Source organism: Eptesicus fuscus, chromosome 22 (genome assembly GCF_027574615.1).
Source record: "Eptesicus fuscus isolate TK198812 chromosome 22, DD_ASM_mEF_20220401, whole genome shotgun sequence".
NCBI lineage: Eukaryota > Metazoa > Chordata > Mammalia > Chiroptera > Vespertilionidae > Eptesicus > Eptesicus fuscus.
In genome coordinates, this window is record NC_072494.1 from 21,599,494 (window position 1) to 22,090,000 (window position 490,507).

Here is a 490,507-nt window from a genome sequence, read left to right on the forward strand (position 1 = left end):
AAAGAGCCATTCTTCAGTGGAAAATCCGTTCTCCAGAATGGCTTAGATTTCCAGGGACACGGTCAACGCAGTAATAATAATGATAGCATGCTGTTCTCTACAATTCTTTTTCTCAAGAACTCAGAGTACCATCCTGACATTGTCTTAGCTTTTATGTTCAAACCAGTTGGTAAGATGTGTAGAGTCCTTCTCTATACTTCTAAACAGAACCAATGGGAGGGACATCCTATGGGGATACCCGGGGAGCTGGGTGAGGAATTGAAGCCAAGCTACCAGGTGCTTCCTCACCAGTCTTTTTGGTTAGTATCATTTAAGTACCAATGGGTATGTAGTATTATATGAAAAGAAGCTGGGGTGATCTCTGAGACAATAAAGATATTGGTGGTGGTGGGGGGCAGACCCTGAATAAACACTGAACAAATACTCAAATTAAATCCTGGGGAATCCAAGAGCCATCTCATAAACATTACCATTGTGCTTTAGCATACACTGTTCCACAAAGACCAATAATATATTAATACCATACTTCATAAAATTGAAGGCGACTGTCAAGCCACACCATTAACTTTCCTTGCTGCTAAAAACCATATTGCCAATTAAGCTCTGAGACATTGCTTTCATAACATTGATTATAGAACACTAGTGGACCAGTGCACAGATTCATGCACATTGAGAGGAAATTAATTAGAAGAAATACTTTAATATCACTATTCACCCTTTCTCTATTATAAGTGTCAACCAAATTCATGACCGACAATGACAGATCAAAACACACGCATGCGATTGGCACCAGCGAGAGCTTTCTACGTATCGCGCATGTGCGAGTCAAGTTTATTTTTAAATTAGTGGCCTGGTGCACAGATTCATGCACATTGAAAGGAAATTAATTAGAAGAAAGATTCATGTGGTAATTACATTACTGCAAAAAATAACATGTCAAAGTAGTATATATAATATAGTGTTATAAAATTAAAATACAAAATATTTTAATATGTATCGCACATGCATGAGTCAACATTTATTTATTATTATTTATTTTATTGATTAAAGTATTACATATGTGTCCTTTTTATTTTTAAATTGCCAGTGCATGTCATATATACCGGCCAGTCGGTTGGTCGAACAGATGGATGGTTGGTCACTTAGCTTTTTAAATATATAGATACCTTAATTTTTGATATGTTAAAATGTGGGGGAAATGTGTTTTAATTAAATTGATAAATTGGTTGTTGTTCACATATCCCTAAAATGACACACAAAAGCTAGGAAAATTTGAGAACATTGTGTTGCTAATTTTGTAACAAAATTAGAGGGTTTTTGCTAAGAGAAAAAGACAAGGACTCCAGAAAAAGCAGGGACTTGATGGTAAACATGAAAGAAGCTGGCAAAATCATTCAGGGTCCTGGGAGGACACACCATACAAGGCCCTACTCACCAAGGCTGGAAACCCAGAGTTAGTGGGAGGTCCTATAAGCTCAAAGGAAGACATTTAAGAAGCCAAAGCATGTGTTATTTCACATAGCAAGCAGTCTGCATAAGGAACTCATCACCCTTAGAGATAGCACAGCGCAAAAAAAAAAAAAAAGATAATTAGGTTCAAAAAGGATTTTAGATAAATTCGTGCATGATAGATCCATAATGGAGTCTGTCCTCTACACACTTAACTACTCTTATTAAGTCATCACTTCAGCCTTTTTCTTCTGTGCTAAATAATGCTGCTTCCTCTAGCTTTCCCTAATAGTCCCCATTTTTCCAATCCTTTCACTTTATCTGTCCTCCTTTAAATCAGTAGTCCCTTTTAATGAGTTTTTCTCCACCTTTAATAAGTCTGTGAAAACATTATCATAGAAAGTCCAGGTATAATGAAACCCCAAGTCACTCTCAAGGTTTAAAGCTCATTGAGGACAGAGACATGTCATCTTGATGTGAAACTTCACAGCACCCAGCACAGTGCCTGGAATAACCTTCTGTTGGGTGGATGACTGAGTGACTGTGTGTGCGTCAGCCCAGGTCTCTGGAACCTTATTGACACCTAGGTTGTGTAGGTGTCCCTGTGCCCTGTGTGGACTGTGTATGTGCATGATAGGTATGTGTATGTTGGGGGCAGGGGTGTGGGGAAGAGAGGGTACACAGGTTTAAGTGAAGAGAGATTTGAGTCTGTTGCCCTGGATATTCATTTGATTTTAACTCCCACTACAACTATCTTAAAGGACATCAAGAGAAGACTGGAGGTCAACCTGAGCCCCAGAGTCAGGTGTCTGCTTTTGCCATGGGACTTCCTTCTTAACTTTTCTACCTCTCTACCTTATCTGCTCTTTTAACTTGAGCCCCATGGCAAAAGCAGCCACCTGACTATCCCTGAGTGTGTGTACGTTTGCATGTCTGTGTATCTGAGTGTTTGGGACTACTTTGCAGCACACAAAGAACAAATCCTAGTCCCAGATAAAAAACATCCATTTCTTCTAAGCACCCATCCCTTTCATCCAGTGTACACCTAAAGCAGGTTCATATTCTTCAGGAAGCTCAAAAGGAGAGGAGACCGCCTGCTGAGTAAACTGACCACATTTGTGCGTTTCCTGAACCTCCCAAATAGTAAGTACCATTTATCTCCACAGACATTTTGCCCCCACTATCACTCACTGAGATCCTTGTTGCTACCAGTTTCTGCATCTCTCATAGGACAATGACAGATTAGTTGGTTGTGTGTGACAAAACCCTGCACTTCTAGACGAGGGGTTTGTCTTCTGTTAGGGTCAGAGATGGCTAAGGCTCAGTCTAATGGACCAGAACCAGGAATTGCTCACAACATTCATATTCAAGGAATATCCTTCAAATACAACGTGGAGAAAGAGGGAAGAGATAAAATGTGGAGGCCTGTTGAGATCCAGGCTCTAAGTGTTTGCCTTGACAATCTTTGCAGGGACACAAACTTCTGACTGTGTGAAAGGTAGTTTTACATACTCAGAGAGCTTCCATATCTGTTGCACTAATACAAAGAGACATTTTCAGCCTTCAGTTTTTGCATCTGTTGTTACCTGCGTGTTATAGAGAAAGCACTTGAAGTGCAGAAAGGCTGAATGGCTGGTCCAAGAGTAGTGATGGAGAACAATGGCAGAGTGTGGATTCAGTCCCAGTCAAATACAGCAATGCCAAGGGACACCTCAGAGCATGGCATCCAGAGACTGACACCCTAGATGCTGAAGTTGTCTTCTGCTAACTTCATCCCTAATGAAATGTCGCTGAGCCTCAGTTTCCACATAAGAGGAGTCCCTAATGAAGGTAGACTCTAACTCTTGTGAGCTGATAAAATGGTAGAATGAGATAATGAATGGAGAGCCCTAGGCAGAGTGCCTGGTCTACAGTAAACTTCCCATAGCTAATATTTTATTCTTATATTTTATATTAGTATTCTCAAAGAGAACCTTTGAACATTTCATACTGTCCCAGGGTATCACATGGTTCATTCTGATCAACTTATTAGAACTTGCAGATTCCCCAGAAGACATGAAAAGGTAATTTTTCTGTGATAAATAAGCTCAGTATAAGTTTTTATGAGCTAAAAATGTTTAATAAAAAGGTTATAGAAAAAAATCACCCAATCAATTATTACCCGGGGCAATAAAAAATTAAAGAAATATCTTTAATTACATCTGTAAGCTTCTGAATTCTAAAGGTTATTGGGGTTTAGCCTTCTTTCATACCTTTAAAAATTAATTCTGGTTGTGTTCTATCTTCCAAACAGTGATGGGCCAAGCATTTTCTTCTGCTTTCATGAAATGTTCTTTCCCTTTTCTACTGCATGAGTCTGGCATCACCCAAGAGCATTTGAGATCTTGCTCCCTGGCATATGTTGTCAGCTTGGCTCAAATAAAGTCTTATAAAAATTTTAAAAAAATAGTAAGATAAAATCTGGCATCACCCATCTTCCAGGGAGGCCTAAGGAGTTTTCTAGGGAAATAAAGACCAAAATGCTAATCCTTTAGATTTAGATCATGCTTCAGCTAGCTTTTTCTGTGCAATCAACCATCCTAAACTTAGAGGCTTTGAAACATCACCATTTATTTAACTCATGATTCTTCCAGGTGGTTGTTGGGCAGGCTGTGGTGGACTCAGCAAATCTCAGCTAAAATTGCCACATTACACTCAAATGGGTAATCTATTTTCCTGCCTCAACTCTTGCAGTGCCTGAAGGATAGAAATGAAAAGTGGGTAAGCATTTTTTGAAATAATAATTTAGCTAATGTATTAATGGATGAATAAATGAAGTTCTCTGTACTTGGCTCTTCTTGGGCACTGTATGGTAGAGGACTCCCTTGGAGAACTGCAAAGCACTTCATTTATCCCCCCCCCCCCCCGCTCCACCACCGCAAGTTCCCAAGGCTCCCTATCTCTCAGGTTGATCCAGAACATTATGCCTCCCTGTTAGACACACATCCAGAGCTGCCTTCTCTGAGAGCTGTGCCAAGTCAATCACCCCACATCTCCAGAGTCTTCCTTCCTTCTTTCCCTTTAAAATTCCACTCTTTCAATGCCCTGAGAAAACTAGAGTCTTCCCTGCTTGCTGGGAGGAAGTAGAGATTCACATTGCAAGGGCATGAATACCAGGATATTGGGCCATTTCTGTAATCTGCAACAGGTCACAACTTATGGATTCCCACATGCACCAGGCCACTCCAGATCGCCAGCCAGCAGAGAAATGCGGCTGTGAAAAAAGAGAGCAGGGCACCTCTTTCTAACACTCTTCTTTCTATTAAAAAATGCTCCTGGATGTCAGCAATTCTCCAGCTAAGATAAATGCCTCAGCCCAGTTAAACGGCCTGTAAGCTCTTTACAATATGCATCACAGACTGGGGACGTGACAGACATATTCTGAAGAGGAAACACCCAGACCAAAATAGGCATGTCACTTCCTACAGAGGATGGCATGTGTGCTGGGAGGGGCTTAGAGCCAGAGAGGATGGCCCTGTAGAGAAAGTAGCTCTGGGCCACCAGCCGCTGCTCTGGGGGAAAAGCAGGGCAGGGAATCTGGGTTCTTGCAGAAAATGTGAGAGATGGAAGACTTCGGTCTGTGAAAGTCTCTGTATGTGAGCTTGATTTTTTAGAGTGAATAATGGACTGGGCATGATGGAGGGTGGGGTTGGTCCTCCTGTAACTGAATGGAGCTGGAGATGATGCTTGGGCTCCCTCCCGGACCCAGAGAGTAGGTAGACCATCACCAGATACCTATACTCCCAACAGGGTAAAGGAAGGTTCTAATAGAAGGGGTCCAGTGATCAAACCCAACTTATCTGGACCTTTCAGCTTTTGAGAGGCATGCTAACTTATCACACTCATACTTCCCTATTCAGTCACAGAGCATGTACTACTATCAGCTTCTGCAGAATCTGTTAGCTCTTCTCCCTTCTCTCCATCCGCATGGCCAGCCTAGTACCTTACTCCATACCATCACAGGGGCTGCTCAGTCTCCTTCCAGGGCTTCCTGCATCCAGGGATAACTACTTCCTGTCAACTCTGTCCCCTCTAAAATGCATTTCTGACTATGTCACCCCGGTTTCAAGTTCCACATAGCTCTCAGGATCAAACTCAGATATTCTGGCTATGCCCTCCCCCATTTCTCTGTTCTCCACACACACACACACACACACACACACACTCACACACACACACCTCTTCCTTCACCACACACCTCCAAAAACAGCCACCTGGAATCACCTGTGATTCCTTAAAGTACAACAGGCTGCGTTAGGCTTCCAAACCTTCGCTCTTATTGTTCCCTCTTCCAGGAAAATGCTCTCTCCGCCCCCATGTCATCGAAGACTTACTCATCCTTCTGAATTCAGCTCAAGCACCACCAAGAAACCTTTCTTGAGCTTCCTAATCCAATATCGATGCTCCTGCTCTGTGTTTCTCTTAGCCTTGCTGCCTCTGTCGCAGCTTTGTCACAGTCTGCAAAAATGTGTGTTCAGTTAGCCTATCTCTGCCACCACTCTGTGAAACTGTATTTTATTCCACTCCCCTGGTGTCAAGCACAAACTGAAAGCTGGCTAGATTTTTTTAAATGAATGAATGAATGAATGAAGTTATCTGCACTTGGCTCTTTTTGAACACTGTACAGTACAGGGCACTCCCTAAGAGAACTGCAAGGTGAATAATTTATAGTGGCCAGCAATTCCCACTACCAATTTCCTCTCTCTCTTGGGTTTATCCAGTCCATTCAGCCCCCCAGTTAGACACATGCCCAGAGTTACCCATGACAAGTAAAACATACAACTTCTCAAAAATCATCCCTTCTTTCTTTTCTTTTAAAACTCCTATTCTTTTGGTGTCCTGAGATAAAGAAAAAACTGACAGGTAATTTAATTTACAATATTTACAATGAAGTGGGAACAGCTTAAAATAATAACCCCTTACAATTATATAGTTCTTTCCAGTTTATGAAACTCTCACCTTCAATGCCTTTATCTTTCTAACAATCCCTGTGAGGTGGACTACACAGCTACTCTCATTTCATTTTATACCCGAGAACACTTCAGCTCACAGAAATTTTGTGGCTTTGCCAGAATCACAGAAGTAATCAGCAGTAGAACTTCAACTCAGATTCTTTAGACATTTATTTTTTGCATTTCACTTTTCAAAAGATTATGTGTGGGTGGGTAAGCAAAATTTTATACCTAAAAGGAAAATACTGCTAATTATGGAGACAGAATAGAGGCAAAAGGACTGATCTAAACCCACCAAATGATACTATTTAGACTGTTATCTCTCTCCCTATGCTTATGGCTGACCAGGGATAATTAGAGGTAAGATGGTTATAGATTCTAGGCTCTTTGATTCCGTATGTATCCATAGTGAGAGTTAGACTACAAGCAAAGTTCATGGGATAAGAAATATTGGACACTTTACAAAACCACAATAATGTGTTGTGATAAGGGTCTTGGCTAATGACCTGAGGTCCATAACTGGCTCATCAAAAGCCCACAGCTTCTCATCACAGATAGATTTCTCCTAGAGTCTGCATCCAATTCCATGACACAGTGGCCTGCCCTACAGTTCTGCAGGGAAGCCACCCAAACTCTCAGGGTAAGGGGATGTGCAGCAGGAACCACGAGTTCTAGAGTGAGTGAGTGAGTGAGTGAGTGAGTGAGTGAGTGAGTGAGTAGAGGAGGATGGAAAGAGAGAAGAAACAGAAAGGGGTGGCTGAAAAACTCTGAGAAAAGAGTTCCAGACTGTGATCATTAGCCCTGCATGAAGACATGATATGTAGATTATCACCCACATCTAAAAAAGAGACTGTGAGCTCCTTCAACCACCTACAACATCCCTCAACCACTACCACCACAATCCACAACCCCTGAAAACATCTCAATATTTATAATCATTTACTTATTGATTGACTCATTTCCCCATTTCATTCTGAAAAGGAATTCCCATGCTGGATGCTCTCGGTGGGTAGTAACACATGATCTTCACATTTTCTTTCCACTCCCATATATTTACCCACATGCCTCAAGCCCATTATTCCTTGGTCTCAATCTTCATACTGTTTTTGTTTTGTTTTTTCCTTTCAGGCTCCTCATCAGACATCCAAGCACCTGAATTTGACCTTCCCAATTATTATAGACTAGAGGCCTGATGCACAAAATTTGTGTAAGAGTAGGCCTACCTTCCCCCAGCTGCTGGCACCGGGTTCCCTCTGGCACCTGGGACCTGGGCTTCCCTCACAGTCCTGGCTTGGTCCAGAATGTCGTCCAGAGGATGTCTGGTCTAATTAGCATATTATGCTCTTATTATTATAGCTAGCATTAACTCCACTGGTCAAGACCAATGTGTGGATCACACCAATTACCAAGTATTTCTCTCCTAATTATAGCTTTGGGGACAGGGTAAATTACTACAGGGTGATTCACAAACCCTAGGAACAAACAATGAGCTAGACCAGAGATTTTCAACCTTTTTTTTTACCTCATGGCCCATATACTAGTACACTATTAAAACTCTGCGTCACACCAACAATACATTTTTTTGCTGATATAACAATAACAACAAAGCTATAATCTTGATTCATTCACACTGGATGGCTATTGTTGTGCTGGCTGTTGTCACCTTTTTATTTGACAACCTGAGAGAAAAGAGGTTAGTGCCCCTGACTAAATAGTCAGGTACTTCATGTTTTAAAAATTCTTGTGGTACACATAACGCAGCACATGGGTTGAAAATTGCTGAGCCCGACCTTTTTCAAAGTCTATGTTTTATGTGGGCCTCTTATATCTTTATATTAACAGGGCTACAAAAATAATTCATGTCTTGAGGTATCAATGTTAAGCCCAAGATGGTGTCCAATAGTCCTTGAAATATTTGGGTATTCCATTTGCAATGTCCCTGAATATACTGCTATACATCCCTTTGGGGAAGAACTGCAAGATTCATATTGCCATGGTATTGCAGTCTTTCATCCCAGAAGCGCTGTTTCCTCTTCAATCAGTAAGTTCAGGATCCAAAAACTAGCTTAGGTCTAGACAATGGGCAAGAAACCATGACTTTTTATTGGGAGAATGGACCTTAGCCTTTGAAGATGCAGCCTTGACTTCTTCTAAGGGTACAGTTGAATAATACCTCTGTTGGATGCACATCTATTCTGCCCTGACGGATGCCACAGTCTGTTAACAATTCATAATTCTTGGCAGATCACATCTTCTTGGCTGCTATTCCAACCTTGATGTTTTTTTATGAAAATTTCAACCACCTGGCTTCTGACTGTGAAGTGCCACTTGGCCTCAACTGTTTAAGGATCCAGTCATCCCATTGCTATCAGTGAGCTTTGTACTGTGAAGGTTTCTCCTATGATCAGCCACAGACCATAAACAAGAGCCATCCCTGAACTTGTTGATGTTTGTGACCCTCTTATCAGAGTTTTCCACGTGACCTTGGTAAACTATATACCCTCTGGGTCTTCCCATGAACAGATTCTTCTGGTTGAGTTTTTGGCTTTACATAGTCTATCCATTTTAGCATGCCAACTTCCCTGACTCTGAATAATTTCTCCATCTTCTTCTGTGAAAATGCTGGCATTTCAGCCTCACTCATTGTGAACTATTGATTTTTCATGCTTCCAGACTTTGTAAGAAATCTGCCATATTTCTGGGATCCTTGACACAGGATCACACATAATATCTCAGAAGAAAACTCCTAAATCAATAAACTCTCCTTTATCCAACCATGTTTTAGTCCCCGTGGTCAAGCACCCCCATTATCAGTCTTGTACATACTCTCCATGATCCTTCCAGTATGTGCTGGCTAAGTCCTGCAGCTCCTTTAAGATATAATCTCTTTCCTCCCCTTGCCGGCCCTGCACACTTTTGGCTGCTAGTTATAGGTCTAGTGGCCAGGAGGGGAGATGAAGCAGATTCTGAGGAGAGCACATGTTGTTTCTCGAGAGAGAGGTCTCAGCATTTTTTTTCAAACAAACAACAAAGGGATACTTCTGTGGGCTCAAAGGATTCAAAAGAATCTAGAAATTCAAGACCATTAGTGATATGGGTCCAGATGTTCCTGTCCTATGTGTTTGTCCCCTGACCTTAGCATAATAGACCTTCCTTGGTTGGGAGTCAGACCTTCTCAGGAGCTCAGTTACTCTACTGATTAAGTCACACTTTAGGGCCATAGCTTTATCTGCCTTCACACTACATAAGGTGAGAACCCCTGTCAAAAAAGGTCTTCTGGGTTTAGTAATTTCTTCTTATTATAACTCTTTCTCTGTCTTTTATTTCTTCTGCAGAGGTAGGCAAATTTTTTCTTTATACGGTTATAAAGAAAAAATATAAAGTAAACATTTTAGGCTTTGAGGCCATTAACATGTCTATCAAAACTATTAAACTTGTCTTTGCACCACAAAAACATCAACAAACAACATGCAAATGAAGGGTAGTGGGCAGAATTTCATCCACGGACCATGGTCTGCTATGCCCTAGATCAAGTTTAGCAATGGTTCCATTGTTCTTCTAGTTACAATTCATCCCATATTCTCAAACACTTGATATATAGCATTCCCTTCCACTGGTATGCCATTCAACCCTGGTGAAAGTCTTAATAACTGAATTCCCTCCTTGTACCAGGGGCTATCTGTGCTCTGCTGGTCATGGAGTCCTCCCTGCCAGATAAGTACAGAGTCCTCTAGCTCCAAAATTCCATCTCAACACCTGCTTCTCAGACCAACCCCAACACCAACATTCAGAGATTGAGTTGTCTGGGAAGCAGAGTAAGATGGAGGTTCATGCAGAGGATTTCATTAGGACATACCTCTGGGAAGGAAAAGAAAGAAGACTGGGTACAGGGAAAAGTAGAGCTGTGATACAAACCCAAAAAACAGCCTCAACCACTCCAATGGGGAGCTCTGGGGCTAAAATGTCCTAACAAGAGTTTTCCTGCACTGGTCATTTGATGTAGGTCACTTCAGGAAGGTGTGGCCTTTGACAAGATGCTCTTTGCAGCCTATCTAATCCAAAAATGGACCTGGAGCTGAGGGCTATCTGCAGAGAGCACTCCCTGCAGCTGGGACAACAACCCTTCTCTGAAGAAGGCCTGGGAATGCATCTCTAGGCTTAGCCTCCTACCAACCATCTCCCCATCCTGATGCAACTATCTCTATTGGTCCCTCACTACCCACCTGACCCACTCCCACCTCTTCACTGATTCTGGTTGCAGTACATTCCATAGCTCTTTTCACAAGGTCTGCACCCCAAGCTCCTTTCTTCTTTTGCCGACTGATACTCAGATATTTCATCTAGCTCTCACCACTGAGTATTGGCTTTGCTCAGAATCAAAGTCTTCCTTAATAATTTGCAGTGTCATCTCTGCTGCTCCTAGAAAGTTTCTGAGCATGGTGAGTGGGTAAGCACTGATGTGAGGCTTTCCACAATATCTGCGTGTCTTCAAAAGCAAATAATTACAGACTTACTGGGGGTGGTAATGAAAACCTGTTGAGTAGGTCCAACAGAGCCATCCAGAGATAAGTAGGCAGCCCTCAGCCTAGGCTAATTTATCTGGTACCCTGGAGCAAGTCTTTGCTGCTCTATTTCTTCCCTCCTGTCAGCCCAACTGAATAGTGAGGAACAGCTGTTCACCTGCATTCTGTTCCCTGGGGGGTGGGATGAGGGCCATGACCATTAAATATGTAAATTCTTCAGAAAAGTTGATAAACAAGTAATATTTTGAAGATATAAAAATATCAGAGAGGGGGAAGGAAGAGATTCTCAGGACAAAATTATAGACAATAATTTGGTGTGAAATATGGAGGAAGGAAAACAAAGTAAAACAAAAATATGAAGCAGAGAAGTAGAATAGATGAAAAATAAAATATGGGCAAGGATGTTGATGAAAGAGGAGGAAGAGAAAAGGGGAAAGCAGATGAAAAGGAGGAACAAGAATATAAGGAGGAGGAGAACTGGAGGAGGAAGACAGGGGGTCAGGGGAGATCAGCAGGAGTTCTAAACTTCAAGCAGAACAGCATACTCCCTTTAACAAACCATATCACCTCCAGACTGGGCCCAAATCTAATCATAGTCATGAGAGTGGCAATCTGGAATGTGGAGGCAGATGAGGAAGCCAAGATCTTAGATTTTCCTCCATGACAACCCTGCCTTGCCCTTTGTTTACTTGCCCAGTGCTTATTGGCTGGGATACAATTCTCCCCAAAGTCCAGATGGATAACCTGAAATAGGTTCCTGGAAAAATCCGAAAGAAACTCCAGCTTCTAATAAAGACTGGAAACCACAGAGGAAGTACACACGCAGAGCAGGTCAGGTTCTATAGATTTCCTGCCCACTCACCCTGTCATCTGAGCTTACTCTGGGAAACACAACAGTTGTCAGAAATTCTTTTTAAGGTCAAGAGAAGATTGCACATTACCTTCAACTTCAGATTTAAGACTCAAAGAATGCCATGAGAAATTTAAGATAATTGGAATTATTTTTTAAATATGGCTTTCTTTGTTCCTTTCCCCTGCCAGCAGTAAAGTAGACTCCTTAAATAGGCCTTGTAAGAGCATATTATAAAAGCCAAGATTCAAGACAAGACAACATTTAAGACCCCTACCTGCTGTACAGACCAGTTGCCCAGGAACCCTGCATGTGCGTGCTAGGAACCAGCAGATCTTTACATTCACTTTGCTTCAATTACACAGGTATCATACTCCCAGTCAATCTCCATCACATTTGGCAGTAATTATTTCCCATCTCACCATTTACCATCTTCTTCCCTTTCTTCCTGTATAATAGTTTTAGCCCTCCAGGGTGTAATTATTTCTTTGATCCAGTGGACAGAATCAAATTTGGTTTTGTAAAGACTCTCTCATGGCTATAGCACAGAAAACCTGAAAAGGCAATGCTGATTCTCAAAGGTTCTAGCACCCCACCTTCTCTGTTTACTTGGCTAGAGAAGCCTCCTTGACTCACTTTTACCTAGATGTTAGGGATCTGAGAATACCACTATAAAATACATATTAAAGCCTGAATGATGCTCAAATCAAGAAAATGGACTCTCCTTTCCTGGCAGCATAGACTAAGAGTATCCAGTCGTGTTGGCTGTTGTCACACTTCACTTACAAGGTCTTTGAAGTTCACGAGATGGTGTAAGGAGGTGGGGTTGGGTAAAAAGGAGGGTCTTAAAAGTTCTCTGACAAGGAGAGAAACAGTCAGGATGAGAAAGTCCTGAGGGAAGCATATATTGGGAAGTAATCTTTAAACTTTCCATTCATTAAATGCCTGTTATGTGCCAGACACTTTACATGAATTATCTCTAGTCAAGTTATGAGATTCAGACCCCAGCTGGGTTTAAATCTTAGCTCCACCACCTATTAGTTGTATGATCTTAACAAATTAGCTTGCCTCTCTGTATCTGAGTTGTCTCATCTGTTAACAGGGATAATACTTTACAGAATAATTAAGAATAAGAAGTGCTATTAATGGAAAATGTTTACTACATGACAACCATTACTATTATTATCATCTTCAGCCCAGCTCTGCTATCTTTGCATTTTAAAAATTAGGAAACTGAGGCTTAAATAGCTTGTTTAAAGTTTAAAGAGTTTAAATAGCTTGTTGAAGGGCAGAGTCAATGAAGAACAGCCTGGGATTTGAGCCCAACTCTGCATGACTCATCTCACTGTGTAATGACACCTCGGTCCAGCCAAGCTAGTATCCATGGCAACTACAGAGTGTCTTGGTGATGGTTTTTCTAGTTATTGGCAATTACTAGTTCAACTTCCAGGTATAAACATCTCCATCCCCTATTCCTACTGCTCAGAGATTGGCTTAGTTCACTGCCTTGATGTCCATATAGTTTATTTTGCTCCAGTAAGAAAAATACATCAATAAAAAAATGAGTGATGGATAATTTTCTTATGATAGAAGAACATTAGACATTAAATATTAGAGGAAGACCCATGAAATGTATTGCTCAGAATCTCTCTGTCTGCCCATTTCCCTCTCTCAAATCTCCATTTTATTCATCATTCAATTAATATTTATTGAGCACTTACCACATGTCAGACACTATTCTAATACTGAGGATATAGCAGCAAACAAGAAGACAAGGTCCTTGACCTCAAAACTAACAGGAATCATTATGAAGACATCCTCACTGGAAGGAGACTTAGAGATCATCTCACCGACATCATTCCATCTAAGAATGTCTTCAATAAAAATGCATAATTATAATAATTGAACAAATGCATAATTGAAGTAATTACATGAGTTAAATGAGAAAGAAAAAGGGGTCAGAGATTTTAATAGAAGCATGATGGAGGATTTAGTTAATTAGATAAGGCATCATTTTACACTAATCCCTTCTAAAATGGGCTTCTTAGTCATGGAGCTTGCCACATTCACCATACCTCCCAAGGAAAATTACCACAGCCTTCTCCTGAGGAAAATGGCCCTTGGGTATTTTATAAATAAAGGGTGGCTTCTTACTGGACAGCATACACAGACATCTGACCACTGGCTGCCTACACAATAGAGGTAATATAACTTACCAAGACATCCAGTATCTTTCTCCAGAATAGAGAGAAATTGCTAGAATATATTAATAATTAGGGCTTTAAACATATGAACTCACCAGGGAGGTAAGTACCATTGGTATCCATATTCTACAGAAGAGGAGGTTGAGGTTAAGTAACTTATACAGCTAATAAGGAATAGAGTTTAGTGTTTGAAACCAGGTAGTTTGACTCCAGAATTTGTGCTCTTCTCCAGGACACGGCCATCACTCTGCTGGGGACCTCAACCAGCCAACCTTGCCACACCTCATGTTTGCCCACCTTGGATTCAGACCAAAATGTAAGTCCCTGGGCATCTCTGCTTTTCATCTCACATTCCCACATTGCTTTGTCCATCTCAGACTCTTACTGTTCCTTCTTTTCCTACATTTTTAAGGGTGCCCTCTGGAGTTCCCATTCCTTATAAGTGAATTACAGTTAAGTATGTCCCTTCCTACATATATAAAACAGGTCAACTGATAGTAACTGCTTCATCCTCTGTGTTATTGCTTTTGAACCGCCTTGTGCTAATTTTACACACATAGTGTATATATGCAACCTCCTCCAACTCCTTTCAAAACCTCTTTTCACATTCTTTATTCATTCAGAACAGTCCATAGGTAATAACTATCATTTGTCTTTTCACAAAAAGTATAGCTATTTAGATAAAGGAAGATCTGAGGATAGAATTTCACTTGTGCTAAAAGTAGGGAGGATTCTGAGGTAGGGAGCACCCTGAAGATAATCAAGTGTTTTACTTACCATAATCAGACCTGGGTACAAATCACTCTAACAGGAGATGAAAAGCATTTATTGCTATCAGAACAAGAAGAATCATCACATACCACTCATGACTACAATAGAAATACGTCCCCATCCTACATGTCAACAGAATGGTGATACTGAAATCTCTATAAGGCAATACAATGATGTTACTAGCAAGGACAATGAAGATATGTAAATAACAACTCATAATATTTTAAAGTTTAACTAACTTAAAAGAAAAAAATTACAGTGAAAGTTTCTCCTTCAAATTTTCCTTGATTTTTCTTTCTTAGTGAAGACAACAACCCTGCCAAGTTTGAAGCTTATAGCTTTAGACATTTCTGAGTTACACAATCACAACAAAGAGATTGAAGTATTTTCTTTGAGAGGGGACTTGAAGGGGAAAAAACTGTGTGTCTGACTTCCAGGCAGAGAAGCTGTTGGAATTGTATGAGTTCAAACTTTCAAAAAAAGAAAAGGAGAAATCCTCACTTCAGGATGAGACCTGAAGCGTGGCCATTTTCTGGCTAACTCTTTGTGTGTATGTGATGAGAAAGATGAATATCCTGAAATGTCAGAGTAGAAATGGTATAGAGTTCATAATTACACAGGGTTTCTCTGCTGCTCAGGATCTGAGTCCACAGTTAACTCTAGCTGACTCTGGCAATAATCACATAAAGGCACCAATTTCTAGGGAATAAATATTTTCAAGGTTTCCAATATGATCCTCAAATCAACTCTTGGATATGGGTATTGTTAAGCCCATTTTATAAATGAGGAACCAGAGGTGCACCAAGATTAAATGACCTGCCTAAGGGCACACAGATATTAATAGGCTCAGCCATGAGTGGATTTTCTGATTTCAAATTCTGGCCTCATTTCATGAGGCCAAAAAAGAATGGGTATACTGGCCAATTAGGCTAAATCATTGGATAGATCTACCATCTGCATACACTTCCTATCATGACCAGGGTTGTAAAACAAAGTAGGTTTTTGGCCCATTAGAGAAGCACAAGAAAACTAAAGGATTCACCCTCAGTGGTGGCATAACTACCTTTAGTTTGCTCAAATACAGGTCAGACTAAAGGGTCAACAGCTTTCAAGTGGAACACTTCATCTAATGACTTTAACTTTTCATAACACCTAGTTTTTTATGTAAATGTTATAATTACAGTACTAGAAAAAAAGTTGCATTCTATCACTACTAAAATGTTATGAATCTGTAGCTATGTCATAGGCATTGTCCTAAGTCCCAGGGATATACAGAAAACTAAAAGGTATACTGGTCAAAAATTACTTCCTAGTATTGTAGAAAAAAATTATTACACAATACAAGTATAATAAAGCAGAATGAACAAGGTACAGAGGAGAGACTGCCTGAGGAGTCAGAGAAATCTTTGCAGAGGGGGGTATTTAAGTATAAATGTGAAAGATGAGTAGGAGAAAAGAGGTGAAGGCACACTCTAGAACAAGCATGTCAAACTCACGGCCCTCGGGCTGCATGCCTCGTTTATTTGGCCTGTTTTAGCCTTTGAGTTTGACATGCTTCCTCTAGAAATCAGCCCTTCCATGGTTTTTGGAATTGCATTCAGGGCCAAGTCTGAGAAGTGGGGAGAGGTTGATTTCCCAGATTATGCAGCATGTCCACAGATTTGCAATGGTTACCTCCTGTGTGAGGACATGGAGTTGGCTCCAGATTTACTATTTAGTTTTGACCATGGTTTCAGGTTTTAAAGACCCAGATTTTGTCTTCATCCACAGAGATAACAGTGGATTTTATTCTTCCTAGATTTAGTGAGACATAATTGACATATGACATTCTTTAAGTTTAAAATGTCTTGATGTGGTACACTTATAAAATAATTACCACCACAGGTCTAGCTAACACCTCCATCATATCATTTCTTTTTTGTGGTGAGAACATTTAAAATTTACTCTCTTAGCAAGTTTCAAGTATATGATACAGTATTATCTACACTAATAAAAAAGAAACATGCAAATTGACCGTACCTCCACTATACCCTCAAGCCACGCCCACCAGCCAATCAAGAGCAGGTATGCAAATTAACCCAACAAAGATGGCTGTGGCCACGGAGCGATCAGGAGGCTGGGGTTTCCCCGGCAATGGAGGAAGCCAAGCTTCCCACCCACTCTGGCCGGCTCTGGCCTCCACTCAAGGCTACAAAGTTTCAATTATAGAAGATAAATAAATCCCAACAAAAATGGCTCTGGCCACAGAGCTGGAAAGAGCAGGAGGCTTGGGTTGCCCCCAGCGATGGAGGAAGCCAAGTTTCCTGGCCGGCCCTCGCCTCTGCTCAAGGCTACAAAGTTTCAATTATAGAAGATAAATAAATCCCAGATACCAGGGCCTCCGATTGGGTCACTGGGGGGCATGGCCGGCCTGCAAACCACCACAGGCCTCTCACCCAGGCTGCCCCACGCCCCAAGCGAACCTCCACCCTGACCTGGGACACCCTTCAGGGCAAACCAGCCGGCCCCCACCCAGGCACCAGGCCTCTATCCTATCTAATAAAAGAGTAATATGCAAATTGACTGTCATTCCAACACTCAAGATGGCTTCCCCATGTGGACACAAGATGGCCACCACAAGATGGCCTGCAAGGGAGGGCAGTTGGGGGCGATCAGGCCAGCAGGGAAGGGAAGTTATGGGTAACGAGGCTGGCAGAGGAGGGAAGTTGGGGGTGACCAAGCCTGCAGGGGAGGGCAGTTGGGGTGACCAGGCCTGCAGGGGAGGGCAGTTAGGGGTGATCAGGCTGGCAGGGGAGCAGTTAGGCATCAATCAGGCTGGTAGGGGAGTGGTTAAGGGGTGATCAGGCCGGCAGGCAGAAGCAGTTAGGGGCAATCAGGAAGGCAGGCAGGCGAGCAGTTGGGAGCCAGCAGTCCTGGATTGTGAGAGGGATGTCCGACTGCCCGTTTAGGCCCGATCTCAGTAGGATTGGGCCTAAACGGGCAATCAGACATCCCTTGAGGGGTCCCAGATTGGAAAGGGTGCAGGCTGGGCTGAGGAACAGCCCCCCCCCCCCCCCGTGCACGAATTCGTGCACCAGGCCTCTAGTTAACTATAATCACCACTAGGGGCCCAATGCATGAATCCGTGCACCTTGAAAGGAACTGTGGGCCAAAAGGCTGTGATAGGCATAGGGGTGGGTCTTGGCCCATCCTCTGCACCCCTGCTCGGCCCCTCCCGCTGTAGCCCCCCAGTCCCTCTCTCTGCTGGCAGCCCCACTCTCACTGCCACCACTCCCACATGCTGATGGTGTCAGCCCCGCTTGCACCCGCTGATGGTGCAGAGCAATTGGGGCCAGTGCCAGCAGCAGGTGCGAGTGGGGCCAGTGCTGCCAGTGGCTGTGAGCAGCGGCTGCTGCCCCGATCATCCTTCAGGAGCAGGGGGAGGTAGAGAAGTCCTCAGGGGTGATTGGGGCCAGCAGCCTGCTGATGGGGCCAAGTGATTGAGACCGGTACTGGGCTCCAGCAGTGGGTGTGAGCAGTGGCTCCAGCATTGGCTGCAGCTGCAAGCAGGGCTGGCGCCAGCAGTGGGTGCAATTGGGGGTTCCAGTGCCAGCAGCTGGTGTGAGTGCTACGCAGGACTGCGGCATGCGGGAACAAAGAATTTTCAGCAACCAGAGGCTCACCCTGATGACAGTGATAAGCACCCCTCCTTGGTCTGGTGCCCCTGCTGACCTGCTCCACCATCCCACCGCAGCCAACGCCCACCATGTTCCGTGCGCACCCCCTGGTGGTCAGTGCACGTCATAGCGACTAGTTGTTCAGTTGTGCCACCGTTCCGTCTATTTGCATTTTAGGGTTTTATATGTATAGATACTGGATACATCAGATCCCCAGATGGTGGATTTTATTAATGGTCATTTTTTAAAAGAACGGAAACCCTAATTTTATAAAGTAAACAGTGTCTTCTCAGTTTAAGGGATTAAAAAAACCTTAGTAACTGTTATTACAAACTGTTATTTGTGTCTGGAAAAATCCCAGGGAATCAGAAAAGAAAATGGATTTGCTTGAAAAATACGTACCACCTCATTATCATATCAGGAGCTCTAGGAGAAAGGAAGGCTTTCGTTAGGAGCTCATAGAGGACAGCCTAGACCCGTGGTTGGCAAACTGTGGCTCGCCAGCCACATGCAGCTCTTTGGCCCCTTGAGTGTGGCTCTTCCACAAAATACCACGGCCTGGGCGACTCTATTTTGAATAAGTGGCGTTAGAAGAAGTTTAAGTTTAAAAAATTTGGCTCTCAAAAGAAACTTCAATCGTTGTACTGTTGATATTTGGCTCTGTTGACGAATGAGTTTGCTGACCACTGGTCTAGACCCATCCAAATGTAAAACTAAAATCTTGGGGGCCAACAGACAGGTAGTAAAGGTGATGTTCCTGAATCAAATGGCTCAAAAAGAGATAATAAGAAAATGAGAGAGGATGTTTTACTTGCTCTTGATGCAAGAGGTTTTTTTTTGTGTGTGTGTTTTTTTTTTTTCAATACAAAGAAATCTCACAGAACAAGAGTGCAAAAGCCCAGACTTTCCTGGGGTGTTTTCCTAAAAGAAGCTCAGATTCTGAAACTAATTTTAAAGCTGAAAACTGTCTCTACTTGTAAGAGCCACTGGAGAACCATTTTTGAAAGTTGGGGTGGGTTTATCAGATTTTAGGGGTGGGAAACAACTTTAATAAAGAGCAGCATAAATAACCATAGCAATATTGGGGTGAGTGTCAAGGCAACTCGGTTTTCTTTTTGAGGGGGAGCTACTTTGGTTTGTTTTTGTTTTTTCCTTCATATTGACAATGGAAAATTAAGGCCCTTCGAGGGGAAGTGTTGCAGGTTTTAGTCAATAGGAATGCAGTATTGTGATGGTTAATGTTTAACAACCTATTCTGGGGGAAAATAATAACCTTATTTGTAGTGCTTGCCAATTTGTGTGATATGAATACTCCCCCTGGTGCTGATTTAAAGCTTTCAATACGGTAATGCCTAGCATGGACTTGGGGAGAGACGTGCACAATGAGCTCTGCAGCCCATGCGACCAGCCCCAGCACCCCACTGGGGGTGTAGTTACTGGAGTATGCTCAAAATGGTGTGAAACCTGGCCTGTGAGGAACAAATACAGCACCCTAATACAGACCTGGGGAAGAAAATAAAAAGCAGAGTCCTGGACAGCTTTAGATGTTGACCTGCTATAATAATGCTTCCTGGGTGAGGTTAACCAACTCAGTGTTTGGGCGTTCAAGAGGATTTGCTTGAACCAAAGATGATCTTATGGACCAGAAAGCGCCGACTTTTCATGTCTCTCTGTACAGGCTCCCACAAGAAAAAGATATATATGCATAATTTTTTTAAAGAGCCAATATCTGGAACTGGACTGGTCTTCAGCCAGAATGCACTGGTAGGTATGTAACATCATGCCCACAGTCACTTCTCTTTTTATTGGTTGGTGCCTGTGCTATAATGAAGGTGAACTATCTGAATATTGTTCCTGTCTAGGCCATAAGTCAAACAGGAGAGAGGAAGGAAAGCATTTAGGCAAATAAACACTATCGACCTACCAATTGGTAAAGAAAGACAGGAACTAACCCAAGAAGGAGATTAAACTGTCAAAACCTCAGCTGAACCCTTCTCAAAGGCACAGGGGAACTAGCAAGGAGAATGAAACACCAGAGAACTATACCATTATTGCAGAAAAGAATTATGGGAGAAAGGAATGTTACTAAAGGCCTGCAATAGTCAAACGCAGAGGGATAAAAATAACCACATGGCACATATGCTTAAGGCACAGACTTTAGAAAGGTCAACTATAACTTCTGTTTAGGAGTCTTCCAAAGGTAATGTTTTCACTAACATGGATATCAGGACATGGGTACAAACTTTAAAGGACAGCTTTTTAAGGATTTAAATAATACCATAGGAAAAGGCAACGGTGGGGCCATTGAAGGACAGGTCTGGTAAATATCTACACACAGAACCCCAAAGAGGTTAGATCTCTAAACAGAGCTCATACCCGACTTGGTCCCCAGGAACCAGTACACAGACTCCAATGGGAAAAGGCAAAGTAAGAGGTTTTGCACCCACGTGGGATGGGTAAAAAAAAAGGTCTCAAATAAAACTGATGGTTGGGGCTGCCATCATGGCTTTGTCTAAATTTAGAAGAACCCCATCTTTCCCATAAATAGGACTGAATGCATATTTGAGTTTTCCCTCAGCTCTGATAAATCCATGACCGTGGTAGACTCCTGCAAGGGAGGTTTTCCCCAGCTCAGTTTAAATTCATAGGCCATGGCATGAACTAACTGGCACCCCGGAAAAGTTGAAACCTTGATTCTTCCCTCTCTTTAGACTGGATTCTTTCAGAGATGATTAAGTCTCAACTACAGTCTTTGGCGAAGGTCAGCAGCAAGTGTACTACTTCTGGGGGTGTGGATCTGAGAGCTTGGCACTCATCGTGAGGACACATGCCTGCCTCAGTTCTCAGTTGGTTACTTAATCTACAATGGACAGGGGCAGCCTTTCTAAAGAATTAAGACCTAAAGAAGATCTAGTGCCTTCAAGCAAGATTTGGACAACTTTACTAAGGGTCAGAACATATTTTAGGCTTTGTGTGTTTATTGTATATATTTTTAATTTTCTGAATATTGTGACATATTGACATATTAGAAAACTTTTCTGGCTGGGGAGAGACTACCCCTCCCAGGGCTAATGGATTCTTAGAGGAAGTAGAGCCCAGCCTGGAGCATGCCTTCCATAAGGAAACTAAGCACCCAGAGCCACGCCTCCTCCATCGGGCCCCTTGAGCTGCTGGAGGCAATATAATATGCCTTTGCCTAAATCATCCCAAGGCCAGGTCCCAGACATTAGAGATCATCCCAGTAGCCTCATACCCACTGAAGTTATTAAAACTAGCCAACTCTGAGCTCTTCTATTCCTTTCCAACAGAAACCACAGTAGAGGTCATGACCTAAGCATTCTTGCTGCTCTTGTCTTCTGCCTCCTAACTATTCTTTTGTCTTTCCAATAGAGTCCTGTATGACATTTCATGGCTCCTGTTTCGAGGACCTGTGAGTATAATAAACTTGGTTTTCCTGAGCCTCTTCTCTGTCTCCTCTTATGGCTACACCTGACCAACTATCTCATAAAAGAATTCAAAACAGCAGGACATTCATTCTCTATTCCAACTACTCAGGTTCACCTTTCTGAGTCCAGATACCTTTATTTTTAAAGTGGGGACAATAGCACCCAGCCAGAGGTGCTAGAAAATGATTTAGCACATGTTAAAAATCTAACACAGTCCCTGGTACATCTCAGTAACTGAAAATACGTTAGTCCTCCTTCCTGACTAAAAGGATATCATGCTCTCTCCTGCAAAACTCTTCTATCTGTCAACTGGCTGAAAACTCATCTAATGGGAGCATGACTGAGAGACTGTGGGACTTTTCACCTGGGACAGAGTGTTACAGAGACCAACATGACTGTCAACAAGTTTGTCTCTCTTTGAGGGACATAAAGTGGAGAAGCAAGGACTTGAAGGGCATGAAAATGCAATTTAATTCACAATCAAATAAAAATTCTATGGCTTTAGAGTCAGAGAATATTCTTGGAATAGAGTCTTTTTACTATAATAAATTTATCCAACTGACTTCTTTAAGTAACCACCTTGTCAACCTTTTGAAATGAAGGTTGATTAGGTTCAATGGGGAATCTGCATTTCATCATGGAAATGGAATATGACGTCCTTGGCTTCGTCTCCAAGGAGGAGCAATTTGGGGAATATGTGCAAAGTGTGAAGTACAAACACAGGTAACACATTTATTTCAAGCATGACAAATAGAAGGTGGGCATCGGCATAGCCCATGAAGCATGGGGAGGCGTAACTTCCATTCTCCCCAAAGAGGCTGCTCTAGCCTTTTATTTTACAAATGGAAGTTTATGAGAATGGAGACATTATAAGGAAAGGAGACACTTTCAATTGAGTTGATGTGTTAAAATAGTAGGGGGGGAGAAGAACTTAATTACCAAGGGGTAAATGCAGCAATAGAAAGTTTTGTTGAAATGAAGCCAAGCCCCATTGGGCTTTTCTCAAATCCCTGCTTCTTTTAAGAAGGTTTAATGTACAACCCAAGAGAATTTGACTATCTAATAAGCTGAACAAATAAAAAGAGTGTAATGGAAGAAAAAGTGGGCCTTTTATGCATCTTGTTTCAAAAACTACAGTGAATTGTGCACTAGTTTCAGCAGGTTAATTAAGGAGTCTGTTAGCAATGAAATAAAATCTGGCATGCTCCCAAATCTGGCTCATTCTAGCCAAGACATAGACATAACTGATGTTTCTCCAATACAACCAAGATGCGCCACCTAATCTAGAGAAAACGCATTATCCTTAACAGGCTTAAAGTCAGACTGGAGGCCACAGTGTTGCCAATGTTTTCAGATCAAGTAATAGGCCTCTGAAAGCTGAGTCAGCTATTTGGCTGATAGAACAGTTAAAATTGAAGGAACAGTTCAATGGGCTGACACTGGTTAAGAGAACCATTTAGTTAAGTTCATGACATACTCTTCCTCAATCCTGCACCTTTAAATCAAGTTGACCCTCCCATGGAGCAGGTGGCTGATGGTCAGTTAACATGAGAGATACAGGTAGCCCATTCCTTGCAATTGTTCCGGGCCTAAGTACCCAAGCCGGCCCAGTGTGCTTTCAGAACACGTGACTAGAGCAGGAAATGCAATCTGCTACAATATGTATTAACAAGCACCAGGGTATGCATCTGGCGCTGTGCTTGGTGTTGTGGATGCATAGGCGAATGAAACATGACTGCCTGTAAAGAGCTGGGTAGGGAAAACAGATGGTAAACGTAGCTATATTGAGACATGGTAACGTTGGATATAAATAATGACAGAAACTGAAGGATGGCTACTGCTGAATCAAGAGGGTGAAACAGAAGTCAAAGAAAATGCTAGAGAAGTAGGGTTCTTTAAACAATAATCAAGAGTTTGTCCTGTGACCCAGCCAGTGTGGCTCAGTGGTTGAGCGTTTAACTATGAATGAGGAGGTCATGGTTCAATTCCCCGTCAGGGCACATACCTGGGTTGCAGGCTCAATCCCCAGTGGGGGGCATGCATAAAGGCAGCTGATCAATGATTCTCTCTCATCATTGATTTTTTTTCTCTCTCCCTCTCCCTTTTTCTTTGAAATAAATAAAAAAATATTTTTTTTTTAAAAAGGAGTTTATCCTGTGGACAAAAAGAGGCCCTCATTCAAGCAATACAGACAAGAGCCAGTGTGGCAGGATGACTATGCGTGGGGTTTGGAGTGGCTGGAGTGGAGAAGCTGTGTCCTAACTCTGAAATTGTGACTTTTGGGGACAGAAAGGAGGCATCTTGATCCCTTCCAGTGCTGTGGAAAATCCCTACCATCTAAGAAGACAAAGTCACTGCTGACAGCATCCTGCATCCTTACCTGCCTCCCTTAATGAGATTTAATTGTGTGTGTTTTTATTGACCAACTATTGTCTTTAAGCAAATATTCACTGAGTTCACTGGATGCTCGTATTATGCAAGGCACTGTGAGAGAAGTATTGACATTAAATGGAATTAGCAGGTAGGTAAAAAGTAAGTCTGGAGCCAGACTGTTCAGGTTCAAAGTTTGATTTCAAAACTCACCAGCTTTAATTTTAGATAAGGGACTTCATTTCTTTAAATGGAGTTGATACTGTAGTTCACTGTAGCATAGCCAAGAGGTTTAAATGAAACAAAACATGTATAATACTTAGAGCATTGCCTGGCACAAAATAAGTACCCAGTAAATAGTGGCTGCATTCATCATCTTTGGGTGGTAGAATGAGCACAGCACAATGTAACTCTTTAATATTTTGGAGTAACTTGCAACATAACTGTTAACTATGTGAGCATATCTCTTACTCTGCTTGTCCACGGCCTCCTCAGTGTTCATCCATGTTTCTCTCCAATGGAAGTCACACACCCTTCCTACATGGCTCCTGAGGGCTTTCTCTGGATTTTTCAAAGAGCTTATTTTGTTGGGCTATTTCTCCTAGGAAATCATATCCATTTCTCACAGAGCATCAAGACCCCCCAATTCTAAATAAGTCATTCTCAACTTCATCCTACACTCATATTCCCACTGACAGGTAACAAATCCTATTTGCAGCACCTGCAAAACTCATTTATTTCAACATGAAATCAGCTTGTTTCTGAGGAATTGCAGCAAGAAAGGTAAGGACCATGGGACTGTTCAGAGGTTGGTAGTTCTGGGAATGTTAGTGACATTGGTGGGGTCCATCTGATTCTCACATGGAGTAGAGTAAGCAAAGGAGAAGGACTAGAAAATTATGCTTGTCTTGGCATAAATTAGGGGAGAGGAGGGAGGGGATATGAGCTTGGGGACAGAAAGAGGAAGGAGTCAGCAAGTCCCACAGGGTTCAGGCTGCTCATGACAGAATGTGAATCCAAAGAAACCTAAAGGTCCTAGGATTAGCCTTAAAGGAGGCACTTCTTCTCTGATCCCTGAGCCTGAGTGATTCAGAAGGAGTCCAGTGCATGGGGAAAGGAAAAAGGGGTAGGGGGAGGAAGATGAGAGCGATATCACTGGCAACAAATAATGAACAAAATCAGTACAGGCAGCACAATGGCTGAAAATCTGTGCCGGCATCTATAGCAGGATGTCACCTGCAAGCTGGTCACTGTGACATTCTGAGAACAAAATCAAAGGAAGCGTTCATGGTAACCGGCAGCTGCAGGACTCCAGGCTACCACCACCTGGGCAGAAAGTAACCAGGGTCGCTAAAGAGCTCATGCCTACCCGTGCATCTGAGGGTGGCTATTGTCCCACGAACAATAGATGATTTAGCTACAGCCTCCTGATTAACCTGCCAGACACTGAAATATAAGATCGGGGAGACAGACAGGGATGTGCTAATGAAGCAATGATTTAAAAAGAAAAACCCCCAACAGTCAGTCTTGAGCAAGTAATTTGCTTTCCCTGCCACAGTGCAGTCTCATTATTCGCCCACTCCTCCCCTACGGATCAGGCAGAGGTCACCCTTCTGAAGGAAGGGGACCAAGGATGTTCCCCCTCCTGTCACTATGAGAAGTGAGGGCAGAATCCTGATCTCCAATAGCTTCCCCAGCAAAAATCACCTTGGAAATCTCTCCTCTCTCAGACTGTAAATGTAACTTCCCATCCATAACTTAAGTCCCCAAATTCCTTGAAAACCCAGACATCTCCAAGAAGAGGTGGCATTTTAAGCAAGTGGCCATTCAGACCTTAGTGAGAATAACTTACAAGCAAATTTTAATAGGATAATGTAGTTTTTGCTCAATTCATGTTTGATAAGTGAGTCTGTGTTAAAATTCAAGAGAAAAAAGTCACAGCACCCAGATGAACTACAACATAGAACTAGTTTAAAGACAACACCACTACAACTAAAAATAAATTACATAGCATCCAAGGAGCAGGTCAAATTTCTAGTCACACATTAATACACCTGCTTTTCAAGAGGGAGGAGGCTGGGAGAGAGGAGGTGAGGGGGCAGCCGCCAATGGGGGTGTGCTGAGGTCGTTCTGACGATGATTGATGGTCCTTGCTATATTTGCACTCGTGTAGAAAATTAGAGCAAGATGGCTCCAGATATTGGTCCATCCGATTTCCTTCTTGTGTCCCATACCCAGTTCTCTCCCTTCCTGCCTGTGGGTCTCATTATTTGAAATTCCAAGCAAAGGAAAGCAAAATCACTTCTTTCTCTTCTCTCTCTTTTCCACTGTGAGGAATAAAACCATCATTTTGATGATTTCTTCACTTAGTAACTGGATAGAACTTTCATTTCTCTTGGTGCTCCAGGTTATTTTTTCCAGAGAGTTCAAAGTGACAGCGACAGTTCTGAGAGTGTCTTCATCAAATCTGCCATGGCACCATCTCTGCTAAATTGGCCTGACTGTCTCTCCACCCCTCCTCGGGGCTCCCCCGCTCCCTCCTACTCATGGCCTGCTTTGTACCAGGCAGGATTTATTGTGTAACTCTGCCTCTCTATTGAATTATTTTGATACCTTTTTAGGCAGTTCTTAATATTTCAGATCCCATCCTAAGAGGTGGAGCAATTAAGCAGATATATCCTTCATGGGGTCCATACTGTGTCCAAATCTACCCTCAATCCTGGCAGGGTGGCCATCCACAAGCCACTTTCCCAAGGCACTTCCAGGAAGAAGGAAGGGGGAAACGCTGCCACATCATTTAACTGTAAAAGAATGTTACTACACTGAACTCACACCTACTTTTACAGTCTCTGCTAATATGTTACCTTTTGTGAAAATCCAAAGTCGATTGCGAATTTTGGAAAGTATGCATCTTAAAAGTTACTGGCTACCATTTTGTTTCAATATGGAAGCCTGAAACACCTATCCACCCAGGTTGAAAGAGGATTGTGTTACCACAGAAGATTCATACCAATCAATAGATAAATGAGAAACGCATATCCAATCAACTGCACATAGTCTGATATCAGACTACCAGGTACATTGAGAGACCAGGTTTCCAACCTAAGAATAAGCTCTGTGCTTGCAGCCCAGCAGGGATTTGAACACACGGGAAAGAAAAGGGGATTGAAAAATACCTTTCCACCTCCCCCTATACCCTCTTCCCGGCATCCTTTTACTCCACATCAAAACACTCAAGCTCTGCTCTTCTCAAGGTCAAATCAGTACTGGGAATGTGGTTCCATCCAGCTGGGGATGCACAGCATCAGGGGTGACCTTGGAAACAATTAGGCTCCACACTGTTAAGCTTCATAGATTAAACCCAGAAACCTGAATTGCATGAGACAGTGTGGTGGAGGCAGTGATGGACAATGGGGCTAAGACCTCCCTGGGCTGGACAGGTGGAAATGCCACTGGAAATATCAAGTATGTCTCCAGTGAACTTTATTTTTAACACAAAGACCTTTCTCTGCAGGAGGACAGTTGCTGGAACGTGATCTAAACTCACTTCAAGAACGAAAGTACATGCCTGGAATTGAAACCAAGAGCTTTCTTTCCACTCTGGAGCCTCTGGCCCTCAGGGAAGGTGACTCCTTTGAGCTTTGAGGGAGGTGCCGCCTGCCCTCATTCCTGGCCCCTCTCTTTCCTGCCCTGCCTCCCAGCCAGACTCTCCCTGCTGCTCACTTCAGTGCCTGCTCCCCAACATGGCTTTGTTCTAGCCTCCAGCTTTGGTTTCTGCCACCAAACGGGCCTTTCTAGTGTGAAACCCTGAGTGTTTTTTCAGGTGTGTGCCTTCGTCCTCGGATCCCCTTTCTGATCCCTTCACTTTATGGATCACCCATGTGGTTTTTCTCCCAAAGACCAGCCAGTGGAGGAGTTAGTCTGCCGAGCTTGTGCCTCTTCCTTGTTTCCCCCAAGATGACCATAAAGGCCCTTTTGGTTGTAAGGGTTTTGCTTTTAATAACTACAGAAAGAAAACAGCCAAAAAACCAACAGTGACAATAAATACAGTGAAGTGACAAATCATAAGAAATCCTTCAGTGTTTCCACAGCATGGGTCTCTAGGCTCCGATATGGCTCCCCTTGGATTGTAGTTGAAAGCTGCATTTGATTTCTGTTTCCTATTTTTATTTTTAAAGGTGGAGATTACTAACCTCCCACCTCCCTCACACACTGACTACCCTTAGGTAAAGCATCGGCCATGTTAGTCAAAAACCACCTTCCTACCTCCACCCTCACAGAGAACGGTTCCTTTCACCACAGATATTTAAATAAACATTTAATCTCTACCTAAGTCCCCATCTTAAATATCCCAATTTAATTTGGTACTTAAGCTTATTTACACAAAGGTGCTAAAAACTACTATGTTACCTATCTAGGAGTATCTATATTGAAAAACATATGTAACATTCCAGAGAGGAAGAGAAAGAAAAGGAATAACACTCTAAAGTGGAGGAACTTTAGGCATTATAGTCACAGTTGAGAGGGGAAATTCACTAGTAACACTTGAATGTCCAGATGCCTGGGATGGAAACTCCTAGCTGAATCCTGTCTTGTCCACTGTTAGAAACTTTTTTTTAAAAAGTGTATTTTTATTGATTTCAGAGAGGAAGGGAGAGGGACAGAGAAATAGAAATATCAATGATGAGAGAGAATCATTGATCGGCTGCCTCCTGCAACTCCCCATTACTGGGAATCAAGCCTGCAACCTGGGCATGTACCCTGACCGGGAATCAAACTGTGACCTTCTGGGTCATAGGTCGATGCTCAACCACCGAGCCACACCGGCCAGGCAGAAGCTTTTAATGTTAATGTAGATCATAGTCAAGAGCTGTTCCAGCACATTCTTCACACCAAGATCAGAAGACTGTGGTTGTAAAATGGGATCTAAATCCCAGTGGATATGAATTGTAGTTAAATAGACCTGAAAGGAGCCAAATCAAAGCACCGCCATCTGCCGTTCAGTCTGGCATCCAATTAGTTTGTATGAGGCACCCCCAGTTTGCTCAGCACCGTTCTAGGCACTCGGCAGGTCAGAGAGTGCATTTGCCCTTCGGGAACTTAACCGGGATGCACACTGGACAAACATAAAATCGACCTTGATGATACATGCGAATGTTGGAAAGCAATGGTGCAGATAATCAGAAGCAGCAGATCATCAGGAAATTACACACACCCTGCTCACTGCTGTGGCCATGGGCAGCAACAGGAAGGGAGAAAGCAGCATCAGGCAACATGAGCAGAATACGCTTCTGGGAGGACAGAGAGAGAGAGGGTGTGTTGGTCAATAATTTGCATCACGGCAACTGTCTTGGCAAACTGGTGTGAGCGAATGTTTTGCATGTTTAATTATATGTGTTGGTTAAAGGATATAACTGTTTAATATCTATCAGTTGTATTGGGGTTTTAAAAAATTCAGTTGGTTGAGTCACTTGTTCCGAGAAAGCCCGAGGGAGATAATGATGATAATCATCACAACAAAAACAAAATGATCACAACAGATACAAGCTGAAGCCTGGAATTGTGCTATGATGACTTCACTAAAACATGTGCGGTTTTTTGCTTGGTATTTGATAGTTTGTAGACTTATTAAAGCAATTGGTTAAAGAAGAACTATCACCTTAATTTCTCAGTCCATTTCAGACCAAGGGAGTGGACTCAAAGCTACATCAATAATTACTTTGGCTCAAAATGCTCTGGTGTCACCAGTGGCCTTCAGGCGAACAAAGGCCTTCCTGCATCCACCTCCCTCTGTGTGGCAGAGCAACTTAATGGAAGCAGTAAAAGGGTGGTGGTTTCCAGGCTTCAGCCTCCCTTCCAGGGCCCTAGCCCCACACAATCACAGCATCTCCGCCTCTCCTCTGTTGGGGCCTTGCTTCATCCATTTCCACTGAAGGTGTCTGCTCCTCCTTCCCGAAACAAAAAGTAAGTCTTCGCACCCACGGGAATGGCTCTTGCAGCTTGGCCCAATGGCTAAATGTCTGAAAATCCATTGATCTCAGAGTTGATGAAATCCCAAAAGGAATCCACCAGAAACTCGCTCATCTGCTCTTCCCCCTGAGAGCTGAGATCCAACACAGTCCTCTGACTTTTCCTACATCAGGATACATTCTCTGACTTCCTGGGACCCATTGCCAAGGGAGTGGAGGGCAGACTTTGTCCTCACCTCCTTTCCCAGGGTTCTCCAAGTTCCCATCACAGTGCTTCCTGAATGACTTTGGAGATTTGGTGAAGACAGAATCCCATGTCACCTGCTATGGCATCACAGAATCCCTGGGGTACCTAAACAGCTAAACTGGGGTTAGTGTGTAGAGATAAACCAAAACACACTTCAAATTCTTTGTGGCCAATAATAACAGCAAATTTTGGTGAGCATTTTTACTGAAAAAAACAAAAGTGATAAACTCTAATAGCACACATTACTCATAAGATTTGTGCTCTTCCATTGTAACTGGATAGAAACTTCACATCATAATGACTTAGATAATTGGGGTTGTTGGGGGTACAAGAGCAACTAGCAAGTAAATGCCATATTTAATACTGAGGGTGATTAAAAATCCAAAGATGGAGAACAAGCCCCAGAATTATGACAGACAGTTACCACATGAGAGTCTATATCTAAATTCCAGACTGAGGTTCTTCTCTAACTATGGAAACATGGCCACAGAGTCTGCATCTTTTGTGCATGGCTGGGTAAATTATTGGACAACTAGGAATAAAACTTTACCAAAAGATGTCAGCACCTCAAATGTCCCAGGTAACAATGATCCAATTAAGTTATACACACATACATAGACATATCTCCTGTCATGTCCCAGTTAATAATTATATGTAATGAAACCTAATAAAATTCACCTAAACAAGCAGTACCCACATCCCATAGCTTAAAACAGGGACTCATGAGGAAACTGACCCTCCATGACCTTGCTCCCCATGTCTACTGCAAGTGTGCAGTGCTTGCTAGATGACCTCAGAAGTGGAATAGCTAAGAAAGAATTTTCATTGTATCCATCATAAACACATAGAAATGACCTACTAAAAAAGTGGCAAGGTCACAATTGGAGATATTAACTGTGGTTCCCCCACTTCCAATGACTTTACTGCTCTTCCCTCGCCCATTTAGTAGAAATATCCACTTACCTCAAGGGAAGATTGTTACAGTAGAAACACTAAAGTACAATATAGCTTTTGAGTCTCAAAAGTCTGTTTTGAAATGATTGCCAGAGACAATTGTTCGAGAAAAAAGGCTTTTTTATGTTCCAAAGTTTTAAAAGACTCAGACTGAAGCTTGTTCCATATAAACACAGGCCTGGGAAAAACGGATAAAGGATCAGACCGCCCTACCCCAACTCAGTGAAAACTCCATTAGTGAGCATGAAGGAAGATAATCAAAAAGGCAGAGAAAGGAACCTAGACACTAAGACTTACCTTAAGAAAAAATCTCTGTCCTCTACCACTGCCAAGGTTTAGGGAAGGGGAAGTTAGAACTTTCAGAAAAGCCTAGAAATCATCGGTGAGGACCGATGCCTTATGGACCAGATAGGACCCAGGAAAGCACCGAGGTATCAGCGACCCCATGTCCATAGGAGGTGGCGGCATCAGGCTAGTCTCTGCACCCTTGAGGAGTCTTTCAGGAGGTGTGTGGAATTTGAGGAGACCTGAGGAAAGAACCTTTGGAGGAATGACTGGTAGATCTACAGTGCCTCCCACTTTCCATGAGGAGGGTACAGAATGATCTGAGTGGAAGCTCGCTCCAGACCACATGGAAATCTCATAAGCAGATGCCCTGTGGATGCCAGGGGACAAGACCTGTGGATGCCAGGGGACAATGCAGCAAAGACCCGATACCACCATAACCACACTGGTGTTACATAAGCCCACAGGAACACTGAAGCCCCCAAAGAGAGAGGTAGAAGGGGGAAATGGAATTGACTGAGTTCACACCAAATTATGTATATCAAATTTCCTCATCAGTAGAAATATAAATAATTCAAGTCATAAAAAATACATTAATTCATATTTTGACACAGTTGAATTGATGGATTTAGATTTTTTTAACTCCTACATGCTTTTGTGTGTGTGTGTGGTTTTTTTTGTTTGTTTGTTTGTTTGGCTTAAGTGGATTTTTAAAAAGTACAGTGGGTCCCTGGAAGTTGTGAGTAATCTTATATGATATCTGAGTCCCTCAGGGGAGCCCAATACACTGGTTGGTCTGAATCTCTAAGCTTTAGAAGCCCTTCCCTCAGTATAACTTCCAACATCCACTCTCTTTCCCTGCCCTCCTTCCCCAATGACAGTCCAGATGACTTAAAAGAAGTGATAAATGAGGAGGAGGACTGGGTAGGGTGGGGCAGAGAGGCTGTTCCTCACCCCCATCTTCAAATGGTCTGGTGCCATGGCCTAAATGTAGGAGCTTCCACCTTTAATAAAAATCTATTAGGCAGAGTGGGAAAACACTGCCCAAAATGAGCCATCACACAAATCCCTTTTGGGGATACTGATTCTGCTGCTTTCTGCCTGGGAGCCACTGCTGAGTGGGAAGAAGAGGGCATCCTTAGCTCAGAGCTGCTGGCAATGGCGCTCCCCCAGTCAGTGCTGCTGCCACGGCTGCTGTTGTTTGCAGTCCCGCCTGTGACAACTGCTCTGTTCTCCTTCTGTGTGCCCACAACCCAACCCACCCACCCTCCAGCCTTCCTGGGAAAAGTGACAGAACCAGAACTCTGTAGCCTGCCACTGGGTAGGACCCTGCTCTCCTGCATCTTGGGTTCCAGGGCTCCTCACTGCTCTCTTCAGGGCCATGAAAGACTCAGATGTCAAGGCATGAGCCCTTTCTGTGCTGAATTCTTCCAACTTTGAAACAAACCTGGTTTTCTCAAGGCACTCGATAAGGATGAGATGTCAAATAAAGCACAAGAGCCCTAACATTCAGGTTCTTGCATTCCGAGTTGGCTCTAAACTAAATGTAATTTGAAAATCTCGGTCTCTCAGAACTAAGCGGAAGTTTCATCACTAAAAAAAAGAAAAAAACCATGGATATTCTTGGCCAGCTGGATTCCCTTGAGGTACTGTGAGGTTTAAGTTAAATCTGATTAATGGAGGAAACAAAAATTCATCGGTTATAAAGTGATACTTAAATAGAACTTATTGCATGTTTCAACATTAAATCTGAGAGGTGTCCTCTGCTGCTTAAAATAAGTGAGAAATATGTGATGTAGTTGGATTAAATATGTATTAATCTTTTCTAAAATAACTAATCACAGCTGGGACAGGTAGCAGCTTTAGGGAAAACAAAGGCTGCCTTGAATATTTTCTCTCTATCCAAATTTAAATGGAATGTTTGCAAGCTCATTAACTTTAATATTAGCAACTTGCCTGCTTCTGAATTTCCCTCTTCCATCCGGAACTGCAGAATCCATTTCACCAACATCTTTGGGGCATTCTCCAGAGGCCAGGCAATCTAGGGATACACAGAGGATTAAAACACAGGCCTTCAAAGGATACATCCTCACAAATGTGTATAATATAAGGGGAAAATGGTGTAACCCATTGTAAGAGTGCCTTACAATGGACATCTAGGAACAGTGCAATTAATCCATCAATTAATCCTTGGGTCAGGAAGGACAGAGAACAAGAGGCGATGTCAGAAGTGAGGCCTCCCAGGGTGTGTGGGGCTTCTCCGGCGGAGAATGAGCATTCTCGGCAGAAGGAAATGCAAACTAACTCACAGATACAGGGCAGCCTTGGTGGGGTCCACCTCTTCAGTTCTTAGAGAACTGGTGCTAAAGCCACGTAGGCAAAGCAGTGGAATGAGGCTGGAGAAGTCCATGGGAGCCTCAGACAGGAAAAGACCTCTATGCAGGCTAAATAATTTAGTTTGTATCCTGAGGAGCCATTGATGCTTTTAATGAAGGCAGTGACTTGATTCAAGGGGGGACAGGAGGCTTTGAAGGGGGTAAAGAAATCATATTGCAATAGTAGAAGCAACATGGGGGAAAGGGTGGTGCTTTTTTCCTGGCTTAATCTAGACTCAGTGGACTAATGCGTGGCTAATAATTGGCTAAAAAACATTAGTGGGCTAACATATAGTTTGAACCACATGAAATTGCTATTTTTGTAGGTCAACAGTAACTGACAATTGGCAATTTCATAGGATTCACCATAATATAAAATGACTATTTATGAGCTACTCTGAATTTTGGAAAGCTACAAGGAGCACATAACTTAGATGAATTAAATTTCTAGTCCTGGGGATCATACCTGTGTGACTTGCTTTGTACATTACCTACAACAGAATTTCTTAGAGCTAGGTTCATGCTTCAACCACAACAAAAAAAATTGTCAAAAATATTGCTTAGTATTTTGCTGTTTCTTCTGTCTCCCCTTTGTTGTTTGTTTGTTTAGAAGTATGTTACAGAAGAAAAATATCACAATGTACTTGGAATGAGAAACGGAAAGGAGAGAGATTCAAGGTGATAGGAAGAAGGGAGAAATATAGAAGATGAGGCAGAGTTTGTTCACTGTAACTACAGAAAATGAGAGTTATATTGTGGGGGTGGATTTGCCTGAGGAAATCCCAAGAGGACCTCTCTGGGTTTCAGCTAGAGAGAGGAAAGGAAAGTGAGGCCGGTGAGGAATAAAGGACAATAACATTCTCCTGGAGCTGATGGTGGAGAAAGAAGACCTTGGAAGATTTGGAGGTCTACAGATCCAGCATGATTTTCTTTGAATTCAGTCTCAGTAACAGCAACCCATCTACCCCAATAAGCACTGCACGTGTGCATGCGCACACACACACATACACACACACATACACACACACACACACAATCATACATACTAGTACACATATACACCCTTCCTGTTCAACTGAAAATTAACATTAAACTGTTCTATTCAAGGAACCAAGATTTTGCTATCACACCCAAAGAAGTGACAAGTTGCAATTTTCCACCATGTGGTGCTAACCAGAGGGGGAGGAGGGAGAGCAATCGGAGGAGGCAGAATGCAAGGGTGCCTGGATATGTTGAGGTTATGTTCTCACACTCTCCCCCCACCATTACCCCCACCCATGCCATACGGCATGCTGCACCTGTTCAGAGAAATGAGCTTACACACAGAGCATACCCGCTTCGCTCTCCCCTGGAACCTCTAACATGTACAACCTATGGAGGGAGTAAGTGATTCCAAATAAGAAATAATTTCAGATCAAGAAAAAAATTTTAAAGAGCCAACATGCCTGCTAGGCTTCACATCAGGTCCTGTTGTTTGAATTTACCACCTAGATCTATCCCCAAAGTTATCCTCAAGGCTCCTCCATGGCCAAGTGTTTATAAGGGTAAGAGGGCAGTGGCAGAGGCCATATGACAGAGTCCAGATGAGGACCCCCATGATCAACTGTAGAGCCAGAAGTTAGACAGGAGGCTTGTCTGCTCCCAGAGGCACTGCTAGGTTGGCCACAGTACTTTGTAGCTCTTCCCATAAAAAGAGGCCTCTTTCCCTGACCCTTGAATCCATCCGGCTGGCCTTGTGACTTGCTTTGACTAAAAGTGATGCCATGTGTGTTCTGAACCCTGAGCTTCAAGAGCCCTTGGGAACCCTAAACCCATCACCACGTGAACAAAGTCAGTTAATCTGCTGATGACAAGAGACAAATTGCCTACTAGCTCAGCCAACAGCCAGCTGACTGCCAGACAGTGTGAGTGAGGCATTAACTGCCAGCTGAAGCCAGATGCAGACATAAAGCCAGTTGAGACCTACAGAACTCCTAGCTGATCCTAGTCCAAATTGGGAACCAAAAATACAAGTGGTACTGAAAGCCACTAAATTTTAAGGTTTATTATCCTGCAAAAATGAACTGATAGAAAGTTGGTTGAAAAAAGTGCATTATAAAATAATGATTTAGAATTCCTACAGAAGATTTCAAAATTTTCCAGAAAAAAATTAGTGAGTTTTAGTGATCCTGAATTGAAAATTTTCTAAAAGTCATTATGCAATTTCCTATTCCCTTAACAAAAATAAATAAATAAACAGCATGATTTAACCTTTGTCCAGGGTTATAAATTGGGCATAAAGGGATCACACTATGCTAAGTCACACAAAGACTTCCAGGCACTAGTGAGGTCTATGGAAATGAGCAAGAGTCATATGAGCTGTCATTTCTCCCCAGAAGATGACATCTTGGATTTTCTGTAATACATACCATGTCCATGAATATGAATCTCAATATTATATAAATCCTCCCCAAAATTAATCCTTATATTCAATGTAATTCAAATAAAATATTGAAGTTCTTAGAAAGCCTATTCTAAAAACCTATGTAGAAGAACAAAAATTGAAGAATAGCCGAACACTCCAGTAGAAGAGAAAATGTAAATACAGTATCAAAGATGAAGCTATATAATTGAGTCAGTGTGGTATTGGTGTTGAAATTGATAATTCAACCAGAGACACAGAATATACAACTCCAACTAATGCAAATATGGCAACTTCATGTATGTCTCAGGCATCACTATGAATCGATGTAGGAAGAATGGATAATTCAATATATACAGGGATCTCGAAATATTAGGACACATGCATATTCACCTACAAAAAATAAAATATAATCCATACCTCATACCATATATAAGGTAAATTACAAATACCATATTTTTCTGTATATAAGATGCCCCCATGTGTAAGGCGCCCCCATGTATAAAACACCCCCCACTTTTCCAACCCCAAATTAAGAAATCAATATTTTAAACATAAAACAGAACACATTTTTATTTAGTAATTACCGCAGGTAATGTTTACATACCAGTACTATGATATTATGCAGCATATCACTTTGTTTAGCCTCTGTTGCATCACTGCTCTCTTCTTCATCACTATTAGTTCCAGACATATCAATTTCTTCAACTTCTATTGTATCCTGCTGTCTTCTGAGTCACTATCTATATATGTGAGATCATCCTCATAAACAGGTGGCATTTTCTGAGCTAACTTTGTTGGTGTTTTCATGGCCAACCCTTCGTTCCTCATGAAATTGAACACCATTTTGCCTTTCCTGTAAAATCAACAATGTTCATTTCGCTTCCAACATTCTTGCCTGACATTGAATAAGCTTGGTTGACACACATAAGCCACTCTGGCGCTGCTCCATAAGCCAAGTCTTAAGCCTCTGCTCCAAGTTTGCCTATTTTGCTGATTTTCCTCTTAAGGCCTTCTTCTTTTTTGGTATCTTAAGGAGTTGTTCTTCCTGTTTTCTCCACTTCTTACACTCAGTGGGAGGAGGTCCACATTGTCTCTCTGCAGCTCTATTTCCATGCTCTTTTGAAAGCTGATTACACTCATTTTGAATTTTGCAGAGTAAGACAATCGCTTACTAGTATTTGTCTTTTTATTGTTTTTACATCTTCATGCGCTGAGAATGCTCTGTTCCCTGTTGCATCTGCACACTCTCCACCTCTACCTCCAATAAGGCATCAGCTAACGTCAGTAACAATAAGGCTCCTGATTGGAGGAAGCTTGTTTGACAAGGTATGCACCCGCACAGCTCCTTCCTCAGCTGACTTCCATGTATGCAATGGGCTAGATTTTCAGTCTAACCATTTTAGAAAAAATAGCATCTTATACATGGAAAAATACAGTACTTCATTGTGAAACCCAAAACTTTAAATATTTTAAGAATACGAGAGGATATATTTGTAACATGGTTAGTTTCCTAAACAAGACACAAAGAACATTAAAGCATAAGAAAAAAATATTAATTTGATCACTTTACAATCAAAACCTTCTATTTCAAATAAATCACAAATTAAACAAAAAAACACACAGAATACAGTGTATGGTTATTGCAAAATATTTAAAAGATGAGAGTATGAAGATAAAGCACAATTTTACACACACACACACACACACACACACACACACACACACACACATATCTCCAAATTAAAAAGTGGCCAAATGACATAAACAGTTACTCTACAGTAGGAGAAACTCAAAGGGCACATACCTGAAAAATGCTCAATGTCATTAGAAATTCTGAAAATGCACAAAATTAACCATATGTTACCCTATCTAGAGTGCAAAAATCTAAATTTGATAATAGAAAGTGATAGCAAGGAATTAAATAGCAAGACCACTTCTATTCTGCTAAAAGAGGTATAAATGTGAGCGACCACTTTGGTGTTATTCTGTGAAGCTGAAATGTGCCCAAGCCTTATGACAGGGCAAAGCTCCTGCTGGTTTAGGCCTAGAGAAACTCTCATGTAGGGTTATGACAACATATGAGCACAGATGTTCAAGTCAGTCTTACCTATAATAGCAGAAAGCTGGGTATCATCTAAATACCAACTAATAAGAGAATGGATTAATAAATTATGGCATTCATAAAATATAATAATATACAGCAGCAGTAGATATAAATGAACTCCAAATATATCAAGAACATAAATGAGTAAATATGCTTATGTTTTCTTTAACAAATATATAAAGCATGATATATATGCCAGGCACTGTTCTAAGTGAATATCAACTTATTTAAGTCTTAAAAAGCAAGCAGAATTTAAAAAAGAAAAACAAATAAAAAAATTAGAGTAGAAATCAATGAAATTAAAAACAACAACAAAAAATCAATGAAACCAAAATCTGATCCTAAATTATCTTAAACAAGTATGGGTGAAAGTCTAAGTATAATTAATCCATCTATGAACTTGTGAAACACAAGAACCAATTATCTGCTCCCAAAAGAATGGTGGCGGAAAAGGCACAGCTTAACAGTTATAAACATTTACATGCCAAAAATGGTGGATGAAATTAAGAAAAAAAAAAAAAGAATGACCATTAATGAGCAATTTTGAAATCCAGCCAGAAAAAAACTTCATTTGGTTTCCAAAACTGGGAATGAATCCACTATGATTCTCAGCTCTGCCCTTTGAGCTCTGCTCTTTGAGCTGAGATTCCCAGCTCAGCTCTGCCCTTCCATTTTTATGCAAGATAGCACATGTTTCCAGATGAGTAATTATATCAGCCAGTTTCTTGACTATAGAATTTTGGAGATTCAATAGCCTCTGTTCTTTGGAGTCCAAGGGGAGCGTGTCTCTACTGGTTTAAAATTCTCAAAATTTGGTGTCTCTTGTGCAGGTCACGAGAATTCACTCCATTGTACATAGTAGGCTCCTTCACAATATTTCCTGGATATCATTTATATTCCTGCCTTCTCCTGAAATGGATAGGGGATTCATATGACTAATCTCTTCAAAGAGCCCTTTGTCTGTGTGACTAGATTCCCTGACCTTCAGAGGCACAAGCGAAAAGTTATCCAGCAACATCCTTAGCTTGCTCGCCAGAGCACTTTCCTGTCAGTGAATTACCAAATTTTAGTGTCTTTTGCAATCTGAACAGCCTGCGAATTTCCCAAATCATCAATTCTTGGCTCCTGTTTTAACACTTCTTTCCTCAATCCATCTCTTTCTCCTCCCATTTGGTTACAAGCAGCAATAAAATTAGGCCACACCTTTAGCACTGTACTTGAATATCTCCTTAAATATCCAAGTTCACTGTGTATAGTTTTGTTTTCCTCATAACTATGGGACATAATTCAGCTAAGCTTTCTGCCACTACACAGGCATACCTCGTTTCATTGTGCTTCACAGATGTTGTGTGTTTTTTAATAAGAAAAAGATTACTGCTCCCTTCATTGCAATACTCACTTTTTTTTCAGCGGTCTGAAAGGGAACCTGAAATATCTCTGAGGTCTGATTGTACAAGGGTCTCCTTTCCTCCAGTTTCCAATAACACATACATATTTTCTATCTGAGACCTTAACTGACAGCAACGTTAACACCTATGTTTCCATGAACAGTCTTTTCAAATGACTTAGGCATGCTTTTTCTATCGCGTTCCTCACTCTTTCCTGAGTCCTCCCTAGTAGTCATTAACATACACATTTTTATTTATGGTCTTTTTAATGCAAGCTAAACTTTCCCCATCATTCTCTGCATTCTCCCCACCTCTGTCCATGTCCCAATTCAAAATCCAGTTCTCCATATTTTTAGGTATTTGTTGGAGCAGCATCTCATTTCAGATACTAAAATCTGTTTTATTTTTCTATTGCTGCTGTAACAAATTAACACAAATTTCATGGTTTAAAACAACAGAAATTTATCATCTATGGTTCCAGAGGTCAGAGTTTTAAATGCGTCTCACTGGGTTTCAAATCAAGGTTTTGGTGTCAGCAGGTCTGTGTTCCTTCCTAAAGACTCTAAGGTGAATCTGTTTTGTTTTGTTTTTGCTTTTTCCATCGCTAGAGGCTGCCGATATTCCTTGGTGGATGTGTGCGTGCACATGCGTGTGTGTGTGTGTGTGTGTGTGTGTGAGTGTGAGAGAGAGAGGGGGGGGGGGGGGAGGGAGGGAAGAAAAGCAGTTGAATTTCTTTTCATGGGGTTCATGGGCAACATGTGTTAAAGTGTGAAGCCACTGTGTGAGAGAGAAGTCCACAATAGAATTTTCAGTGACTAACAAGAGGGGCTTGAAGAAAAACATTCAAGAACTTGAACTGATTAAACCTTAGCCACAAAGGAGGATTAATGCACTCTTTTGGGCCTCCAGCCTTGCATCCACTATTACCCTACCTCATTTTGATCTTCCTCAGGAACTGTTCTACTCATGCTGGAATATTCCATTCAAATGTCACCCCTGAAAAACCAACCCCAAAGAGACTCACCTGTTCTGCCTCTTGAGAGCTCACATGTCCCAGTACCTAATTCTATTTTGACTCATCACATAGCATTTTGATTTATTATGGTCATCATCACTATAAAACCTGTTTCCCCATTACTACTGCCAGCCCCCATTCCCCTCCACCACTGAACTTTAGGGCAGTGATTTTGTTTTATTCAAAAACAAAAGCTCCAGGACCTTGCACAGTACCTGGCAAATGGAAGGTGCTAAAAAAGAGAGTGATTGATCCTAAGAAATTCCCATCAGCTCACAGGGAAACAAACATACTAGACCCTACGCACTTAGCTTTGTTCTTTTATTTGCAAGAGCACAAGAAATTTGGTGCCTCGGACATGACTCTTGGCTCTGCCTCTCCACATATCACAGGGCCTGTTTCCACTGAGACTTCCCTCACATCCTTCCACTTTCCTCTGGTTCCTCATGCATGGCAGTTCCCCTAAAGCAGCCCATTACTTGAGAAGTGCAAGCTCACTGTGATTTATATCCCAGCCACCTGCTGGAAGGGGCTGTGGTCCAGCTGCACATTTGTATATCCATTGAGCCGTACTCTGTACTCCACAGCCTCCTGACAGCTGCATATGAAAAAGCCATATTTCATAAGGTGTGTGAGAGGAGGAGAGGGACAGAGTTAACCATCACCTGGAGGAGACAGTGGCTTTGAAGCAGGATTGATGGAGAATTAGAAACCGAATAGAGAGAAGATAGTATCTTCTCATCCTATTGACATCCACTTAAAGCTACTATACAATTTCACTCTTATCAATTACCATTACGCACTGTTCAGCATATTTGAAATACCCTGGAACTATATTCAGGAGCTTACAAGCAAAGGCACCGAACTTCAGCTTCCTCTTGTTCTCCCACTTATTCTTTCTTTCAGTATGATCTTGATGACTATAAGCCCTGGAGTGAACCATTCGAGAACAAAAAGGTACAAGAAGTTTAAATAGCTGAAGGTACATGGGAAGCAAGTTAGTAAAAAACGAAAGTGGTCAGAAACCCAGTATTCTTGCCAAGAGTGAAATTTACCAAGCAGGAATTACCCATGGGTCTTGGCTACTGTCTCTGTAACAGTAGCATCAGTTGACATATCAAAAATGAAACTGCTGGCCCGAAGGAAAAGGAATCAATGAACCCATAGCTGAACCAAGAAATGTATTTCTCTGATGAGTGATCCTGCATATTAAGGAAAAAGAACCAATGAGCCACTTCTACCTGGGTTGCACTCTCTGGTCATCCAGTGGTTTATACTCCCCATTTTGGCCCCTGCTAACATAAAGCCTACTGTGACCCACTTGTGCTGTTTGCTATGGTCCCTTCACAAATCTAGTCTCTAGAATTACATTCTTAGGACCAGAACTGAGTTAACCATTTTACTTTTAAAACTGGTGAACATGGCTGTAGGCAAGGACTTGGCATTCCTCAAATACCTGTCTTCCCATAAAATATTCAGGTCATAATAAACATACTTTTTTTTTCTGTGATGAGGCATGTCATTCATGTACTTTTACGTGAATTTTCTTTTGGTTCACTACTTTATTTTTTTCTTTTTTAAGTATATTTTTATATATTTTTATTTATTTCAGAGAGGAAGGGAAAGGTAGAGAGAGATAGAAACATCAATGATGAAAGAGAAACACTGATCAGCTGCCTCCTTCACGCCCCCCTCACCCCTACTGGGGATGGAGCCTGCAACCTGGGCATATGTCCTGACTGAGAATCCAACTGTGACCTCCTGGTTCATAGGTCGACGCTCAACAGTTGAGCCATGTCAGCTGGACTGGTTCATTACTTTACACTGCCTTGGATTTCCTTCTATTAGGATGTAATTCCTCTTGATAAGTTAGCTCAGATCCTGAGATCTTTAACTTTCATTTTCTTTCCTCTTCCCTCCTCCCTTTCTTCTCTTATCTCTTTCATCCATCCATTAATCACCCCAGCAGAAGGAAGGAGAGTTTCCAAGAATATTGAGATAAAGCACATTTACCCTATTTATCCACAAGAGGAAATAGAGACAGAATGTGAGAGGAAATACATTATTGAGGGTAATGTTGGCAATCAGGTTTTTTTCCAGGACCTGGTGAAGACATCATTCATCAGGGCTGGTAATGGTGTCACAGAACCGTTCTATCTTTTTTGTTACAAAGCCACATGGTGGGCTCTGCACAGGAAGACTCATCGGTTGTGGGTGCAGGTTGAGATATTCAATGGCAATCACACATACACAGGAAATATATGATACTTCAAACTATAAACCTTCATGTAGCAGAACAAACTTTCTTCTCTCAGAGGAGAAATTTAGGGATCAAAAAGAGTCTACCTGGGAGTGGCATTTTCATCTAACGTGACTCAGATGCCATTTACCACCAATGTGCTAGTTCTTGTAATAAAAATAGGCTCAAAAGGAATCAAATGCTATCAGGTATTTGTTTCTCAAGATACAGGTTTAAAGTCATATCAATAGGGAGACTATGCTTTTTTCCCTTTCAGGAACTACTTGGCTTGTCTTCAACTCACTGTATCAAGAAATGTTTGCATCTGGGAAACTCGGGAAGAAACTGGTTCAGTCCTCAGTAGTGGAGAGATAGTATTAGAATCAAAGCATCTCATCATCACTGTGTTCAAAGAGCCAGTCTGTCTGTATGTGGCATCAGCAAAGCCCAGGGCAGAGGAAAGAATCTATGTTTTATCCATATGAAACCTGGAATACCCATGTTTCATAGAGGCTCTAGATCCCTTTCATGTGAGTTTCTCTCAAGAGCAGTTTGGCAACCCCACATTTGGGGAGAAAGCTTTTAAGAGCAATGCATAAAGAGGACAAGAGGGGATTGAGGGAACAGAGTGGCATCCATAGAGGGTGTATTCATGAGGCTCTCCCTCCAAAGGCCTAAACTATGAGCAGAGGTTCCCTACTCCTTATATCATATGAGAATGAGTGAGGTCAGGCCCCAATTCCTGGTTCTCCCACTCTGCACTATCTCAGGATGCCTCTCCATTCTTCATGAAGAGAGTTGCTTAAACTTCCATCAGGGCTCTAATGTATGCAATGTGGAGAAGACAGGACCAGTCATGGTCAGGAATAGGGAAGGATCCTGATCACCATGGGGGCTCTGGCAGACATGGGGCTGGTTGGGGCATGGGGACCACTAGTGTCCCTACCCTGAGAACAGCTAATGCTTAGGGCTATAGACTACAGGCATGATTTGTGTTCTTACTGGATCCAGACAGAAGGAGGGGAAAAAACCTTTGTTTCTAATCTTTATACCTCCTTTCATGTGGAAAAAGTGTTATTAGTTTTATTCTCCTAGGTCAGTGATGGGCAACCTTTTGAGCTTGGTGTGTTAAACTTCGCCAAAAAACTGAGCATAACTCGGGTAGTGTGTCACTTTGAGGGAAAAAACATTATTTTGCAAATGTTTCATCCTCAGGAGCAGCAAATGTTTCATCCTCAGCGGCCGCATGTCATCAGAAATGGCTACGCGTGTCAGTGCTGACACGCGTGTCATAGGTTCGCCATCACTATCCTAGGTTCTCTCTTCAGCCTCCTTCCTGAGATGGGTGGCCAGAATGATTTGTGAGTCTGGCTAAGAAGCTTGGCATGCAAGCATCAGTCCCTTTTCTGTCCCCTTCCTTTTAGAGGTTGACCTCCCTTCAAATAGCTTATCTTCTCCATTTTCTGATCATCTGAAAGAGGTCTGCCTCTCACACTCCAGAATGAGCCTGCAGGGTTCCAGAGCTGTCTAAGCCTGGGTAGCTAAGTGTGGGGTTCAATATTAGACAGAAAACTTATCTACAGATATGTCACTTAATTATCCATAATTAATTTTATCAGTAATAAAGATTTCCTTTTTGATCCCCATCTGTTTTAATTCTTATCTCCTTATTAATTGGTTTTAAACTTAGATTGACCAAAGGATGCTCTTTATGGGGTCCCAACAGCACTGCAACACCATAATGCAGTTATTTGTAGGTAAAACCCCCATCTCCTCATCACATATCAGCCATCTTTATTTTCACCCCATCCCACTCCATGATCTAATACTCCTTCATTTGTCATCAATTCAATAATCTAGTTCCAGATTACCTTAATTCCTTTAACTCCAAGAGCCCTCTCTTTTAATCTACTTAGCAACCCATTCCTACTATCGAGCCTTAACACAACCCAGCTCTGCTCTACACCAAATTTTAAATTCCATCTTTTCTACTTCAACCTTCTGAAAGTCCAGCTCTCTCATTTTTTTATTCCCATTATCCTTGTCCTCCAGCCTCATGGAGAATATCCTATCTCTTTACCTCTCAATTTTCTTCAGGTCTACCAGGCCTATAGACGTTCACCCTCTCATGTACAACCTGTATTCTCTGGCTTATTAATGTCATCTTCTGGCTTGCAACTAAAGAATGACCTTGGTTGTTTAGCTATCCACCTTAAAGCAAATCCCCAACATAGATAAGTCTAAACATCCACATTCTGCATGCTTACACTGCAGCAGCTGTGTGCTAAGGGAGAAAATCCACTATTCTCTGGGCTGATGCCACCCCAGAGATAGAGTCTTCAGCTGAATCTTTACTGATATTCTCTAATCTTTGTACATTACCATGGTCTTGGAAATTCAGCTGCCACAAACCATTATACTTCTTGAACTCCTAATCTACCATTTCATTCCATACTATCTAAATCTGACTTTGCTTCCCATATCATAAGGACAATAGTGGTCACTGGGTGAAAATGTCCATGAATCCCTGTTCACTTCATTACAGATAATTCAATCCACAACCATTCTCCTCTCCCTCCCATTGATTTTAAACTATAAAAGAAAGCTATTTGAAGTTTACCTTTCCGCCTTAAACAAGGTTCCAACCTAAGGATTCTGACCCCATTGGTATTATAACTTCTCTTTCACTAGCTATTTATTAGCCCATAAAAATATGAGTCAGTTTAAGTCTCTTCTATCTAAAAAAAGCTCTTATCCCTTCTTTCATTAGTAATCAGCATCATTTCTGTTTTTTTCTTCACAAATGAACTTATAAAATATCTCCAAATACCTACCATTCTATCTTATCAATGTATGTCAGGCATCCATTTTTGAGTTCCTACCATACCTAAATTTTCATTGACTTTTACTCTATTGACCATGCTTTTCTGGAAGCTCTTTTTTTCTCTGGGATTATTTATGACCTATTTCTTCTGTGGACTTTTATCCTTTCATATGTAACCTGTATTCTAAGGTTCATCAATCAATATCTTTCTGACTTGCAACTTGAACTCCTTCCACCTTGGTTCTCTAGCTATCTGCCTTACAGTACATCCCCAACAGAGACCAATCTAGATACCCACATTCTGCATTCTTATACTTAGCAGCTTCACCTACTTTGATGGCTTCTTGTACTTCATAGCTCCTCTTCCACTATCTGCCTCTTAAATCCTTAATGTTCTCAGAGGGTCCCATTCTCAGTCCTCTTCTCTTTTCATTCCATATACCCTCTCTACATGAGGTTATCCGTGTTCACAATATCATCTACTATGTATAAATATGTGGCTTAAAAACCTTTAGTTCTTACTCAGATTGTCTCCTGATTTAGACCCAAGATGTTCACCTTATAGTTGCATCTGGTGTTCTCTATACACACCTCAAACTGAGTACTCCCCAAACCGAATTCCTCATAATTAAACATAAACCCTGGCTCTTTCCCTTTATTTATTAACTCAGTGAAGACAGCAATATCTATTGAGTAACCCAAACCAGAAATATGTGTCATCCTCTACTCCTCCCTTATGTTCATATCCAACTTACACTATGTCTTTTCTACTGTCTTAATATACTTCATATCTATGTTATTCTTCTTTCCATGTTTGTTATTATTTCCCTAGTTGATGCATTCCCATTTCTTGCTTATACAATTGCAGGAGTTTCCTGTATTTGCCCTTGTCCAACTGCCTTATACACTGAAACTAAAGAGATCTTTCTGATAGGCACATCTTATCATGTCACTCTGCTGCTGAAGAGCATCCTCTGGGTCTCCACTGCCCTTAGAATAAATTACAAGTGCCTTACATAACATGAAATACCTCAATATGTGTTTGGATAACTGCATTAAATGACTTAGGCCACACAGCTGGCAAATGGGACTAAGACTGAAATTTAAAGTCCTTGAACTCGATGTGCAGAACTTTCTTTATTTCTCTGGCCCTCCCATACCATCGTATTAGCAAAATTGAGAGAGATCACAAGAATATAAAACCTATGAACAGCCCAATTTTCCTAGTAATATCCGTTTTGAGGTATCCTGTCACCTCTGTGAACTATAATTTAATGCTCTTGTGGTCACCCAGAGTCACCATTATCAAATGAAAAATGGTCACTGTGGGCAGGACAGCTCTAGGTTCTCAATGAGATCTTGGAAGAAGTTCCTCCCAGAACTGCTGCAAAAGAAAGAACATGACAACCAGTTTCTGTGCAGCTGCAAATTTTGCCTACCTTGGACTCGTTTCCCTTTCTATCTAAAACATTTAAAAACCTTATTTGTGTAAGTGGGTGGGTGAGGATCACTTGTTTGAGTGTGTTTGGCATTTAGATTGTTGAGTTATTTTCCTTCCCTAAATAAATTAAAGTGAAAATTGCAATCCTCTGGCCTGTGATCCTATGTAGGCATATCACTGTAGCCCCCTTGTTTTGGTTTTCACTTCAGTGTTGTTTCCAAGTCAGAATCCTCTCCTGACCTTTAATTATAAAGAAGGGAGAGAAGTGTGAAGAAATCTACAGGACACAACCAATTCTGTCTAAGTCATCTCAGGACTGCAATACCCAGAAAGCTCTTTCCAACTTTTTCTAAGTCCCAGGTTATTTCACGAAACCCTTGGACTTACTAACATGCTATCCACTACCAGGGAATGTGCTTTAACCAAAGGACAGTGACTGCACACAACAGACTCAGCTGAAGCTCTGCATCTGCTTCCCACAACTGGCTGGGATCCGTTGCTCAGTTCTTTGACCTGAAACAGACAGAGATGGGAGCCCACAGGTTCTGTGGAGGTGTGAAAGTAGAGTTAGAATTTCAGGCGGGGGGCAGACAAGGAACCCAGCCACTAAGGCATCTTTTATGAAAGCCTGGAGGTGTCTGCTACACCTGATGCTAATTTTTTCTCTCTAACATAGTTGGTTTCAAAGTCAGTTAATAACTGAGTGTTGAGTGAACACCTAATTATGTCAAGTTGGTGAAGTCCAGGCTCCCAGGGTGGTAAGAGTTTCTCGTTTTTATTCCTCTTTATAACTCCATTATGCCTTTCTCTCCTCGTCCTCACAGTGTGGATCTTTTTAGTCTGGTTTTGGAGTGAGTGTTTTTTAAGTTGCATTGAAGAAAATAGTTATTCAATGCTAAACAAAATACTGGCAATATTCTTTGAAGTTTTCAAAACTTAATTGTTTAAGAACTAAAAAATGTGACATAGTGGGAAGTGAGAGCTCTGGAATATAAAAGATCCAGGTTCAAATCCCACCTTTCCTATTTGCTAGCTGTGCAAATGACTCAATCCCTCGGAGCTTTCGTTTCTGGAGTAATGGTTGTAAAAACAACTTGGAAAGTTTATCTTCCTACATCTGGCCAGTAAAGTTTGATTTCCTAAAGGCTCATTTCTAAACCTTCTTGTCTTTTTATATTTTCATCCTTGATTATCTCAATCATACCTATGCCTTTAATGGCCATCTTGGTTGACACCTTACAGATCTGTCTTTGATACAGGCCTCTCCTCTGATTTGCTGATATAGGAATCCCACTGCCTAGCTGATAACTTCACTTGGAAGCCACAAATGACACCCCAACTCAGCCTGTCCTCAGCCCAACATGACCCTCTTCCAGGGTTCTCTCTCTCAGAGAATGGCTCCACTATCCATGCTGTTCCACAGGCCAGAAACTTGGGCATTATTCTTCACAGCTTCATCTCCTCATTCCCAATATTAAATCCATCAACAACTTCTAGCCAGTTTATCCCCTAATATGTACAGAATAAGTACCATTTTCTCCTTATCCTCACTATTATAGACTATGACCATTTCCCACCTTGGACATCCTCCCAAATGGTCTCCCTGTACTCCCTGTTGCCACTTCTCTCCAAGCCATTTTCCTAACATCCAAAGTGATATTGACAAAAATTTAATTCTCTTACTGTCATCTACTTAAAACAGTTAAGTGACTCTTCATTGCTTTCATGGTGGAGACCAAAACCTCTTCCAAGACCCACAAGTTCTTATCTCTGCTTATTTCTCCAGCTGCATTTCCCACTTTGCTCTCCATCCCTCTTTCACATCTAGTTCCATTAAACATTTTCTTTTTTTCAAATGGGCCCTATTTCTTCCTGTCATAGAGTTTTTACATACATAGCTCTTTTTGTCTTAGGCTCTCAACTCTACTGAATACAAACATACACCTTCAAATATTTATAGTTTCTCACCCTCTTGGATAACATGAGTTCCAACATCATTTCCTCAAGGAAGCACCCAACCCAACCAAAAGCTGCCGTGTCCATTTAGCTGGTTCACCCTACCTGAGAGCATCTAGCTGAGGGACAAGTGATGGCTGGAACCCAGCCACACACTGCACTGGCCAACCCCTATAATCTGACACAGAATTGTATTTCCTAGGACACCTTTATCTAATTCTCTCAATGGTGTGCTGTGAGCTCGTTGGCAGGTCTGCTCTATTTCCCCAGACTAGATCAAAGCTTTGTATTTCTCGATGCATTATAATACCATAATATCATTCATACTTCCCACAATTGCAATTTTATACTTTCTTGTATAAGATATATTTAATGTCTATCTCTCCTAGTAGACTGTAAGCTCTCAGGAATTGTATTTGATTTGGTCACCATTTTATCCATTGTCCAACATAATCCTTGGCATCTAGATGTTCAATAAATAATTGTGGAATGAATGCCAATATTATACTGAGGATACATTTTGGTTTGTGAAAGTGAGGAGGAAACTGGTCTTGCAGAACTTGTTATCTAAATGCAGAGGCCATGGAACTGTGAACAATGCACTGCCCTGGGGGAGGGGGCGGTTGTTATGCTGGTGCCAGGACGGACCCCTGACACCTGGGGCCTTCCTGCAGGGCCACGAAGCGGGCAGGGGGCATATCTGCAAGACAAAGACCCCAGCGGGATATATATAGACAGGCTCTCTAAATGTTTCTTCACTCTGATTTGGAAATTATTCCTGGAGTCCACTAGTGTAATAAACGGGGTCCCTCCCTTTCTCTAGGAAGCATGCTTGGTATTTCTTTGGTCTTCTGTAACAAAAGCATGATGCCATTGCCTAAAACCTAGCAAGCACTCAATATATATTTGTTTGAAAATGAAAATGAATTATCAGACACTCAAATATTGTTACTCAACTAGGGTCCCAGCAGTATTAATTGGCCAGTGTGAGCAAACGCCTCTGAGGTGAGCACCCAGTGTACCAGAAGCTCAGGGAATAGGTTTCTCTAGGTACAGAGAGCTATGAGATTTAATATGTCCACGTGGGAGATGAGACTCCTGCCATTCTTCTCCAATATCATATTCAAGGTGATATACTGGGGAGAGTAGGTTTTAGGGGTTGTCTGCTTCCTCTTTACCTTTCAACAATGGTTAGGCAAAGCTAGGCATTTGGTTGGTGCCACTTAGAAAAATTAAACTAAGGGCAGAAGTCCAATTAGACCTCAATCACTGTCTCAGACAAAAATCGTTAGGATGATCGTCGCTTGCAAGTATTGAGTACTCCTGTGACAGGCATTATGATAAGTGCTCTGCATGCATTATTCATTGCGCCTAGAACAATTCTATGATGTATTAAGTTGAGCTACATAAAATTGCCAATATTTGACCTTTGTGACCTACCAAAACAGCAATTTTATATATGTTTCAACCTAGTAGATACCATTACTCCCATCCTAAAGAGGACCAATTGAGTTTCCAAGGGCTGGAATTAGAACCTGATAGTGGACAGCCCTGACAGGTCTCCTGAGGGGCCAGTCATGGGCAGGAACTAGAAGCCAAGAATCATATCTCTGACAATTAAGAGCAAGTATTTTAAGCATTATAAATTCCCTGTATTTATCATTTCATTTCTCCCAACTGTGTCTTTGTGCTAATTCATAGGGAAACTCTATGCACTGAAATGGGATGTGTGCATATGTCTGTGGGAAGACTGCACCCAGATTCCTGTACAGATCTGGGCGAGGAGTTCCAGGGGTGAGTGAGTGGCATCAGTTGTCAGCATGTCCTACCGGAAGGAAGGGGAGAGAAGGTGAGGAGCTCCTGCCAGTGCCTGAAGTACAAAGATCTGGCCAGAATTACTGACAAGAACCAAAACCCACAGCATCTGTAGACGTGCCCTTCCTACAGCATCAGCGTCCTGGGAACACAAAGTCTGATTCAGGGCTCTACCCTTGCAAGGTCTGAACATGATCACCAGAAACACAGAATTAAGAAGAACGTTACAGCTTACATGCTCCAGTCATCTCTTTTTAAAGACAAGAAAGCTGATCAAACTGGCATTTCCTGAGTACCTACTGTAAGCCAGGCTCTGTCCTAGTTCTTGGTTCCCAAGGTGTGAACCAGAAAGATACAGCCCCGACCTGCCCTTCAGGGCTTTACAGATTGAGCTGAGAAAGTTAGTCACATTTGATTACGGGATGATAAGAGCTCAAAGCCCAGGATGCAATTATAACAGTGGATATCCAGGTGTGGACATTTCCTGAGGAAATTAGTTAACCTGACACTTGAAGGATTTGATCAAACCAGGCAAGCAAAGAGCAAATAGTCGACCGCTGATCTAAGGAGTTCACTCAGGTTCACGTCATTAGCTCTACGATACTGGGCAACTTGCCCCATCAGAAAACAGGATAATATTATTTAGTTCATGGAATTGTGAGTATTAAATTGGCAGGTACATGTAAAATACTTATAGCTGCTCAATGAGTGTCTGCCCCCTCTATGTCCTAGTCCAGCACATTTTCTGCTACAAGACTTTGCCTTTATTCCTAGGACACCGGAGCTCCACAGAGTCAGTAATTTCAGTCTGTCTTGATATCTATTTAACTTGTTGCAATGTTGTTCTCAGGGACTGGGGAACATGATTTGAAAATTAGGGCCTTTCTCATTACTGGACCAAGAGCTTATTACTGCAGCCAAGGGCTGGATGCATTCTAATTTTCATCTCAAACTGTTGTCCATGTTTTACAATGACTCAAGATATTCATGGCCAACTTTAGGAAGTGGAAAAACTCATGTTATTGCAGGCATGTCAACTTTGCCATATCACTCTAAAATTGCCTAATGGTCAGCTCATTAGAGAGGCACTGCTAAGGAATGTGCTAATTATTATTATCAGTAAGTTTGTCATAATATAATAATTATCAATGTTAATTGTAATATAATTTTTGTTATAATATTATCATCATAGCTATTAATCAATATGTTTTCTAGGCACCAATCACTGTTCTAAATTCATTTCAGGGATTGCCTAATTGAATACTCCAAATGATCTTCAGAGATAGGTACTACTTTTATCTCCATTACAGATAAGGAAATGAAGTCTCAGAAAGGAGAAACAGACAGAGAAGCATATGAATAGACAGACAATGCTGTGAGGATGAGTACTGGATGCTGTGAGGGCACCAGGAACACCGAGAAAGGGCATCAAACCTATCCTGGAACACCAAAAAAGGCAACCCAGAGGATGTGTGTCACAGAGCTGAGTTTTAAAGACTCCCTGGGAAATATCCAGACAGAAAACAAAGAAGGAAAAAGGGCTTATCAGGCAGAGGAAGTGGCATGGGCACCAGCGTGAAACCTTACGTGACTGGAGAATAAGAGGTATTGACAGAATGGAATGAGCTAGAGTGTGAAAGACAGTGAAAGATGGGCACAGGGATCATGCTGAAGGATGGGCAAGGACCAGAGAGTTAACATCCCTGCCTGGTCTCCTGAGGAAACAGACAGCACACTGCATGTGACAGAGGCCCTGTGGAGTTCATGGCAAAGGAGTGACATGATCAGACTGCAGGATAGGTAGATCCCCGAGGGAGTAAGGAAATGGATGGGAGGCATGGAGATTACTTGGAAGTCCAGGAAAGAGATGAGTAGATGCTCAGCTGGAGAAGTGCTGGCAAGGATGGTGGAAAGAGAGGGATTAAAATATCTCTAGTAGGTACAAATCACCCAGATAGGGTAAATGACTGATAGGGGAAGAGGCTGGGTGGAAAAAAGGAGGAAGGCAGGATGGCTCCACAAACTGAGAAGCAGAATAAGGAAAGGAAGGAGCAGCCTGATCCTAGAGAAGGTTGAGGCTGCAAGCCCAGGTTAAGAGGACTGTGGGACAACCAGGTAGGACTGCCCAGCTGGCAGCTGGTTGGCAGCCTGAGGGTCAAGTCTGAAGTTAGGGCTAAGAATAAAGATGGATACAGGGGTATCTGTATATGCTCATTGGCTTCAACCACAGAACTAGTTAAGAGTCCCTGAGACAGTGGAAAGGGTGAGAAGAGAAAGGGAAGAGAATAAGTCCCTGGGGAACACCAATATTTGAAAAGCTAACAGAGGAAGAATTTGCAATGGACAGATTGAACTGTTAGAGGAATAGAAGGCAGAACAGTAGAGTTGATGTTTTGGAAACCAAGAGGGCACGGTGCCCAGTGCTACAAAATCAACAGAGGTTCCAACTGAAACACAGGTGTTGAATGTCCATCTAGAGGTCACTGATGACCTGAGCAAGGCAGGCTTCTAATGGAATGGTGGGCATGAAAGCCAATGTGTTGAGAAGGATTGGATTGTGTCCTCAGGTGTGACTGGGGTATTGTCAGGGATCCCTGTGACACCAGAAACCATATCCTATTACTCTTCTTTCTCCACCTTCTGCTCCTCCAATTTCTCATATTCTGATTTTCTTTGTACCCCCAGGTCCCGTGTCCAGCTCTGATCAGGATCTGAAGGCCTAGATTAACAAGATTCCAGTGTCAAAAGCAAGATCGAGGGTGCTCTAATTTCAGTGTGGTATTGTGGGCCCAGGCCTCAGACTTGTAAAACAGAGCATCATCTTTCTACTCCAAAAATGATTGGGGTGATTTAGGGAGAAGGCTGTCTCTACCACTACCCCCTCATTCAAGCCACCATTATTTCTCTCTGAACCAAAGCAAGAGACTCCTTGGCACTCTTCTTTTGGGGGGGGGGGCATGGAATGTTTATTCCTATTTTTCTCTCAGAATTTTATTATTTTCTTTCTTTTTTAAATTTCTTTACTGATTAAGGTATTACATATGTGTCCTCTCCTTGGCACCCTTGCCCCTTACATCTATATTCCTCTGAGAAGGAAATCAGAGCAGGTCTCCCCCACTCAAAGCCTTTCAATGTCTTCCCATTTCACCTGGAATAAATCCTAGTCCTTCCCATTGCCCCAAAATGCTGAAATCTGGCCCCAGTCAAACTCTTTGACTTCATTTCCTATACCTCTCCTGCTTGCTGCTTCAGTTGTTCACACTGGCCTCCTTGCTGTTCCTCCTTGCTTGCCTCTGGAACTAGAGCTGGAATGCTCTCCCTCTAGAGATTTACAAGGCTTTCTCCCTCACATTATTCAGGACTCTGCTTAAAGTGTGTATATATACACATACTTTCTCCTCCCACAAGAATGTAAGCTGTGCATAAACTTTGTCTATATATCTAGCTCTCTGAATAGTACTGGGCATATAACGCATAATTACTGAATGAATAAGGGAATGAATACCTAAAAAGCACCTATGAAAGTATGTCCCAAAATCTGGAAGAAAATAAAATGAACCAAACAGAAACGAAAGCCAGATATCAATCCTCTCTCAAGTGCGCCCCAAACATTTCCCATGCCGACACTGTAATAAACACAAAGTTGACATAAAATGGGTCTGGTCCTTAGCTTTAATTGGCAGGCACTTAAGTTGAGTAGACATATTCAATAATTAGTGGATGAGACATTTATAGAAAGGTATGTAAGTAGTTAAATTAAAACCCTAATTAGTTAATAACTTTGTATTGCCTTGCCCTGAACCATGGGCTGTTTCTTACCCTCATAAATGCCCCCTTCCTCCATGACTCTCCCTGACAGCACCAGTCACTGCAGCCCTAGCTTCACTCCCTCCTTCCCTTCCTCACTGAAGGAGCTTCTCATTTTGCTACTTAGAAATCTCCCAGTCACTAGCCTCTCCTTTTCATCCTAACATCTGCATCCTTCAGGGATGAAACCCAGGGATCTACCAGTAAGCAAAGGATGCAGGCCTGTTATTACACATCTGATACACCCAAGTAACAGACTAGTTAGAGACTTAAACCATCTGTTAAATATATTATGAGAATTATTTTTGCCTATTATCTGCCCATTACTCAGAAATCACTTGTATGGTTATTAATATTGCCTCATTGACTCTAATAAGATACCTAAGAGGAAGTGAGAAATATATTGACCCATTTTCTTGTGGACAGAGTGGTATAGAGAGAAGTGGGCTTCTGAGGATCAAGCTATTAAAATAATAAGATCAGTTCTCCTGATACTTGGCCTGTGTATCTCCTCTTAATGGTCACTATTGATTGCTGAATGGGATCTCAAGGTTTAGTAGGATAGAAAAGTGAGCATAACCAATAACTTTAATTTCTTTAAAATATTTTTTTTGCTGAGAGAGTTGGAATATTTATGAACATTATAAAAGTTTCAGGTATGCAACATTATAATTAGACATCTGTATACAGTACAGTGTGCTCACCACCCAATGTCTACTTTCCATCAACACTATATAATTGACCCCCTTTATCCATTTCACCCTCTTCCCATCCCCTTTCCCTCTGGTAACCACTAATCTGATGTCTGCTTTAATGAGTTTGTTTTTTAATAACTTTGATTTCTTGGCAAGGACTCTGCCTCACTGGGCTTTCCCCCAACAAATCCCTATAAAGAAAGTCTCACCAGATTACCCCACAAATTTGAAAATAATATGTGTATGAGGATATATTAACTCAAAGATGAAACCTGCAAAAGCAATAATCACACTAAACAGTCTGAAGAATTTTTTGTTAGACAAAAGTCAATATAGTAATGATTGACCTCATTTACAACAGTCAGCCAGCCCTGTGATTACTCCCATGATAACAATGAAAATAAAGAAATCTGATACAATGTTTTGATATTTCTAAAAAGAGGAGGTTTAGGATGCTTTATCTATATTCTTTCCTGAATTCAGATTCATTTACTCAACTGGTATGTATTAAACACAAATAAGCAGCACTAAAGTAAACAGAGTGAAAGAGAAGGGATATTGAAAAGGCATAATTTTCTTGTAACAGCATTTCTAACTGAAAAACAGACAGTGACAGGAGTGAGGAATAAAAATAGGCACACATCAAAAGTTTAAAACCAAACTAAGAAAAACATGTGCTCCATTCTCCTGAGAGTAATGCACAAAATAGATGGGAAGGGGATTCATGGTGCTCAGGGGCATGGTTGGGAAAGCTCTCGAGGGTAGATGGGGATAGAAAACAGAGTCTCTAAGGATGGATTCAGAGGCAGGTGGTACACAAGTGCATAGCTCAGGTGAGACAGGTACAGATGTGTAAAGAAAAGAAAGTAAACACTAATACAGATGAGGTGCGAGGACAAAGAGTATGAGCAAGGGCAGAGAGATCATTACAGAGCTGCTGGAGGGAGATAGTAATCAGACAAACAGCGTTCATCAGTGAGTGCCCTTCTGGCATCGGGAGCCAGAAAACAATTCTTCATTTATAGGCCTGCCAACAAACAGCACAGGACTTTCAGTATCCCTAACCCCACCCACCAAATACTGGTACTGCCCCCAAATAACTATTAAAATCCCCTCTTACTTCCAATGCCCCTATTGAGGCCACTGGCCAGAGAGTAAAGAGAAATAAGGTCGGAAAAGTGGTCAGGAAGTCTTCAATCCAGGGTCCTGAGGTGAGGCTAAGGAGAGTAAGGCAGAGAACATAGGAAGTAAGAAGTTACTATCATTTTCAAGTGGGGATGGTGCTGAAATTCGTGTTCAAATCTCTTACACCTGTAGGCTTGGTGTCCAAGGTGGCGGCACCACTAATTGGAAACAGTGTTTCAAATTCAACTTGAGGCATAACTCACAAAAGACTTGTACCAAAATCAAGTCGATTAATCCAAATGTCACATAGGGGCATTTAAATATTATACAATAAATATCTGAAAATTCAGAATGCTCCTAAATTAAGACCATTAAATCAGTCTCCTACCTACTGAGGCTGGAATGGTATGTAGATGGAAGTAACTTCTCCTAATGAAAGAAATCAATCTGGCAAAAAAAAAAAAAAAAGAAAAAAAAAACACAGAAAAGTTGAAGTACTTTGAAAGTGCCTCCATTTCCTATCCACCCAGTCTTATTTTGTGACTGTTTCCACTATTCATACAGCCATCGCAGTGACTCTAGACATGCCAGGCCCCTCAGGGCAGGTGAATCTGGCCCTGATACCAAGTCACTGGAAATGGTTTTCTATCAAATAACAGGACTGCTGATTTGCCCTTTGTACCCTTTTCCTTTGCCCCTTGAATTGCCTTTCGAATAAGAGTGTTTAGCTGAAGAGCATGCTGAGTAAAATAGAGCTCAGCCATTGGCCAGGAATGCCTGCTACCCCACAGCCTGGTCTGGCCCTAAGAGCACTGATGTAGGACAATCAAGAAGATTGGTCAACTGCACTTGTAGACCTGATGGGAAATATCACTCAGAAATGCCTCAGCTGCGAGAGAGACATCTCAAAATGGATGTTTGAAAATAAACATGATGAGACCCAGAGACAGAGCACTTAGAAGGTTTTAAAGGGACAAGAGACAGGTTCACAAAAAAGCAATTCTAAGGGAATCTCTCTCATAAAGGGAAGCAAGGCAATAACCTTTCCAAACTGCCCACTTCTTTTAAAATTCACGAGCAGTTTTTCATGACATTCCCGAGATCACAATATCCTGTAGACGAACAAGCTTCCCCTTTTGGAAATTCAGACACCCCCACAACAGCTCTGATGTAATTATTGGGACATCAAAGTAAATTACTTCAATAGATTATATTCCTCATTCCTTCTCAGGGAAATGCCCACCATGGAGGGAATGGGATTATGATTGAGGAAGAGAAGAGATGGATGACTTCGACACCCATGACACCATGAGGTCTGGGCATTAGGAAGGTTTCCTCCTTAGGAGAAGCAGAAAGTGGGGTTAGGAGAGGAGTGTAGACGGAAGGGGAGCTGCTCATCCATATGTGTCTCTCACTACCTCTGGAAGCCGATTAAAGGGAATTAATTTTTGCTGTAAGACAAGGGAGAGCTACCATTCTCGCCACTCACAAATATTATGAAATGCTTACTTGGTTTCAGGAAGTGCCATTTGTGAGTACCCAGTATTGAGTAACACAAACAGAACTCCTGCTATCACTTGAAAGTAGAAGAAGAAATGCCATCAAGCAGGAAAATCTGCTGTTTCTATAGTGAGTAGGAGACATTTGGGAGAAGCCAGTGGGAGTCAGAGAGTGAACTTCTGAGAATGAAGCAAGGCCTGTAGGTATAGGTAGTGGAGGTGAGGAGGCTAAGGTCAGATGGTCATGACCTTCTCAGTAGGTAGGAAGTATTTGCTGAGAGTAAAGTTTGAGAAGGAAGAGAACAAAGGTAGGAAATATAGAAAATGTGTTCTTGATCTTGATAAATCTAGTAGTTTGCCTGCTTATCACCCACTGGATCAGTGGTTCTTAACCTTCCTAATGCCACGACTCTTTAATACAGTTCCTCATGTTGTGGTGACCCCCAACCATAAAATTATTTTCGTTGCTACTTCATAACTGTAATTTTGCCTCTGTTAATGAATCGTAATGTAAATATCTGTGTTTTCCGATGGTCTTAGGCTCTATTGCAGTGGTTCTCAACCTGTGAGTCACGACCAGCAGAAAACACATATATTTACATTATGATTCATAACAGTAGAAAAATTACAGTTATGAAGTAGCAACGAAAATAATTTCATGGTTGGGGGTCACCACAACATGAGAAACTGTATTAAAGGGTCGCGGTATTAGAAAGGTTGAGAACCACTGCACTAGATGCAGTCTGGTTTCAGTGTGTGTGTGTGTGTGTGTGTGTGTGTGTGTGTGTGTGTGTGTGTGTGTTTAATAATTTCAAGAACCTTTATTGACACCAACATTCAAATAGGATATCAAGGGTGAAATTCTGTTTCAGCAAAACCAATTGAACAATTCCAAATATATGAAAACATTTAAAAATTAATCTTGGTAAAGGCGATACTTTCCCCTCCCCCCATTTTATCTGCTATACTTTTATTGCACCAAATAAATAGGGAAGACTTTGTTTAATCATCTACACACAGAGAGAGAAAAAAGTTAATTTTTACAAGTGCCAAATGTCAGCAATTATATCAAATCAGAGCGTGAGTATAGGCTTACTGTGGTATAACTAAGGCCTCCAATACTGCGGTCCAGAACCCAGTGTGAATACCCACGATCTCAAGGCTCTCAAGCCTGATGCTAGACTGGAAGGCACAAGGCCATCACCTATGGGAAATGACAGGGTGCCATCCTTCCAGAGAAATAGATGTGGGCATTCCTAAGGGCTAACTGCCAGTTATGTCAGCAGTAGTCTGGCTTGATCAGCCTGAGAAAGGTTACTTTTCTGGTTCTTGTTTCTGAGTTGGACCCAAAGGGGTAAGCTGCTAGTGGAACAGATGCTATAGAAGCTTCCATGTGAAACAGGTCAAAAGCATACTTTTAAAAAAATCCACATCCTAGAATATGTTGTTTTATTTAAGAGAGAGGGGATGGTGGGGGGAGAGAAAGAGAGAGAGAGAGAGAGAGAGAGAGAGAGAGAGAGAGAGAGAGAGAGAGAGAGACCCATACAAGAGAGAAACATCAATCGGTTGCCTCCAGTATGTGCCCAGACCGGGGATCAAACCCGAAATCTTTTGATGGAAGATGCTTCAACCAACTGAGCCAATCGGCCAGGGCAAAGGTATACTAATTTTAGAACTGAAATTTAACTTGGTGCTACCCAGCATATTTCATATTAGGCTCTCGGGTTTTCAGATATTAAACCTAGAAATTAGCGGTCTGTTCTTTTGTGCCAATTTAAAATCTTTACCCATATTTAAAACTATGCGTATGCATATGGCCAAGAAGGGTCTTTACACTTTTAATAGAAGAGTCCTTGAATTTGCTTACAAATAGTATAGTAAGAGAGAAGCAGATTTGTGGGAGAGGAAAGTCACAGACGGAAGTACTGCCCAGTCTCACTTGAGTGGACCACTTGCCGCTGCATGAGTGGACACAGTCCTTGCTTACATCTCTAGGGACAGCAGCAATTGGGGATGTCAGTAGAGGGCTCTGACACTCTTATTTACAATCCCATTGACACCATTCTCCTTCAAGCTAACAGGATCCAGTTGTATACTTCAATCTGATCAAACTAAACACCAACTAAAAGAGATGGCAAAGGAAGTTATCTGTCTCTCCTCTGCAGCAGTGCAACAGAGAACCCAGGAGTTCTGAAGAAAGCCTTCTTACCAAAAAGTTATTATGTACAACCTAATAGCTTAGGCTTGTTTACAAAGATAAGAGCAAGTGTCTCAAGAGGCAGGCCTCTGGCATTCTGAGTGATGGTTTCAATGTGTTGATATGCAAACATTTGATAAAATGCTGGTAGTCAACCTGATATTTTCACCTGCGCAAGCCTTCCGTGATACTACAACAACCTGCTACATGGTTCAAGCAGCCCGTGTGCTTCCTAACCTTGTACGAGCTCATCTAGGAATCTCTTTGGAATCAATAAATCTGTCTTTAGTATCAACAAATTATTAATGAACACCTGAGAAACTACACATAAAAGCTCAATAGCAATTTCACTAGGAAATTCAGACCTGCTCACTCCATTCCACCTGTATCACTGCCTTGCTGTAAGGAGAATTTGAGCTCAGGGAGTTTTCACTAACTGTTTCCTCTGAAAATCTTTCCAGAGAGAAACACAACTTACTCCTTCACCTCCTCTTCCATCAAGTTTTGCCCAAATGTTGCCATCTCAGCAAGACCAACACTGAAACTCCTTTTAATAATTACAACCCTACAACATTCCCATTCTCCTTGTCCTCTATTTTTCCACAGCATTTTCCACCTTCAACATGGTATGTAATTTACATTTTAAATAATATATCTCTCTTCATTCCCTGCCAAGGATGGAAGCTCTGTGAGTGTGTACAGTTGACCCTTGAACACCATGAGGTTGCACTGTGTGGGTCCACTTATGCACAGATTTTTTTCAATAAATACATATAGTACTTTAATTGTATTTTCTCTTCCTTATGATTTTCTAATTTTTTTCTCTAGCTTATTTTATTGTAAGAATATAACATACAAAATATGTGTTAACCAACTGTTTATGTTATCGGTAAGGCTTCCAGTCAACAGTAGGGTTTTAGTAGTTGAGTTTTGGGGGAGTCAAAAGTTATACATAGATTTTTTTACTGCATGGGGATCAGTATCCCTAATCCCTGCATTGTTCAAGGGTCAACTGTTTATGATTGTTCTTTCTTTTTCTTTTTACTGCTCTATTCTGGAACGTAGAACAGTGCCTGATGTGAAATAAAATATTTGTTGAATGAATGAATGATACTTATGGCTCATTCTATCTCTGCAAAAGAGAGTCTTAATAAAGCAGCTTCTTGTAGGGTTTCCAGCCTCTGAGATCTTTAGTAATTGGTTCTAGAGTAAGATTATAAGCAACATAATCAAGAAATATCTAATGTCATTTATTGAAAACTCTCATCAAAACAACCAAAGACAGCCTGGGGGGAAAAGGGGAAGAAGAAGAAAAAGGGAGAGGTGAGAGAGAGAGAGAAGGAGAGAGAGAAATGAAAAGACAAAACCACTAAGGAGTCCGTGTGCAATGAGAAAGATAGTGTGTGATTAAAAATAAGGGAAGACTCAGCATGTGAGGTTGTGGCAAATGGCTGAGGACACAGGGGACAGTGGAGTTATAGGATGTGCCATAGCCGGCTGGGAGCCACTTGGGAGCCCATGGGAGGCAGTGTCTGTGTTCTTGTAGCTATGTTCAGTTGAACTGGGAAAGATCAAGTAGACAGATTACCCACTTAGCCAATGTTCACAGGAGTTTCCTCTGAGAATTATAAATCACTCTGGACTGTATACTGACAGAGACAAAACGCTTCTTTGAAGTGAATGTTAGGATGCTTAAGAGTTGCTTTTATTAGGTCTTGTATTCAAGACCTTGAATTTTAGTGTGTGTATTTCCCAAATAGGAGCAAAGCTTCAAAATCGTGACAAGAGAAATGTGATATATAAATATTAGCTTTACATGTGCATAAAGCAAGATCAACTTGTACTTTCCTGGGGACTTTTAAAACTCCCTCAGCCCTCATTACCTCCAGCAAAACATAACTTGTAAAGTCTACAGTTGTTTTACTCTATACATACACCCCTTCTGTACCTCCACCCAAAAGTAACTCTTGGAGTTGATGTGGAGCTTTCTTCCCACTTTTCATTACAGTATACTTTAAAGCCTGGGGCTGCAGGTGAGTATTAGCAAGTTTGCATGATCAGTACTCTCTCTGGTTGACACCACATGGATGCTTGAAGCTGAGTATGACTCTCCACCTGGCTTTGGAGGGCTGTGTATAATAAGCTTTATACAGTGTTAAGAAGTGGGTCTGGGGGGTCTATAGCCTTAAATTTGAATCTCATTTTATACCTCACTATAACCTTGAATATACTCTTTTCTAAAGTGGAAATAATATGTGGAATGTAATGAACAAAAACTGACTAACAAAATTAGTCCAAAGGCATGGACGCATGGAACAGACAGACAGATCTCAGAGAGGAGCGAATGGGATGGATGGGAAGAAATTAACCAAAGAACATATATGCATATGTGCATAACCCATGGACACAGACAACAGTATGGGAAAGGTCTGGGGTGGGATTAGGGCTGGGTGGAGGAAGGCTAAGGGGAATGGGGGATATCTGTAATACTGTCACCAATAAGTTGTTAAAAATGACATAAAATGGTAATAATCATCTATGCCATGAAATATTAGGAGTATCAGAGATAAGTGCATAAAGTGCCAGTGTCACACAGCTGGATTTCAGTGAGAAGTAATTCCATCCCATCTCGCCATTCTTGACCTCCCTTTCTTCTATGACTTTTTCTCTTATTTGAGGCTGCCATAGATACTGGGTTCTATAAATCCCTACCTCTTTTTGAACCTAACTTGATCTCATTCAAAGTGCATGAATGCAACTGAGCTGTTGACTCAGCACAGTTCTATGAAAATGTCCTCCTCGGACAGCAAGGAAATGAGGCAACAGTCTAGGACAGTGGTTCCCAACCTTTTTTTTTGGCCATGCCCCACCTAAGCATCTCTAAAATCCTGATCCCCCCTGCCCAGTGACATATAATTCTTATTATTCAAAAAGTGAACTCCTATTCACGTGGAGGAAACCTAAAAGGCCATTAACTTGGTCTAAACAAGCTTCCAAAGAACATGGAATCCATGAAAGAGAAAAATAAAAGAACAAAAGGACAGTTGAAGTACTGAGGAAGAAATCACTAAGAAATTGTTAAAAAAAAAAATAACATGAAGCAATATGAAAAAAAGCAAATAAAGTTTCAAAACATATAATAGAGAACTGAAAGAATAAATATGGCACAATATATAGTAATATAGTGTATATGAGGCCCCTAGAACCATAAGAAATGCAAAAAAAATCACTGTTAATAACTAATTCTCAAATTGCCCCCTCCCTTAAAAACCAAATTCCCCCCTGTGAGGCGTGTGCCCCACACTGGGAACCACTGGTCTAGGAGATTATCGCAGTCAGCTAGAGGCAGTCCCTGTTTTGTTCCCATTTTGAATGTTATACAGCCTTATAAATGTTAATCATTTTATCCAATAAAGACTTTAAAATATTCAGCTCTTAGTCTCCACCTGATTAAAATTTATCCTACATAAATACAGGAAGAAAATACATAATATCAATCATTGTTAACTAAAAACCTAGAGAAACCTCACAGGAAGTACCAGAGAAGTCTCTGTAACAATTAGAATGAATAGGACTTATTTAGTATTATGGGGCACAAAACATTTTATGAGGTATATCTATTTCTACATATACAACAGGATAGTTAAGGGAAATTGGTCATAAGGTTAAGATAGAAGGAAATAATAAAAATAAGAATAGAAAATAAAACATAAACAATAGGAAACAATGACAAGGCCAAAAGTTAGTGTTGGAAAAGACCAGCAAAACTGGTAAAACCCTGGGTGTATTCATCAAGAAAAAACAAATGAAACACATGGAAAAGTGCTCGTATCATTAGTCCTCAATGAAAGCAATTTAAACAGAGGTGGGGCACAGACCTTCATCCCCCAAGTTTGCAGGGCCCTGAACCCTCACCCCTGCTGAGGGAGGTCTCCTGCCCCCATGGCTGCTTTGCTTCCCATGCTCAGCTCAAATCGGGACCCAGGTAACAGAGACTCCAACAGCAGATGCCCTCTCACTGCAACAAGACTTGATGGAGATGTCTTGCACCCATGATGCGGGGAACTGGGGTCTTTGATATCTAAATCCAACCTAGCACCAGGAATGCTTAGGGCCTACTCAAGAAGGCAAATAATCCTCTCCACTAATATTTACAGGGTAAAATAAGATGGTTGTTAGAGTATTAAATTTGACAGTAAAATAGTAGTCAAGTTTTCAGACTAATTTAAATTGGCCAATCAAAATAAGCGAATATTCTACAAAAATCAATTGTACTGGACAAAAAAGCTGTTCCTAAAGTGTTAACTAAAATTTTTATTGGTAGTTCATCTCATGGTAAAATTGCATAATATATAATGAACCTAAAGCAGTCACATTTTAGTGCAAAAAAGTAAAATTTAAAAGCTATCAAGATTACAGCATAAAATTTCCAAAAGCCTCCTAATAATTAAACTAAAAAAGGGGGGATAGTAGAAGAATATCATGTAAGGAAAAATATCCTGTAAATAAATTACATCTAGAAAATTTTTACTTTAGAAAATTAACTTTCATTTGTAGTGCTAACAGCAAGACACCCAGGTAAAACATACATGGTGTCAAAACAAGACAAAGGAAAATCATTTGGGCAAAAAATGAAAAAGGATCCCAAGTCAAATTTATAGAAAAGATTCCTTTATTAACTTCTGGTCGAGAATATGTTTGTATATTTTCAGAAAACAACTCCGAGACCATGTGGATTCCTGCAACAGAGAGGAATTGACAGGACTGCTCCAGCCATGAAGACAGAAGAGAAACAGTCCAGAGATGGAAGACGCTGACGACGCCTTGCCATATTAGCAGTCAGCACATGTGCGTCACTGCAGATTGCCCAGGACCAAACCAGAGAGGGTCGGACCTGCATTACCACCATTTGTCCACCATCCAGAACTGAAATATCATTGCTGTTATGTACACATAAAGAACTGTTGGACATAGAAATTGGGACTCAAAAGAACTGTTGGCACAGAAAGAAACTCACTATAGACTGATTCATTTACCTCTCAGCATAACCATTATTGCTTGTCTCATTTTCGGTTCCTATAAGTGTATTCCTATTATCACACGAGCTCACTCATCTAGGGGAAATGATGAACAACATAGACTGAAGAACAAGAACAGCATCTATCAGACTGTCAGACCTCAGAGGGAAGGTAGGGGAGGGTGGGGATAAGGGAGAAAGAGGGTATGCAGATGAGCCTAACCAGTGATCACGGACAACAGTGGGGTGGGGGTTTGCGTGTGGAGGGGTTTGGGATGGGAATGGGGGGGGGGGTTGAGGAAAAAATATGTGATACCTTAATCAATAAAGTAATTTTTAAAAAAAAGAAATAAAAAAAGAACAATTGTAAACTACTTTGCTTACCCCTATATACTAGTAGATATATTTTATCTCAAATAAATGCTTGTTGCTTCTCATAAAAAAAATCATCATGAAATGAAAGCATACAATTACCAGAGTTGTTAAAAATTAAAAAGATAGCCACACTCAATGTTGGTAACCCAAAACTTTGTGTGTTTTTTTTAATTAGGCGAATGTGTGAGCATGAATGAATGCAGGAAACAGGCTGATGCGTGAGGCTAATTGCTAATCTGTTCCATGTATCTGGGAGGGCAGGAGTCAGGTGTTAGAATGGGGTTAACAGATGCCTGGAAACCAATGCTCACCCTCACCCCGAACCCTTCAGGCATTCTGATGCTGCCTGAAATTCTACAATTTCCAGTTCCTTCCTTCAGGGTAAATTTTACCCTCAGCCAACTCACATTAAACCTCAAATCCCACCGGAGGGCCCCCTCTGCAGTCTGAGCAGCCTGTGGAAATGATTGCATCAGATGCACCCTCCTCCAGGGGAGGCCAGTGCTAGGAAGGAGGTTCCAGGGCAGCCTCCTGAGCTGGAGGACATGGGAGTATCCCCTCCCCAGCTCAAGGGCAGGGACAATCCTAAACTCTTACACATTGTGATGGGAATACTGGATGGTACAACCTCCTAGGGAAAAGATCTGGCACCTGGTTGGTTATAACAGTAAACACACATCTATTTTATAATTCTAGGAGAAATTCCACTCCTAGAAAGAACAAAAATCAAACAAAGCACAGAAGAACCAAAACATATGTCAAAAAAAGAATTTTATAAGATGATTCATAGCAGTTTTGTCCATAAAACTGATTTTCCTTTTTCTTTTGCTTATCTTATTGATAATAGAAGTTGAGAACAACTCCAGTAGGCTGCCCAATTGCCTCACCCCTAGAAACACCCTGATCCCAAGCCATCACCAGGCACAGAGATGGCTCTTTGGAGCCTCTGTGGAGAGCTTCTGAGTCTGACTGATTGGAGCTGAGAGCTGGAGTTGCTGACACCTGCCATGTCCTAATGCTCAACCTTCATTACTGGGGATGCTTAAATAGTGAGGGTATTAGAAGATTAGGCACAGGGCATACATCCAGGACTCTCTACTGACCAAATAGCTGAGGGCAAGGGGCCATATGCAGTAGGCGCATGCTCTGTATTTCCATCCTAGTGTATGATGAGCCCAACTGCTAGCACTTTGGTAGCTGAGTTGGGGACCTCATTCACTATGTAGACTTTCACTGAATAGCCAGGTGTTCTGTATAGTACTCATACCTGACCTCAGCAGCACTTTATATGCCTGAGTCCAGACTTTCTATATTTCAGTCTTTTCCTGGGTGTGGCCCTACTTCACACTCAGGTTCAGATGTACGGGATGCCTCCAAGTCCAGAGACTCTCTGCAGTCCTGTGGTGTCAATAGCCTTTCTTCTTTGTTACTTACTCCACGGCATTAGTTACATATTACCTTTCTCCAGTGCGCTAAATTACTTAATACTCATCTTCTTTTATTCATCCAAAATTTTATTTCTATTCACCAACCATCTCCTCCCTAAATACATTTGTTCTTTTACTATTTTTTAATTTACTTATTGTAATTTTATTGACTTTCAGGAGTGTTGGATCTATACAATTTAATAAAATATTCTCTTCTCTACATCTCTTGACTTCTCTTTCATAATTTTCAAATGTATTAGCACACTGAGAAGCAGTTTTGCATTTTAATATTTCTCTTTTTGGCTAAGAAGGATATGCCTATTTAACCAAATTATTAAGTTTTCTTTTATATAGCTATTTCTATCTGTAACATTTAACTAATTCCTTTTAGAAACCAATTGGTCTTTTTGTAGCATCCTGCTTCTGTATTTTCTTTCTTTTTCTTTCATTTTTAAAATCATTTTAGACATACCAATCAGATTGTTCAATAACTTGAAATGCTTAACAACCCAACTCCCTGATGCTTGTTGTATCTGCTGACTCTTGCATATGGTGGCCTGTTTCCCTGTATCACATAATTTGAATTTTTATTTAATCCTCAATAGACTTTTATCTGTGGAAATACAGTGCAGCCAAGGTTGAGGATTTCTTCCTCTAGACTGCTTTTATATTTGATTATACCAGACATATCTAGAAAGTCACCAGCATGAGACTGAATTTTACATTAATTTCTTAATTTGGCCTTTCAGGACAAGAACCTGGTGTAAATCTATGCCTGTGATTTAAAGGCCTATGCTTAAAATAAATACTTTTTTCCACCCAGAGTCCGGGCTGAGACATACAGATGTCCCTGTCACCTCTCTGTGATCCTAGGGAGATTGCTTTTATAATGTACACTTTCACTGAGATTATAGCATTTTAAGGCTTCCTACTTTATATGTGTGCATGTGTGTCGGGGGATGGAGTGCTGTTAGTCCCAGCTATTTGCCTTTTTTAGGTCCAAATCTTTATCTCTCATACCTGCATGAAAAATAAGAGTTAAAAAATGGATTAACTAGAATTGACTCACCATCCCATCCTAAAGAATTACCGTATGAAACTGGACAAAATATATGAGGCAACTGCTGATAGGCACAAACAACAGGCAGAGCAGAACTGTGAGAGAAGAGAAATGCTAGAATCCAGCTTGTGTCCCCAATAGCCCTGTCGGATGAACATAGTGCAGGGTGTTAGAAACAAAGCAGAACAAATGTCTTACCTCTGAGGAGGCTGCAATCAGAGTTTATGGCAGCTGAGGTAGCTGGAATTTGTGGGTCAGGTTATAGTCAAGGAACAAACTGCACACATATTAGGGCCCCAAGATCTGAAGGAAGGTTACCTGCAGTTTCCAGTTGAGGGCTGAACAGAATTTCATGAAGCCTATCAAAGAATGGCTGCTACAGGGAAAAAATAGTTGAATAGAGGAACCAAAGGTTGCACAGTGTTGGGAGATGTTGAAGTTCCAGCCAGGCCCAGCCAGGGTAGAAATACCTCACTGAGCACCTCTATTTATCTGTAACTCAACAAAATGTACACTTAAGAAGCAATATTTTAGGGATTGTAGGCCACATATAGTCACCTTTGTTACTCTCTCTTCTTCTTCCTCCTTCTCTTCTCCTTTTACTCCTCCTTCACTTCCTCCTTAACCACTCCCTCCTTTTATCGTTTAAACATATGAAAACAATTTTTAGCTTGTGGGCCATACACATGGAGTTTGTAGGTCAGGGTAAGTCCTTGAGCCAAAGTTTGCAGATGCCTGGCCTGGACTAAAGGCCATGCCCCAGAATCAAGTTCACTTCCTACTCATGCAGAGCCAGCAGCAGATCAGACAGAGGTGAGAGTGTGGGATTTCCACAGGTCTTTCTTGAGTGTATGCACAGCCCTGGGCATGCACAGCTCCAAGATAAGTCAGAGTTTTCTTATTAGCCCAACATCTCATTCCCCAATCGTTCCTCCCCAAGGTTTTTATGCTATATTGTTTGCCTTAACTGTTATCCATTGGTGCTGGCAACAACTAGGACCTTTGACTATTACAATTTTTAAAAAGTGGCCCCTGAGTAGCTGCTATATAGCACTGGGATAGTACAAGATAAGGCAAGCCTTTAAGCTGGTCTGCCACAAAGGCACCAAGCAAGTCAAGCCATTACAAACTTTTGCTAATGAAGTCCATTCTGCTCCCTCTGCTTCCAGTACCAGAATACAAACTGTTATTTTCAAATCCACACTGAGCTAAAAACTGGGAGATGAGTCCAGGATAAGTTAAAATGCCACAAAGCTCACTGAACTTTCTGAAATTATCTGTGTTTTCTTGAGTAAATATTCCCTCATTGCTACAAGCTTTCCATCTATTTCCAGAGTTCCTAAAATATTGATTCAGACAGTTTCTGAAAGTTTTTTCATTGATTTATTTTGGAGGAATGGAGGTTTGGATCTCTGTACTCCACCATTTTCCTCCTTACTCAAAAATTTTAAAGACATATGGATCCCTAATTTCCACCAAGATAGAATAACAGGGACCAGATTTACCCTGAAACAACAAAGCCTTGGGAAATACATGAAACAATGGTTTCCAAGACATCAGATATGAATCAGTGAGTAAAAAAGATCCCTGAGAGAATGAAAACAAATGAGGTTAACCCTTTTAATGCTTGAGCCAATTGCCTAGAGAGCGTTTTCTGGCTGTGGGATATAAAGGAAGAACCTATTGGTCTTCCTGAGTTAATGAAACAGATCTTGGCATATGAGGAAGCATAGACAGTGGAGAAGAAGAGAGGGAGGGAAAGGAAAAGGAAGATGAAAAGGGAGACACACTGATTTGCAAGCTAAGTTTTCTTAGGGGAGAGTGTTCAGAAGTGGTGGGATACCAGTAACAATAAGCACACATTGTGCCCATATCTTGTTTTCTAAATATTATTATCCTTACTATGAACAAAAGAACCTTTGGAGAAATGAAGATTTCAGGGCTAGGGCAAGGAAAGCACAAACAGAGCCTGAAGTATCTCATTATGCCAGAAATTAAGAAAATGCTCAAAGAAATATGAAGACATGTCAAAAGGTCACAGGAGCAGATAAAGTGATTCTCCATTGGTCAAATCTGATCACAGAAGAAATGCTCTACAGGCCCACGCTGTGCACCTTGAATCGAGGAGGTGGAGAGCATTTCATGGGGAGGAGAAGACAAATAAGACAAGCAGAAGCCAACCAATTATGATGATCATATTTCTATGGCTCTTAATAGGTTTTTTAAATTGTGAGACAATTTGAATATCAAAATAAATAATTTTAATAATGTATTATAATCTATTAATAAAATTTAAAAATCCATGAATCTATCATCATAAAAATACATAAATAGGGAGCAAAGAAAGTTTTTCCATATAGTAGAATCCAACTAATAAATATAAAAAGACTGATGGAGTTAGAAGATCATTAGATGCTAAAACTAGTAGGTAAAAGTTTGATGATAGCTATATATTCATATAGTTTTAAAATATCTCACCAAATACTTACTAATTATAAAGAAGAAATTTTTTAAGTAGAGAAACTTCAAAAACACCATTTTATCTAGGTCATCAAAGCTAACATAACCAATTTGGGAGCAAACTGATATTATGTGACTTCTAATAAGATTCACTGAGGAGAATAAACTATCACTTCAATAGGATTCTTGCCAAAAATGCATAGCCTGAATCTAATCATAAGGAAACATCAGACAAATAAAAATTGATGAAGATTCTACAAAGCAGATGACTTAACATCTTCAATAATTTCAAGGTCAAGAAGCACAAAGAAAGGCTGAAGAACTATTCAAAATTAAACACTAAAGATATATGACAACTAAATTTAATGCAGGATTTTGCATTTGATCCTGGACAGGGAACAATCAATTGCTATTCAGGACATTATTGGGACAATTGATAAAAAGGATATCATGACAGTATTGTATTAATATGAAATTTCCTGGTTATAACTCTAATCTGGTTATGTAAAAGAATGCTCTTGTTCTTAGTATATGTACAGACATATTTAAGTATAAAGTAGTATGATGTTTTGATCTTGCTCTCAAAAACTTCTCCAGAGAGAGAGAGAAATAGAGAGAGAAAGAGAGAACGAGAACACAAGAAAATGTTTAAGTATAAACACTTAGTGGAAATGAATAAAAGATATATGAAGATACATTATCAAATTCTTGAAATTCTTCTATGCATTTGAAATCACATCAAAATATACTTCCATTTGAGCCAATATGGAGCAACAGGGACTGCATTCACCCTCTCACTTGAATGTGTGAGATGAAAACCACAATGTGTAAGATGAAAAGTATACTGGAAGAGATTAAAAGTAGATTAGCTTCTACAGAAGAAAAGATTAGTAAACTAGACACAGTAATAGAACCTAATCAAAGGCAAACACAGGGGAAAAAATAAACAGCTTTAGTGAGCTTCAACCATCTAATTTATAGCCAACTAAAGTTACTGAAGAAAAGGTGATACACGTTACAGAAAAAAAATATTTAAAGAAATAGACAAAATTTTTCCATTTGGATAAGAACTACAATCAATCCCAAGATTGATAAACATAAAGAAAACTACATAGCCCTAGCCAGTTTGGCTCAGTGGATAGGGTGTTGGCCTGTGGACTGAAGGGTCCTGGGTTTGATTCTGGTCAAGGGCACATGCCCGGGTTGTGGGCTTGATCCTCGGTGGGAGCTGTGCAGGAGGCAGCCGATCAATGACTTTCTCTCATCATTGATGTTTCTATCTCTCTCTTACTCTCCCTTCCTCTCTGAAATCTATCTATCTATGTATCTATCTATCTATCTATCACTACATAAAGGCACACTGTACTGAAATTGTTTAAAACTAGTCATAAAGAGAAATTCTGAAAATATTCAGAAGAACAAAGAAATATATACAAGAATGACTACAGACTTCTTGTCAGAAACAATACAGAGAAGAACAGTAGTGCAACATCTTTAAAACACTGTAAGAAAAACTGTCAACAGAGAATTCTATACCCAGTATAAGTATCTGTGAAACTTAAGGCAAAATAAAGACTTAAAAAATCTGAAAGACTTCATTGCAATCAGATCTGAACTACAGGAATGGTTAAATGATAGCTCTTCAGTCTGAAAGAAAATACTACATGGAAATGAGCATATATACAAAGGAAGAAGATCTCTGGAAATGGTAAACACATGGATAAACATAAAAGGTTTTTTCATAAATCTCCTAAAAGATAATGAACTATTTAATAGGAAAAAAAATAAGAGCAGCGCATTGTGGAATCTATAACATAACATAGAACTAAAATGTATGACAATCAAAGCACAAAAATAGGAGGCAGTATAATATTATAAGGATTCCTCTACTATATAAGAAGTGAAGCAATATTACTTGATGGCAGAATATTATTTTAATTGCATACTATAAACCTTAAAGCAGCTACTATAAAGGAAAAGATTTAGAACTAATAAACCAAAAAAGGGAGATAAAAAGAAGATATCAATATTACTAAATTAATCTTAAAAGGCATAAAAAAGAAAAAATAAAGAACAAATGTCAACGTAACAGATTTAAACCCATTAAATATATATGGTCTAAACACCATAATTATCAAATTGGTTAAATTAGACCTAATTATATGTTGTCTACAAGAACAACAGGTTAAATATGATGATATAAATAAGTCAAAGATATAAGGATATCAAATGTATACCATAATAACACAAATCAAAATTATATCAAATTTAAAAATCACTAGATATGTCAATATGCAGGAAATGTGACTTTAATCTAGAGACAAAGCAGTCAATAGACACAGAGGCTGGAATTCATGTACAAAGACTTTAAAACAACTGTTAACATTGTGTTTAATGACATTAAGAAAAAGACAGAATTAATGTGTGAACCAACGAAGAAACTGCAGCACAGAAATAAAAACTAAAATAACAACCAAATACAAAATCCAGCTAGTATACTGAAATGGTATACTATTTAAAATAGAAATTTTTAAAAATTCACTGGGTGGGTTGCTTCTGCCATATAATTTACAAAATTAAAATTGAACTCACAATAAGATAAAATTGAATCCAAAAAGTTACAAGTTCCTCATAAGAGACTTGCATTCTTGTAGATAATACCAAACATTGCTAAGAATATGGAGCAACTGGCATTCTCGTACATTATTGCTGATAGAAGTGTGAAATAGTCAACCACTTGAGAGAAGTGTCTGGCAGTTCCCTACAAACTTATACATGCACCTACTCTATGTCCAATAACTCTATTCCTATAGCTATAGTCAAAGTAAATGAAAACATACACCCATAAAAATACTTGTATAGGAATGTTTATATAGCAGTTTATTGTTAATAAAATTTAGAAGAAATTAAAATGTCCATAGGTAAAAGAATAAATGAATATACAATAATTTATCTATATAATAGAATACTACCCATTAATTAAAAAATTAACAACTGAAACTCACAACGTGGGTAAATATTAAAAGACTAGTGGCCTGGTGCATGAAATTTGTGCACGAGGGGGGAGTTCCCTCAACCCAGTCTGCATCTTCTCCAATCAGGGACCCCTTGGGGGATGTCCCACAGGGATCAGGTCTAAACAGTTGGTTGGACATCCCTCTTGTAATCTGGGACCGCTGGCTTCCAACCGCTCACCTGCCTGCCTGCCTGCCTGATGACTCCTAACTGCCTCTGCCTGCCGGCCTGATTTCACCCCCAACTGCCCTCCCCTGCTCGCCTGATTTCACCCCCAACTGCTCTCCCTGCCACCCTGATCTCACCCCCAACTGCCTCTGCCTGCCTGATCACCCCTAACTGCCCTCCTTTGCTGGCCTGATCTTTCCCCCAACTGCCCTCCCCTGCTGGCCTGATCATTGCCCCAACTGCCCTGCCCTGCCAACCTGATCTCGCCCCCAACGGCTCTCCCCTGCCGGCCTGATCACCCCTAACTGCCTCTGCCTAGGCCCCCACCACCATTGTCTGGAAGGGAGTCAGACGTCCAGAAGATGGCCAGTCGACCCGGTCTAATTTGCATATTATTCTTTTATTAGTATAGATTGCCTTGTGAAAAAGAATCCAGACAGAAAATAGAGTCCTTAGTATATGACTCCATTTATCTGATATTCAAGAACAGACAAAAATAAGCTATGGTAACATAAATCAGATCCCTAGTTGCCACTTGGATGTGGGTAACTGACTAAAACTGGCAGGAGAGAATTTTCTGGGAGATGAAAATATTCTATGTCTTTATCATAGTGTTGTATATATATATGCTAAAATTCAGTAAGATGAACACTTACAATTTCTAAATTTCACTTTATGTAATTTTTGCTTCCTAAAAAGAGAATAAAGCTGTAACTAGAAAAATTTTACAAATAAAATAATCCTTAAAAATTAATATTTCTTTGGATCAAATGTTCATCCTAATATTTGTATATAGGTGAATCATCTGAAAATCCATCATATACTTTGAATGAAATAATAAAGTCAGTCATGGAAGGAAAAAGATCCCTATAGAACTGAAACAGTGCTGTACTGACAACCCATCCATCTAAAGGCAGTTATACCATCAGATAACGTGAAAGAACAGTGTCTTTCAATATACCTTCCCTCACCTGGTCAGCTTGGCTCAGTGGTTGAGTATCAGTCTATGAACCAGGAGGTCACCATTCAATTTCTGGTCAGGGCCCATGCTTGGGTTGCTGGCTCAATCCCCAGTGGGGGGTGTGCAGAAGGCAGCCCATCAGTGGTTTTACTCATCATTGATGTTTCTATATCCCTCTCCCTCCTTCCCTGAAATAAATAAAAACCATATTTTAAAAAATATCCTTTCCCTCTTCTATTTCTACTTCTGCCTCCTAGTTGCTACTGTGCTGATATTTGCAATGCAGACTAACAGGTCATGTGACTGTATCTGTATAATTCATCAAAGGCCTAGTCCTGCTACACCAGAGAGTAGTTTTGCTTTGTCTTGCCTTCTTTTTAGTCTTTGATTCTAGATGAGAAATAAATATTTTCTGAATTGCCTGGAAGACTTTCTCTCATTACTATGATACTAGTCATCCACAGAGATTCCTGCTTCACACAGTAAATGTCTTCAGCTAAATACTAAGTTAATGCTGTTATGTGTAATACAACTTAGTCTTATTTCACTTTATTGGTATATTTAACTCTTGAATGCCTATTTACATGGTTTACACTTGGGCCTAATGTATATCACCATCTTGGCAGAAAACACAGAAACAGTAGCAATTAAAAAGAGTAAGAATCATATTGTTTTTCTCTGATTTCAAGCCAAAGACAGAGACAGTGAACTCCAACTTTCAAATGATGAAGCAAAAAAAAATTGGCACCCCCATTATTTATTCAGTATGTTTTTAAGTTCCCCTTAAGTATTAAATAAATATTCTATTAAGACATTTCCATCTAACGTTGTTTTCACCCTATAATTTGCGTGGATTTAAAATCAAGCAATTATGCTGTCAACCTTTTAATATAGCGCTCATCACTGTGTGATGATTGTATATGTCACAGCTCACATGTCCCACACTTGTGAAGTGGTCACACAATCAGGGAAGAGAACACAGGTGTGAGACCTTGAACCTGTAAAGTATGTGAGTGGCTATTTGTAATGACATACAATCTAGGAACAACCCAAACATTAAAAAAGGACAAAATGAGAATAAGCCTTAATGAATAAAAGTAGAAAGATAGGAAGAGCCTTAAGAAAATCTAGACAGCGTTTATGAACAGGAAAGAATGAAAGAGGAACCTCCCCAGAAACTCTCCCACAGGTCAAGGCAGAAAACCAGAAATATGCTGATGTCAGTGCATAAGGTAGGAAAGGTCTCAAACAAACAACAACAACATTACTAATGGACTTTCAAAAGGAGCTAAAAATACTTGGGGTTACTGACTTGTGGCAAAAGAAGTTGACATGCAGATTAAATGTCCTTCCTCTATTCAGGGAGGGAGAAATGAGTGAGCAGCATGTTTTTTATTATTTTCCTGAACAAAATGAGAGGAAATATCACTCATAAGCACTTTACCTATCTGTAGGGTAGTAAATCCCATTGAGTAAAATGTTCTCCTGAAGAAGAAAGGAAGCTTTGAGTTAATTTTACCTCAAATAAACTCCAAAATTAAACTCCCAGGGAAAAATTACAAATTCTAATAATATTCCCATTTACTGCTTCATTCTACAAGTCAAAGTCAAAGGAAAACTTTAAAAAATATGCCATAACCACTTCGCACAGTTCTGACTTACATTAGTCACCACCTATGGCAGGGGTGGGAACGGCTTGCCCAAGGACCATATAAGGTTTGAGAAATCATTTGTTTGGCCCCGCCAAGGCCATCGCAGGCAGAACTTGAAATTCAATAAATCTAGGAGCTTTTTTCATAGCAACGTAAATTTATATTAAGTTTGTTACACTAAGCAAATGATGTTATAAATATCCAAATGGCCCTTGGCAGAAAAAAGGTTCCCCATCCCTAACTATGTTAATAAACAATGTTCTCTCTGACATAGGGAGATGAAGCCTTTTTTTCAAACCCAGTGTATGCAGCATTATTTCAGAATGGTTGATATTCTATATCTTGGCAACTAAAGGGAAAAAGTATGTTCTACATAAAATGAGTCGTTAAAAGTGGGTGATTATTTATCCTTATACAATTTATAAATTTCCTTAGTCACTAAGTCTTCTAGAACCTACCGCCCACAAAGGTAAGCATCTTCTCTTAAACATTGTCTATATTCCTATTTACTTGATCCAAACCCCAGGAGTTTTACTCTTCTTCTCCATCTCCATGTAACATCCTACACAGGTAAAATCAATGATGCTCCTGATCCTCCATTAAAAGGACAAACAACATTGAGAGCAGATTCACGGATAAACACCAGTGCACTTGTCTCTCTCTTTCAACCTTGTCTACCTACCCTCCACATTCCAAAATTCACCCATCTTCCCAAAATCCAAGTCGGTTTCTGTCACTATTCTGTTTAAAACCTTCAGAGCCTCTTAATATCTTCAAAATAAATTCAAACTTCTTACTTTCACAGGACACTCATGACCTGCTTCTTGCCCCCCTTTGTAGCCTCATCTGTTGATTCTCCTCAGAGTCACCCAGGTCTCTCCCTTCATGATAAACGTCCTATTCCCTGCAGACATCATGCATCATATATCTTAACACCTTTCCTGTGTGATGCCTCTACATGGAGCACTAAGCTCAGCCCCACCTCTAACACCCCAGCCAGGCTGATGTCTTCTTTGCTTCAAGACTGTTCAATCAACTCCTTTCCTTCAGTTTCCTAATGTTCTCTCCCCAATGCACCACCCACTCCTTTTACTCCTCTTTCTCTTTGCTACACACATGAAGGTTATATTCATGAAGGTTTACCCTTTTCCTCTATACTTTTATAGCACTTCATGCATACCTTTCTGGTAGCACTCTCACACCACACTGGCATCTTTTTTTCTCACTTCTCTTCCTCTACTAGACCTCCTTAAGCCAGGCCTATTTTTATACCAACAGCACCTAACAGTGTAGTTCATCTGTAGATGTTCAATAAATGCAAGTTAAATGAAAAAAAAAATATAAATATATAAATATATATATATATATGAAAAAAATGGAAGGAAGGCAGAAAAGAAGGGATATGGACTGAATGTTTATGTCCCTCAAAATGCATACATTGAAGTCTCAACTCTCAAAATGATGGCATTTGCAAATGGGGCCTTAGGAAGATAATTAGAAGTGATAACAGAGCTTGCTCACTCTCTCTACAAGGCCAAGAAAGCACACAGCAAGAAGGCAGCTGTCCACAAGTCAGGAAGAGATTCTCACCAGGAACCAAATCCACCTTCACCTTGTAAGAACTGTAAGAAAATAAATGTCAGTGGTTTAAGTCACCAGCAGATGGTATTTTGTTTTAGTGGCCAAAGTTGGCTAAGATAGGAAGGAAGGAATAAACAAATGAATGAATAAAAAAAAAAAGAGTAGGTGAAGTAGTGGATATGCCCATGTACACTTTGTAACCAGTGGCTCAGTGCTGCAGATGACCAGCCACGTGTAGAGATTCAGTCTGCAGTTCTCTCTGCAGGGGTAATTGGCCCCCTGGAGAGTCACACTGTTGACCTTGCACTCATTAGTACCCCAGGATATATTTAGAACAGCATGGACAAAAGGGAAATGAGAGCCACTAAGGAGGTAATAGTCAAGGTAAAGGCCACAAAGATCCCTCCCATCCTTTACTTGCAAATGTTAACCTCTCCTTTAGGAGATGTATGTGGGGGTATTAGAGACATATGTGGAGTCTACAGTATTCATGAAATCCTGAATATTCATACTAAGAAAAACTCTTCAACACTGAATTAATAAATAAAAGGAAATACCATAGTGGTATTGCAGCTTCCATACTCAGCTTCCCATTTTGCCTTCCCCTGCTCCACAAAAAGTCCACTCATTCTACCTCTACTGAAGAGATGTTTCTAAAACTATCTTTCTTAAACATTTCAGTGGCTCTTCATCACCCTCATGATTCAATCCAAACCTGGTGCAACTCATGCTGCATAAAGCGGCCTTTACCATCCTAGCCAAAAAGAATAACACCAAGTCCTCGCTCTCCTCTCACGTTTGTGTATGCTTTTCTTTTACCTAGCACACCTCTCCCAAACACCTATTCCTAGTCATTCTCCAGGCCTTAGATCATTTTGCCCACAAAGCTTTGTATGACCTCCCAAAGCTAGACTCTCACAATACACTCTCTATTTTCCTCTATAAATTGTAATCACATGTAATTTATTTGCTCATTTCCCCTATAGATAATAAGTCCCTTTATGGCAGGAACTAGTGTATTATCTCTTGTAGCAAATGACTGGCAAATAGCAATGCTCATTAAATAATTTTTGTTAAGTGAGTGAATTAATAGTAAGGTTCTTGAACTTGTGAATAGTCATAAGTTTCATGACAACTCTGTATTTTCATGTTATTTTATGGTTGACTGAGCTCATTCACACCTCATTATCTCATTGACCTCATAAAAACTCAGTGGAGCAGGGCCAGTTCTAACCAAACACTGGGGAGTGTCCATACCATACGATAGCCATGTCATTTCTCTTTCATTTTAGTAGAGACCTCGTTTTCTTCTGAAGTCCACTCCTCCCAAGTAACTAGAACTAATCCTGATTGGTTTGAGGTCACTGTGGTGGCCTGTGCCTGCTTCCCTAGAAAACAAGGTCTGAGGCAAGGCTTACATGCCAATATGTTATTGAGAGTGAAGGAAGAAGGAAGTAAGGCAAGGAATAATGGGCAGTAACTAAAAATTAATGCTTATCCAGGTTGGCCACCATTTTTAAAGAGATATAAGGTGACTGAGCCACTTGAAATGTCTCTGGAACAGCTACAAGAAAACCTGTGCTTCTGAATAAGCCACCATAGGGGGGAATGGAGAGGCAATTGATCAACAAATTTCTTCCCATTCTCTGTCTTCCATTGGTAAGAGTTTGGCCCAATGAGGAGTAACTGCTGGCACGGTGCCTCAGTTAAGTATAGAAGTGATAGGAGGGGCCAGAGACTTAACAAAGTATCTGGGCTTGCATGGAACTGGCCCAGGGTGCTGCAGCAGCAGCTGCTGCAAATTACCAAGGGCCCAGGAGATGAAAGAATAAGAGGGTTGACATGAGATAAGGCAGATACAGTGGGGCCTCCAAGGACAGGCTTAATGGTTGATATTTTTTAAATCTGCTGGGAAAAGGGACATGGTAAAGCAAAAATCTTTAGAGACATTCTTAGAGACACTAGGAAAAATATATGTTATATTGCATTTCATTGATTGGAAAACTCAGGATGCAATGACAATAAATAACTTGTCATAATCTAATTGGTGGCACTGTTTCTTTCATGGCAGTATATAAAATAAAGGTGTATCTTACAGTCAATGACATCTTAGGATCTGTGAAACACAGTAGGCCCTGTGTTTGCCTGCAGACATTGACGTGTAATTATGTGATGCTAGGAGCCATAGCAGTCCCCTTTCAACCATAAGAGGAGCTAACTCACAGTCTGAGGATGGCAGAGCAGAAATATGGAAAGAACCTGGGTCTTTTCAATGAGGTCTTCTCCCCATGTGACAGAATAAGAAAGAAACTTGAGAATAGGGGACTGATGTGACTTTTCCAGAGCCAAATGGATGATTAAACAATGAAGCTGAGACTTTAACACGTCCTTGGTGTTCTTTCCAGATAACTATAGCACAATATTCAATGCATTTAACAATTGGCATGTTGATAACCCTATCTGCTAATCTCTTCCCACATGTCTTTTCTAGTCTCTAGTTGTCTAAAATTTGGGGTTTCTTAAAAGCAGTCTGTTTTGTCATGCTTCTGTAAATTCTAACATTTTAGAAAAGTTGGCCAAAAAATAGTGAAGAAGCTTGCCCATTAAAGATTTTTTACAGAGAAAGTGCAGAGAGATCTGGGACTTTATCTCCAGCCTTCTTTTAAATGAAAATTTGATATATTTAAGGTATATACTCCAGCCTTTTAAGATTTTAAGTATATGAAGAGCAACACTTTTTTTTTAAATACCTCAGTGCCACTATCAAAACCAGAGCACCAGGCTGCACAACAACCCACACATCATGTACCCAACCATCAGAAGAGGATCAGTAGGGCAAGTTTGATAGTGTATGCCAGCTAAACACCAGTCCTCAACCTGCATATACTTGGCCAATCCCAAAGGTCACAGCTACCTGATAACTCTTCCTCAAGTAACCTTGAGATGGTTCCATTGGCTGGCTTTGGCTCATATTACTTTTATTTGCAAGTATTTCCGCTCCAGTAAATCACTAAATGTCAGTGGAAGTTTGAAAAATCAGAAAACAATGTCTCTATAATAATCCAGGCCCTGATTGTTTTGAGATAGGGGAAATGATTTATGTCCAATTTTACCATTATGGCCAAGCATCAAAATAAAAATCCAAATGATCCAAAGAAATCTACTGATGGCACAACTTAATGACTTAGTAAATTATTGCCCAAGAGAAAGGATTTAAAAAAACAAAAACAACCCACTAGGGCATACTAGTAAAAACTCTCTACAGAGGCAAAGCAGCTGGTTTCTGCATGGGGGCACTTACAGCATTTGCCCATCTGCAGTTGGCTGTGAATAATTTGGGTGCCATTTCACATCTTCACCAGAGTATCCTGCATGGTTTGAGGTTGCCAAGTCATGGGAATGCCTTACAACAGCAAGTGAAATAAGACAATATCCCCAATGTGCTAATCACACACACACACACACACACACACACACACACACACACACACACACACCCATTCAAGGCAGCAATTAATGTCTTTCTTCTCTTTACACCCAGCATCACGTGACACCCCATCTAGCACCTCCCCTTGATGAGAAGAGGAAAATTGCATATATTTAGGGATCCCCTTCCAATAAATAGCTCAGGAAGAAATTAAGCCAATGACTTTTTGTCTGAATACTCCAAGGAAACCTGACATAGAGAACCCAGACCATTCAACAGTGTTCTCTGTTCCTGCTATCCCTCTCCCTTAACTGGGGACGTGGAGTTGGGATATAGCAGAGGCACTCCCCCATCTTACAATTCTCCCAGGTCTCCAATGGCACAGAATTAAATTTATGGATGTGTGCCAGAGTACTACAAGCCACCTGCTGGAAGGCTCATGAAATCTGCTCTTCTTAGGAGATAAACTGCAGGTGTCTAGTTCATTATGTCCTAAGCAGAACTGAGGGGGAAAAGTGAGACTATGATAGTGATTGTAAGTGCACTTAGGGTCCTTTGCTGTGTGGGAGCTGCCAAGTGAAGAAATATGTTAGTCTTGCTTTTCTACTCACCTCTTCATGAAGTGATCACTTAAATGGGTTCTCAGAGTTCAGGGAATTGGAAGACCAGCAGTAATAAGAGAAATGCCTTGAATTTCCTTGCAAGGTCCTCGAAGGGCTTCACACACATTATTACCAGCCCTCCCAGGTCCCAGCACTTTCACCCCCAAAAAAGATGTTAGCTGCATGGGGGAGAAAATCTTCCCTTATGAGCAAGGAAGAGGGAGAGCAGAGGATTTGAGACCCCCCAGGTGTGGTTCCTGCAACTTCCGGAGTCCAGGATTCTGAAACTCCAGTGCATCAGTGAATGTTTTGGTATTTTAGAGTACACAACTCCTTTTAGGAAAATGAAAGAGAGATGGCAGTGAACGGAAACATCTGGAAGTCAACCTAAATGTCACCTCCTCTTCTCCCATCCCTGCTCCCCACAGCTTGGCGCACACACACACACTAGGGTAGCTCTGATCTATTTTTGAGCTTTAACCTCATCTGCCTTTCACATGAGGCTCTGCATTAATTATGACACTTCAGTGAAAACGAACCTTCTGACAACCTCAGCCTTGAGAATGGAAGGAGGATAAAGGCTACTCCAATTATAGGCCGTTAGCCCTAATTAATACCCACATCCTGCACTTGTTATTCTAGACACAATCATCTCACTACTGGACGGAAGAACTCAATTCACTCTGTGGCACAGGGACCAGCAATATTAAGGTCATCACTTGCTCGTCCCCAGGGAACATGATCTTTCAGGAAAAGAAGCAATTTAAACCAGGAGGAACATATAATTCTGTGTTTCTCTTTGGAAACTGTCTTTTTCTTTGACATTCTTCTGGCTCGTCTTCTTTTAGGAGACAGAGAGTGCTTCCCTTTAGAAACCAAAAATCCTTTTCCCTCTTTGGTTCTGGACCTCAAGTCAATATATATGTATACATTTGGTTATTTGACATATAGATATTTAGCACTCTAATAGGATCTACAAAAAATATAAAAGACATAAAATCTGGTTCCTCCTCTCAGGAATCAAGGAATACTCCTCTACTGCTTTCTGAAGAACTTCAGCAATGAATGCCCCAAGAAGTAAATTCAAATGAAGAGCGAGGCTGCTATACAGCCCCTAACCTGAGTCCCATTTAAAGCATAGAGGTGCTCAAGTTCGCAGCACTCTACTACTCTGCCTCTCTTCTCACTTTCTTCTTCCCACCCACGGGCCCATTCTACCCCTCCATTCAATGCAGCTCCACAGGCGGTCACCAAGGCCAGGAGCAGATACCAGCAAGCCCTAATCCAGGTTCCTTCATTCCGCTGATCATTTGGAATCCACTGGAATTTCATGTCTCCACGTCACTGTCCACCACAGAGACTGTAAACTCCTCAAGGGCTGGATTTTGCTATAATCATCTCTGGATCCTCAGAGCCAAGTTCAGAACCTCACACTCATGGAATGAACAAATGATAAAGGAATTATTCAATGAATGAATAAATTTGATAAAGTAAATTTAGCAGGCTAAGTGACTTCAGCCTCAAAAGCATCCTCCCAGGGCACCTGTAGATAATGCCCAGGCCTTTCCCATACTGGAGAGATTTTTCTCAAATGACCCTCCATGAAGTAGCCTCCTGCCCCCACTCGCTCTGTACTCATAAGTTACCTACCAGCACTTAATGTCCTTAGCAGTTATCCTGCCTGTTAGCCTATTAACATGCTTGATCATTGCCTGTTAGAAAATAAGTTGTAAGAGGGCACAGACTTGTGTGGTTTGCCTCCATATCCTAAATACCAGCATCTGATGAATGAATGAATGAATGAAGAATGTGTAATTAATATGTAAGAATATCAGAGCTATGAGGAGAGTTAATATATTTAGTATAATGCAAAATACCGGCATCTGATGAATGAATGAATGTACACATGTGTAATTAATATGTAAGAATATCAGAGCTATAAGGAGAGTTAATATATCTTAATATTTAACCAATTAATATTTGTTGATAGGGAAGACAAGGTCCTGCTAAGAGTAGTAGATTCAAAGATAAGTAAGACACTATCTTGAAGTTCAAAGAGTTTGCAATGTTATAGGGGCCAAAAGAATGTGCGTGCACACACACATATACACACTTCAATTTTAAGAGATCTTATAATCATGCAAATTAAGATACTATAACTGTCACTGGGAAATATTAAATGGTCTAAATCTTAAGGGACTTATTTCCTAGTAGAGAGACAGATAGCATACATGAAAAATAACTAATAGTTAATGATAGTTGTATAGCCATGTGAATCATAACTCCGTAGACCACAGAAGAAAATGGTCATCATCACCCCCTTAATGCTTCCTTCTTCCTTCCCTCTCACTCCTCCCTAGTAAGGGGCAGACTTGGCCTAGACCCAGGAAGGTGTTCCTGATGATATCTCTGTAAGTAAGTATCAGTGTGTAGGTAATCTCAGGAGTGGGGGAATCATTCATCTCACTATTCAAGGAAGGCTATTTTTTTAACCTTTATATTCTTCAGAGCACTTAACACACTCCCAGATTGCAATAAATTATAATTAGTAATAACAACATTGTTATTCTTGGTTTTATTACTGGAGGCATTAATTTTTAATGTTTTTTTGTACTCAGATATGTGTGGAAGACTTGAAATGTATTTAATAACGATAACTTCCACCTTCCGAGCTCTAGTGATAGTCTACTGGGATGTAACCAAGGCACACCGCATTTAATGCTCTGAGCAGAAGGCAGCAAAGGGAAAATCGGACATTGAGGGGAAAACTGTAAGCTGAGAAAGCATGTCTGCTCCGTAGGATCTGAAGCCCATCAGGGTATACTCTGCAGTCTACAAGGTCTCCCTCTGACCCAGCCTGGCAGGGAAGACCCTAAGAAACCCCCAAGATAAACAGGCTCAGAAAGACTCATTCTGTGTTTGGAATTGCACATTCATAAAGGGAGCTGAGGAAGTAGGCCTTCTTGGGGCTGTAAAGGCTGGTGATACCTATTGGTTCCAGGCTGACAGATCACCCCCTCCCTCCTCGGCTTCCTTTCCTGGGCCAGACTAGGCTATAGAGAGAGGCTTTCCCTTGTCCATGTAGAAGGTATTGGTAAGGGTGAGGGGTCTGTGTCCAGGTTCTACCCTGACTTCCTGTGTGCTACTGGATAGCAGCTCCCTCCACTGAAATTAGGCCTCTGCCCACAAGTCAATGAAGGCCCCATATCTCAATGACAGTAGTTCACCTATGCAGAAGCTGCAGTCGCATTTTCACTAATGAGATTGGGATGCACTAAAATTGGCCTTCAACCTGGGTACTTGGCCAAAACCTGCTATTCTGTTTGAGTGGTGGCCACCGAAAGACTAACTAACCAAAGGCCCACTTCAGCATCATGACTGGGATCCCTGAACCTATGTGTGATTGATGATTCTATAATTCCCTGGGTCACTAGCTTTTCTATTCAAGGTAATGCCATCAGTTAAACAAAACAAAAAACAAGCCAAGTCATTTGAACTTATTAATATCTGCATACTTTCAGATGTAGGAGAGTATTGCACATGGACCTCAGAGTGAAAATTCTTGCTATGTGCTTTGTGTGTGGAAATTCTACCAGTCTGTTAAGATCTAAATATGCATTTATCAGAGGCCCAGTGCACAAAATTCATGCAGGTGTGGTCCCTAGGCCTGGCCAGCGATCAAAGTGCAAGCAACTGGCATGGAAGGGCAGGTCCGAACTGACCTCTGGGTTCTGGGAAGTACCTGAGCACCCGAACCCCACGCGCCCCCCTCCGCCTGAGTCACAGCACCTGAGTCACAGCGCCCGATTCCCCACTCGGATATGCAGTGAGCGCAGCCCAGCACCGTGGGCCAGGGTGCAGCATGGGCCTCTGGGACGCCCAATGGTGCCACACAGCGCCAGGCAAGCAGTGCGCTCTCTGCCAGCTGTCCTCACAGACCGGCTCCTTTGCAAACCCACGGGAAGCCTGACTGGCCCCTGTGGTCCCAGCGCTGAGGCCTGGCTCACCCAGAAGATGCCACGCAGGTGCAGGGCAAGCTCCTCGTGGGCTCCCAGCACCTGAGCGTGGGGGCTTCCCTGGTGTGCGAGCCCTGTTGTCCTGGAGGAGGGTAGCAGGGGGAGTGAGAGCAAGCTTGGTGGACACCCCGTATTCTCACACCTCCATCACCATCACCAGTGCCCCCACGTAGCCATGTAGCCAGTGAGAGTCGCCCCCTCGTGGTCAGTGCACACCATAGCGAGCAAACTCCAGGTCTCCCGGTCAAACTCCCCATGGAGGGGACAATCTGCATATTAGGCTTTTATTATATAGGATTAGCAAGGGTAAAATGCTTCAAAAATTAATGGTGATTGCGAAAGCTGTTAATTTTAAGAATAAAACTAATTATTTAAAACTTTCTAATTGCTAAATAAATGGGAAAATGGGAAAATTAATGGGCAGTTAATACGAGTGTATTTCCCAGACAGCTTTAGGAAGAACAATGCAACCTTTTGCAACCACAAATGTTTATTGGAATGTAAATCATCCAAGGCAGAATAATAAAGATAAAATATTTCTAATCTTGGTTACTTAAAAACAAAAAAACTGGCCCTAGCCAGTTTGGATCAGTGGATAGAGCGTCGGCCTGCGGACCGAAGGGTCCCGGGTTCGATTCTGATCAAGGACATGTATCTTGGTTGCAGGCTCCTCCCTGGTCGGGGCTCCTGCAGGACAGAACCAATTGATGTGTTTCTCTCACATCAATATTTCTCTCTATCTTTCCCTCTCTCTTCCAGTCTCTCAAAAAAAAAAAAAATAACTAATCAAGAAATGGACTGGCTGTTAAGTAACTTACTTTCTTGTGGGTCATGCTCCCAACTCCTCCACTACCTAAGCGAGTATAAGCCTGTCAGATGGTAGCTGTAGGGCCTGAGCTCTCCCAGACCAGCCAGCGGCTCCCAGAGCTGACACAGTGTTGCTTCTGCACCCTGTCAAACTTAAAACATGGCTCCTAAAACTTTCCACAATAAAATGTTTGGCATAACTAAATGTTTCAAATAAAATTTGTTATTTAGATTTGTAACCCAGAAGTTCATTCTTGAATGGTAGTGTTTGGCTTTAGCCAAATGTTGACAAATAACATGACTATTCAACATTAGGCCACAATGTGAAGTCCATGCATTTCTTTGGCTTCCCTCCCTAATTTCCACTCTCAGCAAGAAGTGACTGTGTCCCAAAGAAATCTACATTGAGAGACTAACCAATGATTAAATGAACTCCCCAGGTTGGGTTCGTTATGCTGCTTTTCTCCCTCAATGATTAGTTTCTACTATTTTAAGTTATATGGGTAATCTGCTCCCAAGTTCTGTACACCCAACCTATGTTTACGGTTTTCCAACACAGGTGGCACAGCCAGTGATATCGAAAGCAGAATGCATAGCTCCTTTCTCCCCAGGCTTCTGTGCAGAGGCTCGAGGCCTCACTCCATGTCCTACCCCATTCAGACGTCCAGGCCTCGCCTCACTGTTCTCTCCATCTCCTTCTTGCTGGTCTCCCACACACACAATAGACAGACGTGCCCTTGTGGGGAAACCTGAGGAAAAGACCCACAGCCTGTATTTGCATAGGTCGTGACATGCTTTCCATTTTTACTGACTTCTTGGAGAGCTTAGTGTCTTCCTTTCATTGAGTCAACATCAAAAGAAAAGCAAATTCTCCTGCATCCTGAGTCCACACAAGACCAGGAAGAACAGCAGCGGGCTACCTCAGACGGTGCTGCTCAGACATACTCATGTGACCCAACCCATCGTGCCACCTATCATGCTACCCAGTTAGACATGTTACAACTTGCCACTGCATAGCCTCGCCTATGCCACCTCGAGCAGTAAACATGCCAGCATAATTAATGTCTTAACAACTTATTACAATCCTCAGATAATTAATCACAAAAGCTAAACATGCTGTCTCACCCTCCTAATGTGCTAATGCTCTAATTATTATGCCTCAATTAAGAGGAAGTCAATGCTCCTTGCTTAGAAGTGCATGCTTAATAAGGGCTCCTGTATGGCTCCAGAAAACAGCAGTACAGGACAGGGAGAGGCCTTTACCAGAAGTTTTATAGGCAGCTTTCAACAAGAAACTGAATTTCATCTTTGGATGAACACAGTGTTCTGAGAATCTACCAGCCCTTCGACTATCTCCGGATGGGGGAAACTGTTCCAGGAGAAGGTGTGAGTCTGTGCTGGCACGTGTGTGTGTGTTTTGGGGGATTGTGAGCTAGAGAACAGTCACTCCCTTTTTAAGAGATTATGAGTGAGCATGGTCCATGTGACTGGCTACCTCCTGGAAAGCATATGACTCAATGTGTCTTTAATAGTGGTTTCCTGTGTTTGAAACATATTTTCAACTTATTTTAAATAGATTTTACATTGCATTTATAATACGCAACACTGAAACAAAGTTTCCCAAAAGTAAAACCATCATTCCTGAAGGCATTTTGATATTTTATATCGATTTTATTCCATTTTTTAAATGCAGGTTGCAATCCACTAAACTGATCTCATAACCCACTAATATATCTTAGTACTGGGGTGAACAACATTGGGCTGGAAGCTGAATAGCCCACAAGGAGGTTCCCGTTTTCTAAGTCTTTCAACTGACTGAGACTAAGATCTGGCTTCTTAGTCCTAGGTTCCTTTATCCACTAATCAATAAATACATCCTGAGAAGTCACATGTCCCTCACTTCCTAGAGCTTCATCCATCTGTCTCCTTATCTGACTATTTAGAATCAGTGGCAGGTCAAGAATGACCAGTCTTGAAGCATAAGCACACACATGTGCGCTCGCGCAAACACCCAAACACACACACACACACACACACACACACACACACACACACACACACACACACACAGAGTTTTCAAGATAGTAAATAGTAACTTTAAAAAGGTTTGGGACCCAAAGTTTTATGGAACCCTTTTAAGGCAAATAGAACTTTTGAACTATTCTGAGCATTGAAACCAAAATCACTCCAGCCCTTGCTTGGACCCATTTTCTTCTATTTTTATATTTTTCTCTTCTTTTACCACTGTTGGAAAGTTCTGTCTTGAATACTTTATGGACCACACCAGAGCATTCTGGTAGGAAGAGGCTCAGCCTCTCCAGGATGCACTCCTTCTCCAGCCTTTGCACCTGCACTACCCTAAGTCCACTCCATTTGTGACCAGTCCCTAGATTCATCACTACACTCCCATCCCTGTGGCTGTAACAAGCCTTCTGGATAAGGAAAGCTAAGATTTCAAATCCTATATTATTTCATAATGAGAAGACCAGTTCTGTTCCTTTGTGTTTGATATTATTTCTTGAACTTTGGGAAATGCTGAGAAGTACCAGACACAGTTTCAGCCCATTAAGAGTTTACAGACTTCTTAGCAAGAGGACACGTAGAAGCATTCAAAAGGAAAAGCTCTCTTTAGTGGCTGAAACTGGAATGGCAACAGGCATGGATGAGGGGAGGGGTAAGGAGATGGGGTTGTTAATACATTCTTACTATAAGTATTTTTAAAATGCAAGACACTATTGCCAATGTGTTCTGGAGAATTCAGGAAGAAGCAGGAGGTTTTCTGGCTCCTCAGTGTTTGACTCTTCCAGATTGCAATGGATCATTCTCTTCTTCCATCAGCCTCCACTCTCTAGTAGGTCAAGTCCAGGAAAACTATTCACTATCAGCCATCAAAGAAGGCTGGACACTCTGCTGGTGAAGGGCACAGGCTCGGGGGTCAGAGGGACCAGGATTGGAGTCCCTGACCTTTCATTGCTATATGATCTTGGGTAAGTTATTTAACTGCCTAAGTCTTTGGATGATGATGTTGATGATGATGATGTCTTTGGTTATCCAAGCTCATGGCTTTAAACACCATCCATATGTTACTGATGCTAAAATTCATGTTTCCAATGCAAACCTTAACCCTATACTCCATATGTGTCCATTTCCTATTCCACATCTATACTTGGATACAGCACTAGAATCTAACACTGAACATATCTAGAATGGAGCTCAGAGTATTTCCCCCCTCTATCTGCTCCTCCCATCTCTTTCTGATCTCATTAACTGCCATCTTCATTTTTCCAATTGATAACCTTGCCATTACAGCACCAGCCCCTACCAGTGAACTGACAGCTTCCCATCCTTTCACCATGTGATGACCTCAGATCATTGAGACATCTTTTCTCTTCTTAATCTTCAAGAATCTGCTGGGCCTCTTGCTTCATCTGCTGAAGCCCAGAGCAGTTTTACATCACTGCGCTTCCTGGCAGATCCCTGCAGCCAAACAACTGCTCACCACATGTTCCCCACTCTCCAGGCCAATAATCTCCACTCCTCCTGCTGCTGCTTGTCCCGAGCAGGGGAGGAAGGAGGCTCAAGACTAGGCTCCCGTTTGGCTGTACATTTCATAGCAAAGTAAAATATGCTTGATCCTTTCCTAGGGCCACAGGATCTATAAAACAAGCCCCTGACATACTGCAATATAAAACATTAGGAAAACTATCAAAAAGATAAAAAAATTAATCAATCCATTCCCTTAGGGCCAGTGAGTCTTACACCTGTTATATGTAGGAGAGATATATCATTTTTATTTTTTTGAGGATGTAAAAAATTAAACTATCCAGCACTTTGCTCATGTGACTGTTTTGGCCAATGAGAAGTACACAGAAGAGATATAAGTCCAGTCCTGGCCCTTAAAAACATCATGCCAACATCTTCTATCCTTTGCTTCCCTTTCCATTGAAACCACAAGTGTCAATGGTTATAACTAAGTGATGAAGAATGCCAGATCCCTGAGTCACACATCCTGAAGGGAAGCCACCTAACCCACATCAGAATATGAACTATGAATAAATGTTTCTTATGTTAAGCCACAGATATTTCAGAGTTTATTTGTTACTTTAACAAAGTGCAGCCTATCCTGGTTAATATACCTTGGGGAAAAGACACCAAATTGAAGTCAAATTATTGTTTACATTAATAATAACTGCTATTGCCGAAGCCGGTTTGGCTCAGTGGATGGAGCGTCAGTCTGCGGACTGGAAGGTACCGGGTTCGATTCCGGTCAAGGGAATGTACGTTGGTTGCGGGTACATCCCCCGGTGGGGGGTGTGCAGGAGGCAGCTGGTCGATGTCTCTCTCTCATCCATGTTTCTAGCTCTCTATCCCTCTTCCTTCCTCTCTGTGAAAAATCAATAAAATATATTTTAAAAAATAATAATAATAATAACTGCTATTGAGGACTTTTTCTATGTCAGGTACTGTGCTCAGCAATATATATATACACATGAAAGGACTAAAACATAAATAAAAATATATTATATATGTGTATATTTTTATAACAACACTAGCATTTTACACCATTTTACACCGGGAAATCGAGACTCATGGAGAGGTTTACAAAAAGCTGCTCCAAGGTCAAGCGATTAGGGATGAAGGTTTTCTGATGCCACAGTTCATGATATTTCAATGATTTTACATTGTCTATCTCATGGTAAAGCTGCCCTCTTCCCATTTTTGGTAGGAAGAGATTGCCTCGATTATATTCCTTATTCTTTTTTAAAAGCCTGCTATTATTTCTACCAAATTCAGAATTTTCTGCATACTGCCTCATTACTTGCTCTACTGAGTCACTGAACACAACAGTTTCTAGTACATTCTGTGTGGCTAATCGTTATGGAAACCCAGTGGGAATTGTCCATCATTCTTCGTACGTATTCTGAATATGAGAACCTGCCCACTAATTTAGCTGTAATCTAATCAAAAGTAAGGTGTTATAGGGAAAGTCAACTAGGTGTTTTGGTCTATGCCATTGCAGTCATGAAAATGTTAATTATACCTCAACCCATCTAGATAAAACAAACCCAGCTCCCAAGTAGGTGCTGAGGCTGCTCTGTGTATGGGGCATCATAAGGGCCAATGTTTTCATGATTTACATCTGAGCTCTGGGTCCTAGTGAGCAACATCAAATGCAGCCTTAGGAAACAAGCTGGGCTTCCAAATCATACACATTTTCACATAAAAAAAATTTAGCCTTCGTTCTATTAATAAGATAAAAATATCATATTTTGGTAGTAGATAACATGAATGTATACGTCAGTGCTTTCATTTTTATAATTAAATTCCATAGTCACAGCAATCCTGTGAAAGAGCTAAAATGGTTATAATTATCTCCATTTGGCAAAATTGAGGCACAGTGACGTAGGGAAGTTCTCACAGTGGTGGCCTGGGACTGATGCTAGATCCCCAGTACCCTGCTGAGCAAGCTGTGCCTTTCTACAAAAGAGCACTTGGTATCGCGGATATTCTCATAGTGTCCCATCCCATCCTAATTGCACAGATCAGTAGGACACAGCCTTTAACAGGAACTAGTATACGCAGGACAAGCTTTTAGCATTTTAAATGCCCCATCTATCCTACCTTTTCTTTTCTCACTTAAAAATATAAGACTGCTGAGTCACTCAGAGCTGATGCACCACGCCTTTTCCTCTGACCTGTTTCATCGGACACATTTTTCATATCAAAACTTTATCATCTTATGGGCTCCTATAAGCTGTGCTTATAAAACATATATGGGCCTCTGTTCCAAATAGATTATGAACCCCCCCCCCTCCCTAGCCAGAAGCAAGCTTCAATTTGCTATAATTAGTTACTTCTGATGAAATTCCCATCATGGGCCCCTTAATGACCATGAAAGAAAGGTCCAGGAAGGTTATGGACAAGGTGAACAGATGCCTCACTTACCAAATGGTTTATTTGGAAGTGGCAATATCTGGTGTTTCCATCCAAATCCCAATGGGAATGGCAATAGACCCCAAATGGCTCAAATAAAGAGACCTATATGAAGGGGTTGCCTGCAAAGTGATGAGTGAAAATACTGAGGCTCCCAGACAGTGGCAACTGATGAAAGCCATTATACTAGCAGGGCAGAAGGGGCAAGAGCCGGAATCAGTGTAACCAAAACCCTGTGAGGGCTATTGCGGCAGGGTAGAGCTACTGCCAGAAACACCACAGGAAAACAGGAAGAGAGCAAGAAAGAAATACTATCACTTCTCTCCGCCCATCCTCTGCTCTCTTGCTGGTGCCTCCCACTGGCCCAACCCAATCAGGAGCCAAGGGGCAAAGGGGTTCAGGTAATACAGTCTGCAGCAGACAGTCTCCAGGTACAGAGCAAGGCAGGGAAGGACAGACAATGGGCCTGGGGCTGCAGTGGGATGGTACGGACAGAGAAGAAACAGTACATATGGCTATTCACGGGCCTTCAGTTATACATTCTGTCTGCATGGGTGGGAGATTCTTTTCATAAGAATAAATCCCTTGTCAACATTCCAACATCTGATGCACACATAAAATACTGGTGTAAAAATGGCTCTGGCCTGAATACACATCAATGTTTTTTAATATGTTTGTAAATATAGTCATTGGCTGTTCCAGGAGAGAATTATGCATCATCAACTGACATAAAAGGAAGTATAATGTCATCTTAAATTGCTGCTAGAAGAAATAGCATGAAATTATGAGCAATTAGGAAAAGAAATATTGTATCCCTATGGCAGCTCAGGTTTTACTGAGAGAATCCCTTTGGACCAGTTATGGGAGCTGCCACATAAACGTTTCGGGCCCCCACCCAGGCAAGGGAAAGAGTTATGACCTGGGAGTACGTTTCCATGGCAAAGCTTTGGGGATTTAATGCAGTGAAGTAGTGTGGAGCACATCAATGGCACAAGGTCAATGAAGAAACCTGTTCTGTACATGAGGAGTGTTTACAAGAATTCTGTAAATGTGATTTAGAAAACTCTTATCTCATAGATGCCAATATTTAAGATAACAAATGACTCGGGAGAAAAACAAGAGCAGTACCCTCAAGGGAGCTGTGTCTAAGAAAATACAGATCTGGATCTAAGGGAATAGGAACCGGGGCTGTGGCTTAGTTCTAAACAAATAGTATCTGCCTTCAGAAGTGTATTTTCAATTTGGGGTTGACCATACACGATGACTCTATAATACCAATCAATTAACTTTCTCCTTGAAAAAGGATCACAGTTCTTCTAATACCCATTTGTTCTGAAACAGGAGAGGGCCTAGTATTGACCTCTGAAATATTGTAGAAAGAGAGCTTTATCTCTTTGAACTATGAAATCAAATACAATCTCTGCCTGGCATTCAAGGTCTTAATCCATCTCCTCAGGTTTACCTCCCAATGTTCCCCTACAAATTAGCCAAACTTAATCCTCTATGTCACTTTAATTGTATTGTTTCTTCAGTCACTAATCTCTACTATCTTTGCTGATCATAAATGTGTTCATTCTTCAAGACCACCTTCTTTATAGCACATTTCTTGACCTCTACATACATACTGCTTCCTCCATCATTTGAACACTCATTGCGGTCAATTAGTTCATGTAAATGGTATTTACTGTATTCTACCTTGTGTTATAGTCATCTCTATTCTTTCTTATTGTTCTCTAAGACATTAGAAGTTCCTTGATGAGAATGTTCACTATTTTTGTAAACCCTAAAGTGACTAATATACAAGAGGCTTGGTGAGTGTATTGAATTGGCCTGAATGGGATTAGAGGGATGAAATAATGAATCAGAAATCCCATTTAAAGCTCAAGAAATTAATCTTGATTTTTCTCTCTCACTGAGTCACAGATTAAATGGATCTTTCCAATATTGTCAGAAAAGATGTTTTCTAGACAAGGGATCTCTAGACTGCTTTAGCAATGAGATGGTTAATTCCAAGAAGGAATTTAAGCCTTCATACTGGTCTCCAAAAGTGACTTCATTCATACCCACATTACATAAATCCCACATGCTGATGAATTCTAAATATAAATTCCTAGATCCCACTCTCTCCAAATATCCAGTCCTATATCACAACTTGTCTCCTGAATACATCCTCTTGGATGTTTCAAAGTCATCTCAAATTCAACATGATACATTTGAAATTCATGGTCTCCACTCCACTTTCCCCTTGCTCCCATCCTCACAACGCTTCTTCATTCCAAATTTCTCATCTGAGTTGATGCATCTTTATCAATTATGTTTCATCTGTCTAGGTCATCCTGTGCTGCCCTCTGCAAACACCTACAAGGCTGCAGTGAAGCAGGTCTAGCCCATGCTCTCCACTTTTCTCTCATCCTCTAACTGGAGAACTATTCCTGTCACTCCTTGCCTTAACACACACTCTGGTTTCCATCACCATCACTCACTTGAACTCTGTAGCATGACACCCAAAGTCCTTCATAATCAGGCCCCAGCTCCCTTCCCAGTCACATCTCCTATAAGTCATATTCTTTCAGAATCCCACATTCTCTCTCTTCTTGCTCTTCCTATGAACTTTTAAAGACTCAGTTAAACATCACCTCATCTGCAAAGCCTTTTTTCTGATCCCCTTTCTTCACACTGCTCTACAGAAGTCTTATACATTCTCGTCTCCATTTTCATAGTTTTATTTCTTAAGTCTCAAAATATTTGGTGAAAAGTGTCTATGTGCAGTGGGGAGAGAGGGATGAATAGACTGACTTGCCCTTCAGACACACTTTACTAAGGAGTATGTGTGTATATACGTTGCACACATAATGTAATAGCTGTAGCATGTGTCCATCTCCCCCAATACCCTCTCCATTGCTCATTATGATTTGATAAGACAAGTCTGTGTCTTGGTTATTCCAGGATCCTCAGAAACTACTGTTTGTGTGTTCTAGTGATTTCTTTGTGCCTTCATCCTTTGGTACCTGATACTTTCTTAGGTTTTCAGTAGATATGTGATAAGTACTGTTCATCAAAGTAAATGACTGGCTCGTTGTGCAATTTCCTAATCTATCAGACAGAAAGGTAACTTGGTTTTACAGAGATTATCTGTTTATTGAGAAAAATTTACTGAGACATCTGAGTAGAGTTGTCTTCTTGGTACCAAACAGAGAAAACAGGTTGAGATAACATTCATTTAGATGCTCTATCTCTAAGATAAGGCCCCACTTTCCTCATGACTTTTTTTTTAATCCTCACCTGAGGATATTTTTCTACTGATTTTTAGAGAGAGTAGAAAAGAGAGGGAAAGACAAAAAGAAATATTTATGTGAGAGAAGCACATTGATTCGTTGTCTCCTACACGTGCCCTGACCAGAGCTGGACATGGGAAGGAGCCTGCAACCAAGGTACATGCCCTTGACCAGGATCAAACCCGGGACCCTTCAGTCTGCAGGCCGATGCTCTGTATACTGAGCCAAACTGGCTAGGGCTCTTCATGACTTTTCATGGGATTCAAAAAGGCTGTGCAGCCTTCATCTGTGGTATTTCAGCAGGAGGAAGAAGAGGCAGAAGAAATGGAATTGAAACTGATATGGAGCCAGAGACTGTAGGAGATGAAAAAAGCACACAGGAGCCTCTCAGTCTCTTGGGCTAGCTCCACGATGATGCAATTGATTAGGAACTGAATTAATCTCAAAAGACCTATATTCAAATTTTTCTATTTCCTGCTTGGATCACCTTAGACAATTCACACAACTTTCAGGTCTCTATTTTACTTCATCTGTAAAGGAAGGATAATAATAATTACCTTATGTATTGTTGAGGGGATCAAATTAAATTTTGATCATGAACTATAGTGCTCTGACTAAAAGATGGGAGTCTAGTATATATGGGTATGCTTACTAATTGTATGACCTTAAGCAGGCTACTAAAACTCTTGTAGCCTTTGTTTTCTGACGCAAAATGGGCATAGTAGGGTGTGTTTGTGATAAAATGAGATCATTTTTGCAGTGTTCAGCACAGTACATGATAAATATACAATTAATGATTTTATAATTATTTTAAAATGTCAAATTCCATATACATGCATGGAGCACACACACACACAAACATATGGGCTGATGGAGGGACAGGTATCATTACCAGTGCTCTGTTCATGGAAAGAACAATAAAATCATACAAAGCAAAAGATCTGCAATTGAAACTTATAAGTAGTTGATAAGTATTTCACAAAGAAAGTATTGGTAAGAGATGGGATTAAAGAATAAGTGAACTATAAAAAAAGAAAGGGCCAAGTGATTACAAGAAGCACAAGCAAATGACATGAAGGGAGCCAGGTGTGAAATCCATGAAGTATGAGAAAAGCTGCACCAGGTTTGTATGTAGCCAAGGTCATTGCTAGTCATGAGACCCTTAAAAGAGCTAAGCTGGGCTCCTGGGAGCAGGACATCCAGGCAGAAGGAACAATATGAACAAAGCTGGTGCAGCATAAAAGTGTAACTCATTGACAGAGGGAAGATGGAAAACCACCTTACCCAGGGCGGAGCCTGAGTTGGACAATTCTCTGGCCTAGTACACCAGAAGTCAAGTCCAAGGAGACTTGACAAGCCATGCTCAGATTCTTCAGTCCTCCTTGAACAGAAAGTAAAAGGTGAACTGAAAACATATACATGCTTTTTATCCCCACATCTCACCTCAGAAGAGAGGTCTTAGAAGGATATTGAGTCACCTCCCTCTGCTACTGATGAAACAAGGCAAGCCAGAAGCAAATCCCAGCATACTGTGGGGCCTCAGGGTACAAAAGGATCACCTGGAATGGCCTCTGGACCAGTGCCAGGTGTCCTGTCCAATGCAACGCCATCTGCAGGGGCTGTGGCTTGTTGATCCCGTCTCTGGCAGCAAGCACATACGCCCTCAAGGTGACATGCTTCTGGCAGAGGATGTGGTCCATGCTTAGTGCAGTTCTGTCCAAGGTCTTCCTCAAGAAGGAAGGATGGAGAAACCTGCCGTGGCCCCGTTGTCTGGGATACCTCATTAAAAGAGAGGATTCCCTAAAAACGTTTGGGGTTTGAAGTCTCTTCTCTGCATTTTCTAAAAGGGAAAGAGGTGTAGGCCATTATTCTTTCTCTTCTGTGCTCAACACTTTCTCCACATCCCCTGGGCCTCCACCCCAGAGCAGACATCCCTGGTAGCCACCAGGCACAAAGCCCCAACACTGGGGACAAAGCCTTATCCTCCCCCATTCAATCTTGGGCCTAATGGATTTCCCATTGATCTTGCTTCAGCCCAGGCATAAAACCCAGGGCTCTGTGTAGTGCACTTATTTCTTAAAATATCCTTATAAATCTTGGCCATTGCATTCATTAATTACAGCCTGGTCAGGACTCTGGCTGTTAGTTCTGGATGGCAACTTCATTTATTCCCATATTCAATGCTTTATTTCCATGGAGTTATTTCAGTCTCACACCATTACTTAGCTTACCTACCATTAAACTGCCCCAGCCACATCATCAAGCAATTTTTAAAAAGAATTCACCCCATATTTTTTAAATTTTAGATAAAATACCCAAGTTATTCTAAAACTCTATGGTAAACAGGAACACTAGAAAATAGCAGCTAAACATTTATTGAGTCTTTCTAAACTATACAAAGCTCTCTAAATACATAGCCACACTTACACACAAAATAATTCTATAAAATAAATATGTTTATCAATGTCCTAGTTTTATAGATTGAGAATTAAAAGGTTAATAACTGGTTCGAAGTTAATGGGTAGGGTCATCACTGGAATTCTGGTTTATCCAATTCTAAACCTCAAACTTTGATTAAAAAAAAACAAAACACTATAGTAATCCCAAACTCATAACTGTATACCTTACTAACCCATAGTAAGGAGATGCACACTGAAATACAAATATAGCATTTTGGAGTTAAAGAGACCTTTTAAATGTTTCAATCCAATCTCCATACTTAGCAGATGGACCCTGGGTCCACTGGAGTTACACACTGTGCCCAGGGTCACAGAGCCATAGAGGCAGAGCCAAAACTGGGACCAGGCTCCTCATTTTCAGCAACATGCCCTCCCCGCCGTAGCCTGCTGCTGTCCAAATGCTCTGTTACACCGGAATTTGTTTTCCCCTGGGTGCAGATGAAAGTAGAAGGATCTGTAGAGTGGTGTTAAGTGAATTGAATGTTCCTTCTGCAAATGAAAATGAGGGGCTAATTAGATTTCATAATCACTCTCTCCGATTAAAGTTGCCCTTCCTCCTCCTCCAGCGTCCCACACCTCGGACATCCCTCTGCTATGAACTGCAATATCCCCACTTTGTCTAAATGTGTCTCCTCACACATCCGTCCTGATCACAAAACCCCATTTAATTCCTCCTCTAACAGCCAAAGACTGCATCCGGCTGGATGGGGGTTGGGAGCCTGAAATCAAGCCTGCTCTAACAGTGAAAAACCAGAAGGTTCTTAATCTGTAATGGCAAAGCTGTAGCTCAAAATCTCCCAGAGGCCATGTAGGGAACTGAGACAAGAGAAGTCAGTAGGGATTAGGACATACCAGTTTCTTAAGTGAAGGCCACGAACTACAGTGGACCGTGGGGCAAAATACCTCCCAAAGAGAGGCAGCTGCTCCTTATCTCCGGGCAGTGAATGCTGATAACAACGTTAAGTTCCATGAGGGCGGGGACTCTGTCTCCTACCCTGGGGCATGTCCAATGTGTGAAGTGAGTATGGCAAATATTAGGCATCCAATGAATATTTCCTGAATAAAGGAATATTATTCAACCATAAAAAGGCAGGAAATCCTGCTACTTGCAACAATGTGGATGAACCTGGAGGACATTATGTGAAGTGAAATAACCCAGACACAGAACTACAAGTGCCCAGGGTCACTTATATGTGGAATCTGAAAAAGTGGGACTCACAGAAACAGAGAATTGAATGTTGAATGGTGGATGCCAGGGGTTAGGAGTTGGGTGAAATTAGATGTTGGCCCAAAGCTACAAACTTTCAGTTATGAGTAAGTTCTGGGGATCTAATGTACAGTATAGTGGCTACAGTTACTTGAAATTTGCTAAGAGACTAGCTCTTAAGTATTGTCACACACACAAAAAAAAAAAAAAGAGAGAGAGAGAGAGAGAAACTATGTGCGATGATGCATGTGTCAATTAGCTTGATTGTGGTAATCATTTCCCAATGTATACTACATCTCACAAATTATCACATTGTACACCTTAAATATGCATAAACTTTATCTGTCAATTATACCTCAATGAAGCTGGAAAAAAATCTATATATATAAAAGCTTAAGTGACCATCCAACCATTCCACCATTGGACCAGTAGCTATGAGGCGCACTGACCATCAGGGGGGCAGACACTCAACACAGGAGCTACTGAGCTGTGGTGACTTGGCAGCTGTGGTTCTCGGGTGATGCACCCAGAACCAGAGAGGAGGGAGCCCGATTCCAGGGTGCATCACCCAAGAACCGCCCTCTGGCAATCCAGGACCCCTCAGGGGCTGTTGGAGAGCCAGTTTGGGCCCAGTCCCCACATGTACCCACCTGTATATGAATATGTGCACCGGACCTCTAGTAAAGAAATAAAGTGCCAAATCCACCTCCCACCTCACCTAGCTGCTGTGTGAGACATGATGAGATCAGCAGACCAGTGGAAGCATGACTGTCTGGACCTGCTGGGACACAATCCCCACCCACAGCTTGATTCCCTCAACCTTGGGTCAGAGCACCAACGGCAATCGAGACCCATCCAGGACTTGTAAAACTATGTAAATGCATACACATATGTAAATACAGCGATTTTTGTGTATGCATATAAACCCAGCCCAGCCAGTTCTCATCATTCATGCACTGAATTCCTGATCTCTCCATTTCATGCTTGTACTTTCCTTATTCCATCTTATTTACAGTAGATTCTGCCCCTGAGAAAGAGACCCAGCTCTGTCCTCTTCTCTCATTCTGTTCCACATGGAGTGTGTGCATGTGCGTGTGTGTCTGCACGCACAGGTGTGATTGTAAGTCACTTTGTAAAATGTCAAGTGTGATCCAGCCGCTCATTAATAACACCTAACTCTGCATTGCTGGGTAAATAACTAAATTGCCACTTTTCTTGTGTCATCTCTTCCTGCCTGTGTTGTCACTTTGGTACTTCAAGGGATCAAAATGTGGAAACACATTTAGTTCTAAAAAAATGTTATCTTCAAAGGAAAAATTCAACAACTGTCTTGAGTTGACATAAATGGCTCTATATCATTATTCTTCCTTAAAAAGATTTCAAATTTTAAAATGCAATTTGGTAGGTTTCTCTGATATCACACATAATAATTGGTTATAATTAGAAAGAAATTGCTTCTAGGGATAAGTAAAGGATCCAATTGTGTTAAAAAGGAATGTGCCTTTAATGTCAAGGCAACCTTCTTACTTATTTTAAGTCCATTATGTTGCGGAGTAAGAAAACTGGTCATCTCCTTAGGTGAGGACTAGGACCCATCTGCACTGAGACCCCAGGCAGGACGAGGAAGCGTGGGCCAAGGAAACTAAGGGCTTGGGTTCTAGGACTCATGCCACAACATGAGACCTGCACAAAATAAACTCCAATGTCCATTTTTTTCTCCTAAAAGTAGACCAAAGGAGGTGATTTATGACACAGAAAACTCAAGAAATGTTTGAATGAGCCTAGAACATGTTCTTCCTGGAAAGCAGGAATATTCTAGCCACAGATGTGAAACAGACACAAAGTGAGTCAAGGCACAAGTGAGTAAGATTCTTACCATCACCCATGCTTTAGGAGTGAAGCATTCTGGGGGTCAAGCATGAGGTGATGGGGGCCTAAGAATGAGGATATACAGGAGGAGATCGGGCTGAGAGACAGCCAACCCAGACACCGCAGGTGATGTTTTGAGTGAAATATCAGATTTTCCTGCTGTTGCTCTGAGCTCCATAAATCCCTAGCTAATAAGGTGCCGATGACAGAGGTGTTCTTTAATAACTTCCAGGGTGTAATAATTGATGGCATAGCCAGCTGGTTGCTGTGATCAGATATAAATTAAATCATCTTTATTGTTTTATGTTTCCTCTAACTCCCTAACCCCCACCCAGTCCAACTACCTTTTCAGCTTCTTTTCACCAATCATGAGAGAAAAATTTGTCTGCATCGCTTATCAAATGACAAGAGCTGGAGGAAAGAGAAGCAGGAGGATGAAAAACAAGTTCTAAATGATTCTAAGTCCCCTGGGCCAGAAATTAGTTTCTCCCCCCCGCCCTTCAAATATTGAACAATTCCCTCCTGTACTTTCTTTGCCCAACTGTACCACAGGTCCAGCTATGGCTACGCATTCTCTCATTGAAGAAGAATGCCTGGAGGGCCCCTGGTGGGCCAGGCCCTGCTCTGGACACTGGCCACAGATGAAGAAGACAAGGTCATTTGCTCAAAGAGTTCACTGCCAGGGTGGCATGGAGGGAGGGGCAACAGAGGCGAATAGATGGCTGTGACAAGGGGAGACAATGGAGATATAGCTGAGAAGACAAAGGAGAGTGAGATAAATGCAACACATGTGGGGAAAATCAGGGCAAGTTTTAGAAGCAAATGGAAGCGAGGCAAGAAGGGACAGTGTCAGAGAAGGTTCCTGTCAAACAAGGCTCATTCTGTGATACCTCCCCTGCCTCTCTCACTCACTCTGTCCTGAGACAAAGTGTCCAGGCAGCAATGAAGTGCCTTGGAGCTAGGGGACACACCTGGGTGGTTTGCCTTGGCTGCCTCTCCATCCTCCCCAACCCTATCTCATTCCCTCCCTTGATAAATAATTTCTGAGTGCCTGCTAGGTGCCAGGCCATGTGTCCACAGCTGAAGACGACAAAATAAACAGGATATACTCCCTGCCCTTGAGGTCACAACCTACCTAGGGAACAGCCATGTGAGCAGGTGAAGGCCACCACTGAAAGGAAGGTAATGAAGGCCCAGGTGCTGGCCCCAAACTGAATAGATCCATAATCTTGGCTTTGCCACTTACTAGCTAGATGACCTTGAGCAACTTCCTCTCTCCCGGTGCCTCATCTGTATCATGGGGATAACAATAGTACAGACTTGCAGGGTTGTTGGGAAAATTAGATGAGTCAATAAGTGCTAAAGTCTTAGAACAAAGCCTGGTACTTGTAAGGAAGGGCTGTGTAAGCAATGCATAAAACATACTGTTAATAAAATGAAGAGTATTTTTAAGTGAACTAGAAAAGACGTGTTTTGCAGATACCAAGGAAGGAGCTCTATGCCTTGGTGACAGGGAGGCTTCGCAGAGGAGGTGGTATTCAGATTCACTAACAAAGAAGTCTTTGCATCCTTTGTTCATAGGCACCCACTCAGGAGTCAGCCAAATGTCACTATTGGGACAACAGATAAAGGGGCCCAGCAGAGAGAAAGGAGAGGTCAGGCTAAGGTGATGCAGAGGTGGCTTACGGATCAGGAAATGTGCACCTGAGCAGTCAACACGTGACAGAGCCTGTCCGGAGCCAAGAGTTGATCAAAGGGTTAACTCTGACCTTACTTTAGCAAGTTATCTAAACAGAAACTCACAGAAACCAGGCCCACCTCCTCTCTCTGAGAACAAAGCATTCTTTCCTTAGCCTTTAACTGCCAAATTCTTTATCTAGTCACCTCCCTTTACAACCTTAGTTAATTGCCTAAGTCCACATGATCCCTTCAGCCCCCATCTCCCCTAAGACATCCCCCCTTCTAGAAACCACATATAAGGAACGCTGTAAAAATAAAATTTCGAGGCTTGATCAGAAACCCGTTTGTCTTGCCTCCTTTCTCTGCGTCCCTTGTCTGTTTTCATTCCCTTAGGTGCGCTGCCTCGGTACCCCCGTTAGAAGACCCCGCAGGTCGGGGAAATATTGGCGCCCTAGACGTGGGGCACGAGAGTCGGCTCTCCGGGGAACATCTGCACATCGGTCCGGCCGGACACCCTCTTGAGTCGCCGTGGAACGCCACGAGTGAAGACTCTGTCACTTGATCGCCGCGGAGCTGCCCGTCCGTGAGTATGATCTGATTGTAGTTGAGTTTTGCAGATGATCTTTTCAGACAAGATTTAAGAGTGAATTCCTTGTGAGAATGAGTTTTTGTGCCCTTTGACGGATTTCCTACACTTTGAGCTTCTCGATTCAACCTCCAGTCCGCTAATAAGCACTCTCGCCGATCCGGGAAGGGTTAAAGGTACCGAGATCTGGCCGAGCGAGATCTCTGAATCACCCTGAGGAGTAACTTGTCTCTGGTTGGTTCCTAGTCACGTCTCTCGCAAACCCTGAGCTCACTTTATCTTAGTGGTCGCTAACCTGGCATGGGGCTTATACATCCCGACCTATGATACGTGAGCAGGGGCCTTTGGGCAAACAGAGATTGTTGACGAGACAACTGTCCTAGGCATCGGAAACTCAGGGCTGACCTGGCACGGGGTTTATACGTCCCAGAGGCTTACGCGGAGGAGGCAAAAAATTGAGAAGCTCCCACATCAACATGGGCACCTCTCTGTTCTCACAAGGTATTCCTCGGTGGGCTCAAGGAGTCCCCTCAGGACGCAAGGAGTAAGGGTAAAAAGAAAGGCATGTCCCTGGTTTCCACTAGTGGGCACCATCGATTCAAAGCGATGGAAAAGAGTGGGCGACGCCCTTCAGGATTATTATGAGACTTTTGACCCAGAGAAAATCCCTAAAGGTTTAATAAGACCCCCTTAGATGATAAACTCTCCCCGGAAGATCAGCAACTGCCAATCTTTTTCTTTCCTTAATAATAAATACAGAAATAAAAATAAAAATTGCAAAATAAATAAAATAAAAACAGATGCCAGACCATTACTGAATCTTCCCCCTAAGAAGGTGGTGGGGGAAGGGAGACACGTGGCGATCCAATATGGACGCCACTCCCCAAGAAAGCCACTTTGAAAGGCCTCATCTTCGCCATCTTTATTTATTTTCCAGCTAATGGCTTAAAGCTTTTACAAATTCATAAATGCATCCGGGATTTCTGTGCACATGTAGAGGGAAAAGGCCAGTTTAAAAACGAGTGCGCATAGTTTTGAGCTGAACTTAACTCTTTGCTGTGTACAGAATAAAAACCCGAGACTGTTTTGGCCTTGAGAATGGCGGAGATGAACCGGAGAAAGAAATACAGACTAGTTCCCCAAGGCCATCTAAGATAGCTCTTTTGAAGTTTCCCGCCCGAGGCAGGTAACCAGCAAGTAAATAGTCAAGTTTACATATGAATGGCTGAGAATTTGCTTCTTGACTTCCCCAGCAGGAAAATTGTGACCTTTTGAAATTTAGTGGCTGGGCCAAGCCCATCGGCTGGAAATTTAAAAGAACTTGGAAGTTTACTAAAGCAAATGATAAATTTAAATTAAATGTATTGAAAGTGATAATACTGAAATGTTGATCTAAGTATGCCTAGTATAAAGTCTAGATGTTATAAATTAATCTATTAATTGAATATGCCTTATATTTTATGTGAAATGTATCCTTAACAATGTAAAAGTATTATTGATTTGAGAAATGCTAAGTATTTAATTTTGCTAAGATTTAAAACTCTGAAAGTTTAAGGTCTCTTTTTTCTTCATTACAAGGTTTTAAAGCTACACCCTTTTTTATGGAGGGAGGGATGGACACGCCCTTCCCCTAGCATGCAGGTAGGCTGGTCTCCGCCAGCGTCCATTTTTAAAGAATGTTTATTTGCATTTCAATGGCTACACCTTTTGCTAGCTGACCTTCCCAGAAAAGGTCAAATGGTTTTTCCTGAAAAGGTGGCTCATTTAAAATCAGCTTTCTACCCGTAGTCATTTTTTAATACTTATAAGTTTGCTTCTCAGTTTCCCTAGGCAGAAATAACATGGTTTAAAGTTGACTATTAGATTTTAAAATTTATTCTTAAAGCTATAAAGGTGTTATTAATCTAAGAACTGCAGATATTTGACTTGCAGGCTCTGAAAGTTTAAGATTCAGATTGAATTGTGAGAAATTATAGAATTGTGGTAACTAAATGCCTAGAGTATTGCAACTTAATTTTTGAGAAAATAAAATGTTTTCTCTTAAATAATTAGAAATTCAAAATATGTTACTTCTTGGTCTGATTTTAAAAAGGAAATTCTGTGATATAGTTTAAATTTAATTGACATTCTTTAAGATAATTTAAGTATATAATCTTTAAATCATATATATTATATGTTTGATCTTTCCAAGGTATTTCAAGGTTTTGAGAGTAGCTTTTGGGACATTTCATTGGGCCCTTGAAATGTATTTCAAAAGTCTATTCTCTCTTAAAAATATATATATATATATTTTTTAATTAAACTGATTGATACTTGAAATTGCATGGAAAGCTTTATCAAATAAAAATTAATTGATATATTTTACTTATATACATATATATTAAGTGTTATGAAAGTTTTCACCTGTAAGAAAGGCAAAAACAATATATTCCTTAAATATAGCCAAAATTTTCAAAAGCAGTAGAATTTCATAGAAAGACAAAAGCCTCAAGTAGCCTGCATTTTTGTATGGGCTGGAGGTGGGACACTGCTTATGCTTTTGGATCAGACCAATAAAGTATCAAATAAGTTTAATGAATAAGTTTCTTTGCCTTTTTAAATTGAAGATACCTACTTAAGTTACCTTATAAATTAGATTTTTAAAATATAATCAATGACTCATAAATTAAGTTACATGAGAAGCCAATGTTTTTATAAGTAATTGAATCCTGACTCGTAGTAGCCTGCATTCTTAATTAAGCTAGAGGAGGAGCAACATTTGCAGCTTGTGAGGCAGCCGCCATCTTGCCTACCCCTCTGGCCATGTGGTTACTGCCCGCCATCTTGAAATAACAAAGGCCAACCCCTTTCTTTAAATAAGCCTATGTCTTTATAAGCAATTTAAATAAATCTTTTAAGAAAGTTACTGAAGCCTTCCCATGATCCCTCTGTATATGCAAATAAGCCTAAGAGGATACTTTAAAATATAATTATAAATTTAATAAAAATAAGAAATTAAAATTTTAAATTCTCTTTCACTAGTATTTCCAGTGTAAACTAAGATTATTGTTAAAATGTTAAATCTGAAAATAAATTAGTAGTCAGCCTTACTGTAAGAATAGCTAGCTAGTCACTTGAGGCTTACCTTTTAAGCTATAACACACAGATTGCTTGTTATAAAAAAAAAAAAAAAAAAAAAAGACAAAGATTCTTAGGTGAAACTCTGTAGCCTGAAAATTATTTTGGAAGGAAATAAAGAGAGGTTTTCTTCAAATATCATAGAGATTGTAATTGATAACCAATGCATTAGGCCTCAGAAGGTGGAGATAAGAAAAGATTAAATTACTTTTAGAAATTATTAGGAGACTTTAACTGGTTAAAACCTTTTCTATACAAAAAGAAATTGATAGCCAGTTTGAGATTGAATTACCATGGCCTAGAACAAAGAATATTCTTACATGATATTTTACAATTTCATTATAATTTTTGATATTTTACAACAGCATATTGTACAATTATCCCAAACTTACAAATTAATTCTTTGAATGTTTGGCAGCAATTTATAAGGATATGAAAGGATTTAATCCCTTCCACTGTGTGGAAGGCCCCCTAGGAAAGCATTTGAGCATTCTATATTGGCCCTTCTTGCTCCTTTTGCCAAGAGGACCCTCTTCTCACAATCCAATTGCCCACAGCTGTTGCCTGGGTTTTCAGTTCATGCTGAGGTTGAAGCCTCATAGTGGCTGGTACCATGGATCTGTCTCTTGCACAATGGCGTGAGCTGGGTACCCCAAGATCTGTGATCAATGCCGGGGCCCCACCAGCAGGCAAGGGGATCCCAAGGCAGGTGCTGTGCATGGAGGCCATAGGGGCATAGGATACCAAGGAGACAGAACTGAACCTGCTTGGCCCTGGAGGATGGCTGGTTAGTCAAAGACGGGTAAGATTCCTCAAGGGAGGAACAACCTAAGACAGGCACAGTCGCAGAGGGGCCATCAGGAGAGAACTTGGGGGTCAACAGAGGTGGGGCACAGAACCTCACCCCCCAACATTGCAGGGGCTTGAACACTCGCCCCTTCTGAGGGAGTTCTGCCCCATGGCTGCTTCGCACTTCCCATGCCCAGCTCAAATCGGGAAGAGACCCAGATAACAAGAAACTTGGCCCAGCTCAGATTGGGACCCAGGCAACAGAGAGTTGGCCAATGGCAGCTACCCTATGTCTAAATCTAGCACCAGAAATGCTCAGGGCTTTCTCAAGGATGCAAAATAATCTTTTCCATTAATTACAGAGTAAACTAAGATTTTTGTTAAGAGTATTAAATTTGACAGTAAAATAGTCAAGTTTTCAGATTAATTTAAATTGGCTAATTGAAAATAAGTAAATATTCAAGAAAATGTAATTATACAAAAGCTGTTTCTAAAGTATTAACTAAAATTTCTATTGATAGTTCATTTCATGGTAAAATTACTTAACATGCAATGAACCTAAAGCAGTCACATTTTTGTGCAAAAAATTAAAATTTAAAGTTATCAAGACTGCATTATAAAAATCTTCCAAAGCCTCCTAATAATTAAATAAAAATAAGGGAGGATAGTGGAGTAATATTCTGTAAGGAAAAATATCCTGAAAGTAAATTACATCTAGAAATTTTTTACTTTGAAAATTAATTTTTATTTGTAATGCAAACAGCAAGACACCCATTAAAAACACACATGGTGTCAAAAATATACCAAAGGAAAATTGTTTGGGCAAAAATCAAAGTCTAATTTATAGAAAAGAATTCTTTATTAACCTTTGGTCGAGAATATGTTTATATTTCCAGAAAACTCCAAAGCCCATATGGATTCCTGCAACAACAGATCTCAGAGAGGACCTGATAGGACTACTGCAGCCACAGAATAAGCAGTGGCCCCTGAAAATAGGAGAAATAATCCAGAAATAAAAATAGTGAAGATACCTTGCCATGCTAGCAGTCAGCACCTGTGCATTGCTGCAGGTTGACCAAGGGCAAGGAAGGTCGGTGTGCACGCGCTTCCAGACCATGTGTGCACACCTTCTGCAAAGAAGTCAAAATGTTTGATGTTTTGTGTTTTTACCAGGACCCCTGACTTGAGGGTCTTGCTTTATTTCTAACACAGGGAATAGTATTAACTGCCACATTAAAAGAAATTGTTATACCTCAGGCATTAACCATTTTTATAGATGGATCCAGTTCTAGAAAGGCTGGATCTACTGCAGCAGGAGAGCAAATATCTTTCAAGCTTTTTATATTTCAGTAGAAATACAAGCTCTTATTTGTGCCTTAACAGATTTTGCTACAGAGCCCATCAACCTATAGTAATAGTGCTTATGTGGTAAGTATGGCAAAAATTATTGTAACAGCTACTATAGGGCACACTAATTCAGAGGAAACTTTTCATTTAATTTTCAGCCTTTAAAATGTTATTAGAGAAGGACAATGTCCATGTTTTATTGGAAGCAATGTCCTCAATGTGTTTATCCACCTCTCTGTGCCAACTTTAGGGGGTAAATCCCCGAGGACTTAAACCTAATCAAATTGACAAAATAGATGTTACTCAATTGTGGAAAGAGCCAATCGTACTCTTAAAATCATTTATTAAAACAAAAAGGGGGAGATAGGTGTTATGTGTCACCTCTAAAGAGGCTCAGTCAAACCTTTTATACTTAAAAAAAAAAAAAAAAAATTTTAATGCAAAAGATTGTACAGCAGGTGAAAGGCATCAGGCCTCCTGTACAATAGCCTCCACTGAGTCAGCTAGGTGAAAGGAATCATAAACCAGATAAGAGTTTTATCAGATTCAGTAATAATGTGGGGAAGAGGTTGTGTTTTATATCTTTTCAGAAGGAGCAATGCAGCCAATTCGGGTGCCAGAGCATTACGTCTGTCACCACAATGGACCCAGAGAAGCCCCTATGTCCTGCCCCCAGGAACGATGCTGCTTCTACACCAACAAGTCTGGCATCGTCCGAGACAAGAACAAGAAGACCTCGTCAAGAGACGAAAAGAGCTATTTGAGAACCCGCTCTGGAGTGGACTTAATGGACTCCTCCCCTACCTCCTCTCCATCCTTGGTCCCCTTGTTGGTTTCCTCCTTATTCTTACATTTGGCCCTTGGGCATTTAGAAAAATAACTGACCTCGTAAAACAGCAAATAGATTCAGCTTTAGCAAAACCCATTCAGATTCATTATCAACGCCTGGAAATGGCCGATAGGTGGGACTCGGATTGCCAAGAGCACGAGCACCTCCGGACCCAGACTCGCTCCTTCCCTACGGGGACAGCATCTTAACCAGAGGGATGCTTACCTACGCTCTAGCCAGAGCCAGAGGTATGGGTATCGAACCGGGTGCAGAGCAAAGCATTGCAAGGGAAGGTTGGAATATTTTCCAACCTCCTCTGGATTTCCCTGAGAGTATACCTGGTTTGCATAGAGGTTGACATCGATAAAATAATGGCTCTGCCTCTCCTCCCCAAAAAGGTGTCAAGAGCCACACACAGTGGGTATGCAAAGCCCACGGGAGGAACCAGGTCAATGTCTCCTCGGTCGATTAATGCCCACTCCCGTTTCTTAAACAGAGAGGGAGGAGATGTCCGGAGCCAAGAGTTGATCAAAGGGTTAACTCTGACCTTACTTTAGCAAGTTATCTAAACAGAAACTCACAGAAACCAGGCCCACCTCCTCTCTCTGAGAACAAAGCATTCTTTCCTTAGCCTTTAACTGCCAAATTCTTTATCTAGTCACCTCCCTTTACAACCTTAGTTAATTGCCTAAGTCCACATGATCCCTTCAGCCCCCATCTCCCCTAAGACATCCCCCCTTCTAGAAACCACATATAAGGAACGCTGTAAAAATAAAATTTCGAGGCTTGATCAGAAACCCGTTTGTCTTGCCTCCTTTCTCTGCGTCCCTTGTCTGTTTTCATTCCCTTAGGTGCGCTGCCTCGGTACCCCCGTTAGAAGACCCCGCAGGTCGGGGAAAAGAGCCTTAAAACACCAGGAAAGCTCCTGATGCATGAAGCTCTTTAGAATCTTGTCTAAGGTGAATTACTACCTAAAAACCTACTTTTATTTATACATACACATTTTAACTATTTACCTTTATTTGGTTATAAAAACCTGTGCTTATTTTGGTTGGTTTACACTTGGAGCAAGTTACTAAACCCCTCAAACCCTCAGTTTTTTCATCTGTGAAAAAATGGGGGTAACAACTGACTTTTGAAGGTGATTGAGATAGTTTAGAAAGTCTATTCTTAGGAAATACTTGTAAGAGTGACAAAATATAAATATTCAATAACTTTAGGTTATTGAATATTAACTTATGATGATGCCAGCGATGATGAGGACGAGGATGGAAGTGATGATTGTGATGGTATAAACAAGGGAGAAAAGATCATAAAAGAGTAATTTTTATGCCCTTACTCATTTCAGCTCATCCAAGGTTTTGCATAGCTAATATTTGTCAAAGCTCCATTCAGTGTAATATTCTCTGTAGGCTAGCACTACCTCTTTTCAAAGAAATGTAGATTATAGCCATTGCTTAGTGCATTAAAAACCTAAAAGGGTAAAAATTTGGGGAGAAGGGAGAGACAGACAGGCTTGTTTACTCTGAGTCTTTTAAAACGTGTGGCCCTGGCTCCCCATTCATGGACTGCAGCCCAGCAGACAGGGCCAACCAACAAAGGGATCTGGCTGCGATCAGCTGGGACTATCCATCATGATGAGTGTTCAAATCAAATCAAACAGGGGCACCTGTGCAAACTATTTCACAATGTGAGCAGCACGGAAAACATGGTCTTGTAAAACAAACCAAGTTACTGGCCATTGGGCAATGATTCTTTTCACCCCTCCTTTAGGACTTGAGCTGCTTCCTGGCCCGGAGGAGCAATTCAAGGCTCACACAAACATTTCCCTTTATAGCTTACTCTCTAGAGAAGGTTTCCTAGCCAGACAAAGGGAGGAAGGGAGAGAGAGAACTCAAACAGCAGTGAGCTCCTGGGTGGAAAGGTGGTTTAGGGAAATCAGGTCTCAGGTAGAGTTGACATGGGGGTAAGCAGGCAGCAGGGGTCAAGGTTGGCTCTCTGAGTAGGTGGATGCCTACTATTTGGTAAAAATTTTGATGTCTCAGAATGCTGAGATACCTCCCCAATATTGATATCCTCTCCATTTCAACTTGATGCACATGAGATGGGAAAATGGAAGATAAATTCTTCTTTAATCCTGTCAAAAGGCAGAATTCCACTCCCACCTCCATGAGAGGTGACCACCAGGCTTCTGTTAATGTGAGCAAATGTATCAGTTGCTCAATGAGTAGTACTGATGGTTCATGGTGTGGGAGGGAGGCAGGTTTGCCATACTGTACTGAGTACTTAGAAGTCAAGACTTCTGGGAGAGAGGCATGGAAGGCACAAGGAAGGAAGCAAACACAAGAGAGGGCAACAGGACTCCTGTGAATGCTTACATGTTTCATAGCTTAATGTCCATCTGACCTTGGCCCTGGCCCCGAGAAAGGCAGTGATTGGAGGAGAAGTAAGGGTGAGGAGAGCTTGGACTCTGTCCAGAGATTTCCTGCCATCCTCCCCCTCCCCCCATCAAATATATGCAAATGGCAACAATAATAAACTCAGCTAATGATAGAGTCAGCATTTAAACTCATCACAAAATGTATAAATTACAGGGGAGGCTGTTACAGATGCAAAAGCTGGCTGCTTTATTGCCGGGGAGAGGATATTCTGATTCGCAGATGCTGAGTTTCATAGGCCAGACAGGGAGCCCCACTCCTCAGGGACTCCTACAAGGCTTCCTACAAGGTGTAGAAGTCTGAGGCCAGGCCACGCTGCTGTTGTGCACAGAAGTTTCTCTAGTCGATTTAATGTTGTTGTTGTTGTTGTTGTTGTTGTTTTGCAGCCAGCCCAAGCAGCCTGACTCCCCCATTTCAACCCCAGTTTACTCCACCACTCCATCTCCGTAGGCAACCTTGCTGTTCCCAGAAGCTGACAAGCACACTCTTGCCTCTGCACTGACTGGTTCCTCTGTCCGTATCTTCCTCCTCCAAATTGCCATGTTCCCTCCTCCACTCCCTTCAGGCTTTAACTCAAAGGTCCCTTTCTCCATGAGGCTAACCCTGACTACCCTAGTTATAATTACAACCTTCCATGCCCCTTTCCCTTGTCCATAGAATTTGTCACCTTCTAAATACTATACAATTTACTTTTTGTTACATACTTTCCTGATTTATCTCCCTCCACTAAAATATAAGCTCCTTGAGAGTAGGAAATCTTGTCTTTTTTGTTTCCACTACACACACACACACACACACACACACACACACAGAGAGAGAGAGAGAGAGAGAGAGAGAGAGAGAGAGAGAGAGAGAGAGAGAGAGAATGAATCACATAGAGTATCACACAGAGCCTGGAACATAACACAATAGGCATTTATTAATTAAGTGTTTGTTAAACACATTAGTAAAAACTGCCTCCTTTTTGAAGGCAAAGGGAACACTTCTTAATTGAGGAAACTAAAAATTTCAAGATGCATATAACATACCTGTCTGAGGTGCTTTCTCCTTGCCTAAAATTGCGGGTTTTTACTGACTCAGGATGGAATACTCTAACTCAGTGGTGGGGAACATCCAGCCCGTGGGCCATATAAGGCCCCCAAAATCATTTGGTTTGACCCTGCCAAGCCATCAGGGGTGAGTTAATTAAATGTTTGACCAAATATAGCAGGCTAATTTTTAAGTTGATAATTTTGTATGGACCACGAATTATGTTATAAATATCCAAATGGCCCTTGGCAGGAAAAAGGTTCCCCACCCCTGCTCTAACCAATTAGTGCAACACAGATGGTTTGGAAGCATATCATCTCCCAAGAGTCCAAGGGGACCAGAGAAGCCAGGTGGCCTGGGCCAATATGCATAAAGACCAACATGGAGAGTCGTTATATAGTATGACTTTTAGATTCGGGAATGAACTAGCATCCTGTCTAGTCATCTTTTTTCACAAATAAGGTATGGGGAGATTAAATGGCTTGCCCAGGCTCACACATCCAATCCATGGGGGCAGTGAGATCAAACCCCATGTCTGTTAAGTCCCTGTCTAGAATGTGCCTCTTTTTCCCATGTTATCTCTTATACAATTGTACTACATGGTATTTGTATCTAGGCATCCCATGCAGCACCCACAATTCACTTTCTGAGTACTTCCTTTTTAGGGACTCTGCCAGGGACCTATTTTTAACAGGACCAAGGGTATTCCTGTTTCAGCACCTCTATATATGGACAGCAGCCAATCTAGTTTATGGTAGCGAGTCCATGCTTTACTGGGCATTTTATTCCTTTCATTTCTACTTACACCATTAGCCAGTGCTCATCCTTTGACTTCAAAAGTAAGCCTTTTCATATAATACTGTATGCCAACTGTAATTTAACAACAAAAAAGTAAGTCTTTTCAGAGCATTTGATGACCATTGCCATTTATCAGTAACCTGCATGTCTAGGGGTCCAGACAGATTTTTCAGCCTGTGAGCATAATAGTGGCAACGCCCAATGCAAATTCTGAAAACTAGTAATTCTTTAGAAAGCTAATGGATACTTTTATATTAAATGTGTACATATATTCATATAAACAAAAGCAAATAACTTTCCTTTAGTGCCTATTAAAAAGTGCATTACAAATTTCCAAGAGAGGTGTGTTAGTATGCATCATTCTCCATCTAAATTGACCATGAAGTCTTTTATTATGCATCATCCCATAGATCAGATAAGAATATGCTTGGGAAATGCTTCTCTACAAGGCTGAAATATCAGGGCCATAGGGAAAGAGATATGGGTAGCGTTGGTGAAACAGAGCAGGGGCTGAGATAAATACAAAATAAATTGGCAGGCATCAGAGTCCAAGATAGTGGAGCTATGGAATAGTAAAAAGACATGGATGAATCAAAGATTCACCAGACCTATCAAGACAAGAGGGGCTCTCTCCTAGATCTGAGAAGTGGAACTTTCCTATAAGATGTGCTACTGCTCATTAGCAGGGCCCAAGCCTTTAAAGTTCTAAGTACAAATCACCAAGAAGCTGAAATCCACCCCTAAGCCTCTGATTTTAGTGGCTTAAGCCTTTCCAGAAGAATTGCCTTCCTACTGAAATGGCTCCTGCCCAGGACTGGAAAAGTTTGAATAAAATGCATTTAGCTACTATCGAAAGATCTGAAGTCATTGAGCTAAATGCAAGGGCCTTTTGTTAAAAATCACACTCAACTAGATATTGAGGTTTAATACATACTTTCTTCAATTTTCCCTCCCCTTTTATGTAATCTCAGCTGGGCTGATTTGCCTGCATTCTTTCTAGTGGAATCTTCTTATTACTCCCAAGACACAACAGAGTATCAGTAACCTTGTACACAGGGGCGTGAGGATGCATCTGGATTAGAAAATGGGGCTATTTATACCCAAATCAATAGGCAGAATTTAGCATAACACTAGCAGGCTTTTTGAAAAGAGAATAAAAGAAAAGAAAAGGGAGTTCTTTTTCCATTCTTCTTTACTGTATTATTTGCCCCATAGTATGCTTGTCACATGGCCCAGAGGAGTGTGATCTAATAATGATAGGCCTGCTTGGCACAAGGGAGGGGAGAACCCAGCTGCACAGGGGCTTTCAGGGGACTCAGACAGCTGGCCCAGCCCTCACCCCCTGAGTATTTCAGGGTAAACGACCAGGATGTTGCTGATCTCACTTGCATAAAATTCCTCCCAGGCCTAACCTGACTCTGGGTCATAACCACACAGTGCCTCTTGCCTCCCTAACCAGAGGACCAGAAAAGTATACAAATCTAAGACCACAGAAGCCTTTAATTCCATTGCACTTGGGAGGCCCTCCAAGTTTGCACTCAAACCCCCAGGACTGTGGCCTCCCAGCCCAGCTGTAAGAATAAGCCAAACAGCCTGTCTCTTTCTGCAGCTTTAATTAACCCCTGTGCCTTGTCATACCAGTGTGAAATGCTTCAAGATGAGCAATTAGTGCATCACACACTTGAAACGAAACTTTAAAGGGAAGAGTGAGTGGCCCCTTCATAAACCTGAAGGAGGCAGAACAGAGAGCAAGGACTTCCTCTGCACTGGTTCTAGGGAGCACATAGGTCATGTTAGCTGCTTCAGGGAGACCCATCAGGACAAACTGCCAGGGCACAGCAGAACCACTAGCCTGATAAGACTGTTTGTACCAAGCTCTGCCAGTGCCCTCTGTCATTCTCAGGATGCATTCCCTGCTTCTGTCTGTTTGCACCTGCTAAGTCTCAGTGCCTACTCAGTCACGGCATACCAGGACATAAGAAAATTCCTGGCTGCTGTCACCCAACCCATTCTCATCTTAATCTCCCTGTGTGTGAGCAGAGACAGTAGGAAGTTCTCAATGTCAGAGAAAACAGAGTCCAATGCCCAACCACCCCCACCTGAAAACAGCTAGTGAGGTTTCCAACTCCTTTTCCTCCCTCCTTGCACTAACTTGTGAACCTGGAATCACTTAAAACATTTGTTTATATCCAATTATAGAAGGAGTCCACAATGACTAATAGACTATCCTCTCCTAAAATTGTCATGATAACTATTGCTCTATAGATAGAGAGATCTCTGCCAGGGATCCATTTTACTCTCCTTCAAAACAGGAAGGAAAGTGAAAATGACACGTTTCATCAAAACCCTTGGGAGAGAATACTGCAGAGTTCAAAAGCATAGTCCTAGACTATGTAACAAGTCTTAGGAAGATATTAAAGAAAAAAGAACTTTTAATACAGAAAAACAGAGCAGACACAAAATATCCAAAAGTTCTGGGGTTTTAAAGAAGCATTCTGCAAAATGTCTCAAGAGGAAGATAAGATGCATTTCTCCCTTTATATAGAAATGTTGCAGACTGCATAGAAATGCACTTTCTTAATTACCACATTAGAAAAACAGCTACCAGGCAATATACAAAATAAAAATAAACAGAACTTTAAAAAGGTACATGTCATTATACAAAGCCATGTGTCAGGAGGCAACCTTGTTTGAGGACTCAAAATTAGATGAGCATTAAATATGATGGTTAGAAATGAGCACAATGGAAAATCTAGTGTGATTTCCCAGTGTTTATGACCATCAAAATAAAATGGGAATAGGTCTTTCAGGATGAATACCTAGATTAAGTAAGTAAGGGTAATACACACAGCTGTAACAAACCAATTTAAAATGTTAGCACCCTTACAAAATAAGAGTATATATCTTACTTACATTCTTACTTATTCTAACGTAGGTGTTCCTGGTAAATAAGCTGCTTTTATTCATTTGGTGGTTGAAAGACCCACGTTCCTTTGAACATCTTGTGACTTTCCTCTAGAGCTTTGAAGCCATCTGTTCTATACTGGCAGATGGGAAAATATAAGGAAGAAAAGTCACACCTCTTAATATCCTTGGCCTTGAAGTGGCATCATTATTTTTGTTTATGTTCCATTGGTGAGAACCAGCCACATGGTCTCCCTGGGTGCAGAGGAACCTAGGACTCACAGATGTTGGGCTGCTTTACAATGAATGACCACTCAAACATATGGAAGGACAAGCAGGAATTGTGACTTAAAGTTGGCCATTTTTGCCAAAGTGAACCATGATGATCTGACTTAGCCAGGCTATAAGTAGAGTGGTCAAAATGTTACAATTGTGTATTAGTGAAGGGGAAACAAGTGACTCCAAGGAAGAGATAAGACAAGTATTAAAAATAATCCAACAAATTTTAGCCTGTTAGCTTCTCCCAGAACTCCTGTTCCCAAACTGGTTACTTCATTTTGATTAATTTTAAAACTATTAAACATTATAAGGTGATTTCCATGTAAAGCTGGAAGAGTAAGGGCATTTTTATCACACAAACCTCCTTCTAAATGCACAGAAAAAACAACAAAAAGATTTTTTTAAAACATTCATAATCTGTGAAATAAACAAACAGCTATAAACAATGTGCTGATGCTGAGAAATCTGGACTCAGGTGAAGGAGGATTCTAGGAGCTGACAGCTGCTCAGTTTTCAATCAGATCCCAAGTAATTATCTGGGAAAGGCTGAATAACAGAGCACTGATCAAAAATGTTTGGAAGAAGCAGATGGCCACTATTGTGTTAAACGGAAGAGATGTTTAAGAAGAAACCATGCTAACACCTCATTGTTATGGTCTCTGATCTTAACCCCTCACCAAGGGAGATGACTGGGGTGAGAAAAGGTGAGGAGATCATTGTGACTGTGATCACAAGAGCACAAGATGGAAGCCTGTGATTTTTGAGGTATTATTCATAAAAGCTGAAAATTGTGAGCAGCTATGACTCCCAGAGCAAAACAAAGAAGTGAGTAAAAAATGTGAACAAAAACATGTAACAATTATATTACACATTTGAGAGGAACACCAAAAGAAAGGCAATGTTATTTTAAATAAATAATTCTTCTCTTTATCTTCAAAAACTTTACAAAACTGATCTGTTGATAAATAGGAATAAAATGATACATACATTCAAAGGAGGAAAATTAGAGTTCCAATAAAATATTATAAAACAATAAAAGCACACAAAATGTTCTGGGGTGGGGTAAAGGTCAATTCAGGCCTCATAAATGTCTAACAGACTGTTCCAATAAATATGAATTCACAATACAAGTCACAAAAGTCAGGGTTAAAAAGCCACCATTTATAAAATTCAGCTAGAAACAACAGTGACAACAATGAAACAGACTCCAGATATTGGAATTATGAGAGGGAGGATTATGAAATAACTATTTTAAGTATGTTTAAATAACCAGAGAAAGGGATTTATAAAATAAGTAAAAATCAATAAACATGACCAGGAGGATTTAATAAATAACCAAATATAACTTCTTAAAATTAACAATGAAATAACTGAAAACTTCAACAGAAGTGATTGTAAAAAGGCACTAAAAAACTTTCTGGGCTAATAGTAATGTTTTTTTATTTTGTTACAGATGGTTGTTTCATGGCTACATGGAATTGTCTAAACTCATTACACTAAACACATATGAACTGTGTACTTTATTGCATGTTAATTATACCTCAATAAAAACTAAATGAAATTATTAAACAGAATAAATAAATCAAAGAGAGAACTAGAGAGTAAGAAAATGTAGAATACTACTCAGAAATATTTAAACAATAGAAAATATGAGAGTACAGAGTCATAGATATAATTATAGTTCCAGAAAGACATTGAAACTAAAAGGTTAAAAAGAAGCAATATTCAAAAGTCAATTGGTGAGAATTCTCCAGAACTGTTAAAAGACATGAAACCTCATTTAAGGAATTTCAGCAATTCCAAGGTTCACCATAGTAAATCCGCAGGACACCAAAGATAAGTTGAAGACCTCAAAAGCAATCAGAGTTTAAAAAGATGACTTGCATAATTATAATAATTAAATTGACAAATCACATCTCAACAGCAGCAGTGAAACCAGAAGACAGTATAATATTACAGTCTTCCCTAAATGATGGCAAAAAAATAAGTACAATCAGCAGCCCTAGCTGATTTGACTTAGTGGACAGAGCATCGGCCCTCAGACTGAAGGGTCCTGGGTTTGATTCCGGTCAAAGTCACGTACTTCGGTTGCAGGCTCAATCCCTGGTCCTGGTTGGGGCACATGCAGGAGTCAACCAATCAATGGGTCTCTTTCAGATCAATGTTTCTTTCTGCTCTCCCCCTCCCTTCCACTCTCTCTAAAAATCAATGGAAAAATATCTTCCAGTGAGGATTAAGAACAACAAAAATCCCATGCAGTAATGCATTTTTTCATAAAGTGAATACATATATATAATAAAATTGAAGATAGGCTCCTTCTCTGGCTCAAGTTCTTATATTGTACACATCAAAGGTTAAAGAGGTGGAGATAGTGGGGGAAAAAGATGAATTTCAATCTCCCCAACTAACTGGGAGATTCTTGGAATCATTGTTACTTTCTTAGAAGTCTCAGTCAGAATTGCCTCCACCAGTATTTAACCTGAAGAACATGAAAACATGAAATGGCCACCAGATTGTGTATAAATAATGCTGGGATCTAGATACATTTGAATCATACCGCTAGAACTTGGGAACTCGCAGCTACCTAGGTTCAATGAAGTCATTTCAACCTCAAAACATTGTAACGCTGCATTTTAAAAAAATGAATATTTGGGCTCACATTTAGTGCATTATGTTAGAGTTTTACTTCATCAACCTAAAATTGTAGACTACTATGAGCAGAGATGAAATAGAGATATTTTAAACTATAAATATCTGGGTTTATCAGTATTAGACATTTACTAAAGAACATTTTAAAGTATGTGTCTCAATAGAGAATGATGAATTTCAGAGGGAAGGCAGGATAGGGGTTAGGGGCTTAGAGATTAACTGGAGGAGCTTATATGCATATATGCATAGCCCACTAACACAGACAATAGTGTAGAGAAGGCTTGGGAGGGGCGGGGGCAGGGAGGAGTGGGTCAATGGGAAAAAATAACAAAAAAATAAAGGTATCTGTAATACTTTCAACAATAAAGATAAATTTATAAAATAAAGTATATTTCATAAGAAGAAAAAAGAGCAGAAAGAAGCTCTGACATGCAGAAAAGAATACAAATGAAATAAAAAGTAAATATATACATAAATTTAAATAAAAGCTAACTCTATGAAACATTAATAGCACAAAAGAAATGAAGGCTCAATGCAGAAGAAATATGACAGGGATTCTTGAGATGATACTGTACAAGGAGGTGTAAGATGGCAAACAAGGCATATTAAACCATATTTGAAATGATTGGATAAGGAAAATTCATAAATATAGTCACCCTTCTCTCTAACCCACAAATGGGCATAATAACAGCCAATGGGGAGATATCATTTGTCCTAATGAGGTCCAAAGAATGCTGGTGTAAACCCAAGTCTGAAAACTGGGACAACAAAAAATGTTTCTAAAATGAGTGGATTCACTATGTCTAGTGATCATTTTGTAGCCAAGAAATTAGCAAAGACTTTCTGATAACTACACACTGATACTCAATCTGAGACTTAAGAGAATTTACACTACATATGCATGTGTACATGTACATGCCTAGGATATCTCTAGAAAAATACACCTGATCACTTCTCAAAAAGGAACGTGAGGAAAAGGATGAGGAAGACTTACTTTTGACCATTTGCCCCTTTGTTTCTTTTGAATTTTATAACACACACACACACACACACACACACACACATATATATATAGTTAATCCATCCAAAATGAATAAAATAAAATATGTTCCCTATACCCTTTAATCCAATAATGTCACTTCGAAAAATTTATTCTAATATACATCTACATATGTGCAAAGTAATCCATGTCCAAATTTATTTATTGCAGTGTTGATTTTAGTATCAAAATATTGAATATAATCTTATGTCCTTTAATGAAAAATGGAAAAAACAAACTATATACAGCCATACAGGATTATATTATGCATCTATAAAAGAGAATGAAAAAATTCATTATTTCCTGATAATAAAAAAAATCTCCAACACATAGATTAAGTGCCAAAGGTTAGAACAAAAGCATGTGTAATATGCTATCATTTAGGAAAATGCAAAACAATTTATTTATATATACTTATACTTACTTAAAAATTGTGAATTCTTATCTAGGAAGCTACACAAGAAATTGATAGCATTGCTCATTAGAGAGCAACTTAATGGCAGGAAGAGAAGAATGAGAAGATATTTCTCCTGTACATATTTTCTATCTCCTGAATTTTAACCATATAAATATATTTTCTATGCAAAAATGCACCAAATAAAAATTCAAAAATAGGTAGAAAGGAAGTAATATTTGAAATAAAAAGGGTCATGCCAAGAGGTAAAAGACATTTATTATTATTGCTAATTTTATACCAATTAAATGTTAAAATGTAGAGAAATTTACTAATTCATGATAAATTTAACTTACCAAAACCAACTTTTAAAAAACAATTATCATAAAAGACATTGGTCCAAAAATTATAAAAAAGAAAGCACTGATCTCAAATTGTTCTATAAGTAAATTAATTCTGCCAAATGTTCAAGGAACAATAAAATATAAGACACACAATGGCAGGGATTTTTATCTGTTTTTTTTTTTTTTTTTCTGTATGATATCTCCAATCCCTGGAACAATTTCTGGCATATAGTAAACTCTAAGTTCGTTTTATAGGATTAGTGTGAACTGAATTCTGAAAGCAGACATATGTACAAAATATCTTCCTATACCTAGTAATGGCATCTTATTAAAAACCTGAAAGAAACAGCACCTCAATAGAGAATTGTTAGGATTATTTTCTGTAAAATCATTCACGGAAATGGGTTTCCTAATAAAAATAACTTCTATTCAACATTGGGGGAGAGACTAACCAGACAGTAGTATTCAAGAGAATAAAATCTATAAAGATTGGAATAATAGAAACAAAACTGTCATTATTCACAGATGACATGATTACCTACATAGAAAACCCAAATGATTTTGCATACCAATTACTAGACTTAATAAGAAAATCTGGCAGTGGCTAGACTAAAACCCATATATAAATGCTGTACTATATAATGGCAGTAAATAAAAAATATTTTAAGTATATCATTTCAAGTGCCACAAAAATATATAAGGTACCAAGAAATAAATACATCAAAACCTGGGTAATATTTTCATGAAGAAAGTATAAACCCAAAGTGAAAGACAATAAAGAGAACTACAGAAATAATATTTATAGGTAACGATACTCTCTACCATAAAAATCAGTTGTCCTATATTTTATATATAGATACATGCAACCTTAATTAAAAACATCAGCAGTCTTTCAAGAAATGTTGTGACTCCAAAAGACACATGGAAATGCAAAAGAAAATATGGAAGAGACACCAAAATGCACAGAAAAAAAATCAAAAGTCGAGGAAATTTGAACTAATTAAATAATCAACAAACTTGACCTAATTGTATACAAAACATTCTATCACACAACAAGTAACAAAGAAAACAAAAACAAGCAAAAAATACAAACTTAGTGTAATCCTAATATATAAAAAGCCAGGGGTGTCATGACCTAAATGACCAAATGGATGACCAAACAAGAGGCTGCATGGGGTGACCAGGCCAGCGTGGGGGGGGGGGGGGGGGGGAGAGGTACAATGAGGGAGCTCTGGGCCCTGGCCAGGGCGCAGCAGCGGAAGGGAGCTCTGGGCCCCAGCCAGGGTGCAGTGGAACTCTGGGTCTCCTGCAATCAGGGGCGTGGCTGGCCTTCAAACCTGGGGCCCAGAACTCCCTGTCACCACCACATCCCAGCCAGGCCCAGTGGTGGAAGGGAGCTCTGGGCCCCAGCCAGGGCACAGCAGAACTCTGGGTCTCCCGTGATTGGGGGCATGGCCAACCTTCAAACCTGGGGCCCAGAGCTCCCTGTTGCCACTGTGCCCCAACAGGGGGGGGGGAAGTTAGGGGCAACCAGGCTGGCAGCAGAGCATGAGGGGAGACCAGGCCGATAGGGGGTAGTTAGGGGGGACAGTAAGGAGCAACCAGGCTGACAGGGGGGCAGTTAGGGGTGACCAGGCCGGCAAGGGGGGGGCAGTGAGAGGTGATCAGGCCAGCAGGCAGGTGAGCGGTTAGGAGCCAGTGGTCCAGGATTGTGAGAGGGATGTCCGACTGCTGGTTTAGGCCAAATCCCCAGGATAGGGCCTAAACCAGCAGTCGGACATCCCCCAAGGGGTCCTGGATTGGAGTGAGTGAAGGCTAGACTAAGGAGACCCCCCTCATGCACAAATTTCGTGCACCGGGCCTCTAGTATATCAATAATTACTTTAAATATAAATGGTCCAAATCTACTAATAAAAGGCAGAAATGGACAGAGATTTTAAATTTTATCCAATGATATGCTGTCTACAAGAAACTCACTTCAAGCATAACAACAAAGGCAGAACAAGGGCTATTATGAATTAAGAGGAACTTTTTTTTTCAATGATAACTTCTTCAAGAAGACAGAACAATCCTAAATGTGTGTGCACCTATTAACAGAACTCCAATTCATGAAAGAATAACTAAAAGGACAAACAGGCAAACCCACAATTAGAGCTGGAAATGTCAACACACTACAATTAAGTTTTAAGTCATTTCTAAATATAAATAAACTAAGAGAAAAATGAAATCTTTTATAAAAATGATTCAAGAGAAGGTGATATGGGAGACAAAGGAGACACACCATGTACATAATTCAGGGTTCATTAGAAATAGAATGCACCAAATGGTCCAGAATAAGTACTTTAAACATCCTTAATGAATGAGAATTCTTGACCCTGCAGGTTGACATTGCACAAGGAGAAAAATGTTGGGTTATCTACAAGGGGATTAGAAACCTCATTCTCCTGTATGCTTTTATAGTGACAGTGCCAGAAGACCACTGAAACGCACCTTATGGATTTTTATTTTTATTAGTGTGTGAAGCTTTCATTAAAATACAAAAAGTATGTATCTTATTTACAGCTTTATGGGGAAATAGAATGAAGTATAGAGAAACATGCATTATGCTGGGTATTTTAATGCGGGGGCTCAGGTCTCAGATCTCTCATTTACTCTATAGTCATAAGTATGTTACTTTATCTGGTCAATTCAGAGTGAAAACTATTTAGAAATCACAACCTCAAAGGTATAGTGATGGCCTGGCTGCCAAGACTGGCCCTAAGAGGCAGGTCAATGGTTCCATACCCTGTACTCAAAAGGAGTAGTGAAACAACACATGATCTCAGAGAATGCCTACAGTATAAAGATCCAATTTGGTGACCAAAGACAATGGTCCAGGTGAGGTGGGAAGATATGGGCTATGACTAGATGGCAATATAAGTGATTAAGAGCACAGGCTTTGGGGGTCAAACCTTTGGGAATTGGAATTTGAAATCTGTTACCTTACTAGCCATGTGACCTTGGGTAAATCATATGACTTCTCTAAGCCTCACTTACCTCATCTGTAACATAAGGATAATAATCCTGTTTTTGTATATTTAAGTTTCATATTGCTTACAAAAATCCATAATAGTGCTTGATATACAGTTGGCACCTAATAAATTGTAGTTACTATTATTCAACAAATTCTGGGCCTCCTCTGATACAACCCAAAGACTGCTGTGAAGTGTCCTGCCCTAGATAGTGGCTTAGAAATGAACTGGGTTGAGGCTGTAGGTGAAAGGCATTCCTTAGGTCCCTATAAGGAGCTAGGTGAGGCCGGAGCAGACAGTGCCTCCTAGCTCCAAATGTGTCATCTCTACAGTAAAAGGGTTTCACCAGATGATCTCTAAGGACCTCATAGTTCACAGGTCTAAAATTCTTTGATCTGTGATCCAAATCTAATGTGTATTCTGTGTTTAAAATTTATATGTTGTTAGATCATCTGGGAATTGCTAAAATCATACCATCTATTGATTTATATAAAGGGTTATGGTAAATGACCTTGGATAAAGAACAATCTAAAATGGTATTTGTAACATCAAATGGAGTGTAAAGATTTAATGGCTTACCCTTTGGACTGAGGACCTCTTAGACTCATACATTCTTAACATTTAAAGGGATCTTAGAAGCCAACTTGTCAAACCTTCCAACCACTGGAAGAACCACTTCTACTGCGTCCCCACAATGCTCACAATCTGGCTTGAATATATCCATGACAGGAAACTCACTGCCTCATAGATGCCTTTTTCATTTTGGGGGATTCTATAATGAAACACTCTTTAATGTTTATTTTGAGACCACACTTTCTGAGTACTAAATTTTTCCTTATTGAATATAATGACCATTTACATTTGAAGCAACTATCAAGCTTCTCCTTAATCTCTCTTCCAGGCTGTACATCCTTAATACTTCAGTCATTTTCCACTTGTTTCCAAACCCCACAACTTCCTGACTCCTTTTCTTGAGGCTACTTTGTATCTCAGTTAAAATGTAGCTGCTGAATTATGCCCTGCACTTCCAAAGTGAAGCTAGATGGAACACTCACCCCCCAGTAGGTGTGTCACATGCACTTCTTAATGCTGCCAAATGCTTGGACATTTCTCCAGAGAAGACATCCCAATGGTCAACTGGTATATGAAAGAAATGCTTATTATCACTAATCATCAGTAAAATACAAGTCAAACTACAATAAGATATAACTTCACAACTGTCATGATTGTTATTAATGAAAAAAAAAAGACAACAAGTGTTGGCAAGGAAGTGGAGAAACTGGAACCACTATATTATTGGTTAGAATAAAAAATCCAGCAGCTGCTAGAGCAAACAGTATGAAAGTTCCTCAAAAAATTAAAAACAGAACTACTATTATATTAAGCAATCCCATTTCTGGATATTTATGCAAAAATAATTAAAATCAGGATCTTAAAGACATAATGGCACTCCTATGTTAACTGCAGCATTATTCGCAATCACCAGAATGTGGAAACAACCTAAATGTCCATTGACAGATGAGTGAATGAAGAAAATGTGGTATATACATACAGTGGAATACTATTCAGCCTTAAAGAAGGTAGTAAATCTGCAATATGTGACAACATGGATGAAACTTGAGGACATTTTGCTACATAAAATAAGCCAATTAATAGAAAGACAAATACGGCATGATTCTACTTATATGAGGCATCTAAAATAGCTAAATTAATTGAAGAGTTGAATGGTGGTTTCCAGGGGGAGGGGGAATTGGAAAGTTACTGATCAGTAGACATAAAGTTTCAGGTATGCAAGAAGAACCTGCTCTAAAGATCTGCTGTATAATGTTGTACCTACCGTCAACAATAATGTATTGTACACTTAAATTTTTGTTAAGAGGACAAATTTCATACTAAGTGTTCTTACCACAAAAATATATTTTTAAGAAAATGGAATCATACAGTAAAAAAGTGGCGATGGCTTTTATGTTCCAGAAGTCCCAATTTACTGATGGCTCATATGACACTCATTACTTTGGCCATGGTGTCCTCATCCACAAAACAAGAGCTTAACACTACAAGATCAATGGTTTTCATTTTTGTTTCAAGTTGGGTGAACTCTCACTTTAAATTAAACTACATGTGGATCCCCAACAACCAAACAGAACCGTGGAAACTGGTTGTGCCCTGCCCCATCTGATCCTGCCCACTCAGTGTCCCATTGCTCTGGAGGGGAGTCTATAAGGCTTTGCCCTTAAAGCCCTACAAAGCCATGATCAACCTGATCTCTCAGTTTCTTTCAAGTCCTAATATTCTAAAAATTTCCACTAAAAAGGAAAAAACTGTTTTCATATGAACTGCTGCCATGAATTATAAAGCATAATGGTTACCAAAGTGAGTTCAAATTCCAGCTCTACCATTCTGTGAATGTATGATATTGGGGGAATTTGGGTGCCTGTTTCCTCATCTGTAGAATGAGGAGAATAATTTCCCTTACATCACAGGGATATGAGCATTAAATTATTTAACTCGCACAGATCCATTAGAACAGTACATGGTACTTAGCTTCACATCAGCAGCCAGCTCAAGCCTCCCTGATCTTGAGTCACATAATTAAATTATTGAACCAAAACTCAGGACACTAATCGCATCTATATTTAATTTTTTTTCATCTTGGTATGGACTCAGCATTCAGATTTAGGCTCAAGATAATTTTGATTCTGGATTCCCTCATCTTTTCCCTTAGCTATCTCTCCCATTACTCTGTCACTTGCATTTTTTAAAAGCAAATCTCCTGTGTCTTCAGGTAGGTCACCTGAAGTCTCTTCCTAAAGATCAAATTTGGCTTTATCGAGTGGCTGTGGTTAGAAGAATAACATGGCAATATTTAGCCAGTGTGTATGTGGATGTCATAAAGGTAATGTCTGGGTAAAACTTAGTCTGGGCTTTCAGAGGTGAGATATTCTGAAAATAAGGTATAAATGAATATATTACTTAGCACAATGAATCAAAAGTATATAAGGTTTTAAAGATTAGTAACTCCCTAAACTTTGAAGCATCCCAATTTTATTGAATTTATTAGAAAAAATATTGAGAACCCCAACAACTAATCAGCCACACAGGATTAAGAAAATGTCTAAGCAAGGAAATGAGCTTTTTGCCTCTTTAGCAGTCTCCAGGGCTCCAAACACTGAGCACTGACAGAATCAGTCTCAGCTCCAACCCTTGGCTCACAGCGCTTTTCACAACTCTGGCCCACCCACCTCTCACAATATTCTGTCACAGAAAACGTGTTGTCCTTCCCATGAATATACCACACTTTTATACTTGGGTCATCTGATATGCTATTACTTCTGCCTGTTACTACTTTCCCCTTTTCTCTCTGTGGCAAATTTCCATTCATTCTTATACACCCAGGCCAAATGTTACTTTTTTAAAGTTTTATTTTGTTTTTATTGTTGACATTATTACAGATGTTGCCATCCTCCCACCCCACTGCCTTTGACTACCCCTCCACATAGACCCTGCCATCCCCTTCTTCTGGCCCTTCCCACATTGCTGTGTCCATGGGCTATGCATATATGTTCTTTGCCTATTTTCTTCACCTTTTTTCATTTTTTCTGTTAAATTAACTCAAATTCTAAAATCATTGCTCCATTTTCTGAATTTCCCACTGAAGTCTGTAATTCCTGTTTTATAACCCTTCACAATGTTATATTGTTTCTAAGTGTGTCTCAGTAGCAACAGCTAGCTAGCAGACATTGTAATGCCCTCAGTTTGGGACATATCTTACAACTTAAATTTTGAGCAAATGTTACAGGACTTCCTTATCATGAATAGCATTATTTCTGTGGGAAATTGTGAAGTGTTCTAAATAGCAGAATTTCAAATTAACTTTGGAACACAATCCTATCACTCATTTCTTCTTTCATTCAACAAGTATTTCTTGAGCACTTACAATATGTCAGGCATTGTTTGAGCCACAATAGATATATCAGTGAGCAAATCAATCAAATATCTTGCCCTTATGGAGATTATATTCCAATGAGGAAGATAAAATAAGTTTAGAAATATGGTAATTAGAAAGTGCTGGTGGTGATAAATCATAGTAGAGGGGTAGAACATGTCAGGAGAAATGGCTGCAATTTTAGATAAAGTGATCAGGGAGGCCTCACAGAGATGGTGCATTAGAGTAAAAATAGGAAGTGAGCAAGTGAGCCATGTGAACAGCTTGGAAAATAGCACATCAGGCAAAAGACATAGCGAGGTCAAGGCCTAGAAGGGGGAGGCTGCCTAGTGTGTTCAAGGGTGGTAATGAGGCAATGGTAGCTGAAGTGAGAAGAGCAAATATGAGAAGATAAATGTCAAGAAGCCAGGTCACCCTGCAGGTGAGCGTGAGGACTCTGGGTTTTAGTGATAGGATGGGAATCCAATGAATGAGAGTCAATCAACACAAGAGTAATAGGGTATAATTTATATTTTCAGAGGGTCCCTCTGACTGCTTTGATAAGAACAGATTTAGGGAGGCAGGAAAGACAAAGACAGAAGTAAGACAACTATTGCAGTTAAGTAGTAACTGCAATAACACAGGTGAGTCACGATGGGAATGGTGGGAAATAGTCAAATTTTAGAAGAATTTGTTAGGAATTTCTGAGGGACCAGATGAAGCTGTAAAAGAGAGAGAAGGTAAAGCCTCAAGGTTTTTTTTTTATATCCAGCAATTTAAAGAATGAAGTTACATGAAATGAAGAGTGTTAAGACAAGCTGGTTTGGTGAAAGATCCGGATCTTAGCTTTGGTAAAGTTAACTTTGCAATCTCTATCTGACATCCAAGCAGAGATGCCAAGGAGGCACAGGATATATGGGTCTGGAACAGGGACATATGGGTTGGATATAAGAATTTGGATGGTATCAGCACAGAGATGCTGTTTAAAACTATAAATCTGGACTCAATCACCTGTGGATGATTAGAGATAGAAAAAAAAGAAGAGGTCGGAGGGCTGAGTGCTGGGGTACTCCAATATTTAGAAGATGAGAAAATGGGGAGAAAATGGGGAGTGTAGGGAGAATGAGTGAGAACGAGCATTTATAAGGGTAGGAGGAAAACCAGGCAAGAGTGGTATCTTGAGAGCCAAGGAGAGAAAGTTTCACAGAGAGTAGAGTGAGGAGCTGTGTGTCAAGTGCTGTTGATATTTTAAGTAAGATGAAGTCTGAGAACAATTGGATTTAGCAACATGGAAATCAAGGGTTACCTTGACAAGTACAGTTTCAGAAGGATAATGGTGGTAAAGACCTGATGAGGGGGATTCAAGTGTGAATAGAAGGAGAGAAATTAAAGAAATTTAAGACATTCTGAAGTGATGAGAAGGAGACAATAGAGAGTTAACTAGAATGCGAATTGAGGCCAAGAAGGTTTCCTTCCTTCCTTCCTTCCTTCCTTCCTTCCTTCCTTCTTTCCTTCCTTCCTTCCTTCCTTCCTTTCTTCCTTCCTCCCTCCCTCCCTCCCTCTCTCTCTCTTTCTTTCTTGATGAGAAAAACGATGCAGTAGAGAGGGGGATATTCAGTAGAGAGTACTCAATATAGAGGAGAAAATTGATGATGGGGAGAATCGTCAGAGTAATGTACTTGGGCAAACCTTAGGGGATCTAGAAGCATAAGCTACATGGGAACAGTGATATGAGCAGAGTAGGGATAATGGTCAGATCCTAGAAAGCCATATAAGCAAGTTACAAACTAAGGATGTAGAATGAAGGCAAGGATCAGTGTTGGAGGTGAGGTTGGAGGTCAGGTCAGGAACATGCAGGCCAAGCACAAGTAAACAGGAGGATCAGAACCAGAGGAGCCTATATGCAGGAGGTCACTATGAAGTCAAGGCAAAGGAAACCACAGAGCCTGAACTGTAGGAGCAATGACATTGATATTATATTTGCATCCAAGGAACTGGAGAGCACTGTGTTGTGCCAAGACTCTTTTTGAGGGCCTGTAATCCTTTCCCATGGATTTCCTTCTGGTTACTGAATCTGATGCCCACTACATCCTTTCATGAGACTGCCTTTACCATTATCTTAATGAAGAGTTATATTTGTGTGCAAAAAGTATTACTGAATGAATAATGTACCAAGAGCTCTGAAAATCAATCGGCTATTCCAGAAAGTCTCCTGAATGCTTCCAAATCCCACAGAAGCAACCACACAGTGATAAATATACCTGGGTGGCAGACTGTGTTCATCAAGCCTTTCTCAACTTCCTGGGAACTCATTTGACTACCTTTCCAGCCTCCATGCACCTATTTGTGGTCATAGGACACTGAAACACTGGAACTACAAGAAGGAAACAGTCTTGAGTCTCTGAGTCTCTGGGTCCCTGGGTCCCTGGGTCCCTGGGTCACTGGAAGATAGCAGCATAGGAGGGCCTTCTGGCCTACGTCAGATTCTGAAGAAAACAAGAAATAAATCTGTCTTGTATTGAGTCACTGACATTTATGTTTGTCCCACGTCTGACACAGCTTAACATGACCCTGACTACAACACAGATACACCATCTTAGCAGAGGTAACCAGTTGGTGTCGGAAACAAATCAGTTTCACTAAAAGAGAGATGTTGACAGGAAGCCAGGAAGGCTAGTCAACAACCTTAATTGCTCTAACCACTCACCCTTTAGTTGAGATATTGTTAGCTGAAGCAGCTTCCACCTTGGTTTGTCCCATCAACTTTTTGTTATTTCCTGCCTAAGGGCTACATGTATATTTCTGTTTATCTTGACTAAGATGTTTTCCCCAAAGCCTCAATAAAAGGGATGGCAGAGCCAGAGCAGTCAGTAGTTCTCCCACTAGAGGTGGGCTACTGCCTGGCCCCCCATTTCGCCAAATTGAATTTCTTCAAGTCTCCTTTCATTTGTGTGCGGCCCTTCTCCAGAACTCGAACCCTGAACCGGAACCCTGGACCACGCGGGACGTGGAAAGGGATTCCTACAAGTTGGCCTATAAATGCCAATCCTTTAAGTCATAGCAGGTATCACAGATGCTTAAATAACAAGTTCCCTTAGGATATAAAACATAATTTGATCCACACAATTTGGTTTTCACACCGCACATCTGGTTTTCAGGAATGTATCTACGTAAATTGAGTTACCTCTATAATGATATTATATTTGCATCCAAGGAACTGGAAAGACAAGACTGACTGCAGGTTAAATAAAAAGGTTCCTGAGTCTATCTTGATTTGCTCTCCGAGCTTCTGTGATAACATATGTAAACACCTTGCAGGCAATTAGATTCTAAATTCTTTGCTGCAATGATCCAGGTGCCATTGGAATAATGGTTAAAAGGGGGTTGGGAAGAGTATCTTTGCTGCATAAGGTTACAGCATATGATTTGTCTTTTTTTTAAATTAACCTCTGCATAGTGAATGCAGCAGCTGATTTAGATGTTCAAATCTTTCCAGAACCCCCCTAACTCAGCTAAGAAAGCCAGTCTAGCTGATTCAGGCAATTGTGTTGCTTTATAAAATACTGTCCCCAAAGAATCCTTTATAGTTGCTCAGAGCCGGCATCGAGTCAATTATTAAGGTTTCTACCTGTATTGCTCAGTCTGCACTTTCCACCTTAGCACCATCCCTATTAATCTGCTCTGGAACCAGTCTGCTATTTCTGATGCTGAGACAGGAATTGTTGAGGTGTCCATTTGGATTTTCTTTGGTTGCGTAACACTGGAGGAGAAGAACAGAACTGGTAGCATCAGGCTGATGTATAGATTTAGACCATGGCACCTAGGCCAGATGTTAAGAGAAGGCTGCTGGAATGTGCTCTGCATCATGAACCTCTTATTAAAGTTTTTCCTATTCCATTGATAAAATGGCAAGACTTTTTTTTTTTACCAGAATTTATCTCTACTGGTTCTTTTATCACCGACACTTACCATGACAGCATCACTTGTCCCAAATATTTGTTAAAGGCTTACACAGTTTCAAATGTGCATTCCTTTATTCAGTTTACAGCTGTTCTTGAAAATGAACCATTCAGTTGTTAGATAAAGCAGCTTATGCCTCCTGTCCTGTTTCATATTTTCTTTTATGCTTTGGTAGATTTCATGGAGATCTCTTTTACATATCCTATCTAATAAAAGAGTAATATGCAAATTGACCATCACTCCAACACACAAGATTGCCGCCCCCATGTGGTCAAAATGGCTGCCTCCATGTGGACACAAAATGGCCTCCACAAGATGGCCGGTGGGGAGGGCAGCTGTGGGCGATCAGGCCAGCAGGGGAGGGAAGCTGGAAGGGACCAGGCCTTCAAGAGAGGGCAGTTGGGGGGACCAGGCCTGCAGGGGAGGGTAGTTGGGGGGGACCAGGCCTCCAGGGGAGGGCAGTTGGGGGTGACCAGGCTGGCAAGGGAGAACAGTTGGGGGCAATTGGGCTGGCAGGGGAGCAGTTAGTTGTCGATCAGGCTGGCAGGGGAGTGATTAGTGGATGATCAGGCTGGCAGGCACAAGCAGTTAGGGGCAATCACGCAGTCAGGCAGGCAAGTGGTTGGGAGCCAGCCGTCCTGGATTGTGAGAGGTATGTCCGACTGCCCAGTTAGGCCTGATCCTGGGGCAGTCGGGCATCACTCGAGTTGTCCCAGATTGGAGACGGTGCAGGCTGGGCTGAGGGACACCCACCCCCGTGCACGAATTTCATGCACCAGGCCTCTAGTATATATATAATTTCAGAGAGGAAGAGGGAGACAGAGAGACATATCAATGATTAGAGAGAATCATCGATCAGCTGCCTCCTGCATGCCACACTCAGGGGATCGAGCCTGCAACTCAGACATGTGCCCTGACTGGGAATCAAACCTTGATTTACTGATTCATAAGTCGATGCTCAATCACTGAGCCATGCCAGCTGGGCTGAAGATCTCTTTTTAACCAGCAAAATTTGTTTTAGGGAAGATACATTTTCTTTAAACAGTCTCAAATAGTCAGGCAACAAAAAGCAACCTGTACCATGAAACCTTTTCTCTGGCCTACATATCAATAGTAAATCCTAAAGACCTTTATAAAATAGTTGGGCTTCCTAATTCTCATAGAATGTGTTTGCCTTCTCTCACAGCCTCATTTCATAAAAGCAACTGTGGTTCAAGTGGAAGCATGCTAGACATGGACTCGGTTTACCTGGGTCTAAATCCTGACTGTGCCACTTACAAATTCTGTAACTTTGGACAAGTCACTGAACTTCTCTGAACCTCGTCATCCTCACCTGTGAATTGAGGCTATTAATACTTGTCCATAGGGTTATTCTAAGGAGTCAATATAGTTCCCATGTAAAAGTACCTAGCACTGAGCCTGGCCCAAAAAAAAAGGTAATCAAGATTCATTATTAGAATCTATCTCCAGGGCACACCCAATCCATGTGGCATGAGATCACACGAGTTAAAAATTTGCATGGATTTTCCTAAGGGGAAGTGATATGGAGAACTCCAGGCAATTTAAGGTGCTCTGGCCTGATTTATACCCATCTTCCTGCGCTTATCCTAATACAGGTCAACTTTCTTTTGTCTTAAAGCCTTTTATTTTTACCGCCCCCATCCAAGAAACAGCCCTGTGGACTCTCCACCAAAGTTCTGTTTCCTCTCTCTCCCTACTGCCTCTTTCTCATTCAGTACCAACAGAGTACAAGAGACTCTGCTTAGAGGAGTCCATGTCTGAAGTACAAGGAAGTCTCCAAACATTCTCTATAAGAAGCCACTTGCTGCCAAGCTCAGGAGCTGGCAGGAACCTTTGAAGTTCAGGGACAGTAGAGCCATTGAGTCTTCTTACCCCTTTAAACCTACAAGTAAGCACTGCTAGGGGAAAAAAGCATGTTGAAATAGCAAGCATGGGTCTTCAATTCAATCTGTACCTAGCAGATACACAATCCCCTGAACCAACTAGTGTCAGTGGGTGGCAGGGACTTCATCTAAATCATGAATAACTCTTGTCTTGTCTCCCTCTCACTATTTTTTGTCATATAAGTGAGTGGCTTTCAAACTCTGTTGGCTGTAACCCACAGTTAAGAATACATTTTACTTTGCAATGCAGTATTCACATGTGCACATGCACACACACGGCTATCAAAACTGTTATCTAACAATTATTGCTGTTACAATCTATCATGTACTTTATTTCCCACTCTATTATATTTTATTTCTTTAATGTGGGTCATGACCTATCTAATTTTGTGACTCACTAATGAGTCACAGCCTATAGCTTTAAAAACACTGATTCAGATATTTAATAAGGAGCTACTAGTCAGAAAAAGAGTAAAAAAAATGATGCTACTTTAAAGTATATGGAAGGCTTAAGTTTTGTTTAAAGTATGTGAGCAGTTCTGATAAGACAGAAAAGATGTACTTTACCCTATTTCTTTAAGTACAATTAAAAACCATAGGAACTATATATAAAATAAACATAAGACTAAAAGGTGAATAGAAGAAGGCAAAATAATAGGCACTATTATTGATAGTGATATTTTGTAAATATGTCAACCTATATATATAACCCTAATATGCAAATAGACCCATCAGCAGAACTACCGAACAACCAGTCGCTATGATATGCACTGACCACGAGGGGCTGCATGCAGAACATGGCAGGCATTGGCAGCAGGCGGCAGAGCGCGGAACATGGCCAGTATTGGCTGTGGTGGGATGGTGGAGCAGGTGAGCAGGGGCGCCAGACCAAGGTGGGGCGTCGGTTGCTGTCATCGGGGTGAGTCTCTGGTGGTTAATGAAAATTCTTTGCTCCTGCACGCCACGGTCCCACAAGATGCTCACACCTGCTGCTGGCACCCAGCGTCGCCCTGATCACTCGGTGCTGTCAGCAGGTGCAAGTGGCAGCTGCCAGCTCCGATCACCCCTGAGGGCTTCTCCTCCTCCCCCTGCTCCGGAGGGGCGATCAGGGCAGCAGCTGTCACTCATACCTGCTGATGGTGCTGGCCCTGCTCACACATGCTGCTGGCACCGGCCTCAATCACTCCGCATCATCAGCAGGTGCGAGCGGGGCCAGCGCCGTCAGCACATGGGAGCAGGGCTGCTGGCAGACAGTGGACCGGGGGCCACGGCAGGAGGGGCCAGGCAGGGGTGTGGAGGATGGGCCGAGACCCACCCCTGTGCCCACAACAGACTTGCGGCCCACAGTTTCTTTCAAGGTGCATGAATTTGTGCACTTAGCTCCTAGTAATCCTATCTAATAATAGAGTAACATGTAAATTACCATCACTCCTCTACGCCCACGATTGGGCGGCAGGAGGCTGGGGGGCGGGACTCGGGGTGGCCTATCCGGCCATTGAGAGGCACGGATCCGCTGCCACTGAGGGGGGCTACCCTGCTGTTAAGAAGCGCAGGAGGCAGGACTCCCGCCCCCTGTGCCTCTCAACGGCCAGATCCGCGGCCGCTGAGGGGGCCTGCCGCGGACACCCAGCTGCGCCTCTCAACGGCAGGGTAGCCAGGTGTCCCCGGCAGCCCCCCTCAGCGGCCGTTGAGAGGCCCCCCTCAGCAGCCGCAGACCATCAAAAGTGGGGGAGCTTGGTGCCTGTCTGCTCAGGCACCAGCAGACTGGCACCCAGCTCCACCGCGAAAAGCAAAAGCGTGTAGGGGACCCTTACACGTGCATGATTCAATCATGCACTGGGCCTCTAGTATTATAATAACAATGGATGGTGCCAGGTTAGTAATAGACTTATCAGGCAGATTACTTTGTAAATTATATAAATGTCTAACCACTATGCTGTGCACCTGAAACTAATATAAAATAATATTGAATGTCAAATATAACTGAAAAATAAAGTGTGATTCTTTATTTTTGTGATGCCAGCAATGAACAATCCCAAAAAAGTTAAGTAAACCACTTAATTACAATATCATCCAAAAGAATAACATACTTACAAATAAATTTAACAAAGAAAATGAAAACTTGTACACTGAAAACTGAAAAACATGTTTGAAAAAATAAAGAAGGCCTAAATAAATGGAAAGACATCTCATGTTCATGGATTGAAAGATTTCATAGTGTTTAAGTGTCATACTACCCTCAGAAATCTACAGATTTAACACAATTCCTTTCAAATTCCAATGGCTTTTTTCAGAAATTAAAAGCTTATGCTCAAATTCATATAGAATTGCAAAAGACTCTAAATAGCCAATCTTGAAAAAGAAAAAATATGTATACTTCTTGATTTTGAAATTTACTATAAAGCTACTAGAGGCCCGGTGCACGAAAACCATGCATGGACAGGGTCCCTAGACCTGGCCGGTGATCAGGGCCTATCAGGGCCTTCCAGCTGCAGGCCAAGGCCTTACTTTGTTCCATGCCACCCCCTGGTGGTCAGTGCACGTCATAGCAAGCAACTGAACTTGGTCTCCTGGTTGAACTCCTGAGGGGACGAACACTTTGTATATTAGCCTTTTATATATAGATAGATAGAAATAAAACATAAGGATAAACATACAGACCAACTGAGAGTCCAGAAATAAATCCATATGTCTAAGGCCAATTGATTTCTGACAAGGGTGTAAGGCTAATTAAGAAAAAAAGAAAGGGGACACAAATACTAATATCAGAAATGAAAGAGATTACATCACTACAGATCCCATGCTGGGTGTTGTAGATAATGAAGGAGGCTATGCATGTGTGGGGACAGCTGGTATAGGGGAAGTCTCTGTACCTTACTCTCAATTTTGCTATGAATCTAAATCTTCTCTAAAAAATAATGTCTATTAAAATACTAAAAAGAACCCTTTTACAGAATGGGAGAAAATACTGGCCAATCAATATCTGATAAGAGTTTAATATAATAAATATACAAAGATCTTCTACAACTCAACAACAAAAAGACAACCTAATTTTTTTAAATGGGCAAAGTGTTTGAATAGACATTTCTCCAAAAAAGTTGAACCAATGGCCAATACGTACATGAAAGGATGTTCAACATCAGTAATCATTAGGGAAACACAAATCAAAACTACAATGATATACTATTTCATACCGGCTAGGAAGGTGTAATAAAAATAAAATAAAAATAACAAGTGTTGGTGAAGAGGTAAAGAAATTGGAACCCTCATATATTACCAATGGGAATATAAAGTACTGAACTCACTGTAGAAAACAATTTGGCAGTTCTTCAAAAAGTTGAACATAGACTTACCATATGACCCATCAATTCCACTCCTAGGTACATACCCAAAAGAACTGATAGCAGAGACTCAAACAGACATGCTTGGTTACAACAATGTTCATAGCAGCATTATTTTCTAACAGCTAAAAGGTGGAAACAACCCAAGTGTTCATCATCAGATAAGTGGATAAATAAAATATGGAACAGCCATACAAGGCAATAGTGTTCAGCCAAAAAATTGAATCAAATTCTGATACATACTACAACATGAATGAGTCTTGAAAATCTAAGTGAATTAAACCAGCTATAAAGAGGAAAATATTGTATTACTTACATTAAATATCTAGAACAAATTCATGGCGACTGAAAGTAGATTAGATTAGAGGCTGTCAGACACTGCCAGAGGAAAAAAGGGAAAGTTATTGTTTAATGAGTGCAGTTTCTGTTTGGGATGATACAATATTTTGGAAATAGTGATCATGGTTGTACAATATTGTGAATGTAATAAATGCCACTGAATTGCATACTTAAACATTGTTAAAATGAAAAACTATGTCACAATTTAAAAAAAAGAATCAAAGTAAATCCTAACAAGACAAACCTTAAGAACTCTACACCAAGATACATCATAGTCAAATTGTGAAAACAAAATGACTAATAACTAATCTTGAGAGCAGCCAGAAAACAGGGACATCTTGCCTACAGTCAGAAAATCCACTTGAATGGTCACATGTATCTCTTCAAAAACCATGGCTAAGGAGGTGGAAAAGGAAGTGGCACAATGTTTTTTAAGTGCATAAAGGTCAGTTTCCTATAACCAGTAAAAATATCCTTCAGGAATGAAGGAAAAATCATGACATTTTTAGATGATGGAGAATTAAAGATTCATCAATACACCTATCCTAAAAATAATAGCTAAAGACATACCCTAGCCCAGGCGTCCTCAAACTACGGCCCATGGGCCACATGCAGGTGTTTTTGCCATTTTGTTTTTTTACTTCAAAATAAGATATGTGCAGTGTGCATAGGAATTTGTTCATAGTTTTTCTTAAACTATAGTCCAGCCCTCCAACGGTCTGAGGGACAGTGAACTGGCCCCCTGTTTAACCCTTTGCACTCGCTTGCTTTTTTTTTCGATTCCTTTATTCTACTCGGGATTTAATTTTTTAAATACCCCAGATTTTACAAAGCGCAGCAGTAGAATAAAAAACTGGAGTTTCTTTTCATACAAACTTATTTATTTGGATTTTTTTATATTTCAAATTACTGATACATTCAAAGAGTAATTTTAATCTCTATAATTTTTCATGGTGTGATATTTTTGGAAACATTCACCCACATGAAGACCTGGTTTACATTCACATGTTTCACAAATATAAATCGTCTCTCTTCTTCCTCCTTTGATTTTTCTGTTAGAACACACAACACAATCTTTGTGTTTTTTGTTAGGGTGAGGTGTGATTATATGGAGCTTTCCATCTAAATGTTGCTCTAAGTTAGTGGATAATAATCTACCCCTGGAAGTTAGTGTATGATCTCTGAATTCTCCAACAAGATCATGTACTAGTTTCCTAATAAATTTCACATGCGTTATCGGTTTTTCATTTTTTCTTTTTTGGCATCAGTTGAGATGGCATTTACATTTTACTTGTCCTTTCATGCTAATGAAAACAAGAAAAGATACTGAGAAAATAGACAAAAATCCCCCTTCCTCCCGCAGTGAAACTACGTGTCGAGTGTGGCTCGACATACGAGCTGCTACCGATGCTAACCGTGTCGAGTCACACTCGACATCCGAGTGCAAAAGGTTAAAAAGTTTGAGGACCCCTGCTGTAGACACAAAAGTCAGAAAGAAATCTTAGAACATCAGGAAAGAAGGAAGGACATGATAAGCAAAATCATAGTACTAAATTGATTGCTATTTTAATATTAAACCAACCTTGAACTTCATGTGGTCGTCATACATGATTCTTATTATATATTGCTAAATTCTATTTGCTACTCTTTGGTCAAGGATATCTGCATGAAGTATATTTGTCTTTTTCATACTGTCTTTGTCTGATTTTGGTATCAGGGTGATACTGGCTTTATAGCATGAATTTGGAAGTGATCCCTCTGCTTCTATTTTTTTGGAAGAGATCATTTAGAATTATTTCATTCTTGAAATTGGTGATTTGTGTCATCCATATTTTCTTTCTTTTGTCAATATTCCTAGAGGTGTTTCAATTTTATTTATCTTTTCAAATAACCAGATTTTTGTATATTTTTATATTGTTTTTCTGTTTTGCACTTTATGTATTTCTGCTTTTATCTTTGCTATTTCCTTCCTTTTGTTTGCTTTGGGTTTAGGTGCTCTTCTTTTTCTAGGAAGGAGTTGACATGATTGATATGAGATTCTCGCCCTTGTCTAATGCATGCACTTAGTGCTAAACATTTCCCTTTCAGCATTGAGGAGAACCTGTACTGTACAAATACCAAGCAATCTCCCAAAAGCTAACCATGTGCATCAGCACCCATTCTTATATCACCATCCACTTCATCCTGTTAAAAATAAATCAAAACGTATTTTATAGATTGAGGATGAGAGAGGTGGGAATAATGGAGTAAGAACTAGGGATCTCAAGTCATTCTATGACCACTGGCAAACCATGTGATGACCCCCTGGCCATCCAAGAAAGCATTCTATTCAAGGTCAACCACAAAACCAAAAAGAAAAATAGCCCGGCCAGCATGGTTCAGTGGTTGAGCATCGACATATGAACCAGGAGGTCACAGCTGAATACCAGGGTTGTGGGCTCAATCCCCAGTGTGGGGTGTGCAGGAGGCAGCCCATCGATGATTCTCTCTCATCACTGAGGTCCCTATCTCTCCCTCTCCCTTCCCCTCTGAAATCAATAAAAAATTATTTTTTAAAAGAAAGAACTAAAGGGGGAAAGAAAAAGTTAGCTTAGGAGCAAAGCAGTCTGGGAGAATTAGAGGCTCTTTCTGAGACCTGCCATGTTGGGAAAAGGATAGTCCAGCACCACCAGATAAGAAATTAATTTGTCACTCATCATAAAAGCACAGCAGCCGCCACTTAGAGGTACATTTATAACCCTTAATTTCAGAGAGATATGCAGCAGGAGACAGCAGGTCCACTCTATCAAAGGGAGGGATGATGGAAGATTTTGTTTCATTTTGTCTAGAGCACTTGAATTAAAAGAAGGAACAGAGGACACTTAAGGAACTGGAGTGATGGAAAAGGCCACTGACCTTCACTGGAGAAGATGTGAGGTCTTCCTGAGCCTAGAGCCTTAACACCTCTAGACAGGCCAGAACAGAGCTTCATGCAAAGAGAAAAGAACTGGGGCCAGTTGTTAGATAACTGGACACAAGACAAGTCCCTTTGCCTCAGTGGATTGTGAACATTAATTATTCAAATAAATTCCACAGTGCTTCACTCACTGACCCTTATAAGTAAAGATATGGATAGTCTTGTAGGTTTTCTGAACTTTCAAAATTTTATAGATGCCCCTTACAAAAAGGAAATGCAATACTTTTCTAAGGAAAAGTTGGGATTTGTCAGCAAACAGCATTATTCAGTAAATTGCTTATTGCAGGATGCAAGAGAGAATTTGAAACAGCTGGAAACAGCCAATGCAACTCAGAGAGAAAATATGTGTACTTCCAGGTGGAAAACTGTTCTTTCTGTTTTTCCAGCTTTATTGAAATACTAGAGGCCCAGTGCACAAAATTTGTGCATGGGGGGTGGACCCCTCAGCCCAGCCTGCACCCTCTCCAATCCAGGACCCCTCAGGGGATATCCAACTGCCGGTTTAGGCCCTCTCGCAATCCAGGATTGCTGGCTCCTAACTGCTCACCTGCCTGCCTGATCACTCCTAACCACCTCTGCCTGCCTGCCTGATCGCCCCTAACCCTTCTGCCTGCCTGACTGATCGCCCCTAACCACCTCTGCCTGCCTGCCTGATTTCCCCTAACCCCTCTGCCTGCTGACCTGATCGCCCCTAACTGCTCCCCTGCCAACCTGATTACCCCTAACTGCCTCTGCCTCAGCCTCCACCACCAAGGCTTTGTCCGGAAGGAGGACCAGATGACTGGTAGATGTCCAGCTGACCTGGTCTAATTAGCATATTACCCTTTTATTAGTATAGATGTTTGATCTATAACATTGCCTAAGTTTAAGATGCACAATGTGATGATATCATCATCACTTCTATGTTATGAAATTACCACAATAGGGTTAGTCAATGTCTCCATTACCTCACATAGTTAACATTTATTTTTTAAATGAGAATATTTCAGATCTACTCTTTTAGCAACTCTCAAATATATAAGACAGTATTACTAACTATAGTCACCATGCTGCACATTGGATCCCAGCACTTATTCATCTTACAACTGGAAGTTTGTAGCCTTTGATAAACATCTCCCCATTTCTGTCATCCCTGAGCCTCTGGCAGCCACTAATCTATGTTACTATGAGTTCAGCTTCTCTAGAGAGAGATCTTAATTAACTTTAATTCCATTCAAATTCACATAATGCTGGCACTGCACTCAAAATGCATAAGGAAGAAAACAAATTTTAAAACTGTGCCTAAATGCAACAAGTTTATAATAATAATAATAAAAAACAGACCAAAAGCCCTAACATAGTGTATAGATGATGACTAACTAACCTATCAATTTTAATTTATTAAAGACAGCTCAGAGATTACATATACACAGGGGTGGGCAAAAGTAATCTAGTTAGAATCTGTTTCGCACACTCACAATTGTAAATCTACTTTTGCCCCACCCTATAAATATATATTTCCACAAAATATTTGAAAATAAAATTTTCCTCTAGGTTCCAAATATATTTTCAACAAATTAACGTGAAACCCTCCTACATGGAGTGGGCAGAGTGTTGCAAAGATGACTATGATACATAGTCAAGTATGTGGGAGAGGTGTATGATTATACAATAATGAGCTGTTTTGGAATAATTGTAAGGACAACACAGAGCTACTGAAAGAAAGGGATGACTGAATTCTCTGGGAGATGGAGAAGCCTCAGTGGGAAGGTCCAGTGTGGGGGAAAGGGTAGAGAAGGCAGTCAGAAGTCAGTGGCCACTCCTTAGTTAGGACATGTAACTGGCTTGAAACAGGAGGCGGAAGAGAACAGGCAGGAACTGGGTGAGTGATTGGTTATTACTGAACAAAATTCCAAATAATGATTATAGTTATTCCTCTGGCATTCCCTGGCTGCATTTGATTCACTTCCCCCAAATATAAGAGCTACATCAGACTGGCTTCTTCCAGGGGACTTAGTTTACTGAGTTTGATGGCACTTGAGGTGAATTTTTCACTGTAATTTCCCCCTCTGGCTTTTCCTAACATAGTATTTATCTAAGAGTAACTTCAAGAAAACACGTAATCATCTTGACTCAGGCCATGATACCCCTGATTTACTGGCCTTTTATCTCTCTCTTTCCTATTCTTTTGGTTCTGACCAAAAACACCAGTGACTCTGGAGCAAACACACAAGGAGATGGTTGTTGGACATGCTCTTCTCCCAAGGTCTAAACTCTATTTGCTGCTTCTAGGCTGACACATTATTCTAGCTATTTAGTTCATCTTATGGTATTTCCCAAGGTAGCTGAGATAGGACACCAAAGTTTGATCTCAGAGCAAACTGCACTGGACTCTCTACAATGGGTATTTCATATTAGAAACAAAAAGAATCTATCTGTAGGCAGAAGCCCATTTTGCTTAGAGTGAGGCAAGAATAAAATCAGAGCCACTGGCTAAAAGCCCCAAGCCCACAATTTTCTCCTCTATTCACATTTTCTATTATGCACTTGGAGATAGGCCCATGCGCTGATGAACAATTGTACTCTGTATTTTACATTCTGCTTTGTTTGTGGAAACCTGGAGAGATTTGTGGACACTGAGATAAATTATGTGAGGTGATGTTACTATTCTTTACTGTTTCAGGTGATGAGAGCTGGAAGCCTGTGGACATCTAGAGAAATTATTTTCAGAAAATAAGCAGTGGTGGCGGGTCATGTGATAAACTCTGGGAACAGAAATAAATGATGGTCTGAAACAGCTTGGACATTTGTTATTCCTGATGGAGCTGGGCCCTCATTTGGGCTTGAGATTGTTATGATGTATGCACCTCAAGCATAAAGTTCCTCAACCCTTTGTTAGAAAATGAACTCATGAGCTGGAGGTAAGCTATGAGCCACTGATCATCCTAAATTTGAGAAAAGTGTTCTCTTTGCTCTGGTTTCCATAATTACAATACATTGGGGAAGGGTCCTAACAATTAACATTTTCATCAATATATTAAGCCACAGGACACTCTGTTTTAGACTGGGTTACATGAGATGTAAAGTTTTTCCTTTAACTTCACGAAGCCAGTTAGATTAAAAAATTTCTCAGAATGATCATTTGAAGGACTTTTATTTTAAGGGGCATAATAGGAACAACAGATCTTATTTTTACTTGATAAAGCAATTAAAAATGAAGCATTTCACTTGGGGCCTGTAGATGCATAATGAACCCATTAGAAGGTGTCCTCTTTTTATTACATAATGAAAGTCTAGGCAATCCTCTGACATAGATGCTTCATGAACTGGGGCTTCCATATTAGACTAAGTTATTTAAAGTAACCAAAACGGAAGATTTCAATTTGCTGGTACAAGATAGCAACCCTGTTTTCATCCTTCTGAATGAACTCAAGTGGGTGAGGGACTGTAATGGCAGTGAACCTGGTACATGATGCCTCAACAGGCAGTCCTTTACTTGTGCTCAGTGCTGCCTCTGTTCGCTTTCCTGTCTGGCCCTGTTCCCTTGATTCCAAGTCCTATGAATTCCCCTTGGCTGATGGTGTGGCCCACCCTGGCTGCTCCAGCTACTCTCCTCATTACTATTGTGTGGACCTTGTGCCCTGCCATGGGGAGATTCCAGACAGAGCTCAGCCTCAACCTGTAGGTAAAGGTAATCTAGAAACACACACACACACACACACACACACACACACACACACACACACACACACACACACACCTGACTGACAGTGTGTAGGCAGAGTTGAGGGAAGACTGAAAACAAATAGCTTCCTGTGGCTGAGATGGGGCTAGAATCCAAGTTGCTGAACTCCAAGTTCACAACTTTTCATTCCACTCAGACACCTCTTATATATGGTTATACATCCTGCTTCCCTTGACGTGTAAGGACAAAAGCCCCAGGAAGGGCAAGACATTTCAGGAGACTGGTTTGGCAGATGGCTGGATCACAACAAATGAAGCCAAGGGTGTGTGTTCAATCCCATATGGGTCAAGTCGTGGTCGGCCATGTCCACAGACATGCCCCTAGACCTGTTTCACTGATCTGCAACCAAGGGTGAGTGGTCACAGAACTGAGTGGGAAAATGGCCACAGAAGAGCACAAGTGCTCCCTGACACATACATGTCTGACCACGACAGCCAGCAGTATTGTCTGCATGCATGGACAACCATAGTATCAGACCATGCTCCCTTGAAGTCAGAAAGTGAGTATTCTTTAGTCTAAGCAGAACCCAGAATCGTGACTAAAACTTTATGGGAAAGAAGTGTTTGATCATTAAAGAGGAGAAATACAGCCATTTCTGGAGTAAGCTGGTGAAAAGGTTAACCTTGCAATCCTCAACCTAAGTCTCTTTTTACTCAGGTTTGCCCCACTGTTCAAACAAAGAAAAATGAAGGCCAAATAGATAGGACATTATCTCTCCCTCCTTGGATCAAGCTTTTAGTCTACTGCTGTTACAGCCACAGCCCAACTGACATGAGCATGCTGTATATGTGTCTTAACCCCTACTTAACTTCATTGCAGAGAGGGACAGGTTAATCTTCCTCATTTCTCATCACATACAACACAATGTCTGGAACAAAACTGGAACCCATCAAGTAACTGTTTAATTGGAATTGACTTTGAATCCCAAATCCTGTGGCCAGCTTGAACCTAGAGGCCAGCTGTGATGAACTCAGTACTCTAGGCAACCTCTCTTCTCAAGATGTTGTCTTCCTTGGTCATTAATCTCTGCTCATAGATATGACTCCTAATATTGAAACTGATGCTGGGAGCTGAGGCCTATGCTCACTTGGGCTGTCAATCACTATCTATTATGCTTAACCTAAACAATGTATTGATCCCGATTGCCTGGAAATGCACTTGAAAGGGGCTAGGTGACATATTCAAGCAGAGACAACATACTTTCAAGTCAATGAGAAGCATCAGAGGATTCAGCACACAGGGGAGAAATTCCCCTCAAAGGAGCAGCCCCTGAGGACAGGAATTGACATGAGCCCCCTCATACACCAAATTCTCTAAGAACCTCTGACATCTAAGAGAAATTGTTGTTTGCCCCACCACACATGCCACAGACAAGGTGCCAGGCTTTTTGCACCAGACATACAAAACACAAAGTGGTTATGATTATCAGGACAAATGCAGAGAATACTGACTCACTTGGAATCCCAAGCTAAGTATCTAAAATCTCAGGTTTGGAAGATGGTTGTTTTGACTTCTTAAGTAAAACGTAATCCCTTACGTTTGTAAAGCACTCTGTACTTTCCAGACTACTTTAACCTCTCATTGACCCCCAGTAGAACCTCCATAACTCTGAAAGACAGAATGGGCTATTGTAATTATGCCAGACGAGGGATGAGGATACTGGGATCTAAAAAGACATACTGACTTGGACACATTTAACCAATTAGGTAATATCCAAGTTTCAACTTTGATCAGACTACCCCAGGGATCTTTCCATTAAGCCTCACAGGCGTTAACCCTGAATGAGAAGTGGGGGGAAAAGCCATAGGAAAGGCAAGATACTCCAGAGGATTTTAGTTCTGTGATTGAGAATTTAAACAAGTGATGGGGAGGGTTCATCCATTTGATCTGCCTGTAGCTTAAATGCAGGACTTACAGTCAAGCCAACAGAGTTCTGCCTAGAAAGCAGTGGAGCCACTAGGAGCAAAGGTCCCCAAAGAAAAGTCAAACACACAGGGCAGACTCAGGATTCACAGAGCCTGGTGCTTATACAACTTGGGAATTCCTCTTTTAGAAAAGAACACAGGATGACAAATTCAAAAGTAAATAGAAAATTGAATATTTGTTTAGAGAGAGAACATAAATCACAAACATTACATATTTAGAAAGATGACATGTTTGAATACCACAAACATCCAAAATATTTAAAAATATTTAAAATAGCCTAATGCTTTTATTAACTCTGATACATCTCCACATTGCTTTGTCATGCATTATTAAATGCCTAATCACATCTTCATATGGCAGTTAGTTCCTATAGAGAGGAGAGAAAGATAATTTAGTCTTTCCTCTACATAATTGATGAGCATTTGTTTTTTATTATTGATAATTTAGAAAAGTTTCTTTCAGCTTCATAACTTATAATTAGCAATGTCATGTAAATTTTTTGGCTTGTTAACAAATTTGGGAAAACTTCCATCAAGTCACTTTTATATGTGAGCTATAAGATTTAAAAGAATTTTCCACAGACTAGTTTCTAACTATATCCCAAAACTTGTTTCTCCTCCACTAACCACACACACCCAGGTATGTATCAGGCATCGGAACACATCTTCATATCATGATATGACTTCCAGTCCTGCAGCTTTGGAGGCTGGTGCGATGGCACAGGAGGTGACAGAAATATTCCTGGAAGCCATTCCAATAGCCAGGCAGCTGGCAATAACTATGCATGGAAGTGACAGTGACATATCTTAACTTATCCACTAAACCCAAACATCTCAGCTTCTCCTGAGGTGCACTCCATAATGCCCATGGAATTCCAACACTTTCCTGCATAAGAGGAAGAGAGACAGAGGGGAACTTACAGTTGAAAGAGACAGCTATCTTAACCAATTGTGGTGAAAAAATACTTTCCAAAATGTATAATTACATGAATATATTATAGAGTCTCTCCTAGGGCTTTGAAAGGGGCCTCTGCTATTGAAGCAATCTGTAAATGTCCCTTTTTTCCCATTGGTAGTTTTGCCCATCAATAGAATGGGGCTGCCAATCATTTCTACTCTACTAAGAGGACAAAGGATTGACCTGGATTAGAGATGAATTAGAGGGGACTAAACATGGATTCTTAGGTTCTGATCCAGAGTGTCTGGCATCAGCCACACCCATTCCCACTGAGCTCAGGATGTGGGATAAAACACAAGGTCAACTGAATACTGTGTGGGGTACAAAATGCATGTTGAGCGGCTTGGAGGAAGAACAAATGCAAGTCAAACAGAGAAATGCAAACATGTTTTGTAAACTCCCTGTGGTCTGTTATAAAGTCTACTAGAGGCCTGGTGCATGAAATTCATGCACGGGGGTGGGGGGAAGTGTCCCTCAGCCCAGCCTGCACATTCTCCAACCTGGGACCCCTTGAGGGCAGTCAGACATCCCTCTCACAATCCAGGACTGCTGGCTCCCAACCGCTCGCCTGCCAGCCTGATTGCCCCTAACTGCTTCTGCCTGCCAGCCTGTTCATCCCCTAACCACTCCCCTGCCACCCTGATCGACGCCTAACTGCTCCCTTGCCAGCCCAATTGCCCCCAACTGCCCTCCCCTGCAGGCCTGGTCACCCCTAACTGCCCTCCCCTGCTGGCCTGGTCACTCCCAACTGCCCTCCCCTGCAGGCCTGGACCCCCCCCAACTGCCCTCCCCTGTAGACCTGGTCCTTCCCAACTACCCTCCCCTGCAGGCCTGGTCCCCCCCAACTGCCCTCCCCTGCAGGCCTGGACCCCCCAACTGTCCTCCCCTGCAGGCCTGTTCTTCCCCAACTGCCCTCCTCTGCTGACCCAGTCACCCCTAACTGCCCTCCCGTGCAGGCCTGGTCCCCCCAACTGCCCTCCCCTGCAGGCCTGGTTCCCCCTAACTGCCCTCCCCTGCAGGCCCGGTCCCCCCCAACTTCCCTCCCCTGCAGGCCTGGTCTCCCCCAACTGTCCTCCCCTACAGGCCTGGGTCCCCAGCAACTGTCCTCCCCTGCAGGCCTGATCTCCCTAACTGCCCTCCTCTACTGGCCTGATCGCCCACAACTGCCCTCCCCTGCAGGCCATCTTGTGGCAGCCATCTTGTGTCCACATGGGGGTGGCCATCTTGTGTGTTGGAGTGATGGTCAATTTGCATATTACTCTTTTATTAGATAGGATTTCACTCTGGTACTAAAAAGCTGGTCAGTTTTCCCCCCTGCATCCAGGCATTCATGTCCCCCTGTGCCCTGGTCTTAATGCAGATCTGGATAATGGCTCTCCCAGGCATCCCAGTTTCACTTGGCACCAACAAATCTCCTACAGTCCCCGCCCATACGTGCTGCCACTCACTGCTTCTTTAAGGGTTTTAAGAAAACTCGCTTAATCTTCCTGGCATGGAACCCAACTGCAGCAGGCAGGTTTGATGAAGTATGTCATCACAGGATTTGGTGCCCACTGCCCTGTTCACTATAGAGTCATTCACTGCCTTTCTGCTTGGACTGAGTTCTGTGTTATTCTGTACAGAGTGCAGAAGTGAGAGGGGAGGTGGGAAGGAAACAAACCAGAAGGAAAAGCAGATGTAGAAAAGAGAAAAGCCACAGACAGAGACAGGGAAAAGAGAAGAAAATGTTACAGAAAGCTGTATCAAATCCCTAAGGATGAAGCTGGCTGTTCTTTAAACTCAGCCAAAGGAAAGGGAGCTTAGTATTTTCCTGTTGGCAAAGAAAATGAACCTCCAAACAGACCCTGAATCCGATGGCAGCAAGGAGGAATGGATGGAAAAGGGAAAACAGGTGAGTGAGGGTGGGGGTGGTGATGTATGGATCTATGAGCAGAATCCTTTGAATGCAGAATGTGGTTTCACTCAGCAATACCTGGCACCAACAGGCTGCAGCCTCTGGTTTTCCATGTTGGTTATGAATCAGTGAATTGAACCAGCATTTTCATTAATGCAGGGATCAAATGGATGAATCTTGAGTATAACTGGAGCCTGTAGAAGTCACATGGAAATGTCATGGTATGTCAGATCCAAATGGTTATTATCATCAACAGTATCACTTTCATCATTACTGATCTTTTAAATGGGAAAGTCCTTCAAGAATAGGCTCCTGCACTCCCAACACCCCTTCCTGCCCTAAATTTAACAGACCCTCGGGCACAGCAGCACCACAATCTTTCCCGGAGGCTCTCTGCTCTCTCTCCCACCCCTTCAAGGTCCTTCCATTTTTGTGATTTCAGGGATTCTGATGTGAAGCCAAGTATCACGGAGCTGTGAGTAGAAAACAGGAGCAAAGGACAAAGAGAGAAAGACCAAGGAAAAAGCAACTTTGAATTGCCTGAAAAGCTTGAGCACTGTTTATTTAGGTACTCAAAAACCATATGCAGATCACATGCAAATGAACCTGTGGTCCTCATAGCTAATTTGATACACCTGGATGTGGCTCTTAGGAAAAGTCTAATGGAGACACCTGCTATGCACAGTGAAGTAATAGTCCCTGTGGTGGCATTTTACCCCTTCTGTTTCTGCTACCAATTCTAACTAGGAGAAGTAATGAGCTGGTGCAAAACAATAACTAAGTGGGGGGGGGGAGGAATAGTAACCATTGGGTTTCATTCCAGCTGTCAGTATTCTGTGCTGAGAAATTACCAGGAGGCATCAACTTACCCATCAAATCTCATAATGCAAAACGTTCTACACAGCCTATGACAAGGGACTTAGGGCAAATTAGTCCAAGGGTCCAGTGTTTCCAGGATCTATCTTTTGTGATGGGAGTAGGAGGGGCCCAGTGTCTGCTGCCTTAGGTAGGAGAAGGTATGTCAGCCTTCATCTCCCAGATCCCTCCCAAGAGTCGGCAGGGGGACAGGAAAACAGCTGGACCAAGATGGCTTCTTGTTTGGAACTTTCTCTGATCTTGGACTGAGCAACAGATCTGTGGTGTTCCCATGGGGCAGTAAGAGAAAGTAAAGGATGCTCCCTCCTTCACCTGTCTGGCCCACACCAGAGGGGCTGCCATGAGGATCTGCTGCACTCACTGCCCAGCTAGGTCCTTTACTTCAGGTCTCGCACCCACATGACTCCTGCAGAGAAGTTGATCAATTAAGCTTAGGGCAATTTAGGACCAGAGTCTCAAGCTTCCCAAAAGAATCAAGTACAGGAGAGGGAGAATGGATGAGAATGAGGAATGTGTGTACGGTGTGTGGCAGGGGCACTTAATAGGTAGCTGGAAGAAGCTTTTGCAATACTAATATTTACCCACAAAGCAAGCATGACTTCCTTTACGGTATGTGTGGAACATGTAAGGGACAGGACCATTTCCCAGAACAGGAAAACATGTTGGAATGTGCCCAGTCATGAGTGCACTACTCTCAAGTTCCCAGGCAGCCATCTTTAGGGGATGCAAGGGGCTCACTTCTCTATTTCAAATTGAATCAGTCAGCATTCAGTCAAAGAACCACTAGGAGACTTGATAAATACATAGACAGACAGGCAGGCAGACAGATGGGTGGACAGACATATTTTTCACAGGACAGGACTTTCTGTACTTGTGGAACCTGGTTAAGTGGTTTCTTCTGTACATCTGTGTAGCTGATTTTGGAGCTTGGAGTCCACAGGAAGGCAGTCGGGAAAGTGGGGGAAAGTAAGAACACAACACGCAGGAACCACATGCTCACAAGGATGGCCTGATATGCATGTCAGCTCTTGTCTCTGGCCTTGGTGGTATGGCTGTCCTGAAGCCAGAGTCCTTGACCATGGATCCAAACATGCACATCTACCCTAAGAGTCAGGGAACCTGGAAGATCCAGAAGAAACTAGAACAACTGCAGGCCCAGATGCTGCTTCATGCTGACCAGGTGAGTCAGTAGACCAGTGACAATGCAGTTGAGCCACACAATGGCTGCTGCTTCACTTTCACCTTCCCATTCCTATGCAGGAATCTCTCCTGTGTCCCACACTAACAGGAATCATACAGGAAAGGGAATTCTTGGAAGTGTAGTTCAGTCTACCCAAGCCTACACATTATCTAAAGCCTCTCACAGTAGCAGTGGATTAGAACCTGGGCTGACAGGGTGTCATAAGCAGGATCCCTAGGCTTGCAGCACTGGCCCATGATAGGGCTGGAGGAAGGACAAAGAAACACAGCTGAGTGAAAGTTTGTAGGGTCACCCAAATGGGCCAAGGGCCAGTGATGGAGACAGAGGCCTGGTTGGACACAGCCTTCTCTCTTCACCTTCCCCAGTCCCACGGCACCCGGACCACATGCTGCCACCTTTCTAACCTTGCTGGCAGATGCTGCTATCTCCTCCTGAGCTGGGGACTCATACATTTCACCATTCAGCTCTGAAAAAGGCGTCAGCCCTGCTGGAGGGAACAGACAGTAAGGCTCTCTTCATGCCCAATTTTCACCTTTAGAATAGGTTTCATTGCAGGGATGCAATGAGCTGGCTCCACTGGTGGTATTGTGAAAATGAAGGAAAAGTGACTGGGGTTGGAGAAAAAGGAGTTAGATGCTATGGCCACATTGGCATGCACAGCGATTACTAAACTCTTCATTAAGTGAACCGGGGCTTTGCCAAGAGCCTGGGCAGAGCTTGGGCAGGTGGTCTGGGATTGCATGATTCACCCAGGATGAGTGTATTCAAAGGGTGAGAGTGATGGTTGGGGGAAGAGGTGCAGTCCTGAGAGCCCATGGAATGTCAACTATTCCATCCTAGAGAGTCCTATTTCAGCACAACAGACACGCACCCAGTGCCGATGCTCAATCTAACTTACCAGATGGCATTGAAAAGTCACAGCTTCCGTTTTTCTTATCCTGACAAGGGTTCAGAAGGGTAGGAATGAGACACTTCTTCCAAGAGAAACAGTGTCTGTTCTGGCACAGGGGAGGCTTCATTCCAACACAAGAGAGCGGAGGCTTGCACGTGTGTGCGTGCACTTGTGTTTGCCTGAGTGAACGGGAGGCAAGGGCACAGATGGGACATGGTGTGACTCCTAATACTCTCCTCTCATGTCCTTGCAACCTCTAATGCTGAAAAATGAGCATTGTGGGTCACAGAATGGGCACAGAGCACAGTCACAACATACATCAGGGAAAAGCAAATTAAGTGTACAAGTACTTAACTCAAAATCAGTCTTCACAGCCTAGAATACCAAGAGCATCATCTTAATCAGGGGCATCAAGAAAGGAAGCAGCCAGGACAGAGACCCTGTCCTACGTTGGAGCTCTGTTCTCACGGATATGGTATCTTCCAATAGCAAGCCAACCTATGCTTTTGTAAATTATCAGCTGTTCTGCCAAGCAGCCCAGGGGATGCAAGAGCAAGAAGTAAACTGAGACTAGGGAGACTGAAAAATTGATGAACTGTGGCACAGTGCACAGCAAGAGGTTCAGAATGCAGAACTGGCTTAGTCCAGGCAATGACCAACCGTGACCAGGGCAGGTTCCAAGCCTGTTTCCTCACCTATAATATTAAGTTAGCAATATCTACATCACAGGAGTTTTTCCCCAAATATATAAGAGATGAGTTATGCATAAACATGTATACCTGACACACAAAAATAATGCTAGTATTTGAGACTTTCCAAATATTAATAATAGCCACCACTTATTCATTAGAATCTTGTCAAAAGTCACACAGATAATAAATAGAATGGCTAGATTTCAACTCAGGCTATTGACTTAGAAGCCCACTTGTTCACCTCTCTTCCACTCTGCCTGCCTTTCAATGCCATGATTGGCCATAGTCACAAAAGCACTTCCCCACTCACACTTCAGGCTCAGGTTTTCTCAGATGTAGGACTCTGCAGAAATGTAGGTAGAGCAAGTTTGATATTCATATCACAATGTTGTGGAGGCTGCATCTTTGTTGAATTCGGCTCACTTAAGCCTAGATTTCAAAATTTTTGCCTGCCCCAACTTGTTTCTTAACCTTCAATTTTAGACCTCGTATGCACCTCTAGGAAGGGCAGGTTCTTAATTCTTTTCTTGGCTATCTAGGACCTCTTGCAACTTCTTCCATGACCATATCAGTGGCCTCTTAACTCTGAGACTTTTCCTTGCCCATTAGGGTAGCTGATATCCTATTTCTTTCAACATTGGATAAACGCTTTCTGGGCCCTGCATTCTGTGACCCAGAAAAATCATTAGAGCCTTTGCACCTGAGTTGGTCTCAGTACAAGAAACAGTATTCCTTCTTCTTGATAATTCATATGGATTGGTGGACAAGGTTTCTACAAAGCACCAAGCTTGAGCCACTGTGAGGAAAGCAGATCCCCCACATTGGTCAGAGCAGGAAGAGGATGTAGCCAAATTTTGGCATCATTAAACTGGTCAACCAGCTGCAAGACATTACCAGCTGCTGTGTTAATCATTAATGAGGCAGACCGTGCCTGTTGCCTGTGTAGTGAACCAAACATTATGACTTGGGTTTTCATTTCATTTAAAATTAACTCACTGAATAAAGAATTGGCCTCCAGCTTGTGAGAGACAGAGCTGTTGGCACAGAGTGGGGACTGGTAGGCCAGAAGCACAAAAGGAACATAAAGTCCCTCACTGATACCATCCGACTATTTGTATGCAGGCCATGTCTTTTAATTCAGTTAGATCTCAGCTCCTCGAAGCTGCAGCTCAAAATATTTCTGTGTTCCCAAGCAGAGCCTCCACGTGTCACAGCTCCTGTGTTCTGGGCATGGGCCGGTACCTCTTCAAGTTCTTTTACTATTTCTTAAAATATAGGCAAAGTGGCATTGCAGTCCTATTGTATTTTTGGATTGTATTTTCTTATTCAAGAAAAGCTAATGTAATTTTAAAATCTTCTTTATTGTGCACACAAAGATAAAGAGAATAATATAATGAACACTGATGAACCCACACCATTCTCCTTCAATAATCATCAACATTTTACCAATCTGGTTTCATCTATCTCCCCAAATTTGCTATTTTTGTTTTTTTCCTGGAATATTTTAAAGCAAAACCAATACACCATGCCCTTCTACTCAAAAATTACTTAGTATGCCCTGACCTGGTGGCTCAGTCGGTTAGAGTGTCATCCTGAACATCAAAAAATGTTGTGGGTTTTATTCCAGGTCAGGGCACATAGCTAGGTTGTGGGTTTTATCCCTAGTTGGGGTGCATACAGATGCAACCTATTGATGTTTCTCTCTCACATAGATGTTTCTCTCTCTCTCCCACACCTCTTTTCCTCTCTCCAAAGTCAATAAAAGCATGTCCTCTGATGAGGCTTAAAAATATATATGCATTTAGTATGAATTTCTAACATATAATTACCTATTTATCTGTGCCTATATAACCATGATGCCATTATTGGACCTAAAAAATTAGTAAGTATTTATTAGTCTCATGAAAAAAATGAGAATATATTCAAATTTCCCTGTTAGTCTCAAAGAGGTCCGTTTACACCTGGCTGCTCCTTCGGGATCTAAGCAAGATTCACACATTGCATTTGGTTGTAAGCTTTATTTTGTAGCGCTCCTCCCATCCTTTCCTCACTCTTATCCTCTTTCCAAGAACAGTAACACTGGATCATTTTTTTCTCTAAAATGTCCTATATTCTGAATTTGGCTGATTGCTTCCTTGTAGAGTTACTGAACATGTTTTTCTATTTTCCCTATCTCCTGTAAACTGGAGGTTAAAGCTAAAGTTTTGATTAGATTCAAGTTCAGTTTTGTGGGTTGTTTTTTTTAAGAAAGTCATTCATAAATGATGCTGTTCACTTCTTACTGCATCATAAGGCACATGATGTTTGGGGCCCCATTTTTAGTGATGTCATGATTGATCAATGGGATCAGTGGATCTCTCCATTACAGCATTCTTCATTAATGATCCATTGTTTCATTGGGGTTGTAAATGGAATTTTTTCATTTCCATGATTATCCTAGCATCTATTAACTAGAATTCTATAAAGAAGAACCTCTCCTAACCAGCCATTGATTTTCCTAAATAAAATTCCTTCAGGAAAAGCAAAATAACTGCTTTAACCTTTCGCCATTATTTGCCAATCTTCAGGTTGAATTGTGCCCTAGAAAGATGCAATGGTGACCTCTTTTTTAGTATCAGTTTAAAGTTGTGAGTTTTTTATGTTTGATGTGTCTTGAGTAAGTGTAGTTATTAATCTTTTTAATGACCAACCTGTCCCAATGTAAGCCAGTTGGCTACACTGTACTTATGATATCACCATTCGATTATTTTTATCATGGTAAAATATATATATAATTTGTAATTTTAACCATTTTAACTATGGCATTAATTACATTTGCAATGTTGTGTAACCATCACCACTATTTATAAAACTTTTTATTTACCCCAAACAGAAACTCTGTACCCAATAAACAATAATTCCCTATTCCCACCCCCAGCCTGTGAACTACTAATTTACTGTATGTCTCTATGAATTTGTCAATTACATATATTTCGTATCAGTGGAATTACACAATATTTGTGTTTGGTTTAATTCGCTTACTGATATTTTCAAGATTCATCTATGTTGTATAGCAGGCATCAACTATATTCACTACTTTTTATAGCTGCATATATAATTGTATGTATAGAACACATTTTGTTTATCCATTCATCTGTCAATAGGCACTTGAGTTGTTTCCACACGTTTGGCTATTGTGAATAATGAACCAATGAACATCAGTATACATGTCTGAGTCCTTGTTTTCTATTCTTTTGGATATATACCTAAGAGTAGAATTTCTGGGTCATTTGGTAATGCTATGTTTACTTTTTGAGGAACTGCCAAATTGTTTTTTACAGCAGTTGAACCATTTAACATTCCCATCAGCAATGTACAAAGTTTCAATTTCTCTGTATTCTTATCAACATGACCCATTAGTCTTTGATAGCTGGCCAGTTTTTTCCACAGTATGATGCTAAAAAATCATCTTGTACATTTATTGTTCTTAACATGGAATCAGCCATCTCTCCAAGAAGTCCTGGTTTCTTTGAGTTGAGAATAGTACTTATAGGATAGACTGGGTACTAGGGGTGCTCATAGATGCTGGATTATTGTTGCTTCTGTGTCATTTCAGTCAACAGAGATATTTACTCTAATGGTGCACTTTTAATTCCCAGATTTCCCAGCTGGCAGGGTTCTTTAAGTAAGAATACTCCCAGGACAAAGACCAAATTTAGGACACTGACGGTACAATATGGCCTAAAGGTAAAGATCAAATTAATGGTATAGCTTCAGGACCTCTTATTTTGTTGTTGTTAAGTCTTACCTGAGGATATTTTTCCACTGTTATTTTTTTTTTTAGAAAAAAAAAGATATAAATTGATTTCAAAAAAGGAGAGAGAGAGAGAGAGAAAGAAAAACATCAATGATGTGATAGAATCATTGATTGGCTGCCTCCTGCATGCCCCACACTGGGGATCAAGCCCAAAACCCGGGCATATACTCTGACTGGGAATCAAACTGTGATCTCCTGGTTCATAGGTTGATGCTCAACCCACTGAGCCATGCCAGCTGAGCTCCACTAATTTTTAGAGATATTTAAAGGGAAGGGGAGAGACAGAGAGAGATAAACATCAATGTGAGAGAGACACATCAATTGGTTACCTCCTGCACACGCCCTGACCAGGCCAGGGATCCTGCCTGTAACCGAGGTATGTGCCCTTGACTGGAAATCAAAACTAGGACCCTTTAGTCCATGAGCCAAGACTCTACCCCCTGAGCCACATCAGATAGGGCTACAAGATCTCCCTTAGACACCCTCAGTGAAGAAAGAAGAAAGCAGCAGCAGCAGAAGGAGGAGAATATTCTAGGATTTTTCAGGCATTGTATCAAAGCACCCCAACTTGTAGCTCACAGTAGAAAATGGCCTGTTTCAAAGTGATTTGTAAATGTGGCTTTGTATAATGGAATAAATTCCCAGTAAGATTCATAGAACACTTATAAAAAATTTTAAAGAAAATGTTACTAAGAAAAGCACCACAAATTTGGACTAAAATGCACAGAAAGAGTACACATAAAACTTCTATGAACATAAAGAAGTCTAAGAATGCTACCCCATTTCCTAAAGGAAAAAAAAAAGGTTATCTTAGCATAGTCCAGATCCCAGAGGACACAGCCAAAGCTGAAGAACAACCTCAAGAAGCAGACTGAGTCTTTATCATGGAATGTCCCATGAGCCCAGAGGAGGTAGTTTGGTGGACACATGCCAACTGGATTTTAGAACTGCTATGGACCACTGACTGCTACGTAGTTTCCATTTCCATCTTTTAAAATATAGAGTTTTTTGTAATAAATCTATCATTGTCTCATTATTTTGTGGTGGGTAATGAGTGGAAGGGGGAAAGATAAATATTTCTCCAGAATGAGAAGAGATGCATTTGGGCAACCTCATTCATATCTGGACATGACACAGATCATGAGATGCTGGAGTTAAGCCTGCTGCCACAATTGCAAGATATTTTGGTGACTCTGAAGAGGGAGTATAGTAGTTTTCAGATGGGGGGATGTAAATTGTTGTGGCAAGAAGGAAGAGGTAGATAGTCTCCAAAAATGATCCCATAAATTCTTCCTCTCCTGTACACACATGCTATTCCACATACTAAGTGGCGAAATCTAAGCTGGACTTGTGACTTGCTTTGAACAAGAACATGTATCAGAAATTATGTTCTAGGTTTCATGGGCCCAGATTTTAAGGGTACTTGCAGTGTCTGCTTTTTACCTCTGGAAAATCAGGCACCACATATTAAAAATCAATTACCCTGACACCATCCTTCTGTAAGAAGCCAAGGTTAGCACCTTTGAGGGACCCTATAGAACAAGAGAAACAAGACTGGCTGGTCTCCAGGTCTTTAGGCAAACTACACTGGTGAAAGGACTGCATTTTGTGCACCAACTATGTGAGTAAAGTAGTCATATTAGACATTCCAGGCTCACCATCCTACTTGGAGCAGAACTGCCCAACAGAACTCAACTCAGACAGCTTCATCTCCCTCATTCTTCAAACTGATTTTCTTTCCATCTGTCCTCAAAAGAGCCATGATCTCTAGCCTCTGAACACAATATTCCATTTATCGGGAACACTAGCTTCCTTTTCCCTCCTTCTGACTACCTCTCAGATTATATATTGTTTTTTTTAGGAAACATTCCTGATCCTCGCCCCTCCAGTTAAGTGCTTCCCCAGCACATATCATTATCTATATATATAAAAGGCTAATATGCTAAATGTCCCTCTGACCGGCCAACCAGTTGCTATGACATGCAATGACCACCAGGGGGAAGATGCTTAATGCAGGAGCTGACATGATGCACACTGGCCATTTACAAAGAAACAGTACCTCGGACCTGGCACCAACAAAGCAACACTTGGCTTCCCCCAAGTGGGACACAGGTCCCGCCACCATCCCGGAGTGACACCCACCAAATTGCAGCCAATGCTGCCAAGACCCCATGGCACAAAATGCAGCCCACAGCCCAGCCCAGCCCGGAAATGGTCGCTGTGGGTGCCAGGTAATGAAGTCACATAGCAACGCCTGGCTTCCTCTCACTAGCAACTAGCCTCCTTGCAGTTTCTTCAGCCCAGAAATATGATTTGCTTTAGAGCCAGATGCAAACATTTTACACTTTAACCAAATGTCTGTGAAGCATTTTCCTGTGCCTTATCTCATTTGATCCTCACAGAAGTCCTGGAGTAGGCAGATAGGAGACTCAGTAAAATCCTATTTTCTTTTCATTAGCTGGAAAACGGAGATTTAGAAAGTTTAGAAACTTGACCCGATTGAAAAGAAGTAAGAAATGGTGGACCTTGAAAATGACTTCAGGTTTTCTCATTGCACAGAATATAGTCAAAACACTGCTGCAGTTAAATATTTTACCCTTTATTCTCCCTGTGTGATCTACAATAATAATCTACTTCATGTTGATATTTATTGCTGTATTGCTGACAATTACCTGAAAGAGAAGTTGGGTTACTTCACTGGGCTGGAAAAAGTTTAGCTAAATCAGAAAGCAGGTCTAATTAAGCAAATTTATTCTATCCTACCTAATAAAAGGGTAATATGCAAATTGACCGCACCTTCGCTATGCCTAAGCCACGCCCACCAGCCAATCAGGGCGAGCATGCAAATAAACCCAACCAAGATGGCTACAGCCACAGAGAGCAAGGTTTCCCAGGCAACGGAGGAAGCCAAGCTTTCTGCCTGCCCTTGCTAGGCCTAAGCCTCCACTCAAGCTACAAAGTTTCAATTATAGAAGGTAAATAAATCTTAACAGAATGGCGGCAGAACGGAGCTGGAGAGAGCAGGCCAGGGTTGCCCCCAGCAAAGGAGAAAGAAAAGCTTTCCACACACCCTGCCCAGGCCCAGGCCTCCGCTTAAGTTTACAAAGTTTCAATTATAGAAGGTGAATTAACCCCAACAGAAATGGCTGCCAGCCACAGAGTGAGCAGGAGGCTTGGCTCTGCTCCAGGCTACAAAGTTTCAATTGTAGAAGGTAAATAAGTTCCAGATGCCAGGGCCTCCTCTTGGGTCACCAGGGGGCGTGGCCAGCCTGCAAACCACCACAGGCCCCTTGCTCAGGCTGCCCCACACCCCAAGGGAACCCCCATCCTGATCCAGGACACCCTTCAGGGCAAACCAGCTGGCCCCCAACCCTGCACCAGGCCTCTATCCTATCTAATTAAAGAGTAATATGCAGATTGACCATCACTCTAACACACAATATGGATGCCCCCATGTGGTCAAAGATCCTGCCACCATGTGGACATAAGATGGCCACCACAAGATGGCCAGCAGGGAAGGGCAGTTGGGAGGCACCAGGCCTGTAAGGGAGGGCAGTTGGCCCAGGCCTGCAAGGGAGGGAAGTTGGAGGCGATCAACCCAGCAGGGGAGGGCAGTTAGGGGTGACCAGGCCGGCAGAGGAGGGAAGTTGGGGGCAAACAGGCTGGCAGGGGAGCAGTTAGGCATCAATCAGGCTGGCAGCAGAGTGGTTAGGGGGTGATCAGGCTGGCAGGCAGAAGCAGTTAGGGGCAATCAGGAAGGCAGTCAGGCGAGCAGTTGGGAGCCAGCAGTCCTGGATTGTGAGAGGGATGTTCGACTGCCCGTTCGGGATCGGGCCTAAACGGGCAGTAGGACATCCCTCGAGGGGTCCCAGATTGGAGAGGGTACAGGCTGGGCTGAGGGACACCCCCCTCTCCGTGCACGAATTTCGTGCAACGGGCCTTTAGTATATATATAAAAGGCTAAGTTTACTCGCGCATGCATGGTACCTATGAAGCTCTCACTGGTGGCAATTGCACGTGTGTGTTTCAATCTGTCATTGTCGATCGTGAATTTGGTTGAAACTCCTATTATAGAGAAAGGGCGAATAGCGAGATTAAAATATTTCCTCTAGTTAATTTCCTTTCAATGTGCATGAATCTGTGCACCAGGCCACTAGTATATCATAATTGTGTACTTACATGTGTGCAACTCCCACTGGACTATAAGTTCTCTGAAAGCGGGAACTACACAGATTTTGTGAATCACAGCATACAACAGCATTTGTAAATAGTGGGCATTTGTTAAAAAATGAATAAGTGACTGAATAAATAATTCACTCTCAATAGTGCTATTTCTTCATTTAGAAAATATTTAGCAAAAACCTATTAGGTGCATAGCATATTGCTAAATGCTGCTGGGACAACAATGGCTATATATCATCTATAACATATAGCTCCCAGACTCAAGGAACTTATATCTAGCTGGCAAAAATAGAGAAACACATAGGAGAAGCCAAACATTCAAATATTCAATAAAAATAACATGGTCACATAGAAAAGAATAACTCCAATCAGAAATGATAAGATCAACTATTTTAACAGTTCCAGTATTGCTGAGGAGACAAAGGGCATAAATCTGAGAATGAGCCTTTATGTTTGGCAGGTAGGAGGTTAACAGTGAATTGTGAGACAGGAACTTCAGAATTTGGTAACAATAGAAGCCAGATTGCAGGACATTTGGAGTGAAATAGTAGTGAGGAAGCCCAGTCCATGGGTGCATCCCACACAGTCCAGAAGTTTGGCAAGAAGAGAACACAGGACCATTCTTTTGGAGGCAATAGATCAAGCTGGTTTAAAGGCATATGGGAATGATCCCACAGAGAGGAAGAGAGATTGAAAATACCCAAGAAAATGCAGAACACCTGACAGAACAGCATTCTGAAAGAGGAGACAGGCACCAATACTATCTATTCCAGCTAGGAACTGAAACAGGAACTGAATGATGGCAGACTTTGAGGGAGCAGATAGAGAAGAAGAAACTACCTGATGGTTTCCAGAATCTTAGAAAAGCAAAAAGCAAGACCATTTGGTAAGACGGCAAGAAGACTGCTAATGTGGGAAACTTGAGAGTGAAAAAGGCTTAGAAGAACTAATATGCGTAAGTGTCCTCTTTTTGAACATGGTCTATGTCACATGTCCTGGTTGTATTCAGCAAAACAGGGTGGATACATGAGGGACATGTGACACTGAACCTTGCACTGTGATGGGGCTGCTTTCTTCCAAATAGGGTAATGAAGAACATTTACAGGGAAGGTAAAGGCATATTCAAGTGAACCCTATGGTAGAGTAGTAGAGAAGGGAAGAAAAATGAAGCCCAGGAAGTGTTGCATCAGATCCCAAGGTGCATGAGAAAAATGCTCAGAGGCTAATCACAAAGGGTAAGGCCACATTGAGCAGTGAAGACTAGACTAGGAGCTCAGAAGCAAACACAGAAACAGACCTGGGTATTGGAGTTCCAACTAATGCTGCTCAGTGAACTCTGCTATTTCACAACATCCAAGGCTGTTTGGCTATATTCTTATCAAGCTGTTCACAATTGTAGCCATGTTCTCCCCAGAGCATTCTGAAGATGTGCTTAGCCTTTGGCATCAACAAACAAGCAGGTGGCACCAGAGAAATGTGTCACAGTCAGCAGGGCTCAAGGTCAATGTCAGACTCTAGCATAAGACAAGTTTACAATCATGGAAAGGATTAAAGCTCTAAGGTATTACCAAAGTAGGACTTCCACAAAGGGAAGAAGTCAAAAGCATTACACTAGAATGGAGATTTAGTCTGAATATTAGTCCTTGAAAAAAAGGTAGAGTAGGCCACTTATTAGAATTTGAGACAGAGAGGTAACTGGGATTTGAGAATATCACAGATCTTGGACCTCTCTTCTAACTAGTCACAAAGGTCATACTGCATTCATTGCTCCTAACACCATGATTTCTGGAAACTTCAAAATGATTGAAGCAGTAATAACGTCAAGGCTCAGGCCAGGGTCCAGATGAAATTGGATGCAGAATCTTAGGAGAGCTGGCTGGCCAGAGTAAAGCAACATATGATTCATGAACTAGACTTAGACCCTCAAAGCCAGGATAAGTAAAAATAGTCATCACAAGAGCATGCAGAAGTAAAGACTAGTGGCCAGAAGCAGGTTGACACTCAGGCAATCCTAAGAGGAGTGTAGGGCTATAGAAATAAAAGAAAGGAACACCAGCAGTTTTTTAAAAGGAAATTAAAAAACTAACTAAAAAGATATATGCACCCCAATGTTCACAGCAGTATTATTAACAATAGCCAAGACATGGAAGCAGCCTAACTGTCCACTGATGGATGAATGGATAAAGACATTGTCCACTGATGGATATAATTATTATTCAACCATAATAAACAAGTAAGACCTACCATGTGTGACATGGACAGACCTTGATGGCATTATGCTAAGTGAAATAAGTTAGATAGAGGAAAACAAATACTATATGATCTCACTTATATCGGGAATCAAGAGAGAGGGGTGGGGAGAGAGAGATCAGACTTGTGACTACCAGAGATGGACGGTGGAGGGAGGGGAAAATAGAAGAAAGTGGTCAAAAGATACAAACTTCCAGTCATAAGATAAGTGAGTATTAGGGATGCAATATACAGCAAGGTGACTGTAGCTAACACTGCTGTATGATGTACATGAAAGTTGGTAAGAGAGTATCTCCTAAGAGTTCTCATCACAAGGAGAATTTTGTTTTCCTTTTTTCTTTTCTTCTTACTGTATCTATATGAGTAGATGCTAGCTGAAGCTATTGTGATAATCTTATCACTATATGTAAATCAAACCATCAAGCTGTACGCCTTAAACTTATACAGTGAAGTATGTCAATTATTTTTCAGTAATCTTGAAAAATAATCAAAAGAGTGGGAGGAAGTAAAAAGGGAGGGAAATGCATTTGCATGGTCAAGGATCCAGACACCAGGAGCAGACTTGAAAAGATGTCTCAGAGGAGCAAGCTGGGAAAGGTTTGCTTGCCTAGAGCCAAGACACCATGCATGCCCTAAATAGATGGGATCATCGTGACTGTCCAGGATGCATTTTTTTGCCCCCAATTATTAAGGCCTGTTGTGCCCAGTCCGGGAATTAGGTAGGCCTCCATAGGGACATATGGTATAGGAATAAAAAAGACACAAAGGATTCAGCAAAAGGAAGTTTCTTAAGTGAAGTCACATGCCATATTATTGGACCAGGGCTGTATTCTGAGAGTGGGAAATTACACAGTTTGGCAATGGTGACCAGAGTTACTTTTTGTGCTGTTGAGCATCTTTCCTTGTGAAGAAATATCTTTCCACCTGTGTCTATGTGGTCTTGAGCATGAGTGTTCCACAGTGCCTCCCAGTCTCATCTTCCATTATAGAAGCTGAAAACAGCTCACTCCTGGTCCCTCTCAGGCTCTGCAATCATACGAAGTAGGCAGTGGGCCCTGTGCTCAGTCAGTCAGACTCCAAGACTTTGAATCCTGAACACTAAGACAAGAAGGTGTGGAGTATTGGAGGCTGCAGTGGGGGTGAGAGGATCCTTGGTTCCTTCTAATTTTCTAAGCCTAGTCCTGATCTCATCAATTCTCTGAGCCTTTCATATCCTTCCAATGTATACTCTTTCTGCTTAAAATGATCAGAGACAGTTTCTATCACTTGCAATCAAAACTCTGGCTAATACACATGGTATGGCAGAAGGTCATAAGGATGAGAGCAAGTCTAGTTGTCAGCAAAGGCAACATTGAGATAACGACCTTGAAACAGAGATTAGACTAGAAATCAAGAACACAGAGAAAGGTTTCACTGTTGGAATAAAACTGAGGAGTTGGTAAGAAAGTTGTGGGCATCAGTGTGTGTTGGAGAGAGGGAGACCACCATATGTCAGTGGTGGTTTGGAGAGGGTGAGGGTGGACATGGTGATTTTGGTCTTGGCAATTAACTATTCAGAGCATCAGGTTCTTTTGTCCATCAAATAAGGATAATATTGTTGGAACAAAAAAGATAATATTCCCAGCATGGAAAGAGCTCTGGCTAGCAAAGAAAAGACAAATAATCACCACAAAATGTGATAAATGTTACAGTTAAGAATATGTATCTAGGAGTAAAATAACAACATTCAAATCCCAACCCATCTCTTAGAAGTTATATGAATTCTCTGCACCTAAGTTTCTTTATTTGTAAAAATGGGATAATAATATATTATTACTGAGAAACAATTAAAATAATAGAGAAAACCTGGTATATACTATAATATGTTATTTATTTTTGGGGGGAATGTAGGTGTTCTATGGAAACAAAAAACCATTCACCTAACCTAGTTTTGGAATAGGGGCAGAAGTTAGTGGTATTAAAGTGATATTTAAACTAATAGCTGAAAGAAAAGTAATAAAAATAGGAGTAAAAATTACTAACATTTATTGAGCTCTTTCCATGTGCAGGGAATACTATTTCTTTTATTCCACCAATATTATCCTTATTTGATGGATAAAAGAACCTGATGTTCAGAATAGTTAATTGCCTAAACCAAAATCACTGTGTTAACCACGCAAGGGGGAAAATAAAGGGTGGGAGAGAGGTAAACAGATCGGCATATTTGAGACCATTCAAAACACACTTCTGATCTAGTCATGTGAAACCCCTCCTTGCCCGGACCCTGACTTCACCCTTATAGATCGGAGGTATTTTTCTGCCCACAAACATCCTTTGTTTTATAATATAACATGCTCAGAGGACACAATTCCTTAGGTGAATTTTTGTTTTCCACCCCATTTTTCAAGAGCATGTATTTTTCATAATCAAAGAGTAATTGCTGTGTTCATTGATCATGATAAAATTAAATAGTTTTCTTAATTGGACTCATATCAGAGCACCTCTCAGAGCCAGCTCTCACAGAATCGGCTCCCTTTACTCCTGCCTTCAATGAGAATGAGGAAAAGACATGCTAAATGCCCTCCCTTCCTTCCATTCAAAAAGAGGCCACATTTGTCCTGCAAACTAATCAAAGAAATGTGCTACTGTCTTGCCCAAGTTGAGCCCTGACTTCATTACTAAAATATGGTGTCTGCTGAGGTGGGTGACTAGGGCAGCTGTTCAACATATGCCTAGCAACACTGAGCAGCCCCGTTAGTCCAGGAAGTGAGGGACGCGCTCTCCCTTAAAAGCTGAAGGGGAAATTGTGTAAGTAAGCATAAAGTAATTACCCACTTGGAAACTGTCCAGGCCATGTTCAATGCAATTGAAAGCTTTTGTCCTTGATACTAACCTTCTCCAGCTTAGGGAGGCCAGAGAACTTGGAACATTCTCACCACTCCGTGCTGCGGAGGCCTTGTCTGCTTTGAAGATCTGTCTGAAATTGACTGAGGTCACTGAGGGGAGGGATTACCACCTTCCCAGCCAAAAAACATCCTGTCTCCCAAGACTTAATATCATTTCAAATGCTCTCTGTTCATGTTAAATACTGCTGCTTCCTCTCTCCCTGTATGTGGTGGACTACAGAGTGCCTTCCACAGATATTACCCCATTTGAGTAATAGCAACCATGGGAGGCACAGGGGACGAGGGGGGGGGGGAGAAACGGTATGAATTCTTATTCCCAGTTTACAGGCAAGGAAACCTAATAGAGAGACTCATTGATTGAATGAGGATGGAATCATGGTTGTTATCTGGCAGTTGGTATCCTTTCTTCTTTACCCAATGTCCCCTATAATATCCTGATTCCCAACTATGACGGCTAGTTTATACGTCTACTTGATCAGACCAAGAAGTGCCCAGATTAAACATTATTGCTGGGTGTGTCTGAGAGGGTGTCTCCAAATGAGATTAGTAAAGCAGATGGTCCTCCCAGTGTGGGTGGACATCATCCAATCCACTGAAGGCCTGAACAGAACAAAAAAGGTGGAGGATGCAGGAATCCACCTCTTTTGATTTCCACTTAGCTGCTGCAGTTGGGACATGTCTCTTCTTTGCCCCTGAACTTGGATTTACATGAACTTTCCCAGTTCTCAAACTATTAGGCTCGGACTGGAATTATACCACCAGCCCTCCTAGGTCTTTAGCTTGCAGACAGAAGATTGTGGGTCTTATCAGTCTCCATCATCATATGAGCCAATTCCTCATAATAAATCTCTTTATATATATTAATATGTACATATTAATACACACACACTATTGGTTCTGTTATTCTGAAGAAGCCTAATATACCAACCAACCCACAATTGGAGATATCTCAGTGCTCTTTTAATGGCTTCAAATGCCTTTAAGAAACAGCCCCTCCCAAATATTTCAAAGTAAAAGTGACATAAAAGTATAATAGTTTAGAAGATCTATATTTAGACTTCTAGATCCTATGAAGATGATGATGACCTAGCACCTGCTGACTCCTTTCTCAAATTCATCTCTGAAGAATACAAAGAATTAGAGGGAAATAAGAATCTTTGGAGCTAACAGAAAAGCATGTGAATCTCATGAGGAGAGTGAAAGAAGATTTGAACTGGAAGCTTCATGGTGAAACAAAAGACTGAGAGGTAACCCTGAGAAGGTAGATTGGAAAAAAGCTATTCACTATGGCAGTGACTATTTCCTTCATTTTTTGAGAAAATGGTCACCAGCCTCTTCCCTGCAGAAGTCCTGTTACATCCCAGATCCTTGCTGTTGGCAGTAAAATCAGGGCAGTTTGGATGCATGCGGGAATGAGACCAGGCTGAAATCAGGGTCAGCTGAGCAGGACTCTCGGAAGCCTGTTGTAGTGCATATGATATGACATGATGTGCATTAGAAAAAGACACGCCTGCCTCCACCAGGGTATGCAACTTGGGAGTAAAGGTGAATGGCAGTGCTGGCTCCTCCCTCTCCTACGAGTAGGGGATACCTGCACTTTTATGAGTAACAGCCCTAGCTTTCCACATCCTAACCACCCCCCTTACTCCTCCTCCTAACTCCCATGCCTGGGAGAATTACAATCTGTGGAGACTGAGTCATCACAGTGCTACTGCTCCCCAATAAGTCAATTTAAATGAGAACCTCTGACCATGGAAGCTGCCCAGGGGAAAGGCAGTAAAGTGAATGAAACAAAGTACTTTTATGGTGCCTGTAGCACTATGCCCTGGGGCTCAACACAAACCCCCATCCCTTTAAAAAAAAAAAAAAACATGTATAAATACAGTCTAGAGAATGACATCTGGCCTTCTACAAAAAAATATTACCAGGCAGAGTATCTGACATCCACAGTAAAGCACGAATTTACACACCCATTAACAAGAGTCTAGTAAAGAAAAAAGAAAGAATTATGCTATCAGAAGCAGAACTCCTTGAATAAATGGGAGAAGGATATAACAGTAATAATGATACCTATGCTTAAGGATATATAGGAAGATATTAGAAAAGTAAAGCAAGAATATATATTCTTAAAAAGAACCAAGTGAAATATTAGATGCAAAAAACATGCGTAGTTGAAATAGGGTAAATAACAGGATGCAATAGAGCTAAAGAAAGCATTAGTGATTTAGAGGGTAACAATGAGAAATTCTTTCTGAAAGCAACAGAAAGGAATCGAGATAAAATATAACTAGAGAAAAATGTAAAAGCTAAGAAATATTGTGGATAGAATGAGAAGTACTGGCAACCAGACTAATAGGCTCCTATAGGGAATGGGGTGGAGAAATGGAAAGAAGAAATATTTAAAGAAATAATAAAGGTAAATGTTCCAGGATTAATAAATGATAGAATCCTTCAGAATGAAGGACTTTTAGGAAAGCAAAGGAAAAAATCCACACATATTATTATAAAATTAAAAAATAAAGCAGACTCCTGGCCAGGTAGCTTAGTTTGTTAGAGTGTCATCTCGACATGCCAAGGTTGCGGGTTCAAGCTCCAGTCAGGACACATACAAGAATCAACTAATGAATGCATCAATAGGTGGAACAACAAATTGATGTTTCTTCTTCTCTCTCTCTCTTTCTCAAATCAATTTAAAAAATATTACAGAAAAATACTGAAAGTTTCCAAAACGGAAGGTAAAAAAGATCCCCTGTGATTAACAAGAGCCAGGCTAACATTAGAATTTTCAAGAACACTGAAAGCAAGATGATAGTGGAATTAAATATAGATCTATATGTATAATTTACATATTTATTTTATTACATATAATTTCAATATATAATTATATATAATAGTTATGTATATTTATAAAATAAAAGTATTTTCAACTATAAAAGACCTTAGGAAGTTTAACATACAAAAATCCCCACTAAAAACACTCTTGCAGGGTATATTAAAAAAGTAGAAATGCTACAAGAGATAGGCATAAAAGTAGCTAAATATCTTGGTAATATTTATTTTTCATTGTTCAGGCTGGTTCTTTGAACAGATTTGAAAAAAGACCTCTGGTAAACCAATCAAAGGAAATTTATATGTACATAAAATAAAGGGGAAAATAGCAAACAAGTATAAATACAACAGAAGTTCAACTGATCATATTGTAAACAACTACATATTAGTAATGTTGAAACCTAGAAAAATAGAAAATGTGAAGTGTCAAAATTAGTACAAGAAGAAATAGAAGACATGAAGAAGCAAACAAATATTTTAAACAGTCAAATCTAAATTGAAGACATCCCCTAAAAAAATAAAATAAATAAAATAAAATAAAATAAAAAGCTTTAATCACCATGTTCAGCATGTTTTACACGTAAATTCTGCCAAATTTCCAAGGATTAACTATTTCTTAAACTATACAAATTTTTTCAAGAGAAAAAGCAAAAACCACCCAGCTAATTTCATGAGGCAACAATAATCATTCTTTTCTTAAAAATCAACTGAAAGTAATTTAAGAAATTAATCATGTTAAGTGTGGATGAAAATCTACATATAAATTTAGATAAATGGTTAAACATAAAAGTATCATAATGAAATAGTAATCATGTGGTTTTAAAAATGTGTTCTTTGAAAGATACATATTGAAGGATTTTTAGATAAAATAATAAAGTGTCTGTAACTTGCTTCAAATGATCTAGTCTAAGGGATGTGAAAAGGGGGCAAAGAATGTAACAAGGTGGGTCATGAGTTGATAATCACTGAAGTTAAATGGTGGGTACACAGGAGATGGTTATACCATTCTTTGTACTTTTTATTTTTAATTTTGCATAAGAAAAATAAAGAAAATGATTATGTATAGGTCAGTCCAATATTGAACCAGTGGTTTCAAAAATCAGAAAAATCTATAAATTCACAATAGTAATAGAATTAAGAATTAAAAATATTATCTCAATTGATATAGAAACAGTATTTGACAAGTTTCAACACCTTGTGAAACCTCAGTTTCAACACCTCAGTTTATGATGCCTCTTTTTAAAAGCATTCTTTAAAAAAAAAAAATAACATTCTTATCAAATCAGGAATCCAATCACCTTCCTTAATTTTATAAAGGTAATATCACATGAACCTATAGCACCATTATATGTAATGGAAAATTTTAGGTGCTTACCCTATAAAATTGGAGCAAGAAAAGTCAGTCATCATTAGTTCTACTACTTTTTGACATAGTGCTGGAGGTCCCAGACAAAAATATAAAGAAAGAAAAGAAGAAATAAGGGAAACAGAGTTTTCTAAAAGAGAGATAAAACTGTTGTTACTTACAGATGATGAAAAAGAGAATTCAGCAAGTTTGAAGAAAATAAGGTCAATTTGGAAAAAATCAATAAGATTTTAATATTATAAAGATGTCAGTTCTCTCCTGAATTCATCTACAAATTCATTGCAATCTCATTCAAACTACCAGTTGGAATTTTTGAGAAACTCATTTAAAATCCTGGGAATATATCCGAAGAAACTAGAAACACCAATCAGAAAGGATATATGCACCACTATGTTCATAGCAGCACAATTTACAATAGCTAAGATTTGGAAACAGCCTAGGTGCCCATCAGCAGATGACTGGATCGGAAAACTGTGGTACATCTACACAATGGAATACTATGCTGCCATAAAAAAGAAGGAATTCTCATCATTTGCAGCAACCTGGATGGAATTGGAGAACATTATGCTAAGTGAAATAAGCCAGTCAATGAAAGAAAAATACCACATGATCTCACTCATTTAGGGATAGTAAAGAACATTATAAAGTGATGAACAAAAAGATAGATACAGAGACAGTAAAGCATCAAACAGACTTTCAAATTACAGGGGGAAAGTTAGGGAGAGGTGGGGGAGTTATGAAATCAAACGAAGGACTTGTATGCATGCATATAAGCATAAACAATGGACGCAAAACTCTGGGGAGTGAGGGCATGTATGGGTGTGTGTGGGGGGGTAATGGTAAGATATGTACACATATAATACCTCAATAAAAAAAAATTAAAAAAAAAAGAAAACTAAAGATTTACAAACATTTAAGTCAACCTAAAAAAAAGGAAGCAGGCAGTTATTCTAACAGGTATTAAAATTGGAATAAAGCATAGTAATGAAAACAAGGTGATACTGGCATGAGAACAAAATATGGACAATGGGATAGCATTGTTCCATTGAGAACAACTATAGTTCAGAGGGAGCAAATGCATGTATGAGAACTTAATCAATATGGAAAGAATGGCTGTTTGGTGAATGAGGTTAGGAAAACTAGCACATTAAAACTGGATCTCTACAGAATATCTCACAGAAAGCTGTAAAATGGACGTATTAAAGATCTAAAGGCAAACGGTATTTTTATAACATTAAGCAGGAAAAAAAAAAAAACACTGTAGGAGAATATCTTTGTGGCATAGGTATAGAGAAGGACTTCTTACTTAAACAAAACTTCCATAGCGTAAGATATAAGGACAAAAAAAAAAAAATGTCTGTATGCTCCACATGGTTCTGTTTCCCACAAGTCTAATCTATGTAGATTGCATCCATGGGTCCCCTTGTCCTCTGGCTTCCAGTTGAGTTTGGCCAATTGGGAGCAAAGATAGGAAACAAGAGGGAGGGAGGAATTCCCCACCCCCCCCCAGTTCCCCTTCTGAAGGGTGCTATAGGCTAGCTGTGTTTCCAGAGATCTAAGCTATAGTCATATGACACTCTCCAGTAGTCCTGTTTGTCCCAGGGTTCCAGGAAAAATGTGGTCTCCCCACTCCTTCAGACCTAGACGTCTAGAGTCCCAATGTAGCTAACGCCAGGGTACTGCACTATCACTATAGTTTTCCTATGTCCATACCTTTGAAAATAGCCCCTTTAATAAAAAAAAAATCTCCTAAAATTATTCTAATGTAATAGAGCCATCTCTTTCCTACAGCAACTATAACTGATCCACCCAACCTGTTCGATATTTTGCAAAAAGGTTAGAAATAAGTCCATCTTTCTTTGAGGACCTTTTTAGGCTCTCTGTAAACACTCAGAATTCCCCTTCCTATGTTGAGTAGAGTCTGTGAAATCAAAGTTATAAATAATACCGGCTCAGGGCCCTGGTTGGGATCATCTAAAATATGCTGAGAAGACCTTTGAGAATGACTCATCAAAGCTTTCCTCAATTTGTTCTCAGAGGTATCATCATCCCCCTCTGAGACATTTTACCTGAGACTATCCTCTGTGCTTTTATAGGTTTCATTACAGTTGTAACAGTTTTATGTTTCACTGTTAAGAGTTGAATAAAACTTTACCCATAAAAAGTAAATCATTGCAAATCCCTAGACAAATGGAATGGTCTTAGCATCGTAACATTAATTTATATGGCATGTGTGGCATAACTTTCATCTGTAGAGCATCTCAGGTTAAAATTACTTACGGGATTAAAGAATAGTTGGGGCAGGCTAAGAAGGAGCTAGCCAGAAGACAAATGTTCCAAATGGATATTGATAAGCTAACACAGGATCACTTCACCACACTGCTGGGCACCAGGCAACTTGGAGGTGAAATACCACAGCTGTTAACTGTGAGAGCATAGAGTCTTAATTTAAGAAAGAGAATAAAGAAAACTAACCTGCCCACAAGTACTGAACAAGGGGAGTTTAGAAGGCACAGTACAATGAACACAATTAGAATCTCTCAGAAGAGCCATGAAGTTTCATGGAGTCTTGTCCCATAACTACACTATTACTTAAAGGCAAGGTGCTAGTGTTACTTTTTAATATTGCCTCTGCTCACTGCATACACAGCTGAGAAACACAAATTCATGGGATAGACACACATAAGAGTCAGAGGTCAGGAATAGCAACCAACTATTTACTCAATGAATGTGTCCCATTATGTTCCTGACACTGTCTAGCACAGAAACAGTAAATTAAACAGAGTACCTGCTCTCATGAAGCTTATATTCCCGTTGTTTATGTGGTTGGATAGGGTGGGGGAGATATAGACAATAATAATAAACAAATACATCAGAGATAGGGTGGGTTTGGTTCCAGACGACCACAATAAAGCAAACATTGCAATAAAGCAAGTTACATGAAGTGTTTGGTTTCCCAGTGCATATACAAATTAAGTTTACAATAAACTAGTCCAGTGGTCGGCAAACTGTGGCTCACAAGCCACATGTGGCTCTTTGGCCCCTTGAGTGTGGCTCTTCCACAAAATACGACGTGTGGGCGCACACGTACAGTGCGATTGAAACTTCGTGGCCCATGCGCAGAAGTCGGTTTTCAGCTCTCAACAGAAATTTCAATCGTTAATATTGATATTTGGCTCTGTTGACTAATGAGTTTGCCGACCACTGTACTAGTCTACTAAGTATGCAACAGCATTATGTCTAAAATTCAATGTACATACCTAACTTAAAAATACTGTCTTGTTCAAAAACATTAAACATCATCTGAGCCTTAAGTAAGTTGTAATCCTTTGGATGTTGGAGGGTCTTGCCTCAATGTTGATCGCTACTGACTGATCAAAGTGGTGGTTGCAGAAAGTTGGGGTGGCAGTTGCAATTTCTTAAAATAAGACAACAATGAAGTTGCCGTATCAATGACTCTTCCTTTCACTAGCTACTTCTCTGTATCATGTGATGCTGTCTGATAGTATTTTACCCACCGCAGTACTTCTTTGAATACTGGAGTCAAGTGTCTCAGACCCTGCTTCCAATTTATCAACTAAGCTTATGTAATATTCTAAACCCTTTGCTGTATTTCAACAAACTTCAGAGTATCTTCACCAGGAGTAAATTCCACCTCAAAAAATCACTTTCTTTGCTCATCCCAAGAAGCAGCTCCTCTTCCATTTGAGTCTGATGAGACTGCAGCAATTCAGTCACATCTCCAGCCTCCACTTCTAGTTCTAGTTCTCCTGCTATTTCCACTACATCTGCAGTTACTTCCTCACTGAAGTATCAAAGCCCTTGAAGTCATCCATGAGGGAAGGAATCAACTTCTTCCAAACTCCTGTTAATGCTGATATTTTGACTTCTTCCTATGAATCACGAATGTTCTTAATGGCATCCAGAATGGTGAACCCTTTCCAGGTTTTCAATTTACTTTGCCCAGACCCATCAGAGGAATCACTATCTACAGCAGTTACACCTTACAACATATAGTCCTTAAATAATAAGACTTTGCATTCAAAAGTTGGCTGTTTGGCACAAAAGGCTTAGTTTTCAGCCTATCTCAGCTTTCGACAGGCCTTCCTCCTCTCTAAGCTTAATCATGTTTAGCTTTTGATTTCAAGTGAGATGGAATGTCACTCTTCCTTCCACTTGAACACTTACAGATCATTGTAGGATTATTAATTGGCCTAATTTAAATATTGTAGGTACTATGGGAATAGGGAGACCCAAGGGGAGGGAGGGAGAGAGGGAGGGAGGGAGGGAGAAAGAGAGAGAGAGGAACAGCTGGTGGATGGAGCAGTCAGAACACACAACATTTATCAATTAAGTAGGCTATCTTATGAGGGCATGGTTCGTGGTGCCCCAATACAATTACAGTAGTAACATCAGAGATCACTGATCACATATCACCGTAGCAAATAAAAGTTTGAAATATGTGAAAATTACCAAAATGTGACACAGAGACACAAAGTGAGCAAGTTGTTGGAAAAATGGCACCCATACAGGGTTGACACAGGGTTGACACAAATCTTCAATTTATAAAAAATACTAGAGGCCTAATGCATAAAATTTGTGCAAGAGTAGGCCTTCCTTCCCCAGGCTGCCATCACCGGCTTCCCTCTGGCACCCAGGACCCAGGCTTTCCTCCGGCTGCCGGCAGGTACCTGGGACCCGAGCTTCCCTTGCAGCCCCGGCTTCATCCAGAAGGCTGTCCAGAAAGACATCCAGAAGGATGTCCGGCCTAATTAGCATATTACACTTTTATTATTATAGACTAGTGACCTGGTGCACGAAATTCATGCACGGGGGAGGGGGGTTCTTCAGCCTGACCTGCACCCTCTCCAATCTGGGATCCCTCTCACAATCCAGAACCACTGGCTCCTAAGTGCTTACCTGTCTGCCTGATGCTCCTAACTTCTCCCCTGCCAGACTGATGGCCCTACCTGCTCTCCCCTCCTGGCCTGATCCCCCTAACTGCCTATCTTCTCTCCCCTCCGGGCCTAAACCCCCTAACTGCCTATGTGCTCTCCCTTCCTCTCCACGCCTTCAGACCCTGGCGCAGGAGTGCTGAGAGCTCTCTGCCGAGGCTGCGCCGCCGCGGCCAGTCCTGACCCTGACGCCCCCCTCTAGGCCGGGCAGCAACACGTACCTTCACCGGGGTGGGGGGGGGAGGGGTGCGCCGCGGCCCATCCTAGCAACCCCCTCTGGGCTGGGCAGTGCCGAGGGCCTGCGCGCGCCTCCACCACGGGGGCCACCCCCACGGCAGCCTCATGTCCCAGTGGTGCAAGTCCCTGCCCCCGTCCCCACCCACCAGCTCCTGTGCATACGCAGCCTGGTTGTGACTGTGACACCATTAGGACCAATTAGCATATTGCCTCTTTATTATAATGTAGTATCTGTAAAACACAATAAAGGAAAGCTCAATAAAATGAGACATGACTGTACATGAAATGTCACGTAGCATAAAGGGTTAAGGAAAAAAGCCAACTGAGAATAAGGAAGGATACTATTTTAGAAAGTCTGGACAAGAAATCCAGTAGCTAGAAGAGAGACACATCAGATATGGTCCTCTCTGCCAAGGAAAGTACATGAATGCACATATCTTAATACAGTGGTACACAGTGGGTGTCCTTAGTACACAGTAGGGCTAATTAAATAATGTGGATTGGTGACACAAGCAAATCAGACTTCAGCCTCTCCTAAAATGCCCCCTGCTGTTGCAGGACACCTAGCACCTATGGTGTCCTGGAGAAAACAAGGCCCTGTCAGAACCATGCACCATGAGCTTGATTTTATACACTCTTTTGATCCTGAGATGCAATGACAGATAAAGCTCTAAAGGAAGGGATCAAGAGGAAGGTAAGTGACAGGTACCAAGTGAGTCCCACAGGCTATAAACCTGTCACGAGTAAAAGAAGGATGCTGAGTTGATACCTGCAAAGCTCTAGACTCCAAGGAAATCATGGGTCTCTTTTCAGATTGCCTTTTGAAGTAATTAAACACCATGACATGCCTTAGTGGTACAGGGAAGCTCTCCTTGGCTTCATTTCATAGATGGTAAAACTGAGGCCCCAAGACATTCATTAACGATGAGTAGCAGAGGCAAATCAGAGTTGAGGGAACTGGGTACATTGTCAAAAGGGACACACACACACACACACATATGCCAGACTACTGCAGGAAAAATGGGGGACTTCTGCCTGAACTGTACAAGTGATTACATGCACCTAATAATTGTTTCTCTCTCCCTTTTAGTATCCTTACAAGATCCTACCAGTACCATTAGATGATTAAGTGGTGAGAGAGATGGTTTGTCAGAGTTGAAAGACCATAGGCCATTCAAATGAACACCCATTTTCTTGCCTATTTATTTAATTTTTTTATTGTGAACACATATTTTTTTAAGAATACAGAAACTATTCTATATATGGCAGTTGGGCCTGAGTAATGGAGATTAAAGGGAATAAATAAGTATATAAAACTAGTTTTTAAAACCTTGTTTTGCATAAATAATGATAATATAGATAATGAAAGCAACCCTTTGTACCTGAGGTAAAAATTAAATACCTTATGTATGAGAGTTAGGCAGACCTGCCATGAATGATGACCTAGTGGCTTACTGGCAAGCCTTAACTGTTCTAAATCATAATATCCTACTCTAAAAATAAACAGAATAATAATACAGACAACATATACCATTTATTTTCAAAATTATTGCACATGGGAAGAACACTACGGTATACAGCACCTTGCCAATATGCAGTTATCATGTCCTTCCAAGGCATACAGATTACAAAATTCAGCCACCTTGCAGTTTGCAAAATCATATGACAAGTGATTAAGACTGAGTCAGCAAAAATCTCAGTAAGCTTCTCCAGTATCCTTTTCCCTTTGGTGAAGAATTTGAAGGCTATGGGTTGAGCTAATAGGGTCAAAATACTGAAGCAGGCTGGCCGGCTGGCTGGATGGATGGATGGCTAGATGGATGCAGCTTCCTGGATATTTGTAGGAGCAAGAAATAACTTTTGTTGTTAAGCCATTAAGATATCGGGGTTGCCTATTACTGCAGCATAGTTTAACCTGGTTCATACACACGTTGTAGCCAGGAGCAGCTGACCCCAGACCTTCAGGACATGAATGCTAGGAAGAAGAAGTACTGACCTATTTGTCTTTTGAACTTTTAATGTAAGGTTAAGGGCTGGGAATGAATTGCTGGGAAGGAGAAATACACCATGATCTACCACTGGAATCAATAAGCCCAGTTCACATTCAGGAATCACTGTAAATCTTATTGGCCTACCTCTGAGAGAGAGCTTACCCTAAGCCATGACACCCTCCCCTGGATGATCCAGCTCCTGTGCATTTTCCCCCAGGAGCCACTAAAGCCCAGAACAAATCCCCTTATGTGATGATTTCACAGTAGCTCTTCCCCTGCTTCCGAGTAATGGGAGTTGTCTATTATCTCCAGCTGGAAAATTAAAGTTTTACTTGGCCAAAACCAAAAGGTAATATAATTCTCTAACCTTGTGGTTTCATCTGTTTATTACTTACTGATTGGGGAGAAGACAATAAATAAAATATCTGCTCCTGTAATATCCCCTTTTCCCTCCAGGGACTCATAGAGGTTCCAAATTTCTAAATAACTTCTGTGTGAAGCAATATGCAAGGAGTCCACCAGCTTCTTTATGACTCTCTCACTAACCTTTTCCACCTTCCAATTCCTATTTTTTGGGTCTGGTCACTTGTATTTAATAATGTTGGTACAAACTATTGCATAGACTAAAATAACAGAAAGGGCATTTTCTTATCCATACTGAGTTCCTCAGCCCCTTTATAATTATAGAACTATAAAACGTCAAGAGTGGGGCATAAAATAATGAGGAGCTATATAGAAGACAACCTACGTCACAGAAAAACGGATCGTGGCTGTTATATCTAACAGCTGGTTCCCCACCCAAGACCTCTACATTTCCCTCCCTCTTAGCTGTCTTCAGGGGGAAATGCAGAAGCCAAGAAGTGCTGAGAAGAACCAAAAAGCAGGAGAACCAGATCCTCACAACCTTGCCACCTCCTCAGCTTAACAGTTTCCAGTTACCGTGTGAAGAATAAATGGATCTCGGGAGGCCCAGGGGACAACTGCTTGTTGTCAGGAAGTGTAGACTGTCCCGTCACGTTCATCTCTCTTCACCTGGTGCTCTGGCTTACGCTCATCTAATCATTTCTAGAATATGAACCATAGGGACACTGGGCATCAGGCATTTTCATTTCTTAAAGACTCATGAAAAGTCATTAGAATTTCAGGGTAATAGTCACCTAGGGGTGATTCTGTCCAACACAGTCTGCCCAGTCTTGATTTCTTAGTCCTTCTGCCTTCACATTGCTTCCATCAAAACAGAAGAGGATTCCTTAACCTTAAGCCTTTTACAATTTGACAAAAACACCTGCATAATAATGCATTAGTTTCCCTAGGTAATTTTAAGCCTCTTATCTTTAATTGTAGAATTAAAGATTTTATCTCCCATGAAAGGAATTTCATGCATCAACTAAGCAATGTACAGGGTAGAGGTGGAAGGGAACTTCCAAGGGCTCTAAAAACTTCGCTCAGTCTTAGGGGGCCCAGGGCTGACGCTGTTTCAGAAATGGGAAGGACAGAGGTCAAAGGTGATGGCAGGTGTCAGAGAGAACGGACTCTGTGAGTGTTCTGTTCCCTTGCTCACTTGTCAGTCCTTGGGGCACGAATCTGGGCTGCTCCCTAAGAAGCTCTTTTCTGCTCTTTGCAAGGGGAAAGTCTGGAATTGCGGGTTCCTTGCACTGTGGCCCCTAGGCCTGGAGCCTGAAGCATCTGAACCATCTCCTCACCTACCCTCTGGCTGATCTTTCTATATCCTTTATTCTCCTTAGACCCTGGAACTCAGAGTTCAGTCCTTCTATCCCTTCCTCTCCCTTCCATCGAGTCACCATCATTGACCTTTTTTCCCCCTTCATCGAATGCTGCCATTTCCCCCCAAGAAAGACATTCTACCTTCTCAAAGCAGAGTTCTCTGACTTGAGGTCTTTAGCTGAAGCTTCCTATTGCTCAACAAATATCAGAAGTTGAAGAGCCTAGATAACCTCAGAGGAAGCTTCAGTCATGGGAGATGGGGAGAGACCCCAGAAGTATGGGAACCTGGTCTAGAACATTCCCCTGCATGTGCGAGTCCCCATACGTGTGTATGTGTGTGTGTGTGTGTGTGTGTATGTATGTGAACATGAGGGTGTTGAAAAAAAATTGACATCTTTGTCAACTTTCAATAATTACAATTACCAAGAAACTTTAAAAGTCAGAAAAAGTACTTAAACTCTGGCTAGCTAAAAGTAATACTAATTACTGTACAACCTTTATGCAAATTAAGTCTAATTATCATGAAACACAATAATATGTCTATCACTATAACATGTATGATCAACTTTTTGTAAATCTTCCTCATGTGCAGCACTTGTGTGAGTTAAAAGCATATAAATTAGCCCAGCTGGTGTGGCTAAATGGTTGAGCGTCAACCCATGAACGAGGAGGTCACAGTTCAATTCCCTGTCAGGGCACATGCCTGGGTTTCAGGCTTGATCCTCAGTGGGGGATGTGCAGGAGGCAGCCAATCAATGATTCTCTCTCATCATTGATGTTTCTATCCCTCTATCCCTATCCCTCTTCCTTCCTCTCTGGATATAATAATAATAATAATAATATATATATATATATATATATATAGAGAGAGAGAGAGAGAGAGAGAGAGAGAGAGAATAAATTAACAAAACTACATTGTCTTTTCAAGTCCTGTGCAAATATTTCTACATGGTTGTTTATCTTAGTCCTTAATGGTTTTTAAATGGCCTTCACACATAGAGGAGAGAGTTGTTTTATCTATTACATGTGCTGCAAATATTTTTCCAGTTTATAATTTGTCTCTTAATTTTGATTAGGCTATACAGAAGAAATTGGTCTGATTAATTTCTTTATAATCATAGTTCATTTGCTCACTTTTCATGCAGCCTACTTGCCTGCTCTCACAATATTTTAAAATTATAGAAAAAGTACTCATTATAGCCATCTGATGAAGACTGAAATGCCTCTGAACAGGAAATAATCTTGCATTCCACAATTAGAGATAGTTTTCAAATGCCTTAGAGATAACACATTAGTGTGTTCCACATAATGTGTATGACAGTCTTGCCTATGTTTATAGGAGGGGGTTTCATTTAGAAAGTGGTAGAGAATTCAATGCCAGAGGGTAAGGAAGTAAGGCCACCAAGAGGAGTTCCAGTCCCAGTGACCAAGTCTGACTTCCTCCTAGAACCCTTCCTGACTCTCTGGGTCAGCGTTAGATACCTCTTACCTTCGGTCCCGCAGCACCCACATGTACACCTGCCATAACCAATGGTGACATTGTAATACCACTGCTTATTTCTGTGTTGCATCTAACCAGTCCATCATCATATCCAGAGCACCATGCCTCATAGGTTTTTAATAAGCATTCACTAGAGGAATGAGTAAAGGAACCAATAAATCAATAAATCAATGCTATTATTTTCCTTGGGGCTACACATCTGGATCACTACTTCTGTCACAGAAACATAGGAAGGGGCTGGATATTAAAAGAGAAGAGTCAAACTGGGAAGATGAGTCCCTACAGATGACCACCACCCTTCTAGTCTAGCCACAAAAGGCCCCAGAAATAAATACCCCAGCAGGCTTCCATCAAAGACTAGACCCTCCCTCAGAATTCAGATCCCAATATACCAAGGTGAATAGGGGGAATGCCTCCCCTTTCCTTCCCCAAGAGACACAGAGCTTCCCTAGCAAGCTGAGATCCTCCAGTGCTGCTTGAGGAGGGGGCCTTTGGGTTTTTAAGAGCTGCTCAAAGAAAAGACCTCCCTCAGCAGGGGACATTGTCCAAACTGGAGCTCCTTTAGCATTCTCCAAGTTATGTAATGATTGATCTGGCTTGAAACTCTTTACCTCCTTGGAAATTTGCTGAGCTTTCAGCCCTCCATGAGCTGACTTCAAATAACACCACATTCTGCTTTCTGGATGTGTGACTCCCTGTATCAGATCTCAGAGTCCTGTCTGAACTGTGTAGACCTTGCCCAGCCCACACTTTTCTGGCCTTCCTGGCAAGTTCTCCTGACTGACCCTGGCTTCTGGTACCTTGTGTGGACATGCACTTCCCCTACCCTGCCCCACTCTCTAAACATACTCTGTCCTGTCCAAAGACTCTTGTGTGCCCATTTCTGGACCTGCCCTGGACAATGCTAGCTCTTCCTGGCTAGATCTGTGCATGTGCATCACACACTAGTGGGCTGCATGCTGTTCTGGTTTCTTCTTACCTCCAGTGCTATGTGTGCAGCCTTATCTGCTTACCTCTATTTTCAAACTCCTGCTACCCAAGTGCTTTACCCTGGGCTTCTAGACTTCTGTTTTCCTAGCATTGGCTTGGGTACTACTTCTTGGTTACTCAGTGATCATTTTTCCTGGGAACTATCCAGGCTACCTTACAGAATTCAGGATTGATCCCTGTTCTGATAGCTGATAACTATAGGTATCTTCAAATGGTGCTTGACACCCTCCCCACTGCACACTCTGTTCTTCAGTCCCAGTGAGCATCCTCCCAGCACTGCTCACCTAATCCATCATTGTCCAGATCTGCAAAGGAAGATAAGTACAACCACTACCTGTGCCACAAAAAATAAAATCAGATTTCTTTGAGAAGCTCATTGGCAAAGCAGCGAAGTGCACAGGTTCCCATCCTTTGGGAGAGGTGTCTGGATGGAGCACAGCTGGGAACACCATGGAAGGGCTCCCGTAGAAAGAACCAATTCCATAATGTTCTAAAAAACGTATAGAAAAAAGAGACTGAGAAACATCTAATTGACTGCGTAACAATGAAAGCTTTAGGACTGAAGAGATCAGCTACTGATTATCAACTGTCCTTCCAATGAACTAACTCAGATAGCTCAGCCAACTTCTGGATAAGCTACCACAAGCAGGGAAGAAGTGAGCCATCAGTCTTCCTGGGTATGTCTCCCCTCAAGCCCCTTCTTTATGTCTGGCTCATAGACAGCAACCCTCCCCAACCTGAGTCCTCAGTCTTGCCCACACAAACCTATTCTAGCTCTTAACACAGATACCTATAGCCTGCTTCCTCCATGGGCCCCAGCAAGATAAAAGCTTTACGAATGCATAAAACTTTAGAGATAATACATTAATGTGTTCCAAGTAAGTATGTATGATAATAGAGTCTTTCCTATGTCTAGGGAGGGGGTTTCATTTAGAAAGCAGGAGAGGATTTCAGTGCCAGAATGTGTGGTGGGAATGAGGCCACCCAGAGGTGCTCTTAAACTGCTCTGAACTTCCCAATCTGTCCTTTTGCAGGGACCGTGTCCCTGCCTCTTAGTTCACCTGCTCAATCTCCTCCCAACCTCCCATAAAAATCCAACCACATTCTAAATTAATTCTCCTAAGACCCTGTTCTCTAACGGAATTGTAGAATCATAGAATGTTAAGGATACATGACCTAACCATAAAATGAGAACATAAAGATTTCTATCCCAGTGCAGCAAAGTCAGAGGATGCTTCTTATAAGAGGGGAGAAATTTTGGTCTTCGGAAATCCTCCCTTACCGACAGGTTCCATCTCTCCTCTATAGCATTCTGTCCTCTGCATCCATCTAAATATCAGCTCCACTCTCCATCTGTTACTTGATCCTGGGCAACTGTCTAAACCTCTTTGTGCCTTTGTTTTCTCATCAGAAAAATGGACTCAGATTGTACCTTTTTCAAAGGATTGGCCAGAGGATTAATGAGATAATAGTATGTGAATCACTTAGCATGGTACCTGGCACTCAATAAATGTTAGCTCTTATTATTTCTTTAAGCCTTTACATCTTAGTTATTCTTTAAGAAAATCAATCCAAGTCAATCCCTCTAGTAAACAGTATTTAAGAGCAATGTATTTTACCTCTCCCAGGTAATATAACTGCATTTAGCCTAAAAGGATATTTTCATCCAATGAAGAGCTGTATGAAATCCCAAGCTTCTTGGAAGATGAAGAAAGTGTTTTAGGGTAAGTAGGACTCATGGATCCCTGATATTAAGTGAAGTAGGTAGGTGGCTACTGCCCTAAAATGTGGAAAAAGACCTGGGCTTGCTGTACTAATTTCTTAAAGCCCCAAGCCTGGAAAATTTCAACCAGGACTTATTTTCATAGCTCTATTAGAAAAGGAAGTTATAGCAGATCATTTTATTTCTCCTGTTCATACCATACAGTCCATTTCTTTTTTTTAATTTCTTTATTAAGGTATCACATATTTGTCCTCATCCCCCCATTCCCATCCCACACCCCTCCCCACACATGCCCCCAACCCCCGTGTAGTCCTTAACCGCTGGTTAGGCTCATATTCTTGCACACAAGTCCTTTGGTTGATCTCTCCCCTTTACCCCCACCCTCCCCTACCCTCCCTCTGAGGCCGGACAGTCTGATCAATGCCTCCTTGTTTCTGGGTCTGTTCTTGTTCATCAGTCTATGTTGTTCATTATTTCCCCTAGATGAGTGAGATCATGTGCTTTTTAATTTTGCTTAAAAGACTTAAAGCAAGACATGACTGACTTAAATACCTAAACACTTGGGTTATTTAATAACTACAGGAGTAGTGAGAGTGGGCATCTCTGTCTTGTTCCTGTTCTTAGGGTAAATGGTTTCAGTTTTTGCCCATTGAGTATGATGTTAGCTGTGGGTTTGTCATATACGGCTTTTATTATGTTGAGGTATGATCCTTCTAGTCCCACCTTGCTAAGAGTTTTTATCAATAAAGGGTGCTGGATTTTGTCAAATAATCTTTCTGCATCAATTGATATGACTATGTGATTTTTTATCTCTCAATTTATGTGATGTATCATGTTTATTGATTTGCGGATATTGTACCATCCTTGCATCCCCGAGATAAAATCTACTTGGTCATGGTGTATGATCTTTCTGATGTACTGATGGATCTATTTGCTAGAATTTTGTTGAGGATTTTGGCGTATATGTTCATGAGGGATATTGGCCTGTAATTCTCTTTCATTGTGTTGTCTTTATCTGTTTTTGGTATTAGGGTGATGTTGGCTTCATAGAATGAGCTTGGAAGTGTTCCTTCCTCTTGAATTTTTTGGAATAGTCTGAGGAGGATAAGTTTTAGTTCTTCCTTGAATGTTTGGTAAAACTCCCCTGTAAAACCATCAGGGCCCGGGCTTTTGTTTGCTGGCATCTTTTTTATGACTACTTCAATTTCTTCCATAGTTATTGGACTATTCAGGTTTTTAGATTCTTCCTGATTGAGTTTTGGAAGGTTATATTTTTCTAGGAGTATGTCCATTTCCTCCAGGTTGTCTAATTTGTTGTAATAGAGTTGTTCATAGTATTTTTTAACAATCCTTTATTTTCTGTGGGGTATGTTGTTATTTCACCTCTTTCATTTCTTATTTTATTTCAGTCCTCTCTCTTTGCTTCTTGGTGAGCCTGGCTAGAGGTTCATCAATCTTGTTTATCCTTTCAAAGAACCAGCTCTTGGTTTCATTAATCTTTTGTATTATTTTTTTGGTCTCTATGTCATACATTTCTGCTCTGATCTTTATTATTTCCTTCCCTCTGGATACTGTGGGCTTTTCTTGTTGCTCTCTTTCTAATTCTTTAAGTTGCAAGGTTAGATGATTTATTACCATTTTTTCTTGTTTTTTGAGATAGGCCTGTAGAGCTATGAACTTCCCTCTCAGGACTGCTTTCATTGTGTCCCATAGATTTTGGATTGTTGTGTTTTCATTAAAAATGGAACTTCCATTTGACCCAGTGATCCCACTTCTAGGAATATATCCCAAGAAACCAGAAACACCAATCAGAAAGGATATATGCACCCCTATATTCATAGCAGCACAATTTACAATAGTTAAGATTTGGAAGCTGCCTAAGTGCCATCAGCAGATGAGTGGATTAAAAAACTTTGGCACATCTACACAATGGAATACTATGCTGCTGTAAAAAGGAAGGAACTCCTACCATTTGCAACAGCATGGATGGAGCTGGAGAGCATTATGCTAAGTGAAATAACTCAGTCATAGAAAGATAAATATCACATGATCTCACTCACTTGTGGATTATAATGATCAACATAAACCGATGCACAAAAATAGATCTAGAGACAGAGAAGTATTGATCAGATGCTCAAACCTCAGAGGGAAGGCAAGGGAGGGCGGACCAAAGGACTTGTATACATGCATATAAGCATAACCAATGGATAAAGACACCGGGGGGTGAAGGCATGAGTGGGGGGATGGGGGGATTATAGGGGGATAAGGACATATTTGTAATACCTTAATCAATAAAGGAAAAAAAGAGTAAAAAAAAAAGATATGTAAATGACAGATAATGAATTTTGGTGTTATAATAACAATAAAAAACTACTGGAATGTTTTTCATATTTTTATCTTTTTTCTATGCCCAAATCAATTCCACTATTTTACTAACCACTGATATCAGTTTGGCAGACTTTTATTACAAGGGTATTTCTAGCTTTTCCAAAGGCTGATATTTTCCCCATCATTTATTTCCTAGTTTATTTAAATTCTACACAAACACCAAAAGCCCTCGTACAGCGAGCCCCATCCTGAACTACCTTCTGGTTCTTTTGTTTGTATGTTTGTTTGTTTTAAATATATTTTATTGATTTTTTTACAGAGAGAAAGGGAGAGGGATAGAGAGTTAGAAACATCGATGAGAGAGAAACATCGATCAGCTGCCTCCTGCACACTCCCTACTGGGTATGTGCCCGCAACCAAGGTACATGCCCTTGACCGGAATCAAACCCGGGACCCTTGCATCCACAGGCCGATGCTCTATCCACTGAGCCAAACCAGTCAGGGCTACCTTCTGGTTTTGATTAGCAGGACTATTTCCTAATGGAAAGCCAATGTTATAACATGTTCCTTCCTTGCATTTTATCAAACGCCCCCTTGGAGGAGTCTTCATTGCCTGTTAATTGTCCGACTTTATTTTCTTCATTTCTCTTATTAAAGTGGAATTGGCAGAGGGGGCACAGGGGAATGTAGCTATACCTCAGCAACCTTCTAAGTCATCTTTAATCTTATAATCATCTTCATTCATCAGCCAGCCTCTCTTCTCCCTTGCCCTCATTTTTTCTTGGTTATTCAGAAAAGCCTTTCTCGTTCTCATTTGCTCACATTAATTCACCCTGCTCTTTGGCTGCCCTAACTTAAGTTGCATATTCTCATTTGACTCCCTCCTGTCCCTTCCCTTTCCAAGTCAGATTTTTCTTTGCTCATAGGTTTTTAAACAACCCTTTGTAAATCCACTTTGCAAAGAGCAAGCAATCTCCAATCTTCTTTTCCCGAGCAATTGTAATCCACTATGCTTTAATGATAGTGTCTATTCAGATGTTCAAAATTCCATCCAGTTATAGATTTTAATACTTCTTCCCTCTGCACCATATTTATTAGATGAATTAATTCCCCAAATGTGCTTTTTTGAAGTTTAATACCAGAGGTCTTTGAAGCCACTACTTACTTAAAGAATTCAAGAAAATCATGATTACTGGTCACAAAGCAGCTGGCTTGGATTTAACTATATAATTCAGCTATTGTTATTCCCAGGAGTCCTAGTGCTGTTTCATTCTTAACTTGAGCTGCCAGTATCTCAGTCAAAACACTGTCCTCTCCCTATTTGGAGACACAGTGTGATGAATGTGGTTATGCCTATAACCCATGGAGATCTGCACCTAGGAAGTTTCTTGGAAAGATAAACAAATCAAGTAAGGATTGGCTTCTTTTTTATTCTTGTTCACTCTCATCTTGAGTGATTGATAGTAAGTTGGAGCAACTCACATTATTTATCTAGACCTTTATTTCCACAGAAGTGAAAATGAGGTAGGAAGGCTAGGTGGTTTCTAAGATACTATCTGGCTCTTTTAAATGCCATGCTTCCTCAACTCTAATTCATTCTCCAAAACTGTGTTGTTGTACCAGTATTTGTGGCACATTAATATGAACTATGGAGCACTCTATTGTTTAAAAATAAATATTTCATTTTAGATATGTTGAATCATTAAACCCATCTTATCTTTTTTAACAGCTTCATTAAGGTTAAATTGACATATAATAACATGCACATATTTAAAGTGTACAATTTGATCAACTTTGTCATATATATAGCCTCATTAAACCATCTCCACAATCAAGATAACATTAATAATCCCTGCTATGGGATTAGTTGAGTATTCCTATGATTCCATATTATCTACATTGTTGGATATTGCTAGAATTCTCTGTAGTACTATTTCAGTGGTGGTGCTAAGGTTTATATATACATCCTTAACTTATCACAATCTACCTTCAAGTGATGTTATGCCACTTTATTTATAGTACAAGAACCTAACAACCATTAAATGTAATTTCTTCTCTCTTAGCATTTGTGATATTGTTGTCATAACTTTTGCTTCTATACCTGTTATAAACTCCAATTTACCTTTTGTTTCTATACATATTATAAACGCCAACATACATTATTATTTTTAGTGATTTTTTTTCAAGAAATTAAAATAATTATTTGAAGTCTTATATTTACCCACATAGTTACCATATCCAATGCTCTTCATTCCTTTGTTTAGGTCCATATTTTTATTAAATCATGTTCCTCTGCCTAAAGGATTTCCTTTCTTGTAGTAAGAAGATATTGGTACCAAGTTTTTCCAGTTTTTGATCATCTGAAAAATTCTTAACCTTAGCTTTTGAAAAATATTTTCACTGGATATAAAATTCCAAGTTGATAGTTTCCATCACTACTTCAAATGTTGCTCTCCTCTCTCTTCTTACATTGTTTCTGATGGGAAATTTATTGCCATCCTTAACTTTGTCCCTTTATACATACTGTATCTTTTTTCTCTGATTGCTTTTAGAATGTTTCTCTTTATCACTGTGTGTCACACAATTTGATTATTATTTGCTTTGGTGTCATTTTCTTCATGTTTCTTGGGCATTTATTGAGCCTTGGAATTATGGGTCTATAGTTTTCATCAAAATTTGATAATGTTTGGCCATTATGCCTTCAATTTTTTGGGTGCTCTGCTCTCCTCATCTTGAGGATTACAATTATTTGTATCTTAGACTACTGGACATATATCACAGTTAGATGCTGTGTTCATTATTTCCCAGTCTTTTACCTCCATGAGTTTCATTTTGGGTAGTTTCTAATCTGTGTTTTCATGTTCCAAAAGCTTTTTTTATGCATTTTTTAAACCTTCTATTTATCCTATCTAGTTTATTTTTCATCTCAGAAATTGAAGTTTTTATCCCTAGTTCTTTTTATATATTTTCCATAACATGAACCTATTATGCTCAATCTTTTCTTAGCTTATTGAGCATATGGAAGGTCTTTGTCTAGTAATTTTGTCATCTATGTCATTTCAGGACTGATTTTGAAGGATTTTTCTCCTGTTTATAGATAATATATTTTGTTGTTTCTTTGCATGCCTAGTAATTTTTATTGGATTCCATTCATTGTGAATTTTATTTTATTGGATGCTGAATATTTCTGTGCCTCTATCAATATTCTTGAGTTTTGTTCTGCTACATCATTTATTTACTTGGAAACAGTTTGATCCTTTCTGGCCATTATTTTAAGCTTTTCTAGGTAGGAACAGAGTGGTACTTAGTCTAGGACAGTGATGAGCAACCTTTGGAGCTTGGTGTGTCAAACTTCACCAAAAAACTGAGCATAACTTGGGTAGTGTGTCACTTTGAAGAAAAAACATTATTTCGCAAATGTTTCATCCTCGTCATGCAGCCACCTCAGCGGCCGCATGTCATCAGAAATGGCTATGCATGTCAGTGCTGACACGCGTGTCATAGGTTCGCCATCACTGGTCTAGGACTAATTTCAAACCACAGCCAGGACAAGACCCTTCTGACTACTCTACCTGATGTCCCATGAATTAAGAGATTTTTCCACTCTGGTGGGAACAGACTACATTCTCATTCTTGTGTGAGATTTGGAGATTGTTCCTTCTGATATTACCAGGTTATTCCTTTCCCAGCCTCAGGTAGTTTCCTTATAAGCATGTGCTGATAAGTACTCAGCTGAAGACTAAAGGGGGACTCTATGCAGATCTCAAAAGCTCTCTATGCAGCTTTCTTCAGAGCAGTCTGTCCTGCATAACTGAGCTACCTTGGCCTCCTCCGACTCCCAGCTCTGTTTGCTTAAAACAGAGAGACCACCAAGATTTCTGTCATTGCCCTCCCTATGCCCTGGCCCGGAAAATCTCTCTTGGTAGTATGCCTGGACTCACATGACTTGTTTTCTAACTCTTAGGGATCACTGTCCTTTTTGTTTGATGTCAAACATCTTACACACCATTGTTTCATACCAGTTGTCCGTAAGAATGGATAAATCCAGTCTCTGTTATTCTATACTGACCCGAAGCATAAGTCATACACCATAACTGGAACTGCTATAAAATTCTCATTTAGATGAACCTCCCTCTAAATGTTTAATGACTATTTATCATAGACCATCAGTGCTATAATTTCAAATCATTCTCAACAATCTTCCTTAGCTCTGCACCTAAATATATATTCACATTTACCATGTCAATAATTGTTTTCTTGTTTAATTCAGTAAACAGCTTCATTGACACTTACGCTATTGCTTTTTTTGTTCCATCTTGGTTTCCACTATTTGTAAGTCACACTGTTTCAGAAATGAAAGGAGAGGTAAACTCACCAGTATTGGCTTACTTTCAGTTTCATAAACGCAGAAGCAAAGGTGCAGTCATTTTGATGGCCTCACTCTGAGTCCATTTTACATGTTTTATATTTATCCATTTGGTGATGACTTCCAAGGACAGTGAAAGATTTTCTTTTGAAGGGGAAAAGTGGTCTTTGTACATAAGAGAAATATTTTTTTCCAGTTATTCACTGTTTTCAAAGTACGAACTGGCCCTCATTTCCCAATACTGCCACAACTGAATTGTAATGATTTGTGCGAAATTGGTTCTTATTTCTTTAGCTCCTTCTGCTCATTATATATCCTATTCTAATATTTAATTGTTGAATTTAACACATACAAAAACACATCCCTATTTAGCCCTCTGCTTATGCCAGTACAGATTATTTTTCAACACATTTTTCCATGCACCATAATTAAAAATACACACACACACACAAACTTAATGCTACAAAACAAGTAAGTGATACCAGAGCTGAGGTCCTGGGGGAATCCATTCAATTGAAAGCCTGTTAATATACAGTAAAACGCCCTGTGCTCTAGGGGAAAAAAGTGTTATAAAAACCCTTAATATTGTTGCCACAGTTAGACCAGCTCTATAGTACACAATAGAGCCACAGACATTTCCTTTAATCTAGTTCCTGTGATTTCTCCATGTCCCCTTGATTTTACATCAGGTGACAGAATAAAGTTTTCTGTCCCAACTCTTGTCTTCCCCGTGGGCCTGTCCACGAGCTGACATGCCAGTTTTCTGTTCTCCCAGCAGCAGGGCAGCATTCAAACAGCATGGATGAGGCCCACACTAGCAGCCTGTCAAGAGCCCAGGGCCCCACCTCATCCAGGAACAAAGGGGACCAAGCTACAGGCTCGTTCTGAGGCTCCACACACACTCTCTATGCACTGTCAAGACAGTCAGGATCACTCAGATAGTGTTTATTAAAATATACTTCATTTTCAAAATTGAGCTATCAGCTGTTAAAGTGTGTATACATTTGGGGGGGCAACACACACACACACACACATCTTTTAGGAATTGCTTTATGCAATTGTGAGGGCTGGAACATTCAAGATCCGTAGAGCAGACCGAGAGGCTGGAAACTCAAGCAGTAGCTGATGCTTCAGTCTTAAAGCAGAATTTCTTCTTCTACAGGAAAACCTGTATTTGCAATTAAAGCCTTCAACTGATTAGATGAGGCCATGCATGTTATTGTGGGTAATATCCTTTATTTAAACAGGACCACCTAGGTGTCTCCTTAAATAAATGGGGACCATAGCCTCGCCAGGTTAATGCATAAAATTAACCACCACAATCTCTATAGCCAAGAATAGTGACTGACACTTAGAAGCTTTCAATCAATATTTGTTAAATGGATATTGAAAATATAGTTATAGGACCACAAGGCCCAAATCTGAAGGTAAAACATAACTTTAGCAATCACCTAGGCCAGAATTTCAAGTTTTAGAGATTCCTCATGCAGCATCCTCTAGAGCATCTATATCAAGGGTTGGGGTGGAGTCCAGGAAATGGTTTCTAACAAGTGTGGACATGCTAGTTATTTGGTGCACTACCCAATTCCATTGTGTTGCAAGCATCCACAGATGATTCATGCAGGTGGTCTGCAGATCACAGTCTGAAAACTCCAAGGTTACCAACTCATCAAATACAATAATCCTCTCCAGCATTCCAGATAGTTGCCCTCCAGTACCTGCAAGGTCTGAGTACTCACTATCTATTCAAGCAGGCTCTTTTGTCTTCAATTAGATGACTGTTAAAAAGTTCTTCCTTATATTGGGTCCAAACAGGACCTCCTGAAATTTTTGGACATTGATACTAGCTCTCCTGTGTGTAACTCAGAGTACTTGGGGACCTATGGCCTGAGCCATAGGTGACTGACAGGGCCATTTAGGTTCAGGTGACAATTCAGAAGACTTGGTCTCCATGATAGCTCTTGCTTACTATTATACAATAATGAGAGTGCTATAAAAATAAACAAGATGCATTTGGATAGAGGCCATGTGTTCAGGGAAGGCTTTTTTGAGAGGATGAAGCTTATGATGATCTGAGGATGAACAGAAGTCTACTGAGTGCTCTAGGCATAGGCATAAAGAAAGGCATATTCAAAGCCTTGGAGGCAGAAAAGAACCTGGCACACAAAAGGATCTGAAAGAATGTCTGTGTAGTGGGAACATGAGTTAAGGGAGGCTGGTCAAGGTGATTCTGCAGAGGTAAACAAGACTGCTGCCATGATCAATATTTGGGAGGGAAGCCATTAAAGAATAAAAAGCAGAAAGTGGCATAATTCAATTAATGTTTGAAGGGATTACTCTGACTATATTTGGAGAATGGGTTGAAAGGAGGCAAGATGGAAGGAGGTCACAATAGTATCTGTCCAAATGAGAAATATTGGTAGCAAAAACTAGAGTAGTTTGTGGAAGATTTGAGAAAAGTAGATGAATTCAAAATATACTCAGGTGTTAGAATAAGTCTACTGCACCAAAGAATGGACCTTGTATGTTTTGCTTATAAGTGTATCTTCACTAGCACAACCTCTGATACATAAATATCAACACAATTGATCCTGATGTGAATTCACCTGTTGGCTAAAGTTTACCCTCAAATCAATTTGTTGCACTTTGGCCATCATTCATAAGTATGCACATATGCAAACAAGTGAAAAATTTGAGTTGCCTGACACACATATTCCTAACAGGTCCAATAATGCAATGCTCTACCTTCTTATTTCACTTGTCATACTGTAAACAGGTATCCTTTCCACTGTCTACTACTTTCTTAAAATTAATGTTTGTGCTTTCTGTTGGTGCTTTTTCTGTTCAAAATGGTACCCAAGTGTAGTGGTCAAGTGCTTTCTAGTATTCCTAGGTGCAAGAAATTCTAGTATTCCTGTGTTGTGCCTTACAGAGAAAATACATGTGTTAGATAAACTTCATTCAGATATGAGCAATATAGCTCTTGAACTCAATGTTAATGATTCAATAATACATATTCAAGAAGATGTCTTTAAGCAGAAACAAACATAAATGTATTGAGCATGGAAACCTCACCCTATATTTTCCCCAGGAGCAATGTTTATTCAATTTGTGTTCTCAATGACTTTATAGAACATAACTATATATATAAAAGCCTAAACAACCATTACGACCGAACGACCTGTCGACCAGTCGCTATGACATGCACAGACCACCAGGGGGCAGATGTTCAATGCAGGATCTGCCCCCTGGGGGTCAGTGCGCTCCCACAGCCCACCTCCCGCGTCTGGCCAACCTACTGTGGTACCTCCCCCCAGTCATCCAACCTCCTGTGGCCCCTCCCTCTGGCTGGCCAACCACCAGTGGGCACCTCTGCCCCCCTGCTGGCTGGCCAACCTCCCACAGCCCCTTCCCCCAGCTGGCTGGCCCCCATCACCCTGATCGGAACTTCCTGCAGCACCTCCCCCACCCCTCATTGGCCGGCCAACCTCCCGCGGGCCACACACCCCAACCAACCTCCTGCGGCCCTACTCCCCTCCTGATGTGAACTCACCCCTCTCCCCCCGCCCCCTCCTCCCCCTGCCAGCTGGCCCTGATCATGACTGGGCGAGATGTCCCAATCAGCCCCGATCGCTGGCCAGGCTGAGGGATCCCACCTGTGCATGAATTCGTGCACTGGGACTCTAGTCTCAAATAACAAGAACTGACTATAACTGCTAATTGAACAAATGAATGCAATAGATATAACAGAACTTGTTCATGAATTCAGAGCTTTAGGCTTGAACAACTGCATTCCTGGTGGCGTCATTTATGGAGATAGGATATTCTGGGAAAGGACCAGGTTTGGGAGGAAAATGATAATTTCCATTTTTACATGTTTCTTTTGAGATGGCTGTGAGATATCCAAGTAGAGATGTCAAGTAGCCAGGTGGATATATGAGTCTGAGTCTCAGAGATTTTTGGACTTGGAGACATAAATTTGTAAGTCATCAGCATATAGATGGCATTTAGATCTACAGGGATAGAAGAGATCATAAAGGATATAAGTATAGAGAGAGAAGAGGGCCCGGAACTAAGTCCTAGAGCACAGCCACACACAGACAGCTGTAACCAGAGGGAAAGGACACCTGGAAATGTGTGGAGTCACAGAAGCCAAGAGAGAACTCTGTTGAGATGTGTGTGGCCAGCCCTGGAGGTGGGGCTAGGAAGACTTATGAAGATGCCCTTGGATGGCACAATGGATAAGTTGTCAGTGACTTTGGGCCACCTTCAGGGCAAAGGAACAAACTTAATAATGAATAAATGCAAGAGGCGAGAAAATGAAAACAATTTGACAACTTTGAGAAGAAATTTCATTTTGAAGGGTAGCAGAGAATTAAAGCATTGGCTGGAGCAAATAAGATGTCACAAGAGGATTTGATTTTGATTTGATTTTAACTTGGAAAATACTACAATGTGAAAATTGTAAGAAATGATGCTCTAAGAAAGGAAGAAATTGATGATGCAGAAGAGAGGAGGAAAATGAAGACCTTATAGAGATAAGAAAGAATGGGACCCAGGGCACATTCGGAGGTGAGTCTGTGTTAAGAGGAGTGATTACCATCTGGGCGGTGTGTGTAGTTGCGTACGCGCGCGCGCGTGTGTATGTGTGTGTGTGTGTGTGTGTGTGTATGCACACATACACCTATACCTCTGAGAATGATATCCTAACCTAGTGTAAGATTCTTCATAGAATCCTATTATCGTACTGATTTTCACTAAAGTTCTAATAGGTACCAATGTTTTCCCTTCCAGTCTCCCTAGTTTGCACCCCTCTTTTTCCCCATGTTTCAGTCTTTAGGCCTTTCCACTTAATTTTCTATGAAGTGACTCATCTGGAGTTCTTCTAAGACTCTCTCTGACTCTCAGTTCTTTCTAGAAACTTACCTTCTATTCCCTTCTCCCAGCTCCTAAAGATTCCAGTCACATCTTTTTTTTTTTTTTCCACCAGAGGCACTGCCTGAAGGCTGATGACTAGCCTGGGACGTCTCTGTTGCTCCTGCTTCTCTGCCATCTCAGGGGCAAAGTCCCCTGAGCATCTATAGGAAGAGTAGGGCTCAGCTTATCATAAGGGCTGTAGTTTCCTTAAAGAACATCATTCCCGAAGGTTCTGTGCTCCTATGTCTTCACCAGTGTTCAGAGTTCACGTGAGGCATAAGTGTGTAATAACTTCAGTTTTACATCTCCCAATGATACCTACCTCTCCCTGAATCTAGTATGGCACATGACATTCATGGACCTATTGTGTGTTTGCTAGATACTTCAAACATTTTATCTCATTTATTCTTCATAACACCCTGTGAGGGAGGTATTGGGTTAGGAAACTGAGACTTGTAGGGATCACGCAGCTAATAAATCAGGGAGTAAGGATTTGAACGTCACATACTAAAGCCTAAATACCACTTTTCCAGGCTGGGAAGTGGACAGCAATGCTCTGTTGGTCCATCTTTTCATCCACCATTCTATTCCCTGTATGTTCCAGCTCCCTAAATCTACAGAGACTGCCATGAAGAAAAATACAAATTCAAATCAAAACCCATGTCCCCACCCAACTCAGCATTGACCCAGTCAACGACTGCCTGTAGCCTCTGGAAGGTCAAGGCTGTGCTTCCTCTGTGTACAACCCCACTACGCACTGTGATTTAAACCATTCTATTCGATCTAAGTAATAGAAATCAGAAGGGGTGGAATTATTTTAAGTCCCTTTCAAACTACTTGGCACACTGTGAAAAAGGATGTTGTAGAAGAGACCATATTCAGTGCAAGGAAGAAAGGGGCCATCTGGGTTTAGAACACCCTGCTCATATGCGCACAAGGTGGTGAGAGGGGTGCCAACTGCTTCAGAGCTAAAAAGAGACCAGTAGTGCCCAAGCCACACCAAGAGAAGACAGATAGCTTTATGCAGAAGAGAGAAGCAGTGGAAAGCTCTAGTGTAAGAAAGGGACCCCTGGGAGTGACCTGTGACTTGCAGTAAGTGTGAGCCAAGAATTAGGGCTGGAGCAAAGCAGCAGTTGTAGGGAAGGATGAGGAAGGCAAAGAAGCTGTGGGCAGACTTTATAAACCTCAGGGAGCCATGAGAGGACATTAAGGGCTTTCTTTGAAATAAGATAAAGGAAGTACAAAGGCAGACTAAGAAGTGATTGATAACAATTAAAGATTAGAGCAGGTACTGATCTTATTCTACTTGATATCCTTTTTTGACCAGGAATACAGAGTAGGTTGCTATAGATCAATTTACACTTTATTCTACTTTAATAAAGAGAGTTCCGATTTTTTTAAAAGCAGATGTGATTTGATTATGTGCTAATCTCAGCCCAATTAATTGTGTTACTTAGACTTTCTCCAAAGTACATCAAAACAACTAGTTAAAAAGAAAGAATTAAGTCAAATCCACTTTGGGCATGAGGTGTATGTTTTGGGACACCTGATTTTACCACCTCTTTGTAACATTCAAACCACCTTGAGTGTACAGGCACAGGTCCAAGACCTGACAACCAAATTTTCAACTCCAGCTTCTCACATACCTTTCAGCCTCCACAGAGGCAGGAGAGATCGGATGGTGAGGTTTGTCTAATTAATGCCAAAAATGTGGGAGTAAAAACCCACACCACAACCCAAATGCTTCATCACCCTTTCAAACAAGTTTTCTGAACAGAGTTTTGCAATGTGCAGCTGCACAAGACATAGAAATGAGGGCAACATGACACTCACAAAACCATGGTGTGTGCATACACCACACATGTGTGACACACATAGGTGCACATAAAGCACACAGCATTCTGGGAACCCCAATGCTAACTTAAAATATGGTAAAGAAATGAACAAATCTAATCTCAGGAAATGAAAAGTTTAAAAGTAAGGTTCTTGATACAATTGTTACCTGAAATCACCTGCTCCCCATCAAGATCATTTCCATAACTATTACGGTTAATATTAACAACAAAAAACTAATATTTGCATAACACTTTACATAAATGATATCTTTGGGCTTTGGAAGATATTTTGCTAACATTTCCAAAAAATAGCCAAGCTACAAGAAACAAAAATAAAAAACATCATTGTATCAGGGACTCCTAGGCTTTCTGTCATCAAAGACCCCCTTTATTCTTTGCCCTATGTAGCTCTCTATTTTAATGTTTTTGTCTAATTGACAACCTTTATTAAAGAAGATTCCATTTCCCTATCTTTATTCATCAAAGAACAATCATCAAGCAATAATGTACATTACCTTGCTGAGTTAATAAAATTCCATGAACATGGAGTTTGAGTTACACTCTCATTCCTTATTCTCAGTAAGTTAATTTTAATTCAGCTTTTTTGATAGAGTGAAGATAACTTTAAGGTCCCTGCTACCCTCTTAAAGGACTTCTAGAGGTCCTGGGGCCCTAGGCAGAGAAGCACAGATTGAAATTGCAGATAATATTTAACTCTTCCCCATTCTTTCTAAACTAAATGTATAATAATAGAGAAGAGTTAAAAATTTAAAAGAAAACTTGATCAGATCTCTCAAAGCTATTATTTGGGGATACACACACACACACACACACACACACACGCACAAGAAGGGAAGCAAATAACTAACCAACCACTACCAATGCTACTGTCTCACCATAAGCATGTCCTGGCCTGGCAAGGCCATCTAGCTAGATGCTGCAGAGTGCTGGTTTCTGATGCCAACTTGCCTGACTTCCTCTCCTGACTGTCACCTCTTAGTCACATGAGAAAGTTTTTGAACTTCTCAGCCCCACAGTTTCTCCATCTGGAACATGGGTTCATAATAGGCCCTGTTTTAGGGCTATGTGAGGTTTCAACGAGTAAATACATATAAGCAACTTAATGTGGTATCTGGTGCATAGCAAGTAAGCAATACATTTTAGCTATTATTCTCATTATAAATACACACTTTCAGGACCTATGGCTGGTTTCCAAGCTTTTTTAGGGCCATGAAAAGAAAACCTAGTCATTCATAAAATCTAGTTTTGTGAACCTCTTAGTTCCAACATTGTTAGAATAATGACATCTATGCTTTGTTGCTCTGTGCATCTTCAGAAATCTGAAGCAGGATGCACAGAAGTGCAGGGTGAAGGCCATGGAGGCAGAATTGCTTCTGCCAAAGAACTTCTTTAGCTCTTACCAGCTAGGAAGAGCTAGATATAACCTGGACTATATTAGTCAGTCTCTTTAAGCCTCAGTTTCCCCATTTGTACAACAAGGACTATAACTATCTCCTGAGGCACTGGAGATTTAATGAGATGTACATCCATCCCCTCTCCCTCAAAAAAAAAAATCAGCTATAATGATTACTATCCATTAACACATGGAAGTGTATTTTCTGAATCTAGTCCCCAGTGCAAAATAGAAAACTATTGAAATCCAAATCCATTCTCATTTACTAAGGCAAAGCACTTAAACCAATAATTAGTGTTGGAAAGCTAAAAAGAAATATTACTAGCTAATTTGTCCATTTTTCTTCTCCCCTTGCACACATTAGCTGTGGCTTGATCTTGGACTATGTCAATATTCATCAATTGGTTCAACCGTTTTAACTGATCTACTTAGTTATTGCGCTGGTTGATTCAGTTAAAGGACTGCTTAGTAGTTAATTAGTAACGGCCCAAATTAGTCAAAAACATCCAACAAGTTGTTCCCTAGTGATTAGGTTACATTATAGGTCTTGCTGGAGATGCATGGAAAGAAAAATAATTCTTTGCAAAGATAACCACCCACTTCCTTGCTTCTAAGACTACTCAGACAACCCCTAAGTTCAGCCCTTCCCAGAAACCCTTCCTCCGCTGACAGTACATTTTGCCAACTTACCTCTCCAAGTAATATCTGACAGGAATGGCCTTTTCCTTTCTTCCTGAGTCTAAACTGAAGCCTTTATAGACTTGCTCCATGTTTCCATGGGGAAAAGCAAACCCTACCTAAATAATAAAAAGTGGAAAAGTTTCTCCAGGCATACTGTCTCTTCCGCACCTTGATTAGCCGAGCAAAATGTAGACATAAAATGCAATTGCTTTTTTTCCCAGATGCTAAAAATGTCAGCCTTGATTTACCCCGGCACTCTGACTGACTCACGGCAGACATAAATCCTTCATGCCCAATGCAATCATTTTTTGACCTGCTCAGCAATGGAGAGAGGGAGGGCTTTGTGTTTATCTTCCTGGTGCCAGCACCTCGATCCCAATAACTTTCCTTTCATCCATCCTGTGATAAGCTAAGGCTAGAGGAGTAAAGGCAGAAAGGCATGTGTTTTTGTTTGTTTGTTTTTTCTGAAACATCATGCAACAAGGGATTTTATTTATTTATTAAGACAGGAAGGGAAAAAGAAAATAAAAATAGTTTTATGTATCTATTTCCTCTCAACCTGATGCAAAACCTCACCTCATCGCTGCATCATCCTTGATTAGGATAATGCAGGAATACCTTCCACTTGGGAAGCAGCTGTCTTTCTGCTGCAGGAAAAAAATAAAGCCTTTCTTCCAAAGATTTTCACAGGAAGGCACATGTGACTGGTAGCAAGCTGAGAAAATTGCCATTGTGTGCAGTTTTCCCAAACTCAGCCAGGTGGCCTATTGGTTTGAAAGCATGGCCTCCAGAAACTTGGCATGTGGAGCACAATCCTTTAAGCAAATGGACACTGACTGGTTAATGGGGAAGACATGGAGTCTAGGGTCTGACCTCGCATCTGCCCCTTACCAAGAGTGGCTTTGGACCAATCATTTCTATCTTCATAATTAGGTCCCCAAATCCTTAAGATCCATTATATATGCCTGTCCCTCAACTCTCTCTCCACAAGGATCTCTTTTGTATTTTGAAATGCTTTGAGCTCTCCTGAAGCAAGGAGAGATGTAAACTGATGCCACTATTCTCCCTCCTCTCCATGCTGTGAGCCAGAATAATGATGCCCATTGCTCCCATAAGAGATCATCTCTCCCCTTCCCAACTCACAAAGTACACCACGTTTGTGGGCTGTCGTCTCTGTCTCCTATGTAGTTGTGTGGAATTCTCTCCCTAGCCTCTCATACTCACCCCTCCCCAAGACTCCCTTCCCAATGTTCCCATGTCTCCTACTCCTGTCCTTTGCCAATGGGATTTTATCATCTTTCATTGTAGTTGAGTTTCTTCCCTGGGAGTTTCTTAATGGCAAAGACTATATTCCCATACCAGGCACATGTACATGTCAAATAATGAATTAATGAAGTGGGCTCTTGTCTTCCCAAAGATCTAGTCTTCCAACCCTTGACCAAATAACCCTCTCCTAAGAAAATCCCCCCTAAATCATTCCAGAGCCAAAGGCTTGAGGATTCTCCTCCTGCATACATACTCCTACATAGCCTGGTGTGCCTCTGTCTCTTTTCTCTCCACGCGTACAGAGGTAAATGTGAAATAAATCTGGGACTACTGGAAGAGGGCAAAGGCACACCTCTCCCATATCTCCATGACCTCCCTCAGCAGGCCACCTCCTCCAGCTGACCCCCAGCCCACTGCCCACTTCTACCTGCCCATAGCTCCTTCAGGAGGTCTGTGCCTGCTTATATTCTCTTGCCTCTCTGGAATAGGGGGGTGATCTCAGAGTTGAGAGGCAAGACATTTTGGAGTTCCATACATGGAACTGAACAAGGATGATTAAGTGTGTAGGCACCACAGTGGGCATTTGCATGAGTTCTTATTTATCCCCAGACCAGTTCAAAACTAGAGTCAAGTTTTTCCTAACATAATGAAAAGTGAAATTGAAGGTAATTTCAATCATACCTCTCTGGTTGGGCATGCTCCCATGGAATTCTCCTGGCTCCAGATGGACAAGGAGGAGCAAAGTCACCAAAGCCCCTTTCACTCGTGCCCCAAGTAGACCAGGAAGACCCATACACCATGTAGAGAAGAAGGGAACCCTTTAGCAGCTATCTAGGTTCTAGCTCAAAGTGTACTGCCATCCAAGCTCCATTCTGAAAATCCAAGAGGAAAGGGTTAGGGTGGCAGGGAATAAACAGCAGCACTTAAGATGTCATGGAAACTGAGGAACATGCTCTGGTAGCCAGCCCCTGGCCTTGGAATCCATACATTATTTAATAGGAAGGAAGACATAGCCTAAATGAGCCAGAACAATTGCTTAAGGGGCGGAGAGAATAGAAGAGGAAGGAGGGGGAGGGAGGGAAAAAAGGGAGGGAGGGAGTGAGGGAGAGGGAGGAGGGAAGGAGGGAGAAATTTCTCAGACCATGCCCGTTAGTTTTGTTTCTTATTTAGGATACAGCATTAATCATGCTAATATTTTACAGCCAGGCTTCACTCTTCAGTCATTACTTTAATCAAACCCATCAGCAAACGAAAGAACACGTTACCAGGTGGGAATAACTGCTACCGCTCGCTGTTAATTACTTTGCATTTTACAGCAATCAGCAGCAGGGGCTGAGATCATAATAAATTCATGACTTATGGGCCCATAAAATCATTACCGTAGGAAAATATGTTTTATCGGGGATTCGATGGGCCGCTGCTCACAGAGAGATTTCTTGAAGGAAATGACACCCATGAAATTAAACTGATCCTTGCAGTCAGCAGAAATGCAAATGCACAAAGAGCAAAATTTTACTGTGGGAGAATGGGGCTGACAGGAACATGGATTAAGTGCAGGTTGAGTGGAGAGGGGCGGGGCCTCATAGGGGTGGGACCTCAAAGGGGTGTGGTCTCAGAGGGGTGGGACCAAAAGGTGCTGTGTGGAAGTGGAGGTGCCACTAAGACCTGCTAGGCAGGAAAAGCACTTAGAGCAGGGAAGGAAAGGCTCAGTGACCCTGGGCTGATCCAGAGATCTGGAAGAGCAGTCCTTTCACTATGGCACAGGCTTTCCCCGCATCCTTCCTTATTTCAGCCAACTCCCACTGCTTTGGTACTGAGACTTAATGTGGTCTCAGAAGCCAGGGGATGGAGATGTTAAAGGCAAAAGGACAAGTCAACAGATCATCCCTGAGAGAGCCAGAGAAGGGAGGGAGACTCACTCCTGTGTCTTCTCCCCATCCTCAGGCAACAGGAGGAAGCTGTCTGATGGAGAGCAGCACTGCTTACCTGAGGCAACCCTGTTCCCAGCTTCTAACCCCCACTCCCACTCCCACACCTCCAGTCTGGGTGTGTGGGTCTTTGTGATTCTTAAAGGCCATCTCTGGCCTGTGAAAAGATTATTAAAAACCTGGTGTTTATTTTATTTAGGGGTTTCTCCATCTTTAAATTTCTCCCAAGATGCATTCAGACCATTTGTTTGGAAGCAAATGTTTCCTTTTTCCTTTGCTTCTTCCAATTATGCTAGACAAGCACAGGCCCTTATTGAGTGTTATTTAAGCATGAAATTATAACAGATCCTTTTAAATGCTAAGGCACTAAAAATAAGTCCTTTTATCAAGGAATACCAGGTCCAGATCTAGTAGCTCATTAATTTCTGTAACTCAGGCAAGATGAGATTCTAACAAAATCCAAGAGCCTCCAATGGAAGGTTTATTCATTCTTCCTGGGATGATCACCGTCCTTGTTTTGTTTATTAATATCACTAAAGAGCCCAGTGCACGAAATTCGTGCACAGGTAGGGTCCCTAGGCCTGGCTGGCGATCAGGGCCAATCAGGGCCTTCTGGCTGCTAGCCAGGGCTTTCCTTCTGGCTGCCATTTGGGGCCTTCCATCCCTGGCTAACGGCTGCCTCCTTTCCCCAGCTGCCGCCAGGGCCTTCCTTTGTTCCGTGCTGCCCCCTGGTGGTCAGCACATGTCAGAGCGAGCGATCTAACTCCCAGTCTCCTGGTCAAACTCCCGAGGGGACAATTTGCCTATTAGGCTTTTTTACATATAGATTATTGTTCACATTTCTGAAGTGTTAAGAAGGGGTTATCCTTTCAACTGAGGCGAATAGCACAACTGAGAGGGATCACTGTCACCTGAAAGATAACAGGAGCCAAACATGAGTTTGAATCCCACTCTCACCACATACTAGGTGTGGGGTCTTAGGGAATTTATTTAACTTCCTTGGCCTCAGGGAAATTAAACCTGTCTTTAAATGAAAAGTTATTATGAAAATAAAATGAGCTTGCTGTGTACATAAAGCATAAATAAAACACTAGGCAGGTTTTCTGACTAAGTTTATACACTTCTCAGAAACTCTCCACCACTGCACCCCAAGATCAGTCAAGGTGAAACTGCCAGCTCCCTGAAGGAAGTCAGGATGCTGAGGAGCTGGCTAGGACAAGTTGGCCCACAGGAACCTTGGACAGCAGCAGCCTGGGACATGAAACGATGAACGAATGGTGTGGGGCATTTGGCCACATTCCTACCTGTCACTGTGACTAAGGAATATGTACTACATTCCTCCATTCTTGAGGCATTCTGAGCCTCATAAGGAAGAGGTATGCTTCAGGAGCAAGAGGCAGGGACTAAAAACACCAGCCTCCCGGGGATAGGCAGAGATGCCCTGAGAAAATGGGCCTGTGTTGTCTCCTTTTCTCCAAATACAACTCTTGCATTTACCTTTTGAAACTGTTGGTAATAAAGAGAAAAATGGAAGACTCTTGTCATCATTTACCCCAGCATCCCCTCCTCCCCAGTCAAGGAAGGCCCCAGACATACACCCATCCCATCCCTAGAGGCAGAGCTGGCAGCCAAATTCAGAAAGGGAGCCTGCTCTTCCTAAGCTATCAGCTGCTTTCACAAACAATAAAATCAAAGCTGGACCTGCTTCTCCTGTCTAGTTCCTCCCCCAACTCCTAGCCCCATTCACTACCTCAGCACTAGCGAAAGAAAATCAGATGAGGAGCTATGGACAAAATTAATATTTTTAATGAAGAAACCAAAGAATTAAATACCCGCCCCCCCCCCCCCCCCAGTGTTTCTTCTCTCCAGAGATCATAGTTTCAATATGATTTTGGATTATAAGTGAAATGAGTTACAGGGATGCTGACCTTTTAGCAATATATGTGTCCTACATAACCTGTAAAAGCGAGCCCCTTACAGTGGGCTTCGGAAATAAAATAAGGGAAGATTTAGAGGTGTATGGTGTTTTCCTGGTAATTAAGTTTTTGGAAGCTATGCGGGAGCAGTTGTGGTCCAGTAAAAAGAAGAAATGTACCAGAGTAAGTAAACAGGTTCAAATCCTAGCTCTGTCACATGCAGTTAACTGACCCTGAGTAAAATACTGAACCTCTCTGATCCTCAATTTCCCCATCTGAATTATTGCAATTATGCATCTACCTTTCAGAATTGTAAAAAATTAAATGGCTAATGTTTATAAAACATCCATAATAGGATAAAATATTCACAAATGCTCATGGTTATTACTAAATTAACACCTTATTACTATCTTAGCACCTTGTTACTGAAAAATAATGAGTACCAGTGAGGATTCTAACCTGTGTTAGAAACCTGGAAATAGTTTGTGCCATAAAACCCAATACATGGTACCAGTTAGAATCCTTGGCTGCAAGCAGACTTTAAATAGCAACTATCATTACATGCCATTATGATAGATTTTAAAGGGGGAGATTTACCAATGTTGAGTGAGTACAGGAAGAGCCAAGAGCCAAGGGGGAGAGGAATTAAAGCTCTTTGTCTCACTGTCTTCCATGTCTTCATATTTATGCTCTAAATACACCAAGTCATCTGGACTACCAAAAAATGTTCAACCATCCTACTTAATAATAGCGTCAAGATATCATTTTTCATATGTCACACACATGTGCCAGTTCAATAAGTGCACTGATTGATACTGATTGTTTAGAGAAAAACTTTTAGTCAATGACTTGGAATGACAGTGGAGAAACTTATTCTTTAAAGGGTGGAAGGGAAATAATGTTGTTAGACACCGATTTTGTATCCTGCTTTGTGCTAGGTTTTCACACATACTCATCACAACTGATCCTAACAACAACCTAGAGGGGTTGACACTAAAGGACATAAGAAAATGCCAATGTATTTGTGTTGTTAGAAGGAAAAAAGAAAGACAGAAGTAGAGAGTGAAAAAAGAAAGAGGAAGGAAGGAATGGAGGGAGAAAGACTTTAAAACTCAATGTAGATAAATAAATATAAGTTTGGATCTTAAGAGCAATCATCACAAAGTCAAAATTAAAAGTATATCATATATCTAATGAAAAGCAGAAATAAAAAGAAAAAAATACAGTAAATGGAAACATAAATAAGATGACAGAACTTAGTTCTAACATAATAGTAATTAGAATAAATATAAATTAACTCATTAATCTACCAACAAATGACTGCAGATATGGACTTAAAAACATTACTAGGTTAGTAGTAATCTTGATATCTGAACAAGAAAATTTAAAGCTAAAAATAATTTTTTTAAAGGAACAAAGAACATCACCTATTCATAAAAAGGGGAAGAAAATAAAGAAAAGGCATAGCCAACATAAACATATCCATATCTAATACAGTTTCAAATATATAAAGCAAAAGTTGTCTAAACTATAGAAAGAGATTAATCAACAATTACAGTTTGGGTGGATTTATTAGAAACAAATATATCAAACAGAAGAAAACAGCAGAGGTGTCAAAAACCTAGTAAATTCCAGCAAGTATATAAATATAGTATAGTGATTAGCAGAGGAAAGAGGGGATAGGAGAGGTAGAAAGGGCAAAACAGGGATAAATGGTGACAGAGACTTGACTTGGGGTAATGAACACACAATACAATATACAGATGTATTAAAGAACTACACCTAACACTTAACCTATATAATTTTATTAATCAATGTCACCCTAATAAATTCAATAAAAATTAAAGTAAATAAATATTTTTAAAGAATATATATGGGAATTCTATCTCAGTAAATAGAGAATACATTTTTATAATACCCCTGTTCCAACAATAGACCAAATATTAGACCATTAAGGCAATTTAATACATTACTAAAAAACAATACCAAACAGAGTATGTTCTTCAACAAAAATAAAATAGAATTAGAACTTACCTACAAAAGGATAACTTAACGTATCTGGAAATGAAATCACATTTTATTAAACAGTTTTTGGGTTAAACAGGAAATGGTAAAGAAAACTTAGAAATATTCAGGACTAAATGATGGTTAAAACACCACCTGTCAAAATCTGTGGGACATTCATTAGTTAGGCTGTGCTTAGAGAAGAAATTATAGTTTTAAATAAATTATCAGGAAACAAGAGAAGTTAGAAATAAATTAGCAAAGCTTGCAACTAAATAAGATGGGGAAAAAAAAACCTTAGGCAAGATCAAAGAAATGAAGAGTAAGGAAATAATAACAGGAAGGGCAAAAAACAGTGAACTAGAGAACACACAACAACAGAAGATTACTAAATATAAGTGATGTTTTGCTTATTTCTTAATAAAAATAAAAAGTTAAGATCTCTGGCAAGGCTGATCAAGAAAAAAACTGCACGTTTTTTTCCCTGCTCCCCAGGGAAAAAGGAAGGATAAAAAGAAGGAAGGAATTAAGGAAAGAAACAACTCTAAGTGAATATATTTGAAAACATTGATAAAATTAATAAGAGACAAATAATTTTTAAATGCCAAAATTATAGCAACAAGATTTGGGGAGATTAAAGAGACCAATAAATATTTAAAAGAGCAAGAAAGGAAATTCAATGACTTTCCTGCACCAAAACTAGCCAGATAGTTTATAGTAGAAATTCTCAAAGAATAATGAATTCTAATTTTAAGTACTGTTTCTAAAAAACCGAAAAAGAGGAAATCCAAAACCTGAGAAGCCTATCAAGATGTTCAAACTCATCAGTAGTCAGAAAATTGCAAGTTAAAATAACATACAGATTTTACTCTATACCAATTAGACTTAGCAAAAATTAGAAAACTGGCGAATGCCATACAGTGGGGCAGGGAATGTAAATACACTGGAATTCCCTGCACTGCTGGTGGGAATACAACCAATGCTATTTTCAAGGAAAACAGTCTTTCTTGTCCTACTTAAACTAAATGCACATAACTTTATGATTTAGCAAGCCTGTTCCTGGATTAAATGTCAAAAAGAAATTTTCACACAGGTCTAAAAGAGAATATGTTCAAGATGTTCACTGTAATGGTTATTTGTACTCCATGCAAATGGCAACTCCTGGAGTGGTGATGGTGACAACCTAGTAGGCTGTACATGGGGGGCTGAACTTGGCCGTCCATCACTGGGAGAGTGAAATGTGGAGGATGAACACTACGGGAAGAAGGGGAATGGAAGTTGGATATGGGAATAATATTGCAAAATAAAATAACATAAAAAAAGAGGGCCCTCCTCAGAGTCACAATAATAATGTTCATAAACTAAGGAGTATGATTAGGCTGTAGTTTACTGACTACTGATTTAGATACCCAAGTGTGGTGTAGCCTGAAAAATTCCAATGTAATTTTGTGAGCAATAGAACTGAACAAACTAAAAATGTCTCAGACAACCCTGGGTTCAGTATCTTAGATTTGATTCAAGAAGAAAAGATACAGTGGAAAAGAGCTCTAGGTAAGATTATTCTTCTTTAAACTCTACAAGTCCTTTACATTGCTACTTCCATGGGAGCTACCAAATCCCTGAGAGAGACAGAGCTGCTCAGGTTTCTGAGTCCTATTATTAGAATTTTTATATAAGCAGAAAATGACATATACCAGAGCTCCATTTTACAGTCCTACAATCCTATAAATATCTTTTTCTTCTTCTGGGAAGTGTGTCGGACAAAAACATATGAAGCAAAATGACAGGCTAGTAAAAGAGAATAGAAGTTTAAATGTCAGCTGAAACAATGTTCATTTCCTTTAAAAAAAATATTTTGCACAGCTCTTCGAGCCACCAAATGAACCTCTACCAGTTTGAAGTTCATCCAGAAAATCCCTTTGCAAAATATTTGCTGAAACACTGTAATGTTGGAATTGTAAGGGATTGAGGCTTGTTCCGTTTCATTTCCCCCACACCTATCTTTCCTAACCTGACTTCTGGAGCCCAGAAATTTACATCTGTGAGTTCGAGACTCAGACTCCAAAATCAACATTTAGCTCTCCCACTCCCCCAAAAACTAAAGTGTTCCTGAAATGTCCCACTTATAACTAAAATCTGCATGAGTGAGCAGACCAACAGTCCTTTATACAATCTTGTTAATCCCAAACATCCCCAATAGATCCTCTATGGTACTTCCCTTGCTCTAATTATCGGTAAGTTATTAGATTAGATTTGAGGGTTCCTGCCCAGTTAACCCTTAGCTCATAGAGGGCACAGCTGCACAGCTGTGTGGCAATGACTCAAGTGCAGTGGTTCAATTATTCAATGAGGGGAGAAATAAGTTTGGGCTGCAGTGGTCTGGGAGATTCATGGAGGGGCCCTAACTTTGGCACAGCCAAACATCCTGGAACAAGTTATCAAAAGAGAAGATGCCAGGTCAGGAGAAATGGCTTTATTTTAACTACAATAAATTAGATACACAAGCACCTTTGTTTAGTGGTGGAATTTTTAAAAGGCTTAAGGATTTTTGATGGCCACTTGCTAACTTTGCTTTTATCCACTTTTTTCAAAAGAAATGCCTGTCACAAGTATAGACATCGCAATCATATTTCCCAATCTGGTATTTTTAAAGTAAAAGGGCTTTCCACTTTCTTAAACTGTCATCTCATTCAGTTTTATAGCTTCACCTCTGCCCTTGGATTCACACTGACCCTTATCCTATACGGAACACACCTGGTTCTTAAAATGTGTCAACCAAATCTCCACATTGAACCTCATCCCTTTAGCCTCTGCCTCGAGAAGAGCCTCTGTGCATTGAGTGATATAAAAGACTGGGAAAATGAAGTGAGGAAGCAAGGGAGTTTTTGAGAAGAGGCCCAGGTGGATATTGCCCATTGAAAACCAGTAAATTGCTAATAAGTGCACTGCTGACTGTCCATCAGACACATGATCCCCAAAAGTTTAATGACTCTGAATTTAGAAAGAAGTATGCCAGGCTATAAAACAAGTCTCAGTAAATTTACAAGAATTCAAATCATACAAAGTATGTTCTGTAACCACAATGGAATTAAACTACAATAACAAAAAAAATACATATGGAAATATCCCCAAACATTTTTATACTAAATGACACAGTTCTAAATAATCCATGGGTCAAGTAAGAAATCAAAAGGAAAATCAGACAAGTATTTGAATGGAAATAAAATGAAAACAGCATACCAGAATCTGTGGGACGCTGTTAATATAGTGCTTAAAAGGCTATTTATAGCGCTACAGTAAGGACCCACATTAGAAAACAAAAAGTTTCAAATCAGTGACCTGTTTCAAACTTAATAAATAAGAAAAAGAACAAATTAAGCCCAAAGTAAGCAGAAGAAAGGAAATCATAAAGGTCAAAACAAAATCCATGAAATAGAAAACAGAAAAACAATAGAAAAAAGCAATGAAATAAAAAACTGGTTCTTTGAAAAGGCCAATAAAATTGATAAACCTCTAGAAACACAGATCAGGAAAACTAAAGAGAGATAAATTACCAATATTGGGTATGAAAGGTGACATCATTACAGATTATACTGACATTAGGGAATATGATGAACAACTTTATGCCTATAAATTCAACAATTTAGAAGAAATGGACAATTATCTTGAAACACAAACTATAGATATCTCACTGAAGAGTAAATATATAGTCTGACTAGACCTATTTCTATCAAAGAAATTGAATTTGTACTTAAAAATCTTCTCACAAGAAAACTCCAGGCCCAGGTGGCTCCATTGGTGAATTCTAGCAAATGTTAAAGAAAGAAATAACACCAAGTCTATACCAAATTTCTCTAAGAAATTGCAGAGGAAGAAATATTTCTCAACTCAGGCAATGAGGTCAATGTTATCCTGATAGCTAAAACAGAAAGACATTGCTTAAGAAGAAAATGACAGACCAATATCCCTCATGAACACAGACATGAAATTTCTAAACAAATTTTAAAAAATCAACACTGCATAGAAAAGATAATACATTGTGAACAAGTAGAATTTCTCCCTGGAATGCAATGGTGATTTAATATTCAAAAATCAACCAATAAGACTCACCATATAAATAAGCTAAAAAGAAAAATCCCATAATCATCTTCAACATAAAGGAAAGAGGAGGAAAAGAAAAATCCAGGATGATTCCTAAGATCTGGATCTGTAAAATTGTGTCAAATTTCGCAGAAAATTCCAGTAGAACAAGAGTTGCCACATAGGTTTGATATTCAGGAGAACATTTGCAGACTTTTTCATAATAGTTTCAGTAGAAGGATGGGTAACAGAGCCGACAAGTCAAGGTCAGGGGTGGGGCGGTAAGGTGGTAAAGATCACCCCTGAGTTGGGAGAAGAGAAATATTTTCCCCTACTTTCTTTCAGGATATAAACTACAGCAGATACATATTCTGAGTCTTTAGCCAATATAAATTCAGTCTTGGTCCTACATAAAAACCAACTATAAAGTGCTTACTGATTTATATGCTAAAAAAATTCTTAGCCACAAATTATCTTTCAAAACATAGGGATGTGGCATGGGGGAGGGGAGAGGTAGTAAAACACTAGATGTTTTAGACTTAATTGACAAATTTAGAAATACATTACCAGGAGTAACTGGCACCCACCCAAGGGTCTGAAGGAATTCAAGAATGAAATTTCGAAGCTCTTGGCCAAATTGTAACTTTGCAGTTACAAATAGTCATGTGCCACCAAAATGGTAGACTGCCAGAGTGACTTCTCTCCGTGATAAGAGCTGCAGAGACCTAAGAACCACAGACACATAGGTCTCTCTGCCAACAGCAGTATGGTGTTAGAAACTGTAGTGAAGTAGAGAAGCCTACTCTCTCATTTAGGATGAGTCTCTCATGATAATGGGAAGCGTCTGGTCCAGTGGAACAAGTAACAGTCGGAAACTGGGAGATTCTGATGCCTATACTGCCCCTATTGAGACTGTAATAACCCTGTGTCCCATTCTCATCTGAAAAATGAGAATAATATCTACCCTACCTACTTCATAAAATGTTCGGAGATTAAGAGGAGGTAACAGAGATTAATTACTATGCTTTAAGCAAAAAATAGCCTGAACAAATCTGTGGTATTTGTGTATTAAAGAAGGTGATGGTAGTAGTAGTAATTATTGTTAGTAGTACTAGAGGCCCGGTGCACAAAATTAGTGCATGGGGGGGAGGAGGAGTGTCCCTCAGCCCAGCCTGCACCCTCTCCAATCTGGGACCCCTCGAGGGATGTCCGACTGCCAGGGATCGGGCCTAAAAGGGCAGTCGAACATCCCTCTCACAATCCAGGACTGATGGATCCCAACTGCTTGCCTGCCTGCCTTCCTGATTGCCCCTAACTGCTTCTGCCTGCCAGCCTGATCACCCCCTAACCACTCCCCTGCTGGTCCGGTCTCCCCTAACTGCTCCCCTTCTGGCCTGATTGCCCCCAACAGCCCTCCCCTGCAGGCCTGGTCCCCCCCCCAACTGCTCTCCCCTGCAGGCCTGGGTCCCCCACAACTGTCCTTCCCTGCAGGCCCGGTTGCCCCCAACTTCCCTCCTCTGCCGGCCTGGTCACCCCTAATTGTTCTCCCCTGCAGGCTTGATCGCCCCCAACTGCCCTCCCGTGCAGGCCTGGTCCCTCCCAACTGCCCTCCCCTGTTGGCCATCTTGTGGCAGCCATCTTGTGTTCACATGGGGGCAGCCACCTTGTGTGTTGTAGCGACAGTCACTTTTCATATTACTATTTTATTAGGTAGGATTGTTGTTATTTTTGTTCTACTAAATGCCTGTAGGAAGAGGGTGAATCTGTATTGGTTGTTCTTCCATTAGAATCTTGCCAGCCTCTTACTTTGGTCTCTCTCTTCTCTCTTGATTTTCATTACTTTGAAATTATCACCTTCCACTCCAAGTGACCATTTTCATTTGCCTTTTTTACATCTGTGTGTCTGACCAGAGCCTCAGTCCGGAACTCATCAATTTTCTTCCCAACACTGTGCCTCCATTTGTGTTCTGTGTTTCTGCTGATAGAATGATAATCTCACCTACAACATACACTAAAAAGTGGCAAATTCTTGTCAATTCTCTATCACGAGGCTTTTGGAATCCATGCCTTCATGTTATTCCCCACAGCACTGACCTAATTCAGCTCCTGTTATCTCAATCATTCTCTAAATATTTATCGAGAGCCTTCTATGTGCAGGTATCATGAAAGAAGCTAAGGATGTGATGGTGAATAAGACATGAGTCTTGCTGGAAAGTGTCTCAGAGTCAAGTGCTGCTGGTGGAGGCTTTCTTTAAAAAGGAGATCACATTATGTGGCAAGTTTAAAGACAGAGGTAATGAGAGGCTATTGATAGAAGAGGGCACTGATAATGATAGAGACTGTATAAGAAATGAGGCATCTAATCCAGCATAAAGGGGTCAGAAGAGGCCTCTTGGGGGAGGAGATTCCTGAGTTTAATCCTCAAAATGGAAGCTATAGGGCTATTGGTGTGTAGAGGGCAGACTCTTAACTCTTTCCACTCCCCACACCCATCTCTGTCACTCATATCTCCTCTGGAGTTGCATCACAGCCCCAATCAATAAAGGGCTTTCTTTTCAAGGTGAAGCTTTCTGTGACATTTGATGGAAAACACTAGTCAGTAATCCAAAGGCCAGGCTCCACCACTGGTGACCTTGAGAGGGCCACTTGGCTTTTCTGCCTGAAACATCTCATCTATAGCAGAGCTACTGTGAGATCCATCCAAGATGATGCAGCTAAATAAAATATGCTGTAAATTGTCAAATGTTGCAGATGTGCAAGCTTCTCAAGGGTACAGATCTTGGCTATGTGACCTAGAGCAAATTAATTAATGTTTCCAAACCTCAATTTCTCAATCCATAAAATGGGCTAATAAGGATAATCATAGGGCCACTTATAGAATTAAATGTACAGAAGATGACTAATAATGTACTTGTAATTAAAAGGCAGTCATAAATATCAATGTTGGTGTAGTGGTGATAGTCCATGACAGATGATGATGTTCCTATTTTCTGATCTGACCCAAAAGAAACAAAGTACCAATTAACTCTAGAAATATCCAAAGGAAGATTCCTTGTTGCTTATAAAACATTTGAAGATTTTCTACTAAAAGAGTTTTAAAATTCTTCTATATTATGATATTATCCAATATCCATAAAACATCATTGTATGTAATGGCATATATAATTTGAATGTTTCAAAATCTAAGATATTATAAAAATTCTATTGTTATAAAAATATATTTGCAGTATTGGCACATTATACAGACACACTTTTATAACATCAGTTTAATTGTTTCAGGCCAAGTTTAACTTCTTTTGTCTGGTATATTTTTGTACAAGATTTAATTTGGGGCTAACCAGTCAATATAAGCAGAGCAGAAAAGGCACCACATAGTAATTTCATAATTTCAGCACATTGTGTCTGGCCATACATTTTTAATATAAAATTGGCTGGTTCTGTAATTTCTGATTGGAGATTTATGCATACTGTTGCCACATTCTTTAAACAGATGTGCAGTAAATTTGATGAAAACAACAAATCTCTTCCCCCTGAAACTAGGACACTTGCTTATTTAAATAATAAAGAAAACAACAGTCACTGTGAATGTTTTAGAAACACGAGATGTTCTACGAAGTAAAAGACCTCAAAATGTGAGGTCACGGTTTTATTCCCAATTCACCGCAGATCTTCAAAACTTCCAACTGATGCAGTGCTATGTTTCCCACGGTAGTCATTCACTCCTACCCATACTGTGTCATATTCATTAGCAACACAAAACATTACAAAGCAAGGGGAAGACTGGCCTTTCTAGTCAGAAACTGTAGTCCAAGTAGAAGGTTAAATAAATTGACTCTGTGTCTACAGTCTAGTCACTGCCATTCTTAGAGGCTGCACAGAAAACTGGAGTGAGAAGGCTTTGGAATTAGACATCCTGAGTTCCAGTCCCAGTTCTGGAACTTACTGTATTTTCCAGCGTATAAGACGACTTTTTAACCCAGGAAAATCTTCTATATGCCCAGTCGTCTTATATGCCGGAAAATACGGTACTATTTACGGAACTCCATTCTGCTTCTTTTTCCTTATCTATCAAATGGGTACAATAAGACCTACATTGCATGGAAGTTGTAAGAGTTTAATAAAAATTGGCCAGAATGCTTACAACAATACATGTATATTCTATTATTATAATCATTATCTTGCTAATGGGTATTGTTGGTCTAAATGAGTTCCAGGAGAAGGGGTGAAACAATCTTTATAAATCCACACCAGATACTAGAAAAACAACAATAGTTACTACAACAGCCCAGTGCCCATTTCCTCCTGATACTAGACCTTATAGGCAGAATAACAATTTATTAAAAGCCTCCCTGAATCCATCTTCTTCAAGAAGTTTTCTTGAAAGTTATGGTTATAAGTGGCCATTGCACACCATTTTGAACAACCTTCCTAATTCTAGAAAGCATAATTCTAAAACGCCTGAAGTAATGTGCACATTCTGTGTGATGTTTTTATTCAACGCTCCATCTATAATAATTCACATGTAACCCCAACCCTCATTTAAATGAGTTGTTTCTAACTCCTTTCCAACTGAGGCTTTTACTAAATTATTTTCAGCAGTATCCAAAGGGACTGATTTGAGTTCTTCGTCCTTTGGTGAAGATGCTAATGAACACCAATAGTTACATGCCAAAACACCAAAGGAAAATGAGGGGGCTTGGATATTTGCTGAGGATAAATAATTAAACTGTAATTTTGTACCCTACTTGGCCTTGGCAAACTTTACATTTGGAGTCAATCAAACCCTCCTTTATCTGACATCCTCCTCCAGCTACTACTCCAAATCTCTGCCCCCTTTAATGCAAAAACTTATCTAAAGAGTTGGCTGTATTCATCATTTTCACTTTTTCCCTCTTTCCCTCTTGAACCCACTTCAATCTGCTAGCCCCATAAACACTTCACCGTGCTTTTGTCCAGATCGCAAATGACTTCCACACTGACAAATTCAATGTCTTGAATTGTCTTTCTTTTCATTTAGAATTTCTTAGGCAATATCTAGACTATACAAAAAAATATAAATAATTCAGTATAACTTGTGTATCCACTACCAAGCTAAAAAAGCAACATATAGTTGACCCTTTAACAACACAGGTTTGAACTGTGCAGGTCCACTTCTTTGTGAATTTTTTTCAATAAATACAGTAAACGGACTTTCTCTTTATGATTTTCTTAACATTTTGTTTTCTCTTGTCTACTTTATTATAAGAATACAGTATATAATACACATAACAGAAAATATGTATTAATTGACTGGTTATGTTATTCATAAGGCTTCCAGTCAACAATAGCTATTATTAGTTAAAATTTTGGAAATCAAAAGTTATACATAGATATTCAACTGCTTGGGGGATGTCAGAGCTCCTAACCCCTGTGTTGTTCAAAGATCAAGTATACTGCCAAAATGGTTGATTGTCTCCTGTGTGTCCCTCCCAAATCGCTTCCTCTTCTCCCACTGTTAAAGCAATTGGTATCCTGAATTCAGTATGTTTCATTTCATTTCTTTATACTTCTACTATGTAGGTTCCTTTATGCAATATATGTTTGTTTTGCATGCTTTAAACTTTAAAAATGGTACTGAACCGCACATATTCTTATTCAACTTTTTCCCTTACTACCATGTCTGCAGAATTCATCCATGTGACTCTAGCTCATTCATTTCTTCAATCAATAGAATTCCAGTGTGCAAATATACTACAATGTATTTACCTATTCTCCTGTTGAGAGACATTTGGGAATGCTTTTTGCTAAAATAAACAGTGCTTTTATGAGCATTCTTATATGTATCTTGCATTGACTCCAACAGTCAATTCTCAATTTTCACCTTACTTGACCTCCTGGAGACATTTGATACAGGCAATCGATCACTCCCTCCTTAAAATGGACTTTTAACTTGACTTCAAAGATACCACATTCTTCCTGTTTTTTCCCCACATTACTGCCACTTCTCAGTCTCCTTTGCTGGCTCCTCCTCTTCCCAACCTCCAAATATTGAGGTACCCCAGGACTGAAGTTTTCTCTCTCCTTTCTTCCTCTCTATCTTCATTCCCTAAATAACCTCATCCATTCATATGACTTTAACTCCTATGTTTTGCTGATAATTCCAAAGTATATATCATTAACTCTGTCCTCTCCCTTGAACTTCAGACTTCTCTATACAACTTCCTATTCAATATATCTACTAGGATATCCAAACTTAATATCTAAAGTTGACTGATTTCCCAAAGCTTTTTCCTATGTTCTCTCTCTTTCATTGAGTCAAATCATTCAATTATCTCCTCCAGTAAAAAAATCACTTTTTATGCTACCACTTCAAACACTTCAAATCCATCAAAAATTCCTATGGGATCTACCTTCAAAATATTTTTTTTCATGGAACAGGCTTATTTAAAAATTTCTATGTGTTTATATGTCTTACTAGAGGCCCGGTGCATGAATTTGTGCACCACTGGGGTCCCAAGGCCTGGCCTGTGGGATCGGGCCAGACATCCCCTGAGGGGTCTCAGATTGCGTGAAGGTGCAGGCCAGGCCAAGGGATCCCACCTGTGCACAATCAGGGCCAGGGAGGACGCAGGAGGTTGGCCAGCTGGGGAGGGACTGCCAAAGGGGTCCAGGGCATTCCTGGCCCATCTCGTTTAGTCCCAATCGGCCCGACCCCAGCAGCAAGCTAACCTACCAGTCAAAACATCTGTTCCCTGGGGGTCAGTGCATGTCATAGTGAGCAGTTGAGTGGACTTAGCATATCATTAGCATATTAAACTTTGATTGGTTGAATGTCCAACTGGTCAACCGAACACTTAGCATATTAAGCTTTTATTATATAGGCTAGTATCAAACCTCCAACAACCCTTTGAAACTATCATCATCATCTAGAAAATGAATAGATAAATGCATGATCTAGTTTTGGGTAAAAATCATAAAGAAATATAAAGCAGATTAAGGGACTAGAAGATGACAGGGACCAGGGGAATAATGTGAGAGAAAAAATAGATCAGGGTAGGCCTCTATGAGGAGGTGTCATTTGAATACCGGCATCTGAATGGAAAAGAAGAGAGTAATGCAAACATCTGGGAGGATAGCATTCCTCTAAGTGCTCTGAGAGCAGAGAGAAGGGCCATGAAGCAGGAGCATGCCATTTACACTTAAAGAACAGCAAGGAAGCCCCAATGGCTGGGACACAGGGACAGAGTAGAAGAGAAATAGCCAGAGGTTCTTCACTCAGGGCTGGGTGGGAACATGATGAGGACCAAGTGACATGGCCTGATGGTTTATGTGTCAACGTGGATGGTATTTTTGGATGAAATTAACATCTAAATCAGTGAACTCTGAGTAAGCAGGCTGCCCCTTATAATGTAGGTGGGCCTCATCCAATCAGTTGAAAGCCTGAATAGAGCAGAAGGACCAGCCTCCCTGAACAGGAGATAATTCCCCAGCGGACTGCCCTCAGGCTTTATGGTACTCCTGGCTCTCCTGGTTCTCAAGGCTGCAGGCCTTGGGACTGGAACTATACCATCTGCTCTCTCCTGTCTCAAGGCTGCTGGCCATGCTGAAGACTCTGAACTGGCAATCTCCATAATCATGAGAGCCAATCCTTTCTACTAAATCTCCTTATCTATATATACACATATCCGACGGGTTCTGTTTCTCTGGGAAACCCAAACTAATACACATGGGAAGCCCTGAAGGTTCTGAGCAGAGAAGACACAATTTAATTCATTTTTCATAAGGATCAGTCTAGCTCCTATGCGGAAGGTATACTGTAGGGAGGCAAACATGGAGGCAAGTAGACCAGATCAAAGGGAGGTCAGTAAGCATGACTTGGGAGTGGTAGAGTTGGGTGTGGCGGGAAGTGGTCAAATTTTGGATACAGTATTTTGAAAGTAGTGCTGATAGGATTTGCTGATAGATTGTTATAATCATTGTAGAAATAAACTATGACAGAACATGGTAAGAGTCATAATTAAGGTATGCATAAGGCCACATAGGATCAAAGACTAAACCAGTTCCTCCAGGAAGGGAAGGGTTCCCGGCCTGAGGAGCACATACATTCAAGTGCCATTTGAGATGACCTCTGAAGAACAAGTCTCACATACTAGTACAAGGCCGGGGGAAAGGACATCCAACGCTAACAGAGAGACACACACAGAAGTAAGCAGGCAAGAACACACAGGGAGCGTCCAGGGAAGGCCCAAGAAGACCAGAGAGGTCTGAGCAGAGGACATGAGGGAGAAATATCTGTAAAGGAGTTTGAACAGGAGATTGGAAAGGTAGACAGGAGTGTTAGCAGGTGCTTTCTCCTATTCTAACCAGATGAGAGTAAATGAGAGGAGGGAATGAAGGGGCTACTAATGTACTTCTGGGGCCTCCCAGGCTAATGAGAGAACCTAAACAGGTATCCCAACCCCAGCTGAAAGTAGCCAGTGACCTGAACAGCTCATGGTCTCTAAGTCCTGGAATCATGACCTACACTTTCAGAATCAAATCCCACGAATGCCTCTAATGCCAAAGAAAAAGTTATTTTATTCTAAGCTGAGAAAAGCAGTTGGGCTATTTACTCCAGCAGCTTAAATTTGCCCTCACCACTTGTTAAACACATTTTTTACAATCTGGCAGTGATCTCTGCCTATTAAGCATCTCTGGCCACAGAGAGGTGATACTGATTTATTTCACTTTTATGGCTATACGTATTTACTCCTATTTGCACATTTGCTTCTTTTAATTCCCCTTCCCCCCATTTTTTTAATCCATGATGGTAGTAGATCCTGGGGCTGATGACTCATGGTTTGGAGACAACTGGAGGAAAGGGACCCTGCACTGTGGGGGGATATTTATCAAGGCTTCTTCTTAAAGAAGGACCAAGCAGGCAGTCTTTCCTGGCTTGAGTAGGAAAAGTTGAAAAGGTCTCAAAATCAGTGCAAAAAGAAGGGTCCAGAATTTCCAGCCAGTGAGCTCATTCCCTTAAACCCTACTATGTGCCAACCGCTGTGCTCAGAGCTAAAGATACAGGGATGGAGGCTGGCAGAGCCTTTGTCATAAAGAGTTTACTGTGGGAATCAGATGTGCCAATTAAACAAGCCATCATGACAAAAGATGGGCATTGCTTTAATGGATGTGTGAATGCGGTGCAAGCCAGTAGGAGCACCAAAGAAAGAGCACTCAGCTCATCTCAGGGAGGTCAGGATGAGTTCACTGGGAGGTGACTCGCAGCTGAGATGTGAGGGATGCAGCCACGAGGCAGCAAGGGGAAGGGTGCTCTGTGCAGAACAAGAGCAATAGAGCAAAGAAAGCTTCTAATACAGTCTAACAAGAAACCTCCAGCAGTCTCTCTGCTCAGTAAAACTTTAGCAAGGACGAAAGTTCAGCCGCTCATTTCACACCAGTTACTCTGAAAAGACATTAGGACACTGGTTTTGTTAAGAAATACATGGTGAGCACTTTGTATTTCCAGCTTAAATCAAAGTGTCTGCATAACTGTCTTTAATTCTGCAAGTGCTGGCTTTGTAGCCATCCCTCCCTACATGACGCTTTCACTGGGGTCAGAAATTACTTGAGTGGCACAAGCAGAGAGGGGCAGGTCTAGGGGAGCCACAGACAAAGGCCTAGTCAAGAGAGAAGGAAAGAAAGAGAGAATTTTTTAAAAACAGAACAGGGGAAAGGCAAAGAGGAAAGAAGATATGCCAAGAGAAGAGAGAATCCAGCTTCCTTTGAGAGCTGGGGAAAGGCCCCACCAAGTGCCTCACAGGTTACTACCCAGCCATAGGACCTAAAATCTACTCTAATGTGGCTCACTAAAAGTGGCCCTGGGGGGGTTTCACCTCATCAGATCCCCCTTCAAGGAGTCCTCAAGGATGAGGCACAGGTTGGGGCTGGGCTGAGGGGACCCTGCTCCTGCCCCACGGCTCCTCCACCCAGAGGTGCCAGGCTGCAGCCTAAGAGCTTCTCAGAGGCCCATAGAAGCATCTTAGGTCTGAAAACCAAAACAAAAGGAAGTGGCTCCAAATACAAAACAAAGTATAAAACTGAAATTATTTAGTGTTTAATTGAATGTCTACAAGATGTAATATGATGTCAACTTCATTAATTGTCTAATTTAGTATTCATCAAAAAAAGTCATTATATTGGAAAAGCATTTAAGTTTTCTCATCCCAGGAGAATTCTTGAATAATCATGTACTTTCCAAAAATCACTCATCACAAGTAATTTTAAAACCCAAATTAGGAAATAATTTTATATAGCAACAAAGAAAAATAGATAAATCTACTGTGGAGCATGGAGGCATTTCACATGGTATAGTATGCTGGGGATATTTGATAAGATCTAGGGTAAGGCCTCAAATATAAGAGTGTCCAGGGCCTATGAATTCTTAGAATAATCCTGGCTACCTTCCAGGGTCTTTTCTGGGGCTTCTTGACCAGCATCTTTCACCAAGACAACAAAAGCCATCTTGAAACACTTTTGAGTGATTCAGAACATTCTCTGGTAACAAATAGAATCACTTGGAGCTATGTTTGATGACAATGTCAGGGCAAACTCAGAGTCTTGCGATGTTTTCTGGGATTCCCAATAAGTAGCAAAGCCTTTCCAAGATGTCACTTTTTCTGAGGGTGGGATTTACTTGACAAGTAACTTGATGAATGTCTCTTGCAGTGCTTAACACATACTGTAGTTGGAGCTTAATAGATATTTAATAGACAAAGGCTCCTCCTATGGTCCCACAATATGTTGTAGACCTCCACCTCTGATGCATCATGTATCACATAACTGCAGGGCGGTTTTTGTTTTTCTTTTTGGATGACTGTTTCTCTAGTTAATTGTGAACTCCAACAGGATAGGAACTATATATCATTTTCCTTTCTATACCCAATATCTAACACGGTGCATACTAGGTGCTCAGGATGGATGGATGATAGATGGCAGAAGGATGCATGGGTGGATGGATGGAGGGATAATAAATCTAAAAGATTAAAGCAAGGTTTTCTCCTATCATGTCAGCTCATGCTAATTCTAGACTTAATCATTATTTTAGCTACCAGTTTTTGAATAGTGACTGTATGCTATTGCAAGCTCATTTAACCCTCATATACACATGAGGGTTAAATGAGTCAATACTGAAAATGCATTTCAGTATTGACTCATTTAACCCTCATGTGTATATGAAGAAGGTAATAGTAAAATAAAGAAACTGAGATTCAGAGACAACAAGTAAGGTGTCCAAGGTTATACACTTAGGAAGTGTGAAGACAGCATTTGAAATGATAATACTAACCTCTTCCTAAAAAATACACTTTCCTTTACTTTAGTCTACACTAGTGCCTTGCTCTTTGCTGAAGACTTGAGATCACAGGGATATAAAGTGGGTCAGAATTCCTGCCCAGAACTAACAGACACTGAACAGGCCCCAGGCCACCTTGTCCTGATGATCCTGACCATACCGTTCAGTTGGAGCAAATGCCCACTGACAATGCAGTGAGCGCAGAGTGGAGTGAAGAGCAAGGCAGAGGCAAGAGTCAGTGCTTGAGGCTCTGGCTCCTGGGCCCATGTGCTGTAATGGAGAGGGTATGGCGGAGGAGCCAGGAAGCTTGAGTTCTGTGACCCCAGTCAAGCCTCCTAGCTCCCCTGGATGGTTTCCACAGCCACCGGCGGCGGCAGTGCTAATATCCTTCCTCTCCTTCGAGATGCCGATCTCACCTCCCAGTTCTTGCATCGCAGGAGATGTACCACTTTCCAACCTGGTGATTATTTCACGCCTGGCAGGAGAGGATGAATGACCTCAGGAATTGCAGCTTTAACCAGTTTAACTGCCAAAAGGGCTGTTATTCTTCCCACCATGCGAGAGCCCAGCTAACTGCTTGCCTCGTTAACAGCGAGCAGGTTAGGTTCCCTCACAGGTTAATTATACATTGTGTGGAGAGCATTTCCTTTCACGGGCTCTGTATTTGTTCCCTTTTAATTTTGTCAAGTGCGGCTTCTTTCTTCAGTTAGGGGAAAGGGTGAGAGGGAGCCTGCAATCGGCTTGCTACTCCCCATTCATTACACGCACAACCTCCAAAGAGTGTTCACCCTTTTCCTCTGCTTCTTTCAGAACGAAATATTTCATCTTTCTTGTTGTAGAAGTCACCCCTTCCCTTATATCCATCTGTCCTGCCCTTCCAGGGACCTTTTCTATTTCTGCTGTGTCCTATCTGAGATTAGGTGAGCCACAAAGTGAATGAGGTAGCCAAGGTGAGGAGAGAGCAAAGATATACCAGATGGAATAATAATTCTCCCCCAATTGTGCTCAGTTCTTCCTTGATACTGACTAGTGTCTGGCTCACCTTTTTAGTTGCCCCTTCCCTTTAGAAAAGAATTCCAATAGCATAGCCCAGATAACTAGCAGATCCTTCTTAGCCAAAAACGTGCTAGTAATTTAAGACTCAAATGCAGCAGTTTAAAATTTTCTCTCCAGTGACACCAGGGACCTTGGCTACTTTGTTCTTTGACAATACATAATGTCACCTTTCAAAAAAAGAGGAAAAGAAGTTTCTCCCTTCAGTAGAAAACAACATTCTACTCTCAGGAGGCATCTGTGAATCTGGCACAGAATCCCTATACTTTGATCTGAAAGTGGCATTCAAGGCCATCTCATAGAACCTCCTCCATTAGGGCTAGCAGGCTCAAAAGGTTGCTGAGTTGTTCTAAGTCTCCCATTCTCCATTTGATCATTTAACAAATATTTCTATAAGCAGACACTGATAGGCATTGAGAATATAGGAATACATATAACCAATCTAATCACAGCAGCTAACTGTTTCTGAGAACTTGCCAGGCATTCTATTAATCATTTCATATGTTATCTCATGTCATTTTCTCAATAGCTCTAGAAGTACACTGTTATTTTCATGCTCATTTTTCATGTCAGGAAACGGAGGCTTAGAAAGTTTATGAGCTTGGTACTAGTTCCCATAGGCACTAGGTTATAGAGAAGGTGTGACATCAGATTGTCACTCCAATCACTCCCGCTCCTGCCCTTGCCTCCATAGGGCTGGGCCTGGTGATCTGAGAGCCCACTGAAGCCTTCCTTTAAATCTTGGCAGGAAAGTTTTCCCTGTGCTATGGGGTATCGGTTACTTCTTCCAGTTCTTATCCCTCTACCACATCTCAATCACTCAGTGGCTTTTTGACTTAAATGATTACACTCATGCAGAGGTTTTTAGGCTTCAGAAGTGATGCCAAGTATCAAGACTGTGCATTCAAAAACCTCACCTGAACCCGACTCACAATGTCATCCCCAAACCAGATGCCAGAACCCAGAGCTTCCACCAGGCTGCTTGAGGCACCTGGGGGAGAAGCAATGCTGTTATGTGCACTTGTAACCAGATGAGGAGGATAGCTAACATCCAGTGAGCATTCAATGAGAACTAGGCACCTGCCAAGTGCTTCACACCCATTACCTGATTTAAGACCCACAGCTACCCTCTGATGTAGGTACTATTACCTTTTTTAACAGAGAAGAATGAGACACAGAAACGTTATTAAGTTGCCCAAGATTGCACAGCCAGATAGGATTCAAACTTGTATAGCGAATTTCCAACAGAACAAAAGAGAAAAAGGAGAAGAACCTCACAGATACTGCAGAGGTCCACAGACACGGGCTTCTGACTCCCCTACACAGAACCAGCATATGGACTTCTCTCCTGAGCCCAGGCCAGCCACGTGCCTGGAATCCAGGAACAGAGCGAGGAGCCTCTGCCCTTCCCTAGCAGGACTGCCTGCCTATGCTCTGGCTGTTTATTACTGACTCCTCCTGATCTAATGGGAGTTGAAATTTCCATTAATTAAGAATATAAATAAATAAATGGGTAGGAAAGAAAGCGAGATGGTGGCGAGGTGCCCAGAAGGCTCTGCTGAAAGCAGCCAGTTGGCACTTCATTAGCATCTTTGCTCCCTCTGTAAACCTGCTAGCACAGCCTTTCTTTTGAGACACACTCAGGAAACTCCAGTTTAGGGGGAAAGCTTTGGTTTCAGCTTTCAGTGCCTCTGCACATTTTTGTTTGGCCTTTCAGAGTCTTTGAAGGGCCAGCTTTCCCAAGCACAGGGTACCTGCTCAACTCACTCCCTCTCCTGCCCACACGCAGTGCCTTCAAAAGGAAAGAGATCATTTCTGCAAGCAGTCCTCATCCCTCATGCCATCACAATGCAATGCTGTGTGAGTGACGCAGCTGGGCATCAACATTTTCTCGGTCATGTTTTCCCCTCAGCCAGGTCTTTATGATACTCAGGTCAATCTCTCCAACTCAGGTCAAAACAGCACTGCTAAGCATTTTACCAGCAGGCTGTGACAGACGAGCAGGAAGTGGTGGAAGGGAGAAATAAAAGAGTCACCCGTGGGAAGTCCGTTCCACCAGCAAGCACAGGTGGCTTACCTACTGCACTGAACCTTTGGTCCAATACAAAAGTGGTGACAGCAAGTCCTCTGACCTCCATGTGAAGCCATTTTGGGGAGAAGACATAATATAACAGTAGGCAGCATTTAATAAGGACAAAACCACATGCTGCAGACTTTGTACAACAGAGTTTAAAGCAAGAGACAAAGGGGGTGGGAGAGGGAAGCAGAAGTTCCAGGATGTCTATATAGTAGAGGTGTGGAGGGAGGAACCAAGCTTCTTGTTTCAAAGCTGTACTGCCAACTTTACTTCGCTGCACTTTAGATGAATTTCATGGAGATGAGGGTGCTGCCGATGCCTCCCAATAAGCTGGCCTTTGGTACTGCTGCTCTCATTGAGGGTAATACAATCCTGGAAGTTCAGACTTGTACTGGGCCAATAAAAAGTGGTGGACATTTTTTCTGCTTCCTCATAAAAATAGGGTTAGCAGCTAAGATAGGTGAGTAGAGAATTGTTTTAGAGGAGAGGCAAAGAATTCAGCCACAAATAAAAGAATGTAACTCAAAATAACGGGCAACCTACTGAATGGGAGAAGACATTTGCAAATCATACCTGATAAGGAGCTAATATCCAAAATATATAAAGAACTCATATAACTCAATAGTAAGTAAATAAATACCAAAAGCCAAAAAATAATCCAATTAAAAAAGGGGAGGAGGACCTGAATAGACATTTTTCCAAAGAAGACATACAGATGGCCATCAGGTACACACACAAAAAAGGTGTTCAACATCGCTAATAATTAGGGAAATGGAAATCAAAACCACAATGAGGTATCACCTCACACCTGTTAGAATGGCTATTCTCAAAAAGATAAGAAACAATCAATTGTTGGTGAGGATGGAAAGAAAAGGGAACCCTTGTGTACTGTTGGTGGGGATGTAAATTGGTACAGCCACTATGGAAAACAGTATAGAGGTTCCTCAAAAACGTAAAATAGATGTACTATATGATACAGCAATTCACATACACACACACACACACACACACACACACACACACTATTGAGCCATAAAAAAATAAAATCTTGCCATTTGTAACAATATGGATGGACCTCAAGGGCATTATGCTAAGTAAAATAAAGTCAGACAAAGAAAGATATGTGGAATCTAAAAACAAACAAACAAAAACAAAGAAACCAAGCTCATAGATACAGAGAGCAGAGCAGTTATGAAATAAATAAGTCATGTATAGCATGGCAACTGTAGTTAATAATTCAATCATAATTTAAAGTTGCTAAGAGAGTGAATCTTAAAAGTTTTCATCACAAGAAAAAAATGTGTAAGTATTGTATGGTGACAAATGTTAAGAAGACTAACTGTGGTGATCAGTTCATAATACATATAAATATTGAATCATTATGCTGTACACCTGAAACTAAAAAATGTTATATGTCAACTATACCTAAATTTTAAAAAAGAATTTGATATGGGGAAGTTGTCAAAATGTCAAAAGGTTTGAACATTTGACCAAATAGGATCACAGATCATTATGAAACAATAATTGTCTACTTAACCAAAGTGACAATAAAAGATTTTAAAGGCAAATATAGGTTGCACAGTTGTGAACAAAACTTAGCTCTTTTAATACAGAGAAGACTAGGTTTTCCTAAGTAATCAAAGACCTGATAAAGACAATGTGAAAGCACAGTAAATATTTTAGTAATACACAAAACCTTTGCTTTTCAGGTGGATAACCCAAAAGATTAAAAAAAAAAATCTTTCACAATCTCTTATCAAGAGCAGACCAATAGTCCAAGAAAACTTTGTCCTTTTAACAGAGAGAAAGCCAAATTCCAATTTTGCACTGTGTACTTTTGATATTAAAGTTTTAAAAAACAGAATTATATCTATTCTAATCTTAGCCAACTTTTGTACATAATATTCCTATCCAAGATTCCTTCTCTTTTAGTTTAGGACAAAATCACTCTCTTTTTCTCTTAATAAAAACACATCTGCATATCTCATAGCTCTTCTTACCAAAAACACATCCTACTTTCCTTGCATAGAGATGCTACCCTTATTATTTCTAGTAGTTTAGTTACATATATTAATTAGAATTCTTAACCCTGAGAATTCTTAATACTTAGAGAAAACTAAGAAACTAAGCAATTGTGAAATGTCAATTTTATGGATTGGCAAATTTATAAATACATTTCATAATTTCTAGAGATATAGTCTTCCTCATAGTTAATTTTTCAGTGTGACACAAAACATGTTTATTAATAGAATCAAATAACCAAATAGCCAAAAATGTAAAAACTATGTTCAGTAATTAATATTTCAGTATTTTATCTTATTTTGAAATAATCTTAAATGAATATCCAGTATAAGTTATCTCAGTATAACTTTAAAATTTCAAGTTCCTAATAGATTTTAGAAACTATTTTTAAACAGACATACCATAAAGCATAATTATATTTAAAAGTTCATTTATAAATATTTATCTTACATCAATTTACTTGTTTTTAACAATTATGCTCACATTACTCATGAAAATTCATGAGACATTAAGCAATCATCATCTTGCCCTGGCCAGTGTGGCTCAGTTGGTTGGAGCATGGTTCCATGCACCGAAAGGTCTCAGGTTTGATTCCTAATCAGGGCACATATCTATGTTTTGGGTTTAGGTCCCCAGTTGGGGTGTGTACAATGTTTATCTCTCCCTTCCTCTTTCTCAAAAAAATAAAATAATTTTAAGTTCTCTTTCTTGCTGAAAAATTCTGTAACAGAGATAAAATGAGCTTATTTGGCTTTTAATAAACTTAGGTAGAATAAAAGTATTATATTTAATTCTGATAACTATAATGACATGTCTGTTTTCATTAAACCAACAAACTTAAACTTGTTTTTTTATGTACTGAAGATTATCCTACATCATGTGAACTTGAAAACCATTTGGGTTACTTTCTATATTTCTTAGTGTATACTTGATTTATAGAAATACTTGAAATTATTTAAGCTAATTAAATAGAGTGTTTTACAAATTAATTTTGGAAGGATGTGACAAAACCTTCGAGGACACTCTTTTTCTCAATGTCCCTGTTGCTTGCAAATGAGAGACCGATTTCTGGGCCAGTGTTTTATCATGGAGCCCTAGAATCTATTACTCCTTTCACTAAAGTATTTTTTATACTGGAAGATACCCTGATGGTTTTTAATAGTCTGTTCCCACTTAAATTGACGGTCAAAACAGTCTGAATTTCTTGTCTTAATTTATTTTCCCAAGTACCCCGCAGTTTACTAGTATTTTGTGGACTTACCTTGTGAGTCCCATAACTGGCTGCCACCCATTTGGACTCCCAATATAACTAGCCTGGAACCTCTCTGGAAATTTTAATAAGCCCCAAAACCCTTCCAGGGCCCCAGAACCTTTCCTGGAAGAATATGTATCTTCCCCCACCCCCCACCCCCAATAAAGTGTGTTTGGATTGGAGAGCTGCATGCAAGGGAGCAGAGCTCAGATTCGAGTGTGACTTACTCAGGGCCCTCGGTTAGGATGAGAGGATAAGTGAATTCCAAGGGTTCAGGGGTGCCTCGCCTGTCCGTCTTGTCGTCTCACAAGCCATAAGCAGTCAGCTTCAGATCCCATTCCTCGCTGACAAAAACCTGTTAAAAAATAAAGAAAAAAAATGTTTTGGTGATAGAAACAAACTTTAACACTTCAGGAAGTGAACAGCCTCCTTTCAAATAACTGCAAAATGGAGTGGGAGGCAAGAAGCTTCTATAGGCTAAACTTGAGCCGCTAAAGAATAAAGAACAAGGAAAAGAAGACAGAAAATATCTCACTGGTGGGGGCCACGTTCTCAACCTGGTTTGGAGAAGGCCCAGAGTCCGTTTGGCTTTGGAGCACTGGCTGGCTGGATCTACTTCGGTTCTGGTCAGAGCATTTACAGTGACAAGAAAGTTCAGTAAGTTTCGGTTTGCTGCCCTGGCACCCCTGTCTTAGGCCTAGAAACTTATCCCAATGGCCCCCAGCCCTATTCTTAGACCTGCCTCCCATGCTTTGCTTAACTTCCCTATTTCTTTACTAAAAAAAGTTCAGGATAAGGCAGTAGGCTGACACTCCACAGCGTCCGGGTAGAATAGATCCAGGGAGGCCCCTTCTTTCCAGCCTCGGACCACCCTCTAACCTCCTTTCCAGTCACGACCTTCAAAACCATCTTCTCAGCCACCCTCGGCCTCCGGGTGTTTTGAGCTTAGCTCCTGATTGAGCTCCAGGGTTCACCAGAATGATTCCGCGTGGGTGGAGGCCACGCACAACCTGCACCTGTGGGCCTCCTACACTTCTCTCTCCAGGCTTCTACTTCGCTGTGACCCCGTGGCCTTGAGGGCGTGGGCAACTTCAGCGAGTTTGCTGTGGAGAAGCGCCAGGGAGCCCCGTCTGTCTTGAAGATGCAAAACCAGCGCAGGCGACCTGAGCCAGAAAAGCCGTGGACGCTGGAAGCCTCCCGGCTCTGGACGCACCCCAACCCGGAAGCAGACCCTCCTGCAGCTGCGCAGGTGGTTGCGGGGCAGACTCCATGACGTCCCCCATGTGCAGGTGAAACTCATCAACTGACCTCCGCAGGCACAACTAGGGGCTCCTGCGTCCAGAGGACTTTGAGGAGCCTTCTGCACATCCTGGTGTCAGGGCTTCTGCCCGCCGCCGCAGACCACCCCCCCCCCCCCCCGCCCCCGGGCCTCGTGCCCCCCAGCCTCTTCCTGCAGCCACTGGGAAGATTTTTAAGGGCAACTTTTTTATTTGTATGTATGTATGTATTTATTTATTTAGGTTAATCCTCACTCAAGGATATTTTTCCACTGGTTTTTAGAAAGAGAGGAAGGGAGAGGGAGAGACAGAAAGAAACACTGATTTGAGATAAACGCATCAATTGGTTGCTTCCTGAACACACCTCGACCAGGGCTGGGAACCTGCAACCAAGGTTCCTGCCTTGACCAGAATCAAACCATCAAACCGGGGACCCTTCAGTCTGAGGGCCAACACTCTATCCACTGAGCCAAACTGGCTAGGGTGCCACTGGGCGCCTTTTAACACCCTGGAGCCCTCTCCATGCTGTGAACCAAATGGAAACAACAGAGCTGGGGGGGAGGGGGGAGGGTAAAGATAAGATTTCCTGCAGTCAGCCTGCTTCACAGACTAGCTTCATTGAAAGAGTCCCACAGAAAGCCCTGGCACCATATGCCAAGGTTGTGGGTTCCATGGTAGGTCAGGGCACATACAAGAAGCAACCAATAAATGCATAAGTAAGTGAAACAACAAGTTGATGTTTCTCTCTCTCTCAAATCAATAAATCTTTTAGAAAAAGAGTGACCCAGTATGGTTATCTACACTAATAAAAGAGAAACATGCAAACTGACCGTACCTCCACTATGCCCACAAGCCACGCCCACCAGCCCACCAGCTCCTGAGCGAGTATGCAAATTAACCCAACCAAGATGGCTGCGGCGACGGAGCGAGCAGGAGGCTTGGGTTTCCCCGGTAATGGAGGAAGACAAGCTTCCCGCAGCCCTGGCCTGCCCTGGCCTCTGCTCAAGGCTATAAAGTTTCAATTAGAGGAGATAAATAAATCCCAACAAAAATGGCAGCAGCCACGGAGCTGGAGAGAGCAGGAGGCTTGAGTTGCTCCTGGAGATGGAGGAAGCCAAGCTTCCTGCAGCCCTGGCCTGCCCTGGCCTCTGCTCAAGGCTACAAAGTTTCAATTATAAAAGATAAATAAATCCCAGATACCAGGGCCTCCGCTTGGGTCCCAGTTGGGAGCCAGCAGTCCTGGATGTGGCCGGCCTGCAAACCACCACAGGCCCCTTGCCCGGCCACTCCACGCCCCAAAGGAACCCCTACCCTGATCCAGGACCCCCTTGAGGGCAAACCAGCCGGCCCCTACCCATGCACCAGGCCTCTATCCTATCTAATAAAACAGTAATATGCAAATTGACCATTACTCCAACACACAAGATGGCTGCCCCATATGATCAAAGATGGCTGCCCCCATGTGGTCACAAGATGGCTGCCACAAGATGGCCAGCAGGGGAGGGCAGTTGGGGGGGACAAGGCCAGCAGGATAGGGCAGTTGGGGGCAATCAAGCCTGCAGGGGAGGGAAGTTAGGGATGACCAGGACAGCAGAGGAGGGAAGTTGGGGGCGACTGGGCCTGCAGGGAAGGGCAATTGGGGGGGGACCCAGGCCTGCAGGGGAGGGCAGTTAGGGGTGACCAGGCCTTCAGGGGAGGGCAGTTAGGGATGACCAGGCTGGCAGGAGAGGGCAGTTAGGGGCAATCAGGCTGGCAGGGGAGCAATTAGGCATCAATCAGGCTGGCAGGGGAGTGGTTAGGGGGTGATCAGGCCAGCAGGCAGAAGCAGTTAGGGGCAATCAGGAAGGCAGTCAGGAGAGCAGTTGGGAGCCAGCAGTCCTGGATTGTGAGAGGGATGTCCGACTGCCCATTTAGGCCCGATCCTACCAGGATCGGGCCTAAATGGGCAGTCGGACCGGGCCTAAATGGGCAGTCGGACATCCCTCAAGGGTTCCCAGATTGAAGAGGGTGCAGGCTGGGCTGAGGGACACACACACGTGCACTGGGCATCTAGTTATAAATAACCCTATTTATAATTGCCCTATTTTGGATCCTTTGAGGTTACGATTAAACTTTGGAGTCATTAATTTAATAGTCTGGGCGCTGTTGGGTGAGAATAAGGACAGGGACACATTTTGGATATTAGAAAAGGCATTTCTAGCTTTCTTTGAAATTAAAGAGTAAATCATGTCCTGTTCCATTCCTTCTCCTTCTCAGTCCCTGCCTAACCTCCTCAGAGTTTCCAGAGAAGAAGCCCACCAGCTTGACTGTTTAAATGAGAAAGGAGTTGCTATTCTTAGCCAGGGAGAGTCACTTGTGTTGCTCTAACTACCTGACTTTCTGTCCTTTCCGCTGACTTAGCTGCTCTGTAGAGTGGTCCTAATATTCAGCCAGGTTGAGGACAAGTGCTCTAATGTGTGAAATAAATTCACTGTCCACTCCCCTAGCCTCCACAAACAATGGGCTTCTCTCTCTGCTGGGATGCCAGTCCAGTTCTACTTGTGATTTGCCTAGCTTTGGATGGATTGATTTTATATATTAGGTTTGGGGATGTTTTTTAACGAATTAGAGAATTCAGATCTTTGTCTTTCAGCAAGATGTCCAGATATTACATGAACCAACTCATCCCTTAGGGTTAGAGTTGAATTAAGATTACAAAACACCCACTGGAAATAACACCAGACAGGTATACTGCAGTGTGTGCACACTTAAAAGAGGAATAAAGTGAAAGGGGACAAAAGTATTTAAATAAGAACTTAACACTCTCTCCCTACTCAATGACTATGAAAACGTCCCCTTACTGGGTGCTCATGGGAGTCTACCCTTTCTACCCAACCCCTCTGTGAACTTTTCAATACAAAGAGAATGAAAAAGGAGACTTGAAAAAGAAAACTGGGGAAGGCTAAGGTAGAGGACAGTATAGGAAGGGATGGAAAAGCCTCCTGTACGGGACAGTATTGAGAAGTCCCCCAAGTAGAGTTTAACATTGGGAGAGAAAAAAACTCATAGAGTGACAAAGTAGAATAAGCTGCCTGCCCCAACCCCTAGCACTCTGACTACAAGTCTTCAGAATGTCCGTAGGTCACTCCCACCTCTGAACACACAAAACCTGACACAGCTTGGAAAGTCATTTTCCTCACAGATGTGAAATGGGGCTACATCACCTTTGCCACAGGGCTTCTTTGCCAACTCAGTGTCCCTCTATTGCTTCTTCCTTGCATAAATCTTGAAGGTAGGGAAAAGCAAAAAGTAGCTAGCCTGCCGATAGAGTCACACAAATGAAGGTTGAAGTTGGGATTCAGACAGTGTTTTTGGCATTAGTCATCAATCCCTTTGATTTTCTCTTTTTAAAAAGTCACTCAACACTTGTTAGGTATCATGCATTTACACACACATTATCTCATTCCATCCTCGTCACAGCCCTACAAAGTAGGATTACTATTCACATTTTACAGATAAGGAAACTAAAGCTTAAAGAAGAGGCATGACTAATTCAAGGAAGTAGAGCCAAGATCAAACCCAGATCTTACTTTACTCAGAATAGTGCTCTTTCCACTGCACCCCAGCTGCCTTTGGATTTAAGCTTCAGTTTGGTCCAATATAGCTATAATATTGTTGTTTTTTCTATTTTACACTTGGAATATTAAAGAGCCACTCACATTAGGGGAGTTACTAAAACCTATAATGGATTTAGGAGACAAATGCATCAGAGGACATTTCTTTATAACTTTCTGGTCTTTTTCCTAATTTTTACTCACTCTTTTGGTGCACTCACAATATCCCATTATTGTCCCCTGTGCGTTATTCAGGAAAATTCCCTAACAACCTTCCCATCCTGATGGATTTATTCAAGGCCATCTGTAAATGTAAGGATAAGAATTATAGCCGTCATTTATTTTTAGTGAGTGCCTCTCATGTCAAAAAACTAAACACTTCATAGGCATTATCTCATTTAATCCCTATAATAAATTCCTGAGACCAGTTCAGTTAGTATTTCTATTTTACACATGAGGAAACTCAGGCATAGAATTAATATAACTTAACCAAGATCTCATGGCCATTTAATGATTAACCAGAGATTCAGACCTTAGTCAAACTCCAGAGCTTACATGCCTAAACTAACCTAGATGAGTCAAGAGAACCTTGAAATTCTCAGGCTAGACCATTTAGAAGTGACATAGAGCCCACACTAGAGTTCCACAAAGAAGAATGAACATGAGCTAAAAGTATTAAGAACTAATCCGAATCCTAAAATTTATATGGAACCACAAAAGACCTTGAATAGTAAAAGCAATCTTGCAAAAGAATAAAGCTGGAAATATCACACTTCCTGATTTTAAACTATATTACAACGCATAGTAATCAAAACAGTATAGTATTGGTGCTCTGGCTGGTATAGCTCAGTGGCTGGAATGTCGGCCTGTGCAACAAAATGTCTGGGGTTCGATTCCCAGTCAAGGGCACGTACTTGGGTTGCAGGTTTGATCCCTGGCCCTAATACAACCTGTGCAGGAGGCAACCAATCAATATGTCTCTGTCATATCCATGTTTCTCTCTCTCTCTCTCTCTCTCTCTCTCTCTCTCTCTCTGTCTCTCTGTGTCTCTCTCTTTCTCCCTTCCCTCACTCCCCCCCCTCCCTTCCTCCTTCCACTCTCTCGAAAAAAAGAAAAAAAAGGTCAATGGAAAAAATACCCTTGATTGAGGATTAACAGAAAATTAGTATGGCATTGGCATAAACACAGACACATAGATCAATGGAACAAAAAAAATAACTCTGAAGTACACCCACACACATATTGTAAATTACCTTATAACAAAGTAGGCAACAATATACAATAGGAAAAGCAGTCTCTTCAATAAATCGTGTTGGGAAAACTGGACAGTTTCATGCAAAAGAATGAAACTGGATTCCTGTCTTACACCATACACAAAAATCAACTCAAAATGGATTAAAAACTTTAACATAAGACCTGAAACCATAAGACGCATAGCAGAAAATACAGGCCCTAAGCTCCTTGACATCAGTCTTGGCAATGATTTTTTTATTAGAGTTGACATCAAAAGCAAAGGCAACAAAAGCAAAAATAAACAGTAGGACATCAAACTAAAAATTTCTACACAGCAAATGAAATCATCAGCAAAATGGAAAGGCAACCTACCAAATGAGAGAAAATATTTGCAAATCATGTATCTGATAAGGGGTTAATATTCAAAGTATATATTTTTAAAAACTCATAAACTCAATAGCACAAAAAAGAAAAATTTTATTCAAAATGGGGGGAAAGATTTGAATAGACATTTTTCCAAAGAAGACATACATATGGCCACCAACTACATAAAAAGCTGCTCAACATCACTAATCATCAGGAAAATGTAAATCAAAACCACAATGAGATATGACCTTATCCCTGTTAGAATGGCTAGTATCAAAAAGACAAGAAATAGCAAGTGGTGGTGAGGATGTGGATAAAAGGAAACACATGTACTGTTCATGGAATTATAAACTGGTGCAGCCACTATGAAAAACAGTACAGTGGTTCCTCAAAAATTAAAAATAGAACTACTATATGATCCAACAGTTCTGCTTCTGGGTATATATCCAACAGAAACAAGCACATTAACTTGAAAATATATATGTGCCCCATGTTCAATACAACATTATTTAAAATATCTAAGATATATAAACTACTTAAATGTCTATCAATGAATGAATGGATAAAGAAAACATATATAATGGAGTATTACTTGGCCATTAAAAAGAATGAAATCCTGCCATTTGCAACAACATGGATAAACTTTGAGGATATTATGCTAAGTAAATTTAGGTAGACAGATAAAACACACAAATACCATAAGACCTCACCCATATGTGGAATCTAAATAAAAGAGTTCATTAATATAGAGAATGGGTTTGCAGTTACCAAAGGCAGGGTTTGAGGTGGGGTTGGTGAAATGGGTGAAGGTGGTCACAAAAGGTACAAACTCCCAGTTATCTATAATAATAAAAGAATAATATGCTAATTAGATTGGACATCCTCTTGGACGACCTTTGGCAAGAAGCCGAGGCTGCCAGGGAAGCTCGGGTCCCGGGTGCCCCTGTGGCCAGAGGGAAGTCCGGGTCCTGGGTGCCAGAGAGAAGCTGTTGCTGGCAACCGGGGGAAGGAAGGCCTACGCTTGCATGAATTTCATGCATTGGGCCTCTAGTAAAATAAATAACCCCTGGGAACATAATGTACAGCATGGCCATTATCTACACTAATAAAAGAGAAAGATGCAAATTGACCATACCTTCACAATGCCCACCAGCCAATCAGATATGAGTATGCAAATTAACCCAACAAAGATGGCAGGTTAATTTGCATACAAGGCATGGAGCGGCTGGAGGCGGGACGCTTGCGAGCCGCTCCGAGCCTCTGGGAAGCATGGGAAGGTGGAAAGGCGGCTCCAAGGCAGTGCCGGCAGCCAGAGGAAGGAAGGCCCATTCTTGCATGAATCTTCATGCATCCGGCTTCTAGTAGTTAATAATACTGTATTGTGTAAGAAAATTGCTAGGAAACTAAAGGTTTTGATCACAAGAAAAATGTATAATTATTGGTAAATGTTAACTAGGGTTATTGTGATGACACAAGATCTAATTTGAAAATAGATCTGGTTCTTAGTTTTGATGAAAGAAGAATATATTGGAAGCTCTTCTGAAAAATTAACTTGGGAAAAGAGGAAACAGAGAAAAACCGTTAAAGGAAAACCAATCATTCCTGGGCAAAAGTGCACAGGGAATTTACACTTTGTAAAAAAAAAACTGCTCCACACACTTACTAATAAAAGATATAATATAAAAATGAAAAGTTAAAAAAAAGGCAGAGGCAAGATCAATAACAGGATTAAGGTTTCTGTTAAGCAGAAATAGAATAAAAATACAAAATTGTGAGTTGAGCTGAAGCTACAGCCTGCTGGCTTCTGGATATGGATATAAAGAATTGTGAACAGGAAGTTAGCCCTCCCAACAGAGGAATACAAGAGTGCTCAATGCTTCAGGCCCAGAGTGTGGTGGGAGGCTTCCCATGGCCAGAGCCTTTAGCAAGCTGTAAGAATACAGTGGCGAGAAGACCCAGACACAACCCTTCCATGAGAAATTGAATTTGGTAACTCCTGACATAGTGAATGGATCTATGCTAACTTCAAGAGACCCAATGGTTTTAACCTGGGGTACTAAAGAAAGGTAAAATAAAGGATAAAACCATTGGACAAGGAAGATGAGTAAAGGGGGACAGAAAAGAGAGAGAGACAGACAGACATGAATAATCCATATTTAGTCAGAAAACTAAAATTTCTAAACATATGAAGAAATCTAATGCTAAGAAAAAGTCAACAGAATCACTCATTGGAACATAAATTCATCCCAGATTAAATTAATTTTATGAAACAATCTGACAAAGAATTTAAAGGAGCTAAGTTTAGACAACTCAAAAAGACTGACTGATAAAGTCATAACTTCCATTTTTAAAGAGCAAGTAATTATGAAACTACAAAAACAGAAGCAGAGCTAGAACTCAGCTCAATGTACAGGAAAGGCCACCACATTAACCCTGAGTGCAATACAGGTTCCACTGGGCAACTGATGAGCAGAAGACGAATGCATCGCTTTACTCCACCTAATGAACATTTCAATCTTCTAATAAACACCCTAATAAAGAAAAATTGAGACTTAACTCACTTTTATTATCCCAAATGACATGTCGCAAGGTCTTAATTGGGCTGAAAACAGCTTCCAATAATAATACCCTCCTTAATTGATTCATTAAAGGGGCCCCTACTGAGACAGAAGTGCTAGTTTCAAGAAAAGGAATGAAATAGAGCCCTGATTCCCCACTGTGTGGCTATGATCCCTCTGCTATCAGCTCCCCGGGCCACTGAAGAGGATGTAAAGACTATCCAATGCCTGGAATTGTTCTTCTAGTCCCAAAGTGGGCAAAGAACTGAAACACAATCTTTACACACCCACACTCCCTTAGTGGGGTAACAAGAGAAAGATGGAATCTCCAGGAATTCTTTTTTAGTATGACATAAATCTGCAAATAGCCAAAACCGGTTTGGCTCAGTGGATAGAGCGTCGGCCTGCGGACTGAAAGGTCCCTGGTTCGATTCCGGTCAAGGGCATGTACCTTGGTTGCAGGCACATCTCCAGTAGGGGGTGTGCAGGAGGTAGCTGATCGATGTTTCTCTCTCATCAATGTTTCTAACTCTCTCTTCCTCTCTGTAAAAAATCAATAAAATATATTTTTAAAAATCTGCAAATAAACAACCAGGCGAGGGGATGCATTGATAGCAAGAGATTAAAGCTTTTTACAACACTGAACAAAAATTACCGCATCCCAGCATGGTTGGGCAGGGAGAGAAGGGGCTGGTGTAGCGGTGGAAAAACTTACGAGGAGCAAATGAAAGTCATCAGTTTGTAGGGAAGGATGGTTGTGAGCATATTATACAGATAATATAGTGTAGTGATGAAAAGCATGGGATTTGAAGTCAGGTAGACCTGGAAGTCTGTCCTACTCTTCCACTTACCAGCTCTGTCAGCCATCTAAATCCCAGTTCCCTCAGCTATGAAACAGAAATGAAAAACTAAATCTACCACCGAAGCCAGAGTAAGTCAGGTCTTATCATTCTTTTGCTCAAACCTTTGGATGGCTCCTAGGCACTCTGCCCCCTCCATTGCCTCTGTGAGGTCATTTCCTAATTCTGATTCCCCAATTCACTCCATGCCACCTCCCTTCCCCTGCTGTTCCTGCAATAACTGGAAAGCTCTCACCTCTAGCCTTTGCTGTTGCCTTCTCCTCCCATTCTCTTCAGCTCACACCTTCACCTCTGTCATGTTTTTGATCCAACATCACCTCCTCTATGATCACCTTGCTTAAAATTACAAACTGTCCCTCTGCTTACTCCTTTCCCTGCTCTCCTTTGTCTTTTTCCATAGCACATATCCCTCACCTTGTCGCACTATATAACATTTATTACACCTATTGTTTATTCTCCCGTTTAGTTCATTGATCTATCCCAAATGCCCAGAACAATGAAGAGCATATAGCAGGTGCTTAATTTTTGTTACATGAATATCTCATACGATTGTTCTGATGACTAAATTAGTGTATGCAAAGCACTTAGCTCAATGCAGGCATACAAAAGCACTTAGTAAATATTATCTATTGTTTTTACAGTGGTTACTATTATTGTAATTGTTACTTTCTATTCAGCAGGAGGATATTATTAACTAATGAAGTTATGGTTTTTCCAGCTATTGGTTCCTGGAGAAGAAATACCTAAATTTCATTAACCAGAGTCTTCTGACACTATATGACATCTTGTTATGTATAGATACTACTGGCCAATGATTAAAGGTACTGGGTCACCTGCAAGCCCCACCCCTGTTATAAAATCTCCACAAACAAATAAAGAATGTACTGGGAAGTTACAGGCTTATCATGATGGCCTGTAGTCTAATCATAGATGCTAAGTAGAAGTAAAGAATGGAAGTCTTCAATGTGATGACAGGGCTGGGGGCAGTTTGGATTATTTATATCGAGGTACATCTAGAGGCTGCTGCTCTTTCATGTTCCTTTAGGACTGTATGGCATGTAAATACCAACTAACAGCACCTGCATTACAACAAAAGGCTAGAAACGGTTTTGTTTTATGTTTAACAAAGGGTAAGCAACGGAATAGGGAGAGCAATTGTCTGACTTGCTTGCTGGAGTCTCCAGACTCCACACTCTCCAAGACATTTGTGTTTCTGTCCAGGAAAAGATGAAACAGCAACCATTTGCTCACCTTGGACCCTCCCAGGCACTAATGAGATGCCTTCCTCTTGGTTGAACACGTAGAAGCTTTTGTGATAAAGCACTGTCCTGGGTAAATAATGAGTGGGACAGACCCATTAGCTCAAAGTTCGACTACATCTTCTGTTTCCTGAACATGAAGGAAGACAGGAGCAGCCAAAGCAATGAACTGTTCAGCACAGCTTGCTCTCTACTTCTCAGCTGATAAACAGTGTGAAGAGCACACAGAAGCCGAGACAGCAAATGCAGGTTGCTATGTATTTTCTTTGCCATAATGCCCAGTTCCTTTGCACACTGCAGATGGCCCTGTGCAAGGGGACACGATTTTGTATGTATGAGAGAACAAGACTGGAGTCATCAACTTGGCCATCCACATGGACTTCAAAAGACAATGGCTCAACGCACAAGCACCTGAGCAAGAAAGTACAGTATTCACATCCCAAATCTAGCAATTAGCATCGGTGTGATCTCAGGCTGCTTACTTTATCTCACGGAGCCTCGGTTTCCACATCTGTAAAAGGTAATGCTCGTAACAACTAACTTATAAAGTTTGTGGAGGATTAAATGAAATCAACTAGCATTGAGTCTGAGTCTTATTACGAACTAGAGGCCCGATGTATGAAAATTCGTGCACTCAGGGGGGATCCCTCAGCCTGGCCTGTGCCCTCTCACAGTCTGGGAGCCCTTAGGGGATGTCCGACTGATGGCTGAGGCCCGCTCCTCTGCGGGAGGCGACCGGCGGGCCGATCTCCACTGCTGCCACCTCCAGTGGCCTCCCTCTGCAGGAGGCGACTGGGGGCCAACTGGGGGACAGCAAGCGGCTGGCCCTGCTCCCCAATCGCCCCTCTACCACCACCCGTCACCACCACTCCCCGATCGCCACCCCCTCCTTCTGCCCACTGGCACCCGCCTTGGCTGGCCTGGCACTGCCCGCTAGCCAGCCCTACCCCCACTGACCAGTCATTCTGCCATTCCATTGATTTGCACATTAGGCTTTTATTATATAGGATGGGTTTTAGTTACCATGTTCAAAGTATTCTTAAGAAAAAATAAATTATAAATTCTCCACAAACAAATAAATAAATAATGCTTCAAGAAGTTACAGGCTTATCATGATGGCCTGTAGTCTAATCATAGATGCTAAGTATAGGCAAAGAAGGGAAGTCTTCAATGTGAAATAACTTTATGCTACTTCATAAATATTACTCTTATTTTTGGAGGGTGGAGAGTCTAAAAGGAACAAAAAACTTGAATGCTATTGTATTCAATCATTAATTTATTCAACAAATATTTATTAGATAGCTACTAAGGCAGTCAGCAAATATTTATTGTTTCCAGGCCCTCATCTAGCTATTAAAGATATAGCAATGAGCAGAACAGACAAGATATCCTGTCCTCAAAAAGCTTGCAATCTAGTAGATAATAGTGGCCAACATATAATAGGTACTTACTATGCATCAGACAGTATTCCAGGTGCTTTACCTGTATTAACTTAATGCTTACAATCACCCTATGAAGGAAATCAATATTCTCTGCATATGACAGAAGAAGCAACTGAGGCACAAATCAGTTAAGTAAATTGCCCAAGGTCAAAAGACCATTAAGCATTAAAGCCAGGGTTTGAACCAAATTAGATTGACTCCAAAGTCTGTTCTCTTAAGCATTACATCTATTGCCTTCTTACAACTACTAGACAGTGCACTCTTTATAGGTAGAAAACACATTCATTTCTGTATCCCCAACAAAGCACCTGGCTTGTGGAAATGCTCAATAAATGCTTATTGCAGAAATGGAGAACAGATTTTCTCTGAGGCCCTAGAGCCACTCTTCTTGTCAGTGTCATGACACCTCTCTATAAACCCAAAATATATAATGAAAATAGACTATTCTTCCTATGCCTGGAGGACATTATTGATCTTCTATCCATGGGCCATTAAATATAAGGCTGTTTTTCCAGAAACGATGATGAATTTTCCTTGAACCACCTACAGGCCTTTGAGAGGGATCTGGCAGGGATTAAGCCATATCTTTTAAATCCAGAATAGTTGGTGCCAAGGAGACAAACTAGGCAATACTTCTTCTATTTTATTTGCTAAACCAATGAAACACCCCAACTACACTCAACATATCTCACTCAAGGCCTGAGTTCTCCCACTAACTTTTCACTATTCTCAGGACTATTTATGGACAAATTAGTTGACGTCCAGGTGGGCCACAACTGAAGAAGATGACGACTACTACTTTGAGGGAGATGGAGGCAGAAGAAAGAGGAGCTACCTGGGGGACGAGGATCAACACTTGCTACAGCTAGCTAATCTGCACTGAATATTGCCAGTTCTTGATTAGTAATAACTATAATAATTATTATATTATAGTGATTATATTTATATGTTATATTAAATATGTTTATATTGTATACTAAATATATCATAAATATAGATTATATTATAAGTGCCATTTATTCAGAAACTCTACTAGGTTCTGATTTTTTTTCACATTATCTCACTTAATCCCTTTAACAACCATGAACAGTAGTATTGGAATCTCTATTTAAGGAACAAACTAAGTTCCTTTAACAAAGAAATCCAAAATGCAGTGGTTTAAACAGGATAATTTCCCCCTATTGGGTAACAATTTAGAAGTATCATGTACAGTCTAAGCTGCTATAACAAAGGTACAAAAAATATGTGATTTAAGATCTTCCACATAATAGTCCAGGATTGGGAAGGCAACCTGACATCACAATATGTGGTTTCCATTTTTAAAATCAAAGTGGTTCTGCAACTCTCACCATCACATCCCAGCCAGCAGGAGGTAGAAAGGAGTAATGGGAAAGCACACCCATTTCTTTTAAGAATACATTCCAGAAGTGGCATGCATCACTTGTATCCCATTGGTCAAAACTGGCCATAGAGTTGGTGTGAGGACTAAATTGAAAAACCTAACCAAACCAAACTTTCAAATATTTAATACCTGTTCTTTTAAAACCCCTCAAAGAAACTGAAGAGAAAGGAACACTTCCAAATTCATTTGATACCAAAACCAAACAAGAATAACACACATACATACACACACACACACACACACACACACACACACACACACACACACATTACAGACCAATATTCCTGAGTATCATAGATACAAAAATACTCAATAAAATATTAGCAAACTGAATTAAACAATACATTTAAAGGATCATACACCATGATCATGTGGGATTTATTCCAGGGATGCAAAGATAGTTCAATATCCACAAACCCATCAATGTGATACACCACATTAACAATATGAAGGATAAAATTATATGATCATCTTAATAAATGCAGAAAAAACATATTACAAAATTCAACATCCATTTATGATAGAAATTCTCAACCAAGTAGGTGCAAATGGAACTGTACCTATGACCAAATAATAAAAGCCATATATAACAATGCACAGCTAACTTCATACTCAATGGTGAAAAACTGGAAGCTTTGTTTTTAAGATCAGAAAGAAGATAAGAATAGTCACTCTTCACCACTTTTATTCAACATTGTACTGGAAGTCCCAACCAGAGGAATTAGACAGGAAAAAGAAATGAAATTTATCCAAATTGGAAAGGAAGAAGTAAAACTATCACTATTTGCAGACAACATGATTTTATATGCAGAAAACCTTTAACAGTCCACTAAAAAAAAACTAGTAGAGCTAATAAACAAATTCAGAAAAGTTACAAGGATAAAAAATCAATATACAAATACCTGTTGTGGCCCAGCCAGTGTGGCTCAGCGACAGAGTGTTGACCCAGGAACCAAGATGTCACCAGTTCGATTCCTGGTCAAGGCACATGCCCAGGTTGGGGACTCGAGCCACAGTAGGGGGCATGCAGAAAACAGTTGAATGGATCTCTCTCTCTATCCCTCTCCCTTCCTCTCTCCCTAAAAATAAATAAAAACATATTTTTTTAAAATGCCTGTTGTATTTTTACACACTAACAACAAACAGAAAAAGGGAGAAAAAGAAAACAATCCCATTTACTGTACAATTGCACCAAAAGGTATAGAACATCTAAGAATAAGTTTAGTGAAGGAGATGAAAGACATGTATACAGAAAACTATAAATCATTGATTAAAGAAATTCAATAAGACACAAAGAAATGGAAAGATGTTCCATACTACCCAAAACAATCTAGAGATTCAATGCAATTTCTATCAATGACATTCTTCACAGAAATAGAACAAACAATCCTAACATTTGTATAGAACCACAAAAAAATCTCAAACAGCCAAAACAATGTTGAGAAAGAAGAAAAAGCTGAAGACAGCATGCCTCCTGGTTTCAATCTATATTACAAAGTAATCAAAACAATATGGTATTGGCATAAAAACAGACACATGGATTAATGGAACAAAAGGGAGCTCAGAAATAAACCCATGTATATATGGTCAATCAATTTACAACGAAGGAGCCAAGAATGGGGAAAGGATAGCCTCTTCAATAAATAGTATTGGAAAAACAGGACGACCACATGCAAAAGAATGAAACTGGACAATGACCTTATACCATACACAAAAATTAACTCAAAATGAATCTGAATGTAAAAGCAGAAGCCATAAAATTTCTAGAAGAAAATATAGGAGATAAGCTCTTTGAAATCAATCTTGGCAATGATTTGGACCTGACTCCAAAGGCAAAGGAAACAAAAGCAAAAATAAGCAAACAGGACAACATCAACCAAAAAGTGTCTACACGGTGAAAGAAACCAACAACGAAGTGAAAAGGCAAACTACTGAATGGGGAAAATATTTACAAATCATATATCCAATAAGGGGTTAATAGCTAAAACATATATAACTCATACAACTCAATAACAAAACAAACATATAAACTATCTGATTAAAAATTGGGCAGAGGATCTGAGTAGACATTTTTCAAAAAAAGATGTACATATAGCCATTAGGTACATGAAAAGATGTTATACATCACTAATCATCAGAGAAATGCAAATCAAAATCACAATGAGCAATTACCTCACACCTGTTAGAATGGCTATTATTTAAAAAAAAGAATAACAAATGTTGGTGAGGTTTTGGAGAAAAGGGAATACTTGTGCACCATTTGTGGTAACATAGTATGGAGGTTCCTCAAAAATTAAACACAGAACTATAATATAATCCAGCAATTCCATTTCTGTGTATTTATCCAAAATACTAATTGCACCCTCATGTTTATTTACAACTAGAGACCGGTGCACAAAATTCGTTCCCGGGGGGGGGGGGGTGTCCCTCAGCCCAGCCTGCACCCTCTCCAATCTGGGACCCCTCGAGGGATGTCTGATTGCCCGTTTAGGATCAGGACTGCTGGCTCCCAACTGCTCGCCTGCCTGCCTTCCTGCCTTCCTAATTGCCCCTAACCACTTCTGCCTACCAGCCTGATCACCCCCTAACCACTCCCCTGCTAGCCTGTTTGCCCCTAACTGCCCTCCCCTGCAGGCCTAGTCCCACCCTAACTGCTCTTCCCTGCAGGCCTGGGTCCCCCCACAACTGCCCTTCCCTGCAGGCACGGTCGCCCCCAACTTCCCTCCTCTGCTGGCCTGGTTACCCCTAACTGCCCTCCCCTGCAGGCTTGATCGCCCCCAACTGCCCTCCCTGCAGGCCTGGTCCCTCCCAACTGCCCTCCCCTGCTGGCCTGGTCACTCACAACTGCCCTCCCTTGCAGGCCTGGTCACCCCCAACTTCCCTCCCTTGCAGGCCTGGTTCCCTCTCAACTGCCCTCCCCTGCTGGCTTGATCCCTCCCAACTGCCCTCCCCTGCTGGCCATCTTGTGATGGCCATCTTGTGTCCACATGGGGGCAGCCATCTTTGACCACATGGGGGCAGCCATCTTGTGTGTTGGAGTGATGATCAATTTGCATATTACTCTTTTATTAGATAGGATAGCCAAGATATGGAAACAACCTAAGTGTCCATCAATGGATATACTGATAAAGATATATGGATACATATATACTAGAGGCCCGGTGCACAAATTAGTGCACGGGTGGGGTCCCTCGGAGTGGCCTGCGGGGATCGACCGAAACCCGGAGTCCAACACTGCCTACAGCTCCTACCTGCCACTCCTGCTTATCTCCGCCCCACTGTGCCTGCTGCGGGCTCATGCACAATCAGTCACAATCGGGAGAGGCTCGTGCTTCCACAGCAGCACTTGCCAGCCATGAGCCCTGCATCTGGCGCCCTCCCAAAGGGAGTGGCCTGCGGGATCCAGACAAAATCGACTCTTCAACATCCCACAGAGGGGTCCTGGATTGTGAGAGGGCACAGGCCAGGCCAAGGGACCCCACCTGTGCACTATTGGGGCCAGGGAGGGACCACTGGAGGGTTCCAGGGCATGTCGGGCCCATCTTGCTCAGTCCCTATTGGCCGGACGCCAGCAGCAAGCTAACCTACCAGTTGGAGAGTCTGCCCCCTGGTGGTCGGTGCACATCATAGTGACTGGTTGACCGGTCATCTGTCCCCTGGTGGTCAGTGCATGTCATGGCGAGCAGTTGAGTGGCCTTAGCATATCATTAGCATATTATATTTTGATTGGTTGACCAGTCGACCAGTCACCAAACAACCGGACACTTAGCATATTAGTCTTTTATTATATATGATACCAAATCTTATATATAATGAAATTATATATTGAATTATAATTATACATAATGAAATATATATTTAAATACTACTCAGCCATAAAAAAAGAATGAAATCTTACCATCTGCAACAGCATGGATGCACCCTGAGGGTATCATGTAAGTGAAATAAGTCAGAAAAGAAAGACAGATACTATATAATTTCATTTATATGTAGAATCTAAAAAACAAACAAAAGATAGACTTATAGGTATAGAGAACAGACTGGAGATTGCTAGAGAGGAGGGGATTTGGGATGAGTGAAATGAATTAAGGGGATCGATAGGTTCAAACTTCTAGTTATAAAATCAATAAGTCATAGGGATATAATGTACACCATAAGGACTATAGTCAATAATATTGTATTAATTCTGTATGGTGACAGATGGTAACTAGAATTACCATCGTGATTATTTTGCAATGTAACAAATGTCAAATCATTATACTGCATACCTGAAAGTAATACAGTATAATATGTCAATTAAAAAAAACCAGATGCCTTGAGTAAGGTATTTAATAAATGTCCTTTTTTTCCCCTTCTCTTTTGACATCAATATCTTGAAAGTAAATTCTAGTGTTATCATCTGAATTATTATTCAGCAAAAAATTAATTCCTTACCCTTCCCACTGTGGACAGAGTATACTATACTTCCCTGTTCCACTGATGTTAGGCTTGGCCATGTAATTTGCTTTGTCCAGCAGAATGTTAATGGCTATGATGCAGGCAGAAGCTTTCAATGTGCTGTGTGTTTCAGCTGGGCTAGTAGAGCTCCAGTGACACACTATAAAAAGAGCTTATCCCCAAGCAGCTGGCCCTCTTCTGCCTGGAGTGAAAGCAAACACATGTGGAAAAGACCTGAACTTAAATCACAGTCTGGACCCAACCCCAGTCAATGTGCATCCTAAAACCAGGTCACTTGCTGAACTCAGCCTAAATCAGTTGAATGACAACCAACCAGGAGACCTGTGAATGTGAGCTAAGTACTTGTTATTGTAAATCATGAGTTTGGGGATAGTTCATTGTGCAGCATTATTGTAGCTATAGATGGCACACAAAGAAACTGGTATCAGAAGTAGAATAATGCCATAATGAACTCCTAAGATATGTGACTATGGTTTGGTGATTAGGCAGCAGATGATGAGGAAACTTTTATGGAAAGCTGGAAATGCCATCAAGCATTTAGTGATGAAGTACTTGGAAAAAAATCATCTGTGAGTTTGGACAAAAAATGGGAAGGGAATTAAGAAGTAAAAATTTCCAGGTATAAAATAAGTCACAGGATGTACAGTAAGTGAATAGAATTTACAGTATAGTGCATACAAGCAATAATCTTATCTAATAAAGAGAGAATATGCTAATTGACCATCAAGCCCTCACAAAGATGGCAGCAGCACCCACAGCCACTAAGGAGGGAATATGCTAATTGACTGCCACACCCTCAAAGATGGCGGCGCCCATAGCCACAAGATGGTGGCACCCAGTCCCCTCAGTGCCACCCGGGCGCCTGCCTCCAGAGTCCCCCAGTCTCCTCAGACCCTCAGCTGCCCAGAACCGGCCCAAGGTGCAGGCAAACCTCAGGTGTCGGCTTCCCAGCCACCCAGGGCTGGCCCGAGGTGCAGGCAAGCCTCGAATGGCAGCTGCCCAGCCACCCAGGGCCGCCCAAGGCTCAGGTAACCAGGGCTGGCCGAGGCTTGCGTTGCTGGCAGTGGCAGCAGCAGAAGTGTGATAGGGGCGTTGCCTTCCCCTGATCGTCGGGACACCTCCCAACCCTGAGGGCTCCCAGACTATGAGAGGGGGCAGGCTGGGCTAAGGGACCTTTCTTCTAGTGCATGAATTTTCATGCACCGGGCCTCTAGTATTATATAACTAAGATGACAGATGATTACTAGATTTAATGTGATGATCACTATGTAAAGTATATAAATGTCAAATCACTATATCTTATATCTGGAAATACTATAATATTGTATGTCAACTGTAATTAAAGATAAATTTTTTAAATATTTTTTTTAAAAAAAACAAAACCTCATCTGTTATAACCTGAAAAGCAGAAAATGTGCCTAATGAATTTGAAGCATTGGGCAAGAAAGTTTCCATGCAGAATGTTGATGATGTAACTGGGTTGTTACTAGCTGGATGAGGTACTGCAAGATAAAGTTGAGTTTTTAGAGGAGCTGACCAGATTGTCAGCAAAACTAGAGAATATAGAAAGCCCAAAAGTTCCAGAAGTTGCAGTTTTGAAAAACAAAATGGTTTTTCACCTCATCTTATCAGCCTCTGGACAAAGACTAAGTCAAGAGTGTGGGTGAAAGAACTGAAGTGATGACTATCAGTTCTTTTCAGCTGAACAATGAACTCCTAGAAAGATAAAAGGTATGATCCCACAGAAGCCTAATAAACCCAAGATAGCCAAAATGAAGTCTCAAGAGAAACATGTCTCAAAATGAATTACAGATGTAACTAATATGGAGTTGAGTGAAATCAAACATAGGAAACTCACAAAACCTGGAAGACATCTGTGTTGGTAAAATGTCATCAACTTGAGACTGTTTGAGATATACAAAGATATCTGGCCCCAAAATGTCTATAAGCAGAACACAGGCTAGAAAAATTGCTGATCCAGAGAGAAAGGCTTAATCTCTAAAGTTCTCTTCATAAGTGGCCATGCATGGTCGACGATGGAAAAGGAAGGATCTCTTGAAAGTTGGATCCAAAACACATGGAGAACAATGGACTGGTGAGTCACTCTCAGGAAGCAGAGCTAGGGCCTAAACCATGGTCCACAGGCCAAGCTCTTCCTGTCACCTAAAATTTAGTAAATAAAGTTTTATTGGACCACAACCACACCTATACATGTACATACTGTCTTTGCTGCTTTTGCTGTAACACGACGTTGAGAAGTTGCAACGGATACCACATGGCCTGCAAAGCCTAAAATATTTACCATCTGGCTCTTTACCGCTGCCAGCCCAAGGCCTAGTGTAAGAATACTCCATGCCTACACAATAAGGAAATCTGGGTGGCTACACTCGCACAACAGGATTTCAGAATTGTTGTGGATCAGAGACTGCAACGTACCTCCCATTCTTCTCTTTTTCAAATGGAAATATTTATTGCAGTTACTTTGCCCCTGTTTACATTGTATGTTGAGTGGTTAGAAAACAAATAACTTGCTCTTTATTTCATAAATGTCTCAGTCAATAGGAACTATATCAGAATTTGGTATCATTTCAAGATCTTAGACTTCAAGTCTTTAGATTGGATGAGACATTTACAGGTATTGGAATGGGTGTAAGTATGTTTCCTATACAGGAGAACAATAAATAAGAGGCCACGTTGTGAAGGCTTGTTTTATTCTTCACTCCTCTTTCCCCTCCTATTGTGGGTAGTATATCCTTATTCATTGCATGGGCTTGGCAATGTAACTTGCTTTGGCCAATGGAATGTCACCAGACATAGTAGAAACAGGGACTTCAAATGGGCTCATGTGGTTCATTATAGATCTTGTATTTCAGTGATCTGCTCTGAGAAAAGCATCCTCTTCTATCTGGTCCTTAGAATAAATACACATGGAACAGATATAAATCTAAGATACAGACTTAAGCCAAATCCTGAAGCAGATCCACCCAGGCAAAGCAAGGTAAGGTTAGATCAGCTAAATACAGTCAATCTGAACACCCATATTTGATAGCATAAATACTTGTTGTGAGCCACTGAATTTTGAAGTGGTTTATTACACATTATTGTAGCACTGATTGACAGGGTTTCCATAAAATGATGAGGTGGCTGCAATTCAGAAAGTTGCACTTTAGTCCTGAAATCAAAAGACCTCAGTTCAAGCCCCAGCTCTGCCACTTATCTGCTATTTAATTGGAAGAAGTCACCATACCTTTCTGAGTCTCAGAGTGGTTGTTTTTTGTTGTTGTTTTGTTTATTATAAAATGAGGTAATATCCTAAATCAGAGGGTAATTATAAGATTAAATAAGATGACATACTTAAGTGTGTCTTGTAAATACAATAAAGTATACAATACAAGATATTTTCATTATTACCTTTAGTTCATATAAAGCAGCTCTGATATTTTTAATTGATGGCGGAGAAACAGTTATACCATTTCTGTCCCCTGACCCCAAGAGTGACCATGCTAAGTCTGAAAAGATGAATACCTGTAAGCTGCTATTTTAATAATAAATATTGTGGTATTTTAATAATTCTTTCTTAGTTTTATTTATCTGATGTCTGAATTTTATTCTAATGAACATGTATAATTTTATAATTAAAAAAATAATATAAAAGTTATTCTTTTAAAATTTGATTATGCCTGACACTTCTGAGCACTTTTCCCTTTCCCACCCCTCCCCATGAGGAACATAAAGTGTCACTGATGGTAGCAACGTATTAGATTAAAAAGAAAGTCCTCTGAGCCTGTATTCTTCCCTCACTGCAGATGAGGAAAAATCAGAATGTTCCCTTTTCTATACCACCCACAAATCACTGAAAAACCCAGCCAGTCAGCTGGATTCCCAGCAGAGAAGGAACCTCCATTAGAAATAAAAGCCCACATTAGAACTGTGTTCACCAAATTGTTTTCTGTGGACTCCAGTGGCCACACACCCAGAACTGTGTCTGGAACATTGCAATCCCATTATTTTGTGCTCATGTCAAAAATGTTTTTCTTTCTCCAAAATGCCAAAGGGAAGAGTATGAGTTTTCTAGAAATGTGTCTAAATTGTCTCACTGCACCCAAGAGAATGGAGCAGTGAGGCCATAGATACTATCCACCAGGAGAGGGGGAAAAGGTCAAATCAATAACACTGATGATATCCATTTATTCCACAAAGACAGCCAACCCGGGTTCCGGGGAGGATTATTTGAGAAATAAATCTACTCACACTGTTCTTCTCAATCCCCCAGCCAAGCTAGCAGAACCCAGTAGAAATCAGAGCACACCTCAGCCTGCTTTCTAACAGTGCAGCCAAGCTGGGCAATAACACCACAAAACAGAATCACTGATCAGATTAGCATAGTGCAGAGTGCTATGGGCATGGTGTGCAGGACACAAGGGCTTTGATGGAAAGGAGAAAATGGCCCCCCGGGAGAAGTCAAACACCTATGAGCAGAGTCCTCCCTAAGAGCAATTGCGGCAACCACCACAGGCTAACTTCTGAGGGCTACTGTCCTGCTATGGCACCTCCAGGCACAGAACTGGAGAAATTAACAGAGGAAGGAGAAGCAGAGATGGTGGTAGTTTTCAGGATGACTCCTAGATAATAGTATAAGAAAGAGACCTCAAATCCATCACTTATTCCCCCTGCAAATATTTGTTGTCCACCTACAACATGCTTGCACATGCTAGATGCTTCCTATTCAAAGATAAATAAGAGACAGTTCCTGCTATTTCAGCTTGAATGCAAAAATAAGATAAAATAAAAATAAATGTTTTAAAAAGGATATAATACAATACACAGATGATGTATTATAGAATTGTATACCTGAAACCTGCATAATTTTATTCACCAATGTCACCCCAATAAATTATTTTTTTAATTAAATAAATTAAGTTTGTATGCCCCATTGTGCCTAGTACATAACAGGAGCCCAATAAGTGTTCACTGAGTGTTACTTTATCATTCAGCTCAATGTGACCTTTTATCTCTGCCCTGCATAGCACTTTTTAAAAATCCTTATTTAATAAACACTTATAGTGCTCTGAATTTTAGTTACTGGTGCATATTTTATTTCTACTATGACACAATAGGATGACTGAATGAGGATCTGTATATTTTTGTCATTGCATCTGCTCAATAAATATTTATTGGATGTATGACTATGTAATCATGACGAGTGTGTCACCACCCATGACCATCATCAAAATAGAATGGAAGGCCTAGAGCTTGCAATTGAGGGAGAAGGCATGCTAGGTTAGGAGTCAAGAGAACTGCCTTCTAACAGAAGCTGCTGTCATCAACTGGCTGGGTGACTGTGGACAGCAGCATGGGTGTCTTTGTTGCTCAGCTATAAGAGGAAGGAGTGGGTAGATGATCTCTAAGGTATCTTCCAGCCTTGAGATTCATCATCTTAATCATAGCTTACAGAAGACAGATACTGAGCACTTGGCATGTTCAGGCACTCTGTTAAGAACCTTGCCTGTCTTGCCCTGGCCAGTGTTGCTCAGTGGATAGAACATCAGCCCGATAATCGAAGGGTCTCAGGTTAGATTCCCAGTCAAGGATACGCACCTGGGTTTCGGTTTGCTCCCCACCCTCAGTCGCAGGAGTGTGCAGGAGGCAACCAGTCAATATGAGATCTTACATTGATATCTCTCTCTCTCTCTCTGTCTCTCTCTCTCTCTCTCTCTCTCCCTCCCTCCCTCCCTCCCTCCCTCCTTCCCTCCCTCCCTCGTACTTTCCCTCCCTCTCTCCCTTCCTCCTTTCCTCTCTTTCTGAAAAGCAGTGGAGAAAATATCCTCTGGTGAGGATTAACAACAATAGAAAAAGAACCTTACCTGTCTCACATGTATTACCACATTGATCCTCAGAGGAACCCTTTGAGGTACGGAGATTATCCCGAGTTTATATGAAGAAAGGAGGCCACACAGTAGTAGTAGACTGGGGTTTGGAATCCAAGTCTGACCAACTTGAAAACCCACACTCCCAACTACTGAGCCATACCAATCCCTCTTCCACAGCCATACCTCAAGCTGTTCAGTGCCCGTCACTTCTCCTGAACTTCATTTTCATTATAGCCAAATTTTTAGAAAATTGCTAGAAATGCACTTAGCAGAGAGGGTCGCAGCAGGCAGGCTTTGCACAGCTCACACTGGTGGGCAGTGACTTTCTTATGGTTCCCAAGCCTCCTGAGCACTGGTCAAATTACAAGGAATCCTATAAATCCTATAGCAAGAGGAGAAACTCAGCAAGGACTTTCAGGGGGTGCCAGCCCCAGCCCATGAAAAACGCAGTTTGAGAAAAGATATGAGAAGGCAAGAAAAGGAAAAGAAAGATTATGTTTTGTTCTAGGAAGTTGGGGGAACTATCAAGACTTTGACCATATTCCAGGTCAATCTGACAGAAGTTTCTATTCATTCTCCCCCATATTTAAACCATGGAAGGGGCAGAAGTTTACTCTCCAACAGACAGTCATGCGACACAGCGGCAGGCAGTTTCAGCATAACATGGCCCTCACTCATGGGCCTCCAAACACCTGAAGGGTGGCAACGATTAATGGCACTGATCAAAGAATTTGGAAGAGAATTTTAAAAAGATCTCTTAAAAGGAACATATTTTTATAAGGAGACAGAAAAATCAACTAAAGATCTAAACTTCTTTTAAAGTTGTACACAATTTTTTTAAATGATAAATAACATTAGTACAATTAAGTACTCAACAATAAATCCATGGCCCCCCCCCACCCCTGCTGCCAAGTTATAGCTAATAAACAAGTTATTTGAAGGAGAAAAAGAGTGTAAAATACAGCTCACGTTTAGAAAGCAAAAGATGTTGATAAAAGAGTCAGATTAATGAACAGCAGGATTAATTCATGGCAGGCAAGTAAAAGGACCTCTCTCCTGAACCAATAACCTTAAACCTAAGGCAGAAAAAGACTGTAAGACTGGGATTTAGCAAAAAGTGGATGGATTTTAATTGTTTGAAAGAGAAATTTATAAGCAGAAATTCAGGGGTTCTTTATTTGTGTGTGTGTCTGTGTGTGTGGAGAGAGAGAAATTGAGATTTTCTTGGTGACAGAAAATAGAAACCAGTGGCACTCGGTGGTTGCTACCTACTCTCACAGTGAGAAGAAGTCCCATTACATCTCATAAGAAACCGGCACAGTGAGCCTTCCTATTAGTATCAGGCAAATGATCTCCCAGATATGCCTAAATCCAAGCCACACAAAAGGAGCCAAGGCACAGAAAGGCAGTTTGTTCTGAAGCAAAATGACATTTTTTTTCATGCTTAAATCACAATTCCTTCCTCCATGAACCCCCCTGTTTGAAATGATGCATTGTTAGAGCAGTGAGCGCTATGGAAAAACAGGCAGGTAGAAATTTAGATTTGTTATCAGAGAGCAAAGTCCCCCTCACCCCTGCCTCTGTAGGGAGCTGCCTGCTGCTTCCATCCAGCTTCGTACCCCACCTCCTACCCCCCATTTCCCTCCTGCTCTGGTTCCTCCTGAGTTGGGCTCCCTGCAAACTTGGTCAGTGCACCTCGGTCCTGAGTTGAATTGAAACACCCTGTTCTGTGCAGCCTCTCCCCTCTCCCCCCTCAAAACCTCGTCAGCAAGTCCCTTTCAGATCTGCCTGGCAAAGCCAAGTGCTCCGCCCAGCCCCCAACACCCATGTCAAGACCAGGAGTGGATGTTTGAGGCCATTTTGAATTATTTCCTCGGCTGCTTCTAAAAACAACTTCTTCTTATCTCTCCATCCCTGAAGATCATAATCCACCCACACCTCCAAATTCAAATGTAATTTATTAGAAATATTAAAATTCTATACAAAGTGTGTGAGGGAGGAGGCGAGGTCTCCAGGAGGCGTTGTGTGTTTTCCTAGGGGCTTACAATTACATCTCAGTGTTTTAAAACTCTGTGAAGAGATGTAAATGAACAGAAATGGAGATAGGAGGAGACAGTGGGAGAGAAGAGGGAAAGAAGACAGGAGGATAATGGGAGGGAAACAAGAGAGGGAGGAAGAGAACACAGGAAGTCAGGGACCCTAAAGGGTTGATACAATTTCCTGACTTCACACTCAACAGCCTCACTTTGAGCACAGTAACATTGCCACCTAGGGGCTCAGAAGTGCCTTCCTAAACTTGTACATCAGGGTACAAGATTTATTTGTGTAAGCCTGTTGGGGAGCTTTGAAAAGGGGGAGGTAGATGATGGCAGGATGGGGGAATATTATCAAGAAGTTCAACATCTAACCATTTCAAAGTGGCCAATATTGATTAGGCACCTACTATATGTCAGGGACTGAGCCAAGTGCTGAGAATACAAACACAAGACATTTCTCTGCTCAAGGATCTCAGTCGAAGGAGGAGACAGACACGTAGAATAATATAGACTGTGATCATTACCACAACATACAAAAGCCCTGTGCTCACAGTATAGGTGAGATTAATCCTGACAAGTCATCAGGGGAGGAGCTGGGAAGAATTCAAGGAAGGAATGCAAATGAGCTGGGTCATAGAAATCTGGACAGGTGAGCAGAACTCCAGGTCAAGGTAACTACCCAACTAGGCACAAAGTAAAGGACACTGAGAATACTCAGTGTAACCAGAAGGAATGTGGATACCACCTGCAGATGTGTGGGGAAACAGTACAGGCCAGAAAGAGGAGCTGAGCCAAATTGTAGGTGACCCTGAATGCCAGACTAAAGAGTGTGCACTTTTTAAGTGGCACAAGGACAGGCTTTGTAATTGCTTTGCTTACTCTGCCCAGCACCTAGAAGAATGTTGGCATTTAGCAGTTGCTCAATTAGCATCTGAGGAATGAATGACTAGAATAGGAAGCCAATGAAGATTATGGAAAAAGAATAATTGGATAAAGTCTGTGTCTCTGGAAACTATAACCTGTAGAACTAGAAAAGGAGCACAGAGGCTCCATTAGACATCTACTGCCAACGTCTGACCTAAGGCACAGCAATTGGAATGGAAAGGCTCAAATAGCCACGAGCAATTTTGTCGAAGTAGAATCTAGAAGTTTTAAACACTAACCCCCGGTGTGTGTGTTGAGCCTGAGTCATGGCACTGGCCAAGAGAACGCAACAGGAGCAGGAGTACAGGGAGAAGATAATGAGTTTAGTTTGAGAAATGGAACATTTCAGTTTCTGGGGTATAACTAAGTAGAGATGCCCAGCAGGCAGTTATAGAGAGTGCAGAGCTCAGGGAGGGCTCTTGGCTCACACAGACATGCACATACTCACCTGAGCAGAATGCTACTGACATTTCTTTTAATCCTACTGCTAGAGATAAGGTAAGCCTGTCACAACCTTGAGACAAAGCTGTAGTCTATGCTTTCCTCCAGCCAGAGGCTAAAGGGAGCATCTCCATTTCCACATTTGGAAAATAGGGATTATATTGTAAGGATTGAATGAGCTAAGGCCGTGGTCAGCAAACTGCAGCTCACGAGCCACATGCGGCTTTTTGGCCCCTTGAGTGTGGCTCTTCCACAAAATACCATGGCCTGGGCGAGTCTATTTTGAAGAAGTGGTGTTAGAAGAAGTTTAAGTTTAAAAAATTTGGCTCTCAAAAGAAATTTCAATCGTTGTACTGTTGATATTTGGCTCTGTTGACTAATGAGTTTGCCGACCACTGAGCTAAGGTAAAGTGTTTTGTCAGTACCAGGCACAGTGTTACTTTATGATCTAAATCTCTCATGATGTGGCAGGAAAACTATAGGATTACAGTTACAAACCCAGCTCATCTACTACTTACCATTTGCATGACCTTGAACAGGAAACCTGGTCCTTCTAAGTCTTGGTTTGTTCCTCTTATAAATGGGAAGAGTTTTCATTTGCCATCACTGCCTCACAAAATAAAATGTGACCATGCACTTAAAAAGTTTGTAAACTTGAAGTTGATTTAGAAATATTATGTATGATTTATCAAAGGAAGATTGAGCTAGAAGAACTCTGAATTTCTTCAAGATACTGTGGTTCTAGGTATGCATCTATCTTTTTAACACCCTTCACTCCAAAGAAAGATATTCTTCTCTGCCCTTATTTAGCAAGAAATTCCTCACTTTCCACCTTTCTACGTACCAGACATGCTTTCATCACCACCCATTTCCTTGATCCCATCTTCAAATGAGATTTTAAAAGACATTTTTTAAACTCCCCAGCTGGTAGAACTACCAGAGAATCAAAGCACATTTGTTCTCTCTTCTACACATTCCCCATGTAGCCAACCAATCAAACTCACACTGGTAATCTGAATTAATAGGAAATGGGACATTATTTAAAGGAGACAAGATAACCACAGCAGAGGAATAGGAGCAAAAAAGGTAATTCCACTTCTTATCCACAGAGTGCTGTGTTTACTCTGCACTGGAGAGCCCCTCCAGAACATACCAATAATGAAAGGCCAGGCTAAGCCCTCCCTGCGCTCCACATCTGCACTTAGCCTGGCGGGCAGCTGCCAGGTTAGCCTTGTGGCCATCTACCCACCTCTGCATCTGTGTGTAGGTGTTAGGAGAATCATAGGATCATTGGGCTGGAACTGAGGGAAATGAAATATGATGTGACTTTCTTCAGCCCAATTTTGAGCACAATACAAGAAGTCTTTTTATAGTCAGGGAACAGCAGGCATCTAGCTTCAACTTAATCCCATTCAAGATCAAGTATCCACCACTCTGTAAGAGGCTCATCCCACCAACTGGCAGAGTGAACCCATCGGTAAAAGGCTCTTCCCTATGATCAGGGGAAGCCCGCCTCCCACACTTCCACTCGTGGCTCTCAGAGCTGTCTATGGTGTTACACAGGATAAAACTCATTTTCTCCTCAGTCTTCTTTAAATGAGGTAGCCCTCATGCCCACAACATATCCTCATATGATGTATTTTGTTGCTTCAACACATTTCTAAATAAATACCACATCTACAAAAAAATACTTGAGCTCGCATTACTATCCAGCAAACCCCAAGTGGCCATGGTGGATTAACTCTCTAAAGCAAGCGTCCTCAAACTACGGCCTGCGGGCCACATGCGGGTGTTTTTGCCACTTTGTTTTTTTACTTCAAAATAAGATATGTGCAGTGTGCATAGGAATTTGTTCATAGTTTTTTTTAAACTATAGTCCAGCCCTCCAATGGTCTGAGGGACAGTGAACTGGCCCCCTGTTTAAAAAGTTTGAGGATCCCTGCTCTAAAGTAAGACAATTGTACTAGATGTTGCCTCTCCTCCACAGAAGGGCCACATCTCTGTGTGATAGTTTCTGAGCTCTAATAGGCTTAGAGGTGACCAATGAAATATTTCTACCACAGCTCTTCCAAGGAGGACAAGCATGACCACAATTTTTAGAGAAAGGTTTGAGGCATTTTCAACTTATCTCAAAGCAAGTGTGGCAGCAACTCCCCCTGCCTTTCCTAGTTCTGCTCGTGGCACCACTGTTCTCTCCATCAGCCTGGTCCTGGCGACAGGGCACAATTTCAAAGGCTCCTTCTCACTTCTCACATATCACTTCCCCATCTCCCTATCTCTGCTCTTACAGTCCCATACCCACTGCTCTTCATTTTGACGGCTTCCATCAATCTCTGTTCAAGTTCTTCTTGTGCTTAGAAACATTTAATGATTTCCAAGTTTCTTGAATTAAAAAATAGACCTTACTCTTCTTCAAAACCTAGCTCTATCCATTTCTTGGTCAAGGTTCCATCAGGAAACCGGAGGCACACACACTAAAAGGTGCAACTACAGAGAGCTCAGTCAGGGACTACCTGTAGGGGAACAAGGGGAGTTTAAGGAACTAGCACGGGAAGGGGAATCCTGCAGGAACCAAAAACCAATGGGAAGCCATTAACAGCCATTAGGCCCAAAGGAGCAAGCGTGAGGGACAGTGTTACCAGATCCCTGTGAGAGCTGCAGTGAAGCAAGATGAGCATGTGACAGACATGTGTCACTAGAGGATTGTAAGACTGTAGCTCTGCCAGAACCTTAGGCAGCTTGGAGGGGTAGGGGGAGCAGGCTTGCAATGCCTTCTATTGTTCAATGCCAACAGGGAACCTCAAGGCAAGGGAATCCCTGCAGTCGAACCATAGGAGACAAAGAAGCAAAGAATAGATAAAGCTAAAGCATAGGTGCGAGGGGAACCTGGAGAATAACCCCTACATCCCCTCACTAGCATCCTATCTTCAATGAAACACATGAGGACAAAGGAGGAGTGCAGCTACTGCAAGTAAAGCCCCAACAGTGGGGCCCATCAACTAGGAAGATACTCAGAGGAATCCCTACAGGCCCCCAATATACTCTGCTTGAAAGAGAAGCGGGCACTGGACATGGAAACTCGGACCTGTGTGTGTGATAACATCTGTCATTGGTAGCCGGAAGACAAATCCTATGTCTCTGCAGCACCTCTCACACTCGGGTCAGGAGCTCAAGGCAGACCACTCTGGAAAGGGGGCTTAAGATCCTGGTCCCACTGAGCCAAGCCTTCTGCCCTGCTGCCAGGAGTCAGGGTCCTCTGAATTGATCAGTACAACAGTAAGGCCAGACCTGCACTTAACCATTCTGTTTTCAGAGTAAAGGTTTTCCTCCCCCGACAGTTCTTGCCTTTTGTCAAGGAAAAGAAAAGAAGGATCAACAGGAGCAAATTCCTTGTAGGCAGCAGATGCAGCCAGAGCACACATAGCATATTTGTCTGAAACCTGCTCCCACTGCACAGAGGCAGGAGGCCTCTTCCTTCAGCTCATCACAGCCACCCTGGGGCTGGAGCTTGGTTTCCAGCCTTCAGGGGGCCAGAGAAGCCACATTTCCTTCCAAGGATGGTAAGTGGGGCAAGGTGGGGGGCATCCAGGCTTCTAGATGGATGTGGAAAGCTGGCAAATGCTCCTGCTATCAGAGAAAAGGCGGGAGGGCTCAGGAGGATGGCTCTTATTTATGTATTCAATGAACATCTGCACTTAGCCTGGCAGAGCAGTAAAGAGAGTGGACTCTAAAGCCAGACTGGATGGGTTCAAATTCTGTCTACACCATTAACCAGCTGTGTGACCATGGGCAATTTGGGTACTCTCCCCGTGTCCCTCTGCAGGGAGGCCTAAATCAATCCATGTTAAGTAATTAGCACAGTACCTGGCATACAGTAATAGGTCTCAAGAAAAATATCTCCATTCTCAAATTAGAATATTGGGATGAAAGTTGGTTACATAATTTTCCCAAGGTCATTCATGGGAAGAGTAGCAATAAAATGTAAACCAAAAGATGCATTCATAATTACAGAAATGCTATGAAGAAAATTAAAAGCCTGCAGAGATGGAGCACAGGAGAGGACACACTGGAAAGTGTGGTCAAGATGAGACTTGAAGCAACATAAGCAATCAGTCATACAGAGAGCAAAGGGGGTAGAATTCCAGGCAGAGGGAGGGCACTGAGGAGATACTGAAGTTGGAGATAGATCAGAAACAGAAACAAGGCAGGGAGGTTTGGAAAGAAAGGGGAGCTGGATGAGTCAGGAATGGAAGGCAGGATCCAAATGTGGCAAGACCTCATGGGTCATTATAAAGACTTCAGATCCAAATGCAATAGGAAGCTGCTAGAGGGTCTTAAAAGGAAGGACAATCTAATCCGAATGTTTCCATGGTGTGAGCCTTGAATGAAACATGGGGGAGTCTTAGAAAACAACTGTAATAGTGTTCATCAAGCTTATTATGGGCTAGGAATGTGCCTTGTGATGAGTACAGAATAAAGGCATCACTCATATCCCCACCCCAGATCCAAACTCTCTATCGTGACACAGATAAAAATGTTTTGTGTTTTTCCATCATCATCACTGCCTTTGTCCTCACTCTCAAATCACAGGTCAAGGTCAAAGTGGCCATGGGCTAGTCATGACTCCATCCAAGTTTCCAGGCATGGGTTCTCTACTCTGGGATCATAGCCGACAGCTCCGTGACCCAGCCACAATGCATACACAAACATCAAAAAAAAAAAAAAAATCCTGAGCATAGAAAGCCCAGAAACAGATACAACTATTTCTCAAACTCTTTGTGTTGTATTGCCAATGATGAACCATAGCACCCATTGTCTGATTCTCTCAGGGTCTGGATGCTTGATACATTACTATAATCTGTTACCCATTCAGTCCTACACCAACAATGATTGAAAAAAACCTCCTATATCTGCTGTACTTGATGTTGGTGAAATATTAAAACAAATAAAATATCATATTTGCCCTCAAGGAGCTCAAGACTCCTTACTTTACAGACAAGTAAAAGGGAAATTATAATGCAATATGATTGGAGCCAGGATAAAGGGGAGAACAAGGAGCACTTACCCTGGGTACTTAGCCCAGAGGCAGGGCAGACTCTAGGGAGGGGAGGCAGGGAAGACAAAAGAGGGGTGAGGCAGCCCCAACAAGACTGGAGAGCACTTCAGGGGTACTCAGGGAACTGGAGGCACTTAGTGTGATTCAAGCTCAACACCAAGGAGCTGATAAGGGGACATGAGAAAGAACCTTTAGGAATTAGGACTTTTTCCCAATGCCACGGGAACCAATTAATGATTTTAAGGGAGTTTATGATGGCCTGTCTCACTTCAGAATAGCATTTTGCATGAAGAGCAAGGTAGGGGGAAGGAATGGAGGAAGAAAAGCCAGAGGCAAGTCTCTTGCAATAATTCAGAAAAGAAGGAGGGTATGAGCCAGGGCAAGGTGGAGAGAAAGAGGGCCAATCAGCAAGATAACAGCAGAGTACAATCAACTGGAGAAATCGCGACTACAGATGGTCCTTGAATTAGATTTTTCAACTTGACAATGGTGTGAAAGTGATATGCAGTCATTAAAAACTGTCTGTACTACAAATTTTGAATTTTGATCTTTACCTAAACTATTTTTTAAAGTTTATTAAAAAAAAAAAAAAACACACAACAACCCAGCCCGGTTCCCAACTGTTACTTAATTTCTTAAATTGGAGCCAAGACTATTTCCACTGCTCAATCACAGCCCTGGAGGCTTTTGAAAGTCTCAACAGATGTTCTTGCTTGATCACTGGGACCTTCCCTCCCCTTTTCAAATCTTCTTAAGAATTATCAAGGGCAGCCCAGCCTGTGTGGCTCAGTGGTTAAGCGTCTATCTATGAACCAGGAGGTCACAGTTTGATTCCGATTCCCAGTCAGGGCACATGCCCAGGTTGCAGGCTCGATCCCCAGTGTGGGGAGTGCAGGAGACAGCCACTCTATGGTTCTCTCTCATCATTGATGTATCTATCTCTCTCTTCCACTTTGAAATCAATAAAAATATTTTTTTTAAAAAAAGAATGATCAAGGGAAAATAAAAAAGAAATTCTTGTGTTTTCTCTGTAATAATTAGTAATTCGAATTGTGTGTATGATCTTTACGTGACATGTGTATTATGTGTGGTGATTTTTTTTTTTAACCTAAACTATTGATATGTGGTCGGATACTCTGTTGTGATGCTGGACAGGGGCAGCGAGCACAGCTCCCAGTCTGCACCCAATCAGGATGGTAAACAACAGACACTCTGCAGTATACTGCGTTACCAACGTTTTTTGGATTTTGTGTTTTGTGTTTTCGCATCCTATCACGTCTACAAAATGCCCATGTGTGTGTCTCCTATTTCTGGTGAGCAGGAGAAGAGGAAGACCATGATTCTTGAGATGAAATTCAAGATAATTGCCCAACTGTAGACTAATGTAAGTGTTCTGAGCATGTTTAAGGTAGGTTAGGCTAAGCTATGATGTCTGGTAGGTTAGGTACATTAAATACATTTTCAACTTCGTATAACTTTAACTTGTGATGGGTTTATCAGACAAAACCTCATCGTAAGTTGAGGAGCATCTTTAACTAGATTTGGTGACAAGACAGAGAAAGGTTAACATTTCCTCCCATATGAGGGACGAGGTCACGAAGGCCCTGTGTGCCAGCCGAGGGTGTCTGGGCTTAACATGATAGGCAGTAGAAAGATACTGTTTTAGAGCAGAAAAGTGATATATCATAGCTATAACTTAATATAATTAATATGCCAATAATATGTAAAACAGGTTGGAGGAGAGACACTGAAAGGAAGAAATAAGTAAGAACTCTTATGATAGTCTACTAAGTGGGAAGAATTAAAAGCTTGAACTAAGGACATGACTATGGACAGGAAGGACTGGGGTATGGGGAACAAACTCAAGCAAGTTTCTTGAAGGGAATGCGATCAATATCAAGGGTTGAAGCATTAGCCTTGACAAGGATATAGGGCTCTTTAGCCTCTGAGATGAGGCAAAGCAGAGGGTGATAGAGACCAGAGATAACTTTCACATGGAGAAAAGCAAAGCTGATGAATCCAAACCTGCCTCAAGCTTCTCTGTGGCATCATAGCCAGGAAGAGCCAGCTAGAGTGAGTGGCATACATTAAAAATTATGTTGAATGCCCTAGCCAGTGTGGCTCAGTTGGTTGGGCATCATCCCATGCACAGTAAGGTTGCTGGTTCTGTTCCCAGTAAGGGCACATACTCTGGTTGCAGACTTGATCCCTGATAGGGGGTGTGCAGGAGGCAGCCATTTGCTATTTCACTCTCACACTGATGTTTCTCTCTCTCTCCCTCTCCCTTCCTCTCTAAAAAAAAAAATCAATAAAACATTCTGTTGAAGACTAATATTTAAAGACATAATGTTTTCAGAATTTACTGCTAAGTAAAAAACAACTTTTAAAAATGACATAGGGGCTATAATCCTATTTGGTAGACATGTGTGGGGATGTCGAAGCTCCACACCAGAATGTTAATAGTGACCATCTCTCAGAAGGGGAATTCTAATAGACTTTTCTTTTCTTCTAGGTGCCTTTTTGTATTTTCTACAATGAACAAGCATGACTTTTATAATCAGAAACCCAGCAGAGTTTAAAATATATTTGTTAAGCTTATATAGCACGGCTGTCTCCCAGAATTGAAGAGAGGGATCTGTTGTTAACTTCTTTTTTCCAGTACATTTATGGTTCTTGAGATTCAAAGCAACTTCAATGCTTCTAATGGAAAAAAACTGTGGGTTCCATACATGGTCCCCTTATCACCTAGGAGGACCCTCACTCCTAAAAGACAGCACTGTTCTTCTTTCTCGCCCAAACCTCAACCCCAAAAGCTCTAGTTCTAACAACAAATTGCCTCTCTAATCTTCCTGTTTCCAAATTCTCTCTTTCTCAAATTATTAAAAGTGGTATTCAGTTCCAAATACGGATGGAAGCCACAGACGGAATACAATAAAAGGACTCAAATTTCTTTGAAGGGGAAGAGAGGGCCAGGAGAAGATGAGCCTGCCAATCAGAACCTGCCAGGTTATATATCGCCACAACGGCCAGCTGTGTTTACAGCTGCCTCTTAAATATTCCATAAAACCACTGTGCCTCGGACCCCAGTTGCAAGTAGTTGTTTTCAGAGAAATTCCAAAGGAATAAGGGCTCAGGCTTTTCAGCAGGATGAATTCTACCTGTTGGTGGTGGAGGATAATGATGCAGAAATAAGGATGGATTTTAAAAAGTGGAAATCCCTTTTTTAATGGAAGTTCCCCCATTCTGAAATTTTCCCCAGGAGCTTGTGGGTACTAGGAGTGGGAGCTCCTAGAGTCTGTCCACAGCCCTGTGAGTGGCTAGCAGTAGCAACAAGTCCTGTTCCTTTTATTCTTGCAGATAGCCTCAGAGGCTGGTTCAGAGGAAGTGTGATTGATATCTTCTTATACGGCCCACTTCTTAAGAGCAGAAACACTGTCTGTCCTATGTCTCATCCACAGCCTCACCCTGAATTTTCTGAGTTAATGAAGTAAGAGAAAAGTTAAACCAGGTGCCAAAGGTCACCTGGTTATTTATTTTTATTATTGTACTTATTATTCTTTATTTTATTGATTATTAGATATTTATTCTATTTATGAGGCATCTCAGGGCCCAGGGATTCAGTCCAGGTGCTATTCTGGGTGCTGGGGAAACAGAGCCCTGCCTCAAGGGACTTAATCAAGTTATGACAGAGCTGGGACTTGAACCCAGGATCGCTAATGCTGGGCTAGTACATTTCCTCCTTTAACACATTGAGTTTCATCTCCTTACTTATGAAAAAAATCATTTTAATTGTACCAAAAGTTTTTAAACACCTTACAAAAAAATTTAATTACAAATACAATTATTTCTAACTCCAAGCATACAGCACGAAAAGAACATCCCTGAATTCTAGAGGAACATTACCTGGAGCCTCTAAGAACAAATAAGCTGCTCATTTGTTACATCTGCGAAACCTTTAAATACTACTAAATATGCCTGGGGTTTATAATAGCTTTGTTATTATACCATAAAACACTCAAAGAGTTTCTACCAATAGTATCCTATTTCTTCTCACAATATTGCTAAGACTTTTAACAGAAGATTCTATAAGGAAAAAAAGAGATAAGAATTTGAAGTTAAATGATTAATGATAATATTAGACTACATACTAGTTGCCTGATTTCCTTCCTATATATGGCTATTTGGTTCCATGACTCTTAAGAGGAACTTCCTAAAACAAGTATTGACACAATCACAGAAAGCTAGTGCCCAAAAGGACTACCGGTGTCATTTAGGACAGCCTCATGCATTTACAGCTGAGAAAGCTGAGGCCATTCAGCCAAGTCACCATCCCCAGTTCCCAAATGGCTGCTCAATATCACATCCACCATTAAATTTCAGCCCATACTTGGTTGCTAGAAGTCAGGTCACAGGAGAAAACCTTTAGGTAACATAGAATGAAAGGGTTGTTGAAGGTTTATGAAAAACTGGGCAGAAGGAATAAGGATGTGAGTAGGCAAAAAGAGCACAATGATTTGGGGACTGTATTCCGCTGATACTTTCAACATCAAAAACCAACAGGAGGTCCACTTGCTGGACTAACAGTAGCATGGCTGCTAGGCTACCCTCCTAGCTGATTGGAGTCCAGATAACAAAGACCCTGGGCCAGAGGAAAGCTTGCACTCTCCGAGGAGAATGTGGTGTAGCTAGGAAGGGAACTAGGTTTTAAAAGATAACGAGCATAAAATGAGATGTCTGACATGTTTCAATTTCCAGCTTTGTGTTTTTTCCAATTCAAGTCAGCCCAGGGCCACCACCTTGCACTAATCTTGGCCTCCTTTCACAAGTGCAGCACAGTGGCCCTAACAAATATGGCCAAGGTCACGGTAACTTGGAGAGGATCCTCTGTCTCCAATGTGAAATGGGGAGACCTTGGTCTGTAAAGAGTCAAAAGGAGAGAAGGAGGAGAGCCAGAAGGGCCAGAGTCACTGGCTGGGCAGAAAGAAGGTCTCTGTGGCCACAGCCACTGGGGCTCAGATAATTGACCCTCATTTATCCATAGTAACAGCAAGAAAGGTAGCCCAGCTAATTTAAATCCACAGCTATAATAAAAAAAACCCATGTAGCTAAAAGTTGGCTTCCCTGTCCACCCAATCTTTTAAAAAGAGCTGCTGCTAATAAGGAGCAAAACTGAGTGGCTTAAGTTTTATTTTCCTTTACATTTCCTTTCTGGTTGAGGTGTTAATGAGAACAGAAAGGCCCAAAGTGCATGGAGAGAGGAGATGAAAATGATCTGAAAAATATAAACTGTGCAGTCTACCTTCACATAAGGGAAGGCTGATTCTAACATTATGAGGTCATAGACATTTGCCCACAGTTCAAAGAGCTTCCTTCTAGTTGACCATGAAAATTGTGATGCAAGTGAGGGGAAATGCTAAGTAACAAAGAAGACCTGGCCTGAGAATCAGGGGACCTGGGCTCTGGTCCTGATTCCATGACATCTCTGCTCCTTAGTTGCTTCAACTATAAAACAGCAAGTGTGATTTCAAGTTCTAAAATCTAGGACAGAAATTCCCAAAATATTGGGTTCTCTGTATAGAATGGTGATATGAATTCATATAATCCCAATTTCATAAGTGTGTTGAGGCTTAGAGAATTTAGTGGACATGTCTAAAGTCATACATGTACCAACTGATGGAAATGGGACTTCAAACAGATCTATGTGAGTTCAGAGCCCATATTAATCTCTGTGCCACACTGCCACAACACTCCAAAATGTGTGTGCAAGTTCCTGGAACATAACAGAGTATCAATAAATATTAGTAATGCCTAGATTATCACCCAGTATGATGAAGTGTTTTAATATATGTTTATTGAATGGAAGAATAAATGAGTAAATAAACTATATGTCACATAAGGCTGTTACACTAAGATCCAATTACTGGGGGAATGTTGGGGCAGTTGCCTTTTTAAAGTCAGGAGCCAGAGGCGAGGAAGCTGTGTCTATCCAAGGACAAAAGTATGGAAAAGTCTCAACAAGGCACAGCAATCAATCGGATTAGAGCACAGAAGTGCCTATAATATACTTGAGGACTGAGAGTCTGACTTTAGTGAATCTTAAGAAGGAAAAACAGACCAGGAAAGAAAGTAATCTTAATTTCATTTTAATTTTCCTGCTCAGCTAATTCCAAGAAGGAAGAAAGAAGAGGGAGGGAGGAAGGGAAGGGAATTAAAATTCCAATGAGGAATTTCCCTATGTTAATACTACCTTTCTGGAGTTCTTTTAACTATATACAACCATATGCAAGGGAGCCACTCCAGAACAGAGGTGACATTTAATGGTGAGTTGGTGGGCAGAGTATGTGCCTTCATGCACCATCTACAGCAGACAGAAACAACAGCTGAACAGGATCCTACCAGAGATATGATTATAAATTTCACCCCCCTCTCCCATCCCACAGCAATCCCAGGCTCCATGGCTAATGAGCAGGGTGAGGGGCTGACTATAGGAAAAGAAGCAGGCTTCTGGAAAGCAGGCATCTGTGCAAGCAGCAACCCCTCCTTTCTGTTCCACCCAGCCTCAACCCTCCCTGTCCTCCCCTGCTTCTATTGCTGAAGACCTGGGTTACTGGGCGCTAAATGGCCCTGTCTCAGCCCTCACAACTCCCACAGCCACCGCACAGTATCAGATTCCTAGAGGTGAATTCTATCTACTTCACCAACAGAACCAGCACATGGTTTGAAAAACAAGAGAAAGGAGAAAATAACATTAGAAGTAAATAAATCACTGGAGCATGAAAGGAACCATCACAAAACAGACAAAATGGCAAAGGGAGGCAAGGGAATGGAGAACAATGTATCCTCCAAGGAACAGAAGAAGAAACAAAACGTGTGTCTGAGCCCAAGGAATGCCTTGTTCCAAACTGTTCATCAGTGTTAGATACATCAGCAACTGCTAGGAAGGAAGGAAGGAAGGAAGGAAGGAAGGAAGGAAGGAAGGAAGGAAGGAAGGAAGGAAGGAAGGAAGGAAGGAAGGATCAGCTGTAATTATGTCTGACATGGGTCTCTAGGAGGAGTGTCAAGACTCAGGTTAGCAGCTCAATGTGATAATAACCCAAGATTACCAGAAATTCTGCAATGTCTGAAGAACCGGGTGGGAGGGGGAGTGTGTGTGGGGCGGGGGGGGGGGGAGGGAGGCTTGGAAGACGGGAAGTGGCAATTAGAAATACTTGCCATGGTAATTGCATTGTGAATAGCAGGCATCCACCTCTCAGCAGCCAGTGTAGGTTTTCTTCTGCCTGACTTTAGAAAAACATCTTCCAAGCAGGTAGAGCAGTGGAAGAATAGATCAAATTTTCAGAAATAACACAGTGTGAAAAAAAGTCTGAATAATGGTGCGCTGGATAATAAAAACTCTCGAAATCCGTAAAGCTGAGAACAGTATTACTCAGTCAACCATTGAAGCTGCCTTAAGCCAACTAGCAGCCCCCTGATCTTCTCCCTTGTAACTGTGACTTGAGTCCACGCCAACACACTGCCCCCTGCCAAGACTAATATTGCTTTCCAAGGACAAAGAGTCGAGGCTGAATGACAATATTCTTCAATCACTCAGTCAAAAATGGGCACATGGAAAACTGAGGATGGTCAACCAAATCCTACTGGATGCCAACCCTGCAGGAATTCATAGCTGTCCACTTACGGCTCCAACCAGAGGGACAGTGCTTCTCTTCTGTGCTCTTTGGGAAACCATAAAGACATCAAGAAACTCAGATACTCTCATCTGAGTCTCCATCACTGACTTCAAGACCGAGTCCTGTCGCAGCTCTAATGCTGAGTGCTGCAGCAAACTATCAATCGTGGAGCTCAGCTAGCATTCTAAAAGGCAACTTTAATCCTGTCAATCCCAGGCTTAAAATCAGTCCATGGTTTCCTGGGGCTTTTGTGGAAAACTGTAGTCTCCTTAGCATGACGTCCTTCAACCAGAAGACCTTCCATGATCTGGCTTCTTTCCAAGTCTCATAACTCAGGACTAATACACTCACATTAATTTTCTGAACTGTGAAGAATTAATGACAGTTCTTTAGACACACCACGCTCTCCAAGCCTCCACACTTTTGTACAGGTTGTTCATTTTGAGAATCCCTTTCATCTGATTAATAAGGAGTCTTCAGGACTCAGCTCTGGAGTTGCCTCCACTCTGAAGCCTTCCTTAATGCCATCCCTCATCAACCCCTGACAAACCTGGTTTCAGCATCTCTTCTATGTGTTCTCACTGCATCTATGCATTCCTATGTACCAGATAGCTCAGCCTATTGCCCTGACTTGTCCATTTCCCTCACTAGACTATCAGCAGCTTGAGGGCCAGGGCTTATCTTTCATTCCATTTCCCATGGACAATTCTCACAAAGAGCTCTCATGACAGGCTCCAGTTTAGGAATCTATACATCAAGGAAGAAAGTTAAATCAGATAAAGAAGGGTGACTACTTAGTACTTTCAGAAAGGATTAAATCTCTTTAATAAGGTACTGTATTAAATTCTAGGAACCAGAGGCTAAACTCTATTAGTCAGGTAGTACCTTCTCCATCAGGTAGCTATATTTTAACTGCATCTAAAGAGCTTTTTTAACTTGGACATTTATTAAGGATTTATTGAGAATTTGTAGAGAGAGGCAGTGTATGCTGATGTCCCTCTGCTGTGCGCCCTCTCTGAACAGTCAGAGGTGAACTTCAAGCTGGGAATAGCCTTGGGCCCTCCTCTACAGGCCCCACATGGTTGGGCTTTGTTGGGCTGAAATATAGTTTGTGTCTTGTCTTAAGCACTTAGCCAAATAATAATCTTTTAAGAACTGACTTCAGCTGATTTCTAGGAAGATGCTGTTCTCAGTTCTGCAAAATGCTGGCTGTGCCTCTTGAGCCCTACAGCACTAAATTTTCACATGAGCACCTCTCTGACCAGCAGATTCGCTAGGAAGGCTCCATACTCATCTGGGCAAGGGTAGCTTTAGAGTCTGTTGGGTATTAAGGGTCTTTTCCTGGTCTAATTCAAACTTATTTGGACCACGTTTGCATAAAGCCACATCATAGCCTGTGTAACAACAGTACACATCAAGGCAATTTGAGACTTGACATTGGTTGAATTACTTAATGCTGGATGATCTTGACTAAGGCCAAAAAGGGACTGTGTGGGGCCAGTGACACCCACCACACATGCCAGATACTAAGTTGCATGGGGAGAAAGTGTCCTACAAGGGGAGAAGGTTGGCCCTCTGCCCATGGAGAGATATTGGAAGTAAGGAAATAGAGAGGATTCCAAGTGTCAGATTTCCAGTTGGGCTTTGCCTATTACAGGGGCACAAGCAGAAGTGAAGGAGCTGTTGTCACAGGAATATCTGTGATGCTCCAGGCACAGCAGTATCATGCCAGTGTCCTGAGGACCAAGTACACCACCGATGCACTTTGTTAGCATAGTAATGTCAGGACAGTTTGCAGGTAAGAATTTCAGAAAACAGCACCCCAGTCAGGAAAGCAATGTCCCATGGAGGGTACCGGCAGCAGGATACCCTCCCTCAAGTACGTCATGGGTAAAAGATATCAGCAGGAGTCTGCACCAAGAGAACATGAAAGGCCCATTCTTGATCATTAATGAGACAACCGCGAGGAATGCCCAGGGATACCGGGATGGGGAATGAGGGTGGGCAAGACTACAAAGAGGCTGAGATCCTACAAATGAAGACAGGGCTAAAGTCTTACAGCTGCAAGTTAGCATTCATAAACCAGAAAAATTTTAACATTATTGTTAAAGCAACTTCAGTCGTACCTCTCATGAATAAAATCATCAAAAGCACCTAGACCCACTTCTGCCTGAAATAGATACTTATGTTATTATGTGTGAGGTTGAGGAGAGAGCATAGAATAGACCAGGTCTGATATGCAGACCATACACCCCAAAACCAGAACAGCTGCACCAAGTGCTTACAACTGTCCCCTCTGAATGGTGCCTGTGCTATTCTGTTCATTGTTTTTAATATCGTCCCTGGATGAGACACTAAGAAGTCTAAGATGACCCCGCCCTCTCCTCTGGTGATTTTCAAAGCCATTTTGGCTAGTCCAAAAGCCTGCAGGCTCAGTAACCTCCTCTTGTCCCCACCCTCCCTCTTACCTCCCATCCACACTGCACCAGAACTGGTACATCCTAAACCCGGTTCTCTTCGGTCCTCTCTCATGAAAAAACTCAACATCTGTGACTTGGTCATAATGCAGCTTATCTTTTGTAGCGTTTTGTAAGTTTTGCCCTTAGCATGGGTGCTGGTCCATGTGACAGTTGTTCTGTGAAGAGCGGGGAAGAGTGTTTTACAGCTCAGCTGCTGGGAAGCACAGATGTTGCAGACTGTGTTCTGCAGGGGTGGTAAAGGCTGCAAGAAAGGTGGGACAGCATTAATTATCTTCCTGCAGCTGCTCATTAGCCCACAGACACCTCAACTCGCCATCTTCAGGACTGACAGCCACACGATTCCAAAGCAAAACCAGAGATTAGAAGGAGGAGAGAGGAACTATCTGAAGGTTAAAAGGGAAAGCAACATGCAGAACAGTTGAGAGGAGAGAGGAGAAGCCCTATCTCGGCTTCCCAGAGCCCAGGTGATCCTGAGGACCCGAGGAGGTAGCCTAAGGGCTCAGCCCTAGCACAGCAGTGAATCCCAACAAAGGCAGCAAGTGAAGCTCCTTATCCAGTTGCTGGAAGACCAGCCATACAGGTTTAAGGAAACAGGGTGCAGGGCATTTTCCTTTTTAAATGTTAGCTTTCAAATGTCTATGAAAGATGCTGATTTGACAACCCTGTAAACTCAAATGCTGAACCAGTTCAGCATGAGTAGAAGCACAATTTCATAAGTGATCTGAAGAGAACCTATCAGACTCACTCTGTTTGACCTGAGGAGATCTCACCTAAGCTCCATGTCATTTTACTCCACACAAAGAAAATACAAACAATAGCCTGGAACACTGCCGGAACAATGTGGACACCAGCACCCAGGAGTGTCAGCCTGTCTGTCCTGTCGCCAAGTGCCTGGTTCTGAGACAGCACAATTATGTCAATACCTTCATTCTCCACCGAGGCTGTTCCTTTTGGTTCCAAGGCCTCTTCCAAGCAAGTGCCTTTCTAGCTTCACAGATGACTTCCAACCTGCATCCCTTCATAAAACCTTAAAGTTAAGGTGGAAAGATGGGTACCTCTTCTTCTCTAACCCTATGCTCTTGTTCCTCTCGTGCCCCCAAATGAAAAGGAACCACGAGGATAATCTGGTATGTAGTACGGATTACGAGTCTTCATCTGAGCAAACCTGGTGACCTTCAAGTGAAGCATGACCTGTGCTCCCTGGTCATGGCTTGTAGGCAACTACAGCCAGATGTGGGTGAATGGCGCCCTTTTCTGACATCTCATGGGAATTTCCACAGGGTAGGATACGGCCCCAACCTGTCAGGCCTCCTGCTGGTTCCCAGGACTGGAGATTGTCCACTGGGTAACATGTGCTGGTTCCCCTGGGAACGGGAAGCAGGGAGCAGGACTCTGTCCTGCCTGCCTCCTCGCAGATACTGTCACATCACAGATAGCCAAGTGGGTGTCTACCTGCCACATCCTGCCCACAGACACCAGTCAAGGACAGTGTTTCCCAGCTGTTTCTGTGATGGATGACCATGTGTGTGGTCTTGGTCTAAGTGCCACCACATGCCCTAGAATGACACAGATAGAACCCAGAACCAGGGGAAGATCTAGATGCCATCCTGCCCATTTGAGAGAAACTACTTTTATTTTAAAGATTTCAAGGCAAAGGCTCATTGTTTCTCTGTCATCAAGTCACCATTTGGATTTCTCTTATAAAGCTCTTCCTCGTGTCCAATCTAAACTCTGCTGAAGCTTTGAGTCATTTCTCTCAACCGAGCACATTCCCTGTCTCTACAAAGATTCAATGACCTCATTCAGATTTAGGCAATCTGAGTTAAAGGCTGCTCTCCAGCAAATAAATATCATCAAGAACAATGGATTTAAGGACAGGGTCAGTCACTCGACCACTTTTCTGGACCCAAGTCCCTAATCAAATGGAGAAGACCAGCTCTTTCATTCGCCCCTAAATGGCAACTCAGAGCTCTCCATTTTTAAGTGGTTTTCTTCTGTCTCAGTAGTTCCACCAGGGGTACTTTGCTATTTTTATACTATTTGTATGGGTATGATCCTTTTGTGATGATTAGCTGTGATTAATCCTCGCAGCTATGCGAAAATCTGAGGAATGGCTTGTACCACATCGAAAGAGAGCTGATGTCTGCTGGGAGGCTTCTTTGTGTTAAGCAGCTTTGTGAGTTCACTGTAATTGACAAAAGAGGGGGAGGTTATGCAATTAAAAAGGTGTTTATTATTTTTTAATTTATAGAAATTATGTATATAGCAGACAGATAATGAGGCATGCTTTCAGCTGGGTTTAATGAAGCGAGGTGGCACCTCCGCAGGGCCCCGTGCCCTGCCAGGAGGCTTCACCAGCTCCTTCCTGGCTCTTAGCTGTCCTCAGACTGAAGTCACCCGCCGCCAGTCAGAGGCAAGAGAAATGTAGAGAAACGTGGACACTGGTACAGTCCTAGAAATATGATCACAGCATGGATCTCACTGGCCTGCTTAAAACAGCGCCACCTAAATCCTCACATCCCATTTCTGAAAATAGGGACAGGGAGAAGCTGATTCTTCCTACGAAGAATGGCCGCTTCCCCAGATGCTGGCAGCCAGGCAGGCAGGACTCAGCTCTCAAGTTTAAAGGGTTAAAGAGGAGATTTTCAGGATCATATTTCTTTCCCTGAAACATCAAGCAGTTCATATGTACACATTTCTCTCCACTAAGACCTAATTTTCCACCATTTCCCTTGATTTGCAGCTCCCTTTTCCCCATTTTCTTGATTTAATGCCCAATTATTTTTTGTCCCATTGCCAGTAAAACAAAATATTGCATAACTGCTTCTAGTGAGGTTTTTGGATACTGCTTTAAACACAAGACTTACACACCTGCTATTGCAAAATTTAGCAAAATCTGGTGCACACTTAGATGTGATTCTGCATTTTTCTCTACTAGCTGCCCCAAGCTTGATTTTGAAAAGTATATGCCATACCTAAGTAAATGCCTTGCATTTCCCACTCTCTAAGCTTCCACTCAGTAGCCATGATGTCTCCTGAGAGCTGGGACGTTGAAAGTCCATTTCTCCCACTTCTCCAACCTTCTTTCCCTCCCTTAGCAATGAAGGGACATACATGGACAGATAACTAGCTGGCTGGTCAGGAGATTGGAGTCAAGTTTTAGCCTGCTATCAACTGACTGAGCAGCTTTGGCTGACTCACCCCACTAATTTGGTCCTTAGTTATCTCAGGTACAGAGCAAGGGTTTGAATAAAATCACTTTTAACTTTCTTATAGCTCCAAAAACTCTAGATTACCTTCTGTGTCCTAGAAACAGAAATTAAACACCCAGTCTAATGGGTCTGGTTTTGGTATTTGAGGGAGAAAGTAAAAAATCAAGAGGCAAGGCTTCTCGCTTCTCAACTATTGAAATCCCTTTTCCCTGCATAAACCTCTTTTTGGCGTAATTTTCACTTGCATAGATACAAGGACCGTAGGGCAGAAAGGAATCTTACAGAAGCTGTCTCCCATTTGTTTGACAGCTGCACCTCTCTTCCTGCTCATCTGTTTTATGGCTTATTGCTCTGTTCCCAATAAAATAAAAGTAAAGTCAACCTTGTATTGAGAAATATATATGAACTTCATGAAAGCTGTAAAAACACTGGAAACACCCCCAAGTATCCAAAAACCATTATTGCCAAACCCACTCTGGAAATGTCCCAGGACGTGGCCGCTCAATTCCAGGCCTGCTATCAAGAAGGGGCTGCTTATTATTCAAGAAAAAACTCCTCTGAGTCTGCCATCAGGTCTTGCCATCATTGACATCAGACACCTGTCTGATTTCTACCACCCAGAGAGGGCACAGCTGGCCCTAACCAGGTTACCAACCAAGCATCTAGGGCTGAGATTGGGTATACAGAGGACACTTCCTATTACAGACAAGATTTGAGGGGCCACCAAGACAAAGCCTTCAAAAAGATGAGATTCAAACACAGTCCAGTGACCAATGGGACCAGAGGCAAAAAAGCAAAACTCAGAAGTGTAGATCTGGATAGAGAAAGCCCAAAGGGAAATTCTATTGGACTAGGTAAGAAGGGATTGTCACCATCACCAAGGCAAGAGAGAAGCCTGGACAAATTGTCAGGCCCAGGCTAGGAAGGGATCAGATCATGTTGCATGGCAATCAAATCAGCCTTTGCTGAGTGCCTAATTTTTCCCCCCATTGGAGCCAAACATGCTCTCAAGTGCCTGGTAATTCCCAGTGATTGATATAAACCAGGATGGGGACAGACCATAGCCTGGCACCTGGCTGGGATAGGCTAGAATCAAGAAGAGGTAAGAGAGACAGCAATATCCAGCAGCACAAGAAGGTGTGGTTGAGTTGAAGAACATAGTCCTGCCCTGTATGAGCTTATACTCCAGGAGAAAATAAGAATCACAGCAAAAGTTGTCATTTTCATAAATTCTAAAAATAACCCAGCATGAGAAAATCACCTTTACAAGAGGCAAGGAGAGTTGCTCACAACCCACCTCTACAAGCAGGAAATGGGCATTTTCCTCTTTTCCCATCTTTTCTGGAACAATTTTTAAGAGAGTAAAGGGAAAGCTCCTCTTCTGTGGCTCCTTAGGTTTTACTATGTTGGGCACAGCTATAATATAGGGAAGCTGGTCTCATAATAGAAGCAACAGAAATTTATACATCCAAATGGACACGTTGGATGGTGTTTTGAAAGGCTAATAAACAACACTTCTTTCTTAATCACCTGGAGATTAAAACCAAATGAGAGAGATACACGGGAGTCATATAGACAGAATTCAACATATCACCAACACTGACTATGAGGTTTTAGATCTGTGGCCAAGAGGGCTTGCTACTACTTTATCTGCAAGGAAATCAGACCCACCCTTGCAGATCTCTCCAGGGCAGGCCTCTTAGTTCAGGACCCAGGGATCTACAGACTGGCAGATCGGAAGTAGAGCCTGGAAGGGGCTGAACCACCCATGTGCAATCCTTCTCCCTCATTCACCATCAGATTCAGGTATTCTTTGTCCCATGGGAGAAAAGGAGGAAGAGGGAAAGGCCAGTAGTGCTAGTCTAGAGGACTTCCCTCCATATCAGTACATGAAATCCCAGGAAATGCCCTCTCTGCCCCGACAGCTGTCTCCTTCAAAATGGAGTCCTTGGAACACAGTCTCTTTTTTGATGCCATAGTTAATTGTTCAGAACATTTTGGAGCTCCTCTTTAGGAATCCTATTCAGAACCTGTAATTATTCTTTGAATACCTTCAGTTAGAGCCAAGTTTCATCTCTGAGCATGAAACAGTCAAAAGTCATTGCAGTAAAGTGGGTAGAAACCTTTTGGGTCAATAGGAGGGTGACAGTGGAGAGATGAATGAAGTTCGCTCGTAAGATGTATAAACTAATCCTGCAGTAGGATCGATGTTTTTGATAACGGCAGCATCCTGACCATGAGGGTGTGGAGACTGTGGTGACACTCTCTGAAGCTAAAAACTGGGACTCATGATCTGACATCTGGTTAAGCCCCTTCCGGGTGTACGAGGCTGTCTTGCAAATATAACTGAGATGATGAAATACTAGGCTTTCTGACATATTTCAATTGTTTATGAATAGAACCAGGTGCAATTTTGATGGAGAACCTCTGTATCAAAAACTCTAAACACACAAGTGCAGGTGTGACATACTTATAAGCTGACAACTTTGAAGAGGGTAAGTATTTATTTCACAAAATTCTGGTATATTTATGTAAAAAAAAGTCAGACTTACTACTTTATAGTAAAACCTTAAATATGAACAATGGAGAGAAGATTCCGCTGCTTGGTATTGATTGACCAGGAGCCCAAGAAGTGATACCAGCTCAGCTATTAATTGGAAAAATGATTGAGCTGCAAGTAAATAAATCACTTTTAACCCTATTTTAGTTTTAGAAGAGGCATTAATCACATTTTCTACTACATTTACATTTTCCATTGCTTTGCAATTAATTTTGTGAGACATCCTCTTCTCTAAGACTGGAAACAAGTAATAGGATTCCCAAGGTGGGTAAGAGAAGAAGGTGAGGCATGAAGAGGTAATGAGAAGTTATCAACCCAGGAGCCAAGAGCAGATTCAGTCGCCACACCTGAAAACTCTGGCAGTCAGAGGAGCTTGCCCATTCCCATCAGAGAGAAAAGCCATGCAAGGGGATCAGAAGAAGAGAGCAGATCATGGACAGGAAAAAGTGGGCAGAGCACAGTTTGTGATGATCAGAAAGAGTTTTTCCTTCTACCTCTTCATAACAGAGTAAGAAAGAAAGAAGGGGTAAGGACATAAGGTAGTGGGAAGCCCAAATAAATGACACTTATTAAGAAATCAATAGAAATAGGGGATGTACTCCTATCAGTGGATACTGACATTAAGGAGTAGCTTCCATCCTGGCCTAGTGTTTCCCATTGCATTGTGCAGGACAGGAACACAGAGGCCCCCAGGCCACGTTACAGTAACACACTGCTTTTGTGTGGCATCCCAGAATACCCCCATTGCAACTTCAGGCTGTTCCCCCCTCTGCTCAGAAGATATTTTGACTGCTGTCCAGAAGGCAGGAACAGCTGGGCTGTTAAAGTCAACAGGCTCCACTTCCCCACCAGCCAGATTGTGTCATAATTGGAAATGTGAAATACACCTTCCGCTGCTTAGACTTCTAAGGCCGGGTGAGGTCTGGTTGTGTTTCCTCCAAATCCAGGAAAGGGCCAGTCCCAGTCTTGAGTAAATGCTTCAGCCTTGTTGGGAGGAGGAGGGACCATGGCCCCTTCCAAGTCCCTATAAAACATATGGGCTCAGCAGCCCTTGTTGGAGGAGGGAAGTGTATAGGAGACAGGAGGATGCAAGAGAGGATAGGACCAAAAACACACTATCTTAAACATATTAGTCTTGCAGAGAAATGCCCTCTCCAATTCCCTCCCCATGTCTGTGAAAATCTTCTGGTCCTTCAGGGTAGCTCAGATCCTGCCTGTTCCAGCAGGCATCTCTGGCCACCTCACAATACCCTCACTTCTCCAAAGTTGAAGTCTCATATGCCTGCTGTCCTGGACATTTCCTAGAGCCCAGGGGGTCTCCCATGGGACTATGCCCTCCTACTCTAGGCTGCTTTTTCTTCCTTTCCTTTCAGTCCCCATCTCTTTTAACCCCTTCCTGCACTGCCCACTCCATCCTTCTCTTCCCCCAACCACTCAGAACTCACTCCCTCCTTCCAGGCATGATGCAGCCTCGAGTCCTCCTGGGTGTCTCATGACTTGCTCAGCCTCTGCTCTATGAGGTGAGTCAAGATGTGTCTACTCTGACTCCAATTCCAGCTGCTGGGCATGTATTTGGGACTCAGGGTCCATGTGGGGGAAGAAGGACGTTAGGGTCTACCATTCCTATTTGTAGTTTGCTGTTTCCTCAAATATCCAAAAATACCGGGCACACCTCAAACTGCAAGGATTCGTTTCCTGACAAAACCCATCACCAGGTATCCTGAAGAGACACAAATTTCTCATGTTAACATAACTTTCAACTAATCAGAGCAGGTCCTCGAATAACGCCATGTCATTCAGTGTCATTTCAGTATAACACTGATGAGATGCTGCAGCAATTTAACTCTTCTTTATGTCAACTAGCCTAGGGTAAAACTGATTTGGTTATACATTGTTTTACAGCAGTTCAATAACCTATTGATGATATTAAGTAAGGATCTACTGTACTCTACCAAAAGCTTTTGTCCCCTCCAACCTTCCTGCACAGTGAGAGACAAGTTTCTTTTCCTCAATTTCTGGGGTTCTCTTAGGCTTGTGTGGGCGGTAGACATGAAGACAGTAAAAGATCTTACTTCCCAACAATTGGGGATTTTTTCTCCCCAATTATAATGCAAATTCCTTTTCATCCCCCACAGGATCTAATATATTACCAGGTACATTTATTTCCTTCTGAGCTAGCTAAGAGACAGAGGTGGGACTCCAACCCAGGTGTGGCAGACTCTAGACTTCCATGCTGCCTCTGCTCTATACCACGTGCCTTCCTCTGCTCCATAGTTCTCCATAGCTGGGCTGACCAGAATGTCCTTTGGGAAGAGATTAAAATAGTAGTGGTTCTGGGGCATGAAGGGCAGGGGTGTTCAAAGCCAGCAGAGTTCCCCTGCCCCCTATCCTGCTGTGCATGGTTTTGTACCAAGTTCCCAGGTGAAGAAGTGGGTTCTATGGCTGTTTAACATCTGTGTTATCAGGAGCTCTATCCTAGCCTTTGCCCAGGAGTTTGTGCCCCAACCAAATCCTAGCCTGTGGCCAGAGAGAAACAGTGAGGAGGCCAATCCAGAAACCCTACTTCTCCATAATAATTTGGCTGAGTGTAAGAGAAGGAAGTATTAATAATTTACATTCTTTTTTATTCATAGCAGTCATGCCACAGAATCAGTACAACTGGCCAGGGCCCCACCCAGCCTGAAATCTGACCCTAGGTCAGTAGACGTATTCCAGCATTCCAACCCTTTCTTCCAGGGAACTCTTACACAGAACCCTGAGATGAAATGCAGTGGAAGCACCGGGCGAGGGGTCGTAGAGCCCCACCACCTGGTCCTCCTCCTTAGTCTTCTTCCCAATGCCTTCACTCCCCTAACCACCACCCCAGCCCCTGGGGCACCCTGGGTGAGGAGCAGGATGAGAACTAGGCAGCAGAGCAGTAGGGGCGCTGTTGGGGAGGGGCCAGGAAGGAATTGTTGAACAGCAAACGTGTTCTACACAAGCCCCTTGCAGGGAACTCCTTTCTTTTTAGAGAGAAAATAATGGGCTTGAAGGTCAGAATGAAGCCTGACATGGGACCTGTCAACATTTCTAGCATTCATAGTCTTCAAATACTGAAACACCAGGATTTTTAAGGATCTTTGACATTTTTTTCTCCATATGTCAACAAATTCTACTTTTGCTGAGTAAAGAATCTGGCTTTGCTTCTCCTGATGAAACACAAAAGAGGTGAAGTGAGAGAAGGTGAGGGGAAAGAAAAGGAGAAAGGACAAGGATTTGTAAGTGTCCTGATGGAGACGCAGAACTTAGAGAAGGAGGCGGAAGCAGAGGAGCTTGGAGAGTTATAGCCCCGCAACTCCTCTCGCGTGGAACTGTTCAGTCAGGTCCTTCATTTACTGAGGATCTGAGAGGTGAATGGAGTTGGGTTAGGTTAGATCATAAAGCCAAGTTTTTAAAAGCTGATTAAAACTGGAGTTCACAGTTTCAGGTGCCTGGTTTTCACATGGGAAGACATGTTTTTAAAGAAGAATGGCAGCTCTCACGGAGTAAGGAAAAGGAGCCCATGGACATGAATTAATTCTATTATAAGAATTTATTATCCCTACTTTGTGCCTTCACTACCACAGGTGCTGGGGAATGGAGATGAAGTAGATACAACCTCTGCCCTCAAGGCATCCACAGCCAGTGGGTGAGACAGACATAGAGCAACAACAGCAACACAACCTAGTAAGTGTCTCGACTGTGCTCAGTGTTGGTTGCTACAGGGATGTCAGCTGGAACAAATACTTAATTTATGGATCTCAATGTAAAATAAAAATGTAGAGTCCCTTAATTTAAAAGAAATTGTTGAAATTTTAAGACAGACAGAAGAGCATTAAACTAAATGCAGGACCTTCTAAGCATGGGGCCCTGTGTGCCTGCACTGGTCAGACGTCCATGAAGCCTTAGGGGTCAGGTACCACTTCATAGAGGAGGTTCCACTAAAGCCAAGTCTGAAAAGATAAAGAAATTACCAGCAGAGAAAAGAGGAAGAGCGTTCCAGAAAAAGTTAACAGCATAGCTAAAGGCACAGATAGGTGGAAGCACGTATCATTTTTAAGAAACTGAAACAAGTTCAGTTTCGCCAGAATATGAAATATAGGTGGAAGAGTAATGAGAAATCAAGCTGGCAAGGAAGCAGACCCCAAGCGTCAAGATTTCCCTAAACCAAACAAGGCTGGGGATATGATCTAATAGGTGATTTAGAAGAAAATATCTAGGCAACAGGAGAAACATGGATGGGAGGTAGTGAACCGGCGTTAGGAGGTCAGTACAATAATCCAGGTAGGAAGCAAAGAGGAAATACCCAGAGGACATCAAATATTGAAGAAAGAGTTCCTGGCTGGAGATAGAGATGTAGGGCTCATCCATGCACACGGAGAGCTGAAGTCTTGAGTGTTAGATAATATGTGCTTCCACCTATCCGTGCCTTTAGCTATGCTGTTCCCTGAGAATGAATGTGGGCACCAAACACAAAGATGGAGGTGGAGCAAAGGGACTTCAAAGGATGGATGTTACAGGTAAGAGCATAATCAAAACAGCAATTCACATTATTCAAGAGACAAAAGAGTTTCAGGGAGGAGGAAATGGCCAATTTGTAGAATAATCCAAGGAAGACAAGGATTATAGTATTTGAGATAACTGATGATTTAAACCCAAAGGTGTAGACTAGTCAGTGGTGGGCAATGGCAGCTAGAAGAGCTCAAGGAGAACAGAAGGCTCTGGCTCTGCATCGCCACCTGCTCCGCCCCAGGTCTGCAGGGGGGGGGGGGGGGGGGGGGGGGCCTACAGCAGCCTGAATCACTGATTTCCCCTAGACCTGGAGCCAAAAGCTCCTCCTCCCAGGTGCTCCCTCATGACTTCCATGTGCCTCTGCAAGAGTTGTTGAGGCCATACCTGACCTTGAGGAAGATAGTGGGATGTGCATCTGTCCCATGGTCAGCCTGCCTCATCCTCACAGACACTAACCCAGTCACTAACCCCACGGCCAGCCATGCTCTGGCTCTGCAGCTGTCCACACTGTTTACACTGAGGTTACTCCTCTGCCACCAACCTTAAAACTCTCATGAGGGCCCAAGCAGAAAGACCTCCTCCACCCTGCTTGTTAGAATTTAACAGACTTGTATTTTCCTTACTCTCCCAGCATAACAAATAGCTCATCTTTGATACAAGATTCCCATAAGTACCTGCTCAGGTATCAATGAGCAAGGTCCATACAGCATCACAGGTAAAACCCCCTTGTTCTACTAGCCCTCAGGCAGTAGACTGAACCCTTCTGAGCCTAGGCACATGGCCTAGGAGATCAATGGTCCAACACAGAGCTTCCTTTCATTGGAAATACAAAGTTCCTACTGTGAGTCAGATATTTCACACCTATTACCTCATTTCCTTCAATGATCTGAGAAGGAAAGGAGTATTGTCCTATTTCCCAGAAAAGGTAAAGCAGAGCAGCCAATGGTTTTACTATGGTGTCAGGTGTGTTCAGGTCCTCCCCACTGTGTCTGGATGTAAAGAGGCCTTTCCACGATCTTTTCTACTTTCCAGTATCTCAATCGATGATAGCCTTCTGGCCTTGCCTCTCCCCAAGGATAGCAGAGTAAGAATAATCAACAAATGGGACCCTCTCTCATTCTTGGCTTCATATCACTGGCTACCAGATTGTGATGGGGGTGGGGGGGTGTAAACAAGCCAAATTGGCCTTGCTCCAAGCTTCCAAAAGAGTGTCTCTCCTGACCCTGAAAGAGCCAGAGTGTGTGTGTGGCCTCACTCCAAGGAAAGCTTTGAAAGCTTCCTGCGATTCTCAGAGTGCATGCGCGCACACGCCCTGCCACACACACACACACACACACACACACACACACACACACATGCACGCACGCACCAAGCTCCTTCTTACTTTAGTAAAACCCATTTCCCCTGCACAGAGATAAACCACCAATGGGATCCACATCACATATGAAAATGCGAGCCAGTCATCCACACCAGTTCTGGCTTATTTACAGCTGGCGTTGCTTCTGATTTGGCTTCCATCCATTCTAACTGACTAACGCCCACGCCATATCTGTTGGCTAAATATTTTTGATATTTGCCTTGAGTCAGGAGACAATGAGGCCCAGACAGGTTAAGTAATATGCTCATGGACCCTCCACTGTTAAGTGGCAGAGCCAGCATTTATAACCAGCTCTAATTCCATAGCCCAAGGCTTTTAATCCCTAGTCCCCAAGCTGCATACATCATGACTCTCTTCCTTCTGAATGCCTCTTGGGTTTCCATGTAGACAGACTCCTAGTGGTCCCCAACATGCTTGGGGTCCCATGACAGGAATTCAAAGTTGTCCCTTTTGGGAATTTGGCTACACATAATAAGGGAAGAACTCTATGGAAAGGCAAATGGTGAATCCCATTTTTTTCAAATCTCATGAATTTCAGATGAGCCATCTAATTGGGTGAGTGAGCCAAGGCTTTTTTATCCTTTGAACTAGAGTACTAGTTCCTGGGAATGCCCATAAATCAACATGCTTTCCGTTTTCAGGCCTTTAGTTATATGCTTTTAAAATCCTGTTTGTTGGCAGGTGACCCTCAAGAGTTTAGGGCAGTGGACCAGCCTAAACACTACCCAGAAAAGAGGAGATACAGAGCTGCAACAGATGCAGATAACTACCCTGTTCTCCTGTGAAATAATGTCCAGGAAGTAATAAACAAGTCACAGTCGTTACAGCAGCATTAACCTGCCAGCATCGACAGGACAGCGGGGATGGGAACAGTGGTGCTTTGCTTGCCACACCTCCCTGCTTCCCTAGTGCACTAGGGCAGTGGCTCTCGGAGTGTGGTCCGCAGACCTAAAAACTGTGAGAAATCCAAACGCTCCAGCCCTGCCCCATAAGTGCTAAATCAATGCTCTCACCGGCCCACCCTCTGATTCTGATTAGAGGTCTGCAAAGATTCAAAACTGTGAGAATCTGTCCCTTTGACTAAGAGAAAGTAGGAACCGTAAGCCCTTGAGGAGAGGCGCGGCTAAAAAGGTGATGTGGGAAAAAACTTCAGAGTCAAGTGGACATGGAACTGTATCCCAGCTCAGCCACTTACTAACCGTGTAACCTTGAGCACATCACTTAACATTTCTAAGAATTTGTTTCATCATTTTTTAAATGGAAATCATAGGCCCGGCCAGCATGACTCAGTGGTTAAGTGTTGACCTATGCACCAGGAGACTACGGTTCAATTCCTGGTCAAGGTACATGCCAAGGGTTACAGGCTCAATCCCCAGTAGGTGGTATGCAGGAGGCAGCCAGTCAATGATTCTCTCTCATCATTGATGTTTCTCTCTCTCCCCCCTCCCTTCCTCTCTGAAATCAATAAAAATATATTTTAAACAAATAAAAGTTTTTAAAAAGGAAATCATAAAAACCTAGCATAGTGCCTTTGCATACAGACGTGTTAAATAAAAAGTAACTATTATAAGGATGTTTCATGTCAATCAGTAGCTGAGCACAACAGGCAACAGGCAATGAGCACCTTTCTCTCCTGTAAGTAAACAGGGAGCATCCATACAAGGGGAGTGATAGCCTCCCTGGAGGGATGGGCAGGCACCTCCACCCGAACTGGAAAACCAGGTGGGGGGAGGTTCAAACCTCAAGAAGGGCTCTGTGTGTGCTCAGTAAGAATAATGATATCGTAGAGATCTCATTAGCACAGTTGGGGAGCAACAGATACTAAAGCCCGAGCCAGATCTTCAGGGACAGAATGTCACCAAGGAAAAGCTGCCTTGCTCCTTCACACCAATACTCCACTGAAAGTCATTCCTTGGAGGAACTTCAAGTGATGCACTGGAGTGCAATGCAAAACTAATCAAGAACTTTAAGTGCAAGCCTATTGTCATCACAGAGCAGTGCAGGTCTTTAAAACCAAACAATGCCCAGCTCACATCTTCCTGGGAGAGAAGAGATGGAGGAGAGGACAGGAAGCAAGAGAATCAGGGACGGAGTGGACACCTGACACAAGGTCAGAAGGAAGGAGATGAGTGAGTGTAACTAAAGTAGAGCTTCTCAACTTTAATGTATGTATAATTCTCTCATGAAGATGCAGGTTATGATTCAGCAAATCCAGGAAGGAGCCTGAGACTCTGCATTTCTACAAGCTCCTAGCAGATGCTGCTGCAGCCCTTTCGGATGATAATACAAATGTTTAACACAGGGCTTATAAGTCTGGATTCCAATCCTGGTTTTGACCCAGCTTGTGTGACACAGGGACCTTGAAAAAGTCACTTAACCTCCCTGATCCTGTTTCCTCACGAGCCAAATAGGAAAGCTAAAGTCGACCTCACAGAATTCTAAGAAATCCACAAGATGATGTACACTAGAGGTTAGCATAGTGCCTGACACCTGGTAATCCCTTAAGAGGTGGTGGCTGTGATGACCATCATCTACAATGCCACCAACATAAAGGGAGTGAGGGCTGAATACTCCTTTGCTGGACATGGACAGGACTCAGGACTTGGTGGTGCTTTGATCTGGTTGCTAGGATATATGCCTGCTGGATCCCTATCTCCTCTGGTTCCTCTGCCTTTCTCTGCCCTCCACCCTAAAACAAACAAACAAAAAAACAACAAGATTATGTTTGATAAACTGGAGAAGGAGGAAAATTCATAAACTTCCAATTTAATAATTTCTGTCCCCTCACCTAGAAACATGTCCTAACACTTGCCTAATACAATGTATTGCCTAATAAAATAAACTATAAAAAACTATAGATTATAAAATAGTCTGTAGGAAAAAAAATACTTGTACACTAAATGAAGTGTTACTGTCACAATCATCACCATGTTTCTCTGTGTGTGGTATCCCTGGTGTGTGATATCCCAGAGTCTGCAACCAGTCCTCATTTAGTCAACATTGCAAGACTCTAAGCACTTCAAAATGAGCCCTAATTTTAGCCCAGAGTTTACTGAATCCACATTCCCATTATTGTATATATATTCATGCCTACAGTCAAGCAAAATAATATTTTTAAATAATCCATGTATTTTTCATTCCTTGTCATTTGGTATATTATGTTGCCCACCAGCCCTTTATCCTCAGAGTCTGAGTTATCCATGGCTTTTGGGTGTGGTGCAGTGGGAGAAAGAACAAGAAATTACATTTTCTGAGAAGAATGCTTTAATATTCAAGTTCAACATTTTAAATTCAGAAAAAAAGTTAATAACCTTGAGAGCTCTGGTTTTCCAGTGCAAGAACCAGGCACTTGAGAAAATACAAGAGTTTGTAAACTCCCTAGAGTAGGCAGGATGAAAGATATGAAGTGGGAACAGGTAACCTCTACTGGAGAAGGAAAATCACAGAGAGATACCTGTAGGTGAATGCCCTGAGAGGACCCAGCCTGTCCCTTCCAGGGCACCTCCCTAGGTGGCTGCTTCCAGAACTACAAGTGGAAAGTAAGGGCCCCGATCAGGTGGAAGTATCATTCCTTTACCCCTTACCCCTCCCTGCCATACACACAGACAAATTTCAACCCTGGAAATTCCAGAGGATCATTGTGTCTAGCAAGAACTCAGTCAAGATGTAAGTTGGTTAGGCAGTGGGCAGGGTCACTTGGATAGAATCAGGAGGACAGACCACCCATTACACCAGCTACAGATAATCTGGCAGCCAATGCAGTGAGAACAGAGGGTAGAACCAACTACTCCACCACAGAGGCCAGCCAAGACCAGGAAACAGAACATAATCAGACAAGATTCCACCCATCTGGAGATTAGACTTTGGGTGGGAAATACACAATAGAGTACACAGACGTCATATTACAAAGCTGTACACCTGAAATGTATATAATGTTATTAACCAATGTCACCCCAATAAACTTAATTTAAGAAAAGAATCTTATCATCTTTTTCTGCCCTGATTTCATAGCTTCTTCCTGCAGGTAGGTGCCATCTCAGATAGGAGAGGAGAAAAGAACACTTAATAAGAGACAACGGCCCTGGCATGAAGTTTGAATTTTAAAAGAACTGAGTTTTAATTGAGTAATTAGTGAAAAGAGACTATGAATCAAGCCAGAATGTGACTAATATACCTTTAATTGTCAAGAATAAGTCTTTCCACAGCAGCAAAAAATGGTGACTAGTGACAGTTCTAGAAAAACAACATCACATTTTGCACATCTGAGTTGTGACTAAGCTTCGCACTGCATGTCTTGGTTTGGGGCAACAGTAAGAGCAAAACAGATAAAAGTCTCTCTTCCCCATGGAGTTTACAGTCCAGTGGGAAGGCAGGTGTGAAAGAGGCAATCTCATAATAATTACAGCACAAGTTGTGCTGGGTGCTATGAAGGGAAAGTATAGGGAAGAAACAGAGGAAAGAGAGGAAGACCCCTGTCCCAAATCATCATTCTTGCCTGCCCATCCTGAGGATGGAAAGTCAGCATCTAGGATGAATCCTATTGGTTAACCATTACCTTCTCTCTTAGCCTCTTTTAAATGCAAATAGCTGTGGGAGGAGTTACTCATGAAGTTGCTAACCTTTCCATTTTGAGAGTTCAATAACTCCCATTCCTTTAAAAAGGTGAAACAGCAGGAAAGTGACAAAAGTCTACTGGGGAAGGCAGGGAGGAGCATGCAAGGCAGAAACACACAGGAAGGAGCAGAGAGGAACACACAGGAAGAAGTACAGAAGGGAGCACTCAGGGAGTAGCATGCATTGGGGAGCACCCAGGGCAGGTTCACACAGAGAGGAACACACAGTAAGGAATGCAGAGGGGAGCACTGAGGGAGGAGCATGCAGGGGGGAGCACCAGGGTTGGAGGAGTATTCAGGGATGAAGGTTCCCACAAAATCTGACTAGCAATCTTGCCCAGGGTTACTCTGCCCTGTACAGTGGCATGTGGATCCTAACAGAAGTTTCAAGTGATCCTTTGCACCTGAGTCAGAGCTAGGTGCTTTCTGTGCTACTTGACCTCTCTGAACCTCCTGTTTCTCATCTATAAAATGGGGTTGTTGTGAGATCAAATGAGACACTTTACACAACATGCTTCCTGCAGTTACCTGCTACTTTTCAGAGAGAGGCAGTGGTGTGACAGCCAGTCACAGCCGCCAGGGCTGGGGCTATCTGTACAGGTGCTACCCAGCATCAGCATCACCTGGGCACTTGTTAGACCTGCAAATTCTCAGACATACAGAATCTGAATCTCTTGGAATCTGTGTTTTAGCAAACTTCCCAGGTGACTCTTAGGCACACTTAGGTTTAAGAAACACGACTCTGTAATCACAGATGTGCCTGAAGTCACTGGCATAGTGTTTCAGGCAAGTCCTTTCTTCTCCAGAGGCAGTGATACCTGTCTCGGAGATTTTATAAGATTGATGAGAATATCCAATAATATGCCTGAAAAAACTTTACAATGTATTGAACAACACAGAAGTAGAAGACAGCATGATTTCTACCCCTGCATTTGTAATAGGGCCCTTTAAAGGGAAGACAGTTAAGACTTTGGCTTTCCTTCCCTGCTCTCGGCAAAGCCTCCTCCTGCTCAAGGATTGCAAGAACACTGACCCAGAATTCCCTGCATGTTCCCATGGAAAAGCAAGCTAACTCTGACAGCTAAAACTTCTACACTGTGTGTCATAAGCTGCCTGCAGCTGAGACCTGACAGCTATTCCCTCTGGTTTCTGGGCTGCACAATCGTCCCAGAACCATGGGCCTCGCTGTGCCTCAGGAGCTTTCTGCTGATGGAGCATGGCTTTGAGGGAGCCCCAGGATTTTAACCAAGACCAATGGGTAGAAGCTACAAAAAGTCAGTTTTCCTGCCCAAATGAGGAAGAACTCCGCAGCTGTCACAACTGCCCAAACATGCCATCAACTCCCATTATAGGTGAGGCGTGAGACCTCCAACCCAGGAGATGCACACTTACAGGCCACTGGCCCTCTGGAAGGGCTGTGTTTTAAGTTCCCTTTCTACTCAACTCCCAATTGTGGTGTGCTCTGCCTGATACCTGAGGGACCTTCTCCAAAACATCCCTTAAGTCCTTTCTTTCATTCCGTCGATATCTGCTCATCACCTACCATGTGTCAGGCATTGTCCTACACAGTCAGGATGAAGGACCTTGCTCTCAAGGAGTTTACATCCTAATGATCACTTTAGGCTGGGTGAGCAAGAAAAGCCTCTCTGAACAGGTGGTATTTTTGACTGAAATCTAAATCACAAGAAGGAGTCAGCCATGGGACGACCATGTAGTCGAACATTTCAGGCCAAGAGGACAAGGTGGCGAGGCAAGTCCTAATGCAGGAATCCTGGAGCACAGTGAGTGGGGCGAGTGGCAATAGGAAGGGAAAGAGAAAAAGGCAGGGAGGTTCTAGATTGGTAGGGAAGGCTTTGTGAGCCAGTGGGAGGGGGTAGGATTTTTTTCTTTCTCTACTGCAGCACTTAAACAGGCCTGCTGATTATCAGCACCATCTACAAGACTCAACACCAGGATCCTGTCCTCCCATCTACTGCTGCTTCCTCTAAACCAGGGGTCCTCAAACTTTTTAAACAGGGATCAGTTCACTGTCCCTCAGACCACTGGAGGGCTGGAATCTAGTTTAAAAAAAAAACTATGAACAAATTCCTATGCACACTGCACATACCTTATTTTGAAGTAAAAAAACAAAACGGCAAAAACTCCCGCATGTGGCCCTCGGGCCGTAGTTTGAGGACGCCTGCTCTAAACACTCAAGTGTGGCCTCGCTTTCAGCACTCTCTTCACCCAGCATCACACACTGCCTCGGACTGAATAGCTGATTGCTTACCTTCTCATCCACTGGCTGGTTGCAAAACTGAAGCCTGTTTTTCTCTCTCTCTCTTTTCCATGTGATGAAACACAGATGCATATTGGATATAGGTCAAAATCACCTGGGAAACAACAAATCCTATTTGTGTGGGGAGCCAACAGTTAAGGCACAGGCTCTGCAGCCTGAATGCCTGAGTCTCAATGCAGATTCCTTCTCACTTACCAGCTCTGTGACCTTGAGCAAGCCACTTATCTCCCAGAGCCTCATTTTTGGCATATGCAGAATGGGAATAATGACAGTGCTTAGTTCACGGGATGGTGAGTGTGGACTAATACTTCAAAATAGAACTTAGAACAGAAGCTGGTGCTTAGTAAGTGCTTACTAAGCAGAAAGTCTTATTTGGCCCAAACTTAGGCTTTTTGCAAGTTTTAACACTTGTTCAGCATTGAACTAATATTTGTTCAGCATATAATATGTGCAGGCACTCTGCTCGGCATGGTTTCATGGGAAGAGCTTTGAATTAAAAGTCAGGAGACTTGGGTTCCAGTCTCAGTTTTGCTATGGGTGACCAAGGATCATGTCTAGATCCTCATGTTTCTTCCCCTTTAAGGCATACACTGGGACCACGTGACTTCCAAGGGCCCTTCTGGTCCTGGCCTTCATTAAATGACTGCCCTCAGAACACAGCCTGCAGTATTCCCCAGATGAGGCTGACCCCTCCGGCCACTCACATCTACCAGGTCCCAGTGTATGAGCACACGCCCTGGAGAGAAGCAGACCTCATCTCTGCCTTGTGCTCGCCATAAAATATTGATTAGAGAATTTAAAATTTTGAAATGATTTAGGAGTCCCAAGACGGGGCGTAATGTACTGTGCCCAGCTGCGTTATGAGCCATCTATCTTCTGTCAGCAAGCAGCAAGAAACTGACAGAATCAATACAAACGTGTCTGAAGACAGGCTTAACTCATTTCCTCCCCAGCCCACCCCCAACCCCAGGGCTGCCCTGGGAGATCAGCACTGAAGCTGGGGCGTGGACACCCACCTGCCAGGTACAGTGCAGACAAGAGTCTAAGGTGCTGCCTATTTTCACTCCCTCCATTGGCTGATGCAGGTCTCTCTGCTAATGCATCAGGAAAATTAACGAATCTAGAACTTCCATCCTCTTCTTTCCCTTTCTTAGGGCTTCAATAGGATCTTCTGGCCTGTGGCCTGAAAGGAAAGCAATAATACCTCATATTTAGCATCTGAGAAGTACCAAGAATCTTATAAGAATCATTATTACTTAACTTCTCAGACCCTCAGTCTCCTTATCTGTGAAAGGACACAAACAATAGCACTTTCTCATAGGTTTGACATAGTTTAAAGCAGGTGCATTGTCCATGTACTTAATGCCTCTAATTTGTACACTTGAAAAATTGTTTAAAAGGGCAAATTTAATGTTAGTACAATAAAAAACAACAAGCTTAAAGTAGACAGATTACATTGCATAGTACATAAAGGGTTCTCCATATATGGCAAAAGCTGAGAAGACTGTGATGCAAAGAGTAACAAGTAACACCTCCAAGGTAGCAAAAAACAGCAGAGCTGGCATTTGAATCCCCGTCTGCCTGGAGTTGAAATGGAAACACAGCCTCCAAGCTGCCCTCTGCCCCAGAGGACAGGTGTACAGCAGGAAGGCCTTACTGTCCAGATTGGCCAGGTTTGCCTATTTCCAGCATTCCAGGCTAAAGGCTGGCATTATTCAGTGAGGTTAACAAATACGTCACTCCCCGGGAATGGCTTGGCTTCTTCCTGCCACACACATAGTTCTAAGCACCTGAAGCATTTATTAAACACGCTAAGAGGCTTGAATAGGAATTTAATTTTTCTAGATAAACAATGGTGTGTGCAGCAGGCAAATAGAATTACTTGTTTAATCTTACCCTCGCATACCTACTCAGCCTAAGGCGACTAGCTAACCCCAGAGCAACATGACGTTATAGGATTTAGGATAATAAGAAATACATCTATTACGACCTACTTACTACATCAAGAGAAAGCCCATCTGTATGTCTTTTTAACCTGGGATTTTTTCATGATAAATTTATATATATATATATATATATATATATATGTCATTATTACCCAAAGTACAGGATATAGAACTGCTACCTGTTTTCTCACTCCAAGCTTCACATCCTAGAATCTTAATGTGCCCTTTGTTTGATCATAATCTATCTTTTATTCAACCTCTTCCTGCAGTCTGTCATTCCTTTTCTCCATTTTTCGCATTCATTCATTCAAAAAGCATTTGTTGGGCACCTACTACATGCCCAGCAATGTGGTCTATACAGAGAGAGAATTAAGACAGTCCTTGCTCTCAGAGGGCACATTTTGCATTTCTAGGCAGTTCCTTCAGTCTTCATTAAGTGTTGCCTCTGCCTGAACTCTCAGCTCAGACATGCAACAGGCGGGCTTCCACCTGGAAGGCACAGAGATGAAAAAGAACCATGTACACTAGCCAGACCTCTTGGTCACTGCCTCTCCTCTATGGGCTGCCAGGGTCAAGGAGTGCACTCCTCTCGGTGAGTATGTGTTTATTTTGTTTCTGTTTGGTGAAGGGCTGTGTTCTTTCATTTTCCTGTGTTTTTCCAAGTTCACTACAGAAAGACTAAGACCCAACTCTAATACTGAGAAATGAAAAGATCCCAGGACTGTGCTCTAACCTATCTTTTAAGTTCATGAACTCCAGGAGATTCTCTTTCTGATATGGTATCACAAAGTAAAACGAACTGGATAGAGAAGCAATTAATTTCTATATCTTGCAATGAAAGAATGGTGTGATAGATTACATTATTATTCTCAATTGGTCACTCTCCCTTTCAATAAGAGAAATACACACCACTGCCCATGGCCAAGTGATTTCTAGAAACTCCCTGTAAAGGAGTAAATTTCCTTCCCCCACTGACCACAGGCTGCATGAGACTTGCTTTGGTCAACTGAATGTGAACCAAAAGTGACCTACATATGCCCCATTCTATATTAGAACCATTGTGTGATTCAGCCAGGTCTCTTTTTTGTTTTCCATAAGAAAAGTAATCCCAAATGGTAGCTGTTTATTCGAGCTAGGATCTTAAAGGAAGAAGATATTTGGAGGAGAAGCAGTTCCATTCCAACCCATAGTCAGTATGAAATATAATCAACAAATCAACTTTTCTGGTAAGCCACTGAAATGTAGGGATTGTTTGTTACTGCAATATAACCTAATAAAAACTGACAAATACTGATGGGAACCTATCCACACAAGACTCCAAGAAACAGGTATATGGAGCTTTAAGATTTTGCCCATCAGAATAAGATGTGAACAGATGACTGAAGGAAAAAGGGTATTCATTTTCTCCAAAGCCATGGCCCACTCAGAGTAATGACAGTTTCCCGGCTTGCAGTCACTGCACAGAATTGCTTAGATTTCTCACACAAAAGACCTTTGATCATCATCTTTCTGCTAGGAGAGAGAGACACTGCTAGGTTTCCAAATTCCCTAAACTGACATTATTCAGTTAATCTAATACTGGATAAAGCTAGGAAATAAAATTGAGCTAGCTGATTTCATGCTGTAAAATGTTTTCATTTCCAAACTTGACCATTTCTATCTGGAAAACACCAAGGCAGTCAACCATCTGCCACTTAAGTTTGTGCAGCAGCACTTAAAGTAGACAATGCTTTTTGCCTGAGGAAAGTGATCTTCCTTCTTGTGTTAGCTTCCCCAAGAGAGACAAAGAGAGAGTTCTTGTATTATCCAGAGTTGCTAGAAGGGTTTTCACACATTATTTGAGCTTCCTCTTTAGCAGTGAGGAAACTGAAAATGTAATGTGACTTACATATAGCAGCCTGCACATAATAGGTACTCAATAATAACCACTGAATAGTGGATGAGTTGAAAATTGAATGAATGAAAGCTCACTTTGATTGCTGATGGCAGGACTGGCCTTAATTAGATCTTGTAAACTATGTCGAATGCACTTTTCACTAGTGCTTTACCATTCGTCCATCAGTTCATTCAATATCCAAATTGTATTGAGCTGCTTCTATGTGCTGGCTTGGGAGGTCACAGCTTCTGCCCTCCTAGTCTAATGTGAGCCCCTCACCACTCTAACTTTCTCACCAGTTCCACCTGCATATTCTTTTACCCTCCCCTTCACAAAGGAAAAGTTACTAGTATGCTAGCAGTTTTGAAGTGATTATTGTCAAACTTTTGGGCCCCTGGATCCCATTACATTCCTAAAATACTATTAACGACCCCAAAGGGCTTTTGTCTAATACAGTCTCTTTTTTCTTTTCTGTAACAACTGTTAATAACAATCTATTACATTTTATTTTTCCAATAAAAACAATTTTAGTGAAAAGAATGGCATTGCTTTACATCTTTCCAAATATCTTTAATTCCTTCCTTAGAGAAAATAAGTAGATTCTATATCTGCTTCTGCATTCAATCTCTTGAGATATCATGTCATGTAGCCTCTGGAAAACTCCACTCTGCACGGTGAAAATATGGAAGTGAAAAAAGCAAATAATGTCTTAATATTATTTTGAACATAGTTTCAATCTCATGGACCCACTGAGAGGTCTTCAGGATCTCCCAAGGATCCCTAGATCACACTTAGAGAATCACTGCTCTGAATATAACTTCATCTTCCCTTGAAATGGAAGGAAGGAAGGAAGGAAGGAAGGAAGGAAGGAAGGAAGGAAGGAAGGAAGGAAGGAAGGAAGGAAGGAAGGAAAGGGGAATTGGAAAGTTATAAGGAAAGGGGAAATGCTAATACCTGGTCATGTCAAACCTCTGAATAGATGCCCATTCGGGATGTAGAGAGTCAAGCTGGGACCTAGACTCCCTCCATAACTATGTAATTATTTTTTTTAAGGTTGAACGGCAACTCTCCTGGAACATTTAATACTCTTTACATCAGATCCCATGAAATTTAAGTCAGGGTCACTGCTATACTGGTGTTTCCCCTCCATTAATCCTGTTTCATCCTCTTGAAAACAAAATGACTTACAAGGATAAAGGAAGCAGGAAGCTGGCTTAAAGGAAGAGATGTGATCAATTACTCATACACCAATTCCATGTCAAATAAATACTGTCACCTTTATACTAGCAAAAACAAGAATAATACACCCCCAAAATTTTTCTAAGCCTATGAAACCTTTCTTTTGTGTTTATATTAATCAAAGGGTAACCTCTGTGTATCATAAAGGATTTATGGGAAATTATAAAAATATTTAAAATCCTTATAATAAAGAGCTAATATGCTAGTTAGACCAAACAGCAGAACGAATGTCCGGACGACCTTCCAGATGACCGCCTGGACGACCTTCTGGACAAAGCCAGGGCTGCAAGGGCCGAGTCCCTTGCACGAATTTCATGCATTGGGCCTCTAGTATAGAATAAAAACAAAAATAACATTCAAATAAATAATCACCAATCTAAGCGTGATATAAAACCAGGGAGTGATAATAGATAGATAATAGCAAGATGAAAAGACCTATATAATTATTAACCTTATCTAAATTTGATGTCCAGATTCCTTTTAACCCTAGCAAAGGCAGAAGCACAATTATCTACAAGATAATAATATGCTAATTTTATTTGACATAGCTTTACTGGCACTGAAATTGTGGGTCCTCATAGAAGTGACAGTAAGTGGCATAAAGAAAATACATTTTTATAATTCCTCTCAATGCAAGCTGAGGGCATAACGGCAAGATCTTTAGACCACAAATTTAATACCTTATATACATTGAGGGTTTCATGATTCTTGGCAATTTCAAAACCACCTGGACAAAGATTTTCAATGACTTTTCACCGTCAATGATTCACATCCAAACTCCCTAGGCTGGCATTCAGGGCCATGCTCTAAATTCCTAAAGTCATCTCTCACTGCACCACACACAAACCGTATACTCTAGACAAGCTGATATAGTCATTTATACAAACCCTGATTCCTGTCTCCACAATTTTGTATATGCTATTTTTCCCACTGAATGTGTGTACAACAGGTATTTGTAACTTTAGAGCTTAATCTATGATCAGAAATTATAGCCAGTCTTCTTTTTAAGCTCTTTATTTGTTTTGTTTTATTGTTATTTCAGGAAGAACAGAATGAAATGGAAAAAGTCACATGGCCCAGGACACCACAACTATGATTCATTTATAATCTTCATACAACATACCTTCCCAACCTCTTCTCTTCCCTCTTCCTAGTTCACTAAGTTCCATAGAGGTTGGTCATGCATTCATTCAATAAAGAATTAAGTAAGGTGCTATTCTGTGCCACAGGAATAAAGCTGTGAGTGAGAAAGCCCCAGTCCAAATCCATACAGACAAAAACACAAGTAAACAAAGAAATTTCAAGTTATAATTCATGCTGTAAAAGTTAAAAAGAGACTGAAAATGAAATGAGCACTTTAAATAAGGGAGTCGAGGAAAGCATTCTCGAAGAGAGATATTTAAGCTAAGAACCAAAATATAAGAGGGAGCTGTCACATGAAAAGGGGAAAAGAGCATTCAGTTGAGTAAATGTGAGTCAATTTCCTCATTTGTTAAATAGAAGAATAACGGTTCCCATCTTGTGTGGGTAATATGAGAATTTAATGTGTTAATCCATGGAAAGCACTTAGAACTGGCCTGGCCCATAATAAATGTCATTAAGTTAGACATGCAAATTGTAATTCTGGACCCAGGGGACAGCATGTACAAAACCCTTGATGTGTTAGGAAGCACAGTAGTTAAAAGGACTGAAAGAAGACCAGCATGACTAAAGCATGGTGAATAAGGAGGAGGATATGGTAACAAAAAAATTGGAGAGATAAGGGCCAGATCAAGCAAGGCCTGGTAGACATGATAGGAACATGGGTTTTATTCTGGAGGCAATGCAAAAATTTGGAGGGTTTTGAGAAGGGAAGTTGCTGCATGTAGAATGGACTGTAACAAAGAGTAAGACTAGAAGAAAAACCAATTAGGAGACAGTTGTACTAGTCCCGAAATATGAAGTAGGCCATGACTAAGAATAGCAATGGATATAACAAAATACGTTGTAGAATTTGAATTGATAGGACTTGTTGGTGAATATGATGTTGAGGAGTTGGGAAACAGGTACCAAGAATACCTTTTTGGACTTACTTGGTTTGAAATGCCTGCAAGTGGCAATTTCAAGTAGGCAATTGGATTTATAAGTCTAGAACTCACAGGAGAGGTTAAAATAGAAGATATAAATACTGGAGGCATCTGTGTAAAAGTTGCATTTAAATACACAGAACTTGAAGAGATCAGCTAGGAAGAGACTTTGGAGAGACAGAAGTGGAGCCCAGTTCAAGCTCTGAAGAATATCAACACTTCCATATTGGGTGGAGGAGAAAAAGCCAGCCAAGGAGATCAGGGAAGCATAGTCAGTGAGGTCAGAAAAGAGTAAGAGAAAAAAAATCATGGAAACCAAGAAAGGAGTGTTTCAAGAAGGAAACAGTCAATATACCCCCAAGATGTTAAGTTCAAACAAGATAAGGACAGAGAGCGACCACTGGATTTGGTAACTTTGAAGCTCACCAGTAATCTTGACAAAACCGAGTTCAATCAACTGACACAGTCAGAAGCTGGACCTGAGTAGGTTGAAGAGAGACTGGAAAGTGAAGACATGGAAACAATGTAGATGGCTCTTTTGAAAAGCTTGGATAAGAAGACTATCAGAGAAATAGGACAGTAGCTACAGAGCATTGGGGTCAAGGAAGGAGTTCTGCCAGGACTAATCAGTGGTATTGAAGAGAATGAACTTTGGTTTCTATGATTTATATCATAAATTTTAAGTTCAGTCTCCAAAGCCCAAATGTGTTATGTCATAAAATTGTAAGGGATATGTCAATAGTCTCACCTGGGCATTCCTCCTGAATTTTTCCCCTCTCTATCTATTGTTTTATTTTTCAGCTTTAATAGAACATTCTTAAAGTTCCCCCATCCTAATATCAAAATAACCATCTATTATATATTCAAGAAATTAATTCAATTTTCAACTATTCTTGGCCAGAAGATGTGTTCCATATGTCCTCATTCCTGTCTGAATGCCACACACTCCCCGCTCTGACCTGGATGCAAAGTAAATCATTAAATTTCAAAAATGCACCAAAGCAGTGTTCATTTATATAGAAGCTCCAGTGAGCCAAATATACTCATTTAAACATCAATAAACCCAACCTCCAACCGAGTTCACTTGTGCAGAGGGAGGGAGGATGGATTTAAGGAACATCAGTGAACCCGTTAGCTCTCGAGAAAGATGTTATTAAAGAGGAGGAAGCAACAACCTCCCATCAATAGTTTCTAAATGTGATCACTTTCAATTTGTTCAATTCAGTGGATAAGTGATATACCGAATTGAGGCTTGGAATAAATCGTAACAAGTATTCCAATGCTGTAATGTTCTAGCAGGAACTGAGAGCATATCCCCTTCCCGCCCTGCTGAACTAATCCGGACCAGTTGTGGCTGGTTGTCTGTAAGGATCCAAAACCAGCAGACTTATGAAAAGCAGGGTCTGTTCCTATCACCAACTAACCCAGAGCACTAAATGTCCTCCAAACTCCAAATGCTATTTGGTTGGTGAATTTTTTTCATTTCCATACTTTACCTAAGGGCTACAGAATGGCCCCTGTATATAATGCCATAGCAGAAGACCATGCAAAGCCAATTCCTTAATCAAGATTCATTTTAAACTTTATACTAGTATACTATTTAGGTAACCCTTGGTTGGTCTGAAGATAGAAGTTTTGCCTTGAATCAGGTCATTATTGGCCATGAAGTAAAATGCTAATATAGATTTCCACAAGAGTATGTGGGTTTCAAGCATCTTTCATTTCACCCAAAAGCACAGGCTCAGTAAACATTTTCATTAAAGCACTTTATCAAGGCAGAGGTTCTTTCTGACCTAGCAAATGAGTAAAACCATAATTAATTCATGTGCTGGCTGTTTATCCTTTGGTATGAACATTAATCATTTTAAAATAACATGGTGAGGAGGGAGACTAAAAGGAATCTAATGTTAGTTTGTGTTTCCAAAGTGGGTTAGGAACTGCATTAAATGCTTTCAGTAACAGACTTAAAACTCACAAGCCTCTCAAAATGGTTAGTATTATTACCCTGACTTTACTGATTAGGAGTTGGGGTCTGGCATGTTAAGTGATTTGCCCAAGGTCACACACCTAGTAAAAACTAAATCAAAATTTGGCTGATCCCAAAGTCCATATGCTCTTCCCACTCCATTGGGCAGCCTCTCTCACATAATGACTGAAACCATATTATAAATGAGAAAGGGGAGGGAGTCAAAACAACTGTTTGTAGGGTCAAGACTCTAGAGCACTCACCTGTACAAGAAATAAATCAAGTTACCACACTGATCCATGCCACTGAGTTAACTTCTCATTTATTCGTTCCACAAAATAATCTAATTATCTCAAGCCACTAGAGAACATGAAATTACTGCTCCAGTGCACTAAATTGCTCACTAGTAACTTTTAAAAGCTACCAAAAGGTTTAAGTTATTCCTGGAAAACCCTCATCAGCGCATTAATCAAAAAGAAATCATCCAGTGCCTTCTGTAGATTGAGGCCTCACTTTCTACTCAGCACCTAAAAGTTCACACACTCTAAATAGCTAGATCTGCACAGCCAAGTCATTTCCTCAGAAGAGGTAGGGGTAGGGGTAGGGTAGGGTTAGGGGTAGGGTTAGGGTTAGGGTTAGGGTTAGGGTTAAGGTCAGTCCTACTTCCCTAAACCTGAAAATGGGTAAGGAGAGGGAGAAAGGGAAAGAGAGACATAAAGAGAAAGAGTGCTGGTGGGCTACATGTGTATAATCCACGATTTATTTTTCTGTGTTGGTATGTTTAACCGTCTCTAATAGACTCCATAAATGCTTTCCAAATCCAGTTTCAATGGTCTATTTGCTGCCTAGTATAGCATATAATCTCCTCCAAAAGTGGTATTGATCTTGTTAAGTCTCGTCATCATGTAGACTTGAAGCATCCCTCAGCAGCATCATTCCTGTGGACAAACCACGTGCTCCTTTCATACAGCTGCCCATTAACAGTGTCTGGGAGCTCTTGCCTGTTAAAATGGCTCTGGAGGCAGGGGAATAATCATAATAATAGCCACCAGTTATTGAGATATACTGTGCTAAACACTTTGCATGCATTTTCTGTCAGGCGCTTCACATCAGCCCTATGGGATGAGTATTATTCCCATGTTAGGCTAGGTATTATACTTTATCCCTTCTTCAGACAGAGAAACTATGACTGAAATAAGCTCATTCAATCTACTCAAAGGTACTCTATACTGGCACCTCCCTCCATCATTTCTTTCCCTACTGCTCATCACCCCCAGTTTTTGGAAGCATCCAAGAGAACTGTGTTGATGATTATTTCCTAACTCATCACTAAGGGCGGCATCCAATTCCATTAGGAATTTGCAATGAGACAAAATATAAAGCAAAGAAGTATGTGTTCCCCGACCCAAAGCTGAACACAGAACAAAATTCAACCTCCTGAGACTGCACCTAATCTTTTCTCCCAACCAAATTCTCTCTCTCACTCTTTCTCTTCTGTCTCTCTCACTCATACATGCACATGTGTACACACACACACACACACACACACACACACACACACACACTTCTCACATTTATCAGTCATAACTGACAAAGTCCAGATCCCAAAATATCCTGCATCTCCCACCTATGTATATTTAATCTCTACCCTCTACATCAGGGACTTTCAACTGGTGTGCCACCAGCATTTTGAAAACATGAAATATCTGACTATTTAATCATGGGCACTAACCTCTCTTCCCTTAGAGCAGTGGTCGGCAAACTCATTAGTCAACAGAGCCAAATAACAGTACAACGATTGAAATTTATTTTGAGAGCCAAATTTTTTAAACTTAAACTTCTTCTAACGCCACTTCTTTAAAATAGACTTGCCCAGGCGTGGTATTTTGTGGAAGAGCCACACTCAAGGGGCCAAAGAGCCACATGTGGCTCGCGAGCCGCAGTTTGCCAACCACGGCCTTAGAGTGTCAAAAAAAATGACAACAGCCGACACAACAATCGCCATTCCGTGTGAATGTATCAAAAATGTATTTTTTGTCTGATTGGTAAAAATTGTATTTTGGTGTGCCATAAAATTTTAGTAATTAGTTTATGTGTGACCCGAGATGAAAAGGGTTGAAAATCGCTCCTCTGCATAGTTACATGATCTTCCTTTTTCCCACCAGGTCAACCTGTCTGGATCCTCTTCATCCTTTAAGGCCCTGCCAAATCCCATCTCTTTTCTTGAGGATGTTGTTGTTCCTCTTAAGCCGAGACTAATCTTCCTTCTCCAGTTCTTACTCTGACCCTTTAACTCCTTTCATGGCTAGCTTCATATTAAAGTGACTTACACACAGCTCTCTGCTCTATTTGGTTGAGTCCCCATGTGACAAGCCATGGCTTTTTATCTTTGCAACCACTTCTCTGCCTCCCCCACTCATAGGCAGTCAGCACACTGCTTTACAGAAAGTAGAACCTCACTCCCTGTTTTATGAGTGGAATTGACTGTTTGGGTCCCAGGAGGCCGATCAGCAATGGACATTGAAGGGAGAGACCCAGAGAAGAGCCCAGCATAGAACAGCACCCATGAATAAGGGAAAGATTTTCCTCAGGCAAAACGAGAAAGGAAACTGAAAGTGCATGATTACCACCCAGAATTTATGTCTCCAAAGGCTACCAAACCAAGCATTTGGATCTCTTTGGAGCAGTTCCCGATCTTGTCGACCATCCTCTGTCATGGACTCCAGAATGCCCTGCCCAGTCCCTCCCCTGGAATGTGCTGATGGGTACCTTGCTCAGCAAGAGGGCAGTTTGGGAGCCCTCAGTGGGACATCCTACCGATTCCTGATGAAATGGCACTTTTGATATGAGGAAGGAGTGGAACGGTCCATTGCATGGGCTGATGGGCAAGGCCGGGAAGGGTTTCTGGTTTAGAGTCAGAGGTGAGATGGGACTCCTGGGTGTACGGAAGGACTGATGAGAATATGCAGACAAGCAGGGCAGGCCTGCAGAAAGATGAGGTTGACAGTTCAATACAAACTTTTCTCTGGTCTTTGCCCAGGACTGGCTTTCTTGGCAAGGTAACTCAGGTTCATCCCAGACATAGAATGCTCTGCACATGGCTACTTCCTTGCCCTATGCTGCTGACAGGAAGATTCACAAGGCTGGTGAGGAGCAGTGACCTGCCTGCTATCTCTTTGTGATCACCAGCAACACAGTATGTATATGGTTGAGAGGGAGGGGGAGCCAGCAGAGGAGCAGACACCACCCTGCCCCCTTGACATTCACGCGACCCGATTGTGTCAGCGCTACTTGTCCCCCATCTGTCACAATGTCAGTTCCTGCTGGGGCCCTGGGATCCACAGAGGTTGCTCCACATGTCGCCCCATTTATCTTGGCAGGCGGCAGCACTGATGTGTTTGACAGTTCTATTTGTTATCCTACAAAGCAGGTCCTCACTCTTCAAAGCCAAGGAAAGAAGAGTCAGGCACAGAACAGGACTGGGACAGCAATGGAAGAAATCTGCCGAAGAAGGGCTGCAGTACATCTAATGGAGATGAGAAGAGAAATCAGGCAATTTGGGAAAAGTAAGGCCCATGCCCTGCCTTCTGGAGGATGGCTGAAGCAGCAGAAAGTGTGTGTGTGCATGCGTGCATGTGTGTGTGCGTGTAAAGAGAGACTGTGTTATCACAGTGTGACTATCAGGTGACAAGAACAGAACAGTCTGGTTTGCCTTTGTGGGACTGACCCTGGTATTTGGTACTCACCGAATTAGAGCTTCCCCTCCACACCTTCTGTTCCCCACACTCAGCTTCCTAATGAGGGGAACAGTGGAGATAGGGGTCCTGCGCCAGCTGATACCTCAAGCTCTCCCTTCTTAAGTTATGACATTGTGTAGTCTGTGCTCAGAACATAGACTCTGTCAGTAGAAAGATGCTAACCCTGAGCAGCCCTGGTTCTCCCTATACCCCACAGAACTCTGGTAAAAAGCCCTTCAACCAGATAATAAACATCCCAGGAGAAACTGCTGTGCAGCCACGCAGATGGGACAGCACTCTGTACTAAACGCTGACACCAGGGGTCTAATGGGGTGTTGGGGAGACTAGACTCAGGAAAGAGTGCCCATGGGAGTGGCTGTCAGTTACTTCTCTGTGTCAAGGTCTTTACATTTGATGTGTCATTTAAATTTCATAAAACCCTATGAAGTACGTACATTTATATCCTCATTTTACAGGTGAGGAAACTGAGGCACAAGGTCTCTCTGGCTCAGGGTCTCAAAGTATATGGTGAACCTAGGCTTTGAACTCAGGCAGCCTGACTCCAACAACCCTAAACCATTAACCATAGCAATGTTTTGCCTCCAAGAATAATGATGGAATAATTGTGACTTCCCCTGCCTCCCCAGCTAAGGTGACCAACCATCCTGGTTGTGCTGGGACTATCCTGGTTTTAGCACTGAGAGTCCTGTGTCCCAGGAAACCCCTCTGTCCCAGGCAAACTGGGATGATCAGTCACCTACCTGCAGTACAATTCTCCATCCCTTCCCTCAAAGCACATACACACATATAAACACACCTTCATTTTTCATCTCTCTTTGAGGACACCTATGAGCATAACCAACTCAGAAATCCTATTCCTGATTAAGCTTTAAGGCGGAGGCAGCACTCCAGACCAAGGCAAGACTTGGGATTTTCACCCAAGGGAACCTTTCTCTTTGCAGACCCTCTCTGCTGTCTTAAGCCTGGCTGTGCTACCAAAGGTCACAGAGGAACTCAGGGGGCTGAGAACCACTGATGAGCCCTTAATTGTTCTCTCATAATAAAATACCTTTATTATTTATAGAAAACTCCTAAGTTGTCCATAGGCTGTGTAGGATGCTGATTGATGTAGAAAGGAAACCAGTTGTGACTAGCAGGGGGCTAGTGGCACACTGAGGCACTTCAAGCAAGTTACCAAGGAAAGATATTTTTACTCTGTCCTCCCCTCTGCCAATCTCTAGCCCTGCTGATCTAGGCTGTAAGCAAAGAGCTGCCAACCTACACATCCACTTTGTCAGTTTCAGACATGAAATTTGGTCCTTGGTTTAGTGATGGTACTTGAGTTTCACTAGCTACAGAGAAATATGATGTGGCAAGGAAAATTAATACCTATGCATAAAAGTAGACAACTCTCATATATATATAATTATATAATAAAAATTAGTGGCCCCAAAAGAACTTTAGTGATTCCACTTTAACCAGACAACCTCAAAAAAGGGCCCAGTGACAAATGCCACAGCAGCACTTTCCCCATTGAAAGGACCCGGGACACAATGCAGAAGGCTCAGTCGCTGGGGGAAGCTGATGTCCCCTAAGCCAGATGATGTCATGCTTGCTTAGAGGCTCTGACTCCAGGCCCTGTAGAGCTGGCCCATTTCTTGGCTGTTCTTCCCGAAGGAGGAACAAGATACTGGGATAGAGAGAACACTGGACTTGGAGAAGGGGACCCAGGTTCTTATTTCAGACCTACCACAGTGTGTAAGTCACAAGCTTTCTGAGCCTCGATTTCTTTATCAATGAAACAGAATTCATATTATCTTTCCACAGTCCTGAAAGGATTATTGTGAGATACAAATTAGAATTGTACTCTGTAAATTGTGCAATTTTATAAAGTCAAAGGAAATAACTTTAACTTTCCTGCTCTGCAACTGTAAAAGTATATAATAGCTCTTAGGTCTGGGAACAGATGCAGGGTGTTTTACAGACCAACCCATCCCTCCACTGCTTAGGATGTGCACAAAGGTAAGTGGGCTCATCCTACTGTTTGACAACATTTGTATAAACAGTCATTTATAGAATGTGTCAGGCAATGCGCTATACCAATACAGGTATTGTGCTGGTAGACGTGCTCAATATTCCATATGAACACAGAGACTGTTTCAAATGCATTTTTAACTGTTTTGGTTTGTAGATTTGGTTTTTGTAGGGGAGGCAAGGATGAAGGAAGGCAAGGAGAGGGAGGAGATAGGAATTGGAACAATCCAGAAAACTGTCCTGAAGTCTTTAGGGCACACTATGTCAGGCTAGATGTCTCATGGGTCCTCCAATACAGCATGTTCTCAGCCAAATTTAGCATTGACCCAACCCAAACCTGCCCCTCCTCCCATGTTCCCTGTGTCAGACAATGGCTCACCAGCTACCCACTGTTCAAAATGTGGCCACCACTTTGGACTTCCCCAGTGCCCCATCCAGTTAATCCACATCTAGTGACAATATTTCCTTGAAATGTCCTCTTCTCCAGTCCTGGGACTGGCTCACTGAGTTGGGGGCCCTCATTATTGTTGGCCTCCTTCATTATTGTTGGCCTAGATTCCCATAATTACCTCTCAAAACAGCCTGTTTTCCCCCATGAATTCCTTCTCCATAGTTCTGATTCCTAAAAACAAAAGCAATCATGTCACTTCCCTCAGGCCCCCACCTTGCTCTACAAGTTCATTTCTAGCCTTTCTCTCACACACATCCAGACTCTGTTCTAGCTGTCCTCGTTTCTGGGTCTTTGCATGTGCTGTTCCCCCTGCCTATAGGCACCTTTCCCACTTCTCCTAGGTAATCCATTCTTCTCCTGGAGGCTTCCAGGAAATCCTTCCAGATCCACAAGCTAAATTCTGTATTCTTCTCTGGTGCTTCCTATTCACACCCTCTTTGACAAAATCATAGTATTTAGCATAATGAATGGTAAGAATTGGTTTGTGGGCTTATTTTGGGATTGTGAATACCTCTGAAGCAAGGCCCAGACCTTATTTTAGCTCTGTGTGCTCAGCACCCAAAATAGTGACTGGAGCATAGAAAGTGCTTGGTAACTATTTGTTGATTTGGGTGGCACTGAACTAAAGTGAATCTGCTCCATTTAGTTGGTCTGAAAAAGTCAGAGAGGCCTTGTTCCCTGTTCACTCTGGTCCAGATGGCACTCCTGGTGGTCCCCAGTCCAGCACGTGGGTGACTGAGTAGAACTTTTCCACAAGTCAGGCCTCTACCAGAACCACTAAATTTACTCCAAAGTTGGCCCAAATGTGGTTTGTCCAGAGTGCTTCCTGTGCTCCCCAAATAACCCATTTTAGAGGTGGGTATTAACAACCTTAGACACATCAAGAGCCTTGACTAGAGTCCAAAGACCATCACTTCAACCTCTTGACAGGCACTCTACTTATTTCTCAAATAAATCAATGAATGAATATAAATCAGATTTTGACACATGCCCTATGTTTCCTGCAGGATAAAGGAATAAGTGTTCCCCTTCCATCTAAGCTATTCCCAACTACTCCAGTGGGGCCTGTGGGGAGTTGCAGGCCTTCCTTTCAGTCACATATACAGGCTTTGGGATAGCATTTTCTTAGCTTTTTTCATGCTTGTGATATTCCATATGGCCAAACTTGCCAGAAATCAGGCCATATTCTTTATCCTATCTAATAAAGAGGGAATATGCTAATTGACCCTCACATTGTTGCAAAGATAATGGCACCCACAGCCAATAAGGAGGGAATATACTAATTGACTGCCCCGCCCTAAAAATGGTGGCACCCACAGCCACAAGATGGCAGTGCCCAGTTCCCTCAGCCCCGCCGGGGCGGCAGGCATGCAGCAGGACACCTGCCTCTGGAGTCCCCAAGTCCCCTCAGCCCCCCAGCTGCCCAGGGCTGGCCCTAGGTGCAGGCAAACCTCGGATGGCAGCTGCCCAGCCGCTCAGGGCCAGCCTGAGGCACAGGCAAGCCTCAAATGTCAGCTTCCCAGCCACCCAGGGCTGGCCCAAGGTGCAGGCAAGCCTCGGATGGCAGCCGCCAAGCCGCCCAGGGCCGCCCAAGGCTCAGGTAACCAGGGCCAGCCAAGGCTTGCGCTGCCAGCAGTGGCAGCAGCAGAGGTGTGATGGGGCGTTCCCTTCCCCTGATCGCCGGGTTGCCTCCCGCCCCTGAGGGCTCCCAGACTATGAGAGGGGGCAGGCGGGGCTAAGGGACACCCCCTACAGTGCATGAATTTTCATGCACCAGGCCTCTAGTATATCTATGTATATAAAAGCCTAAGCAACCAGCCAACCGGCGGGCAGCTATGATGCACAATGACCACCAAGGGGGACGCTCAACACAGGAGCTGCCAAGCAACAGCAACTTTGCAGCATTCCCTCTCACCACTCTAGGACCGCTCAGGGGATGCCAGACTGTCAGTTTCGACCCAATTCCCACAGGCCAGGCCAAAGAACCCCACCTGCTGAAGGGACCCTGCTCACTCCGCAGATGCCCTTCGAGTCCTGGCGCTGCCCCAGACATAGCCGGCTGGGGAGGGACCACGGGAGATTGGCTCCAGGGTGTGTCTGGCTGGTCTTGCCTGGTCCCACCCCATCGGCCACCTTCTAGTTAATTCACTTTCAATGTGCACAAATCTGTGCACCAGGCCTCTGGTTGTTATATAAAACACAATCATGACAAATTCTTGGGTTTTGAAAGTGCCACTTCACCTTTCTTACTGACCTGAATTGTCCACAGGCTTTAGGAGATTGCATAACACAGTAGATTGCAAAAATGGCCACAAGGCTTCTTTATTCCTCCTTCTGTACAAGCACTTTTCAATTTGACTGTTCAGCTCCTCCCATCAAAAGGAGCTGCTCTCCCCTTCCCTTGAATTGGGTTGGGCTTGTGATTTGCTATGAATTGTTACACAGAATTAATCCCAGCACCACCAGCTGTTACCAAGTTAATCACTTTGAGCCCCAGCTTCCTTGCCTGTAAATATAATGATAATACCTATATCAAAGGATTATTAATTATTAGAATTCAATGGCATAACAGGTCATATGTGCCTGTCAAAGTGCTGGCACTGAATTCATAAATGGTCGTTTCCTTTCTTACACATTCAAAGATATAATGAAGGTCATGTTCATCTTCCCTGTGCTGTATAAGCCAAGGTCATAGAGTCTTGACTGCATGTCAATCCCAGTTATGCTTTGTCAAAGGTGACTTTCAAAAATAACTCTCCTTACTAATCAATTAAACTAGCGAGAATTTTCAAAATCACTCAACTATTCTAGGAGAAAGGAAAAAGGGAAGGACAAGAGGTGAACTGTATGAACCTCCTAATGAAAATTTCAAGGAGTCTTGGTTTATAAACACTGCAAAAAAAACATTCTAAACAAAAAACATCAGCTTTTCACTGTGACTTGGATATTAGCCAGCAATGAAGGAGAAATTGACCTGATTTAAGGTTGGCTGCACAATATGAAAAGTGATTTTTTTTCTCCTTTCCCTAGACCTAGAGCTAATAGCTTTGTTTGTGTCCCTGATCAACAAAAGAGAACACTGTGCTTGTCCCCTTTAAAATCTGTAAGTGCACAAATGGAACCTTGCGTATAGTTAACTCTATGTGGACTTGGGAGCTGCTACAGTTGATAAAAACTCAACTAAAGCAGGAGATCCAGAATAAATGCATCACACTCTGATAAACCTCTGTGCCCAAGCTCCTGCAGGGAGGGGAACATGAGACATTTTCAAGAAAATGCAAGCACAAAAGGTGGTTGTTTGTCTACAATTTTACCCCTAACAATAACATCACAGGCTTATATTTTCAGGAGGATTTTCATCTGGCAAGGGACTTTGGGCCGATTATTTTCTTTTAACCTATGTTAACAGCTCTGTGTGACAAACTGCAAGTGTTACTATTCTCCTTCTACAGATGAGAGCGGTTCTGTGATTTGATGACTTGTTTAATGGTTGCCAAACTTTTAATAAACTCTCAAACTGGGGAGTTTGTCAGAAATTCAGATTATTGGGTTCTATCCCCAGAAATCTGAACTTAATCAGTGTGGGGTAGGGCTCATAAATCTGTATTTTCAGCATCCTAGATGGCCCTTTGATAAGACTGCCTGGCTCTCTGACACTCTTCCTACCATGCAAAATCAAAGGATGATTTTGAGAACTCATGCATACAGATAAATCTTGTTTTTTCATGGCTTGTTACTCTTGAGAATTTGGAAATACCATGGGTCACATCATGCCCTCCTGAAACATAACTATTATCTTCAGTGAAAGGCTCATAGAGCACAGTTAATGCATTAGGTCGGTGCTTGATCTGCCTGCCAACACCATAGTATTTGGCTTTGGAGTGCATATTTTTTTCCAGCAGATTTGTCTTCCTAATTATGTCTGACTTCAGATAACATTAAAATTAAATTGCTTTTTCTTTCTCTTGGGCTCACACCAGGGCAAGGAAGAAGAAGTAGGAAAAGCCATTCCTTAAGTGTGCCAGAGGGCAGAAAGAACAAATGATCACTGTAAGAGCTAAAGTGAACTACAGTGATTACCTGGTCTAGCTTATCATTGACTGAGATGGAGAAATAAAGGAATGGAGATGTTAAGAATCACAGACAATCCAAACTTGACCAAAACAGTACCAAATCACACATCATGCAAGCCACTGGCATTGGAAAATTTTGTGAGGGCAAGTCTTAAATTCTTCCTCTCAAAGTTATTCAACACTCCACCATATTTGCCCATTTTCTCATGGGGCTAATCACTCAGATGAGAAGCTGGCAGCCATATGGTATGATTATTACTTTAGGACATTATACTTCTACAAATCACAAATATTGAGTAGATTATTTCATGAACTGCAAGTTTCTACCCCTTTATAAAGCCACCTTACTATCTGAAAATACAACCAAAATCCAGTCTTATTGTCTTTTCATAATAGATACTCAGTCTCTGATGGATGAATACAGGGCATTTTGTTATTCCAGATTTAGCTGTAAAAATCTGAAGCATGTTAAGAGGAATTCTAGAGAGGAGACACAGAATATCAAGTTAACCTTACGTTAAATTAGATGAGCCAGAGGAAAGTGGCTTCAGTGTTCCCCGGAGTTTACTGGGAAGGGTCGTCGTGTTATGAGAATATCTAGCATGTATGATATCTGCCACTTCCTCAGCATCTGGACCTAAGTTCCACCTACCCAATGGATCAGGGTCCATCCTGCCCAAAGAGGTCCTCACTACTATGCAGATTAATGCATTTTGAAGTACAAAAAGCTTTTCCTTGCCCTAGCAGCTGATTTGGCTCAGTGGATAGAGCATCGGCCTTCGGACTAAAGGGTCTCAGGTTTGATTCTGGCCAGGAGCACATGCCCAGGTTGCAGGCTCAATCCTCCCAGTAGGGGGCGTGCAGGAGGCAGTCAATCAATGATTCTCTCTCATCATTGATATTTCTATCTCTCCCTCTCCCTTCCTCTCTGAAATCAATAAAAACATTTTTTAAAAATTACAGTTATGTTTAAAAATAAAAAAGCTTTTCCTTGATCTAGTGGGCAAGTCTCTCAACATCCCTTGTTACAAACCACACTCTATAAAGCCTTACATAAATTTCTATGTAATTTCACATCAACAAAAGTTATGCAGCAGAGGCAAACTAGATGCTTTCTGGCCCCTTTTTCCCAACATGGGAATACAGAAAACCTACATTTTCTAGCTTCCCTTGCAGTTAAGTTGAGGCCATGTGACCAAGTTCTGGCCAAAGGAATATGAGGATAAATGATGAATGCCACTTTCCAAGCTAGATATGACATATTCCACACAATCATCCTCGTTCTGCATCCTTGCTCATCAGCTGAAGACTGGTGGTAGACACCAAAAAGACCCTAGGAAACAGAGGAGCCACGGGACAATGGGCTGGGTCCCCATATCAACATGGAGGAAAGCCTGCAGAGAGCAGCCTATGGCACAAGTGAGAAGTAAAGCTCTGTTATAACTCATTATGAGACTTAGGGGTTGCCAGTTACTGCATGCAGTCAGTTCTAATAATATGGGTCACATCTTCATGACAAAAGCATTGAGTTATAAAAGGGATATCTAAAACCAATATAAAACAAAAATATCAGAAAATGAGACTAGTTTTTTGAAAATTGTTTTCTCTCTTTGGGGAAAAAAAGAGACTTCATAAACTAAACACTAAAACAAACAAACAAAAAAAAACAGAACCAAAAGTCACTAACTCTATGTATGGAATTAAACACTTTTTTGGCATATTTTTGTCTCTTTCATATATAAAACTGAGTCTATTTAATATTGTGACTATGCAAGGGAGGGCAAAAGAGGGTTTACAGTTGTGAGTATGTGAAACTGAGTTTATTCTTGTGTTATTATTTATTAACTAGAGGCCCAGTGCATGAAATTCATGCACTGGGCGGGGGCGGGGGGTGTCCCTCAGCCCAGCCTGCACCCTCTCCAATCTGGGACCCCTCAGGGGATATCCGACTGCCGGTTTAGGCCCGATCCCACAGGATATCCCTCTCATAATCCAGGACTGCTGGCTCCAAACCACTAGCCTGCCTGCCTGTCTGCCTGATTGCCCCTAACTGCTTCTACCTGCCAGCCTGATCACCCCCTAACCACTCCCCTGCCAGCCTGATTGACACCTAACTGTTCACCTTCCGGCCCGAATGCCCCTAACTGCCGTCCCCTGCAGGCCTGGTCACCCCCAACCGCCCTCCCCTGCTGGCCCGGTCACCCCTAACTGCCCTCCTTTGCCAGCCTGGTCGCCCCTAACTGCCCTTCCCTCCAGGCCTGGTCACCCCAACTGCCCTCCCCTGCTAGCCTGATCTCGCCCCCAACTTTCCTCCCCTGCTGGCCTGATCTTGCCCCCAACTGCCCTCCCCTCCCAGCCTGATTGCCCCTAACAGCCTCTGCTTCAGCCCCCACCACCATGGCTTTGTCTGGAAGGAAGTCGGACATCTGGAAGATGGCCAGTCGACCCGGTCTAATTAGCATATTACCCTTTTAGTAGTATAGATTATATAGGATAGGATTGCTTAAATGGGGGGGGGAGCCTTTTTCATCAGTAGGGAGATGCTCTTGGCAGACAAAAATACATAATCCCTATATATGGACTGATAGCCAGCCATATGCACTATTCTCCCAAACCAGTCATTAAAAAACTGAACCGCTTTCTTACACCTTACACCAAACAGCTGTTGCCCTTAAAACCCCTCCTTAGCCCCCAACTTAGGTTCTGCCTTCGCAATTCACCCAGAGTAGGTTCTGATTGGTCGGTTTCTATGCCAGTCAGCATCAAAAGCTCCACCTCATAGGCAGCCATTGGCTCCTTGCACTTCACCCAGATTTGGTTCTGATTGGTTGGTTTCTATGCCAATCAGCATCTCAGGACCTATCAGTGGGCCTGATCCAAGAGGCGGGGCTGATCAGCAGCCCCAGCGGAGGCCAGAGAGAAAGAGAGATGTGGTTGCTGGCCAGGCCCGGATCGAAAGGAAGAGGCAAGTGCTGATCAACAGCTGCCATGAAGGCTACAGATCAGACCCTGCTTCTCTCTCCCCAGGCCTCTCTCTGGGCCTGATCCACAGCCCCCTCAGCAGTGACTGCTGGGTTTGGGCTCCCGCAGCCCAGGCAGTCAGGTTGGTCGAGCCTCCGGTCATTGTGGATGTTACGGACCCTGCGTTTTTATATATTAGGATCCTTATTGAGCACTTACTGTGTACCAAGGTCACTGCTAGTGTTCTCACAACTTCCCTGTGAGTCAAGTACCAACTTATGGTGAGAACATTAAGGCATAGAAAAGTTCTACCTGTATCCTAAGGCCTCCTAGATCATAAATTATGTAGGCAGAATTAGAATCTGTTCACTTTCACTCCAGAATCTGACCTCTTAACCACCTCAGCCTATTTCTTCTTCATGCTCATTTTCTTGAGCTTGTCTGTGAATATCTCACAGTAACCATTTTCCTAGAGACAGAATTCCAAATTGGCTATGAAACCAGTTATTTTAATTATGCTCTCTCTCTGGACACCTCCCTAAATGGACCTCTGAATTAGCCCACATTTTATTATTCTAAGCTCTACATATTTATGAAGGTAACCCAGGATCTTTTGAGTTATGAATTCTTCAAACTTTTCCAACTATATTTCAAAAGCTTAGGACTCCTCACACTCTTTAATGGCTTGAAGGGACATTTTCTCTCCATTATAAATTTTAAGCCTGCTCACCTTTTAAATATTCAATATTTAGGTATTATAAGAGCAATAGGATTATTTGGTATCCTAATTGCCTTGGGCCTGTTGGTTCTATTCCTCTGAAGAACCTGATACTAAAAAGAACTGTTAATAACTTGGTCGAGGCAACAGACAGCTGGGACCAGCCTGAGTAACCCAGGATATGTGACTCCCTAATCAGAACCCAAGAGTTAGTGGAATGTGGAAGAAGAATGAGAGGAGCTGGTGAGGAAAGAGGAGAGAGGAAAGCCTGTGAACTGAACAAATACCCCTTTCTGTGACCATAGCTTCCTGCCAGAAATAAGCCTGAACTGGCAGAAAGGAGAACTTCTTATTTTAAAACAACATTAGTTTTAACTATAACATAGGACCAGGTATATGAACTACCACGCTAAGATGACACTGCATGACATGAAGTGACAGGAGAGCTACTTGTGTTACTCTAGCTTGGACAGCAATGTCACAGTGCCTGTCTGTATTTCACTGGGGGGGGGGGGGGGCAGAGGAAACATTGGTCCCACAGAGTGGACTTAGAGAGGCAGTGGGAGATGAGTAGAAGTGACTACCTGACTTCCCACCATGGTTACACATGTATATACATATCAAGGGTGGAGAGAAGATCAGAAGGAGACCTTGAGGGCTAAACTGGGCAGGAGGACCATTGCCATAGTGTGATGAAGGCTCTTAGCACTTTCAGAAAACAATGAAATAAGCTACTAATACTCTTAGCTCCCATGTCACCTGCCTCTTGCCATTTCTGTTAAGCTGTACTTTAGTTCTCATTTTAGCAAAAGCCAGCTTCACTGTCACTAAGCCTCACTCTGCACCAATAAAATCAGAGGGCATCCAAAGAGACCTGTTTCATAAAATCAATGGAAGTGAGAGTGTTACTGTTTTATCTAAAACCAAATGAGCCCTACCTGGTTTGGCTTGGTGAATAGAGCATCGGCCTGCGGACTGAAGGGTCCAGGTTCGATGTTGGTCAAGGGCATGTACCTTGGTTGAGGGCATATCCCCAAGAGGTGTGCAGGAGGCAGCTGATCAATGTTTCTCTCCCATTGATGTTTCTAACTCTCTATCCCTATCCCTTCCTCTCTGTAAAAAATCAATAAAATATATTTAAAAATTAAAAAATAAAACCAAATGGATTTCTTTGCTCCCTGTCTGGCAGTAGGTTACTGTCCAAAAAACAAGCAAATTCTCCTGAACAAATCTTTGCTTGTTCCCTGGGAAGACCCACTACACCTGCCCCAAATCAACCAAGTTACCCTTAACCATCGTAGCCTGCCTTCCCTTGACCCCTTCACCATATCTCATGAGAGGTGCCCAGCCTCAAGAAGCCTTACTTCCCTTGGGATTCGGTTAATGTACCTTTGCCCCGCAATGATACACATGGTTGCTGCTTCCCAGAGCATCTTGGTACATCACTGGCCCATGCCTGTCTTGCAGCATCAGAATCTCCTGAACTTTATCAGAGATGATACAGATGTAATTAAACCTGAATTCTCATCTCTCCTTGTGACAACTCAGTGGACAATTAATGATGATAAAAGAGCCTGCCAGCTGCTGCCTGACATACCAATGTGAGCTTCCAACTCCGATGAAGATGGAGGGTGAAGGGCAGGTCCCTCTGGTTCTATTTCAATCTGTCTTTTATCTCACAATAGCTCAAAAGTAGCACTCACTTTGGGGAAGTTTAATTCTTTCTTCTTCCTTTTTAAATGCACAAAATAGACCAATGTCTGTGAAATAAGTAAGAAACATCCGGGAAGAGTCATTTAAGCTTCATCACAACCTATGGTAGATTCAAGTCCAAAACCCTGGAAGCCAACCACGCTCAGAATCACTGACCCTCCAAGAGAGTGTCCACCGCCTCTTCGCCATGGGAACATAGAACCTGGTAGGGAGGAAACCTCCATAAGGGACACACTTCATGAATTTTTCCACAATAATGCTGTTCCACTCAAAACTAGCTTTGATCACATTCATCCCTTTTTCTCCAAAATTTCAGGTTCAGCTTATGACTGCCACCTGATACAATAAAATGCTTGGAAGGAGACCAAAGCTTGAGGGAAAGACAGGCTGTGGAGAGAGATGACTGGAGAGAAAATAATCAAAACAAGGAAGATGACAGGGAATACGAGAAGGCTGTTCAACACACACTTCAAAAACGCCTGCTGAGGCTCCGTGGCAACAGAATCCGGGTGCCGGCTTCCTGTGTGGCTTCCTGTTTGGTATTTAGGGGCTTGAGAACCCACTTGGATAATTCCCAGAATGAAAAATGCAAATGGCTCATAAACATATGAAATAAATGTTCCACTTCACTTGTAATCAAAGCATTGCAAATATAAAACAACAAGATAACATTTTCACCTATTAAATTAACAGAGATTAAAAGGAATTCTAATACTCAGCAGGGATGATGAGATGGCCCATCTCTCTTTGCTGGAGTGTTAAGTGGTACCACCTTTCTCCTGTGCAATTTAGCAAAATTTAGTAATATGTAGCAAAAGTCTTCAAAATATGCATACTCATTGGCCCTGTAATTCCCCTTCTAGGATTTACTCTAAGGACATAGCAGCAGTCCCAGCAAAGATGGGTACAAATGTATCATTTGGGATGTTATTAAAAACAGAAAAAGTACAGAAATAAAATATTACTTTGTTATAAATTATACTAGAGGCCCGGTGCATGAAAATTCATGCACTAGAGGGGGGTCCCTCAGCCTGGCCTGCCCCCTCTCACAGTGCAGGGGCCCTCAGGAGCAGGAGGTGACCTAAACTGGGCAGGAGGACCATTGCCATAGTGTGATAAAGGCTCTTAGAGGGGGGTCCCTCAGCCTGGCCTGCCCCCTTCACCAGAGGAAGGTGATGTCCCATCAAACCTCTGCTGCTGCCACTGCCGGCAGCATAAGCCTCGGCCAGCTCTGGTTACCTGAGCCTCGGGTGGTCCTGGGCGGCTGGGCAGCTGCTGTCTGAGGCTTGCCTATGCCTCAGGCCAGCCCTGGGCAGCTGGGCAGCCGCCATCCAAGGCTTTCCTGCACCTCGGCTGGCCCTGGGCAGATGGGGGGCTGAGGGGACTTGGGGACTCTGGAGGTAAGCACGCGGAGCAACCAGGCCTGCCTGGCGGGGGGCCCGGCCTTGCCGCACGCCTGCTGTCCCAGTGGGGCTGAGGGGACTGGGTGCCGCCATCTTGTGTCTGTAGGCACCGCCATCTTGGAGGGCAGGGTAGCAATTAGCACATTCCCTCCTTATTGGCTGTGGGCGCCTCCATCTTTGCAACAGCATGAGGGTCAATTAGCATATTAGATAGGATTGTAGAAATACATAACATAATATAAAAATAGATTATAACATTCCTTCACTAATTAATACTATGTAGCAAATTTATATATTTTAAAGACTACTGATATAATATGAAGCAAAAAAGCCATATCCTATATAATAAAAGCCTAATATACTAAGTGTCCGGTCGACCAGTCGGCCGTTCAACCAATCAAAACGTAATATGCTAATGATATGTTAAGGCCATTCAACCACTCACTATGATGGGCACTGACCACCAGGGGGCAGAAAGTCGACCGGTCAACCAGTTGCTATGATGTGCACTAACCACCAGGGGAAAGACACTTCGACCAGTAGGTTAGCTTGCTGCTGGGGTCCGGCCAATCGGGACTGAGTGAGGCGGGCCAGACAAGCCCTGGAGTCCCTCCCCAGCTGGCCAACCTCCCACATTTCTCCCCAGTCCTGATCATGCACCACTGAAGTCCCTCGGCCTAGCCTGCGCCCTCTCACAATCGAGGACCCCTCGAGGGATGTCAGAGAGTTGATTTGTCCCAATCCCGGAGGCCAGGCTGAGGGACCCCCCGCTGGTGCACGAATTCGTGCACTGGGCCTCTAGTTATATATAATGTGATCTCAATTTTTAAATTTTAATATACATTAGAGAAAGAAATAAAATACAAGTGACCCTTGAACAACATGGGGGTTAGGGGCACCAAAGCCCACACAGTTAAAATTCAACATAAAACTTTTGACTCCCAAAAAATGCATAACCATTAACAGCATACTATTGATAGGAAGCCTTCCTAATAATATAAACAGTCAATTAAACACATATTTTGTATGTTATTTGTATTATATATGGTATTTTTACAATAATGTAAGCTAGAGAAAAGAAAATGTTAAGAAAATCAAAAGATAGAAAAAATACATCTACAGTATTTATTGAAAAAAAATCCATATATAAGTGGATGTGTGTAGTTCAAACCCGTGTTGTTCAAGGATCAACTGTACATGAGAATGTTAACAGGAATTATTTTTATGTAGGTGATTTTAGTGGATATTTATTTTCTGTATTTTAAAAATTCTCCACAATAAACATACAGTATTCAGGAAATATAAGCAGTATTTTAAAATGTGTAAATAAAGGATCAAATGTGCATGAGTCAGAGTGGGCTTTATGACAAACACACCCCTAAATCTTAGTTGCTTAACAAAATAAAGGTTGTGAATCTACTTGGAACTCCTCTCCCCCATTACCTCACTCAGGAATGAAAATTAACAGAGCCTCCACCATCTGGAGCACCACTGGTCACCAAGACAAGGGAAAGGACATTGGCAAGTCATGCACTGGCTCTTAAAAACCTGCACCCAGAGATGAGACATGTCATTTCCGCTTACATCTCATTGGCTGAAGTCAGTCATATGACAACTCTTTTATGCTGCAGATCAGGAAGTTCAGTCCTACATGTGTTTAGAGGAAAGAAAACCAGAAATATTTGTGAACAGAACCGGCATTTACTACCCTCAAAAAATACTGATTTTTTTTTTCTTAAAGATTAATTAGATGTCAAACTGAAAGCCTTTCCTCTGTGCTGCATTAGCAGTCAAGATGTGACATTATGCATCATTCACATAACCCTAGACAGCTTGGTTCTGCTTCTTAATTCAGTGATTGGAACCTAAGCTACTCTGGAAATGTCACTATTGCAGGCAAGAGACTATTTTAAACACTAAAAGATGCAAACATACCAGAGCTACACTAAAGAAACATCCTTTCTTTCCAGGGTCTACAGAGTAGCGAGGAAAATGCCAGCATTCTGAACATAAGCAATGTTGGAAATGTCTCCCACTTTTTCTCAGTGGTGGAGAATGGAACCCAAGCCTATATCCAAAGTCCTTAACCTTATCACTAGGAATGTTTTTCTAGTCATTATAATGTATTTTCTTTTAAATCTATATTTTGCATATAAAAGATTAGAACACACCAATTCTCAACTATAACTATTAATATTCCATGGACACAGACAATAGGATGGTGAAGGCCTGGGGCAGGGTAGGAACTGGGTGGAGGGCAATGGGGGCAAATGGGGGGGGGGGGTATCTGTAATACTATCAACAATAAAGATTAAAAACATTTAAAAATACTGTACAAGGGTAGCTAGTATAATATAATAAAAATGACTATGAACAATAACAAAATACCATCATAATCCTCTGTACATTCAAACAGTTCATCACACACACTCTATTAAGTACCATTTTTATTGTTTTCGTATTAAAAAATGAATGACTCTATGAGTATCAAAAATGGAAGGTAACATTGCCTAGACATTAAATCAATTCACATTTTTCTTTGTTAAAATATAACTTTGACCAAATTAAAAGTAAAAGTTAATTACATGGAATGTTGGTTTGTAGCTTGCATTGACAGAACTCTCTAAGGGATACAGGTAATTATAGAAAATCCAACCCAAGCCTAAACCCTCAGGGTATCACAGAATCTTTCTTTATCATCCACTATATCTAATTGGTCATCAAATCTTGTAGATTCTGAACTTCTTAAATGCCCATTTCATCTGATTCTTTCTCTCCATTCCCAATTGTTACATTCAGGGCATCCTATCTTTCCCCTAGGCTACTGCAATCATCTATTCACTTGTCTTCTTCCCTTGGACTCTCCCCACGCCAAATCACCTCCCACACTTTCTGTGAGGATCATTCTAAGCAGAGGGAAAGGCAGTCAAAGGCATGGAGGTGTGAACAGAAACTAAATAGCAGCCTGGGTCAGTCAGAGGAAGGTGGGCTTCTGGGAGAGAAGATAGGGATGATAGTCAAGCCCAGGTCAAGGAAGCCCTTATGGGCCTTACTACAGAGCTTGCCTCAATGAAGCTAAAACTTTGCTTTCTTCAGAGACTCTGTGGAGGAGTGAATTCCCTGAGAGGGATCATACTGGAGCAAGAGCTCTAGGATAGGCAAGGGAGTGAGGTGGCTGGTGCAGATGGGTCCCTATCACCCACTCTCCATACTCAAAAAGCTGGGCCACCACATACGCATATATAGGCTCACATAATGCTCGGCACATCATCAGTCTCTCGTGTCTGTTAATGGGCGAGGTCTTGCTGGACACTCCGCCAGGACATTGCTCCTGACCATGCTGCCACCCACCCGTGCTGCAGCTGAAGTCAGCCCCCACGGTTCTAGTGATGCTCAGAGTGTAAGACAGGCAGATGCTGCTGACGTTCTGGCTGCATCCCTTTCTGGGCAGCCCTTCCTGACCCCCAAGTTCCAATTACATCACCTTCTCAAAATCACACATATCATCCATATGGAAAACGTAACACACACCAGGCATTAAACCAACAATTGCTTCAGTATTAACTTCTAACTCTCCTTGGCTGCCTCTGCCCACATAGCACTTACATTTTTTAGAGTTGTAGAACTTTATAGAGCCAACTTTCCTTTCTACTTCTTTGCGTATGTCTGTCTCCCTTACCAAGTCCTGAGCTTCTTGAAATCAGGAACCATGTCTCAGACATCTGAGCATCTATCATGATGTCTGGCACACACTGGGTGCTCTATAAATATTTGCTGAATTGAAAGTAATCAAGCAAGGGAGGTCAATCAGAGGTGGCCACTGAGAATAGGCTTCACTAAACTGGTGAATGGCATATGAACCTCACACATGAGCTGGATTCTGATTCCAAAATGGAGAGATGAATCCAAAAGAAATTAGGATTCCCAGACTTCCAATAGAGGGCAGCACATTTGTAACATCAAGACATAATCTGATGCCTAATCACTGGTCTGAGATGGTAAAAAATGTGTCCCAGCCCAATAGACAGAAGGAAAACTGCAAAGAAAGCACTTACAGCTATAAATATTTTTTTCTTTATTCCTCATCTGGGCCCTGAGGCCTGTGATTTGGCCCCAATTTTTCATTTGTGGTTGCTTGTTTCAGATAATAAAACTGTTCCTTTACAATAATGGAGGCTATATTGAACCTAAAAATAAATATCAAAAGACTGAAGTCCCTGAGTGGGAGCAATTATTGCAAAAGGGCCAGCCAAGCTCAAAACAGCTGTGACAAGATTCTGGTTCAGGCAAGAGGAGCCAGCCTCCCGGCTGATCTGGAGTCAAGTGGGCAGGTTGACAAACCACAACAGACAAAATTTTAAAATACATAAAACAAACAGCAACACTAAATATACCACCCTGTGAACACTGCTCTTATTTGACCATGATGACCATTAACTCCTTGCAGTATTGCTAGGACACTTCACAAAAAAGATAGAAAATGACCATTCAACATGTGGGGGAGTTGGGGGAGACAGAAGGAAGAGCTACTTGTGAATTTCCAAGAGAAATAACACTAAGGTACAATTTTGCTCTTAGATATAAGTAGTCCCAGTAAGTAAGCAAATGAGAAGGCAAGCTGATGTGGCTTTGTTTCAATACTGTGTTTATTTGTACCCTGATACACTCAGGGGGGAAAAAATGACAAAATAATTCAATAAATTTCAAGTGCAATAGTTACCAGGAGTCAGCAGCAATTACAGAAGATTCCCTCCACATGACCTGAGCCTAGACAATTCACAGACATTTATAGTTCAAGAAACTCTGTGTGAAGACAATTCTCTTAGAAAATACAGCATCCATGTGCATACATTTTCCCATTCTCAAATAAATATTTTAATATTTGTGTTTTTTAATGGATGCATTCCAGCCAGTAATTATTTGATCAATTATTTTTAAGCATGCAAGAGATTTTTCTCAACATTCACTTATTCAATAAACATTTATTGAGCACCTCCTATGTGTGAGGCACTCTACTCTCCCTCTTCCTCTTTATCCCTCTCTAAAATCAATTTAAAATTTTTAAAGCTCAGTGTCTAGTGGAAGAGATGTGGACAATTAAACAAGGTAGTACTATGGTTTGATAACACAGAAGATTGGTACTGAACCAGCCTGGTGGGCAAGGGGTGGGAACTGAAGATGGGTATCAAAGAAGATGATTCTCAAACAGGTAGATTTGCTAGGACCTGTGGATAAAACAAGAGACATCTTGTCCTCTACTTATAAATACCAAAAACAGAAATTAATATTAGACAAGAGTTTGCTCGATGCCAGGCATTGAGCTAAGTACTTTGAATACTACATTTTGTTGACACAACATTGTGAATATATATGAAACCATAAGGATACCAACATATGGCTATGATATGAAGAATAATAGCCCCCAAAGATGTCCATGTTCCTATCCCTGAAACCTGTGTTACATTGGTACAAAATGGTTACCTGGCAAAAGGAGCCTGGCAGGTGAAATTAAGGTTACTGACCTTAAGATAAAACTGTGGATTATCCGGGTGGGCCCAATGTATAATCACATGGGCCCTTAAAGGGGAAGAGGAAGGCAGAAGCGCAAGTCAGAGTGATGCGATGTGAGAGGGACTCTGCCAGCCTTGCTGGCTTTGAAGATGGAGGAGGGAAGGGGGCCACCATCCAAGCAATGCGGCAGCTCTAGAAGCTGAGGACTACCCCCAGCCACCAGCCACCAGCCATCAAGGAAATGGGGACCTCAGTCCTACAACCACATGGGACTCAATTTGCAAACAACCTGAAAGAGCCTAGAAGCAAATTTTGCCCAGAGCCTGCCAACACACCTTGATTTCAGCCTTGTGACACAGGTAGAGAAATGGCCCACTGGATTTCTGACCTATGAATCTATAAGATCACAGATTTATATTGTTTCAGCCACTGAAGTTGTAGATATACTATGACAGCAATAGAAAACCGATACAATGGCATTATCTGGTTAAGTGACAAAGATCAATGGGGAAAATACTGCACCTACCAGTTGCCAAGAGCTTCTCAAATATCATCCCCTTTAACCCACATGACATGCCAGGTTGATATTATTCTCCCCATTTCACATATAACAAAACTGAAGTGCAGAGATTTTTTTTAAAAAACTATAGTCATGGCTAATGAGTAGTACAATTGGAACCTGTGCCTAGGACTGTCAGATACCAATGCCCTTGTCCTGCCCTGCTGGTCCCAGGTGATTCTTTACAGTCTGTGTGCTGCACCAGAAGCACTTTTCTGTACATTATCTTAATTGAGTACTGCAATGGTCTGTCATTTGCCCCTTTTTCCAAATGAGGACACCAATCTCAACATAAATTATATACCCGTGGGAATACAGGCTTTCCAACTGCCAGCCCCATCTTCTCTGCTCCAACACCTCAGTGGTGCACAGAGTATTTGTGAATTACACACACACAAATACACACAAACTTGGTTCATCAAATTTGCCCTGAATACACAGCCTGTTCTCACAAAGCAGTGGGAGCCGGCTGCTATCAGGAGGAAAAAAATGCTGATGGGGCCCTGAGTGGGAAGTCAATACTTAAGTGAAATTGAAACCTGTGGCTACACTGCTAGAGCTACACTTCGGATGATAATTATCAATAACGGCAGTAATAAGACTTAGAGGCAGAGAGTGACATCCTCAGAGTCTTCCACAGCTGTGCTGGGGACCAGCAATGATGCTCTAAATGTCTCATTCTTACTCAATTATTTAACATGAGTTCCTAGAGTCATTTTGTGCCCTGCACTGTTTTAAAAAATAACAAAATCTTCCCCAACAAAATCTGCTTTATCTGTAGCAAAATTAATTTACCCAAAGGTCCTTCTGGAATATCTCTGTGGGCCAGGAAAAGTGCTAGTCACCAGAGATGCCAGTCGCTGCCTTCATGGGACTTACGCTCTATCACAGATAGACAGTAAGCAAGCTAGCAAATTACTAAGATAATTATATTTAAAAGATACAGCAAAGGCAATAAATAGGACTGAGATAGAGGGGGGGGTCTATTTTAAAAACACGTAGGGGCAGAAGTTCTGACCACCGGGATTCAAATCCTGCAGCTATCGGGCTTCCTGCACTGCCTGACTCGGAGAGCTTCCTCACAGAGGAGTTTCTGTGAGCAGTGCCCTGTAAAGATCTAAAACAATGGAGACACATGGTGTCAAAACAAGCCAAAGGAAAATCGTTTGGGGAAAAAATTAAAAAGGATCCCAAGTCAAATTTATAGAAAAGATTCCTTTATTAACTTTTGGTCGAGAATATTTTTGTATATTTTCAGAAAACAACTCCAAGACCATGTGGATTCCTGCAACAGAGAGGAATTGACAGGACTGCTCCAGCCATGAAGACAGAAGAGAAGCAGTCCAGAGATGGAAGACGCTGACAACGCCTTGCCATACTAGCAGTCAGCAGCTGTGCGTCGCTACAGGATGCCCAGGACCAAACCAGAGAGGGTCAGACCTGCATTACCACCATTTGTCCACCATCCAGAACTGAAATATCATTGCTGACATGTACACATAAGGAACTGTTTGACAGTGAAATTGGGACTCAAAAGAACTGTTGGCCCAGAAAGAAACTCACTACAGACTGATTCATTTTCTCTCAGCATAACCATTATTGCTTATCTCATTTTTGGTTCTTATAAGTGTATTTCTAGTATCACATGATCTCACTCATCTAGGGGAAATAATGAACAACATAAACTGATGAACAAAAACAGACCCGGAGACAGGGAAGCATCGATCAGACTGTTAAACCTCAGAGTGAAGGTAGGGTAGGGTGGGGGTAAGAGGGAGAGATCAACCAAAGGACATGTATGCATGCATATAAGCCTAACCACTGGTCACGGACAATAGGGGGGTGGAGGCATGTGTGGGGAGAGGTTTGGGATGGGAATGGAGTGATGAGGACAAATATGTGATACCTTAATCAATAAAGAAATTAAAAAATAAAATAAAATAAAAATAAATAAATAAATAAATAAAAATAAAACAATGGAGACATCCTCAATAGCCCGAGACTGGTATTGCAGGGAGGTAGGGGAGAGAAGGTGTAAGCAATTCAATTCGAACGAAATATACTTGATGTGCTTCTCTCCCCTGACCATGTGAAGTTGGACTGTTATTTACACTCTCTGTGCCTCAGTGTCTTCATAGGATTGTGCCAACACACATAAGTCACTAAATAGTGTTCAACACATAGTAAGTGCTCAAGAAATAGAGTTTCTGGTACCTAGTTATCACTTGATAAATATCAGCTGTCTTGAGGCTGTGTCTGTCCTGAAAAGTGAAGTAAAGGAAAGGGAACTACTCTTCCCTGTAGATATACAGTGAACATTTATGGATGGCTCTCATTGTCTACTGCCCCAGAAAATCATGCAGAGTGTTATGGGTTGAAGTAATATGTTAAAGTCCTAGTCCCCAGCACCTCAGAGGGTAACCTTATTTGGAAATGAGGTCATTGAAGACGTAATTAGTTACAATGAACTCATACTGGAGCAGAGTGGGTCTTTAATCCAATATCACTGGTGTCCTTATAAAAAGGGGGAAATTGGACATAGATATAGACATGCATGGAAGGAAGACGATGTGAAGACACTGGGAGAAGATGGCCTTTAGCAGCCTAGGAAAGGGGCTTGGAGAAGATTCTTCCTCACAGCCCACATGAGAAACCAACCCAGCCAGCATCTGATTTTAGATTTCCAGCTTCCAGGTCTGTGAGACACCAGTTTCTATTGTTTAAACCACCCAGTTTGTAGTACTTTGTTACAGCAGCCCAGGAAACTAATACATATTCCTAAAGGGTCAGAAGTAGATATTGTTTAACACTGAATGCCCAGTAGCTGACAGAGGGCCTGGCACATGCTAGGTGCTCAATAAACATGTATTAAATGAATATATGTCAACAAATGAATAAATATCTAGTATGGTGGCACATAATCTAGCAATACCTGAGGAGAAATGTTTAAGGCCTACAATTACCTTGCTGATGGCTGGGAATCAACCAAATTTGGGGTTGGCTATCTGTAATCAAGATGCAGACAAGTGCTTGACCAGGTGATGAAGAGGAAGTCCTTGGAGATCCCAACTGGCAGGGGGACACAGCTGGGCTCAGAAGGCATGTGGGGCTTGATGTCTATATAAATGAGGTCTGTTCCTGGGAGCAGGCCCTCTCCTCACGTTAAGCTAGGGTTAGCCATCAATCAGTCCCTAGTCACAGAAGCTGGCAAGAGCAAGCAATGTTTCTATTGGTAAAAGCGTCTGAGGAGCTGACGGGTGTGCAACAACAATCTCAGTATGAGGAAAGTTCTAGAAGCCAGGCCCAAATTCTGAGAGGCCAAGGGAATAAGGGTTCACCTCTGGGAAATGATGTGAGAGTGCAGAGGTCAGCCTAACACAGAGGGTGCTCAATTCTCAGCCCACTCAACTGGGAGAGGACAACCGTGAGGCCTCTATAGGGAGAGGAGTGGAGATGTGAGCCAAGTGGGCAGAGGAGCCCAGGTTATCTGGTACCTAGGGCTCTGGGGCAGCAGAGGCAGGAATATGAGAGGAGTTTTAACACAGGGCAGACGGAGTAGCAGGAGTTAAGGTGGTAATTGGTAGAGCAAAAGAAGAAGGAAGAAGAATTTTCGTAATTGAACTATTCTAATTGACTGCTGACTCTACACTGTTCAGATTCGCCAGGCAATTGCTTAGTTCTCCATTTCATTTCATCTGTGTAGCTACAGCTATCGCACTAAGTTGGAGGGGGGGGGAGGTAGGCTTAAGAACTGATTAGGGAAAATCACTTCTTGCAGGCCTTAGGTTATTCCTATTAAAAATGATGCCAGGAAAAATCATAATTAAGATGGGAACATGGTGAATAACAAGCACCCCTTTCCTTGAATGTAAAATAAATTTTAACAGCTACCTTATCAAAAGAACCCAACATATTCAACCTTCCAATATGGGTAAGCAGAGTTTTCTATCAGAGTGAAATAGAAACTATAAATCAAACATTTCATATCTAGAGCCTAGCCAGCTCCAGTGAGTAAAATTCTGCTCTCCAGCAGTCTTATGTTTTTGTGTGTTTGTTTTGTTTGTTTTTTACTGGCTGGCTATCACACTTCCTTGAATTTGAAACTATATGGATACTGTTTCTTCATCTTAAATCTGTGAAACTACCTTCAAGAGCTATAGCCTTGACTATTTGTGACATGCTGTCCAAGATAAAGAAGCTGATCAATAATAAATGTGCCTGTGTGAGCTTCTATCAAATGCATACGGTTGAGATGGACTCGTTGGGAGGAAGGAGAGAGGGAGAGCGAGGACAGGGTGGGTTGGTTGAAGATTGCAGAAAGATTTTGGAGAAAGAGGTAGGCAGCAGTAAGTGTTCAGAGTGTTCGCTCAAATGCATTTTAGAGAAGGGGTTATGTGTATAATCCATATCTCCTGATTCAGGTACGATGAAAACGTTCCTTCCATGAGCCTGGTCTCCCCAAACTCAGTGTGGGCCCCAACAACATCCTTCGTCAAGACAGAGTTTAGATCATAGAGGAGACAGGCTGCCCATAGAAACTTCAGGTTATCTTTTCTGAGACGCTGGTTCCTAACTAGAACAGTGCTCAGAGCTATGTGGCTGACTGATGCCCTCGTCCTGCTGAAAACACAAATGAATCGTCCCCTCAGCAGTGTGGTGCAGGGCAAGATGAAATAGGCTCCCGTGGTCACGGTCACACTCCACAAACTCTCCGGAGACTCTTACCACTCTCCAGCAACTCTTTGATCATCATAATGGGCTTGCTGGAGAGTGACAGTGAGAGTCCCCAGGTGCAGTGCTGCCAGCCAGCACTGCTGGAGAAGCCAGCTCTTGGGGGACATGGCAACCTTCACTACAGGCAACTGAGCCCGCTGCTGACCCAGTCCAGCACCTTCAGTGAGACAAGGTCTGTGGCCCCAGAATTCCTGGGTACCCTTCAACTCCCTCACACCCTTCCCTTGGTACCCAGTCTCTGGCTTTGGGAAATCTCAAAATTATAACAATGAAGGAGTTGAAACACCAGTGTCTGTTCTTATTTCTAAAGCTGCCCTCCTGCCTTTGCAACCATCCTTACAACATTCCCCCTGCCCTATGCTGGGACGTCTTCAGTCCAAGCTCAGACAGGTCTCTCAGAAAATGACCCTGGAAACCTAAAGTGTGGCTGACACAAGTCCACAATTCATTTGGGTGAGACCTCTGGCCCTTCGAATCTACAGAAGCCTTAACCCAGTGCTTCTCGCCCCTGGATCCCATGAGAAGCACCTGGGGAATATTTTAAAAGAAAAATGCTAATGCTCAGGCCCCATCCCCAAAGATTCTGACTTGACTGGTCTGGGGTGAGGTCCAGCCCGGCAGCCGTGTGTTTCAAAAGCTCCACAGGTGACTGTAAGGTGCAGCCAGGATAGGCTATCAGATTACCCTCCAAGTCCTCCTGGTCCTTCTTTGTAAGGATAGACTCCTCTTAGGGAAGACGTGATAAAAGTGGTCTCACTGATTATATAGCACATATACCTAGACACATTTCCTCATAAGTAACTACCCATAAATAACTAATCTCCAACATTTCAGTGCCATTAGAATGTGAGAAAACACGGTCATCGAGTATGAGCACACCTCAGTCCCTGTCCTCTCGTGACTTCTCATCTCCTGACCTTCACTCTAGTGCATTAGTCTAAGGATCTAACGAATGTTAACTATTCAAGAAGCCCAAATAAAAGACTTTTTCTACTCTCTCTGCTCTGTCCTTTCAAGTGTTAAATTTTTACCAAGCTGTCAGGAAAAAACACCATCATGAAACTCTAACGAGATTTCATAATTCTTGTGTATGCCTGAAACTTTGAGGGAAAGGGAAGAAAATCCTGCTGCTATAAATATTCTCATGCCAGAGCCTAAAAGACCAAAGATCTAGGACCACAAGAGTGAGTGGCCCTCATTGATCTTTAATCACTCGGTCTCCGTGCCTCTGCTCGGCCTCCTGCCTGCTTTCACCATTGCTCCTTATTTCAATTATGTCTACATCTGTCTTCCCCACTAGACTGCAGCTGAACCACAACCTGTGGCTTATTCATTCCTGTACTCCCATCCCCCAACAGACTGTATATACTAATAGTTTACATGTATTGAGCACTTACTACTTGCCGGGCACTGTCCTAGATGCTTTTCACATATTATCTCATTTACCTTCAACTCTGTGAGTTTCATACTTTTTGTTATCCCATTTTACAAGTGAGGAAACTGGAGTACTGAGTTTAAGCAGCACGCTCACATCCACACAGGACCCAAGAGGCCAAATTCTGGCTCACATCCAAGCCATCTAGCTGCAGAGTCTACTCTCTTAGCCACTGCTATACAAGGCTGGGGCTTTGAGAAATAAACAGTTATTTTCAAGGTTTCTATTCAGAACCAGGCAGCTGTAGTACTTATCAGATACATGACCTTGAGAAAATTACTAAGCCTCTAAGCATGTTTCCTCTTCTAGAAGTAAAAGTAACCCGGAGCTCATGGTGTTTGTGTCACGATTAAATTAGAAAATGCATGTAAGATGGTTAGCACAGTGCCAGGCATTTACTAGTAGTTAAGTGTGGTAAAAGCCAGACGCTGCTGCTATATGGTTGGTACCTGGGCTGCTCTCATTAGAAGCATCTCAGTTACTCCCCAATCTGAGTGGCATTGCCTCTCTCTGCATCAGAGCAGTGGACAGTAGCCACTAATTTTTTATATCATTATTTAGATATAATTTATATAACATACCATTCACCCATTTAAAGTGCACAATTCAATGGTTTTTCAGTATGTTCACAGAACTGTATAACTATTATTACAGTCAATTTTAAAACCAATTATTTTTTAGAACCAAGATAGAATCAATTATGGGGTATTTTTCATCACCCAAAAATGAAACTCTATAAACATTAGCAGTCACTCTCCACTTCCCCTAAGCTCTCACCCCACATCCCCTGGGCAACCACTAATCTATTCTCTCTGTATTCTGGACATTTCATATAAATGGAATCATGCAGTATGTGATCCTTTGTGACTGACTTCTTGTCCTTAGCATAATGTTTTCAAGAGTCATCCATGCTTAGCATGTATCAACACTTCATTTCTTTTTACTGCAAATGCTATCCCATTGTATGGATAGACTTATTTTATTTATCCAGTCATTAGTTGATGGATAGTTTGGTTATTTCTACTTCTTGGCTACTTTGAATAATGCTGCTATGAACATTGGTGTACACATCTTTGAATGGACATAGGTTTTCATTTCTCTTGGGAGTCAAATTGGTGGGTCACATGGTAACTTTATGTTTAACCTTTTGAGGAACTGCCAGACTGTTTTACAAAGTAACTAGCCACTAATTTGTGCTTGCTTCTAGATGACTTAGAGCAAGTCACTTAACCTCACTAAGCCTCAATTTCCTCATCTGCAAAATGAGGATATTATCTACCAGAGGAGATATTGTAAATATAGTGCTTCCACTGCCTGACACCCAGCAGGTGCTTAACAAAGGGCAGGTATTCTGCTGTCCCTGGCAAGTAGTCCCCCTGCCTGTTCCTCCCTCTCTAGTTGGGAGGAGAAATGGCCCATACCATGAAAGGCTTGAGTGCTGCCTAATGGAGGTGTTAGGTGGATAACATCAGAGTACAGAGTCAGACTACATTTCTGGATCGTGTTAGCCGTCTCTAAAATAAAGAAAAATAAAGAAATGAATGACTCTCAACTCAAGTGTGTGTATGTCCTCCTTGCTTCTATAAACTGGACTTTTGCCCAGAAGCCACAAGAAGTCAATAATTGGAGTTCCATATGCTAATGTAATTTGGTGGAAAACGTACAGTCATGCACCATTTAACGACGGGGATATGTTCTGAGAAATGCATCATTAGGCGATTTTGTCATTGTGTGAACACCATAGCGTGCACTTACACAACCTCAATGGAACAGCTTCCACACTTAGGCTATGTGGTCGACAGCCTCTTGCTCCTAGGCTACAAGCCTGCACAGCATGTTCCTATATTGGATACTGTAAGCAATTATAGCACGATGGTAACTATTTGTGTATCTAAATCTAACTAGAAAAGACACATTAAAATATAAGCATAAAAGAAAAAAAAATGGTACACCTGTATAAGGCACTGGAAGTTGCTCTGGGTGCATCAGTGTGTGAGCGTGAATGAATGTGAAGACCTAGGACATTACCACACAGTCAGGTAGACTTTCTACACACCGCACACTTAGGCTCCACTACATTATAAAAAGGTTTTCCTTTCTTCCATAGGAAACCTACGTTAGCTTACTGTAACTTTTTTTTTTACTTTATAAACTTGTAAATATTTAACTTTGACTCTCTTGCAACAATACTTAGCTTGAAACACAAACACACTGTACAGCTATACAAAAACATTTCCTTCTTTATATCCTTATTCTATATCAATAACTGTGAGTAACGCATCACGCTACCACCTTGGAATGGCTGCCACCGTATGGCGGCTGTGACCTTTCCAGGCTATGACGTTACTGCGGCTACGAGGTCACCACAGCTACAACTTTACACCGGCTATGACCTTAACAGGGCTACGACATTATGACAGCTATGACCTTACCACGGCTATGACGTTATAACAGCTACGCCCTTACCTCCGCTAAGACGCTACTTCGGCTACAAAGGTACCAGGGCTACAACTTTACCACAAGTTACGACATTACAATGGCTACGACGTTATGACGTCATGACGGCTGCAACGTTACTACAGCTACGCCCCCGCTGCACGTCCCGCACGTCCCGCACGTCCCGCACGTCCCGCACGTCCCGCACGTCGGCTACAACTTTACGACAGTGACGACTCCAGGTCGGCTACAACGCCACTGGCTGGCGATGGGAATTTCTCAAGCTCCGTTGTAACCTTATGGGACCACCGTGGTATATGCGGTCGGGCGTTGTTGACCAAAGCCTGGGTCTGCGCCACATCCTCTCCCTTGCCACAGTGTCTGAGCGGCCTGATCTCCAGCAGGACCTACAAAAACAAGGCCCAGCCAAACCCTGGAAAACGTGAGCCTAGGCAAACACAGAAGCGTGAGTCCCTGGTTCCATCGTTCTAAAGGTCCTGATTAGCATTTCTGTTGCTGGCAGAGAAGACTGACAGTCCATCAGTCGCAAATAACAATCATGTCGCCTGCAAAAAGAAACTTCGGTTCTTGGGGGAGTTATTGTTTTTCAGGGTAAAAAATATCCCTTGGGCAGGCTCACATCACTGCAGAATTTGCAAAACCGAAGGAGAGAAAAAAAAATGAAAACTGGAAAAAGTTAAGCATGCAGTATTTCACATTGTGAGGAATATTTTTGCTTTGGGGACAATAAGCAGGACGTTTGGAAAGAACTCGCCTACAATATGAGAAAATGGAAGGATTTCTGTCTTTAGCTGACATGACAGTAATAGGACAGACTTGAAGATTGGCTGCAATTGAGATGCCCCATTACTGCTGGCTTCGTGGGTGTGGAGGTCACACACCAGATGAAGCCTTGGTGCCAGGCTTTCTTCCAGGGCTCCAGCTTCTATCTCCTGGAATAACACTAACTATGGGGTAAGAAAAACTAATCTTTTTTTCTAAAGGCATCAATCACACCTATCAAAGTAGGAGAGTAAGAGAGAGAGAGACTGAGACTTTCAACTGGGGATTGCAATGAAAGATTTAAGAGAAAAATTTTAAGATTTGCTTACTAATAGCCATGGGAAGGTTAAGAGGATACAGGATAATTGAGTAAAAGCCACTTGGGATGTTCTTTATGCGCTTTACACACTCACACACACACGTAAACTGGGTTTCACAGCGTAATTCAAAGTACCCATTTGCCACTGAATAAAAATATATGCCAGATAAATACACTGATAGTTCCAAGATGTGATATTACTTATTTTGAGGCTGATTTCTATATGAAGCAGGCATGGGCATAGACCCCTGCAGATACTAATGTACTAAAATGACCTCATCATAGGAGTTGACACATGGGAGGCCTGTATCCCAGCAACCACTACCAGCAGGGGTAGGGGGTCTGATCTTAGAGCCAGACTATGACGTTACTACGGCTACAAGGTCACCACAGCTACAACTTTACACCGGCTATGACCTTAACAGGGCTATGACATTATGACAGCTATGACTTTACCATGGCTACTAAATATGTTCCTGTTATATCAAGCAGTGGTAGGGGGTCTGATCTTAGAGCCAGAAAGTAAGTCTTGAATTGAGGCTATGCTCTCCATAGCCTTTGGGGCCACCCAGGCTAGCCTGCTCATCTGCAGGGACCCCCCAGGCTAACCTGCTCATCTGCAGGGACCACCCAGGCTAGCCTGCTCATCTGCAGGGACCCCCCAGGCTAACCTGCTCATCTGCAGAGCCACTGGCTGTAGCCTGTGTTCCCCAGTTCGCAAGGCTGCTCGGTGACCTTGTGCTTACATAGGCAGCTTTCTGTAATCACCTCCTCATAGAAGCTATGTACTGCTCCATCTCTCCCACTAGACTGGAAGTTTCTAGAAGAAACAGAAAAGGCATATCTTGTTCATGGACCCAGTGACTGTGCTGACCTCATTGGTGTCTCTAGCTGAGTGAAAGAAATGGAGCATGGAGTCCAGGAGTGGAGCACACCCTGAAACACCCACCAGCCAAGGTAGACCAGGTCAAGTACTGGGAGAGGGAGGGGCCCCAGAGGGATGGTCCTGGGGAAAAAACATCTCAAGGACAAGATTCCTGCCCTCCCCCACCCACCTACCCACCCACCCAATCAGAGCTGTGACTTCTTCTTACTCTGCCTTAGAGCAAAAAAGCCTTTTGACTGTTACATTGAAAATGTCAAAAGCTCTTTGCAACTGTAAAGTATTATTAATAAGTGAGGCCTTAGATCCTGAATACAGATCAGTAGAAAACAGGCAGATGAGCCTGGGTTCAAATCATGATTCTGTCACCCACTAGCAAAGTGGTAAATCACTTAATCTCTCTATACCTCAGTTTTCTTATGCAAAGTAGTGGCAACAGCAGCAAGTAATGTAAGGCATATGTTTGGTACTCTGTTGAGTGATGATTGTTAATGATGGATGTGTGTATGTAAAGATGTGTTTTGGCAACATTTAGAGTGATGATTCCCAAATGTTTGCTAAATGTGTTCCTGTTATATCAAGTGCTATAGATAAACAAGCTATATTTCCTGCCCTCAGGGAGGTCACCCTGTACTGAATCCACAAGCCCAGGACTGGCTGCCTCACAGAGAGATTATGATACTTGCCCATGGCTCCCATGTGGCAAAAGTGAGACAAAACACAGGCCTAGTAATTCCCAGACATTGCTCTTTCCCGTAGCTCACATTTCACAAGAACAGCAAAGAGTATTTCATTCCACCTCCCATTTCAACCTACCACCCACCCAAAAGACTAGATCCTAACAGCCAGCGGGACCTCTGTTGAATGGGTAAAGTAGGGGTGTTCAGATATGGACTTGAGACAATAAATTACTCCGAATAAGATATGGACTTGAGACAATAAATTACTCCGAATAAGAAAGAGCGAGCTGCCCTGGCCGGTGTTGCTACGTGGTTAGAGCATCCACCAGAGCAACAAAGGGTCCTGGGTTCGATTCCCACTCAAAGGCAGGTACCTGGGTTGCAGATTCAATCCCTGATCAGGGCATATGGGGGGCAACTGATCAATGTATCTCTCTCACATCAATGTCTCTCTCTCTCTCTCTCTCTTTCTCTCTCTCTCTCTTCCTCTCTCCTTCTGTCCCTTCCACTCTCTCAAAAATCAATGGAAAAAATATCATCAGATGAGGATTGACACACACAAAAAAAGAGCTATTGAGAGGTGATTTGAGGAAGGTCTCCAACCTAAAAATCCTTTAATAAATACTATTGAGCACCTATTTCCTATTAGGCATAGACTGAATCGTGTTCACACATGCTCCTTCACTGTAGGTCATGATACACTGTATGTCACAACCAGGCGTCATTGCTATGTTTTGTTTTTTAAATGAGCAAGTGAACTTGGGAGTTTAAATGATTTCCTGAACAGACAGTGGTGAGAATTCGTTTACCCAAAGTTTATGCTTTTTAGGGTGACAGAAGGCTGAGCTCAGCGCTCGGCAGAAATAGGAAGAGACCAATATCCTACCTTATAATAGAGAAACATGCAAATTGACCGCACCTCCGCTACGCCCACGATTGGGCTGGCGGAGGCTGGGGGGCAGGACTCCGGGTGGCTTATCTGGCCGTTGAGAAGATCAAGATGGCGGTGCCCAGTCCTCTTAGTTCCAGGGGTCCCTGGGGAGATCGCTGCCCCGGGGAGGCGAGACCTGGCTGCCCAGCTTCTCCCGGGGGTCCCTGGGGAGATCGGCAACCGGGGGGTGTGGCCGGGCCGCCCAGCCGCTCCTGGGGGTCCCTGGGGAGATCATCAACCCCGCCCAGCCGCTCCCGGGGGTCCCTGGGGAGATCGGCAACCCGGGGGGCGTTGCCAGCCCGCTTAGCCAGCTCCCAGAGATTGGCAACCGGGGGTGTGTGGCTGGACCCGCCTAGACGCTCCCGGAGGTCCCTGGGGAGATCGGCACCCCGGGGAGGTGAGGCGGGACTTGCCCAGCTGCTCCCGGGGGTCCCTGGGAACATTGCAGGCATGTGGTTGCTGAGACCCAGACCAGGCCTCTGGCCACAGATTCATAGCTTTGCAGAGACCTAGGGCAGGGATCTGCCTCATCTGCAGAGAGACAGAGGTTCTGCAGTGCCCCCAAGACGTGGGTGGGCCCAGCCAGGGATCAAGTGGCATGGAAGGACTCCTGGCAGAGGGGCAAGGACCCTCACCCCTGAGGCGGGGGTTGAGGGGTGGTGCCACCTCAGTGGAGGGGTGCTGCACTGCAGGGTACTGGACTGACTGATGTGATTCAGAGAAGCTCCCAATGCTAACCCGCCATGCTCAGGCGGCCTTCACACTTCAGAGGCAGTGACTCTTGCTCCTGCCTTGACCCAAAAGCAAGCTCGCGACACCCTGCCCCATAGCAGAGCATGCCTAGGCAGTGAGTGGGAAGCCTTCCACCTGCTTCGGAGAAGGGGGGGGGCAGTAAAGAATGGGGGGAGAGGAAAGAATGTGGAGCATCCGCAATGAAGAGGTGCTTGAGAAAGAGGCTCGGAAGCCTGACTGGAAGGTTTGTTCTGTTTGCTGGGCCGCTGCCCCTTAGGAAGCACAAAGAGCATGGCTCTGAGGGCTTCCTGTGTGCTGAGTCAAGTTCCACAGCCAACTGGAATTGGCCTCAGTTTCGTGGTCTGTAAAATGGATTAAGCCTGTCCCAGTGCCTTCACTGAGCTTTGATGGCCAATTGAGATACTATATAAAGAAAATGAGGGAAGAAGTGAGAAAGAAAAGCAAGGACGAGCAACACAAAAGAAAGGCTGAAAGGAACCTGTAAACCCATTGTCACTTAAATAGGGAATATAGTCAATAGTGTTGTAATGATGGTATGATGCCAGGTGGGTACTAGAAATATCGGGGAACACTTTGTAAAGTATATGATTGTCTAACCACTATTCTGTAACTAATATAAAACCTGAAACCAATACAAAATAATGTTGAATGTAAAGAAATGAAAATTGGAGTGAAATTTTTATAAATTTCAAAGTTTAAATAAAAGCTGTAAAGGAAGGAAGGGGAGAATAAAAAGTGTTTTTCATTTTACCACTTCATTAAAAAGACAGTTGTCTTTATATGGTGCTTTTATACTTTTCTAAGTCATTATCTCATTTTAATTTCCGGGCAACTTAAAGACAAGATAAGTATTCCCTCCACTATTCAAAGAAAGGAAATCTTGGTGTCTGGTCAAGCCCTTATTGTAAAGCAGGGTTAGTAAAATTTTCTGTGCAGGGTCATATCTATACTAATAAAAGCCTTGGGGGTGATCAGGCCAGCAGGGGAGGCTATTTGGGGGCAATCAGGCCCGCAGAGGAGCAGTTAGGGGGCAATCAGGCCAGCAAGGGAGCAGTTAGGGGGCAATCAGGCAGGTAGGTGAGTAGTTAGGAGCCAGCGGTCCCAGATTGTGAGAGGGATGTCCAACTGCAGGTTTAGGCCTGATTCCTGTGGAATCAGGCCTAAACCTTCAGTTGGACATCCCCCAAGGGGTCCCATATTAGAGAGGGTGCAAGCTGGGCTGAGAGACACCCTCCCCAGTGCACGAATTTCGTGCACCAGGCCTCTAGTGTTTTGATAAAAGGTGAAGAGGAAATGAGAGAAGGTCTTGGAGGATTCCTGAGACCAGGGCTGTAAAGTTTGGAATGCAGGGCATCTGGGGGTATATATATATATATATATATATATATATATATATATGCCCAGCAGAGGGAAGGTTTCTGGGGCAATGGGAGCATACTGGGGCAGGAGGGAAGTCAAGAGCTCCATAAGAATTTTACCAAAGGCCAAATGTGAGTGAGGTTGAGCCTGACTGGAATCCAAGGACACCTGCTTTGTCCTTTCTGGACTACCTGCTTGCTGTTTGACCTTACTTGGACAAGTCACGAAATCTCCCAGAGTTTTGCAATTTTCTCACCTGCAAATGGGCAATATTTGCTTCAAGCAATGATGAATGAAGAGTGTTGAAAGTGGCTTGAAAATTGCATAGGGACCCTGGGAGCATGATCTGTGGGAGAGCTTCACCATTGTGTCTCAGCCACCACCTTTACTGTGTCTTAGGCACCTCCTTAGGGAATGTGACCTATATCTCGGGCTTTGTTAGCTCAGGGTCCCATTCTTTCATTTCTGTATTTAGAACCCTTTCTGAATTGTACTCGACCACATTTATTTCCTTTCCTGGATAAGGGAGATGCTGTGTAAAGAGGAGACCTCACACTCACACTGCAAAACTAATTGCCAAGTAACCTTGCTCCCACCCCAGTTGTGTGAAGTCCATGTCTCCTTTTGATTGTTTCCTTATCCTTAAATGAGAGGGTTGGAACTGATGATCTCTAAGGTCCCTTCAGGCTCCAAAGCTTATGGTCTCTTGAAGGACCCCTTCTGAGCCTATCCTAGCAACTGGTGTTCCAGCACTTTCTATTGCCCAATTAGCATCATTTATCCAATGTTTTTGGCAGGTATGTGCTTCTATTCCAGGCATCCTGAGCCAATTCTAAAAATCAGAATTCTTGGAAGACTCAAATATTTTAACCATCTTCAAATACATGACATCAAAGTCACCATTTTTCCTTCATCTACCATCTTTGCTCTTTTATCAAAAAAAGAAAGGAAAAAAAGAGGTACTGAGTCCATCTGGCATGATCTTCTTTGAATAAAAGCCCATCTGCTTATTATCTCTAATTTCATTGTCTTCTGGAATATTTACAGAAGTTTGTTTCAATATTCATTGCACTGTGTTTCTAATTACTGATCCGGACCATCCATGCCGACTTAGTGGGGCACCGTGCTTGGCTATAGTCTTTCTCTTTTTCATCTCCACAATTCTTTACTCTGGAGGCATGATGTGGCCCTTGGCCGTCATTACAGAGCCCTGGTGTAATGCTGCAGAGGCAGATTCTGAGAATCAGCGCCTTTATTGTGGTCTCCCTGGGGACTTGTGAAGCCGCCTCTGATGAATTTTTTCCTGCCTCTACACCATTATTGTCATAGGAAGGATGGAGATAATTACCTGGTTTATTATCCTGAGGCGGGCTTCATCTGGGGGCCCCATGATCACTGGAAACAGAAGGCTCATCTCTGCCTTCAGGAGTCCTGAATAGATGGGTAAAAGATGTACATTTCCCAAATTACAGCATCTCTGAAAGGCAAGGGATGGTCTCTGCGATGGAAATATTTCCAACCGGATCATTTTCAAAATACCCCTCTGAAAATCCAAAATGATAAAGCCATTTAAAATTAAGCTCCTTTTCTCCCCAAATGCATTCCCATTTCTGATTCCCCCAGTTATGATGCTCTCTATCACTTCCCACAATCAAGCAAGTACTGTTACTCCTTCTCTGTAGCATCTTAATGCTTTTCCCATCTGTCCCTGGCTTGCCTTTCCCACTCCACTGTCTAATTTCAGCTTCATATCACGTTGTCTCCATTCCTGCAGATCTCCCTATCTCTCAGGCACTCTCCCACCCCACCCACCATGCACACAACTCCAGAATCACCCACGTAAAATATGCATTGGTTTCATCACTCTCCAAGTCAACAATGCTCTGTGTGCCCTTCGCTGTCAGGATTAAATCTCCCTACCCTCAATGATTTGCAGGGTTTCCATTCTCAGGCCTCATGGTCCCCAGCCAGTTGTGTATCCCGTTGCTGCCCCATGAACCCTCCTTCTAGCCACACAGAGAGTGCTCTGAGCTCTGCACTCTCAGCTTTTGCTTACACACCAACTTCCCAGGCCTGTGAAAAAGTTGAAAAGGGAAAAAGACAGAATTGGGGGTTAATTCTCACTGCAGACACCTAGGAGCTAAAAAGTAAATTGTACACTATATTTTTATGAGGCATGTCCATGATCCAGATAGGTGGACTGAGACCAGAACAACACTGGAGAGGTGATTTTAAGTTAGGCATCTGCACAGGGAATGTGAACTGCTACAGCTTAGGGGTGCCACTGCTAGCAAGGACCAATACCAGAGCAACAAAGCACTATGCCTTGGGGTTGACCCCATTTGAAACTCTTCATTAAAATTTTCATTCACAAAAATACTTTAGCATTAGTTCACTTCCCATTTTGGTCTTTCTGGATCATTCAAGGTTCTTTTGTGAGGCTATATTAACTGGAACCAGAAAGTCCACATAAGAAAATGGAAGATGGGGGTGTGGAAATGAGTTTTGGGAAGAAGGCAAATGTCAGGCCTAGGGATGTCATCTACATTTGTAAGCAATGGGGAGTCACTGAAGCTTTAGAGAAGAGCCATGAGGAGATGAAAGCAAATTAAGAATAATCTGGTCACCCTGTGCAAAATGGATTAACTTGACTGAAATCCACTCAAATACTGAAGTATTGCTGTCGTTCTAATTAGACCTTATGCTTCTCCATTAACTGCATCTTCCAACTCTTCTCTCTCTAAACCCCCTGGCACTGTTGTCTTCTAAGGGCTCCTAGTGCTCTGTCTCCATGATTTTCAACCAGAGGAGAGGCTCAGGATTTGGAAATTGGTTGCCATTTCTTACTGAGGTTATTGCTATGTTCAGAAGTTGGGGGAAGGGGCAGGTATAGTGGCATTTCGTTCCCAAGGGCCAGTGATGCCAAATTCCTCAACACACTGAGGAGTCCTGTACAACAAAGACTAGTCCTGCCCAAAATACCTGCAGTGCCTAGTTTGAAAGGCATGATATTTGATCTCTTTTGCTGCCCCTACCTTTGTCTTCTATAAATTTTCTTCTTCTGTTTGTCACCAGGCTTCCCGCCAGCTGCCTGATTAGCAGGTTAAATGGTCACTCAACTGTCATTGAACTCCTTCTCCCTTTCAGGAGCACCTGGAGGAAAGCCAATGTCCATTATTGACCTAGTTCCACAGCACTTGAAATTTCCACCGTGTTTTGCAATGGCTTCTATTAGCTAATTCTCATGTCAACACATGTATTGAGTTAGTTTGGTTTTAGTGGTTTGCAAGTGGAGAGACCTGCAAACCAGAAGATCTGGAAACCTGTTCACTCTATGCCTTCACAGTCAGACTGTGTGGGAAGCTATTTTCAAAGTCATAATAATTCTTTCAACCCTCTAGGAAATTCACCTAGTAGGGTGCCGTTTGTGTCAAAATTTTATCATGAATATCCCTTGCTTTTTGGAATTTAAATACTTTAGTGGCCTAGTTATGAAAAGTGAATCTCCCTCTTCACTGATCTTCATTATATTACTGAAGATATATATTCATGTTTTTTTAAATCTCATTAAAGAGTTGAATGCTTTATTGCCACCTCTATGGAACTCTCTTTTGAGGCCTATTACATTTTGCTTTGTAATATTGGCCCTTTTTTGAGGACTGTTGCATCTTCCTAATACATTGGGAGGCATTTGAAGGCAAACTGTCTTATTCTTTGTATTCCTCTAGCCACTATGGCAGTGCTTAGCCCCTGGTAATAATTAGTGAATATTTGCTGATGAATTGGTGCTCAAGTTGATGGTCAATTGCATAGTATACAAGGTTTTACTCATTGGGGATTTATTCCTTGATAAAAATATTCACAAAACATTACTGTATTTTACCCCTATGATGTCTCTGTTGCAATTAGTTTCCTTTCTCAAGCACCCATTTCAACGCCCTAGGTATTTCTCTCAAGACTAAGGAGTATCTGACTGCACTCCTGCCAATCAACTAAAACTGACAAAAATGAATGTCTAAAATATACATGGAACTCCAACAAATTAATGAGAAAGATGAGAAACCCAATATTAAAATGGAAAAGGATATAACTAGACAATTCCCAGGAGAAATCCAAATGACTAATAAATATATGAAGAGATGCTCTACATCATTAATAACTAGAAATATGCTAATTTATATTAATGAGAATGTGGAGAAACAGGAGACCTAGTTCATTCCTGGTAGAGAAGAAAGTGGAACAGTCATTCTGGAGAGCAAATTGATTCTATGTGAGCTGGTGTGCAATTACCCTATAACCTGCAACCCCATTCTAGGGCTAACACCCCAGGAACACTCATCAGGACCATACAGGGGGGCATCAAAAAGGATGGTCTTACAGTGTTGTTTGTGGTTGTGAAGCATTGAGCCAGCAATTGTGTCTATAACTGGGGTTATAAGCAAAACATGGTGAACTCACGCTCTGGAAAATGATGTAGCAGAATTAACCAGATGCACATTCACCAACATGGATAAATCCTGAAAAATTATGCTGAGTGGAAAGAGCAAAAAAGAAAAAAAAAGACATATACTGAAATACCATTATATAAATCTAAATGTCATATATTTCAATGACATATTCTAAACACATTAGTATGTATGTTTATTATATATAAAGGGAGAGAATAGATCTAGGGATGGGCATAAAGGGGGGAAATACTAAAATAAACTAACCCATGTGAGAAACCAAAAACAGGTAGATGCCATGAGCATCTTAGGATGATGACTTCAATACTGAACCTGAGGTCCATCCTAGGATGACTTCAACTCTGCACCTTTTCTAACAAGAAAAAGGCAGAGGGTAGTTCTAGATGAAGATTTGAGGAGGTCACCTTTTAGCTAAACCCATGAGATTTAGTGTGGATAGATGTAAAAACGTCTATTTTGTCTGCTCAGCAGCCTTTTTCTTTACATACTGATTACAAAATAAGTTATTTCTTAATATCTAGATACATTATTCACAGGTTTTTAAAAAGTCATTATTATATTTGGTTTTATTACAATAAGATATACCTGCAATACAGGCTGACATTCATGAGTAATTATTTCTAAGACCTTTATGAATACCCCAATTCACAAAGAAGCACTGTATCACATAATTTACCCCATAATATTAATATACAACGAGTGAAAAACTCATTGTTCTGGGTGGCAGGGGGCAAGGTGTAAGACTCATCCATCAGCCATGTAATCCACCTCTACACCCCAGCATCCCAACCAGCAAGTACAATTCTAATTCATGCTTCAACAAAAATACAAATTACAATATCCTTTGAACCTAGAGGGTCATTTGCAAATAATGAGAAATGCAAATTCTAAATCAATGGAAGTCTGGGGAGTACTATTCCATGGTGACCACTCCAGTGCCCTGGAAGAGTTATTGCAGCCTTTTTAAGTGTTTAATATAATATCTGAAACAAAAGAGGCCATGAGCAAACCCTGCTCATTTTGATTGACAGTTTGGCCTGTGGCTTAGACCATTTCAGCACAGACTCTAAATCAGACCATAGAAGATTAAAATTCTAAAAGAAGTTGTTGATTTCAAAGCTTTTAATGATTCAAATTTTTCAATCAGCAGGGTGGGTTTTTTTTCCAGTTCATTACCCACAGACTCTTGTGGATCAACCATTGTGTGCAACCCATCTCCTTAACAACTCTAGTAATATGATCCTGTCTATCACTTTACCCAGCCCCAGAAAACAAGGCCCAAATATCTGTGTTCATTTTACCTTCATTTACTTTGGCAGGATTCCAGAAGCATGGGAAACAACATAAATTCCAGCATCTTAGCTTCTAAACAGAAGCTGATCAAGTCAATGATTCCTTAACACAACTGAACTAATGGGAAATTGAGCAAGAGCTGGCAGCTCTGGCTGTGACAGACGAGAGATGCATGTGAGAAAAGCGGGGGAAGTGGAGAGACTCTTTAGCCTCGAGTCAGAATTGTGTCCATCTCAGTGTCATTCCGCCTCAGGAATCTGGAGATGAAAATAATTTAGCTTTGAAACACACGCAGGCTATTCCAGAACACCGCCGACAATTATAAGTATGGAGTGGGGATACGGGAATAGGTTCCTACTGTGCAAAATTGCATGTTATTGAATTGATTGAGTTGTCATTCAGAAAAGGTGATTTTAGAAATGAAGCTAGCAGAGAAATAAATAAAGTAGAAATTCAGATAAAATGCATCCACGTCTTGTTACTGGTATCTGTGAAACTAAAGGATTGCAGCTGGTAAAGGTAATATTATTAAACAATGACACTGAAGGTCATTCTTTGTTACCCTTTTCTAAAAATCATCTCACTTCCTCTTTGGTTCATTGATTTCACTCAGCAGTCACTTGCTGACTGACTCACTAGGGCTAGGATCAAGCAGGCCTTGGTCATACTAAGAAACTCTCATGTTGTCTTCAAGGTCTCCTAGAAGGCATATCCCATGTTCAGCCCAACCATGAGGCACCCTCACCTCCAGCCTCTTCAATACCCCCACTAAGCTGTCAGTTCTGGTAGTTGACAATAGGGAACAAAAACCCAGCTTTAAGGTATCTTGTGAGCTAGTCAACAGTAGCACAAAGTACATTTTCTAAAGGCACGTGACAAACTAGTGTTTCATCAGGTTTACTTAGAGAGCTGAGGGGAATCAACTCTGGATTGTGTCTTGTATGTAGTAGGTGCTCAATAAAATGTGTTCAGCTGGCAGTTTCCTGCAATAGCAGGAGTCAGAGGGGAAAATTGGCATCTGATTCTGTGGCAGATCTGTCCAAAGTAATAAAAACCCCACTGAGCATAGAAGCAAAAAGAACAGACTTTAGCTTCCCAGGGGAGAAGACTCAAGGAAGTAGCCTGTTTCCAGGACTTCAGTGAAGGAAACCGGGGGTCAGAACAAGACTCCAGTCGCAGCAAGGAAGGCAAGTGTTAAATGGAATCAATTCAGCAAGCCTAGAGGATGTGGGTACACAATCATGGGTCCACTGCCACCTTGGGCAGGGTCAAACCTGAAGTGGGCAGAGAGCACTGCAGAGAAGGGAGACTTCAGGGCCTGTGGCTCTTTCATTCTCAGCTCCATCTTTCCACACTGGCTCTCAGGATATGTCACTTTAAGTCAGGGACTTCTTCCTCTTACAGGTTTTTTAATGCAAGATTCTAGTGGAAAGATCATGAAGGAGGAATTCTCAGAAGCACTATATTCCAGTCCCAGCCCTGCTGTGACCAGCACGTGCCCTCAGACAAGTCATTTCACTTCTCCAAATCCCAGGTCCCTCCTCATAATTGGGGGCACCGATTCAACTCATTGGAGTGTTTGAGGATAAAGCCATTTCCACATATGGAAGCACTCTGAAGAATGGTAGCTATTTGTGTATTTCATATTGAATCCAATGTTGAATTTGTCAAATTGAATTTTCTGTAATTACAGAAATAAAGCTTTAGTGTCAAGAAACTTCAAGCATTGAGCAGGCAAAATGAGTGGTAGAGGGAGCCCAAGAGACCTTTCCTGGGCCCCAGAAATCACTGTAATTGGCACCTACCCAATGCAGCTTCACTGAAGGCCGCTCTGCTTGAAGCTGTGATCAGCAGCCAGTCTTGTATGAAGCACATTTAACTATCTGTTGGAGGGCATGTAAATAAAACCTTCACTGAGGTAAACAGTTGTTCCGTTTTACAGCCCACGCGCACGAAACTTTTATGCTCCATGATGATATATGGCTTCTATGCGTGTGGAAGTCCGGAGCGTTGTTCCATGTGGCGTCCTCTAAGTGACTGGCTGATAAATGATTATTTACTCACTAGTTTTCAAGGCCCATGAAATCCTTTAAACTGGAACACTGTCCCTAACTACCCATTAGTGATCATGGTAATTCTTCCTAATGGGATGTGAGCCAGTTAACCTGACAGCCATAATGGCACAGGGCGGAAGGTTGGGGGGCGATGAGCAGGAGCCTAAGCTCAACTCAGAGGGTTCCTCTAAACCCAAGGCCATATCACATGGTGTGTCACGTTGTGACAACATAGCAGTGCCATATTGTGACAAAATGTGGCCTTAGCATATGGCCATGTCACAGATAGGAAGAGGTTCCAGGAAAGAACTTGGGTGCTATAAACAGCACCTGTTCCTGAATCAAGTGACTGAACCCTCAGTACTCACCTTCTGCTGGTTTCACACCAAAATGACTGTATTCAGCTGCTTGACACGATCTTAAGGCACAAACAAGAGACTCAAGTATGTTTGTTCCATGTCCTGGTCACACCTGCCAATGCATCTGGGATGTAAGGAAAGTCACTTCTCTATCCGGGGGAAGAAGCAGTCACAGCTTGATAATGGAATGGATCCAAATTTTGCTTGCTACATTGTTGGTTTGAATTTGCAAAGTACTTATAATAAAAATAACATTATAAATAAGAGTTTGAAAATGTTACCATGGTTATTATAATAACAATAGTTACCAAGTATTGAGTGCTTATTACTTGTGAGAAACTGCTGTGCATTTTGCATGTGATACTCACGGTAAGCCCATGAAATAGGTTTATCATTCGCATTTCACAGGTAAAAACACTAAGACTCGGAGATGCTAAGTCACTTGCCCAACTTTACAACTTTGAAACCTATGCTTCTGACCACTCCCCCCTGGTCAGTGGAGACCCTTGTGTCCTTGGTACTTTCCGTATTTCCCAAATATAAAAATGAAGTTTTAAATGTAGCATCAGGAAGGTATTTTGTCATTAACTTTCTAGGGTAGTCCTCAAAAATTGATGTTAGCTATATACAGGTGATTTATGAGAACATGCGTCTGAGCAGGAGACCCAGGGAAAGATGAGAAAGAATATGGAAAATGAGGAACTAGGGGTAGAGAAGGAAGTCAGAGACAGAGGGGGAAGAGGAAAAGCAAATGAAATGAACGAGAAGCGGTCTTCATGGAAGAGCATGTGGGCATGGAAAGGCAACTGGGAAGGACTTTCCAGGCTGGGGGGGTGGGGTGGGGGGAGGGTTGGTTTGTGCAAAAACGTGGAGGAGAAAACCCAAAGGGTAGAGAAGGTGACAAGGAACAGCAGAGGCTTTGAGTGTCAAATTAAGAACTTTGGACTCTATTACATCTCCTTAACCAGTGCCACTTCTTAACCTCATGTGGATTTCATAACATAAAAATGTAACAAATGTTAAAACTGCTGTCAACTGGAAAAAGAAAGAAGCAATTGTTGGCATCTACAAAGACCAAAAAAAATTTTAAGGATGAAATTACTTAAGTGTCATATGTATATTAGAATCATCTTTTCCTTTGAAGTAATAAAAAGACGATTTTCACATTTTCAAAATACTAATGATCAACACATGTTATTGCAAACACTCCAGTGTATGTGATCACAGGCCAGGTCTACTGGTATGTGTTGTTGTTTTCTCTCTTTTATGTGCTTGAAAGTCTCAGTAAACACTGGGGACTGGAGCTTCTGGACAAACCTTCAGCCTCAGCAGGTAACTGGAATATTAAGCAGGGAAACTGAGGCAGAAGCCCCGTTATGAATTAACTCAGTGGCATTTTAAAAGCCTTCTTGGTTATACAGGGCTCAGCCCACTGCCAGAAAGAGTTAATTAAGTACCGGGCATCTCTCCCGGCACAGTAGACACCCACACTCACTGAGTGCACTGCCTGCCAGGCACTTGAGGAGCTCACCGTCTCATGAAGTTCCTCTATGGTCAGGGCTAACCCAGGGACCCATGGGGCAGAGCTTGTAGGTAGTGAGTGTCTGTGGGTCCTGTGCTGAGAGGCTGGTGGGAAGGGACAGGTGCAGGGACCAGGGCGGGGTCCCACACGGACAAGAAGTACATGGGCTTCACTAGCCCTCCACATCTGTGCAAGGAAGAAGCCTCCTCTTCTACACCCAGTGGTGGGAGATGAGATGGTGTCTGTTTTAGCTCTGATTTGTTTTGATTATTGTGCCAAGGGAACACATGGTCACTTTCCAGCCCAGGTAGGGCCTTCCCAAACTCTTCAGTTTCATCTCCAACGTTACTGCAGCCACCTTGGACAATTTTCAGTTCCTCAGAAGCGCCACATTCTCTCCACGTGGGACCTTCAGGCAGTCTCTTCCTCTGACGGGCACATTCTTCTCACCTCAGGCCCCTCTCCGCCTTCACCTGGCTCGTTCACTCAGTGCTCGCTCACCTGTTGGCTTAAACACCACTTCCCAGGGAAAGCCTTCTCTCCAGACCAGGGTGAACACCTTGCTGTATACTCCCACAGCACCAGTGGCTTCCTTTTCATGTTTCTTATCACACTTGTAACTATCTGTTTGCTGTCTCCCACCCCTTTAAGACCATGAGCTTGAATCTGTCTTGTTTTCCGCTATATCGTTAGTGTCAAGAACAGGACCAGGTCCAGAATAGCTGCTCAATAAATATTTGTCAAATGAGCGCACAAGTCACTGAGTCACATCTCTATGGAAGGTTAGGTTTCTAGAAATTTACATTAGTCCATTGTGAGCTTCTAGCAGCTGAGACCAAGCCTGGTTCGTCTTGTAGCCAAGGTGCCTTGCACTCATTTGGGCAGTGCCTGAACTTTCAAAAGGGGGGACAGAGGAAGGGAGAGCATGAATAGGGCTTCCTCACACCAGGCCTTCCCCCTTTACTCATCCCTGGAAGCCCAACTCAAATTATATAGGAGATCTTTCCTCCCCACATCAGTTTCCTCTTCTCCTATAGGCTTTAATCTCTGCCACTCATCTTCACTCATCACCCCTGTCTTTCTGTTTCTCTCATGAGCTCCTATAAAGCAGAACTGTGTCTTCTTTCCTTTAGTCTTGGCTCTGAATTCTTTGCACAGTGTCCGTATTCTATATATATTTATTGAGAGCTGACAAGAGATTGAATTTGTTTCCAAAAATATTTTTATAAACTCCTTCCCTGGACTAGAAAAACGGTAGATTTTCAGGTGTGTGGGAAAGCAGAGTGAACACCTTTCTGGAACCAGAAAGGTAAAATACATGAGTCCCTCTCCAAGCCTTGGAGTCTATGAAAATAAGTGTTATATTGACACTGTCAAAATGAGAAAGTGCCCTTTGTGTCTTCCTTCACTTTAGATAAAGCCTGGCTTTGTCAGCGATGCTCAGGTATCAGAGGGCGCTGGAATTAGGGGTGGCATTCTTCGCTGAGGACAGAATGAGCAGGCCTGTTGCTTCAGAGTGGGCCTGGCTTCCATAGGGTCCTTCCGTAAGATGCTGCCCTCACACGTCCTGGCACATTGCCCTGGCCCACAGATAGTGCACAAAAGCTTGCTTTCCTTTACACCAGCATTCCTCCTCGTAGGAGCTCTGCTAAGCTTCCCTACATCTTCCCTCAGGGGTAGAGATAGGAAAGGCCCCCTCAAAGGGACCCCTGAGCATGTCACTAATCCACTCACCTGCGTCTGTGTCACATGTAATTACTCATTCGATGCAGAATTACCTGTACCACAGCTCCAGACTGATGAGATGCCGCAGAGCCTTCAAATTGGGGATTACAAAGTGCGGCGTGTGGTGCCAAGGTCGGTCTGGAGGGTCCTAAAGCTCTGATTACTACACAATCCCCTTCTTTTTAACCTGAAAAACTTCATTTCTTCTGTTTCAAAAGGAAAAATATATAGAGTGTTTTGGAGGAGGCAAAGGGTGTTTCTTGGTGTTGTTTTTAACTACATGAAATCCTTCATGATCAATACCTAAATCCTCAGAGCTGCATTTAAAGCAAACTCTCTCTCTCAGTAATCTTCCCATTGGGGTGTGTTGACCTTTGTCTCATGGGAATAAGAAACTACAACTTCTTTATGGCGTTTTGCAGGGAAATAATGCAAGAGGCTGGAAAGATGCTGTTTTGACTCTTATCTGTATTCCTACCCAGTTTAATCACCAGAGAGGCCCTGTGCAATCCTTTTATCACAATTCCTTTTCATGTGGATATCTTAAAGATACTAGGAACTTGCATCTCACCATATTTGCAATGCCTTGGAAATTGCGGTCAGAGAGAGCTTCCTGGACTCTTAATTACACATTCCCTATGCCCGTGATGTAGCTGCTAGCCACATGTGCCAATCAAGCAGAGAAAACATGGCTGGCCTGAACTGAGATGTGTTATGAGTGTAAAATATACACCAGATTTTAAAACCTAGAATTTTTTTAAAAGGTAAGGTACCAGATTAATGATGTTTAAATACTTGATTACATTTTGAAATGAAATGTTTCAGATATGTTAGGTTACATCAGGGTTTCTCAACCTTGGCACTATTGACATTTGGGGCCATGTAGTTTGAATAACTTTATTCCCTGCTTTCCAGCCTTTCCTCAGCTGCTCATTCCAATTCTGGGTTCCCCTCTCAGCCCATCATATCCCACTCTGACCATAAAATCCTCAAAGGTTTGCTGTTTCAGGCACCGAGCCTTTCTTTCCACCCACACAAGCTCCCAACCTATTCTACTGTGATCACATCTTCTAGCTCTACACCTCCTCCAGCCCTTTCTAAAGTTGGTCCCTTCCGGTCTCTTCCCCCGATAGTTACACCTTGACGTCGTATGCAATTTATGGCTGAGTGCAGTCTCTGGTACCAGGCACCTTCATTCCCTCTAGGAAAGCCCAGGGCTCCTCTCCCATAACCTTCCTCCACATCCCCATGAGAGAAAAGAAATGTCAATGTTACCATTTTACCCGTTAAGTTCCTTTTGACTGAAAGTAACAGAAAACTCGAACTCAAACTGTCCCAACAAGGAATGGGTGGGCAGCCCCACCGTTAATGTGGCAACTCAATGACATTAAGGCCCCAGGTGCTGGTCCTCATTTTTGCTTGGTATTCTAAGAGTGTCCACTTCTTCCTTAGGGTTGTTCCCTTCCTGGTCCCAAAGTACCTGCAGCAGTCCCCGTTGCTCCATCCAGAGACCATGTCCAGAGGCAGAAAAAGAGCCACCTCTTCCCTGTGTCTCTTTTGAAGAGTGAGAAAACCTTTCCCATAAGCTCCTAGGAGACATCACATCTCATTGGCCAGAACTGCATCCTGTATCTAGATCTAACCAATAACTAACTGGAAAGGAGACTGGGACCACCCATCATGGTTGGCTGAGATAGCGGTTCTCAAAGTGTGGTTGTTAGACCAGCAGTGTCAGCATCACCTGATGCAAATGCTCTGATCCCATTCAGACCTGTTAAATCAGAAATTGTAGGGGTAGAGCCCAGCAATTTAACAAGCCCTGCAGGTGATTCTGATGCACATTGAAGTTTAGGAATCACTGACTTAGACCCATCAAGACTTGCTTCTAGGTAAGGCCTGCCTCCCTTGAAACATGGTAATGATGAATGAGGATAGGTAGACACACACAAAGAGTTTTTTAACGAATGAGGAAGTAGTGATGGAAGATGTAAAATAGATAGCCAACATCATCTACTATAATCACTATGTCAATTTTTTTTTCCTTTTTGACTGGAAAAGTTGTCATCCTATATTATAAGCTTGTATTGCACATACCCCATAAGCACTTTACAGCTAGGCTAAAAAATGTTTTTGGATAACCTTAGAAAAAGTTTGACTATATTTCTATACACTACCTAACAAAAACAACGCTTTAGCAATGCAGTTTCATATTATTCTCAGGACAATTCAGTAAGGTAGAAAGAGCAGTGGTTATTTTTATTTTTATTTTCATTTTACATGTGGGAAAACTGAAGCTCGGAAAGGGCAGAATAACCCAGCGAGCGAATTTCAGAGCCAGGTTTCACTTTGTAGATGTTCTGGCTCCAACTCTTTTACTCCAACTTCCATGATAAGACCAAGCTGCCTCCCAAGTAAACATTGCTAGGCAGATGCCACTGTGACCCAAGCATCCCCTGTCAGAACTCTGCGGGGGAGTGACCTCCTGCCATAAAGTCCTTTGGGGAGAAACCCATGACTGTCTTTGTGACTTTTGTCCACGGGGTATGCTCTGATGCAAGACATTGGAACTCCAGCTACAAGAAAAGCTGACAGCAAGATGAAACGGCAGAGATTTCCCCCTCACCGTTCACTGCAGCACAGAGATTTTGCATTGCTTCTGCCCAAGAAAATGAGCGTTTTCATTAACACCATGGATTTAATGAGTGACCTAAAGTTCAGCAAAAGAGATGCTATCCTGATCACATTGAAATTACCTAAGAAGGTATTTTTCTCTAGAAAATCCAAGATTTGTCATTTTATTTTTGGGGAGCTAGAGATATGGGTCATTTTTAAATCTTAAATAAGAAAAGAAGAACACACAATATATATGAAAATAAATTCAGCAGCGGCTTTTCAGTTAGGGATCCAGGCTGTTATGTTCTTGAACAACCATCAAACCAGGAGTTCAACCCCAAAGTTGAACCCCACATTAGGGAACCTGGGGAAACAGAACCCAAGGAACAGGGCTGTCATGTTGCTCAGCCCCAGGGCCTCCAGTGTCCTACTACTCTATTCAGTCTATAGCCTTGCCAGAAATTTCCTTCAGGTCCAGGGAGCACTTTTGATTAGAACAGGACTGCTGAGGTGGGAATCCTATGAGCTCTATCACAGCCCAGACCAACCCTATTAGACCCTCTGAAGGTGGCCAGAGACCCACAGAGCAGAATGTGTCACATACTTTGAGATTTCCAGGAACAAAGGACTTCACTGAGAAGAATATGACAGCAGATATCAATGGAAACCCTGAATAAAGGACAAAGGTGACATTTTCCTCATGTCCTTGTCCCTAGGATTCTGCTAGGGAAAAGGTCGTCTCCAGATTCTCTCCTCCTGGCCCTGCCATTAATGTCTCTTCCTCCTTGTGTGCCCTCAGTTTACACAGAATGATGATCTCTGAGCTCTGAAGTTCTGTGAATCTGTGCTGAGCTCTCCAGCTCCCAATTCCAACATCCCTCCAACCTAACTTGTCTTAGATGGAATGCACCTGCTCACCAGGATGCTGTCACCAAGAACTTTCTTTTTGATCAAGAGAAATCCCAGCTCCAGCTCCACTGGGTCTTGGCACATCTGCTAAGTCCTGTCCCTGACGGAAGTCAGACAACTTCCTGCTGGAGCCCAGGCGGGGAAGAGCAGGTTCCTACCTCAGCCCTGCAGGAGCTCTGGAGTTCAAAGCCCCAGGAAGGGCTCCGCCTAAGCTGGGTTCATAAATGCTTTATTATTGTTCTGCTGAGCAGTTACCCCCATGCCGGGCAAGTCAGAACAAGCCTTCTAAGCCTTGGTGATGGATGTTTGCAGGAAACCCAGGGGAGTTATTAATATTCATGTTCCCATCACACTTTTGCAAGTAATAGAAGCTTGTTTTCTGTAACACATCATTAGGCGAGGAAGACAAGTGACCTCCTAGACTTTTGAAGCACAAAGGTGTCCACCCAAGATGCAGAAGAGAATGCAGGGAGAGCAGACAAGGGGAGAGGCTGGAAGGTGTTAAGCGTCCTCCTTTTGGAGACTCCGAGGAGACCCTGTCAGTGGATGCAGACCTGGACCCCGCTGAGCGAACGGTGGAATCTAGGGCTGTTCACAGTCTCTCTGCAGAGGACGGCAGGACTCAGTGCAGGTGTCCACGGTCACAGCTTTGAGAGCACAGAGTGGGGAATAGGGACATCTGAGCTGAGCCATACTGCCTGCATTAGAGCCCTCAAGGGGTCTTCAGACTCAGGGCTAAAATAGCAGGGAGTCATGAGGGTTGGAATGAGCCCAGGGAGACCAGGTTCCCTGCAGCAGGAATTGGAATGAGGGAGGGTAGAAGTGTCGGTCAATTAGTCAATCAGAATAGGAGCAGGAGAGCCAGCAATGAGGACAAACAGGCCTCTCCAAGCTGCCCCTTGTCCCTCCCACTCTGGGAGTGCCCAGTTAAAAAGCAAGTGGTTTCCCACCCCATTCACACCTCAGAACTACTCACACTGCACCATAATTAGATGTGTGGCCTCTTTGTGCCTCATCTGCAAAATGTGCATAAGAATAATACTTCATCTTTGTTTCCTCATCTGCAAAATGAGCATAAGAATAATACTTCACCTTTTTGTAAGAATTAGAAGAGTTGGTGTGCATAAACGTGCTTAAAACAGCACAGTTTGCACCCGCAGGAGGAAATAGTGGGAGCAGCTGAAACGAGAGGAATCCAGCCCGAATTGGTGAAGGAGAAGTGGCTGGTGAGACAGTTTGCAGCTGGGAAGGGCAGAGATCTCCTGGAAAAAGGTAAAACAAGGTTCTGGGCATTAGAATCTGCCGGATCTCTGAACCCGGAAGGTCAGGGGAAAACTACACGGCGCCAAGCCGCGTCCCTGAGGACAGGCAGAGTGTCTGAACTTGAGGAAGAGGGTCCACGGGACTGCGGGAGGTAGTAGATTTTAGACCTTGGAGTCTGATTTGAGATCTGAGCTCGGAGGCAGCCCTGAAGAGCTAACTGTCCGACCGCGCAGTGCCGGCAAGAGAGGAGATTGCAAAGACACGGTCCGCTTCGCGCCGGGGCCTGCGTCTTTCTCCACTGAACCTAGTTCGTAGGACCTCTCGGATACAGACACCTACCCGTGCTGAGGTGCAGGAGAAGGGGAGGAGTGGTGGAACCTGGGGAGAGTGGGCAGAGGTGGAAGCGTGTCTGGGGCTGAGTCACATCGGATCCCCGGTCGCCATTTTCTCCTAAGAGATAACCCCTCCCTCCAGTCTCCAGGCAACCATTATAGCCACACCCAGATACCACTCTGATTAACACTATAGGATTTGAATACTCCCTGAGGCCATAGGTACCGCCCAAAAGAAAAACCTTTAGTATCTATTAAGCAGTTATACTACCAGAGCTCCTCAGAGTGCTTCAGTGTGCCTCGCTGGCAAACTTACCGAGGGTGCTCCTCTGAGCTGCCACTGGGAGTAAGCACCTATCCACCACAGGTACAGCATTAAAAGCTGAGTCTGCCCACCCCACAACTACAGAACTCTGGGCAACACAGTCACGCCTTTCCAGAGTGCAGGCCCCCTCGAGCCACATCACCCCAACAGACGGTTCCTTGGAGCCACTGTGAGTCCCCACTGGGCAAGTGTAACTTCAATTTAGGGTGCAAGACAGAAAAATTTGAATACTACCCTCCACGACTGCTGACCTCTAGACACTGCAGTTGTGCCTCTCAAACTCGCAGGCCTACATCAAGAGAACCCAAATAGTTCAAGTAGGGAACTACATTTGATTACCAAGCCCAGGAAAACTGAGAGATTATACCAGTAGCACCATCACCAAAAGATCCTGGGTAGCAAAGCAATTGGAACTACAATCAAAACATTACAGGAAAACATGGGGAGACAGAAAGGAAATTCTCAAAGGAAGGAACAGGAAGAATCACCAGAAAGGGAATTAAATGAACTTGAGGCTAGCAGCTTAACAGAAAAAGAATTCAGAGTATTCGTTATAAGGATGTTTAAACGGATGGATGACAAATACACACAACTCAATGAGAACTATAAGGAGCTGAATGAAAATGTCACCAACATGAAAAGAAACCAAGAGGAGATGAAGAACGACATAGCTGCAATAAAGAACACAATGGAAGGCTTAAAGAGTAGAGTAGAAGAGGCTGAGGACCGCATCAGCGAATTAGAGGACAAGGTAGGAAAAAACACACAAACTCAGCAGCAACTGGAAAGGAGACTTAAAAAGCAAGAGGAGAGCCTAAGGGAGCTTTGGGACGACAAAAAACGAAACAATATTCGAATAATGGGGATAAAAGAAGGAGAGGAAGAGAAGCAAGGACTAGAAAACCTGTTGGAAGAAATAATGACAGAAAATTTCCCTGATATTGACAAGAAAAAAACTATCCAAGTCCAAGAAGCATTCAGAGTCCCAAACAAGTTGAACCCCAAAAGACCGACATCAAGACACATCATAATTAAATTGACGAACACCAACGACAAAGCAAGAATCTTAAAGGCTGCAAGAGAGAGACAGAAAGTTACCTACAAGGGATCTCCTATCAGAATATCAACTGATTTCTCAACAGAAACACACCAGGCCAGAAAGGAATGGACTGAAATATACAAAGTGATGCAAAACAAGGGACTGAATCCAAGAATACTATATCCAGCAAGGCTATCGTTCAAAATTGAAGGTGGAATCAGAAGCTTCACAGACAAAAAAGGGCTAAGAGAGTTCATCACTACCAAGCCGGCAATGAAAGAAATGCTAAAGGGGCTGCTGTAAAAAGAAGATAGAGAAAGGCAAGAAGAAACATAAACACTAAGGAAAAATATGTCAACAAACAGGTACTTATCAATAATAACATTAAATGTAAATGGATTAAATGCACCAATCAAAAGACATAGGGTAGCTGAATGGATAAGAAAACATGACCCATATATTTGCTGTCTACAAGAGACCCACCTTAGAGCAAAAGATTCACACAGACTGAGAGTGAAGGGATGGAAAAACATTTTTCAGGCAAATGGAAATGAGAAAAAAGCTGGGGTTGCGATACTTATATCAGATAAAATAGACCTCAAAGTAAAGGCCATAATAAGAGATAAGGAAGGCCACTACATAATACTAAAGGGAGCAATCCAGCAAGAAGATATAACTCTGGTAAACATTTATGCACCTAATGCAGGAGCGCCCAAATACATAAAAAATCTCCTGGAAGATATCAAGGGAGAGATCGACATCAATACAATCATAGTAGGGGACTTTAATACACCACTGACATCAATGGATAAATCCTCTGGACAAAAAATTAGCAAAGGAACAGCAATTCTAAATGACACACTAGATCAGATGGACTTAATTGACATCTTCAGAGTATTTCACCCCAAAGCCATGGAATATACGTTCTTCTCAAGTGCACATGGGACATTCTCAAAAATAGACCACATTTTGGGTAACAAGCAAAGTCTCCCCAAATTCAAAAAGATTGAAATCATATCAAGCATTTTCTCAGACCATAATGGCATAATATTAGAAATAAACTACAATAAAAACATTCATAAAAATTCAAACACTTGGAAACTGAATAGCATGCTACTAAACAATGATTGGGTTATCAATGAGATCAAAGAAGAAATTAAAAACATCCTGGAAATGAATGACAATGAAAACACAACATTGCAAATCCTATGGGACACAATGAAAGCAGTCCTGAGAGGGAAGTGTATAGCTCTACAGGCCTATCTCAAAAAACAAGAAAAAATGCTAATAGATCATCTAACTCAACAACTCAAAGAATTAGAAAGGGAGCAACAAGAAAAGCCCACAGTGAGCAGAAGAAAGGAAATAATAAAGATCAGAGCAGAAATGAATGACATAGAGACCAAAAAAACAATACACAAGATCAACAAAACCAAGAGCTGGTTCTTTGAAAGGATAAACAAGATTGATGAACCTCTAGCCAGGCTCACCAAGAAGCAAAGAGAGAGGACCCAAATAAACAAAATCAGAAATGAAAGAGGTGAAATAACAACAGACCCCAAAGAAATTCAAAGGATTGTCAAAAAATACTATGAACAACTCTATTCCAACAAACTAGACAACCTGGAGGAAATGGACACATTCCTAGAAAAACACAACCTTCCAAAACTTACTCAGGAAGAGACTAAAAATCTCAATAGGTTGATAACTATGGAAGAAATTGAAGCAGTCATCAAAAAACTTCCAGCAAACAAAAGTCCAGGGCCAGACGGGTTCACAGGGGAGTTTTACAAAACATTCAAGGAAGAGCTAAAACCTATCCTCCTCAGACTATTCCAGAAAATTCAAGAAGAAGGGACACTCCCAAGCTCCTTCTATGAAGCCAGCATCACCCTAATACCAAAACCAGATAAAGATAACACAATGAAAGAGAATTACAGGCCAATATCCCTCATGAACATAGATGCCAAAATCCTCAACAAAATTCTAGCAAATCGAATCCAGCAGTACATCAGAAAGCTCATACACCATGACCAAGTAGGATTTATCCCTGGGATGCAAGGATGGTACAATATTCGCAAATCAATAAACGTCATACATCACATAAACAAATTGAGAGATAAAAACCATATAGTCATATCAATTGATGCAGAAAAAGCATTTGACAAAATCCAACACCCTTTCTTGATAAAAACTCTCAGCAAGATGGGAATAGAAGGATCATACCTCAACATAATAAAAGCCATATATGACAAACCCACAGCCAACATCATACTCAATGGGCAAAAACTAAAACCATTTCCCCTAAGAACAGGAACAAGACAGGGATGCCCACTCTCACCACTCCTATTCAACATAGTGTTGGAAATACTAGCCATTGCAATCAGACAAGAAGAAGAAATAAAAGGCATCCAAATTGGAAAAGAAGAAGTAAAACTGTCCTTATTTGCAGATGACATGATACTGTACATAGAAAACCCTAAAGACTCCATCAAAAAATTATTAGACTTAATAAATGAATTTGGCAGAGTAGCAGGATACAAAATAAACGCTAAGAAATCTATGGCATTTCTATACACCAATAATGATCTTACAGAAAGAGAGACTAAAAAAGCAATCCCATTTACCATCGCACCAAAAAAATTAAGATACCTAGGAATAAACTTAACTAAGGAGGTAAAAGACCTATACACGGAAAACTATACAACACTGAAAAAACAGATAGAGGAAGACATAAACCGATGGAGGAACATACCATGTTCATGGATTGGTAGAATCAACATCATCAAAATGTCCATACTACCCAAAGCAATCTATACTTTCAATGCACTTCCCATTAAAATTCCAATGGCATACTTCACAGACCTAGAACGAACTTTTCAAAAATTCATCTGGAATAAAAAAAGACCCCGAATAGCTACAGCAATCCTGAGTAAGAAGAATAAAGTAGGAGGGATCTCAATACCATATTTCAAGCTATATTACAAAGCCACTGTTCTCAAAACTGCCTGGTATTGGCACAAGAACAGACATATAGACCAATGGAATAGAATAGAGAACCCAGAAATCGATCCAAATAGCTATGCTCAATTAATATTTGATAAAGGAGGCATGAACATACAATGGAGTCAAGACAGTCTCTTCAATAAATGGTGTTGGGAAAATTGGACAGATACATGCAAAAAAATGAAACTAGACCACCAACTTACACCATACACAAAAATAAACTCAAAATGGATCAAGGACTTAAACATAAGACAGGAAACCATAAAAATACTAGAGGAATCTACAGGCAGAAAAATCTCTGACATATGCCAAAAGAACTTCTTCGCTGATACTGCTCCTAGGGCAATGGAAGCTAAAGAGAAAATAAACAAATGGGATTACATCAAAATAAAAAGCTTTTGCACAGCAACAGAAACCATCAATAAAACAACAAGAAAACCCACTGCATGGGAGAACATATTTGCCAATGATGTCAACGATAAGGGTTTAATCTCCAACATTTACAGGGAACTCATGCAGCTTAACAAAAAGAAGATAAACAACCCAATCAAAAAATGGGCAACTGATCTAAATAGAAACTTTTCGAAAGAAGACAGAAGGAAGGCCAAGAGACATATGAAAACCTGCTCTAAATCACTAATCATCAGAGAGATGCAAATCAAAACAACAATGCGGTACCATCTCACACCTGTCAGAATGGCCATTATCAACAAGTCAACAAATGACAAGTGCTGGAGAGGATGTGGCGAAAAAGGAACCCTCGTGCACTGCTGGTGGGAAGGCAGACTGGTGCAGCCACTGTGGAGAACAGTATGGAGTTTCCTCAAAAAACTAAAAATAGAACTCCCATTTGACCCAGTGATCCCTCTTCTAGGAATATATCCTAAGAAACTGGAAACATCAATCAGAAAGGATATATGCACCCGTATGTTCATAGCAGCACAATTCACCATAGCTAAGATTTGGAAACAGCCTAAGTGCCCATCAGCAGATGAATGGATTAAAAAACTGTGGTACATCTACACAATGGAGTACTATGCTGCGGTAAAAAAGAAGGAGCTCTTGCCATTTACAACAATATGGATGGAGATGGAGAACATAATGCTTAGTGAAATAAGCCAGGCAGAGAAAGATAAATATCACATGATCTCACTCATTTGTGGAATATAATGAACAACATAAACTGATGGGGGGAAAATAGATCCAGAAACAGAGAAACATCAATCAGAATGTCAAACCTCAGGGAAGAAATTGTGAGGTAACCAGAAACCCAAGAATGCACGAGAACGCCTTTCCAGCCATGCTAGCAATCATCAGATGTAAGGTAATTTTACCCGGGACAAGAGGGTAAGTATTTTGGACTTATGCTCCTAACTCTTCATGGGTAAGACCACTCATATAGGCTGATCCCCTGACTAACGTAGTCACCAATAATACCAAACACCTTGGTTATCCAGGAGGTCCATGGGGGGGGGGAGGGGGCAAGAAAGTATAAATACACAGGGGTCTTCACCCAGCTTCCCTTTTGTATGACACAAAATCAAAACAATGCCCCTTTGTGTGTAAAATTAAAGAGAGGTTTCTGGCTTGTGTGGACACCAAAGAAAGGGTGTCACTACTATCACTACTTGCCCATGGTAGAAGTGCAGAAAATGTAACCAAGACCTTGTCTATACAAAAAGAAATAGACAGCCAGTTTGAAAGGGTATTGCCATGGACTGGAATAAAGAATATCCTTACATGATATTATTCTACACTGTCATTAAAAATTTTCCCAGACTTGGATCACCCCCATTACATATAATAATTCCTCACACCCATGGGGTGGGGGGAATCATCTGTTTGGTGCTTGGAGACAAACGTAACACATCTCTAGAAATTTTAGAATTACAACAGCATATTATATAATAACCCCAAACAAACTTACAAACTAATTCTTTGAATGTCTGGCAGCAATTTTAAAAGGACATGAAAGGGTTTAATCCCTTCCACTATGTAGAGGGCCCCCTGGGAAGGCACCTGAGCATTCTAAATTGGCCCCTCTTGCCCTTTTAGCCAAGAGGGACCTGCTTCTCACAATCCAATTGTCCACAGCTATTGCCTGAGCTTCTGTTCATGCCAAGGGTGAAACCTCATGATGGCTGGTACCATGGATGTGTCTCTCGCCCAGTGGGGTGAGCTGGGCCTCCCTGGAGAAGAAATCTGGATTCCACAAGATATGTGATCAGTGCTGGGACCCTGCCAGCAGGCGAGGGGATCCCAAGACAGGTGCTGGGCGCGGAGGCCATGGGGGCATAGGCGACCAAGGAGACAGAACTAAACCTCACATCACCCTGCTTGGCCCCGGAGGATGGCTGGTTAGCCAGAGACGGGTAAGATTCCTCAGGGAAGGAACAACCTAAGACAGGCACAGTCGCACAGGGGCCATCAGGAGAGAACTTGGGGGTCAACAGAGGTGGGGCACAGACCTTCACCCCCCCCCCAAGTTTGCAGGGGCCTGAACCCTCACCCCTGCTGAAGGAGATCTCCTGCCCCCATGGCTGCTCAGCTTCACATGCCCAGCTCAAATCGGGACCCAGGTAACAGAGACTTGGCCGACAGCAGATGCCCTCTCACCGCAACAAGACTTGATGGAGATGTCTTGCACCCATGATCCGGGGAACTGGGGTCTAGGATATCTAAATCCAGCCTAGCACCAGGAATGCTCAGGGCCTACTCAAGAAGGCAAATAATCCTCTCCACTAATAATTACAGGGTAAAACAAGATGGTTGTTAGAATATTAAATTTGACAGTAAAATAGTAGTCAAGTTTTCAGACTAATTTAAATTGGCCAACCAAAATAAGCAAATACTCTAGAAAAATCAATTGTACTGGACAAAAAAGCTGTTACTAAAATGTTAACTAAAATTTTTATTGGTAGTTCATCTCATGGTAAAATTGCATAACATATAATGAACCTAAAGCAGTCACATTTTAGTGCAAAAAAGTAAAATTTAAAAGCTATCAAGATTACAGCATAAAATTTCCAAAAGCCTCCCAATATTTAAACCAAAAAAGGGGGGATAGTAGAAGAATATCATGTAAGGAAAAATATCCTGCAAATAAATTACATCTAGAAAATTTTTACTTTAGAAAATTAACTTTCATCTGTAATGCTAACAGCAAGTCACCCAGGTAAAACATACATGGTGTCAAAACAAGCCAAAGGAAAATCATTTGGGCAAAAAAATGAAAAAGGATCGCAAATCAAATTCATAGAAAATGTTCCTTTATTAACTTTTGGTCGAGAGTGTGTTTGTATGTTTTCAGAGAACAGCTCCGAGACATGTGGATTCCTGCGATAGAGGGGAATTGACAGGAGTGCTCCAGCCATGAAGTCAGGGGAGAGACAGTCCAGAGATGGAAGACGCTGACGATGCCTTGCCATACTAGCAGTCAGCAGATGTGCGTCACTGCAGATTGCCCAGGACCAAACCGGAGAGGGTCGGACCTGCAATACCGCCGTTTGTCCACCAGCCAGAACTGAAGTATCATTGCTGTTATGAACACATTAACAACTGTTGGACATAGAAACCGGGACTCAAAAGAACTGTTGGCCCAGAAAGAAACTCACTACAGACTGATTCATTTGCCTCTCAGCATAACCATTATTGCTTGTCTCATTTTCAGTTCCTATAAGTGTATTCCTAGTATCACATGAGCTCACTCATCTAGGGGAAAAGATGAACAACATAGACTGAAGAACAAGAACAGCTTCCATCAGACTGTCAGACCTCAGAGGGAAAGTAGGGGTGGGTGGGGACAAGGGAGATAGATCAACCAAAGGACTTGTGTGCTTGCATATGAGCCTAACCAATGATCACGGACAACAGGGGGAGGGGGGCTTGTGTGTGGGGGGGATTGGGAAGGGAACGGGGGGAGGGGGTTGAGGACAAATATGTGATACCTTAATCAATAAAGTAATTTAAAAAAAAAAAAAAAAAAAAAAAAAAAAACAGCACCTGGCACATAGTATGCTCCATTAAATGAGCTATCATCATTATTAGGGTTATTTATGAGTCCATTTCCCTCAGCCGACTGGGTTCTGGAAGCAGAACCATGTCTCATTATATATGTTACCCCAAAGCCCAGCACAGCGCCACGCACAATTGAATTGCACAACAAATACCTAGTGGGTGAATGAATCAACGAATGAATGGTACCTTCTCTAATCCTGCAGTTGTAGGAAAAGCCTCACATCCTCAGGCTACACAGAGTCACTTTTTCCTAATAGCATCAGGTCGTTAATCCATTCAACAAATAATTATTGATCCCCTGCTCTGGTCCGGGTGCTGTTCTGGGCACTGACAATACAGCAGAGGAGCAGAAAGAACAAGACTCCCAGACCTCGTGGAACTAACCTTTATGGGGGAGATGGAGGAGACAAACGCAAAGGCAACATAGACAAATAAAATATGTGATGTTAGCTGCAGATTTGGCTGCAAAGAAAATGTAAATGGCAAGAACACCAGGGAGCAGGGGAGCTCAATGCAACTCCAGTGAAGAGGGAAGACCTGCCAGAAAGAGATCCTTGCATCAACCGAGGTGAGGGAGCCAGCCAGGAGGATGACACTTCCCGTTAGAATGTCGCCCATCTCTTTCCCTCCAGGAAGCACCAGTTAAATGAACATATAGAAAATGCCTTGTGCTATACCTGGCTCATTGTAATAGCTTCACATGCTTATTCCTGTTATTCCAGTCTCATTCCCTCACACTCCCCAACTCGCATCTTTCAAAATGCTACAGGAAGAGAAGTACTGGAGGTGTCGGCTATGTTGCTACTTGGGGAGCTTAGGAGGAGAGGAAGAGAAAAGTATGATTGGCTTTTAATACATGTTTTCTGCACCTGACTGTGAGCAGCTTGCCAGTAGCAATCTCCAACTTTGTACACCCTCTGCTGCCTACTATGGGCAGCAGAGGACCTGCCACATAGTAGGTATTCAATGTGGAGAATACCATGCAGTAACATGCAGTGGGGGGTGTACTGTAATGTGCTTGATTCGATGAGCCCAGCCAGGCTTCTCAGCCCACATGATCTGGTGACTCCCACGGAGTGAGGCTTGACGGGACCCTAACATCTCAGGAGCTTCACTCCTGCTGCCTCACGTGTGACTCCTCAAATGCCACCTGGCGTTATGGGTGGCGAGTGAGTGGCAGACCACAAAGGGGGTTCAGGTGATTTTACTACAGTTTGGCTTTGTTGGCATTTAGATAAATTGCCCCTTCCTGTAATTTTGAACTTTAGCTCAGTGTTCTCAGAGAAGATATAAATTATTAAACAAACGAAAGCAACTCTGCCTTCAGATCAGATGGCAATTAGCATCACCTAGCACTGAGAAAAGTCCCTCCATGTGGTCTCCGTGTCAGCAGAAAGAGTTTAGGATTTGGCAACGATGCTCCATTTCTGGCTGGTGTTAATCTCAGATGTGCCTGGAATTCAGAAAGACTAATTAAAATGATTCTGCATTCTCCCCCACTACAAGAGAAAAGGAAATTAAAAAGAAAAGAGAAAAGGTAAATCTTGGTATAGGAACAGAGTTTACATTAACTTCATTTTCTATGTACCACATGTGGTACACCCATGTCTCATTTTAATTTTTATATCACAAAGTGGGTGCTACTATCTCTGTGTTGCAGATGATGAAGCTGAAGTTTATAAAAGTTAAGTAACTCACTCACCCAAAGCCACACAGCATCTGGAGGAGCTGGGAGAAGGCAGGGGACCAGGGAAGCCATACCATGCATCCCAGAGGGCTCCTGGCAGGAAGCAGCAATGCCCTGGGAAGAGCATAGATGGGGACTACCCCCTTGAATAAGTCTTCACCCATTTCAGTGACATCAGAATTATTTCCTCCCGGTGAGAAGAAAAGGATGTTTCTTTATAACAAGCTAAGTAAGCCATAGTCACATGGTCTCAGCACCGTTTCTCACCATTTTCTTCACTGTGGTCTTCCAATTTGGCACATATGTGTGTCTCCTATTTGATTTTAATCTATATTGTGTGTGTAGATACAGAGCTAAAGATATATAGTTCATAGCTTCCATCAATGTTAGAACCAGGCCTTAGTAAATAGTTGTTAAATTCTTATGTAAAATGTATCATGAGAAATAAAAGATTATAACTGACCCAACTAAATAGGGTCCAAAAAAAGACACCTTTAAGCATTGATTTTTTTTTTCTGATTCCAAAAGTAAATCCCCCTCTTGGAATTCAGAAAGTGACAGGAGTTATTGACACTGGGATATGGGAAGAGGCAGGTTGAATTAATCAGGTATCAAAACAAAAATCTGTATTTACCTAAGAGTCCCTCTTCCCCTGCGAGATAGATGCCTCTTATGATGAAGAGTTTCACTTCTCAGGGATGAGCTTCACAGAAATGAGGGAAAATGTGGTCTTAAAAGGTAAATGAAGAAGTTAAAAGGACACCATTAGAAAGGCATGGAGGATTCCCAGGTCAGAGTTCCAACTGGTCAGACAAATATTAACAGGAAGGAGAAAAGCCGACACTACCAAGGCAAAGATGAAATTCTGAACCATGAAAGCCAGAAAGGTTGGGAAGAAAATACTGCTTCAAAGATTCCTAGTAAATAAAAAATAAAAAAAGAAAGATTCCTAGTAAGACCCTTTTTACTCATCTGAAGATACACACACACACACACTGATGAGAATGTTCCTGGGCCTTGGTAACCTTCCAACAACCATTGTTGCCAGTTGCTGTGCCCTTTGTCCCAAAACACCTGCTTGGTATAACACAAGTCAGAGATTCCAGCTGAACAGCCCAGGACCATTGAATTTCACATTAACCAGGTGATTTCTGAGCCCAAGGAAAGAGCCAGCTCAAACATTTCACTTGGGATCACGCCAGAAGGCAGCTGCCTAAATAACAGCCCCATAACCAGCTCCAGGAAGATTGTCCCTCTGGATGAGAAAGGTCATTTCTCCTGCCAGGAGAGGCAGGGAGAAAGAGCCAGGCAAAAGAGACTGACAATGTGATAACGTCTACATCTTCCTTCTTTGGAAATTTCAAACCTTCTTAGAGCAAAGACCTCTTGACGACATAGCTGCTCTCTGCCATTCCATAGATAACCCATTTTTATAAAACAGCTAGCAATAAATCCAACAGCACTAGTATAAGTATTTATAAGTATTAACTCTAATCAATGCAAAAAATATCATTACTCCAGCCCTACCGGTGTGGTTGAGTGTTGATCTATGGACCAGGAGGTTTCAATTAAAACCATCAGAAGAGGCTTCATAAGCATTGAAGGATGAGCAGGATTTTTATGGCAATGGAGGGAAGCAAATTCCAGGTCAAGGGAACACCACAAGTAGAGATTATGAATTGTGAAAGGACATAGGGTTTTGAATAATATCATGATTGAAGCATTGGGTGTAGGAAAAGCTCAGTGAGAGATGAGGCTGAGAACAGCCCATTAAAAAACCTGTGATGTTAAAGAGCTTGGCTTTTGTCCTTTGATACATAAGCAGACATTATAGATGCTGAGTATTTACGTTCCTGAAGACTTTCCCCTACCTCTCTCTTGAACCCGGGACTGCAAATCAGCTGCATGGACTTGGCACATCTCCACTTGCAAACCTCATACACATCTCAAACCTAATATACCCAAACCAAATTCTTGCCCTTCTCCCCATTCCTGCTCTTCCTGCAGTCTTCCCCACTTTCCTGAGGCTAAGGCCAATTACCTAGGAATTAGGTTTTATTGATTTCTTTCTCCCACACCCTACAGCCATTCCATCAGCAAATTATAATTCAATCCTGAAAATATACCCAAAATTCCATCACTTCCCACCACTATCTCCATGGCTACCATGTTGGTCCAACCAACCACCATGATCTATTGTCTGAATTATTGCAAGAGCTCCCTGTCTCCCACCTGGGGTCACCCAGCGTGATCCTTAGCAAATGTAAGTCAGACCATGTCAGTCACAACTCTGCTCAAAACCCATCAAGAGTTTCCCTCTCAACCAAAGGACTTGTGTGCAGGCATATGAGCCTAACCGGTGGTTAAGGACAACAGGGGGGTGGGGGCATGTGTGGGGAGGGGTGTGGGATGGGAATGGGGGAACGAGGACAAATATGTGATACCTTAATCAATAAAGAAATTTTAAAAAAAAAAGTTTCCCTCTCACTCAGAGTAAAGGGCAAAGTCCTTACCTTGACCTCTATATTCTATATGACCTGCCCCCGCCCCCTTCTCTGCAATCTTCTCCTACTGCCCCCTGCCCCCCTGTACCATCCATCCCCCTCCCCTGCATGCTGGCCTCTTGACTGTCACTCATACCAAGCATGCTCTTCCTCAGGACCTTTACACTTGCTATTCCCTTGGCCTGAATCTTGAGATGGGGAGGTTACACTGGGTTATCCTGGATGGGGGGAGAGGGGTCCAGTGTAATCAAAAGACTTCTTTTAAGAGGGAGGCAGGGGAGGTTGATACAGAAGAGGAGAAGGCAATGTGATGATGGAAGCAGAGATTGGAGTGATGGGGCCATAAGCCAAGGAATGTCATAGCCACCAGAAGCTGGAGAAGCAAGGATAAGAGCCTCCCTGGAGCCTCCAGGAGGAGCCAGCCCTGTTAAGACATTGATTTTAGCTCCCTAAAGCTCATTTCAGATTTCTGGCCTCCAGACCTGTAAGATAATAAATTTGAGTTGTTTTAAGCCACTAAGTTTGTGGTAACTTGTTATAGTAGCTGTAGGAGACTAATACAACTGGGGAACCCCTAGTGTCTGTCACAAGTAGGAAGAACACTGGACAAGGCTCCTTGGATCCCCCAAAATCCTTTCACTCTTAAGAAACTAGCCCTAGTCAGTTTGGCTCAGTGGATAGAGTGTCAGCCTGCAGACTGAAGGGTCCTGGGTTTGATTGCAGTCAAGGGCACATGCCTGGGTTATGGGCTCGATCCCCAGTGGGGGCCATGCAGGAGGCAGCCAATCAATGATTCTTTCTCATCAATGATGTTTCTATCTCTTCCTCTCCCTTCCTCTCTGAAATCAATAACAATATATTTTTAAAAATTTCTTTAAAAAAAGAAATAAAATTCTAAGAAACTAAAGGGTCTTTTATAAAAAAGTTATTGCAGCCTCTCCTGCTTCTGGCTCCTTCCATGGCAAGATGTTGGAGACCGAGGTCAGCGCTGTTCCAGTTCCTATCTATTCAGCTGGGCCTCTTTGGTAACTGGCGCTTTAGAAAACACTATTTCCAAGCCTGACATATAAAATCATCTTATTTTTTAAGAGCATCCGTTTTTTTAGCTTTCTTTTTCTTTTTTCCCCAATGAGAGGAAGAGAAAGAGACTTCATGCCCTGAAGGAGAAATAATTACCTTCTGGACTTTATGACTGCATTCTCACTGCTTATGCCATTTTGATCAAAGTCAGTCATGAATTAAGAACAAACTGTAGCCTTCTATTCACCATTTCTTTAAATAACCTTTCTGCCTCTCCTCTTTGAGAAAAAGAAAATTTTAGAACCAAAGACTGGTATTAACCATAATGATAATGTTTCACTGGCATCATTAGGCAGTTAATGCACACGATGCTTCTCTCAGTGAGGCAGGTCAGCATCGTTACTCCCTCTTAGCGACGGGGACCTGGATGCTGTGAGATTCAGCACTCACTCACACACTTGTCATCCATCAGTCAGTCATACAGCCAGGGCTGGAAACCAGGTCGACGGAATCTCAGATCTTTCCGACACGAAGAACCAGTAGCGGCCAAACAGCCTCCAGAAAAGAGTGTATTTACAAAAAAGAAAAATGTTTATCAATTAATAACAGGATTCAAATAGAGTGTTCCCATTCTTCAGGGGAGATAAGCCTCGTGAATAATAAACAGAGAACAGAAGACAGTGTAAAAACCAAAGGCGGTGCTGTGTGGGATTCAGAGAAAGCAGACGTGTCTAGGCAGAGTTCTTTCCCCCGTGTTTTACACCAACCAGGATTCTCATAGCTCAGAGGTGCTCTGTATTTACACAGTCAGAGCACATACACACATTTTCACCATGAGGACTAGACAGCAACTCCGTCTGCAGAAGAGAATGCATGAGGCATCTGTAAATCAGGCTTCTGCACTCCTCTGTTATAGTGACTGACCTGGATTTAAGAAATCTCCTATAGCTTAGTGATGGCATTACTGCAAGACTCATATGGCCCAGCCTGGATCCCTGCTCCAAAGAGACAAGACAGAGAGGTACTCATAGGGCTTATCGTTAGCTGAAATGAGCTAATTATTTGAAGCAGCTCAGTGTCTCACTTAAGGCCAGCAGGTAATTTCAGTGAATTTTTTTAAAAGGGATGAGTTAAAGCAATAGTTTCAGACGTTGTGGTTTCACAGAAAGATCACACTTCCTCTCCCTACTCTCCCCAAAATGTGGGGGACTCAGAAACTGCTTTGTCAAGTAAAGGCATTTTTTAAAGTGTTATCATCTGCTACTACCATCAATTTATAAAAGAAAGAGCATTTTGCCGAAACCGGTTTGGCTCAGTGGATAGAGCGTCAGCCTGCGAACTGAAAGGTCCCAGGTTCAATTCCGGTCAAGGGCATGTACCTTGGTTGTGGGCACATCCCCAGTGGGGGGTGTGCAGGAGGCAGCTGACCGATGTTTCTCTCTCATCGATGTTTCTTACTCTCTATCCCTCTCCCTTCCTCTCTATAAAAAATCAATAAAATTTTTTTAAAAAAAAAAGAAAGCATTTTAATGTCAAATAAAGCAGAAGGGCCTAATCTCAGGATTCTAACAAAGTTCATGTAGCTCCATGAAAACTCACTAGACTTTCTTTTTAATTTTTACCTATTTATTGATTTTTAGAGAGGGAGAAACATTGAATTGCTGTCCCTCTTATTGATGCAATCATTGGTTGATTCTTGTATGTGCCCTTACCAGGAATCAAACCCACAACCCTGGCATATCAGGACGACGCTCTAACCAGCTGAGCTAGTGGCCAAGGCCTCACTACATGTTCTTATTTTTCTCACCGCATTGCAGACTGGTGAAAACTTGGCAATGAATATTCTGGCTCTAGCCGCAGATCTGTGTTTGGAAATCTTTGGATTAAATGCTCAGTAAGGCTCTTTCTGATGGCTCTTAATTTACAGATCTGATTTGCCATTTTACCATTTGTATACAATTCAAGGGAAGCCATGCCACACACCTATTTTGTTCCTTGAAGCCACAGTGACAGTTGCGCTTGCAGAGGGTAGTGTCTGAGGGGACAAGCACTTTCATCCACCCATCTACCCATTCATTCATTCAACATTTATGGAGCACCTACTGAACACCAGGGACTATTTTAGGAAGTGGAGGAGCAAAGAAGAATCGCCAAGCCCCACTGACACATAAATCAGGAAACAAGGAGACAAAGTTGCAACAAGACCTGCGAATAGCAGTGCCAGGGCCCATGCGAGTATGGTCAGAGATGAGGGGGGTTGGGGACACAGGGATGGGGGACCGTGTGCACCCCATCACAATTTCCATCTTCCACCACACACCCTGGTGACCCTGCTGACAATATGGGAGAGCTTCAGATAAGGCAGACAATGATACATCCCACTGTCCTAATTGTGGAACTGCTATACCGCCTCATTAATATGTGAAAATGTGTTTTAAAGCTGCTGATAAACAGCTGCACAGAGGCAGAAATGCTGGCTCCCCTCACATTTGCAAGCTTTATTGGCGCTCAAACATGGCAAGGGAAACGAAGCTTTGCTTGCATGTATAAACCGGGTGATTTGCTGTAATACTCCATATTATTGGCAGACATTTTGCCAAATCATGTCTCCCCAACCACAGTTTAAGGACACTCCTGATTTACACAGCTCTGTAAATGGCCTCTCTCTTAGAAAGAACAGTCATGTCGGCCGGCAGAGTCGCTTTAACAATGCAATTTGTCAATAAAACGGAAGATTGACTAGCTTCCATGCATTGCACAATTTCTAATCGCTGAATTTCTATTCACTCGGAGAGCGTTTGATTAAGAATTAGATACAAGTTATATAGAAATCAATGCAAGCCCTAAATCCACTGAGGCTATGGGAAGTGCAATTTCAGGGGAAGGGGAAATTTTATCCTAATTCAGGACCCAAACGGCGTGTCTGAAACATTGGAAGAGCAGATTGTCATTCCTCCCAGGTACCACTCCCCAAAGCCAGTGGCAAAAGCCCCACAGTCCCTTACTCTGGGGTGGCTCTACTCCCCATTTCTCTAGCTACACTTTCAACTGGAGGAAAAGCCCCCAGTGAAGCTCAATGTCAACTACCTCCTTTCTCCACTTCCCATCTCTCCCCTCTCTGGTGACAGATTGATGGCCTCCCGAGGTGCCTCCTGCATGCACCCTGTGACAGGGGACAGCAACACTGAGCTCATGGAATTGATTTCCACGTGTCCCTATTAGCCCATGCTTGTGTAGGCGATTTTCATCCCTGACCTCTGCTCAGCCTCCCCTACCCCACAGAGGAATTACGGCCTGTTGGGTACCCTCTCTGCTGGATAAATATTAAATTCTGTTCTGTTTGGTACCAGGTGGCAGCTGCTCCTTTCCTTCTGGGTTGGGGATTATATATTTGTGTGATTTTTATATTGTGTTTGTTTTCTTGGCAGATGGCTTACTTCTCATTATTGGGGTGGCATGGGGGAAGGAAGGGTATAACTCTCAGGGCATGTTCTGCTTGATAAAAAGCAGATAATTAAAAGGTAGTTTAAAAAAAAAAAAAAAGCACAGAGAGCAAAACTGTATAATTTTAACTAAACACAAACGGCCTTGGATCCTGCCATTATCCACACAACATCCAAGCAGAGCTCAGAGCAGGGTAACTTAGAGACGGGTTTTCTTTCTAAAAGTATTCAGATGATTCTCCTAGCACACATGTCTCCTTTGGCCCAGCTCCCCCGGACCCCCTTCCCAGCCCAGCCCCTGGGAGAGTGGGAAAACAGACTGGGTCAGGGTGTCCCCACATCTAGAAAAAGCGAATGTTTCCTGGCAGTGTTGAGAGTAGAGGCCTTAGAATTGCAAATGCAGCATTAAGTTAAAGCCCTGGGTATAAAATTTGACCTAATTAAGACACTACCGGGGCAAAGCGTTCCAATAGCAATTACATCGGTTGTAAAGGGGTGAAGTACGTTTTAAAACCAAGAAATGCTTCTGCCAGAAATAAGCACCCCTGAGGGTCAAACGAAGAATTGTAAATGCAGGACATTACTTGCCTTGACTTCATGAGAGGCACCTCCCTTCCATCAGCAGCCAGGAGGGCTGCCCCTTGGGTGTCTCTCCAAGGAGCAATGGGCTCTCCCCGCTGAAGATCTCTATCATCTCTCCCGTGGACAGTTTCTCAAAAGCTGTGATGATCCTCTCATTTGTGTCCCTTGCCTTCCTTCCTGAGCCATTCATTCATTTACAGATTTTTTTTTTTTTTTTTGAGCATTTACTATATCAAGACTTCTCTCCATTTCTAAAAGAGGCAGAGATGGCTCAAAGTCTAACAACAGGATGGCCCCTCATGGTAACCTCTAAGCCAGAACTAATTTGTGGACATTTTCTTGCAAACCATTTTGAGGTTCTCATGATGGGAAATGATTCACTCGGGGCTATTTTGAATATTTAGCCCTTTGATTAGGGATAGGTGCTGTGCAAGGACCTGGAAATATAAAGATGAGTAAGTTACATCACCTGTCCCTGAGAAGTCTCAAATCTAATGGCAAAAATAGACATATGCATAAACACATAAGATAATGAGTAAAGTCCCTCAGTGGCTGATGGGAAATAGGCACAGAGATACACTCTGGCTGAGACAGCTCCATAAGACTGGGAATGAGATTCAGGGTCCTGCCTGGTTTGCGGAACAGGTACAACTACTGTTTTTTTTTTTCTTTTTGATTCTATGATCTGTTTCTTTATTTTTATTCTTGACACTATTGCAGATGTGCCCATTCCCCTCCTCCCTTGTGCATCCCTCCACCCAGCCCCCATCTCCCTTCCCTCTGGCCATCACCACACTTGTCTGTGTCCATGGGCTATGCATATATGTTCTTTAACTAATCCATTCTCCTTCCTTCATCGAGTACCCCCCTCTTCAGTTCTCTGAAAGCTGTCAGACTATTTCATGTTTCCATGTCTCTGTTTCTGTTTTGCTCATCAGTTTATTTTGTTCATTAGATTCCACATACTAGTATACTAGTAAGTGAGATCATTTGGTATTTATCTTCTCTGATTGGCTTATTTCACTTAGCATAGTATTTTCCAAGTCCATCCATGCTGTTGGACCTTCTTTTTTATGGCTGCATAGTATTCCATTGTATATATGTATCACAGCTTTTTTATCCACTCGCCTTGCTAGAACCTCCAAATAAGCTCTCAAGGTACAACTACTTTAAGTAAACAAGAGATGATAATCTAGGCTCTGGGGCCCAACTTCATAGGTTCAAATCCCAGCTCTTCCACTTACTGTGTGACCTCCGGAAAGTTACTTAACCTTTCTGGGCCTCCATTTCCTCAGCTGTGAAGTAAGGCTAGTAAGGCCACCTCTTTCAGTTGTTTTAAGGGTTAGAGTAGACAACATGTGAAGAACGAAGCATGATGCTTTCTCAGCTCCATCATTAGCTGTGAAATGTTGGTTAAGTTAATTGAATTCTCTACCTAATCCCTTCATTGTATGTTAAGAGAACTGAATAAATAAACACATTTAAGCTCTTGTAACAATGCCTAGCACAAAAATCTCAGTTATTGTTATTGATATTTTTATCACTACAAACACACCTTCAATGTAATAATGAGAAAGCTATACATTTTATATTATGTTCTCACATTCAAATACCCAAAGACCATCAGCCTGGTAATCAGAACTTTAATTAAAGGGAGTTAGCAAAATTGATTAACCTCTCCAGGCCATGGTCTTTTCATCGATAAAGTTCCCTCTTCCAGAACCTTCCCAGTCACCTCCTTCCCTGGGAGGCAGAATCAGGGGCCTCCGCGCCTAGAACAATAGTCATCCTGGAACATACGGGCCACTTGTCTCCCAACTCAACTGTGAGCTCTTGGAGAACTAGACTTGGCTTTCACCCATCTATCCCATGTGAGATCCTAAATCTATGTTTGTTGAATGAGTGACTCCAAATTTTTAAGTGAGAAGTTTTGGGGATGCTGATAAATTCAATTAACTTACATAAAGTCGCCAGTTTAACTAGTGGGAAAATGTAAGCCTAGAACTGAAAGTCTTATTTTTACTATAGTGCCTTCCCTGAGACTACAAAGTCAGCCTCTACAAAGTGATAAATGGGAGTGATTGTTTTCTTTGCAAATAATTCATTATTTTAGGGGCTTAATATCAATTAACTTTCAAATGCAAGCTACTCCAGCGTATTTAAAAACTAATTTAATTTAGCAAATGTCAATGTATCTTCAACTTGTCAGTAATATACCTGTTCACAAAGCTAGTGCGAGTGCATCCTGTCTCAAGATATTAACTGATGTGCATTATTGGGGTGACAAATGGTTTGTTGTCATTGCCTGCAAAGCAAAGAAGCTGAAAAACTGCCTAAAGAAGTCATGAGCATGAGACTTCTTACTTCATGGGAATCCATCCAAATACCCAAAGAGGTAGAAATGAAATCTTAAAATCCAAAACTCAAATTCGTTCCCTCTATCCAGGATGTCGAGGTCTCCTCGTGACTGCACACCATGATTATAGAACACAAGAACAGTGGAAAAGAAACAGTGATTATCTTTTATATTCCAAAATGGGCTCTTAGAATTCAGAGACAAGTTTTAAAAGTCAAGGCCTTTCATTTCCAAAAGCCAGGTAACATTAAAAATTAGCTAAAATCTTCTAGCCAAAAGTTTGGATTTAGTGACATAAGCTCTGTTATATCCTATTCTGCCTATTCTGGTGAGTGGGACTCCATGGGACTCCATGGGTATCTTCCAAGCCACTCGGAAGATGCTTAATGGAGAAGCTTCTTCACAACAGCAATTGTGAAGAAGAGGAAATAAAAGGCTGGGGGTGGAGCTTAGGTGAAATGAGATACATTGAGGAAAGATCCTCATTTTTACTATAGGAAGTATGTACACACACACTAAATCACACATGTATGTACACACACACTAAATCACACACACTCTCCACCTTGGACCTTTCTCTTCAGAGACTTCCATTGCAATGCTCAGTCTTTTCCCGCCTCAGAATTCTGCAAAAGGCAGAAAGAAGCAAGAAGAGATTCTGTCCTAGCGGTTTGGTGAATCTAAATCACATGATCTCCCTTTCAGATGCCATTGCCCCCTTGGTATTGATGATCACAGTGCCAATCACCCTTGTTCCTTCAGACTTCACACATACCCACTGATTCTTTATGCCACTTCAAATTCTGGTATAAAGATTTTCTATGCTACGCACTAGCAATGAACTTAACTTTGATCTTAACTATAAGAGGTGGTACAATTTGACCGTATTACATATCAGCCCCCAAATTATATGAATAGGTGAAACCCCTATATTATTAAGGAATGGCAAGGCACTAAGTTCTCTGAAGATAGCTTTAAGTATGACAGTTATATTAGGCAGTAATTTTTGTGTATATATCTCTGTCTCCCTCACTAGACTCTGAGTATTTTAAGTGACAAGATCATCTTGTTGGGAAAGCCGTGCAATGCCTGACACATTATTCAATTAGTATTTGATGAATAACTGAACAAATAAATGTACATATGTCTGGAACAATGTGGCTAAAACCCCAGATTCAGAGGTCAGACTATCTGGATTCCCATCCCAGTTCCATCCTTACTAGCTCTGTGACCTTAGACAAATTTCTTAATCTCTCTATCTCTTGGGTTTTCAGGTTCCTCATCTATAACATGTTGCAGTAACATAGTCTTCATAGAATGCATACCACAGCGCCTGACACAAAACAAATACTCGAGAAACAGTGTGGCTAGTGTGGCTCAGTTGTTGAACGTCAACCCATGAACCAAGAGTTCACCAGTTCGATTCCCAGTCAGAGCACATGCCCAATTGCAGGCTTGATCCCCAATAGGGGACATGCAGGACGCAGCCAATCAATGATTCTTTCTCACCATTGATGTTTCTCCCCCTTGCTCTCCTTCTCCCTTCCTCTCTGAAATCAACAAAAATATATTTTTAAAAATACTCAAGAAATATTAGTTATTGAAACTCAAAGTGTATGGCCACTATAGCTACCAAAAGATTCCAAGCATGTAGCTGGTTTGATCCCCAACTCTGGTCAAGAAAAGAAAAGTTTTCGTAAGCCTTCATTTCAGAAGCTGGGACATGATTTGATCCTTGCAGAATGTGAAAGACTTCCAGGCACAGGTGGTGGTGAGCAGCTGTTTTCCATCTCCGCTGAGGACCAGCTGAGAGTCTTAAAGAGCCACATGAGTGATTTGGGTATAAAGTATTAGGAATAGCTAGCTTCCTAATGTTCAAGGGTGTGAAACTCTAGGCTGAAGCGTCAAGGGAGGCCATGGAATCCCCCTCTCTTGAGATTCTGTAAAAATTGGATATTTAATCGGCTCTCTCTAAGATGGTTCAAGGCCAGGAAAGCATCTCGCATTAAAATATCAAGCAGCTTGCCCAAGTCAGTCAAGCTTGAGTTGCATTGCTGTTGACCTAGTTTCAGCCAAGTACTGTTATTACCTGGAGATAGATCCCAAAAGGAAGAAAATGTGGGAAGCAGATTCCCCTACTTAGTGAGACTGTAATGAAACATTTAATATGCTCTCAGTCCTCATTCAAAGTAGCGTTCAGTCTCATTAAGAAACCATTTCTGAAGGACCTGAATGAATGGTGCCTGGTAGAATTACTTCATGGGAGCAGGCCGCCTGGGGCCATGTTTAGAGGCAGCCTCAGGTAAGCACCCAACACCCTATTGCGTGCAGATCATGATACACGCAATTGCCAGATTTAGATGGCAAACAGAAGAGGGGAAAGGGCACTTCCCTTCTGCTCTCTGTGGTTAAAGTGTCCCAGAAACTCCTGTGAGTGAGACCCAAATGACCACCTATTAGTCCTTTCAAGCAGAGGAGTGTCTTGCATATTTCCTCTTGGGAAGAAAATATTCTGATTTTAGTGAAGAGGTGGATGCAGTCTCTTGCTCTCCCTCTTGGTTGCTCAGAGGAAGAGACCAAAGAGAAAGAAGGCTTCTGGGGAAGAAAAGAAAGCTAGCAGAGACTTTGATCCTGAGCAACCTGAGGCTCGAGTGAAGGCTCAAAGGGAATCTGTACAGTAGATGTGACTGGGAATCTCAGCTGGTTTGCAGTGTTATAGCCACAGAAGGGGATTAGACAGAAGGCTGGAATGGTTATATGTGATAAAGACACTTAAATGGAATTTAACGGTTTGTTCTCTTCCAAAATTACTGAACATTAAGTTTAAATGTTTTCGTATAAATATTAAATTACATGTATATAGCAGGATTGCAAATGTGCACGTAACCACTCAGTGTTTGTGTTGTTGTTTTTAAAGAAAATGTCGCTTTTTCATTTCCTAAAGCTATTCTTCCTCTAGGAAGGGACCCCAGTGAGGAGTAAGGGGAATAAAAACAAACTTGCAATTAATAATATGTCTCTTCCCCCGTTAAACAGTGCCTTTTGGTAATTCCTTTTTTCCTTTAAAAAGGTTTATTCTCTTTCCCCAAAATGACTCATGCTGATGGGCAGATACAGTGGATACAGTAGCCCCAAGCATTTTGGGTGACTGGTTTGGCCCTGCCCTGCCCTGCCCTGGCGTCTGCTGGGGCACAATTGGTCCCTGTGGCCTTTTGGGGCACTGTGCAATCATTCCTAAGGAGTCCACATATACCAGACTGCAGGGAGTTGAGAACTTGCCTCAGACCATGGTCATCCCCAAGGCCAAGCTGCTATGGCTCCCAAGCCCCCTTGGACAAAGCCAGCTTGCAGCCTCTACCAAGCTCTGGACAAGGAAAGGCGCCATGAGTCCCCCACTCACGGGCTCCCTGTTCCTAGCAGCATATTTTTATCACCACCTGCTCTACTCCCCACGCTTCCATCTTGCGAAGGGAGGAAATAATATTTTTCTCTTACAGCTGCACTCGCTTTGTTTTAGCGCAAATGGTTTGAACCAGCTGAAGCTATAAAATGATCATGACCTTTAGCAACCTCACCAGCATCACCACCACTAAGAAAAGCTAATAAACAACCAAGACCTCTGAGTGACCCCTTTCATCGGACCCTTATTGGACCCAACGGAGGGTTCTCTCCCGACCAATAACGACAGGATTTGTTTCAACCAACCACACACAGATGAACAGGTGCATTCTGACTTCGCTGGGATATAAGCCTGCAATCCTGAATTCGCATACATGCCCTGATCTCCTCCCTTTCTTGTATAGACCCCTGATTTTCCCCTCCAGCAAGTGTGTTCCCTCTGCCTGGGATGTAGCTAAGGTCAGTGCTTGCTTTGTGCACACTGTAGTCACTGGTTTTCCATGCAGAATCCCAGCAGGAGGAAGTGAGGGCACAGGCATCTGCCATCTCTGCCTTCCTCTTCGGTCCTCACTCTCCTCCTCTAATGGGCTTCTTTCTATGGAGCAGGATGTCCCCCACATCTTTGGTCCCAGGGGCTCTAAGCCGCATGACCTACCATTGGTGGCAGATGTGCTGCAGGAAGAGAAACTGGCTTAGTAATAAGGGTACATATTGAGTAGTTTTAAATTCTTATTCCCATTCTATACCTACATCAAGAATGAAAAATCCACAGTGTAATCTGTTAGGTAACAAAATAGTCAAGATTTTACTTATAGATTATATACTGATAATTTTTTTTTAAAAGAAGACACTTACATAGTGCTCAGCATGTCCCAGGTACTTTTCTACAAGCTCAACTCATTTATTCTTGCAATACCCCTTGCAGAAGGTACTATTGTAATTATTATCCTCACGTTATAGATGAGAAGCACAGGACAGTCAAGTAAACTTGACTAACGTCACTAGGTAAACGGCATGAGCCAGGATTCAAGTCTGAGCAGTGTGACTCCTGTGGAACTCACCCACTACTACCATAATATCACCACGGTGTCAGCATACCAACCTGAAGGAGGAGCAGTCTCTTAAGGAAGAAAGGGGAATGGCATTCACAGAGGGCCTTCTAGATGCAAAACACTTGTGCATGCATTTCCTAATTTAATCTGAGAGATGAATAAACCTTTTAGAAAACAAATACGTAGTTAATGGAGTGATTGCTTGCATCAGAGAAGCTTTTGTTCATATTTACTTAACTGAAAACAACAACAACAAAAACACTGGAGTAGACTTGGAAGTTAAGAGGATCAGTCCCTAGGTTCTTCATTAACAAAGGGCTCCTTCCAGGCCTTCACACCCTGTCACACAATGAAACCATTGTTAGAACAGACTTCAGGGAAGAGACCACTCAGAGACCACTCAGTGTGCCACAGACAAGCATTTGCTATAAAATTACCTGGTTTAATGGCTACCAACTTTAGAACTGTAGTACATTAGAGTACAAAACCTGTATGTACAATTACACATACAAAAAAATATTCTTTTTGAGGAGCAATTTTTGAGGAACAATCTGACAAACACTGAGAGTCATTTCTATTTTGGGTTTGAAAGGGGGGAAAAATGGGAATTTCTAGGCTGTCCACCTCCTCCCTCTGGCTCCAGTGTCAGAACATCGATTTGCAAAGGCCTGAAGCAGGGAGGGAGGGATTAACAATATTGCACATTCATTCCTCCTGTCAGGGAAGGGGTGAAATTTTAGAAAATGTTTTCCATCATTTATTAGACTAATGTTCCATCCATCTGCATCGATAGGTTAGGTAGTTACCATGACAATATGATGCCTACAGCAATCTAACTTGATAGCCAGATGCCAGAATATGAAAAAATAGGACCAGCTAAGAAAGTGAGAGAAATATAATTAATCTGAACCACATAAAAAATGTGCACAAAACAAGGACCAACAGATAAACTGCTGAAATGCCACTGAAAAGGGAATTATGATGAGAATAATTTTTAGTATAAAAGCTTTTGCTAAGTAGAGTCATGAATTGGTCTATAATTGAGGAAGGAGTCAAATTAGTCCAGGATGTTGCTTTGAGTGCCCCCCCACCCCATCCCCAATACTTTCCTGCTGCAGAGCCCAATAGTGTCCTCCGTCGATCCCTTAGGCCCTGAGAATCTGAAGCCGCCGTCCTTGGTGCTGCCTCCGTGGCATCCTGCTCACCTCCAGTCTGCTCCTATGCCCAGGTTTCCCATGTGATGAGGTCATTTCCATTGTGTGAAGCTGATCTTAAGAGACTGGACTGAGCTGTGTCCTGGGGGACCCTGTCCCTTTGCCTTCTCCATGCCCAGTGGAGGCAATAGGCTAGCACAACCCTGCTGGGGGCCTCAACCCAGCAGAGGGGCTGGGAGATTAAGAAGGGAAAACAACATAAACGTGCTCCAGGGAGATGGGCCTGGGTTGGTCATCATGGCTGGGTTGGATAGCGACGCTGAGCTAGACGGTTTGGCCGGTTCAGGCTAGCAGCCGTGGGGAGCTGGAAGACAACCAACATCACACTGGATTAGAGCCCCGAGCAGGATTCCTCCCAGGGCTGACTGGCTGGACTGAGCTAGGGCATCCTGAGAGTCTAGAACATCCCAGCTGCATTTGGCTTCCTAGTGTGATGTTCTAAATATTCACTTCCACCAACACCCTAGGCTCTTGACTATGGCAAAAGTGCCCTGGCCAGTTAGGCTCAGTGGATAAAGCATCAGCCTGCAGACTAAAGGGTCTCAGGTTTGATTCTGGTCAAGGGCACGTACCTGGGTTGCAAGTTCGATCCCTGGACCTAGTCTGGGCACGTGCAGGAGGCAAATAATCGATGTGTTTCTCTCACATCCATGTTTCTCTCTCTCTTTCTCTCCCTCTCCCTTCCACTCTCTCTAAAAATCAATGGAAAATAATATATCCTCAGGTGAGGATTTAAATAAATAAATAAATAAATAAATAAATAAATAAAATATGACAAAAGAAATTCTATTTTATAAAGCAGGGAGGCCAAGTGACACATGAGAGCCATCAGTGTGCCCCAGGTCACTGAGGAGCAGCGAGTTTAGCTTCGCTCAAGGTTTGCAATGATCCACTCACACTAGGACAGAGCGAGGGTGCAGGCACACTGCTGATACCAACACCAGTTGTGTCCCCGGAGTCTCAAGAGTTATGAAATGTCTGGAGCAGTATTGATAATTGCAACACTGACTGACAGGTCCTTCTGTGTGCCAGGTCCTTCGCATACTGAATCTTCACAACTACACAGTGAGGAACCTACTACTAAGCCCATTTTACAGATGCAAAAACTGAGACTTAGAAAGGTTAAGTCATTGCTCAAGAACTCATGCACAGTACATGGTAAACTAGGATTATAAACCCGGATCTTCTTAATCCAAAACCTGTGCTAACCCCTGTCCCTCAGGGCTTCCTTACCTGGGGGACCTGAGATGGGTTGTAGAGAGGAACAGCCCCTTTCAAGGGGGTTGGGGGAAGCAGGGCACCAGGGCTGAAGTAGGGCTCAGAGGAAACACCCTGTGACAGAAAATAATAGAAAATCCTATCAGTCACCACCTCCCAGATTCATCTACACAATGGAATACTATGCTGCCATAAAAAAGAAGGAATTCTCATCATTTGCAGCAACCTGGATGGAATTGGAGAACATTATGCTAAGTGAAATAAGCCAGTCAATGAAAGAAAAATACCACATGATCTCACTCATTTAGCGATAGTAAAGAACATTATAAAGTGGTGAACAAAAAGATAGATACAGAGACAGTAAAGCATCAAACAGACTTTCAAATTACAGGGGGAAAGTTTGGGAAAGGTGGGGGAGTTATGAAATCAAACGAAGGACTTGTATGCATGCATATAAGCATAAACAATGGACGCAAAACTCTGGGAGGGGAGGGCATGTGTGGGTGTGGGGGGGGGGGGTAATGTAAGATATGTACACATATAATACCTCAATAAAAATATTTAAAAAAATAAAATAAAATAAAGAGATGCAGATGGGGCCTGCCCAGTGTGGCTCAGTGGTTGAGCATCGACCTATGAACCAGGTGGTCACGGCTGGATTCCCAGTAGGAATGCCCTTGTTTCGGGCTCAACCCCCAGTGGGGGACATGAGGGAGGTAGCTAATTAACCATTCTCTCTCATCATTGATGTTACTCTTTCTCTCACTCTCCCTTCCTCTCTGAAATCAATTTAAATTATTTTTTAAAAAGAGATACAGATGGGAAGGGCTTCTTAATAAAACTCAGTGAATCTCGAGCAAAAAAAAACACAGTTCAAGTGGGCACAGCCACCCCCTGGGTCTAGGTGGCAATGCAGAGGCTCAGGTGCAGCTGTCCCTGGAGCACATGAGAAGAAAGAGCCACAATAATGATAGCATCATAAAAAGTAATCTATTCTTTGAAAGGCCTGCAGTACTATAAGAGCACGCTAACCGGCCACAAGAAATAAAAATGCTCTCCTAGCAATCAGCATGAAATCACACCAGAGTTTATTACAGCCCTGGCATGGACAATGGTGAGCTCCGGCTCCTACTGGGACACGGAAAGTTCTATAGATTTCACCAAGGAAGCAGTTATGGGCTAAATCATGTCCTGCCAAAACTTCATGTGTTGAAACCTAAATCCCAGTACTTCTGAAAGTATTTGGATACAGGGTCTTTAAAGGGTGATTAAGGCAAAATGAGGTCCCTAGGATGGGCCCTAACCCAGCATGACCGATGTCCTTGTAAGTAGAGAAAATTTGGACACAGACACACACACAGAGGGAAGACCATGGGAAGACATGAGGAGACGGGGATCATCTACCAGCCAAGGAGAGAGGCCTCGGGGCAAAACAACCCTGCCGAACCCTTGATCTCCGATTTCCAGCCTCCAGAACCTTAAGGAAATAAAGTTCTGTTGTTTTGTTTAAGCTTCACAGTCCGTGGCCCCTTATTGTGGCAACCCCAGAAAACTCATAGAGAAGCGTCCCCCACATTCCCCTGGAGTCAGGCCCGCACACGGAAGATTCAGTCCTCGCACACACAGGCATCTGGTGTGGCCCTGGGGACAGCCATGGGCTGCTCACCTGGAGCCCAGACAAGCCTCCATTTCCAGTGATCTCAGCGGTTCCCCCACTGGATGCTGGTCCTTGGACTTCACCCCCACCTAGAAAGCAATGAGTCGGAGCTGTTTCCACTGTTCAGCACTGAGGAGTCCCCATTCCCAGAAGGTACCCCAACCCCTGGAGCACTGATGGCCCTGAAGAATGTGAGGGTGGCTGTACCTGTGCCCCTGGAGAAGGTGCCAGGGCCCGGTAGAGACGGGGGCTCTGGGAGAGGTGTCAGTGAGAGGCCGGAGCCAGCCTTAGGGGGAGAAGATGCGCTGGGGGTCTCCTGCTCAGTGGAGGAAGAAAGGCAGCTTTGGTGGTTAACAAGTCCGTGCGGGCCTGCTTGTATTCCTGCAGCGCCCAAAGCGGAGCCTCCACCCACAACCTGCTGTGGGGTTCTCTCCCCCAAACGCCATCTCCTTTGTGCTCCCTGCTTATTAATAAACCCTAATCACCGCTGGCCCTCTAAAGTGGAAACGCTTCATCCTAACTTCTAAGGCCTTCCATCATCTGCTTTGCCCCTCATAGGACCAATTTATTTCCCACCATCTCTGTCCCTTCACAAAACCTCTGCTTCATCCAGCCTGGGGAGAGTCCCCTGCCAGCTCCAGCCCTCGGAAGGGCCTCAGAAGAGGGTGCTTCCTTCTCCTCCCGCAAGTTACCTCTGAGTCGGCGCTGTCAGAGGAGTCTTCGTCCCCAGAGGGGGGTGTGCTGTTGGTGGGCTTGGAGCGAAACCAGCTGAACCAGCCAAAGCCTGAGCTCTGGGGGGAAGGAAGGGACAGTTAGATGGCCTGTAGATGCGAGTCTCCCAATTCTCACCAACTCTGAGATTAACCCGCCCCAAGGTGATGGTGGTGAGATGGGGGAGGGAACACAACCAGAGCCCAGATCACTCCGTAGGCTGGGAAGAGAAGACCCAGTCGCCCCACCTGCGTGCCCTCTCCCCTGTCTCCTACCCTTTCTCTCTGTGCAGGGTCTGGAGAAGACTTTTTATCTGTTTCATCTGAGGACGACGACTCCTCCTCCTTGGCTGAAACAGCGGAATTCTCGGAAATATTTGGAGCGCTGAGAATCAGTGGCACCTGGAGTTAAAGAAAATAAGCACTGACACATGTATAGCCCTCAAGAGGTTACAGGGGCACCTTTATGGGACTGCGTCACCTGACCTGACCTGCTCACTAAATCCATGTACATTGTGGGAACTCAGTATTTGTAAACAAATGAATGGATGGATGGATGAGTGAATGAGGAAGGGAGAGTGAGAGAGGAAGGGAGAGTGAGAGAAAGAGTAACATCAAACAATGGATTTTACCATACCAATATTAAAAATCATATTTATGAATGACATGGAAAATCTCATTTTATAGCATTAAATAACAAATAGAAAATAAATGTTCATATTCATATGTTTTTAACCATTTAAAAACACACATTTGTTATGTGTGTGTATACATATATATACACTGAGTGGCCAGATTATTATGATCTCTGAACACATAATAATCTGGCCACTGAGTGATATCCTATATAATAAAAGGCTAATATGCAAATTGTCCCCTCGACCAGGAGTTCAACCAGCAGGCAGGCCAGCCAATCACCCATGTCCCCTCCTCCTGGCAGGCTGGCCGGACCCCACCCATGCACGAATTCATGCACCATGCCTCTAATATATATACTAGTGGCCCGATGCATGAAGATTCATGCAAGAATGGGCCTTCCTTCCCCTGGCTGCCAGCACCGCTTTCGCTCTGGCCGGAGCCACCTTTTCATTCTGGCCCGGAGCTGCCTTTCCACCTTCCTACGCTGCCCAGAGGCCCAGAGCAGCTGGGGTGATGCGGAATGCCTGCATCGTCGCCATGGCAATGACGCACGAGTCCCGCCCTGCCCCCAGCCACTCAGCGCCTGCATATGAAAATTAACCCGCCATCTTTGTTGGGTTAATTTGCATACTCACTCCAGATTGGCTGGTGGGTGTCGCGAAGGTATGGTAAATTGCATCTTACTATTTTATTAGTGTAGATATATACACTGAGTGGCCAGATTATTATATGTTCAGAGATCATAATAATCTGGCCACTCAGTGTATATGTATATATTTTATGCACAAAATTTGTGCACGGGTAAGGTCCGTAGGCCTGACCTGCGATCAGGGCCATCTTCTCCAGCTGCCCGCAGCAGCCCCACCCCCACCCCCTGCCACCCAGCTCTGGTTCCCCGTTCGCTATCGGGTGATTGGTGCCTGATGGCTGGGGGGAAGGAACCAAGAGGTCGGCTATTCCTGCCCACTCGCCCACCCCGCCCCCACTGTGGGTGGCCATCAGGCGATCGGAGCCTGCCGGCCAGGGAAAGGAACCAAGAGGTGGTCAGTGCGCCTCATAGTGACTGGTCGTTCTGCCTTTAGAGTCAATTTGCATATTACCCTTTTATTATATAGGATATCGGAAAAGTACTGAAAGAAAATTACCAAAATATCAGACTTTGGGATTATGAGTGATATCTGTTTGATTCTTCATTTTTCAAGTTTTCTATCATTAATAATGTACTACTTTTTCAGTCGGAAAAAGAAAAAGTATAGAAGTTTGTAAGGCCTATAGCCGATCACTACTTGAGAAAGTTACATGATGTAACCCTCCAACCAGGCAAAGCCGAAGAGCCTCATAAATGTGGAATCAGTGCTGCCCAGGGTTGGGGGAAGGGAGCATTCATTCAACCGCGAGACAGAATGATTCATTAGACATGCTCACCTCCAAGACCTCACAGCCTCACTGAGGACAAAAGGCACAGATGCGGTAGAACCTTCTTGGAAGTAAAGCAAGGTAGAAATGAAAATAAAGAGAGAAATAGTCAGAGTCTTCAGGATGGGGCAGGGGGGGCATGTGTGATGTGACAGAATGTGTCAGAGGAATAGACCTGTAAGGCCGAAACTACACAGGGCCCTGATGCCCCGCCCCCGGGGACACAGGCTGGTGGGACTGAGCATCGGAACAGCCTCCCCACATCTCGGGACTTGGTGTAGGAGGAAACAAGAAGGAATGAGGTGCCCAGAGAAGGGCAAGCAGGTGCCAGGCAGGCGAGGGAGTTTGCATGTGGCTAAGAAAGCAGGTGGCTGGAAAACCTGACGCTTAGGGGGGCTTCGTCCTCTCACCTGTGGTTTGGAAACCACCTTTTGACCATCAGGATGCTGGAAGGTTTCTTGGGACACTGTGTTCTCTCCTATGGCACAAAAAGAAACAAAAACTGTGACTTGAGGCTGCGCCTCTTCCATCCGTCCTGAGGCAGGTAATGGGGACAGTCGGCTTTCCCAACCTCCAAGCAGCTGGCGCTCTGAGCCCCCAAACCCAAGCCGATCACAGGAAACGTGAGGCCCACTTGCCAGCCCTCTCACCCAGCCGCCCAGGACATGCTGCTCACCCCTCCTCTACCCGGAACACCATGGTCGTTCCTTAGGAGTCCTGGAAGTCAGGGCCACCCTGAGCTAGGACCCTGGGGTCCTCCCTGGCCCTTCCCTCCATTTAACTGTCCTGTGTGGACAGGCCCTATCTCCGAAGGTCTAAGAGCTAATCCTCTAGCACATCCCTGGCAACACTCTGCACGGCTCACCCACACTCAGCCCTGCTGTCCAAGGCCTGATGGACCTAAGACACTTGGGAAGAAGACAGAAGCACAGGCCTCTGCAGGCAGCGAGCTCTTGGCCTTAGCAGGACTTGACCTTCACTGTGGTTCAGGGTGCAGGTGGCACTTTCTTCCCTTCTCCACTCTGCAGCCTCTCTCCTAGAAACTGTGATCCCAGGGGGTAGGTGCTGTGGGTCGCACTATACTTGTCCCAGTAGAGAGCTGATTGGAAGGGAGAGAGCAATCTCCCCCGGCTGCATGCGGAGCACCAGGGCGGACACACAGTAGGCCCTCCACCATGTGCACACCCCATTCAGGTCTTTACCAGCTCCCCATTGGTCCCTGCCTCTCCCTCATCTGCCTCCTCCCCTCCAGAACTCCGCACCCCAGGCTGCCAGCCTAGCACAGCTCTTACCAGGGGGCGGGCGTGGCTGCTGGGTTTCTGCCCAGGGCCTTCCTCCAGGAGCCTCTGCCACTGCTGTGCTGCCACCGATCCCTGGCAGACGGGTCTCAGGAACCGAGTAGAGAGGCACCGGGACCCCCGTCTGTCCCAAATCTCCTCCCGCTGGGTAGGAGCCTGGCTGGAGGGGCAAGGGCTGCTGTGGGCTGGGCCAGGTGGGGCCCATTGGCTCCACTGGCGGCCACAGGGCAGAGGGGTCCCCAGTGGCTTCTGAGTCACCTGGATGTCCTGAGAAATCCTGGTAGAAAGTGTTTCCTAAGAACACAGGGTGAAAAGAAAGAAGTGAGACCTGACCTGTCACATTTGCATGGACTGCACACCGGGCACATTCCTTCCCATATCCTCTTTGGGGGGTGGTCACGGGGACAGGCCCCTTGCTGTGGCTGCCACCAATGTGATGACAAGTACAACCCAGCAGTTGTGACAGCTCTCAGTGCTTGCGGCTTTGAGCTTGTAAAAGCATTTCCCTGACCACCTGTATGATCTCTGAGCCTTACACCAGTGGGTTGGGAGGGCAGAAGCTACCATCTTATGTAAAGTCACACTTGGTTATGTTTGGATAAACGTTCTTCTTCAAGGATTTCCTAGTGGGGTTGGGTAGTAACACTTAGAAAGACTTCAGTTAAAATGCAAATCAAACCACAGAAATGATGGCTTTGCTCTTAAGGAAGAAGAGTATTGGCCCTGCAAGGGCCCCTGGTGGATTTGTTTTGGCTCTGCCGTTCTGCTGACTGGCCCACGGTCACGGATTGGAGTGGGCGGCCGACCCACCTGCTCCAACAGCGGCTTCTAGTGGAAGCGGCCATTCAGAGACACCAGCCTGGCTCCCCTCCTTCACCTTCACAGGCTCTGTGACATGGCAACAAAGCCGAGAAACAGAAACCCAGACCAGCCCTGAGGCCTCCCCTCACCCATCCCTGAAGGGAGAGCTAAGGTGGGAAGTGGCCAGAATTAGATGAGGCCTCGGTCTGACTCCACAGTGGGGTGTAATTTGGGGAAAGGGCACGGAATTAATTGGGGGCAATAATGTCTGCAAACCCAACACTCAGAGGCATCCTGAGGGGAAAGGAGGTATGTGCTGAAACACTTTGAAACACATTTCAAATGCAGGTGCCAACCGACCGCTCAAAAATCCTAAGAGCTCCCAACATCCCCAACACTAACATGAAACAGAGGTCATACACCATCTCTGGCCTCAAGAAAAGTATTCAGCTGGGGAGACTGTAGTAACAGCTGGAACATTAGACAACAATACAGTGTAACAAGTATTAAAACCTGGATGTTAGGCAGAAACTCTAACAAGCGGGCACCTGGAAGTGTCAGGATGACCGCGTGAGGAGGTGCCTGGGCCATCGGGTCAGACTGGAAGACACTCCAGGAAGGGAGGGGCCAACATGCATTCAGTGATGTATCATCTCCTACACCCAGGTCCCGAGAGTCGGCTACTTACACACTGGGCTCATCAGTTTGGGTACCTGTTGTTCCTTGGGCTCCTGAAATGTCTGCGTGAGCAGAATGGGGGGTCCCAATGTCTCCTGATGCCTTTTGCTATTTGAAATAAAGGAAAATCCTTTAAGCAACACAAAGAGAAACAAGAACAGGGAATAATGGTTTAAAATTAAATCAAAAAGAAACCAAAGGGCCTGACAAGGTGAGGGAACCTCAGCCAGCCGAATGCTGGGGGGTTGGGGGGAGGGAGGTAGGCTGCTGGTGGGGGAGGTCAGGAGGGTGGGCCTCAGCCCTTCTCATCTCCCAGTTCTGCCAGATCAGGCAGGGGCCAGGGCACCAGACCACCAGGGCCCAGGAAGGGGCAAGTGCAGGAACCCAATGCCCCCGTATGTACAGCACGTGGAGGGAGGGAGGGCCTTAAAAACTCCACCTGTTCTTTCTAAGAGGCAGTGGGAGAAAGAAGATGGAGGGACTGTAAAGTACAGCATAGGGAATATAGTCAATGGTATTGTTACAGAGGATGCAGTGTAGAATTGCATACTCAAAATCTATGCAATTTTATTAACCAATGTCACCCCAATAAATAAGAACTTTAAAATAAAATTTAAAAAAAGATGGAGGAAGCCCTGTTCCAGTTATTGTCACAATTACTATCAGCAGCTTTTGCAATTGTCAGAACAAAAAGGAAAGGCCTTGGAAGTCTTTTAGGCAAATGCCCTACATTACATGAAAGCGATGCGGGTCCACTGTGATCCATTGTTCCTAACAGAGAGATGGAAGCCTTGATCGTCATAAAACGTACTTCCTGGGACCGCAGAGAGGGTGGCAGGAAGGATTTTGAAAAGGGCCCACTGTCTCACAAGCGGACACAGGAAAATGTTTCAGCTCAGCAGAGGCAGCGGCAGGAAGCGCAGCCCCGCCCTTCCCCAGGTCAGAGGGGGCTTCAGGGTGATGGGGGACCCCATAGCCGTCCATGGAGTCAGTGCCTGCATCCTCTGCGTCCAGAGGGAAACAAAGGGCCCGCACGCTCACCCGCTCCAAGCCCACTCACCTCCAGCTCCTGGTGCCGCTTCCGGAGGCGCACGAGCCAGTCTGGCTCCAGGTCCCTCTCTCCCCGGCGTCTCTCTAGCACCAGAGGATCCGACAGCTTCAGTTTCTCTGCTAGCTGTGCCAGGTGTCCAGACGGTAGGGGTAGAGGGACGGGAGGGGAACCGAAGAAGAGAAGGAACAGGAATGGAAAGAAAATGGGGAAAGACACAGTAAGGGAAGAGCAGAAAGTGCCTTAACTCACTTGTAAATTAGATTATAAAGTGTAATCAAGAGAGAGCAAATCCAGCAGCTATCATCCCAAAATTGCAACATACATAAGCAATGAACCCATCTTGGTGTTAAATACTAAGTGAAACATGAGGAGAAATGATTCCTGGGCTGTATGTCCTACAAAGCTGTCTGCTTTGTACAAGTGCTTCTCAAACTCCCATGCTCATGCCCTGGCCGGGAGGCTCAGTTGTTTGGAGCATCGCCCTGTACACCAAAAGGTTGTGGGTTCGATCCCAAGTCGGGGCACGTACGAGTGGTGTCTCTCTCTCTCTCTCTCTCTCTCTCTCTCTCTCTCTCTCTCTCTGGTGAGGATTTAAAACACACACACACACACACACACACACACACACACAAATTCCTAGGACCACCTGGGACCTTGTTAAAATGCTAATTCTGATGCCAGAACTAAGTGGGGCCTGAGATTCTGCATCCCTAACAAGCTCCCAGGTGACCCCTGCAGCAGGTCGAGGGACTACTTTGTATTGCAAGACTGTATTCCATTATTAAATTTCAAAACTTTCCTCCTCCTCCTCCATTCTGGGTCCCTGAGCTCACTACCAACGCCATCCTATCGGCAGGAATCTCAGGGTAAGGAGCTCAGCACCACCCATTTCACTGGTTACGGAACGAACCCAATACTTGGGCCTCATCTAAAGCAAAGCAAATATTGACGGTAGGCTGCCTTTTTCCTCTCCAGCTAATGCATTTTTCTTCAATTAATTGGAACAACTATTTGCCTGATTGTTTTCTTCCCTAGGAACTAAAAGTTGATATGTTTTGTTTTTTTTAACGATATCCCACAGGTGATAAAGTATTCCATGCATTTAAAAGCATTTTAATAAGGGGCATTTCCTGTTTTAATCACTAAAGTATATTCTCTAAGCCCAGCTTTTGTAATTAGAATGTTTCACCTTCACGTGCAGTCTTGCTGTACCAGAGAAGCAGATGCAAGAATGAATGTGTTGCATTGCATATGCCTGGTTCCCCGTCCCCACCCGCCCCCATCCCAAGTCCCCACTTCGCCCCTGCCCACAGCACCCTTCTTTGCACAGTGTCAGGCCTCTGCTTATCACATCTGGGCATGCATGCATGGTCGAAGACAACCTCAGGCTCCTATTTTACAGCAGGCTCGGAGACGATGAAAGGTGGAGTCTAAGCCGCTTGGCAATAGCTTGCTCTGAACGCTGCAGATAAAACAGCTGCAAAGAACCCTTTGAGAAGCTCACCTTGATGAGTTCCACCAACAGCACAGGGTGACTGCTCTCCCCCTGGCTGAGGAGGGCCGTGCCAACAGCTTCACAGTAATGCAAGGCCTGGGACGCAAGGCCGTAGTCTGCCAGCCGGGAAGCATAAAGGAGTTTATATACCTGCAAAGAGGAACAGGGCCAATGACTCGTCCACCCAGGCAGGGATAGAAAGAAAGAAATGAAGAAAAGACTTCTTGGAAGTCAGCTGACTGCCAGCTTCCTCTAACTCTGGCATCTAACTATCAAAGAGGGCCCGTGCCATGGGGGCATTCTGTCTGTGCATGGGCCCAAGTCCAAGCACAGCCTGCAGCTCCCAGACAAAGGGACGGAAGTCATATCCACTCAGTCTCCCCAGGCCTGGTCACCATGGAAATGCAGCCCACATCCCTGGAGAGCCTAGTGTACATGGGGCACAGGACCAGGTGCCAGGGGGACATACACAAGAAGAAAAGATGGCTCTGGTGCATGGGCTTAAAGCCAGACAAATGGAGGTTAGCATTCACAGAAGCATGTACAACAGGGCGAGAGGGAGCATGAGTGCTTGGGAAACAGACAGGCCCAAGATCACATCCCAACTCCATCCTGGGTGCGGAATACTGGCTACCCACCTCTCTGTGCCTCAGTTTCCTCACTATACGATGGGGATAATACTATCTATCCATTGGTTGTCACAATGATTAAATGAGATAATCCATGTAAAGTACTTAGAACAAATGATGTGCAAGGGATGTGAGCCCGTAACTCTGAACCTCAGTTCCCTCTTCTGTGAAATGGGGGTCATCATGCCAGCCTTGCGGGTTAAAAATAATACACGAGAAGCATAATAGCCCAGTGCCAGGCATGTAGAAGGCATTCACCAGAACTGGCTAATTTCATTACTATCAGCCCCGAGATAACAAGAGACAGCTGATTCAAGAAGGGAACAAGAGACCAGAGGCCTGCACCCCAAGGAGCTGGATAAGGCGAGTCTGTGGGAAAACTCTGAAAGAAGATAGTAATAGGGCCATTTTTCTGTATACAGTAATTCATTCATTTTCCAGGTTTTGTTTTGTGTTTCATGTGGTGGGGTGTGCATGTGTGTGTCGCTGCTGGGCCACTCGAGCAGGCACTGAAGGAGGCTTTATGAATTGAACGTGACAGCAGGGCATCAAGCAGAGAAGTTGAGAAGAGAGGTTAGAGCCTGAGAAGGACAGCGCCACCCGCACAGCTGAAGTCCTGGGGGGAAGAAAAGAGGGTGGGGGCCAAGGACGGAGACAGAGGAATTTGCAGTTAGAGCAGGAGGAGTGGAGAGAGGTCAGAGAAGCAGGCCGGCAGGAGGGAGCGGAGCCTGCAGGCCCCTGCCCCCAGTGGGAACTCATGCCCACCCCCTGCAGGGTGGCTGTGGGCCCAGGACAAGGGAGAGAGGGCTGCCCAGGCAGGACCCAGGCAGGGTTCTCATCTGCCAGGAGCCAGGCGGGAGCCTCCAGCAGAGGCCACTGCCGCCTTTTGCTTTCATATCTTAAAATGCAGACATTTAGGGGACCTAGAAAGAAACCCTAATCCTTCCCACACTCAAGCTAAGGTGGTAGGTGACTTAGCCCAGCTAGTATGTGCCAAAGAGCAGAGCTGAAGACCCAGATGCCCGCAGCCGCTGCCACAGCCCAGGTGCTGGCCCTGTGGGGTCAGTTACCTGGAAAGAAGGGATGAAGGACTGGGGGCGGCCCAGCATCTGGCAGTACTCGAAGATTTCCGTCCTCTGGATAGCCTCAGTGGTTGCAAATTTCAAAAACTCTTGACTAAAACCAGGGAATAATAATAAAAGAGATTGAGGTGGGGAGCGGCGGAGGAATCTGAATCCTAGTAGATGGCTGAACACCAGCTGTACCCATCCTTGGCAGGGTGTCTGTCCTGGCCAGGAACGCGAGCCAGGACTCCAGAGTGAAGGCTTTTTCTCCTCCGTTCCAGGGGAAGGAACAGAACACCACCCTGCACCAGCCCTTGGGAAGGAATGGGGTGCAGACTGTGGGGAGGGGTGTCCTCTGCCCTCATTGCTAGAGTGTCCTTAAAGCAGGCTGCTCTCCCTCCCAGCAGGGCGGGGCACTGCATCCTCCTCTGAAACATGCTGAGAGCTCACCTGGGTGCCCTGAAAGCCTAGGATGTGCACCTGCCACAGGCCACTCCCAGCCTGAGCCAAAGGGCACCAATGAGGGAGCCTTGTGACTCTCCAGGAGCACCGAACAGAGACGCATGGCAGAGAACGGGGAGACTGCTGAGCCAAACTCCAATGACGGTCCCGGTACTGAAGGTTCACTCAGCCAGGGAGGAAGCCAGCTGGGTGACTGTGACCTGAGGAGCCATCAGAGTCCCTAGTGCCACAAATCTCTCCCTCAACAGCTCACCAGTCTCCAGGGCCATCCCTGGGTTTATGACTCTATCTCCATACAGTTCCTGGTATAATACAAATATAGCAGGGAGACAGGTTAACCCGCACACTCTTACTGTCGCATTTGGCACAGATGGGCTTCTCTGACAAGCTAACCATGTGCTATCAGAGACCAGGGCCTTGAGAGGGCAGGCAGTAAGACGGGTGTTTCTACAGTTGCAGGCAGTTTGGTGCAGCACCGTCTGGATTCAAAGTCCAACTTGACCCCACACCAGCTGTGCTATCTTAGACAAGTTGCTTAACCTCTCTGTGCCTTGGTTTTCCTCCTCTATAAAGTGAAGATGAAAAATAACATTTTCTTTAGAGGGTACATTTGTAATGATGGAAGGAAATAATGCAAATAAATTGACTGGCACAACCTAAGAGCTCAGGATACCTTAATTATTACAGGGACAGGGGCAAAGAGGTCCAGAACTTGGAGGACTGCTAGGGAGCAAACTGGCCTTTTTGTTCATTTATTCATTGTCTAGGGGCTTATTAAAACCCCGCTATGTGAAAAGCCTAATGCTACAGCCAACAGAGAACAAGTGAAAGGTGGAACTTTGAGTAGGTTGTGCACCAAATCAGTAGCTTGTGCACAAAGTCAGGGGTGTAGGAGCTAAACATTAACTTCTTCCACTTTCCAGTTTTGCCTAGGGCTGCCTAACATACGGCTGCAAGGTGCTCACACTATTTTATAACAGTCCCTGGTCGTGGACCCAGGGCGCCACCAAGTGGCCAGAGGTGCACAATACAACACAAGGGCACTAGTTCCCACCAAAGGCCACCTGGTGGTGTGATGCAGCACCCACTGGGCATCTCCTTGCCCAGACCCGTGCAGAAAACAACCCCAGAGGATGGGACTGGTGGTAGCTGAAATTCACAAGAAAATGGAGGCATGGAATCCAACAAGGGCTAAATCAGTGCCCCAGAAAATATCCTTCCTGTTTCCTTTGCCCCAGAAGATCACATACCTGTGGCTGCTGCCCAGCAGGGCCAGATGGTCCGTCTTCACCGTGTAGTGGCCGAAGGGCACATGAGCCATGAGGTAGCAGAAGTGAGCTGCCTCCACCAGACCCTTCCCAGCTGCAGGAGGAGGACAAGCCCCAGTCATGAACACGCCCACGTGGGCACCCATCACGAGTGGGATGCAGACATGAAGAGTGGCTCAGAGGCCAGAGGGAGAAGCCTCACAGACTCCAAACCCCACTCAGTCCCTCTCCCACCACATTTATGGCTTCAAAGATTATATTGTAACTAGCTTTCCCGTTGCAGGAAAAATCCTGCAATAGGATTTCCTGCTGCACTCTACCCCGCCTCCGCTCCGCCCTTGTCGCCCGCCCCGCCTTCTCCTCCAGCCCGCCCGCGTTTCCGTTCGCCCCCGGCCCCGCCTCCGCCCCGCCCTTGTCACCCGCCCCGCCTTCTCCTCCAGCCCACCCGCATTTCCCTTCGCCCCCGGCCCTGCCTCCGCCCCGCCCTTCTCCTCCCCCCCGGCTTGCTTGCTTCTTCGAAGCTTTACTCCCTTCTTCTTTGGACGCTGTCTTGATATGCAAATTAGCTGCCATCTTTGTTGGGGCAATTTGCATACTCGTCCTGATTGGTTGGTGGGTGTGGTTTGGCTGGTGGGCGTGGCTTAGGTGTAGCGAAGGTGCGGTCAATTTGCATATTTGTCTATTATTAGATTAGATTCCTTCAGCCACAATAAGGCACTGTTTCACGTAACCCCTAATGGATTTTTTATTAGGAATTTTCTAAATAGTTTTGTCCTTCCTGAGGATGAAAGTGAGTTGAAATGTCTACACCTGAGCTGGAACAGTTTCATTAGAAGGAACAGTTTTCAAACCAGGCTTCCTGGGGCACTAAGGCAGTCCCTGCTAAAATCAAACAATACCAGCCTTTTTTCGGTACTCATAAAAATCACATTAATACTAAATTGTTCCCAGGTTTAAAATGTTCTACTACCTCAAAACTGAGTTAAATTCAAGTAGGTAATGTACCCAGCAAGGCACCTGGCACCTAAGAAGGACTCAACAAACGTCAGGTTCCCTTTGTACCCAGCTGTGGAGAGACCTGCTATCTGGGTTGGCACAACCTTACACAAAGCTATTTTACGTTTCACAGAGTTCCACAGAGAGAACCATGATTTCTCAATGTCCTGCCCCTTGACCAAATCTGAGAGCCACTGATCCGAAACATTCAATAGTCCTTAAGTGTTTATAAGGCCGCGTTCACAGAAGGAGGATAGAAATAACGACTCCACAATTACCCAGGGTAGTTCAGGCACAAATAGAATTTCCTGTCTGGTTGAGCTGGGTCACTGCAGGACTAGCGGCTACAGGAGGCCACATGCCCCATGTCCTAGCTCATCCTCAGGGGAGTCAGATAGAAGGTCCCCTGCTGAGAGGAGCCTCCCACAGCTGCAGAACTTCTGGGAAACAGAGAAGCCAGAAGGACACTCCTTTCCCCAAAGTTTCTGTCCCCAAAACACTGAGGCTCCTGGGTCAAAGCAAGCTGAAGGTATAGACTTGGGCCCAACACAGAACCCAAGAACCTGAGCACAGGTGTGCTGGGCCTGGGGCCCTAGAGGAGAAGGGGAGGACGGTGCTGACGCCTGCTTACCCAAGGTGTCCCCCATGGTGACGATCGCACGCTGATGCAGCTCCGGGTCCCCACTCTGATTCGACAGAATCACAGCCAAGTGGGGCCTCCAGTCTCCCCACTGCTTGTCCCCACAACACTGAAAAGCAGCGGGAAAAAATGAAGATTTATTCAATAAAGTAGCACGGGCCAGAATGGAGGTAAAGAAGGTTGTTGTCTATATCCTGGTTTGGAAGAGTTCAGGAAACACCCATCACACTGCCTACAATACTGCCATTCATTGATTTCAAGTTCTCCTTTTAAAGAGCAAAACCCCGAGAGCAATGGTCAGGCAGACAAGCAGATACATATACATATACATATACATATACATATACATATACATATACATATACATATACATATACATATACATATACATACATGGGGAAAAGATAGATAAATAAAATGACTTTATTAATCACTAATTTTCAAATTTCTTCCTAGTGTCCCCAGTCCCCAATAGCTAGGGACAAAATGAAAATAAAACCCTGATGCTTCAGTGGGAGAAGGAAGACCAAACACACTGGGCTCACGAGGAGAAGAGTCCACATTAGCCTGTTAGAAGTCAGGGGAACACTGGGCTCCTTAATACCTTACAAAGAGCTAATACTTTCTGGTTTTACAAAGCCCTCTCACAAACGTCACCTTATTTAATCTTCACAACAACCCTATGAAATCTAATTTCTATCTGCACTTGGAGAATGAAAAACCCAAGCCAAGTGGCCCAGCCCCATTCCCCATTCATTCCCAGTTGAGGGCTGTGCCCCTCCCCCTCCGGTGACACTGAGGAGCAGATCTCCACCAGGAGGCAGTAAAGTATAAACAAAGATGTGGAAGTAGGAAGAAGCCCACACAAATGGTGCTTTTCCTACCCTCTGGCCCTAGGACCCACCCTTCTCGGGAATGAAGGGGAATTTCAGGGCAGGAAACATCAATAAAGAAACAACATAATGTCAAAGAAATAACACAGGCCCAGAATTCAACTGGACTCCTGCCTCTTACTAGTTGTGTGACCTTGAGCAAGTTTCTCAATGTGATTAAACCTTTGTTTCCTCATCTCTTTAATGGAGATCATAATTTCTACCTAAGAGGGTTACTGTTGATACTAAAATAAGATAGTTAGGTAAAGCTGGTTTTCACTTTACAAATTACATGTAGTGTAAACACACACACACACACAGACACACACACACACACACAGCAAAGAAAAGAGGTGCTTTGCAGACCAGCCTAACTTCCAGTTGTTACACAGAGCGGGTGGAGCAGGAGATTGACAGTAATAGCTAAGATGTGGAGATCAAAACAATTCACAATTACTTGGTCTTTGTAATTATCCCAAGGAACAAAAGAAGCTTTATCCGACTCCATTTTATAGTTACTGTTTATCTGGGCAATGCAGTGTGAATGAGAATGAAGATAATAATAAGTCACAATCCTAATAGCAGTTCTCACTTATTACACTCTGACCATGAGCCATGCCCTGTGCTAAGCATTTCTCCTAGGAACAGCCCCGTGCTTTGGGTACTATTATTATCCCCATCTTCACATGTGAACCAGGCTCTTTCTTAATAGAACTAAAGAAACCAACAAAAGAAAAGCCTTTGCTAAAAACAACAAAAACTTGGAAGTCATTTTTCTGTCTCCTCCACAAGTGATTTTTTAAAGTCACTGTAAAGTACCGTACTTTCTGGTGTATAAGACGACTGGGCGTATAAGATTTTCCTGGGTTAAAAAGTCGTTTTATATGCCGGAAAATACAGTATATTGGACTATATTGATGGGATTAGATATAATGGATTAGATATATTGGACTACCGTATTTTCCGGCATATAAAACGACTTTTTAACCCAGGAAAATCTTACACGCCCAGTCGTCTTATACGCCGGAAAATACAGTAGATCTATGGAGAGAGAGAGAGAGCACACTAATACTTATTAACTAACTTCAAGTCAAACATGATGGTTGATGTGTTCAGATATTCTCTCTCCTTCAATTTTCACAATAACTCTATTGGTTAAGCATCAAAATGCCCACAAACATGAGGAACGGAGGCTCTGAGATTAAGGAACAAGGTCAAGTTCACACCGCAGAGGGGCAGAGGCTAGGTTATACCTGTGCTAGCAGCCCACACCTGTGCTTTCCGGAGGTCGTGCTTTTTTCCCACTACACCACTCATCACGAGTAACTGAAGTCTAGTTTTTACTGGACGCTGTGAGGCCAGGAAACTCTCCAACACTGAGATCAAATACAGCATTGGCACATCACCTCTGACACCTTGGTTTTCTCACCTAAAAGTAGGGAACATGTAGCTAACTCTGCCATTGCCCTGAGCCAAGGGATCGTAAACTGACTGCATCATTTCCTGTGTTTTATGACATGATGCAATCTCACTGCAGAGCGCAGGCATTCGGCCGAACTGGGAGGCGGACTCCGTGTTCCAGTGTAACCAGTTGGCTTGATGATGGGGCACGCAAATGATCATTTCCCTTTTCTTTGTGTGGAGTTGTGCACAAGCAATTAAGAAAAATAAAAAAGCAGAAGTGTGAGGTCCATTTCCATTAAAGCTAGGTGTCAGCAGAAACCCAAACCTCGAAATACAAGAAAAGGCTGCCAAGTGATGGCGAGTGAAGAGAGGTGCATTCAGGATAACGCAGGCAGAACACAGAGGGAGAGGACCCCACAGCCACCTTCACTGGCTGAGGAGCAGCGAAGGCCACACAGACGTTCGCAGGAAACGCCAGGAGATGCGGGAAGTGCCAGGTTGCCTGGAACAGGCCCTCGTCCCTCCCAGCACAAACCTCCCACAAATAACTGGGCCAGGGAAGACTCGACTCCTGTAAAGGAACAAGCACAGAGTCTGCCCAAACATGCCGCAAAGATAAAAGGCGAGAAGTAACTTAAAAAATAAATGGAAGGTCAAAAGAACATTCACCAGAAAAAAAAAAAATGTTATAAAACAAGGAATTGTCACCAAATATTTTCTCATGAATTTAAGTAAAATAAAGTGATGAAACAATTTCTGTGAAGCAAGGGCCTAAAGCTCAGTTTTGAGTGCTCAGGGAAGAGGTGGTGGGAACAGGAGGAGATAACATGTGACCTGCAGAGCTCAGGGAGGAAGTAGGAGAAACACCAAAGAAATGAGGACCAAAATGAAAAGAACATAAAAACTAAAAGACAATGATAAAAACACAATCAGGGACATGCAGGGTAGAAATTAAAAGAGCAAAATAAATAAACAAACAAACAAATAAATAAATAATTAAAACAAATAAAGTTTTTTGAAGAGAAAATTATATATATGGGTGGGCAAAATAGGTTTACAGTGGTTCGTGTGGGGAAAAAAACATGTAGGTTATGATTATTACAATAGCTTTATTAACTGTTTTATATATTCATACATGTAAACCTACTTTTGCACATCCCTGTATATAATTCACATATCTATAGTTCATCTATATATGAAATGTGTATAAATGGAGTTCCTGAAAAGAAAATCAAAATAATAGAACAAAACAAATCCTGAAGGATATAACTCAAGAAAACTTTTCTGAACTGTAAGATAAGAATACACATAGTAAAAGAGCATCCTGCCTCCCAAGAAAAAAACTGACCGAAACTATCAATCAAGATGTATCCTCATTACTGGACTTCAAAGATAAGGAAGGAATACCTGGAGCAAAAAGACCTAGTCTCTTAAAATGGGAAAACTATCCGGCTGGCCTCAGATGTCACCTGAGCCATATCCAGCTCTAGACAATGTGTAAATTCTAAGTCCAGCTTTGAAGATCAAGGTGCAATGGAGGAAAAGGAAAGTAGTCTATAGAAGCCTAGAGAGCAGTCTCTTGTTATTCAAACAAAGCAGGCAGCTGTGTTATTGTGGACTGGCAAGGTCTTTGGAATCACAGACCTGGGCCCATCCTGACTCCACTACTCACTAGCTCTGTGACTGTGGGTCATCTCACACTCTGTACCTTAGTTTTCACGTCTGCAAAACAGGAACAGTAACCCCTACCTCCATGCATTAAATGACATAATATGCATCAGAGTGCTTAGCACATGGTAAGTGATTAACAATTATTTTGACTTTTAATCTTCAAAGCCATCCCCTGTTCCAGAGCAGTCCCCACCCCCTAAACCCTCGGGATGCTGGGGTGTTAAAGGGTACCGTGGCTGCTTGTGGGATCCTCCCCGACATGAGCTGGAAGAGGGTCTGCAGTGGGTCGTTGAGCGCCAGTGTGCTTGTGAAACTGTGGAGAGAGGTGACCATCAGCGGTGCCCAAGCCAAGAGAGCCTTCAACCCATTGCCCATGAGGCACAGGCCTCGGATATATTTCTGTTTGATTGTAGCAGCTTCTTTTGGAACAAGAGTTTCTCTGCTTTTCTGTTGTGCTTTTGTCACATCCACTTTTGGGGGGAGGGCAGGGGGGTGGGAGACAGAATCTTCACTCCACCACACACCCCAGGCAGATCCCATTGTTGAGGGAGATTTTCTGCACCTTGGCACTGACACCCTAACTCTTGAGCAACCCTTTCTGTAGGCCTCCCTCCACCATGGAGGTGACCCGCCAACATTTCAAAGGGTCCCGGAGAGCCCTAGCAGTTAACCTGCACCTCTTCCCTGTGGGCCCCTCCTTCCCAGCCCCCTCCCCGCTACCACAGCAGCCCTCCTCCATGCCCAGCCCGTCGCTAGCCTGGGTCTGTAGAGCTTTTACTAAGCACTAAATAGCCATTTTCGGTAACCAGAGAGGCATAGAACAGAGACCAGCAACGATCATGATGACAAACCAAGGGATTACTTAACAGTCATGTGATAAGCTCTACAGCCGAGTTGAGATTTAAGCATACTCAGAAAGAGATTTTTCGCAATTTACCGGGCACCATGGAAAATCAACGGCCCAAGGCAAAAATCTGCAGCTGAGATGGATGCTACAATGTGGGGAGGTGGGACAGTTTCCAAAACCCGAAGGAGAAGCACCCCCAGAGCCCCGACTTATTTAACAGCGCCCTCGCCTCGCAGGCTCAGAGCACATGTCGCAATGGAGCTTTGGTGCTCTCCACCAGTCCAGTCCCTGAACAGAACAGGGTGTGTGCAGTGGGGGTACCAGGCCCTGGGAAGCCTGAGGGTTAGTGTAAGAAAGGGACTCCATGGAGGCCATCGTGCAGAACAGGCTCCCGGGAGTGTGACAGCCTAAGCCACAGACTGAACTTAGAAAGTCCATCTTCTTAGCCAACCCTCTGCTCAACAAGGATGCCCGGCCGATGTAAATAAAGTGAAACTAAGAGGAGAGCTTCACAGCTTGAACCAACACTAGAAGATGAACGTTGTGAGGTGCCATCCTTCTCACTGTCTGACCCAAGCCTGCTTCTCCTGGGAGGGTCCCTGCCACAGATCTGTCCCATGGAGGCCATGAGAGCCTAAAGGACTATTCAGAAACCTTCCCCAGCACCCCTACACCTACCACCTCCAGTGATCCTGATGCTCTTTTGCTGTTTCATCCGCTTTATTCCAAACTGCTGGCTGTGTACTCACACCTCCATTCCTATCTCATCCTGGTTTGGGCATTTGTCCTGGTCCACCTGGCACCCGGATCTTGGCATGCTGGCATGATTTCTAACTAAATGTACCCCTTTGGTCTTGTCAACTCCCACCACCCTAGATGAAGACTTCCTGATCTAATTCCCAGTCCCATAACCCCTTTCCTACCACAGCTTGTGGTCCTGCTACCTGTATCCCTACCTTCTCCTCAGCACCCATACCTCCATTGCAAGACTAAACAATAGACATGTACTAATCCTCAGTCCTAAGGCTCTGTCCATTAACCTCACATGATCATTTGTATTCCCTCACTGATGGAACTATCTAGAACAGCCCCTCCCAAGGAAGAAGGCTGCTGCAATATAGAAACCTACTTTCTCTGTGGAAATCCTGACTCTTGGAAATATTACTAAAATGTCTTGTTCAGCTTGGCAGGTAGAATGTGTCTGTATCCAGATTAGAAGGATCTGGGGAAGAGAAATGCTACATCCAGCTCAGAAAACAGAAACTGGAAAGATGCTTGGGGGGGGGGGGCGGTTCTCAATGCATCTTGGATTTCTCCCCACTGTCCCCCACATTTGGTGGGGGAGGGGTCACCCTGCTCCACTGGTCTCCATTGCAAGTCCCCAGCTCACCCACTCATGACCCAGTTGTAAGTCCTTGCGTCCATCTTGCTGGACAGGAACAAAGCATGGCCCCACAAGTGGTTCTTCATGGCCCACTCCAAGGCTTCCTGAAAACAAAGCATCACATTCAATGTTTCTCGCTCACCTTCCCCTGTGCTTAGGTACCACTGTCCCCTGAGCACGAAGACTCTTACAGCCTCATATGGGAAATGGGCTTTAACTGGAATGTATTTCTAAGTTGTCCCTTTCTCCAGCCTCCACTTTGTCAAAATCCATCATGCTATTTCATTAGCTCCCCCTCAAACATAGCTTCCAATTAGCCTTACTGCAAGCAACAGTTACACAATACTTTTATGAACCTGAGCACCAAAAATGAGAAGCACCTCCCCCCGAGGACTGAGTCTCAAAATACAAGTAGCAAGATGGTACAGTCACCCTCTATATCCATGGGTTCCGCACCCACAGATTTAACCAACCTCATACATTGCTAGTAGAGTACACTGGTACAACCTCTAACAAGGCTATTTGTCATTATCTACCAAAATTACAAACCATCTACCCTTTGACTCAACACCTCCACATCTAGCATCTAGAAACTTGTCACACCTATACTATCTACACAAGGCAAATGGCAATGGGTAGTCATTGAGGCATTGTTTGTAACAGCAAGAGACTGAACAGAATCTAAATGTCAATCTATAAGGGTTTAATTAATTATAATTTGTCTATAGAGACCTGTGCAGCCATAAGACAAAATCATAATGAGGAAGATATTTATATAGTATAAGGAGCAGGGGTCAACAAAATGTAGCTAAATTCAACCCACAAGCTAAGAATAGTTTTTACATCTTTTAAATGAGCGGAGTGTGGAAATAAAAGAACAATATTTCATTACACATGGAAATTATATATAAGACAAATTTCTATGTCTATTAAGTTTTACTGGAGCACAGCCATGCCCACGCATTTACATGCCATCTGTGGCTGCTTTCACAGGAGAGCAGAAGAGGTGGGGGCACCATTTCCCCATTATATCTCTTTTTATCTTTCGATTTTTTTAAAATAAAATTGATTCACATTGATTTTAATCATATATTCAAATATTTAAGTTAATTTAAGGCTTTTGTAAAATGTGAGTTTGACTTCAAAATTAAACAAGGCATGAAAACAGGTAAATACGTGAGGTGATGGATTTGTCACTTAACTCAATGGGGGGAATCCTTTTGCAATGTATACATATATCAAATCACTACAATGTACACTTTAAATATCTTACCATTTTATTTATCAAATATAGCTCAATAAAAATGTAAAGAAATAATGTAAAAATAACGTTGTCTAGTTTACATATCAAAAAAAATAAGCAAGACATCACTTCATCTGCTGAAGTAAAGTGTTCAATATTGGCAGGCACACCTTAGATACACCTGGTGGGGGTACAGCTTGTAAACAAACTTTCCAGAAACTAATTTAGTATATACGTGACGAACTTTTAAAAAGTGCATGCCCTTCAACCCAGTAATTTCACTTATAGAAGTTTATCCTAAAAAGACTTATGTGACATGTGCTAATTGTATAATTTATAATGGGTGACAAAATAGTAGATAGCCCACATAGTTGACAATAGTGGATTGGTTAAATAAAATATGGTGCCCTCATATGTTGGAATATTGTCCAACCAGTTTTTTTACTCATGTAAAATCTTTTGTATTGAATTTATTGGAGTGACATTGGTTAATAAAGTTATATATGTTTTAGGTGTAGATTTCTATAACACATCATCTGTATATTTTATTGTGTGTTCACCACCCCAAGTCAAGTCTCCTTCCACCACCATTTACCCTCCTTATACTCTCTTCTACCTCCTCCCACTCTATCCAACCATTTTTTAAATGATACATTTTAATGCCATGGGATTATTTAGAAAAAAATAATAATAATTTTATTTTATTTTGAATATACGTTATATGCATAGAAAAAATGCTAGAAGTAAATATATCCAAATGATAACTGGTGTTATCTTTTAATGGTAGGATTAGGGGTGTTTTTATTTTCTTCTTTGTACCTTCCTGAACTTCAGTGCTATAAAATGAATAGATATTCCTCATCTAATTGGAGGAGGACTGAGTGGTGGGGACAGACAGTGGTTACTTTTGTAAACAAGCCTGCCGAAGCGCACTTGCCTTCTTCCTTCCGTAGTAGAGCAGCTTAGTGAATTTCTCCACGATCTGGGCGGGTGTCTCCACACTGGGGGGAATCTCCCCAGTGAGCAGGTTTGGGGTCCCTGAGCTGAGCACTGGCCAGTCGTCATCGGTCAGGCTGATGAGGTTGGCCACGGGCGGCTGCCTCTTGTACTTCTCCAGCTTCTTGCAGTCTTGCATCAGCAGCTCCGCAATGTCAGACCCCACCATGGACTGCAAGGCAAAGAGGGTCATCCTGAGGGAGAAAGAATCCTCTTCATCCTCAGGGGGACAGGCCAGGCTGAAGAAGTAGGCACGGAAGGGCCTGCCTTCCTGGGGAGGCCGGCACTGGATTGCTGTGTCTCAAACTGAGGTGCCACAAAGGTTATCAGAAATGTGCACACTCTCATAGGAGTACCATCTGGCTGGTGCAGTAACCCAACACCTTCACCATAACGCAGGCCAGTAGAGAAGGGCAAAGTGAAGGTCAGTGTTGGCAAACTGGCATTGACATCTGAGCAATTTGGGAGACCACGTGTTGCTTCTTTACTATTAACTTTTATTATTATGTCATAAGCCAAATCATACTTATCCCAGGAAGGCTTACATTTCAATACAGCCTGCTCCTGCCCACCCATCAGAGAGGTGATACTCACCCCATTCTGTCGACAAAGCAGAACCAACAGTTGCCACAGTAGAGCTGCATCTCTGCTCCCGGGTGTCTCCGATTTGCGGCTCTGAGCTGCTTTCTGCTGGCAAAATGTCATGATGTCCACCTTGTGGACGTCTTCCCTATGGAGAGATTTCAGGGAGCAGAGGGTGAGCGGGCAGACTCTTCCCCATGCAGGACCGTGGGCTCCTCCCATAGTGTGAGGGTGCTGGATGGACCCAACAAGCCAGGACCAGGACAGGGATAACAGGTCTATACTAGTAGCTACAGGACAGTTGTTTCTTTGTGGAACAGGAAGAAACTTCAGATGTTCTCGCATATACTCTCTCCATTTTACAGATGAGGAGACTGAGGCCCCGAGACCTGAAATCTCTGCCGTGGGTAGCAGGCCAGAGCACTCTTTGTAGTCAGACAACTCTGGACTTAAATCTAGCTTGCCATGTCTCAGCTCACAAAACTTTCTTATCTTCTTTGAGCCTCAGCTTTTCCCCCTAAGATCAGAATAATTTTAAAAATCTACCTCCATACAAAAAAGAAATTAGCAAGTTATGTAGCACATATTAAGTGCTCAATAAACAGGCAGTATTATTTGCTTAAGACTATTCAATAAAATCAATGCCCAGTTGGGACCAGTATCCTAGTGTCCAAAATACCCAACTTGGTGCTCTACCCACATCTGTATAGCCGAGTGTAAGAAATAGACACACTCATTTTTACTTAAAAGAACTGTCAAAATACTAAATGGGTATTTTCTTAGAGGGGGAGATCCAGGTTAAGAATACATTTATATAATGGTGTTGCTATTTAAAGGGCTTCCATGGACATTAATCTCACTTGTGTCTCACGGCCACTGCCTGGAGTGGGCAGAGCCAGAGTTACATCATTTCTTAAAGGGAAAACTAAGGCCAGAGAGAGTTAAATGACCTGTCTGCCGTGGTATATCTAGTTAGTAGGATGCCTAGGGCCAGGACCCAGATGTTCTCACATCAGTCAGGACACTCCACAGCAAAAGGCACTGTGAGTATTTATCAGAAGGGACTGTGCATTTAAAAGCAGTTCTAGCTCAATCCTGCAGAGGGCAGACTTGCACACCATCCAGGAATTCACACGGATCAAGTTCCCTCTCCAGAAAAAGGCAAGCCTTTTTCCCCACTATGATCCACTTGTCTGAGACGTCCCAGGCGGTGCTGCACTTCCGCACTAATGTCTATTAGGAACACGGAACGCTAAAACCTCCTACCATGTCACCTCTGCAAAATGAAACTGATTTCAGATTTGTAAACCTTCACGTGAATTGTTCTTCCCCCTCTTCAACTATTAAGTTGCTTCTCAAAAAAGGATCAGGCCACATTAGGCTCTGTCTGGTAGCACAGAAAATTCTACTCCAATGGGGACAGACATTTTCTTTCAAAGAAGCCAAGAACACTTCCCCCCAAAATCCTATTCTTGGCAGGAACACTGTGTAGGTCTCAAAAGCCTTTACTCGGCTGTTCATATGTAATTTACCTGATCAGGGGTCCTGAGAAAGTTCTCATCTCTTCTTGTTCCTCAGAATCATTAAGAATAACCTGGAACAAAAATTAGATTTGTTCTTCGAGACAAGGTCCATCCAATGCCCAGTATCAGAAGCCAAGGCTGTGGTCCCAAAGTGCAGCTCATGCCTCGTGGAGAAAGCGAGTTCTCCAGTGGCTGAAACTGAGCCAATAGCATCTCAGGGAAACGTAAGTCCAGCATCACTTCTTTCAGAGAAGATCCCCACCCAGTTCCCCACAAGAGCGCCCTGTTCCAGGAGATGCCCAGGCTCAGGCAAAGGGGAGCAGGGAGCATTCTGGGGACAAAGACTCTTATTTACCTCCATGCTGTGCAGTTCAACAAGGGCCGTTTGCCCGTCACTGGGAGAGTTGGGACACACACACACCAGCTGACCTCCTGGCCCAAAACTCGCAGGCACATGAGGGACGTAGAACTTCATGGGTGCCCTGGGATCAGCTGCCGAGTCAGCCTCTGACCAACAGACACAGGTGAACAGTTAGCATGACTGCCACTGCTTTTCTTTGCTTAGCAGGATGCCACAAACACATTTCTGTGTAAATTCCACCTGGGACCCAGATAAGATTCTGGGTGGGCTACAGAAGTAGAAGCAGATTTAAGCCCCTGAGAATATGTCAGAACATAATGCAAGGATGTTATGGTTGGTCCAAATGGTAATAATGCACAAGGCCCAGACTCTTGGCAATGGAGAGAGGCCGGGACTAGACAAGTCAGCCACATCCAGACAAAGCGATAATGCTTTCTGCCCTTGCTTTACCAACCTGACTCCAGTCCTAACTTCCTTCACCTGCTACTTAAAAGCACCAAGGCGTGCCCGGTGATGGCTAGGGGCAGGGTTCCCTACCAAGAACCCGCTATGATGCAATGTCCAGTAAAGAGAAAAGGTGGGAAACGGAGCCAAGTTGACCTCTCTGCCCAGGAGACCTATGTAAGCAAATGAGGCGAACAATTCCCCACTCTTGGAAACCAGGGTAAGGTGTCTTTCCAAGAAATTTGCCCCCAGCCCTCCTCCCATCAGACTCAACCAACTCCTTTGATCACTTCAGCACCCACCAGCCTTCACTGGTCTCCAAACTGTTGAAGCCGTGGGGACATAAGGCTCGGAGGCATCTGCCATGTATTGACTGAGCTCATAGCCACTGGAGCTGAGACCAGACTCGTGCTGCTGAAGAAGGTTGGACTCGTGGGGCAGTGATGGCTGGAAGTGAAAACAACAAAAACACATGGGAAGAATCAGAAACAGTTTCAGGGAGATGGTCCTCCCAAGTGTTCCAAACTTTTGAATAAATACAGTGAATGTGAATGTGTTGAAAGGAAAGGGATGGATTATTCTATTGACAGGTGTTTGCTAAGGGATGCATATGTCCCAGTGGAAAGAGTGCAGGCCTTGGGCCCAGGAGGGGCCAGGAGGCCTGGAATCAAATCCCAGCTTTGTCAATATCGAGCTGCTATGACCTAGTGACAAGGGGCTTGGGCTCTCTGAGCTGGCTACTCTCATCTATAATATAGATAATCATAGCTGCCCTGCATAGTTCAAGTACTTAATCATGCATTCATTCGCCAGCTATTTAATGAGCACCTACTTTGCTCTAGGCACTGTGCTTCCCCTGGGGATATAGGCATACAAAAATTTCATGGAACTTACCTCCTGGGAGGATACAAATAAAACATTGGATGCAAAAGCTCTCTGTACACTGTAAAGTGTTGTATGTGTGTGGCTGCTTTCATGATAGCATGTGGCCTGCCCTACTGAGCATTAGGTATACAGAAGAAACTGTTCTCAAAAATCATACAAATCCAATCAGGGAAACAAAATTTATACAATACTGTCAAAAATTAAAAGCTGGTCACCACAGTGCCTTTGCAGCTTTTCCATAAACGTAAAATTTTTCCAAAATAAATGTTTATTTTTTTTAATTTAAGAGCTCCATTTTATGACCCAGGTGATATAAACAGTAAGATTTTAGAAGACAGAGACGGTCTTCTAAAAAATCAAGACAGCCCAGCTGGCATGGCTCAGTGGTTGAGCATTGACCTATGAACCAGGAGATCAGGGTTCGATTCCTGGTCAGGGCACATGCCCAGGTTGCAGGCTCCATCCCCAGTGTGGGGCATGCAGGAGGCAGCCGGTCAATGATTTTCTCTCATCATTGATGTTTCTATCTCTCTCTCACTCTCCCTTCCTCTCTGAAATCCATAAATATATATTTAAAAAGAATGCTTTGTAAAAAAATAATAATTAATAAATAAAAATTAAATGTCAAGACAGGCTTCAAGCTCTGCTTTTCAGCCCTGAATTTAAAGATTCCAGCAACTTCCCACTTCCTGGGTGAACCAAACTGCTGGCAGCCTCTTCTCTGTTTCCCAGCACCTCAGAGTGACTTGCGTGACACTTCCTGATTCAGCTAATTTGACAAAAATGCAAAAGGGCCAGATCAGGGTCCCAGGCCCTTCAGATTGAAACAGAAAAATGGGGAAAAGAGGAGGGATGAGTGGAGACTCTGCCAAGAGGGGAAGAATTGGACCGCTCAGTCTGCTGGCCACTGGAGACCCCACCCCCAGGGCTCTGCCCTGCCACTGCTGACAATGTAGTTGGGAGGCACTGTCACAGGCCACCAGCCCCCATGTCACTTCAAGTTACCTTATTCTTCTGGGCCCCAGTTAGCAGACTCTCCGGAGGCAGGTCCCCAGGCCACTCCTGTCCAGAGTTAGAAGCAGGGCTGTCTCTATAAGGGTTCCCACTCTGAGATCTGCAGCAAAATGACAGGAGAGGTGAGAGGGGGTCCTGGGCAAGCCAGCAAGGCTGAGCTGCTCTCTGCTGGAGGTGGTTCTGTTGCCGAGTGCGGACAGGTGTCAGGTCGGCCTGTGTGCTGCAGGGAGAAGCACTGCCTTCCACTGACCACCTCAATCTGTTAATACCAGGAAAATATGGGCTCCTGGGCTCCCCAGTGCAGTTACTAGAAGCTGCCCCGAACCCTGCAGAGAAGGGTGGTCCCTGCTGCCTGACTTCTGGAATGACTTAAATCAGAGCAGTCGGATTGATGGGTTCCAGGGTAAAGGTGCCAGGCCTAAGGGCACCAGGCCATGTTCTAGTACAAAAGGCTATTTCTGTCCCCTGCTCACCTGATCCCAAAGGATGTCCCATTCTTAGGGCACAGGAGTAGGCAGAAGAGAAGCATCCCAGCCCCAGGCAGGACCCAATCATGAGAACTTTTGCAAGGCCACACCTGTCCTGCGACTAACGTAGAAAAAAGGCCCTGCTTTCTGATGGACCTCAAGAATCAGGACTCAGACTAGCCCAGGTTTGAGAACCACATCTCTGAGTTAAGAATCTCTCCTCCCAGTGTTCCTGTTCACCGCTGGCCTGGGCCATCCTGGGCTACACCTCCATCCCCGAGAACAAAACTCCCACATCTCCACAACAGAAGCGGACGGGCTGCTGGAGATGTGGGCCCAGCACCAGATGCTATAAGATTTTCCTAACAGAGTTTGAGTTTGGCTGAATCATGTTGACCTGGCCTCTCCTTTCACACTTACTGGAACTGGGTCTCACTGTTTGCTCGAAATGGACTATTCTGGTTTTCATGAGGATGTTCATTGAGGTACTTTTGATCTCGATAGTCTTCATGCCGGATATAAGGACTCGCTTGCCTTGGCACTGCACCCTCAGAAAAAAACAAAATAAAGCAGGTCACTTCCTGTTTGTGAAAAGTTCCGAAAAGACACTTGCAAGCTATGAAGCTGAGTTACTGGAGCACAGTAGGTACAAAACACATTCGCCAAAATGAATAAAATTCGTGAGAGCTAATGATGAGATGCCCCTCAGTCCTCCCTGAACCAATTAGCATGGCCCTATACAACTGAACAATGGTGAGATCGTGTGTGTGAGTGAGTGTGTGTGTGTTGTGTATATATGTTCAATGTTGAGACAGATTTCTCTTTGCTAGCAGCCATTAGCATATACCTAAAGCCTTACTATTGTATAGGGTATAAATTCCTAATGGCACATATCTGCACCCTCAGGGGAAATGGTGGTCAGACTCATTACAGGCCAGTCACACACTTGAGGACGTCACTGATACTTGGTCAGAGACTATAATATTGGCCATAATGAGAAGCAGAAGAAAACACGTGGATGAAGTGCAAACTATCCATAATATTAGCAGCATAATGATAGTTTCAGTACTATCATCTGCACGTACAAAGAAAAACGACTGCTTTCTGTCTCTTCTCCTCGAGACAGCAAGCAGTAGTGTCTTTGTCGTGACCTCATCTGGCTAAGAAAGAGGTAGGCAGGGGCAGGAGTTCTTTCTACCCCAGTAGAGCAGGTGCCCAAGGTGAGGTTCTGAGCATCGCTCCCTTGGCCTCTGCCCCACCTATCAGACCAGCTGCGCCACCCCAAAGACTTCTGGGAAGTTATTCCATACCTCTTTCTTCTGGTTGCTGCTGTGGGTGCCCAGGATAGTAATAACTTCCATACGGATATTCTTCCCTTAGAGCTGGAGAGTGATACCTCTGGTATGGATCATCAATGCCTGGCCTAAAATAGCACAGAGAAGGCCAGTCATTTCAAGGATGAGTGTGGTAAGAGAGAAACCAATGGAAGACTGGACAAACAACTTCAGAGGACAGAATTGTGGCCCCAGTCTAGAACCTGCTTAAAAGGCACAGTTAATTCTAGATCCCATGCACAGAAAATCCAGACCCAGAGCAGGAGTACGAGCTTTGATTCAGAACACAGCTGGGATCTTCATAGCAGTGTCTCATTCTTCCTCCCCATGATTCCTCTTACTCTTCAAATGCCTACATCCAACCACACAAGGTATTATCTTAGAAAGCCCTGCCCTGATAGTATCCCAGAAAACCCCTTCCAGAGATGAGCAAGAGGCCATTATAATTCCCAGGCATATTACCGATGGAAATGAGATGAAAAGGTCAGCTCGAACTATCTTAAATCTGATTGCTTTTATTGCCTCTGTCCTTAACATATCTTCCTTTGAGAATTCAACAATACGGAAAGACTGGGAAAAGGAATTTCAGATTGTTAGTATTTTCATCAATTAATAATTCTTTAGCATTTCATAGGGGCAAATTCTTTAAAATATTTGTCATAATTCCAGTGCTGAATCTGTAGGCAGATAAATATCACCCCACCTGGAAAAGCCAAAGTGGACACAGGTGGCTTCCAACATTCCATAAAACATTGTGTCCAGTGCTCTCAGAACCCAGAAGTAGGAATTCTAGATTCTCCAACCTCGAATTGCCTCATTGAGACCCCTTCCTTCTGAACGTGGAGCCTGCAAGCTTACATCTGCTTTCTGAGGTTGATTTTTTTTTTAAGTTCCCATCCAATCATTAAATGCATTTTTTTTCTGGATGCCTATCACATGTTAGATACTGTTCTAGGTACTAGGGCTCTTGTTGATGCTGGTGGTGTCATACTAACCCTGCATCAGAGTGGCTCAAAGACAGAGGAAGTTTTTATAGGGATGCCTAGGAGAGGCTATTCCATTGTCTACATATAGTTACAGTATTGCCTTTTTTGTAATCCTGGAATAGAGGGTTTCATCTGCTCTCTTTAATTTCACCATTCTCTCTATCCTCTCCCCCGCCCCCAACACCCAATCTGATTCTGATGGCTTCTTTAAGCAGCCCCACCAGGGGATACAGAAAGGGGAACTATTCTTTTCAGTCAATTTGAGAGAGCAAAGGGCTTACCTACATCAATGTCATAGGGTGGAGGAGGAAAAAGAAAAAACAAAGAGGAGAAATAAGAGGAAAAGGAAGAAGGACAAGAACAATCTGTTCGTAAGCACTCAGGAGAGTTGGGTCAATTCCAAGCTCTAAAACCATACCTTGAATACAAGTGAGGGTGATAACCCCCTTCGTAATAGTCCACCCCGGCCACAGGCTGATGCCATTCCCCAGGCCTGGGTACGTAATGAGGCTGCTGGTGGTCTGCCTTGGGGTCCTGCTGTGGCTGGGAGCTCCTTCGGATGTCTTGCCATTGACGGAACCTCTCTCCCTTGTGCCAAGAGTGAGGAACAGGCTGATGATATCCATCTCTCCGAAGGCCTCGGTCTGGACCCTGGGATGGGGCTGGGGGCCTCCCCCGGGGCTGCGGCGGCAGCTGGGGAATCCAGGGCTCCATCCCTGACCTTCTGAATATCTCTCTTTTTGAGTCAGTTGTGTAGTTATTTTATCTTCCTATAAGAAAAAACAAAAAGACCCCAAAATTATCATCACTTTAGGTTTATATCCAAACATGATGGTTGGTTGAGGTTTTTTTTTTTAAAAAAGCACTTATGGTTTTCAAAATCTATCTAAAACAAATCACATGGCCACTGATATAGAAACATCTGGAGGAAAATCTCAAACAGATACATGAAATAAATAGCAGACTAGACAACTACTAGTATGTGGTTGTTGCTTTAAAAATTAAAACGTATAATTAGTTGGAGCAATAATAGATGTGGGAGAGATGAGAGACAGAATAGTAATAGATGAAGCTCCAAAACCCTATCAAAGTATTCCAATTAAATAAATGTCCATTTATTCCACCAGCAAATATTTATTCAACATTTACTACGGGGATTCTATGCTATCATGGAAATAGAGTGGGCTTAGATCTAGACCAGAGGTCAAATCCTAACTCTGCCACTTATTAGCTAGTTAATTAGTTCAAACCTCAATTTCCTTCTCCATAAAATGGGGATCATAATGACTAGCTTGCAGGGTTACTGTCAGAATTAGAGATAACTTATGAAGTGTCCAATTCACTATCTGGTCTATGGTAATTGTTCAATAAACAGTAGTTAGTGTTGGAGATAAAGGTGGGGGTAGTGAGGGTAACTGAAGGCATTTCCTAAACAAAAAGCTTAAATTGACCTCAAGAAACATCTTTCCTGAATCCTTAAATTCGCCTTTAGTACTCAGCCCTATAACAAGGCCATGCCTGCCTCTCCTCCAGGGGACCCAATAAGACAAAAGTTTGGGATTGCTTCCATGACCACCCAGAGAGCCATGTCATGGTAATCCCCCTGGCTGAGATTTAAAACCTGTAAGTCTCCCCAGAATCAAACTGATTTTCCCCACTTATTCTTCAAAATAGGAAACAGCTCCAAGTTCAGACTGCCTTCCAAGCTCCTCGGCCCATGTCACAGAGGAGTGCCCCCATCCAGCTGCCCCCAAAGGAAGAGCTCACACCGGACCTCACTGCTGCTCAGGGATCCCCTTGTGTCGGGAGAATTCGTTAGCTCGGTCAGACCCTGCTTTTTCTCTGTTGGGAACTGTTTTCAGTTGAAATATTCTGATGGAAGCCACTTCACTTGCTCCCACTCCTGAAGCTCCCTGCCTAAAATAAAAATTCTTATCAGAACAAAAGGTCAAAGGGTATGTGTGGAAATCAACATGTCACTCTGCTCAAATGCCATAGAGCCAGGGTCCACCGCTATGAGCCGAGGGCTGTAAACAGACCAGCCCAGAAGAGCAAGGCGCAGAAGTGCCTTCCACCTCAAGATCAACCCCCGCTCAGGGAAACTAGCACCCTTTTGCCCAGGTTAGCCCACTTTCCTGAAAAATACAGGCTTTTTCTAGCAAATTCCAGCAAAGGCCAAATGCTCCAGACACAGTGAAAGCATGTGTGGGTCTTTCCTGAAGGCCCGAGGAACTCAATACCATTTGGACACATGTAAGAAAGTCTCTGTCACCTTGTCCCCAGATATTTTCACTGGGCAGCCTTCCCTGACTGCAAAGGCACAACACCCAATCTCTTCGCCAAAATCCCGTCATTTTGTTGCCAAGAGATATCAACTCCAGTAAGTTAGACCTCAGGTTATAATTAAGTACAGCAACCCAAGGGCAACTAAGATTCTCAGAATAAAGGCGTTCCATCCATAGTGACAAGTCACACTTGCGAGTTCACATCCATGACCCTCCCTGGCCCCAGTGAGGGCAACGTTGCCTCTACTAATCTGACAGCCCAGCAAGCACAGGTAAGAGAGAGGACACAAGGTAGCTAGGTTCCCACACACCTGCTCTGACGCCTTGCCACCTTCCTTCAGCGCGGCTCCAGGAACCTGGCCCAAGAGTGTCTCCTCTCCTTGTGGAGACTGACAAAGTCCAGGTGCCACATCTACCAAGACTCACCTGGCCCTCCAATCTACAGCCACTCAGTTACCTTTGCAACTGCCCGGCCTCCATGGAGCTGATTCACTGGGGCAAAGTACAGCCCGGCCACCGCTTGTGGGACAGGCCTGACCTGGCGTATTTGCTCAGAGCCCTGTCAGAGACTGGTGCTTCTGTTTGCCTGGTTGTGGGCTGAGCCAGGTTCACTCACATGTGAAAGCATCCAAAACCCACAGCAAACAAGGAACAGAGGCCCCAGGGAGAGGAAACCCAGAAAGCCCACAGGCAGCCTGGCCTGGCCAGAAGAGCACAGCCTTGGGGCACTGACTTGGGGCTCTGCCACTGGCTGGCTCCTGACCGAGCCTGTCTGAGTCTCAGTTTCTTCTTCTGTAAAAGGGGAATAACTATACTTAGTTTATGATGGTCACTATGAGGAGTAAGTGCTGGTAAAATGGCACACATATAAATAAATATGCCCTATATATCAGTATTATTTTTTCCTTTTAAAAAAGGTAAGGTATTTCCACTGGTTGAGGCAGAGGTACTCATTGCTGGGTTGTAAATACCTGGTCTCTCTGGTTGGGGTTTTTCTCACTCATGTTTCTCTCCACTGGGTTCTGTTTGTATATCAAGAGTGTTATCTAAAGGAAGTTAAATCTAATTACTGGAGACACTGAAAAGTTTTCTATTACAATAAGAAAATAATTTCTTGTATTTACAAAATACATTTTTCAGCATTATTAAGATAATCACAGGAAGCTCAAGTCTACTTTTGAATTAATATTTTAAAATGCAGAAAATCATGTCATATACCTTAAACTTACACAATGTTATATGTCAATTATATCTCAATAAATTGGGGGAGGGGAATAAAATTCAGCATTTGCCCCAAAAGTTTATTCTTTCTCTCAACAAACACTTACTTAGTCTCTATAAGATACCAGGACTTGACACATGTAAATATGAAGGACAGAGTCCTTGCCTTCAAAAAGTTTGGAGCAAACTAACCCCCCATGTCATTACTAGTCCAGGGAAGATCACATGTGGGTCCCGTGATCAGATACATTACTGTACCTGAACTATAGATCACTATGAGGATATAGAGGTCATAGTTGTCTCAGCCCCTCAACTGACTCCTAGGGCCTGACCATAGAACGTAAAATTCTCTGACCGACCGTGGACATGGTTTCTTACCCCACTGGGGTCAGAGAATTCTGCCCTGAAGTCTGGTTCATTAATGGGCGCACTGCCGTTTTTAATCTTCCTAGGAAGAGGTGCTGGAGAAGGACACACATGGACAGCAGGAAGCAGAACATGGTTAATTATGACACAGACTCAGATATACAATTACGTGTTCTCACATCTATATATATAAAAGGCTAATATGCAAAGTATCCCCTCTGGAGTTCAACCAGGAAACCAGGAGTTCGATAGATCGCTATGACGTGTGCTGACCACCACAGGGCAGCACGGAACAAAGGAAGGCCCCGGCTGGCAGCCGGCAGCCAGGGGAAGGAAGGCCCCAATTGGCCCTGATTGCCGGCCAGGCCTAGGGACTCTACCCGTGCACAATTTTCGTGCACCTGGCCTCTAGTATCACAATAAAGTTCATGAGAACCTCCTGTGACACTTTTGGCTTATAACAGGATGTTAGTCCTGCCCCAAAACACAGACTACATTACTGGGAGGCTAACTCTGGAACTTCACTTTATTGATGATAAAACTAAGATCCAGAGAAGTGAAGTGATTTACCCAAAACCACCACCAAGCTGACCAGAAGCTCAGTCAGGGTTACACTGGTGTGAGGGAGTCACCTTGCACTGGCTTTACAAGGGCTAATTATGACTTATGCAGGAATCGTGCGAGCCAGTGACGAAGCCAGTGGTAACATCCACCACGGTGGGAGTATTTACATAGCAACTGTCAAATGCTGTAAAGCAAGGTGGCGGTGGCGGTGGCTGTGTCCAGAGAGCCAGTTTACCAGCATACAGATTACAACTCCAAACTCCTAGTTCCTGACTCAGCATTCTTTCAAACTCAAACTCGCGAATTGCCATTCTGCTGCCAGCCTTCGTTGCACATCTCTGCTTTAAACATCTAGCTCAATTATTCCAAATGCTCTTTTTGTGACATCCCAAAGCATCTCTAGTTATCTCAAGAGTTGTTATGAAACTCCTCAAACACTCACCAACCAAGATCAATTTTAATTAGCTTTAATTATTGTATAGACATACGGCATACAACAGTTATGTGGGTCATGGAACGAAATAGGTCATGGTGGGATCTCATCAGCCCAAAAGCTTTGGGATTTATCGGTCTCTGCCTTGCCCAGCCCACATATCTAGTTACTAAATCTCTCAACCTGGCAGTTCAATTCCTCCTGGTTTCCAACCAAATTTACCCAGCTTGACAAATACATTAGCAGCTCGCCCCACCAGGAGGTGGGCTAAAATTAGTCTTGCCACCCACACCCTGCTTGCAGTGCCCTGGCGTGATCCCAGGGGCTCCCTCGTGCTGGAACAGCGACAGACTTCACATTCTCCCTTCCCCAAGCGTCCCATCCTCCTGCCTGATTCCTGCTCTGCATTTCAACTATGAGCCAGAACTGGAGCCCTGGTCGCTTGCTAATGTATGTGAACTTCCTTTCCCGGTCCCTGCGTCCTTTCCAAATGCCAGACCACCAATGAGGATCTTGCTTCAAATAGGAGTGACTACCCTCGTTTGACACCTGTCTAACAAAAGCATCCTCCCTGCTAATAATGCTGCTAATCTCTACTCACCAGACCAGGGTGAGCATTTGGTAAGAGGCTGGAGAAACGTTAGGAAGGTTTGGGTGGGCTAGTGCGGAAAATAGGAGTGGGCTTTCCCTAGGAACACGTCCTCAGGGTAACAAGTGGGCTACCACTTAGACGGACTTGAAACTCATGGGGATTTGAACATCTGAGCTTCATTCCATGCTATACTCAAAGCGCCTGGCACAGTACCTGACATCTGACTGGAACTCAATAAAGTTTTTATTTGTGAATGAATGAACATTTTAAATGTTTAGTAGCAATAACCTAACTGTATAACTGTATCCAGTAGTTCTCACATCATGAGTATAGAGTGAAACTTTGATAGGAATTTTCTGGAAAAAGGAAAAGAGAATGCTGAAGCATTGAGTTGAGGGGACTGAGCAGAGATTAACCAAAGTGATGCCATATGGGGCATAAATGAGACAAAATCAGAATTAAATGACCAGCATACCTTGTTAAACTACATACATCTAAAAGACACACTCCAATCAGACAGTGAAAGAAAAATATTAAATCACCATTTAAAAAAAAAAAATCTTAGCTAAAATGGGAATGACTGAATAATGTCCACGCTGCATTTCCAACAACAGCTGATACACGAGGCTCTTTTTAGTCAGCAAGTGGCTCGTATCTCTGTCTCCAAGAATGAATCAAGGGGTAAAGGTTTAGCGCAGAGCAGCCTCTTGACCCCAGCAAGCCACCTGGAACCAGCCTCGGAGGCGGAGCTTGTGGCTTCAGCCAGGCATTGGCCTGCAAGGCTGGGACCCTTTCCTTCAGGGGAGCTGGGTGTCAGACAACATGCACAGTAGCGTGTGCCACTCAGCAGTCCAATTATCAGGAAGGGCATGTGCCAGGAAAACATGGTCTGAGGGCCAGAGACAATTAGCCTGGCACAGGCACCATAAGCTACCAGTGCCAGTCCTGGGGCTGTCGCTCTCAGCACAACCTCAGGAGTGAAGGCTTGGGCGCAATTCAGGTTTCCGACAGGACTAGGGAATCCCGTGTATGAGCCCGACAAAAAGGCTCCTTGAAATGCCACCTTCCTGGCTGCCTGCAAACCTGCCCTCCTTGAACCCACCTCTGCTGCCAAGAGCCAGAGAAGCAATGTGTCGCTCAGGAAGATGAGGGAAGCCATTCTTCTTTATCTGCCCTGGGCTGGCTGAGGTGGCCCCACCTCTCTCACTTTACCCCTCCCACTTTATCGGTGCCCCCTGAACCAGGATGAGTGGGGTGGCAGATGGATGCTGCTGTGACTTCTGACCTCACGGCAAGCTCCACGGCACAGGTGACTCACACACCCACTAGATGAAATAAAGGGCTGTGAAGTGCTTGGAGTGTTCTCCGAGCTCCCAAGGTCAATAGGACACATTCCCCAGAGGAGCAGTACCACCTGGTGGCCACGGAACAAGGCTGCCAGGGTGTGAATCTCAACCCCATTCCCTGCGTGAACTCGGGCAAGTTATTCTGTATCTCCTATTCCTCTTCTGTATGATGGGGATAAAAATAGAACCTACTTCCCAGAGTTATTATAAGAGTATAATTAGATTAAAAACCTACAAAGCTCTTGGTGTACAGTAAGTGCTTAATAAATGTTAACTGTTCTCCTCTCCCTGGAAATGCTCTAACGTGCGTAGGAAGCGTTCTGCACAATTTATCAGGAAGGGATAAATTGAGTGCCCATAACTGCAGTGACATCACACTTTTCCTTTACACTTGACCCAGTGCACCCCCCATTGAGATCAGGGGAACATAGAGAATCTATGTCACACCACTACACAGAGCAAAAGAATGGCTTGAGGTTAAAACATCAGGATTAGAAACCTCAAGAAAGTGCAGCCCAAGTCTTCTCACACTTGAGTACTTAGAGCCCCAGGGACAATGCAGGATGTACAGGACAAACACCAGTTTTATTGTACCACCAACTCCAGGATATGTTTTAATTTTAAATAAACATAAGTTCTGTATTATTGGATATTATGGAATAACATTCAACTTTGTGTTAATTTTTTACAATGAAGTATGAGATGTCAAAGAAATTTCATACTTGCAACGGGACAGACACACACACACACACACACAGATACACACACACACACATTCATATACACATACCCTGGACCTCCAGAAGTCACTCCAGCCACTTGGTGGAAATGCTTAAGAAACTCATTCTGAACAAGAGCAGACATCAGACACATAACGGATGAGCTGGAAGGAACCCATCCCTGCAGGTGACTCAGTGTCTAAGGCAGGGAAACTCAGGCCCTCGCTCACACACAGCTTTCAAGCTCTCCACTGCTGGGTAAGAATCCTCTCTTATGTGAGACTCTCTCAGTTTACTGGCACAGAAAGTGTTTGTTCTCCAGTGGAGGTACATCCTCAGGCTCCTTATAGAAACACCCCAAAATTTTAGAGTCAAGATGCTCCTCCTGATGTACCACACACATGCATGACTCAAACTCTCATCTGAACTCTGAACAGAAGAAAACATGCCACTCTACAGCTCTTACTCCATGTTCCATAGTCCTGTTTCTGTTTCCTTATAAAATATCATTCTCTCAGTCACTTTGGGGCATAGCAAAGGCCTGGAGGAAAGGAAATAGGAATCGAAGCCTGGACTTAGTTAGTTTTAACGGTGCCATTTCCCAGCCATATGCCTTCGGGGAAAACATAATTCAATCTCAGCCCTGGCTGGGTAGCTCAGTTGGTTAGAGCGTCGCCGATAGACCAAGGTTGCAGGTTCCATCCCTGGTCAGGGCACATATAAGAACCAACCAATGAATGCAGAAATAAGTGGAACAACAAATCTATGTATTTCTCTCTCTCTCTCTCTCTCTCTCTCTCTCTCTCTCTCTCTCTCTCTCTCTCTCTCTCCTCTCTCTCTCTCCTTTCCTCTCTCGCTGAAATGAAATCTCTATGAACTCCAGTTCCCTTATCTTTAAAGTTAAGTCTAAAAAGTACCACAAAGGGCCTCATGAATGTATCAGAAAAAAAAAAAAAAAAAAAGGCCTGATAAATAGAAGAGTGGACTTTGAATAAGTCTTTCTTTCACTCTTCCAGGTTCCATACTTCTGTTAAAGGTGTGACAAGCTAACCTGTATACAAAGCTCACTGTATACAGTACAGTGTTCAAGAACTCAGGTTCTGTAAGCGAAGGTGGATTTGAGTCCCAGTGCCTCCACTGACTAGCTGTGAGACCTCAAGGTTAAGGTTATGTAACCTCTCAGGCCAACTGTCTTCATCTGTTAACTGATTGTATAATAATAGATATACATTATTGTGGTGGGAAAAATGAGACAATGTACTATTCATGGCATACAGTAGGTGTTCAATTATTATTTGATGAAGAGATGAAATGCATGATCTAGGAAATGTACTCTGTGCCTGCACAGAGTAAGTGTTCAAGAAATAGATGTTGTCAGGGTTGTTTAAAAGAACAAAGCAGAAGAATTATCTTCTAGGCTGATCAGGGTATTTGTCCTTATTTAGCATTTATAATAGCAGTTCATATTCAATTTTTACCTTTATTATTAGCTTAGAATCTAATCTGAGGTTATTATTTTAAATTTTCATTCTGCCTTCTCTCTCATAATAATCCATTTCACCATAATTGTCTTCCCCAGAGGAACCCATCCTTGGCTCATTGGTTTTATTACCCAGTGGCATCAGTAAAGCGTTTGTCCATTTAGGGGCAGTAAAAGAGAGACCAGGAGGAATAAGAGATCTCACGAAACTCACAGTGTCATTATCAGTCACTGAGGGGAGAAAAAGCAATCACAGGACTTCGAGTCAAAGCTCTGTCCAGACAAGCATACTGGTAATAGCCACGTGATCTATTTAAGGCAAAAAGGCAATTATTTAAAAATCCATTCCATGCAAATACCTGCAGTGTAAGTAGGTTCACTCAACCTGATATATACAGAGGTGGGCAAAGTAGGTTTACAGTTGTAACACAATAATTAATAAATAATAATACAAGAATAAACTCTGTGTTTCATGCACAACTTTAAACCTACTTTTGCCCACCCCTCTATGTAATCATAAACATAAGAACTCAAAGATCAATATCTGTATGTTCTTGTCCCGCTTGTTAGTCAATGAGGCACATACTTTGCTGGCTACTCCTCTGCCTGCTGTTCCATGGACAGAAATAGCTCAAGTGTGTGCACAGCATGAGCGCATACACGCATTTTAGTGGTACTCACACCCTGTTCTCCCGGTCTGGAATAAGTGACTGCAGATACAGTTAAGATCCCCAGGAGTGCTGCTTTAATGCTGAATTTAGCATGTCAGGGCAATTTCCATAAGAGCCACTTATGATACCAGAAAGCAAAGTTCAAACTTCAGTTCCTGGAGGACACTGAAGGGCATGACAAGATGATGGAGAAGTCTCTTTTCTAAGCATAAATGTCTGCAACCATCACAAGGGAGATGGCCAAAGGTCATTATATGAGGGGAGCATTCCATAAATGAATGTGATAGATTCTCTGCAAGCTGAGTAAATACTTGCTGCCTTTCCTGACATTGCTTCTATGATGTAATTTCCATACAAGCTTCCTAAGGATATTTCCTTTCTCACTAAGGATGGAATGCTGTTGGAGAACTAGGATTTACCCAGTGAATTGGAGGACTGGAGTGGTTCCAGAAGAGGAATCAGTCAGCACAAAAGTATGGAGGGGAGGTTCAGCTTGGCAGGCTCTGGTCACCCACTACATCTAATCAGACTGGAGGGGAATACCCACTTAGGGGAGTGGGAGAAAGGAAGCCAGATGGTCATTTTTTAGGATTTTTGCTGAAGACTACCAGACGCTTCTGAAAGACACAAAGCAGGTGAGTGACATCATCAAACTGACATTTTAGAAAAACACACAGGTCACAACAAAGAGAATGGCTTGGGGAGTGCCAGACTGCAGGCATGAGGCGGGGGGGCGGGGAGCTTCAGAGGCAGTTGCCATTGCCCACCTTTTTAAAGTCAGTGCAAGCCAAACTAACACTGGTGAAGGGGAAAGGTGAGCAGGGGGTGGTGTCAGGTTCAAGAGAAAAAACAGAGGCAGAATAAATGGGATTTAGAGGTTAATTGTATTCATGCAGCTCTGCCCTGATGATGGTAGATGGCCATGTCCCTGATCAAGACTGAAATGCATTTTACAGGAAGAAGCGTGTGTTATGAGGAAAGGTAAGTTCAGATTGTGCCACGGTAAGTTGGGTTGCCTACAGGACAAGGTCCTGAGAGAAATCTACTGGGACTTACATTGATGGTGGGTGGTGTTTGTCTATACATTGATTCTTTCCTAAAGATTTGTGTGTAGGTGTTATCAGGATTGATTTAGGCATTATCTGCAGGCAAATCATCATTAAAACCATGGATATGGATGAGATTGTCAAGGAAGACCCCAGACTTCAAAATAAGAAAATAATAGCTTAAGGTAAAAGGCAGAGAAAGAGAAGTTCATGAAGACTGAGAAGGCAGAGTTAGAAGCCAACGAAGGAGAGATTGTCAAGAAAGAGGAAGAGGTAAAGAGAAGAGATACAGCAAGAGATCAAGTTATATAAGAACTTGAAAGTGTCCACTGGATTCCATAGGGTTGATGGAATGGTCAGAAAAGGGACAGGACAGTGGGCAGAGCGTCAGCCTGCGGACTGAAGGATCCCAGGTTCGATTCCGGACGAGGGCACATGCCTGGGTTGCAGGCTCAATCCCAGTAGTGGGCATGCAGGAGGCAGCTGGTCAATGATTCTCTCTCATCATTGATGGTTCTATCTTTCTCCCTCTCTCTTCCTCGCTCTGAAATCAATAAAAATATTTTTTTTAAAGGGACAGGACAGCAAGGAGGGACCATGAGTGGTTATTCATGAGCTGGTGGGTTGGCTGGCTGGTACAAAACAGAAGACACTCAAAATTTTCTACCTTATGGTGGGAAGCCAGTTAGAGATAGAACTGAGAGACAGGAGAATAAAGAAAATGAGTGATAGATGTAGTCCCTCAGGAAGCCAATTAGGGATGTAGTTCCAAACCCAAGAGAAGGGATTACTCAAGGGTTGAGAAGCACATGTCTGCCATTGAGACGTGAGAGGGACAGCGAGGGATGTATGAATGTCTATGTGGATATTATGGGAGCTAGGCTAGGCCCGCCTGATGGGGAAATTAGTATGCATACTCGTTACATTGAAGAAATTAATCTTGTCCATCATTCTATTAATACCTATTAATGAGACTCCCACAATTTCCAAAGCCCAAAGTGACTGAGCTTATGGTGATGAGTTTCAGGAAGCTGAGGATGCACCATACAGTCATCAGTGATGGGTGGTTTTTTGTTTTGTTTTGGTTTGTATTTTCTACTCTAACTGAAAACACAGCCTGGTTTATTTTTTATTCAATTTCTTTCAAGCTATAGTCTTTTGGTCATACCAATTTCAAGCAATTTCATTTTCCTTAGTGTCAGGCTTTTGTGTCTTTGCCCCTCAAAAATCAGCAGCTATTGGAAAGGTATTTACTATGATCAATAACCATTTGAAAATAGAAACTCAGATATGTTAGATGAGTCCTACCTATTACACATCTTTCTCAGAAGCAACCTTTTCTCCTACCCACATCACACTGTAAGTGGGCCCATTCAGGAGGATGCTTCAAGTTTCTATTATAGAAAGTCACAATTGGTACACACGGGGTCCCTTCATCAGTAAAGCACCCATTTCCAAATGGGATGTGGAGCAAATCCAATGCTGTGTGAGAAGCTGTTCAGCAAGGGAAAAGCTCACACTATGTGAGGAATCAATTACTGAAGGGCTTACCCTTTCCAACCCACTCACTGTATAGCACATAAACAGAAGCCCAGAGTGCCATATGGTTAATTGGGATCAAGGCCAGGCCCAGAATCCAGGTCTCCTGACTCCCCTCCCACTATTCATTCCTCCTCTCAGAACATCTGGTTTTCCTGCTGGGCAGCAAACTCTGAAGGGCCATGGGAACTCTTCCATCTTGTTCACTTAGGTATCCCCAACATAGAGGTGACAATACAAAATATCTGTTAGTAGGTTAACCACAATCAAGGTTCATCGCTGTTGGTCATTTGTGAGGTTTCATGCAGAGCTGAAAGGTCAGAGTAAAAGGTCTCAACAGAAAGAAAAATAATCACCAACCCATAAACACATAGTTTATGAACTCTGATAATCCCAGGACTCCAGATATGACTGGAGGGTGTGGAAGCCTTGGGAATAGCAGCTGTGGAGCCACCTCTTGCTAACAGGGTCTGTGCCGGGGTTTCATGACTCCTCCAGTTGGCAGGCACCACGCCCCTAGCCTTCTATGCAGCCTGAGAACAGAAGTTTCCACATAGCCTCTCAGTCAGCTTTAACCAACTTGAATCCTCCTTGAAATATTTAACAGGCTCTCTCCTCTCCCCCAAACACTGTAACTGCTAAGCCTCCTTTCATCTTCCCATAATCAAACCTGCCTAAATTTTTATGTGAATTGAAATCACATGTCCTTTTGCACATTCTCAATGCATTCCATGCTTCAGGGGACAGCCCCTGCGGAGTCTGCAGGCACTTCAGGGAGTTAGGATTTGAAAGTAGCAGGAACCACAGTTGACGTTTGTTTTTTTCAAACAAGACCCTGTAAGGTTCTTCGTTTTGCTGAAAACCATGTGCCGGCTTGATGCCTTTCTACTCTGGTTGAGACCAAATGCTTCTCAAATGAATCTGCTGGAAGGGTTTCTAACAAGAAGTATATTCCCCTGTAAGCATTCTTCAGTTTGTGTTTGGTTTGGGTTAATTGGTTAATGGTGAAAATAAGTACTTACATTGTTTGCCCCTAAATCAGGAGTTGCTGCTGCTGCTGCTGCTGCTGCTGCTGCTCTATCCCATCGTGACAGCCTGCTGTTACTCACAGCTGGCAGACACTGTGAACTTTGATGCCACGTCAGCCGCCCGGAACCGTTCTGCTTCAGCAACAGTTTCCCAACGGTATGATTTCCTGTGTGGACCCTAAGGCTGGAAACAGGACCGGGCCGCCATCTTGAGAAGGTCAAAGGAAAGAAGCCACAACCTGTGATTACAGAAAGAAACCTCACAAACCACTTCATGTGATTAAATAAGAATTCCAAGGAGAACTTAAATAGTATATTGACTTTCTAAACAACCATGATAAGTTAATAATGCACACAAAAAAAACCAGGATTAGAAACTGAAAAAGTAAAATTTAGTTCATTAAAAATGTATGATGTTGGAGTGGCCAAAAACTGAAAAAGCAAATGCTTATGAATAGGGAAGTGGTTGACTAGATTGTGAGACATTTCTGTCATGGAATATTAGGATATCTAATAAATTATAAATTATAGCTACATCAGTGGAGGGGTCTACAGCATATCAATGAGCAAAAAAAATGTATAATATTATACCATTTGGGGTTGCAATGACATATTATCAAGTAAAAAATAATATTATCCCATATGCTATTATGTATGCATTTCTAATAATATGTGATTATATATCCAAGCATTTTTGTATTTAAATAGATAAAAAATATATAAAAGATATATACTTGGCTGTTAATAATACTACCTTTTTTGTTTCAGGGAAAGAGTGTACAGGAACAATGAATGAGGGTGGAAGGAACTTTTTAAGAGGCTTAACAATAAAACAGCACTTATTACATTCCATCCCAGATAAAATTACCTGTATGGGAATAGTGTGTGTGCATAAAAAGTATGTCTAAGTTTACAAAAGTGTTAATTAGATATCTTCAGTTGGTGCGATTACAGATAACTTGTATTTTATTCTCTATAATCTTATGTATATTTTAATTTTGTCAAAGAAAAAAATTATTTATATAATCAGAAAAAAAACAAAGAGTAAAGCTGTTTGTATTATGTAAAACTTGTTGACAACGGGTAACTTGCCTTAACTCTTAATGCCTCTGAGTCCCTCTGCTAACTCTTCAGTAGATGTGAGCTTTTCCTCTATGTTCCAATTACACTTAAGATTTCTTCAGACGTTCTTGTGCTTATCTGGAAAGGACACGCCATGACAAAGAGAAATGTAAAACACTCCTCCAGCCCATACTTCACACAGCCCTCCCCTTTGAGAGTGATGTCACAGGTGGGTCACATCTTCACGCGCTTCCGTGATGTGTGGGACACAGGGCGGGCCCACAGCACATGCTTGCAGGGAGATGTTGCTGACAGTCCTGTTCAACCTAGACTCTCAGACAATGCCTCTGGAGGTGACTCAGAAATCATTTGGGAAAATGCCGACTGAGGGAAAAAAGAAGGGAGTTGGAATGGACCAACCCATCCCTATATTTCAGGAACAGAGCCAGAAATTGAGAATTAAACTCTTACTGGTCAATGACCAAATAACCAACAGAAAGAAAAGTTTACATGATTAGAACATGGGAAAGGTCACTATGTAATCACTGACTACATTTTCTGAATTAAAATGAAATGATATATGAATGTAGTTGGATATTAACTTAATTATATTGACAACACATTTTTTTTGTTAATTGGGGCAATCATAAGAAATTCAAGATGCACTGTCACCATAAGGGCTATGTGTCAAGTAGATATATTTATGAATCAGAAGGTAAATATTGCATGTCTTTATTCATTACTCTGGAATGGGAGAAACTCTCAGTTTTAAACTTAAATGGGAAAAATACCTAAATTTAGGTAAAATTTCTTAATTCTAGAATGGTTTTTAAAAAGAACTTTTGAAAAAAAATGTTGTTCTTATACTTTCAACTACAAAAATAATCCAAAGTAGAGTTCAAAAATGTTTTATCCTAAAAGGAGCTTTAATTCAACCTATCATGTTAGATAGATATATTAGAGATTCAGAAAGGTTAAATAACTTGCCCAAGGTCACACACTAGAACTTAGGGCTCTGGTTCTTAGAGATCATCCCCACAACATTGTGCTATAAATATTGAGAATAGATCTGGCCTGGCCTGACTTGTTTAATTAAAGAAGACACTCATAATTACCACATTCTTGCTTTGTATGCAAACAGCACATCCTTATATGTATGCAAAGAGTAGTTAAATATGACCTGCATTTGCCATCTTATGATTATTCTCCTTTATCTTACTAATAATTACTGGACTTAGATAAAGTGAAGGATGCAAACAGACATAAAAAGCAGAATGGAAATAAATGCCAAATGTGTGATGTCAGCAGTAAATGCTATGACAGATCAGAAGAGGGGGTTAAACCTAAGGGAATTTTGAGAGGGGTATGAAATCAATGCAAAAAGGGATAGGAATGAATATTCAAAATATGAGGTTTCTTTTCTGAGGACAGTTCTACTATTCAGGCTATTATTGATGATATGTGACCTTAGTTTACATGGGATTTGTGACCTTGATCCAAAGATAATCTAACAGTCTCATTTTCCACACACTTCCCTTACTTAAAGAGAGATACATTTGGAAAATATGCAAAAAGAAAACATCCCTGTATTCATAAGCCTACATTTTCCTTGGCTCAGACATCGTGGGTAAATTGAGGACATTACTAAAGTTGCCTGTAAGTAACTAAACAACTGAATAAAAAGTGGAAAATGCAGTAATTGCTATGCTCCCAAACACGTACCTTTTGGGTCTCACAGACCCATCTTTCCAAAACTATCAGCAAATGGAAGGTATTAGTTTAGACATCACTGAACCAAAAAAATCCATGGCGGAAAACAAGTACAAATGTTTCTTCTTGAAAGAATATTAAGCTCCATCTCTTAAATTGGCCATTTTCAACTGGTGTGCCACAGGAATTTTTAAAACATGCAATACCTGACTATTTCATCAGGGGCACTGACCTCTTTCCCCTTAGATTGCATCACTCCAATTTCTGCCTCAGTTTTCCCAGGGTCAGATCTTCCCTCTGTGTGGGTCCAAACCTGCCTCTACTTATAAAGACACCAGTCATTGCATTAAGGCCACCCAAATCCCGTATGACCTCAGCTTAACTTCATTACATCTATGAAGACCCTATTTCTAAATAAGGTCATATTCACAGGTACCAATGGCTAGGATTTCAACAGACTTTTTGAGGGGACACAATTCAACCCACAATAGGCAATTCATGGAGGTGATGTGACAGCCAGGAATACTGTTCTTCCCCAAAGAACACAGGCTCTTTGGGTCACTATTAAGCCCTCTGAGAGCCTGTTGCAGCAGAATAGGGTAGGGTCTAGGCCTCCTCTGTAGACCTCAGTTCCCCAGGCTGAGGAAGGGCTATCTCACCAAGTAAACATGCAGCTCGGTGAGCGTCCTCAACCCTGCCTGAATGAGAAAACAAAGCTGATGCAGGGAAAAGCCATCTTCATAGTGAATAAACAATTCAAACAAACATTGTGTTTACGGCAGGTCAGCAGTATCTTTGAATACACAGATGGAATATATTTGATGAGAAGCTACAAGTTGACAAAATAATGAAAGCCTAAAAGATTTCCTACTATCTCACCATTAGCAGCAATTCAGGGAAACTGGAGAGATAAAAAACAAAGAAAATAACCTGCTTTGTGCTACAGAACCCAAATTTGGTTAAGGGGTAATATACTCCAGTAATCGATTATCAAGGATTAAGTGCCTATTATTGCAATACTGATACAAAAATAAATAAATAAATAAATAAAATGCACAGCACCAAACTGGAAAGAACTTACCCACCAGCTGGGGATATGAAGAAACTAGAGTAGTGGTTCTCAACCTTTCTAATGCCGCGACCCTTTAATACAGGTCCTCATGCTGTGGTGACCCCCAACCATAAAATTATTTTCGTTGCTACTTCATAACTGTAATTTTGCTACTGTGAATGAATCGTAATCTAAATATCTGTGTTTTCCGATGGTCTTAGGCTCTACAGCAGCGGTCGCCTAAGACCATCGGAAAACACAGATATTTACATTACGATTCATAACAGTAGCAAAATTACAGTTATGAAGTAGCAACGAAAATAATTTTATGGTTGGGGGTCACCACAGCATGAGGACCTGTATTAAAGGGTCGTGGCATTAGAAAGGTTGAGAACCACTGAACTCGAGGCACATATTAAAGACAAGGTATAGTTCATTGCTAAATGTATGATGTAGAGAGATTCAATAACACAAAAGTAGGAGAGATGAATGATTCCAGGATTATTCAAATTAGGCTTTCTGGATAAGTATTTATTTGGAGCCCATTCTCTGTTTCCCAGTCACTGGGTTGGACCCTAAACCCTCAATCCTCACTCCATGAGATTATCTGCATCTCCGTCTCACAGGTGAAGAAACCGAGATTCACACACATCAAGTGACTTGCCCAACCAAGGCCAGATAGCTCATAAGTTCCCACGTCAGGAATTGAACCCAACTCTTTCATGGTCAAGTCCATAGCTTTTTCTGCAGTGCATTGAAGGGTAAGTCAGGTTTGGATAGATAAGGAAACACAAGGAGAATGTTTTATGTGTAGGAAATGGGATTAATATTTTATTATTACATTTTCTAATCGGCTCCTGAGAGCCAGCCTGTATCCCCAGATGAGAAGCTGCTGTCAATCCTTTAGCTCTTAAAATATCTGGGTCAGTGAGAAGAGGATCACAAGGTCTCCTTGTGGTTATTTTTAACTTAAAAAGGGAAAGAAAAAACCCTTTAAAGAAAAGGAGATGATAAAATTGAAAAATACCATGAGAAATTTTACCAGCTGAATTCAAAAAGGTAATTGTTCGATAGGAACAGCTGGGTTGCTGACCTGACTTGGAACCTGCAGGGAGGGGTCCCTGGTGGGTCACAGTGGTTCCTGGCCCCATCGGAACTGAGAAGGGTGGCCTGGAATCTATATCAGAAAGTGGACCTGCGATCCAGCAGAAATGGAAAGTAGGAGGCATGCAGGCGCTGATGCCACTTCCCCATACCTGCCTTTAAAATGACATTGCTCTTGTTCCTTTCTTCAGAGAAGGGAGGAAGAAATTCAGTGGACCTGTTTCAGAGTCTACCACTGGCTTTTGCAATTTCAGAACAAAAGGAAAGGTAGGGAAATCTTCTAAGCAATCGCCCCGTGTTACAGGAAAGTGACACCAATTGGCGTGTGAATGCTGCACTTATGAGAGAGATATTCTGAGTGCTGCTTGATGTTTTTCTTTTGAGACAAATCAGCAGTAATGCAAACCCTCTGCCCAGCTTTCCCATCAACTCAAAGATACCAGGAATGAGGAAGTGCCAGAAAATATGTCTCCCAGGACCTCGGAGGGAGAGGGTTCTGCAAAGCATCCCACTGTGTCGTGTGTCAAAGGCAGCACAGGAAAACCGCCTTCTCTAGGGTCTGAAGCAACAGTGGGTCCCCCGCAGGGGATAAAGTGACAGATATAGGTTCAAAGTCTAAGGAATCCACTCCCTGGTTGTGTCTCTCACCCAGGGCCCTCGTCATGGCCAGTGCTCCCGAAATGTTGACCATCACTAAAGGGCAAAATTAACATCCAATGCACCAAGACTACTACGCAAACCCATGGCAACCTCGGGGTGGAAGTGTGGGCTCTGGGGGTTCCGGGAACAGCAAGATCAAAAGGACCTGGTTTCACTAAGGGAACCAGACTTCAACGGGGCCTGAATGGATGCAACTTGTACAGAAAGGGAATGGAGGTTCTTGGTGCAGAGAGATTTGTTTCTTCAGGTGCTGTGTGTGTACCACAGACCCCAAAGTGAGCAAAGCACATCCTGGTCCCTGTTATCAGGGAGCTTGTGGTCCAGCAATCTCAGCCATATCACTCCTTAGAGTAGAAGGTACTTGGCGGTCATGTCGAAAACTGACATTTATTTAGGGCCCATGATTTGCCAAGTACCATGCTCAGTGCTCCACAAATGAGACTGCACTCTACCCCCTGGGCAGTGAGGTCTGGTGAGGAGGTAGGGTGGAGTGCTTGGGGGCCAGGTGAAGCAGTTCTTATTTGCTCTAGAGGAAATAAGAAGGTATTTTGTTATCAGTTCTCCTTCCTGATGTTGCCATTCTCCCTCTGCCAAAGTTAGATTCTCAAGGGAAGCAAAATTCAGAGGACACTCCAAGCAAGACCAATTCTCTGTCTCTCTCTCCAAACCTCCATCAGCGTTCCTGCCACAGTGAACTGCAATGGCCATCTTGAAAGAAAACTTCAGTCATATTTTTCTCTCTCCCTCAAATCCTAAACCTGTGTGAAATCATAAGAAACCAGTCCCCATGGTTTTCCTCATCCAGCCCCTGTCCTGGCCCCTTCTTTGGTTTTCCCAAGATCCTAAGAACCCTCAAAGTCGCCCAGAGACCAGAAGATCCATCTTTTAGGTGGCATCTCACCAGCAAAACATCCAAAGGAGAAGAGATGCTTGCAAAGTTCTCCTTACCTTCAGTTCTCCACCAGATCTTCGCAGGGAGGAGATGGGATGCGAGAAGAAGTGTCTGCATTCTCCACCTCCCAAGGGGACCAGAGATTATTCCTTGACCACCTTCCCCTTATTCATTTCTGAGTTGACAAATACCACTCCCTACTGAGGCCAGAATCAGGAAGGACAAGATGAAGGTCAGCCCACCTGGAGAGCGTAGAACTAAAATGCTAAAATAAAAGTGGAATTCCTTACACTCATAAAGATAATATCTATTCATCAACCACAAAACACTTCAGAAAACATCACTTCATTTGACTCCCACAATAGTAGGCAGATACTACTGTTGATGTTACTATTTTCCTTTTTTAAAAAAAAAAAAAACAAAGAAACTGAGGTACATAAAAAAGAGATGACTCCCTAAGGTCAAAGAGGTCAAACTGGCAGCCTAGGCTTCTAAGCTCAAATTAGGTGCTCTGTCCTCTCCAGCAAACCCACTCAGGAATTCTGGTGGACAGGATGGCACTAGAGACAGGAAAGCTTGCGTACTGGTCACCCCGATGGTATCATCTTCCAAGATTAGGGAAGTTTACCCAAATAGTCTTGATTTCATTTTATAATTGCCTAGGAATCTACCCACCAACAATATAAATCTTTCTCTTATAATATTGTGATTAGTCCTTGCAAACTTTAAGAGTAGTAAGTCGCGCCCTAACTGGTTTGGCTCAGTGGATAGAGCATCGGCCTGCACACTGAAGGGTCCCAGGTTCGATTACGGTCAAGGGCATGTACCTTGGTTGCGGGCACATCCCCAGTGGGGTGTGTGCAGGATACAGCCAATAGATGTTTCTCTCATCGATGTTTCTAACTCTCTATCCCTCTCCCTTCCTCTCTGTAAAAAAATCAATAAAATATTTTTTAAAAAGAGTAGTAAGTCGCATATGCTTATGATTCCTGTGTAAAGGAGTGCTGTTTTTACTTTGCCCTAAAACTATTCCTTTAAAATGATAAAGTAGTGCTTTATCTTTCTTGTGCTCTGGGATTTAATAAGTTCATATTTTTATCCTTTGATTCTCATTATTTTATAAATTTCAATCAGATTCTCCCCTTAGCCTGTGTCTTTCCAGAATGAAGAGCCCTAATTCTTTTATCATCCCTCAGAGAGAATCCTCTCTACCCTCCACATCAATTTAGGTGTCCTTCTCCAGACCTTGTCTTGCTCTGTATGTCTTTGAGGTATGTCAGCTCATTGGGATCCCCATCACTTTGTCCATTATGTATAAAAGAGCACAGTGACTTCCGATAAAATAAAATGTAGAAATATTAGAGACCCTTTAAATAACTCAAACATTATTTTGTTCCACGTGAGCCCAGCATAGGCTGAAAAAATATACATTTTGCTTCAACTCTGAAATGAATTTGAGCACACTAGTACTAAGCAACCTTGTAATCTACTATGAAAATTAGAATTTGCAAAGCACTTTCACATACATTATCTCATTTGACCCTCACATGAACCATGCAAGGTAGAAAACACATATTATCCTAATTTTTCACATAAGAAGAAAAAAAAGTTGAGTCTAGTCCAAGGTCAAACAGCTGGAATTAGAGCCCCAGTTGCTGGCCCTCCATCACTGTGATGCTCTGTTCACTGTGCAATACAATCTTCCTTATAACCACTTGTGATTTATTTTAAATCATCCAACTACCACCTCTAAGTCCCTTTCAGTGGTCCACAGCACATTCACAAAATATTCTATGGTTCTATTGAAAGAAAAGATGGTTAAGGTTGGTCTAGACCCTCTTCCCTTCTCTCGCCTCATGTTCCCCAGGACAACTCAGCCATATCACAGGTATCAATACCACTCCTTGCAAATTATTCCCCATTTTGTGGTCTAGGCCATACCTTTCTTCTGAGCCTCAGACAAGGATATAAAACTGCATACCTGATACCTCCTGGATGTCTCAACAGGTACGAAACCTCATCTTCTGCCCCCATCCTATTCCCCTCCATTGCCAAGACTCAATCCCTTTGGACGTTCCTCCTCTCAAATACCTATCCAGGAACCTAGGAGCCACCTTGAAATTTCCCTCTCCCTCCCCTGACTTTACCCATTTTCATCTAACACCAAGTCCATTCACTTTTCCTCCTCTGTAGCTCACTGTTCTGTCCACTTCTCTCCTTCACCATCATCAGCACCTTAGTCCAAGATACCATCATCTCTCATTGGACTTCATTGATTCCTATCTGGTCTGTTCCTCCAATCCTTTCTCCCAACCACACATAGCTGGAGGAATGCTTCCAAAAATGCCATTCTGGTCATGCTGCCCCTAACCCACTCTGCCTAGATCACTTCAATGGCATCACATTGCTTTGGTAAAGGCAAAACCACGAGTAAATGGCCCCTGTCTAGACTGGTCCCCACCTCCAGCCTTATCTCACAACACTAGCCTTCATTTCTCAAGCTCCAGCTCCACTAGCCTTCTCTCACACCCTTTTACTCACCATGTGTTGGGGGTTTTTTTTAGCCACCGTGTTCTAGAATATTCTTCCCTATTTAAATTCCCAGAATTAGATATACCTAGAAGACTCCATCTTCAGATAGTGATTCAAGAGTCTTTCCTCATGGAAACCTTTCTCAATCTCTCTGAGTTAAAGCCCCCATCACAGTTTACATGGCACTGGTTTCGCATGGTTTTGTGAATTCAGTTAACATCTGTCTCCCCAGTAGATTTAAATTACCCGGAAGGGTGTCAGGAAATTCTAAAACTTCTGCTCACCATCATATTCTCTGTACTGAGCTTAGCATATACATGCACATCAATAACTGTTTGTTAAATAAATGAATGAACCCACTAATAAGGAAATGGTTGTATATGATAAACACTGTCATTATGGAATACTAAGCAGCTGTTAAAAATAATGAGATAAGAATATATTTATTAATATGGTGTGATGTCCATGACATATTATTGATCTAACACAGTGCATTACAGAACATTATGCATACTCTGATCATTAATTTTAAAAACTATGTATGTCCTTTCTTAAAAAAAAAAAAAAAAAAACACCACACAAATAACTTTTGTGTATACATATATATGTGTCTGTATGTTTTACAAGATCTACAAGACTAACACCAAACTGCTTACAGTAGTTTCCCTAGAGAATGGGAATGAGACAGGATAGAGAAAAATAGGATAACAATATCTATTTATATAAAAGCCTAAGCGACCATTATGACAGAACGACCGGTTGACCAGTGGCTATGACAGGCACTGACCACGGGACAGACACTCAATGCAGGAGCTGCCCCCTGGTGGTCAGTGCACTCCCACAGCCAACCTTCTGAGGCCCCTCCCCCTGTGCTGCCCGCGCCCCCGCCCTGGCCACCCGCGATTGGGGGACCGGCTGGCCAATCTTCCAGGGTCCCTCCCTCTGGCCGGCTGGCCCCCCTGATAGGCCTTGATCACTGGCCAGGCTGAGGGACCCCACCCTTGCACGAATCCATGCACCAGGCCTCTAGTCTATTCATAAACTTCTGGTTTGACTTATTTCAATGACCATATGGTATTGCTGTAAATTATTTCAACAATACCACTTTTAAAATAATGATGCATTCACTAAATGTCAGGAAACTGACTATTTCTAAATACAGTAAAGGAAAAAAAGGAAAAAATTATTCTGTATGATTCCTTGACAATGATAAAGCTCCATAAAACAGTATGTTTCCAGCTCAGCTCACCAATCTAGCAATAAGCTGTGATGATTTCCCCACGTGACTTGTATAAACAAAAAATTTTTGAAAAATCATTACTCTTGCACTGACTCATACAGTATTAGAAGGGAAAATAACAGAAAGAAACAATAGCATAAATTTTTCTTAGTTTACTTAGATTTTCTTTTGCTAAATAAAAGTGATTATTTGAAGACATCTTCATTTTCCTTCACTTGTCAAATGAAAAGTCTTTTGTCGCCTTTGCCATAGCTCAAATAGGAAAGAGAGCTTCCTAAAGCCGTGACAGAGGTGGAAGCAGAGACAGAGATACTGGTGACATGTAGACAGGATTGTTCCACAGCTGACAGCACAAAGCCTCACTCTGGTGGTTGAGCGAGGTGTGTGCAGGTGGGCAGACCCAGTTCCGGGAAGAGGGAAGGCAGGTGTGTGGGCGTGCCTTCTGCAGCCAGCCCCACAGGGTGAGCTGGGGACAGTCTGTGCATACAGAATAAGTGCTGTCACTTGGAGCTACATTGATTCTTTTTTCAGACTAATGGCTCAGATGGTGGGACAACCAAACGATGACTAAAATCTGAGTGAAATGCTTTCAAATCAAATTATTCCAGTGAAGCAGGAAGGCAGGCAAGCAGAGAGCAGATCATGAGGGTTTCTAACCAGTACTTGTTAAACCTGAAGAAACTTGCTCTTCTTAATGACTGCCTCTTTCCATCTAAGTCATTTTGACGTGAGGGAGCGGGGGACAATGGATCTTTATTACTAGTGACACCTTCTGATCAGCTCTGAACCATGGCACACGTAGCCCCCTCTGGGCCTGTGCACTTTCCCAGTCCTGCTTCCACCTCCTCCTCTCCCGAGGCCTCTCCAGCATGTCTTCAATTATCCCAAAGGGTGTCAGGAATTTCTAAAATTAGCCTCAAAGTTGGTGTCTCGGTATTTTTGAAAACTAATTTTCATTCAAATACAAAAAGAGCTCACAGAAAGGAGAAGTAAGGTTGGGGGGAGGGCAAACGGGAAGGGCTTGTTATTACACTGAACCACAGGGCATGCAGCACCACCCCCCACACACACACCCAAGACTCAAATGTGCCACCTGCATGTGGAAGAGGCCCCAGCATGTGCTCTGACCCTCCAGGAAGCACCAGGCGGACCCACTACACACATGTGGGTGGTTTCCTTGACATCATCCCCCACCCCTTTTCTTCTGCTAATTTCTCAGTTTTAAATTCTTTCCCCAAATGTTCCCTCCCTATTTGGCAATGCAGTTCCTCTATAAGCATTTTAGGTGAGAAGACCCTGAGAAGATGGGTGTTTTCAAATGGCCTGAGGTACTTTTCAGAAAACAAAGCCTCTTATTATCTTTATTGGAACAGGATCCTCTTCAAGAATAACTAGGAGTACCCCTATCCCCATGGTATCTTTCACCCCCACCCCACACTCCTCCTTTTTAGGAATCAGCAGACATGAAGTAGAAGCAGCAGAGAACAATGCTTAGCCCCCAGCAAAGGTGGAGGACCCCTCCCCACAGGCCACAACTTGGCAGAGACTGAAGCTTACTTCAGCTTGGCTGAGCACTCTACCCACACTCTGTCTTCTTCTCTGAATGCATTCATTTAGATGTGAACAAAATATATTCTTTTTTAAACATTTTATATTGTGGTAAAATATACATAACATAAAATTCACCATTTTAACCATCTTTAAGTAAATACTTCAGTGGCTTTAAGAACACTCACACTGTTGTGCAATCATCTCCAGAACTTTCTCATCTTCCCCAACTGAAACACTGTACCCGTTAAACACTAAGTCCCCATTTCTTCCTCCCCCAGTCCCTGGCAACCACCCTTCTACTTTCTGTCTTTATGAGTTTGACTACGTTAGGTACCTCATATAAGTAGAATCATACAGTATTTGTCCTTTGTCGACTGGTTTACTGCACTTAGCATAATGTCTTCAAGGTTCACCGATGTTGTGGCGTTTCCGAACATCCTTCCTTTTTAAGGCTGAATAATACTCCATTGCATGAACATATCACATTTTGTTTACCTATTCATCTGTTGGTGGGCATTTGGATTGTTTCATATTCTTAATTTAATCCTACTATTTAAGACATACAGATAATTCAAATTCAATTCAGTTTATTGAGCATTTACCAAGGGCAACTAACTGTGCTAGGTATTGTGAGAGGTACAGAGGGGAATCCAACATGGTAACTGCTCTCAAGGAATTTTATGCCAAATTAGGAAAGTAGGAAAGAAAGAAGTGAAAGTAATAGCATTTGCTAATTGCTTTGCCCAATCACTGCATGTATTGCTCAGTGATAGATGATATAATATCTACATGAGAGTGAGAAAATGAAGGCTCAGAGACCTTAAGTAACCACCTCCAAAGCGGTGAGACTGGGACTCAAACCCACGTCTTGGATGCAGAATCTGGGTATATTCCACTAGACATGCTGCTCCCTCTGGTGCAAGGCAGAATGTGACAAAGCCTGGGAGAAGCTACAGGAAGGTAAGAGGGGAAGAGAAGAGATGACCACCCTCCCGAGGGGAGAGGCTCATTGCAGACAAGGTCTTGCAGGTCAGGATGGCTTATATTGGACAGAGATAAGGGAGTAGAGGAAACTGCTTGAGCCGAGAGCAGAGGAGCAGTCAGGAAATCTCGGTGCGTACTGACGGACCAGTGCAGTTGTTGAACATAAGGCTAGACGGCAGAGAGGGGCGAAATCTTGGTCATAATGGAACACTAACTCAAGGCGTTTGAATTCCACCATGTAGACAATGGTGAACCACTGTAGGTTTTCTAAGTCAAGACATAGTTGTAGCTGTGCTTTGGAGAGGTCACCATGACAATAATGCATAACAAAGATGGAGGGGGTATAGTTCATAGGTAGGAAAGCCAATTAGGTCACTGGAATTAGCAGATGAGACATAATTAGTCAGAATGGAAAAGAGGATATAGAGGCAGGCGAGCAGCATCTTAGCAGTGGGGATTACAGAACCTGGCCACTGATCCATTATGAATGGGGTGACCCTTCATCCTGGTTTGTGTGGGACACCTGTTTTCCTGGTGTAGTTCCTAACAGCATCTCTTCCCTCTCAAACAGGTCCAAGTTTGCATAGTAAAGTATATGATCACACTAATTATGAGGAGTAAGAAAAAAGATTCAAAGGGGACTTACAATGATTTTGAACCTGAATTAATAAGGAAGGTAATGTCACCTTTAGAAACACGGGAGGGAAATCAGGTTTTTAGAAAGATGAGGAGTTTGGATGTGGACGTGCTGTTCTTGCTGCTGAGGTGAGGGTTTATTTGAGGGAGAGGAGCACCTTGCCCGTGGACTTGCGCTGTATCACATGAAGGAAAGCATCATTGACCTAAAAAAAAAATCCCAAATTATGTAGAAAGACTTGCATACATGCACATTTCAACAAACATTTGTTGCTGGTTCAATTCTTAAAATAGTTAAAGTATTAAGATGTGCCTTCAATGTACTATATATAATTAACTATGTGACACTAACTAATCACCATAAACCCAAAGGAAAACAATAATATTTAAGACTAACCCAATCTCAGAATTTATCTGTCTAACCTGTAATTTTCATTGTTGTCAGATAATAGACAGCAGGTAAGAAGTCCTCAGGCCCTGGCCAGTTTGGCTCAATGGATAGAGCGTCAGCCTACGGACTGAAGGGTCCCGGGTTCGATCCTGGTCGGGGGCACATGCCTGGATTGTGGGCTTGGTCCCCAGTGGGGGGTGGGGGGGGGGGCGCGGGAGGCAGCCAATTGGTGATTCTCTCTCATTATTGCTGTTTCTATCTCTCTCTCCTTCTCCCTTCCTCTCTGAAATCAATAAAAATATATTTTTTTAAAGTTATCAGGCCTGTCCATACTCTCCTGTAATATCTATGTGTTCTAGCTTTTTAAAGAATGGAACTACTGGTAGAAGGATCAGTAATTTAATATTTTACAGTTTTTATCTTTTTATTAAAACTGTCCTGTTTCCAGTGTGCCTGAAATTGCAGTCTATCTCCAATTATTTTTAGAAGTACAAGTTATAAAGCATAAATTAAAGAGCAGCCACAATAATCAAGACAGTGTGATATTGTGAAAGAATAGACAAACAGGTCAATGGAACAGATTAGCCAGCCCCAAAATAGGCCCCCACAAATGCAGTCAGCTAATCATTCGACAAAGGAGCCAAGGCAATTCAATGAGGAAAGGGTAGTCTTTTTAAGAAATAGTGCTGGAATCACTGGACACCCACATACGAAAAATGAATCAAGACAATGCCCTTTCATCTTTCATAAATATTAACTTAAAATGGGTCTTACATCTTAAATTTAAAAGGCAAAACGGATTATGGTAGCAGGGGACCAAGTCAAACTTTTTGTGCATCCTAGCGAAGGGATCTAGGCCCCTACACAGCAGTGAGTCAGGAACCAGTTACAGAACCAGGAGCACAGGTGGAACTTTAAAAGACAGCACTGCGTGAAAATTTCAGAAACAGAATAAGAGCTACAGCACAACCCTGTGCTCTTATTTGTTTATGTACCTTGAGACCAACTTGGGGGAGGCAAAGGTGTGGGGAATGAGGATAAAGGGAATCCTATATAATAAAAACCTAATATGCTAAGTGTCCAGTTGTCCAGTCAGCCGTTCAACCAATCAAAGTGTAATATGATAATGATATGCTAAGGCCACTCAACTGCTCGCTATGACATGCACTGACCACAAGGGGGCAGACGCTCTGACTTGTAGGTTAGCTTGTTGCTGGGGTCCAGCTGATTGGGACTGAGCAAGATGGGCCAGACACACCCTGGAGCCCTCCTGTGGTCCCTCCCCGGCTGGCCAACCTCCCGTGTCGCTCCCAGCCCCGATCGTGCATCAGTGGGGTCCCTCAGCCTGGCCTGAGCCCTCTCGCAAACTGGGACCCCTCAGGGGATGTCAGAGAGCCAGTTTCGGCCTGATCCCACTCAACGCAGGAGCTGCCCCCAGGTGATCAGTGCACTCCCACAGGGGGAGCACTGCTCAGCCAGAAGCCGGGCTCATGGCTGGCAAGCACAATGGCGGTGGTGGGAGCATCTCCCGCTTCCGCAGCAGTGCTAAGGATGTCCAACTGCCGACTTAGGCCCGTGGGGAGCAGGCCTAAGCCATCAGTCGGACATCTACCAAGGGCTCCCAGATTGCGAGAGGGCACAGGCCAGGCTGAGGGAACACCCCTCCCATCACAGTACACAATTTCGTGCACCAGACCTCTAATAAGTAAATACAGACATCTATAAATAAGCAGACACAAAGGCCAAAGATGGGACTCACAAAAACGAAAAGGTACTTTGACATGAGAATTAGGATTAAACAACCCTTTCCACTTGAAATCCTCCCCAAAAACCTAAGAAAAATAAATAAGGAAAAAGCAGGGAAGCAAATCAACTGTGGCAATCTCTCTGCAGCCGGGGCCAAGAGCATGTGTCTTTTGGGGCTCTATGCCTCACCAAGCCCTTTCCAATCCACACAAATTTAGCCTCGTTCAGAGGGGGTGGAAGAGGTCTAAGAAAGATGTTAGAAACACTCGTCCCCGCCTGTCAATCACTCAAAGCTACATCTCTGGTGACTCACAGCTGCATCACTCTCCCTGCCAGTTAGAAGTCACTTGTTCCCAGAAACCTGTCATAGCCCAACAACAAAAATACTTGGGGAAACAAACAATTTGAGATATTGATACTTTTTTCACCTGGCATCCTAGAGAAATGAGGAATCTCCTGCCAATAAAGGGTAACATAAAAAGAAAATAGTCACTTCAGATGCTAACGTGTATTATTAATCATTTTGCACAGAAATCTTTATAAAAATGTAGCATCTATTTACCTGACTTCCTTAACCGATAATCAAGGGGGGTGAAGGGGGGAGTAATAATCTTTTTGTTCCGTGACTTGGGAATCTCATCATTTTGAATATCCATTATTTTACCTCCTGTTTTGATATTTTGTTACTTCTATGTCCAGCTGCCACTTCCGCTGTGATTGCAGATGCTTCTAAAAATAACCCAGCTCTGTCCCTTCCCACCCTGTGGTTTCTATCTGGGCTGGGAAAACAGACAACCAGTGATGTTAAGGACTGGATGCTTAATAAGAATGATAAGGCTTAGAGTGAAAGACTAAAAAGCAAAGTGCAGGGCTTTAAACCAGAGTCTTTTGATAGCTAATTCGGTTAGATGCCCGGGGACGTTTTCCTCCTGTATTGTACAGGCTGCATCTCAGAGAGAGAAGCTCTCCACACTGATGCCCAGGCAGACACACAGGCGGTGCCCAGAACCCCGATTCTCTGCCATGCAGTGGATGCAGCCATAATTAAATACGCACCCTGGAATTTGGGGTCAGGGTGAGGATACTGCTTTTGTTTTAGGTTCTGCTGTTGGAATTTTTAATTAGCTCATCAAGCAGGAATACTCGGAGTAACCTATAGTTCCCTAAATATATTATGCTGATTCACGCTTCCCATTTGAAACCAGCTCTTCCCCCATCATAGCACTATCCTGAGATCTTTCCAACTAAAAAATAAATTGCTTAAGTCTCACTTTTTATTGATTGGCATACAGAATGTACCCAGTGTATGTTTGATGAATCAAATAAACTCATGAATGAATGAATATATCTGGGACTGAGTGGGACTGTTTTTAAAAGGTAAACACATTTAGTTACTGATACACTGTCATAGTTGAATTATATTCATCATATCATTGTTCTGATACAAGTTGATCTGAACCTTCTTTTAAAAGTCACTCAACGCATTTCATCAAAAAACATACAGATGGCAAATGTGCATATGAAAAGATACTCAAAATCATTATTCACTAGAGAAATGCAAATTAAACCCACAATCAGATACTACTCCATACCTATTAGAATGCGTATAATTAAAGAAAGCAACTGACAATGAATTCTGGCAGATGAAAGTAACAAAAACTCTCATACACTATTGGTGGGAATATAAAATAAGACAACCACTTTGATAAAGAGTTTGGTAGTTATTAAAAGATAAACATAGAGTGGCAAACCAAGTACAATCAAAATCCTGAAATTTTCTAACAAACAGTGATGCTGGAGCACCAGTTTCTAATCGAAAACACACACATACACAGAAAACCTATGTGCTATGGATTTTGGTAGGAATGCAATAGGAATGGCCTCATCTTCATGGGCTGCAGAGACTGCAACAGAAGTGCTTCCCAGTAACTGAGGCCTAGAGAGTGAGCAGCCGACAGAGTCAAGCTTGCCCCTTCTAACATCAACATTAGTTATTCACAGGATTCCACACAGATTTGTTTAAATGGACATTCTTATCTAATGATGTTATCTAGCCACCATTGAAACTGGGAGAAGGGGGACTGCTCTGTAAGTAAAGCCAAATAAATGTCTGTGTGAATTTGAAAAGAAAAAGTTAAACATACACTTAGCACATGTCCCAGAAATCCAAGTCCTAAAATTTGAAAAATAAAATAAAACATGTCTATACAAAACTCCAACATGAATGTTTATAGACGATTTACTTAGAACCACCAAAAACTGAAAATAATAAAATATCCCATTAACTGATAAAGAAACAAGTGGTGGTACATCCATACAATGAAATACTATTCCGCAATAAAAAAAAGAGTAAACTAATGAAATATGCAAAAGCATGGATGAAGCTCAGAAGCATTATGCAAAGCTGTAGAGGCCAGACTCAAAAGGCTATGTACTGTATGATTCCATTTATATGACAATCTTCAAAAGGCAAAATTATAGGGAAAGAAAACAGATCAGTGGTTGCCAGGTTGTGGGGTAGAAAAAGGGGATGGTTACAAAGGGGCAAAAGGGAACTTTTTGGAGTGATGGAAAATGTTCTATGTCTTGATTGTAGTGAAGTAGTTACATGACTATATATGTTTGTCAAAACTCAGAGAGAATTTTACTATGTGTAAATTATACTCAAAAAACCTGACTTTAAGAAAAGTCAAGCCATGTATTATTAAACATGGAAATAAATAAATGTTCAAAGTTAAGTGTCAGCCTGAGTTCCTTAGGAAAAAAGCCTAATCAGAATGTATGCCCTAGTGCTTCCTTGCCACCTAGGGAAGCCAGGGTGAGGGGAAAATCGCAGTGAATAGTGGAAACAGGAGATGACCTGTTTCCACTAATCAGTGATGTGTGTCACTGATTCTGAAGCGGTCATTGCTTCAGGGGGACACACACTAGTTGCTGTTTACGTGGGACCTCTCCAGAGGCCATATGAAACCCACTGCATGTCGAAACAGTCCATGGGGAGGAGGAAAAGCAGCAATCTATCTCAGATTCTGGTATCAGACCAAAGTGGACTGGATTCCAGGTCTGTCACTTACTACACATTATTGGTCAGGTGCCTTAGCCTCTACAAGTGTTGGTTTCTTCATCTGTAACTGTTAATGGCGAATCGCACCAGATGTTAGCAGGGAAGTTAAACCTCGGTCCTTGAGTTTGGCTAAGAAAGAATTCAGAGCCAAGAACTCAAATACAAGCAAAAGTTAATTTAGAAAGTCACAGAAGTAGAAGCAAGCTATGGAAGTGAGCCAGCTGAGCTGCATGCACTCAGGAACTAAGTTACAGGGGCAAAAGGGCCCTTGGAGCTGAAGAGAAAGGCAAAGCAAACACGCCTGGGAGAAGAAGAGGGGAAGGGTGCAGGTGTGCTCCAGAAAGAACACACCAGGGAAAGAAAGGAATGGGGAGAGGCACAGACATGCTCAAGGGAGAAAGAAAGAGAGAGAATGCACTGGGTCCTTCATTTAAGGGGTGCATGACCAGCGATATGCTAGGGAAGAAGAGGTATCCCTAGGGGCAAAGTCCCACCCTACAATACTTGTTTTCCCAGTTTTGCCCATTGCTAGGCACCCGGGGCTTTCTGCCCTGAACTCTGCTCATGTCTGTCTAACTGCCTACTCTAACATAACGTGATAAAAATGACTTATTCCTCAGAGTTGTTTCGAAGATTAAATGAGAAAATGCTTGTTAAGTACTTAGCACAGTTCTTGACCCATAGTTAAGCACCTAATGTATAGGAGCTGCCATTATTATTATTATTCCTCTAAATGGTTTGCATATTGAAAGAAACAAAAAGAGAAGAAATAGTAAATGGATGGTGTGTGAATGAAGTACTTGAAATTGTTAGGGAGCAGGGCCTCCGAGAGCCAGCTGATAACAGGAAGGTCCACAGAGTGGGAAGAACTAGAAAAATCCTACATGCACAGCCCTCATGGGAAAAGAAAAGGGTAAATGGAAACTGACAGGAGGTTAGCAATTAGATAATTCATGATTAAGAGGAGAGAGAGCATTAATGTGGGTAATCTGGCTTTCTTTCATGCCTGAGCAGCACCTACAGCACATCAATGCAGAGAAGAGACAGTTCTGCCCAATCGCCCTCATTCTCTATCAACAGCTATACCTGAGCCTCCGGTACAGCAAACCTCAGTTGACAAGTCATGTGATAAAAGCCACAAGTTGGAAGGGGACTCAGAAATGTTATGGACTTGTGCTTTTCAACTTTTAAACCACAAAACCTTTACTTAAAAGAAAAATATAAATAGAAAAGTAAAAACTTTTTGCACCTACTTCAGCCCCGACACAGATGGGGTCCCAGAGGCCAGCAAGCTTAAGTCTACACCTGCCCACCTCTAAGTCCCAACTGAGGCTCTGGAAGTATAGTCTGAAAGCCACTGTTATTGTCCTGCCCCGCAATTTTATTTATTTATTTATTTTTTTAAATATATTTTATTGATTTTTCACAGAGAGAAAGGGAAAGAGATAGAGAGCTAGGAACATCGATGAGAGAGATACATCGACCAGCTGCCTCCTGCACACCCCCCACCGGGGATGTGCCCGCAACCAATGTACATGCCCTTGACCTGGAATCGAACCTGGGACCTTTCAGTCCGCAGACCGATGCTCTATCCACTGAGCCAAACCGGTTTCGGCCTGCCCCGCAATTTCAGAGACGTGTTGACTGGAGGTCAGAAAGGTGAGGAGACCTCAACAAAGGTGAACACAGAGGAGGCCAAAGCTGGAATTAGAATCCAACCAGTTTTCTGATGGCCAGTTGGATTATCGCTATTGCACTGAGCGCTGCCTTCTTGACTGACATACCAAGAAGATGAGAAAGAACCATGTTTGGGAAGAATGCGCTTCATCATGGGGAAAAGCATATAACTGGAAGGCCGGTGAGCAGTGAAGTCTGGCCTGACAGCTTGGGCTCCGCTAATCTGCATATGAACAAAACATCGCCCCCATCCATGGCAGACTAGAGTTACCAAAACAGTTTTTTGAACATTAAGACAAATTAAGCCAAAGAAAAAAAGAATTCACAGTGAATGCCTAATAGATTTGCATAGGCAATGATTTTGCATATGCATGTGCACAATTACACTTTGGAGGAAGTTTAAGCCACATTAATGGGACTGTGGGGGAATGTAAAAAAGGAGTGAATAGCCAACAAAATTAACTACAGTGACTAATGGATGAATTATACTCTTACGATGCTGGGCATGATTTAGTGTTTGTTCACAGAACTCCAGCTTAGATCATCTGGTTGTACTTTAAAAGTGTCTGTATTTTAAAATCAAAGGTTAAGTTAAGTGCTTCCTTCTTAGCCTTGTATGTTGTGGAGTTCAGAGTTCACATCAACACGGGTAAATTATTTCCTAAAGTACCACCATGTCCCTCTGTTTGGGGCACCACTAACGTAGAAAGAGCCATCAAAATTCACCGCCTCCATGGGCCTCACAGGTCCTGCTTCTCAGGAGGCTCACTGGGCTCAGGCCGGACAACCCAGAGGACTGGGAGAAATCCTGTGACCCCGTTCCAGCCTGAGAGACCCCGTCCCAGCCTGCGAGACCCCGTTATTCCATGGAGCATGTTCACCTTTTCATTCCATAAGGGGAGGATTTATAGTATCTGGACAGAAGCTGTTTGATAGCTTGACACAGATTACTTCCTGGCCCTATCCACACCACATTCCTTAAGAGCATCTCACCTCCTCCAGCTTAAAAACCGCTCCAACGTATGGCTGGATGCGCCCTTCCTGGCAGTACTGGAGAGCCGAGGACAGGCTCCTGGAGAAGACAGGGAAGTTCCGGTCTTGGTATTGGCCCCAGTACACACCCATGGCAGAGATATTCTTCAGGAGCAGGAGATTGGCCGGCACAGAAGCAATGGTTCCTCCAGCAAAACCCACCACCACGATCCTGCCCTCCCAAGCCAGGCTGAGGAAAAAAAGGAGAAGGAAAAAAAATTAAAACAATGTACACTCACATCCATTAGGATAGCAACTATTTAAAAAGAACAGAAAAGAAAAGCAGTGTTGGCAAAGATGTAGAGAACTGGAACCCTCAGGCACTGTTGGTAGAACTGCAAAATGGTGCAACTGCTGTGGAAAACAGTATGGAGCTCCCTCAAAAGAATTAAAAATAGAAGTTCCATATGATCCAGCTATCCCACTTTCTGGTCTAACTTCAACAGAACTGAAAGCAGGTTCTCAAAGAGATATTTGCACAGCCTGTTCATAGCAGCGCTGTCTGTAATAACCAAGAGATATGAGCAACCCAAATGTCCATCAACTGATGAATGGATTAACAAAATGTGTATATACTTGACAATGGAGTATTATTCAGCCTTAAAAAGGAAGGACTTTCTGTCACATTCTATGACATGGATGAACCTTAAGGACATTATGCTAAGTGAAGTAAGCCAGTTACAAAAAGACAAATACTGTACGACTCTACATACAGTATAAAACAAGTGTCTAAAGTAGTCAAACTCATAGAAACAGAAAGGAGAATGGTGGTTGCCAAAGGCTGCGGGGAGGGAGGCACGGGGAGCTGTTGTTTAATGGGTACAGAATTTCAGATCGGCAAGGTGGAAAAGTCCTGGAGGTCTGTTTCACAACAATGTGAATCTACTTAACACTACTGAACTGTACACTTAAAATGGTCAATATAGCAAATTTATGTCACGTAAACTTTTGCCACAGTAAAAAATGTAGAATAAAATAATAAAAAACAATGTACATTAATTCATCCAGACAAAAAGTAAAACAGGTTCCCAGGGGCTTGGGAGGGGGGTGGGGGAAGGCAGTTATTGTTTAATGGACACAGAGATTTTGTTGGGGAAGTTTACACAATGTTGTGATCATTCAATGCCACCAGATTGTACACTTACAAATGGTTAAAATGAGAAATACTAGGTCATATATATATTTTACTACAATTTTTTTAAAAGAAACATGTATTAAACCTCCAGCTAGAAATTCCTCTTGACCTAACAAACTGTCAGGGGTGACCCATCTTGTATCACTTTGGATTCTTCAGTAGGGAACTATAAATATAAGCCAAAAGCGAGACAGTAGAGGGGGCAGAGGAAGTAGCCAGCTTTCTAAGGAGGCCCACTTTAGAATCAAGACTGTCTGTTTAACTATGCCACTACTTTATGGAAGGAAACTTGGTGTAAACAAATGTCATTCCATATGCTGTGCTCGGAGACAACTCAGTTTGAAGCCCTTGAACTTAGGAAGCAGGAATGAGAAGCCAGATACTTTAATGAAGCATCATTTGCTTTACACAAAGACTTACCTTAGGACTCCTTTAAGTTATGTGCTTCTCTGGAGAGTTTTGAACAATCAACAAAAATTCAAGCAGCAAGTTTCCTGCAGCTCATTGTGAGAAGTACCATACAGTGAGTGCTAAGCAGTGAGTTATAAAGTTTGTAAACATCTTTGATATGAAATATGTGCATGTTGATTTGGTGATTTGCTTTTCTTCTTTAGAATGGAAATGAGAAGCTGTTGTCAAAACACTATTATCCAGAAGGCAAGTGACTACTAGCGGCCCTCTGTCCTGGCTCTCCATTTAGTCAACACACTCCCTCCTTTGCTGCTTCTCCAAGCACCATCCTGGACACACTGCAGGGATGCTTGGGGGCTAGAGCACCAACTCGGTCTCCCCTGTGGGTAAGCTGCTCTCTTTGCTTCTACTTCTACTTTAAACTGGGATAAACCACAAAACTGTGCTTGCCAGGATGGCAGGAGAAATGAAACCCATGTTACAAAGCACTCCAGAGTCCCTGGTTGAAAACAGAATGAAAATTGATGTAGAGACAACCAATTCTCCAGTGTTTTTTTTTTAAAAAAATAAAACAAATCAAAGGGATATCTAGCCTGCTGGCTACTTCAAAATCCAGCAAGATCAAAAGAGTGTGCGCATTTAACATCTGAACAATGATCTCCTCAAGAATTACCCACACCATGGACATAAAGTGGTTAGTGGGGGCCGGCACAGCTGAATTGAACACATGTATAATTTCTAAAGCATTAGATGTTGCCAACTAGAGAGTCTGTAGTCATTTCTTGGATATTTTCCAGTGGGATATTTTGTTGTTGCTATATTTAAGCATTTCCTGATTTTCCCCTCTGCTTCTAGTTCTTTCCACGCCCCCACTCAGCTGTTCTCATTGGTGCCAATGCCTGCAGAGAAGTGAGCAGCAAAGACGAAAGAGTAGCAAGGCCAGGAGCGGCAGAGGTCCGGAAAGGTCCCGCAGAGACCCAGGTTGAGCCCACTTTGGAAAGACCCCTCCACGCACCTGCGGAGAGCGTCCAGGAAGATGTCTCCCCCCACGGTGTCGATGACCACGTTCACGCCGCCACTGCCCACCAGCTTCCTCACTGCCTCCTTCAGGCTGCCCTGACTGTAGTTCACGCTGGACTGTGCGCCCCTCTGCATGGCCAGCTGGCACTTCTCGTCACTTCCAGCGGCAGCTATTACCTGCATAAAGAACACAAAGCTTCTGAGTTTTAGAATATGTCCTAAGAGGGGCTCATGCCATCCAACCAATCTGCAACCAAAGGGTGCTAATCAAGGAAACCAACGGGACCTTGCTGACCTAGCATCAGCCTCAATCCAATGCATCAGCCCCAGCACACAGCACCATTGCACTGGACACTCCATGCCCCACCATGGGATCCACACTTCCAAGAATCCTGGACCCCAATGGGTCTAGCCAGGAGATGGTTCAGGAGACCCTCAGTAAGTCTTCTCCAAATGCACATTAAAACCACCATTTACTAAGCATCTACTATGAGTCAAGTAGTAAGGACACAAACTAAATACCAAGCTGCAGCAAACGAGAAAGGCTTTTCAGACAGTAAAACAAGATTTAATGGGAAGATCTGGACAGATACTAACCGGCTTTATTACCTAAGGCAAATTACTTATTAAGAACTAACACTTACATAGTATTTACTATGTGCCAGGCACTATTCTAAATTATAGAGAGTTATATAGAGTATTAACTCAGTATATTAATAGCCCACTGATATACATACTATTATTATCCCCATTTTAGAGATAAAGGAACTGAGGCAAAAGAACTTAAGTAACTTGTCCAAAGTCACCCAGCTAATGGGAGGCAGAACTGGAAACCAAGCCCAGGTAATCCTTCTCCAAAGTTCATGCTTTAACTTCTCTCTATACTGCCTGCCTACTTCTCTAAGCATCAGTTACCTCATTCATATATTCATCTTTATTTTAAGAATTCAGTGGAATACTACTGTATGTAAAGCACTTGGATAAATTGAATCTATTGTTACACATTGCAATCACTTATTCTAATTAAACCTCATAAGAATATTATGAGGAGGTATAATTACTTTCATTCTATAGATGGAGACGTAGAACCAGAGAAGCTATTAACTCAGGATCTTCCAGGTAGTAGGTGGTAAAAAACGTATTCAAACCCATTGCTGCCTGACTCCAAATCCCATGCTTTTCCACTCCATCATGCCTAAGGCGTGACAAAGATGATACCAGTGGCTGCGGGGCATACTGTGAGGAGGTCTGGGGTTTGGAAGTATCCAGAAGAGTTTCAAACACTCAGGTGCCTAGAGGTGCCTTATCACTGGACAGAACCCACCAGCGCACTTTGGTCCCAAGGTGACTTCCAAAAACATCAGTGGCCTTAAAAGATTCCAAACTCACCCATAACAACTTGAAACTGAAAGCTACCCTCAAATAGCTGTAGGTCACGGAGGGCTGTCAGCACACTGTGCCACAGTGGGCAACACCTGACCAGGTCAGGCACCTGATTCCAATCCCAGGATTCTCACTAGGTCCTGGGGAGACCTGCCGTGAATCCCTTTCCCTCTTGGTGCCTCACTTTCTTTATCTGTGAAATAGGGATAATAAACACTTTACATTACCCATCGCCCAGGGGTTTTGTGAGGATCAAGGGTTAGAGACAGCTGTGGAGGCACTGTGAAAGCAATACGAAATGCTGTGGATGGAGGATGTTATCAAAATGACCTGTTCCAAGTAGAGAGCATGATGACATTATTTTATTTTTGTTTGCTTTAGCCTAAAACCATTATTGCTGCTTAGATTAGTATCTGAATTGAAGTGAACCTTTCTACTAACCTCCTGTCACTACTCAAAACAAATGGAACGATTTCATCTGTAAGTGTTAAATAGTCACTGGTTCTAGACAATTAGACTAAGTGTGGTTTCCCTGCTAAGAGAGGTGCTAAAAGCCCTTGTTTTTAACATGCAATGTGTTAATATCCACAAGGAGCCTCCTGGTATCTAAGATTGCTTTCAGAACTCACAGTCCTTCCCAAAGGAACTTCATGTGAGAAGGAGAGATGCCACCTGCCAAAATTCCAGACCAATCCAATTATCTCCAAGCCTGTAGATCCTGGCACCTTCAGGATACTCCAATTGCACGCTCCATGGGAACCTCACACTCAGCAACATCCAAAACTGAACTCGACATGTCTTCCTGTGTTCTCAATCCCAACGAATGGCAAATCCACAAATTAACCTAGTCTGCTCCTTCCCATTCAATGTCTAATAAAAACAGGATCCCTTTTCAAGAGAGTCTTACTGACATGCCATCACCTCTAACAGGCACAATGCATGTGTAATTTCAATATTTCCACAACAACCCTACAAGGAAAGCATTACCAATGAGGAAACGGAAGTGATTACACTACAGGCAGAGCTAGAATTTGAACCTAGGTGAGGGTAACTTCTAAGTCGTTGTGCCGTCAACTATATTAGAATGCTCTCCAGGGAACAAATTCTCAATTTTCTTCCAATTTAGTGCGTCTCGATTCATCACCTCCACTACCCTGGTTCAAGCAGCATCACCTCTGGCTGGGATTGCTCCAAGAGTCTGCCCTACCACCTATGGACCACACCTGACCTTACCCCACCCCTCATTCCCACGGCTTCCAGAGTGAACTTTGGAAATTCAAAGATAATCATGTCACTTCCCTACTTAACACCCTCATGTGCTTCCAATAAGTGTTCAAATTCTCCAGCACCTCCTGATCTTACCTCTGCCCACCTCTATAGTCATTTTCCACCATTCTCCTGATCCTCTGCCCCATAGATGCTATTTGCAATTCCCTGAATGCATCGTGTTAATTCCTCCTCCTCTGTCTTCTAATAGGTCCTCCCACCACTAAAATGGCCTTCACTTCACTTCTTCCTCTATTCAACTGCTACCAGTCCTTCAAAAACTCAGCTTAAATGTCCACCGTCTCTAAAAATCCCTCCTTCTTTGATACCACTTTCTTTCATTTGTTAAATCGTTCATTCAAAAGACAGTTACTGAGTGCCTACTGTGGTCTAGGCTCCATGTCAGGCACTGGAACTACAATAATGAACCAAACAGACACTGTCCCTGCCTTCATGAGGATTTAAGTCCAGTGGGAGAGATAAATTCATCTAATAATGACACAAGTAAAAGATTAAGCATATACTGAGATATATAAGGTGTGTACTATGAATGAGAAGTATAAGATGCCATGACATCATATACAAATAGTGGGGGGGATGGAATTAATATTCCCTGAGGGACAAAGGATACTTCCCTAAAAAGTAGCATCTGAGTTTAAATTTGAAGTGTGAGGTATGGGGGGTGGGAGGGGAAGTTCAGAGCATCACACGAGAAGCGAATTGGACCTTGCAGGTTCCAGTTACTGGAAGGGCCAGTGATTTACTCCTAGGACCCCTCACTCATCCACAGGCAAACAGGTGGCAAGGCTCTGCTCTAGGTGACTCTGCATCCCCAGTGCCTTGCATGTGGTTTCTGCTAAATCAATGAATACATTCCATGTTTGAGAACCATGTTTTGCGGTATAATTCGTTTAAGTGGAGACTCTAACATACGGATACCTTGGCCTGGAGGACATTTGTTGCCACGTCTATCACTGCAAGGCCTGTGGCTCCAGCTGCTGCCGTCACTAGAACAGTTTCTCTGTGCCAGAGAAAGACGAACGCTGCTTCAGAAACCAGAAAGCATCGAGCAATACGATCTCACGAACATTTTGAAACCAGGACATTTTAAAGCAACAAGAGAACTTCGAGACCATTTCTTTCAACCCTTTATGTGCATCCCTTCTCCAGCCTTTAGGGCTGGGTGGTACTAATGTGGTCCAGTTTTGAAAACTTCCTGGGAGAAATATTCCTTAATATCTCTAGGTAGCCTCTTTTGAACTACCACTCAATTTCTGCTCCAGAAATTCTGTCCTAAATCATTCTCATACTAAACACTGCTGAATTTTAGAAGGTGGTGATCACATAATGGCCAGGGGTCAACTAAACCCATCTCTCTGTGGTGACTCGGAGGCTCTCTGAAAAGAGCAGAAGGCAGTAGGTAAACCCAGGTAAAGTGGGGGACTTCAGCATCTCTGAGTTTAAAATATCCCAGTTAAATCCACCCAACCAAGCCTCTCAGAAACAAATACCACAGGCCTCCACTAAAGCCAGAGGGAAGAACGTTCAAATAAACCAACTCTCTCAACGTGAAGGTTTTCTAGAAGGTGATATCCCGAGGGTCTGTGAGGGATTTTTCTCCAAATTCCTACTGGCCAAGTTCTACCATTCCCTCTCAGACAAAAGGACAGTCCCACCATCACCAAACCCCAATCTCCAGTCACTCCTTCCTTTGGCCTTTCCTTACACAGACCGAACATGAGCTAAAGGTCAGGCAAGGGAGAGGAAGGGGCAAGGCACTTCCGATATCAGAGAAGGGTCCTATCCAGCTCTCTGTTGTCCACACAGTCCTTACCCAGGCTTGGTACGTGCCCGATGCTCCAGGGCCATAATAGCAGTACCGTAAGATACGGGCAGGATAGCAGCTTCTCGGAGGGGCACCCTTTCTGGAATCTGCCACAATGCCTACAAAAGAGATAACAGTGACTTAGTGATTCCATACGTACCTGTTCCACAGGCTGCCTGTGGTATTTGTTTCTGACTGATTTGCAAAGGGAAACACCTGTCAGAAACAAAGCCTAGTAGAAGTCAAAACCAAGCAACCTGTGGCCAAGTTCAAGACTTGGGCGCATCAGTCTTCAAAAATCCTCAAGTTGCACCTGCTCAGGAAGGAACCAACAAACTTATGGAGAATGAAACACGGACCACTCTCCTATACTGTATAATGGATGAATTGGATGATAGATATATTTTACCTCAATAAAACTGGGGGGGAAAATATGTACTCTTCTCCACTAGCGTGCACCATTCACATCCTGCACAACCAGATCTGGCCACCCTGGCTGGCTCCATTCCCAGGGCCATCTCTTTCACAAGCTCCCGTGGGAGAGAAACCCATTACATCCGGTTTAATGCCCCAAAACAGTTTTTCTACCAAAACTACCTAACTGTGGTCCAATTGAACGGCCAGCCAGTTGCTTCCAGGGCTCAGAAAACAAAATGTTCCTTCATTAAACCACTCCACACAAAGTTCTGTGCAAGGGCTATCACACCAATACTAGAAAAGGGATTTAGCATTTGAAAGAAAGAAGTGCTTGGCTGAAAAACAAGGTATGACCAAACAAATACAAAGAAAAAGGGGCGGGGTAGAGGGACATGAGGAATGAGGGGTAGGTAAAAATTAAAGAAAAGGAAGGAAACTTTTAAAAAATACCTAAACATTGATATTGAGAGATAGGATACCTTCTGGTCAGTGATACATTCTTCAGCCATTCCATTAAAGCCACTCACACCAATAACTCGATCTCCCTGAAGGGAAAATATCGGTAAGGTAGGTTCAGATGCATCTTTCTTTCTGATTCCATACGACCCCCCAGGTTTGCCCTAACTATCTATTTAGAGTTAATGTTTAGTAAATAATTCAGCCTTTTTCTCAATCTCCCCACCAGGAGGCCAAGCCAATCTGAGCATATTTTGGACAACGATATGGGTATCAATTAGAATATGAATTTAGATAGGAGTTAGAATCCCAGTGTTAATTTTTTTCACAAGAAGCTGAGACTTGATCATTTCCTATCCTCTTAGCCACTAAAGACCTTTTGTTGGTAATGAAAGTTTAATAAAGCAAGGCACTTCTACTGCCTTCCTTCCCCCAATTCAGAATTCATTTCTTCCCCCTCCATCTCAGTTTCCCTTTGGTGTCTTCTGACAAAGACCAGGAGACACAAGACCCTTTGGCTACAAATGAGTTGGCGTGTTTCTCAAAGCTGCATACACATCAATTCTCTGAATTTCAACAAGTTTACCTCTTTAACTGTGCTGACATCTGTGCCTGTCTCCAATACTGTCCCAGAAAACTCCATTCCTAAAACAAATGGTTTCGAGATTAGGCTATCCGTAAAGCCCAGCACCATGGAGGTCAGAAGATCCGGATCCACAAGCTTTCTGGAACTGAGAGGGTTAAGTGCCTCCCCTCACCTACCCAGGGAGGAGGGGGAAGAGTGTTGTACCCAAACCACAGGAAAGTGAATTTAAGATTTTCACAATCAGAACCTGAAAAGCTATAGCAACCCCATTCTTACCAGGACACAAATGAAAATTTCAAGAATAAGTGAAAGCACGGAGGTACACAAGTACTTGTACAGATACACAAATACTTTTGACCCTGATCACTGGGGGCTTGGGCTCCTACAGCACCCCAATTACGATATTCATCATACTGGATGCCATGTCTCCTCTTCTGGACTGTGAGGCCCTCAAGGACATGAACCATATTTATTCATACAGTACTTGGCTCAAATGGATAAACTAGCGTTGTCTGCCCTTTCCTCTTCCACCTCCAAAATTTCTGAATTTAATGATCAGACATTTCCCACTTGAGCTGCCAGAGGACTAACTCAGTTGAGTACGACATGACATCTTCCCCCTATCCAGTTATTTCAGCAAATAAAAACAGAGGGAAATGGTTCCAGCTGTTGAGACACAACCAAACGCCCTAAGGCCAAAACACAGCAACTATTTTGCAATTACTATATCCTTAACAGTACATTTCTGTATAGAATATACATGCACTATATACATGCTGAACTACACTTATACCTGTTTAAATAAATTTCAACAACAAAAATCAATCATTTGTCCACATTTTCAGAATTTAAATGTAATCAGATGGGGCATAATGAAAATCAGAGAAGACAATGTGCTATTAGAAATGTATAAACTCTTTTCCTTCTTTCTGATCCTTTGATATTGGGAATGTGTTTGTAAAGAATAAGAGTTTTGCCCTAGCTGGTTTGGCTCAGTGGATACAGTGTCGGCCTGTGAACTGGAGGGTCCTGGGTTCGATTCCAGTCAAGGGCACATGCCCGGTTGCAGGCTCAACCCCCAGTGGGGGGCGTGCAGGAGGCAGCCGATACATAGTTCTCTCTCAACATTGATGTTTCTAATTCTCTCTCCCTCTCCCTTCCTCTCTGAAATCAATAAAAATATATGTATTTTTAAAAAGAATAAGAGTTTTAGCTGCAAAAAACAAAAACAAAATTGAGGCAATGTTAAGGAATAAAAGGAAATGACTAGGACCAATGATGATTGGGATCAGAATTCTGATGGACAGAATGATATGCGAGCATTCATTTGTTCATTTTTAAAAATATTTATTGAGCATCTACTATGTGCCAGTTACAATGCTAAACTGAGAAATATAATAAGGGTAAAATAGTCATAGAAATTTCCCACAATCTAGTGCTTCTAATTAGTGGTGAGGTTGACATGTCTGAGATTCACTGACAGTGGGCAAGTACCACCGGGGTAGTCATAGATGAAGCGCGTGGTTCTGAAAACGGTGTCTTCTTTCCCTGCAGCATCCCTTGGCCCCTCCATACCTACCAGGTGTGAAGGGAAGATGGGGCTTTTCCTGATACTGACCACGGCAAACCAAAATATCAGCAAAGTTAACTCCACAGAAATGGACATCAACTCTGACCTATAAAGGAAATAGAGCAGAGCAGTACATATCCGTGGAGACAGTAACTGAATTATAGCAAAATATTTACTGAATACCTACTATATGCCAGGTACTGAACTAAGTCGCTATGCACAATCATGAGGCAATCAATATGGACAATTTCCCTGCCTTCATGGAGCAAAAAGTATGGTAGAGAAGACAGATGTTCAACCAAATAACTGTGAGTATTTATATGTTAAATTACAAGTTCCACACAAAATGTTAAAAATAGAAATACATGATGCTATGAAGGCATATAATGGGGAGACTTAACCTTTTGGGCAAGTCAGGAGAAATCCTTAAGAAAGTAACACTTGAACTAAAAACAGCCAAGAGTTAACTATTCAAAACAGGAGAGAGAATCCTGGCACTGTCGAAAGCAATGTCATGTGCAAAGGCACCGTGCTGGGGACAAAAGAAAAACCAGCAAGCCTAGAGCACAAATAGGAGAAAGAGATGGGGTTAGAGAGCAGGGCCTATACCATCCATGGGTCTATAGGCTTTATTGATCATCCTAGTCTTCAAGGTAGGAATAATGGGAAGACATTAAATAATTTTAAGCAGGAGAGTAACATGATCAACTGTCTTGGGACTCAGGAATCATCTGGAGGCTAGAGTTAGATCACCAGTGTAGCCAGCCGTTTCTTTAGACCAGGGGTGGGGAAACTTCTCTTCTGCCAAGGGCCACTTGGATATTTATAACATCGTTCGCTTAATATAATTCCCTTAATATAAATGTATGTTGCTGTGAAAACTCCTAGATTTATTGAATTTCGAGTCTTGCCTGCAGTTGCCCAAACTGTTTACATATGCAGCACACACATGACCTCAAGCCACTCCACCTTGACTCACAGATGATTGGAGGATTAATGTCTTTCAGCATCTGAGTCCCAGGAAGCTGAGTGGCTGCCATCACGTGCTCGCCCAAATAACTCATTTAGCCAGCAGGTCCTGTTAGTGGCACTCAGGGCCGGGCCGCAGCCACATTTCTCCCTCTCACCAGGGGTCCCCCACACTGAGGCTCCCTGCCTCCTGCACCTAGGCAGAAGTGCTCATTCTCCATGCCAGCTGCCATTGTGTCACCAGAGTGATCAACCCACAAGGCCAAAGTGACTTCCACATTTCCCTGGAAATGCCCACACCCTAAACCCCACCCCACCCCACCCCACTGCAGCACAGCCGAGGAGGGCACAAGGCACATATTCCAGTGGGCGTTGCTGGTTTAGGGGAGGAGGGAGGGCAGATAATTAGCTGCTGACCCCCAAGAGAAAGCAACGGATGGGGTCCATTTATCTGTGTTAAATCCATAACTTGCAGGTGGTTATGCAAAATGGTGCGCTCATCAGAATTCTCTGTTTCCAAGGCAACAACAGCTCTGGGGCGTTCTGAAAGCGGCCTCCATTGGTGTTTTGGGAGAACAGTCTTCCTTAGACCTTTTGGCCTTTCTGTGAACCACCACGAAGTTGCCCCCTAGCTGAGCGCTTGGGAACTCAATCCAGGGTGGAACCTCCGGTGGGTGGGTGTGTGGTGGCCGCGGGGAAAGTGAAAGCGTGTCCAGAGGTCCCGGGGACAGGCCAGTCACCCTACCTCGTGAGGCCCGACAGGGCGGGGGGCGACCTCCTCAATGGCCAGGGGCTGCTTCAACTCCGCGCACCGCGCGGCGCGGTAGGGGCGGCCGCCGCCCGGCCAGGCTCTCCTGCAACGCGGGACAGGGGTTGGGTTACTCGGGGTCCCCCGTGCGGCTGCCTTTTGGAGCTCAGGAAAGAGTCGGGGGTCCCACCTGCAGAACCTAAGGAAGCCACGTCCCCAAAACGCCGCCGCCATGTCCCCGCGCAGGGAGCCACCCGAGGGGCGGGGGCGGGGGGCAGGAAGAGCGGACGGCGCCAGCCCCGCCCTGCCGCGTCCGGGAGCGGAAGTGGGATCGGCCTCGTCCAGGGACACGACCCGAACCCGGGCCGGCCGCGCTGCCAGGACGTGCCCTGGGCCAGCCCACCCGCAGGGCCGCATGGACCCTGGGCGCTCGTCGTCCCCTGTCCCGCAGGCTTCCTGGAGGTGGAGCCCACCGGAGAGGAAAGAAAAGTCGTCAAAGGAAATCGATTACCCGAGATTATCCATTTGTTGGCATTTTTATAGCAAATCTGGGAGCCTGTTAAAGCCACACTTGGTGGCATTTAAATTGTGGTGCTTGGGTCTTCTGCACGTGTGAAATCCTAAATGCATAGGTAAAGGCTTCCATGCCTGCCTTCAACGCCTTATTAGAGTTTAATTCCGTTTGCTAATCTTCACCTGAGGATATTTGTTCTGTTGATTTTTAGAGAGAGTGGGAAGGAGGGAGAGAGGGAGAGGGAGAGGGAGAAACATCCTTGTGAGACGATACACCTGCCGTGCCCTTGCCAGGCCAGCATTGAACCTACAACCCAGGTACCTGCCCTTGCCCTGGAACTGAACCCCTGACCCTTTGGTGCTCAGGGCTCACACTCTAACCATTGAACCACATGGGCCAGGGCAAAGTTCAATTCTTGTTACCAATTTCCTCACACTTACAGGACCATTTACACTAAAACTATATGGTTACTAAAAATCCAATGTGGAATGAGTTTACACAAGTCCAAAAAATATTTCCAGTTAAAGTCAAGCCAAAACCTGGTAGTTTTCATGGTTCTGAAGCCAGTATTATGCCTGGCACAAGGTAGATGCTCAATAATTGATTCAGTGATCATATAATTCCTAGCTGAACAGGTGCACTCTGGAAAAACTGAAAACATAACGATATAATCTGTGAAATATTATACAACGGGGTAGACCTCTGTTGCAACGGTAATCAAATGTCAACATACGGACAGTATAAGAGAAGCACATATTATCCTGGGAAGTATGTTTCATTTGACAGGTAGCTTTAAAGGCAGCATGATGTCTTTGAAGGACATCTAGTCAGAGTATAGCCTCTCAGGTTCAAGCCCAACTCTACTATCTATTTTTCTGGCTTTGGCACTGACATCTGATGGCTGTGGGGCCCAGTTTTCTCTTCCATAAAGAGAAAACCTTGGGCAGGATAATCCCCAAGTTGCTAAATTCTGTTTCTATTTTTTTGATGGAAAACAAGAGTGCAAGATAGCAAATGACCTGGAAAGAATGATCAGGAGTAGAATAAAGAAAAAAATAGAGAACAAATATGAAGGAGAAATGAACTTTTGAGATCTGCCCACAGGCTTTGGTGGGAAAGAAATCCAAGAACCAGGTCACCACTTTTATCTTAAGAGCACTCACAAGGAATTTGAAAAGTCATTTTAGCCCCTCTCGCTTTCAGGAGGAACAAGGACTAGAAGGTGAGAAAATGGAAAAGCAATTCTTTCTAATTAGACACTTTGTAAACTCTTAAGTCATTAGGCACATAAAATCAAACCAGCAATAATGGAGAAATACTAACATTAGCATTATCAAAATGAACATTCTAGTTGCCAAATAATAGTGCGCAATAAGAAATCTCAAGTTTATGAAGGGTGAAACCAGGATTGATTGTACTAAGGATAAAATGAGTTGTTATATGTGGAAAATATTTTGTAAAATATTAGGTATTTATACAAGATATAAAAAAGCAAGCAATTTTTAATGGGGCCCCTTGCAGGCAGCAACCATTTCTTTAACCTCCTCTTGTTTGCAGTACTTTGCAACACTTTTAGGAACTTAATGCATGCTTCTCCAATTAATTGTTGAAGTATCTGTAAGAATCAAGTCTTTCATTCTTGATTAAGTATTTTTATGGAAATTTTTTCTATTGTGGTCTTCATAATGTCCTTGTCATTCTCAGGGACTATAAGAATCAATGAGTTTGGAGAAATCTATCAATACTGCATCCTACATTTAATAACGATATCTGACGAAAATAGTTAAAGTCCCTTTGAGAAGAATGTTAGAGGAAGATGAAAGTGTCTTAGGTAATCCAGGTGATTTTCAACACTTCATAGTATATGCAAAATAGCTCTCACATTTCCAAAGAGCTTCAAAGGTAAGTGACAAGGCATTTAATAGTAGTTGCTATAGTAGCAAAAGAAATATTTTGCCTCTTCCTCAAAGTGTTGCCACCATACTATCTAGTTTTTATTATCATCTGGATATTTTGTCTTATTAGGGGGAAAGTGGACAGAAAGAATAAAATTTGAGTCCTGTAGAAGAGAAGACCAAACAGCTAAATGTGAACTGATCAGCCTTCTGGGAAGAAAGAGAAAGAATCAATAACTGCCCTGCAAACCAGTTCCAGGACTCATTAGGAAGTAAAAGAGCGACTCTTCCTGCAGCGACAGCTCACATGAAGAGATAATATTTAACATCCAGAAGCTGCTGGAGGGCTGAGGGTGGAGAAGCAACCCGGAGCTGAATATACAAACAGCTATGATTTCACAGAATAATGGACAATATATGAACAATGTAAGCAGCATACCGGAGAATGCAGGCAATGCTCAAGTATTTCCCACAGTTAAAATGCTTTATCCACTCGTTTGTCAGCACCTGCAGACCAGACTTTGTCTCAGTGGCCCCGTTTACCACCACATCTGCACAGAGCAGGTACTCAGTACAGCAAGCTGTGTCGGAGAGCTGCCAGCACATTGCTATCCAAAGCCACATCCCCCCAAAAATGTTAAGGTGTCTTGCACCCACTTTCCTGCTGGGCATAATCTGGTCTTTTTTTCTGATTAGTTCAGTATAGTAGTCTCCCTTTCTTTGTGGGGAATATATTCTAAGACACCCGCCCCTCTCCAGTGGATGCCTGAAACCTTAGACAGTACCCAACTCTAGATATCCTATGTTTTTCCTGTACATGCATACCGTCTCACTTAAAGGAAGCACCTTACGGCTTCTCTTTGGCACACCCGAATTGCCAGCATCACTACCTTTTGTGCTTTGGGACCATTAGTAAGTACAATAAGAGTTACTTGAACACACACACTTGGATACCACACAGTGGATCTGATAACCAAGACAACTACTAAGTGACTAACGGGGAGGGGGAAGCGGACACAGCATGGGGACGCTGGACAAGGGGGTGATTCATGTAAGGAAGGTAAGGAACAGAGCGGTACAACTCGAGATTTCATTCCATTACTCAGAACAGCGTGTAATTTAAAACTTGTGAAGCGTTTATTTCTATTTTTAAAATTAACATTTTTGAGCTGCAGTTGACTGCAGGTAACTAAAAACACAGAAAGCAAAATTACGGGTAAGGGAAGGGCTACTGTGTTGCTATTACAGATATGTTATTATCTTCTGCCACAATGCTGTCCTTCAAGATTTCTGATGTATGTGGGAGTAAGTTTGCCTTTTTATTGAATTCCCCCAGATTGCTATTTCTGATTGTTGCAGTTGGGGTTAACTTTTCTCAACCTCAGAGATGAGCTTTGGCCATTGATACATGTAGTACGTATTGACCTACTCTATTCCAGAGACCGTGTAACAGGTGTCCTCAAACTACGGCCCGCGGGCCACATGCAGGTGTTTTTGCCGTTTTGTTTTTTTACTTCAAAATAAGATATGTGCAGTGTGCATAGGAATTTGTTCATAGTTTTTTTTAAACTATAGTCCAGCCCTCCAACGGTCTGAGGGACAGTGAACTGGCCCCCTGTTTAAAAAGTTTGAGGACCCCTGGTGTAAGATTTACTCCAACACAGAATCAAATCATAGCATTTCAGAGCTGGGGTGAAGTTTCAGGATAATCTAATCACCCTACAATTGAAAACATTTTAAAATAAAAAATGAACTTATTGAAAACTCCCCTTATTCCCAAAAAGATAATCTAATCAAGCTGTTTCCTCTACAAGTAGAAAGAGGAGGCTCACAGAGAGCCTGGCCCAAGATCACATCAAGGCTTAGTGGCAAGAGTGCCATTAGTATCTAGCTTTCCTGATTTCTTATTCACATCTTTGGATTTCACTCAACATTATGCACAATAATAATATTTCACATCTTCATAGCACTTCAAAGGTTTCAAATCACTGTCACCTAAATTGCTCCATCCTGCCAAAGATGAGAGTAATAATAATTATCATTGCAACTAGCACTTTCTGGCAACTTAGAGCAAACCAGTCACTACGTGCGTGCTTTTGCCTCATTTCATTAGTACTCACAATAATCCTCTTACTGGGATACTATTATTTTCACTCTTTTATAGATCAGGGATGTAGGCTGGAAGGAGGTTAAATAACTTGCCCAAAGCCATGCAGCCAGGAAGTGGAGCAGTTCAGAAGTTTCCTCACTGCCTGATGCCAGAGCCACAGCGAGGACCGAATCTGGCTGCCCACTGTGCCTTCCTCACAAATGCCCTCTGGAGCAGACAAAGAAGGAATTGTACCATACATCTCAAAGCCATGCTTTGCTTGTAGTTTTAAGATTAATTTTATAGGAATTTTAGTGTAGTTCAAGCCTAGCATATAGGCACATTCCCTAAAGAAGAGAATATAGAGAAAGCAGCCTCGAGCAACGCTTGTGCAGTTAAGGGACAAGAGCAGGAAGAGATGCTAACACATAAATAGGAGTGACTACCCTATTCCATGTAGCTGTGAGCTTGAAAATGTACTGATTTCATTTAAATTTAAAGTATAGTGTGTAAGATGAAAACTATGATTCTGTAAAATAGTTTACACACACACACACACACACACACACACACACACACACACGAACACACGATTTTAATGAAACAATTGCTGACTAGGTTGCCTTGTCACCAGTCATGACTTGAGCAGGTACATGCAGACATTTGGGCTAAATGCTTAGCACCCAGATGGACCAATTTGGAAGCAGTGGTGACCTTGGCAATGGCTACTGTGGCCCCCAAAACCAACCACCAGTATTTGATGCGGCTATCTATCTTTCATCTTCAACCATCAGTATGGAACCAGTTTACAAGGTCGCAAGCATTCTGGCAACTTTATGAAGCCTTTCTAACCCCACCCCCAGAAAGAACAAATTCTCCCCTTCCAAATGTTCCCCCAAAGAAGTTTGTGTAAACCTGTAGTAGCTCGCTAATCTCATTGTTCGGGTAGTAATTTATCTGTTTATCCCAACAGCTAAATTGTAAGCACTGGAGATGGTTCTGATGAAGTGAAAAGAATTTAGAATCAGATATTTCTATGTTCAATTCCTGGTTCAGCCTCTTACTCAGTGTGTCCTTGGGAAAGTTAGTCAACCTCTCTGTGCTTCTATTATCTCATCTGTAAAACAAGCATAATAATACCCATCTCCAGTGATGGCTGAGAATTAAACAAGGTCAGTGAGTACATGGCAGCACTCAATAAATAGCAGCTCTTATGAAGACAGTTCCTGCCCTTGAACCTCTCACCATCTAGTAGAGGGAGGCACACAAATTGGCAACTAAAATGCCTGGGATATGGCCTAAGACGAGAGGGCTGCAAAGAGGGCTATGAGAGCACAGAGTTAAACCTACTCCATTTGGAGAGCATCGTTTCAAGAAAATCTCCCAGAGGGAGGATGAGGAAGAATTAGCCAGACAGAGGGCACAGCTAAGTTTGCCCCAGGCAAAGGAGTTCGTGAGAGAATGTGGCATGTTCAAGGAACTGCAAGTGGTACATTATAACTGAAGTTATGGTTTGAGTTATGATGAGGGATGAGGCTGCAGAAGCAGGAGGCGGTGTAGATAGAGCATGAAGTTTTAGAATCGGGCAGTGAGAAATTCCAGCTTCACCACTTTCCAGCCATATATCCTCAACCAAGTGATTTCTATCTGAGTCTCAGTTTCCCCGATTGCAAGCGATTGTGATTACATGAACTAATGTATGTAAAGTGCCTAGCCCAGAATACACATATCTTTTAAACAAGATAACAAGTAGGCAGGTGCAGGGTGAAGGGGCGTCAATGGGAAAGGAAGTGGGGAGGGATATCTGGAATACATTCAACAATAAAGATACATTTTAAAAATTATAACAAGTATTAGTTATCTCTGTTTATCTAGGATAAGTGTGGTACTTATTCCATAATATATACCCATTTTTATTGAGTCAAAGGAAGGATGATAGAATGGGTGAATTCACTCACTTAACACATATTTTTTAGATACCATTCATGTGCTGGACATGGGGATACAGCAGTGAAAAACAAGACAAAAATCTCTGCCCTGGTGGGACATGCAGTTTATGAATTGAGATGGAAAAGAGGCCACTGGTGTCTTTAAGGGGACCGGCTGCATCATAGCCCATGGGGCTCCAGGCTTCTCTGATGAAAGGCTAATATACTGACAAAGCAAGGTTCCCAGAGGTCTGGATGTGGGTCCCACCTCCTAACAATGAGGAGGCTCTTGTCCCTCCCTTAATCGCTTCTCACTTATCAACCCGCAGCTTCCTGTTGTGATCCAGGGGAGCTGGTTAGTTGTGTTGTTTGGCAGGAAGAAATGTCAAGGAGGGCTCAGTTCTTTCTTGGGCTCTAAGTCTAAAGTGATGGCAAGAGGAAATAGGAAAGCAGCACACACACAAAAGCTATGGAGAGGGAGATTTGCCTATCTCAGAAGCCAAGTGATAAGTGAGCTCAAATGCCTTGTGATGCATACAGGTTTTATTTCACGGGTAGGAAAATCGTATTCACACGTGTATATCTCTTTACAAAAGGGTTTGCCTAAGGGGCTCTCATTTAATCCTCTAAAGGACTCTACAAGTAGGATTTAAACCCACTTAGTCCCAGCTCTCTCCTTTAAATTAACTCCTCCCATTCCACTGCCTCCTTCCCTGTGGTACAAAGCCCACAGTTCAATCGTAAACAAAAACAACAAATATATTTCTTCAACCCCTTATCCCTCTCTAGCCAACACCTAATTCATCTCCTCCCCACAGCCAAGTCTACTGAAGGTAAAGAATATGCTCATTAGCTTCCTTGCTTTCCTTCCATTCACTCTCCACGGTGATTTCCCCCTGAATACCACTGAAATGGTTCTTGCTGAGGTCACCAGTGATCTCCCATCTGCCCAGTCTCTAGTGGATGCTTGTCAGTCCCCATTGTGGTTGGCTTCTCACATTTGAAGCCAGTCTCTGCCGATTCTCTTACTTTTCAGCCCACTCCTTCTCAGTGTTGTCCACAGATTCTTTGTCCTCTGCCACCCCTTTAATGTTGTCAACCAGGCTTCTATGGACCCTGAGAAGATTCATTTGATGTAAACTCCAGAGAGGAATTTCTGCTGAGATGAACTCCCCATGGTCAACTGAAGGCCCAAGTGTTATAAATAGTAACAGTCTAGTGGCCATTTGTTGACAGGTGCTCTTCCTGTACTCTGTATACTGGGAAGAATGTCAGTCTAAACTCTGGATTTCCCAGCACTATACCCCACTTCTTTACGAGTCTAAATAAACCACTGCAGGGAAGCCCTGGTTTTATCTTTCAACCAATGGACAGAGACCTACCCATCCAATCAGAACTGCACAACTATATCTTCATTTGCATCTACACTGACCAATCAGAACTGCTCTATAACGACCAATCAGAACACACAATACCAACCAAGCAGAACTGCATGATATGGACCAATCAGAACTGTACAAATTTAGAAACCCAATTTGCATAAAATTGGACCACTTGGAAACCTGAGCAGGAACTTTCTCTGTAAAAGGCCACCTCCCAAAAAGGAGGGAGGGCAGACCATCATAAATAATTTCAGCTATTTGGAAGGGAGAAAAAACAAAATATCCCAATTTTTATAAGAAGTCCCAAAATTATTAAGTAAAAAATTTTAAAAAGGCCACCTCCCCTTTGCCTTGGTGAAGCCCACTTCCAGTTTCCACCAGGTGCTGCATCTCCCTGTTTTGCAAACTGTTCAGTCTCTCCATTTTCTAATATTCTTTTTGCGGAATTTTTGTTGACAGTTCTTTCTATCGCCCTAGTTTCTCTCTCTTCCTATGTGAACTCTCTTTTTTTCTTCAAATTCCTGCTCAACTTTCTGATTTATGAGGCCTTTCCTAACTATAGTCTCACCACCTCTCATCTTCTCACTCCTCCCCCCTCCATAATATTCACAATACCCTCCTTTTGTTTTCATGACAATTCCTGTGTAGCTTTAGAAAAGCATGCATCACATTATGTTGTGACTGTTTATGCCTCTGTCTTCCCAGGAGATTATGAAAATCTTTAGGGTGGAGCAATCTTTTCTTGTTTAAAGTATTACATATAGTATTACATATGTTTCCTTTTTCCCCAATTGACCTCCCTCCACCAACACCCTCACCCCCCCCTCCACCCCCATGACTTCTTTATTTTTTTATTCTCAGAGGCTGGCACAGAGCCTGGCACATGGTAGTCACTGCGACTTAGAGGTGTTTTGCAAATTCTCAAGAATCAAACAGCTACCCAGTGATGAAGGCAGGGCCTAAACCTTAGTCTTCCGACTTAGAGGATGTAGTATCTACCTCACCACAGAATGTAGGTATTTCATTGTGAGTGCCTCGACCCCAAAGGGCAAGGTGGTGGGGAGGATTTCCTTTTCCCCACAAACATTGCCCTGGCTACCAGGTGTGGACGGATTGTTTGGTATTTGTAGCCTTCCTTTTGCAAACTCTAGGATAAGAGAAGGAAGGGGGAAAAGATACCTCCCATCTCTTCCTCCCAGCGGACAATCACGGCCATCGCTTCCTTTTGAGCCAGGGGCAGGAAGCCTATCCTGGCTCATGATGTTCCAGGCTTGAGAGGAGCAAAGAGTGTGACCTTATAAGACACTTTGCAGCAGGGCCAGCCCTGAATACGATCACTACCATCCTGAAGTAATACTCCTGAGGAAACCTCCCAAGGTGATCACAGATACACCTGGAAGGAAAGAAACTTCCTCCTTCCCCGGGAATAAACAAGCTTTCGAGGGAGAGGCTCTGAGATTGGACAGTATGCGCATTCACCAATTACAAGCTCAAATTCCACCCGAATACACACAATCAAAGGCTTTACCGAGGCCATTATCCCATGCACAGGGCCCTCCTGCTGTTTGGGCAACATTTTAGTGCTGCAGTGAAGCAAGATAAATGTCCATCAAAGCGGCAAGGTAAAGACAGACACATTCGGTAGTGCCTTTCTCTGACCTGATGACTCACTTGGCCTTGTCATTTGTAATGCTGCCGCCTGGGAGGGGGAGAAGGAAATGAAGAGGAAAAGAGGGGGTTGTGTCGTGCATGTAATTTGTTTCACCATTTCAGAAGGCTTTTTAACGAGCTTTCTCATTAAGGGCTCTGTGAGCCGATGCTTAAAGTTTTCCGGATAAGCAAATGAGCAGGACTGAAATCAAATGGCGTCAGGCCAGCACCTCATACTTTGTTTTAAAGATATAGTAACGGGGAGGGGGAAGGTATGAAAGAAAACATGGTTATTTGTGACAAGAGGATTTGATAACTCTTTTGTCCAAGATCATCTGAAAATGAATGATGTGGCTTTCCCCAATCCCCATGAAGATACTAATGTCCATCAGTTATTAGAATATTAGAGTGTATCTGTGATAACATTTCTCTATTCACTGGTTCCCATGGAGGGAAGTAATTGTCCCGTGTTATCCTAGCCCTCGGTTCATATTTCTCGTAGGGCACTCATCACATTGCACCAGAGATAAAGTCCTCTCTTGACTCTGACCCAATGGGAGCACTCAGCCTTACCTAGCCTTCTTTATATTTCCACAGCCCAGCATACTGCCCAGACACATAGTAGACACGCAATCAATGCGATTTTACCACTTAACTGAATTCATTAGGTGCTATTAGTACATGAAAAAGGAAAAGAAAATAATTAGACCTGAGTATAGACTGCAATTCGGAATAATTTATCACCTTGCAAGGTTCAACAAATATTGTAATGTGCTAATAGCCCCTAATTACAGCAGCAGCCTTCAATTGAAATGAGCAAGAGGAAGACAATTATGGTGGAGATTCAGAGATGCATTTTTTTAAAAAAATCACTACTGGACATTGTCTGTTGGGTTTCTGAACAGGAATTAGTTCTTTCGGCAATAGAGAAATCCCTTCCAGTGAGCCTGCTTAACAGAATACAAATACAGAATGCACGAAATTCTAGTTGTTGGCCATACTCGAACCACTAGTCCAGCAATCCTGCTTGTATGGCCTAAGAAACACTTTACTTTTGACAAGTCCATTGACTTCCAGCGGTGATATACGCAAACAGTCTGGCACAGTGCTGGCCATGGAGTATGTGCTCCACAGAAACTGGGTGCCCATTGTCAGGAAATGCACAAAAAGGGGAGTAGGGCCGCCCCACCCAACTGGAAAATGGACCTCAGGAGAAGGTGACACAATTTTCCCTGAAACATTTGCTCAATGGTCCAGCATTTTTATGCTTCCGAGTGTTCTTATGTGTGCTGGACTGTAGTTTATCCTAGAGAACCAAGGCCATCTCTGTGTGTGTCTCTCTCTCACTCAAGTCCACACTTGAATCTGTGATCCATCCCTACAAGCAGAAGAATGAGGCTGGGTGTTCTCAAAATACATAGCTAGAACGTTGTTTTGTTATTTTGTTTGTTTGTTTGTTGAGCATCACTCTTTCACAGAGTGTGATCTAAGGACCATGCATCAGATCCGTGAAGATGTCGATTAAAAGGATTGATCTCCTGGCTGGATTGGCATCCTGGCATCTATAGTTTTATCAGGTTCCATCCATGATCCTGCTTCCTGCTGAAGTTCAAGAGCCTCTGGCCCCAGTTTCTGACCTAGTGGTGCCTTGGATCACTAGAGGGCACCCTGGAACAACATTTCCCCCCCAGGCTGCAGGCTTCCGGCTCCTGCCAACCCACCAGGGCTGTGGCGCCCACATAGTTCTGGGCTATGGATTCCAGGCCCACCCTGGAACCACAGTTTCCTTTAAGAAATGTAATCCAATTGCCACATCACCAAATATATCTAGCATGCATTTCCACAGAAGTGCTGCTATAAATTCAATTTCTAAAGACAAATGAGACTTTAAGTCATCCTATGTTTATTCATTGACCACTTACACATTGTATGCCACAACCACATTAGGTATTAAAAGGATTGATTTAAAAAGAAGACATTCTTCATACTTTCAAGAAAAATGTGGGGAAGAGAAGGCATACATATTAAATCATTTGAAAATAGTTATACTTAATAGTGAGTCTATTTTCAAATGAACAAGAATATAGAATAAACTTCTAAATCTGACACAGACAGATGCCAGTATGTGCACAGACAAGGAGCTCCATCTTGGCCCTGAGCTGACTGGGATTCCTGAGAGGGATCGTGGAAAAGATGGGATGGGAGAGGGAAAGGGGAAAGGAGATCAGGGCAGCCCAACTACAGCAGGTCTTTCTAATTCAGGGCCCGTCTCCCTGTCTCCACAGGCACTTACCTTAAAATGAGCACGGCAATTGCAAATCTGGGAAGAACCACTGGATTTATTGTCATATTGGCCTAGAGCTCATTTATTCAACAAATACTTGCGGCACATTACCACGTGCCAAAGACTAGCCACGTACTGGGAAGACAACGGTGGGCAAGGCAGATGCCTTAGTGCTGCCTTCAGGTGTTTCCAATCCAGTACGAGGGACAGACAAAGTAGTGTGAACGTGATAGGTTAAGTAGGAGGTTTATGGGAGCTATGGTTTGTTGAGAGAGAGAAACAAACTGGTGAAGGCGGGCTTCCCTGGGGTAAAAATGTTCAGTGGAAGAACTTAAAGGATAAGCTAGGAGCAGCAAGAAAAGGCATATTTGAAAACTGGGGAAGAAAGCAAGCAGGTGTTTGAGGAACTGAAATAAATTCAGTAGAGATGGTGGAGTGATGGTGGGGCTGGGGGAAGCGGGCTAAGCAGTGTGAAGCAGGGGCCAGTTCATAAGGAGCCTTGTATATCCTAGTGGGGTTATCTGGACATTATCCAAAGGGCACTGGGGAGCCATTGAAGGGTTATCAGCAGGGGTGGTACCATGATCAGAGCTGCATTTTAGGAGAACCTGATTGTGCCAGGGTCAGTGCTACCCTGGTATATTAATAAGCCAGCAAAGCCAAAGGAATCAGTCTTTCCCTTTAAAGGAATCTCTCCCTTTAAAGCAAGCATGTCAAACTCACAGTCCTCGGGCCGCTTGTGGCCCACAACAAATATTGTTGTGGCCCAGCCAAGATAACGGTATGTAAGAAACATTTAAATAAAAATGTTGTAATGTAATTTTTACAATATCCTGTTATACATAATTATTAATAATGAACTACAATGTTCACTAATGACTGATTACTATAATCGTGTTGCATTTATTTACGTGTCTTACGCACAGGCGCACCATTTCTCTCCACTAATACTAGTAGTGAATATCTTAGCAGCTGATTGCCACATCATTAGTCTTGTACTGACTTGTTTGGTGTGTGCAACAGGAAATATTTTGCTTTCGGAGAACAAGAAAAATAGGTTTATTTGCATTACGCTTATTAACTTGTGCAGTTATTCAGTGTCTGATAAGTTAATGTTCAAGAAAAAAATATTAAATCAATAAAACATATTAAAAAAAAACAAAAAAGCTGAAACCGGTTTGGCTCAGTGTATAGAGCGTCGGCCTGCGGACTGAAGGGTCCCAGGTTCGATTCCGGTCAAGGGCATGTGCCTTGGTTGCGGGCACATCCCCAGTAGGGGGTGTGCAGGAGGCAGCTGATCGATGTTTCTCTCTCATCGATGTTTCTGACTCTCTATTCCTCTCCCTTCCTCTCTGTAAAAAATCAATAAAACATATAAAAAAATATTAATTTTTATTAAAATGTTCTATTATTTTATGTTAACGATTACTCATTTATTTCAGTCCTTTGTATTCAGCATGCCTCTATAGAAATAAACCTACGTTTCTATGAAAATTTAAGCTTTTGTTTTTTTTTGCGGCCCACATAAACTTAAACCTTGTTTATTTGGCCCATGTTAGCCTTTGAGTTTGACATGCTTGCTTTAAAGGAATCTTTTCTTCCTCCATCCCCAATCACCAGCTGCCTGGGAACCCCTTTAAAAAGGAGGTCTCTTTTTAAGGTCTGCTTCATGTGCCAGATAGCAGAGGAGGTAGGAGTAGCCTAAAATATGAGACTGCCATAAACTGGATGGTACTTCTCGGGGTACTCCTCATAAAAAGCGATCTCTGGCAAAGTGGAGAGGGAGGTAGGGCCACACTGGATTGAGAGGAAGAGCAGCCCTAGCTGGTTTGGCTCAGTGGATAGAGCTTTCACCTGAGGACTGAAGGGTCCCAGGTTTGATTCTGGCCAAAGGCATGTGCCCGGGTTGCAGCTCGATCCCCAGTAGGGGGCCTGAAGGAGGCAGCCAATCAATGATTCTTGCTCATCACTGATGTTTCTATCTTCCCCTCCCTTCTTCTCTGAAATCAATTTAAAAGTAAATAAATAAATATTTTAAAAAAGAGAAGAGGAGTGGTCCAAACTCCATTTCCTAGGTTAGACACCCTCAGTGCCCCCACTGAACTGGGTAAAGGCCATACAGAGGGGAAACAACCAACTTGTGAATCTGAGCACAAAATTTATGCAAAATATACAAAGAGAGGCCTTATCTACCTGGGAAACTACTGTTCTATTATTCTTATTACTATTTATGGTTCTCACTTGGCCCACACATCAAAACATAAAACTCTTCATCAGGCCTCCTATCCTTATCTACATGGTAGCCGAGAGGCAGGTGATGGCCATAAACCTTAATGACCAGAAGAAGCATAATATCAATGCAACTGATTGAATTTCCAATTAAAGTCTAGCTCTACAATTGTTTGCCTAGAGCCGTGGTCGGCAAACTGCGGCTCGCAAGCCACATGCGGCTCTTTGGCCCCTTGAGTGTGGCTCTTCCACAAAATACCATGGCCTGGGCGAGTCTATTTAGAAGAAGTGGTGTTAGAAGAAGTTTAAGTTTAAAAAATTTGGCTCTCAAAAGTAATTTCAATCGTTGTACTGTTGATATTTGGCTCTGTTGACTAATGAGTTTGCCGACCACTGGCCTAGAGAATAATCAGAGAGGCACTTTTTTTTTTTTTTTTTCTTTTACCAACTCCACCCTCGGGCCAGTCCCCACAGCATCCTGCACCCATATCCTTGTTTCCTAAAACTGAGGCCGCAAGGAGGACAGGCCTTCGAGTAACACAGGTTCCTCAATTCCGGCCTCTGTGACTGGAAGGCCTCACACCCAGTTTCCTTTCCTTCAGAGTAAGGAAGAGTCTGTGCAGCGCCTGGAGCCTCTGGGCACAAAAATAGAATATTGGAGCGTTTGGATTTTCCTTTCCTGACAGTGGACTTACTCAGGAAGAGGCACTTAAACAAGATCTTTTTTCCTCTGTGTGTTTTTCAAATAACACACTGACTGGGGGGAGCAAAACTGTTGTGGAGAGAAGGCTTTTCAACCCCCATTCTCTCTGTTCCCCAAACAGGCTGAGTTGTCCTTGCCTCTTAATGCCTTTTCTGCTTGCACTCCACCCTCCCACCCCAGCGTGCTTCCACACTCCTTTGCAAAGCCTCCCCTGATTTCTCCCCTCCTTCCCCCCCTCCCAAATCCTAAAAATGCCACATCTCTTCCATTGTTGAGCTTATAACTGAGTCTTCCCACACAGTGATATGAAGAGACATATGATTCAAGCATCCCCACTCCAGAAGTATTATTATAGTCTCAGGAAAAAAAAAAATAGGAGGCTGCTCTATGTCTGTCACCTGAAATAAACTCTCAGTTCCTCCCCTACTGATCCCCAGATGCTCAATTCTGAATATTATTCCGGCTTCTTTGGCCACCCCCAAGGTTCTGAAGCCCAGCGAGTGACTGGGGGAGAGGGAGGAGCAAGGGGGCCCTCGGAAGTCGGCCACCTCAGGGTATGTGAAGCACATGTGTGTCACGTGGCGAAAAAATGTGCCCGCTAACCTCTGGGACTCCCTAGAGAATCCAGAGTTTGTGTCTCTCTGCAGACCTCAGAACAGCCTGTATGTTCTCTTCTCCCTGTTGTGTGCCTGGCGCTTCCCCAATGAGATATCTCCTGGAAAAACTTTTCCTGTGAGGGTGGGGAGCTTTTGTTCTCTGGGAAATATGGTGTGGCTAATTAAGAGCATTGTCCTTTGAGGCGGGCTGTGTCACAGGCTGTGCTTCCACAGTGAGGAGGGTAGGTGCCTCTGGTCACTGTTGCGACGTCCTTGATCTCTCTCCCTGCTGGGCTAACTGTTTTTAGGGAAATTGTGATGAAGCCCAATAAAATAAAAATAGGTATGTGAAGTTAAATCTCTCTCTCTCTCTCACCCCCCTCCCCACATTCTTTGCAATGAATTGAGTTTCTATTACTAGCTCTTTTCAAAGAAGAACCCTCCAATAGTTTGGTTTTTTTTCACCCCTAGCCACCTGGGAGAAGCTGGAGGTCACAGGATGAAAGCCATATTCTGTTTCACCCTGTTTCCTATTAATAACACACAGGCATACAGCTAAAGTGAAATTTCCAGCAACTATTTTGGTAGAGTTGCTTATCAGCAAAGAAGTAGTTGAACCGCTCTTTAGTCCTTGATCTGAAAAACAGGAGTGGAATGTTTTATGGCATTCATAGGAGCCAGCACGGCAAAGTTCTTCAAGTATCTTTGAAGCTGTGTTTGGCTCCATAATGGCAAACACAATTAGGAGCGGCCTTTGTTGAGGCAGCGTCCTGCAAGGGGCATCACTTACCTGGTTTGTTCTCTCTGAAGATTCGAGAATCTTCATTCATTAAATGCTACAAATATTTATTGCACATTTACTATGTGCTAGCTGGTATTCTGGGTGCTTGGGATAGATTACAGATTCCTACCCTTGTGAGGCTTATATTCTAGCCGGGGGAGATAATCAATAAATAAAACACAACACATTGTATATTAAAGGTGATAAGTGTTTTGGGGAGAAAAAAAATGTAGAACAGAATCAGGGCAGTTGAGAGAGGTGGGGTAAAGGAGGGAGACAGCAATGGAAAGAGAATGGGCAGGATAGGCATGAGATGTCACTGAGATGGTAGTTGACCAATGACTTGATGCAGTTAGCCATGTGGATGTCTATGTCTGTGCAGGACAACTTTTCCGAAAGAGTGAAGAGCCGATGCAAAGGACATTCGATGAGAATGTGCCTGGAACAGCCAGGAGGCCGCTGTGGTGGAGCCCCAGGGTAGAGGAGGAGAGGGCAGACAGGTGGCAGGCTCTAGGTCAGCAGTGCTGGGAATGCCATGATAAGGACTTGGTCTTTTACTCTGAGTGAAAAAGGGGGCAGCAGGAGGTTTTGAGTAAATCAATGAAATGATTAGACAAATTTTAACAGAATAACCAGGACTGCTTTGTGAGAAAAAAAAAAAAAAAAAAAGACCGTGTTAGGGTATCTGCAGGTCTTCCTTTCAAAATGTATTTCGAGCGAACTGCATGTAGCTTACTGAACATTTAAAGCTTTAGTGTAGAGAAATGATAAATAATATAGAATGAAGCTGTGAGGTTAATTCCAGGCTCTGTCGCTAGAAAATTGGTTATGGGACATTACGTTCTGAGTGTATTAGATACCTTGGATTGGATGCTCACCTAGCATAGGCTGTAAAAACATCAAGCTAATCACCATCCTCCTAACAGAGAGGATATGGGAAGGCAAACCTTCCGTGTAAAATAAACAGGAAGACAAGAAGAGTGTCTCCAGGGAGGGATGGGGGGATGGTTAACAAGTGGCACAATGGTATCTCCAGCTCAGGCACTATACAGACATACCTCATTTTATTGCCCTCCACTTTATTGCACTTCGCAGATACTGCGTTTTTTCCACAAATTGAAGGTAAGACCCTCCACCAGCAAAATGATTACGCCTCACTCAAGACTCAAATGGTGGTTAGCATTTTTAAACAAAGTATTTTTAATTAAGATATGTACATTTGGTTTTTAGACCGAATGGTATTGCACACTTAATAGAGTACAGTATAATGTAAACATAACTTTTTTTTAAGTTTAAATGCATTTTATTTTAAGACAACCTACATGACATGTTTTTTTTTTTCCTTCTTCTTAAAAACAATGCCTCCACTCCCAATAAATCAAGGTCAAAATAAATGAAGAGCTCAAGATACCATCAGTCCCATTTGTCTTAGTGTGTGGATGACAAGCAGCAGCCAGCTATAATGACAGGTGATCGATCCAAATTGCCAAACGTGTTAACCTTTTCCCATTTCTAAGCCACCCTTAAAGAAAATCACATCTGGGTCACACCATCCTCCCCGTAGTCCACAGAGCCACCATTGCCACCTGGATTCATGTTTTCACCAACAAGGAACCGGTAGTTTTTGAAATTAGCAAGGATGGGCTTGGTTTGTTCTGCAGCTCCTGTCATCGGAAGCTCTCCTCTTTCTGGTCTCTGTTCTTCAAGTTTCCGTTTGATTTCATGTCGTCTTTGACGTGCTCCTTGTAGGCTTCTTTTGGGAAGCTGCTTTCCTGCAAAGGATGGTTCAGGAAACTATCACCACCAGTGATGACTGTGCTTTCAGTTCCTTTGCCCTCCGGCCTTCAGCTGAGGCATTTCCTCTGACCATCGAGTCATCAGTGTCACCCTCTGTCCTACTGACTGTCTTATCCCCCCTACCTCCAGGCACAGCCCGTCTGCGATCTCCCGGATCTTGTGGGAATCAGAACATTTCATCACGGCTGATGAGGTCCCGGCAGATGACCATGAGAGCAGTTAGAAGGAGGGGACAGCCAGCCTCACTGCCTTCTCAGGAGCCCAGGGCTCTGAGGGAGCGCTTTGCAGGCAGAGTGTTGCTCTGGAGGAGGGGGGAGTGGACGGAAAAGTAAACATAACTTCTCTAGGCACTGGGAAACCAAAACAAAATGTGTGAGTCGCTTTATTGCAATATTTGCTTCATTGCAGTCGTCTGGAACCGAACCCACAATAGCTCTGAAGGATGCCTGAATATAAACATGAATCTAAGAGTTTCCAGTTTCCAGACCTAAAAACTGAGACTCAAGGAGGCCAAGTTCACCTGCTTACACTCAGCTAGCAATTCAGTGATAGGACTGGGCTTCACAGCCACAAATCAAAGGCCAGCTCTGCTGGTTCCCAGGGCTGTCAGCACTTCCTCGTCACGATTGGTTCCACCAAGAGCTGGAATCCCTGAGTGAAAGGAAAACTTGCATAATGAAGCCGCATTCAGTGGGGACCTTCTATTCAGCCCGACTCCCGGCCGATCGGTCTTTTATCCTGGATCATTTTCTCAAACTATTTATTTCTGTGCAGTGGTGGTGGGAACATTGACGACAAAATGGCACCCTCTTCCTCAATGTTGCTGCTCCCTGTGTGTCTGACTCACACCTGCTGACAGGAACGAGCCTCAGCTTCTTCATTCCCCGCAGAGCTGAGGGTGGATTTTAACTTGCCCTTGCCCTCCCCGTTGTCATGAAGACTGTCAGCTTAGCTCTGATTTAAAAACAAAAAGAGAAAAGAAAGAAACAAAGCAACTCTGGAAATCTTTATTACCCAGCAGGTCAGTAGTGGCAGAGAGAGAGCAGCTCAATCCTCCAGTGTCACGGGGAGGGAGCAGGGCTGGCCTTTGAAAGGCCACCCTTTGACTTGTAAAACAGCAGCTAAGTTGGCCACAGAGGCTCTTCTGCAAGGAGAAGCCAGGGGCTCCCCTTTCTGTGCTCGACCTTTCTGCCGAAAATATTCTTTTCACTGGGTGGAGTGTCCTTTTGGTGACATTTATTTGGGGGATGTTTAGAAATCCAGCGTTCATTTGACCTGAAAAATAATGCTCACGTCCAATGAGAGTTTTGAACAAATGAATGCAACACACTCTTCTTATCGCCAATAGGCTGGGCTTGTGAGCTGCTGCTTCGTTTTTTCCATTCATGACAATAGGCTGATCCTTGTTCTTAGCCCTCCCCCCACCCCAGACTTTTGCACGATGGCTGGCTCAGGAGCAAAGATTGTGCTAGTTGCTCTTGCAGAGAGCAAAGGTAGCGAGTTATATGTGGATTAAACCCCCAACCTTGCTTTCCTTGGTTCCTTGCTCTATGATACCAAGGCAGAAACCATTAGGCACAGAGGCACTGCCGTGGAATCTATTCCGATTTAGCCAATCTGGGGAAATAACTTTCTCTGGAAACAGGACTCCGGTTATTATTTTCCCACTGTGTTGGAGTATTTGACCTTACTTGCACACACATCAAATGGCTACTGATTATGCTTTTTTGCCTCTCTCCTAAAGCTGCTTTGGGATATTGAGAAAGGGGGCACAATTCAAGAGCAAATTGCTCTGATTAATATTGTATTTATAGTTTAGTCTATCAAGGTCATTTCCCTAGATGCCAGCCTATCTTTCTGAAGACAGAAATACTGTGTCAGAGTCTGTCTATCCCTACAACAGGCAGGAGACCAATGAGGAAAGTGAGAAGTAATAAGAGCGGGATGCACATTTGTTTATAAATATACTAGAGGCCTGGTGCACAAAATTCGTGCACTTGCGGGGGGGGGGGGCGTTCCCTCAGCCTGGCCTGCACCCTCTTGCAGTCCAGGAGCCCTGGGGGATGTCTGACTGCCGGTTCCATGGAGAGCAGACCTAAGCCAGCAGTTGGACATCCTTAGCGCTGCCATGGAGGTGGGAGAGGCTCCCGCTACCACCACTGTGCTTGCCAGCCATGAGCCCAGCTTCTGGCTGAGCAGCGCTCCCCCCTGTAGGAGCATACTGACCACCAGGGGGCAGCTCCTGCATTGAGCGGGATCAGCCGAAACTGGCTCTCTGAGGGGTCCCGGATTGTGAGAGTGTTTAGACCAGGATGAGGGACCCCACCGGTGCACGATCGGGGTCAGAGAGGAATGCAGGAGGTTGGCTAGCCAGGGAGGGACTGCTGAAGGGTTCCAGGGCATGTCCGGCCCGTCTCACTGAGTCCTGATTGGCCAGACCCCAGCAGCAAGCTAACCTACCGGTCAAAGCATCTGCCCCCTGGTGGCCAGTGCACGTCATTGCTAGCGGTTGAGCGGCCTTAGCCTATCATTAGCATATTACGCTTTGATTGGTTGAACGGACAACTGGATGACCGGACACTTAGCATATTAGGCTTTTATTATATAGGATATTTGGCAGCTTGGTGCCATACATATGTCTGGTCTAAATTTTTCTGCTACTCTTAAACTTCACCTAGGTCACCTCAGTTCCTTTTCAGACTGTTTCTTTGGAAACACACCCACCTCTGTTAAACCATGTTATTCTGCTTCTGTCTCTCCCCTGACCAAATTAAGCATCTGGTGGCTCTAGTGCCATTATTACAAACTGACATCTAAATGACACAAGCTTGTGAAACTTGAACTCAATAAAGTCTAGCTGGGGGGGATAAATGATGATGGAAGGAGACTTGACTTGGGGTGATGAACACAGATGATTTATTATGGAATTGTACACCTAAAACCTATATAATTGCATACAATATACAGACTATGTATTATAGAATTGTACACCTGAAACCTATATAATCTTACTAACTAATGTCACCCCGATAAATTCAATATAAAGATTTAAAAAAGAATAGTAAACAGTCCCTATAAAATCTTGTTTATACTTAATTTACTTGTGAATATTGTTTTGTTTTTTTTAATATATTTTATTGACTTTTTACAGAGAGGAAGGGAGAGGAATAGAGAGTTAGAAACATCAATGAGAGAGAAACATCGATCAGCTGCCTCCTACACATCTCCCACTGGGTATGTGCCCACAACCAAGATACATGCCCTTGACCGCAATCGAACCTGGGACCCTTCAGTCCGCAGGCTGATGCTCTACCCACTGAGCCAAACCAGTTAAGGCGTGAATATTGTTTATCCATAAATTGTGTAAATAGCACTCTTGCTGTTTGAAATATCACAACTATTGTATTAATAGACTCTAAATTAATAAGGCTTTGCTGGATTTTAGCTATTCCATAATTAAACTGGTGATTTTTATCAGCTTAGAATTAAAGTCATTCCATCTTGGAAAAAAACTAAAAATAGCAAAGTTACTACAATTTAAATTATATTAGGACATCGCTTTCCTGATGTTTTAGGCACCATGATAGAAACTAATCTAAAAAAATATTTTTATCTTTCTGTTATATGTGTTAAATTTTCCATTTTACGTTGTTTCTCAGCAGAAAAATCTTTTCAAATGTTAAAGGCAATGAAATAAAGAAATGCTTAAAAAAATAATAATAAAGCCTAGCTTGTATGACTCTGGCCGCCCTCCCCTTGAGCAAGATGAGTGAGATTACAGGTGTCTATGACACAGGGTGAATGGAGGGCCCAGCAGTCTTAAATTACTGGAAAACATGTGAAAACAGTTTCCTTAATGTCTCCTTGCTTTTAACAGTCATGTTCACATAAAAAAGACGTTACCTCAGAGTCAGTGATGACGCCCTCAGGAACCTTGAGGTGTCCTGTTTGATTCAGACATCCCCCATCAAGGGAGCATAATTCCCTGAGTGCTTGGGTAGAAATAGAATGACCTCATTTCCAAAAAGTTCCAAGTGACCAGCGACCATGTTAGTGTAATTTCTAAGCATGGTGCTTAGTATAATGTATTTCATATTTAGTTTTGGGTTAACGTTAAGAATTTTGGTGACAGGTTTAGCTACAAACATTTCCTTTGTTCATTTCAAAAATATTTAGTGAGTGCCTCTGTGGAATTAAATGATACAGTACCTGCCTTCAAAAGTAATAACAGCCTTCTTTTGAATGTTTGCCATGAGTCAGACACCATTCACAATGCTTCGCTTAGCTTTACTCATTTAATCGTCACAACAACTCTATTTGATAGATGCTGCTATGATCTCCATTTTGCAGAGGACAAAACCGAGGCACAAATTAGCAAGTCATCTAATGTCATAGAACTAGGATGTTGCAGAGTCTGAATCTGAATCCTGGGGATCTTGCTCCACAGCCTGACTTCTTAGCCTTGCACGTGGTTGCTGTGGTTTCAACTGCCTTGGGTCTAAAGACATGTCAATGACTGGGCTGGACTTAGAACAAATATTTCTTAGGATTAATATTTAGTAATTATTCCTTTTAAGTGCTGTGTTTATAGTGGATATGCAGACTTCACGAATCTCATCTTCTCATTAGATCCCAATATCACAACATTGTAATAACTGGCACAAAGAGGTGGTATTGTCTGATAGTTAAAAACCCAGGCTCTGGAGTCAGTCAAACTTGGGGTTCAGTCCCGACTGGGCTACCTACTAGGTATGAGACCTGAAGCGGGATAACCTTTTGTCTGTAAAACGGGGATGATAAGAACACTCACCTCACAGGATTATGAAAGGAGACACTCTGAGGGATTGTAGGAGCAGCCAGACATGAGGGACAATAGACCTGACTTCCCTGGAATTTTGTTCAGCATCTGTGGCTCTGCCAGCTCAGTTTCCAGTTGATATCATTTGAGTGTTACAGAAAACCAGAGAAGAACCAAGCAATACTTAGATGGAGTTACATTTATTACGCGAGGGTACAGAGGAAAATGTCTCTCAAATTCTGGGCCCCAACGTGGAGGAATTTTCCCTATTTATATGTTTTTACCTTCTTTGTCTCCCAAATATGGGCTGTTTCTGGTCCCCTTTGCAAGTTCTTAAAGAGCCCCTATGTGCTGGGGCCTTGAGACCTCAACCAGAGGCTTGGCCTGGTGCCAGTACTGATAATTTCATACAGGGAAGGTATAAAGTGGGAGTAGGCTTATTTTCCTTATTATTTAAGCAAGCAAGCATTTACAGAAGCCAAATAGCAGGGTTAAAATTTCAAACAGCAGTTCTTACATAAGATGGATGTTTCATGAGGACTTCTCTTCTACAGCAGACTTCTTATCACACAGGGCCTTCCAGCAGGAGTAACGGCCACCAGGCTCTGCAACATGTCTGGTTCCTGCTAACCCTATGTGCATGACTCCCCACCTTGCCATGAGCCCCAAAGAAGGAGGCCTGGACTTACCCATGGATGGGTATACTCAGGAAACTCCCTTCCTATCTGGGAGAGTAGGTAAACACATTCCAAGTTCATAATAACAGCTCATTTCACCAGATGTTTATTTACCAGATACTTCGAAGTAGACTTACCTTTCCAATGAGGAAATTAAGGTCCAGAGAGTTTCCGGTGAAAGTAATAACTAATAAATGGCGAAACCAACCTTTGAACCCTCTCAACCTGATTCTAAATCCATGATCTCAACCTCTATATATTCGGCACAGAGCTCAGAGTTAGGAAGTATTCAATAAATGTTGACTATTATTAGTAATTTTTCTTATTAGAGGAAAAGGTGCCTTTCTAGATTCCATAAGCTAAAGAATTGGTGCAGTCATTTGAAAAGGTTTTTTTCTGTTTTTTGTTTGTTTTGGTTTGTTACTCTCATTGACACCCTAACTAAGCTTATAAAAAGTTATACTTACCAAATAGCCATTTTGATCGATGCACCTGCTGAATTGCTCAGTGGTGGATCTAGATTGGCTATGACTACCTTTTGTTTTACCTTCTGTTTATGTGGTTTTAATAACCCAAAGTCATTCTTTCAAACATTAGTGTCAAGAGCTGCCAGATCTTCTCTTACCTCAATAATACCCGACCCTGCTGCTTCCTGGAGGGGACTGAAATGAATGTGTGGGTTCTGCCAGGTTTGAATTTGGCTTCCACACCAAATCTGAGCTGTGTGACCTTGGGCTAGGTACTTAGTGTTGCTGGGCTGCTGTTTCCTGCTTTGTAAAATGGGGCTGTTGGGGGGATTAAATGAGACAAGATATGTAAAACACTTAGCACAGGGCTTATCACAGAGTAGGCGATCCATAATTAAATGCCATTTCCCCTTTCCTTCTCCCAGTAGGGTTTAATTGCTCCAGTCATGGTTCCAAATCATTTTGATTATGCCAGCTTATGACATCTGAAATTTATCAGATGATATTTAGTAAATGCATACGAGTGCCTAGTGATATCTCTGTTTTATATATTGTTTTTATTCAAGTCTAATCTCCCCCATTATATCCCTGAAAGCAGAGGCTATTTCTTATTCATATTTATATTTTTGTTCCCTATAGTGCCTAACAAAATGACTGGAACATACTAGTATTTAATATTTATCTGCTGACCTAAATTGAAATCAGAGTATTTGGAAAAGATTGAAACGAAAACAAAATTGGAAATGCTTGCAATGAAAGGTGAAGTAAATGGGTTTTGGGAGAGGGGAAATTCATATTTCCAGGAAACAAATCACGTGCAATGTATAGATTTTAATATTCTATATCATTCAATACTCCTCAAGTACATCTTTAAATTTAATGAAATAATATTCCGGTTCTTTAAAGAGATAATGGTGGCAGAAACAAACAGATTCATCTTTTTTTTTTTTTTTAATCCTCAGCTGAGGATATTTTTTCCATTGATTTTTTTTTTGTTTTGTTTTTGGTTTAGAGAGAGTGGAGGGGATGGAGGAGGTGGAGAGAGAGAGAAAGAGAGAAACATCAATGTGAGATACATTAATTGGCAGCCTCCCACTAAAGCCGCCGCCGGGGCCTGGGATGGAGCCTGCAACCGAGATATGTGCCCCTTGACTGGGAATGGAAGCTGTGACCCTTGGGTGCCAGGGCTGATTCTCTAACCACTGAGCACAACCGGCCAGGGCCAGATTCGTCTTTTGAAAATATTTAATGTTTTCATTCACTAGCTTAAATGATATGAACACCTTGTCCTGGAGAAATTATACCATTAATGGCTTAACTTGTTTCACAGAGTAAGTGTTTTAGTTCTATTGTTGCTTATAAAAAGAACTCACGGTGAGAAAAAGAATTTGAGGTAGAGGAAGTCAGTTTATATTCTCCATTCAACTAAGAGGACACTTGATAATAGATTCCTGACAGGCCCCTGAAATAAGAATGGGACAATGAGCCCAAGGCCGTTTACTTTCCCCATTATCTACTCACACTTGAAAGACAAAATATCAACCCCAGATCAACCCAACTATCTGATCTCTCCATGCCCACATCTGTCACTTGGCAGCCTGGGTTGCTGCCTCCTGTTTGGGTGTGCAGAGCTATGGCTCTTTTTAATCTCCTGGCTGAATGATACTGTCTTTTATTCAATGGTACATGTCCTGTCAAAGACATGCCTGGTTGGAATGACTCGGTTTTCCTGGGTATCTCCCACGTATGCAGGAGGTATACACGCCATCTTCTGTTTTCTTTCCTTCTGTTTAAAATAAAGAATAGAGATTCCTGGTCAGGGCTCAGCTCTTGGAAGGGGAAGAGGGTTTCTCTCGCAGCAGAGCTCCTTGAGTCTCGCTCAGTGTTGTGGAAATGCACTGACGTTTTTAAGGGGCTGAGTCAGAGGGGGCTCAAGAGCAGAATTGTGGTTCTCTTTCTTTAGGTTTTATCGTTGAGCTGGGTCCACTGTTCCGGACTCCTCCCTCCCTGATGATGATCTTTTTTTTCCTCTCCAGGGTCCCACTCTCCACCTCTGCAGTCTGGCTTCTATTCTGGGGGGTAGGGGATAAGATGGGGCTCAGGGAGGGGGGTGAGGAGCTCTGTCAATGCACATTACTTGATGGTAATTTTTTTCCAGTGAAAGTTTATTCGTTTGTTTTTAGGCAGAGTCAGAATGTTCCCATATCAAAACAGCCACTTCAAGGCAGCCACATCAAGATGTTCCTGGCATCAAAATGACTATGTCAAAGCTGTGTGTCAGCAAACTGACTATAACAAAACAGTATCAAAATGGCTGTGCCCTACATTGGCACAGGACTTGCCATCAAAGGAATGTTTTCTAGAATGTCAGTGCTGTATATAATAAGATAAGATGAAAAGTTGTATGACTTTCCATTGATGTTTCCACTTTCAGTTGGAAGCTGGACTTGATAACCACAAGGAACTCGATGACAAAGAGGCACTACTCTCTATTCCTAGTTATCAATGCCTTCTGCAAAAAGGAATTAGGCACAAATTAACAAAGATGATCCTGCTTTGAACCGAGGAAATGGTGAAACACCCATACTGATTTTATAATCATGATTTTACACGTTGTTCTCATCACAAATATCTTTTAGTATTATCTACCAAGAATCAGCCAACAATTTTATGCCCACATCAAGGCAGCCTGGGGTGATTTGTTCACTGCTTACCACCACTGTGTTCAATCAGAAGCCTGAAAGAACCATAGCACATGCAAATGCTGCCCCAAGATGCTGCCTCTTCAGATACCCAATCAGGTTGTAAAACTTTTCAAGAAGATTTGATGTTAGAAACCTTTCTTGACCTGTATCTTCAGGCTCAGAAAGCTTACAGATTGGGCAGAGTCTTGCATTAGGTGTGCAATTTGTAGTGGATATTGCTCTCTCCATAACTTAACTGGCCTACCTCTTCTTTGACTTCCCAGGTATCATGCTCTCTTGGCTTTATCCTGCCTTTTCTTCTCAGCCCTTTTCTATCTGGCATTTCTCTATCTGATCTCTAAATGTTGAATGCATCAATGCTCAGTGCTGGGCCCTCTTCTCTAAGAATAACGCTCTCCCTGGGAGGGATCAGTCAACTCTGTGACTTTAGATAGCATCTGTGTGCTGATTACTCTAAATATATATTTTCAGCCTTAACTGTTCCCAGAACTCCAGATTCATATGTCCAATATTCCCATTTGAATGTCCAAGAGGCATCTCAAATTTATAGGTTCAAAATGGAACACTACATTTCCCTACCAAGCCTTTTTCTTCTAGTCTTCTCCATCTTTGTGTTAAAATGAACTATGTAGCCATCTCTGATTCTTTTCTTCTCCTTCGCCTCCTCCTCCCTCATATCTATCTATCTATCTATCTATCTATCTATCTATCTATCTATCTATCTATCTATCTATCTATCTATCATTTATCTATCAATCATCTAGAGATAGGTATCCCATTAGCAAATACTGCTATAATTCTATCCCTAAAACATATCTGAACTACATCTCCTCCTTTCTCTCTCCACTGCCATGACTCTAGTCTAAGTCCCATTATCTCTTACCAGGACCATGGTCTCTTAACTGGTCTTCCCCTTCTTGGCATGACTGGATCCTTATCATTACTTAGCTTTCAGATAATTGGTTAAGGCTCAAAGAGGCCTTTCCAAACTACCTGATCAGGAATACCTGCCTTCCCCCAATTTGTTCTCTATCAACTCACCATGTCAACTTTCTTCATAGAATATACCACAGTCTGTAATTATCTATTTCCTTCCTATGGACTGTGTTCCCTACTATAGTATAAGCTCCATGGGAGCAGGGAGTTCAACTCTTCTCTCCTCCACTCAAGTCCCCAAGGTTTATCACAGTGCCTGACCCACAATAGGCCCTTGACAAATACTTGCTGGAAAGAATCAACTCTTTCCAAAAGAGAAAAATCTCTTTGGGATCCCAGAAGTTTAGGAAGCATCAATATTTTCTGTTGTTCAGAAACATTCCATTCAGATTGGCCATATATCAAATATGAGGGATATTTATTTAAAGGCATTAAATTGAGACAATTTTAAGGCCCAGTTCAGACATAATTCTGTAACAACTATTTCTTGGTTTGTCCCAAACTGCACACCAGGATGGTGACTATATGTGTTGGCTGGTACCACCTGGTTCAGGTACAAATCATTAGCAATAACTAAAGGTGCTCTTTTACATAGATGTTGACAAAAGATTTAGTTGGGAAGAAATAATCATGTAGATTAGAATGAGCAATATTTAATTTTTAGTTACCTGACACATAAATAAGCATACACTATAAATAGAAATGTAGTTGAGGAATGAGAAAATTTTTTGCAAACTTGCATAAAAATTCATTTTAGGTAAGGAATTGTCTTTGATTAGAATAATGTCTGAGAGATGCCTAAGGAGTGGAAGTAGAGGCTCTGTATGGGTTGGAAAGAAATGACAAAAAGTTCACAGAATCATTATGCATAAGTAATTGGAAAATACGGGAAGAAAATAAGAGAAGTAAATGAGGAAGAGTGGGAGAGAAGGCTGAGCAAAAATGTCAGCAGGCTTAACTTTGGGTTGGTGGAAATACAGCAAGGAAATCAAGTTTTCAGTTTTAAATTGGCTGCTGGAGAGAGCTGCATATTTGCCATATAGCCCCCTACATGATAAACATTATCTTTGACTCTTCAGGAAGAGTCAACTACACACAGCTGCCTCTCATGAATTTGGGGTGGAAAATCTAGAAGGAGGGGCTGTAACCCACCCTCGGGGGTCAGTGCCAAATGAAGATAAAGGAACAGCTGCAAGACACAGAGGGAAGAATGGGAATTCAGCAGAAGCCAAACCCTGAGGTTACCAAGAGAATGGGGAACCCAGAAAAACTTCAGGGCGTTTGGGAGAGCATTGGTTTTCCCCTAAACATGAGATGGGGTTCCCAGATGCATTTATGTAAACCAGGCGTCCTCAAACTACGGCCCGCGGGCCACATGCAGGTGTTTTTGCTGTTTTGTTTTTTTTTTTTACTTCAAAATAAGATATGTGCAGTGTGCATAGGAATTTGTTCATAGTTTTTTTTAAACTATAGTCCGGACCTCCAACCGTCTGAGGGACAGTGAACTAGCCCCCTATTTAAAAAGTTTGAGGACCCCAGATGTAAACCTTGAGGTGATATCTGACTTCACAAATAATTCAGGAGCCACTGACACTGTGATTCTGCTGCTAAATATTATCACACCTCACTAAGTATTAGTGAACTCCCTAGTTAGGTAGTGCGTGTTCTAAGTTGGATCCTCCATAGCTTTAGTGAATTCCCTAATTAGGGATGATAGGTAGTGTATGTTCTCACTTGGATCCTCTACTTTCATCATTCGATTCTAATTTATTTGTTTCTACTTTCCCCTGTGGTTTCATACTCCAATTTATACTGTGTTAGCCACACTGATAGGTCACTGTTCATTTGTTGTTGTTGTTTATTAATTGAATTTATTAGGGTGACATTAGTTAATAAAATTATATGTTTCTGGGTTACAGTTCTATAATATATCATCTGTATAGTGTGTTGTGTGTTCACCACCCCAAGCCAAGTCTCCTTTCATCACTCTCTTTACCCTCTTCTACTTCCATCCATCTCCCTTCCCCTTTGGTAATCATCATACTGTTGTCTGTCTATGAGGTGGTTTGTTTTTTTTCCTTAATCCCTTCACCTTTTTCACCCAGCCCCCTACCTCCTCCCTCTGATAGCTGTCAGTCTGTTCTCTATATCTATGACTCTGTTTTCATTTTGTTAGTTAGTTTAGTTGGTTCATTAGATTCCACATATAAGTAAAATCATATGGTATATATCTTTATTCTTAGAGTTGGTTAGCCAGAGCAAATAATAATCATCATCATCACCAATCATCATAAATTTATGACATCTCTGAAGTTGGAGAAGTCTAGCAAAAACTAAATTTTAAGCAATAATACACAGAAAAACCAAACATTCTGCAAAGAGCATATTCAATTAAACTAAATCATTTATTAATTTAACTCAGCAAATATTTATGTGCCAGATACTCTGTTTGGACTTTAAATATGAATAAAACCCAATTACTTCTCTTGATGAGTTCATAGTCCAGTAGGGGACAAATAAAGAAATAATTACAATACAATATAGTAAGTACAGAATATAATAATAATCATGGCATTTATGAAATAATTGAAGGGAGACACTTAGTGAAGCCCATGGAAGGGGTTAGGGTTAGGGATAGCTTTTTTAATGAGCTAATAGCTGAGTTGGATTTTAAAGGGTATGGCTAGTGAAGTAGAGGTGTGGAGGGAAATTAGATTTGGGTCATGGGTAGGAGAGGTGAATGGAAGTGCAGATGTGCCTTCTAGAAAGGACATCAGAAGCAAAGGCATGGAAGGGAAAAAATGCATAGGTTACAGAGGGAACTACAAGCAGTTTGAATTGCTGTAGACAAAATTAAGATGTAAATGAAGCTAGAGGTAAGGCTTAGAAGGTAAGGCTCTGAATGCTATATTAAAAAGTAGACCATCCTGCTGCAGTGGAGAAACACTAAAGGGTATTTTTCTTTTTTAATCCTCACCCAAGAATATATTTTTATTTGATTCTAGCTAGAGAAAGGAAGGGAGAGGGAGAGAAACATTGATTGGCTGCCTCCCATATACCCACAACCTGGGTATGTGCCCTGACCAGGGATCGAACCCAGTACACCTCTGTGCACAGGACAAACGCTCTAACCATTTGAGCCACACAGGCCAGGGGAAAACACTAAAGTGTTTTAAGACAGAAAAGTGATGTGACAAGATTAGAGATTTAAATAAATTACTTAAGTGACTTAAAGAGAACAATTAGAAAGGGGTTGCAGTTGCATCTGTGGTTGTACAAATACTTGAGGTAGACAGAATAAAGAAGATTTGTTAGCAAATTATTATTCTTGTTCAGGTAAAATATGAAGCAAGCCCCATCTGAGGCATGGATAGTGCAGATGGAGAGGTGGGAACAGATTAGGCAATGTTTAGGTCACAGTGATGGGCAACCTTTTTTTTTTTTTATTGGTAACTTAGAATGCAAAGTATTTTATTTTTAAACTTTAAAACAAGACAGCCTAGGTTAAATAATATAGTTTTCCAAAGCTGAATGTGCTCGCTTGGAGCTCAGTTTTTCTGCTTAAAGTACAAAAACAACTTTCTAAAACTCCTAGGCAAGACACTACTGTTTTGATGATCTGTGATTTAGATGAACTGATCCAATCTCAGTTGGTAACATCCCTTTTTCCCCATTGGTAAGGGTCTAAGAAATTCTAGAACAGATTCATTTTTGTAGTCCTACACTGATAATTTCATTCCAAATGTCTCCTGAGAGGCGTATACCATATACAGGAATCCATCTTCATCCTTCTCACTTTCGTACACTTCCGATATCGGTGTGGACACACTCACCATGCTGTGCCCATTCACTAACAGGAAGAAGGCTTGATTAGCGTTGAGCTGTAAGCGCCTTCTAATTATCTTGATGAGTTCACTCATGTTGACATGATCAGGTACAAGAAACTTGGTTTTATCCAGGACAGGAAGCTGCTTCTCCCCCTTGTATCGTTCTATTATCACCGGGATTTTGGTCGGATGCTGCTCTCGGATAAGTCAGACATCTTTTACTCTTTGTTGGAAGGTGCGGGGCTGAAGGCCTTCTCCCACGGCATGGCACGCGAGGCTGTGTGAGCAGGCAGTGAGGCAGAGGGTCCAGCAGCTTTAGGTGGAGGAGGTCCCGACAACTTCGACCGCGACTTCCCTTCTGGGCAACCTTTTGAGCTTGGTGTGTCAAACTTCGCCAAAAAACTGAGCATAACTTGGGTAGTGTGTCACTTTGAGGAAAAAACATTATTTCACAAATGTTTCATCCTCGTCATGCAGCCACCTCAGCGGCCGCATGTCATCAGAAATGGCTATGCGTGTCAGTAAATTAAAGACTTCAGTGTGAAAGGTAGAGTACTAAAGTTTTCAGAAGATAATAAAGGAGAATATATAATAAAGGGTAGGCTTTTTTAAGGCATGAAAAACAAATTACAAACAAAAAGGTGCTAAATTAAATTTTTTATTTGAGAAAAGATGCCACAAACAATGTTTAAAAAAAAAAACAAGACTAGGAGAAAATATTTGCCATTCAAAGAACTGACAAAAGATTCGGGCACAGCATATACATAGAGGGAACTTCTATAAATCAATAAAAAGAAGACAAAAATGCAATAGAAAAAAATTGTCAATGAATGTAAATAGACAATTCAGAGAAGTGAAACCCAAATTGCCAAAAGCATATGAAAGTATGCTTAACCTCTCAAGAGGAAAATGCAAAATGTAAAATTGGATCACTTTTCATAAAGTGATCCAATTTGTACAAAATTTAAAACCAAATGGCAAAATTTAAAACCTGATAATGCTAAATATTGGCAAGGATGTAAAGATAAGAGACTCTCACACTCTGCTGATGGAAAAGTAAATTTGTACAAGCACAAGGAAAAGCCAATATTTTGTAAACTGGACTGTGTGTACCTTACTATATAGCAATTCAATTTCTGGACATATATCTAGAGCAACTCTGATACATATACAGAAAGAGAATTGCCTTAAGGATGGTCACTGCTTTATTGTTTGCAATTATAAAAAACTGGGGAAATTATCAATAGTGGAATGTGTAAATTAATAGTGGACTATGTATGATATAAAATTAGACAGCAGTTAAATGAGTGGACTAGATCCAAGAGTATCAACAGAGATAAATCTTGAAAACACAATACTAAATGCAAAAAGTAAACTTTAGGATGTATTATATACATGTGAATTTCATGAAGACAAATACAAAAATTCAATAGAAAAAATCATCAAAGGATTTGCATACACACATGTGCATGTGCACATATAGAAAAGACATATACCAACATTAGAATAGTCATGACATTTAGGTAGTTGGGAGAGAAAGGGATTGGATGGGTGTAAAAGGAACTTCAGCTATATTTGCAACATCTTATCTTTTTTTTAAAGATCTGAAGAAAAAAATAATGACTGGGAGGTAAGGAGGTAGCAAAGACAGTGAGTATAGGACCTTCTCATCCACTCTACTTTAGTTGTCTACTTTCCTGGACCACATTCTATATCCTGTCATCACTCAGACATTACACCTCAGCAATCTTAAATTTCAATATCCCACTTTCTGACTACTAGCTTCTAAACTTCTGCCTCCTTCCTGGTTATCCTGCCAAGGATGTCTATTATAGACCAATGGGAAAATGACCTCTCCCCCCAAAACAACCTCTAGATTTCTTAATCTCAATAACAGGAATCAACCCTAATCAATAATGGTGACACAGTCAGCAGCTGTTATGACCATCTTCATTC

The 490,507-nt window shown here is 42.3% G+C and overlaps 2 protein-coding genes, 3 long non-coding RNA genes and 1 pseudogene across 12 annotated transcripts; 2 read left to right on the forward strand and 4 right to left on the reverse strand.

Annotated features, from left to right (window-relative positions):
* Positions 1–33,670: 33,670 nt before the first annotated feature.
* On the reverse strand, positions 33,671–271,767 carry LOC129147983 (uncharacterized). Its single transcript, XR_008555195.1, has 3 exons — positions 271,522–271,767; positions 228,836–228,963; positions 33,671–33,756 (listed from the first exon to the last, which is right to left on the reverse strand). It is a non-coding gene; the product is annotated as an uncharacterized LOC129147983 (long non-coding RNA).
* Positions 271,768–277,012: 5,245 nt separating this feature from the next.
* LOC114233131 (uncharacterized) lies at positions 277,013–303,976 on the forward strand. 4 transcript variants are annotated; one of them, XR_008555187.1, is made up of 6 exons: positions 277,215–277,240; positions 278,764–278,825; positions 280,911–281,010; positions 302,238–302,393; positions 302,625–302,763; positions 303,897–303,976. It is a non-coding gene; the product is annotated as an uncharacterized LOC114233131 (long non-coding RNA). The 4 variants fall into 4 exon arrangements; XR_003619282.2 differs by lacking the exon at positions 278,764–278,825 and having other exon boundaries at positions 277,013–277,240; XR_003619283.2 differs by lacking the exon at positions 278,764–278,825 and having other exon boundaries at positions 277,013–277,240; positions 302,628–302,763.
* Positions 303,977–331,344: 27,368 nt separating this feature from the next.
* On the forward strand, positions 331,345–342,870 carry LOC114233085 (uncharacterized). Of its 2 annotated transcripts, none has more exons than XR_003619224.2 (3): positions 331,345–331,937; positions 332,874–333,021; positions 342,456–342,870. It is a non-coding gene; the product is annotated as an uncharacterized LOC114233085 (long non-coding RNA). The 2 variants fall into 2 exon arrangements; XR_003619225.2 differs by lacking the exon at positions 331,345–331,937 and adding an exon at positions 332,563–332,586.
* A 35,768-nt stretch (positions 342,871–378,638) lies between these two features.
* SEC16B (SEC16 homolog B, endoplasmic reticulum export factor) lies at positions 378,639–411,599 on the reverse strand. 3 transcript variants are annotated; one of them, XM_054711877.1, is made up of 25 exons: positions 411,304–411,599; positions 409,876–409,988; positions 408,986–409,106; positions 408,090–408,198; positions 406,502–406,646; positions 405,750–405,901; positions 405,404–405,465; positions 403,884–404,019; positions 403,231–403,461; positions 401,057–401,154; positions 399,051–399,132; positions 394,864–394,981; positions 393,219–393,330; positions 391,513–391,618; positions 389,823–389,963; positions 388,328–388,441; positions 387,303–387,375; positions 385,783–386,082; positions 384,901–384,968; positions 382,712–382,837; positions 382,418–382,516; positions 381,933–381,975; positions 381,735–381,814; positions 380,084–380,182; positions 378,639–379,154 (listed from the first exon to the last, which is right to left on the reverse strand). In XM_054711877.1, exons 1-25 carry the CDS (start codon positions 411,597–411,599, stop codon positions 379,086–379,088), a joined length of 3,093 nt encoding a protein of 1,030 aa, XP_054567852.1. In that variant the 3' UTR covers positions 378,639–379,085. The 3 variants fall into 3 exon arrangements, with proteins under 3 accessions (XP_054567852.1, XP_054567850.1, XP_054567851.1); XM_054711875.1 differs by having other exon boundaries at positions 381,933–382,041; positions 382,685–382,837; XM_054711876.1 differs by having other exon boundaries at positions 381,933–382,044; positions 382,685–382,837.
* Positions 411,600–436,547: 24,948 nt separating this feature from the next.
* LOC103290102 (quinone oxidoreductase-like protein 2) lies at positions 436,548–457,548 on the reverse strand. 2 transcript variants are annotated; one of them, XM_028152066.2, is made up of 10 exons: positions 457,484–457,548; positions 457,291–457,399; positions 455,586–455,682; positions 454,007–454,065; positions 453,444–453,509; positions 452,557–452,666; positions 451,662–451,743; positions 448,069–448,250; positions 445,469–445,697; positions 436,548–437,803 (listed from the first exon to the last, which is right to left on the reverse strand). In XM_028152066.2, the coding sequence occupies exons 1-10, from the start codon at positions 457,525–457,527 to the stop codon at positions 437,735–437,737; spliced, it is 1,047 nt and encodes a 348-aa protein (XP_028007867.2). In that variant the 5' UTR covers positions 457,528–457,548; the 3' UTR covers positions 436,548–437,734. The 2 variants fall into 2 exon arrangements, with proteins under 2 accessions (XP_028007867.2, XP_054568066.1); XM_054712091.1 differs by having other exon boundaries at positions 457,291–457,548.
* Positions 457,549–488,443: 30,895 nt separating this feature from the next.
* Positions 488,444–490,507, reverse strand: part of LOC103295647 (microtubule-associated proteins 1A/1B light chain 3B-like) — a 3,391-nt pseudogene continuing 1,327 nt past the window's right edge.

What these genes read in the sequence shown, in the direction of transcription:
- SEC16B (XM_054711876.1), bottom strand. Translation starts at nt 411,599, where the DNA reads ATGGAGCCCTGGATTCCCCAGCTGCCGCCGCAGCCCCGGGGGAGGCCC. An exon ending in GCAGCAACCAGAAGAAAGAG is followed by an intron (nt 409,107 to 409,875) that starts GTATGGAATAAC and finishes CTGAGGGTGCAG; the next exon opens with TGCCAAGGCAAGCGAGTCCT. An exon ending in GGATCCCACAAGCAGCCACG is followed by an intron (nt 394,982 to 399,050) that starts GTACCCTTTAAC and finishes GCTGCTTTTCAG; the next exon opens with TGTTGTGGGGACAAGCAGTG.
- LOC103290102 (XM_054712091.1), bottom strand. Translation starts at nt 457,527, where the DNA reads ATGGCGGCGGCGTTTTGGGGACGTGGCTTCCTTAGGTTCTGCAGGTGG. An exon ending in ATGTCAGCACAGTTAAAGAG is followed by an intron (nt 453,510 to 454,006) that starts GTAAACTTGTTG and finishes TTTTCCCTTCAG; the next exon opens with GGAGATCGAGTTATTGGTGT. An exon ending in CGGTTTTTAAGCTGGAGGAG is followed by an intron (nt 437,804 to 445,468) that starts GTGAGATGCTCT and finishes TTTTTTTTTTAG; the next exon opens with GTCAATGATGCTTTCCTTCA.